This window comes from Coloeus monedula (assembly GCF_965178545.1).
Source record: "Coloeus monedula genome assembly, chromosome: 8".
NCBI classification, from domain to species: domain Eukaryota; kingdom Metazoa; phylum Chordata; class Aves; order Passeriformes; family Corvidae; genus Coloeus; species Coloeus monedula.
Window position 1 is genome coordinate 6,943,517 of NC_138788.1, and position 539,701 is coordinate 7,483,217.

Genomic DNA, 539,701 nt, shown 5'->3' on the forward strand with positions numbered 1-539,701 from the left:
TCAGAAGCTCCCTGTAACCAACATTAAACATCACCAAACGTGAAAGCACTGGCACAAGAGCTGCGTACCTGGCCCCGTAGCCCTCCCAAATCCTCCTCAGCAGCACAGGATGACCCAGGGTGGAAAATTGAGTCCAAGACCCTGAGTAAGCAGAAAATTCCTTTAACACCAGGCTACTAGGCTGTTCCTCAAATTTACGTAAGCGTTTCAGCAATATGTTCTACAACCTTTTTAAATGCCTTACGGAGCTGGATTATTTAAGGTGTCCCACTACTGTTCTGTTTAACGATTTCTGTTAGTGTATTATTGATAGAGAGGTCAGACACCCTGAGGACAGCGTAAATGGAAAGCATCCTGGGCGGAAAACGGGCTTAACGTTGTTTTTTAGCTACAATTCAGCATGAAAGTTCTGTGTTGGGAAACTGAAACGAGCAGTGCGGTGGGATTTACTCGTCAGGCAGCAATGTTAAACACAGGAGTATTCACAGTTCAGGGAGGCGCACACACCTTGATCCCACCGTCGGATTCCACATTTCGTCGCGCGGATGCTCACACGGAGCAGGGAGGAGGCGGCCGGGGACCCCACCCTCCTGCGCGCGGAGGTGATGCCGTTGCGGCCGCTCCCCGCACGGGGCCCCGCAGGATTTCCTGCCTCCGCAGCCCCTCAATTCCTGGAAACGATCTCTCCCGAGGGCAGGAAGGGCGAGCGCCTCGCCGCCGGCAGCCGCACAGCCCCGCCAGGCGACCCCCGGCCCCTCAGAGCGCAGCAGCGCGCGCACCCCCTCCCCCCCCCCCCGCGCCCTCCTCCGCGCGCGCTTCCCGCCGCCACGCGCGCGCGCGCGCTGCTGTAACGGCCGCGGCAGTAGCACCGCGTGCCGGGGCGCGCTCACGTGACGGCGCTGGTTGGCTGGGACGCGGCCGCTCCGCTCCGCGCCGGGCACGGAACAGCACGGCACCGTAGGGAACGGCACAGCACAGACCGGCACAGCACAGCAGGGCGGGACGGCACCGCACCCGAGGCACCGCCCCGCCCTCCGCACCCCGCTGAGCGTCGCTTCTGTCCTGTCCCCAGCCGGTCCCGCTCCGCGCTCAGGTGAGACGCTGCGGCCCCTGTGGCTGGAGGGAGTGAGGGAGGGAGGGCGCGGGACGGGCAGACGCCGCCGCCGGTCGCTGTCGGTCGCTGTCGGTCGCTGTGGGTGACCCAGCGGGGCCGGACGCCGTGGGAAGCTGCGCCGGAGGAGGGAGCGGCGGGCGGCTGGGGCACCGCGGGGCTGGGAGCGGCGGGCCGGGGGCGCTCCCCGTTCCGGAGCAGCTCCTGCCTCAGGAGGGTCTCCGCACCTGCCCGGCTCGCCCTGGTGTCCTGTTCCCTTCCACGGTAAGGCCAGAAATGCTGACAGCTCACTTGGGTGTCAGGCGGTGCTGCTGCAGCGCTCCTGAGCCATTCCATACCGTTAGATGTGTTCATTGTTTCTCTGGTTTCTCACGGTGCAGGCAGGGCGCTGGGGTATTTATCACTACACCTGGCATGACTTTTACTCGCTCGTGCAGAGGGCTTCTTTACAAAATTCATCCTGGCTAACCCCTGTTTGTGAAAACTAGATGGACAAAACTAAAATCTGTTAGTATTTCACTTTCTGGATATTGGTTTGGCACGTTTGCCATAGAAATGAAACTTTCTTCTCATATAGAATCTTCAGGCACTTTCTGAATGCACTTTGTTTGAAAAGCAATTTGCTGAATTAACATAGCATGCACAAAGATAACTTGAGTTGACGTACTAGCAGAGTACCATCTATCTCGTGAGCAAAAATGGAATATTCCTGCCCTTAGGTTCCTTTTTAATCTTAAATTATTAATGGTTCTCTGCATTACAAGAATGAAATTTGTAATTGGTACAGAGTGCAAATGCATGTAGAGAACTGAATATGAGGAGCTGGTTATAAAGAAGGATGTGCCTCCCAAAAAGACCTAGCAGGAGAATGAAGAGCCCTTTCTGTACAGTTGTTGAGAACCTCTGGGGAGAAGCAGTGGGCCCAACTCTTTTGCAGCTCTCTGAAAAAAAGGAATAAGAAAAGAGAAAAACTTTTCCCTGCTTGGGGAGCAGAGGAAAGTAGAGCTTTACAGTTACTTGCACTTTCGTTTAGCAGCTGTTTAATTGAGTTGTTGTGGGTGCTCCTAAGATAGGGTTAGTGACAATCATAGTATCCCATCTTCTTTTAGAACCTGATTGTCAGTTTCACACCAAATGTTGTCATTTGTACTTAGTTAAATTGATCTAGTTATATCACATGTCATCATGCTGTTGTCCATGTAATCAATACAGGTAAAATTTCCTTTTTCTCTGAGAGAGACCCCAGGGAAAAAGCATACTTGCCTAAACTGAAGTAGAAAGGGCAAAACACTTGCATTTACTTTGGATTCAACAATGTTAAAGGTTTGAAAATATGTTGAGAGGAAATGTTGGTTTAGGTATCAATTGGAAGTAACATTTCTACTGTCTGTTCAACCATGTAATGTAGAGCAAGTGAGGTGTGTCATAGTAAAGATTACAACAGTGAACTAAGGTTCTGCTCTTTTTTTTACTTAAACTTCTTCCAGTATTTGAACTTTTAGAGGCAAAAGTTTGAAGTGAGACCGTATTAAGCAAGTCAGAAACATAAGGGTTAAAAGCAGTTTTCTTCCATGTAATCCCTCAAAGTTTGTTGAAGAGATTTGGGGCAGATGTACTATGAATGTGTGGCGTTACAGAAACTGAAACCAATGCACAGAGGTGATGGGCTAGTAAAAGGAAACTCACAGAAAACTTGAGAGGAGAAAATTCTGCAATATTGTTAGTTTGGTAATAATAATAAAACCCCCCAACAAACCAAACAAAATGAGTGGAGCAAAAACTGGATCAGCTAAGGCTTCTGAACAACACGAAGGTGAAGCTGAGGTAGGTTTGAGGGGAAAACAAGGCCGAGTTTTCTTGAGTTTTCTCTAGTATCAGTGTGTTAGAGGAGTGTCTTGTGCATCACAGAAGAGGCTTCTAGGCCAGATTAGACATGACTGTTGGCCTGAAGTAGTCATCCAGGGAGCCCAGTGTTCACCTGGCCTCTTCTGCATTCCTTCTGGGCCTGGTTTGCACTGCAAATGTTTCACCTGCCAACCTGCAGCAGGTGTTCCTGTTCCTCACCTTTCTGCCTATTTAAAAGAAATTCCCCACTTTGGAGAATTAGATCATATAAGTACATCCCTCACTGAGTTACTCTGTGTTCCAGCTGGTTTTAGTTTCTGTCAGCCCACGGTGACCTTGCTGCATGTCCTGCCCACAGTATCACGGTGTGCTAGCTGTTGTGGGTGGGCATTAGTTCAGGTAATGCCTGCCTGGGTGTGGAGCAGATGGGAGAGAGAAGGAAGTGCACTGCCATGGCCACAACTGATACTCTCTCTGCAGGCACACAGGGTGAAAGTCATGGGAAGCCAGCTCTCTTCTCAGCTGTGAGCTCCTCAAGGCTCTGATAAGGAAGGTGCATGTAAGGTTTAGCTGCTCTATTCTTCTGAGTGCAGATCATCATCACAGAGAGAGATCTGCTTCCACTACCATGGCATGAAAGATGTTTGTATTTTGGAGTCATAATAGGGTAGAACAATGCTAATTAAGAATTAAGTCTTTATTTTGTAGGCTCAACTATCTTCAAAACTAGAAAGTGGAAAACTGAGGGGCAGGGGAATGAAGGCCATAAGCTTTTATCTGTGAAGTGGAACTTTTAGGCTTATGCTTTAGTAATGATGAAAATCAGGTTTAGCTACATTTCTGTCTGCTTACATTCTTCAAACAACTGGTCTGACTTTACTGTATAACAATTAAGAAAAATCTCAGCAAGCAGGAGAGTCTTAATGTGGTCTTTACTAGGACAATAATGTAAGTGATTAATGATTGATAAAAAAGAATTGTGAATGAGCTTGTGGAAGGGCTTTGCATGTCTGTTTGAGAGTAAGAAGGATCTTGAAATATCCTTGGAGGTCACGTCTGTAGATTTTAATGAGGGTGAAGCAGAGAAAGGCTGTTAGAAGTGAATGAGATCTCAGTGAAATAAAAACATAGAAAGCTCTGGGTTTATGATCAGATAAACCAGATCTATTTTTTTTTAGTTTGGTTTTTTTGAAAAGGGTTGTTCTGAAAGAAGCTGCAAGTAACTTCTAATCAGCCACCAATACTCAGGAAACAAGTAAACAGTTAGGAATGGTACAGTATCACATAAGTAGCTATTTAAACAGTTTTAGAGCCCTGAGTGTGCTCATGTCACTAATTAATAATTTGGGGGGTTGTTTCATTGTGGGTTAAGGCTGTTTTTCATAGGGCTCACAAAGGGAGCTGTATGGGCCTGCCTTGGAGGAAGTCAGGGCAAACACTGTAGGAAAGATGGTGAGAAGATTCTCCACAGTTGTAGCTGCATGAAACACGGCAGTTCAGGAAGACTGACATGTCTTTGCCTCTAAAATGCTTATTGATAAATAGCAAAGGGAAGGGCAGGACTTCTAGAGGATATAAACATCATGCCTCTAGCTCTAGGATCAATTCTTGTGGCTTGCATATTTCACAAAGGTGGAATGAAGTTTTACTTCATTTTCTGTTTGCTCTCTCTGTTGTGTTGTGCTGAGTATCTACAGAAGGTGGGAATTTCTGTGAGAAGTTAATTTCAGCCCTACACTGAATTTTGAAATGATCTTGATAAGAAGGGAGAAATGCCTAGGAAACCTAAGTGGGCCACTGCTCTGTTCATTTGAAGACTCTGCATTTCACTGCTGCTATTCAAGCTAACATGGACCCCTGAAACCTACTTGTGCCATTGAGCATTGCTTTTAGGGCAGCATCTGAGGTGAAATACATGTTGCTCCCACCTTTGGTTCTTGGAAAACCTCTGTCTTGCTCCTGGATGGGAACCAAGCCACAATAATGCAGCCATTTACCAAACCCAACAAAGGACATTTATAATTAATTTCATTTGTTACCAAAGGGGAAAGCAACACAGAACTCCCAGTTCATGTGTCATCAGGCTGTCAGCTCATATTTTAGAGTCTTGTCACCTGCTTGAAGGTAGGCAAAAAAACCCTCCTCTAAGTCTGTTGCCTAAGAGAGAGGAGCTGGTTAACTGGGATACAGCAGCGTTTGGTTCTGACACCTGAGGTGGTTGTGTTTTTTTTAAATCTAAATCCAGAGGGAAATTATTCAAGAACGAGCTTCATTTGGCAGAGCTGTGTTAATCTCCAGTTATGCTCAAAAGCTCATCGAGCTACCCATGATTTCTTCAGTGCTTTGAGCAAAGAGTGTTTTAGTAAAGATACACAGTTTACCTGTTTGAAACTTTGAAAGACTGTTTTGTTGACCAAGCAGGCCTGTTTTACCATATAAAATGGATCATAAAAGATGTTGTTGCTGTTGCATGTGTTGTAATTTTAGGTTGAAAATTGTAAGGTTTATTCTCTTTATTTTTTTCCCCTTCTTTCTTCCTTAGGAGTGCCACAGTAAGAGAAAGATATGAAGTATTTTTAATGGAATTCTGCTTTTGATCAAGCTGCTAAAAATGGATGTGAACATTTTCTCCTGTGAGGTAAGTATCGACAGGGAGAAACAGAAGAAAACCTGACTCATTTCACTTACTGTTGCCTGTCACCACTGCTCTTCTGACCAGCAGCTTCTGGTCAGGTATTTTAGAGTTATAGCATCTGTGTCTTGGCAAACTTTGTACCAAAAGTCTTAACTGAAAAGTCATACAATTAATCGTTTCGTTTACAGGATTAGTCAGCTTTGTTCTGCTATTTCAGCAGATAAAAACAAATGTATAAAGGCTTGGTGTTGCAGGGCTGGTAATGAGCAGCTTCTGCACAGAGTAGCTTTTGACCCAATGTCAAGCTTTTTTTCAAAGCATCAAAGAAAAGGAAGCTGCTAAGTCTGATTTTCAAGAGTGAATACTTACACAGACTAACTGCAGGTGCAGGAAATGAGTGAGATCCTGGGATGAAGAAAGAGTTTGTACCACAAATATATAGGTACTTTTCCATGCATCCAGGCAGCTTTCTGAGTTCCTGCTCTGTGCAGCCTAGTGAAAAGTGGGGCTGTGGCCAGCCTGAGTTGCAGATGTATATTTATATTGCTTTTGTCAATATCACAGCCAGACCTTCACAGTTCCTGCAGTAAGTTTGTAAGTTAGTAAAACCAAATATGTCCTTAATTTAGGATCATGGGAAAAATCAGGTTGTAAGGAACCTCAGGATATCATAGAGTCAAACCCTCTGCTCACAATTTGGAGTAGTCAACGAATTAGGTCATTTTCACCCACTGGCTTTCTCAGTCTGTTACATGCTCAGAAGTATTAACAAAAGATGGATTTATAGCTTGCCATATGTATTGAATGTACAATATAATAATGCAGATAGGAACATAAGATGCTACTAAAATTTGTCAGAAGGGCGAATGTTTTAATTATGACAGGATTGCACAGGAATGGTCTGTTTCTCTGAACAAAGGAAACAATAAATCTCTGATGTGTTCATTTCTTGCAATTGCAAATGAAACCTCCACAGGTCAGCTAACTCAGTGACATGCTGACAGTATTTTCAAGACGGGTTCCCTGCAAGAATTACCCCTTCCCAGGCATCTCTGGGGAATCCATTTATTTACTTCCTCCTGTAAGCAAAATTGCTTTCTCATAATAAAAGGAAGGGAAGTGAACACGTTGCTTATCCTGTCTGAAACATGTTACTGAAACATTTCCTCTGAAGTATAAATATTTGTTCATGGGAAAACATAGTGACAATGTGAATAAAAATAAGCATCTTGTCAGGAAGCTTAGGGAGCAGTCTCTCCCCTGGGCTCTAAAAGTAAACACACACCAAGCATCCCTCCTCCCCCCATCATTATGTACTACCAAGCAGAACATTTTGTGAGCCCTAGGAATAACTACTTCCACTGTTTTGGCCAGGGAGGGTTATACAATGAAAGGGTTAATCCTGTCAGGAGAAAGGCATTTTAGCATTCAGAGCCTCATGGGAGGGTCAGTGAAGTGAAGAGACACTTGGTTTACTTTGGATTTATGCTTATCTCAATGTGCTTTGAATTGATCCCTCAAAATTGGTAATTTAATAGCTTTAATAGTTACATTAGTAATTTAATGAGCCCCTTTCAGGACATCATCAAAGGCAAACATATACTTTGTGAATAAAAATAGAAGTAATTTTATAGGTAATGCAGTTCCTAAAAGCTAGTATACAATATTACACATATGCAAGTTGTGATCATTGTGAGTTAACCCCAGCCAGGAGCTAAGTACCATGTAGCTGCCTGCTTATATACCCCCAGTACAAAGGAGGGGAAGAGAATCAGAAAAAAGGTAAAGTCCATGGGCTAAGAATTATTTAATAATTGAAATAAAATATAATAATCATTGGAATGAAAAGGGAGACAAAAGGGAGAGAGAAATAAAACCCCAGAAAAACAAGTGATGCACAATACAGTGGCTCACCACGTGCTGGCTGAGGCCCAGCCCAGCCCTGAGCAGCAATTGGCAGCTCCAAGTCAATTCCCCCAATTTATATACTGGGCATGACCTTTTAGGGTATGGAATATCCCTTTGGGCAGTTTGGGTCACCTGTCCTGTCCCTGCTCCCTCTCAGCTTCTGGTGTACCTGCTCAGTGGCAGAGCATGAGGCACTGAAACATCCTCAGTTTGGAGTGAGCACTACCAAGCAACACCTACAACATCAGTGTGTCACCAGCATTCTCAGAGTGAGTCCAAAACACAGCACTGTACCAGCAACTAGGAAGAAAATTAACTCTATTCCAGCTGAAACCAGGACAGTGATGCTGTGAATTATTTAATATGCACTGACTGATCTCACTATCAAAAAGTACCTATTGAAAATGGCACACCCAAGAACCCCAATATCTTTTCATCTCTGCTCCCAGTGTCAAGTCTCGCTTCCCAGCCTGTTTTAAATTAATTTCTGAGTAACATGTATAGCTAAATTATAGAACAATATTCTCAGAAACTTGCTGTCTCCACACCAGTTCCTGCTTCTTCTCTGATTTGGTCTCACTTCTTAAAGAGAATATATCTACAGGTCTGAAAAGAAGTTAACTTGTGGATTGGTGTGTGCTTGAGTCAGGAAATCCTACATCTCTGAAAGGTGTCTGCAGAGGTGTTATTTACTCCTTAATATCCCAGTCATAGCTTATTTGCTTATGGGCTTCTGTGTCTCTTGAGGCATTATGAGACAAGTAGTAGTAAATTTAGCTCCCTGGGTAAAGAAGCTACTGCTCTCTCAGAGATTACTGTCTTCACAGGCAGTGGAATAAAATAGCTATGTGTGTGATTGCCTCTACAGTGCAATCTGGCACTTGAATTTAGCTGACAATTCAGATTGGTAAATACAAAGTTCTGGACTGTGCAAAGCCAGCAGAGGGGTGTGTGTGTGTAACAGTAACCTTCAGCAGAATTAAATTTATCAGAGGAAATGTTAAATTTTAAAGCTGCTTGAACTAGTTCTTCTCAGGTTTATGATTGCGTGTGACTGGAGATTAGAAATGTGGGGGACTGCCTTGTGTGGGAGGTTCAGCTGTGAGGGGAAGGGCAGTGTTGCTGTTTGTTGTTTTTAATCTTTATAATTAAATTTATGTTCTCTAGCACTGTTTATCAGACTGTTGAAATCTGTGTTTCTAACTTCATCATGGGATTTCCTGTGCTTTACATAAAGGAGAATGAATGATTTTCACAACACCTATGCAGAATCAGAAAGAATTTGTTATTGTGCTTCTGCATGGGCTCCTGGATGTGCTCAGCATGGGCAGGTGTTCCAGTAATTGTCCTGAGCAACAAGAACAGTTTACACTTGAGATGGACGTACATGTTGGGGCCCTTATGGCTGTCCCATGTTTCAGTTCTTGATTTATGGCTGTTGCTTAACACTTGAACTTCTTGAATTTGGCTCTTCAATTTCAGAGGCATCTTTTTGACGGTCATGTGAGTTTATGACAGTGATGTAGATTTTTGGTCACTAAATACAGAAGACTATTTCCATAAAATACTTTCCAGTCTTCTAAGGAAAATACCAGTGGGTCAGGCTTTTCTTGAGGCAATCCAGCTGTCTCATTGAATTTCTCCAGGGGTGAATTTTGTTCTTTTCATTCTCTTACGTGTTTGCAACAGTGCTTCCCACTGGCAACACTGTAATTAAGGAACTTTCAATATTTCTCTTACAGTAAGGGTACAATAGTATTTTAGCTGTAGATGTGAATTTCAGCTAGAAGCCTAATGTAAAAAATTGGAATGGTGGAGAAATGTTTATCTTCTGTAACAGATGCAGTTTGATGACATTTTATTGGCAATTGCTTCTGTAAATAATTCATACCTTTTCCTGAAAAAATATTTTGGGGATGAGGTGTGGGAGGAATTTAATTCTCTTGAGGATTTTATAATGCTACAAAATGCACCCCGCTCTAGCAATTTTGTCAATAAGTATGGGAGTAAATAAAATTAATACCTTTGTATTTCTTCTCTTCTACCTTTAACCGGGAAAAGAACTCTTGCCTGCCTCAGAAAAGACTGTAAAAAAGTTTAAAAATAAAATGCTACATGTCTTGCTACTTTAATGAAAGAGAAAAAAATCCCTGCTCATAGAATTCATGATGGTTTGGCAATATGACTTTCGAGCAATGAGTGGATGAGAAATTTCAAGGCATTGGGATATTTTTGATTTTGTTAAAGCTCCCTGAATGGCTGATTAGCTTCAAAACCACTGCTGCTGGTTCTAGTTTGTTTTTAATTTTACAAAGGTATATTCTGTTCCTGACATATTTAAATGCTGCACGTATCAGTGTATGTGTAATTGGAAAGTGATGTCTTTTTCTAGTATTTTGCAAATTACAAAGTATACACACACTCCTTTAAGCCCTCTGATTTGTGCCTAATCTGTAGTTCAAACCTGTAACAATGATACCTTGGCAGGTCCTGGAAGTAGTGTCCTACACCCTCTGTGAAAACTGCAAATATGTGCAATAAGTATGTGGTTTCATGGTTGATAGCTTTTGAATGGTAGCATTTAAAAGAACAGAATCCTTCTTGGTAACTATTCCTAATAAGCATAATTAGGGAAGTCTCATCAAGCAGCCTGTGGTGAAACATGCAAACTGTCTTTATTGCCTGCTTCTTGAACTTGGAATCACTCGTGTGTGTTCTCTTGTATGAATCACTTGTGTGCATTCCTCTGCAATTTCTGCAATTACCATTTTCCTTCAGCTACACCATTTTGCTCGAATTTATAGGAAGTGTTTCAGGGAGTGAAAGATACCCATCAGAACCAATATAGTAATATTCTTTCTGCATATGATTTACAGCCTTAACTCATTGACGAAACAAAGAAGTGGTAACTAGATTTGTTTAGACATATTGAAGTAAACCACTAAAATACGTGAGTGGTGTTTGGACAGTAGAAACCTCTTGTTGATATAATCCAGTCTAACCCACTGAATTTGTTGTGTTGCAAAAACACAGGCTTTGCAAGGCAGTCTTTGCTAGTGTGACTAAATCATGTAAGTAAACTGGTGTGAGATGGTGGTAAGAGGCACAAGGTCTTACCTTCCTGGAAAAGCTTTCTCTTTCAAAAAGTGAGTGGTTCCAAGGTATAGAATATGGAGGATGTAACAGTTTGAATTTTGGTCTTGAATGAGTGAAATCCTACAGTGTTATTATTGTGCAGAATCACACTGTTCAAAATGAATGAAGAATTGTACTGTAATCTTGAGGGGGGTTGTAATCCAAATAAGTACACTCTTTGAACAACCTAGTGAAAAAATATCAAAGTTACAGGTGTTTAATTCATTTCTGTTTTGTTTCAGGTACTTTAAGTTACCGTCTTTCTAAGACAGGCATGTAGCAACTAATTCTATGGACTTTCTCTTCTTGAATTAGTCCCTGAATTGAAGCCCAGAGGAATCCCTGGAAGACTTTGCCCAACAGTTCCACTAGGATTTATATCATGCTCTTAAAACCATAATTGGGTCTTACTTTCGTGTCTAGCTCACCATGGGACAGAGGTGCAGAAGAGTAAGTTGTAGCTAATAAGGCTATTTCTCTAAGATCAGTGATGATGAGATTAAGCTGCCTTTGATTCTTTTATTTAATCCTGCTCTGTTGGTTTGACAGCCTATAAAGATCAGGATATGGCTGTTGGCTGCTGTTCCTGTATGTAAGCAGTGATTCAGAGACCAGTAAGACTAGGCTTTGGCAACTATGAAAAAGTGACAAAATCCACTTTGTTTCTCTTCCCCTCACCACCCCTACCCTACATTTTTCAGTTCCTGTAGCTGGAGATCTGTGTTCAAGACTTGTCCTCATGATCTCATTATACCACCAATATAAGCAACTCTGAGCGGGGGTGGCACATTGTTGCAATAATCTCTATTTGTGTATTGCTCCTATCAAATTTCTGCAATCTTTTACCAAAATTTTGGCTTCTAAAATTTGGTCTACGTTTTGTATCCTCCTGCGTGTGAATCTACTAGGCCTTTAATAGGTAATTTATGCAATCCTCAAAAGGCAGAGAGAGCATTTATAATGCTTGGAAGAATAAGAGCTGATCCATTTATGTATGGTTTTTAAAGCTCAATAGCTTAGACCTAGAGTGAGAAGCAAAGACACTGTATGTCATTGAAAACCTCCTGTAGTTGTAGTATAACGAGGTTTCAAGTCTCTCAGAAACTCAGTACTCAGAGACAAGTGAATTTTCACTAATCTACATAGAGATGGAGACTGACAGCTAGCCACAAGGTCAGACAGACAGAAAATCTTCCCCTGCTGACTGCTATGACTCTTATTTTGTTCCACAAAGGATTTCTTTCCATTCCATTAACATCTGATTAGATGGCAGAAACATTTTAAGAAGCTCTGAACAGTTATGCAGATACCAGCACTATTACTTCCAGATTCATTCCCTTGCCAAACAGCAAAATGACACAGTCAAGAACAAATCCTCCTACTAGTCAGTGTTTCCTATTTAGTTTTTGTTTGGAACTGTTGTTATAAGCTGATTAAATCTTTTGTATCCATGTTGCAGTTCTGAGGAGCTAGAAGTGTGGAATATAGCAAATACAAGCTGTTGCAAAATTGCTCCCATTAGAAAAGATTACACACGTGATACAAAACTTTGCCATAGAACCAATTCTTGATACAGCCTTGTCCTCTCTGGGTTGTGAATGCAGTGAGCCATAACCCTGCCACTTCTTCCCTTGGGAGACTCTTATGTAACTGCTCAAGCTGTTTCTCTTGCTGTTCTTCATATTAAGCCAAAATTTTGTTTTGCTTAATTGTATCCTGGTACACCTAACATTGCAAACTGGGACTGTTTGAGTGAATCCACTCCCTTTTAAGACCCAACCACGCAGTCTGTAGAAAGAGAAGTGCAGCAGTGAAGGCAGTTTTGGAGTTTAAGGGGTCACGAGAGACTATGACAGCGCAAGTGAACAGGCTGGGACATACCTGGCTCAGCTGTGCGCCCTTCCAGCAGCGGGGCTCACCCACGGCCGGGGCTGCCTGAGGTTGAGTGCAGCGAGGAGGGTGAGGGCAGGGCTTATTCCCCTCTGCCTGGCACTTGGTAGGTGGCTTCTGAGGAACTGTGCTCAGTTTCAGGCTTCACAGCTCGGAAGAGAGATTGACCAACTGAAGAGAATGCAACCAAGGGCCACTAATACTGTGGGGAAATTGAAACATGAGATGTACAGAGACACTGAGGGAGCTACTTACCTGGCCTGGAGAAGAGAAGGTTAAGAGGGCATCTAATTACTGCTTCAGGTACTCACAAGAGGTTATGGGGAAACCAGATCCTCTCACCGTTGTGCAACAAAAGGACAAAAGGCAGCAGTCACAAGTAGCAATAAGGTGGGTGTAAAGAAAAACATTTTCTCACTGGTTGTAAAAAAAGCCATTTTCATAGTGAGTGGCTAAGCAATGGAACAGGTGGATTGGAGAATGTGAACTGACTGTCCTTAACCTGATCAAGCTTTGAAGTTAGCTGTGCACTGAGGAGGAGGTTGGACTAGATGACCTCTGGAGGACTCTTCCCACCTAAATTGATATTCTGTTTTGGGGTGAGGTGGAGAGAATCAGGGTCTCATAATTAACAGATTAAATATGGAAGCAGGGAAATGCAAAAGCCAATTTCCTACGCATAATTAGACAGAAAACTAAAGCGTTGTTGAAATATAACCATCTGAAAAAAAATGTAGATATTGAATTTTTATTCCAAATTATAAGTATTGGCATTTTCCTTCTGTGAACGGTTCCTTTCCTGTTTATTCAGCTGTTCAAAATGTATGCCTATATTAAGCCTTCTATATCCCTTTTCTAGTGAAAAAGAATGGGGAAATATAATTCATAAGGCAAACCACTGGTGCTCTATATCATCCACAGAATGCTCTAATAAAATCTGGTGCACTGCGGGCTTCTTAAGCAATTATGGTCTTGCACTATATTTAGCATTCAATGAATAACTGCAAAAAACCCCTAACAAATACATGCATATGTTAGTGTCTAATGAACACAGTGAAGGTATCATTGTGTGTGTTACATGTCTCCATCTCTGAGCATTACAACAAATGTGGGATTGTAGGAAAAGGGATGCAACCGGCCGAATCAATTTGCATTGCTGGCTGAGAGTAGATGCTGACGTCACTAGAGACACCTTACGTCAAATGCTAACCAAAGAGAAGGACAGACTGGGCACAACGTACAATAGTTTTGAAAAGAAAGCTAATTAGGAATGCATGAGCATTTGGCAAGGGTACATTGCAGCCCTGAATGCAAACCTTTTAATACCAAAATTGTATTGACAGGAAATGAGTTGAATTTTATCTCAATGTTTATAGAATATGTTCTTACATAGTTCTATTCAAGGCATTTGTTATCTTTATCAATTTTTTATGGATAAAATCTAATGAAATATATCCTAATCTATTACAAAAGTAGTTAGAAATTATTTTGATCTACCCATATCATAACAGTCTCTAAGCCTAATTGCGGGGAAAAGTAGACTTCAATGACAGGAGCTGGGTAGTTCTGATATTTTAATTCACGTGCTACCAGTTGGCTGAGACTACATATATCGCATACAATGGGTGGATGGTGAAGTCCTTAACTGAAGTACCACGTTTCCTTATTTTGGTTGTACAACATTCACTCATGTTCTCTTTGTATTGTTGAAAGCAAATTTCCTGGACTGTAGAGAGCACCTTCTGTCCCTGTGAGATTGCCACATGCAATGTGGAGCCCATACAGGACAATTTAACTTACTTTGTTTTACTTAATTCCTTGTGCATTTATATTATTTCCACCAACGATTTTTTAATCTAAACATGCTCCTAAAGTCTTTTAATATGAAAGGCCCCTGCATTCAGGGATAAGGGAGAGAGAGAAACTCTAGGATGTCCTATACTATTGAGTTTTGGTTTTGGACAGTCCCAGGCAGTCTTTGGAATGTCAGACTTGCCCTCTTTTAGTGAATAAGCTCAGTTCTGTAACTGTTGCTGCTGAGTCTTGTTGGTGGAGCATATCATAGGAAACTGCATTTGTGCTTGGTTGTTACTACCTAAAGGAGAAGGGAAATAATCTCAGTTGTCCTGAATTAAAAGCTTGAGTGGGTCCTCAGAGGGAGCAAAGAGCCACGTCACTACATTTCTTTTTTTTTTTTTTTTAAGCAGACCATACCTCTACTACAGGGAAGAACCTCTTGCTTCCACATAGCCCTTGGATCTGGGATGTTGACTTTGATAAACAGAAATATAAAATGTAAACCCCAGAGTTACGATGCTTAGACTATTATCCTTCTGCAGACAGAGCAGACTTAGATTATGACGGGGTGGTAAGAAGCATGGGCTAGTCCATTTCCTCCCCTTCCAGAAGAGTTTTGTCAAAGAAGCTGAGCCAAGTGCTTGTAGTCCCTTCTTCCTGCACTTCCTGTTATCCTTGACTGGTATTTTTTCAATCTGTCTCCTCCTGAGCCTTTCTCTGGTGTCTGGGGAGTGCAGAGGATGGAAGGGCCTGAGGGCTCTGAGCTTAGTGTTTCTGAGCTGGTAGAAAGTTCCTTAAGGAGTTCTGCTAACACTGTGTGTCAGAGCAGCCTCTGGAGTTAAACCAACTCTTGAGATCCAGAAGTAGAAAGGTTATTTGTAAACTCAGTTGCAGTCTATGCACAACTGATGCTCTCTCCTGATGTTTTTAATCATCTGAGAAATAAAGTCTCGAAACCAAAAGGTTAGTTTAGTCCCAGAGTAACAAATAATATATTGGAGCATATGGGGATGTGAATTTACATTTGTGCTTTCAAATGGATTTTTTAATTTAGCAAAACTAAGATAATTCTAAGTAGAATTCTCTGTGGGAGTAAATGCATTTTTAAATTATTATTTTAGTCTTTTTTTATCCAGTTGTTCTCTCAGCTGTGAGATAAGTGTTTAAAGCACATAACGGAGCTGCAGTGACGGAGCTCGCTTGGCAGCCCATAAACATGTTTTGGAAAGCTGTATTGACTTGACAAAAGCAGACTCTGTGGTTGCTACCATGCTACCATGGTCCAATGCCATGTCCTTTAGGATTGCTTGCAAAGACAGAGCTTATTCCCTTCTCCCTTTCCCTCTAGCTGTTATTCCTCCCTGAAAACAAACAAATGAAAATGAAAAATCCAAGCTGGCTACCTGGAATACTTAAACATCTAATTGAGTAAAACTTTACCATTCATGTATTTTTAATGCTTATGCAAAGTCAGTGGGAATACTTGTGGTTTGTTACTGTGCTTTCTTGTACCAAAGCCTAGAAACTGTCAGTTGCTCTACACTCTATTAGAGATGCATTCCAACCACTTCTCCATGTGTCACTCAAGTTTATGGTCAAAACTCAACTGTTTTAAAACTTTGGGAAAATGTAAATACACTTCAGTACAGGATTATGTATCAGAGAACAGAGAACTTCTGGTTGTCCTGGGGTTTTATTCTATACTTTGCTGGAAAAGCTGCAATCTGAATTATGTAAGAAGTTTTACATTTGTGGTGGGAAAGGACTGAATGGTAGAAGTTGCTGTAGATGATCATTAAAATGGAAAGGATATAGTAGCATGTACCTATTTCCACAGCAGCAGAAGCCTTTATCACTCTTTGATGAAACAGGGAAATAGAGAGAAACTTGAGAACTTTTCTTTATCCTGATCAAAAGCAGGCCCTCTTTCTCTTTTTCCCCTTTTAACCTCCTGACTAATCTTTGTCATTGCTGTGTTCTGCTAAATTTACTATTGTGCACTAAAAATAACATTTTCTTCCTGCCCTCTTCCCTTTTTTCTGTACAAAAGCTCTGTAAAAAACTGGCAATCAAATCTAAAGGTTTGTGGGTTTTCATTGGCTTGGTTTGGTTTTTTTTTTAATTGCAGTCCAATACTTCTTGAGTCAGTATCACGACAAGTCTAGTTGCTTTGTATCAGTTTTCTCTCATGTGTTGCTAACTTCCTGTTCTCACATTAACACTCATTGTTTGTAGCAGTGATGGTCTAAGTATTTTTAATAGAGACATGGGTTCTAGCTCTGATTTGTCTTCAAAAAGTGATCATTTAGACTGTAGAAAAAAGGTACCAATAAAGAATTAAAAATTGCCATACTGAAACAGTTCAGTAAAAGGAATTCCTTTCATATAACACTGCTTTGCTCAGCCTCCTGAATTGAGTGGGATGAACATGAGTTTTTTTGTTTTCCTAAAAATTGTGTGTCTGAGAAACAAGTGAATACATGGGGTTGTTGTTCTTGCACAGAATGAAAATTTTTAGCCCTCCTCTGTAGAGAAGTTCCCATAGAACTTAAAACTTAAAAACCAGAAGGTTATTATACTATACATTTTAAATCTGTTGACTTTTTTTTTTTACTTTTTGTTGCCTGCATTATCAACTTGATATTTCTTTGCTTGTAAGTAGATGTCTGAGTGAGAGTTGTTTTAGTTTCTGATGCATTTGTCTTGTCCATCCAAACTGTGCAAAGCTAGGAGAGTAACACTTAGTATTTGCCATGATGCAAGTTGTTCTTCTGCCCCTATTAGCCTCCTTTTATATGAAGTGCAAACTGTAATTTGTCCTGACATAGATGTACTCAACTGAAAATTTTGCAGTCTGACCTGGTTAATGTGAGTTTGGCTTCTGGGTATTTGAAAAATGTAAGTAATTGACTATAACCAAATGCAGTTGGTTGCTGTTAACCTGTTATTGGTACAGTTAACTATTCTTGTAAGTGGGGTTTTAAACAACTTTATAATGTTTTCCAACAAATTACTGTCTTAATGCTATGAGACTCTGCAATGTGTGAGTCCAGGTTGCTGTAAGAGAATATTTTTTGAATAGTGACTGTTTTTAAAATAGTCACAGCTATGTCAAAAACTGTCCTTAGCTGCAGCAGTTGTGCCCATGTCCCATACTGGTTAGCGACAGTTTTGTTGATGTCAAGTGGTAAAAGAAGAGCCAGAGACTGATGTTTTAGCAGGGAGCCAGGTCTGGATTGTAACACACAGGGCCTTGAGCTGTTTTCACTGGTTTGAAAACGCCAAGTCTAGATTGTCACTATAAGAGAAGGGGAGGTTGTGGTTTAATTATGATGTGTGTGTTTTACAAGAAGGCTTCAAACAGTGAAAATGGAGACAAGTGATTTCAAAAGATAGCAGCAGCACCTGCAATAAGAGATTGCGTGCCCAACGTAGGGCATCATCCAGGGAGGCCTTCAGGACCTTTGCACTGTGTATGCATTAACAGTATTTGCAGTGTATACGTACAAAGACTGCATATGGAGGGTGTTGCTTTGTTTTCAAGTTGTTTCGTGTTCGAGTTTTTCCCGTGCGAGGCCGTGGCAGAAAGTCTCCGCTGCGGGCCGTGGGGCAGGGGATGCGCCCGGCGTTCCCCGCTGCGGGCCGTGGGGCAGGAGCGGGATGTGCCCGGCGTTCCCCGCTGCGGGCCGTGGGGCACGGGCGGGATGCGCCCGGCGTTCCCCGCTGCGGGCCGTGGGGCAGGAGCGGGATGTGCCCGGCGTTCCCCGCTGCGGGCCGTGGGGCAGGAGCGGGATGAGCCCGGCGTTCCCCGCTGCGGGCCGTGGGGCACGGGCGGGATGCGCCCGGCGTTCCCCGCTGCGGGCCGTGGGGCAGGAGCGGGATGTGCCCGGCGTTCCCCGCTGCGGGCCGTGGGGCAGGAGCGGGATGAGCCCGGCGTTCCCCGCTGCGGGCCGTGGGGCACGAGCGGGATGTGCCCGGCGTTCCCCGCTGCGGGCCGTGGGGCAGGAGCGGGATGTGCCCGGCGTTCCCCGCTGCGGGCCGTGGGGCAGGAGCGGGATGAGCCCGGCGTTCCCCGCTGCGGGCCGTGGGGCACGGGCGGGATGCGCTCGGAGCTGCCCCGCTGCGGGCCGTGGGTCGCTCCGCCGGGCGAGCGGGCGGGCGGGGGCGGCTTCATCCGCCGCCCCTTTACGCGCGGCCGCGGTTTCATGAATGAAATCCAATCGCCGCGCTAAAAATAGACGGCGGGGCTGGCGCGTCACGGCTGCCGCCGGCCCCGCCGCCGCCCGAGTCAGCGCCGCGGGGCGGGCCGGGCCGGGCCGGGCCGGGCGGGGACCCCGCCGCGGGGCCGGCCGGGCGGAGCAGCGCCGGCGGCGATGCTGCCTCCCTGCCGAGCCGCGCCGGCTCCGGGCGCTGCCCCGCCGCCGTGAGGAGCAGCGGGAAGGGGGCGCGGCGGCGGCAGCGGCCGCCACCCCCTCCGGTGCCGCGGGGCCGGGGCCAGCCCCGCTGCGCGCACGCCGGCTGCCGGGCATCCCCCTTCCCGGGTAGGTCCCGCGTCGGCCGGGCGCGATCGTGCTCCGAGCTGCTGATGTGCGGCTCCTCAGGGGGCGGGTGGCGGTGCCCCGCGCGTCCCGTTTGCCCGCAGGTGCGCTCCCGCCTCGTCGGGAGAGAGCAGGAGGTGGTGGCATCCTCCCCTCCTCAGAGGACAGAGAGGGCTGAGTCCCTGATGAAGCAGATCTGTCTGGCTTCCTTTTCCAGCGAGGCCACGAGGTGCGAGGCAAAAATAGAGGGGTATGATGTGTACGGGAAGCACAAACCTCCTGCCGCTTGGTACCTCTGAGTGTCATTTAGTAAAAACCCGAAGGATTTCTTTCCCCCTCTCTTTTTCCCTGCCTATTTCTTTCCCCCTGCTGTGTCTGTGGAGTCTGTTGTGAGCTGCTGTGACAACAGCGGGAGGCTGTTGGGGGGTCTTGCGGCACAGATTATCAGGTGTCTATGTCGGGACCTATTTGTGGGCCATAGAAAGGGGCTGCAGAGACAAACGGTAGTAGACTTTTATTTTGTTTAGTCAACCGTTAGTGGGTACTGTGGCATCCAACATCTAGAGCAAAGAGAAATCAGTCACTGGACATACCGAGGCAGACTAGGTGGAGAGCTCCAAGTTGCCGTCTATTGGTCAAGGCACTACTCTGAAGGCAATATACTTGTTTAAAAAATGATAATAATAAAAGAAAGCCCTTGAGGCTCTGCATATGGTCACAGCAAGAGCAAGGAAGTGATGCCAGAATAGTCTCAATGACTTTGTTCATCCTCAGTTTGTGTACTATTTCAGGACACACAGCTGACTTGGAGCCAAATGTTCAGCTTGAGCTGTAATAGAAGCTGAGGTGGAAATTAGCTTTTCCAGTGTGCTTAAGGGGAGTCCTTTAGCTGGTTGTCTTTCTAGGCAAAAATAATGCATATATGGAGAAACCCACCAGTGTTAGGACTACATTGAAGAGTTGTCATGACTGCTCAGTGTAAGCAGCAATTGAATGGCACATCTTTCAGTAAGGGGTGTATTTCAGGATCAGGAGTCACACTACCTGGAAATGGAATGCCTTAATTTCTTTTCAGTATTTTTCTGAGGTCCTCTTACATTAGGATATGGTTTTCTTTCTATGCGTGTTGCATTTGTACGCCTGATTCTATGTCTCAGATATACAATGTATCTACACAATGTAACAGAAGGAAAAAATTTGAGTTCAGTATTTGTACTAGGGTTCTTTATCTAAGTGACATAATACTTAAGGAGCATAAGATCTGGGACAGGCTCAGATACACAGAAGTATTTTTATCCAAGAAGAAATAAACATCAATTTTAGCTCTGGGGAGCTTTCTAAAACTCCTGCCCTTTTAAAACTCCAAGCTTCATAAATAACTGTAAAGCATTAGGCTGAGAGGAAGAGCTGATCACTTGACCAGTAAATCCTGATGTTTGATTCTTTACTAACACATTTTATTTGCTGGAAAAATGCTTAAGTCCTCTATCCAGATGTTACCCTGTGCTGAAGGAGACAAAAGGACAGACAAGCCTTGAAGGAGGAGAAGTAAAGGAGCAACAGGTGTTTGACATTCTCCTCCCTTGCTGCCTTCTATGCTGCCAGAGCAGTATACAAACACTGTAGAGCAAAGTATGTGCTTGGGAAGGAGGAAAAGGAAAAGCTGAGGTGTCCTTGCTACATACAGCAGACTTGCAGAGCAGCTCAGAAACTGAGTGAATGTACCCTTGGATCACTGATTGGGTTTCCATAAAAGAGCTCAAAACTTAGTGCTGAAGGAGTGAGTATTGCATGAGCTACAACTGGCGCCCCTGCAATGCAGAGCTGGGGCTCTTTGGCATTACAGACAGGTCATGAAATAAGAGTATGGATTCCCTTTGCTTCCCATCCAACACCATTCTACTTTTCTGTTTTCCTCTTCTTTCTGTCTGACCTGAGACACAAGACAGCAATTTCTTTCTTCTTTTTAAATTATTTTTTTCTTTACAAATGACCTCTGTGTGGCACTAGACATGACAAGTAAACCCTACATCTATGTGCCTCCTGCTGATGTTGATGGATTTGCATTTGAGACATAAGTGCAGAACTTGACCAATGATCTGAAAATAGCATTTACCTGGTCTGCCATCCTGAAGTGTTTGCTATTCCAGTCAGTGTTTAGGTCCTTGGGTGGGTTTTTCCTGCTGTCATTATGAGCTCTTACTCTCCTTTGGTAGTTTCCTTGTGGTAATAATGTCTGGGAATGAATAAAATCACGTATAATGTCTTTCTAAGATGACTGATTAACAAAGAAGAGAATGCATGAGAATTGTCACATAAAGTTCAAGAAGCAAGAGCCTGATTCTATCTTTTGGAAAGAGAACAGAAAGTGAATTCAACATCTCTCTGTGCTAGAAGATCACCAGTGTCTCTGGAATATTCTTTGTTTGTAGCTCTAGCAAAGCCTGATAAATATTTACCCCACAGAAATACACAAATGTTGTGAGAATGCCTTATTTGGTGATTATTGCTGTTACCCCTTCAGTACTGTTGGGAACACTGCTTAGGAACAGCATGCCGTGTCAACACGTGCTTTAAGTGGGTACAATCACTAACAACCTCTGCTACAGTATCAGGAGTTTAATACTGCAGGAGCAGCTTAATTGCATAAGAGTAAAATCAGGTGTTTCATGGAGTTTCTTACCATGAGACCTAGTAGTGTTGAGTCAGGCTTTTCCAGCAACCCATCTTCCTTTAAGCTTTGAGTTTTATATGTTATCCCAGATAATCTTGGGCATGGCAGTCACTAAGGATTCAGCTGCAGCTTTGCCCTGGTTATGTTGATCCAAATACCAAAGCAGGAGTCAGAGCACCTGATGCTCTATATACTTTGATGGATCATGTGATGCAGTAGCTGGGGACCTGGGAATGAAAAAAATTGCTGCTGAGAACCCAGTGTCCACAATGCACACGGCTCAGGGACAAAGGGTGTTATTTCAGACTCTCTTTGAGTTGGTCCCATGGACTGAATGCTTACTTATCACTGGGGGGTGACACACCTTCCCCTTCAGAATTCAGTTTGTGCACTCTGGCTGCACCTGATGTGAACCAAAGCATGGAATGTTTGCTTCAAAAATGTATTCTTGAGCTGACTTAAAATGCTATTAGCGGTGCACCCTTATTCAGCTCTTGCAGCATAATCTTTTGTTGCAGAAGGAGGACTAATCTGAGGACTTTGTGCATTTTATGGGTGGCTGCTTTAAAAAGTGCCAGCTGTTTGGTGATGGTTATCACCATCAATGGATATTGTCCATTCTTCAGGTGCTTGGTTAACAGCCACTTTTATTCATGTCAGCCACAGTTAATTTCAGTTTGTGATGATGTGACAGATTGCGACCCACAGCAATGCCAGATCTTGGTCACTGCCTAGTCCCTTGTGTCTGCTATGTTTATCTCTGGTGAGTGGAAAGAATAGTCAGTTGTAGCCAGGTATATCTGGAATCCTCACAAAATGCATACACAAAGCTAAAATGCCAGCCTTAAATCTGGCATGTGCCAGCTGTAGGGGTGTTCCCCTCTTTCCAGGGGTGGGTCCATTATGGGCACCCTTTTCCACATCTCTCTGCACACCAAGAGATAAGCAAAAAGGGGCACAAGGGACTGCTTTGTGTGGTGGCTTGTTCTTGAGGTATTTCTCTGGAAAATCGGTGAAGGGAGGAGTGGCAGTGCTGCAGGCTCTGCCACAGTGCAAAAAACACTCATCCCAGATTCTCACACACGAGGTTTCTGAAATGGTTAAATGTCCTTCACCTGCCATGTGGATTAATTTCTAGGGCAATGATCTCATCACAAAGGATATCCCAAGGTATGTCACAGGTCAAAATAATATGTAAGCTGCTCAGTGTAATCAGCTTGTTGATTTCTGCCCTTCAGGTCTTCCAGAACTTGTCAGAAAATTGACATAGCTCAAGTCTAATGCTGAACTCTGCATTTGGGTCTCTATTTGGTCTGATAGACTGAGTGTGTGTAACACAAAAACAGGTCCTTGTGAGGTGCATGTTTTTTGAGGAGGCTCAGGAGAATCTATTACTGTACCTACAACTGAATGTTTTCATTTTCAGCTATTGCGCTTCAGAGCAGTCTGTTTTACACGTTGTTATGTGGGAAGAATTTGTGTTTTACTAGTATCTCTGATTTTTGGGCACCTGAGGAAATGCTCATTCTTACTGATCAAAAGTTTTTGTGTCATCACAGAGGTAGGTCGGGCTTGACGAAGGGTGCTGATAATTAACAGGAACAAACAAATCTGGAGTCATGCAGGCAGAGAAAGAGCAGAGTGACAGGCTTCTGACACTGCCAACCAGGAATTATTATTCCTGGTCTCTGCAATTTCTGTGAGGGTTGTGGTGATCGTTTGACTGAGAAGTTTTCTAGCAAACTTGGAGACATCTGTTATGTCTTCAACTTCACATCATCATTAGGGGCTGCTCCTTTCATTTCTGTGTGAAGCCATGGTCAATTTTTCACTCCCTTTAAAACTTGAGGGATAGAGTAGGGATTATGGCAGCTGAAGGGAAGCTTCTGAGAACTTCTTTCTTTAAAAAGTAAGAGGTAGCATCCAGAAATAAATCTGATGCTTATTGATCAAAAGCTGACATGAAACAAGCTGGTTCAGGCAAGCCAAGTGGAGTGTCTCTTGATGACAGCCTCAGTGTTTAACTTCTCCAGCTGTATAAAATTTTAGCAGCATTCTGAGGGATTTATTTCTGTGTTGATACTGGCCTTAAGCTATCCCAGGACAGAAGAAAAAGAGTAGAACCATGTTCTGCTCTTGTGGAAGATAAAGGTGTTTCTGTTGACCTGCCCTCTTGTGGGCAGCAACAGCCAAGGTTATCTCATTTATCACCTCGTGCAGTGAAACATTGCCATCAGCTGCCCTTCTCTTTCTGCCCATGGGAGAGCCAAGGGTCTCACATTTGTAATCAGGTCAGCTTTAGAATATAAGGGTTTTTCTCCTTCCCCAGTCATTGGCTGTATCTGTTGTTTTCTTCTGCTGATGGACCAGGTAGGGCAAGTAGGTGATAAATTCTAGAGTTAATCTTGAATTTCTTCCTTTTGAATCAGTCTCCTCCTTTTCAGTCTTTCCATGTAAACTCCCAGAATTTTAAATAATGGCAATATGGTTATGCTACTTCATCCTGGACAAGAATCCAGCCTGGTAAGCATCATGCCCACCTTTGTCCCCTGGTGACCTAGTAATCTGACCCCACCTTGAGACTTACTACCCTTTGTTGGCAGTTAGTTCTTTGATACTGACTAGGAACAGTTTTCCTTTTGAAACCAGTCTCCCCAACAGCCCTCCTATGATTTAATAAAGTATTCATATTAATGTACACCTTGTAAAAAATGGTTTGTGATGGTCTTTCAGCAGCTGGTATAGTTTATCTGTTACTTGATCCCATGTTGTGATTTACTTCACAAATATACTTGATGGGGCCCTAAATTCACTGATTAAATTGAGCCAAACCACCAAAGGGCCTTTTGGCCCTTAACCTTTCCCCAAATCAGAGCTGTCTGTGAATTCTATGCTCTTGCACAAATGAACACTAAGTTCCCCCTGCTTTGTCCCCTGGCATTTCTGTGTTAATCCATTAAAGATTCTGAAACACCACATGGCAGGTTATATATTGAGAATGAACATTTCACACGCTTGTTCTGGCTCATGTGCTCGTTGGTCCTTGCCAGCGTGCTGGTGCCTTGGGATTCTGCACTGCAAGGTAGTGATTTCAGGGCCTGAAGAACTTGGCATTTTGTATCTTCTTTTCTAGTTTCCATGGTAGCAGGCAGTAATTTTGCAACTAGGGGATGGAGGCAAGAGTGTTGCGTAGTCTTGTAAATTTTTTTATATTCTTTTTGACATGTTATTGCCTAATGGTCCTGTGAAGGAGTCACTCCAAAACTATACTAAAAAATACATCTCCAGAATAGATTGAAATATAGAGAAGCTACAAATGCACTTCCATTTAGTTTCATGAAAGTGTGTTTTTTGGGGATAAGTGTTGATGATCTTACTGGCTTACTGGTAGGCTGAGTTTTTTAGATAATTCCCATGCCCACCGTTCATGTTAAGTCATGTTAGACTTTGGTGTCTCTTTCCATTAGATTTCTTTAGTAAAATTGTGACATTTTAATTGTGGTTGGCACCCCCTTTGTTTGAAGGAGTTCCTGGTTTGCATGTTTGGTCAGATTACTTGACACAAGTTGAAATTATTAATTTTTTTTTTTTCCCCATGGAATTGCTTAAAGAAAAACTCCACTATCAGGCAAGGTTCTTACATGCTGTCATTTTGAACTGTCATCTGAAGAGTTTGCTCTTAGCACAAGAACTAAGTAAAATGCTTGCTTTGAGGGGTCCTATCTCAGTCTTATGGGATGTGTTTAAGTACAGAGCTAAGAAGTAAATGCCTGCAGGATCACCCCATAATCACTGATTAATGTAGACACTCTTAGTGATTTGTTTGTGGTGTTTGTCATTTGTTTGTGCTGAAGAGAAAATGGTTGATAATTAGCTACTTTTCTTTGAAAAAAAATCTTGGTTATGTTCTGTATGTGCTAAGTGAGGATTTTAAACACCTGGACATTTGAAAGTGGGCATTTAGAGATCCATAGGGATGGATTCCTGATCCTCCACAGGCAACTCGCCATTGGGTTTGGATCTTCATCCGCTTTGTTTCTAGCAGAGAAAACTGCAATCACAGCTTTAAATATATTAAACTGCATTTTTAAAACAAGTTCATGGTTTTGATCTGGTTATCTATTGTATATAAATACACCTACACTAATACAGAGAGTGAGTGGGATTGTGTGTGTCTGTTGTGTTTAATCTGTGTACCAGTGGACTCAATAATCAAGTGATGTGCTTCATCCACAGATCTTTTGGAAAATTTCTCTAGAAAGGGAGTGTTTCATTATTGAAGCTGACCAAGCCTCATGCTATGGCAACCACAACTGTTTTATGGTGATAATAATAACAACTCATTTAGCAATGAGGAAAAACTAAATGAAAAACCAAGCACTCCACAGCAATTTCAGGTGAAGCAACAGAGAAAGAAATTGGCAGCATAACCATCTGCAAGCTGTGGTTCAAAATAGTAGTCTTCTATTTCTTTGGAAATAAATCAGCTTTATTTGGAATATTTCTGAACTGCTAATCAAGTGAATGAATTAAATGGCTTTATGTTAGATCTTGAGTCTGCTCACTTCTCTTGCTTTTTTGGCTGCCTCTGTCATCTCTTCATCTGCAAACAATCACAGGTGACAATGTGAAAATAGAACATCCTAAGAGATTTTTGAGATCCTGTGTTATTCTTACAAGTATCTTTTTCCATTTCCATCCATCTGCTCATCTTTCTTTAGAACTGGATTAAGCAGCTGAATTTTGTGCTCCTTTCTTTTGGGAAGCAGCGATTTCTGATCAGACCTTTTCCCTGGTAGGTTTCTTCCTGCCCCTCCTTTGATGGCCTTTGTCTTTCTCTGGCTTTTTTGTCAGTGCCCTTTCTGGGACTGGTCACGTTTCCAGTAACTTTCCTCATAGTTTTACCCTGCTTTGTTTTGCTAGTAAACTAAACTAATGCTGGTTGTAGGTTGGTTTTAGCAAGTTTTTCGTTGATCTTGGAATGTTATGCCTTTTTAAAAATCTTTATATACACTGCTTTGTTCTTGTCTAACCAGTTCAGTTTCAGTTCCAGTTGGTCTTCCCAGATATTACCAGACTTTCAGAGCTCAAATCTAGTTGTTGTTGTTTGGGTTTTTTTTAATATTTGTTTTGTAAATACATGTTTAGCATTTTAGATCAGCATGATTATATAATAGGTTTAGCACCAGCTTAACCTAGAGGCTACTTTAAAAAGAACTAACTGTGGCTGTATTTTTTAGATCTTGTATGTATTTCTGGTTTTAATCATTCCAGTAGCCAGAAGGCATCTGGCTACATTTGTAAGCATTTAATCAACTTTTTTTGCTAATTGTTTATACTATGATTTGTTGTTAGCATCTGGTTTTACTTGAGGTGTCTAAATATCTCTCTGGGCTTCTGTCTGTCAGTCTCTTCAGGAGCTATTTCTGCTTTAATCCTTTCCTGAAAACTGATGAACAATATTAAAATGATCTGCATTTTTAACACAGAGTTAGACTGTAGATACTGGAGGGTGTTTAAGGACTTTCCTTAACATAGCCACAGAGCTCTACTTTTGTTTTTATTCCCAGTTTATTTTAATCTCTGTCCTGTGCAGTATTGAGTCATGCTAAAAATATCTTCATTAGATTGTCATTGATCTACAGCAGGGCATTCAGGCATGCTGTGTCTGAGACCTGTGATAATTTTGCTTTAATTAAGTTAGTAAGTATATTGGAAAATTAAAACCCCAGTAATTTTTAAATTTTGTTTTCATGTGTTCCTTTTCTAGGATTCTCAGATAGTTGCATTGATTTATCTAGTTACTTTTATGTAGATTTTCCTGTTAATTTTAAACTGGCTTTGTTATTCTTTGGAAATTTTTTTAAGATTCCAGACTCTGTACTTAATACATATTTTGAGACTGATTGAAGCACATTTTTGCAGAACTACCATTTAAGAACTTTGGAGGAATTTTAAAATCAAACTGTTATATAATACCACAGCTAATCTGTGTAACAGCATTTTAATAGAATATTGGGTTGGAAGAAAAATTGATTTGGCATCTCTGCTTGGTAGTTTAAAACCAACCAGACACACTGGCTAGCCATGCTCCTTCATTTTGTTTTCTAGCCTTGTAAACATTTTCACATTCCATCTGTGATGTCTAGTCCATGCATGAATAAAATATGAAGTAATTTAATACCACATAATATGGCAAGAGGGTTGCTGTTTATTCTCAGACTTGAAACTTTTTAAGATCACGTGCTGAAAGCTCTTGGGGTTTTGCTATTCATTTGGGGCGCTGCCTATGAGGCCATGGTGTATGAAAATGTCACATTCTCTGTAGTGTGGAGAAAAAAAAGTACTGTTTTTGTATTTTTATTTATGTCATGACTGTATCCTCCCCAAGGATGCTGAGGAGGAACAAGGAGTTAGCTCTCGGTTCTCTTCTTGTGTTTGGAGGGGTACAGAGCCCATGGCCATCCCAGGGATCAGCCTCATGAGAGCTTGCATCCAGCAAGCAGCTGGGGCTGGATCACAGAGAGGGAGCTGGAAGCCTCTGGAGTGCTTTACCTCAAGACTAGTAACCTCTCAGGATGCAGGTTACAAGCCAGGTGAAGGGATAAAGGCTGTCCCTTAATAGCTTTGTGTCCTTGTCGGTTCGAAGCCCTGTGCCGATGCAGCAGGTTGGTGTCACGAGGCCGTGAGGCTTCACGTGTGGTCAGTCCTCTGCGTGTGTGCTCAAAGCCGTGTTGTTTGCTCTGCATCTGGCAGGTTGCAGAGCTCTGCTTGTGCCACAACGCACTTGTGCCAGGATGCAAAGTGTCTGGGCCCACGTTTCCATCCCAGGTAGGATAACTACAATATGTATTCTCATGTGCTAGGCTGTGCTGCCGCATTTCCAGCAGCACTCAGTGTCTGGAAACATCAGTGTGACACACTAGTGGCAAAAATCACTCTTGCACCTCATCTGTGTCGTCCCTAACTCCTCCCTCCACACGTAAATAAAGATTACAACTGTGCCTTAGCCATTACAGTTATTAGTACACAGTCCTTACCAAAATTTTATCTAAATGGGTAACCTTGAGTTCTAACAAGGACTTTTGCTTCTTGGTGTACATCAGTTTAAATAACGAAAGAATACAGGTAAAATCAGTGTTTGAATAGTAGTTACAAAACATGATTTTTCTTAAATCAGAACATAATGCCTCTGACAGTGAAAATTGGACACCAAAATAGCTTGAATCTGTTATTTTAAACAGCCTGACAGCTAATATATATTCTATATTTATGTGTGAATGAGATGTGAATATTAAAAAAGGTATTAAAACAAATAGTTGGATTTCTTTATCTGTAGTGCTTTCTTCTCAGGAAAAAGGACACCATTACTCCAGATGATGACCTGTGTTTTGTCAGTTAAATTGCTGTAGGTTCCTTGCTGAGATAATTATTAGGCAAGCCTTCCTGAACAGGTTTGTGACTTGCATTTTCCCTTTTCTCCCTCCTTGATTACAATTCCCTGGCAGAGACCAGATTGCTCAGCAGACTGCTAGACATTAGAAAACCAAATTCAGATATATCAAGCTATGATCCCACGTATGAAAATGACAGACTGTAGTAAACATGCATGAGTTGGTTTTAGTTTTTCAAATACCCATTTTTCCCAGCTTGCATTCATATCCAGGCATTTGTTCAGTATGTTGCCATAGAATATTTAAGGAAATTGTTTCAATAATAACTTTCCATGAGGATAGTATTTTCAAAAAACTTCTCTCTGTTTTCCATTTCATGTCAAAAAGAATTTCTAGGTGTAGATGACCCTATTTGGAAATTCCTGCTTGGCTCTTGGTTTCATTTTAGTCCATGATCTGTAAAACTTCTTGGACAATTAAAAGTGTGCGATACATGCAGGATATAATGAGAATTACGGTTTTGTAGCAAACAGTCTCTAGAGTTGTCTTACAAGTGAGTTTTATTGTGTGCTGAAGCCATCTGTGTGACTTGCTGTTAGTAATATTGTTTGGGCAGCCCTAAATCAAATCCTGAACGGGCAGGATTGCAGAAGGCAGGTTTATACTGGTATCCTTCAGGTTAAACCCACTGATGCCCACGCTTTTTTTCCTCCTGGCATAAAAAGTATTAGCAAGAGGTAAGTTTGTGCTAGCTGTCCTTGTTTCACCAAGATCTATCTTCTGCAAACAGGCTTGTGTTTACAGAACCAAAGTGAAAATAGCATGTGAACAGCATAAAGCCACTGCAGTCAAAATAGTTGTGTATTTGCATAACCGAGCAGTATTTAAAGGACTGGCTGGCTTACTTTGGGACAGTTTACTACACACTTTTCCTTAAGAGTTTGTTGTCTCCAGGGATCTCTCAAGAAGTGGAAGTAAAAGGCTCTGATTCTAAATAGCACTGTTTTCACACAGAAGTAGAAAACAAGTTTAACTGTCTTGTTCCAGTTTTCGATAAATGGACATTGACATGGACTACGAAAGACCCAACGTTGAAACTATCAAGTGTGTGGTGGTTGGAGATAATGCAGTGGGGAAGACTCGTCTGATCTGTGCGAGAGCCTGCAACACAACCTTGACTCAGTATCAGCTGCTGGCAACGCACGTCCCGACCGTCTGGGCCATTGATCAGTACCGTGTCTGCCAGGAGGTAAGGACTGCAGGTGTGCACCACGTGCAGCACATGCTGCAAGGTGCTGCTATGGTTTATTGGCAAGCCTTACCCTGCCAGGATGCAGCAATGAGCTCACAAGTATTTTATGAGTGATCTCTACTGCAACCATGGTCTGAAACACCTCTGGTTCTAAAGTAGTTTCTTTATCAAACCTATTTTTAGTGAGATAAATATTCTGCCTGTTTTATAAGATGCATCATTTGGTAGAAAACTATATGGGATAGACTCTTGACCTAATATGCTTTGGACCTTTTGATGGGGTCAAATTTTGATGAATTAGAAAAGTAATTGTCTGATGGAGGGAAAGACAATGTTTTGTGTGTTCTGTTCTAGGTCCTTGAACGCTCAAGAGATGTTGTGGATGAAGTGAGTGTTTCCCTCAGGCTGTGGGATACATTTGGGGACCACCACAAAGACAGGCGCTTTGCTTATGGAAGGTAAATTGATCCAAGCAAAATTTTAAGAAATACTTGTGTTCAAATTTTAGGGCAGAAATAAATTGCAAATCTGAATATTGAAAAGCAAGGACTTAAAAACAATCACGGGTATTCATGTTCCTGCCCACTGCAAAGAGGATTATCTGCTGTAAGGATTAAAAAGATATAAATATTTAAAAAGCAGCATAGTTTTACTATACTACATTTCCTTCAACAGCCTGCTAAGCTCTGTCAACAAATGTTGTCCTATTTTGAATTTTAAAGAACATTCTCCAAAATGAGATCGTAGTGTTACAAAATTGAACATCAGCATTCTCTGCCTGTATAAGCAGTGTATGATATAATTGCTTAACAAGTAACAAACAAGGAGAGACGTTGGGAGCTATCACTCTTACTCAATGAAATATTTATTTTATTAAAACCTGTGATGTTGAATGGGCAGCTAACCTCTTGAGAGCAGAGCCAGATTCATGAAAGATGAAGCTCTTCTGTATTTCCTTAATTAAAGCTGAAGTTTTTCTTCTATAAATATAAAATGTCTATTAGTGAATCGAATTAACCCTGGAAATTCTAAAAAATACATATATAATAAATACATATTTAAATCAACATGATCTACATTTTTCCAGCATGTATTATATATATGTGTGTGTGTGTGTGTGTGTATATATATATATTTATATATATATATACACGTATGTGAAAGTTTAGCATAGTTTCAACAAGGACTGAAGCCAGTGATAGTCTTTCTGATTTGTTTAATTAGATCTGACCTTGTGGCAGTACAGACAGCAGAACAGCTGTATTAGGCAAATACTGAGCTGAAGGTGGGTTTTGGACCTATATTTTCATAACTCATATTTGAGAGGTCTCAGCCCTCACCCATTTTTCACCTTTTCAAACTTTTTCATAACCTTTTCATATCTGCTTCAGTTGCTGCAGTTGGCCAGACATTCATAGGCAGACACATTTTTTTTTTCCAGCTAGGAATGCCCTTTGTAGAGTGTCAGCCCCAGCTTTCTATTCCATTTGGTCAAAATGTACTGTCTTGCTGTTTTTCTCCTCTCTGTGCTGCCTGATGACATAAGTGACTTTGAAGGAGGATGGTCTTTTCTATTCTCTACCCTTTAGAAATTCTGTAGAGGGTTCTGCTGTTGAATCCACCCATTAAATTTTCAGGCTGTAGAACTCTGTATGTTTGTACAAACCCTCCTTTGTGCATAGCACTGTGTTAGTTGAGTTTTCACAGAGTCATGAATTACCTGGAATTTTCTGTCAGGAGCCAAAGTGGCAACACATCTGGGCTGCATGACCTGTACTGTTTGTAAGTAAGCTTTGTGAGAGAAGTTACTGACTTTAAGGTAATATTTACCTTAATATTTAGTGCTACTGGGATATTCCATAGATACTGTTTTACCTTTTGGCAGCATGTGGAGCTTGCATTGATAAATTTGGATGTAACTTCATGTTTCCACTCACTGCTCCACTTTGATGTGGCTTCCCGATATTCTGCAACAGATACTGTGTCACTGAGAAGATTACTGGAGATTAGGAGAACAGAATCAGGCATGTTCTGAACCCTGATCCCACATTTACTGCCAGGATGGGAGAGGGAGGAAACGACATACTTAGATTCTAATCCTGCAAACGCCAAGGAGGACGTGAATAAGTTGAGATCTTGAGGATTAAGCATATGAACACAGTGATTCATTTGTGATGTTAGCAGAACTGAACTTGTGTAGAACAAGGTTTGCTATATCCTAATTAACTTTAAAAGGCTGTTCTGGAAGCCTGCTCTCCTGTTAGTGGCTTTTCTGCAAGTCTATTAATGAAGAAAGTAACTGGAAACTCTAAAGAAATACTTTTTAAAATAGAATTTCAGTTTTAAAATGTTGTGATTGTAAGCACTGCTTAGGTACTTGGTTGTTTTGAAAATGCTAATGTTGCATTTAAAGCAGACTGTTTAGTGTTTTATCTCGGTTGTTTGAAAATGCTAATGTTGCATTTAAAGCAGACTGTTTAGTATTTTATCTGGGTTGGCTTTTTAAAAAGAGTTTTTCAATGCTGAATGTTCATATTTATAGGAATTTATTTTAAATCACCTCTGTACATTGAGCTACAGTCTAGTCAGCCGTGTCAAATCTTGCAGTACAGTGAAAGGCCTATTTTATGCCAAACTTCTCAAGGTTACACCTGCAAGTGCCCTGTGTTTTGGTTGTCTGAAGGATCGTATAATAATATAATCCTTTGGTTCTGTTAAAAAAATTCTGTGCATCTGCACCTTGGGCAGGGGAAGGCTTACTCCAGCAAACATTCAGCCAAGACCTCTAATTGTCCTAAACCTGGTGTAACAAGAACCAGCAAGTCATTAACTTGCCTGCTGCTCGTTGGGAAAGTTTGCTCCATACAGTTTTAGAAAATGTTACATAAATAAATTATGCTATAGATGACAGGGTGAACAGTTAATAGGACTTGCAGCACAGATGAATCTTTCCCAACTCTTTATTTTTCACAGATAGAAACCTGAAAGGGGAATGAGAAAAGGAATCTTTTTTCCATTATTTTTGTGTGACAGAATGAGAGAAACATTTAAATGCCACTGGGGATGGAATAGTTAATGTTTCTACTGCCATCCCTTAATGGGAGTACGGAGAGTGAGATCAGCTTGCATTCTGCTCTGTGGTGTTTAGTTTAATAATCACACTCCTCTGGGAGCTTTGGGAAACAGTTCCTGACAGCTTAAGGGAGTGAGGGGGATGCGGCTGCAGAGACTTGTGGAAATATTTGCTGCAGTTTTACAGGATGACATTTTTTCCCCCCTTAGACTAAAGTGTGTGCTTTAGTTTTGGGAATATTCTGTTCAGTTCAGCTTAGGCAGTATGTGATGCCAATCAGCCATTTATTGATAATCTCCCATAGGGTTTCATTTGGTGCACAATCATCCCAAAATGCTGTAAAATGATAATGTCTTGGTTATGATTTAGTGTATTGATTTCCAGATCCCAGGCACCTCTTTGTTTAATAACAATCTAATCTCGGTACTATTGTATTCTCTAAGCCTGCAGATAAGGTGTGAACTTCATTTAAAGCCCAAGTTGTTATTCTGTAGCAGTTTCTCTGGAGGCAAGTGTAAAGACAAGAAAACATCTTAATTTACATTTCAACTTGTCAGGATCCACTATCTTCCATCCTCCTGTCCAATCTGGTTTTGAATGAGAGTGTCAACATACCATCATGTTCAAACTAATTCTAGAAGCTGGCTTGCACTTCTTTTTCTCGCTTTTTGCATCCTTTTCTTTCGCCTCCCTACCCTCCCCGCCCCAGGTAAGCATGTTTGGCTAATTTGATAAACAGCCTCTGTATCCTGGGTTCTTTTAACATGCAGCCCTAGTATGTGTAAGAATGAACACAAACCTGCAAAGAGTTAATTCAGTCCCAATCAAATATTTATTCTCGATACCATGAATGGGGGTTGTCAGCTAATCCAGCCAGGATGATTTATTTACTTGTAACCTAAATATGAGCTGTAGACCAAACAAAATCTGTTCATACAGCATGGACAGAAAACAGCTTTTTCCTCATGACTTACAAATGTGAATGAGTCTTGCTGTGAGACTGCTGACAGAGCCTCTTAAAATATGTTTAGAGTATTTCCTCTGTTGTGCATGGATTTTGTAAGCCTTGTGGGTATTGTATGTACACAGAGGAACACATGCATTCGCCTTCTTCTGGGTGATCACAATTCCTTTCACCAGTTACTTCAATGTAATTGAATCCCTAAAAATATACTTTCTGAATGCTGCTGAAAGGAGTCCATGAAAACAGGGCTTTATCACTGATATTTGAAGACTTCCACCAACCTCTTTCTGATTTTTTTTTTCCTCAAGGGACGATGATGATGATATTTCTGCAAGAACAAAACCAAGGTAGCTTTGATGTAAAATGGTATTTGCATTCGTCAGATTCAGTGAGATGAGGGTGAGGTTCGTGACTTCACAAAGTTACTTGATCTACCTTTACTTTGATCGGTGCCCTCTGTCATGGAGCAGCTGGTGCTTAAACTGAGACTGGGCCAGCAGCTCCTCTCCTTTCTTCAGAGATGGTCTGAGGTTTCAGAAGTGCCTTGTGAATGAAAGCTTACACATTTCCTGTGCCTCGCAAGCCATTACTGTCCTGGCTTGGAAGGGATCCTCAGAGGTATTTCTTTAGAGCAGAGGTACTTAACAGACACAGGACAGTGATTTGCTTTGTTAGCAAAGGGTCAGCTGATAGGGAATCCAGTTATTTTCAGATGTCTCTCACCTTGGCTGCTTCCTTTTGCTGTGTTTTCTGCCACAAAAAAAGTGATAGGCAGTATCTTCAAATCATCTTCAGCCACCCAAATTTGTGAGCCTCCCCTTCTACTTTACAGTGGTTTATAAGCTATTCAGGTTCTTCATTGTATGACCATGAAGAACTGTAAAAACCAATTTTTATAAGATATATATATATATTTGTCATGATTTTTCTCTTTTGATTTTGACTTAGGCTCAAGAAAGACTGGAACAAGCAGAGGGGTTCACAGAGACAGCTTTCTCAAGTAACTTTATTCTGATATGGTGTGTGTATGCACTGTTTTTTTACCTACATGAACATTTGAGGCTTTTTCATTCAGCTGATGGGGAAGTAAATGCTTTATACACTTAAGCCACTGAAATTAATGCAGATCTATTTTTTCCCTCTGCATCCCAACGTGGTTCCATACTGGGAGTAGAAAGAGGTTGCTATGAATTTCTGTTAGGAGTCCTCCCTTCTTTAGAAAGGTGTGTGCCAAATGGCTGTCAGTGGGCTGAGGCTCGGCTCAATGTATATGCAATTTATCTATAGTAGAAGGATACCTCCAATGCTTAAAGCCTTCCTTAAGGGGTCAAAAAGCACATGGCAGTTGTTATTTGTGGTCTTACATCATTTCACATTTTGTCTTGCTTTCCTCAGTAAGGGGCTGGGTGGAAAGAGGCCATTTGGGCTCTGTACTGAAAACCTGCGAGGCAACATCAAAACCTTTTGGAAATTATAAGCCTGGGAAGCTACTTTCTGTCAAAATCTTGACCTTAGTGAATTATTTTTTTGTGAATAGGTACTAGGTGGATTTCTTGTGCTGTTTTCCACTCCAAGGGTCTCAGGATCTCAGTCTCAAACATGTCAGACTATGGAAAACAGTCTGCACAACCAGTTACCACTGTTTTAAACTGAGTTCTCAATAACTTTGCAACATCAACTTGCCAGTTAACATGTCTTGATAGTTTAATTTAACTTTAAAAAGAGAAGGAGGCTGGTTTTGGTGATAGCCCAAAGAAAGCAAAAAATATACAAGTCCATATTTTCTCCGCAGAGAAAGAGCTGCATCTCTTAATGTTCAGTATCTGTGCCTTCCCTGACTTCAGAAGCCACTCCCATACTGGATGCAAACCAAACCCTATAATTCTTTCAGCTTCTCTGGATTTTTCCCTCCTTGGCTTCAGCAGTACTTTTAAGGAATTATGCTTTTAATGAATTTTGGCATCTAACTTTGGACCTTCCTTCTAATTTTTTTTTCCTGTTCCATCCTTACATCCCTCTGCTACGTGGAAATATTTTTTTTCTTCTAAACATGCTGCTTCAGCTGATGCTTTAACTAAATCTCTTCTTACCTTTTTAAAACTCAGTGTATTTTTCTGATTGACCATTGGTTCCTGGGGTATTTTTAGATGATGGTGCCAGGAGTGAAAAAATTGTTGATTTCTTCTTTCATTTATTCTTTTATAATGTCTTTGGTGAAAGTTAGTTGGTTCTCTGTAAAGAGTTAGCACGTAGTTCTCATCTGTAAGCTGCCTCCTTAAAATAACCGAAAATAAGACTGGAATGCCCACCTTTCCTTGTGTTTCTGGTTTCTCCATTGTTTTGTGAATTTATCTCTCATTATTTTGTTTTCTGACTGTAGTCTGGAGACAGCAGTCAGCTGATATGTTACAAGTTCCTTTGTATGACACTGCGTATTTTGCTGTTTGCCCTGAGTTGATCAGACGTGTTCCAGTTGGCCCTGTACCTTCTCTTGCTCCAGCATTTTCTTTCATCCTTCTCCATTGATCTCAGGCTTTATGTCCTACTTATATAAACCCTGATGAGGCATGTGATACCCAGAATATTTCAGTATTACAGCCTCAATTAACTGTCTAGGATTCTATTTGTCACAGAATTCTTATTCCTGGGGTACCTTGCAGGCAGCCTGTTTCAACTGCAAGGTCCTATTTAGCACTAAGCTGGAATTCTTCATATGTAAATGTTGAATCAGACTTATGTGTGAATTTACTTCATATAGTCACCAACAAAATAAACCAAATTCCAAGACTGTGTAAGCAGTCCTTTAAATCAGTTTTTTGTTTGGTTTTCTCTTGTTACATAGTTCCACATAACTTTGCCATTCTTTTTAGCATTATTGCTGGTCAGCCATTTGTAGTACAAGAGTAGCTCTTACAAGCTTCTGCAAAATCAGCTATTTTAATCATTCTTTGTGATATCAAAACATTTTTTGTCATCCTCTGTAAAAGCACCAGTGTTTTCCCACGAGTACTTCAAAGGACATAGAAGAGATTTTAAAATGGTTAACTTTTAAGAATGATGTATTATTTGCAAGGAATATACAGGAAAATTCTTTCCACTTTTGAAGCACAGTCTTGATATAGGCAATTTTCTTAAAGGTAGCTTTTTCTTCTTTTTGTTGTTGTTGTTGTTGCCAACTGAAAATGACATTACAGAAATAGACCTGCATGCTACTCACAGAATACATCTGAATGTATTCCAGGGCATTTTGACAGTTTCCCACATTACACCAGTACTTAAGAAGCTTCACTGCTGTAGGTGAAGTATAGAACTAATTGATTCTCCTGCTCACATCCAGGGCACTGCATGGTCTTGCCCTGCCTTACCTGGATATCTTCAGTTCTTCACCTGCCAGGCACCCCCTGCATTTTAGTTTTCCTAGCCTCTCCTCTGTTTGGAGTGTGTGTACATAAATCCTGTGTTCTGAGGTAATTTTATGTTCACCAGTCACTTAATGAATTTTTTCTCATTTCCTGTGACGGCTGCAACTGCATTTACTAAAATCTGAGTCCACTTACACCCATGTCAGCCTTGCTTATCTGCACAATTTTTTTTTTCAGTTTGTTGAGATGCTTGCATGAAAAATGTTGTCTAACTGATTTAATCTCTCTCTTCAAAATGTACTTGGGCTGACATGGAGATGTAGCAGGGTTTTGCTCAGCCATAAATGAGGTTCTCAAATTAATTCTTAGGTGGCCCTCTAATTCCCGAACCTACTGTGTTTGGGAACTTGGGAGCTGGTATTTGCACTCAGGCTGCTGCACCACACAATCTTTCCTTTCAGGGGGTTGAAGGACTGTGCAAGAAGACAGCAGAGACAGCTCTTGTCAAATTGTCTTTGTCAGTGCTGTACCACCTGCTTTTTGGCAGTGGCTTGGATGCTCACTGTACATCTGATCCAGTTCGTAACTCACACACGGGGAGCTCACAGGGTGGCAGCACACCATGTGCTCAATCCTGCTAGAGATTCGGCTGTCTAGAGGGTTTCTTTTCATTCTCTGACTCTAAAAAGGGGTAGTAGCTTCCATCAAAAGTTCTTCTTAGCCAAGTTTGGGAAAATATCCCTGAATGCCTTGGTAGTACCTGCATTAGGTAGATGTGCTGCTTCTCCAGATAAAGATAAGGTTCTTTCTTTGCCCACAGGAATCTCCTATAGAAAGAAGGCCATAGCTTGACACTGAATTGTGCCATAAATCAAATCCCTCCTGATGGGAGAGAATTTTCTAAAAGTCCTTGCAAGGAGTTTCAAAGATAAACTGAGACTTTTCCTGGAGTTTCAATGCTGATGGATAGTTGTTTATTAAGTCTTATCAGAGGAACAGAGCCACTAGCGTGACCCAGGTACAGCACAGAGCACAGAAAGCAGGAGAGAAGTCTAATTATCAAGATTTACATGGCCTTTTAAAGATAATTTAACCAATAGTTACTAAAAACGTATATTATTTTCACTTTCCTACCAATTATTTAGTAACATGGGCAGGAACTGTGGAATTCTCTATCCAATTAACCCAAACTACTTTTACTGCAGAACATGGAGTAGTAGAAGAAGGTTTAGAGAACAACGACAATCCTCCATTTTGATATTTTTTACTCTTATCTATTTACTACAAAGAGAAGCCCAAAACCTCTAAATTTTTCACCCTGTGACAATCTTACATAGCAGTCTATCACCTAATTCACACCACTGTATTTTCTAGTTCTCGTCTGATCATTGGTAATTTTTTCCAAGGTTGGAGGTTAAAACAGTGTTGTTCAGGGGGGTAAGAACCCTTAAAAACAGGCAGAGAAATAATCTCGGCCCTCTGGGTTCCTACAATAGCTATGTTTAGACCACCTTGGGTTGACTTCAGATGTGTATAATTGGCATTAAAAATGTAAAATTCTGTGACTCCGAGGGGAGCATTTTAAGTACTCTTACACTGTTCTTATTCATAATGTGAGACTCCAGTGCAGGTGTCTGGTCAGCCAGGAGGTGACAAACATGGCAGTGGTGGTTGGTTTTGCCTACAGCTGAAAGGACCTGCTTCCCTTTCCCCTGCCAAGTCCCCACACATCTGCATTGTGTTCTTCCGTTTGGAGCCTCAGGGAGCAAAAGGAAACCTGTTTTCTTCCACTGGTGATGCAGTGTTTCACTGGTGATTGATCACATGCTAGAGTAAGTCACCCAGAAATTAGGGGGTTTTGGTGATGCTTAAGTAGGTTCAGAAGTTCAAATAAGAATAGATGGTTTGCAATTTTTTTCTGATAAACCTATGAAAACGTAGAATGTAAGAATAAACCAGCTGTGCATTTCCAGCATGTACTACAGAATCTACAAGACAATGTGTTGGATATCCAAGCTCCCATTTCTGTTTGCTGAGTTATTTACAATGCTTTGTTTCTTGTGATGTTTCAGTATCAAATAACAGTATTCCAATATATGTATTTTTATATATTTGTTGTATTTAACAAAAGTGGATGCACACAGTGCCTTATCTATTTTCCATCTCCATTGGGTGGTGCTCCAGGAGGAATGTGATGGAGAAGTTCTAAAGCATTTGCTGGAGAGGGACCTTTTGCAAGAACATGTAGTGACAAGGCAAAGGGGAATGGCTTTAAACTGAAAGAGGTTTAAAATAGATATTAAGTGTTTTACTCTGGGTGTGGTGAGGCCCCAGCACAGGTTGCCCAGAGAAACTGTGGCTACCCATTCATGGAAGTGTTCAAGGCCAGGCTGGAGGGGGTTCTGAGCAACCTGGTCTTGGGAAAAACCATGGCAGGGGGGTGGAAAGTGTTGGTCTTTAAGGTCTATTCCAACCCAAACTGTTTTTTGATTCTGTAAAGCACTTCTTGGTGTTCAAGTTTATAAAAATGTTTCTTGAATTGTTCCTGAACTTTACTGGGAAATGGCTATGAAATTTTGGTTTTAGATTAAGTGCAGGTTGTATTTATGAATATATTGCTGCAGAGAGAAAGGACGAATTGGGTTTACTTCTGTTTTCTTCTTTCTTGTTCTCCAGGTAGCCAACACAAAAAGTAACTGCACAAAAATGACAATAAATTAGATCTATTTTTAAAATCTTAGCCTTTTACATTCCCTGAGAATACTAAAATAACATTGGTAAATTTTTAATGTTTAGGAAATATTAATGCATTATTTTAACCTGACAGATTCTGGTTTTTATGAACAAATGTCAAACCAAACTTTATACTGCAGTGTTAGCAAGTTGTAAATGTGCCATTAACATTAACAGGAATTGTAGGTACTTTAATTAAAGTTTCCAAAGGACACATTTCCCCAAATGCTCACAGTTCTATGTCGATGGTCAATCTGCTTCATACATTTCTGTCTGCAGTTTGTACTGAGTGCACATTGTGCTTATGACTTGAATGAAAACTTAACTTATTATGATAGAATGGCTGTATTTTATGAGCCAGCAGAACCAGCTGTGGTGCTGGTTCAGTGTGTGAACTCTGCCACTACCCAGGGATTTCTCATCCATCCTGTTTATGGCACAGAACCATTAATACCTCTCTATCCAGTGCAGAACTCTCAGGAATCTTTGTTTTATGGGGAAGTCCAGGTTTTAACACAGGATAAAGAATATGCAAATCACATTTTTTACCTCTTTTTTTTTTTGTTTTTCCCTTCATGTGGAAGGCAGTAAGATGAGAGTGTCCTGTTAGTGCAGTGCAGTGAGTTTTGGGAAAAGAACCCAGCTTTGCCCAGCTCCATTTTACGGTTGCCCAGCAAAGGGGAGGAGTTGCTCAAGAACCATGGTGGCAAAAACGTGATACTCCCTTGGCAAGGGCTGTAACACATGCAGGGCTGTGCTGGGCCAGCCTGCTGAGTGCTCTGGGCCTGCCCTGCCCAGGGACACAGCTCACCCCTGGCTCCCCCAGGAGCCCAGACTGTGCCCAGCCCAGCATCGGGCACCTGGGGGAACTGGTGTGTCCTGCCTGTGAAGGCCTGCTGGAGTTGTTTCCTTTTGGTTTTCTGGGAGATGTGGTGTGTGTCTTGTGGCTTGTAAAGTCAGGAGGGTTGGATACTCGTGACTGCAATGACTGGGCTTAGGTATTAATTTCTGAAGGACGCTGGGCAGGCTGTCTCTAAGATGCTTAGTTGTAGTTAGGAGCCAACACTTGCCACTCCAGCAGTCATGATGGCCTTGAATTAAACAACAATTGACCATATTAGAATATATGTAACACAGACTTTTTTGTGTCTTAGCTGTGCACTGATTTCTCTTCCTGGGAGCTAAGCAAATGTCTGCTGGGGTTTAGGTTTTACTCTTACCTGACCTTGAATGGAGCAAGTTTGAGTTTAAAGCATGTTTGCCTCAGCTATGCAGCAGACCATTGTGTTGGATGCTTAGCCCTTCACTATTTACTAGGTACCTTTCCAGTTTGAAAAGGCCTTGTTCCTAGGTATGACAGATGTGTTGCAGTCTATGTAAGATAGAAATTTGGAGCAGGAGCATTTGTCTTGCATTAAATTGATGCTCACAGCAGTCCCTGTATTGTGTGCAGCTATCTTCAGAAATAGCTGGATATATCTATGCCTTCAGTGAAATGTAGAAAGCAGCACTACTGAGGAGGTATTTCATTATTTAAAAGGTGAATGTTAAGATTCACTGCTGCTGCTGCTCTGTACATGACACAAACTGCAGATACAACACATTGGTGCTAAATTAAAGAATAATAGAACTGAGACAGAGATGGTATTGCTGAGCTCATCCTGCTGACAATTCTGTAGCAGTAAGTTGCCTCCTCAGAATGTCCCTTCTCCTCAATTTTTCTCAAGAGTTTCAATTCAACTTTTTTTTCTTATTTTCTTTTTTTTTCCCTATAAGAGACCCAAGAGCTTGAGAACTGCTTGTTTATAAATAATGAAATTGCCCCTAGTTAGGTATGCCCTGAGACAAGTATTCAATCATTTCTCTGCCTTTGGGTGCCAGCTCTGACAAGAGTTAGGCAGTGGTTCAGTGGATGAGCTGTCAACATTAATCCTCATACTAGAATTTATAAAGCAAGTTTATTTAGTGAAGTAGTTCCTGTTTTCTTAGAAACCTTTAAAAGCCTTCAAATATTGTCATGCTTACTCTAATTTAAGCTACTGTCCTATTCTGCACTTTACTGACCTATTTTCACCATAATGTTTATTTTTGCTGATATTGTAGAAGTGGTCATTCTGCAGTAGTTTGCCCTTCTAACAAGTTATTTATTAAAGACATTAGAGAATTGCTGTGCAAAGCACATTGCAAAGGCAACCACCTCAGTACTTCAAACAGTGCAGTAAAGGTATTTCTCCAAGACAAGTTCAGGAGCAATCTGTGTCTGCCTGTGTGGCTGTTCTGAAGTTTTGCACAGCTCCTCCCTAATTCCTAAGCACCAATGACATTTGAACTGCAATTTAGGTGTCCAGTCAGCAGAATTACATCTGGAGCAATGGCAGCCTGTGAGTAACTGTTGTGTAAAAGTAGAGAATGGAAAGCCTGACCTCTCCTCTTACTGCTCCGCTCACATGTGCAGGGATCATCTCCTCATGGAGGGGCAGTGCTTCCTAGGTATGTGGCTTTGTGCTCCCATGCTTTTGTGGTGAAATATGGAGCTTCTTTCAGACCTCTGCACGAACAACATGTATTCTGACATTGGGTGTCAGCACATTTGTCAAAGAGCAGAGCAGGGTGGTGATGGAAATAGGTGAAACTGCAGTGACAATCATTTGTGGGGTTTTCATTGGGTATTTTCTTGTTGCCTTCCTAGATCCGATGTTGTTGTTCTGTGCTTTTCAATTGCTAATCCTAATTCCCTGAATCATGTGAAAACAATGTGGTATCAAGAAATCAAGCACTTCTGTCCTCGCACACCTGTCATTCTGGTGGGCTGCCAGCTGGATCTCCGCTATGCAGATCTCGAGGCTGTTAACAGAGCCAGACGGCCTTTGGCAAGGTAAAGTTTAAACAAAAATAAGAATTAAAAAAAAATCTTGGTAATCAGGTACAACACTTTCAAAAGAGAAATTGGAGAGCCTAGTTTCCTTTTCTTTTGTACAGTGAAAATATATGTGCTTTCTTCTTTTTCAAATTCTCTTGTCTGAGTTGGTTAGTTCTTTAACACAACCAGTTATTAAGTTTCCCACAATATTTTTGCATTGGACATTTAAGTGTGCTTGGGTGCCAGAACACTACAGTAAGATAGAGATGGTAATGATTATTGAAAGTTTTCTTATGTAACTTTCTCTGAATATATGTATCATGTCCTGTCTTGTCACTATTGTCACTGTTCTAAACTGACAGATTCTACTTGAATTTTCTTAATTCTCATTTTTTTTTAATTTGTAAGTGTAGTCCTGGATCACAGCAGAAAATAAAATGGTTGCAAATTAAACTTTTTTTTAAAGTTCTGAGATTAAAAGAGAGTTTGGGGGTCATTCTAGAGAAGCTTTGTTTTTCCCAGATACAAAATACAACCATTCACATATTTGGCCACGACAGTCCCGTAATAACTGGCTTGTTTCTAATTTATTCCTTTGATGGGAATTTGAATGAGATTAGATTCATGGAAATAATATCCATGATTGTGTAATTGATGACTGTATTGTAACAAATTTCCATAAAGAGATTGAATTAATATTTTGTGGGCCCTTAGAAAACTTTGCATTGCATTGCAGTCAAACTCTTGACTTAGCAATATGATTTTCATAGGTTTATTTATATATTAAACATTTCTTCATGGTGAGGGTGGGGCGGGCTTTTTGGTTGACTCTTTAAAAGGAAATGGTCTTTTTTCAAAACTCTTCTTCTGCCCTAATCCTCCTCCCTGATTTCACCATTAGTAAGTTTGAGTCAGAACTCTGTGTGTCTAGCACACTTGTGCCACCTGAACTGGTTATTTATTAGCTGGCACTCACAAGCTGTTGTCTGGGGCGTGTTCTGTCTGTGCCAGCTCGTGTCTGCCCAATATGGTGTGCTCACAGAACACACTCTTGGGTCGTGTCTTCTGGGGAGGTGATTTTTTTGCTGGGAACATGGATCCTAGCCCAGACTTTTTACTGGTTTGTTTACCCTGCATCATGTACTGGAGCTGTTCTGGAAATTCATGCGTTCCCACATAATGCTTCTACAGCCAAAACAAGCCTATCTCTTGCAGTGTGTGTTCAGTTACTCTTTTGTTTTAGACTACTGTGATTTTCTTTAAAAAGCATGACCTTAAGAAATATTTCCATTTCATATTTAGCTGTATTTCTGGTATTTTTATGTAATGAGAGTTTCCATTTGTGTTTAAATGATGGATACAAAGAAAGGTTCTGACAGAATATCTGAGTAGTAAGGGGTGGTAGGAGGTTTTTTAGATAATGAGAGTTCTCAAGTATCCTATCAAATTTTTTTACTCTAAATTTCACTTTAATAAAGAGGCAGTTCCATTTTGCATAAATGATTTCTACATATATTTAGTAACATTGCAAAGACACCACCAAACTTAAATGAAATTACAAGTATGTGCTATTCTAAAACTCTTTGGAGTCATGATTGTAGATTTCCAAAGGGCTTTGTGCGCTTAATTTTATATTTTGTTTCATTTGAATGATATGTCAGATTTAGTGCTGAATATTTGGTAAAATTCAATGCTTTCTGGAGTAACTTTGTGATGATCATTGTGTGTGACAAGGTTTATTTTTTGTTTAACCCTAGGCCGATAAAAAGGGGAGACATTTTGCCACCAGAGAGAGGCAGAGAGGTTGCCAAGGAACTCGGGATACCATACTATGAAACCAGTGTGTTTGACCAGTTTGGGATTAAAGATGTGTTTGACAATGCAATCAGAGCTGCCCTGATCTCCAGAAGACACCTGCAGTTCTGGAAATCTCATTTGAAGAAGGTCCAAAAACCTTTGCTTCAGGCTCCATTTCTACCTCCAAAAGCCCCTCCTCCGGTTATCAAAATTCCCGAGTGTCCCGTGCCGAGCATGAATGAAGCTGGATATTTATTGGACAGCCCGCTGTGTGCAGATGTCATGTTTGTTCTCCAGGAGCAGGACTGCATTTTTGCTCACAAGATTTACCTAGCTACCTCCTCTTCAAAGTTTTATGACCTTTTCTTAATGGAATGTGAGGAAAGTCCCAACTTGGATGAAACACAGTGTAATAAAGAAAATACAAATAAGGATGTTCTGACAAGTCACCTTGAGACAAACAGTGACAGTGATGAAGCATCCTTGAAATCTCCTGATGTTAAATTTCCCCCAGAAAGTAGTGACTCTTTAAACACTGTAGAACCTGAATCTGGTGAAACAAACTCTGCAGCAAGATCTCTGGCATCCTGGGGTAAGGGGTTTGTTAGTGTGAATAAGGAAATGCAAGTGAATCCTGTCTCAAAGCGGACGTGTCCTGTAACTGTGGTAAAAATGGATTCATCTGTGCAGGCCGGACCTTTCAAAACTGTTTTGCAGTTTTTATACACAGGCCAACTGGATGAAAATGAAAAAGACCTCACCAGACTGGCTCAGATTGCTGAAATCTTGGAAGTATTTGACTTGCGAATGATGGTGGAGAATATTATGAATAAAGAAGCCTTCATGAACCAAGAGATTACTAAAGCATTTCATGTCAGAAAAGCTAATCGGATAAAAGAGTGCCTTTGCAAAGGGACATTTTCTGGTGAGTAAATACATGCTTAAGCAGGAAGAGCACTACTTTCTTTCTCATCCATGTTACTGTCACTTACATTGTTCTGAGAGGAGGGATGACCCCGAAATTGTAGTGTTACTCAGGCCAACTGTTCCAGCCTGGGATTCTGTAGTTTCATTTCTCAAAATCTACTCACAGCTTTTAAATAAGCAACGCAATTCTCAAAAATGTTGAACATCCAGTATCCCCCCTTTACAAGTGAGGTTTTCATTTAACTGTTTAAAAGATGAGTTATTTTTGGGGTGAGAATCGTGGGAAATGAAGGAAGTCCTTGGTTAACAGCATGCAAGTGAAGCACATTCATGAGACAAGGTTACTCCTGAAGCACAGACTTGCAGCACTCCTGTGCCTTTGTTCCCTTGGCAGATGTGACATTTAAATTGGACGATGGAAGCATCAAGGCCCACAAGCCACTGCTGATCTGCAGCTGTGAGTGGATGTCTGCTATGTTTGGAGGATCATTTATTGAAAGCTCCAAGAGTGAGGTATTTGTCTGGTTTTGTCTGTTTTGTTTACAATGTCTGATGGATTTAGGGTGATGGAACATCATCTATTTGAAAGGTTGCAACAATCTCTAGAATCAGGGATTTACTCTTCCTTGCAAACCTGGGATGCTTTTCTTCTTAAGGCATTAAATGAGGTTGCCCAAGAAGATAACATACTTTCTCCAAGGCACAAGTCTTCCTCCAGCATGGGAGTGTGTGTTTAAACTCAAAGTCCTGTGAAATATTAAATATGGGGAGAGAAATTAAGTGTGAATTTCTTTAAAATAATTTTTTAAGTTTTGTAAATATATATTTGTACAATCAGAAGCACTACAAAGAATACTTGGGGCAGGGGCATTGATAAAGGAACTAAAGATAAAAAAGGGTTAAAGAACATAGAGTGTTAAACCAGAAAAGGGAGCTGTTTTCACAGCAGAAACTGAGCTAACTTTAGAAGAAATTCTACTAACTTCAGTAGCAACTCAGCACAGATTCTGTAGTGCATTGTCTTGTCCTTGGAGTAAAGCAGGTATGCAATACAGTTTAAAAGATCTCAATACTTTGAATAAGATTTTGCAGAATAAGCCTTGTATTTTTATGTGCCTTCATGGTCTGTTTTTCAAATTCCAAACCCTGTGCTAATATTTTTTCTTGTGCTTTATCCATACCCAGGCTTTTTTTTGTTTTGGTTTTCTTGTTGCTTTCTATATTCATATGCTCATATGAAGTGTTCACATTTTTTTGTATTTAATATTCTGATATTTTTCTACTTAGATTTTTCTGGCTTCTTCTAATACAGCTGTAAACATAATTCCTTTCCCAGAGGCATACTCAACAAGTGGTTCATTAAAAATACATAGTTTGATTCTAGTGAGCAGCATTTGGCAATGAAGAATGTGCATTTATTTTCTACCGGCCTATTTTTAATGATTAGCTTAACAGTCTTCGCTCATCTTTCCAATTCTTTCCAATTTAAAATATTTAGCTTCCATTTTGTAGAGTTTAAAGCATTCAGTAATGCTTTTGGAAGTTTGAAAATATAGGTAGATATGAATTGAATGGTTTGCAAAGAATAAAACCATCTACTTTTACATATTACCTTTTCTGTATTTGAGGCAAATTTTATAAACTCACTCATTAAATTTACAGTTCTCTGCATTAACAAAAATATATCAATAATGGATGAGTTTCACAGCTAGCTGCTCTCACTTGGAGAACTGAGCTGCTTCCCAGAGTGGCTGATGTGCATGAAAGGTTCATGCTTTAGCATGAGAAGTTAGGCAGTTCTTGTCCTAGTCTTGGTAGCTTAATTCCATGCTCGTTACACTCATTACATGTGTGTGGCAAAAAGGGCTTACATTTCTTTTTCCTCATTTCTTCAGTTCTCGGTTCCTTTCCAGCCTTGTTTACCTGGATAATTTGGTTATTTACCAAAAGACTGAGGAGGGTGGTTTTATTGTTATCCTTTGTTTTCTGTTATTCTCAGAATCCACAGAGTTTTCCTTGCCAGGAGCAGATAGATTGCATTCCTCAAGGAGTCCACCAAGGGAGGTTTGGCGTGGGAAGTGCTCAGTGACTTTTATGTGTAGCTGTCCATTTGCAGGCTAGAGAGCATTGAACAGATTCCCTGTTTGATGTGGATCCAATTCCAGCTTGGATATAACCTGGCAAAGGATCTGACTCTGGAGCAATGCTTACCTGTTGGTTCTGTTTTGGAAAATATTTTCCCTGCATTTCTAAAATAACTTGAAGAGAAAAAGAGACAGTCCAGCAAAGTGAGAGAAGTGAAATATAGCTGCTGTATGAAAGTCCCTTAACAATTAGAAACTCTTTTCTTAAATATCTTTTCCAGGTAGTTCTTCCCAACATAAACAAGACGTCCATGCAAGCAGTTTTAGATTACTTGTATACCAAACAACTGTCCTCCAGTCAGGAACTAGACACACTTGAGTTAATTGCATTGGCAAATAGGTTTTGCCTTCCTCACCTGATTGCTCTAGCAGGTAAGAATTTGTGGCCTTGTCTGATGCAGTGTCTTCTGCAACAGCTGAAATGTGCTGTAATGGTTTTTGGAACACATAAGATTTTCTCAAGTGTCAGAGAAAATAATTTTTTTTTTTTTCTGAGAGGGATATTTTAATGCAAATTGATATTTTTACACAGAGAAATGTATTTGCCTTTCTCCCACCTTTTTTAGTTTTGTGCTAAACCAGCTCAGACCACTGAAGTTTTCTGTGCTTTAAAAAACAGAAAGAGTAAACCTTCTCTTTAGCATTGAGGATATAATGTCTGTGGATTGTAATATCCATTTTGTTGTTGTTAATTTACCTGAAAACAGGAAGGACTACAAGTTTTCCATTAAGTAATGAAGTGCTCCACTTTACATTTCTGTTCAAAGAAAGTAACTGAGCCAATTCAAAACTGGTCTAGATTATCATGTTTTTAGAAATGCTGCCTAGATCCATTTTCACTACATGGGAATTGGATATTTTGGTATATACATGGGGATTCAACCCTCATTTCAGAAAGAAAACCTTTTCAATCCCATATTTAGAGAAAAATTACCGGTTAGAATACCACTAAAGTTTTAAAATTAAATCCATACACATCCCAGACCTCTGGGGTTGTTTGGGTTTTGTTATTGTGTTTAATTTGTTTCTCTCTATTTCAGTAATTTGGCATTGTTCTGATCACATGACCAAGGCCAAAACTCAGGGACAGATGAAATAAAGCTACACCTACCTACAGGACTGCATTTAGGCAAAATTTAATCACATACCAAACCCTGGCTCTCCTTCAGTTGTGCATCAGGACTGTGTCTCTTGTCTTTACTGGTTTGGACAGACCAAATCTTCATTGCCTGATTTTATATGCACATTTTAGCTGAAGTTTTGGGTATTTTTTAACGTAATTGCAGTGTAAACATCCTTACAGTATTAAGAATATTTCATTCCATTTAATTTTTGGTGAAATAATTTTGAGTCCAAAGGCTACTGTCAACAACTGAACCCAGTAGAATCAAACCAACTGACAATGTTTCCCAAAAAACACTCAGACTTTTATTATGGGAAATGGTTCTAGGAAAGGGTTGAGGAGAATTTTGAACTTAGGTGATTGTTGGGGGTGCTGGTCAGCCTTCATCTTAATCTCTAGGAACAAGTGATCTGAAAACCTAAACAGGGGCTGAAGTGACCTTTTCCCTGTCAATGCTGTGTGTATACTCATTAACAAATCCACAGTTCAGTGTCAAGTGCACTGTTGCTTAAAAACTTCGTATGACCCAAAGGAGACAGCTGATCCATATTTCTAATTTATACTGAATATTGTACCCATGCCGGAGAGAGACTAGTGGCTGCTGACCCTTGTCCTTCTCTAAGTGGTTATGAACCACATCTTCAGCCACAGCTCTAAGGGTCAGAATTTGACTTCCCCCAAATGTGAGGTTGCTAAGGATATCTGTGTGAATGTGACCCCTGCCCAGTGCTGGTTAACACCAGGAGGAGGGAGAACATGCTGCCTTGGTTCTTTGTTACCTGTAGATGCTGTGACCTTGCAGTGTGACTGTTTCCCCTGTGAGTGATGAGTTTTCTCCCCTCACAGAGCAGCATGCAGTGCAAGAGCTGACCAAGGCCTCCATGAGTGGCATTGCTATAGATGGAGAAGTCCTCTCCTATTTGGAACTGGCACAGGTCAGTGTACACAGCCTTCTGAAGATATTCTGGTCAGCTGCAGGACTTGCTTTTAGCTCCTTACTGGTGCTGAGCATTGCTTCTAAGTGGCTCAAAGTCTGCAGTTCTGAGAAAGACTGATGATAAAACTTAGTTTCATCTTCTATTTTAAAGAAGGTTTTTCCATTAGTTCAAAGGTAAAATATCCCTTTAAGTAACCTCAGAGGAGTTGTCTTTCAAATATATATTTTAGTTTGTCTTGATTGTGGAACTTCCAAGCTCCATGTTCTCATGACCATGGTTCAGTAACATGAAAAGCAATGTAATGAAGCTGTTCAGCTTTGTATGATTGATTGATTGATTCTTGCATTTCTTTCAGTTCAGTTCTTGGAATGTCTTTGCAGTACAGGTCTAAATATAACATTTTTTGAATACTTAACTGGCTACTCAATGTCAATTGTCTGATAATTCAGAGTATGTGCAAATCCTCTTTATGTCCAAATGCATCTCAGTATTTCTTGAGTCCCGTAAGTAATTAAAAGAGAGAGCCCCCCGCTCTCAGTTAAACTGCACACCTCTGTTTTCCAAAATGCAGAAGACTCCCAGATACAGTAGAACAAGCTAAAAATTTTATTAGTCTTGATTTCACACTAACAATGAGTCAGCTGCAGCTTGGCTTGAAGTAGCACTAAAGCACTGCACAAGCTGGCCACCATGCAAGATTTCCTGCAGCTGTTTACAAAGGCCTCTCTGCAATACCTGTACTCCTGCTTCAAAACCAGAACCGAACCCCTCCCAAGAGAAAGCAGCTTGCTTCACTTCATTTTGATTGTAAGAAGGGCAATTTTTCTTTTTTCCCTTCTCCTGGTTAAAGACAGAAGCAATATCTCTAGCTACTGTTAGAATATCCCATGTGGCCAGTACCTACCCCACTATGATGTGTTTATAACCCAAGATCAGAGCAGGCAGTCAGAATGAATGCTTGGGAGAGTACGGCCAGGTACCATCTGCTGGGACCATTCTAGCTTTAGCTGTTAATAGGGGCTACAAAATGAATGATAACCCCAGGAAATGGAATAAGCTCTTTGTTTTTCTTCACAGTTTCACAATGCTAACCAGCTGGCAGCTTGGTGCTTGCACTACATCTGCACCAATTACAACAGTGTTTGCTCCAAATTCCGCAAGGAAATCAAAGCTAAATCTTCAGGTATGGGAAACTTCCCCCCCCTCCGTTTTCATCAGGTTTTCCCTTCTTTCTCCCCACCCAGCTGATTAAACATAAGGACAAAGATGAACTCACGTAGCTAAGCCAGGAGACTGAACCTCTGTGCTATCTTGAACAGCATTCATAAATTCTTATCTGCAAAGAAAGGTCATAATCATTAGCCTGATTGCTGGGTAAGCATCATGTTCTTTACCTAATTCAGTGATGCTAAAAGGAACAGAGCTCTTTTCAGGCTCTGCAATGAAAAATACACTCTGTAAAGGCCTTGCTTTTTTATAGTTTTTGGTGGATTAATGCCTCTTGTGTGTAACCACTTCCAAAGTCTTTTCACACTTAAGGCATTTGAGGAAACTGGGTGAATCCTTGATAAGCAAGCCAGCATAGAGAGTGGATAAATGATTAGCTGCATAGCTTTTTGCAAGACATTTCTGGGATTTGTGTATCTTACTGGCGTCTTCGGGGATTTCTTTCATTGTTTCTTTTCAATCAGATAATCAAGAATATTTTGAGAGGCATCGGTGGCCGCCTGTGTGGTATTTAAAGGAAGAAGATCACTACCAGCGAGTTAAAAAGGAGAGAGAAAAGGAAGATGTTGCGCTGAACAAACATCATTCAAAGCGGAAGTGGTGCTTCTGGAATTCCTCTGCTGTAGTTGCCTGAACGAAGCAAATAAGTGGAAATCCATAGCCAGAAATTAGTCTTATTGTTAGAAATAAGATGTAGTTCAGGTTTTCGGGAAACTGTGTTCCACGTGTGCATTTATTACTGCTAGGGTCAAAAGCACAAGCTCACTCAAAATGAGCCTGGAACAGCTCCTTGAAGTCATCTGTATATTTTTTGACTGGTAAGCAGATAAATGTCAACCATTATTACATTACTTTTTTTACAAAAAAACCCAAATCCAGCATTAATGTTTCAATCTCCAGTTGGGAAATATTTTTATACTGTCTGGTGTATTTTGGTCAGATAAAATTCTGGATACCGTTTTATTTTACAGACACAAAATAATCATGTAGCAGCTTTGTAATTAGATTTTAACTATTTTTACTATGCGAGTACAGTGAAATAGACAATCTTCAGTCATAAGAGACTGCTTTTAGAGTATCTCATAAAAGGTCATCTTAGGAAAAAAATCTAGTTGCCTACTATAGGTTGTCTTTTTCAAACTAAGTACTGTGCACTGGTAATATAATTAGATGGTTATTTCTCCTTTCTAAAGCAAAGGGTTAGAATAAGATCCAATAACTGCAAGATATAGAGTGCTTGATCTTTGCTCGGCTGAATAATAGACAGCATAATTACCTGTTCAACTGCAGGCAAATGTATTTCTGATATTTGCCATGTAAGTGCAAATAATTACGACTACGTGGGCCATGTGAAATCTAGTGATTCTAAGTATTCAGAGGTTTTATATGTCTAGATCAAAGAGGATATTTCTAAAATCATTTAGAAGGGCTTATTAATTTATATCCTTATACAAGTATGGATCTGAATGCAAAAAGCAGTTACACTGCTTGCATTTGAATTACTGCATGGCAGTTACCTTGTTCTGCAGGATCTTCACCATGCAGCAGCCGTTCCTCATGCTGAATTCCTTTTTGCTTCAGTGCAAGCAAATGAAAGGGCTGCAAAAACAAGTAGATGTTATCTAGTGTTCCAGCATTTTGTAAGTGAAGAAGGGTCTTCACACACAAGATTACTTCAGTTTGATCCAAATTCTTTTATAGCTTTTCCCAGGTAGAACTCAGTTTTAGGTTATTTTTAAGTAGGTGATATATTTCCCCTGGAAGTAGATGTTCCCAGAATGCTGGGGGCAAACTCATGGTGGTAAGGCAGGAGTTCTGCACAAGTGGTGCAAGACAAGAAAAAGCTTCCAGTGTTTCCAAATAGCCTGTGTGTTTATGACTTTTTATCAACCATTACTCTAAAGCTGCAGTGTTACACTAGATTACATAAGGATGAGAACATTTTTTAAAAGACCAAAACTCAAATACATAGACTGTAGAACATACACATGCAATCCTGTGCAGTGTCTCAGGCACAACTCTGTAACCAAGGTAGTATTGTGTACTAGGTTTGTTAATACTGTTCTGTGCTGGCAGCTCAGCACACCAATGTGAAAAGCTGTTTGTTTGTTTGTGGTTTTTTCTCTGTATCCAAAGGCAAGGCAGTACAGTCACCTCCCAGAACTGTAGGTCAGGAAAGGCTTTGGCCTGAAAGCCATAAACACCTCGACATATTTGCGTTCTGCATGGACTCCTGCTCAGCTGAGGCTACCACAGGATGGTAGGAGCCACCCAGCATGGGAGGAGAGGCTGCTCTACAAACCTTTGTGAGGAAAGCAAGTGAGAGATTCCTACCCCTCTGAGATTTGTCACCGTGTGGTGATAAAGAAGGGCTATAAATGGTGGTTGCAAATATGTCTCCTTAATTCTTGGTCAGTGACAATGTGGACAAGAACATGGAATGAGAGAAGACGTGTCAAGACTGAGATAAATAGCTGTTGTCATAAAATGTTAACCAGTCACATTTTAAGTAAGTATTGCTACTAGGTTTTACACAACCAAAGCTACTGTATGATTGTAATCTTGCCAAACTGTAATGGATATATAAATGAACCTGAGGTATATGCAATAATATCCAGTTATTCTAGTTATCAGCTACTATAACCAAGTGGCTGGTTCATTTGGTTAATGCTGTCTATGGCCTTTAATCTTGGTGGTTATTTTGTGTTTTTTATTTTGGAAAAAAAAAGTCAATAAAACTGTTTAGTTACAAATTGTCTCCTAGCTCTTTGAAGAAACTTCCTTAATTTTGAATTGCATTCTTCCCTTTTTAGTGCTGCTTGTAAGCATTTATTTGTGCTATCATTCATTGAATTTTACTGAACTTTTACATATTTGCATAGCACATTAGGATTTATGCTTGGGAATGTTACAAGGAAATCCTATAGTTTGCATATTATATTGGAAGGTTGGTGCTGGTCACTTACTGTTAAACTGCACAGCAAAAAGAAAAACAAACCTCTTGCCACTTTTCCCCATGGTTTCTAATATTTAATTAGCATCATATTACCCAAGGGATGTGAAACTAATTGGTCATGACAGACACAGGGAGGAAAAATGTAGGTAAACAGCAGGATGTCTGTGAGGTTTTCAGTATGCACTAAACTTGTACAAACACTGTTTTCCCTGCTTTCTCACTGCCTTAGTTGCCAACCATCTTACAGAATTCCTCATTACCTGTTAGCAAACCCTCAGCAACTACCTCCCTGAATACAGCTTGTTTAATTGATAGATGTGTAAACCTGGTACTTTTCTAGAGAATTTTTGCAAGATATCATGCAAAGAATGCCATGTTAAGAGCTTTGAAAAAAATCACAAAGCAATGCCAAGGGCACTGAAAGCACATTCAGTACAGTGTTCATTTGTTATTCAAGTGCTAATTTATGAAAATGTTACATATCTAATTTACTTTTGGAAGCAAAATTTTATTTATTTGAACTTACCATCAGTAAAGGTAATGGGCTCAAAGGAAAGAGTGGTGATGTCAGGTGTAAATATGTTTCTCTTGTTTATGATAAAAGCAGTAGCGTGGAAGGAAGGAGCAAATCGGAGGCATTGCTCTCCAGGGCATTCTTTTTTAAATACTAAGACCAATGTTAAGAAGTTCTTTGTTTCTGGGGAGTCTCATTCATCTTACCTCTTAGAAACAATGTTTTTCTATTTGTTCTTTAAAACAGAATTTCTGCCAGCAAGTTTCTCTGCACCACAACACAAACCAGTTTCTTTGCCTCCTACCCACAAATAGCCCACCAAAGCCAGAAATAAGAGGTGTTGTGTGAGTAAGATGGGAGTGGCCAGACTTCAGCCACAACTCCCTGATTTCATTCACTGAAGACCTTCTCCTCAGAGTCCTTTAGTCAGATCAGGCCTCAAAGTGAGCAAAGGTAAGCTAGACAGTACTAAATATGTGGGTGTGTTAAGAAGGGTTGCCTACTAGAAGAGACTAATCTGGAAATCCTTTCTGAGCACTGAAAGCATGGGTCTCCCAGAGGGAGTAAGGAAAAGCACAGTGATTTATTGCCCTGATTCTTCAGCAGCTTGCCTACAGATAGCCCTCAAGAATAGTTTATGCCTAGAAGTGTTTGATTTGTAAAATTGGGGGATTTCTTTTTTCCATGTTCAAATAACAAGCACTGATAGAGCAACTGAAGGCATCTTGGAAATCCTTCTCTCAGGGTCAAGTCTTTCATCCTCTGTACAAAGAGGTTTAGATAAAGATCTAATGTACTAAATAGGATTAATTTTGGTACGTAAACTCCAGGATGGTGACATATTTCAATTCTTCCAGACTTCAGCATTTACAGTCTGGTGAAGAGATTTGCTTTGTCAGATGGAACCACAGTTTTGTCCCTATTCTGTCCCTTTTTTTCAGATCACAGTCTTTCTACTCTTGCCACTGGATAGGCCAGCATTTATTTACTCTGGGTTGGATTCCAAAGTACATACTATGCAGTGAGATGTCTTTAAGGTGTCTGCTTGCCACTCCTGAATCCCCTTAGATTTTTGGTCTATTAAAATGATCCAACAGCATTTGCATGAGTTTACTTCTCCTGCAGGCAAGATTCCCATTGAAATGGATGAGGTACTGCACACACACACACTTTGGGCTTTGAGGTGCCGCCTAATGAATTTCCATGTTACCGCTTGCCTGTGTTCCAAATCTCCCAAAGAAGTTTGCTGTGTGTACTGCATGCAGGGTAAGACAGTGTGTTAGCAATGAGAATCCCCATCCTGAAGGCTCTACAGTAGGATAATTCATTGTCAGTTAACTTATGCCTTTGCCTTTAGCTAAGAGAACACAACCCGTGTCACGGATTCACTTTGCACTAACAGCCGGAGTAGTGAGACCGTTGTATATTTATATATGCAAACTAAACCCCTCACTGCTGCTAACATAAAATCTTGATTTCTGGTATAAATATGAAAAGCTTTTGGATCAAGGCTGCAGGAGGCTAAGACAAAAATTTGAACATTAGATGATGCAAGAATGGTTATGCTAATGTACCCCAGCTCTCAAGAAAATCAAACTGAGAAGGTAAAGCTGTGATTCAGGGCGAGCCGAGCATGGGACAGCAGAGTTGTCATGGCTCCTTTATAACTGTTCAGCCTTGCCAGCTGGTTTGTAAGCAGGCCACATAGCTACAACATCCCACTGGGATGTTCTGCAGCACCAAACATTCCCAAGAGGCAGGTCCTGCATCCCACCCACCCCCACAGCAGGGGGGGGCACAGGTTACAGTGAAAACATTACATTGCTAATTCATCTCAAGTCCTTTCCTGTACAGCACTGGTACCCCATAGTCTGTCCTTTGGCCTGCAGAGGAGCCCAGAACCACCCCCTGGACATCATATATCTGGTTTTGTCCCATCTTGAAGGATATTCCAGAGCAACACGGATGTTACCACAACACAGGAAGGATCTCCAGCCAGTTTCCTTTGCTGAGACAAAAAGCTCTGGGGCAGCCAGGTATTGGCCTGTTTAGGGATTTCAAGATAAAAAAAATATAACAACTTTGCAAAAACACTCGAAGTCAGAGACTGAGTGACTGAACACACAGGTATGAGCTGTGTGACTGCCTGGACGAGTATTTAAGGTACCATTTAAAGATGCTGAACTGGGAGGGGCATATTCCCTGGAGATAGCAGCTCTGCTTTTCAGCTTTTAAGAAAAGCAGCCTTCACCATTAGATAGAATTAGCAAGCTGGGTGCCATCCCTCTGTATTGCCCTGGTCTGAGGCCATGGAGGGCTGCCTCACCCCCCACCCCCACACTTATCTAAAGTTTTAGATAAGCAGCCAGGTGATGACACTTCACAATGAAGATTTTCATAAGAAATTTTATTGCCTTTGACATTAAAAAAAAAGAAAAAGGATTCTTTAGTCACCATTGGGATTAATATTTTTTTAACTTACGGATGTATAATAAGGATTACATGGCATTCCAGGTATTAGTACTGAGTATTCAAATTATCCTCACAGGTTATAAAAAAACCCCATACAATTAACAGCAGTTTATGAGTATATGATTAAATTTGTATCTTAGTCATTAAATATAAGCTGATCATTCTGACTAGATGATCAGATGTGATTGCCTCCACCACCCAATATTTTAAATATTAGTTATACACTACATAGTACAAAGAAATTTCTTTACATTCTTCTCCTGGGTCCTCAGTTTCAGCTCCCTGTAAAATTTTGTGGATCCCTGTGCTCTTTGTATCACAGCTATATTTTTCAATTGTAGAGTATCTGGGGTTACTTTCTAAATAATTGGCAGATCTCATTATGTGATGAAAATCAGTTAGATGATGGTGCTTTTTGCCACGAGCACTCTAAAGACAGGGGGGTTCTGAGGAGCCCCTGCGGACTCTCTGGGGTGGGGAGATCTCTGTGAATCCTTCCTGCTCCTGCAGAGGAGCAGGACAGCTCTCCCTGCAGAGGAAGAGCTGCATCAGCTTGCAGGGGATGTGATCGAGTGTCACCAGTCCTGCAGTCTGTGAGACATCCAACAGCACTCTGAAACAGCTTCAACCAAGTGTGACTACTGACACACTTCCTGCTCATCCTGCAGTGACTCCCTCGGGCTGTTCTGCTGAGGCAGGTCCTCCCCAGCTTTGCTCCCCCTTCCTTTTGGCTGGCCAAGGACAGCAAAGCCCGTGCATGCAGAGGTGATTTCTGGCCTGCTGAGCACAGTGCAGCTCTGGCAGGTGCTGCAGCTCCCACAGCCCTGCCCTTCTCAGCTCTCCAGGGTAGGAAAGGTAACGAGCTGTAGACTGACGTCTGCCCTTAATGGGGTTTTTTTATCTGCTCAGGGGGTCTGTTTGTTTGTTTGCTGTAATCACAGCAAGGTTTGTTTTCTGGAAGCTATTTGTTAAGAAGATAGGAGGAATAAGAAGTGAAAAATGACTGTATCCAAAGATAATTGGGTGATTACCTCAAGATAATTGGGTAATTAAGTTAAAGACTTGCTTTCCTTTCTGCTTAGGCCTCCAGTATGTCTGAAGGTGAGGAGGGGACTGAAGGTCAGTGCAGGGATTGCTGGGCAGGATTTTCCTGTTAATGGAACAGATTGCTCCTCTGTAGCTGAACAGAGAGGCAAGGAGGCTGGTGCCCGGGAGTTTGTTGGGAGCCATGAAATTATTCACCTTCAATTTTTTCTGCTACTTATTGCAAGGCACTACAGTAGGTGCTGAAGGGCTCCAGGTGGTGTTCTGTGCCTTGCACTGAGTGGGGCTACAGGGAGCACATGTGCTGTGCACCTGTAAAAGGCAGGCACTTGCTGCAGCTGTAGGGGCAGAATTTGTTGGCCTTGCTGCTCTCTTCTGGATCCATGGCTTTTGTTTTGACACTGCACACATGCCCAGCCCATTAACACAGAGGCTTGGGCCAGGGAGTATCATCCTAGAACTACATTATCCCCTTGGGCTTCAGAAGTTTGTTTCCTTAAACCTGATATCCAGACACCAAAGAGAAACCCAGCAGTTTTACCCTCTGCACTTCCAGCCCTTCTAAGCTGTTTTTCAGTCCCCATCAGCCACCCTTGCCCATGCAGAGCAGTCAAGCTGCAGAACTTACCACGTGACACTGGGGCTGTGAAGAGCCTGGGTTCCCAGGTAACTTGGAAAGGTTCATGGATGACAAGTTTACTGAGAGTTAATAAATACATAGAAAATATGCCTGACTGAGCAATTTCCATAGTCAAACAAAGAGCTGGGGCTTTGCAGAAGGGGTGTTGCTAACTGGTCATGCTGTTCTTTGTTTCTCTAGGCATCAGGTTTTGACCACTGTGAGAGGCAGTGTAAGGGACAGACACATCCTTGGTCTGACCCAGGAGTGCTCATCTCTGTGCTCCAGAAAGGCTGGGATGAAGAATTCAGTGCAAGAGGGAGGCTTTTCCCACCTAACCATGTGCTCCTTTGCAACGAGCCTACCTAAGAACCCTGTCCAACAGAGTTCTTTCCATGCCCTTTTGCTGATCACCTTTCACTACCGAAAGTTCTCGTGATCCTCTAATGCTATTGTTGTAAATGCTAATAATAAATCCAGGTGACACTGATGGCAGCACTTCAGTGTGCCTTCACTGCACCACCTGCACTGAATGGAATTACTGCCCATTCACTAAGTCACACCTTGGCAGGCTGTCCAGCATCCACAAGAGCCCATAACCATGCCAGCACACTTTGCACCGCTTGGATGTTTATCCAAAAGTTGCACTAGACTGGTCTCTGGATTGTTATCTCTATTATTCAGCAGAGCTGAAACAGAAATAGTTTTGCCTGGGTCATGCAAATGATCAAGACCTGCCTCTGATCTTGCTCCTTTAGGTGCACAGCTGATCATAATCAATGCTTGAACGGACTGTCAGGTGTAAGCTACAGGCTCAGCTGCTCTCTCTGTGACTGCTTCATCAGTTACTTTCTTTCAGGGACACATAAGTATTAGATAGATCTCTTTAAATTCCCTTTTGGCCTCAATTGCAATACCTAGGGAGTAAAATGCAGCCACCACATTTTCCCCTTGTCCCTTCAGCAGTCAGCTATACCATCATCTTCAGGTTTGGCATCAGCTGAGTGAAGCACTAACCAAGTCAAAACCATTTGACACAGGCACTTGGCATTTCCTGAGCATCCTCATTCTTTGACAAGGCTTTAACTGGGCACAGGGAGGATAGACTGGCACAATTTCTGTATTAGTTCTGACTTGTCTGTGCACTGGTGTACTCTAGGAAACCAGCAGGCTCCTCAGGAAGAGTTAGCCCTTCAAACCTGCCAAGAAAGCAGGCATCTGTAGTACATGGAGGGCTGTGTTCAGGCTGAGGTGGAAACTGGAGAAGCCCAAACTTATGGAAGGTGGAAAGGCTCTCAGGGAGTAGCAAAACATTCCATTAGCATGAAAGTTGGATGGCATCAAATGAAACTAGCATAAGGCAGATTCACAACCAAGAGCTCCTCCTCACACCATTGTTAGCTGAGCTGCAAAATTTCTTGCCAGAGAACACAGGCTGGAAGCTCACACAGATCCCAGAAGAAACCTTTAGGGAGGAAACCTGTCAAATGCAGATCATCACCTCTACTTCAGATCTTAAGCCCAAGGCATTCAAGGTTGGAAATACACTACCAAATATCATTTCGTGCCTACCTTTGCTTTATGTTTCCTGGAGCATCTGCTGTTGGCCACTGTCAGAAGCAGGAACCAGGGCTGAGCAGACCTTTGGTCACCTGCTTGTGGCTGTTCCTGAGATTGTGATTAAGGACTCTCCTGCTTCACTGCAGAAAGACCCAAACCTGCTGTTCCCCTCTCTGTGCTGCAGCAGAGCCCCTTGTATTTGTACAGGTTGGTCTTCTATTGGGCGTCAGTTCAGGAGCTCATTACCTGCCTGAAGGCAAGTACGGATTCAGCCCATGAAGGGGATGAGGGAAAGCAAAGGGATTTATCCTTCATCTGTTCCTGGAATATTGTAGTGTTCCTATACTGTTGTGTGCCAAAAAGGAGGTCAGAAGAGGTCAGATCCATTAAGTGATTGTGTGACTGCAAGACTGCAAAACAGACACCCATTTGAGCACAGGAGCCAGACCCAGGCATCAACTCCTGGGAGAGAGACATGCTAGTCCTGCCCAATATTCTTAATGATGAAACCTGGCCTCAGACTTCAGTGAATGCTGGTTTTTGTTCTGGATGATGCTAAATCGCATGGGGATACACAGCACAAATACAGTGTCTGTCAGGGATTTTAAGTCATCTTGAATCATTTGCCCTAATCAAGCATGCTAAGTGACTCTGTAGATTCAGCCCTTGTGATCCCCAGGGTCACCTACACCATCCTGCTCTCTAGGAATCCCTTTTGCCTGTTGGGAATTAATCAGTTTCCAGTTCTAGAGCTGCACAGTAGCATATTAACAAAAGAAATCCCTGCTGTGAGCAGTCATAGTAGGGAAATAGGGAGATACATCTTGCCTTAAGTGTGTCCCTGAGCCTGCTGCTGGCTGCAGAGAGCCAAGGTAAATATGTGTCCAGCGTCACTTCTGCCTGCCCTCAGCCTTGCCTCTCCCTCACTTGGCTGATTTTCACAGACAAAGCACCATCACTTAGTGTGATACACACACTTTCTATTGCACTGGGAATAATCTTTCATTACTATAAGCTTTTCCAATTTTCTTAAGGTCTTTTACTACTTTGCCAGCATAGCATAATTTATTTTGTTGAGTGGTTTACACATTAAAGTGTGTGAAGTTGTATTTATACGTCTCTGATGAGTTCTTTCCTGGCTAGTGGATCAGTGTTGTGGTGGGTTTTTTTTACTGTAGCTTTCTGCTTTCACAGTGCAATTTTTCACCTAAAAATCAGACTTCAGACCTGCTGACTTCTGCCACATCACACCAGTTCAATTCTCAGCTCCAGCAGACACAGTGACCCTGGCACCTTCCCTGTAGTGGGAGCTTCTCACTTTTGTCCAGAGCAGCTGAGCACCCTTCAAGCAGCAAACTGTAACTGTCCCTCTGAGGTGCTGTCCTTGGGTTTTCTGGCTTCATGCCCTTAGTTTAAGTTACATATGTTTTTCCATGTATTTCTTACAAATAGTTTTAAAAGTTTAGGCTCTGTCTACTCTTGCCTTTAAAACTAAAGTGATTCTTTCCTGTCCATACATTCTCCTCCCTCTTGGAACATAAGCTTTTTGTAAGCTATAAGGTGTGAGCAACGAGTGTGATTAAATCTAGCTGTGGGTGGGCTCACATCAGAGCACAGGGAAAATGAGCTTGTTTTTGTGCAAGTGCCATCAGTGACTGAGAGCTTGTGCAGCACCTCAGGCAGGACAGAACAAGGCACAGTCAGAGCCATCAGACACTGCCCAGTCCTCGCTACTTTTTGTGAAAGAATGAAGAGGCAACACGCTCCTCCCAGTGCAGCTGATAAACAGATTTCACAGTCACATCACTTGATCTGCCATAAATGCCTTTTGGGAAGTGCCCAGGTTCAGCTGAGAGCCATGTTTATGTGAGGCTTAGGAGCAGGGTTTTTTAATTGACACCCAAACCTTAGAGAGAACGCCTGTATTTGTCAATGGAGTAAATATGGAGTCTATTGATACTAAACTAATCTGGTTAACAAAAACCACAGCTTTTCCTAAAGACACATTCAGAGGATTTAAAGTTCAGGGAGAATAGCATATTCTGTCCTTGCCCTGCCTCACTGGCATCCTGTTTGGCAGACTAGGCCCTTGGTAGTACTGTGACACTTCACTGCCTTTTGGACTGGTAAGAGGAAAAAGGAAAAGAACATTTAGAGGAAGCTGAAGAGTTCATGGTAGGGAACAGGAGGAGAAACCAGGCCTTGTTGTTAGATGCAGAATCATCCCCATGAGTGGGTTCATCTGCATTCACCCCAGCTGAGGAGGGTCTTTGCAAGCCTCATGCACACACTCAGCTCCAGGGTCCTCCCCCTTGTCCCATCACCCTCTGACCTCCAGCTGCAGGGAAGCACTGGAGCAGCTCATTAGGCAGGGCCACCGGTGAGGCCTTAGGACAACCTTCAGACCCTTCCCTTTGGATCAGTGCCACCTGCACAGATGGCTTCCTTTGGGCTCTGCTTTCTGCTGAGTTGTAGGTATTGGAGCCTGCCTCAGATCAAATCTGCCTTTGCATGGCTGGCTAGAACAGAGCTTTGTGGCTGGTTGTGAGAGAGCATCATGGTCCCTCAGAAACATGAGGCTCCCTTCCTGTTTTGGGATATTTTACCTGCTTGTTGAGGGTTTTGAGGACTGCCAGGAGAAGAGGAAAATATGTCAAACAAAAAATGCATTACAACATCCAAAGAGGGTAAAATAAAATCTGAATGGGCTGTTGGAAGCCTGATTCAAGCAATAGGAGTGGCTGATCATTAACTTTTGCATAGTAGAGCAGGCAGTGCTATAAAAGCATGTTGCTAGGATTAATTAATTTAGCACCACAACACCTCTTAAGTAGGTGGATTACCTCCCTAAATAGGGAGAAAGTAGCAGAAAAGTACTATGTGGAAGTTAATTGTGAGTACATCAGCTGCATGTAGTCCCACACCTGTTTGTCCTCATTCATTGTATAAAACTACAACAACAATACCCTCTTACAGCTTTGAGCAAAGCATTTGCCCTGCTATTAGTGACCAGCTGGGATCTGTGGTCAAGATATCCCGCATGGCAGCTCATCCCTATAGTTATTAGATGTTTTACTACTCATTCCTTAATTGAACACCTCTTTCTTTAGCACAATAGTGTAGTATAGCAGCAGGGAGCAGGGACTGAAGGCCAAAGATGAAGGGAATTTACATCTATTTTCTTACCAGAGGCATCCAGCAGTGTTATGAACAAGCCAACCCCAGTAAAACCAGGAGAAGGCTTATCACCAGCTGAAGCCTTGGATTACAGAACTAGACAGAAGAAGCTGTAAGGAACCCTTAGTTCAGTCTACAAGCAAACATACAGGTTAAACAAACACAGATCTAAACTGCTAAGAGCACACAGCCATTGAAGTGCCATGGGATGGAAGATTTTATGCAAAGGAAAGAGGGTTCCTATGGGTTTTGGAAGATAAAAATCTCATTTTCCAGTTTACACTTCTTATGTAATAAAATAAAAGATCTGTTTAAGCCCAGTAAGTGTGAAGCAGTTTACCTTCTACTTCCTTTAGCTCCGAGCACCCTTCTCTTGCCCTCCAGCAACAAGATCTGAGTGGGCACCTCTGCTGCTCCTTCAGCTTTTACAGTCCTCCTGTTACTCAGGAGCCTTTACAGCCCCTCCCCTCCTTTTCCTCCTCCTCTGGGCTCCTAGGTTCAGCATAGGTTTTAATTGTTATATCCATCTTCTTCTGCTGAAATTGTGTTCTAGTAAGTGCAAGAATGTCTTATTGCTTTCATTTTGCAAGGAAAAGAGTTTTAATGAAAAAATGTTTTTACATCCTAGCATAAACCTGCTCATAAGCTTTGACATGTTCTTCTGTTGTGGAGTCATCTGCTACAGCCCTGTCTAAAATTTGGAGCTTGGATCTCAAAGAGGGCATCTCAGAGGATCTTGAGGAATAAAGGTGAGAAAATTCTGCTGATCATGAAAGAAATAGTGGTGTTTAATCCTTTTGTGAGTGCTGCTGCTTTGCCTTCAGTCTGCAGCTGAAGTTCTCCTGAAATTGTTCAAATATAACCTTTTCTCCTTGGTTCCATCAAGCAGCAAGGCCCGAGGAAAGATTTCAGTGTTTCGGTGTTGTTGTCCTTTGCACAACAGAAGGCAAACACTCCTCCATGGCTGCTCCCTGGCCTCCCATAGAGGTGAGGGATTCACCTGTTCCTTGGAGAAGCCTTTCCTTTGATGCTTTATCTGCCCATGTCATACATGCTGCATTTGGAGACAGCCTGTGGGTTTGTAGGGAGTAGGGCACGTGACTAAATATATGAAGGAATTACTGGGACACTGGCATGCTTTGGATATGTCCATTTGAGGCTCTCTGGAGCTGTGTGTTTAATTCAGCATGATGAAGCTCTTGGGGATGCTCTGTCACTCTGTTCTGTGGCCCAGGTAAACACTCCTTGTGCTGTAATTTTACCTGCTGTAGGGAAGATGCCTCCTGCCAGGAAAGTGATGGGTACTTTATAAAACAGATGTGGGTCTGTTCCCTTCACCTGCTCCTGCCAGCTCTTGTGACTGCAAGCAGGGTTTGCCCATTGGGGCAGTGACCTCCCAAGCCCACCGCTGCTGTCAGACATGGGACAGTCCCAGGTGGCCTTCCAGTCCTTCCGTGAGGCCTAGAGGCTTTAAAATCACAGCATCCTGGAATATGCTGGGTTGGAAGGGTCCCAACTCCTGGCCCTGCACAGCACCATCCCCAAGAATTACACCCTGTGCCTGAGAGTATTGTCCAAACATTTCTCGAGCTCTGTCAGGGTTGGGGCTGTGACCACTTCTCCGAAACAAGAAGCCTTTTAAATGAGAGCAGACACACTGATAATCCCCTGTAGCCATAGGACATTAAGCCTCCCATACTGATGTCTCAGTTTGACTCTTTTATCTGGTCAGAAAGTCTTATGGGGCCAATCCAGATCACATAGCTCGTAACTTTATAGCCAGAAATTATTAAAATAATAACAATAAAGTAATAATAATAACCCTTCACTTACTTTAATGACAACTCTTTATGACTCTGACAATTCCTCCAGCTTGGATATAACTCCCGTAGCCTGAAAGTCTTCTGACTGAGTCCCATGCTCTTGTTCCACAATCCCACTGGTAAGATCTGAAAAGCTGACTTGAACTCAATAGGTGAAAGTCTTTCTGGGCCCTTTTAAGACATTTCATTGAATAGAAGAATCTTTCCTTTGGAAGCCAATTTATTAAAATGGCAAAGTCAAGGACTGTCACAATCATGGCAAATACTTTGTGCCTGTTACTTTGAAATTGTAGGGCCAGATGGTGAGAAACCTTCCTGCTGGTCAGGGAACTTTCTGAATGCTCAGTTACTTAGACCAGACTGTTTTAGGGGGGTTTTTTAAGTATGTTTTCTGTGAGAACTAAACTTGGATTACCTCTCATTTGTCATAGGCTAACAGCACCTATCACCTGGTATAGGCCAGCTGCTTCAGGGTATCTCAGAATAACCTTTCCATTTGACCATGCCTTTGGTAAGGCAAGGAAACCTGTGAGCTTATTCCTTGTCCTGTGCTCCTCCTCAATCTTAGCAATTGCAATGCAGTCACACATTAGTTTTTGTTTGTATGGTTGATTTTTCCCCAGGAGACCTGAAGCAACAGAATACTTTCAGTACGGGGCTTTAAATCCAGACAGCAGGACAGTCCCTGTCCCAACAGAAGGAATGACTAAAAAATAACCAGTGCTGGATGTGGGCTGGCTACTGGACTGAAAACTGCCTGGGGTATGCCCATAACATGCTCTGAGACTGTTCAGAATTTTGGGGGTTTGGTTTGGTTTATGTGGTTGCTGCTGAAGTTTTCCTTTCGCTGGTATTTTAAAGGCGAGTGTTGTGACCTGTCACTTGCTAGATTTGTTTGATGTGAAATTTGAGTCTGGCCATGGAAAAACACACTGCAGGAATGTGTTTATTTTGCTCTCTGCTGGAGGTAGCACTTAGTTTCCAGTTTTCTTGAAGTTTTAGCTGAGTGTTGTGTTGTAAATGTAATAATCACATTCAGGAGGAAAACTGGCATGTGAGAGCTACAAATGGAAGGCCCAGAGCCTGCAACTTTGCTTTAGCTTCTCCCAGGCAAACAGCCACATTCACACAAAACTCATTGCAGAAATGGTGCTGGAAACACCAAAGTTCAAATTCCCAGACACAAAGTCACATCTGCTGAGCCTGTTGGCTTCATCAGCTGGGAGATACCCTCCGTATTTCAAAATACCAAATGGATTTTAAGGCCATTTACTCCTGTCCTAAGAATTAAGGAAATCCAATCTAACAAGCAATGGAACCAAAGCAAAACCATTTTTAATGCTGCTTGGCTGCAGAGAGATTGTCAAACACAATAATTTGCTTTGCAAAGCTCCCTGTTTACAGTAACTGCTACATGTATGCAGAGAATGCTCCCAGTTCAAATGACAATATAAAGGTGTTGAGAGCTAATTAAAACAGTTGATACTTGTTCAAAGCTTGAAGAAGGGAAAACCTGAACAAGCACTGCTTTGTTTTGTCCATGAACTTGTCTTTTTCTAAGTCAGGGCTATTCTTAACTAGGAAAACATTACATGAAAAAATTATTTCACAGGTTTCCTTGCCTTACCAAAGGCATGGTCAAATGGAAAGGTTATTCTGAGATGTGACATTACCCTGAAGCAGCTGGCCTGTACCAGGTGATATGTGCTGTTAGCCTATGACAAATGAGAGGTAATCCAAGTTTAGTTCTCACAGATAAATAAAATGCTATTGTATAATTTTTTCATTGCAGCAAACCAAAATGTCAGAGCTATTTTTTTTTATTCTTGCTGACATGACAGCAAATTAAACTCTACCTTATTTCTCTAGTTTTTTAATTCAAAGGGACCAGTCTAGTTTTAATTGTATATGGCAGGAGCCCACTGAGGACTCTAATTAGGATATATCTAATAATTTTCTAAGGGAAATAAAAGAGCATCTTCCATAGATTTCTTTCCTGTAGTGTTTCAGCAAGAAGTGGAATGCTATCTTAAGTTTCCCCAGCACAGGGTCATTCAAGAACTGCAGTGCTTGTTAGTGCCTCTCCTGCATCTGTGTGTTTCTGTGTCTGTGTGTGTGTGTGTGTTGCAGGGCAAGCCACCCTGAACCTCCTGAACATGAGGTTCAGCATTCCTGGTGCAAAGGAGTACAGCCTGGCTTATGGCCCAGGATGCTGAAGATGTGCAGTAAGAGTTAAATCACAGACTGAGGCCCTGGCAGGGTTTCCAGGAGTTGAACAACAATGTATGGGGACTCTCAGAGTTAAGTCAATGACAGATTCTGCTAAAGAGTCTCTTTTCCTTTATGCTCAATCTCTGTCTGTAAAATTAATGTTACTTATGGAGATGGGGATGTTATGTGTGATTTTTACTTCTCTTTGAAAATCACTCCATTATAAAGCAGCAGCATATAGTATTTTTCCCCACTTACCAGAACAAGTACTCTGACAGTCCACATGGCATTAGAGAGGACACGTGCTGTGTATTCACATTTATTTATGCTCTTTGACTGTGTGTAAAATGGAATTTTACCTACACCATATTATGAGCACTTGAATGAGAACTGGGAAATTATTAGTGTGTTTTTTCATTCCCAAGAATAACTATCAAAGTACAGCTCCTACACATTAGCACTTGCATTTCTGCCTCAAGCAGCTCAGTGAACAGAATTATTAGTGTAAACTTATGGTGGTTATTTAGCTGTACATCACTCTGTACATTGAGAGGAGAGAAGACAATCCTTATGCTTCATGTACCAGCACTGGGGTGAATTTTACCAGGCATGTGACTGTATAATCCCATGGCTCTAAGAGCACATCAAGTCATCTGGGAAGTATTTGACATAGTCCTTCTTTTAGCTTTTGCATTTAGGAGAACACGTATCAACAAGTAAAAACAAGACCTTATATTTGAAGTCAGCGTTGAGGACCAGATTCTCAACTGCTATAAATGTGACTCTGTTATTTTTATTTTTATTACTATTATTTACCAGCAGAGAATCTAGTCAAGCTTAGGAAAGGTACTAAAAAAATGACAGACTGCAAAAAAAAACAAAACACAGGCACAATTTTGCACACATGTATCAGACCCAGAATGGAAAATCTGGAGATTAAGCATGCAGACCTCAAAAAAAATCCACTGCAAAACCAGCCACTGTGGACAATTGATAGCGATTTGAGAGACTGATTATGAGCCTGTTGTAGTTTAACTATATTGACTGGCACTCGTGTGAGAGTTGCTTTATTAAGCATAGTCATTTTGATCATTAATTTCAGCATGAAATGGTTTTTACAGCGGCTTTTGTGCATTAGCCTAAGCGATTCTTCACTAAAGAAAGAAATCAGTATGTCAGTACGGTACTGGACATCTTTGAAGTTTGCAAAATTTAACTGCCCAGATGTTTCATGAAAGGCTTTCAATTCAGATAGTATTTTCAGCCTGGCTGCCTACCAGAAAATAAATACCCTTCAATTTTTCATGGAGCCAGGAGAGACAGAGTTTTTCTGCTCTTCCCTGCCCCCCCGCCTGGCTGCTAGTACCGAGGTGCCAGAGTGACACCGCGTGGCCAAGGGAGAGGCAACACAAACTTTAGGAATAATAAGAGAATGTAACTTTTACACCAAATACACATCAGGACTTTACATGTCTTGTTGCAGTTTTTAAAAAATAATCTCTGCCACAGTTCCATTGTTTTTATTTTCATACGTTTATATATTAAGCCCGAAATACTAAGAAAGAAAATAAAATTTATTAATTACTGATCTAGGGAAAAGTACCAGATTTACACCTGGAGATTTAAAAAAATAATAATTACACTTTCCTGAAGTCTTTTAAATTTTATTTTACTATTCATGGTAATTTCTCTGACACTTCAAGAAAGACTTTTTTCCTTACAGAAACACAAAATAGTTTAAGCTTTCTCATCCATCTGCCAATTTTATGTGTTCTACACTGTTTTGGTTCCTCTTTTTATCCTTTTGCCTGTCACCAAGGGTTGCTGAGTAGCTTCCCAGGAATTCAGTAGTTCCAGTACACCTCAGGAAGAGATTCTGGGCTGGGTGAGGTAATAAATAGAAGTTGTAATTCCTCATCCTCAGATTATAGTTTTAAAAATCAAAAAATATCAAGACAAATCTAATAGAAGTGAACCCCTCTCCTTTCTGGCAGCCAGTGAGTTAACAGACATTTCAGAACAAATCTGGATTATGGGGAGACAAATTGACAGGTATCAGGCACATTTGTAATACAAGATATTACATGCTCAGAGCCCAGATCAAACACAGTTCAGCAAACAGCTGGGAAATATTTACACTCCTGTCCACAGCTGACATGGCAAAGGGCTGAAACAGAGCACAGAAAGTCAGGACTTGCTCCCACTGAGTGAGTGCTGAGACAACACAAAAAAGGCTGAGATCCTGTGGGGAGCTACCAAAGATGGACACCAAGAGGGACACTAAGAGACACGGTCTTTTCCCTGCTTCCTTGAACCAGCTAAACCCTTCCTGATCCCCACAGGGGTTGGAAGGCCTGCCAGGCCCCAGCAGGAAGCTGCTACAGCACGATCCAAACCTACAGGGGGAAAAGCACTGACCCTTCCTTTCATCCCACCATGCCGCCAATTGGGAGCATTTTAGAGCCCTCTTCTTGTATGAAAAAATCAAGGTGGGACCAACTCAGGTATTGGATAACCCTCCTTGTTGTCTCTAGTCCCTGTTGGAAGCAAGACATGCAGAGCCAGCCCTTGGCTAGGCTGTAATGTGCTTCCTCTAATCACTGTCAAGAAGAACAGCCTCAAAAAGGTCCATCTCTGATGCCTCGTAAGGTAATAGATGAGAAAAGAGAGGAGAAAAATAGCACTGAAGGGTAGTTGGAGGGAATAGCAATGAGGAGTGTTAATGATATAGGCACAAAATCTCTTTTTTTTACATAAAAATCTCCATCCTCTCCTGAAAGACCAATAATTGGCAGGAAAAGTGATAGTTAATGTGCCTTGTGCAAAGAAAAGCAGTAGGTGCAGAGCAAATGAAAAAGAGGACAGCTCTTTTAGCCCCACTTGGGTTAGAAGGGCCCATGGGCCTTGCTAAGCAAATCCAAGCTATCATGGCAAAAACATGTTCCTCAGGCCCAAGGATCCATGCTGGAAATTATTCAGATCCCAGGTTTTGGCTCTCAGTCAAACACATTGCCTCGCATTTGGCCAGGTATTTTGTGAGTTGCAGGCAGGGTTTTTTAAGAATTCAATAGGTTGCCACTTTAAATAGTTGGGGAAAATATTTTCTTAAACAACCCCCTCCGAGACTCTGGTCTAAATGCTCCAGAGGTCAGCAGAAAGGTTTTCACTAAATTCAAAGAACTGAATATAACTATTCCTGTAAAGCCACTAATCATCCCCCAGGGCATAATGCCTGTCACTTTAGCAATTTGGAGAGACCAGCTCTCACCTCCAATTCTTCCATTAAGGTCAGCCAGCCACCTCTACTGGAGATATATGTTTGAGATCAGTCAATTAATCTGTTAGCAGCAGCATCAATAGCCTGCTATTGATTCAAACACAACAAGAATATATTGAAATAGCCAAGGCTGACGTAAAATATGCCCAACAACAGAGGAGAACACCCAGTACCCTGCTGACATTTACACACGAGGAGACAATGCTTTATACAGGAATACAGTGGGAACAAAATCAAAAGCCATTACCTGGAATGAGCCATTGACACAGCAGATGTAAACCAGAGCAGCTGGTGGTCAAAGCAATGGGAAATTCTTAGATTACTCCATAAATTGATGCAGCTTGTCAGAAAATAAGGCAAGGAGCTTGGTTGAGAATAAATAGTCAGGCTTAATGAAGTAGGGCCTGTATATCAGTGTTTCCTTATTCCCACTCAGGCTTTACAAACCTGATACAAAACAAAATCAAACAGAACCAGCAGTAGTGTTGTGCCTTTGTGCAGGGCTGTGGGCACCCAGGAGGAAATGGTGCTGTTCAAAACTGGCTGTTCAGAAGTAACCCCAGATACCAACATGGGAATGCTGGTAAGTTCCCTCTCAGTTGCTGCAGAAGTTTGATTTGCTGCTTAAAAATAATTTTAAGTGTAGCAAATGCAGCTGCAGTCTGACTAAATAGGTATCTTCTGACTCCAGCAGGTACATTTCCCATCTGTGGACAAATATAAAACTTACACCTACCCCACGCTTCAGCAGCCTGCTAGCACTTGGCAACTTAAAAAGAACCCCAACACCGAAACCCAGTTTGATCCTGTGTAAAATCCTATTTTTGTATACACAAAAGTTTTTCACCTACATTACATTTTAATGGGATGGAGGACAAGCAAGTGAAGTCAAGCACCAAGTTTATCATTTTCAGCTGAGGTTTACTTGTGCTCTAGTAGAAAACAAGATACTGACCAGCCAGAGGCAATGCTGATGCAACATTACATTACAGAGCTTAATTTTGGACAAGGGCAGATTGCTTTTTAAATAAAGTGATTCCAGCCCCAGCTCTTACAACATTCAGAAGAAAGCTACTGCAATAGGTGTCAATAAATGTGTCTGCTGATTATCACCCACAGTGGCTTAAATCCCCAAAGTGCAAGGCACACCCAGTTTACACTGGAATAAAATTGAGTTTTAGGTGGCCAAAGCTTGAACATCAGAAACCTTCCACATGCTAGGTGCAGGCAAGCAGGGCAGTTCCCAAGGGTAACGATGTTATTTTCCCTAAGGGAAGCGATTTGCCTCACTGATAACAGTGGAGCTGTGAGAGTGAGTCAGGTGTCTGGGTATCACATTCAGCACCGGATCTCACCTGAGACACAAATGGACAGCGCTGTGTGCCCCTGCCCCTCCCCTGTGCTAGGAGGAGCACTATAAGAGCTCATTCAGAGCTGCAGGGATGTCACAGCAGCAGCTTAACAGTGCCTGGCTAAACAAGATTGCAGACTTGGAGTAAGTTACTGTTTGAAAAGCCCTCTTTGGAAATTTTAGTACTTTGGCTGTTAGTTAAGATACGCTAAAGCATTCCCCATATCACATGAAACTAAGACAGAAACCAGTTACTTACAAAACAAAAATAAAGCTTTACCAGTACTACAAGCAACAAAGTACTTCATTTGCCCAGCTGAAGTCTGTTCCACACACAGAACCTTGTCTGTGCACTAGCTTCCGACTTTTAATGCAGTTACTGGCAGGTTCCCCTCTTGTTCTACACCACAGTAACCAATTAGCAGCAGCAGCAATTACCAATCTCTGGGCCTGTACAGCCCATATCAAGTTACTACATTCAAATGGAGACAAATTAGGTCCCTGCTTTGTCTTGAAACTGCATCCTTTCACTGGTGTTAACAGAAACGAATCAGCCATCACCATCTTCCCCCCCCCACCCCCCGCTTTCAATTAAGCAACTTACCTGTGATTTCAAAAAACCTCTCCTCCTCAGTGCTCTGCTACCACGTGATTCCACTAAACCAAGTCTCCAGTATTTCTGGAGATTAAGCACTTTGCAGAGAACAGTGGTAACACCCCAAGTGGTATTTACCTCTCACCGTGCTGCTTGTTAAAAAAAGCTAGGTCTAACACTAAAACTTTCAGCTACTGATGGACACAATAAGCATCTGACGAACTGGATAGATGTCATGTCCACTGCTTTTAGTGCCAAGATTCAGCAGTTGTAGCACAGGACTCCTACAAACCCCAGTGTTAAGAGTTCATATTAATGCTTTCACACACCCAATTTAGAAACCTAAACACTTTCAATACTATTCCCCACTGTGCTGCAAGCCTTGGTCCCTAACCAGCAGGCAGAGGAGCACCACAGTGCCTAGAGCCAATAAAACTTAGACCAGACGTACAGCCCATCCCTACTGATGTGTCTGAAAGCCAAGAATGGAGGTAGCAAGTGGAAACTAACATACAATCAGTTACCAGTACACACCTTCGAACTCTATTGGAACTTTTGACAACACTCAACTCTTCAGGTAAATGCCAGGGAGCTTTAAAGGGGAAAGCCTGTGTGGCATCTCAGTTTATGATTACAATTCCTAAGAGCTAACATTCCAACATCTGGGTAAATTCTTGGGCCTCCAAGATAACAAAAACACAGAGCAAGGGACTTTTCTCAAATCCTGATTTGTAGCTGCTTTCAAAAACTCAAACCCTAAAATCGGTTTGGCCATCTACACTTTCGTAAGTTGCAATCCATCAGCAGATCTCACAGTTGTTCTTTGGCACATCAGTTGCCATGCTCAAGTAAAATTGTAACTAACATTGCACTGAAACATCTCAAACTTGAGAATTTCCTGTCATAGCAGGAACAAACATTTAGAAGTTTGGGTTAGCAGCTTTTTTTTAGCCATTGGTACTGGTGGTACCTTACCAGTGCATTCCAAAGAAAACACAAGTCCTGCAGAACAGCCATGGCCTGGAAATAAGTTCAGTCCTTCACAGGGGTTAAAGCTTTATTTATAGAAAGTTGACTGCATTAATTGCAGCAATATTTGCATTGTATTTGAACTCAGCACTAACAGGTTAATATTTACATTTAGATAACACTTAAACCAAAACCAAACTGAATACAGCCAGTCTTAAGAGCAAAAAGACAGACATACAAATTACAGACGTAAGAGTAAAATAATAATCACAATTATTTCCCTCCAGATTATTTAGTCCAAAGGCCTATTTCTTAATCAGATTAGCAGGAAGAGTGGATTTGTCCAAGTCATCAAAATATGGATGGTTCAAGGCCATTTTGCCAGAAATTCTTTTTGCAGGATCATAAATTAACATTTTCTGGAAGAAAAAAAAGAAACATTTACTTCCTCATGACATGTGAACTAAAATAATGTTAAAGAGGTAGATACTTAACCATAGTAATAGAAGTACCATAAAGACATTTCCCTCCTTTGTTCTGTGCTCTCCTAGCTGGAGAGATTATTTCCCCTACAAGTCAGTAGCAGTGCATAACATCTCAGAAAAGTGAAAAATCCCATTTACCCTCCTGTTCTGTAACCAAGCCCTTGCCTGTATCTGGGTACCTCATCCACTGAACTAAATCCAGAACCAGGAACCAAGCAGCAACAATTGTCTCAGCTTCTGAGGGAAATTAATAAGGTTTAGGCTGTTAGAGCCCTAAATGTTTACAAGGGCAAGTGGTCTTACACTTGTTTTGTTATTGACATTGAGAAAAATGATTTAAATTGCTTCTGCTCAGGTTGGTGAAGCACTTTACAATTAAAATAAGAGAATGATCACTCAGTTTCAAAATCCAAGTTGGAAAGTAGACTACAAGCAGGTAGGACTGAAGAAAACTGAGTTAAAACTTGAGTCTCTTTGCAATAAAATATTTCAATTGAATACCTCAATAAAGGTGATAAGCAAAAAGAGTGAATGCCATTGCCATTAAAATAGCCCAGACCTTTATAGAACAGGAGGAAATTTGGTCATTTTTAGCCATTAAAAAAAAACGTATTTACAGCTTATATCATACAAGGGGTCAAAAAAGGAATTAAGTATTCAGAAGTTTGCTACTAGACCTAAAACTAGCAAAGTCTTTTTATTTCTCCTTACTAAAGGACAGACCATTTCAAATACAGGAATCAGGATTCCACCAGCTGCCTCTTCCCTGTCTGCACAACAAATCTGTCTTCCAGAACAAAACTTAACCAGTATTACTCTGCCCAGTATTCAGTCTTGACATTTAACTGTCTTTACACTTCATTCTACAGGGAGTCTTTCAAGTTGATTTAAACCACTGAATCTGCATTTCTGAACTTCTGCCAAATGCAATGCTGCCTCTGGATTTAACCTTGCATGTCCAATTTTACCTTGTGGCAGGTTCCCATTACCTATATCCAGAACAGTGTTGTCTAGTTAATTCTGATATCAAAGGTCCTCTCAAAATTGACCTAAAGAGGGAAATTTCTCTGAAAAAGGAATGTTGTGACACAGACTACAGCACTGCAACTGACAGAGTAAGTAAAGGAAGCTTCTCTGAGGAGTCTGGAACATCAGTTTTTTCTGGCATCTACTGTCTTGATAATGCAACATTTTTTATGACAGCCATTAAGTGCTTTGAAATGCTGGCCATTTAGGTTATGAAGTTCTTAAATTTACAGCCTCACACATACAATTTGAATTACACATTTTTTTGTGTTAAGACATTTTCAAAGACAGCTCCTTTACATACTAATTCCATCTGCAATAGTCTATAGAAAAAAATTAACATTTTCACTGACATATCTGAGCTTGTGCTCTGGAATGAACTATTCAGTCTTGTTGCCTTTAAAGTTATATTACTGGTTTTAAAGGCTTAAAAGTGCTATAGGAAACATAAAGGGATTCCAGTCAGGAATACCACTGTCACCAGGCACTAACAGGAAACTAAAATGGCAACATGGATTAAGGCAAAACTGTACGAGACTTTAGAGAATTTAACATGCTTTGAGACTAGAATTGTGTTAACACCATGAAGAACTAGTACTTTTTTTTTGCCTTTATTAGCAGCAGCCCCAACCACTGCCTTCACACAGTGATGCCCCACCTAAGCACAGATGAGCCCTTGGCAGGTCCTTTTCATACAACTGTATCAAAAAGATTCTCCTGCCCATTCCATTGATTTTAGTTTGTAAACACAGTCCATAACAATTCTATTTCAAACTGATTCAATAAAGATGTTGTCAGTGGTCTTATTTCTATAAGACAATTGTGCTGCAAGGTTCAGAGCTATCCAGGACAACTACATGCTTAACAAATGTTCAGGCTGTCAGTGTGAACTGGGGCTCTGTTCCACAAGAAAAACGGTGAGAAAATGTGACCATTTGAGCTTTTTGGGCAACACTGCTTCATTCAGAGTATTCTGCCATATTACCAATATGGGTAGTGAACTACTCAGTGACTGCTTACAGCCCTGAGCCACAGGTGCTGCTGTACAAGGGGTTCTGAAGTGTCACCTTGTCTTGAGACACACAGAGCACTCACCCCACGCCCCCAAATGTAGGGCTGCACTGTACAAATGCAGCTCTAGAACAGCCAAAGGACAACCAAGGTACAATTATTATACCTCAGGACATCAAAGAGCACACCTAAGATGTGACTTAAATTAGCCCACAGTGGCAGCATATGGACTGGAAGAGCACTAAATGGAAAAGCCTGATGAAGAGCTTCCCAATTAAAAGCCTGATGTAGTAATTTAACTGCCTGGCAACAGAACTAAAGGAAACTCACACTAGACACAAGAAATACCAATTAAGAGTTAATACACCACAGCCAAAAACCTTTGACTCAAAATTTAAAGGCAATTGAGGCAGACACTACAGACAGACTTGAACTAAGTTTCTTGTCTCAGCTAATCAATACATTCAGCTGTTTCCATCCTTGTTTACTCAGTTAAGACCATCATGAAAGTTTAACCAAGATGAATCCACCTAGATTAAACCACATGCTACCATAACAAACATTTCCAACTGGCTCAGCAGTCATACAGCCACATCACAATTGGTGCTGGCAGCAGGAAGGTGACAGCTACTTGATGGGCAGAAGCCTTCACTGAGACCTCTTTGTAAAGACACATCCTCACTTTCAAGCTGTGCCTGGTTTATTTTTATAAAAAAGCTGAGGCACAGTTGCTTCACATGAAGAATAGTCTGGTATTACTTGTGAAAGGAGTGAATGTCACACAAGGTGTTGTTTCTACAAGAATGAAGAGTCATACCACTGCTGATAGCTTGAGCAGCTCCATATTTTCCTTCTAGCCATGTCTCATTAGTACAGCTTTGTGTATTCTGGAGTATTTGAAACAAATCACTCAGTTTCTTAATCACTAGTTTAAGACAGACTACTTACAGCCAGCAGATCAAGTCCATCTTTATCCAAGTTTTTGACATGTGTTTCAAGGCTGACAGGTTTCCATTTTGGGAATGTGTTTTTATAGTCTTGCAGGGATTCCACCTCAGGCCATACCTCGTTGTTGGGGGTCCCCAAAGCTCTGGGCAAGTGTAAGCAAAATATTAAGCAGTTTAGTCAGAAATGTTATGCGCTATTACACTTTTAATTACACACAGCTGTTTTGTGGTGCCACACAGGCAGCAAGGAAAGGTGCAGCTCACCATACCTGAAGATTCTGAAGATCTGGTCAATCTCTGAATCCCCATGGAAAAGTGGCTTTTTAGTTGCCAACTCAGCAAATATGGTCCCTATGCTCCAGATATCTACAGGAGTAGAGTAACGAGCAGATCCCAGCAGCACCTCTGGAGACCTGTACCACAGTGTCACTACCTGTGGAACAAGGAAAGGTTAAGTTTGTGGAATCAGGTCCTTTAATTGACTGCAAGAACAATTGCTCATTCATTATTAAGCAGCATTGCATTTTTTGGTAAAAATAGCCAGTAGTAGAAGTTTTAGTTTACTAGAAGTGTAATACTCATTTCAAACTTCATTTGTAGACAAACCAACTTCATTGCAGTAGCCTCTACTTCAAGAAAAGCAGATGCCTGCATGACTTCTTTAAGAGCAAGGATCCTTTGGCACCCAGCCACAAGCCTCCTCAAACTTGAGTGCTTTGCAAAGCAAAAACGCCTTTATGAGATAGTGAGCAACAAGTCTGAATCCATCTGACTCACTGTGAGTGGGATTCATAAAATGCTTTTGGAACGGCCTTGAGTAAACCCTCAAAGAGGTGGAAAACTGTTTTGGAAAGCAAAACCTAACTTTTTCATAGTTTTGTTAACTTATGACTTGGAAATCTCCACGATTCTTTTCAGCTGTTTCATAACCAGTTCTCAGCAGGAAGCACATAAGCACTATCCAAACCACCAGAAGCACATCCCAACTCACTTCATGAGTGTAGACCCGCACTGGAATTCCAAAGGCCCGGGCCAGTCCAAAGTCTGCCAGTTTAATCACCCCCTTGTCATCTATCAGGAGATTCTGAGGTTTCAAGTCTCTGTGCAGAACTCTTCTTGAGTGGCAGAAGACAATACCTTGCAAAATTTGGTACAGATAACTCTAGAAAGGACGAGATAGGAGGAAAGAAGGGAAGGAGTTACCTTTAGTACATGTCAGGGTCCTGCAACACAAGGGTGTTCCCTTATATTAGCTCTCCCCACAGTAGAAGGAAATGGAGATCCAAAACATTGCAGATATTGAGTTAATATCAACCAAAAAGCCACAAAAATTCTCAAGACTAATTTAAGGCAGTTCAACCTCAGTAATTAAAAGATTTTTCAAGTTGCATTTGAAAGCAAAACTCACATTCATCTTATTATCTACAACTGTTTATTCAACCTTTTATTTCTCCTCAAGGAGTTAATTACACTGAAAGTAAGAGCTGCTTACGGCTTATTAGGCCATCTTTAGTTTAAATTCCCTCTGAAATTAAGGAATTGTCCTCATTACCTTAACACGTGAACGTTCCAAATACTGGCCAGATGGAATGCTATCCAAATACTTCTTGAGATCCATGGAAAGGAATTCAAACACGAGGTACAATCTTGAATCCTGCATGAGAACATCCTGAAGACTAAAAATTGAGTATACCATTAATTCCACTGCAAAATGCACATACTCACAGTTACATTCCCTCTCTCAACAGGGATACAAGCTGACATTTCCAGGTTCCTATTATGGAAGTCTTAAAAGTCTTCAAACAACAGACTTAGTGAGTTAAACTGTCATCTGGAAAATCAAGTGTATCTGAAATAGTGTCAGACTGAGATAAAAGTCGATATGCTTCCTCTTAAATTTATGTTCCCCCATATCAGACATAGGAGTCTGAGGAAAAACTGTTGCCTTTAAAAAAACCCCCACCTGTGGGTGTTGGTGCCTAGCTTGTCTTTGAAGCTGGCTTGTTATAGCAGAGCCTGAATTACTAGGAGGGTTTAAGGGAATATTAATAGGAATCTAATAGACACAGCAGGATTTGCACACATTTTGAAGTATCATCTTCACCCTTATTAGAGTGTAGGGGTTCCTAAACCCAAGCATAAATAACTACATTGAGACACTACCTGGCTGGACTTGGCCAGTTTTAAGGCACATTAAAGATCAAGCATTTTGCTGCATTAAAGAGCAAGCATGTTGTGGGGAAGACAATAGCTGCAATCATTTTTACAGGTCATCACTGATGGAAGTTTCACTCCTAGCTCAGGTGTGCTAGCTCTGACAGCATCAAAACACATCTAAATTCCTGCTACAGAACAGCAGGGAAGAACATCAGAACACTTAAGTCAAATGGTCTATTCCAAGGTGGCAAATAAACCTCTGAGACTGCCTGAAGCAACAGCTTCAGCCAGTTTTCATGGGGTATGCTGCCTCCATTCTCACAAAAACCCCTCTGAAAATAATTTACAGAAATTCCTAAATTAATAAAAATTTGTTCCATTCCTAGAATGGAAAGAGGCAACATGAGGAAGGTTTAACTAGAAAACTGCAATATAGAATTGAACTATTTACTGCAAAGCAGACACTATATTAAACAGAAAGGTCGCACCTCACTAGATGAGTGGAAAAATAATTTATGATTGATGGGACCTAGTGCCCTTCCAAGAGTTTAGCTAAATACCAGTATATGCATACCAGACTATATTGGGATGATTCAGCTCTTTTAATAAAGAAATTTCTCGGATAGCAGTACTTGGAACACCTTCCTCCTCACTTTCTAGACGTATTTTCTTCATTGCAACCACTTGGCCTGTGGTTTTGTGACGACCTTTATACACAACACCATAGGTACCTGAACAAAAAGACAGTGAAACAAATATAGGAAGTACCAGCTTCAGGTACAAATAAGTTATTGCAAACATGAGCTGCTAACATAGGAAAAGTCTTTGCAAATGGAGTATTTTGTGTGATTACAAGCTACTACTTAACTGTGGCATTTAACTGAGCAATAGTTCTGTTTGTTTAAAGCATGCCACCCGTGAAGTGTAGCATTTGTTAGGATGCTTAGAAGCCTAAGTGTGAAAGGTGAATATTTGAAAGATGTAGTTATAAAATCAGATACTGTTTGAGTTTCAAGTTGATTAACTTTCAGCCAAGATCATTATACATGGTTATGATTTTGCCATTGACACATCATATTAAAACATTGAAGGTTTAGCTGCAAATGGAAGTAGTGCTCCTTCTGCAGTCTGAGATCCAGCTATCCATGGGTATGAGCTGTAGAAATACCTCTGGCATAATCCTCAGTGCAGGAGAGGGGCTAGTGCTGTGGGTCTCAGCAGAAACTGAAACTGGAACCAATATTAAATCTCAAATCAATCCATTTTAATCATCAGTGTTCACAGAAGTAGAACACTCGAACCAAGTTGGGTAAGCCTTCTCTTTTTACCCTTCTTGAACCATTAATCCCTCACAGGAGGCCAAACTAGTTTATTTCAGAAAGATTCATGCATAAGGCTTTGGTTACAAAGTTTTGTTGCAAGATCCAAGCACACCTTTTGCTATTGCCTCAGAGTGCAATCTCAGAGCAATGTACTTCAAACTTTCAAGTCTACATAAGGCTAGAGCTTTCTGTAGTGTGTTATAAAAACCACTGACTCCTACAGTTAACACAGGCTGGATTTCCAGTCAAAGGGAGGCTGTGACTAACATCTGCATCGAAGCCATCTTCTTAGTGCCTCGACGTAAAGTAATTGTTAAAATTCACTTCTCCACAGAGGCTTCCAATCTGTGCTTTCCCTTGACACCAGCACTGCCCACATGGAACCAGAGCAGAACAATCCAGAAAATACTACTCCCTACCAGCAGCTCCATGCAAAACCACACATTGCACAGATTATGGGGCAACTGGTGAGTTCATACACACAGTAATAGTGGACTTTCCTAAACTATAAACTGGCTTTAAGACACAGAACATATTTTTTCTCCCTTTTGGAGGAATGTTACACCATTAGCCATCAAAATGAAGGCAGACACTTTTCAACACTGGTCAGTTTTTTAAAAAGACCATGTCACTTTCAAAATAAGGACAGGCTGAAAGCTTTTACAGATATAGATAACTACCACAGTAAGCCACAGGCTTATTTAGCCACTTGGTTGGATCTCAGTGGTTCCTGTAACAGGCAGAGTGCATAGAGCTTCTGGGACACTTCATAGCTCAAACTCTGGAGCATTTAAAAGCTCACTGTTCCTCCTACTTACCTTCCCCGATCTTCTCTATTTTAGTGTAATCATCCATTGTTGTGGCTGTCCCTGAAATGGACAGGAAAAAAGAAACAGGAAGTGAGGGTGAACAGTTGCTGTCCTGAACACAGACAAGTCACTGAATCTATGCCAGGCCTTTAGAAGCGAGTTGTGCTTCACATAATTAAGACATAATGTGAAACACTTAACTGTTCTCCTCAACAAAAACACAGTATACATTTATTCAGAATTCCAGCAAGAAAAACTACACCCCAAAGTACGAGTGATTCCAAGGAAAAAAAATATTTAAAAATCTTTGAAGGAAGCTTCTCCAGGGAACTGAAAAAAGCGTAGCCTACTCACCACTTTTACCTAGCTACTCACTCAGTGAGCTAGAAACAGATAGGAATCCCACTGTGTAAGAATCCGGGGACTGGGTGCTAGCCATGCCAGGGAACACCGGCCCGGGGTGCACGGGTGAGTGCCCCGCACAGCCCGCGGAGGAAGCAGCCGGGGCTGGCACTCCACACCTTCCCCGCTCCTCCGGACCGGCACCAGCCTCGGGGGGTTCCGGACACCGAGCGGATCCGCGTTACCTACGGCTCCGAGAGGCTGCCAGCTCCGGCCAGGGCGGGCAGCGCCCGCTCGCCCCGCAGGCCCCGCTCGGTGCGGCCCAACCCCTGTCCCGCTCCCGCGGGCCCGGGGCGCTCCCCCGCTCCCTTCCCGGCTCTCCGGGGCGCTCCCCCGCTCCCCGCCGCAGACCGGGAGGGGCCGGGCGGCCGCGCTGTGCCCCCGGCTGGGGAGCGGGACCCCGCCCGGGCTCGGGAGCGCGCACCCCTCTCCCCGGCTCCCCCCTGCCCCTCACGCGGCCGCGCGCACCAACGGCCCCTCCGCGCGCCGCTCACCTGCGGAGCCGCCGCCGCCGCACAGGCACGTCCGCAGCGCCGCGCGGGCGGGGGCGGGGCCGCCGCGCATTCGAACCGTCCGCCCGCCGCCCTCCGCCAATGGCGCCGCGCCGGGCCCGTTCAAAGCGGCCAATCAGCGCGCTCCGCGCCAACGCGAGGCCCGAACGGCGGCTTGCGGCGCCGCGAGGGGGCAACATACAGAAATGCTGCGCGGCCGGGCGCGGCAAGCTGAGGATGTGCCGGGCGTCCCCTTGGTTCGTGGACGGCGCGAGGGGAGGCAGTGTGGCGGCGCGGGCGGGTGGTGCCGGTGCCACGGGGCGCTGGGACGGCCCCGCTGGGCGGACTGGTCACGGCCCCAGAATCACGGCATGGGGCAGGCTGCAAGGGACACCCGTGGGTCACCTGGTCCCACCTCCCCGCTCATGCAGGGCCGTCCCAGAGCACATGGCACGGGTTCGCGGCCAGACGGTTCTGGAATGTCTCCAGCGAATAAGACCTGTCCAGTGCGCGGTCACCGCACAGTGGAGTTCCTCCTCGTGCTCTGGTGGAACTCCTGGGCATCAGTTCCTTCCCATTCCTCTTGTGCCACTGCTGGTCCCAAGGAGCAGCGCCTGGTCCCTGCTCTGAGCAGACACGGATGATGTTGCCTCTCAGCTGTCTGCTCCAGGCTGAACAGCCCCAGCTTCCTCGGCCTTCCCTCCTCAGAGAGATGCTCCAGTTGCTTGATCAACTTTAAATCACTGGACACTGGGTACCGCTGGAATAACACTTTGGGCTGTTGGCATGGTTTGGAAAGTATCATCGTGTTTGGACCAGGCTAGGCTCTGGCTGCAGCTGCTCTTTTTAATCAAGTCTGTTAGATTTGGATGCCGTGGCCCGCCAGAGCACAAATTCATTATTTCAGGCTGCACGGGTGCTGATCTGGGAAATGCTGCTGTGGCCTTGGGAGCTGCTTTTAAAGCATATGCATTAATAAAAGGTCATTGGGTAACTTAATTCCCCAGAAGCTGGGACATGTGTCTGTAGGAAAATTAAAGTTCTGTATCCCTACTCCCAGATTAAGAAAGATTAGTCCCTGTACTATTCCAGCTGCTAAAAGAAGGGTCGGAGACATAATTAAGAGGGGCACCTGTGGGCCCTGCTCAGCGAGTCCTCTGCCAGCTGCGACATCTCTCCACCAATACCCAGGAAAGTGGTACTACAGTACACATGAATTAGCAAAAAGCCGGGGAAAATACTACTCCAAACAAATTTTCTTACCGAAATGCTGAATAGATTAGTGAAGGTCCCGTGTTTCTAGTTTTACAAGTCTTTCCCCTGCAGGACAGTTCCGCTGTGCATTCTGTGATGATGCTGACCCACTCTGGCACCTGTTTCCCGTCGGCACCGACACTCCTGGACCGGCAGCTCCTGTGGAAACCTACAGTTCCTGCAGGGGTGTGCCGCAGGCACCACTCCACACCGCTGGTGTTACTGCTTTTCTTAATTACTTCATTGCACTGGTTTACAACACTCTTGAAGGACGGCTTTGCTGCTTGTCTTAAATGTAAGCAGGGCAGGCTGCTGCGAACAAAAACGTGCAGCCTCTCCCTTAAAGCATTTCTTTGGGAGGGTGATTCCAGGAGGCAGGACTGTTTATGGTACACTTCCTCCTTCTCATCCCTGCCCCATGGCAAAGGCGAAAGGCAGCTCGTCCCGCTCCTCCCCCCAGTGCGTTTCAGGGGTAAAGCCCCCGCACTTTCCCCTCCCTCCTGGGGAATTTTTGCAGCAGGTGGTGCGCATGCTTGCGGGTCTCTGTTTACTTTGAATCCTGTATTCCCACCACTTGCTGGGAATTTACCTGCCTAGAACGAGGCTTCTGTATGTCCGGGAAACTCCGTATGGGAACACGGCCTCGCATCTTCTGCGGTTATTCATAGGAAAAGAGCCTGATGTGCTCTGCCCTGCACCGTGGCAGAGAATTTCTGTGCTCTGTGTGTGTAACAAGTCCAAAGCAGCCAGGACAGTCTGGGCACAGCAGTGCACATGGATCAGCTGCACAGCTCAGGTAGAGTGTGGGACACATCCCTCAGGCCTGGCTCTGCACCAGCAGCATTATCAATGTGTTCTGCGGCTTTGGGGGAATTGCTTCCTATAGCCAGCAGGGGCTGGAGCTACTACTGCTGGACTAGTCCTTATCCAAGAACCTTAGGAAGGTGGCCAAATTCCATCTTTTCCTTCAGAGAAAAAGAAAACATGTCTTGGAAGTCCTAGACATATGCTAACCTTAGTTAATTTACAGGGGTTGGTGGTCTTGCAGTATCATAAATATTTAGCACTATAAATTAATATAAGTTATATTAAAATATATGGGGATTATATATAAAATATACTGTGTCTGAAAGTACTGAATACACTGATCTGAATATCCTTGAAAGTGAGATCTTTTTTTCTAGCTTTAGTTTATATACACACAAGTATTTCTTAGCTGTGCTCTGACTGTCCTTCCTGCTGGACACTAACTATTCATTCTCAGAGTGCTCGCTGAATTTTCAAACTCTTTGAGAATACATCTTTTTCCATACATCCCATTGTGTCATGGGCTTTCAGCGGGGAAGACCACGAGGCACCAGAAGGAAAGCTGGTTGAAGAACAGCTCTCTCTTGCGAAGGACCCCCACTTGTTTCACATGTGAGGAGACTTCTCCATGAGCCAGCAGCACACAGCGCTGTGATCGGCTTGAGGTGGTTGGTCATCCCCTCGGTCAGCACCTCAGGTGACAACTTTAGCCTTTTTGATACCTTTAGAAAAGGTCTGGGAGGCGGACGGCTTTGAGATCCGTCTGATCGCTGCTGCACTCGAAGCCCAGCATCACTGCCCCTGCCTTTGTGTCAGCTCCTGTGGCTCTGCCTCAGTTCCCAGGCTGTGCTGGCTTCATCAGGTGAGCAGCTCAGGGACATTATTTTGCTGTGGTCTCCGTGTTGGGTGGACTGGTGGCCGTGCCAACACCTCAGAGCAATGCAGAGTGCTGTTGTGTGCAGTGGTGTCCTCCAGGAGTAGCAGAGGCCGCCTTGCCCTCAGCCTGTGGCCCTCTCTTTGAGCTCCAGCTGCCTTGCTTAGGAGGCCGAGTGCATGGAAGCATAGACTCGACGTGGCATTAATTTGTCAAACACCAGTCTGACAGTTCTGCTTACCTTGCGTTTTCCTCCCTCTCGCTGTTGTCTGCATGTCCTTAGGATATAAATCACGCCTCCTTTCTGACTGGATAGTGCTTATCTCGGTTGATCATTGCTTTGGACATGGCAGGAGCTAATGATGCTGCTTGAGACAAGCAATACAACTGTATTTGCCGTGACTTTTGTGTTTGAAGGGGTTTACTGTTCTGCTTGAAGGAACAGCAGCAGTGAGCGTGCTGACAACTGAGTCACAGATAGACGCACGTGGGAATCCCTAGGACTGCTGCTCCCCTTTACAGCAAAACATGGATCATCCAAGTGCAGAACCGAGGGAAACCTCCAAGGAAAACAGCAAAGGAATCTAGGTCTACCTTGACAACACAATGTTAATTACATTTTGTTTATATAAATGACCAAGGGGCACATATATTAAAACCTCAGACTTCCACTTGCCTGAACTGCAGCACTGTTTGTGCAAGGCACACGGGATCAGAGCAACAATGCCAAGCTCGGATTATGGCATTACAGTTGTATTCATGGCTGAGAACCCAGTGTAATGCTCTGAACAACTTCTTCTCTGCTGAGCAGAGGGCAGCTGCAAGAGTCAATATCATCTTGTCTTCCATATATTAATCATATTCTCCTCAGCAATAACATCACTGTAAGGAAGAAAAGAAGTGTATTCTGTCTTTTACATAATGATGGGACTAACAAAGGTCAACTGGTTTGTGAATACTAATGAGGGTATCTCAAATAGGTTGTGTTCACTGTGCTCGAAAGCAGATAAATAGAAACATTGATTGACTTATTTTAACATTTATTAGAACTCAAAGATAATTTTGTTAACATGACAAATGCAAAAGTACAGTAAGAGAGATGTACTAGCACTTAGGAATGCAAGATAGTATTAGAGGGATAATATCTCTAATGCATATTTCAGGTGATACATTTAACCTGATAAATCTCATTATGCAGGACAGTTCCTACTATCATGAAACATGGATAACTTCTCTGCTGCTCTCATTTGGCCGTTAGTGTTTTGATAGAATGCCAGAAGACAAAAAGCTCCTGAGAAGTGTTTGAAAATAAAAGGATGGAAGCTGCTTAGAAAAAAGAATTAAATTGTCAATGTTTCCTTAAAGCATTAATATAAATATTTTAAATGCACTTTAAGTATTTGAATTTAGGTTCAAATTATTTTTAAGGGGTTTTTTTTTGTAACAAGCACGAAATCACTTTACCTGAAAATCCCGAATATTGATATGATTGCAATAATGAACATATCATAAACCACTCCTTCATTTCAAATTCCTTCGAATTTCAAACAAGGAGATATTGTAGATAGAAGGAGCTGTCACTGGTTATTCATGGGTTTGTACCTTCCTGGAGAAAAACTTAGCTGAAAATCATGGAAATTAACATCTCAGCACACAAAGAGGACTGAGGGGAGAGTGTGGTGTGTGGGGACCTTGTGGGAGGGAGCAGAGGGGTGCACAGAGTCCCTGCTGAGCTTATTGGGGTGGCTTCCAGGGGCTGAAATGTGTGACTGCTGGACTGAAATCTTCCCCCAGCTCTGACTTCACCAAACTCCTTTCCCACAGCAGGGAATGCTTTGCTGTCACTGTGGATCTTTCTTCATCGTGGGACACACAGCTGGTTTCATATATACCTCTAGAGAAATACTTATGAACATCCAACCTGGATTTTATTTTCATAATTGTAATTCAATGAGAAAGGTGAACAGCATATATATATCAAACCTGGGGGCAGAGGAAAAAAAGGTGCCTTTTATTTCTTTGGAGCATCTGGGCAAAAAGCCAGGCTCCACCAAAGTCTTTGGCAAAACTCCCATTAACTTCAGCTGGGCAAAGCTGACCCAGGTCACCTGGCTGGTTCCTGATTTTAGTTTTTGCATTTCACTTAGCTTACAATTCAAGAATTAAAATGGCAGAACCCAATAAAGCATGTTTAACTTATGTTTGGGTGCATGAGAGCAGGGGAGGTGCAGTCAGGCTCACATTTGGAGCTCCCTCAGCCTGGATGCAGGCAAGCAGTGCCTGGTGGCTGGAAGGGGCTGGTTTTGAGGTAGGTGTGGCGGCCTGGATAGCAGCACACCCCTGCAGGGAGCAAGGCAACCACAAACCCCATTCCCCGAGGCTCTGCACAAATGTCAGGCCCTGTCTGCCGCAGCAGTGTAACTCAATCAGCAACATTCCTCACTTGGAGACAGTTACATTAAAAATCTCTTTCCTTGAATGGCTGTTTCATACTTCTTTTTTTCCAATTTACCTCAGGTTTTATCTGTTTTTCATCTTACAACAACCACCCGCTACTTTGCTCGGTCAGATCAAATGCACTGCAACAGCACATTTAAATTCCAAACCTCTGTCAGGAAGCCTGACCTGAAACATCTCCTGAAGTAAGGGAAGTTAACTTTTCCTTCCCTCCAGGTATCATTCCAGCTGCCAAAAAAAAAAAAAGCTATAGTCTTCCAGGTGGGAGTGTAGATGAGACAAGTGAGGTTTCTAAGCCTGTGGAAATACAATCTGGATTTACATGTACACATCACACTTGACTTTGTTTAAATATTCCTCCTCCTAGCAATTGTAAAAGTAGAGTTAAAAACCACTTTTCATTTCAAGTAAAACCAATTTTTTTCCTTAAGGTGTTATTTTCTTTTTCAGTCTGCAAATCCCATTTAAGGGATAACTGTGCTTCCCAAAGAGCAATAGAAGATGGTATGCAGTGATGGTGTGGTACATGAGCTGTATAAAACCAATGTGTGACCCAGCCACAGAACTGCTAATTGCCACTGCCCATCAGTGAATGTGACCAGCCTTGCTTCATGCCTGCTTTTAGCCAACAGCGAGCTTGTGATCCTTCTCCCCTCCCCCCCAAGTCTCCTCTGGCTCCCAGTTCTCCGAGTGGGTTGAGGAAATGAGTCACATCCAAAATAAGAGGGATAAAAACATTCTGGGGAATTACCTTCTCCATGTGAGACACAGCCAAGGTCTTTGGTTAAATATTTTTATTTGGCTCTGTATATAAAGAAAAAAGTTTACACATGAGAGAGGGAGTGACAAGCAATTAGTTACACAATATCCGAAGATGTATAAACACCTATAGTCAGTTTATACAGCTGGGTGCGTGTTTCGTAAATTGCACCTACAGTACCAAGGCCCACGGTAGGAAAACTAACTGGATGATAGTGTTATCACCAATATTTCTTGGTAAATTAGTGCTTACTACCATTTGTTGTGTTTCACCACTACTAATGGGTAAATCAAGTTCTAATTAAAACAGGAAAATGGGTTGATGCACCAGGACAACCTTGTGAGAAGTAATGATAAGTAATTTAAGTCAAAACTAATTGCTTTTACAATACTTTCACAATTTTATGCTGTGATAAAGCACATTTTAATGAGATTGATTAAGACATTTTTTTAAACTAAGAAAAAGTACAAGCAGAACTAACCGCTGGGTTGATCACCGCGGGATCTCACCTGTAAGGTTTGTACAGCCCTCAGCTTGGGCTGGGGGGGGGGGGAGGGAAACCAGGACTGACCCAGTCAGGCTCAAGCGCGTTCTGAGGGAGTATCAGCTAATCCTTATCCTCAGGCGCAGCTCCCGATGGCCATTCTCCCGCCGCCGCTCAGGTGCGAGCGGTTTCGCATTTGCATTGCAGTGAACACACTACACCTGTGGCACTCCTGAGGGAAAACCAGCGAGAGCTGCGGTACGGAGCTCATCAGCGCCCAGCGCGCGGACCTGGCTGGCTTTGGAGTTTTGTTTAACAAAGTTCAGCTGAGCCTTCCCCCCCGCATCCTGAGGGCGCTCGGCGGGCAGAGCGCAGCTCGCCGTCTCCAGGTGAGCCGTGGTGCAGGTGCGGGCGGCTGAGGGGGAGCTCCCGGCAGCGGCCACTCTCCCGCTTTCCCAGCGGGGCGGACCTCGGGGCGCTGCTCCCGCCCTGTGGCACCTCCGGCGCGGCCGGCCCCAGGCACGGGGCGGGACGGGACGGGACGGGGCGGCGGTCCCGGAGCCAGCGCGCCCGCCCCCCGTGCCCTGCCCGCCGCGGGAGGAGAGCGCGGCGAGCCCGGCCCCACCTGCGGGGGCGGCAGCGCGGGCAGGACGGCCCGGCGCTGGGGTGAGCCCGGGGCGGCCGGGCGAGGTGAGGAGCGCAGCCTGGGAGCGCTGCAACATGGCCTCCTCCTCCTCCTGCTCCTTCCCCTCGCGTCCCGCGGCACGGGGCGGCAGGGACCAGGTGAGCGCACAGCCCTCGGGTGGGGTGAGGGCGGGCGTGCGGCACCCGCGGCTCTTTCTGCTTTTCCTCCTCTTCCCTCCCTCCGCCTCCTCCTCTCTCTGCGGGGCAGCGCGGGGTGAGCGCCCGGCGGCTGCGAGCGGCGGGTCCGGCGGGAGGGGAGCGGGCTGTGCCCAGGTGCGAGGCTGGAGCCGGGAGCGCCGCGCTGCTCTGCCTCTGCCGGGGCAAGCGGCGGCCAGAACGTCTCCCAAAACACCACGGCACCCCGCGTCAGTGCCCCCGCTCTGCGGGGAATGCGGCGCTTCGGGACGCAGGTGTGTTGCGTGTGCCTTGCGTCTCTGCCTTGCTCGTGTTTCACGCCTCTGTCATGTGGTAGCGATATACTTGTGGGGCAGAGGCTGAAACCTGCCCAGGTAAGGGCTGGAGGCTCCCCCATCCCTGCCTGGCTCCGCACCCAGCTGTGTGCGGGTCGCTGTAGGGGATGGTGAGGGCTGCCTCACTCCCGGGCACCTGGGGGCTGCGCAGGGGCATCCGCATCAAGCCACCTTCAGCATTGCTGCAGGGCAGGTAAAGAGAAGGGGCTGTTGAAGGCTTCATTTCACCGTGGCACAAGCGGCCACAGGAGTTGTTTTTCTCCCTGGCCCTCCCTCCTCCGCAGGGGTTAGACCCAGGCCACAGGGTCAGGTGAAGGAGCTTTGCTGCTGTGCTCCCCCAGGTATTCGATGTGATCACTCTCTGTTTATTGCTCTCACAAGTGCTGCCTCGTGTTGTGGGTGAGTGGACTGGTCCCACATTCTTCCTGATGAACACAAATGGCATAATCCATTTTAACTGTGAAGGCTAGTGTTCTCAGGGCAAAGAAAGAGCACATTCTGGCTTCTTACACACAATGCTTGACTGGCGAAATGACACTTCTCCCAGAAGAAGTAAGTTTAGTGAAAAGGGACTGGGAAAGTATGATAACTGAATTATCTCTCACCCCCCCCCCCCCCCTTTTTTTTTTTGGGCTATATGCCCAGAACTCCTGAAACTAAAACTGAAAACTTTCAAGATTAAAGCTATAATTAATCAAGGCTGAATAAGCTTTATTCTTTCTTTTTTTTTTTTTCCCCCTAAAGTTGGTATCTTTTGAATCATTAGACTTTCCTGCTTTTAACACTGCTTTTGCTACTACTTGAAACGCTTAACTGGACACAGAAAATGGAATATTATCTCTTTTACTGTAGATTGTTATGGTTTCTCATGTTTCCCCCTCAAATCTGTGTGGTGTTCGTGCTTTGAAATGGAATGTAAATTAACACCCCAGGAGGACTGACCAACTAGAAGTAAGTCACTGCTCTGGCAGCCAGGCCCTCGAAGTTCTGGCTGGGCAAGATGCTGTTCCCCCTGCCCAGCCCCTCTTCTTTTTGTGAGTCTTTTGTTTTGAAGGAAAGCTCCCAGAACAAGGAGACAGTGCTTCTTACTGTCGTGTCAGAGCTCCAGGCCTTTTTGCCTCTTTTTCAACAGTTGTCTCAAGGATAAAGGGAGAAAATGTGACCTTGTGTGTTCACAAAGTGGGCAGCTTAAAAACTTACTCTCTAAAAGGTTTGTAACCTAGGCTGGCTTGGAAGTGTTGCATTCTTAAAGAAAGTGACTGTTCTCTGTCTCCAAATTGTGTATGTTACATCTTGGGCTTGGAGTAATCTCAGGACCAGCGGGCAGACTCAGCTTGGCCCTCTGATCCTTTGGTCCACCAAGGGCAGCAGATTTCCCATTGCTTTGGGAAGACTTAGATCAGGCTCTAAATTTTGGGTGTGTAAGATGCTGAGACTTTGAGACACTATTAATTGTTGGAAATGGGGACAAACTTCAACATAGTCAGTGTTGGTTGATGAGTTCCTTACAAAATTGTTTCTGCCTCCATAAATCTCTCTCTGATTTCCGTGGGAATTGCCTAATGCTCATTGCTTGATTTCTGTTCTGAATTATACTGTACTGTCATATGCTGGTGCTCTGTTGATACCTGCCAGAAGATGAGGTTGGGAATTTCCATTACTGAAAAACCTGTCACCTGTCCCATCTTTTCCAGATCCTAATTTATTGGTCACGTTTTTCTTTTTGGTGATAATGAGCTCTATCTGTTAGAATGCACTGATTTGCAAAAATCATGTGAATTATTGTGTGACTAAATATTTTCCTTGAAAAAAAAAAAAATCTAGTTACAGTTTTTCATAAGACAATTTCCAGGCTTTGCAGAGCCAAAATTATTAATGGCATAAGAAAAGAAAATAACTTGTTATTCAAGGTTGTTTATAGTCCTGCAGTACTTTGCTGCTGATTATTTGGATGGCCCTTTGGTCTTTATTTCACTTCAGTGTTTTCCAAAATGTTTTGCTCAGAAGCCTGTGTTTTTAAAACGTGACAGGAAGACTAGAATGTACATTCTTGTTTTAGTTCTTTTTGTTTTGACAGCTCTTGGCCTCAACACCATGAGTACTATTAGAGTCAATGCCTAGAAGTTAATTATGCTTGTAGGTCACCTACAGTGCTGTGTTTTGTTCCAGAGTGTTTCTAGTTGGTGTATTTAAGGTACTGAAAATTTGGGGATTGTAAGAGATCTTTGAACTTTAGAAATGACAAACTTTTACACTTTTTGCCACTTTTAGCTTAAAACTGGGGTGTTTGTGGGAAGAGAGGAGACAGTGGTCAAGTTGTTGTGCAGGGGGAGGAGAAAACTTAAGTGCTGTTCAAGTATGACATGTTGTTATCAAATAACAAAAATAATTATTTACTCCTAAAATGGAAGGTTTATTTCCCAGAATAAGCTTTTAAGTGTGATCTGTAAGACTGCAAATCCAATCATAGCTACTCTGAAAAACAATAATACATGCAAATGCTCTTCAATCATTGAAAACTTTGGGGAAAATGGCAGTTTTGCAGTTAACTAAAACTCTAAACAACCCTCCCAAGCCCCTGCCTGTGTAGCATATAGACCAGACCACCTGAGCCTCAGTTCTAGACAATTGTTCTATGCAGGCAAATTCCCACCCCTGTTGTTTACTCTGGTTTTAGCCTACATTTTTAGCAGCTTAATTTTTGATTTTTTTTTTTCCCCCTCCACTCCATGCTCTTGGAGTTCTGTTCTTATATACTCTGTTTCTCAAAATTCAGTGCTCTTGACATCATGTAGAAACTATTGACATAGTAATCCAGTGGGTGATTACCTATTAAAAGTTATTTTTGCCACTCTGTGTTGTCTGGAGTGTGTGAATATTTCCCATATACCTTAAGTTTTGTGATAAGCTGTTGACAATGGTACTTGTGCTCCTGCTTGGCATGGCTCTTGGGATGACAAAATAAGACCTGGCATGTTGCATTAATTCTGAGAAAACTGTGGTTTTGCAATCTTTAATCAGGCAAAGTTTCATTAGCTCTTTAAGGGAGTTTGGCAAGGACTTGGCCTAAGGAAGACTGACTTCTTTTCCTTTTTTTTTTTTTTTTTTTAACAGCTGGTGGCACTTATTAGCTTTCTCCAGAGGCATGGAGTGATGTAGAATCAGAGGCATGAGGGTAATATTTTATATTTCTGTGGGTTTTAGGCTTGAGTTCTGACATGTGTAGTGTTAAATAGCTATTTATGATGCTGACATACCTAAGAAGGGGAGTTTTGAAGCTTGAATTTTCCAAAACAAATCCTTCAAAATAGTTTAAAACATATTTTTTCTTCAATTTGATAAAACTAGTTTAGATTCCATTCCTTTCTTCTCTAAAAAATTTTGGAAATTGGGCAAAAATGGGAAAGGAAATGTTCCTTTTTTTTGTAATCTAGGGAGGAGGGGGAAAAGTAGTAGGAACTGTTACTGTCATATTCAGTAGTCGCTAAATGCCAGAACTTTGCTACTCTTTTGATGAGTTACATGTGCTGTCTGCTGGTTGGTTCTCATCACTTTTGCTCTCTCAGCTGTTGAATGACATCAGCGTGCACATAAAATACATAGAAAATAATAGCTGCTCACACTGTGTGTTTCTGCTGCCCTTGCCATGGCGATGCAGCTACAGGCTCTGTAACTCTGAGGAGGATGAAGAGGACAGCAAAGAAAACTGCTTCAATAAAGTATTTATTAGTGTGATTATGAAATCCTGAGAAACCTCGTTGTGCTTTTGTCAGTCGTTGCCTCACTGTTCATGTGATGGTTGTGCACTCCTAGAGCCTTGCCCAGTTTTAGTAGCCTCTTGAGCAGAACCCACCCTGGTTAGTCTCGGAGTAGTGCCTGCTATTTCTTCTCTACTGCCCTGGGATATCCCACAAAAATGAATCTACTATTAGCTACTTGATTATATTGAATTTCTTAGCTTAAAGCTTCAGTTCCCACTGACTCTTTGGGGAGGAAAGGGCACCATACTTCAATCACTTTTTAAAATTCAGGAAGTTGTTCTCCTCCAAGGGCATGCTGAGGTTGGTGCCCTTCAGAGGAGAAATTCTTCAAACTTTCCATATAATATCTGAGGTATGCATTGTGACTTTATCAGAAGGTGTTATTGATCCTATCTGATCATGACTTGGAAAATGCTGTGAGCTAATGAAAGGAGTCCTGCACAGCTGTAGCCATGCGTATTTCCTTTTGCCCTATGTGCTACTGCTAAAGCAAGGCCTGGCTGAGCTTCTGCACTCACCTGTTATTACCTTAAACAAGCTGTGATGACAGCTCCTTTTAATAGGAGAATCTGAAATAACATTCTGCAATGACAGAGGAGTTGATGGCATATGAATGTTGTAGGAGAGCTGCTTTCTTACCACAGTCTTCATGGAGACTGGGTTTTTAGGTTTTAAAACCTCTGTGATATTTTCCATTTTGGAAAACACTTTTAAAGGAATTTTAATAAAGGTAATTTTCAGATGATGTGCACAGAACAGGTGTAAACTAGTTTTATGATCTTTGCATGCTGTTGTTACTAGTACCGTATTTTAAGCACGTCTGCCTTTTAAAGAAAGGAATATGGAATTTCTAGCTTCCATGACAATTAGTTTGCTCTATTACAAAACAGAAATCATCATGGTTATGAATGACCACACCCTGGCCTAATAACCAGCAGAAGTTCCTCTGCTTTTATTTCTGTGGGGTCGTATTTTCTGCCTCTTCCTGTATTGAGGGTGCTGATGATGTAGTTTGTGAGGAATTCCTTAGCACTAGGAAGATGTTCAAGCAGCTGTCTCTGTTTTTCTTCTGAATTTAAAATGTGGAAGTCTGAAGCCGCCTGTGGTGGGAAACCTCTCTTTTCACAGACATGTTATGCAAACAGCTCTAACTTGGTTTTGACCCATTTTACTAATCTGTAGATTTTTGTTGCATGTGTCTCACTCTTAGAAGATTATCTGCTTTTCTGTTTCTTGCCCTCCTTTTTATTTTGGAGGGGGGAGAGGGAGGGCGGGGTGTGGTTTGTGTGTGCATGGGGATGATTTTATTTAAGATCTCCTTTCCATCCTGTAATTCCAGACTTGTTTCTGTCCATTTAATAGTTTAGTGCTGCCTTGGCCAACAGAGCGGTTTCTGTGCAGATTCAGTTTCCTCAGAACACCTGTTCAGCTTTAGGTCGCAGAAAATTCATCCCGAGGTTGCTGGACTTAACTGTGCAAAGAACTCCTGGTCACACTGCAGAACGGGACTGACAATGCTGGAAAATGATAATTGCTTTTTAGCCTTTGCTCACTGCGATAATCTGATCTATGTGTGGACCCACAGGTGATTTTAAAAGCACAAAAGCCAGGCTCCTGGGAGGTGCAGGTGCTGCTTATTGAGGAGAGTTAATTTGAGCAGTTAGAATCTTTGTAACTTTTCTCTTCTTTGGGAGCTTTCTGTTTCTGTTGTGGGGGAATCCCAAGAAGCTGATTCCTTCTCTAATGCTGGACTGACCCTTTTATGGAGGTGGTTTTGGGGTTGATGTGTGATGTTGGGTGAGGAGGTAAAGAATGATTCGTGTGTGTGGTGAGGGGGGAGTGTGCTCTTTAAATTGTATCTTTGTGGTATAATGGAACACTGGGAACTGAACAGAAAGGGCGAGTCAGCTGGTCTTCTGTTCTGACAATCAATACTGCATTCAGGGAAAGCAGAAGGGCATCTAATTATAGGTGTAAGTATTCTGTAATATTAAAAAGTAGCAGTAGTAACATACAGTAGTTATCATGTGATGGGTATTAAGGGAGAGGTTAATTAACTTGGCCAAACAAGGAGTAGTGCTGACTTTATCACAGTCTTTCAAGGGAATACTAGAGGAATGAATAAACTTGGTAACTTTCTTAAAACTTAAACATTATTCATTACTTACCCTCCAGTGACCTCATTATTCAGTGACTTACCCTCCTGTTCTGTAAAGGCAAGCAGTTTATTGACAACCCTAAAAATAAAAAGAGGGGGACTCTGTATGAGTATTTTTATATTTTATTCAAACAGATAAATTGTATTGTGTTTTATTTTGGTGGGTATCTCAGGCCATTTCTGTAAGTCAAGATCAGAGAGGTTAGAGTTCAGGCACAGCAATTGTGTTATTTCCCCATATCTCCACTCATATGAGTATGTTATGCAACATCCCAGGTGCATAAACTGGTACGTGTATCACCCAGCACTGTGGAGCAAGTTGTCTTTAAAGTGTGGTAAGATAAAGAAGACAAAGATGGAAGATGTTCTTAACAGCCTCTCACAACGCTTAGCTGAGAACATTACATACACCTAGGCTTGCTCTCTTGAAGCTGTCGGAGATTTTAGGCATAATAGCTATGAAGAGATTGTGTTCAAATTTCACTGGGCTTTAAATTAGTGAAAGTAATGACTTGTGCCACAGACACGACCCCATTGTGCAGGTGGACGATCTAGAAGTGCGATTCAGTGTTTTAAATCTCTGATGGCAGAACCAATTTCCTTTCATACTCCTCTCTATATCTGGATTCTGCTTGCTCCTGTTCAAAGAATACTGCAGAGAGAGCACATATGCATTTGTCTGACAGGGCAAATAATTTCACAGGTCATGACTTTGCAAATGCATGAGGCAGCCTTACTCTGTGATAGGAGCCTCTAGTGCGAGTTAGTTGGTGTGAATAAGGAAAAGGCCAGGGCCTCCTGAATGGCATCCACCTCGTAAACATTTGCCATGTGAAACAGCAGCAACCAGTGCAGGGGCTCAGCTTTTATAAATGGGAGCATATGTAGCTCACAAGGCTGATCTCGAGGCTGTCTTGGTCTCAGACTTGGTGCTTGCATCCTCAGCTGGGAATTCAAGCTGTACCATCAACATGTCATTCAGGTGCCTTACTTCCAAATACTCTTACACAGCACAGAACTTTCTCTTCCATGTTTTTTGTTCAGTTGTTTTTTCCTTTTTTTCTGCTCCCTCCCTTAGTGCATCAAATCTCCTGTTGAGCTCTGTTGATGCTTGCAACCCTCTGCTAAAAACCCTGTTTATTTTCCTTTGCCCTCTGTTATCAGTCTGTGAAGATATTAATTCAGTAAGGTACTCTTGCTCTTGAAGTTTTTGCATTATCCTTTTATTGATACAGGTTAAACTTTACAGCCTTTAGTCATTTTGGCAGTGTAGCTCCCAGCACAGTTCTGAGAAGTGTTTTGTTGCTGTAGCTGGGGAGAGAGGGGCTGCAGCACTGTTGTGTCAGGGAGCAGGGCAGGTGCTTTGCTACCTGGCTTCACTGCTGCAGAAGGTGTTATGTAAATAGACCAAGCCTTGCCTCTGATTTCTGTGATGTAATGTTTCATAAATAAGTGCTGTGGTGATGGAAACCCAGGTGTCAGAGGCAGCAAGCCAAATGCATTCAGAAACAATGGGACAAGTCTGAAGGGTGATATGCTTTTCCAGCAATCCTCCTGTAGGAGCTAATCCTGCATTCTAGGGAAATTCACTGGAAACAGCATCTTTCTGGAGGGAATGAAAAACTGTGACATGTTCACGTGCACCTGGTTTAGTGGTTGGAAAAGCCTGGGACCAGCAATGAGAAGGTCAGTAAGTCCCAAATGAGGCTGTTTTTATCAAGTCTCATGGATAACAGCAATGGTTTCAATATAAAGATAAGATATACAGTCTGCTGTTCTAATTGAATCATAAATCAAACTGGTCCAAGAAAAAAAAAAAGGGAAGAATGCAGATACATCAGTCTGTGTCAGCTCAGCATACCTTCCTGTGGGTGGCCTGTATTCCTTCTCATGGGCTCCATCCCTGCAAAGCCGCTTTGTGATCTCAGCCTGATGTGGGTCAAAAGGGGAAGATTGTTAACATTCCTCCTGCCCCTCTCCGTCACCATCAGCAGCTCTCAGTGGGTATCAGTCCTTGGGCTCATGTGGGAGAGGACAGTGGAGTTCTGTGCTGCTTTTAACTGCTCTTCCAAATATTTCTGTCTCTTATCTGGGCAATAACCCAGCTCCCAATTTTGGATGATTATTATGAATCGTGATTGATTTAGTAATTTCATTGCTGGCATACTAGTATTTTCATATTTTATTTGCATTCATGTGCCCATCAGGATCTGTGATCCAGCTAAACAAGCAGCTTTTGTCCAAGAAATCATAATTCTAGGTAGTGTTCTCTGCTACTGCCCTCTAAGAGCTGTCTTTTCCCTAGTTGGCACCTTGAATGCTATTGTTTGTGGCTCTTTCTCCCCACTTTAATGATGGTGCTGTATTTGCTTTGATACTTCAATGGTGAATTTTGGTTTTACAGGATAGAAACAACCATATTTTTTGGCTGAATTTAAACCTCTTTCCAAGCAAAGTGTGCTTTATTCTGGAAATGTATTCTACTGGATTGTTATAAGCAGTTTAGAATGGCTCATTACCGGGATACAAGTAGGTAACGATGTGGCTCTGAAGTGATTAAGGGCTTTTCATTTTGTGTTGTATTTGTTCCAATCATCATAACTCTAATGAAATGCATGTGTCTTTCTTGCAGTCTCCTTCTCTTGTCTTTAATGTGTCCATCTTCCTAAAGAATGTGGTGTTGTCAAGCAATGTTCCCTTGATCAAACTCTGGAGCAAAGGAAAATACAATACTCAGTAGTGATCTAGAGCTTGAAAAGCGAATGCACAGAGATCATTAACCTCACACTGAGCTCAAATATATTCCCTGTTGGGGGGGGTATATTCCAAAGATGGTTATTACAAAGGTTTAATATTGGGGAGAAAGAAAGTATAGAAACAGAAACAGTTTTATGTCCCCACTGTAGATAATCTTTACTGAAGAGGGTTGTGTGTGAAAAGATACTCCTAAGTAACAGCAAGTTCTGTAAAGCTGGTGCATTTTATGTTTAATGTTTATTTTATGCCCTGTTTTCCCTACAGTTAAACACAGTGTATTGTAATGAAAGAGGGTAAAGTATTTAATTTAGTTAGCCACATGATGTGTTTAACTGGACTGTGACATTTAGGCAACAAAAATGGGTGTCATTCAGATTGCTCCACGGAAGGAGAAGTAATGGTCTTGGACACCTGTAATTTCGTCATCTGCTTATTTTGCTGCCAATTCCATGCACTGCAGAGGATTTTGGCAGTTCAGCATGATAATCATGTTAAGCCTTCTGCATGAAGGACACTAGTATCTGGAAAACACTTCAGTAGTAGTGTAAATAAACCACTCAAACATTGTGATTTATTATGTAAGACTCCTTTGTTCTTGTTTGTATCAGTTGTTGCTGATGTAAGTGTAGCACATCCAGCTGTGGTAGTTGCTCAGAGTCCTTGCTAGGGTTTTGGTCAGTTAAAATTATATACAGTACTCCTCAGCACAACTCTTTAATAACCTTGGAAAGCACAGATAAAAGTTATGTATTTTTAAATATTATGTACAAACAAGTTTGACCTTCCTGGAAATGTATCCATGCATTATATTGATTTTTCACGTAGCAAATACTATTAAAATAACAATTGTGGAGCATTTAAGAAATGGTAATAGATGTTACTATGACTGTCATAAAGGATGAACAGAAAATGTGTGGCTGCTGCTGTGTGATCACAGTCAGCAGTTCTGAGTGCACCCTCTGCTAGCACTCCTGTCAGGGCCAGGTGCTCAGTTGCTGGTTTTGTTAAGCTCCATCCGCTACAAATGCTGTCTTCCATGGCTGCATGCAAGCTTTATTGGTCGCTCTTGCTGTGTGTGATGCAGGTGTTGCTGTCCCCTTGTGTGTATGAATGTGTTTGTCTGTGGTGGCAATGAATCTGGAACAGAAAACTGGTCATTGCAAAATAGCCTCTTGTTTAATGAACCATGCCAAACAAAGCTGGGGCTCAAAATCCTGCTGACATGGATAGAAGCCCTGATTCCGGGTGTGAGAGTTGGTCCCTTTGTGACTGACATTACAGTAACCTTCTCTACTTCAACATCAATTTATTGTTCTTCTTCGTAGTGATTAGGTAGACAGTGGTAAAACTTGCAGTGCTTGTCCTTCTCCTCTCTTTGAGTAAAAGCACATTTGAAAACTGATTTTGTGGTGGTCAAATATCTGTTCATAAAAGCTTATAATTAACATCACAGGAGGACTATCCAATAATTTGTTTTACTCAGAATCCCTCAACTTCTAGTGAAATGTAATACTTGTGTCCTACTGGAATAAGCTGCATTCTTACCTTCCCAAGCCCATTGAATTGCCTTCCAAGAAAAAAAAACAAAACAAAACCCAAACAAAAAACCCCAAACACCAGGAGAAACCACTGTTTCATTTTCCTTCCTAGATTTTGATCAATTTCCCCATTAGTGTTACAGGGAACTCCTGAATCCCACTGTGAGTGAGCTCTGCTTTCTGGAACTGCTGGATGCTCTGAGGTCTTGCTCTGACTGCTAAACCAGGGAGAGTCATCCTTAGCATTGATATTGGATTTTCCCCAAATCCTAAAATTTTTCCTAACAATTGGTGGTGAAAAAACATTATCTGCTCTTTGAGATTTGCGCTAATGCTGTCAATCAACTCATCTGAAATTTATTTCTTCTTGTGTGTTTTTAACTGTGATTATTTCTCTCCTGGTACTTGTCAACACAAATGTCTGTCGCTGCATTTTTGGGTATTTAGCATCCAGGCAGACCAACCTGACAGGAGCATATAGAATTTAAGGTGAAGAAATGCACAGCACATCTCTGAGTGCAGTAAGTGGATGAGGCCAGGTGAACAAAACTCACTGGAGTATCTAATCACAAGCAATGCTTTTGTTGAAGATGGAAAGGTCACTTTTACAACTGCTAGTTGTAAAAAATGAGTTTAATTTGAAAATGGATCCAGAGATTTGTTTCATTTTACTACCAGTTAAATCAATTAAGAGCAAACAAATTAGGTAGCAATACATTGCTTAATATTTTTTAATGTATATCTTAATGGGGTATAAGGTTTTTTTAAATCTGTACTCAAACTCCTGGGTTGCTATTCATGATGAAATATTGTAGTTTATTTTTAAATAACACTTGCCATGAACAACAATTAATCTAAATAACAATTGTTAAATAAATAAGGTGCTGCAATAATTTTTCTCATTTCCCTATCCTCTGCCACAGCTTGGGGGGAAAAAAAAACCCTGTGTAAAAACTGATGTTGTTTTGATGCTAGTCAGCAGTAAAACTCCGTTTATCTGCTTCCATTTCTTTGACATGGCTAACTTCTAATAAATGAGCTCCCTGCTCTTCAGTTGAGACTCAGTGATGTGTATATTTTTGTTTCATAATCATGTCTAAGTGATTAGCCAAGTAGAAAATTGCGTACTCAGTAGAAAAAAGAAACTAAAGAGGGTAACATTGTAATGTTAATCTTCCCTAAATTGTAGTAAAATTCTTTAAAATGGAAAAAACCTGTATTTCATGACATTTTAGGACTAGCAGAAAGTTCTTAAGTTTGCATTTGTATACAAATAGTTTTTCTCCTGTGCTTATTTAAGAGAACAAGTGAAAATAAGTCTTTACATACAAAACATATATAATGTTTGGGGATCTTTAACCAGTTTCTGGTTTGAAAACCTTTTAAATGTATAAACATCAAATATCCTAGGTATTCTTCCCCTTCTCACTGCTTATCTCCTTCCACCCCAACGCTTACTGGTGAGTATCAGATGTAAAAAAATGCTTTTGGCATGTTATGTTTCCCCAGTATTTTCAGGATCTTTATTATTTTGGCAGGAATTATAAACTGTCCAGGACTGTGCTAATTTTGACAGATTTTCCGCTTCTCTTAGGACACGATGAGCATCAGTTATGTTCTAAACAAATGACTTCGGGGTGTTTAAAGGCACAAATTACCCCAGCCTGCAGAAAATGGTGTTCATGGTCACAAAGAGCTCAGGCTCATCCTCCAAAGTTCACTGTCGTGGTTGCAGGGCAGTCTGGGCTGCTTATTTCTTATATTTAGGTCATGTATTTTTGTTTAATTCCCCAGAAGGATTTTGATGATGACTGGGGTTGGTGCAGGCCTTAGTGCTGAGCTCTGAGAGCTGAGTGAGCTCAGGTGGTGTCTGTAAATACCTGTGATCAGGGCTTGTCTTAAAGCATGGCATTTAGGAAGAGATCAGTTTCAAATTGACTTAACAATGGGTATCCTGCACTGACACTGAGGCAGCAACACTTCTCAAAGCCCAAGAGTTCTGAGGGACAATCTGTGGCTCTCTGCATTCTGCTGGTTTCTATAACTGAAGGCCTGTCATTTAAAGTAGTGGCCAGCATGTGCATGGGATTTAACTTATGGTCTTCTGCTGTAGATACATTCACTGTGATATGTTCATATTGAAATGAGATGTTTTGAGTAATTTTTAATCATGCACACTACTGAGAATACCAAGATTTTCCCCCAGGCAAGCATCTTGCAATGTAAATCAGTTTCAAATGCCAATACCTAGGAAAGCGTGACACAGAGTATTTTTCTCTTTCCAATTTTTTTTTTTTCCCCACATTTTTTCTTGTCCTACAAAACTTAAAGTGCATCTTGATATATATACTTGAGTGTATTTGGATGTGTTTTCAGCCAGGGTGGTGCACTTCAGAATTAGAACATGGAGTTTGTTTTTGATTGGGAAAGGTTGGGGTTTTAGGGGAGGGAAAAGAATATTCTTTCAGTCCTCAAAAACTTGCATTTTTAACATTGGTGTGATCCTGAAGAACTGTAGGTGCAGCACATGTACATAAGCCAGAAATGTATATGATGATTAGCTTCAGATCTGTATGTGTAACAGCTATACTGAAGCACTAAGAAGGATGGGAGAAAGTATCACATCTGAAAAAACAATCTATTTCCCGATGCTAATGAAAATCCAGGTCAGAGTAGTATAAGTTAGTAATAGATGGAAAATGTCAAAGTCAGAAAACAGGTCTTGCTTCTCACTTTTTCTAATGAGTGGTAAATATTTTGCTCCTAAAAGCCATATTTGTATATATAAGCACTGACTGCAATGTGTTGGAAATTGCCAAACCATCAAAACTGTTGTAGGGTTCATGTTCAGAAGGTATCACATGGAAGGTACAGCGAAGTCATTGCAAAGCAAGACAGCATGGATTTTTTTCCTCCCACCAGACCTGAGCATATTCGTTCCTCATTCATCCTTCCCCACTCTGTGCCCGTCCAGGTGTTCTAGGTGTGCCTCCCTATAAAGGAACCCTAGAGGTTCCCCATCAAAAAATGAGGTGCTGTTTTCAGAGAGATGTTGTTCTCTGTCATTTTCACTAACACTCAGATTTATTTGAAATGCAAAACACAAGGAGCTTCTGCTGGGGTAAGGAGACTTTGGAAAGTAAGGTGGGAGGTTTTACCTGCAAATTGTGATGTCAGAGGTATTTCATTTTGCTACCCCAATGCGCTGGATGTGCTGGAGTGAGAAGGATCTGCACAGAGTATTGTAAAGAATTCAGTCTCTAAAGAAACTGAAAGAGCAGCAGGTGTCAGATACAGCTCCGGTTTCTGTGTTCATGTTTAGAAAGGCGATTGCAATCCTTAAAGAACTTCTACGTGGCAAGAACAGACTTGCCATGCCCATTGATGTTTAACTGTGTCTGAAGCAAATGCAAATGGGTATAAATTCTGGGGTGTTTCACTCCCCTATAAGCGACAGACACAAGGGGTGTGATGTAACTGAGGAACCTGCCATGTAACTGCAACCCAAAAGAAGTAGGAAAATCCCAGAGCTAGGGGTGGGGATGGGGGCTTGCATCTTTCCTTCTCCCTCTGTCTCAACAGCCAGTTTGAATTTAGGCAGCCTGAAGTGGACAAGCAGGGAAAAAGATTCTGCTATGTACTGAGAGAGTCCCTGATACAGGACATGTAGGGTAGCACATGGGATTGTGTCCTGTGATGGGAATTCCCTCCTTTCTCTCTTTGTCCCATCGTTCTGGACATCCCTGGATAAGCAGGTTTTCCCCTTCTCACAAACTGACCTTCTCCTGTATGCATGCCTAAATAATTTAAGCTTTTTTCCAAGACTTCTTGCCCTTCACACTCTTCCTGTAGCGTAGTTGAAGTGCTTTTATTTATTCTTGTGTGTTGAGTGGGTTTCTTTTGTAAGTTTGGATCTTTGTGCAATGGTGGAAATAGAAATTTAGTTGTTTTCAGTGTGCAGTAATCTTGTACATTATTTCTCCCCAGTGTGTATCCAAAACTGTGTCCTTTGCTCAAAAAAAGTGGTTTTATTCTATGCCATCAGGACAGGAGAAACAAAAGGTTTCCTTGTATCATCTTAATATTTCTGTAGTGTTACCAAGCAAAAGAGCAGCAATCATGTTGGTATTGGCAACTCTCAAGCATTTTCTTGATGAATAAATAGATAAGGAAGAAATCTGGAAGGAGAACCTGAAGAAAGACTTGCACCTTTCTGTAGTGAATGGGAGAGTGTGACTGAATTAGTGATAAAAACAACTCAGCACATTCACTGCTGAATGCCAACTTAAATGAAAAAAAGCTAAAAATATTTTAGTCAAATAACTTGCTGAAGAAGGGGCTGTAATCCCTAAGTTTTGACATAGGTGGTTACACTCAATTTGTAGTTTGTATCTCGAAGTAAGAGGATAAATTAGGCCTTTTTTTTTTTGGCCTGCTGTAGGGTTTTTTTAGTTTGTTTTATTTTTCTGTAGGAGGGGTTTTCCCTCACCCTGAGAATAAAAGAAAACTAGAAATTGGCTTGCTCCAGAGGCCGCAGAATCTGAAAAGTGAAATATTTATTTGTAATTGAGAGTTCCTTAATTCAGAAATGGGAAGTATTTTGGCATAAAAACTGCAAAGATGGCAACAGCTGCTTTATCTTAAATTTAAGAGTTTGGCCTTAAGATGTTCGACTGTGCATCTTCCCAAATTAGATCTGGTTTGGTTTTCACTGCATTTAATCTAATTACAAATAGTGCTGAGAGTTCCCTCCAGCAGCTGCACAAAAGGGCGTTTTGAGAGTCACAAGTGATACAAATGAATGCTATGTGTGCTTTTGTCAAGTCAGACTTACAAGAATCGGCTTTTACAGAAGAAAAAGATAATGTATTGTGCATTTCTGTACTTGCCAACAATTCCTACCTCCCCATTATTTTATTTGGGATAATCTGATGCCTTTTAGTGACATGATTTTGGGGCTTATTTTTTTGAGAAAGTGAGCAAGCAGAAGTACCATGCAGACAGGGATTTGAGAAGCATATTCTGTGCTGGTCAGCTGATAATGTTCATAACCTGTAGTCTGAAATTGTGTCTTGCACAACTGTGAGGTCCCTGAGGGTGGGGGATGGAATGAGTTGTTTCAGGAGCTGTGTGAACAGTCCCATACACTGAAGACTTCCTGATCTAAGAAAATTCTGTAAGCGGTATTTTTCTTTTTGGTTTTATTTGAGGCTAATTTCTTCTGGAGAGTTGGGCTGTCTTTTTATATATAAAATCAATGATCACGATTTCTTGCCTATAAGAAGTCAAATGTGGACTATCAACTGCAGAGCTACAAGCATTTTGCAGGACTCAGTCTTTAGGTAAAACCACAAAAAATTACAGGATAAATGCCCCCTCAGAGCTGTTGCTTTTTTATTCAGAGACAGGAGTGAGTGTTTAATTTTACACTGAAATTAATGAATCCTGGATTACTTTCCACCTTTCCACTGCAGTGTCCTTCAGTAGAAACATCTTTGTTTACTCCCTGACAAAAAAGGGCGAGTAAAAGAATTTCTACCCAAGTTATACTAATATTGTGCTGTTTTTCTTGCTTTTGACTGTATTTCAGGACAGTTCCTGGGAGTATTAATACTTTCTATTGGACTGTAGCACCTGATGAATTATTCTTCAGAACAGGGATGTACTCCTGTGTTAGAGCCAGAAATCAGTAGCACTGTTGTGACCATGAGTCAGAGTCTTCCTGGAAGGCTCAGTGCAAGATGGAGAAAATGGAATTAAAGCCTTAAAGCTGAAGCTAAAACACAAATCTTGTGTTGAGTTCACTTGATAAAAAAATAGGTCTGTAAATCAGTTACTGTAAGGAAGCTTGGCTCAGCTAGGTATTTTAGGTGTGAAAAATTCTCTATTTTTATTATGAAAATCTCTCCATTGGAGCATGAAAGGAAAGAACTTACCCCTTTTTCCCCCAAAGCATACATACTTCCAGAGGTCTAACAGCTTCAGGATTAGGAAATTACAAGTTCCTTTTATTGTTTTTTGCTGCTATGAGTTTTGTTGGTTATTGAGCATGCAGAAGAACTGTTTCATGTGAGCACTATGGAGGTTGTTGAACCACAGTGTCAACATTCAGCTAAATCACTGTTTAGCCTTGCAATTGTTTCTTTTGGGGAGGAATTGCAGGTGGGGGGTAAAAAGTTCAGTGTAATTATTTCTCTACTGTGTTGGAAACAAGCTCTATGCCTATTGTATGCACTTGCCTCTGAAGTATAAACAGTTTATGCTGTTGGAATGTTTTGGGAAAGCAGGGAAGGTTTTGGAGGAAGGGTGTGATTTGTAGCTATTTAAACTTCTGCATTTAGTCAAAGGAGAGCTATTATTTCATTTTCACTTACATTTAATTGATTTAGCTCCAAGATTAGATCAATGTGTGGGATCTGATATGCAAAGCACCTTTACTTGCCCAGTGGCTCACAGAGGCTGAAGCTGTGCAGGCAATGCAGCTCGTGTGGGGAGGTCGATCAGGGGAAGCTGTGAACCTCCCTGGTGGCTGCTTCCATTCCTGTTGCCTGTGTCCAGCTGATTTGCTGTTTCCCACAGGCCCCTCCAGTTCATCTGGCTGCTGTCATCAGCTGGTTTGGGAAGGCATCAGACAAAGCCAGAGGAGCTTGTGAGAGTTTAGGAGAGGGAAGGGCACACAATCCTGAGTTACTGCGACCTGCTGTCCTATTTCTCATTTTCACAGCCTCTGCTGGCTGGTAAGATCTCCTGTAGGAGCTGACAGGTGCAAGAAGTAAGGCAGAAGCTGTGAGCAGAGCCAAGTACAGGAAGAAGTCTGAATCCTAAAAGTGCCTATGGTGGCTCTGCTAACAGAGTGTAATCATCTGGGGATAGCTGGCTGAGGAGACAAAGATCCCAGGCAAATCATTTATATACTTTCATCTGCCAAATGTGTTACTGTATGACCTATTAAATACATAACTCTGCAATGAGCTGACAGAATATTTTTGGTGAGAGAACGTACTTTTCATCTGGGTTTTCCTGCACTAGTAATCCTTTCTGTCAGCCTCTCTCTACTGACACTCGAGACATTTTGAACTTCTTGGCTGCTTTTGATTAAATTTGGCAGAGCAGAAATAGTTCAAAGCTAGTTTTCCACAAGCTGTGTGAAAATAGGTGCGGAGACAAATGCACATTCCCAGTTTGTGCGCTGTAGTGTGGGCTTAGCAGTACTGCTGCACAGCAGAGAATCTAAACTGGGGTGGGGAGCAGGCGGGGTAAGTTCCAGTGCTTACAAAATTACTCGCTTAATTGTATCACATGCAGCTTTGCCACCAACCTTTGTTAAAGTTTACCAAAAATAAAGTTGAGATCCAGTGTGGAGACTGTTTAAAGATGTGGAACACATTTAAGAAACCAAAGAGGGGTTTTTTTTCCCTTTATGGTTATATAGTTACTAGGACCATGTGCCCACTGGGTATACATTGCTCATCCTTACAAAAATAGGGTTGTGTCGTAGGCAGGCACTCCTAAAAAGTTAAAAAAACTGCTCATGGGATCCTCATGGTCTTACCTGTGGAATGGTCTTCCTGTAGCTCTGGCACTGTAGGGCTTGAGCCAGTCCTGCCTGTGGTCTCCAGAACTCCCTATCTCGGGAGGCTTTGGAACAAGTGTCTTGGGGCCAGCTCTTGGGGCTTTCTGATGGTTGCATTTCCTTGCCTATTACTTCCTGCTCTCTCTCTCTTTCTTTTTCTTTCTTTCTTTGTGTTACTTTGATTGTTATATGTGTCTGTTTGTCAAGGAGAAGGATAGATAAAAAATTAACTGGAAGAATGTTCTGTAACCAAAGACATTTTCGTACAAAGGCAAGCATTTGTTGTTTTCTGGACACAGTTTTAGAAAGGACGAGAGTTTCTTCTTGCCTTTTAGGTTTGCATTCTTGTTGTAACTTACAATTTACAGTAAGAGTTTCTGCCTCTGGCAGTTTCAGTTCCACTTATTTATTCAGTCTCCTAGCTGTTTGCTTTTTACTGACTGAAATGACCAATTTGCATAAGGCTAGTCCATACTAGATCTACCTGGTAGATCAAGGTGATGCCAAAGTTTAGTTAGTTGGTGAAATGATCATTTAAATTGTATTGGTAGCCTTTCTATTGAATGGACACTTCTGTACTCATTTTAAGTGTTCTTAAAATTCTCATCTAATTACCTAAAATCTTAAAAAGTTCCTTAACTTTGCTCATAGCCTGAGATTCAGTCCTCTGTAGCCTCAGAGACTTGCTAGGCACCATCTTGATTGGAATTACCTTTGTCATCTTTGCAACCACTGGGAAAAAGCTATGTAGTGGAAAAAGACAGGGTGGGTACATTTGATTTTAACTTTTATTTACCATTTCTGAGTTCAGTCTTAAACCAAAATTCAGTAATAGACTAGTGCTGAAGCAGTGGATGTGGCAGAAAGTCTGCTTTCACTTGAGTCAGAACCTGAGCTTCCTGGGCAAGTGCATAGGGAAGAAGGGTAGTTTTGCATTATTTGTTCTTAAAATAAACATGGTGTTGGAGTTGATATATGAAGGGCATGTGAAGCATTCAGAAAAGAATGAGGAAGAAAAACACTTTCTTTTTACAGTAAGTTAAAAATAAGTGATGTATTAAAACTATAGCATTGGATCAAAACACTGTGGTCTGCAGAACTGTCTCTGCATAGACATAAGAGCATGTAAGGATGATGCAGACATTGAGGTTATTGTATTCCCTGTTCCATAACACATATTCTTATATCGTTTCCTGTACCATCTAAAAGTATTCTTGTTGTTAACATGTGTGATAGGAAAATAAGGAATGATGATTTTTCTGTGCCACTTTTTGGAAGGATCTGAATTGATAGATTTGTAGGTTTGCATTTTCTGCTTTGCATGTTACTTTTTATAAACAGAAAATAAATAAATTACTCTTGGTACTTACCCATATCATGTGTGTGAAACCTGACCTGTAGATATAGGGATATATTTAGATCTTAGTCTAGTTCCCAAATATAACTGTTTTATAGAATTGGTTTTTGTTGTTCAAACATGCTAAGGAATTTGATTAAAGAATTGACTGCATGAATATCTGGTGGTGGTGGTGGTTTCTCTGGTGCTCCCCCTTCTGACAGCAATGCTTCATGGAACTGCATCTCTCTTGCATTTTCCCAAACCTCCAAATGTCAGTGATCCTTTAGTGTCTTGATTATTAGCTTGGAGGTTAACTTGTTGTTTTGCAATGCTATTGCAGAACAGAAGTTTGTTGTTTTAGTATCAGAAGACCCTTAGAATTGTGAAATTAAAAAAAGTTCACTTTTCATAACAGTCATGATGGAGCGTGATCCTGGTATGTGCAATATATGTCAATTCATACACCCAAGAACATATTCCTGTCTTGTAAGGGCCATGAATTGCATCAATGATACTGTTACCCAGAGAACTTCATTTTGCTAGAAGCAGTGTTTAACTCATGCATTTTGAAATTATTTTCCAAATACTCATAAGCATTTGCTTGTACATCAGCACCACGGATTATATCACAGTCCTCTGCAGGAAATCTGTTCATGTGGTGATTGACACTTTCTTTTCCTCCTATAGAAAAGGATGGTAGTAAATGCATGGAAACTTCACAATTTTTTTCTAGCACAGGAGATTTCTCATTAGATCCTCCAGGATCTTGCCCACTAAGAAGAAAATATACAACTCAATTACTTAATGAAAAACTTGGGGTCTCTAATACTTGTTACTAGCAGCAGTACAAATGTCAATAGTAGGAAATGGTGGCTGTGTTGCTAAGCTCGTATTTTCATGCTTCCAACTCGATTGCAACACCAGCAGCAAGTACAGTGTTCTCCGTGTGCAGTAACATGATGTTTATTTAGTGAACCATGAGACATCAGGGCAGGAAATTTTGGTTTTAGACTTCATAATGCTTCAAAATTAGTACATCAAGGGTCCTCACACCAGCCTGTGGTGGTCTGCACGGAATGGGTTTTGTGGTTTAAAAACATATTTGAGAGAATAATTATGTTGCAGAGCATAGTCTTATAGCATATGACTTAGAAATGAGAAGGGTCTTGGAGAATGGCAACCAGCAAGAATGCTTTTACAATAGCAGGGATGTGAATTGATCTTGAGGTAATAATACTCATCGCCTGTCCTTGTGCTTTTGGACATTCAGCTCTGTCCCACTGTCTGGCACGTGCTGCACGATCACAGCAACAAAGCTTACTGCATAATGACCCTGGGTGTTACATTTTTAACCTTCACTGAAAGCAGTCAGTCCGTCCTCCCTAGGTGACCTGACTAAATTAGTAAATTCACTTGTTTAATTCTTTTGCCCATGGTGATTTACCATTGCCTTTATTGGGATGGGGTGTGGGTGTGGAAACAACAAAGGTGATCAGAGAGTTTCGTTTGTAGTCTTTTAATGGCATAGCTAAAACATGTTGACTGTAGTCTTTTGTGCCATTTTTCAGTTGGAAGACACGTTTTCTCAAAATTGGGAAGGTCTGTGGACAGGTTTGTAAAACTCTAATGATGACCAAGAGCTTGAAATGGCTTAGCAGGCTCAGAATCCGTGTCAAAACCAGGGAACAGAACTGGGGAGCATCAAACAGCTGCTGGATGTGATGGCTCTTGTGCCTTGTGTGGCTTTCCCCTCCAGCTGGAGTGTGTGTGGAGCTGTATTTTCTATGAAGAGAAATGAACGCTTGTAGGTGCAGTTGTTTTGTGTGTTAAGTCAGTGCTTCTCGGCAGCAGCAGCAGACTTGCAGTGCATATGTTCTTTCACCTTTCTGCAAATGTGCCATAAGGCTTGATGCAAACCAAAATTACAGGATTTCAGCATACATGGGAAGCTTTTAGTCTGTGCTGTAGGTGATACTTTCTGAAGAGCACAAGGCTTCTCAGGGTACAGACCAGTGAGGGAGAATGTGTAATTAAGGGCTACTCTTAAAGCTTTGTGCTACCCTGCATTGCCAGGGCCCATGTGGGACAGCAAGACATGCTGATCACGATTGCATTCAGGATTTTTCACTCCTTAATTATTTTATAATAATGCCTGGATAAAGGTAATTTTTTTTTCTGTACAGATCTGAATTTTCTTTTGTGAATTACATTGGTAACTCTCCCTTAGTTGCCAGAAATCAAGCTTATTGCTTGTTTTATTCCTTCACAACACTTTCGCCTCTGTATCTTTCTAGGCCAGCTGTCAGTATCAGTGTGTCCTGTTACCATTGTTGCTGCCTAAGTGCTTCTTCCAAGTTTCGCTCCATGTACTCAGACCATTTTTGGGAGTGGAAGAAGGGGAAGGTACTTTAATTTCCTGCATATTTGCTAGAAGCAATCACCCATTCTATCACTCTTCCCAGCAATCATTGTATGGTATTATTTTGCCACGTTTCACTGATTCAGGTCAAGCAGAGTGGCTACAGAGATGTGTATCTGTTTCTAGACAAATACTGGGATACAGTCTGGGCATAGTTAGACTTATTAGACTATTAAGTCTAAGTAAGTTAGACTTACTGCTTTATTTCAAGCCTTCTAGCATTTTTCTCCTGCAAGACATTCAGCTTTCTGTGAATAGCTTACTGCTTTTGAGAGACCAAAAATCATGCATGACTCATCACCTTTGTCAGTATTTGGTGGATCTGAAGAAAAAACTAGAAACAGGAGTGACCAAATTCAAGTTTATCCTTCAAGTCCTGACTTCACTGTTTCTCCCTCTGCCTGTGACTATTTTACAACTCATTCATCAAGCATATGCAGTGTGTGCTATGAACTCATTCCATTCTTAGTCATTTTAAAGAAGATCCCCCTCTGTGTTTCCCTGCAAGGCTCTGAATTGTAGTTGCCAGTGCACACTTCCCACACCCACTCCCTGGTGTCCGCGGCCAAGCGTTACAAATGACATGGCTTTACTCTTACAGTGTCAGTGGGCAGTTGTAATTTTGTTAAATATCACTCATATTATGGGATGTTGCACAGCAGACTTCTCTCTCTCTGTACGATGGCAATGCCAGATGCTCACCTCCAAGCAAATATCCTGGAGCTGGGTGACATATACTAAGGAAAAGCAAAAGAAGCCAGAGTCCTGGAGCTATTGTAGGTGGGTGGTGTTAGTAATTCCAGTGGAAGTGTTTTAGCAGTAGTAATTTCAAGATATAAAAAGAGGAGGTCTCATATAAACTTGCATAACCTTTGGCTTTTATAATCTGTCAGGAAGAGAGGAAACTGCACAAGGTTTTTACTGTGTGAAATGACTTTCTCCTTTTCTCTTCTCCCACCTGTATCAGTCAGTTGAATAAAAGATAACACCTCTTCGGTTTATTGCTGGAGCTTATAGCTACATAATGGCTCTGAGGCTGGTACAGTTGGGAAGTGAATGAAAAGCGTAGGGGAAAGAAGAATTCATTCACTGAAAAAGTGCAAACAGTAGGCACAGCAGTGAGCAATAAGCCATTGTCGTTGCCACACTTGGGCAGAGCTTTTGTACTACCTGAGCAAGCCTCCAGAGGCGTCTGGCAAGTAGGTCCCGCTGTGAGCAGGCAGAGCCCTTTGCCTCTGCCCCGCGTTTGCAGCGGCTTTCCATCTCTTGGGGAAAAGAGCCACTTCCCGGGCCGGGCCCACGGGAGAGCGCAGCCCGTGCCAGCAGGGCCAGCAGCCCCAGGGCCAGCAGCAGCCGTGCCAGTGGCCACCAGGTGGCACCGGGGCCCCGCGCTGGCGGCTCCTGAGCGCGCCGAGAGCCCCGGCGGCGCCGGAGGTGCCGGATCGTGTGCCCCGGCTGCGTTCTTCCACTTGGGACACTTAGGTGTTTAAGATGCGTATCTTGTTTACACGGGCCCATCCGAAGTGTTATACCGAGCAGTTCAGGGAGGGCACGGTTTTGTTCCTAAAAGCTACTGAGTCACATCGGGCTGCTACACAGTCAGGAAATTCCCATTTTGTGGTGTGGTTTTTTTTTTTGTTTTTTTTTTTTTTTTTTTTTTTTTTGTTTTTTTTTTTTTTTCCTGGGGGTGGGTGTTTGCTTTTTGGTCCTGCTTAAAAAGGTTATGCTTTTTATACTGGCTGTTGTTTTACAGAGCATCTTGTCAAAAAAGTAATGAGATTGCTGCTCTGGTTCAAAGCATTTCTTCTGAGGGCTGTGTTCCCATGTATAATCTGGAAGTGCTTTGCTGAACGGGATAGCTCTGTGCTCAGAAAGGTTGTAGCTTTGTGTTATCTCCTGTGCTTTCCTGTGCATGCATTTAAACAAGGACACTTGGAAGTGAATGCTTTTTATCTGAAATGCATCACTAATAGATTTTGGATAGATAGGTGCTGAGTGAAACACTGCAGAGAACAAAGCACATCTGCCTCTGCCCAAACATGTAGTTCCTTTCTCTGCCTCTTCCTTCTGAGAAGTTCAGTTGGTGAGGATGTGTTTCTCTTGCCTGACTCTCCTGGAGGAAGGTGGTATACACTAAGCTGCAATGAAGAAAGCATTTCTAAATGCTTTTCCTTTCTTTTTTGCTCTACAGATTGTGCTAAGTCGGGGCAGTAGGAGCTCTTTGTTCCATCTGCAGTGTGTTATGTATGGCTCCCTAGCTTGCCTTTCTCTGGTAATTGATCCTTCCTTTCAGCATTTAATCAGTTTAGCAGGTTCAAGTGCCATCATTCACATTTATGACTGGTCCCTGAAGTAACAAAGCTATTCAATATCTGTAGTGTTGGGGGCCGAGGGGGGAAGTGAGGTTATTGCAAGCTAAGTATATTAACTCAGAAGAGGGATTTCAAAAAAACCATGCAGGAAGGTGTTGATTTTTTTCACAAGGAAACACAAAGTAAGTAATAGCATGGGAAGGATTAAGAGGATTTAAGGCTCTAATAGCCCAAACTGACTGGGGTGGATCTTAATGTGTGTTTCTTAGATAGGACTTACGGGACTTCCCATATTTTCAAGGAGATGAAGCCTTTTTAATTGTCAGTTATGCAGGGAGGAATTAATTTGGTTTATTTGGGAAATGGCATCTTGCTGCTGTTCTTAAATTGCCTTCCTTGCCTGGCTACCATCATTGGCTGTGCTGCCAGTCCTTCCTGTATAAGATGGGTCCTTGTATTTTTCAGAGTGATGCAGAGATGTCTGCAGTCACAGTGTGCAAGTGCATTCTGCATAAGAAACACTGCTCTTCTGTGTGCATATCACTGCATTTACTGTTGGGAGGAAATAAAGTGCAGATATGCAACCAGGCCTTCAGCCCCAGACATGCTGAAATTACTGATTTGTCTTGGGACAGCTTATCCATTGACACAGTGTTCACCACTCAGTGCCTATCCCAGCATTTTTTTTTTCTAAGTAGTAATTGCCCCTGCCGACCACAGATCAATTAAATTCTGTATTTTTCTTGGTAGGAGATACTGCAGAACTACCTGTCGTGTCTCCTGACATAATACAAAACAGTCCAAAGAAAGGAGTGCAAGAGAGAGTGAAAAATAACAGCTTGGGGGAAAAAAACCCAAACCAACAAACCACAACCCAAAATATTAATGGAAAAATAGGGTTAGAATAAAAGAGTAGTCTTTGCCACGCATGCTTAGATAGGCTGTTGTGTAATCTTGAAACTTATTGCAAATGTGCTTTTCCTGTCTTCGTAGTCAGCTCTTGTTAAAACTGGATCTCAGTGCTGACAGAAGAAAAGCTGGGCTGTGTACTGGGCTCTGTGGTATTTAAAGGAATTGAAATAGTTGAACATTAATAATTGGAATAAATCCTGTGCAAACAGGTTAGATTCAAGAAGACAAATTTTGTAGAGTAATGATGTATTTTATAAGAAAAGTAATGCAAGTTCTGCTCCTCTTTGGGAAACTTTGTTGCTTGAAGGCCCACTATGGGCTATGTTTGCTGGGCGTGTTAATCTGCTCTGTGATAGACTGCTTAAAAAAGCAGCTTGCCTTTTTTCTCTTTTTGTTTGTGACTTCATCTGTATCAACTGAAGTTTATGAAACAAAAGTGCTCATTTATCCTGATAATATGGGGGTTTTTTTTTGTCCTGAGGCACTATGTAAAGTGACTAGATCTTAAATTTAATGCCAAGGCCCATGGCCTGCATTTTGTGTTGCTGTTTCATCCCACGCCTTTTCTTCAGGTTTCTCCAAGCATGCCAATTAACACTGAATTGCAATTGACTGAAAACTTTTAATGGGATCATGGCCAGCGCTTGCACCAGTCTGATAACTCTGAATGTGATGGTTTCATATTGTTTGTGTATGTGTACTTGGAACATTGTGGTCAAAGCCAGCAGCATTTGGAAGCAGAAGAGGGATTTGCCAGTGATTAGTCCAGGTTAGTCTCATGTGCTAGGCTGAACTGCTACTGAGGTATTTCTGTTCTGTAGCACTTTGGCCCCAGATGTAGCCATAGAATCATAGAATAATTTAAGCTGGAAAAGATCCATAAGATCATGTCCACCACTGAATCGTGTCCTGAAGTGCCACATCTACACATCTTTTAACTCCTTCCTGGGATGACGATTCCACCACTTCCATGGGTAGAAATCTTCACAGCTTACCCAGTTTTGACATTCCTGCAGCAAACTGGAGAATGACTTTGGGTTACAGCTGTGAGAAAACTGTCAGTGGTGCAGATCTTGTTCTGTGTCCTCACTCATGGGGTTCCCAAGTGTGGGTACTTGAGGTTCCTTCTGGCCTCTACCAGTAGGTGAGAAGATGGGTGAGTGTAGCTGATGCATCTCATCTAGGCCAGGAAGTTCCTGTCTGGTGTGGGGCTGCCTCTTCTAGGCTTGAGGAGATCTGCTGAAGGGACAGGAGGTTGGGGGCTTTGCCACTGGGATAGCATCAGTTGTTGTAGTCCAAAGCAGTGAGAATCTGGCACCTGAGCAGCTCTGCAGCCATGGGACTATTGTGAAATACCTCACCCAAAGAACTGTTCTTTATCCCTTATTGCTGATCTCTGTGCTCTGTCACTGAGGAAATGCAGCAGTTGATCTATTTACACCTGGAAGATGGTTAATAAATACATATCACAGATCATGGATGTTGAGGGAGGGAAGGAGATAAATCTTACGCTTACTAATGCTTTCCTGATTTTTGTATTTTTGAGGTGGAGCTCATGCAAGGAGACTTACAACCTAATAAACTTGTATAACCTAATAAAGCCAAATAATAAGACATGAGGAAAAATCTAAGGTAGGATTTATTACCTTTGGTTTCTGCACTGCTGGTGTGAGCTGAATCCTGGCACTTGTGATCCCTGGGACCTAAAATTTTTCTGTCTCTTGAAGTGGCTTATCACATAGAGTGCTTTTGGGACAAGCTGCACTGGCTTTCCAGCTGGTGCCGCCTCTTTTTTAAATGATGGAGGTTGTTGGCAGGATGCCTGAAAATGTCTTAGACTTTGATAATCTGTGTAAAATATCTAGAAAGTGTTCTGAAATTCATCCGTAGAGAGAGCACTTAAAAAAAGGCACCAGATGTCACTTAACTGAAGATTTTTATCACTTTTAATACCATTTTGTTCTGATGTGTAACTTGCTGCAGTGCATCGTTTTTCTGTAAACAAGTAAGTGTAAAACACTGCTCATGGACTGAGTTGCTGGAATATTCCTGTAAAGTGACAAGGATCTCTTGTCATGAGCCTTTTCTGAAATACCAAGGCAGTGCTTTCTGCTGCCTTCACAACACGAATTGCAGTAGCTGCCATATGGAAGACAGATCCATGCTCGGTACAGGATTCTGCACTGGGTAGGGAGCACCCTTCTGGTGGACACAGCACAGACAAGCCTTGTGTGCAGGTAACTCTTCCATCGTGGGCTGGCAATTGTGTTCATGTGCAAGGCGATGCACACTTGGGGAGTGTTGGCTACAGATATTTCTGTAGTTGTTTGTGGAACTGAACTTCAGCCATAGCATTGCCTTGAAATAAGATTTTCCATTTATACTGCAGCCACATCATTCTTACTTTGCAATATTGCCCCATATGTGGTGTTTTGCAGGGTACCAAAACCCGTCGAATCTCACATAGGAAGCGTACAGATATATTTATAGCTTTTGTTATAAATGATACATGAAATATTTGGTCTCCAGACATCTTGTCTTTAGCTTCCCGTTGCCATGGGCACTCATTAGTATTCCAGGGAGGCCTGGTTGTCATGGCAAAGTGTGTAGTTGTACCGTGTTCCCATGGCAACCTCCACCATTAGGTACCTTGAGCAGATCTGCTAGCAAATCTGTTTGGGTAAATCTAAGATGATCTCAGGGTAGCATTAATGTTTCAAATAATGCTGCCATCCTCTCCCGAGGTGGTTCTTACTGCAGGTGTGTTTGGTATGTTAGGCTATGGCTGTTGGGTCAGTATAACACAGCACAGTGCCAGGCTCTGCAGGAGGATTGTTTTCAAAAAGCAGCATGGAGGGATAACTTGACCTCTACAGAGGTTAAAACAAAATTGTGGTGTTGAGACTGTTTACATTTTCACATGTTCCTGCATGTGTCCGGATCTGAGCTTGCAGCTCCTGCCTTGAATGACCTTGAGCAGTAACCACATTCCTGTGTGCATCCCAGTGCATCTGAGAATTGTGCTCTTTGAACATTTTCTTTTTCTTATTGGGAAGAGAAAGCAAGCTACCCTCTGGCACACAGCTTGCTGTGGTTTGTTTAGGGAGCAAGGTCGTACTGCTGGTGTGGAACAACTCTGCAGGTGGTTAGCTTTGGATCTGTGAAGTTTTCTAGCCACTGATGGAGAATCTGTTCTGATGTTCGAGTTGTTTAGAGAAGTGATAGACAAATTAACATCTGTCAGTTCCTTGCTAATGACAGGCTGTTTACTTGTCTCATTTACTTGTCTCAAATTTTGTTCTCTATTAGTACATTTTTTAGTTTATGTAATGTACACAGTCAAGGAGCTGGAGAAAAATCCGTGGGTCTCTTGAATGCTCTAAAAGATGTGAAGTGCTGTACATTTGGAAGGGGAATGTGCCTGTGGATCCTCTTTAGATGGGACAGTTATGGAGATATCCCTCCGGTTTCTGCTTTCAGTCATAGAAAAATGCACAGTTGGATGGGATGTAGAAACCTGTCCAATTTGAAAAATCAGCTATCAAAAACAGATAATGCAGTATCCTGAAAAGTGAGGACACATCTTGGAGGACTTGATGCATCTAGGAGGATTTCGTTCTTCTTTGCCACTGAGCACAAGGCTCCCTGCAGCCCTAGAGGCTGTGTTACTTCTGTCATGGTGCTGATGGTTTCTTTGTTGTGGTTAGCAGATAAAAACGGTGACTTAAACAAAGTTCTTAAGTTGAATCAAATTCTTTAAAGATTTAAACCTTCAAAATCACTTTATCAGGCTTTTTTGGGTTTTGGTTTTGTTTTTTTTTTTTCCTTTAAGCTGATAAAGTGGGTCTGTACAGATCCCTTGGCCTCTTTCCTAACTACATTTAGAATTTCAGATGTTTCTTGGAGCCTCTTCTGTAAGCTGCTTCACTTTTCAAATGTCTGTACTGAAAAGGACTTTTTTTGATACCCTTGTTAGGGAACACCATGAAATTAAATGTGAATTGATAATCAGATGGCTGAGTTTGTGTTCAAGCACTGCTGTCTTTCAGTGCACTAAAAGCTGAGAGCCAGGAAGGCCAAGGCTTTTTGTATTTCCTGCATTTCTTCAAATTGGGTTTGGCTTCCAACTGAGCCAGACAGCATGGCCTGAATCACAGGAGTACTCCTGAAAATGCTATCTCACAGTACCCTCAAACTTGATTAAGAGCAGAATGCTTTAAGTGCTTGGTTAAAAATAAACGAACCACTGGGAGAGGAGAAAAGAATGTACTTTTGTTTTATAAATGTGCTAATCCATTTAAAAAAATAGCTTCATCTTGAAGTTTTGTTTGCTGTGGCTTGAGACTCTCTTGTGAAAAGCAGCTGCTAGCTTTGTTTAATCACTGTAATTTGTATGTGAGCATAGCAACAGTTAAAACACATGGCTCCTTTGAATCAATGAATTTGGGCATTTGCAATGACCAGGTCAGGCTGTGCTTTTGTCCTGATTGCCACTGATCCTTTGTGGAGTCCTTTTTTATTCTAGCTAAGATTTTTTTTTTTTTAATTAAATGGAAAAAGATTTTGAAACACTGATTTATATTAAAAGGCAGGAAGTGGAGTATGATTAATCTGCACAGTGAAGAGCTGTGCTAACACAAGCAGACATTTAAGCATCTTTTTATATATATTATATATATATAAAAAAATCTAGAACTGAGCAGTAAAAAGTGATGGGAAGCTCATTTTTATATATTTTCTTTTCTGTCTGTCACTTCTCTCCCCACAGTGGCGGCAAAATAGTTTAAAGAAATGAAGAATAACTGCTTGAAATCTGGAAAGAATACTTTTGAAGGAATTAAGACTGTGGAATAAATTGCCAGAATTGCACTGGAGTTGTGGGAGTTTTTAACTGGCATCACCTGCTGTAACAATTTTGCTCTACCTCTGCACCTTGCTGATATTGGGGGTGTGGGGCATTTGTGTGTTTCTTTCTATCCTTTATTCCCAGCTAGGTTAAGAAGAGGGAGGATACAGGAGGAGAGTATAAAGCTGCTCAGTCATCCTCATAGGTATAGAAACACAAATCCCAAGAGACACTTGTCTGTAGCCTGCAGATTTGATGTTTGTAGTTTGTAAGATGAAAACACTGCTCAAGCTTAGAGCTTTCCTGAAGAGAGCTTCAGTGAGTTTTTGTTTTCTGTCAGAAACACCAGAGGCATGCTCAGGCTGTGCCTGTGGAAGCCTTTCCCTGAAGCACTGGAATTAATGTGCAAAAGAAAAGGAGAGTCCAAAATATCTGACATGATACAAGAATGAATTGTGCTTCAGCATTCATTCTTGTGCCCTTAACCTAACCTTGCAAGCAGAGCTGATGCTTGGCTAGTTGGAAATTTATTATCTGTGAACTTTTACATAGAGACATAAGCATTGCATAACTGAATAACCCAAGCTATTGCCTGCTAACTTCAAATTGTGAGTTTTGTTTTCTTCTGCTCGACTGAAAAAGTATATCGAAAGCAAAAATCAGTCTTGAAATAGTGTTAGTCTGTAGGTGGTTCGCATGCATTTGATTTGAAGTGCTCGCTCAGAGCATGAGCAGCTCTTACAGAATGATCCTGTTCTCTGCCAGGAGGAATAGAACCCTTCAGCATTCGTATGAAAAGTTAAGTTTAAGTTACGTAACTTACACTTTTTGAATAGTCTCTCATGATGTCTTTAGTTGTCGCTGCGGATGTCTGTTGTTTGTTGGTAGCAATCAGCTGTGAAGTGAATGCCAAATAAAACCTGTTGCAGGTACAGTGTGTGAACGCTTCCTGTGCACTGTTTATCCACTTCCAGTATGGGCCACACTCTTATTGATAAGTGGATTAATGGTGGCACTTCCTCATCAGTCGAATTTTAATGTAACGGTGAGTGTACTGAGTGTTGGTGGAATAATAGATGAGGTCAGTAAGTCTCTTCCTGGCCCATCTGGGGACAGCAGAGTCCAGAGTGTGTCTGTCCAGGTTACTGTTGAAGAGAGGGAAGTGGCAGAGTTGTCACTTTTGTGATTCGGACTTGGAAGTCTCTAGGTAAGTCACAGACACAGCTGAAAGTTGTGTGTGAGCAGGGCACCTTGACAGGAGGGTTTGGCATTCAGCTGTGGCTTGTTGGTTTGCTAAGCCATTTTCTGGGGTTTAGTTTGACTTTTCTTAATTTTCATTTTTTTATCTTCTTTCTCCTCAGCAGTGAATGAACCATGGGCTTTATTCCTCTGATATCTAAATAGATATTCCTGTTGATGAGAGTAGAGAGTTAATTGCATGACATTAGACATAGTCTGTTAACGTGCTATGTCAGCTGTTTCTTTTAATATAAATATTAATTATGCATGGGTGAGGGGGAAGGGATTTAGTAAAATAAACCTTATGCAATGATACCCATGGAATTTCACGTTTGCCATTATTTTTTCTGTCCTAGTATTGATACTCTCTGACAAGTGCATTTTTAGTAGAAGTTAATTATTCTTTTCTGAAAAATATTGGAAGTAAATTGTGTGGCATGGGATGACTTTGATTTATTTTCGCCATTCTAAATGCTATAAGTCAATAGCTTTTAAAAATAGCAAGTCTGAATCTAAATATCTGGTATACTTATTAGGGACTTTCTGATTAGCTATTAATTAGCATGCCAGTAGATTGCAAGGAAATATTAAGCTGGAGGCTGAGCCTGCTTGCAGGTCTCTAAGTGAGCAAACAGGTAGATTGTCTAATGCACACAGCACTTCTGTATGAATTACTAATGCAAAGAAAGGCAGCAGCTTCAGTCTTGAAAGAAGTTTTTCTTTTGGCTGAGCAATTAAATCCAAGCCAAACAACCCAGACAAGTTAAATCATATAACATTCTAGAAGTTGTAGTCATGTTATATGTTAAAGAAGGAGCATTTAATGTACTTATTATTGTGGTACTAGGAAAGAAGTTGCTCTTTGTCTCCATAATATTTTTGCTTAAGAGAAAATCCTTCTTTGCTAGGTGATAATGCCATTTCATCAACAGTCTTAAAATATTAATCATGTTTTTAAAAACCTTACTAAAATGCAAGTTAGAATTAGGTGTCAACAACTCTTAAGTCCTGGCAAGTATATGGTGTCTCTAGGGGCACTTCAGATGGTTTGGGTGATTTCCCAGGTGAGCACTCCTGAGACAGAAGATTGTGTTCCCTGAATGTGTGGCCTGAACAAACCAAGTTCTCATGTAGTCCTTACTGGGGTGAGATTAAAAGTGTGGCTTGCACTGGAGTTAAAAAACCCACAAAGGAATTTCAAAGACTTGGACTTCAGGCCCTGACTTTTGTGTTCTACTGCATATATATTGGAGGAACAGAAAGGGCACAGAGGGAAGTGTTGAGGGGATCTGTCATTAGCTATCGTGCAGTTATCTAGAGAGAATTCCAAAAACGGGTGACTCATTTTCCTAACTGTGCTCTGTGTCTCCAGCAGCAGCAGCATGCTCAGCAGTGGTGGCTGAGTGAGAACACTCTGCATTCTGCAGTTGTGGCAGTAGCTGCAGCCATGTGGCAGAGGAGCAATGCTTTGAAGCTGGTGTTCAGGATTGCCAGTGCCAAGGGCAGCTGTGGTAGGCTTGGTATCTCCGATTGCAGCCAGTGGAGCTGCAGGATGTGCCTTCCAGCACTGGAGTTTTAACCCTTTCTTATGGCAGGTGTGGATGCAGAGATAAACTGGAAGTGAGTGTAATCTTGCAGGAGTGCTGCTTTAAAGCAGGGCTAAGCTGAATTGTGGGGGTGTCTCTACATCAATAAAGAGTATAATCATGCAAGGGTGGCTTTTGTTGCTGAGGGAACCCTGAAACCTGAGCGAGGATGTGATTTCTGTCTGGTAGCAGATGCTGTGGTGACTCACAGCAGTGTGAGTGCAGCACTGTGTGGGGCAGCTGACCAAGGCGGACACAAACTCTATGAGCACACAGCTGGGAGCTAGTGGCACATCTTGGGTGGGACAGCTCAAAAAGGAGAGTTTTCTACCGTTACTACATACTCTTTAAGTCTGTTTTTTTTCCCAAGAAGAATGCTCTGAATAAAAAGCCATTTTAAAATAGGAATAAGAAAGGACTGTAATAGGAAAATGTCCAGCTATAGATTTTATGGTATTGGATGTGACCTGCATTCACTTAATATTGTGTAATGCAATCTGTGTGGGAACCTTGAAACAGAAATATGAACACTGTCCCTACTTGCCACTTGCCGAGAATTCTCCTTTAGTCTAAGCATTGGGCAATAATGAAAGGAAGTTGTTGCCTCTGGGAATTGAGCCCTTTATTCAAAATGTAGATCAGCAATTGAGCTCAAGAAGAATATCCATTAGGTACCAGTAATAGCACTTGTATCCCCTTTGTTGGATTCCAGCTACTAACTGGCAGGACATTAAAATGCTACACAAGCCTGTGTTGAAACAGGACCAGGTACATAATTTCAACATTTAAAATGTACCAGTTCCGAGTGACAGAGAGCTCCTCAGAATTCATCCCTCAGCTGAAGGCGCTGCTGCTAACTTAGAGGGGAAGTAGTCATCTTCTGCAGAATGTGCAGTATTTTCAGAAAGAATTAGTAATATATCTATGCCTGTTTTCCCTGGCTACTTGTGTTAGTGAGTAATAGGACTAACCTGAGCCCCCATGTGATTTCAGAACAGACCGAGGGGTGTGAGAGGGAGTATGTGACAGAAAAGGTCCGGGGGACCTTTAAAATCTCTCCCAGCAATGTTACGCTTTTATTACTGTTGAAATGTAAAAGCAGTAAGTCAAATGATTGTCTAAAACTTTTACTCTAGCTTAAAAAATCCAGAGTTCTACCAATGGTACAGTTAAATATTTTGTTTAATTGGAATTGCTGTTGAAATTGGATATTTTTCTTGTCTGTGTCTTAAAAAAGTGAAGCCTTACTGTTATCAAATTGATCTTCTCTTTATTGGGTTCACAAAGCTTTTTGTGTGACTGTGGGTATTTCAGTGTAACTGGTAGTGTCTGGCACGTAGTGACTGTTCCATGTAATGGGAAACATTGGATATTTCAAATTCCTTCTGATGATGGAGCAAATAACAGGGTAGACCTTGTCTGGGATGCTTAACCAGGAGTCAAGCTCTTTAAAGATGGAAAGTGACTAAGTTTCTTTCCTCAAATATACTATCTCCAGTACCTGAAAAAGTAGTATAACAGACCTCAGTGAAGGTGTTAGGTCATGCTTAGAGAGGTGCCTGTTCACGAGTATCAACCTAAAATCAGTATTTCACAAAGCACCCTTCACAGCTGTGTGTGCATCTCTGTCTTTAGCATTGTATTTTGGCCTGGGTGTTACAGCACCACTCAGCAGAGCAACCATGGGCGTGGACTTGTACTGTGGTGCCTTACCTGCACCATCTGCTGCCCAGTGCTTCCACAGAGGCCAGGATCTCTGCATCTGTGCTCTGTCAAACTCTGCTTGTCTATTAGACAAGGCACACAAGCAGCTGCAGGAAGAACAGAGTGTTGTAGTTCTGTCATTTACAGAAACTTCAATGTAGCCTAAAAGTAAATGAAGAGAAAATGAATCAAGAGCAAGAAGAGTCCAGCCTATAAAAAACGCTGTAATTCAGAGGACTCCTTGTACCTTATAAATGCTTTTGTGTTTACAGAAAGTACAGATGTATTCCATTTCTCCCCTCACCACAAATCTGCAACCCAAATCCCTCAACTTCTGATTTATCAGAAGATATTTTACAGATGTCCATGTGATAATGCTAGGAACCTCAATTAAAAAGTTGTCAAAATAACACCTTTTTCTTAATGCAAATTCTGGGTAATATGGAGAATGACATTCCTTTGGAATGTAACAAACACAGTGAAGAGCTAAGTTCTTAGTCCTTTTGGCCACTAGCTCACTAAGAGCTGAGTTCTTGTCCTTTTGGCCACAGATACACTGTAATGGTTTGTTCCTCAGGTACTGATGCTCCAGGGATTGATTTGCTTGGTTTTGTTGAGCTGCAACTCTTGAGTAACCAGAAGCTTGTCCAGGGATTCAAACATATCCACTATAAGCATTTTATTGCTTTGCATATTTTACTGTGCAGTCTCTTGACTCTTAGGCCACTAACATAAGGACTGGATTCCTTTACCTCTGTGCCAAGCATGGAAAAAAGCTCCAAGTGCTCACACTGGTGAGAAGCCTGTGCTCACCAGCTAGTTAAATTCCTGGTGTATCTTCCCCAGGTGCTGCAGGTGAATGTTCTCCTCCCTCTGTGCATTCTCTTTACCATAGGCTTTACAGTATCCCAGATGACAGAAAACTGCACAGATTGCACAGATCCCAGCAAACACTGAGTACTGGACTCGTGTCTGGCTGCCTGGATTTTTCTCATGCCTTTCATCATGCAGGTTGCAAAGGTACTGCAATTTCTCTTTATACCTTTCCAGTCTTTTGTAGTGTTTCTTCTACTTCTTTGGCAATCAGCCAGGAGTTTGGTGCTTTTAGCTGGTCTGTAATTTGTTCTCAAATCTAACGTGCTGCTTGGTTTACAAAAAACTGTAATAACTGCCAAAGCAGCATATGTGAGTGACATGAACAGTATTGTAGTAAGCAGCCAGCTACACAACCAGCTTGATTCATCACTCACTATGGGAGAGTGACAGTTTAGCATATGGCCAATCTCTTCAGATGCTGTTTTATTTCAAATATATTTAGGACTGTTGAGTTCTTCCATTCGGGAAGTAGCTTGGCATTGTAAAGCAATTTCTCCTTAAGCTTTTTGACTGGTCTTTGGTGGTGTTCAGATCTCAAAGTTAGAGCTGAATTAAAGCTGCTTCTTTTATGCTGTAGGAGAATGTCAAAATGGAAACATGAATTATTCACTGGGGATTGTAAAGACCTCTTCAGGTACATTAAGGATGGATTGTTGAGTGATCTGTGTAATATTTTGCATAACTTATAAATTAGAACCACAACAGTGTTTATAGAGGCAGAACCTATTGTTTGTTTAGAATTATAGCCAAATAATTGCTGAAAGGGTTTATGGTTTGTCTTTGTACTGAGAAAATTGTAATGAGTTGTTCAACAATGCTATTTTGACTTCTATTTTTTTTGCTGATTATTAGTAAAGTGTTTTGTATTCAAATTAAATTGTGGGATAAGAACTCAAGACATAATGCAAAAATATTTTATTCTTCATTACTGGCGTTATTGTACAAAAACCATTTATTTGGGAAGGGGAATACCCTGAACTACTTGTATTTTCATGTGAGTACAGAGAATTAGCTGATCTTTAGCTAGATAGTGCTGATAGTACATTCTGAATTCGCACAATTTCAAAATAATGCTGCATTCCTTTTGTGACAAAAATGAAAAGCAAGCATTGAGCTTAGTTTCTTAAAGGAGTTTTAAGTAACTTGTAGAAGAGTAGTAGAAAATGAGCAGTTCTAGGCAGTCTTCTCTCAGTGGGACTGTTTCTATAATAAAGTTGGTATTTTTGCTCAGTTGATATTCAGTCTGGCCTATCAGTAACAGTAAAGAACATACTTATTCCAACTAAATTTTGCCACATTTCAAGCTTTATTCACAATGAAAGCAGAGATTCGTCTGCAATTTAAAGCTTGGCTAAGTGTTTTGTAGTGGATATGGAAATTAAACACCTCAAAGTGAGCAGCTATACTGTGGGAATACATAAATACTGTTTTAAAAAACCCAACACAACTAAAACCCAACTACAAACTGCAGATAACTTCTGAAATAAAAAAAACCAAACCCTCTTTTCATCTTAACAGCTGGTCTGATCAAATAACCTCTATATATTTCAAATAGATATAGGAGAGCAAATAGAATAATGTTCTTTGCTGGAATCGTGTTGGTGTTCTTTTTTGATTCTTACATTTCCTTGTATTTTGAGCTGGAGAGTTGGAACAGATGGACTTCCATAAAAAGCCAGTGCTTCATTAGATTGGCAAGTTCAGCTTTCAGCTTTTCACCTGAAGAACTGAGCAGTTGGATAGTCCTAACTCTGCAAAGATCCAAGAATGATTCTGGGGACTTGTGTCCTAACTCCATGATACCTGCTTGGCCTTTTTCTCAACCCCTGCCAAGAAATTGTTTATGCAGTCATATCTCTGACTGCTCTCCTTGTTGAAAAGCATTTGGTCAAGCACTGTGGGTGTCACCTCAAGTGCAAAACTCAGAGATGCTTGAAAGTAGAGTGTACTGAAGACCATGGGTCTGTCTCTTTACTGTTGCGGGGCTTTTTCCGTGTGGTTTTTTTTTTCTCTGTTGGCTTCATCTTGTAGTTTCTTTGCCTCTCTGTAGGTTTTTGCAGAGCTGCAGGGATGTCACGCTCTCTTTGGTGCTGTGCAGGCATTTCCTTCTGCCTAGCATCTCCACATTTCACACCCTTTAACTTTATTTTTTCTTTTCCTTTTTGAGGGACTTAATCTTTTGCCCTATGATATAGCATGGATCTCCTCAGCAAAACTTTATGAACAGATTTACAGGACACGCAAGTTTTTAAAACTTTTTTTCATGTAGGGGCCTGGTTTATGCAGTGTCCTGATGACATAACGAGACGACATCATTCAATGGGATGTGAAACACTCATTGTGATGTTAGTCAGCTGCACGGTGTATCTGTGCCTGCATACTTCAGCTGCGGATGCTCCACACTGTATTTTCTGTAAGTGTAGTGAGTGCATTCCTGGGATCTTTGTTGCAGAGTGCTCATGGCAGACCCTACCAATGTTATCTTTGCATTTAAGCATTGTGTTTTTCTACTACTATTGAGATTGTTCTACCAGTTTTAATTATCTTCAATCTAATTTCTCCATTTTTAGAGATACTACAAATTCTACCCTTCAGGAAATGCTAGAAAGGTAAACCTCAAAAATCCCACTTTTGTTCATTCCGTGGGTTTCAATATTTAAACAGTGTTTGTTTTGTTTTTAACCTCAGTGTACAGCTATAATGCTGATCTTACCACTGGAAAACACAGGGAATGCTACACAGTAGAATTTTGGGGGTTGTCTGATCTTTTTGATACTTGTAGAGAATGTCTTTATCTGCAGTCTTTTGTCCTCACTGTTTTGGAGCCTCTTCTAATTCATCTGTGTTGCTGTTGTGTTCCACATCATAGATGTTGCTTAACATAAAGTAAGCAGCAACTCTTCACGTGAACCACATGTTTAGGAGAGCTGGTTTACACAGCTTCGATGGAACAGGAACATCCTGACTAAAGACCACTTGCTACAGAATTTGCTTATTCTTAAACAAAGATCCTCTGTCAGTCATTTGGGCTGTGCTCAACTGTGGTTGAAAGCAGTTTTGTTTCATGTGCATGCTTAGAAAATAGCAGTTGTGCAGTTATATCTTAGTGTTCAGCCATGTCCTCATCAGTTGAGTGTGCAACTATTCATAACTTCAAAAAGAAAGGTATGTTATACTTTTATGACTGTATCAGGAGGGTATAGTGTTGGCATTTGAATAATTATTCCCTTTCCCTCTAAAATACCACCTGAAAAATGTGTGAGAAGTTTATAGTTCTCAAATGTGCAACTTCCTCCTTATTCCCTTGGGTTTAGTCCAGTAATGCCCTGGTGTTCACCATTTTCTCTTAGGTTAGAATAAGGTGAACAAAATAACCTGATTCCAGGAAGTTGTGGACAGGAATGTGTTTGCTACTTCTCTCATTTTCTTTCCCCCATCTGTTTGTTTGCAGGTTTTTTTCCCTTTTGCCTGGGTAACAATTATCTTAGCTGTGTTCCTTGGCAAATTAAAAGCAAGACAGAGAATGATTTACTGCACAGAGAATGATTGACTTCAAGGTATATTTCTCTGGTTTTGTACTGCAAGTGGACAGAAGTTGTTCTGCTGGTTGTCACTGTCATCTACAGAAGCAAATGTGAGCACTAGGGCTGTGGGAGTCGGGTGTTTACAGACCTGTGGCATCATCTGCTCAGCTGCTTATGCTGACTGCATATCTCAGTTCTGCCTTTGTTCTCCTAAGGTGTGGAAATTGCTTAATACAATAAATGCCTTTTGTTGTATTGAAGCATTTCTCTTCTTCAATAAATGCATTTGGCAGAACTGTCTCCTACTTAAGTTTCAGATTTGCTGGACTGTGTGACGCATTTAAAGTATCGAGCAGTGCAACAAGCTTCAGTGGACAAGTCTGTGATCCAGTTTTCCATGCTATGTTTTTGTTTTGTGTTCTAAGTGTGAAGGTTTAGAAGTGCTCTGAATTTTGCTGTATGTGGTCATCCAAGCTACTCTGATTGAGCTGAGAAGGATGAAGACTCGTCCTGCAGCTGCCACCTTCTCAGTAGAAAAGAAACATTCTTGATCACTTCCAAACCTTCCAAGCAGCTGCACTCAGCTCTCACACTGACACTGTGACATGAACTGGTACAAAAGTCTCTTGGCAACCCTGTTAGAATTTTAAAAGTGTCATAAATTTAAATAAGGCAAGAATTTTACAGTGTGAACTGGGGAGGAATTGGAGGGTAGAGGAGTAAATGGCTGAAGCTGGCACTACTTTCCTTTAATCCCTTTTCCATGTTCCAACTGGGACAATCTCAGATGCCTTCTGCCGAGCTTAATGCATGTAATGGAAGAAGCATGGCTCTAGTTTTTAATCTTCTTGGGGACTGGAAGCCCTTTTGAATGCTCTGGTAGTCCACTTCCCATGAGAAAGAAGGGAAGAAAGAGGAAAGCCTTTTTTTAACTTGTTTTGTTTTTTTGATGGATTTGGGTTGTTTTGTTGGTTTGTTCGTTTGTTTGCCAAGGTCGGTTGTATAATTGTTGGATTCTGTGCAACAAAGCTTTTGAATTAAGGAAGCTGAATCTGGCTGTTAGCCTTGCACCTGCTGCAGTGCTGTGTAGTGAACTTGTGCTGCTGCTTCCCTGTTGTGTTGTGCTCACACCCAACCTGAAACTGAGCCTTGCATTGCCTGTACTGAGGAGGGGAAAGAAGGAAGAGTGGGATTTTCCAGCAAACAGCCAGAAATGTTCCTGCTTAGCAGACATTTCTCTTCTTTTGCTTTCTGCTTATCCCCTCATAGCAGTGCCCAGTGGGGAGAACTGACTGGTGACTACTGATGGTGGGAATCTCCAAGTTATGCTGACCAATGATGGCCATTTTTTTTCCCAGGTCTTGCGCCCACACTCTCACCATGCACGAGGCCTGTGTTTGTCCTGAGTTCTGCTGTAATATTCTGTTCCTATTCTTGTTCCCTTGAAGGCTTAGAGTAGAAATTACTCCAGTAGGTGAGTTACCGTATGTCTTAATAGCGGAGGGACATAAATTTTCCTTTAAATTTCCCTGACAGAAGTTTCATAAACAAACTAGTTTCAATTTTCTTGTGATGAAAGTAAGATGGCATATAAAACATTTTATAAATAAGGCGAAGCTTAAAAATATATGAAGATTTCACAAAATTGTGAAAAGAGCTAAAACCATTTCCGTTCCTTACATTGTGTATTTTTGAACTGACAGTCTTTGAAAACGTAATTCCTTTCTCTTTGCCTGACATTAAGGATGTTCTTCTTATTGTTGTTCAGAAGGTTATTTCTTACAGTTACAGCTTTAACTTGTCATGACTCAATGCAAATTCCAGCATTTTACTTATTTCAAGAGCTGATGTTTGAGACGAAAGCTTTTTTTTTTTCATTACTTAAATTACATATTTGTGTGGGATGGGAATCAGATGGCAGCATTTTAGAAATCTAGTTCACCACTTCAGTCTTTTGTGCCAGTTATCTGTCTGGTCAAGGCTGTGATATAGAGGCTTGGAAATTAGAGTTGGCATCTGTAGGCCTCTCTGTTTAAAGCTAAATTGAGTTAATAGAAACAGCCAGAAGTAAGGACTGGAAAAAACCAACCCAAACTCTGAGGCTGAGAGTTGGAAGACAGTGGCATGAGGTGACACTGGGGTAGTGGTGCACAGCGTGGTATGTGCAAAGCCATGGAGGACAAATGGGCCTTGCAGGAGCCCTGTAGAATGATTGAGCACTGTTAACCTTTATATGGTGTTTGCTGATCCAGGCACTGCCAGACCCTGGAATTTGGGAAGTGCAAAAGTTGTTCTGGTTTGGTTTTTTTTTTAACCTTGTCTCTAGCAGTTGATGTAAGAATAACTTAGGAGCCTTTTGGAGTCTCTGTGCAGGAAGTTACTGCACCAAAAAAAAAAAAAAAAAAAAATCCACCGAAAGAATTTTCAGGAAAATATGCTGACTTTAAAAACATAGTAGTTACCTTTTACACTTTTGCTGTATAATAATGTTTTATAGCTAGGATCTGTGCCTGGGCAATAGATGGTCCCTTCTCCAAAATTAATTAAGCTTTATTGTCAGCCAGTGGAAAGAAGAAAAATTCAGTGTCAGCATTGGTTCTTCAGCTGGTAGTAAAACCACTCCTAGCAGTGTGCACTTTATACTGCCTTTTTAGCTGTGTTCATGCTTAGCCTTGATGCGCATCAGAGGTCTTTTGAGCTCCTTTATGAAGATAAAAATATAATGTAACTGCACAGCAAATGAATGGGTTTTGCCTTTTTTGTGCTTATGCTTATTAGAAGTCCCAGAGGAGGCTGTTATTAACACAAAGGGTATTTGCATGTTCCTGTACTTAAAAGCTACAACCAAGATTTTCAGTTGTAAAATAAACATTTATTTTATAAAGTGCGAAGTTCTACTCGGAGCACTGCAATCAGAAGACAAAAGATGTACTGATTGGTAGGTAGAGGCAATGTTAAGGATTTAGTTTGAAATATCTGAGCCTCATGTAATGTAAAAAGGACAACTTACTTAAAGATTTCACAAAATTGTATGTAAATCATGTGTGAGAATTGGGACAGGTAGAGTAATTAGATGCAATTTGCTAGGTGGTAAACCAGGGAAATGTTCCACAATTGTGTGTGTTTAAAAAGCATTATCATAATTGTGAGTTCCAATTTAAGTTTTTTCTGCTGTGCAAATGTGAAAACTCCTAACCATGGGGGAAGGGAAGGGATTTTTTTTCAATATTCAGGAGTATAAACCAGTGAGCTAGCACAGCTATTTCTGACAGTTGAATATTGCTTTAGCTGGGAACTTAATGTACACTATTCCTTTCAGAACATTTTCATAAATACATAAATCCCATTAATGGTTCTCAGCAAGACAGGCTGTTCTTTCAAGTTTTAGTTAAATCTGGTTTGTCTTACTCCATGCAATCAGACAATCATGTAGTAAATAGGAAAAAAAATGGCAAAGCCCCTTGGTAATTAAGTACCACAGAAATGTTGTGGTAGTGGCCATCCATAACATCAGCAATCAGCAGAATCCTACCCATTTACTTTCTCCTAGTATCAGTGACCTATGGCTTGGGGGTTTTTTAAACTTATTTGGCCTTTTGAAAATAAGCGTTTTCTAGTTGTTACTTTCTGTATTCCTTTACTGATTTAGTTTTTTTCAGGAGGGATAAAACCCCAACCCAGTAACAGTTGTTAGCACTTTCTGCCTTTCTCTCAAACAGATCACCATTTTGAATTTTTCTCCTCTAATTACAAGACAGGTTTTTTTTTATTATTTCCTAATGCAGCAATTTTATATGCAAAGTGCTGGGCAGGAGGTTTATATTCCAACATATTTTCGTGGCTTCTGAAGTAACAGGGCAGAGTGATGCCCCAGCAGAAGGTGGCAAAGCTGCTGGGCTGGCCTCCAAACTTCCATTATGTGAACACTTTGCTCCATCTGGGCAGCACCTGTTGGAAGAGAGGTAGTAAGTGAAACCTCACTCCAAGCAGTGGCTGCTCACAGAAACAACCCCCAGGGACAGGGAAAGCCCTACCCTCTAACAAACCTTGTCCTTAGAAACATCAAGAGATCACCCAAAAGGAGGAAAGAGAACTAGTGAAGTTTGCCTGAAGATTCAGGGGTGCCAGTCGCTTTGGGGCAGTCTGCTTTAGACATGCAGATGACTTTGTACTTCTTATTAATAGAAACTGCCCTAAATTCTCACATCCTGCCAGTAGCAGAACTGCCTGGCTTCCTTGGAGTGGGAGACAGGGAAGTCTTCTGTCAAAACAGAGAGAAACTGTAACTTTTACTGAGATTTTTTTTTTTCAGTCAGGTCAGACTCGTGAAAGGATTTCATTCCTTCCTATTATCCCTTGAGACAAAGGTGAGGAGGAAGATTACTGCTAATCCAGAGTATGAGAAATTGAAAAGATATGGTCCCAGAGGGATTTAATAGAGGATGAACCCAAAGCTTTGGAGCCTGTGAAAAGGAAATTCAAGTAGTAACTGCTCTGCAGTGGTAATTTGTGACCAAGAAATGATCTGCCATGGAGGGCAAGAAGGTCCAGCTGCAGAAGGGGCTGAACTGGCTGGGAACAGGAATGTCAGAAACAGAATGGATCCTTGTATGGGACTAGGAAAATCTCTGTGCATAAAGGCAACTCTTCTTTATGCATATAATGTAATTGGGTACTCAAAGGGAAAGATGGGGCTGTATTTCTAGAGAAATTCCTCTGTGTTCAGCCTGATTAGAAGTAATCAATCATCTGATAAACTGTTACAAAAAGTGATCAATGCTGTCCATTTTGAATTAATTAAAAATACTGACAAGTTGAAACAGTTTTTGCCAGCAAATTCTTGCAGCTTGAAATGAAACAGTTACGGAAATTTGAACTGTTTCAGAGCTTAAAAGGTGTTGCATACACTGCATATGCTAAAAACCTTCACTTTTTTCTCTACACATGTTAATAATAATGATGTAGCCCTGAAGCATTTATGATCTCTCCTGGAGTTTTATAATCAGATGGGGTTGGTCAGATCACTTAGTGATTTTGTAAAGATTTTGAAAATGGGCATCTTAAGTATAACATTTCTAGCTAATGGTCATTTCGACTTTCAATGTAAGTTAAACCGCTTTTCTGGCAACAAAATTATATAAATAGGAGCTGGAATTTCTCTGAAGCACGAGGCCACATGCAGATAGTGAAATATGAACCTTACTGATGCAACTTACAGGAAGCTGTTCCTGGTATTGCCTGCTGTTATCAGAACACATGTTAGTTTTGGTGTTGGAGGCACTCGAGGTCCTTCTTGCAGCAAGGAGATCCTGCAAGTGGGGCTGTATAAACAACGTGGAAATGGCATGTGGACAATGTGTAAGGTTTTGTCCTGAGAAAAAACCAGAGGGTTGAAAAGGTCCTTCAAACAGCAATGCTGGTTCATGTGGCACAGCAAAATATCCAGAAAGTGGGAATATTTTTCCTTCTGGTAATGATCCACTGCATTGTTAGGGCTTAACTAGTGAGCTAAGTGAAAAGTAATATTAAAGCAAATTGTTTTAAGGTCAATGTCAGTGCTTTCAGACTTTTCTTGCTGTTGTTCCTCCTGCTTAGAATAGAAATAGATAATGAAACCGAACATTTAACTGAATTTTTTGACATTCCTTTTTTTTTTTTTTTTAAGATCAAGTTTACTGTCGAGGGTCTGCTTCTCTTGAGAGCTTCCAGATTAATGACATTGATGTTCAAAGCACTGAACAGAAATGAGAATAACAGGGAAATGAAATTAAGATCTCAGTTCATAGTTGTTATAGCAAAAATTGTATCAGTAGGTCTCCTTTAATGCTCTATGGCAGTTTCAGTTTGTTGATGAATGTAAAGAGGTTTCTTTTTTCTAAGATGCTTTCATGGTTGTAATCATTCACCAGTCTTGAGCTTAAAAAAACTTCATGCTAATTTCTCACATTGAAAGCTTTAGGAAAGCAGTGTTTGTTTTGAGGAGGTTACACAAGAAACTGAAAGTTGAGCAAATATCAACTTGTGAGCCTAAAAGTCATTAGAGAAGGAGGCCACTTGTAATAGTAGTGGAAAGTGAGTACTCTAGTTTGAATTAATAAGGAAAGATTGGGCAGCCCTAAAGGTTAATAGTTAACTGTTTTGGTTTTTCAAACTCAATCTATGTTGCTGGTGTTGAAGCCAACACCAGTGTTTTTACTTCTGCAATCATACAGATTACTTGCACCTGTGAATTACAGGTTTTTAACAGTTTTGACTAGAAAGCAGCAAATTATATGCTCATGTGCTCCAGACAACATTGTGACTTTTTTTTGCCATGGAAAATGACACTAAATTTGATGGTAAAATGCTCTTTGGAGGCCAGAGGAGTTGATATTTCTGAATATTCCGTGTATGAATCTTGTTTGGTGTGCCTGAGGAGGTGCAGCTAATGATGCTTAGCAGCTCTCCATACAGAAATGATGGAAAGCCCTTGGAGAGGTGGAGCAAGATAAGGATCCCAATCTGGGGAGAAGGAAAGAGCTTTTCAGCTCCTTGTTTACCTCTCCAGTAAGTTTCTTTAAATTCAGTGGGAGCCGGAGGCTGCTGTGCTGTTGCTGTCAGACACTTCTTCAGGAGACCCTTGACTTCCTCTGGCACATTGAAGGGCTTAGATGATGCATGTTGTCCTTATGTTAACTTCTCTTTTTTCTGCAAAAGCTTTGGAATAAAGCATCTGTCCTTCCAGCAGATACTTAGACCAGCACAATGGCTGGGACTCCTCATGGGAGTTTACGACTGGCACTGCGGAAAATTCCCAAGGGAGCTTTATGTCCATTAGATAATTGGTGAGCACTGAAGAGTATTTGAGGTAATGTTTTGTTCAGGAAAGTAAAATACACTTTAGAGCCCTAAGGAAGAAGGCTGGTGGAATAAGATTGTAGCAGTGGATGAGAAAATAAACAGTTTTTAAGTTTAAATTCCTCACCAGAAGGGGTTTCCTTTAACATGTTTGTGCCTTGAGGGGTGCAAACTTTTCTATATCCACTAAGTGTCTGGTTACCTGGTGTTTGCAGCAGAAATAGCCAAGTTTTCTTTAACCCTGAAAACCTGTTGAAAGTGGAGGTTATTATCCCTTAATAGGACAGTAAGTTGGCAGTAGGATTGTAAGGTCTGGTATAATGATCTTTTCTTATCTCAAATTTTGGCTAAGGTACTGTATCCTTTCAGGTATTTCCTAAAAGGAGTGTTGGAATCTTTTCAGAGTCTGTGGAGAGTCTGGAGTCCCAGCACTGAGGTTTCTGCATGTAATGCATCAATATTATTTGTAAGTTCTGATTGCTGCCACTTAAATAATACAGTATCTTGAAGGGTGCTTTTTAGATAAACCTCATCCTCCTCATCCCAGCCTCTTGGAGAGATCTGAGTTATAACTACTGGACTTTCGGATTCAGGGAACATGCTTTCATTTGTATTTTAATTCTCTGGCATAATTTCCAAGGTTCTTTGAATCCTGTGGTGCTCATTTATAGATTTTGGGTTACTATAGGGTTACTATATTTTAGGGTTACTATATTTTTCATGTTTGTAACAGTATAGATTAATCTGAAGTGAAAATGAGCCTGAATTATTACAAAGAGCTGTTCAGCAGCAATAAGGGTCATTTGTTTCGTGTGGATCATGAGAGGAGAGCCCTTTTTCCACAGGGACTGCGTTCTGCAGCGTCATGCTGCACAGTTTGTTCTTGCATGGCTCTTCAGCTCTTTATCTATTTATTGGAGTAATGAAAGTGAGTGCTTCTGGGAGAGGGCGAGGTTGTACATTAAAAGTGCAGCACACAAACTTCTCATTTCCATCAGCCTGGCAGCACTACCACACTCGGCGTCCCTTTCAAGTTGTGTGGCTGCTGTCACAGCTGCACCAGGAGCACGGTGTGAATCATTGCAGGCCTGTTGTGTTCTGGGCAGCAGCTTCCCTGGTCTCAGGCAGATAAAGCTCTTCCCCTCTTCCTGCTGCTTTCGTTCACTTAGGCAGTTCTGCAGTGCCACTGTGAAAGTTGCAGATGTGAAACTCCAGGCCTTAAGTGCACACTGAGGATTGCTCTTGCATGTGTAAGATGGATATGCTGGAGTGACAAAGTGCATTAACATTTCAGCTGCTCAAGTAGAGGCTTCTTTCTCCCACTCACCTTCCGGCTAATAAGAGGAATAGAAAAATATGTTGGGGATGAGGAGAGCATGTTGGTTGTTGGTTATAGCCATTTTTCACTGACATTTTTCCTTTCAATTTTTTGGATCCGTCCAAATACAATTTTTATAAAAAATTTGTTCTGTTTCCTTAGGATTTCCTGATTTACAAAGCCATTTAATCCTCCTGGTGAAGATTTCAAATGTCAGACCTACCTCATGCTCCATTCTACAGAGCATAATAGTGCAGCATCCTGTGCAGGGGCTCCAGACAGCAGTGACTGTCCTTGGCTGGTGTTCTCCAGATGCCAACCCAGCCCCACTCTCACTGCTCCCCCTCAATAGGAGGGATAATAGGAACTAAGAGGAAAAGTTTGTGGATAGAGGTAAAGGCAGGGAGATCACTTGCCAATTGCCATCATGAGCAAAACCACTTAAGAGTTGGAGAAGATGATTTTTCTTTCTAAGATGGAAAATGTGTATTGTTTGACCAATTTGATTTGTTATTGCAGAAACCAGACAAGGATAAGAGTCATGTACACCTGCCCCCCACCCCATTCACTGATGTTTTTTGGTGGACCTTATTCCTTAGTCTGACCTTAAAGGAAAAGCAGTTTTAGGTGGTGCTTGTCCATGGTTTTTTCAGTTGCACGTTTTAATAGAGAATCTTTTATGTAGTTCCAGATTTGAAAAGATTCTTGGAAGTTCTGTAGACATAGAAAATTTGAATTTACTGATGGTGTTTGTTTTAAATCTTTGTAATGTGTGTTAGGCACAAAGCCATACATTATTATAATGTTATAGATTAACAGACTGTAGGAAGGAACTCTTAATTTTGATTCAGGTCTGTTGAAGCAAATATTTGACAGATCTTGATAGATGGAAGTTGTTCTTTTGAGCTGTGTATAAATTAACTTCATAATTTCAATTTAAAATATATATTTTTAAAGTGATAGGCACTGACCCAGGGCAGCCTGAAATGACTGACGAATTGATTGTTGTTTTTTATCAAGAAAAATCTTACTTATTTTCATGTTGGGAAGAGATGAAACTTCAAACTCTTACTCCTAATATGAGATTTAAAAAGAAAAAATTGCACCAAAGCAAAAACCATTTGTTGCTACGAGATGCTGAAATTCTCTGGGACACCACAAATTATAGGCACAGGGTGAGGGAGAAAGTAAATATAATAACGTGTCTCTCTTTATATTACTGAGTGATGAGATTTAATGCATTTTGCTGTTTGACCTCTTACACACTCCCTCCAGTTTAGTCTCTCTTGTCTCTCCATTATCTGAGAGTTTATTCCCATCCATGCATCTTCTAATAAGAGAAATCGAATCATGGCCAGCATACAGCCTTGAATGTAAATAGGATATGGCCCCATCATCTGGTGCTCTGTGAAATAATTATGGCTATCATTTCACCTATTTTTGTATGTTTTGTAGCTGGGCCAAAAAATATACTGCTTTTGTTGTTGATGTTAAAAAACCCCCAACAACAAACAAAACCCCCAAACCTGTAATTCGTTTTTCATGAAAACAGCCTAATTTTTTGGCACCTTTTCCTTCCTAAAACATGGAGCAGGAGAAAGATATTGTATGAGAGGCAGGAGTGCAATCAATGCCTCTCTTTTCCTCCCCTGCCCCCAAATATTTTTTTCTTGGTAATGTTTTTGTCAGAATGCAAAATAACTGAAACATGCAAGGAAAATTTCATCTCTGGAGGGCAAAAATTCTAATTTGCTAGCTTATATAAGGTTATTTACCTCAGGGCTGTATTGTAATATAGTGGTCTGTGTGCAAATTTAAACAGATTTTTATAGATAACATTGCAGTAACTGTTAACAGTGTAGGCTGGGGTATCAAATTTGGGGGTCTTGTCTCTAAAAGGCACTTGGACAGATGCACACTTAAGGAACTGTTGGGCCATAATAGTCACGAAGCTAGAAGTCATTTTTGTTTTATCCTTCAGTGGAAACGTCAGGATTTAATGTTAAGCATTTTTCAGTTAGCGCTGTGACTTAGTGCTTCTCTTGCAGTTTTAAATTGGTCTTTACAGGAGATACTTGTGATATTATGGTTTAAATTAAAAGGTAAGAAATGAAGAAATTGTCACCTAACCAAAATACCACAAGGGACATTTTTCTCTCTGGTTAGGCAAAAAGCTGCTAGATACCTTACTGTGTTGTTATGCTCCAAATGTGCTCCCAAAGCGGAGTTGCTCCACCACAACTTTTCCCCCCACATTTAATAGAACAGCCTTTCTTGCTGCTGTGATTTCATCAGTGAAATTCAGAGGAGTGTCTGCTTAAAAAAATCTTGCAGCCTGGGGCCTTAGAATCAAAGCTAAATTTGGGTTGTTCAGCACTTACTAGTTCAGTGAATTTGTGAATAATCTGCCATGAAGGCTTATACCACTTCCCTGGCTTGTGAAGCTCCTGTCCTGTTCACAGTGCTTGTCACAGTAAGTGCTGGCCTGGGGAGCAGAGGCTGCCCTACACCTGCGTGCGGATCTGCTCTGTGTCCACCTTCCATTGCCCTACATGCTTGTCTTAATGGGGTTGCTGTCAGGCTGGATTTGGGAGACTCTGCCCACAGATGAGCTGTTGGGAGGCACTGCTGTCTGCTAAACACCCTGGTGAAGCCCTTTGATGGCAGGAGCCCTGGCCAGCCGGCCTGGTGGCACCGGAGCGAGGTGACACACACCTGCCCCTGGCCATGGAGCTGCCACGCAGCCTGTGGAAACCAGCCCTGGGTGGTGTCCTCTTGCATCCTAAGTGTAAACACGGGGAGACACTGCATGCTGGGAAGTACCCTGTGCTGGCAGGCCAGCTTCCAAATCCTGCCAGGGTGCTGAAGGAAAGGGACATTGAAATACCGTTCTGGAGTACTACTTTGTGGGGTGGGGCTTCTCTGCCCCACACTCTGGTGCTGTGGAGGTTTGTCCAAAATGGGCTGCTCTCACTCCCATCCTTCCTCTGCAAGATTTTCCTGACAGCAGTATGTGTGCTTAATATGCAACTTCCTATCTTAGCTCAGCAAAATGGTCTCTTTTTCTAGGCTTACACTTACAAGAACACTTATAAAAAAATGGGGGGGGTGGTGGGGGGGGAAGGTTTTGCAAAACACTATGAGAGTAAAAACCAGAATCTTTAATGAAGTATCTCAGCTGGTAAATAAGAATTTATAGAGCTTGGGTATAAAGTATGTTCCCTTTGTGTAACTGTGTTTTCAAATGCAGTCAGCAGAGAAATAAGTTCATGCTAACAAATTTTGTAGGAGTTCTGTGATGTGATTCCTTATTCCTTACCTAATTTTTGGTTTGGTATTCCCTTGTTAATGGACTGGAGTTCTTGCAAACTTCAGCTACTGAAGGATGTTTTAAGGCAAGCCAATTTACCCCCTGAAGGCAGCGAGGGAAGGAATTTAATCTCTTAGCTTGCTTTTTCCCTAAGAGTAACTTCCCAGCCACTCTGGGCTTCACTCCCAGACTCCCTTCAGTCCTGTCCTCAAGGGATATGTTTGTCCTCGAGGCTCCTAAATTCAGTTAGCTAACATATGTTAAAGTAATTGTGAAGACAAGGCAGCTTGGTTTTGATTCATGTTAGCATCTCATGTTCATCCCTGGGCTTAATACAAAAGTTAATTTTAACTTGTTAACCTGAGTTGTTTTGCCATTGCTTATATTAAACTTTCAGTTAGCTTTTCTAAGGTGAGAATAAATCTTTTATCTAATATGGGTATCTGTCCTCCTGAAGGAGTTGAAGTAACTTCTTTCCTGCTAGCACAGGAGAGTGCAGCTCTCTTCATCGAGAGTTTGGTCAGCGGGCTCTTATTTCTTTAGTTGATTTCTGCTTCTACTCTGGAGTATTGTTCCAGGACTTCCACTTAGAGGGAGGAAGGAGATAGTGGGGCAACTCTAACCTACAGTGTGGAATTTTAGGCCAAGAAAATCTTTAGGTTGGTAGCTGAGTCTATAGTGGAGTGTGCCAGCAACTGGGCATGGTTGTTCTCTGGTAACCACCACTCCATTCTTATCTTCACCTGAAGATAAGTGGGGTTTGGGTTGTTTTTATGTTGGCATGGGATAATGGACTCCTTCATGTGTGCACCTTTGCAAACACGAGCAGATTCCCAAATAGGCTGGGTTAGATGTCCAGTGTAAGGTAATGAAGTCAATAATGCCAATATTTAAATTCTAATTTTCTTAGACTGCCATTTTGCTCAAATTATGGGGAAAAGAAATCAAGACTGAGCTCAAAACGTTTTTCTTAGCTTTTAATATTTTCTCAAAGTACTTCCTTTCATATTTGAACGGAAAGTAGAGATCGTACATTGACTTTTGGTTTTAATTTTGTAAGAGAAAGAGGAGTAAAGTTAATTTGCCTTCCATACTCTCAGCAGAAATTCCATTCCTGTCTAGGGAATAACTTGGTTTAACCTTGAGTTTTGGCTGCTTACAGTGTAGGATATTGCTCGAGGAAGTACTAAGCAGTCCATCTGCAAAGTGATCCTGCAGTTAATGCTGAATGCCACAAGTTTTTGTTAACTTAAGCATGTGGGTTTCTACATGTATTAGGAGCAAGCTGGCTTTTTGGCTGGCCTGCTTTCTCCGTGCTCTTAGTCCTGTAGTCTTGGAATTGCTTGGCTGTTTGGATTCGGATGTTGTGTTGGTAAGGCAAGGAGCTGCCATAGCTGTTCTTTTTAAAACCCATCGCATGGTTACAAAACAGGTTCCCAAAAACAAGTTGTGTCCCCCTCGCTTCTCGCATGCAAGTCACTCTGACTTATAAATAGAACTGTACTGATAGACAGAACTTGGCCCATCCTCTTGTCCTCTTATGCGAGTTATTTTGATTTAAAAATAGAACTGCCTAGAACTGATATGTATTGAGGAGGTTGGGAAAGTTCACTTGTAGACACTGCTGGGATTAAGCAGCAAGTGCCAGCGAGCAGTGTGCGCGTTCTCATCGGTAATCAAAAGATCTCAAAGCACAGTAGCGTTAACTTCACTTTTCCAAGGAGCTGTGCAGTTGCTTAGGGTTAGATTTCCACATGTTGTTCTTTTGCTGTAGCTTATCAAATCATATGCAAAATACACCAAAGTATGTGCACCTCCACAAAGAAGTAGATGTTGGGAATGTTGCAAAGATGAAAATGCTTCTGTGAGCAAGGGCTACCTAGGCAGTAGATAGCTGTAATTTGTAATTTACTGAACTGCTGCTTTGATCATTGCATTACTGCAGTGTCTTTAAGCATATGTTCTTTCTGAATGCCAGTGCTTCCTTAGCATATTTTAAGGTAACCCTGCCCTGGTGTTTGCTCTTAGTTTTGTTTGCCTTTTTCTTTCAGCTAATTTCTAAATTTTCAATTTTAAATTTTCCTTGTTTTCTATTGTTTCTTTAAAATATATAGTTTTTTTTAAGTTTAGGTTTTTTGCTTGTGACACACTTTAATGTGCATAGGAGACTTTCCTTGTGTGTTTGAAAATCTTTATTTATTTAGGCAGTCTTGTTTGGCTTTTCTCCTTCCACTTCAGTTGCCCTAGGCATTTAAATGCAGAGCTACACTGAGCATGCTAAAAGCCTGGGGATGGGAGAAGGTTAATCTGAATAATTTCCATAGTATAATTTAGAGATGAACTGATGTCAGCAGTTGCTTGATAGTAGTTTTACTATCAAAGTTAAATTGTCGGTCTGCAGAGGAATAAAGTTGAAAGGCATGATTTGAAGAAGGAAAAGTAATTTATTCTTGCTTTTTTTTCTATCCTAAAAGCCTTTCCTAAGAAATCTGTTTTGTATTTCTATTAAGTACTGTTATATCTAGTACTCAGCTGCCTCTTCTGCCTCCTTACCTGGAGTATAAGAGCTTGACAAATTTTTTGAGGTAAGGAGTAAATGAAAAACAAGACCTCATAAAAGTGTCTAAATGTTGACAGATGAATGATTATTTCAAGTGGTAGAAGAGAGATTCATTACATTTCTTTTCAGCAGGGTTGCTATGGTTAGCTGAGCAATATGGGAGGAGAGGAGTGTGAGAGCTTTTCCTACCTCTCTGAGCATCTTGTGACTACAAAATTCTTCTATTGCTTATCTAGATTTTTCCTTCATGTGCTAAATATACCAGTGCTTGGGAGATTACTCATTTTTTGTTAAAATGAGAGAGAAAACATGAAAAATTAAAGCAGTTCTGAAGTAGAGCACTTATAATTCAATATCTTCAGTGCTACCTGAGTTAGGGACAGGATGTGATGTGTCCTAAAACCTAAAAAAACCAGTTTCCATCTCATGGGCTGGACTTGGAGGCACCCATTGGAATAACCGAAGTTCAGTGGGAGCTTCCTCCATTGGCTGCCTGAGATCAGGGAATGATTTGAATGTGTCAGCATCTGACAGCCAACAAGTTGCTCTGGGAAGAGGCCTTTTTCCCTTTTTTTATTCCTGAAGAAGTATGACTGTTTATAGCAATTTAAGAAGTAATACAAAATTGCTTTCTATGCATACAGTTAGCTAAGCATGCCACAAATGAGAGGCTTTCTTTTAGCTAGCCAGTGTAATGGATCCAAGCCTGAACTTACTTTGAAGGACACACAGTTAATTGTATGTGAACTCTACCTATTTGGACTTAATTCAGAAAACAATGTGTTGTCCGGGGGATGCACACGGAGTAAAAGATCTTGAAAAGAGGTGGTTTGCTTTGTACGTGCATTAAGGATAGGATGTTGTTTTGATTGTTTAAGCATTGTTTTACCCACTGTTAACCAGCAGAGAGCACTTTAGTTTGTAACATAACATATAGAAAAAGTGAAATTGGGAAAGGCTGGAGTGCTTTTTCATGCTCCAAGATGGCCATTAAAAACAAATTGCCTGTGAAAACTGAATTCCTGTGTTCGTGCATTGACAGCGTTTGTGTTTTGTACCAAAATATTGTCTGTAAGTAAGAATTTCATCGTATGTCAGTGGCTTAAGTGAAGATTCAAGCTGAATTTTACGGGTAATGTTTTGATAGTGTTTATTTAAACTCTGCCCTCTATGAGGTGCAGTTCCTCAGGATACCAACCTTGCCGGGCTGGTGTGGGGAATTTCCTCCCCAGTTTGGAGCCCCTGGGTGTCAGGTCATGCCAGTTTGTTTCCAGCCCATGGAGACGGCGAGCACAAGGACTTGTTGCCAGCACACAGAAAACAGCTTCCATCTGATGGTGCTGTTGTGGTTGCTCACTGAAATTCATTTGTAGGGAAGGCTCCAAGGAGAAAGCTTTCAGGCAAATAGCATTATGAATCAGTGCATTACATCTTCTTCTTTTCTTAGTCTGTGGAACGCGTGTTGTTGGTCGTGAGTGAAATGCTGCTGAAAGGAGGGTGAAGGGTGAGAAGATCTGAAAGAGGCAAGGCAGGAGGATCCTGATATGAATCTCAACCACCCCCAAAATGCATGTATTAATTGGTCATTGCCTGTTTAAGGAAAACCTCAACATACAAACAAACAGCCAGATATCACCCCCACCCCCTAACCCCCCAGCAAAATAACAACACAACAAACCTTCTCATTGTCACTTCTGTCAACCTCTGATGTGAGTGATTTCACTTCAGAAATGGGCAAATTAGTGTTTTGCTAACTCAAGTGTGCAGTACAAGTACAGAGGATGGGGCTGTTTGCAGGATGTCTGATACCTGTTCCACCCTCTCACCTTCCCTGAAGGGGATCCTAAGGGGCAGCGTCAATCCCTAGATGTGCCTGAGGAGGTGCACAGCCTGAACTGTGGTAATGACATAATTCAGACATGTCTTGAACGACTGCTGTCATGGCTGTTGGTAACGTGTGGGTTGTGTGTAATATGTCTTAATGGGCACAGAGGGGAGAGGATCATTGCTTTGAAGTCTCTGGTCTCTCCTGATTTTTTTTTTTTTTTTTTTCCATGAGACTTGCAGGGAAGTAGCCAAAGCATTCAGCGGAGTAGGTGGCAGCATGAGGAAACATGATCTGTGACTTGCCAGTCGTGCACATACAAGAGGCACGTAACACTTGTGTGAGAGCTGCCTTTGCAGGGACCGTGCAAATCCTGTCATAGGAACAGGCGAACAAGGGAGGAGCAAGCTCGCACAGGCAGGAATAGTTGTAAATGTGTGTTTTGCCGAAATGCTGCTGCTGCTTTTATGAGATGAATAATTAATATTGCAAAGCTTATTGTTCAGAGTGGCAATTTTCAGGTCCTTTGGACGGGGATAGAGAGCTGTTGGAAACGTAAACATCTCATCTCGCAATTTCTTCAGCAGCGTGTTGTGCCTTTTATTGTTTGGATCTGCCTGGGAGTGGCTTTAAGATCCAGTAACCTGATCTTTTATCACTCTTGGAGGCTTCCTTTTCTGGTATGCCCTGATGCATTCAACACATGTCGGTATTGTACGCGACCGGCAATCCGAGCGATTGGGGCTCACTTTCTCCGTCTGCGAGAAACGGCAAATCATCCGCTGGTGAGCCTTTCTGAGACCTGCCGGCGGCTGCAGCTCATTGCTGCGTGGCTCATCAACTCCATTCCACAGACTGGGAGCGCTCTGGATGACCCAGCGAGGAAACGTGGACGAGATCCTATCTCGGGAGTAAAGACTGGCTGAGAATGAGAGAGGAAAACGCCTTTGCTTTTCTTTAGACTGATGTGAGAAGAGCCCGTTTCTCACAGGGGAAAACAGAGCAAGGCTATGAGCGATTCCAGGCTGTGCAGGAGGAGCAGGGACTGCCTTTAAAAGCAGTTATTCTGTTACTTGTCTGAGAAGCGTCAGCAGATGGACTTTGGTTTCAGTGCTGCGAATACTTGAGTGGCTTTGCATGTTGGAATACAAGCAGTGATCTCTTTCATTCCCCTTCCCCGGTAGATTTACCTGCTGAAAAATGAGTGAGGAAGCAAAGGAGAAAAATGCTAAACCAGCTCACAGGAAAAAGAAAGGAAAAAAGGTAACTCCCTGTACAGACAGTCTGCTGGAATGCTGTTTTTTGACTCATTTTGTGTTCGAGCTGTTTGCTTCTGGGTGTGGAGTGGCTTTGGTTTGATAATTTGTTTAGAATAAGGATGGTGGTAGAATCAGGATGGTTCTGTTTATGCTAGATGCTGATGGGTGTGTTCTTTGATGGAATCAGTATTACCATTGCAACTCGGTTGTTTTGCATCATTTCAGTATTCCTGGCTTTAAATATATGTTAGTTACAGAATTTCAATGTGATTACAGTTTTCATAGTGTGTTCCAAACACAGGATTGCAAACAAACAGGTATCTGAATGAAGCCTTTTTCAAAGGAGACACTGATAATCAACATGTGCTCATGCAAATGAATATTCTGGACATGGCTAAGCAAAACAAGTTTACAATAAGCATTAATCTTATAAAAGCTATGGTTTTTGCTGCATGTCACTTTGATCAGTTTTATGTATTTTTGGGGCTTGAAAATACTGTGGTCAATAAAATTCTGGAATAAAATTCCAGTTTCAGTGAGACCAATTTGTCCTATGGCGTAAGCCTTTTGCCTGAAACTGTGCTTAAAAGACAAGTTTAATTATTACCTTCTATGTTGCAGTTTTTTGCTTTCCTGATAACCGTGTAATTTCTACCTCCCACTTGGAAATGGATGATTTTCATGTGTTTATACTCAAAAAACAGATTGCTAAATCTAGGAAGTACACTTCTTCAGCTTTTTCTAACTTGTTTTAAATATTAACTTGGTTTCTTAATTTATAATGTGAATTCCCTTGACTACTGTAGAAAGAGGCATCTGAAGGGTTTATCATTGTTGCAGAGAATATATTCAGACTCCCACCCTTTATTTTCTGAGCATGTGTTTGCCTTCCTACCATATGAAAGTGTATGACAGCCTCATCGTTAATCCATTTCCTTGGTGAAGGATTCAGTATAGATTGTTGAAAAAGCAAATTAAACCATATTGGCCCTTCTGTTCTCCCAGAATTGCAAAGAGCAGCTTTGGAAGAAAGCATGGAAAAATATAATTGAAATCACTTTTAATGGTAAACTAGGATACCTTCCTGTTATACAAAATGTTTCCGTCCGGCATGATAGGTTTCCTCAGGACTATGAGATACATCTACACCTAAATTCTGGGGTGGGTTTTTAAATTTTGACTGTTAATATTTTTACAGTGTTATAGAAACTGTTTTTATGGTGCCCAACAATGTAGCTATAGTTTTGTAGCACACACCACTTTTTATGGCTGAAGCTCATACAGAAGCTAATACAGATCCAAGTATTCTAGAGGACCAACCCAACAGCCAACAAGACAGAGCAGCCCAGGGGATTTAGGATTAAGCAAACTTTGGAGTCTGACCTGCTATTCCAGCAATGGCTGGTCACAGTCGACTTGTATTGTCACCTAGAAAAGGTGATGTTTCTGTGGGCACAGCTGCCCTGCCCAAATCCCCCGTCTGGTGACTGGAGCGGTGTCACTGGTCTCTGGCGGTGGGTGGAGGAAACAATGGGACACGTTTACATTTGTGAGCTCCTGCTGTGAGCGGGGGAGGCCAAGGGCACAGCTCTGGCACTCACTCGTGTCTTGTGAGGTAATGGCAAAGGCTCCCTTCATGCCTCCAGCCTTCGCCCCACGAGCTGCAGCCAACACCAGGGTGTGACTGCAGACCTTAGCGCTTCGACATGGAGTGGCTGCAGCTTCTTAAACCTGCAGGAAGTGGTGTTGCCCTCCTCGGCTGGATTTTCCTGTGTGCTGTTGGAATGCTGGAGGCGGCTGGGATGCGTTGTGTCGGCCTGGAGCACGTTCCTCGTTGCACACAGTGCACATTAAGGCTGCTTCGGTGTCAAGTGTTAGACATGGGCTTGGCCCAGGATGGCCCGATGGGAAGGGAACTACTCTGTTTTAAATAGGCAGCAATCATTTTTCGGTTTTTAGTAGAAATTTTCCCTTCTTTTCACAGTGTGTTTGGGGGAAGGTTTTAAATTTATTGTTTTGATTCGGAAGATGAATCCCTGAATGGCCAGTGAAGGTGTACTTGAAGAGCATTACTGAGCTAACCAAGAGGAGTTAGATAAACAAATGGTATTTGGCTGTAAACTCCTGAGCCAGGTGAAAACTTAACTGGGTCTGTGATTCCAGTGAGTTATGCCACCTGTCCATCCTAAAAGAAGCTATCCTGAAATGGGTATTTCCTGCCTTCCTGTTCTCTTCAGATACTTCCTTTCTTGGCAGCTGTGCTTTCTCCACATTTAGCCTTTGCCTTGCCTTCTGTCTCATTTATCTCTAGAGCTGAGTGGTGGCAAGTCTTCCTTCTGCTCTTTGACTGCTGGGGTGCTCATATCCCATTCCCTCTTCATCCACTCTTGGTTTTCCTGTTCTTACACAATTTCTGAAATAAATATGCAGGAGGGGCAGCAAGGAAAAGGTAACACCATTTGCTACAGGGAAAATGCACACAGAAGTGTGTGTTCAGATTTTCCAGAGTTTTATGATTAGGTTGTACCTCAAAAATAAGCCTTTACATGGCAAAAAGGGTCACACTTCTGAGAATAAAGATGTGTAATAGCTGTGCATTTTGAACACATTGGCCAAAGGAACAGATTTTCAGCAAGTATGCTGAAAATACCAGTCATGGCGAGGAGGATACAGATAAGAAACCACCCAGGAGGTGTCACTGAGATTTGTTATGAAGGATGGACAATTTAGATGAAAGCAGAACAATACTTTGTTTCAGCACTGTGGTATTCAGTGGGGATACAGCTTTCAAAGGATGATGAAGGTATCACATCAATATTTATTGCTGAGGCTACACTGAAAAGTATTAGCTCTGATGGAAGTTGAATTAGTTTCTCTGCTTCATCCTTCAGGGTTCCTCCCTACCAGCAGCCTCTTGTGCCTGAGCTTTAGTTGTCCTGCAATTTCCAGCCACATTTCTATAGAGTCAGTGTTTTGAAATTGTCAAGTTGAATCCCAAGGTGTTATGGAGGGGCTTTATCCTGTGTGTTTGTGTCATCACTTTCCAGTAAATTTTGGAATCTCAATTATAGGAGAGCATTGAACTCGGCTGTCACTAGAGGTGTAAGATGTGTTTTGCTTTTTAACAAAGGAGTATTCTTTCCTCTTTCCCTTTAAACAGCAAGAATGAAATTAGCCATGAAAATTCTTTAGTCCTCTGAAGCTTTAAAAGATAATCAGAAGTGCAGGAATAAAAAATAAATTAGACCAGCTCAAAACTTCTGTAGTAATTTTTTTTTTCCACTTCATTTCATGGTTATTTTCTGGGCACCAGTCACTTCTGAGTAGTGGGAAATTTCACATTAAACTCTCATACCCAAAGCTTTGCTGAAAATGCATATTTTTTGTTTTAGGGAATCTCTTGTTCCCCTCTTCCCCTGGCTCCTCCAAGATCTTCAGAAAACCTGCACAATCACTGTTGCTGATGTCTCTCAGTGTATGTACTGTGTAAATCAGTGATGGAAACTCCTAAGAGAAATGTGTAAATAGACTTTCTTCTTAAAAGTACACAGGAGAGAGCTCATGCTGAACTCTTAAGGTCATTCTAATCTGTTTATTAATTCACCTGTCTGCCTCGCTTAGTTGATCACTGTAGCATGATTTCAGCATTGTGTTCCATTGCTTTCTATCAAGGATGAATGCCCTGTGCAGAGCCAGCTGCTTATGCAGCAGGTTGAAAAATCAGCATTTGGGGTCAGGTTGCTTAGGGCAGCCGGCATTGTTTTTTGGACTAATAGGCAGTTTAGCTCAATCCACTTTTCTTGAGCCAACACCCTGGGCTCACTGCACTGGGAACACACTTTGCAATCTCTGCCAGGGACATTTGCTCTGTCGTAACTCCAAGGTTTGACTCAGCAGCATTAGTGGCAGTCTCCAGAGGGGACTCTTCCGTTGTGGCACACTGCTGAAAATGTGGTCAGCAGCGTGTCTTTGGATGAGAAATTTCAAGGGGCAGAAATTTCAGTTTGTCTGGGAGCAGGTGCTGAGAGATCAGGGGCTCCTGGGTATGATGAGCTATCCCCCACTGCAGTATGGTCTGGAAGAAGAGTTGTCTGGTGGACCTGGATCAGGTCCTTTACAAACGAAGCCTGTCTCTCCTGAAATGACATCAGTGATTTCAGTGGAGCCAGTATCAGAGGGCCTGAGCTCTAAGCATTTCATCATTATGTGGTCAAGCGATTCGTCTCGGTGTGTACGGTGGCAGTGGATCTTCTGCTGCTCACAGTTCAGCACTGGTGAACACCAGTTTTTGTCATGATGAGGTCAGCAGTCGTGCTCTGTTTCTGAGATTTGTGGTGGTGGTGGTGTGCTTCTTTCAAAGCTGCCTTTTACCACTAGATTTGCTAATGTGGTTGCTTCAGTTCCCATGCATGTTACTGTTGTCGGGGGAGAGTGTTCACTGCTGTTTGCTCCCACTGGAGGAGCACTCATTGCTAATGGTAAAGCAAATGCTCATGGTAGACTTTCCTGAATAGTTTTGTAGATCTTAATTTATTCATAAAATTAAGTTATTATGTGGAGTGTTAATTGATTTCTAAATTTGGGTTGTTCCTGACATGCTGAGAAATGAAAATCTGCTTAGATTTGTGAAACAAAATGCAAATAGACTCTATAATGAAACCATAGCTATTCTTGTCTTGGTAAATAAAGTTTATACTATGTTGTTAATTTCAAGTCTCTATGGATGAGGAATGGTTCTTATAGATTTGAATTTAATTATATGGCGATAGTCTTAATCCTTAGTATGTCAATACATCCTATGCTGAAAATTGAATTTAGTGCATGATAAATAGATTTGGGTTGGCCTTGCTTGCAAATTTCTACTTGTTCAGCTTTAGCATCCATTTTATTGATGTTATAGATTTTTAACCTCACATTCTTAGCAGATGTATTAAAGAGGAAACAAAGCACAAAGAGCCCCTGCAACTTCTGGAAGATACTCCTCATTTGCATGTCCAAATAGTAAATGCCCAGGAACAGTGGAATGGAATAGTTTTCTATCATTATGACTATTCTTAAACCTAATTGTTTTCTAAAACTTTAGGCTTTAAAATAATTTTCCCTTGAATCAAACCCATTTACATTTTCTTTCCATCTCAGTTTTCTGAACTGACAGAGAAAAATTAAAATGTATTGATTCCTGTCACCCTGACTGGAAGCACTTTGGTACATGGTAATACTTTGGTCTTTTATCATACTGGAACAAATAAAAGCATATGTAATGGAAAGTTTAAAATCTTATTGTTTTGAAAGTACCCATTTCAAATGTCCCTTTTCCCTGGAGAGAATACTCTAATTGACATTTTCCAACTTTGGTAGTATTAGTCAGCAGCTCATAGCCCCTAGGCATATATGGTTCAGAAATTGTAAGGAGAGGTTGTTATAGTCTATATGAACTGAAACAGCGTGGCGTATTCTGTTACTCATGTTTTTAACATAATTCACTCTGGATAAGTGACAGAACTTGTAACCTGAGTGACAGTCCTTCCATCTTGCTGCTCATTTGTCACTGCTGCTGAAAAAACAATGGTTTTTTTAAACATGCTTTTTTCTTTTAACAGAGGAGTCTTGCTGTTTGTGAGAGAACATGAAACCTGAGTGAGATTATTGGATCCTGTGACATACATTCATCCTACAGTTCTGAGCTTCTTCCAGAAAATTCATGTGTGACTAGTTCTTGTCTTTCTGATGGATAGGTCTAAGAAGTTGAAGCACAACTGTGGAAAAGTGCTTCAGTTGATTTTTTTTCTCTTCACCAAATTCTGCCCCTCTTGTTGCGATCCGCTCCTTGTTTCAATGAGCCATATTTCCAGCTGCTGTAGGAGCAGTCATTTCCCCATGCTGCTTTCTTTCTGTGGGCTGTGCTGCCTTCCCCCTTTTTGTTTTCAAATTTCTCTTTCAACATCTCCTCACTGGGTTTCTGAGCTGTTCCTTCCCTTGAATGACCCTGTCACTGCATGTCCTCCATCAGGAAGTTGATGGCCTTGAGTCCAGTTGTGGGTTGAACCTTCTGTTCTCTCAACACTTCCCTCATGTTGCGCTGCCCCCTTACAGTGGGTTTTCCATCTCCAGAGCGGAGCCCCGTGTGTTTACACACCTTCTGTCACCCACAGGACTGAGGCTCCCCCAGGGGTCCATCTCCTTGGTGGCCCGTGCAGGGTGGCAGAGTGGGAGTGCAGTGGGCAGTGTTCCAGCGTGACTTGGGTCAGTGCTGGCGCCTCAGCTGGAGGACTTCCAATGTCTCCTTGTCCACAAGCTGGGCACTTACTGTCCAGGCCAGGTCTCCTTTGCAGTAAATTGTTTTAAGTACAATTAGGTTGCAATTAGATTTGATTACACAAAGTGGGTTTGAGCTGCAGGAGGCACAGTGGATCAGCTCCAGTGTCATCCTGCAGTTCTGCAGTCATCAGTGGGACAGGGACCAATACAAAAGTTTCTGTAACAGTCTTTATTAAACCACTCTGTGAACTTCAAATTATTTTGGATCATATGGAGACCTTTCCCAGGTTCCTTAGAACCTGAAAGGCCTCTCTTCAGTCTCCTTTTTCCAAACCCTGAGACTGATGCAGCCATGGAATTCAGTAGGTCTTAGTGATAGCACCTAGGTAGGTCTGGTAGGTGTTGAAGTGCTTATCACAGTTATATAATGGTTGCCACTTAAGTTAAAAATACTTTGATCGATCTGTCAATCACAGACTGAGAAAACTAACTGCATCTGGGCATCCCCTTTGAATTCCTAACAAGAGCCTGTATATCTGCATAACCCTGACTGAGCATGGGCTTGTTCCTCAGCCTCCTCATCTCATTTCCAGCTTGTGGAGGTGGTGTTGGAACCTGTGGCTTTCCTGCACCTCTGACTGACTCCAGGTAGAGTAGGGGATGGTGCTGTGTAGAGTTCTAGGGTGTAGAGAGCCAACACCCTGCTAGGAGGGAACTACTTCTCTTCCCTCTTTCTCTTGAAAGCACCAACGTATCTTAGCAGGGAAGAGGCAATTACAGAAGTAGGCAATTAAGGGGTTTAAGGTGAAGAAGTAGATGTTGCTGAAGCTGCCTGTTAACTTCATGTGCTGAAACCAGGACACCGTGCCTAGCAGTTGGCTCTTTCCCTTGTCAGAAAGGTTTACCTTCAGGATTTAGATCTTAATGCTGTATAAAAATGTTTTATTAAATTGGTGTTTGATGAAGCTTTTTGGTATCTGATCAAGCCAATAGTATAATGAAATCTCATTGATCACTCTTCTAAGGACCTCAGACTTGACGTTTGGAGTATGAGTAATAGTAACATGCTTTTACAGATACAACAATGATTGCCACATTGTCTCCCAGTTATTTTCCAATTTGCTAATGGAGGTGCAGGTTGTTGCATTCCATTGATTGCCAGATGCTGGTTCAGTCAGTTGAAAGTATTTGCTGGATAAATGGCAACAGGCATGAACTTTCCTGTTCTTTCATTCCAAAGACAGAATGGGGCAAACTTGGCATTGTTCCCTTAGCATGGAAGGTGAGGAATTAATTGGCTAGGTAGGGTAAAACGACACATGGATATTTTCTTTAGCATTTCTTTGTAATGTAATACATCCCATGTCTTACTATGCCTAATTAAATGGCATAGCTAAGTATGTTTAAGACACTTAAAGTGTTACCATCAGAGACTTATTTCAGGTTTGTGCTCACAAGAGATTGTGTATGCTGAGAATTCTCTCTATGTGCATTAGCAATTTGCGAATATAAACAAGGATTGATTTGTCTGAATAACTTTTTACAGCATCTTGCATTGAGAAGGGGAATAATGTAAAGCAATGTGGTGCCTCATATTCACCAGTAAATCTGTTTGATGGTTTTGTTTAAAACTGCTGTTTAATGGGAATAGTGTACTTCTTTGGTAATAATGGCTGTATAACCATTATGTATTGCTGGGGTTTGGGTGACCTTCTTCTAGTTTGGTGTAAGTTTATATTCGTGTCAAACAGATCACTGCAAGATGTATTCTTCCTCTGGTTTTGGGTGTGTCATTCGCAGAATGATCTGTAGTGAACAGTTTTATCAATTTTGGTCTCAGTGCAATAATATGAAACCCAAAAGGTAAAAAGAACACCAGCAGTACAGTTTGGCTCTACTACCTGCTATTTGTGTGATGTCCCCAGATGGTGTTTTTAAGGAGATCCCCTTAGCCAAGGAGTGGTTGCTGCTTTTAAACAAGGTCCCATCACTAATTTCTGTTGGTTGGTTTCTAAATTAGAAAGAATCTTTCTGAAAAGCTCTTGAACATGTTGATAAGACCCTTTTAATCTGAGTGATTCTAGTGTGCTGGGAGTTTTTAATTATCTTGGAATTTGTATCAGGGGTGGGGTGAATGGGAGAATCTGGGAAATGAGGGAGGTGGTGGAGGAAGTGGAAGGAGAAGGTCCGTCCATGGTGGCATTTCCTTGGGCAGCAACAGGGAGAGGACACTCACCCTCCTTGCTCATTTCCAGCATTTTCCTTTGGCTGGGGCGGTGCCTGGGCTTGTTTGCCTCCTAAGAGATATGGATATAATGGTCTTGCAGCCTGTGAGAATAAATGGTGCTTGCTAAAGCACTCTAAAACAGGAGAGGCTGTATGTGGTGAGGATGAAATTCATCCTGATGGAGATGGCCCTCTTCAGGCAAAATCTCAGGGATGCGAATGCAGAGCCCTCAGGCAGAGTGCTTGGGATGCACGGGTACTGTCTTCAGATGGGGCTAATGCTGTGCAAATGATGCAGAGGGCTCTTCCCCTTTTCCCTGTTCCCCTAAACAGACCTGTAATTTCATTTACTTAATTACTGTTGTGTGTGCTTGCTTAGGAAGCAGTATCACTACTAATTAGTAATTAATATTTGCAGTAGAATGCCAGCATGGAGTTACCACAGGGGAAAGCCTCCACAAATGGAGTGATGTCACTTGGAATGGTTTTCCAGCTGAAAATTTGTTATCAAAGATGGTCTGTGTAATTCTAGCAGCTGGTTTCACTCACATTCTATTGACTCTGAAGGACACATCCCAGAGAGGGGTTTTATTTAATAGTCCTTTTATTATAGAAAAGACTAAATATGGGGATGTCAGTCCACCCTAAACCGTGGTGAGATTTAGCTATTTCAGTCATCCAGGCAGCACAAATTTAAGCCTGTTTGGTACAGAGTGGTTTCTCACATCACTTTTCTTGTCTAAATTCAGTTTTCAAACAAGTGTCCTTTAGAGCATTTCTTGCTCTTTGTGTGTTCATTGCCTAAATCTTGTACAGCTCCTTCAACAGAATAAATGAACTGATGAGTATGAGTGACAGTGGAAGCAATTAACCTCTTTCCTTTCATTGCTACCTGTCCTGCACTGTGTCTCTTCTTGCTAGAGCCCCTTACACAGCAGTTACATGCAACATCCTGGCATTCCTTGCCACTTGGTAAGAAACAATTTTCTGTCATTAGGAACATCAGCTGAAATAGATTTGGAAGGCAAAAAATAGGAAAAAGTATTTCTTACGCAGGTGAAATGAGTAAATAGCTCTGCTTTTGTAGCCAGAAGAGTCATTCTATCTTTCATCATTCAGTCCCAGCTGACAGTGAAGCTGTATATTATTTCAGAATGCATCCATGGAGCATAAAAGGATATTACAGACCTTTTCTTAAAGAAACGAGTATTGTGAGTGTAATGATAGTTTTAAGTAACAGAAACCAGGCAGGTAATGCGTATAGCAAGGAAGATAGGGATCTGAATCAAAATACAGCTTGAGTTAGGTCATTCCAGCTGGCTTATTTTACTGATATTTTAACATGAAAATAAAAGGTATTTCAGGTATGGTGCTTACTGTGGTAATGTTGTCATCACCTACTAGCAAACTATTTGAGAGAAAAGGTTCCTTATTAGCTATGGCAAACTTGTGTTAAATATGTTTGATAGGGTTTTCACAGTTTTGCTCTTAAAGCAGATTTCAGCAGCCACCTCTTTTTTTTGTTTGTTTTTTAATATACAGTATGAGACAAATATTCTAAAAATGTGAAAATGATGAGGAGTTTTAAAAAGATGTAAAAATATTGTTATGGAGCCTCATACTGACTAATGCACTAAATTTAGCAACTAACTAGCTTAATAAATGAAAATATTTGAAGATCAACTGCTGGCAATTAAGATAAAACCAAAGAGGATGTCTTTTCATCCACAGGCATTGATGAAACTGTACGGAATAATGAAGTATTGTATTTGCAGTCAGGGCTGTAGGTGATTTGTCTGAAAGCTAAATTTTTAAAGTGGAATAGTGGCCTGAAACATTCTAATTTATGATGCTATTAAAGAGAAATTAAAGAGGAAATCCAAGGCTGACTTTTCAGAGCAACTCTTAAACAGGAGCATAACTTCTTTTATTGAATTTAGGAGTATAGTTAAACTCAAGAATTGCAATCTTTTTTATGCAGCCCTCAGATGGACCAGTTTGAGCAGCCACATAAGTGGTGGTGTGCCCAGATTTGTGCTGAGCCTGCTAACATCACCACATTACTTGGCAACTTAGTACTGTAAGAAATAAAAATCAAGTGAACTATCTAGAAACACGAAAAATGATCTTTCAGGAGAGAGATTTGAAATTGTCTATAAAAAGTTCCCAAGCCCCAGGAACAGGAGCCCGCGGGTGCTGCGTGAAGCCTTTGGAGCAGCCCCAGCCGGGCGTTATGCAGTATGCAGGTTCCTTCTGCATTGCCCCCTAGCGTTGTCTTTAAAACAGAAACCTAAAGAACCCAAATGAACCCAAATGCAATGAAACTGAAAAGTTACTGCTCCCACCTTAAATTTTTCTCTTGGCTGCATCACACCTCTGTACTTATTCTTGATGCCATGTCTGTTATGTAATGGGTTCAGCTGCGTGCTTCTGTTCCCTGCTTTCCCTGTTTACTTGGATGTAAAGTAGGTGTCCACAACTACAAATACTCTACTCGCTCTTCCCAGGCATCTTTGTTACAGCCATGGCTTGACTTTCTGATACAGGGATTTCCTGTTTCTCTCCATGCCTTCCCCTTTGTATTACACACACACATACACATATTTAGCGGAGAATGGTGTCCTTCCTACTCCTTGTCATGTTTCAGGCTTTTCATTTGTGAAAATCTATAGCTTTGCTAAATGAAAAGATGTCTTTATAATGAAATATTTCACTCTGAACTGTATAGCCAGCCTTTGACTTCTGTATTCACTCACAATTCTGCTTTTAGGTGTTGGCTGCAATAAGATCTTGAAAACAGAGTTAAGATGTGGCCCATCACTCTGTTTTTCACTTCTCTACACATACATATGTATTTGTAAGGAAGCTCCATTGTGGCAGAACTGGCCCTAATGTCAAAGTAAATGCAAAGCAGTCAGGGCCAGTTTGGAGGGGCAGTCGGCAGCCCTTTGTGGTGACCTTGACAGGAAGAGAGCTCCCGTGGGCTGCAGCATCCGACTGTTCCCTGTACTGCAAACTCTGAGTGAGAAGAAGGCAGTGCAGATTCTGCCTAATTTCTGGAGTGGGTTTTTTTATCATCGGATTGCAGAGCCTGGTATTTACCTGATTGTAAACCAGGTCTCATTTTCTGGAAATTACATTTAATGGAAGGAACCTATCTACTTGATACTGGTAGATTGCTTCCAGCACATACCAGCAAACGTCAGTAGCAGTAAGGAAAAGGAGGTTAGCAGTCTAGAAAAGTTTGAGTATGAGGCAGGCAAGCTGGTTGCCTTTAAAAAGAGATCTGCTGCTCTGTTTTTTGGCAGGTCCTGCAGTGCAGGAGGAGCGGTGCTTTCCTGACCTGTAAAAGCTGCTGGCTGTGACTCCAGCTGCTGTTGAGGGCACTGTGGAAAAGGAGGAACAGGCACTAGCCAGCTAGCCTAGTCCTTGGGTCTTTTAAGGTCATCATTTATTAAAATGACCGAGAACAGTTTGTTGGTGGGATGGGGCAGATGGACAAGAGCCATCTGTTCTCATAGCGCTCACCTCACTTCTTTTGTTACTGCTTTCTGTTCTTTAGGTCTTGCACATACTTTAAGTTCTATCATTTCTTTTGTAGTATACTCCAAAATAGAAGGGGAAATCTGCTTGCAAAGGATGTGGCTAAAGAATGGTCAGCACATCTTTTACAGATATTTTTTCCTTAGTCCTGTCTTAGACACCAATAGATTTCAAATACTGCTAGATCAGTTTGCTACATTACAGTATTGTCAGGGGTTTAAAGTAGATATAAAAAATATTCACAGCAGTAGTAGCTTGCTTACAGCAAGTTTAGGAATAAATTTAGGTATCACATCCTAGGTAATTTTCTCACCTTTTAAGTTTACTGTGAGCACACTGAGAAATCAAAATGACAAGGTTACCATTGATCCCAGTCTTAGTGGTCCTGAAATAGTGTTCTTCTCCCATCTTGTTCGGGTCTCTGTAGGGCACCCTGAAAGGACAGCACATTTCAGCGAACAGCAGGAGTATGTTGAGTTACTAATGTCAGCATCACTGTGGTGGTCATTTGAGCTTTATTTTGGGTTGGTATGCTGTTTTTTGCCTTTTTTTTTTTTTTTTCCAGTCTTGACAAGAATACTGGTTTTTGTTGAGCAACGTTCATAAAAACAGGAGCTTATGCTCCTCTCTGAAACAGGAGCTAAGCGGGAACATGTCATCCTTTCCGTTTGTTCATTTTTCAGAAGTCCGTATAAGCTTGGAAATAAGAAAAAGGATTTATATAGGTGCAAAAAATACTTTGGGGTGTTTGTGCAGTCAGTCTAACGAGGAGTGCTGGAAATATGAGTGGGAAAACCCCACAGTACCTGAATTTATGCATTTTTTCCTGTTATCCAGAATATAATCTCTTTAATTGCAAATCCACACAATAGATACACAATAACACTTTGCCTGTGAGATTGTAAAATATAGTTTGAGGGCTTTGTCAAATGCAGTTACTGTTTTGTCTTTTGATGTTTGTTACTTGTGCTTGAAGCTATTCCACAGCTGTGAGGGACAGGACTTGTTCTAAAATAGGAAACAAAATGTTAATCTATGCAGGGCTGGATTGTAGTGTAAAATGTCAAAAAAGACTATTAACTACTGTTTAAGGTTTGGAACTCTAAAGGGGTGGCAATTGAGAAGTCAAGAGAAACAGGAGTATACAACAATTTTTCTGAAGGTTACCTGAATGCAATGTAGAAAACATGGGCAAAATCCTGGTCTGTTTATACGTTGTTGAAAGTGAGCACCCACATCTTTGCCCCTTACACCTGCCAGCACATTCCCATCAAAGCTCCAGAATGAGCACAAAACCAGAGTAGTCCTAACTCTCTTTATCTTACTCCTGTGGCAAGGATTAATACTGAATAGATTTTTGTTGAAAGGTAAAATTTTCAGAAGGCAAACTAGGAGCAGAGATTACAGAGCGCTCCAGTTCTCAAGTGTTGAGCACTCAGCAGCTTCACTGAAGAGTGGGAGTTGCTTGTCTGTTCAGCAGTTTTAAAATCAGGCTACTTGTTTGGCCCGACTTAGCCTGTGAGGTTTTTTTAAATGCATTACAGCACACTTCTGTGAATGACTATTAACAATGCCATTATGCAATTCTTTACCATTCATAATGATAGGCATACTGCAGGGTGCATGCCGAGATAAATCCCACAAAAGTAGGAACAGGTTTATAATTAGAGCAGGGGGGAAGGGGGGAGAGAAAGTTATTTGGAACATATTTTCACTTTATGTCTTTATTTCTGAAAATGTGTGATATGTCCATCTGGAGCTAAGCAATATCTGTGCTCAGTCGGTTGGGAAGAGAATGATGGAATGTTCTGATAAATCCTCTTCTTGCAGCAGCTTCCATCCCTGGAGTAGCTCTTCCCTTCTGGGTTTGTAGCATCATACTCTCAGGAACTGAATCTAGGTCTCTGTTGCAGTTAGGAGCTGCTCACACACAGGATAGAGGCTGAAATAATCGGTCATAGTGTTGGCTTGATTTTTCTCTTCAGAAATTTTAGCAATTTTTTGAAGTATTCCACCACTATTACTTGTGGTTTTGTGTTTTACTGTTCATCTCATCACTGGGGTGTGCATTTCAGCAGAAAGGAATAGTGTCTCAAAGACCTGGATATTTAGCATGCAAAGTGTATTTAAAAAAAATCTACCCCAAGTATTGCATATCTGAGCTGTTCCCTCTTTGTAATCATGGTGCTGAATGTATAATGAAATGGAATTGCAAAGGAAAAAACTAATTGGTTCTGTGGGTTAATTAGGGGCCAGGAATGTAAGTGACCACTTCATTTAGGACTGTTCAGAAGTGAGAGGCTTTTTGTATTATTTTCACATGTTTCCTAAGTAAATAACTTCCTGGTGGTGCATTGGTGACAATTGCACGAGTGTGTGGTTTATACTGGGGCTGATGAGGGCTGTCAGTGTTCAGGAGAGTGCAAGTGGCACTGTGGTCTTTACCTCAGTATTTAAAGCGATGCCACCTTGGGCTGAGTTAGTTATGGCTATCAAAGTACAAAAGTGACCCTGGGTCAGAATGTTCGAGGAGTTCACTTTTGAGGCCAAAGTGATGGTGAGGTGCTGATAGTGGAGCAGGATGGACTCTGCAGGGCAGCTTGGGTCTTGGGGAGATCCCCTTAAAGGGATCATCTAGAGAAATCCTGATTTCTTCCTGGTCAGATTTCCTGTTTCCTTACAGTCAATGTGCAGAATAGCCATGTGAAGTGTTACCAGGCACTCAACCCTCCTGTCTAAACATGAAGAGATGAAAACAATTGTTGTAGGATTGAGATTGTCTTGAAATTTTATGTAGTCTGATTAATTTTATCATTGGAACATGAACACCCTGGTGGGATTTTTAAATAACCTTTAGATTTTTTTCCATTAAGTTAATGCATATTAATTCATGGCAGAATTAATCATATCTTGATTCATATTGTACACTGCTTGGATTTAGTCAGTAATGCAGAAATTGAAGTGGTCCAAAAATGAAATGTCATCTTATTCACTCAATATTGTTATACATTTCTCCTAAGGTCAGGTTTCCATATAATGGTAGTATGATGCAAATAAACACATCATTCTTAGTCCTTAATCAAAAAATTCAAAGGAAAAATGAGTCTTTATCCCTAAGCAGGGACACATGTCTAGCATATTACACCATCAAGAATAAAAGAGATCCTGAGCTATTATTCTGTGATTCAGCAGGAGGCATGGGCAATCTGTCCTTGTTTTGCTTTCTGGAAAAAAAAGTCAAAATCAAACAGAAGACCCCCCCCCCCCCCCCCCCCCCCCGCCAAAAAAAAAAAAAAAAACACCAAAACCAACACAAACCAACAAAACCACAGAACAAGGATTGGATGGAGTAGGCACCATTGCAGAAATGTGACTACCATTACAGCAGGGAAATGAGTGTAAGATCCACAGTTTACAGAATGAACTTAAATTATTATTGTCTATAATAGCTCTGTATTTGTGCCACTGAGGCAAAATTAAAATATGCTTGGGATAATATGTATGATGTGCAACCTAAGGTCCAACATTTTGTGTTTTCCAGCTTCAGTGTTAGTATTTGAGTTTTTTACAGTTTTGAGGGTTTGAGGTTTTATGGGACCTTCAAATTTCACCTGAACTGAGCAGAAGGTGTTACAAGTCTGTCCTTGCACAAAGTGAACATTGAGAAGAATGCTGTCAGTGATTTGGGGAGGGAACAGAGGGGAAGGGAAAATAGGAGATTTGGGGCATCTGCCTTGAAAGTGGGTTATCATCTATACCCAACATGTTGTTGTCTCTGTCATCTATGTTTATTGCAGTGAAAACTGGATACGTGCTGCTTCCGAACCCAAATTTGCCATTCATCTCCTTTGTACTTGTTCTGAATGGGTATAAAGTTACCAAATCTATCAGGCACACAGGGGTTGGCAGCTCAGTGCTGGTGTTTGCTACCCTGGTGGTGGGGCTATCAGGAAACAAGTACTCATGAAAGCAGAGGCAAGGTCCTGAGTGGTACAGGATTTCAAGGCAAGCCATAGTTGTCTGTAAAGTAAAAATATCTGGAAATGAAAGGGGGAGGAGGGGTTTCAACAATCACTGTAATTATACTTTCATTTCCTTTTTATAGTTGTGTTTATTGGAAGTTAATAGGGGCAGTAAAACTCTTTACAATTATTTCACTGCAGTATTTATGTACCTTTGTATCTGAACTGTCCGTTAAAGTTAAAAGCAAAAATTCCTCCATGAATAGAGAACAGCTGCTCACTGTGTGCTGAGACATCTGGGGGAAAGGTTTCCCTTGCAACTTTTGGTTCTCTAAACCCCCAGAAAATAGTAGCTTGCTTACAGCCAGGACCTCTTACGACTTGTCAGCATGATATGAGGGTGCATAACAACAGTGAGTTCAAACTCAGCTGGTAGCTCATCCGGTGAGGATTTACATTTTTGACTGATCTCCAGCACTTCCGTTGCCTCCCGGGGACAGGGGTGTGCATCTGAGGCACTGCAGGCTGCAGTCAGAGCTGGTAACCAAAGTGCACAACTCAGTTGCTCTTTCCAGGTGTTATATTTTTAGTATATCCCAATGGTTTGTTGAATACCTCAATAGTGCTAAGTGAGTTACAGCAGTTTTGGGGAATTGCGTGAGTCATGTGCACGTCCGTGTTTAGAATTGCTGTATATTCATTCTGTCTCATAAGAGTTCTTCATAATTTGTCTTAAATGACTACTTAACTAAGGCCTGAGTGGCTTTTAATTTAAAACATTTCGTAACCCTAAGAGGAATTTAAGGACAGGAATCCATTTTGGTTGACTATGACAACTTTGCGTTGATTTTTGCTGGAAAATGTATGCATCTCCTCCCTGCTGAACAAATGATTGGCACTTCACTAATTTTAAGTAATTCAAATAATTACAGCAAGCAAATCTATTCAGTGCCATGATCCAGTGCCAGGATAAGCATTAGCACTAATGGCTATCTCAGCAAAATCTTGTGTGGCAGACAGCACAAAATGGCAGTGCTGGCAGCTTTTTTTGTGATGAATTACATTGTGAGAAATGAGGTCTGCATGCTCCCAGAGAAGCAAGAAAGGTACATTCTATTTTGGTTGAAATGTAGGAATTGAACCCTAGGTGTATAAAAAGTCTCTCTAACTGTGGAATGTATTAGCTGGACCTCAGTAATCCCTTATGCAAATGTGCAGACCTGTGTAGGGCCACAGCGCTGGAGGCCAGGTGTGGCCGGAGGGGCTTGGCACTGGTCTGAGGCCTCAGCATGGGATTTGTAGCATGCAAATGTTCTCATCTCCTGGAACAGCCAGGAGGTCTGATGGTGGGTTCCTGGGATTTGTTTCCCTCCTCTGACATGAGACCGAGAGCCTGATCCTGAATGATCTTTTCTGTGCCTTGTAGCAGGGGAGCATTGTGCAGCTTCTCGTGGATGTCCTCACACTGGCTAACTTTAGTACAGCCAAAGACCTGTAAATGAAAAATAGAGCAGGGTTTTTTTTAGGAATTCAGAGTATATTAGGGGAATGTACAGATGGAAGCCTGGTCCCTTTGACATGGTGGTATCAGCAAAATAATCCGTGTGAGCTGCCGGAAAGATGCAAGCTGGAGGGTGTGATTGAAGCCTGACCTTCCAGAGTGAGCTTAAAGGAGTATGTTCAACACTGACTATAAACACAGCAGTTACCATTCTTATCTGCTCAACTTGCTCTATTTAGAAAACTTACCATAAAGCTGAAAAGAATAATAATAATGAAAAGAAAACCAACTTGTGTATTCATTGTAATTTATCTGTTTGTTTGTTTTCGCTACTGGCTGTTGATTATTTATGTACATTTCAAGTACAGGAACTTTGGAGAAATATATTCCAGTATAATACCTAAATATAGACAAGTCTTTTTGCTAGAATTAACAGCTACCAAAATAAATGATCTCATTGCACACAAATACAGAAATATCTGTGATGTGTGATGGAATGCAAGATCTATAATGTTCAGAGTAGTATATATCTTATTTATTAAGATATGTCGATAGTGAGAAGGCTTTATGAAGAAACCATGTTACAGAACTCTTAGCTTTCTCTCTCTCTTTGCTCTGTATATATATTTTTTAAAAAGGGTATTTCCTTTAGGTTTTGGTTATTTTTCAGCTGTTTGAACTCTTTCACCCAATTTCAAATTATGTGTTACAGAAATAGAGGAAATGTTCTCAGATATAAATGCCCTAGCTCACAGACACAGACAGTTTGGCTATCCTGGTTACTATGGTGAGAGCTGGGGAGGATGCCTGTAGCACATCAGTCTCTGTGTTGTTCAGGCAGACTGTTTTTAATTTCCTAGGACTGCTTATGAGCTGTAATATTAATCTATTTGTATCCTCTTTCAGCACTTCCTTGGCTTTGCAGTGTAAGCCCCTTAATATAGATTGACTGGAGAAGAGCAGCTTTGCCCTCCTCTGAGGTGCCTGTCTGAGGTGCCCAGCGTGGCTGGAGAGCAGGGAACGATGACCTAATGTGCTGCAGGCAGGAAGCAGAGCTGATTAGTCTGCCTCGAGAGATGCCAGTGCAGGGTGTGACTGGGGTGTTATAAATCTGCCGAGGAACATTTGCTTCTCTGGAAGAGATGACCACAGAAATATGAATAGGACAAAAAAAAAAAAAAAAAATCTGAGCACATATTCATCAATGTTTGGTTACTTATTGGTATGAGCACATGATAATTCCTTCCACAGAACATGATAGGGATTCTCCATTCTATCCCGGGTTCCTAAGTCAAATGGCATCTCCCCCATCCTTCCCCAGAACCATGTAGAAATGTTTTTCACAAAATGGAATAATCCTCACAACAGATCTCAAAAGGAACTTGCCTCAAGATAGTGTTGAAATTCTGTACTTAATCCACAGTCTGCTGATTCAGGACAGAGATCTGAAGCTTTTGGCCGGTGACTGGGAGATGTGGGGGTTCACATCCCTTCATGGAGAGGAAACTGAGTACTTGTCTTTCTCAAATCCTCACAAGTAGGATGTGGAGCTGTAGGGCCAAAGGCAGACAAGGCAAGAAGAGCATGTCAGTATGGCATGATGATTATTTTTCCAGCTGAGTTACTTGTCAAATTCAAAATGCATCTGTAATCAGGCTGAAACAGCCTTTTCAAATAAAGTTGCTGTATATTGGATAAATAGTTGCATAAATTATTTCTGATGGCATGGTATATGTATGGCATTGTCTCTGTGGAAATAGATATATTTGGTATTACTGAATTAATATCATCAAAATCTGAACTTCTGAGTGCTTCCATGGCACTACTTTCTTCATTTTATTTTTTAGCAAATTCACCAAAGAAGGAGCATTTTATTTTAGTTTCCAAGTGCAATAACGATAGCAAAAGCAGCTAACACCAAAGTGAAAAAGAAGTGGCTTGGTTATTTGTTGAATAAGAGCTTAAATATCACAGTTTTGAATGAGCTAGGCTGCCATCTTGAGTCTCCTAGCACAAATCTGTGTTTGCAAGATTGGACTGTCAGATAGAGGTGATAGGGCACAGAAATGGAAATACGGCAGATCTCCTAGGAGAACAGAGGAAGGAAAGATGACAACAGAACAGAACACAGGAAGCCTAAAGTAGCAGGCTATAGACAGGGTTTGGGAATCAGGGGAACACAAGAATGACAGGAGAGCTCTGATCAGCAAGAGGAAGCTTAGAGATGATGTGGTAGCAAAAAACCAGACCAGTTTGCAGTGAAAACAGAGAGGCAAAGCTGTGGGCAACACAGACCATAAATGATTAACAAATTTTCATCCTGTCTACCTCAATGTGAATTGTAGGATGCTGCTTGCTACCTTGCTGGGTAGTACACATCATCGTGCATAGGATTTACTGATTGGTGACCACAGTGTTGTGAAGGGGCCATTGATAACTGTCCCTGTACTCCTGCAGGAAAGTGCACATTTCAATGTGTTTGACTTAACCTGCATTACCTGAGACTTTCACAGTAACAAATAGCCAGGAGGACTAAAATCAGTTTTTTCTGCAATTCCCAGTGCTCCACAATTCTGAGTACCGTGCTTGGTCTCTGTCCTCAAAGCCTTGGGTAGTTTAGAGTTGCTTTAGTGCTCCTTGTTTCACTGCAAATCACAAATAAAGCTGGGAATAAACCCAAGAAGGATCAATTTGTAGTCTTGTGCTGTAACTTCGGAACCACTTTCATACACAGTAAAACCAACCAGCAGAGATGCTCCATGACTGGCAGCTTCAAAGGCAGTACAGAATATTGTAGGTGATGTATTTCAGAGCTTGTAGTGAAGTTGTTTCCCATATCAGAGATCTTCATCCAATGTTTTTAATGCAGTTTACTGACCTCAAGCTAAACTGGTAAAATGTAAAACATTTTTCCAAAGTGTTTAGTCTTTAGTAGGGTTGTAAGAGTGTACTCTGACAGTAGTTGATTGTGTATTTCTACTCTAGCAAGAAAACAATTTTGACAGTAGCAAACCCCTTATAATTTCGATGTCACTGTTTTCATCCAGTGCAGTCTGCAATAAACAGGCTGAGTTGGGGAAGTGCAAGGAGATAACAGAGTGGAAGGAAAGCTGGTCAGGGGCATTTCTGACTGTTACCTAACTGCAGCAACACAGAGGCCAGCTAGAAAGACTTTTCAAGCACTGATGTATTTCATAGCATGAGCTGTCAAAAACTGATGCCATCTCAGGATGAGCAGCCAAAAAAAGCTGCTGCATGTGCTCAGGGTGTATTTAGTTACCTTGCTGTATCCCTGCCATGGCAGGTTAATACTTGAGTTCATACGGCCTGGTTTTGCCTCTGTTGTCTTCCCTTGTGGGTTCCACCATTTGTAAGACAGTGGCACTGATGGGATTAAGCCTGGATGTTAGTTATCTCCCCTCACTGGCATCTCAAAAATCAATCTGGAAATGCTAGAGGAGGATCTTTTCAGAGGGGAAGAAAAGTTAAATGAAAAATGTGAAACTCCTCGATTCGTTCAGCACACTTCTTCCCTTTGCGTTTTCTCTTTCACTTTCAATGGAATTTTCATGGGGAAAAAAAACATATTTAAATCAACTTTAGGATAATCTGTGCTTACCTCTTCAGATGCATGAGACAATGAGTGCATTTTCCTCAGGCCCATGGTGAAATAGGTCTATTTTGCTGCTGAAAAATGGCAGTGGTGGAAGAACTGATTATTGAGGGAGTTGCTCTTAGAACTCCTTTATTCATGAGTTCGAATTTATGCAAATAGGGACTTAGGACTGGAAGCTTCTGCATGAAATCACTGATGACAAGTCATCAGTGCTTGTTTTGTCCTTTTTAAGACTCTGCGTCGTGTATCTGTCACTGAGTTTTATACTGGAAGTATGGGAGAAGCATAGCTGATGGTAAACATGTTTATTTGATGAGCTGAATCAATGGCATCCACTTAAACTGGCACAGATGTGCTAATAAGCATGGGTTGCTGTAGATTTTGCAGGTTTTATGTATAGTTTTGAAGCTTTTTAATGTGACTAATACATATGTATTTTCTTATTTAAAAGAATCGGGTATATTAACACTGGAAACTATTAACTTGGGAAATGACTGGCTTTCTCTGGAGATCTGTAAGTGTGGAAATATGGGAGAGGATGGAAAGAGTAATTTTGTTCTCTCTGACTGATAATTTGTCAGATGCAAAGGCTTCAAAGAAGACCCTGCTCACTGGTAGAAAAATCTGCTGCTCTCTGTTCACAATGAAGAGCACTTAGTGTGAAAACTTCCACACTGTGTTCTTCTGTATGTCATGAACTTGATACAGGGAGAAACACACTTGATTAACACTTGGCAGTGTTTATGTATTCAGTAACAATTTGCCCGTCTTCTCACTCCTCTGCCTTAACTTCTTCGTTTTGTTGCTCTTCAGTATTGCACTCAATCTCAATGAAGTCTCAATGTAACACCTCTCTTTTTTCAATGGAAAGGTACTGTTTTCAGTACAGTTCCTAGAGGAGGTTTGAGAGCTTAAATAGCAACTTGGCCTCCTTTTTCCACTGCCACGTCTCAGAGCACGCCATTCAATCCGAGGGGCGGGCATTTTGGGTGCAGGAAGTTAATCTTAGCCTTCCTGTTTAGGGAAAGTGGCTCCTCTCTGGAGCCACATGTGGCTTCTGAGCAGTCCCCAAGGGGCTGATGAGCCAGAGCTCAAAAGCACATGATGCTGTAGGCGTGAAGGCTGCTGAGGAGCAGGAATTACCAGGTCTGAGCTGCAGACCTGGCTGGGGCTCTCTGAGACGCTGGTGTGAGGTGGGGAGGGCTGGCAGGGCAGCTGGTGCTGCTGTGCTGGCAGCGGGAGTGGCTGCCTGCCCAAAGGTGCTTCCTGCTCTTATGTTGGTTTGGAAGGGCCAGCTGTTTCCAGCCACTTATTCTGGAAGTTTGAGCTGGGCAGTGCAGACAGAATTTCAGGAATATTCAGGGTTAGAGATATACTTTCCCCCCAGCTCAATCCCGTTATGTCCCTGTGTGGTCTCACTGGATTTGGGGCTCCAGAATGGGGAGAAGAGGGGAGATCCTGTGGTATTTAGTCAGTTATGTGGTTTTCTGTTGGTGTTTCTGACATGGGTTTGTAGAAGATCAGCTTAACTCCTAAATGCTCTCCCTCTGTTGGTTCCACAAGCCACTGGGATTTGGGAATGGGTTTCTCCATCTTTGCTGTGCAGTAGGGTGAGGGGAGATGAGGGATTTGCAGCCACATAGAAGAAGGGCTGTGTTTCTGCCTGAGATGGAAATGAAAGCATTTTCGTCTCCACTTCCAGTATGAGGGGATGACAGGCAGAGAGGGAATGCAGACTTCCAGCTAACAGTGGCAAATGCTCCTAATAGAGAGGAGGAACATTTCCATTTTGTGTTCCAGTTAATTTTCAATCATGTCCAGGCAACATGAAGGAAGCTCAGAAAGTGTACAACAGTGAAAAAGCAACTGATGACAATCTAAGAAATTGAAAAATCCAATTCAGTTTTTGTCACCAGTTAAAGCTGAAACTGTTTAATTTGAAAAAGAAATAAAACGTAGCTCTGATTTATCACTCCAATTACTTTTGCACTATTTCAGTTGATTTTAAAGCTAAGTGAAAAGGGAGGGGGCGTGGGGCACTGTCTCTGTTTACTGCCCAGAAACTCTTAGTTCTCTTAATGTGTTTAAATAAGCAATTACACCGTAGGGAAGGAACATAATGGTTTAATGCAAGATGTCTTAGAGCCCCTTCAGTCTTTCCCTTTGTCTCTTGCGAGGAGATGAATTGCTGTTTTCTTCACAGGAGGCATTCAGCCAGCCAAAACCTGCTAATTATTTGTTGCCTTGGTTATCTTTTGCATACATGCCACTCACTGGACAGTAATCATGAAATATTAAATGTCAATACAGGATGGTCATAGGATGCTTTTGGGAGGAAAGGATGGTGTGCTTATAGTGAGAAAACAGTCAAGAAAGGAAAGATAGTCTGAAAAATAACAGCCTTGTGTTTCAGTTGCTGTTTTGGGATGCCGAAGAGCCTGAGATGAGAAATTCCTGTGTAGTAAAATATAATTGTAAATTGATTTTTAACAGCAGTACAGAATCTAGAGTTACAATCAGAGCCCCTTTATGCTGCAGTCTGCATGATGTAAGGACCTGGTCCTTGTCTTTCACCTTTTCACCATCTAAATGATAAGAAATTGGGGAGCAAATACATGTTTAAGGAGAACATAACAACCATGGTGGTTCCATTTTGTCTCTAAATGTTACTGTTTAAATATTTGTCTTTCCCACAGAAGGCACAAATTTGGAAGGCCTGTTAGGATGGAGGCAGTAATAATAGTAACAAAAAGGAAACCTCTCTGTGGAGCTTCCAGGGGTCAGGAGGAGCACATGGTCAACCAGATGCTGGAAGGGCTGGAGTTCAGCATAAACTGACCATGATAGCACTGGTACTGTTGTGGTGTTCTGAAAGGCTGAGAGCAGCTCTGTTTCCTCCAAAAGGCTGAGGGTCTTTGAAGGGAATCTGTAGGGTGAAGAGGCTCACTAGATATTTTTGTTTTCTCCTGATCTTTTATGCAGTTTCTAGGCAAATGCGTGCTCCTGCTTAGCCAGCAGACCTTGACCTGATGTCCAGAGCCCCTGGGGCAGCTCTAACCTCTCTGTCAACAGTGAGGATGGAAATAAATGGGAGAGAGAAACTTTGCCCATATTGTCATTGCTGTAGCTTTTCATATGAAATCTTACATTACCCCTAGTTGAATTGCATTCTGGCTATAAGCTGAAAAGCAAGCTGTTTCACAAGCTGTGATCAGTGAACCAGTAGCTATTAGGAGAATGGAAATAAGTTCTTAAAGCAGTGACACTTCCTTCTTTACTGTAAATAACTGGAGCTGACTGCTGCAGTGGTATCCTGGTGTTTGTATTTCTGTGCCAGCCTTTTTCCAGGTCTGTCTAGCAGCAGCACAGGCTGGGTTTTATATGTCAGCCATACTTCTTGAACATGTTACGGAGTTTCCCAAACAGTCTTTGCAACTTTCCAAAGAGCAGTGTGACATGGGGGACTGAATCTGTGTGGCTGAATGATTTTTCTCAAGTTTCACTATCTTCCTATTCTGAAATAACTCATTTTTTAGGACTCCATGTGTGTGTCTGTGCAGAGTGGGGCAGGTGGCTCTGTTTAGTCTGACCTGGCTGCTGAAGGTGTAGTGTGGAAGTTCTGCAGCCATGCTGGTGAAGTGCTGCACCTGGAAGCGTTGTGTGACCTTTAACTGTAACTTTCTTTTTGGCCACACCTTCTACCACTGCCTTCACAATGTACTTTTGGCAAAATCTTTTCTCAAAGCTGCCTGGTAGGTGGTGGTGATGTGCCCTTTCTTCAGGTGGAGATCACTTGGTTTGTGCAGAGCTCTTAACTGGCTCACTCAAATAAAAAATATTTGTCAGTGACACTGCACTGTCGTGTGTAACGTGTCACCTTTTACTAGTAGTGCCTATAATGTGAATCTCACCTGCAGGATGTTTGTATTGCTGAACGTGAATTGCTTGCTGCTCTTGTATGAAATGAAAGCGTGAGCAACAATCTAAGTAACTGGGAGAAATAAACTAGGTAACCTAGCTGAGAACTGAGATGGAAACATGCAATTACCTGTTAATCTACACAATAGCATCAAGCCGATACAAAAAAAAATTCCACAGTGATGTTCTCACATGTGGGAATGTACATCATAGTTGAAAATAGGAGACCTAGGTAAGTTGTTTCTCACAGTGGGTTGCAAGTGCTAGTTTATTTTTAAAGGACTTCTCTGGCAAAGTTATGTTAATGGTATTCCAAGTGACAGAAATTAAAATCCTAGTAAATTGCAGAGTTGTTCCAGAACAGCATTTTTCACTGCTGTGTGTTCTGCTTCCATTAATAGTAAAGGTCAGTTCTCTGAAAAACTCTTTAGCAGGTTTGGTTTTGGTTTTTTCCCTACAAAGCAATTTCCAGTGTCCTCATATAATACTCTCATTAGTCTTGTTCATCGATATTGCGTATTACCCTGCTAGGTGTTTCCTACAGCATCAAAATAAGCACTTGCTTTCCTGTAGCTCACGAATCCAGGTAACCATGGCAAAATACAGTCAATAAATGAGTAGTCCTGCTCTGAGTGTGCTGCACAATTGCCTTTGTGCATTTGACAATAGCACAAAAGCACAAGTGCTTTATTACTTCATAACATCTCAGCAGGCCTGTTGATGTGAATAAACGTTCAGAGCTGAATTTACCTTTTGGGAAACGTTTAGCAGGAAGATTGTTGTAAAGTCGGGTACAGAGATGTCCAAGTCAAATTTTGCAGGATTCTTAGACTGTTGTCCCCCTGAATTCAGGCCACTCTTTCTGTCTGATGCTTTTGTGTTTGAAATTGCTGAGATGGGTACAGCAACTGCCTGGGCTCCAGCTGGTTTCAGATATTAGGGATAACACCTGGCAAGCATTTCAGTCTGTTCCAGGATGTGTAAAGCATGCTTAACTTACCTGAAATTCATAAATTCATAGCACACAGAGCTAGGAAGAAACATGGTGATTAAACTCTTCCACAGCATGAGGCAGAGAATTTCACTCTGATTTCTTTAGTCAGCTCCATAATTTGTAGCTCAACAGAAGTATGTTTCTTCTAGAAGGGTGACTGATTCTGATTTTAAAATTCTGAAAGTGTGTATTATACTTTTTAATCAGTCTCTTCTACCAAATAATGCCCTGAAGTGTCCATTGGGGGTGGGTTTTTTGTGTTCTGGCATTACTGTAATTCATTATGATGTGCTTGTGTTTGCTATTTAATGAGGTCGAGTTGGTATTTATTGAAATGATTGTGGGATATCTAACACTTGTGAATGCCAGTTCCGTGAGGTGGAATTTGGTACTTCTGGATGAAGTGCCAAGAGTTGACTGGATGCCAAATAAGGTACAGTGCTTCATAGAAAACAGTGTCTGAGTTGTGATGAAAGGGTATTTCCTTTCATGAAATAAATAGTGGAGCAAAAGCAATCTCTTTTTTTTTTTTTTCCCCAGCTGTGGAATTTGCTGGAACTGTACCAAAAGCAATAGGAATTATTTTAGTGAAGAAAGCATTAAAACTACTGGAGAGCTACTTACTGCTTTTCTGAAAAAACAAGTAAGAGAAAGCATAGGAGGGAAAACTTGGACAAATATGCAAAATTTATTCTTTTAATCAAATTTTGAGCTGTGTTTTCTATCAGCCTTCTCAGGTAAGTGTTGCTGGCAGTATGTGCAGCACATGCCTGTGATTTTTGGAGAGCCCTTGATAATCCTTGCACCGTGCTTTCAGTCTTTGCTTTTTCAAACTGTCCTTAAGAGTTGCATAGTGAAAAGACAGCAGGTTTGCTCAGGGATTCAGGCCATATATTCAGGGAACATGTGGAAAATCTGATTCCAGCCACAGCTTTCTCTTCACTCTTTCTAATTAATACAACCCTTGCAACTGCCTCAGTTTATAAATTTTTTTTCCCCCAGAGTTCTGACCTAAAGATACCCAGCCAAGAGCAAAGAGAAGAGAGAGACTGTGCGTGGGGGATATCTGTGATATGGTCAGATGATGAATTTCTGCTGAAATGCAAATTAATGCTCGCTGTGTCAGGGATTTCACTGTGAAATAAATTGTCTTCTTTCCTAATTTCTCATAGTTTCAGCTTGTCAAAACCTTGCATAAACCAAAGTTGGAGCCATTTGCAGTTGGTGAAAAAATAAAACTCCAGGAAGATAAGCACTACATTGTTTTTGTTCGTACATCTGTTACTGTGGTGTGCCTTCACAGGGTTTTCATTTCATTTTAGCCAAAGAGTAAGGACAGGCACTTTCCTGCCCTTGTTGCTTACTGTGAATTGGAATGAGTGCATTTTCCCATTTTCCTCTAGAAAAGCAGCTGCTGACTTTTTTTTTTTTTTCCCCCTGCCAATGGGGTTATATATATGGAGTGAGTTTCTGCTTTCAGGAATTATTCAGGGTTTTCTCTGGTTCTGTTGTTTTTGGGTTCTTTGTTTTGTTGTTGTTAGGGGTTTTTTGTTGGGTTTTTTTGAGGCTTTTTGCCTTTACCATGATTACAGCACTCATGAGCTACCTGTCCCTCTTCTAGGAGGATAAAATACCATCTCAGGGTTTGTTAGTGGAGCCTTTGAGTTTTTCCTTGGCTCTGTGTGAATATGGTCACGTGTGATTAAAAAGGAACGTATATGGTGGATATATGTTTTAACTGCAGCTTATCTTAACCATTAAACAGCATGAGACCAGTAAACTGTGGATGGAATTTTTTATTAGAACAGCTGCCTCAGTCATTTTCAGTTTAGTTGCTTTTATCTGATTGCTACACAGTGGTTTAGAGTTTTTATTTTTTGCTTCCAGCAGTTGTGGTCAGGAGTGACTTATGTGACCTCCAGGTTTCTTTGATGAGGTGAACAGTGCTCATGATCTATAGATAATCCTGCTCCTAAAAGAAGAATGAATTTTTCTTTTCAAGTAAATGCAAGTCTTCCTGTACTGACAGAAGTTTTTTCAAAAAAAAATGTCATGGGCCATTTAAAATATTAAAGGTTTGGGGGGTTTTGTGTCTTGAAGTCTTCTAGACATCCCTTATTTCACAACAGTCTTTGTTAATAGTGAATTTCAGGGCATGGAAAATGATGCCTGAAAGGTGCAATAGATCCTTTTATAAGGTTTGAAATATAAATGGAGCAAAGGGACACTTCACAGTATTAGTATTCACTTCTCTGTAGACAAAACCTTCCCAGCTTTGTTTCTTCACTGACTGCAGACAGTAAAAACTGGAATCATACTGTGTGTTGGTGTCATAAAATCAGAAGGAGTGAACAGAAGGAAACCTAAATTATTTGGTAGAGATCAGATCCCAAATCTATTTAATGAATCAACAGTTTTGTTCATTTTTATTAAAGCCTGTGACAAATTTTATATGAGATTCAATGCTTCAAGGCATTCTTACAGCTTGCCCTGCTGGAGGAACCCCCAGGCTGCTGTGGGGCAGCAGAAGCTGGTGCACAGGGACATGAATTCCCTGGTTGTTGGTGAGATGAGGACTAGGGGATGTGAGGTGTCTGTAGCCTCAGCTAAAGTGCTGATGCCAACCCCTGCTGACGCCTTCCCTGCACACCAGAGAAGCTCATAGTCTTTTCCAGACTGGTTTAGACACAAGGTGTGGAATTATTGTGATGAGATATGTGATGAGATTCTTACTGTGTTTAGTGCAATGATTCCTTTCAGTTTCCTCTTTATTGTATGCAAGAGAATTTTATTTATTTTTTTAAGAAGAAGAAAGTAACAGTATCACCTGGAAAACAGAACTTGGACAACAGGGTTGTCATGTTAGAGCTGAGTAGAGCTGATGCATAGTTTGACTGCTCATGTATGGAGTGGGGACAGATGGTGTGTTCTCCTAAAGTGTATCTGGTTTTAATTTGCTGTATTGGATGTTTGGGTTTTTTTGTTCCAGAGAATATCACATCTGTCTATGCCAGCATCTGTTTATTTTGCCCAAAGTCCCAATTTTCAGAATCTGGCACAATTTTAGAGGGGGTACCATGCCATTGGCATAATTTTGACTTTTGGATACGACCCCTAAATGGAAGTTGTTCTGGTCCTTCACTGAACATTGATATGACACTTTGTCACTTGACCAGACTTTGTCATGCTGCCTTTATATTCTATTCAGAATTTTCCTCACCTACATCCTTCCTACCTCATACCCTACCCTAATCTATAGAAATTGTTTACTAATGTTTCAAATCCTGTATTTGGTTTGTGTTCATACTTGTCCTCCTAAATTTCCTCCTATTCTGGTGCTTTTTTCTTTTCTTACCTGTATTCCAGCTACTGCTTTTCTTCTTTCTACTCCTTAAACAACTGTGCTTTCCCTATGCAGGTGTAGCTTTTCTTGCCTTCTTAATATCACCTCACTATAAAATAGTGGGTCAGTCTTAAGTGGAGGAGAAAAAACATAATTTCTTCCTATTTCACACTGATCCTCTGCTAACCTTGAGTGTGCTCTGGGAAGTCTTCCTTTTGCTTTCCTTCTCCCATCGTCTCTTGGCTTGGCTTTTCATACTGCAGAGTTCTAAAATCTGTCACTATCTGTTCACTTCCACTGATGTAAAGTTGGCTTATGCCATGGTTTTCTCTTGGCCAGGTTTGCTGTAAGCTCATCCCTCTTCTGTCAGCTCTGACTACCCTATTTCCTTGAGACTTGTGTGTGTTTGGCATGTGTTTTTGTCATGCTGCTCTTCTAATCTCTGTCTTTCCATATGCACTTCATATTCTGTGTCCTGATTTCTAAGACTTTTGACCAGCTCATATGCTGCTTCCATCCCATTCTCTGTCTTTTCAGATGATGCAATATCTTTTATTCTGTTTTTCATACCTTTAGATATTTTAGCATAGGTTTCCTGCATAATTTTTAGCTGATTAGGTTTTCCTTCTTTTCCTCTTAATCTTGCCTGGCTGTGGTTCAGAACAGGGGCCAGCTCTTCTGGTGGTTCTCTCATCTCCTTTACAGAGCACATTCAGGCAGGTGGAAGCATCTGACAAACTTGGTGTAATTTTTCACTGGCTTCTTGCTATGGAAGACTGGGCATTGAAAAGCAATTGAAAATTCCTGGTTTGTCTCTTGTGGGAAGTGTGCTCATTTATCCTGTGGTAACTTGTTTGCAGCTGAAGGAATAACCTGAGCCCTTGGTTTTTATAATTCCCTACTCACAGTGAAGCCCTGAAATTGCAACAGTTGTAAATGACTTCATTACTAGTCCCTTTAATGAGAAATGTAAGGTCTGTTCATAAATTTCTCCTTGAATTAATGAGTACATTTTCTTCTGTCATTTAGAACATCTTTTGACAATGGTCTGTTTCTCTGCATGTTTGGTTTGTGGAGTTCTTTTACCTAAATAATGCTTCTGGTTTCCTCAGCAGAAATTTGATAGCAAAGAACAACTTCCCATTCCTAACTCTTTGTGGGCTTGTCACAGGCACTTAAACATTGGAGAAATGTTGGGCTGTAGTTTCTTTGGGTAGGTGCCCTTCTCTCCAGCCTAGTAACACATTGTAAAGATTTTTTTTGTTTTTTTGTGCTTCAGCCTTCCTTGCTGTCACTGCCCCCTCAAAAGGGCATAGGGGGAATATATGTATCCCTTGTCCTTTTCTTAGCTATTGCTGTTGATTGTAAGGACTTGCATCGAGGCTGTTACTCTTCTACAGAAATACCTGCAAAATTGCTATCAACCACCTTGTGCACCCGAGGCCAAGCTTTTAAATCCATTAGTCATTGCTTTCGTCCAGCTGAGACCTTTTGTATGATCTCTTCAAAGTCAATGGGCAGTGGCTGCACCCATTCCTTTCAACTTGCCCAGATCCTTCATGTGATCAGCAGCTGTGGGACCTTTCAGATGAGATGTTAAACAGAGATTGACTACAGACAGAAGGTAGGGTAGTTTTCATGCGAAGGGAGGAAATCGCCTCATGGGACGTTGGTTGCCTCATCAGCTGAGTTGCCTCTTGTTCACTAATGAACATAACTCATTTGCTCCCACAACGAAGAGCCTCCAAATGCTCAACACTTCCATCTGAGGAACAGTCAAAAGACAGAGTGTATCGTCTCAGGCTGGGTCCCAGCTTGGCAGCTGAGCGTTATGAGGCAGTTTAATTCCGAATATGCTGCCTGTCTGCCGGCTGCACAGCCTGTGTTGGTAGAGGTTGAACGAGATGATCTGATGGATCGCTTGGGCTGTGTCTGTGTGACACAGTACAGCATTGTGCAGACATGTCAGAAAGATCTTTGCAAGTTATCTCAGAAGCAACGCTGCTCAAAAGTAGATTGGACTGAGCTTGGGTTTGAGTGATGTCCCTGGGCTGTGTCTGATACTCGGGCCAGCTCATGTACACCTTCATTTCTATCATCACCATGTGAACGGCATATAATGAGTCCCTTTTAAACCATTCATCTTTGTGACTCTAATTAAAAAGATAAATATGTTCCAAGTTCTGGTAAAACTCTGTACTTAGCTTAAACAAAATGTAAGACATTTTTTATATGGTGAAACCTTTATAGACTTGTAAAGCTGCTTTGAGTTTTAAAGTTGAATTTTAAAATTGTGTTTATTCAAGCAAAAACTGTTAAACTGTGTACAGTTGTGACATGTATTACATAGATTTGAAGAATATCAAGTTGGAAGGGGTCTTCAAGGATCATTTGGCCCAACCTATCTTGAACAAAGTATGTCCTTTGTGTCTGTTTATAAAGGTGTCTACATGACTAATGTGTTTACTTATGCATTTCTTTGGTATTTTTTTAGTTAAGAGATTGCAGGAGGCTTTAAAAATAATTTTTACCTTGATTATGGCATTGATAGTAGTTAGTGGCAGGCAACTTCTTATGTTTTGGTCATGCTTACTTCGTTGGGGCATCTGTGCCTGGTGTTATCTAACACCAACATTTTGTGTTTGAATCACTCAGGGAATACCTTTTTCTGAAAACATTCACATTTTATACTGAAATATGTTTTAAAATTAGGATTCACTTTATTTGTCAGGGTTAATTTTAATTCTTTCCACAGTCTTTCCTAGAAAATTATTAATTTTGCAGATAAAATATTATGAAATTACATCTTAATTTCCTATATTCCTTAGTTTCCTCTATAAATAAGCCTGCTATATAGATAAACTATAATAATTTAAAAAAAATATTAATACTTTTTAATTAAAGAAAATACCTTTTTTTTTACCAATGAGTTACAAAGGAAAATGCAGAAGAAATTAAAACTTATATTTAATGAGCAAGCATGAATGATTAATTGCTATTCTTGGAGAGATGTAGTTAAATAATATATGAAGTGGTTATTCAGAACAGCTGACAGCCAATTACTCTTTCTAGGTTTTTGTTTGCTATTTATTGTCTTACTATATAAAATACATGGGTGACCTACATTTAATAAATTTATGCTTGTATTGTAGGCTAAACAGAAATAAAGAATCATATCAAGTCGCTATAATAAATCTTTAAAAAAGATGAGAATAAATTCTGGTTTATTCTGATGCTTGAGGAGCCCAAATGAGAATGTTCCTATTACTGAGAAATCTGTGTGAACACTGCACTGCTGTTAATTAAGATTTTCCTTGTAAAATGGGTCATCTTGGAAACCTTTATAAAATAATTTATTCAGTTATTTTGTCATAACTGGTGCATGAATCTGGTCGCTGTTCCCACATCTGTGGCTGTAGTATGTTAAGAGAGGGAATGCATGCTCTTCTGCTCACCCTGCCTTTGTAGGATGTAGATTTTCTTGCTCGGTGAACGTTGGAGGTGCAAACGGCTTTGAGACTGAGATCGGGAGTGGGGTTTACTGCTTCTATTTGTGGCTCCTTTGAGCAGCCAGTTGCCAAGGAGATCACTGGCAAAACCCCAGCAACTCCCTGTACCACATTAGCCTATAAAGCAAGCGCTGCAACAGATCCAGTGACAATCATTAGACACTTCCTGAGAAAACACCCTGGGGGTTTTAGGAGGGTTTATATTTCCACCACCTGTTTCATTGTCACATCTGCTCTTCAGCAAACAGAAAGGGAAATGTTTATGGTCTTTGGATAAATACATTATTTGTTTCTTTCCCCAATATAACCAATGTCTATTAAAAAATTTCTATATCCATTAAAAAGCCCCATTTCTCTGCCTGCCTTGTATAATCCTTCTTTGTGTCAGAGATAATTAGCAGCCATCTAATAAGATTAGCTAACTAGTGTGATTAGTGAGCTCAAACCCTGTCCTTTTCCTTTTGCAGGTAAGTGAATGTGGCATTCAGCATCCCTATCTACATTATTATCACTTTCTTTGGCTCTTATTTCTGATGCCAATTTATGGAGTGAAAACAATAAAGGCAATAGGAGAATACTGACATGCAGGTACTGTGGATGCTGTCGGAGTGTATATTCTGAGAGATGGTAAGTGGGATGTTTTCCATCTTCATCTACATCATGATAGCATTTTGATTAATTTGCCGCTGACATGTAGCAGCAGCCTGTTGTGCTCTTGGAAACCAGCTGTCTGTGGCATTGCTTGAAGGAGGAAAAATATGGGAGATGTTTTGTTGGATTGGTGGATACCAGTTTTCTGCGGATTTGTTTATTTCCTGGATTGCAGAGGGTTTGGACGCGCTCTCTCTGATAGGTCGTTAGCATTTTCCTTTGGGTTTGGATGTTTCAGCTTGGAAACCAGATACCATTCGAGGAGATGTGCCAGGGCGGTGTAATTAACCAGAGATGATCAAACTGGAAGGGGAGCGACACAGCCAGAAATGGACGTTGTGTTCCCTGCTGAAAGTGATGGGAGTTTTCAGCTGAGCATGTATCAAAAAATATTCTTAGACTACTCAGAGGCTTTGTAATTAAATTTAATTTGAACAAGATAATTACATTACTTTTTATAAATTGGAAATTAGTCAGGTTTTACAGGTATACCTTAATTGTGCTCCAAGAGATGCAAAATTCCAGGGAGATTTTTGGTGGCATGGAAATGTACCAATGTGAACTGGAATTTAAAGGAAAAATAAAAGAATGAGCTGTTCGTCTCAGTGTTAAGGCAGATGGGAGTTCCAAGCGAGCTCAGTATTTTGCTGCATTTCCAGAGAAGGCAGTCATGTATTTTGCCATCTACAGCAGCACCTATTCATAGCCTGGCATGCAAATGCCTTTGAGCAGGTCTCCTTAAATCCTTACAAAGGAGGGCTGTTACCAGGATGGTTTTTTAAATGCCATGTTTTACATTAAGTATCTCTAGAAGCAGTAATATTGAGTGAGTGCTGATGTCCCCTTTAAAGGTCCCTGTTTTGCTCAGAGGAATTCTAAGGAGTTTATGCTTTCCAAGGGACAAATTACTCCCCCTCCTTCTCCAGGAATAAAAATTCCTGGCTCCTCTTTGCCTTTCACACTTGCAGAGGCCAGTCTGCCCACTACTGGGATGCTTCCTCCACAGTCTAGTGGCAGTGGCAAATGGGGAGTTTTCCTGGGATCTTCAGGAGGTTAAAAGGAACTCCTGCAATGTTGATACATCAGTGTCTGTCACAATATTGTGTAGCCTCAGCAGTCACAACTGCACAAACCCTTACTTCTACCAATTAACTGAGAAGAGGTTTATCTCTTGAATGAGCATTTTGATGGTGGGAAGAGTCAGTGAGATGTGCTGCATGGAACTGCTAGTTAATTCAGTGCAACTGTTTTCTGATTAAACAGTTCATTCTGGGAGACAGCCAAAACGATTTCTACCCTTAGAGCATAAAACCCTATGAATTCTTTGTGAATGAATTTCATCACTTGTTTTAACATCTTCTGTCATCTTTAACATATGGTAAAATAGTTGAAAACTTGTTTACAACATTAGTTAAAACTACTTACATAACCATTTTCCAGAGTCATTATGGGAGATAAAATACCAGAGTATCAAATACAATGTAAAATAGATTTGTAAGGAAAAAAGTAGAGGAACTAAGTACCTGGGTTCATTGTCCCTGAATGCCTTGCTGCAGTTCTTATGGGGTGATCATTTGTTCATAAGCCTTTTGTTTTACAGCATGTTTTTTCTGTTGTCAATACACATATGTATATATGTGTGAATATATTTGCATAATATAGTCTTTTCTGTACAAATGTGGGTTTTAACCCATCCCCTGGGATATAAGTGAAATAATATTTATAGTTTTGGAATATTTAATCATACCATCTGCATCTGTTAAATAGATGGTTTACATTATGTGGAAGGCTTTGGTATTTGCTATTGTAATCTCTCCTTGTTTAAAACTTGCATGATTCACAAAATGCTATAAAATGTTTAGGGCTTTGTTTTTAGTACATGCACAAGTCATGTCTGTGACGGGATTATGAGAACAGTTAAGGTTTAGAGATTGATTGTAAAAGTTAATTTTTTCACTTTTGTAAAGCTGCCTTGATTTTCGCTTCCTGGAGCTTGGATTGTTCTTACTTACTTAATATTTTGAGGGTGAATGAAAGAAACAAGAGGTCCCAAACATAGCCAGGGGCAATTGCTCTCCTGCCCTCTCCTATATATGTCAGGAAGTTGTGTAGTTGTCCTTGGATGTGTATATCATGGCAAGGGAAGGGTTTGTAATGAAGCATGGGCTGTGAGGCTGTCAAGTGTGACATCCAGCTGGAAACACTTGATGGAGTAAAACAATTTGAGGGCGTGTGTGTGGGAAGAAAACTAGCTGGCTTGATCAACAGGAACATGACTGAGGTAGTACTGAAAAAAGGGAGAGAAGCAAGTGCAGGAGATGGTGGAAGCTGTGGTGAGGTCCAGTCTGACAGGGCACCTTTGTTCCTTGAGCACCACCATCGGTGTCTGTTTGGCCAAGCTGCTGTGGCTGGTTCACAGCTTGCAGGGGTTTGTACCTCAGTATTTGTGCTTCAGTAACTTACACTGGTGAGCATCCCTGGCTCGCTTGTCCAGCTGTCACATTAGAAATTCAGAAATTAGAGATTGTCACCAGTCTGAACTGCTCCCTGCTTTTCTTACTAGGACATGGCAAAGTGGCAGATCACTGGAACCAAAACTGATAAATACATTGTGTATTTTCTGGAAGTATTCATTGGTTGCCTCTAGAGCAGTGTTCACAATTCTGGGAATAAGTTTTCTGATAATCTGCTCTGGTCATGGCAACTTGGCACACAGCTTTGCTTTATGATTATATATGTAAGCGTGCTTGAAACACATCTCTTTAGTATTAGATATAGAATCAAGCAGATTATTTAGATTTGAAATGAGGCTGTTTTCATTCTCTTTGACTTGTGCTTGTAAAAAGTATTCATTTATTAGCTTAGCATTAATTTTTATTAAGTAACGTGAGTTTAGTAGGAGATACTGTTTGCATTAAGAATTGTAAATGAGCACTTTTTTTTGAGGCTCTGCCTGCTCTTTATCTCTGTCCATTTTCTGTCCTTATGTATGCAAAGTCCTATTTGTGAATGACTGATAACTGTGTACAGGATATCCATTAACTGTACATTGGAACTGACTGACAGATTTATTCAGAAGTCTGGTTTTTAAGGATCCTTATCTGATAACATGTACAAATACACAGACTCTACAGCTGTTGGTAGAATAAAACCCTGAGAAGTTGTCATCGATAAAGGTGTAAAAACTGGGCTTGTATTATCTTGATTGGTGGTTGGGATTTCTGGTTGGTTGGTTCCCCCACCCCTGAAAAAAAGAAACCACGAAACCAACAAACGAATTTGGCCATTTATATCACGTGTTCTGTTAGCAATTTCCAGTGAAAATGCAAAGATTCTTTTGATGGTTATTTTGATTGTTGCTGAATGTCAGCACTGTCTGCCTCAGGAGTGGAAGCTTCACTGAGGTCACCTGTTTCCTAGCTGAGATCTTTGGTGGTGTCACTTGTGAATTCCTGCGGCTGCGTGGCCATGCATGTCCTTTAAGGCTAGGCTGAGATTTTGTGTGACTCATTATTTTTCTCTTCTGCTGTTTTCAATTTGGAGCTTCAGAACAAAATTTGCAGACTGAGAAGCAGACCCCGCAGATGCTGATCTTTCAAGGATAAATGAATAAATCAGTAGTTAAATTTCATTCTAGAAAAGTAACACCCAGCTCTCTCTAGGTGTAAATGGCTGGTTCGGTAATTTGCAAGTGTTCCATTTAGCTGAATTTCACTCTAAGCTTATTTTTGAAAGTGCCTCTGCAGTTAGTTACTTCATGATTCTTTTCCACTATATTAATGGTATTTCCATATAGAAAATCACTATTATTTATGATCACATCATATCTATCAGTTTATGTCCTTGATGTTTCATTAGAGGGATGCCCATACTAAAAATGGGCACTCTATCCTCTTGTTTTCTGTAGGGTGAAAGCAGGAGGTAGCCAATTCAGGATGTTTTCCAGTAAACTTCTAGCCTTCAATAAAAATACTGGCAAATCCTTGTTTGGGAATCATGTGGGTGTTTGCTAAAGTTGTTGAGGTGGGAAAATCTCAGCTGTAAACTTAACATAATGATTATATGACTTGTATATTCTCAGCAACTTGTGTGTGTGTATTCTGCTTATTTGGGTGGTAATTACAAAAATAGAAAAGTAGATCTAAAACAAAAAGTACATGGGGTTTTTTTCTAGAGATAGGACTACCTTTATCCACCAAAGTGGCAAAACCCTTCCAGCCTTACCCTTTAGCCCTGTGAGATTGGGGAGTGGATGAGGTGAGCACTGCACTGTGTGGGTTGGGGATTGGGGTGAAGTTCAGGGCAAGGCTTGGAAGACACATTAATCTGATCTTTGCCACTGAGACTCTGTCTTAAGTTTTACCCTTCATTCCTGAGGCACAGTGTTAATGGCTTCCTTGCTGCAAGGACAAATGGGACTGAAAATGCTTTCAGGGCAGGAGAATTAACACTCAGTCTTTGCTTTTAGCAGGAGAGGCAGCACTTTATCTGCTTGTGCTCTGTCATGCTCACTGTTCTGGGCTACAGCTCTGTCCCAAGGTGTGCACTCAGGAGGTGCCCTGGTGGATCCCCTCAGAGGAGGAGAACCACCCCTGTGGCACTGCAGGGATGCCCTCGGAGAGCTTTAGAAAATCCTGTTAATTCATGTTGAATGTGTGAAGAGCATTCAGCTCCAGTACTGGATACAGTTATGACTCTCACCCTGTTTTTGTGGAATTTTGCCTCACCTTTAACTTTTTAATTAATGCAGTTCTTGTCTTGCTACCATATCACACTATCTTAACTTTGTGACTTAGCTTGGTGTAAGACACTGGCAATGGATTGGTTTTTAATTAGCACGACTACAGGCTGCAACTGGTTTTGTCTTCCATCGCTTCTGACTGTGAGAATAATTTAATTTTATAATGATGGCATAGCATTTTCCATGGTGGTGACATAAAAATACAATGATTTTAAAATGAAATGTGCATTTGCATTTAGGTAATACTGGTGGAAAATAGCCTCTGTGGCTAACACAATTTTATATTGATTATACACTGTCTAATCTTGTTTGCAATTAGGTGGAGGAGGCATATCCTTACAGATGTTTTATTTTTAGTATTACAGTGGTTTGTATGTGTTATTGTTATTCCAGTAGTGTTCTCTAGCTTAGCTAGAAAAATGTAAGTTCAAGGAATTGTTCCTTTAAGGCACTGTTTTCGTGACAGCAATAATTCTTAATTCGTATTAGAAAGAGCAGCAAAACATGGGAATCAATAGTCATGGAAGAGGCATAACTCCCTTTACTGACCTTTTACCAAGAGGAAATCCTTTGCAAGAAGATGCTGGAAACATGCTTGTTGGTGGCTCTGCTTTTGGGCTACTAAAATTAATCTCCTGGTCAGACACGGGGGAAAACTCCAGAGGAAGAAGCCTTAGGGTGTTCAGACTGATGTAACAGTGTCGGTGCTACTACTAAGGTTGTAATGGGCAACACGTACAGTGAGGTTTGGAGGGCTCTCATACAGGACACAAGGTTTATGCAAAGCTAGAAGGAACATTGTGTTTTCTGATATTCCCTCAGCTTTGGGAATGAGTTATAAATACTGTAAAATGTTCATTTGCAAAAAGGTGTAAATGCAGTGGATGTGAAAACAGCCCTTTTGCCAAAAAGGTGCAATGAATCTTTACTGAAGGGATCAATGTTTATGAATGCTGAGGCTTAAATCCTCCCAAAAGAATACTGCTGGGCTTTCCAGAGTGTTGAGAAGTTGATTTGTGCTTTTCATCATAAATTGCACAGCTTTCCTGGGGTGGAGGGAGGGCCACTGAACCTTTAAACCTGACATGGAAAGATGTCTAAGATTAAAAACCAAGAGGGCAGCGGTTCACAGGAGAAAAGTGAGAAGGAAGGTGACAGTAAAAGGAGATCTATTATCATTGTAAAATCTGTAGTTCAGCTCCCCATGTTGGAAAATAGGTGTGGCATTTTTACATAAGATTAAGAAAACCAGTCAGAGATTGTTGTATTCAACCTGTCTTGATTTCTCTACAAAATAGAACATAACAGCTATATCATAAGGCTGGTTAAATGGCAACAGCATTGTTATAAAGTCTTAACTTTCATTAGAAGTTTCAAGTGACAGAGTTCACTACATGGTTTGGGAAACTATTTTGTCAAAGAAATACCTTCACTGCTATAATTTTGCCAGGTGTGTATGATCTGAATTGAGACGTTAACAAGGTGTATCGTTAATGGAAATTTCCCAAAGGCTTTTGACTGTCTTCAGTGCTTTATTACTCTGGAAATAAAAGTTGTGTGGCGTGTGTGTTGGAAAGGTTGTTCTTCAGGGAAAAAAGAACAAGGGAAATTTAAATGTTCACCACCTCAGAGTTATTATCTTACTCAAATATATGCTTTTGCTTTAAATATTCAGCTAATTCCTTCTCTGTTTTTATCATGTTGAAGAAGATATGTTTATTGGCAGGATTTGGCTTTTATCATTTTAGTTCTCTAGAGCTTCAGGTCTCCTCTGTGAGTATGAATTCACAAAGAGCTTTTCTCACTCTTAAAAACAGACTTCTATTTCAGAAAGCAGAGTTCCTCCCTCAGAGATGCCATTGTGCTCCATTTGTGCTCAGAAATTATTTGAAAAATCTAAGATACAAATGGCATATGCTGCTTGCCTTTGAAAAAGCATGGATTCAAAATGGATGGAGGCAGAATTTATTCTCCGTGCAGTGGCTCTCCCAACAGTACCTGAAGTGGCAGGGATGGGTGAGCAGTGCCCCTTTCTCCCCACCTTGGCCTCCCTCCTTTGTTCCCAGCTCCTCTGCCTCTCCCTGCTCCTGCTGGCCTTTCCTCTCCTCTGCTCCCCTGAGGCACCTCCCCTGTGCTCAGGGGCTCCAGGGGTTGGGATGCTGCTGAACCTGCTGGGATCGCCGGGAATATCCATCCCCACCTGAGGCAGCCCTTGCCTCTCCTCAGAGACTCCGCTGCCCCCCTGGGCGCAGGTGCCCCGTCCATCTGGAGAAGGAGCGAGCTCTCCTCGCCCAGGATCCCGCAGGGCGCTGCCGGGAGCGAGGTTTATTAAATCCCTGGCTCTGAGGGCGCCGCTGCCGTCAGGCTCGGGGCGAGCGCACGGCGGAGGCAGGACAAGCCTTCCCTCTGGTTCGTGCGATGCCACAGCAGCCTGGGGCTGCCCTGCAGCTTCCCTTCGGCTCTGGCGGGTGCAGCCGAGCATCGCCGGCCCCTGCCGCTGTCCTGTGCGGGCTGAGCTGGGCGCTGGGCGCTGCGCTTCCCCCGGCAGCGTCTCCCGCGGGAGTGATCCCTGCGCTTGGCCTGAGAGCAGCAGCAGGAGGTTCCGATGTCTGAGCTTAAAATCAGTGCGAGCCTGGTGCCGGCAGTGGATCGAAGATAACTCTGTAGCAGTTGAGAAGCTGTCCAAGGATTTTATTTTTCCCTTTGGTATTGCAGGAAGTTACGTTTTAAGCCCATTCAGCTGCCTTTGTCATGACTCTTCTCTTGCTCACACTCGCACAGTTTAGACTGAAAGGTATCTGCAGGAGAAAACTCTCCTTGTCAACCAAACTTTGGCAGTACACAGCAGATCCCTCTCGAATATGCACACACGGGGTAAGAAGACCCCAGGGTTGCTTTCATGCCAGTCACTGCTAAGTGCCATGCATATGTATTTCAAATATCTCCAGTATATATGGATATATTCCTGCTGTAACTTCAGGGTGTTGTGCTGCACACAATGGGCTGTGTAGCCGCCTCCCTTTGTCACATCCATCACTGTAACACAAATCTGCTGTGTGTGACTCACCCGCTTGCTATTGGCAGAAGGAAGATGGACAAGCTCATTTGCTGTGGAACTGCAAAACTAAATACAGCCTGGGCTTTGCCTATTGTAATTTCTACCATTTAGGTGGCTGAGTGGGACATTCCCTTCGTGACCTTAAGGGACATATAAAATACACAAAGCTTTCTGCATTTCTTCTTAATCCTTACTGCTAAGGATGCCAGCACATGTTGCTTCGTGCAGCCTGGCTTTAAGCTATTCTTGTCCGCATCTCTCAGCAAAAACAATCAGTCTAACAGGACAAGTTAATTGGGTCAGGATGATCCACTCTTAAAATTTGCCAGCAGATCAGAGCCAATGTCCTTTATTTAGCCTATAGAACATAACTCCGTGTAATTCCCGGGCTGAGTGGCTTAGACAAAGCACCTTAATTATTGCAGACAAATAAACTGAAAAAGAATCAACAAAGCAATGTTTGTTAGAGCATGTGAATGTGGCCTCTCTGGGTTATTTAATCGAGGTAGTGAAACAACATTTCACTGATTACCTCCCTTTGAAAGTACCAATTGTTTGGATATAACTTTAATGCAGGCAATTAGACGCAAACATTGTAGACTCTACATTAAAAACCTATCCTTTTCCCCACAGTGTCCTGGAGTTGTGGGATGGGATGAATCACATTCTTCATATAAGTCAGGGCATTTTAATAGGGAACTGTGCTTTATTTGTAGTTTTACATTAAAGGAGATGTTTCTGTATGTATATTTGGTTTGTGTTTTGTAAAAAAACCTCTGGTTTAGAGTTTTTGCTGTCATTGTACATTTCCCACTACTGTCAATTCAGTCTGGCAATTTATAAATGCTGAACTCTGATGTCTTTGTGCCAACTGGAACTGGGTGACTGCAGTTCTTTGCCAGTGAGGCTTGGTCTGAGTGGCTTCAGGGTGTTCTTGCTCTTGATCTATAAAACCTTTGGCAACCTTTCAACTTTCTCTTTTGTCTTGTAGACCCGTGTATTTCTGAGCCCTGAGGTATTTAAGGCCTTCTGATGCAGTAGAAAAACACTGTGGTTCTTAGAAGAAAAAAAAAAAAAAAAGTGGATTTCTATGTTTCTAGTTGCTCCCTGTAAGTTTATTGTGGTGAGTTCTGTACATGATGGCTATGCTGTATTTCTAACTCCTTAATTCTCTGCAAACTATCCTATAGTTGATTACTTGTGCATGGTGTTGAGAGGGTGGTTTCTAACATTTTATTTGTAGGTATCCAATTTAAACAGAAAAAGTTCTAGAAGAGTGTCAGCAGAGATCTGTAAAACTGAATAATGTAATTATAGAATGATTCTTCTGTGACAGAGTCAAGAAGAAAATTGCTAAATCATTGTCGTGCTGGTTTTCGGTGGTACTCCTTTGGAAATTGAATTATTGTAACACCTTGTACTTGGGTTATCCTTGGGCTGGGTGCTGTGCACCCTGATTGGGAGCTATGTATAGCAGTGACCTCACTCACCACAAAAATGTAACAACTGCTGTCACTCCGTGTGGCACTGAACGTGTTAACCTCAAGCAAGGAGGGAAGAAGATTATTATACTTCAATGAAACTTCAGTGAATATGTATAAAAAATAAGATGGATTTTTCTAAGCTGGAATTTGTCTTCGTTACTGAAACTGGCATGCAGGTACTGTGGGATCACAGATGGTCAGGACCTTGTCTTGTGTTTAATTTACAGCTGCAGGAGGATAGTTATGCTGACATTGCACTGAGGAATTGCTTCAACACCGGCTCGTTCTGTTTTTCTGAGTGCCCGGGTGTTCCTCCGGGCCACACCCAAGAGCCAACCCAGCACAACCCTGCTGGGGTCTCAGCGCACACTACTATGCTGTTAAGATATTTGACCAATGATTATTTTTGGCTTTCAAGTACTGCTCTGTGTCTTAAATCTCCGGGCACTCCATTCCCAATTCAGTCATTCTGGATGAGGATGTTATTTCTGAATAAACAGATTATCCAGAAATAATTTTTCATTATAAAAACCAGGCTCACCACATGTATGACCCATTGAAGAGAAAAAAACCTGAGGTCACTCTCTGACATTATCATGACTCATTCCTGCTTAACATTTTGATTGTACTGTGGCCATTGTATTTGCAGATTCTGACAAATAAAGTTTGACAAGCAGTAACCCTGATGTATAGCAATGAGTCACAGCTGAAGCACCTGATGCTTTCAATACATGTCTGAAAACTGCAGTCTTGGAGATGCTGATGTAAAGAATCTTCTGTGATTTGTGTTTTTGAAGGCCAGTGTTACACTATTATTATTATTAAGTGTGTTTTGCCAGAGGCTCCCGAAGAGATATTTTCAGGGCTGTAATGTTGGCTAATGTGCTTTGTAGCAGGGACAGAAGCTTCAAACTACTCAAGTTATAGAGCTATTTTACTAAAACTTTCTACAGGACAAAACAAAAGGAAATATGCTTATTATAGTGAGATTTCAGAAGTTCTCTTTCTCTCCTCCTCCAGTCAGGATTTGGCTGTGGAGCAGACAGTTCTGCTGGTATTTTTGCTGCTCTCCAGTTGCTGTACACTGCTGCCTTACAGAAGTTGCTTGTTCAGCTCACACAATGTACTTTGGGTGAGGATCATGTTAAGATATTGTTCCAGCTTTAGAAGTTTTACTCTGCAGTGTATCGTGTCAAAGCCCCTGGCAGCTGTTCCAGCCCTCCTTGTTGTGTGTACACACCACTGAGACTTGGGCAGCAGCTTCTATCGGGAGTCAGTAAAGAGCCTTTTGTTCTCTCAGAAAGCAGACCAGCTAATTATTTGACTCATCCCTTAGAGAACTATACCTGAAGGAAAAAGAGCATTTGTTCTACCCTTGTTTCACTTTAGATACCCTTTGTTAGATTTCAGTAGCATAATGCTATTGTTACATTAATAAATACCATTAGTCAGCTTTCAAGACGTACAAATAGTTTTGGGTTTTTATCCCTCTGGCATCTTACAGAGAGGAGCTTAAGCTTAAAGAGTCCTGGTCTACCAACATCTCAATAAGCTGCTGTTTTTCTGTCTCCTACATGATTTTCAGTACAGACCTGTCAGAGCGCTGTAGAGATCAGCACAATACAAATAATAATTTTCCTAAGTATCCAGAGTGTTAATTTATACAGACAATATTTTAAAAGTCTTGTCATTGGGGGGGAAAAAATACCATATAAATTAAATTAAAGATATCTGACATCTTTAAGTAGACAGGAGATTTTTGCAGACATTTAAGTTGATATTTTCAAAAATGGAGTATGTTCTCCGTTAGAGAGAGACTAAGGCAATTGGTGGTGCATGTGGGAAATTATTCTGAACACTTTGTTCCACATTCTGACATCATCTTTAACATCAAGCTATTTTATGTAGCAATTACTACATAAATTGTTTCCTGTCCTGATTTCTTCTGTGCAGAAAATGTGTAAATAGCCATTTGAAACAGGTATGTTAACTCATACTTACCCATCCCATCTTTATCTGCATCTTTTATATTGATAGATATGAATGCCACTATCTGAATTTAAGCTTAGACTATGAATGTCTTGATTTTAAAAAAAAATATTACAAAGTTTTGTCTCTCACCAAAATCTGCTCAGTGAAAACAAATGCCACAGGCTGAATGAGGCTCACTTTCACAGCTGTGAGATGAAGAATGAGTGTTGTGCAGGAGTTGTTATAGGTCCAATGGATTTCTTTTCCAGCAGTGATGACTCCCGTTTAAAACTAAAGTAGGTGTCTTTAAAACACATGCTTTTTTTTGCAGCAGGTTTAAAATACGGAAGATTTTTCTTTTTTAAGATTCTTTCTTTCGACTTCTTAGAAAATCATCTTTTTCTTTAGTAGGCCTAATAAAACAATATATACTTGAATGTTAGTGTAGGAAGAATTCAGGATCTTTTACAAACAGAGGGCCACACGAAAGGATATAGAAATTAATGTTTTGTGAAAATACCACTACGTCTAGGGGAGCAGCCCTGTACTACAGCCGTCATTCCTTTCCTGGAGGTAAAACTCTGAGATGAAATCTTACCTAAGCCAGAATTTCAGTCTCTGGCTTCCAGAACATCCACAGCTTGCATCTTCAGCCCTACAGAAGTGAGAGTAACGCCCTTCTCCTCTGCAAAGCACGGCAGTAGGATGTCCTTCAAGGCACCCTTGCGTGCTGGGCTCCCAGCGGTGTGTGGGGCACCTCACTGATGGATTTTGCTGCTCCTGTGGGTCTCTCTTTTTCTTTGGCAAATAATACTGGCTGTAGACTTTCTCTCCTCATTGCACCCTGCCACCCTGGGCCAAACCAGATGCTGGTTTATGTCCATGCCTCTCACTGAAATAGCTTTGTTTTATTTGTGTGGGATTTCTTTCCTTCTAAACCCCACCAATACTGATGATCATTCAGTCAGGTTTAGAGAAGGTATGAAACTACCTGCTTTTTCACTACTAAGAATTCTCCATTCAGGCAAGGGCTTGCTTTTGTTCTCTGCTGTCTGATCTAGGCATGGGATACTGTGTATTTAATAAAGATCCCCTTGAAGCATTTAAATTACCAAGTCTTTCAAACATTTTTAAATTGTTCAGCTGCTAAATATATTATGTTCACTGTCACCAGGGATCCTAGAACATACTCACCTGTGCCAGTGCATGGCCACCCTGAAGTGGGGATCAGGAGATTGTTCCTGCTATTGGCAGAATAGTTTATTCTGTGTTTTGTATCCCTCTCCATGGGTGTGTGTGTGTGACCCTGGCACGTCAATGCCCACAGGGAGGATTGCCAGTACCTTTCAGGTGGCCGCTAAGTACTGGGCTGCCTGGTTTTATTGTTTGGTTTGTTTTGTTTTCTTTAAATCCTGAGAATCCTGTTTTCATGAGAGATCCTTAGAAACACAGGGAGCTTAATTTGAAGGTGGTGATCTCAGTAATTTAATTGGAGAGCTGGTTGGGGTGAGCTGGTAGTGGATCTCCCTGGCAGGTGAGGATTTAGGATTTATCTACTATAAATAAGATTTTAAAAATCTTATTTAACATTTCTTTGGTACAAACTCTCTAATCTGTGTGTCCTTAGAATGGTAATTGCAGGATGTTTCTGCTTTTGGTGAATTAGATTATTTTGTTTTAAAGGGAAGAGCCCTACAGAACAAATGCATGAGAAGAATATGATCTGTGTCCCAGGTCTGCAAATGGCACCCAAAATTAAGGCAGCACTGCTTGGACTAGATAATCACATTTTTTGTTTTTGTAAAATTTGTAGTAGGCTAATCTGGTTTTAATATCTCACAAATTATTATTTTCTTTTTTTTGTATTTTACTTTTATGAAGAGTTAAGCCATGAAACAATGTTGAGCTTTACTAAATAGCGTGAAACAGAACAACATGATTTTGGTAGAAGAAATAAGTTAATGTCTTCTTTTAGCATTGTTTGTGGAGTTGGGGTTTTTTTTAGGTGTGGCTTTTTGTTTGTTTTGTTTTTTTTTTTTTTTTTAATAACGTCAAGATAACAGAAAGCACTGTTATACCAGTTGGTAAGGTGACAGTAGAATTCTGTTCAGTAAATAGCTGGCTCCATTTAACATTTGACACTTACTATAAGCATGGCAATTGTTTTAAAAGGTTTTCTGTAAGCCTTAGATTCTGATTTCCAGAATAGATTTGAATTAATTTGTGCTTTAGGGATAACTGAAAACTGCTTTTTAGATTAAGGAGAGCAAAAAAGAACTGTTTCTTGAAATACCCAGAATCCTAGTATGTCAAAGGATATACACAGGCAGCAGAAAATAAATGTGCAGATGGGGAGGCCTGAAAAAACATCAAGTGCAGATCCTGAATTTATGCACATTTCTGACATTGTTGGATGAAAAACGCTGCTCTTATCTTCTGTGGGTAACCATGGCTACCGTGTGATGTGGTTTTATTTTTTTCAACATGAAATTATACACAAGTGCAGGAGAGTGGTCTTGTCTCAGCTCGCACCATATGTATTTGGGTGATAAGGATTATAGTCAGTGAATGGGCTTATCAGTGTGGCACATTTGCTTCTTTAAAATAGGTCCCGATTTATGTCTCCATTAGTCTGTAGAGGGTAAAATGGTACGGGATTTTCTCAAGTACTGCTACATGAAGTTTAGGCCATCTCCTTTTGTGTTAAAATGTGTCTGTTACCTCCTTGTATCTGAGTCACAAGCTAATATAATTTAGGGAGCAGGAGTTGAAAAGGCACCACAAACATAGATACAAAGTGATACAGCTCAAGTTTTGGCCTGGTTCAGTGCCACAGTCTTCATTATCAAATGGTTATGCCCTGAAGACTTAATGTACATTTTAGATTAATACTCCTCCCTGCTTGATGTGGTTCTGTTTTCATTCACATTTTCAGCATCCTCAGGAACTCTGAGGGGTGCAGAGATGAGGCGGGAATTCCTAACCCCCGAAATCTCTGTAAGGTTGGGATGGTTCGTACGGAGCTCGTGCCCGGAGCTACGAATACATTTCTCTTTATCTCCACGAGTGCCTGAGTTGTACTCCAGGGATGGTGAGTGTGAATCAAAAGCTTGCCTGCCGTGGGTGCTGAGGGATCCTGCCAGATCCTCCGGGCTGTCCCCCGGGTTGCTGTGGCTGCTCGGAGCAGGGCATGCTCGCGTGGTGCCGCATCGCTCGCAGGTCACGTACCCACAGCAGGGAGAGCTGCCACGTGGACAAACTCCCTAAAATTGCAATTTACCGTCTTTAAACCTTTACAAATAATTAGTTCAGCAGTGGGAATTGTTTCTTAGAATCATGTGGATTAGGGTGTGAGTGCTCAAACTTACGGTAATGTTGCTTTGGCTGTGATTTGAAAACATCTGAGTTTTTACTTGTGTACTAATACTCTTGCAGTTGCTGCCATTTTGGGGGATTTCATAACAAAACAGCAGAAGAAAGGCAAAACATTCTTTGAAATATTGCTAAAAACCTTTTCTTGTAACGAACTTTCTGCTGCAGCAGAGCAAATGCTCTTTTTAGCAGTGATTTGGCTCCCAAAAGAGGCCTGTGAAATTAAAAAAGGGTAATTTGGCAAAACTTATAAATAAAAACTCATACAGGCAGCATGTCGTAGGTCAGACCCAGATAGCTAAGTGAGAAGTACAAACCACAAGCACCATGAACTGCTGGTGGATTGGGAGAAGCAGAAGGAATAAGAATAGTTTGCTAGTTGAGATGGATTAAAGTCAGTGCGCAATTCACAAGCAGTAAGCTGGGAAAAGCTTTACAACATTCAGGAAGCTTTCTGTAAATGTCTTCATATTAGAAAGATATTATGTTCAAATAGCCTCATAGCAGAAAAATTGGGACAAAATATGCACTCCTATGTAAATATATACGAGAGGCACCTTTTGAACTGTCGTAATCCACAAATGAAAAATAGAGCACTGTGCTCCTTACTCAGGGTGGGGTGGCTGCTTTACACGATTATGTCGTCATCAAAGTTAAGATAATTCATGGAAAGTTGTAACAAGGATGAAAAATTCATGAACGTGGCTGAGAAAGCAAACAAAAATCATGCTAAAGGTCCTGAGAAGCTCCAGATGAAGGCAATGTACTTAAGCTGTAGCCAAAGACAATGGGGACAGCAAGCACAAAGTAAATGTGGCAGACAGGAATTTCGCAAGATGCTGCAGGATGAGGATGAAAATGCTGCTGCAGAACTTATTTTCTTTGTAAAAGTACAAATACAGACAAATAATGCATGAAAGTTGGAACCTGGGTCCAGCAGAGAAAAACAGCCTAATTGAAGATAGCCCTCAGAGTAGCAAAGTAGAGTAATTGTAGCAGAAGAAATCATTACACTGAGAAGTACATTATTTTCAGGCGGCAGGCAGTGGTGACTCATGAGGATGAGATAGCATATATGTGACATGAAAGCAGTTCAAAACAACAAAATTAAATTACTTGTCAAGCTCAGATTAGCATCAGATGCAATGACAAGTCAGTGACACACAAGCAAACAGGAAATTGAATGCCAAAGATGTGGTAGGGCATCCGTGACTGTGCTGGGCTACAAAGTCTTCCTCAGCAGCGGGCAAGAAAAGAAAGCAAAATTGCAAGCAAAACCAGGCCAGTTAAAATGTGATGGCTTCCTTCTGCTGAAGCAGTGGCTAAGAGCAGTGCTAACAGTCCTGGCACAGCAGTAGAACAGGGGTACCTCCGAGCTGAAAATGGTGTCTGGGCCTGAAAATCAAGGAAGAGATTCTGCCAGGTAGGAGGAGAGAAAAGCTGATGTTGGAAGCCACTGCTCGTGGCCCCGAATGCTGAGGTGGCCAAGCACTTGTGTCCACGTGGCTTGAGCTGCTCCTATAAAAGCACTGTGACTCACAGGCACTTCTGGGAAGAATTGTCAGAGAGTGACACTGAACACCAAAAATCGGGCACACAAGCAAAGTGGCAGGCAGGAAGCTCGTCTGGGAATTTGGACATGTTGCAACATCAGCTTGCCATGACCAGTCAAACAGTTATTAGCAATATTGTTTCTTGATCTTCCACAAGAATCTTTAAAAGGCAGAGTAACTATATTGCAACCAGTTCATCAAACATTCCCTGGGGAGGTTTTGTGAGTAGTGCTGTAGGGAAAGCTTCCTGTGAATAGAGATCGAAGATTCTACCTCTGGCAAGTGGTGGCGACTGATTGCCAAACATGAAAAACTGCCCTTGGCTACCTTCAGGAAACTTTCCTCTTTCCAAACAACACCCAAAGACACCTTTTGGATGACACTGTTACTTCCAAATCTAGAAGGAAGTCTTGTATGTATAACAAGTAAATCTTAGTTAATTTTAGACAACTTCAGATAGTTGCACTTACTAAATCTACCTGCTACAGATAGAAGAGCCACAGATGAAATATGTGGAAGAGTGATGAAATATTCTGGTTCAGTGGAAATTTTTCTCTGCTGAATGTGGTAATCAGAAAACCAGAGAATGTCTGGTGATAAGAAACTTACAGGAATCAGTGAAACATCTAAAAAAACCCACCACACACAAAATTTACATACCTAGAATCACTAGGATGTAGCCATGTCCTTTTCACAAGAAAACTTTTGCTTTTGAAGTAAACCAAAAATAAACCAAAATGCATACTAGTTATTTAGTAGAAAGGCAGGACAAAGCAGATCTCTCCAACTCAAAGGAAAAGATTCAAGTTCTCACTTTAGAATTTTTAACTTTTATTTATATATGGATAACGATGATTGATACTTTAAGACTGTATAACAGAATATAAAATATGTAAGAAGATTATGCTTTTCATGATTAATTTGGCAAAGTCAATTAAATATGACTGAAGGGACAATATAATAGATAGCTTCATAATGGAGGACACAGCAGGATATATATGGGGAGATTAATATGTAGAATCTTGAAAAATGTGGTGTGTTCAGAAAGAGAAGATGATATCCCTAAAGGAAGAAACATTACCTGAGTGCCCGTTTCTTGTCTCGTGCTTCAGTACTGACCACTTTCCTTGCCCATCTCCCTTTGATTCCAATTTATCTTCAGTTTTGGAAAATCCTCCAATATCACGTGCTTAGGGGTCTCTTCTTCCCTGTCTGTGTCCTATAAAACCCAGGTCTGCTTTGGAAGGCATGGTGGATTTTTTTTTTCCGTTGTGCTTAAATTGAATTTTCTTCTCTTCCTCGCTGTGGTTTAGTCAAGCCCCACCCTGCTTTCTCTCTATTTTGCAATAGCCTCAGGCTTCTCTCTTGTACTCCTTTCTAGATGCAAATCCCTTAGCTCTTCTTTTTCCTTCTTTGCAGTATTTGTCTTTGTTCTTGTTCCCCTTCTTTATCAAGGTTTATTTCCCAGATGTCTAGTGTTCTACATCAGAGTTGTTTTCAGAAATGCACATCACATGTTTTATGCCTTCTGTTTGCCTTTTTCCAGTTCGTTTAATCTCGGAGGTTTTGAGCCTCTGCTCGTAATAGAAGTACTTTCTCTTCTTCAGTGACCAGACTAGAAAGAATGTTGTTCAGGTGCTGGTAAATGTTCTTCTTCTTTGAAGATGACTCAGGGCTTCGGAAACTTTGTGGATCTGTGCTCTGGTAAGTGCTTGTGCAAACAGAGTAGAGTTTTCATCTTTTAACTTGGGTGAGAATTTGTTAAAATTTCCTGAGGAAGGGAAAAAGAAGTCAAAGATTTGAATAATATGAAGATAGGTCACCATATTGGAATATTTTTTGTGTTCCTTAGCACCAGCTAACCCACCTTCACCTTCCCCATGATGATTCTGACAGCTCATTAAGTCATATATTCTTTTTACCTGGCCCAGTCCAGTAGCTTTAAGGAAACAGTTTGTGTTATAATGAACATGTATTTGCGAGAGCTCAGTGTGTGCTAACAAGAACTTAGGACATCTTAAATGGTCAAGAATACTTTACTGACACAGTACTGTCAAGGGAAGAGTTACCTTGATTTTTGCCTAATATTTTGGCTGTGGAGAAGGTCAGAAAATAAAGTTACACAGTCAATGATTAAGCAGTTTCTGGGTGTTCTGCCTGTTGAAGCCTACTTGGTAATAGGCTTTAGAGTGTAGAGGAGCTGATGTATGTGGGATATTGTGGGAGGTACTGTTTGACATCTGCCAGGGGAATATTATGCTTTGCCTCTAGGTTTTGTGAATGGCATTCAGCTTCTGGAGGCGGGACTGTGAGATACACTCAGCGATTGCCACTGTTAAACCTGAAGGCTCAGTGAGGGGGAAAGTCCATAGCTGAGATTGGCACATCCCCACAGAGCAGAGTTGTCTCCTGTAGCTCCGTGTGACGGGGCATTTCTTCCCTGCAGCTCTCCCAGGTACAGAACCTGGAGCCTTGTTCTGCCTTTAGACGTGCTCAGGTTGGAGTCTCACCACCATGTTAATGAGATTTGGCTCCTGTTGAAAAAGGCAGTTCTGCCCTTACTCTTCCTCCACTCTCTGGTCCCTCACTCCTGCTTTCCTTATGCTGTTATCACTGTTTGTGTGTTGTTTGGCTTATCGGGAAGGATATGATCAGGCAGAAAGATTACTTTTTTCTGCTTAATTTTGCGTTGACCAATTTATTGTTCTGATCAACTGCACGCTTTGGGCTGGGAATAAAGGGCAGGAACAAAGACAAAGCCCCTTGTTGGTTTTCTTGGGGTTTTTTTCTGGTTTTTTGAGGGGATAAGGGGAGTATGGAGGGGGACAAACCTTCAGTCAAATTCAGAATACTTGCAACATCTTGCCATCATTCTTCTTTCCTGACAGTGAAATCATGTGGGTTTCTTTTGGGTTTTTTCCTTTGGAGCTTCCTGAGTGACAGCTTAATACCACAAACCACTGCAGTCAGTTTGACATAGTTGGTGATAATGTGTAACGTACTAGACCCAGAGTTTCTCATTGCTTTAAAAAGCTTGTTAGAGGTGATAGAAGATTTCTGGTCTACCCCAATCAAAGGCAGTGGAAAAGCACCAGGGTGATTCTTTCTCCAGGAAAAGGATAGCTGTTATCAAGTAATCAAGTAATTTAGTAGCACCCCACCCAATATAAAATAGCATTAATAATAAAAATGTCCAAAGCTCTTAGATTAAATTTTTCCTACCCTTCACATTGTAATATTCTGAATATAAAGATAAGCCATAATATTATAAAACAAGTACTGCAGGCCAGTAACTATCAAAGAAGTGTCAGCTGTGATGCAGTATACACCATTACCTGTGAGTTCAGGTTAGGAAATTCACTGTCATGTGTGACGTGTGGCTTCCATTATGTGTCCATTTAGTAAATGCCACCTGTCTCCAAGAGCTGCTTGTATATGAAAAAGATGTGGTGACTGTAAAATAAGTGCCATTTTTAAAAAATATGGATGCAGATGAATGTATTCATGTAAGAGGAGTAAATATAATGTATAATATTTAATGTCTGTAAATGTATTGTGAATCACATTGATATTCCCATGCCCCTTCTCTCTCCCTGTGGAAAGGACCCTGTGAAACTGCAAATTACTGTTGATCCTGTGCAGTGTTGGCACACATGAAATCTTCTTTTGTTGTTCCTGCATGGGAAGTTGATGTCTTCTTTTAGTGAGGCTGATGAGAATGCATTTTCTTCTGTTCTAATCCAGGGTAGTTAATTTTTGCCTTTTCAAATTTTTTTATACTTTTTTTCCTGCAACTTCAGTTAATAAATTGCACAGAAGCATTGTTTGTTAACATAGCTGGACTAAGTCTGTTTAATCGTACTTGAATCATCTGCATCAAAATGGGTAATGTACAATTTTTTAAGTGGTCTTGAACTGTGTTTAGGTTAGAAAAGACTAAAACACAAATACATTAAAGGATCCCATACTGCCAGTTTGTGATTATTACAAAATGTGAATTTGAAGCAGTCGAGGTATTTAATTTTTGTGAACAGATTTTGAGCATCACTCTTGAGTGGTTTTTTTTAATAATGTTGACTTTCCACTAAGCAGGTGTACTCACAGCAAGGTTTCACCAGTGAGGTGGCCATACTGTGAAAGTGGTTTAACCAAGTCATAGCTTAGTAAGTAGCTTAGAGAAAGGCAAATTTTAAACCTCATCATTGCTGGTGGTCCCCTCTGTCCAACGTTCAGCTGATGGAGCTGTGTGTTCCCCATCATGCTGCTGGGATAAGCCCTCAGGACCAGTGCTGCCATCACTGGTACCTGGCACCGAAAGCTCATTCGACTGGCCCAGCCAAACCCAGCTGCCTTTACCACTACAAATGCAGGTGTTTCATCTTGTCCCCATTCATTGCTTCTGTGGACACTGCAGTGCCAAATGTGACCTGGAAAATGATGCTGGCAAATTTAATGTCTGCTGGGAAAAGACTGGAACCTGCTTGGTCTTGCACACCTGGTTTTTCCATGACACATCCCATGGTGCCTTTAAGCAAGAGAACCAGTGGGCACCAAGCTGGATGGGAATACGATGTGCCAGGCTATTGTTGGATATCTGCAGGGTTTACAGGTGTGTGGACACTATTTCTGTAATTTACTGCTTTAATCTGCTCTCTCCAAGTGGTAAAATGTTCCCCAGTTTGACATATTTCAGCAGTTGCACAGAGACTGAACAAACAAACCCAGTGTACTGTAGTGGCTTCAAGCATGATTTTTCCTCTCTATCAAAGGCTTTTGGTTAAGCAAAGAAATGTTGAGTGTTGGGTGAAAGATGTCTAACTTCATGCCTTGGCTAGGAAAATATTGATGGATTTTAAGGAAGGAAAATAACAATATGCTGTTGGTAAGAGGTTGAAAAGGGTGCCTTTGTATTGTCTTGCACTGTGTGTTTGTAAGGCTCAGCTTCCTAGTGATTTTTCCTGGTGACTGCAGGGCTGCATTTGGCTTGTTTATCAAGGGAACCTTAATCTCTCTATATTGCACTTTGTTTTCCAACATCAGAGATGTTTAGACATGAAAAGAGGCTGAACAGAGCTGCCATTCTGAAACTGGTATGTGATTTGCAAAGGGAAGCTCTAACTGTGGAGGTCAGGCTCCATGCTTCCGTCTCCCTCCCTCTGTCCAAGTACTATTTTCAGGGGACAATTTGTCCTGCTTAGACTGAGAGCATTTCTCGCCCTTGGACTAGCTGATACCGGTGTAGCCTGTGTTGGGTAAAGAATACAAATGGCATAGAAGGTTTTACTCTTTGAGATACCATCCAGTTTTTTAGGTAATTAATGGGAGAGACCAGAAGTATTGGCAAAGCTTCAGCTAAGTTGCAACTCAAGAATTGTTATAACTCAGATGTGTTTTACTGATATCCTAGGTAGACAAGGGAATACCATTTGGAGAAAGGTTTAGTCCAAATGCTGTAATGAATATTATGTAGCTTTGGTAGTATCACAGCTACACAGTTTAATCTGACTGTAGGATCCAGTTAATTATGTAATGCTGTGGTGCAAAGTAAGCGTGAATGGCTTACTTGCTAGATGTAAAATGGAGTTACAAAACGAGTAATTCCTTCACTCTTAGGAAATGGGGAAAAGCTTCTCAACCCTGATTTGCTAAGGAGCAAAAATCAGCAAAGGCAACTTGGCAAAGGCAGGTCACTGGAGTGCACTGTGGTTTTGGTGTACAGTGATGCCTTAGCTCATTTCAGTGGAACAGCAATTAAAATGTTTCAGTCACAAATTGTTCTGGGAAAAGAGTACACGTCATACTTTTAATTTAAGAGAACCAAACCCTGAAGATAAGGTTTTTATAGCAAAGAGGAGGAAGCCTAAATGAACAAGTCTGATAGTGTATCCCTGTGCTTTGGCAGATAGATTTCTTGGGAAACACACTTTATATTCTCTGTAGACTTCACTCCTGTGAAGCCTTAAGGTTATGTGCAAGTCCCACTGATTTCCAAATGCAGCATTTCCACATGAAATGCTCTGTGTTAGTAACGCTTTACAGGCCTAGGTTCTCTAGAACAGCTGCTGCTCTTCTGTGGCTTGGGTGCAGAGAAGATCTAGACTTGAGATCTGATCGAGACTTGAGATTTGCTCTAGACTTGTAGGCCTAAGTGCTTCTTTTCAGTTGTACTTCAAAATATCAGTATTTTTATGGGAATTGAAAGAACCTGCATGCTTAAGGTGAGCTTAGTCTTATCTTGATGTCTCAGTGGTGTTTGCTTTGAGCTTTACAGCTGAATTGTTATTATTCTGCTAGTGCTAAATCTCATTGCTGCTAAGCTTTGCAATGGACAATCAAAATGCTGTTGGAGAGGTCTCAGCTAAGTGCATGTCTTTTGTATATAGAGAAATTTGCTGAAAATAGGTATGGAATAATCCAGTAAAATTACTGGTTGCACATCATGGGAAAGTGATCTAGATGCAACTTGATTGGAGAAGTCACTATGAAGATCAAGCTTTTTTTCTTGAAGCAAATTCAGGGAAAAATGCCTTGAACAAACATAATGGTTAGATAGCGCTGGGTCTTCAGGGAAAAAGGCCACATGCTTGTTATAACTGATGTTTCTGTTAATGTGCTTTTTTTGCCTGAAGACTTCTTTTTGCTAACCAGAAATGTCAGTGAAAATGATGTGAATTGACAAGATGCATCAGTGTACCCTGTAGTTTACTGAGATGATGATTAGGATAATACATCTTCATGTTTCATTGTGAGCCACAGTACAGTGAAATATTACTGACTGCATTAATGGTGACTGCAGATGTGTTTACAACTCAGTCTTATGGGAAACACCTCAATTCTTGTTTAGCATTTCAGTGCCACCAAAGAGCGCTGTGGCATCGCCTGGCCTGGCCTGGAGATATTTATGTTGGACATCCGTGGGCTTGGCTGGGCATAGTTTTGTCTTTGTCCTTGCTGCTGCATTTCTGGTAGCTCTACAAATATCCCAGGAAATGTAGGTGATGTCAAGCCAGAAGGATTTACTTGTCCAGAGGGTGGCCAAGGTTAGTCAGAGGAAGGGCTTTTGCATTGTGGACAGTCACTGATGATGCAGTTTGGCTCTGTCTGTGCATAAGGACCCATGGCAGGATGGTAATTCAGCTGTTTCTGAGTTCGAATCCGGTCTTCGTGCTTCCACTGCAAAGCAGTGTCTAATTTTAGGGCCATTGCTCGACTTTTGGGCTGGACACCAGGTTAGCACCTGGTGGAGTGGTCAAGCAGTTGGTGCAGCCTTTGACAAGTAATAAGGGTTTTGAATGCTAAGGTCACTGTCTTGGGAGAAAGGAGTAGTTTCTTCACATTCTTCAGATTACTTTGCTGTAGTTCTCTAACCAGTCATGAATAGAGCACCTTTAGTCTCCTGGTGTGACAACACCCACTGTTAAGTAGGACCTAGCTTGCAAACAAGTTCACTTCTGGCTCTCACCTTCCTTTCCTGAACTGAAAAGTACACTCCTGTGGGAAGAGACTGGAGTTCTGCTCTGCTCTTTGTCAGAACTTGACTGTTTTCTTTTCAGCCAGTAGCTTTCTGTGCATTGTAATTTTCACCTGTGAATAGACAAGCTGCTGGTTGTCTAATTAGGATTTTTCTGCCCTTCTTTTCACTTTGCAGTATGTTTCATGCTTTGAGATGTTTGGACAGCATCCGTTGCTAAAGGCCACAGCTCTGTGAACTGTTAACACAATGTACCTAGTGCTGTGTAGTACAGAGTGAGCTTCAGGTAGCTCTGTGCAGTGGAAAACTGAGTGTCTTGAAATTCAGCCAACTTTTGGTTCTTTATCTTAGCATCAACAGCAAATTTTTACTCACTTGTAAGGAATGCTTAGTAAATATGTTCTTGAGAAGCTTCTTTGATACCTATGAGTGGAGAGTAATCAGGAAGGCCAGCAGATCAGTTCTAACTCTGATAGCTAGGAGATGAACTGGTTTATTTTCTGCCCAGCTATACACCTGTAATTAAACGTCAAAGATGAATCTTAAAAAAAAGTCTCCTGAAAGTAAACACCCAGGGAGAAGTATTCTTAACAGTCTTTAAACTGTAAACATAATGTGCAATTTATTGAACTGGATTTCAGGATATATGGTGATATAAGTAAGTCCAGTGCATTTTTGTAAGCTATGCCAGAAAATATGTGTATGTTTAGGTTGTGTTGTAGTGTTGCTGGGTAATTAAAGCCTTCCATAAACACATCTTGTTGCTGAAGCACTTCACAGACAACTTGAGGAAAGCATTTTTGCCCTTCATCCATGAACCATTATTTCACAGAACTTAAACAAGCAAATGGGGAAGATTTAGCATTGTGAAAAGGAGCACTTGAATTTGTTAAAGTGGCTTGATGAGAATATTATCAGATTGTTATATGCAGTATTAAAGAGCTAAGGGTAATTCGGAAAATTAGATAATGTATTCCCCTGATTAGAAATAAGGAAATAGAACAAGGGGTGACAAACTGCGTGCAATTACCTGTTTTGTTAGAAAGGGAAGGGTTTTGTCGAGAGCGGCCCCTTTCTGCCCCCCCGTGGACAGAAAATGTGGCACCCTATTTTTCTTATTTTTCCGAAACGTGGGAGAGGGTGAAATCACTGAAAATATAAGTTATGTCCACAAATTCTGAACCGTGGGCTCTGTAGTAACTTAAATATCGTTTGAATTTGCAGTTGGGTGTTTTTATTTTACACTGCACTGGCCAGCCTCTGAGGTCAGGCTTTGCTGTTCTCAGTGGCCGCTCCGAAGCAGTTCTCTCCTCAGCCCAAAACTGAGGGCAGTTCCCTGCCCTGCTCCTCGCACGCTTGTGGTAGAGCTGTCCCTGGAGGTACAGGTTAAATGCTGCTAAATGCTGTCTTTTCTCTCTTCCTGTTCCTCCTTTTTGTGCCTCCCTTTCAAAAATCCCCGGTGACGGATTAGCCATGCAGAGCATGGCACAGGCAAGGCTCGAGTTGTTCTCCAGTGCTGACCACAGATATTTGCAGCAGCTTCTGCCCAGCACCTGCTGCCTGCAGGGAAGGCCAGTGGTCAGCTCCCTCCTTTTGTAAGGGTGGTTACAGTCCCCGCCTTGTGCACGTACGTTTTCCTGGCTTTGCTCCTCTGGAATGGGCACAGATTTTGCCCCAGCCACCCCTGATACTCCTAAACTGCATCTTACTTGTTTTACAGCAACACTGTTTTTCCTCTTTCCCGGATATCTGCAGGGCATTCAAGCTGATGTTTGCACATGGAAACCAGACTCGCTCTGAGGAAGTCTCAGCTGTCTGGCTGGCTTTGTGGGCATGATACAAATATGAAGGTGGTGATTGGGCTTGAGGTTCAGAAATCTTAAAGCACTGCATATTGTAAACATGTTTCTGCATTGACACATTTATGCCTTTTCTCCAGACCCCTACCACAGCAACAATGAAAATTTTCTTTGTTCATAACACCATCCATTCTTATCCAGTCATTGGATTCTATCCCTTTACAGAGCTGTTTTGCAAACTGACGGGGGAGTGTTGTTGCAAGTTTTGTCCTGACAGACATCTCTGTTTTTTTTTTTTCTTACAATCATTACCAGACAGGATCCCAGTTCTGTGTCCTGCCTGAAAGCAAAGAGACCTTGGATAACAAAGCAAAGGTGCATCCTGCTTCTGTTCATTGTTTTTCTGAAGTGTGGAAGAAGTGCTACAAAAATCAGGGAGAGTGAGGCAGGTGTTCTGGGGAAAATGTTGCATTTCTTTTCTGGTGTAATTCCCATTTGTTTATAAAGGTGTTTAGAATACTGAAGTTTGGGTGGACGCTATTTGAGGTATGTATTCTCTCAGCCCAATCTGAGTTATGAGAAAATAGTGCTTTCTATGAATGTTTTATTTATCTGTATTGATCCACTTAAACTACTCGACTGCATCAGCAGGTTTGAAGGGAAGAGCACTGTTCAATACCAACAAAGTATGTGCAGTTAAAGCTGTATCCACCTTGTCTCAGTTTGTTAAATATAATGTTTGAAGCTTGATGATTATAGCCATTCTTGTAGTTTTGGGTAGGTGTTTAATACTTCACCATAATTATTATGTGTATTCCCATAATAAATCAAAGATTATTCAAGTTCTTTCCATGCACTGTTCAGATTTTGACCTCTGCTGTTGCTGTATCACAGCAGCTTATGAGTATTTCCTGAAATGTAAGTGCTGCTGGCCATTCTTTTTGGTGTTTGCTTTCTGCTTCCCTCTCGTGTATGATTCATTCCCATGAAGGCAGTATGGTAAAGCAGTGAAACATGCTGTGTGAGCGGTGCCATTTGTCTTGGGATGATGACTTATGGCTAATAGGAAAAGAAAGAAAAACTGTAGCTCTAGGCCAATATACAGATAAAAACTGAATTAAAATTAAGTGGGAAAATGTGTTGTGCCAGACGGCATCTCCAGTTCAGCTCTTTTGCACATTTTTTTTAATACTTGCAATGCAGAGAGGGATGGTGGCAAGAATGATATTTTTTACCAATCTGTCCCAGCGAGAATTTACAGTTACAAATGCAGCTTCAGTTGTAGTCCTAGCCAGAGCAAAAAATCTTGTAGGACACATGCCCATTTTGCATAGGTTGTTTAGAGCACAGGATTTCTTTGCCACAAGCAATTTGGGAGGCTGAGGTGGTGATAAGAAATGCAGCAGCAATTTCAAAATGCAAAAGCAGAGCTCAAAGGGAAATTTCTTCAGTCCTCTGGGACCCTGGAGCTTAAGCCCTAGCAGGCAGCCACAGCTGGTAGAGCTGGCTTGCAAGCAGCTTGAGGATGGTTAGCAGGCTTTCAGGGTAAAAACCAAAACCAACCAGGCTTCAAAATGTGACTAGCACAAAGTATTCCAGCTGGATCAAGAAGTCCCCTACTCATAGACAATCAGAAAGAAAAAAAGAACAGATGAGCCAATGGGTGTGCTCCAGGATGGTTGTAATTGTTTAGTTCCTCACAGCCCTCAGGACTGAATGGCATTATTGTGCAGTGTCTGACTCCAAAAGCCAAATAAACCAGTGCCCAGGAAAGGTCAGAAGCAGCATGCTGTGAGTAATATATGTGTGATGTGTTACTGCAAAGTGGATTTTAGTGTTCAGACACTGCCTTTTGATACTGGGGGTGTCTAACCCCCACGGGCTGTTACCCAGCCCGCTGAAGGCCGGTGGTCAGAGTGCGCCCTGACACAGTCTCAGCATCCTTTGGGTTAAACCAGCCAGCTAGTGAGCATGGACACTGCTGTCCTTCCAATGTCACACTGTCCCAGAATGACTGTCAAAGATACTTCACTTGTCAAACTGTTGTTCAGGGAGTTAGTTATTTAGATGATGCTTTATTCCTGTCCAGACATCAGCAAGTCTGGCAGTCATTTGAGATCCCGCAGCTACTCCTTTCTGGTGGAGACATCAACAGCAGGGACAGTTGCAGCATGCAGTCTGGTGTCTATGCTCTGTGGACAAAACAGTCATATTATTTATCAATAAGGATTATTTTCTAACATTGCTAAAGGAAAGTTCTTTGTGACTGTTACTACAGAAAACAAAATCAACTCGCAGAAACCTGTTAGCAATTGAAATACCTGACAGGGGCTAGGGGTGAACAGTGACAGCATCATTAAGACAATCTCTGCACATCACCTTTGTTCCCCTGTGCCATCTATGTGCTCTCTAACAGTGAGATGCCTTCAGATGTTTTGCCTGGCTACCTGTAGGTGAAGTTAACAGGTAGTTCACAGAAACAAGGAAAAATAATGTGGAAGTTATAAACTATTGCTGAGGGATTAGATCTCCTATTTTTGTGAGGATTTTTATTTTTCAAACATACTGACCCTTACTGTCCACAACAAAACCTTTTGTATGATCAGCATTTAGTATTGATGTAGTGTGTGACGGTCCATAAAACAGTCATACAGTCCTTTAGACAACCAGCTCGCTCTGAAAAGTTCAGTTAATTTCTAATATTTCAGTCTCATGAATCCCAAGTACAGCAAAGTAATAGGCTTAGTGTGCTTATTTTGTTTTGAGCTACTTGTAGAGAAAGTGAGTCTCTCTAGAAGTGGCCCCAAATTCTTGATTCATCTGGTTTTTCTTGCATTATTTCCACAGCTTCTCACCACTTCAATGCAGTGAACTGTGACACAGCCAGAGATGGGGTGTAGAAATCTAGATCCTCAATTTGAAATTCTAGAAGGAAAGTCAAAGCCCACGATTGCATTCGATCATCCATTTTGTAGCTTTTTCCTTTTCTCAGTTTAGCCTGTGACCTTTCTGTTTGGAAAGGAATGAATAAATTCAGCTGCATCTCCCTGCTGTTTATTAGTTGCCCTTAGGTGCCCTGCACACTTTGCTCCCTCCCCTTTCTCATTAATAGGTTCAGAATAGATTTTCTTGTAAACTCTGCCTGTGGGGTTTCAGATGCTTAATCTGTTTAGAATCTCTGAAATATCTTCTGGTTGCTATTGTAAGCTTGCAATGCCTTTCTTGAGAGGCAGGGGTGTGAAATGACGTTTTTGTTTCAATCCTGCTCAATATAAAGTTGAATATATTTATGGATATAAATATTGAGACAACATTTGTGAAAATTACCCAAGATGAACGTGAAGGTGCGTTTTCAGCATCTCTCTGTCATTTGCAGTTAAAGGTTCTAAAAATGTGCAGCTATTAACATGGTTTTTGATTGTAGAAATTATTCCCTTCACCCTGGATTTTTTCAATCTTTTCTTTGTAATTTCTCATGTTCTGCAAGCTGTCTTCTACTTAATGTTGGCATTGATTTATCCATGCTTCCCTCTTGTTTTTCCCATGTGGTTTTTTTTTTTAACTTTCAGTGTTTGATTGTGATTGCAGTGATTTACTTCTGGAACAACACATCAAATACTGCAGTTAGGTTTTTTTGTTTTAATCAAATGATTTATTTTATGTGAGGGGGACAGTTTAATTATAAAAATACAACCTAGAATTTAAATATGTTGTCTTTCAGTTATGCTGGTGGCTTAGGTCCTTGTTCATCAGCAGTGCAGCTTGGAAGGCAGATAAATAGACTTTGCTCTTGAATGAAGCAAGTGTTAATTCCTCTTGCCACCTGCCCCCACAAACATTTGGCTCCAACACTACAGCAAAGCCCAGGAGGCCACGGGCCAGCCCTTCTGTCTGTGCTCTGAAGGCAGAAACCATGCCACTAACATCTTGTGAACCTGATGATTGCACTCAGCTTTCCTCTCTTATGCTTTAATGAAAAAAAGAAAGCTTTCATTGCAGCCTAGCCAGCCTTTAAGAAGAAAATAAAGCAGTAGAAACTGGCTTTTCACATTTTTTGTAGATGAACATGAATCACTTCTGTCTTGCTTCTTAACAGCCCTTGACAATATTTATATTTAACTAACAATGTTTTCCATGTTTCAGTCTACTGAGTTTCTTGTTTTCTCACAATTTCTTTTAGCTGTGCTCACTCAAATGCTGATTATTTCTTATTGATCAACTGCTTTCATCTGTACTGCTTTGTAGGAAGAAATACTAAATGAGGTTGAACATGATAAAAATAGTCGATTTCATCTATGCCAATTTCTGGAACTGGCTTCCAGATTTTTCCCTGGTGTGTATTTAAAATACATATGTTGCTTATAACATTAAAAAATAAAGTTCTGATAGGTTTTACAGACATTGTAGCCAATGACAGTGGCTTTTGTAGCTGCCCCTTTAGCATTTTTGAGAAATGTCAGGTATAATTTGCAAGTCTAGATTACTACATACATGTAGCATTCAAAAATACATTCATATCCAGGATGAGTTAAAAAAATAAAAGTTGATTGGGTTCTCTTTTTGCATTGCCACGTACTTTTCTCAACAGCTGTTTCAGCACAAGCCAATGACAATTCTGTGAAAAAAAGCCCACACCTAATGGATGTGCCTTAATACCCAGGTGCTTACAGGTTAGTGAGGCTTGTCATGTAACCTCAGTGGATTGCCATTTTCCTCTGTTAATAACAATCTCTTGTCTGAAGAATTTTATAGATTACATCAAGTATTAAATACTGCTGGTAAAAAAAAAACCCCTAGTTTGCTAAAAGTGACAACTGTAATAATTCTATATATGAATAGTTTGCACAGAGCTCAAAGAATGTTCTCACTTCACATATTGCCATTAATTTTTCTTTGTGCATGCTGGGTTTTGTACACATACGAGAACAAAGTGGAGGTTAGTTTTTCTTCCCTCTTTTCTTCCTCTCCAATGTGTTAGATGCCTTGTTATCTAATTTTAATTCTATCTAGAAGCAACAGTGAAAGATTACCTTTTGGTTTTCATGCAGTTCAAACCAAACAATCTGAATATTGCTGGTGTTTTTGTAGCCACCTCATGCATCCCCTTAACAAGGTTCTCATGTCTTCAGATTGGGCTCAGTACACTGTAAATGTATCTTGAAACATTTAGCTGAATAAATGGTGGAAAATAACATGGTTGAGTGCAGCAGTTTGGTGAAGTGATAAAGCAAATGTTAACCAGGTTCAGGAACAAACCAAAAAAACCACTTGCATTTTACCCATCTTAATAACGATGGGCTCTTCTCTCGAACCCCTCAGCCAGTACTCAGCTTTCTGATTTGGGGAGTCTGCTTCACATTGAAATGATAGTTTAGTCTGTTTTTTCTTCCCCTTTGCTGCCCCAAGAGGACTGAGCATCTTCCTTCTTCCTCCTTCATCCCTGAAGGGTTCCCCGGGGTTATGTTGCTCTCTTCGGGTACGGCATCCACAAAGGTTGTGTTCTTAGGAGCTCTCCTCCTTTTTCAGAACTGTGTTACCATAGAATGGTTTGATTTAACAGGGACCTTTAAAGTCCATTCAGTCCAACCCCCCTGCAGTGAGCAGGGACATCTGCAACTACACCAGGCTGCTCAGAGCCCTGTCCTTGAATGTTTCCAGAGGTGGGGCATCCACCACCTCTCTGGACAACCTGCTGCTGTTTCACCACCCTCAGTGTGAAAAATGTCTTCCTTGTATCTAATCCAAATCTGACTTCTTTTAGTTTGAAACCATCACTCTTTGTCCTACCACTACAGGCCCTTCTAAAAAGTCTTTCTTATAAGCCTTTTTTAAGTGTTGGAAAGCTGCAGTACAGTCTTACAGTTGGTTTTGTGTAAATCTTGTTGAATACGGAGATGATTGTGTGGATTAAACTTTCAGAATTACTTATACCTCATGAACTTTACCACTTCAGATCCCCCACTCTTTGCAGTGCTGTGGATCTGCTGGAAGCTCCACATGTTAGTTTGCCAGAACTTGCAGCTGGGAATTCTCCCTTCTTGCTAGCCTTGGGGTGCTGTTGGGCTGCTCAGGTACTCACTTGCTTTCCCAGCAGTGTAAATTTAGCTGAATTTAGTTCCTTGTTAAAATAGGCTACATGTCCATCCTAACAGCAGGACTGCATGGGAGGGAAATGGGACTCAGAAGCAAATGGTTATAAATTTTGGGGGGGATATATCATGCTGTCCCCAAAGTGGAAGCTGCCTTCCCTCCCCTTTTCCCTTGGGTGTGGGACACCGATGACCTTAGGCTTGTGGAATAATGTCAGTCACAGCCCTTGCTGACGTTTGGCTGCTGCTGAGCCTCTCTCACTGTCTTACATGATTTGTTCTCAGATGCCAAACCCTAAACCTGTGCCTGGATGTAGGAGGGTGGGAACAGTGTCTCAGTTTTCAGAGAAGAGTTGTGTTGGTGAGGAAAGGTTGCCTGTATTTTGAGAGGCAATTTTGACTTGACTGTACATGATCTATGACATAGCCTGTGTGATCTTTTGTAAGTGCACTGAACAGTATTGCTCCTGTATGAAATCTGCCGGTATAGTTCCACTGAAAAGCTAATGTAAAGAGTTCCTGTGTACTGCCACTTGAGCTTGTTCCTCAGCCTCAGAGGGGATGTATCTCTGCCTGCCTGCTCTGTGACCGGTGCCTCTCCCTGCCCTGGGGCTGCTCTTCCAGATGTTCATCTGCTAGAGACGTCAGCAGAGGTGTCCCTCCTCCTTTTTCTTTTGGGGAAGAATTTGAAAGCTCCTGCCAAACACAAGTTGGGGAGTTCCATTTACAAATCCTGGCACTAAACCGCTGGTCAGTGCATGAGCTCCGGCTGCCTGGAGAGCAGTTCCTGCAGCCCCCGGGGTGTTGTGCCTGCCCTCAGCACTGAGCTGTGGCCACCACCCCAAACTTGTCAGTGCTTTGGTTCCCAGGTCATCTGCAGTTCCGTCATGCTAAAGGGCGGACTGTGCGAGCTCCCCTTTTTTGTTTTACAGGGCAGAGAAATGAGAATGTAAGCTGCTTAGAGCTCCCTTGAACTGTTACCCGTGTTCACTGCCTGCTCTGATATTCACTTCGATTTTCAGATGCAGGGCTAAAGCCAGGCTGCTGTTAGAACATCATGTCTTTTTGAACACAAAAGAATGAAATGGTCGAAAGTCAGTCATACAACTGCTGTAAAAACAAGCATGCAACAACCTAATGATGGAGCCTGGATAACGTGGTAAACCCTGTAACAGAACTTCTGCTTTTGCAAATATTTAGCTGTCACTCTATATAGAGTCAAAAGTGTTGAAATCACCTGGAATCTAAAACCCGGACAGTCTCCCTTGCTCTAGAGAATGCATGCTCTCTGCCAGTTGAGTTATTTGGAGAGCTTGAAGGGAAATAAGCCCCCTGAATGTAAATTAAAAATGCGGTACATGTGTGGCTCAACAGAATCATCGAAAGAGCTGAGTCATACAGGAGCGTTTTCTTAGTCAATAATTACAGCAATATTTTCGGTTTAAGACACAGAACAACTGCACCCTCTAGTGACAGATGGCGGCTGGGCCGGGGGATGGAAGCAGCCTTTGCACTGTGGCGTGGCATGAGAGAAATAGAGATTTCATGTTACAGAACAGACCACCTTTGATGGAAAAAGAGCTTTAGTTATTTTTTTTAAGTGCATTGATGAGCTTCTCAGAGCATTGCTTTTGCTTTTATGGACAGCTTAGCTTGTCACTGGGTGTCAGACCACGAATTGCTGTTTACGTTGAGTACGTTTGATTAGAAAGGAGCTGTCACGTTACTTGTCAATGTGTCATGTCATGCTTTTGGTTACTGCTTAAAAGAGCTTACTTCTTGTTAGGAATATCATTAATAACCCCCTGTATGTTTGAATGGTGTAATGTGACAGTGTGTCAAGCGTGCTATATGCAACAGCGATTTTTCCTGTAGGGAAACAAGCCGTGTTTGAGTTATTTGCATGCATTGGAAATGCAGTTTCCTTTCTGAACCTATGCACTCTGGGAGCCTGCTGCTGTAGTGCTGCTGTAGTGGGGATTTCACTGGAATGCTCCCAAGATGTCAGTAATTAGTTGAATGTAGTTGCTGGTAGGGCTTACCGGGGGAAGGTTGAAATTCGTGTGTTGATACACAAGATTATTGTTATAATGTGCAGCTAAACCCAAAGCAGAGTAATACACAGTTAGTGACTCTGTTCAAAGCAGCTTTAAATCAGCCAATATTTTGGCTTTAGGGGTTTGGGTAGAGTGTAGCTTTTAGCCAGACTCTTCTCTCCTGTAACTGCTCACGTGATTTTGATTTTTCTTGGAAGCACTGCTGACAGTGCGTTGATGTTGCTTTGCTTGTCCCCTGTCATTCAGCGCTGTCACTTCCTGCCATCCCTGCTCATGACCTCTGGAAACCATCCCTCTCCCTCAGCACCCGAGAGCTGATTTTCCTGGGAGAAGGGAGCCGTGTTTTCATCAGGGAGTGAGGTTTTGTGTTGTGTTGGCTCGAGCTGTTGTCAGATTTCAGGATGTGTTTGCCATATGCACTTCCTGTGATCTTCCTGCTTGTTATTTGGGTGACTTTTGAAGTAGCCATTAATTGGCAATGGGACATTTTGTAGTTCTCAATAGAGGGATAATATCACTGTCAGAATAATTTTCACATGAAAGTTATATTCTATTGTTGTTGTTGTTGTCTACTAACAAGCCCATTTCTTTTTGGAGGTATTAGGTTACTGTTGCTTGAGCTAGCCAACAGTTATTTTTTCCTTTCTAAAGACAGATACTACATTAAAATTATGGAAATGTATTAGCAAGTGTCTTAACTAAATATTGATATTGTGATATATTTACAACTAAACCCCTTAAAAATCCAAGTATTTTAACTCTCACAGGTATGTTAAAAATGTTTCTAAGAGGAAACCATTGCAAATATGCATCGACTCTAAATATAAACTTCAACCATTTTGTTTGAATGTCAGAACACCAAAGGAGCTGAGCTCTTTGAAAACTGTTAAATGTCTTCACATCTATATTTGCCTCTAGTTAATGGTGACAAATGTCTGTGCTCTGGAGCTCAGAATACTGATAGCCTCTATTACATATAGATACATAAAGGATACATGTGTGAATTTTTATAGTTGAAAATTTCTTTGCTGTATCAATACTTCATGTAAACTCTGGGCTGGAATACCTCACTCCCAATTGAATTTCTATTTATTTAAAATACAGTAAATTTTTTTTAAAAGTTTTCAAAAAAATATTTGAGAGAACATACTTAATTCATCAATTATGTTTTGCCAAAAGCAGGAAGTAGCAGATGGCAAATTTTAGCAGCTCTTAAAAAAATCCATAAAGAAGAAAAAGATTTTTTTTTTTTTTTTTTTTTTTTTTATAGAATCACAGAATAGTTAGGTTTGGAAGGGACCTCTGGAGGTCATTCAGTCCAACCCTCCTGCCAAGGCAGGGTCACCTGAGCAGGTGACACAGGAGTGTATCCAGGTGGGTTTGGAATGTCCCCAGAGAGGGAGAGTCCACAACCTCCCTGGACAACCTGTTCCAGTGCTCTGCCACCCTCTATGGAAAGAATCTCTTCCTCATGTTGAGGTGGAACTTCTTGTGGTTTTGTTTGTGGGCATTTCTAAATAAAATATTTTAATAGAAGGACTGTTTGCTCTTCCTAAAAAAAAATCTTGTGAGAAAATTCCAAGGCTCCCTGCTTTATGGGACATGTTGGAATTGCTATGTCAGTATAAAAGGGATTAGATTAACTACTGAGATGAGTGTATTCTACTTCAGATAATTGTTTCTGTTGTTCAAGGGCATCTCTATTAACAGAGCTCAGCACAACAGCATCAAAATCTGAAATCAGATCAAGACACTGGTTCAAATCCCAAACTAAAATTTACATGTCATTTTCTCATTAGATACAGATATAAATTCTAGCGGCATTTCCCACCATCTCTGCAGCTAAATCAAATTTAGTGACTCCAGGCTTCTGAAATTAGAAAGGGCTTCTCCTGGGCGCTCTCACACTGGTGACTGGCTGCAGCACAGTTTGCTACAGGACAGGCCATCACTTCCTTTGCAGTAACTCTCGTGTCATGGATAGTTCAGGGTGCCCTTAAGCAACCCTCATTTTTATAAATTCAGGAACAGTTTCACAAAGCAGGCGTGTTGCTAACTCTGCATTAATGACTGAGCCGTGAAAGCTGCTTTCAAAGGAGGGTATTTTTCAGCCGCCCACATCTGTGATAGAAACCCCCATAAGAGTGTGGGTTTATGAAATGCCATGAAATATTCTCAGTCAGCAGTGCTGCAGACATGGGCAGGAGCAAACCAATGCTTTGGGATTGGCTTGTCCTGCCTGTGCTGATTCACAGAACAGAGCCAGGACATCCAGCAGCAGTGAAGGCTCCCATGGGCTGCCCAGCATTTCTCTTTCCCTGCTAATGCATGGGTCCGTATCTCTCTTTGAATCTGGTATAAAACTGCCAGCAAGAACTTTAATTTCGTTTCAGTTTGGGTGAAAACCAAGCTGACTAGATTAGTCAGGCTGGTTTTGTTGTCTTCACATCTGTGATTTTCAGTCTGGAGAGCAGATTATCTTTTCTGGTCTTTATCTGTAAGTGCTGTAGGCACTTGTTTGTTAAGACATGGATTTGAGCTCCTCCCACCCCCTCTCCTGTAATATTGTTAGTCAACTGTTGATGTATATTGATTACCATTGTTTTTTCTGGCTTGGGTAAGTTTTAGGAATTAAACTGTACTTTTCCCCCGTAACAATATTGATATCTCAAGTATTTTTAAAAGTTTCCTCTTCCACAAAAATTTAAACAATTGAATTCTAACTTGCAACGGAATTGATTCTTCTGGTGGTAGCTATATTTTGGGCTGTTACTGTATTTCCTTCCAAATAAAGTAAAGAAATCAATAGGGTAGTGCAAAGTTTTGATCTGTGATTTCAGTCTGGTCTTTAGCAGTGATTGGTGTCCAGCACATCACTAAAAGCAGAAAGCCACATTTGTGTGTTAGCATTTGTAGCAGTACCTTAATCACAAATGGTGACTCCCATAAATATCATCTACAGCAGTACCTTAGTGACAGACAGTGACCCCTGTCAATGTTTGATGAGTTGTAGGACTTGTCAGATGGTTTGTTACTCATGCTAATCCTAGAAGAATTTTTCCTTGCTGTGGAAGAGCTGCCAGCTATGTTTTTAATTCCTGGTCTTGAAAAACATTTGTACAATGTGGTTTATATGTCATTTTGGGAACAATTGCATTTGCTCTGAAATAAAATTTTTCTTTATTTTTGGTGACCCCATTATGTTGATGCAGTAATGTTTCTTTATAAATGTTTTAACTTTTTTTTTCTGACAACTTCAACTCTGCTTAACGCTCATTTCTTTCTCACGAAGCCATGGTATTTATGATTTTCTTTTTTGGATGGGATGCAAGTCTAGGAAAGCTCTCCTCACAGAGAGAGGTGGTGTTACACCTCCCCCTCACCCCTTTCTGTTCAGGGACTCTTAATCAGAATTTGTTCTTTTTGAAGTAATTTGTTGTGACTTAAGGGGGTCTGTCTGAAAGCTATAGGAAGCTGGTGCTACTGCAACAGGTGATGGGATTTTTGAAGGAGAACATTTTGGGTTGGTTTTTGTCTTGTTTTTTTGTATATGCACCAATTCTGGGTGTTCCTCAAGCTATAGCTTAAGCTATCTTGGTCACCAACTTTATAAAAAAAATTTGCAGTGAAAGGTCATAACTTACATTGATTAATGTAAGTTATGTAGGTCAACACATTGAAGGTTTTGCTACTTTTCAAGCTCAGTATGTCCTCTCCCCCTGAAACAGGGCTTGGGGAAAAGGGAGGGCTGGTTGTGGGTTTCAGGGAACAGTGTGATCATGGCAAGTAGGATGAGGGAGCACTGGCAATGGACTTCTTAGAAATTAAGTGAGAGGGAAGCCAGAGTATTTCTTAAAAATTGATGATAGTCTGAACAGTGATGCTTGGAACGGTGAGAAAGTTTTGGATTTGGGAATTATCATGAAGGGATAAAGGATTAAGGTATCACCTCCATACTGGGGAAAGAAATAGTGTTGTCTCTGTTACATCCCTGAATGTGATACTGGTTGTTAAGGCTGCTGAGTTGGGAGCAGGCTGTTGGTAGTGAATATAACCAGGGAATGAACTGAAAGTCTAATGTAGGTTTGTTCTTTGTATACTTATTTCATTACACTGAGTTAAATTCTTAAATCATGTTATTCTTCACAGTTTAAAATTTGTTAGTGTATTTCTGGATGCACACAAGAAATACTTATGAGAAAGAGATGCAGAAGAGTGAATCATCATGGAGGTTTAACTGAATTGCAGAGAAGTAACACCCACAACAATGAGTTCCAGAAGGCAATCTATCATATTTCAAGTGTTTACAATATATGTGTGTTTACACACACACACAACATTTGTATGCCTACACACACGTAAATAATACCTTAAAATCCATTTTCACAAATACTACACGTATACATTCACACGTTTATACACAAGAATGTGTGGTAAAACATTGCTAACTTAACCCACCTGAGCAAACTCCCAGCACTGGCATTGAGTACCAGGCTATGGTTTTATTCTTCAGGCCACAAAGTGCAGCTGCATCTACAGGGGAAACTCCCACACCTGTGCAGGTAAGAGCCTGGAATTGTGCAGCAGAGGATTGGGGCCAGCAGTGTTTAACTGATCTTCTACAGCTGCTCTGTGCAATGTTGGAGTTTTGGTGAGAGCCTTCTCCCAGGAAAGGCTGGTGACACCACACGTTGGTGCTAAGCTGTCAAAAAGGAATTTGATGCAATCTGCCAAGCCCTAAGAAATCAAAGAACTATTCCTAGTTCTGTGTAGTATTTACACAACGCAGTTTTAGGGCTCTTTGCACAGATCAGTGTATAGACCCTGAATGTGAGCTGCTTGTATATACAAAACTCCACTTACTGTTTTTCCTAGATAGTCCACAAGATGGTAGTGCACCAAAGTCATGTCTCTGTATATCATGCTGCAAAAGAATTTTATTTAAAACTCGTATCAGTTTACTGGCAATTCAACAACAACAACAAAAAATAGATTGTGGGTTCAGCTAGGTTAAGTAATATATTTTGAAAGTAGATATGCTGGAATTTATCTGGGTAACTCCTATTAATGCTTGTCATGCACTTAAATACATCAGCTCAAAAGGCTCTGTGCACCTCTGAGATGGATTTCTATTCTGTGCCTTTGGGAGAATAGCTTACAGTTAAGAATTAAGCTTCAGGCACCCAGCGGGACTTTGGGTAGTTGCTGCCTAATTTCACATTTTTCACTCTTGCACACGCTGTGTCAGAGCTTTAATCAGTAAATATTTCTGTTGATGATCTAACTTTTTACTTGATTTCTTTTAATGTTCATCAAAAGTATTAATTTTCGAAATACTCATAAAATTCCCTGATGCCAAGATGGGTATGGAAAATTACATAGGGAATAACTTTGCTAATTTCTGTTGACTGCAGCTTCTGCTCGTCGGGGAAACACTTGATCACTCTGTGTGCTTACAGCTTAGTTTCCTAGAAATTGTTGTTCTGGGGTGGAAGGAATGGATAGATATAAACCCCTCTGCTTTCTCTTGTTCTTCTAAACTTCCATTCCTGTGCCTGCTTCAGCTGATTCTGGCTTTCTCCTGTGGTTCCACTGAAGTCAGCCAACATTTTTCACTGGTGTTAGGGCTGTGCCCCGTGCCTGGTTCTGGCTGCTGTAATTGTGCTGTGCTGGTTTACTGATCCTTAGCACAGCTCTCCTGGCAGATCCATGCATGTGTCACTGGCTGGTGATTATGCTTCAGGTTGTCATTAGAAGGAAGGAGTTAAATTGTGTTCTCCATAGTCAGTACCTTTTTGGTCTTCAGGAAAACAAGGTTTGATCCTTGAGACTGTTCACAGGTGGAAAAGGAGTCCTGTGATACCAGGAATGGCGATATGGAGAATAGTTCCTGAATAATTAGAAATACAGGTTACAGGTACTCTCAGACTTGTAGCACCTCTGTCCCTTTCTGGGCCTCCACTGGGTCTAAGGGGCATTGGATTGTGTCTAACCTGGAGATGCAGAAAAGGAATGCCATCTTATTAGTGACTGGAGTTGCCTTCTCCAGCAGCTTTTGTTTCAGGGAGAAGCATGGCAGTGGGTGGTGTTGGTGTGAATGGTCCCTGCTCTCAGCTTCCAGGCTGGCAGCTGTCAGATCCAGTTGTCCCACAGCAGCAGGTCCTACTGAGCCTTGCAAGCATTCCCCTCTGGGGTGCTCACAGGCACTGCTTCCCTCTCAGCAACTTGCATTTATCTCAATTCCTCCAAGCAGCTGAGCTTGCAGTTGTCCCCTGCAACAAGAAGAGGATTTGTATGGGTTGGACAGGGATATGTGTGCTGTAGGGAAGCTTTTCCACACCCTTTCTGGGAGCAGCAGGAGGCTGTGCTCTACAGGCCGTTCAATGGCAGCAAGATTTTAAGTCTTTGAAGTGCTGGAATTGCAGATTTGGGGAGATGTAATGTCTTAGTGAGCCCAAAGCCTGTGGACATGCTGTTGAGGGGATATAATGATTGCACATACTGATACATGAAGAAGAATGCTGATTTCTAGGCCTGCCTGAGTGTTTATAATTTTAAGGAAAAATCAGTAGATTGCTGATGGATAGCGTAGCAGTGAGACAGTAAAGCTGGTTAATAAATACCAGTTTGTGTTTCTCTAAATAGGTGATAGGTGGATTAAATGTCAACTTCGTGGATCAGGTTAGTGTCAGGTGTCAGATGCTGCGTGAGCTTCCTTCCATTTCTTTTTTTTTCATTTGTTAGATGTTTTTCATTTTGACAAATGTATTAACCCACATGTTTGGCTACAGCATTTGCCTGCCAAGACTAGTTTTAAAGTAAAATCATTTTTTTCCAGCAATTGAGGCATAAAATGGTCTTTAATGAAAATAGCAACAGACACTTAACTCTAGCCCTTCCAGCCTGATGTCACAATAATGTGAACCTTCAAAGTGAAAAGCTACTTTCACAGGTATATTAAAATCTGTATTGACAGGAGGTAGTTGGTATGATGTGTAATTTCACCATATCCTTAATTCATCTTTTTGAAGACTTTGAGGTAAAACCAGCTTGGTTTTGTTGGGATTTTTTTTATGAGCGTTGCTCCTAAATTGGGCTGCATTCCTTACTTTTGGTTAATTTACAGTGCCAACTAGAAATATTTTGGTAATGTTGTTGTTCAGTGAGTATGCCCCTGAGGCATATTTTGACATGGTTGAGTCCCTCTGCTGCCTCTTCTTGCATGGCCTTGACTATTTGCCTATGGCTTCATCTGTGCCAGGTATGACACAACCCTTTGCAGTTGCCAATGTGAACAGCATGTCCTAAAAGCAGCGTGATCCAAAAGGGGAGGAAATGTTCTGCTCGGGGCCAGGTTTTGAGTGGCTTTGTTGAAATCCAGTCTCTGTTCTTACAATGGTTTTGCAGAAGCATTCAGTAAATTCTTGGCTCAAGACTTTTTTTTTTTTTTGGAGACCTTTGCCTCACTTTTATTTATTTACTCATTTACTTATTTTAAGGTGCCCAGTGCTTGCCTTCTGCTCCTAGGCGCTGTATTTTCATCACCATGGTGAACAGTGACCTGAAAATTCACCTACTCTGTAGGATTGGGTGAAGTCAGCCTTTTCCATTATCATATGTATGTAGGATAGTGGTAGTCGCTGGGCTGCCTGCATTTTTTAATGTCTCTGCTACCTGGGTTTCTACTTGTTCTATAATTTTATCCCCTGCCAAAAAGAGGATGATAAATGATGCTTTGGGTTATTCACAGCTTCCTTGAGAAAGATGTAAAATATGAGCAAAACGTGAAACCATTGCTGATCCAAGCTGAGTGAGTTTGTTTTAATAATAACAAAACAAAAATCCCCACCCAATATATTGCCTTGAAATTTGAGCTGGAGAGAACTGGGTTTATTCACTTCTTGCTACAGTGCTCTTTTATGAAAAGAGTTTGAAGTCCCAGTGACGAAAATAACTTTATTTCTTGATTTGATGAAGCAAATAAATTCTGAGTTGAATTTATTAATTCCAAATACAGAGCTGAAGTTTGCTGTGTCTTGTGATCCATGATGGCTGAAGTTAGGCTTGTGGGAAAGATTAATACTGGAGAAGGCAGAAGCGAAGCACGTGCATTTAAACAGATTGGGGTGGAACTGCAAGGTTCTCTTTTGCCTCTGAAGGAAGACTTAAGGTGTAAGCTCAGCAGGTCCTACTCAGTTATGCTGTGCTATGTTTTTCCAGCAATTAGTCTCAGCCCACTTCAGTTTTCACACTTGTTTTTTGTTATTGGTTTGCTTGGTTTTTGGGTTTTTTTTAATGGTATTGGCAACAGGTAGCTTTTGCAATTGTGAAAAGAAAGGTCTTTAAGAAAATGGCTGGCCATTATAATAAAACTGCAACACCTTACCATAAGAGTCAGGAAGCAACTCAGGAGGATTTTACACTCAGTCATCCAGAAGTCAGATCATTGTGAAGCAAGGAGATCGTTCGTAGGTTAGAGGCCGGAATTCATCACTTCACCTTTGGAAATGCCTAAACCCCCTTCCCTGCTGCCTCTTCCAGCAGATTGTTGGGAAAGCCTTTTAAACTTTAGGGTGACTTTTCAGCTGGGTTGTATTTAACTGATGGTTTTAACAATACAGGCAAGTTTCAGCCCCTTACTGGCATGCTGCCAAGCCCCTGGATGAGGGAATATCTTGTTGCTCTTGCTTCTGCCAAGCTGTTAGTAGCTCCTGTTATGTCATTTCCAGAAACTCTTGTCACTCTTGTCTGAAATAAATTGAGCATTCATTTATCTGTTGCTCACTCTTTCTTCTGTACTGCCATTTGCAAATGGCTTTCTTGACTTGGTGGCATTTCTGGGAACATGCTTTTAGGCTTGCCTTGCTTTACTTTCTGTCAGTTACTCAGCTATTGCTTCATTTGCCTCAGTGGAATGACTCCTGATTTGTGCACACATAGAGTGAGATCAGAATTGCATCCTTTGTCCATAAAAGCATTTAAAGATATCCAGTGATTTCAAATCCTTTGTGAAGTTTGACTACTACTGAAAAATACATTGTACTCTTGGGGAAAAGATGAGAGTCAGTCAGTTAAATCAGAATTAGATAAAGCAGATGAAGAGTAAATATATATAACTCCTCTTTCCTGGAGGGGAGACTAGGCAAGATTAATGCCTGTCTTCTTTCATCTGGTATATTTCAGTATTTGAATGGAGCCTTGGTGTTTTGGATTTCTTTACTTTTTTCTTTAGTAACAATTTAGAATGTGCAGGTATCTCCTTGATGTGTCTGCTCGCAGTCCAGGAGTATGATCAAAAAGGTTGGTAAGTAACACTGGGAATAGTTTAGAAGAAAACAGAAAACAAAACAAAATTGTATTCCTTTGTTGAGTCTTGCATTGAGAAGAGCTTCTGTTTCTCCACTACCCCACATCCTACTTACTAAAAGAATGTAAAATGGGAATATGTTTTAAGAATAGCAAAAGAATCACTTCTTGTGTGAGGGGAAGTTAAATAGAGCAGATCTGTACAGCTTGAAGAGGAATGAATAAAGGGGAATACGGTAAAGGTGAATAAAATCGTGCCTGACGTGGAGGCAAATGAGCAGGAATGAATCACTGGTGTTTTTATACAATTTAAAGGAAATAGCATTTCCATGTGCAAGGCACAGTTAAATTGTGGAGCTTTCTGCTGTATGGGTATGAATGCAGGAAGTGTCTGTGCTTCCAGCAGCAGTTCCTGCTTCCAGCCTTACTTGCCTACTCATTTCTCTGTAGTCACATCTGTCACTTTGGAGCAACCAGGTGTCAGTTCACGCAACCCCTTCATAAGCACAGGCCTTGGAAGTGCTTGTCAGACACCTCAGCCAAAGCCTTGCATCGACATCAGGCTTCCTTTCCATGCAGACTCCTGGAGGCTGCCATCCCTTCTAGACAAATGGAGAGTAAAAAAGGACTGCCTGCTTTCTTATGCCCATGATGGTCCTTCTCAATTTTTCCTGCAAAGCTCCTATGGGATCCTGGAGAAGTTTGTCTTTATTACCTCTGGTCCTAATCTTAGACCTGCCAGGTGGCAGTGAGTATGCTCAGGTTTGTCTTTTCTGGCTTACTGTTCTTCAACCAACCCTGGTCTTGCTGGAACTTCTCCAGTAAAACCAAAAACCCACCTCAGCCTCAAACCCCAACGATTTTCGCCTTTATTGTAGCTTATACTCTTCAGGTTAAGTAGAAATAGACTAAAGGTCGTTTTCAGAGAGGGAAAATCCTGTTCCAAGTCCCTGAACATAGCCTAGTCTCTTGGCCAGGCCTTTCCACAGGGCAGGACACACTAGGTGCAGGTATGTAGATGGAATTTAAACAATGTGAGCATGGCTCCTATTTCCTTTCTTGGAAAGGAATTCTGGACAAAAGTGCTATCTAGCTATTTCTTGCTCTCCCTTGATTTAAGGCTCTAAGTTATGTGCAGAGAGTTAGCCCAGGCCTCAAAATTTGCTGCTCATCAAAATTGTCTGTTGTGACAAGGATATCATTTAGCTAATTTTTTTTTTTTTTGTCCGTGATGTTGATAATGTTAATTGTCCAAATTTTTAAATAGTTCTTTGGAGAATATGTTTTTCCCTAGCAAATTACTTTCAGTGCTAAGAAATATGAAAGAAGCGAAAGTATTTTGGTGCTTTGGAAATGAAAGTTCTGGAGAATTTTAGATTTATGCTGCTGGGTCAGATTGCTGTGGTAATAAACTGTGTCCTCATCTATAATTTTTAAAACAGCTATGTTCAATAATCTGGTCAATATACTTGGGTGCCTACTCACCACATCTGGGTCTATGAGTCTGATGTTTTCCTTAGCAGACTTGATGACAAAGGTAAAGAACATCTTTGATTTGTGCTTGGAGCTTAATTTAAAAAAAAAAAAAAAAAAAAAAAAAAATTGAAACTTACTCAGTACCCCACTGTGCAGCTTTAAAGATTCTTTAAATAAGACACCTTTTCACAGTGGGGTCCCTTGCATATATTTTATTTTTTCTTTATTTCTTTCTCCTTTTTTTTTTTTTTTTTTGTTAAATATAAGTTTTAATTGGAACTTCTTAAAATGGTTTTGATGTGTCAAAACATCACAAAGAATGATCACAAGAAGCAATGTGGAAGACTGTTTTTATTTTCCTCTTGTGGGTCAGGCAGAGATGTCTTGCCAGTTCTGGTTGGTAAATCCTTTCTTCATTTGACTTAATTGACTTGGTTGCACTTTTTGCTGATGTACTTTAAGGCAGTAATTATCTCTGTTTCCACAACTTCCATTTGGAGAGCAGTAGAACATGGAAGGAGTGCACTTTGTAGGTAGGCTTAATTTTTCTTATCAGGTTCTTAGTATTATCTGGTAATATTGACTGTATCAATAAATTGGTGTTTTCCTGTACAAGAGATTGCATTATTCTGAATCTCCACAGGTTTTGACTTCAAAATCCCCTTTGGGCCTTTGCAGTTTTGTCATCATGCAAGTTATTTCTATTTTTGATTTTTAAAAGCCTCAAGTACTGGAAGTTGTCCCACTGAGAGAATAAAGATCCATCCAAAAATCTGCCAACTGAAGGAGAACATTGAGGGATTCAGCCTTACTCACTGTGATCTTTTCTAGATGCCCTGAAGATTACCCAAGCAAGAAATTGAAAATTCGTCTTCCTGTTTACCTATTACTGGGCTAATTAATTTTAAGTAAAATTTTAAAAGGGCAGAGAGCCATTTTTCCACAAAGTCTCTCTGATGTTGCTGTCGCTGTGCCTTGTGGTGGGGAAGTATTGAAGTGTAGAGAAAAACTGGTTCTTCTTACCTTTTATAACAAAATACCTACAGTTTCCCACAGTGCTTCTGCTTTTCAGTCTGTGTGTGCAATTTAACTCTAGTTTCCCAAGGAAATGTAAGCCTACACAATCATAAAAGGCATTTTGTGAGCTGTAGGGAATGTGTCAGAGGACAGGATGCTCTGCGGATTTCGTGGTGTGGGCAGGGACCTTGAGGTGTGGTGAGGGTGGGGACACCAGAGCCCAGGGAAGGACTGGAAGGGGCTGGCAGGGGAGCTGTGGCCTGAAAGGGATGGGGGGGACCTGAAGCTGTTGTGCAATGAGTACTGTGGAGACACATCATCCAAGGGGATATGGAAAATCAGACTTAATCAGCTCTGCTTTTCAGGGAGCAGCTTGTTTAAATTTGAGACATAATGTGGGAATTTGGACAGTTTACCTGTGGTACAGATGGAGTGAATTCACATGCACATCGGACTGAGTATGTCATTCATGGAGTAATGGTTTATTTTTTTTTAGGAATAAGTGTGTCCTTCAGAGAGGCTCCTATTCACATCTGTCATGTCCTGGCAGGCCAGCCCCTACTCCAGGCAGCATGACAACAAACTGCCAGCGCGCTTTTCCTTTTTCCTGCCTACAGCAGGAGCCAGGCTTTGTCAGGGAGGTCAGGCTGTCCCAGAGCTGGCTCCAGCAGCATTCCAGGAGCTGGCACACACTGGTGCTGTGGCAGCTGTTCTCTTCTGCACTGAGGCTGGGGCTGTTGAAACCTCGTGTGCTGTAAAAACTAAAAAGGATAGACATACTTTCATGACATTTTGGAGGGTGGCACTGTGTATCCAGTGCTTAAAACAGGTGGGAATGAGACTGTAGGGTGGATATCCAGCTGGCAGCAGTCCACAGCCTTCCCTGACACTAGTTTGAACTGATGATAAGTCTTGGCTGGTGCTTTTAAGTTGTTGCAAGTTCTTCTCTCTTCCTTGACCTATTGTTGTGTGTGAACCCAGTCACTTCACCATGAAATATATTAATATCTTACTAAGGAAAATAGAGAGATGCTTCAGTTCTGGGTGTGTGCTGCTTGTAACAGCTTTGTCATGGGGCAGTAGCTTCTGCCCTTTCCAGAAGAGACAGTGGCAGCTCATGTGTCAGGGCACAGTGAACACACTGCAGCAAGGGTGCTCTTCCTGCCTGTCCTTCAGGAACAGAGATCTCTCATCTGATGTACTTTTTCATACCTTGGGTTTTTCAATGGGTGTTGATGGAACACTGATGAATGCTTCCTTCCTTTTTGCCTGAGTTTACATGCTTAACCAGACCTGTGGCTGGTGCTAATTTTCACTGCTTTGTTAACCCAGAGAAAACGATAGAACTACACTTAAAAACAGATGGTGCCAGGCCTCCAGTAAGAGAGGAGGGAAGGGGAAGTGGTAGCAAAAGACATGTTTTATGCCCTGGTCTCAGTGCAGAATAGATTGTAACCCGCTGCCTCTGTAAAGCAGAAATTAGATGGAGAAAATGAGCTGCGAAACATAAAATTGCATCTCAATTTTTATTTTATTTATCAGGTGCATACTGCTGATTTTTACTACTGCTGTTAACTCTGCTATTTGTTTTGAATTATTGGTGGAATGGGAGATGTCTTCATAACAATAGGAATTGTAGTCTGTGCTATTCTGTCTACAGAGGAAATACATAGGTTTTGTGGCTTGAAAGCAAAGGCATAAAAAATAACAAGATTACACGCTGCCTGCATTAACAGCCAAGGGCTGGAGCTGCAGAGTAGGATATTCTTCAAATGCAAAGAGCGAGTGTGCCTTGTTGTGGGTGTGAGAGTACCAGCAGCATTCTGGATCTTGGAGTGCAGTGGTGAGATCATGGTTGTCATAAGAGCTATTATCATGATGAGACAATTATTCAGCCTACGCACTGGGAGCCTGTGAGAACTGGCTGATTCTGATTAGTGCTTCTCTTTTTTAAAATTTTTTTGCTGAATAGTGTGTAAGTTGTTCATTTACTGTTCACACAGTTCTTGTGATGCAGTCCCAAATTTGATTTTCATTATCGCTCTGTCTGTAGGCTCTTGCCAAACTACACAGTGACTCAAACTGCAGTTGTACTGGATTGTGGCCTCTATAGCTTGAATGTTTGTTAGTCTGCCTTTATGCAGCCTGTGAAAACCCTTCAGAATATACACTGTAACTCTAGAAAGCAGCTCTAAGGCTAAAAATAGAATTTTAATATTTTTCTTGCTTTCTTAAGTATGTAATATACGCTTAGAAGAGATGCATTATCAACCACTCATTATCACACTCATTATCAACCACATTTCTCTAAGTAGCTGTAATTCTATGCAGTGGTTTTGCAAGTTAATGCCAAAAATGTTGCAATGTCCCTAAAGAGTCCATGTAAAGTCTTGATTTTGTGTGTGCTATCAGAGCATCTTAATGTGTAGGAAGAAAATGGTGCCTAGTACTCCATCATAAAAAGGTTTGGATTGGGCTGGAATGGACCTGAAAGATCATCTCACTCTGACCCTCCTACCGTGGCAGGCACTGGTATGAGACTGATGGGTTCCCTGTATTTCCCTGGATGGTCTTTTTAAAAAAATGGGGGTTGTGCTTCCCTTTTTCCAGTCAGTGGGATCTTCACCAGCCTACCACAGCTTCTCGAATATGGTGGGTAGTGGCTTAGGAGCTTCAGCTCCCAGTTCCCTCAGGACCTGCGGCTGGATCTCATCAGGTCCCATGGACTTGCGCACCTTCGGGTTCCTCGGATGGTCTCAAACAAGATCTTCTCCAGTAGTGGGCAGTTCCTCATTCTCCCAGTCCCTGCCTTTGTCTCCTGGGACTCGTGCAGTGCAGCTGGAGCATTTGTTGGTGAAGGCTGAGGCAAAAACCTTGTCAAGTATCTCAGTCTTCTCCATATCCCGGGTAACCTGGTTTCCTGTTTCCTTCCAGTGAAGGCCCACATTTTTCTAAGTCTTCCTTTTATCACCAACATACCTATAGAGGCTTTTCCTGTTGCACTTGATGTTCCTGGCCAGGCTTAGTTCTATCAGGGCTTTAAATTTCCTAACCTGAATCCTGGATACAATTTCTCTGTATCCTTCCCAGGCTACCTGTCCTTGCTTCCACCCTCTACAGGCTTCGTGCTTGAGTTAATCCAGGAACTCCTTGTTCATCCATGCAGACCTCCTGGTGGTTTTGCCTGGCTTCCTCTTGTTGAGATGCATTACTTCTGAGCTTGGAGGAGGTGCTCCTTGAATGTCAACCAGCTTTCCTGGGTCCCTCTTCCCTCTGGAGGCTTTATCCCATGTCTCTCTACCAGGCAGATCCCTGAAGAGGACAAAGTCTGCTCTCCTGAAGACCAGGGCAGCGAGCTTGCTGTGCCCCTCCTTGCTGGCTTAAGGATCTTGGACTGCATTTTTTTTAGAGTTCTTTAGTGTGCCTGTAACTTAGACCAGGCTTCTCAGCATATTGTATAGTTCTATATAGTTTATTGTGTTTAACTCCTCTTAATTTTTATTAACCTTATGGAATTAAAGTAGGTTTTTAAAATTCTATTTTTGATACATAGAGAAATACCTTTTTAAGACTTTCAGACTTGCCAGAATAATTCAAACACATCACTGTTTTCTTTTGATTTGGATCTTCATTTGGAGCTCTGCTTCTGATGATGTGAAGCAGGTAATGGTCATAGATTTTTGTGTTAAGAAAATACATTTCTAACTGTCAACCTTACTAAAGTATACAACACTGAAATTAATAAAACAGTTTTGTACTGTCTCAGTAAGGTTGAAGTAAGAACAGACTTTTGGAAGCTGGGATACCCCTTGGTCCAGTGCTCATAGGATTGTCATGAGCAGCACAGATGTAAGGATTGCTAAGGGGATCCTAATACGTATTTTACTTGGGAACGTTGTAAAGTTTCCATTCTGGTCCCTTGCGTGCTGTTGAAGAGGTTCCTTATTGTTAAAAGTCCTCATAGTATCTCACCCAAATCTGGTGGCTGCAACTGAAACTTGCTACTCCTCTTACTATCCATAGTCATGGTGGAGAACAGACTATTTTCTTCTGCATTTTGTAAGGTTTTGATGGACTTGAGGACTGTTGCCATGTTCCATCAGTCATCTTTTCTTCAGGCTAAAGGAGGATGTGTTTTACAGACTTCTGATTGCTCTTGTTGTTTCCCAAATATTCATATCTTCCTGGCAGCAGAATAGCAGAAATCAGTCACAGTATACCTGCAGCTTTGCAAATACTAAATAGAAGAGAAAGATGATTTCACTGTGCAGGCTGTACTTCTGCACTTTACTCTGCTGCTTGTCTTTTGTCCTGTGTTGAACCTGCAAGATTTTATCCCCTGCAGACAATGCTGAAGAACAGTTCTTATTTGCTCTCTAGCCGGTGTAAAAAAATTTTCCTCCTTATTTCCACTGAAATTTGTCTGTATTGCATGGGGTTTTTTCCCCCCCACACCATTCCTCTGGTCTTACTTATCATTTTGGTCTAAACTTTCACTCTTTAACATGCACATGCTTCTTGTAATTTCATGTTTGTATTGATAATAAACTTTTCGTATTGCCCAAATCATTAATAAAACATTGGAGAGAAGCAAATCCAGGACAGACTCTTGCAGAACATCCATCCTTTTTGACAATGAATGTTAATATCTTGTTCCTGAGTTCAGTTACCAGGTCCCTCTTGGATTAATCTAACAATCTTTTCATCAACACCATGTTCCTTACCTTGCTTATGAGAATGTCAGGTACAAGTATTGCTGTTCTCCAGTCTCCAATGCCTGTTGCCTTTCCATGAAATAAAATTAAATTAATTTTATGCGGTTTCCTCTTGACAAATCCAGATTAATTGCAGTTCATCCGAGTAACTTCCAGGTAGTGATAGATTCAGATACAGATATGGGAGGATAGCTAGGACTGGAAATTTAACCAGACCAGTGTACAATTTTATTATCTCCTGGTTTTTTGTGTTTTCTTTCCCCTCCCTGTTCTAGTTTAGTACTAATTTGGTCTTCAGCAGTCTTTTGCTATCCTGCCTATTTTCCAGGAAGTCTCAAACCACCCCCCTGCCTCCAAAACCAAACCCAGAACATCAAAAAACTCTAGTGGCTGCAATTTCATCTTAAGCCTATATAATTCCTGTGTCCTAGCATGAACTGCACAGAGTTATTGTTGTTATGTACCCCTGTTGTTATGCACCTGTTTCAGTACCCTTGGAGCTGTTCTGGGCAATAGTCCTTGTATGTTTTCTTCTCTTCTGCTCTGTAAAGTATTGATTATTTAAAGTTTAGGTTTGTTAAACATTTTAGTTGGAATTTATTCTATCTTTAGAAAGGGAACAGTCCCTTTATCCCTGAACAGAATTTCCGTGTAACGTTCCTCCTTCTCAGCCCCTCCACAAGCCAGTTTAAGATAAATCACAGGAACATAAAAAAATAAAAATTGGAGAGTGATCTTGAGTTATGCAGGTTTGCCTCCAGTCTCCTGTGGGTTTGCCTATTTTGGGGGGAAAAATAAAAATCCAGAAGGGCTGGTGTGGGGAGACAGGCAAATGAGCAAGGATGCAGTGCTGGCTGGTATTTGTCTTTGCTAAGAGTGTGTGGATATGCATGTCCAAAGTTATTTATTACTAACCACAGATTCAGAGAAGCATTCAGGGTTGTTTTCTGAAGAAGAGGGATTTCAGAGTTAAAGCAATAAATTCTTCACATCTTCAGCTGACAACTTTTTCCTAGAAGTTTAGTGCTGAAATAGGACACAGTGTTCCAGATGAGACCCAAGCAAAGCTGTGTAGGAGAGAGAGAGAGAGAGAGAGAGATTTCTTTCCTGCGTCTTCCAGGCTGTTACTTTTGTGTTTACATCCCCAGCACATAAACTTGTGTTGATGTACGTTGTTTGCCATGCAACACAAACTCAGCAACTCCCCCTCCAACTTCATCCTCTCCTGTCTGCCCTCCCTCTCTCTAAAGCAGGAGGGCTGCATTGCCTCCCACCCTCTATGTACTGTGTGTGCAGCTTACAGGCAGATCTGGACAGGAGTTGCCTCTCGCTCTGCTGTTCTGAATAGGGCACTAACATTGCCTGGGCTTTCAGGCATCACATCAATGCACCTATTCTGTGATAATTGTAATTATTACACATGTAAGTGGGTTTTTTTAATATGCCCATTTGCTCTTGCCAGGCCAAGAAAGAGCTTGGCCTCCTGTGAGCCTTAATGGCTTTATGTGAAATCTATGAAGAAACAAAACATTTCTGACTTTTTGTAGTGGCAGTGATTTTTAGATTTTTTATGAATCTTTCGTAGTTACCTTTCTTGCTGCAAGGGTTTCTTCCAGCAGGATTTTAGTATCAAAGTACTAATAGCTGGACTTTGTTGTTTGGTTTGGGATTTTTAGGTTTCGGTTGGGATTTTTTTTGAAGTAAGAGATAATCTCTGTTCCTAAAATTATCCTGAGGGGTTTTTTTTAATATTGGTTGTTATTTTAAGGAAACTGAGAATTTTCACATGCCATTGTTTTAAGTGTAAATGTGTAGATTTTATGACTGGTACATGAATTTACTTACGAGAAAGTGAGAAAAATGTCACCTGAAAAATATGCATTTGATACCCTTCTGCCTCTTTTTATTGATTGCTAATGATTCTGCTTTTTTGCATTTTTTTCCTATAAAAGTCAACTTACTGCTGCATGGAGCATGCAGAACACTTAAAGCACTAAAATCTCACTCGGACAGCATGTTAAGATTTTAATGATTCCCTCACTTAATTATGGAGGCAGTCCTTTGGGAATGAGGCAAAGATGGTCATTTCAACATAAGAAAAAGAATAATGAATAATTAAGGAATCTAGTTAAATGAGTTTCTTATGCTGGAGTGGGTTGGAGGTTTCTTTTTCGCTTTTATATTTTCATTTCAAATGTTTCCTTAAAGGTTAAGAAATGGTGTGTACACTGGCAGGGACTGGTGTCTTCACTGAAAATTCTGCACTTAGTTTGGCTAAAATGGGAAGTTTGCAGTTAAAGTCAGAGTGAGTAAATATGTCCTCTGTACTTGCTGAGGGAGCCTTGGTCTAGCACTCAAGTGTGGCAGTGATCAGGGAGGGAACTGAAACTGCAGCTCTCCTTGTTGGCTCATGTGTACCTGTTGTCCTTGTCTTAGGAGTACTGCATGTTAGTAGTGGATTTTTTACATACGCAGGTAGTTCAGGGATATTAAAAATGAGAAAACCCACCTACCCTACAAACAAGCTGAGGAACCATTTTCCTTCCTTTCTTACAATTTCTGCGTTTTTGCCCCACAGAAATTCAACCAAAAAGTTTATACTGTTGAAAGCCTTGGGGCAGCTGGGGAATGCTGCAAACTTCCAAGAGCCTTTCTTGTGACCTTTGCAGATGGGTCCTTCGTTACACTCATTCAGCAACTTTTTATTTCAAAATAAAACAAGTAAGCTGCTCCTAATGCACAGAGCTTAGCAACAGGAAAATATGCAGGCACTGGGTCAGTCAGTTGGCAGTGGGTGGGGGAGAATAACCCATTTCAGAAGGTGATAAAGTGCTGGCATTGTCCACAGTTAAAAGTACTTCTCTTTTTGGAGAGGTAGGGAAGGTTGAATGATATTTTCATGATCACAGTATCTTGCTAAGGCAGAGAGGCCTAACGCCCCTGGATGCGCATTGTGCAGTCATTCATGGAAAGGCTCACTTGGTCTAAATTTCTTTGAGCCTAAAGTATACATTTTTGACCCAAACCTAACAAAAATAAATGAATACGAAGTAAAGGGTACTGGAAAGTGATCTACTAACTACAGGCAAAGGTGTTGCATCTATTTGTGACTGGTGCCATCCCACTCTCTGGTAGCTTCATTTGCTTAGGCACAATTGCTTCCTGGCACCTTTGCAGGTTCTGCAGTAGTTTTTAATAAAAGCTTTTTGTGTAGCTTTTATTATGATGAGACTGCTGCTGCTCCAGAAAAGAGACAGCAGGCGGGGACTCGATGCTGAGAAACTTGAAATACCACAAAGGCATTTTCTGCTGCTGTTTTGGGTTATTTTTAAACCACTCTGAGACAGGGAGTTTTCCATCGGAGATGAGCAGGGAATAACTCATCTTGTATCTGTTTGGGGACTGGATGACCTGGCAGAGGAGCTTCTGAGAGCCTCCTCCTTGATACCTGCTTTCCTTATGTTGGAGGGAACCCCAGCTCGGGCTCAGTGTTTGCTGGATGTGTGAGCAGATTGCTTTCATGTATTGGAGCAGAAGTTAACAGATGCAGCAGTGATTAATTGACCACTCAGGGTGAAGTTTGTAGCTGAATCATAAAATCCTGATGAATGGCATTTTGCATTTCTTTTTTTGAAGCTCACCAGGATAGGATTGATCCTCCTATCACATCACAGACAGCATTCAATTTCTGCATGTGGGAGTGCAAAGCTGATTCCAACCCTGCCTATTTTTTTACCTCCTGTATATACAGGCGTAGCTTTTCCTGGCTCTCTTGGTGTAATATGCAGATACATCTAAGGAAATTTCAAGATCAAAACTCAGTTTGGTGGCCTGTAGCACCATTCCACTAACCTCCTGGTCGCCCTACTGGGGCTTGCAGTAGCTAGGAGAGCGTGGTGGACTAGGCAAAGAGAAATAATTAAAGTCGGAATCGGAGGGAAGTTAGTATTCTCAATGTGCAGTTTCAGTAGTTCCAAGTGAGGGTTGAAAGCTATGTCACTGTGTTCTAGTGTCAGTCTGGGATAGAACTTCTACCCCTTAAGATGTGCGGAACCAGTTCGATGCCATTTCCTTGGGATCTTCATCAGCGTCCCTAAGACGCTGACGCTCTCCATGGGAGTTTCAGCCCTGGTTGTAGTGTGGTCTTTGAATTGCAGGGGAGAAAAAGTACAAAGGCATTTTTCAAAAGTGTGTGCTTGCTACACTTTCAGTGGCTCCCAGTAAATGCAGGGTTTTAGCAATATTCTTCTTGGCAGAGGAAGAATGGGAAGAAAGTTTTTGGTGTGTGTGCTCAGCAACAATTTAGGGGTTATATATCTTTCTCTCACCAGTATTCCTTGCATTGGGTAAGTTTTCTGGGCTGCTCGGCAATTCCATCCACAAACCCACACAAAATCTATCTTGCAATTAGTGTGCCTCTATAAATAAGATACATAGGTACCTTTTTCTTAGTTTGTTATGAGTCAGAGATGAAACTCTTTACACCATCTTCACAGAAGAGTTACTATTAATTTGTCACCGTGAGCTCCCTTTCTCTGTGTAGGCCTCATACAAAATCAAAACCCTGTTTTGAAAGACAGGGTTGGTGATCTCCAGGTCCTGAGTGCTCTTCAGTCTTCTGAAGTCCTTCCTCCTCTGCCTTTGCATGAGCGCACTGTTCCCTTCTCCCAGTTTGTTTGCAGGAGGATTCACCATGCTTGCACGGTGGCCTGGGACAGCTGAAGATTTATTTCCCCATTTCCACTGCCCCTGAAACCATGGATTGAGTGAGCCCTGAGTCAGCTTTGAACTGTCTGGATTTACAGTGCAAGTCTTAAGGGCAAACAAAAACCTGTAGTCATTTTCATGCCTCCAGCTTGGAGTTAAAATTCACAGATGTGACAGCCATCCTCATGTTCTGAGTAAGCTGGACCACAGCAGGTGTAACATCATCAGTTAAGCCAAAAAGTGTCATCCCTACATAGGGAAGTAGTAATTTTGCACTTAATTCTACGAGCTCAAAAGTGGCTGCTGCTTTGATCTTGTTTCAGCTCAGAGGGCAGGTGATGTGTCTGGAGAGTGCTTAGTGGAAAACATGTTCTATGATTGTTTTCTGTGTGGGTGTTTTGGGGAGGGGTTGAGGTTTTTTTGGGGTGGTTTGGTTTAGTTGTGGTTTTTGTTGTGGTGGTGGTTTGTTTGGGCTTGGGTTTTTGTTTGTTTGCTTGTTTTTGTTTTTACAATTGTTATCATTTCTACCTAAATTTCCAGTAGGAAATTTAAGAAGGGTCATTTAAGAAGTAGTAAGCCTCTGGCCTTTATCACTGCATTCCTGAATTTGTGTCATTTCCAAAGCATTTTTTGAGCTCTTGTGCCCTAAAGAAGTCAATTAAGAAACAGAACATAATTCAGTGCATTTCCAAATTTTATACTACAAATTCAAAGAAGTTGAGGGGGTTAGCACTGTAAAAGTGGTGTATAAAGTACAATTTAGGTATTTTCCTGCTCTTTTGTGTAGTGCATGCGTTCCTTTCTGACTGTCATGTTTCCCCAGTTTCTCTGGGATTGTTATTGCCAAAATAGAATTCTGCTAGAAGAAGCAGGTGGTGGGAGAAACTCAATGCAACAACACAGAAGAGCCAAGCAAGCCTTAACTTCTCTTATTTTCCATTCATTTGCAACTTAGTGGCCTTGATTTTCTGCATGTTTGGAGATGGGTCCATCCTATCCTGGACATCAAATGTGTGAACAGGAGCTAAAAAGTAAAATTAAATGCTAAATAAGCTTTTAGTCTTGTTTGGTACTTTTTGTTTGATTTTGAGACACAAGGCCTGCTAGTCTAACACATGAGCAGATGAACATTATGAGACTCGTTAGAAAGTTTTTTATGGTAAACTTATTTTCACAAATAATTTTTTTTTTAATTTCTTCTACCATGTCTTCTTCCAGAATGTTATTTTCATGAATTGGTTTATTATTTCTAGTAAGTCTTGTTCTTCTTTTTTTTCCCCTTCTCATTTCTATTGCTTTACTCAACAAAATAATCCAAAGCAGGGCAATAGGGGCATGTGTTCTGCACCAGAAACCTCAGAAACTAAGAATTTAAGAGTAATGTAGTAAGAATTGGGTTTATTTTTCTCCATGTGTTTTCCTTTCCTTTACTCTCTTCTATTTCTAGTCTACCTATAGTGGTCTTTTCATCTTTGGGAAAATGTAGCATACTTTGCTTACCAGTAAAAATTTTCATAGTGACCTTCTAGCACTGTGTGTGATTATAAATCTTTTTGGATCCATAGTGATCTGAGAAGTGTAAATACTGAATGTTTCTATGGTTTTCCATCTTACCTAAAACCACTTAGATTTTCATAGAGCTATTTTTTTGGCATTTTCTCAATAAGCCAATATTTTCATGAGTGTCTCATCTTTTTTTTCTAGGGTGTATAATTTGTTTAAAAGAACTGTAAAAGTGTTAGTACTATCTTTGCTCTATAAGCTGCTGACCAATTGATGAATTAACACCAGTAATTAGACTGTGAACATCTTTTCCCCCTATAACTTGTGGGTTTTTTCCAAATCCATCTCAATGTTATATGCTAATGCTGTTTTGCAGTCTCTTGGATCTAGTTTTAACAGTGGGACTAGCATCTTAAACTAAACCAAATGACACACTTGACTTTCAGGTTGATAAAATCACTTCCAGCCATTATTATTATGACTTTGTGAGTAGATGAAGCTAAGTAGACGTTATCCTTGTGCTAACAGAAAGTGTAAATTTCCCATTGTTCAAGTAAGATACAGTTTATCATTCTTTATCAGGACCCTATGGATTGTGCTGAAACACTCATTGGCATTTCATTAACTTTGTAATTAAGGGTGAAATCAAATAGCTTAATTATTTTAGTGAAGTCTGAAAAGAAGCACTTAATGAAGATTTCCAGTACCCAATTCCCTTGGAGTGAGTTATGACATATCTGGCATGAAAACCTTCGCACTTCATCCAGCTTTCATCTGGCAGTGCCCTGTCACCTTCCAGTGAACGGTGCCAGTTCACCATTTCCCCAAAAGCAGGAGTTGTACATACACAGTCACTCTTCCACAGAGGTCTGAATCTTTTACTCACACTTCTTTTGTAACCTCTTTTCTGTCTGAGACTGTCCCAGCCTATAAGCTGCACAAAATCTCCCTAGTTAGTGTCTCTCTAACTGTAAGGGATCTTTTTTTTCTTATGCTGATTTTTTTTTTAATCATTGCTTTACTAGCTAAAACAGTATTTCTCAAAACCCTAGCTTGAAAAGGCATTTTCTCTTTCTGAAATCTAATTCTGGAGGAGTTTGGACTCTCTAGTTGAAGCAAGGATTGTAATCCACATAATAAAAACATCTGCATGTTATGTCCAATTGATTAATTAGCTGAAAAGATCCTTGGGATGAAGCAGTCTTGGCTGACAGATAAAATCCTTCAATTTATGCATATCTCAAGGGATTGGGTGAGTTCACTTATTATCCTCATTTCTTAGCATTATTCTCATTAATAAAAGCTTGGGCTGCTTTCTACCTTCATAGAATACAACCTGTGCATAAGGTGGCACTTGGGCTTTAAACTGGATATGTGCATGGTTTTCTCTGTGCCAACATTTTTGAAAGTATGCTTCAAGTCTTTTTAACACCTAACACTTGATAATGCATCATTTGTATTTTCATTTAATGAGGTTATTTAGGCATAAATTACAGGCTAGTATGGTTAAAAGGCTTATAGGACGTCACAGGATTAGCCAGCAAGGGGTGAATGACAGCAGCATTCACTTCAACTGTGGCTCGAATAAAGTTGGTTTCCTAAGGCAAAGACTCATGAGTCTTTCAAATCCAGATGGAAATGTGCTGGGAATAAGAGGGATCCACCTCTATTGAATTTTGTTGAATCCACTTTCAGTTCTGGTTCTGCTGTGTTTTCTAAGCGCTTCTGTGCTAATAACTGCGTTATGTCAGACAGGGGAACTAACATCAACTTTATTTTACAGAGAGAGAACTGACTTTCCGAGAGGATAACTGCCAAGGTCCTGCAGCCAGCTTGCAGGCTAGAAAGTAAAGCTTTGGGTGCTTTTTCTTTGCCTTTTTTTATTTTATTTTTTTTAATAGGCACGAGGCAGTCTTCCATTTCCCGCCTAAACTTGATAGTTTGGCCACTGTCCTTCTTGAAGTACCTTCTTCAGCTCCCATGAATCAGCAGCCTGGCTAGCTCCTCTCTCTAGTAGGGCTCCTGTGCTAGAGCAGAGTCTCCTCACTGCTGCCCTGGGCTTCCTTGGAGAGCTGGGCCAAAATCCAGGTGCCTGCCTGAGAGTGGCCTTTGACAGATTGCAGTTGTGCCTTGCAGTTCAAAGCATCTCTGGGGTGTACTCTTTGCATCTCTAGAAACGTGTTTACTCAAGTCTCTACAGAACATCAAGAAGTGGGAATTTGCTGCTTCCAATTCAAAACCAGGCATTGCCCAAGTGCAGCACTCCTCTTCCCACAGCTTTCCAAAGTGGCATTATATGAGGCTTCAGAGGTCTTTCAGTGGTGGAGGGGGAGTATGGAGAGGTACATGCTGGTGTATAGGTTTTATAGGTGGTGTATATGAGCTTTGGATGCACACAGAAACCTGTGATTTTACTGCAGCAGGAAGAAAAATCCCTAAGGTCACATAACTGTGGCCTCCATCCTTGGGCATTTCTTTAAAGTCACTCCAAAATAATCAACTTTTTAAACCCAGTTTCCTAGCCTGGGAACAGGAGACAGGCAGTGCACTATGTACTGCCTTTTGGACAACATATGATGTGTTCAAAGCAGTTTCTGTTTTGGAGGTTTAAAATACTATTTTTCTTTTAGCCATGTTATGTGAAAACTCTAAAGCATGTTGCTTGCTGGGCCTCAGCAACCAGAATTCAGAAAATGTCTCTCAAGTTCAGGGGAAGAATATTTACAACTGTGTGAGACATCTCTGGGTTTTATGTTGCGCTGAGAAGATGCAGCCTGATTTGGCTAGTTGCACTTCGAATTTAAATTTAACTTAATTTTTACAACAGAATCTGATTTTTTTCCTTCTGGAAAGAAGTGCTAATACCATGTAAAATACACTGGTTTCACTTGGAGAGACTTTGGGGTTTTATCTGGAAGAGATTAGACTGCTAATCTTCATTACAGTGAAACATGCTACTAGGAACAATGGGAAAGGTTAAAAACAGCAGTCTTGAGGCAAGCTGCTGATTGTTCATATTTGTGCAGAAAAATATGGTTCCATATTTACTAGATGCTTGCTCTGTGTTCATCCTAGTAAAAGATCCTCCTGCGGGCCTTAATACTGCTGCTATTTTACCTCCCATAATGAATATTCAAAAGCTGCAGTCATTGAGGACTCAGGTGGCAAAAATAGTAAGATGATTGAAGCAAGCCTTGACATAAAAGCCTAAAAGTACATTTCCAACTACATGGAAATAGTGCCGATTTCCCTTTCTGACCACGTAAATGAACGGTGCCAGAAAATCTCCCATGAATTTAATGCCTGTTTCACACACCAGTGTGATTGCATCTTTCTTTCAGTATGATGTGTTGTAATAAGTATGTTTAAAAAAAAAAAAAAAATAGGGGGGAAAAATACAACAGGGCTTTCTGTAATCCTCTCTCACAAAATGTATTGGAATTGAAAAATGGGTATAAAGGACACACTGTTAAGATATGGCAATGCATGCATTGTTTTCTACATAATGCAGTCAGAGTCTCCATGGTAGAAAGAAATTTTTATTTTATTTTTTTTGTCACCATCAGCAGTTAACCTAAAGTAGGAGCTGCTCCATTTCGTTATAGGTTAAATGGCTTACTACACAAAACTAGCTGAGAGATGTACAACATTAACACTGCTATTTTTAATAGGTTTTAAAAACGTGCTTGAAGATTAGTGATGAGAAAACAATGCAGCATATGTTATTGTTCTGGAATTTTTTTAATAGAAAGCGCTCCTTTTCAGCATTCCCCCTTCAGTGGAGTCACTTAGGCACTTCCAGCTGGTGGCAGGGGATACAGCCATAATACAGCTTTCTCTGTCCCAGCTGTCTTTTTCATTACGTTAAATGCATTACGATGGCTGCACTGTTTTACAAAGGTGCAGGTGCAGAAAGGTATAGGAAGAAATCTGCAACTATGTGTTTTTGTAGTGACTGCAAGCTTCTGCGAGATCTCTGAATCCTGAATGTGTTCCTGGCTCTGGTCACAGATTTCCTTCCAATCACTGGAACATTTGCTGTAAGGGCTGGCTAAAGGTGCCCGAGGAAATCACCTTTTACAAGGGAGCATTGTTGTAAAGGATTTTTAATGCATTATGGCTCACGCAGCATCACAGTTAAAGAAAAACAGGGATTTAGAAATAAATGCTGAGGAAGAAACTGAGAAAAAAAGAAAACACAGGAAAAGATCCCGGGATCGGAAGAAAAAGGTATCTAGATCTGTGCCAAATTCTGAACAGGGATTCTTTTGTTTTAATTTTCTTACCTTGCAATTGAAGTATCAAAGCTTGTTCTTGCCTGTAACTTGGTAGCTGTCGGAGTAATTTGTTAACATTGTAAAATAGCATTTGTAACCACGGCTGTGGGGTTTGCAAAGCAATTGAATGTTTAATTGGAGGTTAGTTGATTGCAGTGATGATGCAGAAGGTGTGCATTCATTTCCCACTTATGTTACTGTGATATGCAAACTGTCTGTGAGTTGGAAATAGTTTGTAACCATCATGTGAGGTTTAATGCTGAGCTTTCTTGTAGGTTTAATAGCAAAGCATAGCATAATAGTTTAGTCTTACATACATGTACTTAAAAGGGATGTGTGTAGAGGCAGATTTTTTTTCTTTGTGTTGGGACTGTGTCACATGTCTGGCTTCTGAAACATCCATTTTTGGGATAATGTTACAGAAATAAGGTGTTTCAGTGTTTCTCTTTTTTCCTAACGGTGAGCTGTTTTACAGAATTGAGCTGTAACAGTCTGTTATTAGCAACTTTCTTTTGTTAGGGAAATACGTGGCTGAGATTACAGAGCCTGGTTTTTCTCTGCTGTAGATTTGATTTAGCTGCAGAAAACCCTTCAGCAAACTAGGATCTGAAAAATTCAGTAGGCACTGCATTGCTCATTGTTCAGGTCAGGAGCCTCCGTGTGATTCCAGGCTTACTGTTTCTCTCTAAGGTATAAAGCAAAATAGTTATGGTTTGTGGCATAATGACAGATAAAGAGGCCAGCTACTTTGGCAGCTCTGAGGATATGTCCTTATAAATGACATCTTGTACTCTGCTCCGTAGAAATAAGGCCCTGCCACGATTTCTTGTCTTTGGCTGTATATTATGATAATTTTTTCAAGAACATATCAAGGAGCCAGTTGTCTTTACAGAAACCTGGGCATGTAGTATTTCTGTGTGCCTTTGTGAAATCCCCCTAAGGGGGGGATTGGATAATCTTCATATGCTCAGAGAAGCAGTGCATGTGCTTCCTAAACGACATGTAGATTTCCTCTAACATATGTGCATCCTTTGGTTGGGCGAGAGTCAGCATTTCCCTGCCCTTTCCTCTTTTTCTCTCTGCTGTGGCAGTACTATCCATGATGAAAGCACTGAGAAACCCACTGCCTTCTGTTCTAGCCAGCACATTAGGAGACTCTTAACATGCTGCAGTACATTTGCTGCAGCCATCTACACTGTAGGTATTTTTTCTGTGTGAATGTATAGATCTTCTGAATCATCTTCCAGGATAAAGGACAGTATAAAGAAGTTTCTGTCTTTGAGGTGAATTTTGAGATGCTGCTGTTTGAAACCAGCCTGAATTAGTAATATTTTTCTTGCCTGCTGTTTAGGTTACGTGCAGGTTTGTAATGTTGTTGTCAGGGTGGGTTCCCCCCGCCGCAGCTGAAAATGACCGTAGCAGTAAGGAATTAATTGTAGGCGCTGTCCCCTCAGCCCATATTTACCTATGGCTTGTGAGCTAAAATGTGCAGTCTCTCAGCTAACTCTACTCATGCTGCAGGAAGCCCACGTTGTACTTGAAGTGCTCAAGTTTAACAATAGCGTGCCCAACCAGATCCATGCACTGTCTTTGTGTGAGGGAGCTTCCTCACAACTCAGAATTAGAACAATATAGAAGGGATACAGCAGTGAGAGGCTCTTGATTCAGTGAGGTGAGACAATTGCTTTGTGGACAAAAATGCTTTATTGTTTATACAACACTGCTGTAGAGAGGAAATCTCTCAGCAACCAGAATGGCACATGGATAAATATCTGTCTATTAATCTCAAATATATGGATTTCTTTCAGCATTTTATTTCTGCCTCTTAAGAGTGAGAGAAAATAGAGAGCTTTTGCTCCACCAGATGCTTTTTTTGGGTTCTCCCCCCCCCCGACCCCTTCGCGTCAGACTGGAATTTGGTAGCTTATTCCAGTTTCTTTCTGAGTTTCCTTAGGACTCTGCAGATTCAGGACAGGTAGAGGTCCTCTCTAGTAGGAGAATGGAGCAAAACCTAGGAATTGCTTCACTTAACTCTCATTCATTTGGGCACCAGTTGTCCCACATCAAAGACATGGTTTTGTTACCCAGTACATGGGGCGTAGGAAGTCCAATAATTGTGGTTGGCCATTTTGTACTTTCCTGACTATTTAAAACATTTTCCCCCCAAATTTTCCACTATGAGTTGTGAGTCACTTCTTGTTCCTCTGCACCACCCACAAGCAGGCAGTACTTGGGGATTTTTTTGTTGATCACATGATACTGCACAAAGCTTACCCTTTGCTTAAGCAGCATGCAGAAATATCCTTTAGAGTCTTCCAATCACATCGGAACAACAAAGAATGCTAATGGTTCTGGATAATTTATACAGTAAGGAGCCCAAGGCAACCAATGGTTAGAAAGTAAGGCTGGTGGGATGAGCCAGTGTCTTAGCCTTGTATGATACTAGCAACAGTCATGCTGATTTATGTTCCTGTTTAGTTGGAGGATGGCAGTCCGAGGGTAATATTTCACTGCTTTTGACTGGTTAAGCAATTTACAGTGTAATAATGTTCCTGTGAAGGCTTGCTTCAAGACTTGTATGAGAGAAATGACCTTTTTAAAAACACACACAAAACAAAAACCTGTATTATGTCCCATCCCATTTAATTTCAAGGTGAGATATTTTTGAATTGCAGCACTTAGCTCTGTAGAGAGGCTGTGCTTCTGTACCCTATGGCCCCACCACTCTGTTTGCCTGCATTCAGGACATTCCAGTCATTAGCCAAAGGATCTAAAAGATTCAGAGCTTACCCAGCTTAACTCAGGCAAGAGAAAGGAATGGGGCCAGCAAGTGAAGGATCTACATTATACAGGTTTCCCATTTATTCTGTTCAAGTTTTTATTACAGCTTCATGCAGTTCTGCCTCTGGATGGTTGTGCAGTGTCCTACACTGCAAATAGTTTGAGTACATCCAAGGGCACACCTGAGCTTTTAATGGTATCACAGAACAAGCCAAACCACTCTGAAAAGTAAGTGATGGATAGGATGGCTTGCTTGATACTTTACAGTGCAGCTCTGTCATGCATAGTTTGGTTTGTGAAAACTGGAAATTGTTTATCCTGTAATAATGTCTGGACAGCAATTGGTTGCTTAGTCAGTGCCTTTCCTAAAATAAAGGTGAAATCTCTGAGGAGTTTTTTGTGTTCTCTGTTCGGTACCTAGCAGAAGAGAAGGACAGGTCTTGGCTCATACTCAATGATTTATGTTTTATACAATATTTAGTAGGACTGAAGTGGTTTCCATTTGCGTGCAGTGCTCAGGAGCTCTTGTGTTCTTTGGGAACAGGGAATAATTTGATCATAATGCAAAGCCTGGCTGCATGCTGTCCCTGAGATGTTAAAGGCTGTTGTCACAGCCCTGCTGCTGCAAACTTGTGGGCAGCAGGGAAAATAATGGATGCCAGTGTCACAAATCCTGCTAATTTCATCATAAGACTCATGGTGTTTGAAGGTTTTACTTAACTCTCAGGTATGCTGGAAAAAATTGCCTTGCAATTTCCTAATGGATATAAATTGAAATGCTGTGTCAGGAATGATCAGCCTGTAGGTGTTGCAGCTGCTCATGTGGCTTTGAGGAGTTTGTGCATCTTCTGGGCTGGGCTGCCAGCTCCAAGGGCCTGTGAGAGATGTCTTGGGCATAGCAGAGCTGGGAACACCTCCCAGGGGCAGCGGGACCCCAGGAGGGCATCATCGTATCCTAGCTGGGAGATTCCCTCCTTTTCCTTTCCCCTCAGCTCTCTCAGGGCTGTCAAATGTTTTACAGATCTCAGCCATGTGAAGGTTTTAGTACAAATGTCAATTTCATGTGCAGGCAAGTCTAACAGGTAAAGCTCTTAACTCAGACAATAAGTAAAAATCCCCATCCATTTTTTTTAAAGTAGCTTCGTTGTTTATAAACAAATCTTGATTAGAGATCTGTCTCATGGCTTCTGAACAGTTGAACTTGAGCATAGTAGAATCTAGACAAATTGAGTACAAGTAATTTTTCTTTAACTCATTTGTGTTAAAGCACAAACCAGGCAGATGTTGCTCTAACATCTGGGAACATGACCTATGGTAAGTGAGAAGATGGTTTAGATTAAGGGTCTGAAAGAAAAATTAAGTCAGTGAATCTTTTCTAGGTGTGAGGAAAATTCCAGCCATATCCTTGATTTTAGACATGATGTTCTGTCAGAGGCAAATGAAATAGAAAGGTATTTTTGATAGATGTTTAGGGGCACTGGTGGATGGGATATCTACTAACAATGCTGTATTCTTACCAGCGTGGAGCTTGGTGGTGAAAGAGTTTCTATTCAGCTGGAGAAACAATTCCTTCTCTGAAAATGACCCCTAAGGGACTGAAACTATTGCGTTGTATTGTGTGGGGAGCACTACAGCATCATTTGAAGTGGGCACTGCTCAGCATTACTTTGTTGTTTATAAACCCAGAAAAAATTTTGCGCTGTTACATTTTTATTTAGTCGGGCTGAGAACATTTACCTTTTCCTTTTCACCTTCTTGGTGCCTCGGGGTTGTGCTGTCACAAGGGATGGCCATTAGTCACTATGCAAGTGTCACTTTGGGTTATAACCTGTGTTGTGCAAAATGCTGGCAGCTTGTGGAGGGAGGGGATGAGCAAGAGGAGGGAGGACCAGCCATGGGCGGCCTCGCTGTTACAGAGAGGTGGCTGCATGACTGGATTTACAGCTGGACTCTCAGGCAGTGTAAATCAATACTGTTGCTATTACCTGGTTGGTATTAACACAGAGTCTTTTATCCTGTTTTTTCCACCCAGGCTGAGTTGTTTTTTTGGTGTTTGGTTTTTTTGTTTGGTTTCTTTGGGATTTTTTTTGAGAGTTGAGGGAAGGGGAAATGGGATGCTCTTGAAAGTAAAAGAAAATTCCAAGATGGTTAGTGAACAGTGATTTAAGAAGAAAAAAATTTCTTATATGATTATGAGTGTATGAATATTCAACCCTGTGCCAAAAGTCAAAACTCTGCTAATTTCAAGCTCTTAACTTGCCTGAATTGATGGCTTCAGGATAAGTAATGCATACTTTGATGCTATTCCCTTTGGGCGTTTACTAAATGTTTGTTACTGTGAGCCAAAATACTTGTCAACTAGTGGAACTGACTGAGCACCTGCTAAAATTGAGTGTTAGACTCAGTCAGACCTAGTTTGACTGGAACAGGCTGCTGGGGGGAGGAGGTGAGTTGAGAACTAGGCTCTTGGTGGATGATGTGGAACATGTGTGGATGGAGGAAAGAAATAGAGAAAAAATAAAGTCTGAGTTGTAAGCTGTATTAAAAAAAAAATTACTTCTCACACAAAGCCTGATGTATTCTCACAGTGATTTGCCTGAAGTTCAGATAATAAAAGGCTGGATTTGCTGCTATTCAGGAATTTGTGCAGCTGTTTAGGCCACTGGTAGAGTGGTGTCAGGGATTTTCTGGCTGAGGAGTGGGACTAGCACAGAAGTGCCTTGTGAAGGCAGAGCACGGGGCCTGCAGGGTTTGATGGGCTCCAGTGTTCCTGTCCAGCTGGAAATCTCTCTGACCTTTTAGCACCCTATAAAAAGAATCCCTCCCTGTTAGACTGGGACGTGCTGGGGAGGCACTTCAGGTGATGAGCTTATGGACCAGCTGCCCCACGTTGTTCCTCACCTCAGTTACCTAACGCAGGCTACACCCATGTATTTTAAATCCAGAACTATACATGCCTTCAGAGGATAATTCAGTGTGTGTGGGACAAGTTAAAGGAATGCCCTCATTTTCAAAGTATTGAGTGTCCTCCAGCCTTGCAGCTTCAGCTCTGGGCATTCTGCACATCAGGCTCTGATATCTCTGGTGGATGTATGGGCTCGTGTAACACTTTCAAAAAATCTTTTTATTGTGTCTCTTGCCTGATGTGGTATTGTTGTGGAGTTCTGCTTGGTTGACCAGTGCTCTACAAGGTGGGTAATTAGTGACCAGCATGGAAGAGATCAGCTTCTCTTTTTATTTTTTACAGCGATCACTGTGTGGTGACTTGGAAGGGAAATCCAACATTATATTTCTTTAGTATTTATTCAAGGAAGACTAATGTGGAAGGGAGAACTAGATTGAAATAAGAAGATAACTAGATGAAGATTGTCTTGTTAATTGAAAAGAAAATTCACTCTGGGATGTGTTTTATTTTTTTATAAATCATAATTTTGCCAATAAACTGAAAGCTATGACAGTTTAGTAATACAAATTCATCCCATGTAAGATTTATTGTCCTAAGATTTACACAGGCAGTTGCCTTTGTATTATGTACCAGAACTAAAACTTTATTTTGCCTTTTTAGTTGCAGAAAGACACGGGACATGTTGTACTTCATAGTCACCTTCATCTGAAAACTCTAGACAACTTCTTATGATTTTGTTTTAAAAACATAAATTATGTGTTTTACCCAATGTTTTGTTTGTTTAGCTGTGTTCTAGTCACAGTTTTGGATTTCAACTTACTGGGCAGCTGAATGCTGTGCTATCACAGTTTAATTATCAATTTTAAATCTCAGTTTGAGAATTCACTTCAGCATCTTTCTATTTTTTCATTGAAAATCCTTCAGAATTAGAGAGAAAAGTCCAAGACAGAAGGGTTCACTTCTGTTTCTGATACCCTAGTCCATATTTATGCAATTTAAATCAAGGGGATTTTATGAAAGAAGTTACTTCTTGATAAAAGTGGTGGAATCCATGTCCTCTAATTGATTGCTAGTGAGTGCAAGCAGGAAATGAAGGTCTGTACCTTAACAGGTATCCACTACCCCATCATGGCAAGGTATACAGACACAAGGTCTACATTTATTTAATGGGTGCTACATGACACATATCACAGAGCCTGTTGGAGCTACCTCAACATCATCTCTACCAGTGGTATTAAGCCTGATGTCTCTGGCCACCCCATCTCTACCAGGAGCCAGTTAGGCTCCTGAGTGTGCCTGGTACTTCACCCATTAAATTAATAATTTAAAATACAAAAAATCCCCACTGTGATCTTGTCACTTGCTTCCCCTGTGAAGAAAGAGACACCTGGTTTGGTGGAAGGTGTCCCTGCCCATGGTAGGGAGGGTAGAACGGGGAGATACCTGAGGTCCCTTCCAACCCAAGCCACTCCATGAATTGCATTCATGTATTCCACACTCACTTGTAGTCATGTATTTGTAATATCCCTATAAGTACAAGTGCATAGATGATATAAAGATATGTCAGTTGTTTGTACTTTTGAAAGCAGAAATCCTGTCAGCTCAGCTCTGAGCCACAGGCCTGTCCTTAACCCTCTGGCCGCTGCCTCTTCAAGTAAGATGCTCTTAAGTACCCAGGCTCTGCTGGAGAGAGAGAGGAGAGTCAGAAGAGGAGACAGGTAGCTGAAGTGTGAGTGCCAGGAAGGCATTTCCAGGAGCTGCTGAAGTGGCTGCTTGTGCATTATCATATTTTCAAAGCAGATCCTTGAACTCTGATAGACTATGGGCAGCTAGTAAGTGATACACATCCAAGTACTTGCATGGTTCCCTAGTAGTGAGGAGAAACCACAGGGTGTAAGACAAGTACCCCCCTGCACTAATGTGATCTGCCAGGCTGGGGATGGTGCTCTGGTACACAGCTGCTTGTGTGGCATCTTTGTGCTCTCATCAGCCTGTGTACCAGTCCTGCTGCCCTCTACAATTACAGGCTTTACACACAGCTAAACATCTGTAATGCACGTACAGCATGGGTTTGTGTGTGTGCAGGGCAGGAGCCGGGGGGAGCTGGGGGTCAGGACCTGGCTGGGACTCCCCACCTGTGTGTTTTGTAGCAGTCCATCCACAGCCCTGAGTCGGGCATCTCCAGAGTGTCCCTGCTTCCCACAGTGAGTCTCTGTTAGGGGGCACTTACCCTGGGAGAGGTGGCGTGGTGCTGCAAGGGGTTTAATTCCAGAGGAAGCGTGTTCCCTTTGCAGTGGATCCAGGAAAGCCTGGCTCAGCCCAATGCCAGAGCTGTTGGCCAGGCTGGGTCCTTAGGGAGAAGCTGTCCACAAAGTTGTTAACGGCGTTTTCAGAAGTGCCGTGGCTGTGTATAAATATTCTGTTTCTTCATTTCTGTAATTTACAGTGTGATCCTGTTCCATTGCTGTCATTAATTCCTAATGGAATTATAAATCCTATTTTTAATGAATAGACATTTTGAAAAGAATTTGTTAGATCAAAAAGTTTAATGGTCTTTTTAAACTTCTGTCAAATTTCCTTTAAAATTCTTCAAATTACAGTGTCACCGGCAATTTCTGCATCACATTCTGAGTTCACAAAGCTCAGAACAATTCACGAGTCAGTGCAGTTGTTGATATCTAACCTTTCAGTTAGAGCACCCTTGTTTGCATAATCTACAGAGCTTTCCTTAAAGGCAGTATAATAAAGAGATACCACGTGGTGCTATCCTGGCTGTGCCCTCTAAGAAACCCCACTTTTATCTGCCCTGATTGTTGTTAGAAGATACAGTTGTGGAACTCACTTTCTCTTCAGCACATTGGTTCATTTTCTGGTGAATTGTAAATGTCAAGATGCAGAATAACTCCATCATTGACTTCCTTTAGTTGAACAAGATTTTCACAGGTAGCTGTGCTGATGTCCTTCGCTGTGTTCTCTCCAGATGGGTGAACTTGAGGACGTGCTCGGCAGTGTTCTCTGGGAGCTTGTAGAAAAGCAGAGTTGGGCAATATCCATTGGACAGGTGTTCCCTCCGCTTCCCAACATGAATTTATGGAGTATTTTACTAACAGAAGGCAAAGGTGGAGCTGAGGCACTGACTGTAGTTAGCTACAGTCACTTTTCCAGCGTTGAATCAGAGTGTCTTATAAATACAGGCATTCAGAGCTTTAGATGAAACTCCTTCAGAGGTTGAATAATTTTATTTTCTCCCACACAGCTTTTTTTCTTTCTCCCATAACTGCATTACCACTCCTTCTGGACCCCTGCTAGGGTATCTCTGGAACTGCAATCATTTCCCTTTCATTAATCACTGGCTCAATGGTGAGCATTTGCAACCATCCCAACAGCTCAATGTACCACTGGCCCATGAGGAAATAGCGGTGTCTGAGTGCTCTCAGTAACCTGTTCTCCTGCTCCCTTTGGATTTGTATGAATCTGGCAATCACCTCTGAGGGGCCAGTTTTCATGCTTAGACTGTAGGAAAGTGAATACAGATATTATTCAGATATAGACTCTGACCAGCCCCTGAAGCACAGGTGGGTAAGCCCAGCCAGGGTGCTCTCTATGCCTGAGGGGAAAGATCTCCCCAGAGGAGAGGGATGTGCACCAAGCACCTCATGGTGCAGCAAGTCAGAAAAGAAGCTCAATCTGTGTGTGAGTAAATGCAGCATTTTCCCATAGTGCTGAGGAAGCCTCTTTCAAAACAAGCCTTTTTTTTTTTGGCCAGGCAGTAACAAACAGTATGTTCTGGAGGGTGCCTATGGACAGCTTCTGCAGAACAAAACTCTGAAAAGTTGAAACATCCCATGGTGAGATACTGCTCAGAAGTGAGTGGCAAAGGTTTCCTCTATTACATTTTCACCATCTAAGCAGAAAAAACATCTTCGAGGAGAATTGGTGAATGCACTGGATACCTGCAGTCCTAGTTTTTCTTGCCACTTGATTTAATTTGAAACCACCAGCACTTTGAAGCTGTTAAACATCAAAATTCTGATAACTAAAGACTGCTGTTTTTCTACCAGTCTGAAAAGATTAAAAAGATGATGAGAGGAAAACATGTCTCATGACAGTGGGTGCACAATCAAAGTTTCTAAGTAGGGCAGCCTGAGGAGCAGCCAACGCTTTTTAACAGTTATGGGAAAGTGTATGTTGTTTGATGTTCCTATCTGATATTTTTCTGTCTACCTTTTTTTGTACTATCAGACTGTCTGTTTATGCTTAAAGAAGGCTCAAGAAATGTTTTGCACACTCAGCACACACTGCCCACATAAAAGAGGAAAAGTATGAAAACTTCCAAGTCATCCAAGCAACAAACAAAGAGTAGGGGGTTCACCACTGATTCTTCTAGTTTGATGTTAAACAGTTTATTTAATCGCTGGGGTTTGTGTCCATAAACACAAACATGTATCTCCATGCTTTTGTTCTTGTGCATTTTAAGGATCACTTTGAAATGGCAAGCACTGGCTATTTTTCTGTTCTTGATACAGAATGTATTTTGCATGTCTTGCATAAGGATCATGGCTACAAAATAAGGCCGGGGCAGGTTTTATAGCTTTTTAATGACCTCTGAGCTGCTGAGTGCTGTCCTGGTGTGTGACCTATTGGTTGTGTCCACAGCCCTCAGGAACATTTTTGCTTGTGTCTTACCATAATTCTGGAGGAGAAATAAGTTTTTTTAAGAATTTTGTGCTTTTTGAAAAGCTTTTGGTGGAGAGGAAGCATGCCTGGTAACAGTTCTAATTATGGTTCTTGGTATTCAGTATAAATATCCAATTTACTGTTATTTAGATTAATTTTTTTAATGGTACACCAAGCCTTTGATTAAAGGCTGTTTTAGAAAGACTGATCATATTCTTTAAGTTACCGATAGAAACCCATATTGTTTATGAAGATTTTTTAAAGCTCTTTCAGAATTTTTTCTGTTTAGCCCACCTAATATACAGGAAAGTTATCCAAATCCTGGTTTCAGAAGTGCATGAGTTTAATCTGAAACAGCTAAATGTAGTGTATTTTATAACGTTGTATGTATCTTCTTGTTGGCCTACGTGCTTGTTATCCTTGAAGCTAAACTCACTGAATTGTGGTCAAGTCAGAGGTCCAATTAGCAGAACCACTGAACATATGCAATAAATTCAGTTTGAAAGGCCACATGCACAATCTGCCTTGGGTTGGAAAGCCAAGAGATGCTGTGACCAAACAAGATCCGCAGGGAAGCTGGTCAAAATTGTAGCCCTTTGTTCCCAACAGCAAAGCTTCCCCTTTCTCCTTGTTTACTACCAAATGCAAATGAGCAAACAAGGCTGGTGAACTTTTAAGACCAGTCAGTTTGAAGGAAGATGAGAAAGAAGGAATGAAAGGATTAGAAAGGGCCTTGATGTTGAAATGGGAGCAGCGTTTGGATGGGAACAGCAATGGCAGAGAGGGAAGGAGTGATTGAGGCAGCTGTCCCAGAAGTTTGGGTTTATTTTGGCTGTAACTAGGTGGTGGGAGATGAACTCCTCATTCTGAGGAGCTCCTTACTAACTCACAGTGTTTTCTCAATGCCACGTCAGTAGATAAAACCTGGGAGAGAAGGGAGCAGAACAGGAAGGACAAAGCCAGCAAAAATGCAGCCTCTGCGGGGGCCTGGGCTCCAAACCCTGCGGAGTTCAGGGAGGGCTGCAGTTCCTCCCAGGCCAGTGCAGGCAGGCTCTCTGGGCAGCAGGGGCCATGGATGGCTGATAACGTGGCCAGGGGGACATCTCTCTTCCATGAGAGCATCCTCTGTGCTGCAAGTGAGCAAGCAGGGATCTGCCTGCAGGGCTACTGCTCTGAGTGCAGGGCTGCTGGGGGACTGCAGTCCTTGCAAACCTGCCCTGCCCAGGCAGAGATGCTGCCTTGGCTGGGGGAGGGATTCAGGCCTCCAGGTAGGCAAAATGACAAAAACCCTCTAGCTCTGTATAGCATTTAATTGTTTGGAGGACATCCAAGCAATTGCATCTGATTAAGTCCTTGAAAAGATAATATCACTTATCTGTTATCTGGTTGCATGAATTTACACGGGGGTATGGAATTTACACAGGGGGTATAGAGTCTAGTGCTTTGTCAAGGTCCACCTCCAAAGAGTTAACCACAAATTAATCGGGGCTTGTCAGGTTTAAGGTATTTCTGGTACAAAGTCGAGCAATTAATGTACGCCCACAAAATATCAATTGTTCCCTGAAATTGTAGTCTGCTAACCAAAATATATTCTTTTTAATTCTTAAAGTTTAGGGGTGAAAACGAAATTCAGCTCAATGTCTTTCTTCTTGTCTTAGTGTGTTTCTTTTTCATTTGCAGTAAAATTTTCTCACATTTTCTTGACAAGTCAAAATCTCTGTCCTAGTTTTTGCAAGACATGCTCTCTGTGCATTCCTGCCTGTTTCCTAGAAAATAGTTGTCCAGATGAGTTGCCTGACAAAGCAGCAAAGGTCATATCCCAAAAAGGAAAAAAAAAAGTCACAGATTATATTCATATTCAAACTTAACAGTATCTTAAGGAAAGGTTAAGGAAATACACAAAAGGAAAAATAAAAGTGGAGGGGAAGCAGGGAGAGATTGGGGAAAGCTAGCCAGCAAAATCCCTGCCAGAGCTTCTGGAGGCTTCTGACTGGAACTTTATAAGACGTTGGGTCCTCCTGTTGGTTCACTTCGTCTTAGTTATTCAAAATAGCCTCTTTTCTTCTTTTTTTCTTTTTTTCTTTTCTTTTTAAGTATGCATGCATGCTAAGTAGTGGCAGTTGATCTCGTTAATATCAGTTATTTTATGCATTTGTTGTTCAGATGAAGATTCAGTCCTGTGCCTCTTGGATAGTTCCGTTCATGAAAGCATAAATTGAACCTATGAAGCTTTATTAACATGAGGGCTGCCTGGAACCAGTTTTATTTCTGAAGTAGCCAGTTACTGTGATTCAATAAATGCTATTGTCTGTAGTTCTTACATGACAGTTACAGATTCAGGCTGCATAGCTTTAGGGAGCATTTCCTAGCAGTAAAATTTAGGTTTCACATGTAGTGACCTTATTTTGAGTACATCCTGCTGTTTGGTGAAGAGACATTGGTGTGTGCTCAGGGGAGAGTGGTGGCAGGAGAGGACAAGGTCAGAGGTAACTCAGGGGGGTTGTGTTAGCCAGCCTCAGGATGACAACACGCACGTGTTGGAGATGGCAGACCCAGAATGTTTAATAGCAGAGCAGTAATAAAGATGAAGGATTTTGGGCTTCCCTCTGTAATGAGAAAAGGGTGGGTTGTTTTCTGGGAGACTCTGTGCTGGTACTGGATACAAACAGTGCAGTCAGGGGAGGGAGCCTGGTCCTTCGGCCTTGCGCTGTTCATGTACTGCTGATATTTTAGAGAAAGATTTTCTTCACTTCTGATTATGTTAAAAATATGAAGGTTTCACTTTAAAAGATGCTGCAGGTCTCCGAAGTCTGGTTACATTGTGCTTGGAATTTTCAAAACTGTTAGAGCCATGGGCCAGGGCATTGTTTCCTTTCCTGAGTAATGCTGGCAAAGGGAGTGCACATGGCAGTCCAACCACTGGCAGCACAGCCTGCAAAATGAGGGGAACTCACCTATCCCATCAGAAAGGAAGGACTTAAATCTTTCCTTCTAGAAAACCTTTGCATTAGAGCAAGGAAGGCTTCTCTTTGCTTTTAAAACCCTCTGGCTGCTGATGATGTATGAGCTGTTGCAGTTGAAATGCATGGGAGAAAATGATGCTGTGTAGTAGGCATAGATTTTGGGTTTCAGAAAACAAAATATTTTGCAACTAGATAGATTCATCAGCTTTATGGTTTAGCTGATAGCAAAGAAAAGCTTTGTGGAGCTTCTGGTTTTGAAATACTTAGTTTTTACTTCTACTTTCAGACAGAAAAGCAGCCAGTGGAAAGGTGCACTGTTGTTTGTCAGAGCTCACAAATGACTAAGCAAAGTGCATGGTATCTTTGCTTTTGTTGTCATGGGTCTGATTAGTCAAAAGTGCCCAATATTCTGGCACTAATCCAGTCAATTTCCTAAGCCTGCACTCAAGCCTATTTGTAACTGAGGTGAGTACAGAGGGAGCACTGAGTGCTTAAAGCTGAGACTAGTCTGTAGTGATGTGTGATTACCCCATCAGAAGAGAGTTTTCAGGAGGAAAGATCCATCCTGAAATGCTCTGGGTTATCCCAGCTCTCAAGGATGGGTGTGAGCACCTGAGAGCTGGAGCTGACATCATTTACCTTGAATAGCAGATGGAAATCTGGTCAGTTCAAAAACTTGGTATTTCAAAGACATTTTTTCTTCATAGATGCTTTTCAAAAACTGGTGTTATCAATATTTGTACATTGGTGGTCAAACACTGTGAGAAAACCCTGAAGGCAAGAACAGTGATAAGCCCATTACACATGGCATGGAAGGCCACCTAGCACTGTCACAGTTGAAAATTGCATTCTTATTATTGATTTAATCATGCTTATTAAGCAGCTAATTAACTCATTATATGGATAGTGTTACAGAGGTATTCATCCTATATGTAAAGTGTAAGTATAGAAATTCTCCTTTGGGTAATTATTTGTATGCTACAAACAGCTGTAAATTTGGAAGATACTGGCCAAAGCCTAGCAGCTAATTTAGGCCAACTTTTTCAGATAAGAGTTTCTTAATTTGAAAAATACAGAGCTTAATATGCTCAAAGTCACAAATTTTAAGCTCAACAATGCATTCGAGTCAATAACAAGATGAACACATTCTGGAAAAGCACAAAGAAACCCAACACCAAACCAAACAACCCATAAAATGCTGATTGAGGTCTGAAAATTAAAAGGTCCATCACTTGAAAGCTTTGTTTTGGCGTGTTGGACCAAAGGATTTTTTTGTTTGTTCATTAGTTTTTTTGTGCTTTGAAATTTCTTTGTGAGTGTTTCTGGAAGCTGAAAATTTTGATTACAATGTGTCATTTAAATTAAGCAAGGGATTGCTGAAGTAATTTCTGTGTAATCTGGTGAGGGTTTTCCCAGATTTTTTTTTTTATTGCTGTGAGCAAAGGGAGCCTTTCAATCACTCATGCTGCTCTCTTTGTGACAGTCCTTCAAATACATTATGACCTGATAGCAAAATCAGTCTTGTGAAAAGTATTAAGGATCAACTTACCCTAAGTCTGCAAGTGAAATGAAACCTGAGCCCAAGGTGATTGCATTAAGCATGTACTGTCATTCCTGTCACATCTGGGTTCTGGAGATTCCAATAAGCAGTAAAATGGTTAAGTATTGGTGTTATTTAGAAGAGTGTGTTCTTGGTGACATTGCACAAGTAGAGCTCATCTTGTAAAGCAAAGGAAATTAATTTTCTTAAGTGTTTTCCCAAATCCAGGGGTGAAACATGAACATCTCCATTATCATTAATACAGGCATTTCACACTCTGTGCTCTTCTAGTGACTGTTCCATTCAGCGCTTGCTAATTACAAGTCACTAAAATCTGGGCTGCCTGCTGAACTGGGGTGAATTATGCATCTGGAGGTTCAAGGTCCTTCACCTTCCCAGCCCCTGGGGGGAGGCTTTGTATGGAGGTAGATGTCAGGGCCGGAGAAAAACACATCAGTTCTGTAGACGTGTCGATTTACATTTGAACATTTCCTTTTTTTCCGAGATAATAGACAATTTTTTATGTTTTGAAACCTTTTAGAAACTGGTTGAGGTCAGTGGAATCGAACTTAAGACTGTGAAGAAGACTATTTAAAATCACAGCTATTATCTATTTTAATTTTCTCTGCTGGAGTGTACCCCAAAACATTCATTATGTGGAGGGTATAATCTCTGAACAAATGACATGGTGGAATTAATGAACAATTAACTATGATCATATGTTATAAACAGAGCTGATTAGAATCCACACATGCCTGGATTTTAGAAAGACTCTTTTTTTGACTCAGCTTTTGTGTTGCTGAGATAGGACCTCGCAGCTCTCATTTCTTATTCATTGTGTGAGCATAACATCATTTCCTCTGAGGTAAGGCTACATCTCTTAGTTTTCATGGCAACCAGACAAAGAATTAATCCATTCTTCAGCTTACTATGTGTGGGGAGGGTAGGGGAGAGGAAAATAATGTGTTTTCCTCATATCCATTTTTCTAGTATGCTTAAGTTATTGACTTCCTCCTATAACCTGGAGACCATTCTCCAATATCCCACATGTGATAAATCAGAGAGAATATTGCAAAGCCGGAAGAAAGGGAATATCTGTCCCCAGTAGCTGCATCTGCAAAGTGGTGTGTGCAGCATGGAATGCAGTTACAGTGCAGAGCAATTTACTGTCTTCATTAAGTCAGACAAGAGTCAGGTGAACCGTATAAAGCCCATCTGAATTCACAGTGGGCTCCATGCGTACTATTTACACTTTTTTCCTCTCCCTTTATTTAACGTCCACATGTATGTGTTTAACAAATGAATGCCATTATAAATTAGGATGCTTTTAAAACAAGGGTGTCAGATACTGTGATTGTGAGTATTTTCAACCTTAAAGGGAAAATGCTTCTGGCATTTTAAAATAGAAGCAGGCCCTGAGCTCTCCTAATGTCATTGGGGACAGGCGAGGATTTGTTTCAGGAGCTGCAGTGCAGCACCAGGCAATGACTGGACATACAGCTTGACGATTTTGCATCACACAAAAGCACTGGCTTCCCTCTTACCGCCTCACTGCTCTGATCATCCTGAGAAGTGAGACAAAAGAAGTGGCCCACTGTATACTGACCTTCATTGTAACAGCAGAAACCCTTCATTATTTCATCGCATTACTTAATACCCTCAAGGGCAATGCATTTGAAACTGGGAAATTTCATTTGCAGGAAGCAGGCATGCAAAATTTCCATAACATAAGGAGAGGTGGAGGTTTACACATGTACTGTGTGTATTTGTGCTTCTCAAAATATGTATACTTGGGGGATGCTTAAACAGTAACATACAGAAGAGTTCTTTAGTCAGAGGCCATTTTATCTGAATAATTTGTTTTGAAGTGATAAAAAGTTTTTTCTGAAGTAGGAACAAGTCAACCAGGCACAGCACTGTAAGTGGGGGAATGGTTGGTTTGAATTAAACAAAGATGTGTTCAAATGGTACTTTTCATATGCCTAGGGTACTTACCAAGTGTTCTCTGCCAGTAGCATTCTGTGCTGGTGGGGGGCTGGGCAAACAGTAGATAATTGATTTGGAGGGCTTTAGCAAAATCCTCAGAATTCTGAGGCCATTCATGTTCATGACATTGACTGTTGGTACTACAGACTTTGGTCTCTCTCCTCTTTGCAAAGGTAAACGTGGGGGATGTGAAATCTGTCTGCACTTTGTGCAGGCACTCAGCAGCTCTGGGACTGTAGATGCAGTGACTTTGACCAAAGACTGGCAATGAGAGTAAGTGGGCCCCAGCACCCTTGGGGTGCTGTGGTCCTGTTTGAAGGTCACAGAGCACAGTCCCCAGCTGCACATCACAAAGGGAACCCTGCAGAAGCCTGGCTGCAGATCATCTGCAGAGAGCTATAGGGGTGTCTGGCTCACTGTGCTCAAGTGGGAGGGAGAAAATGTAACAGGTTTGAGGTGAAGGTCTAGGGGAGGGCAAGTACCTATCTGTACATTAGGTAGCAGTTTGTCCTTCCTGGTTCTTTTGGCTTTCCACAGACTGGAGAAGAGCAGCTCCCTGGACCTGGAATATTCCCTCCCACCTGTTTAGTTTTAGAGCTGCTTGGCTCTGTTGGCTGCCCTGCCTTGAGCAGATTTACAGTTTCTGACAGTGGTTGTCAATGTCAAAACTTGCCATTAGAAAGGATTTTTTTACCTTCAGTAGGAGGGACAGTGAGATTTTGTTCTCCCATCTCACAGTATCAGGGAGTTCCAGGGCAGTGAGGTTTGAGAGTTTAACACTCAAGAATGGAAGGCTTAATCCTGGCTGGTGTCTGGAGTCCCAGACCTTTACGGTTTGGCAGTGATTTGCTTTTAGCTTTAAGGTTCACTACTGTTCCCTAGTTCCTGTGGTGGATTATGCAGGTATCAGAACTTTAAAGCCCAGTCATCTTTGTTTTCATAAACTTGATTGCAATTTCGGCCCCAGAAGTAACTGTGAAAGAGCACAGTGAGTTTTCAAAATCTGACCCTAAAAGTCATGTTGCTGTCAAATCTCTGAGCTTTAACATTAAAATATTTTAATTTCCTCTTAAGAAGAAACTGAAGAAAAGCTGGTTGGTGAGGCTTTTGCTGCACATGAATCATGAGTCACAGCATCAGTGACATCCAAGCGTGTGCTAAGGTACAAATGGAGTGCCTGGGAGGGAGCAAAGGCAGGTGTGATCCGCCTGTTCCCTGGCTGGACGGGGAGTGCTGACTAACCAGGAGCTTTGAGCTCCCGAGAAACCTACAGGCTCTTAGATGTAACTTCTCCCAGCATTACTGACAATGCAGTAGGGCTGAAGACAGACACAGAATCCTGGGACTTAATCTTTCATGGAAAACAAGGTGAATGCTACCAGAGGCTGACTTTTACCAATACTTTCCACTTTCCTCCTTCTTTCCTCCATCATGCTGAGCATATGTTGGGTACCTTTCTATGTAAGAGTTGGCCACACGTTGAACAAGTCCTCTAGGAATGGCTTTCACAAGCACCAGAAAATCTTCTGCTGTGGCAAATTGACAGGTAGACTAATGCTATTATCCTTTAATGATGTTTTAACATAATCATTCAGATATGAATATGTCTGAAAATATGTTCAGAAGGAGGGCTTGAGGTTTCTTAACGGTGGTACAAGAAAAGAAATAATCATGAGCAGTGGTTTAAAAATTCCCCTTAGCTCAGGTCATTTTTATTAAAGAAGAGGAGAGTTTAGACTTAATTTGTTTTTATGTTGTGCCTTATGTGTTTGTTTACCTGTTTGTTTGAAAGGAGTGCTATGAGATTCAGCTCTCTTAATGGTTAATCTCTCACCCCTTTTGGTTCAGATGTAAATGGTTCCACGATGTATAAAGCCTCAAAGAAACAGACCCTAGCAAGCAGATTTATCCCATTTAATGTTTCAAGGAGGAAGAGTTAAGAACTTTCCATTTAAACCTACCAGCAAGCATACACATGACAAGGAAGAATCAGAATAGCTAAACACAAGGATTTCTTGTCATTATTTAGAATCAACTGGTATGTGTGATTTCTTTGAAAACATATATTTTGCTTATAGAGAAAGTATGTTAGTTGCTTGCTGACAGCAGTCTGTGTATGAAAAAGAATCAATACACTTAATTCCAGTTGCATCCTGTTTTGATACTGAACACTAACATTTCTCCAAGGGAACAAGTGATTCCAGGGTTCCTCATAGAAGAAAATTGTGTAGGTGGGGTTTTCTTGCAGTATCATAAGAAAGCACCCTTCAAATGGAAGCTCTTGAGTGTATATATAGCACAGCAGTAAAAGCAGACACATTCTTGTGGGTGAGCAAATATAAACTCTTAAAGACTACAGAAACTGAAAATGAAAGCAGCAAATTAATCTAGAAACCTTTCTACTCTGCACCTGATCTGGCCCAGGGTCTTCACAGTAATTAGAGAAAAGAGTGATTTCTGAGTTTTTTTGCTTTGGTTTCTTTGTTAGTTTATTCATTTTAGAATGAAAGCTGAAGATTTTGAATTGTTGCTGGCTGTGCATTGTACAGATAACATGTTATTTGTTGCCTGTGGCTTCTCAGGAGACTGAGCAGAAGGTAGGAATAAGTAGCACATCTTGGGAGACCACTTTGGCTGCAGAACTGTTGTGGAATTCAGCACATCCCCAGTGTTGTGGCTGTTCATTGTTTCGGTTGTTAGGCTTGGGGATTTTTTTAAAAACTAAATAAGCAGAACTTTTCTTCACAGGGTTGAGTCTCACTTTTCTCCTTGATGTTAGTGTATGGAATATACCTGCAATATTCAATTCTCAGTGTCTCAATAAGCATAGGAATTCTCAGGGAAACCATAATATTTATATTCCTTTTGAGGGTTAGCATTAGCCAGTTTTTTTTAAATGGTAAATATTTCTCATGTGCAAATGTCCATTATAATTTGTCTGAGTTTACATGTGTGTGTGCATACACTGAAGTTATGGAGTACCCTGTATAGTTCCTGCAAAATGCCAATGAAATTACATGGCCACCGTGACACAGAAAGAGAATTAAATATTTTTCAGCACTAGATTACATTCCCCAGCATTTCTTCTGCAGTGATTTTTGCCCTGATGAAATGAATAGCTCATCAATGCCTTAGTAAACATCAACTGCAGCCTGCAGCTTTATTTTTTCCATCATTAAACAATTGACAATACATTCAGTATTCCAGCCCAGCTGATCATGAGATAAAGTGTGACTAAAAAGTAGATCATCTGGTGGATGCTCCAGTGTTTGGTAGGACACAAAGGGCTCCTCTCTCCTCTCTGGCTTGCCCGTGCAGCTCCTCCTGCAGTCAGCGGGAGCTGTGCGTGCCTGTTTGAGGCACGTTGCTGTGCCTGAAACACTCGCCCTGTTTCATCATTGACATTAGCTAAGCAATAGGGACGTTCAGGCCAAGCACAGCCACTTCTTGACTGCTAGCACATTCAGCTGGTTGCAATGTTAGGTTTAGTGGCTGAGCCTCTCCTTCACATTTTTGTGGCTCACATAGAGTCTGTGGCATGGGGTGTCTGCGCATCATTCATGCTTTCCATGGTGGAAGATGACTGAGGGTGGTATTAGACATGTCCCTTAACTATCCAAGAAGGATTTTCTTCTTTTCATTATATGACTGCTGTCTTGTGGACGAGCACCCCCACAAGTAAGGTTCACAACTGGTGAAGGTGCAACTTGCACTGTTCACACCAAACCTTTGTTGACAGGACCATCCCTGAGTAGCCAGCACGTACTACAGCTCCCATGTCCAGGTGGTGCTGGAGCCACTAGATGTGACCTGTGAACGGAGTTTCATGCTGATTCTGAATGTCCTGCCACAGGAGAAGGGAGCTGAGCCCATCGGATCTCTCTTCCATGCTTCTTTCATGTACAAAATTCCAGAACTGAGATTATTTGGACTGATGTCAGGAAGCTGAGAAGCTTCTTTCGGAAGGTTCCTTCTGCCAAATGTTTCCTTTTCCAGCTTTTTCATGGCTGGAGATATTCTGTAACAGTAATTATTCAAGCTTTGTGTGCTTCTGAGTTGTGGCTTTTGCCCTTGTCACATGGGGGGCAGTGGAGGTGGCAGTGGAGGTGGCAGTGGCGCGTCACGGTCTCTGTGCTAGGCAGGGCTGACCCCTGTTGGCCTCTCGGTTTAAATGTTCCTCTGTATCCCAGTGCCTGGGAGCTGAGGAGCTTTGCTTTTTCCTAGTACTCGGCAAGGGACCAGAGACTTGTGGCTCACAGGCCAGACACAGCTGGGAGCTCCTGTGGACATTGTGTTGTGGGTGTCCAGGCTGCTGAAGACACTTGGAAATACCCAGCCCTCTGCAAAGAGTCAGCTCCCCACACCTGTGAGGGAATTTGTTGCAGCTCTTTCCCCAGCCAACCCTTTAGAAAAAGAATGCATTGGGACTGCATCTGCATAGTGCTTGTGCTGTTGCCCTAGGATTGCCAGTGTGTCCAGAACTTGATTGTCTCCACGTAAAACCTTTACTCAAGCTTTCTGTCTATATTGTAGACTATACCTCTGTGGCCTTTTATCTGGGCAGACTCTTGTGTTCCTAAAACAGTGGTGGAGTTAAGGTGGAGAGGCATGCTAGGAGCACAGCAGCATCCAAAGAGCTGAGGTGGCCTTCACAGCAGAGCTTATTCAGGTCCAACGTGTTGGAACCAAAGTTGAAGTTAGGTTTATTTGCAGAAGACTGCCCACTCTGCAGTTGCTGGCTTATTGCAAGTGTTGACATGAACTCAGTTCAGAAGTAGAAATCAGGGACAGAGTGCTCAATTATGAAGCATTTACATCTTTTTCTCTTTGCTGTCATTCTTGTACAGATGTACCTTCATTATATTTTTTGTTCAGCATTATCTTTTCAGTGCTTATAAAAGTTGATCATAACTGGGAAAATTTCTTTCTTGTTTAAATATGTGTCATACAACCAACTGTACCTTTGCTGTACTTTTGCATTCCTGGATCAGTTCAGGTATCATCCAGTGGGTGTTTTTGCACTATCCTGAGTGGATGGATCTCAGTTGAGGTTGTTATGGGCTGGTGGAGCTGTAGCCTTCTGTGTGGAGCCATAAAGGCACTGTGTGGTGTTTGGCACGTACAGCCTGGAAATGGCTCCTTTGTTACACAGCACATGAGTTTGTGTAAGAAATCACTGGCAAAATGGAGTTAGGGTTTTCATAGGCTGAGGGACTGAAGTGTACCCACACAGATCCAATTACAAGAGGGGTACCAGTGGCAAGGGGGCCAGTGGCAGTGTGGCAGGCTCAGAAAGCTTCAGTTGCCAGTCAGATGGTTCATGCAAAAACTGTAAATGGTCTTTTTCCACAAAAGCTAAGCTTTGGCACTCATGCACGTGAATTCTAAATCAATCTGATTGATCTACCTCATAAGCGTGATTCCGGTATGTTCTCTCTTCTTATGAAACAACCTCTGATAGCACTGAAGTGAATAATTCTATATTTGGCAATTATTTATGAACTGCAGATCTCATAAACACAGCAGATGCATTTCCTGGATGGCAGCCATTAGTGCATCTGGGCATTTATTTACTAGTTACTGAAAATACTGGACTGGAAGGGAAAAAGAAAAGATGCTCCCACCTCTTCCTAATTTTCACTTAATTTCTGAGGTGCTCCACAGCATTCCTTCCTCAGATTTGTCACATTAGAAAAATCTTTGTCATCTCTCAAATGTTTCATTTTCTTCCACAGTCATAGCCTTGTAGGATATGCTGCAGGCCTTGCTTCTTGGAGATTTGTATCTGAAGCCGTTTAGGACTGCAACTTCTTAATTTCTTCGAAGAAAAGTAAGAAAACCTTGCAAAGGGTTATTAGCTGATTATTCCTACTGTTCTGAGTGTGACTAAAAGAGAGAATTTTTATTGAAAAGTGAAAGAATTTAGTTAAAAAGTGAGATTTGATCTGTTGGACGCCTGAAGATTTTCTGTGATCTTCGTGAACGTATAAACTGAGGACTGTGGTGGAGCCAGGCACAATTCCCGTGTGCCCTTAAGACACCTGCTCTCCTGGGCTGATGCAGGGCCTCAGCTCATCTGGCAGGCACCAACAAATTACAGCCAACACTGAAATTTTGGGGAGGAAAAAAAAATTGGTCTGGGATATAATGGAACTCTTGCTTTTTGCTGTTCTGCAAATGTAAGTGTGCAATTATTCCTGATTTCAAAACTAAATAGTAATAAAATGGGGAGAAACATCTGCTTTGTGCTCATCTTGAGGATTTTGTTATCTCAGTGACAAGATGTTACTTTATGTAGATTTCTTTGGGTTTGTTTTGTCCAAAACTTGTCCCAGTATGGGAAGTATTTGATACTCTCTTCCTTCTGCCTAGTCTCATTCCTCCTGCCTTGCATTGTTGTTTTTTTTTTTTGTTTGTTTGTTTTTTGTTCTTTTTTTTTTTTTTTTTTTTTGGTATCCCGTTAATGGCTTTCTTCTGAGAAGGAGATTTCCAGTTGTAATAAGGACAGGCCAAAAGGATGGCATTTGGATTTGTGGTTTTTTTGCCTCCATGCCTGAGGTGAAAAGAGGGATGATTTCAGGCCATTAAACATGCAATAAGGCATGAATATCTTTGGGCTTAGAATTTCCTCTTGCTGAAATTTAGAGATTCAATTTTAATATGGACTTAGTCTAGGGAAGAACATGTTCTTTATGATATAGAGCATTTTGCTCTATGTGTTAGTATTTCAATTGTGAACCTTTATGGCATTGGAATTGAATCCCTCTGACTTCCTCAGGAGGTAGTGTCAGAGACAGGGTTTGCAGTATCCACTTCTGTTCATGGAGTGTATTCATCTTTAATGGGAAAGCAAATACCAGGGGTCATTTCTTTAGCTGTACATGATCTTATTCCCTCTACACTTTTGCTGTGTGTTGTATTTTCTATGTAAAGTACAACAGTTAAAGACATATAGTAAAATATATGCCAAGTCAAATGCTCAGAGAAAAGCACTTCTAATAGGCTTATGAGAACATACCTATTTTTGTGGTAGGCTGTCACACTTGGTATGTCTTTGGCATTTTCAATATTGAGGTGAGACCAAAGGAAAGTGCTCTGCAAGGGACTGAAAGCTTAGAAGCACATTCCACTTCTGTACTGATTGCTTCTTATCGTTGTGATAGTTGTGAGCTTTGGTGTCACCACTAGTTGAATATTTTTGAAGATGCTTTTGTCTTATTTTTGTTTTTAAAACAATACTGTTTAGAAAAAATAATCTGTAATTGCCCCTGTAAACAGCTTAACTACAAATATTCTACTAGTCATAACAGAGTTTGTCATTTTGAATATGAATTCATTTCCAGTCTTCAGAAATGTCTTGGGGCTTGTTAATCTACAGTGTGGTTGTGAATGTCATTTGTGATAATTTTCCACTGCTGTTTCTTTCCAAGAAATACCTTAAATTTTCTAAGGGGCTATTAGGGTTTGATGCAAGACAACAGACATAGCAGTAATATATAGCTCTTGGGTACCTGCTTCTCTGTTACCTTTGTGCAAGAAAACAGCATTGAGATGCAACCTTTCAAAGTGAACCATATTCCTAAAAACAGATTAATTGTTTTTGAAAAAAAAAGTGGGTGGAAGTGGACTCAAAAAAAGACCCTCTTTCTCTGCCAGAGGGTCTTTAGGCATTTCTGGAAACACTACTTAATATATTGGCTTCCACGTGAGCCCCTAAGCTTGAGGGAGGAACTCAGAGACGATACTGCGGAATACTTCACTGGATGTTTTAAGTAGCAAAGTGTGTGGAATGTGTGCACCTGAGGGCATTCTGTAAGGTAGGAGTCTGCTGTTAAGACACATCTTTGTGTTCTGGCTGTGCGTCTGTCAAAACCAGGCTTTTTGTTGTCACATGAACTCCCTCCTTTCATTTCATCGCAGTCTCACAAGTCGAAGTCTCCAGGCCAGGTCTGCAAATAGTCCATAGTGGAAACTTCTACCGTTGCTTCCCTGCCATTCCCCAGAATTCTCACTGAGTCTGTAGGTTAATGGATCTCACTCACTCATCTGTAAACCATTAGAGGCCCATGGAGTATTTGCTGCTTTGGTGATCTTTCCCTTTTGTTGCTGCTTTAAATGAGAATAAGTGGAAAATACCTGATATCTGGGAGTTGCTATAGAGCGAGCTGGGTTACATGCAGGAAGATAAGGAATATCGGAGCAATGAAAGGAAAGAGGGTCCACAAGATTGTTTCAAGTGAGGGATTGGCGTTGTATGGATGGATTGTACAAGGGGTGAAGGCAGATTGTGCAATCCCCCGTGTTGGAAGCCAGGCCTTGGTGAAAGCTAAGCTCAGCCCCAGATGGATGGGCTGTGGAAGTGCAGACCTTGGCAGCACAGGTGGTTCCCTTGCCGGGCTCCCAGCCTGCTGCCTGTGCTCGGTGCAGCAGCTGCTATTGATCCTTCCCACCTGTGCTGGGGAGCGGGAGCTGCAGGACACTGGTGGGTCAGCACATTCACTGGCATCCCTCGCTCTCTAGTGGCTCTTTGGGAAGTCACTTGCCTCAGTTGATGCTGGGCCTGAGCAGTCTCCCTCAGGTCAGTAGGTCCTGCCTACGAATGTGGGTCATTTGGCAGCTCTTCCTTGCTGCTGGTGTCACTGGGGATAACGCCGTGACATCGGTAAAATGGCTGCCATCAGCAGGATGCCCGCACTGTCACTTGTAATTAAAGTCTTCAGCCTGAATAGTCCCGTCTGGATTCTGGCAATGGAGGGACGTTCTGCATTCCCCCTGCCTCAGCTGAAGTGAGCGTCAGCCCCCCGAAAAGCACAGCTCCGTGCCCCTGCTTTGGCAAACAGTTTTGGCTTGCAGCCCATGTGAACAGGGTGTGTCCTTGGCTCTGGAGGGAATTCATTTAGCCAGGCAAGGCCCTGGTGGGATAATCCTCAGACCTGACAGTTTTCTTTATGGAATCACAGAACATATAGGGACTTTGGAGTGGGTCACCTCCCATCTGAAGAAGAAGTGAACCAGCTGGACAGTGGGGACTCACACAGTGATGGTGGTGGTCCTTTCTGCATGGTGCAGTTTCCGTCAGATTTTAAAATGTCAGGAGCAATAGCAGAATAGGGCAGTAGTGCTTGTGCACACAAGAAACCATCTCAGCCTCATTATCTGTCCATTTTTGGGCACTAAAAAAGGGGAGCTTGGTTTAAAACTAGGAATTTTTGTGTGTGTTTTGAATTTGTTTGTTCTTTGGTTGGGTTTTTGGGTTGTTTTGGGTTTTTTTGGTATGATTTTTGTTTGAAGTCTTAATATAGACAACTTGGCCTCAAAAATGCTCTGACTGGTTGAATTGAATTCTTCAGAGGCACTAGAGATACAGTCATAGCTGTAAATCACAAAAAACCCCAAACCAAATAAACAAAATAAACTAAAACCCCAAGAGCAAAGCAAAAAACCAATCAAGCAAACAAAAAAAGCCAAAGCCCAAACCTTCACACCTCCTTTTGGTGGGCAGAAGATCCTCTCAGCTACTTTGAACTCTGTTTGGGCAGGTTGTATCCCACTTAAATCTCTGATCCTGGTATTTGCTGTGGCTGGCTCCAGGCTGACACATGAGGGGCAGGGACTTACCGCCTCTTCTGCCTTCTGTGTCATCAGCAAGGAGTGACCTCCTCAGCCTGAAGTCCCATTGCTTCTATCCCTTACACCATATAAAACGTAGCATGGGAAGAAATGATATTTTCCTTTGCTCTTGCCCAGTTGCTCCCCAGTGGAAAGGGAGCTCTTCAGCCAGTTGGAGGTAAAAGTGCCTTTTCCTGGGGGGAAGCATTGTGAGGAAGTGCCACCACAGAAATGGGAAACTGGGTCCTGGCACCTCTGTGGTGTCTGCAGGTGGTGGCTCTGGCAGCTGCTGTGCTGTTCTCTAGAGAAGGCTCTCTGAATCTCAGTCTCCAGAGATACTTTATGTCAAAACCTGATTTGCACTGTTAGCTTAATTTTGAAGAGCATATTCCTCTTGCCAGAGCTGTGAGAAGAAGGAAAATACTTGGTGAGAAAAATGTATAATTGCATGTGGTTTTATGTCTATTGATTGTGTGTGACATGAGCTTGCTGAAAGATCTCCATCGATGAATTCCTGTAAAAGCAAATATCATACTGAAAAAATTGCCAAGCAGAGATAATCCAATTAGGTGGATACACATAGCTGAGTTTCTAAATTATTGATACTGTCTTAAAATGGGCTGCCTTATAGTGCAGTAAAAGCTGCAATGTAGGTGATATATTTAGCTGTAGTCACATTGTGAAATCACTGTGCAGTATTTTTTTTTAAAAGGTACACAAAAGATATTTTTAAAGAGACTTGGGCTTTTTACAGAGCACATACAGAAGAATATGTTTATAAATTAAATATCTGGGAAGTAAATAATAGGACTTTTGCCTGCACCTGTCTGTTGTTCATCTTCAGAGAAATGGCTCCTGTCTTTAAAGCTCAGCATTTGCATGGTGTTATTTGCAAAACTCAGGCCAAAATCTGAATCTTCCATATTGCAGTTGCCCAAAGGAAAGTCCAGTTGGAGCTCTGCATTTGCTGAAAGGAAGTATTTTTCTACTGTGACTCTTAAAATAAATAAATATATAAAATAAGCCCCCACCAAAACCCTAGAGCAGCTGGGGAAGTTGAGTGTCAGTGGTTCTTGTCCACGAGCTCGGCAGTAGAGGGCTGCAGCTCTGCTCACTCCCTGTGGCGCTGTGGGGTGGCTGCATGAGTCTGTTGGGCAGAATGATCCAAAACTACTCACAGCTTTACTTTTCTAAAGCTTTCAAACTCAGCAAACAGGCAACAGCTGTGGCACAGTGATGTTCTGTTTCGAGGGAAGATGAGGAATAACTAAAGAAAGTGCTCTGCACTAATCCAGTCTAGAGGCAATATTAAAGGCGTGGGTCACAGTGGCAGAGCCTGTGTCCAAAAGCAAAGGGACAAAACGTCCTCCACAGACAGATTAAAGAAGAGGTATTGATTACTGTCTCTTATCAAGCATCTGGGACACTAATCAGCATTTCAGTAACGGAGAGCAATGATTCAGTGGTTGGGAAGGCAGCAGGATTAAGTGGAAAGGAAAGAGAATCATTATGATATATGCTCAGCTGCTGCCCACAATGGAACATTAAAACCCATGATGATTGATTTTTGCTTGCTAAGGGGACTATCTAAAATATTACTCCAACAGAATATCCTATTTTAAACTTAACCTGGATGAGTTTACTGTTTCCCATATGTTTTTGTGGAAAACAGCTTGCAAAGGCTCGCATACTCTCTGAGTAAAGGCTTTGTGCCAAAGCAGGAATTAATCCATTAGTCATTTAACAGTTAAAAGCCACTGTTAAATGTAGTCTGTAAATCCATATGAGATATTTCAGTTCAGCACTTGTTATTTGCTGCTGTTATGGTGGTGGTAAAACCTAAATGGAGAGAAAGCTGGGTACTTGCTCAGATCAGATGGTCATCATGTGCACACAAAAGAAATGAGAGGGACTGTTGTGAACATCTTTGATGCTGAAAGTGAGAAGGTTGTCCCAGCTTTCAGCTGTCTCTGGGATCAGGCTGATGGCACCTGAATTAGGACCCTCATGCCCCTCAGTAATCCATGGGAAGAGAGTGGCACCTCCAGAAGCTGACTGAGCGCCACTTTAGAGTAGTTCAGGCAACCTCTCTCCACGTCCGTGGGTTGTTCCTGACCTTCCTGAGTGACCTTGACTGGACACCTGAGGTCAGCCAGGGCAAGCTTGGCTCCGTCTGCCTGGGCCAGACCTTGCTCTTTTGTATGTGTTGGTATTCAGCTTCCCCGTGCCCAAGCTGTGCCAGCTCATACCCATGAGGTCAAATCCTGTCTCCCAGTGGATATTTTATGGCCTTGCTGGCCTGAGAGGGAGCTTATCAGAATACTGTGATTTATGGCTGTGAGTTTGTTGTTCAGTGTATCGGAAGTGAACACCTGTGCAGGAAGGCTCTAAATTCTGCTTGGCAGGGATGCTCTTTAAACCGCTGTCAGCTGACTGTATTTAAACTAACTAAATAAAATACCTACATAAGTAAAATCTGGTATTTCTTGTTTGCACTTTCTTCAGAGTATGTGTGAAGAAACTGAATCTCTCTTACTAAGTTGTATTTCATTCTGCAGTTCTTGAGACCTCATTAATAAAACTGTCCCAAAAGAAGAAGGAACACTATTTTTGCATTTAATCCTCACAGGTTTTCCACATTTTCCCTTGTCCTCTATATATTACATAGCTTTAAAGGTGTCTTTCAAAAAATATCAAGTATATTGTTCCCTGTTGCTAGAAATCTAAGCTGTTTAGGGTTAGTATCTAGTTTACTGGCTAATTGTTACAACTAAAAATCACACAGGCATAATTTCTGGTCATAGTGGATGTAGTCAAGGTAGGCTGAGTGCCTGGCAAGTTGAAAAAGCAGTGGAAAATGTGAGTCAAACTGGGGCTATTTGCATTGATTTTGTAGACATACCTGCGACTGAGTGTTCAGTGGCATTGACTGACCTGTTGCCTTTTTTGTGTCTTTCCTTTGTGGTTTTTATCATTATCTATTATTTCACTGTATTTTGAATTTTTTAAAAAAAGCATTTATTTTCATTTGAAGAATCCTGAAGGACTTTGCAAACTGAATAATTTGGGGTTTTTTGTATATCCAATATTTTTGTGTGTGTGAAGAGTAAGAGGAAAAAAAGTAGTGTAAGAAATCTCTAATGTTGGCATTGAAAATGCAGCAAAGGCAGCCAGGAGCTGAGGTCAGCAGATAAAGGCTACTAATGTAGGTAATTGCCACTGCTCTGGGAACTGGGCTAGGGAGAGCTTAATTCCCTGAGCTGAAATTCTGTCATGACATCCATTTACCTCTAAGTTTGCAGAAGGCACTCTGGGTTCTTTGGAGACTGTACACTTTAAAGGGGTGTTGTGCTTCATCCAAGCTTTGAGTGGTAATAAATAAGTGAACTATAGCAGCATAAAGACGTGGGGGAGCTTTTTGATGTAAATTTACACAGTTGTACAGGTGTGTGAGTGTTGGCACAGGCTGCCCAGGGACGTGGTGGAGCCACTATCCTTGGAGGTGTTTGAAAGATGTGCAGATAAACCACTTCGGGGCATGGTTTAGTGGAAGACCTGGCAGTGCTGGGTTAATGGTTGGGCTTGGTGATCTTAAAGGTCCTTTCAACCCAAATGATTGTATGATAGAGTGAGAGCCATGTGCTGTATCCGTGTCCAGTGAGCTTTTTTTTAATAAATACACATTTAAGTCCCAGATCTTGCTGATGTTTCATCCTAGTACTCCCCCCTCTTTGTGTTTTCATCATTTTTTCTCAGTCCAGTGATATTTTCCTGATACCACAGCACTCTTCACACAGTACAGATTTACATGATGGGCTGAATTAAGCAGGGGGACACCACCAGGAGCAGCACACCCACCAGCCCTATTGTCAGAAGAGGCAAGGCCTGCCTCTTTTGCTCCTTTTGTAAGCTTCTAATAAGCAATCTTTCAGTTTTATATGGATATGGTAAGATTAGATCAAAGTGTTAAAGTAGTCAACAACAAAAATACAGAAGACTAGTTATTTACATTCCACTTGCATCTCTACTAACAATCTTAATAATAAGGACAAGAATAATGAATTTTTATTTGGGTCATACATACTGGTTGGATATTAGATGTGTGAATGGTGCTTATTTAAAAGAGCACTCTTTTGCCACTGATTTTAGGAAATACGATTCATGTCAGTAATGACATGGTTTTCCATCTTGGAGCTGTCTGTCAGGGCTCTCAGGAGGGTTCATTTTAATTTAATATTTGTAGATGAACTAGCCCTTATAGAAGAGCTTTTCTGCTTTTTTTCTATTTACATTTCAAGTAATTCCATGGAATTGCATGGGAGCAAGAGAATTGTCTGCTGAATGCTGATAGATGCAGTAATATTAATAGTAATAATATCATTAGTAGTGGTAAGGAAATAAGTAAATCACAGAAATTTGCATGTGCCTTATTCTATTAAGTCCTGTAGCTGTATATTTTTCCTTCATTTACCGTAAGTATATTGCTGTTTATTCTGAACAGAGGAAGCCCTCCCATCCAGTCTGTTCTTTGGCCTTCTCCATAGTCCAAACACCAAGTATCCCCAGGTGAAGGTCAGCATTATGCACCCACAGTGCAGGTTCATTTTACCAGAGCAATATTTTCCTTGGTGCTGGATCTGAGCTTTTGTGATGAGCACCTCTTCTAGGGAGAAAGACATTTGCTCTGTAAATCAGAAATGACAGTTTATAACAGTGCTGTGGGATAGAGAAGGGAAGAGAGGGAAATGGAGCTGAACTCTGTATTATGGAGGGACTGTAGTTTCTTGTTACAGCCCCAGGAATCCCAATCTACAATTCTTTGCCAATGAATGTCAGCTCTGCTGCCTGTAGGGCTTTCTATGAAGGTGGGGACAAGATTTCCTTAATGCTTTGGGTAGGAGAAAAGCTTCTTTATGTTTTTATTGTGGGTCTGGAAGAGGTGAGAGAAGTAGTTTTATTCTTTTTTGTTCTTTGTGTCATGTCCAGGTGGCATTTCCAGCCAGTTCATGAGAGGAATATATAAATCTGTATGTTTACTTATCTGCAGGCTTTGTAGTTCCACAAGATGGTGCTTACAATCCAAATCAAAATGGAAGTATTTCCCCTCCTCTTCTCTGCTGTTAAATCAGAAATGATATCCATTGTTACTGTAGAGACTACTTGCGTGCTCCAAACTGCATCGTATTTGTTAGACAGTATGAAAAAAATCCAATTGAATTTAAAGCACAGGTACTAAAGGATGTTAGTACAGTACAGTTTCTGGTGCATTCATTTACCCTTTTCATGGTGTTTGTCACTTTAATTTATACAGCCAAATAATTTATGATGCCTGGTAATTAAAAATGAGATTCCTTAATAAATGATGTGGGAGCTGGGTCAAATTTTGTATTTAGATTCAGAAGTGGCTTGTCCTAACTTTGAGCAGGACTGGTACATGTGCAAATCTAAGCAGTCTTTCATTATTAATGGGAAAAAAGATGTGTTTTACTTAGTGGTTATACTGCTTGGAGTCTCAGGAGCGTGTTACTTACATCTTCCTCTTTGCTAAAATTCAGTTGATGGGGTCCATGGCTTCCTTTTGTTGTACATTCAGGATCACACTATTCTCTGGTTTTCAGCAGCCCATCTGCATGTTCAAATGTGTTGGACTAGGGAGTGTTTTTATGACAGTCTGAAAAACACAAACTCTGTGTGCGTGCAGAGGATTGCTGATCTAAACATGAAAATGAGTCTTTGGAAAGGTCTGTCACATTTCCTGCCATTACAAAAACATAGGTGAGTTACTGGAGAGATTACTTTAGCCGAAGTGGATCAGCAACACATTTATAATGTGCTTTAGATGTCTTCTAAAAAAGCACATTAAAGTCTTGGCTCATCTGACATGGCCTCAGAGTAGAGCTCATTAGCCACTGGCCCGGAGAGAAGAGTTGGGAAAAGTCAAAAAACTTGCGGAGTTTACTTGTGAGATTACTCACAGAAGGTGTAGATACAGGATTGATGGTTTGTCCTGGCAGTTCATGGGAGATAATTACATTTCCAGTTAGCAAATCCAGCATGCTATTTGGATGCATTAATCATTTTGGAGAAAGCTCTGGGCTGCAACATGAAATACTGAATACTAAACGTATGTTAAATACCAGTGCCTGCTAGGGGGGAGAGAATTAGGAAGTGCCATCTCTATATTATTTGTGAAGTTTTAATTGTTCATGTCTTGTTCAGAAATGAAAGGGTTTTGTGGAAAAGGAGAAAGCTCTTGTCTGTGCAGGGTGCCCTCCTCCCTCTGATGGTTCCTCTTGAATCCGCAGCACAGTGAGCCAGGGATGCTGTTCAGTGAGGCACCAGCTCCTCTGGCTGCTTTTCTATAGAGTTTTTATTTTACTAAGGAAAATAGGTAACTAAGGGAAAATGCCAACTTACTGGGTTGTTAATTGAAGTTAAATAGGATTTTCATCAATCAAAAAAGGCATAGTTGTAATGGGAAAATATCTGTAAAATAAATAGATTTATAATGGAGGATGGCATTCAGCACCCTAAAAATAGCAGCTGCTGCCTCCTCCATTATGCAGTGTGAACACTAGCTAGTTTGTCCTGCCAAGGGACTGCTTTCTCATGAAGCATCGTGGAGGTAATACAGATATAAGAAATACTACTGCTGTACAGTAATTTGAGAAGCCCTGTGAAAGCTATTTAACATCAGATAAAAAAATAATAGTTCACAGAAAGGAAACGTGAGAGCTAGCTACAATAATAGCTATGGGCTTGAAGGTTCTCCCAAGGAAAAGAAATGCAGTGCTAAGTAAGCAGGTTAGAAAGAAAGGGATTATGGCCATGTGTGCTGTTGTAATTGACTGCGTTATTCATGCGGTCATTCCAAGGTGTATTTCTGCATCTGCTCAAAATGTTTGATGTGAAATCAGGCATCAGAAGCTTCATGAATCTGTTTCATTGATGTAGCACTCAGAAAAACCCAGTATTATTCTAACCTTATGTGGTTTGAAATACATTTTGATAAGTACAGCATGACTACTAGATGTGGAGTGTGATGCATGGGAGTTAGAGCAGTGCAAAGAGAGCTACAGATCTCCTTTATGAAGATCTCTGATAGTTGTGACCCTTGTATTTCTCCATACAGATAGGAAAAGGAACCCTACATTTCTGAACTAGGAGAACTGCTTGACTATAAATTAAAGGGGGGTTTTTATAGCTTGATATACCTGCAGTGTAGCTGGAAAGTATTGCACTACACCTGACTATAATCCAATGTTGAATTCCTGTGCATCTGGAAGGCTCAGCCTAACGTCAGGAGTTATGTATTCTGCAGTTTCCTCTCGCCCTCCCATCCGTAATTCCTGGGGAGCCATATGAGGATTGATGCAGTCTCTGAAGCTGCCCTTTTCACTTCTTTTGTAGTTCTAATGCAACTTCAGAAAGCATCTTAGCTGTGGCCAGGCTCTCGTGTGTGATGCACACAAAATCAGTAGCAGCACTCCAGGGACAGCATTAATATTTAGCCAAGCTGCCAGCACTCCAGTGAGAACTGAGAGACGTTTTTATACATCTGTGCTGACAAATAGAAGTCCTGTTTGGAATGCAGTTTGCACAGCTGTCCCCGTTCCCCAGCAGCATGTCAGAAATGATCTTGATGAGATCACTTTTTTATTCATTTTACTGATTTTCCTCTCTTTTGGGGAAATTCCTGCATAACCCCAATGCACAAGAATGTTTACTGCTTCCTGGTCTAAGGCATCTTGAGGTTATTACATCTGAATACTCCCAGTGTTCTTGGAAAGCTCTGTTCACAGTGTTGGCCCTGTTGCAATAGCAAAGTTGAGGCAATAGAAGTCCAGTGATACTGCCCTACCATAATATTTGGGAGGAAAAGGTTGTGGAAGTTGCTTGTATTTGTTCCCCAGACATTTCAGTGTGGGGTTTCTGAGAGAAAACCCACTTTGTACCTGATCAAAACACTAACCCTGTAAGAAGCTGAAAATTCAGTGAGTTTATCTGTATTGCTTTATAAATTGTCCATGCCTTGATTTTGTGTAACTGGAGAGCTCAGAGTGAAGGTTCAGAAATAATTTGAGATTTTGCTGTGACTGTGTTTAAGGGCAACAGTGCACTTCAGACTGTGTAACTCCTGGTGCTTTCCCCTTGGTTCACACTTTCTTAGAGAATAATAGTGCCTTAGGAAAGGAGGAGCCTATTGACCAGAGAACTTAGTGGAGGATAGAACTAGATTTTAGTCATTCTGCACCACATATACCGGTTAATTTTTTAACTGGGAACAGCACCATATAACTGTGAGTGGTTACTCTACAGCAGTCTTTTGGCTGTTGGTGACTAGTTTGTGTCCTGGCAGTTGGGCTGTGTTAATACTGAGACTTAGGGATAACTTTTGAGTGATGCTGAATTGAACCACAGTTACATTCACCTAATTTTCTTTGGGTTCATTGCATTGTAACATCTTGGGTTTGCATCTTTGTAACAATTATGAGAAATTTTAAACTTGCAGTTTTCCTGGAAAGTCCTTCCAAAGTGTAATTTGAAGAAATTTTAGAGTGCTTTGAAATGCTGACTGGTAAAGGCTGAGAGGTCCCTCAGTCCTGATGGAGCCCTGGAAAACAGCACTGAGGGCCTGTGAGAGCAGCGTGTTCTCCCATGCAGTGTCTGGGGGCAGCGCTCAGGTGGATTTTACCTGCCCAGGGACTTCTGTTCAGTGGCATCTCCCACTGTGACTGACCCTGAGTGTGGCTTGCCTGCAGAGGGGCTCAGACTCCCCAGTAAGTCATAGAATCACTGGAAATAGGGGTAGGTGTGGTTTCAAGAACTCCCTTTGTCTACCTTCATCCATAATTGTCTTTGTTCTTTTCCTACCAATTTCTTATTTTTATTCTATTTTTTAATCTAACTCTGTACATACTAGAAATCCTAGGCAAGGTATTCTCATGTTAGTCTTCTCACGAAAGTTCTACCTTGTGTCTGCACACATTTTTACAGTGTAATCATGTGGCCATAGTCTGTTTATTGGAGTAACAGGCTAAATGTTGTTCAAAAGCATTGGTCATAATATTGCTCCACTGAATTGTCTCCAGTGCATTTGGGAATGGACTCATGGGATTAGTTACAGTTAGTTTAGTGTTTCTGTTTTTCTCTTATTGAATACTGCCCTAGATGAACACCATCTAGAAATGAAACTTAGCCTCTAAATGAGAGCTGTGCTCAGTTGTGCTCATTTCCCAGGATGTTGGACACCTTCATGTGCCTGTGCTGAGCAGATGCACTTGTCTATTGTTGCTGTATTTCTCTCTTAATGAAGCCTCCTTCTGTTTTCATTTGAATTGTTCCTTTAGGTGGTCCTTGAGGAATGAACAGGATCAAGCTGTGTAGTCAAATATCTTAATAATGAGTTGGGGCTTTTTTTGGCCAAAGTCTTGCAGACACTCAATTGTCAGTATCCCAAAAAATTGCTGCTTTTGGAACATACTACATGATAGAAATTTCTTTTTCTGTGCAGAAGTCATGTCTGAACATTTTGAAGCCATCTGGCAGTTTGGTGGCTTCATATCATGGTTATGTTCTGAATGAGCCTAAAAGATAGACAACAGAGAGACAGAGTGTTTGGAAGGGCTAATTTGCCAGTGGTCACATTTCTGGTGCTTACCTCAGCTTCAGGATGAAATACTTGGCTGTTGTCACCATGAATCTTAATGATTAATTCTTTGCTCCTAGCAGTCATGGAATATTGAAAATTGCTAGAAATACGATCCAGACTAAGTGAGCCTGAGCCAACTTCTTGTCACATGGATGCCATATACAAATGGATGGTATATTTTGTGTAACATTCCTCTAACACTTTCAACTAGGTTTGTTGTATATTCTTAAAAAAATTAAAAAGTTACCTCTGTTCATTGTTTTCTTGTGCTGTAGTGAAATAATAAGGTTTGCATGTGATTTTTATGTGCCTATCTGTGTGTTCACACGCCTATGGAGATCACCAATTTCACAAGTGCACCAGTGTTATATTCTGTTAACAAACAGAAGTTGTATATTTAGAGAAAATCCTGAGGTCTACTGTTCATACCCAAGGAATCTTTACTTTCTGGAAACCTATGCGTCGGTGAGGTATGCCAGAGAAGGAGCAAGGCAGGTGCTGCTCTGAATCTGTACAAAATCCCAGTTCTCAGTATGGCTTGGAACAAGATGCACGACATGCAACAAGCCATCTGATTAATCAGCAGAGAAATTGCAAACATCAGCAATGCTTCAAGATGATATAGGAAGATCTGATACCGTGTCTCCTTGTGCTTTCCATATATAGATCTTTGCCCTTGCTCTTCTCCTTATCTCCATGAGAGTTCATGTGAGGTTTGTGGTTTGACTAAACACAAGGCTGCCTGGAGTCTCTGCCTTTTGTTTCTTGCCTTCCTAATTGGCTTTTACTGGTTGTTTTTCAAGCATGATAGTGTCAAGTCAATTTGCTCGGGAGTCAATCATGTGACATCACAATGCTTGTGTAAACACTTCTTCCAGTTTGCAGCTTTATTACCTCGGTATTTTCCAAAGGTGCTGTCCAGAGCAAATCAATGACATGGATGTCCTCTAGGGTGATCAGTGGGGGGAAAGAAATCTTAATAAAGCCAAGGGCTTTTAGTTGGCTTCACTGGAGCTGCTTCTCTTGATGCTTACAGGATGATATAATGAAGCTCTGCTGCTCCCTTTAGTTCTTTGTGATCTGAAGAGTGTAGAGTGGTCTTGACAGCAAGAAGTTGCCTTGATAAGTATTATCTTAACCTCTATTTTCACACAGCAGCTGATTGTGGGATTTCTGTGATACTGTGGCAGTGGTTTTGCAAAATCACATTTCTCTACAATGCAAGGTGGAAGATGCTTTTCCATGTTGAGGCAATGTGTTGATGGGGGAAGAGAAATTGCTGAAGTCTCAGTGGTGGAAGCCGTGATTTGACTTCTGGTCTCTTTTTTTGGGTTTAGCTAACAGTTTTTATTCCAGTTGGTCACAGTTTTTCCTATTCCCAGGGCACAGGGTTATGTTTTAGTCCGAGGGTCACTGGAAGTTAAAGGGGCTTTAGAACTTGGGCATGAAAACCACAGCTGATGGACAAAAATGAAACAAAAAGGGCTCTTTTGGAAAGCGGGAGTTGACGAGCAGGGCAGACTGGAAACATTTAATCTACTCTGATATCTTAAGGGGACAATACAGGGTTAAGAACAGGAACTTGAAGCGGATTTGTGGATCAGATGCTGTGGGCATACCACTCATACTTTGCATGTATCATTTATTTTAGTTCCTCATCCCAAGAGCCCTTTGCCTTGCTGTTGAAAATACAGGCGTTTACTGGGGAGTGCTGGGAGTGAGGGAACAGGAGCTGCTGCGGGCCCTGGCAGAGTAAACACTGCAGTGCCTCAGTGTGTCTTCTGCAGCTTTTTGAGTATCTGTAAAGGGCTGAATTTCACAGGTCACAGCAGGGCTGGCTTCGAGGTGTGCTGTTTGGAAGAGTTTGGAGACTTCTGAAAAATTACTGCAGGCTGTCCTTTAGCAGTGATTGCATTGCAGTCTTTGAGGTTTGATCTTATGTGCTGCTGAAGAAGAATAGGTGGAGACCATAGGCTGCCTGTTCACTCATTTGGAAAGCCTTTAAAGAGAGATTTTAACTATCGTGTAACAGAAGTTACAGAATTTACTGGTTTTCGTTCTGTGTGATAGCTGATAGCCTTGTCAAAGTAAAGGGAAAAAATTAACTAAAGGATTTACAGATTTAGTAGATCCTTTCTATTCAAGAGCAATAGACGACACAGGAACATACAGCACATTTTTTGGGAAAAAAGTATTGTGCTGGGTGACTTCAACTTATTTAATATTTGGAGTATTGTTTTCCTATCCTCATTTTATGTTTAATTTCTTTTTTCATTATTGAAGGAGAACGTATGCTTCTGGCTATAGAATTCTAATTCTGTGTCTGTTCTAGCAGATGATCTGAGCTGGCGTAATTTGAATGGCAGTATAGCAAACGTAATGGATGGTGGTTGAACAGACACTTAAAAAAAAGTAATACACAATTCACACAGATACTTTTGGCACCTTATAACTCTGAATTTTGTTCCTGTGGCTGCGCATTCTCTGTGCCCACAATTTCAACAGTTAAAGGATAAATGAGTAAATGTAATGTAAATTTAAGCAAATGTTATCTTGATAGTAGCTTTGTAAAAGCCTGTTAGCCATGCACAGAGGTCTGTGTCTTTAGAACTCCTGTTCTAAAGTCTCATCTAGGGCACACATTAGCCATTATTTTAATGACTAAAAAAGAATTTTAGGTAATTACATTAAATATCTCAGAAAGTACCTTTGTTTTCCCTGATCTAAGAAGTTTTTAAAACTGAGGGCTCTTCACAGGTGTAAGTTGCATAAACACACATCTTTACTGATGCTATTTGTCAACCATTTGCTCTCTGAAAAGGGTTTCTGAAATACCACAGAGAGATAAATCCGCTGCACTGGTGGGCTTCAGCTGACTCTTGATCTTTCTGAACTGTCTGAAGTTTCAGGGGAAAAAAAAAATTCTTTCTCTTTGCAAAATCTGGACCAGTAACTCCAGATTATGGTTTCAACTATTTCAGCTTGCCTTTCCCTTTCTTGGAGAGTTATTTATATTGTTTTGCATCTCATGTCAAACCCTGCTTTTCTTTCTGCTAAATTCCGCCATGTGTTGCTTTGTTTGCACGTCGCTTCCAAGCCAGTAATCATAAGCACTCCATCTGGTTGAGGAGCAGCGTAGTGATAATGTAAAAGGACATTTCCACTATTCTGTTTAAAAGAATTCTCCATCTGTACCAAATCTGCCATTTTAATGAGATTGTAAAGGGGTTTTGTTGCTTTTTTTCTTTTTCAAAGAGGGGAGGAGATTGATTGTTGAGATGTTTTTTTCCTTGCATATCTACTCATTACAGGATTGTATCCAAGGCCCTTTCTTTCTCCCAAGCTAAGAATTACTATTGGAATTTGCAGATCATGTAATTCACAATGCAAAGTAATAAAAGGATCCTGGAAATTTTACCCAAAATCTATAAGAAATTGATTTTGCTGTTAGTATTGAGCCTTTCTGTTATTACCCTTTGTTAATAGCATGCATGTGAGAAATCATACTGAATGCTCTAAAACTGATTCACAAGGTTAAAAAAAAATACAGTGTCACTATGATTTATGGCAGTCAGTAATCAGAGCTGAATTGATGGATGTGAATGTGCGGAGATGAATTTTTGGTGCTGGCAGATTTTAATTTTTCTTTGTGCTTTTCTTTTGTAATTCTGAACGTCGCTCTTTTAAAATTAATGGAGAGAGAATTGGACAACTTCTCTTGTGGGAATGTCACAGCCTGAACCAGGCCGATTTTGTGGAGGTTAATAGGCAGTGGCCTTGGTCAGTCATCCACTGGTGTCATCACACTGACGTGAGCTCCAAAGGCCAAGAGCAGGCAAGTGGAAAAGCAAAGTAGCTGTAGCGGAATAAATGAGCAGGCAGTGTGTGGGGAGAGCGGTGTCGGGGGAGCTCCTGGAGGGAGCAGGCTGGCACCCAGACCGTGCTGGCACTGGCCATGGCCCTGGGCTGCCTGAGGAACAGGGGGATGGCCCACCAGTAAAACAGCAGAGAATCCTTGTCCCTAAAAACGTTGTTTCTCCCCTGCCAGCTTGGCTTCGGGATTGGCAGTTCTGTGTCAACAGCCCGTGCCAGGAGGCTGCAGTCCGGGGGCGTGGGGCACCACCCCACAGTGGGCTTGCTCTTCTGCAGGGAATTGTCAGTTTCCATAAAACTGCCCAGTTTAATCCTTTCGCCTACAAAAGAGAGCTGTGTGACAAGTTTTAAACTTCGTGTGATTCCCTTGAATCCCTGTCTTGGTTTGAAAGACAGGTGTCTGCTAAGGAAGGCAGGAGCCTCTCTTGGAATGGCAGATGCAACCCCCTTCCCTCCGAGTTATTTTAATTTTGAAATCAAGGGGCTTTTAGGCAAAGATGTGGGAAATAGGAATAACAGTTCTTTACTATTATATATCTATATGTGTATAACCAGTCAAACAAACAACAACAACTATGGCAGTAACAGCAAACAATCACAAACCCAGTCCCAGCCTTCTCGGCTGTCAGGCCCTTTCCCCTCGGGTGCAGTTCCGCTCGCAGCCGGCAGGGGCGCTGGCGGCTCTCGGTGAGCAGGGCAGGTGCGATGGTTCCCCCGCGGCTGCAGGGGGCGCTCCGGAGCGAGCTCGGGGAGCACGCGGCACTGGTGCCCTGGGATCCCAGGGGAGGGATGGAACAAAGGCTTCACAAACCCCTGGGCAGCCGATCCCGGTGTCCGGCCGGACCCTCGGGAACAGCAGGCTGGAACGGCAGGGACAAGCACAAATCCCGGGTGGCAGATGAGATGCATCCAAACAGGGAACCCCCCGGAGGTCTGGGCAGGCAGGGCGAGCAGGGCTACAATGCAGCGAAGGCTCCAAGCAGCGGCGGGGCAGGGCGGCCACAGCCCGGCTCTCAGCGGGGCAGGGAAGGCGGGCTGGGGATCCTGGGGCTTCTCCAGCAGAAAAAAAAGCAGCCGAAGAAAGCAGCCTCTCTCTCTGTCCAAACACAAGAGACTTACTGACTACACACCCAGGTGAAACAAAAGAGTAGCCAGCTCTTTTGTTTTTTTGACGTACCCAGCCATTTGTTCCCCTAGCAACATGTATGGGGGGAAATTCCTTTAACAGAAAAAAACCAAAAAACCAGGAGACCTCCTAAAACCCCAACAATCCCCTTACAGAAATCATATTTCCTTTCTCCTTGTTCTCAAGCACCTTTTCAAAGGCAGAAGAAAGGTATCTAGGTACCTGGATTTTATTCAGAGCCAACTTCTCTTTGGCTAGAAACAAAAATTCAGACACTGGATAGTAACCCTGTGATCTTGGGTTTCTAGAACTGGGATGTTTGCATTTATTGTTTTGAAATTGACATTCTCAAAACTAATAGTAATGCTAAATCATTCCGTTTTAGAAATTGAATATTCAGGATACTTTGTTTTGTTGTGATGGCTTACAGTAACAGCATTGCTGAGGTAGCTGTGGGGTAGTGATGGAAATCTCTGCCACAGGGAGCTCTGTGCAGATACGTCAGTGAGGTAAATTCATTTAAACTGGCTTGGTCATCCTTTTGTACTTAAATCAAGGTAGGAGGTTCCTCCACCCTGCAGACAGCTGTTGGCTTCTCTGTATTTAGTCAGTGGCAGAAGTGGGTCTTAGTCATGGATGCTGTAATGCCATCAGCAAAAATGTGCAGGAGCACAGGGTGATTGTTAATAGAATGCATCATCGGTGACACTAATGAAGTATTTTCAAGCCAGATCCACCTGAGTGCATGGCTTGTGCACCAGGGCCTCAAATTTTGCACCTTCTGAATACAGAGATGTCTACATAGATAATTGGCAACAAGTTCTGTGTTTAAGCTCAAGAGCACAGAGCTCCTGCCTGGTGGCTGGGCTCTGGTTGATGCAAACATGGAGATATATTTCTGGAAAACTTAAATTATCCCAGTAGTATTTTACATACAGCTTATTTCCTTTCATCAACAAATGAGACATTAGGCCTATCTTGTCTGACCAAAATATTAGGCCTCGATTACTTTTTCCTCCACTTCCCCTTTGCTGTTCTTCTGTGCCAGTGAGTATCTGTGCTGAGCTCACAGGTGTGAAGTGAGATGTGTAACAGGCAAGTGCAGTGCATGCTGTGCAGGAGCTTGTGGTGAATTGAAGAGATTTCAATATTCCCTTTCTCAGAAGGTGGGCATGCTTTAAAGCCACTCCTGATGTAAGTAACTGTAAGGAAGCATGAAGAAAATTCCTGTTGCTCATGATAACTTCCATTGAAAAGGAAGAAGTCTGCTTTACTAAAATCAGGAACCTCTCTCTGGGCTTCCCTCTGAAGCAAAATTATTTTGCTCTGGTACTGCTTTTAATCTCTCTAGTTTAGGAACTTGAGGTACGTAGAGAACAACCTTTTAGTTCAGGAAAACAGCCTCTAGAACCAGCGACACAAACCTATCATAATTAGTCATCAGAAAATCTGAATAAATATAAAATTACCACGGAGTAGGAGGCAGGCATATGTGGTATTCAAAACACACAGAGTGTAAAATGATGTTATTGTTGCCTTTAGAAATAGTTCAAAGTAGTCTGCATTAGAAAGAGCTGATAAGCAGAATCACAAAAGCTTGTTTCATGAGTGATTCCAAGCAGCAGTGGTTTTCTGATCAGCTGATGCTGCAGCTATTTTGGGTATTCCACAGATCATGATTACATACACGGGGAATGATTGGAGGCAGCAAATATGGTAAGTGAGCCAGGAATCCTGGGACACGCTCCGTTACTAACTTAATAGTCTTCTGATCACTTGTCCTTTGCCATTTAAACAGCCAAGGGAAGTGTAACAAGTGACCGTGCTTAGTTCCTTCAAAAAAAAAAAAAAAAAGAAAAAAAAAAAAAAAAAAAAAGAAAGAAAGCACTTCCTGAGGCTGCTATTTTTAGCAATGGTGCAGTGTCCAAAGTGTTAACTAATTGAGTCATCAGGTTTCATATCTGGCCACAGAAAATGGCAGTGGAAGAGGGAGAATGCTTTCCAGAACAAGTAAGCATTTGTGGATTCTGAAATGAGTGAAATCTGCATACCGAGTTTCTTGTATTAGTGTTTTAAGTCTTTGATTGTTTGAGGCAAAGCTGGATGCAGGCAGAGGTACGTTTTGGATTGTTTGGTGTATTTTGTTTTCTGATGGTTGGATTACGGTGTAGGCTGAGGTGGCAGTCAAATAGTATATTGCAATTATTTGTTCTCTCTGTCTTGCCAGTGGCTGCATTCTGTTCAGAACACTCTGTAGAAGACGCTGGTGAAAGTTGCACAAACATTTTGTAACATTTTGTTCTTGTGATCGAGGCCTTAAGTAACACAAATATTTGTAACAATTGAAGTCGTTTAGCCAATCTTGCGTATTTAGAAAAAAAGTTTAAAATCTGTGCTTTTAAGGTGTATCTTTCAAATAATACACCTCTTATACTGACAATCCACAGGTCAATTAAACTTCCAGAGGAGCCAGCTGTAGTGCTGGTAGTGTGCTAGTAGTGACCTGTAAGGAGGCACCCGTATCACTCTTACTCCCAGTGACCTTCAAGGTGCTCCCTGTGGGATTTAAAAATTCCTCAAGAAGCTGCTGTGAAAGGACTTCCCTATACTCTGTTAACTAGGTTCAGAGGGTCTTCAATAGCTTGGGTTATTCACATCAGTTAAAAACTGCAAAGCCAAAACAGTTCTTCTCTTGGCTACTCAGCTGCAGAATTAAAAAAACAGGTTCCCAGGAAAGTGGATTTGTTTTTTTAGTACTGATGAGTGCCAAGCTTTGTGGAAATGTCAATTAGTGGCAATATTTTTTAGTTAGAGATGCTACTGATGCCAGAACACAGCCGTTTACAGCTAATTTCCATGTCAGCAATAGCTTTGTGCTCTGAAAAAAATACTGCAGTGAGTTCTCTTAAATGTGTATGTTGTTGTTTACTTGTTGTCAGCACAGGACAGGATGTTGTTCCCTGCTAAAAAGCATCTTTGAAAACTTTGGTTGTCTTCTAGTGAAGATGTTCTTGTCCGTAAGCTTATTTCCACCAGTAATTTCAAAACTGTGGAAACATTTACTGGGGAGATTTTTTTTGTGAAGTAATTTTTTGTAAGAGAAGCTTTCGTTATTCAGATGTTTTATGTACTTGATTAAACTTTCTATTGTTCAGTCCCGAGAGTTTTATTTACTCTCTCCTGGGTTTTTTAGCACAATAGTATCCACTTTCGTGGTGATAAACATCTTTGCTGATGCTTTATATGAGCCTCAGCAGCACAGAGCCTGACAGACACAGTCCCTCCAGTTTCTGTGTGCAACAGTTTGGAGAGTGGAGAGAGCTGAAAATCGTCTGCCCTCAGCCGTGGCGTTGGCAATGTGCTGGTCTGCAGGATGCTCTGCCCCTCTGTGTTGCACCAGAATGGTATTTACTCTTGCTTTACAGGGCTTTATTACAAGCTGTATAGAAAGTGCTCTTTCTGTTCATATATACGTTGTTTGGGGAAGGTATAGCAGCGTTTGAAATGGAGTTTAGTAGTGGAAAGGGGCACAGTATATGTTTGTTCAGTAAGCTTTTCCTTGCTGATGTTTATGGTAAGTTTTGTTTTCATTCCTTACATACTTAAATCTTACATAGGCTGCCCTGAGTATCTGAGGTGCAAGAGAGAAACAAGCTCTACTTCACGTTTATCCTGTATATTTGCTGTTCAGGAGCGATACTTTAACATTGTACAGTAATGGGCCATTCTGTCACCAAATGATTCACTGTATAGGGCTGGTGTGGTTGGTCATAGCTTATTTCTGTGATAAACTGATCTTCACTTTAATGGTAGCACTAAAAACTAGTTCTAAATCTGTGTCTGTTAAATATAGTAGCAGTAAAGTCTTTTAAGCCAGTTTGGAAAGTTTTAATTCATTAGTATTGTATCATTATATTTGATTAAACTGTTATGTGTTTCTCAAGCACATTTCATTCTGATGCTAAGAGGAGGTGGTAATTTTTGGATTAAAATAAATTAACAAATATGGTCAAGGTGAGGAAAAATGTTATAATAGTTCTGCTGTTTATATTTTTGTTCAAAAAGTTGAAGTCTCTCCTGAGCTAATCAATTCGTCGTGGTTCTGCAGAATCCTGGCTCTCTAATGCACAATGGCTTTGAAAGCCAGAAAAATACTAGTTCAGTTCTGTAACTGAAAAGTCATTGTGTGAAAATGGCATCACCTGATCTGCAGTGATTTATCTGTATATTTGGTAATTTTCTCTCACTCTAAGAATAAAACTGAGCTCTGTGTTTTCTTTCTCCCCCTGTTGATCTCAAAGACCCCATATAGCTCGGGTTGTTCTGTTATATCACTGTTTTCAATCTGTTTGTACCTGTAAATGCTGGTCCTGCCCTTGCCCCAGCAGTGATTTAGATCCCTCCTTTTGCTTTAGAATAGAATTTTGTATTTAGAGTTAGGATAGGACTTAAGAGCTTTAAACTAGAGTTTAAATTTAGATAACAGTTGCAGGGCTCTGATTTTTGCTCACAGATTTTGGTGCTTGGGCTGGAAAAAGCACTTTTCCCATTGGAATCTGAGCTCATCCTCAAACCTGGAACACGTGGAGTGAGGAACAAAACACTTGTAAACTAATTTACGTTTGCTGCGCACGCCACTGAATACATTTCATGCAGACAGCCCCAACAAATGCTACGACAGAACTTTCCACGCCGTTGCACAGATTCACAGCGGTGAATGTCAGTGTTGAATCATGGCAGAGGAGGGGAAAGGCCTTGCAGGGAGGTGCAGAGGCCGGTGGCTCTCCCATGCCCAGCCCCACAGCTCCGTGCAGGCCGTGTCCCACGGCACCACGCCCGGGAGAAAGGGGCACGTTTTCCTCAGTGTTTGCAGCAGTGTGTCTAACATCTACTCTGGCTTGCTCTGCATTGCCTTTGTGGTTTTCAGAGGTGTGGTGGGTTACAAAATGGGCCTGGAGTTACTGGGTCGTATCCACAACAGCAGACTGAAATGGAAAACAAGCTATGGCAGGTTGTGGTCAGCAGGGAATTGCAGCTCCTGTAGGAGGACACGGCTAAGCCAGCACAGCCTGAAGTATTCCCTGATGGTATTCTCCAATAGGTCTCATGCATCCCCAGGCCAAGATTAAAATTGTTTCCTGGCAGGTTGCTCTGCTCCTGCATTTGAGGACTGTTAACTCTCCTGTGTGAAATTGCCCTCATGAGCTTGGGAAGTGCTAGTTAGGTATTTTTCCTCCTGAACCACCAAAATTACCTCAGTCAGTCTTTGGCTCTAGGAGGATGTTTGAATCCTTTGGTTTCTTGGTTCCACTGATTCTCTCTCCTTGTACCAGGGTATATCTATTTCACAGCAGGTCTACAAAGAGGTGTCAGGACAGGTGGTTCTGTAAATGTTACAAGCTCTCCTAAGGTGAACTGCTACGACAGACCTCATGGGATGCCTCTAACTGGCCCTGCAGAACACACTGGTACCAAGTTAATGGCTGTGTTGCAAATCTTGCCACATGAGTCCTCTTAGTACCCAAAAGCTCTTTAGATAATTTCCACTGGCCCTTCAGGTTCTCTGTCTGTCACATCAGCCATGTGGAGTTTTCCAGATAGAAACTCTTCAACAAGGTGTCCAAGTGTGTAATTGGAAGAGGTTCTTTACTCCTGATACAGGTCATAATCCCTGCTATGGAAACCAATGCATTGGCACTCATAAACTGATAAAGGTTTGTAATTCTTGTAAGAATCCTAAACTGTATGTCCCCTGCAAAAATAAAGAAAAATTAAACCTCTAGTGGATAGCTTTAAAACTATCCATTCAAATGCCTTTTAAGCCTAAAAAACCCTAAACTGTAATTATATGTGGGGTTTGCAGTGCTGGCCGGGTAAATTGGTGTGTGCCTGTGTATATTTTTGCCACTACTGAAATGGCTTGAGCAGTTATTATCAAACAATCTTTCAGTTTAATGATAGTTATCATTTCAAAGTCCAAGGCAGAATCAATTTGGTTTTAAATGAAAGTTGACTTCAAAAGCAGGCATTAAGTAGAAATTCTGAATTCATGGTACTGAAAACTCTTAATAGATTATGTAGCTTGTTTATAGTTTCTATAGCTTATTTGCTACAGTATTTTTAGGGAAAATTTATGTTCATTGCACTTCCCCTGACTTGAGTTTTCTTCATGTTACTACCACTAGTTTCACCACATCTGATTGAAGCATATTTATGTTAATATTTCAATATGAAATAAAATCTCTCTCCCTAAAATCAACAGTATTATCTCATGTAGGTTGATATGATTTTTTTTTCCCCCATCTGAAATTATAGACAAATAAAAACCCTTTACAAAATATTTTGACAAGAGTTGCTGAATTCTTTTCCTCTTCTTTTTGGGTCCTGATTCTAAAATGAGATGCACAAAGAGAAGAGGAGGTGGACTGGCTGATATTATTCATGCAGGGATCTGAAGAATGTGACTTTAGCATGGAAGTGGCTTTAAACTTGGGCCTGAGATGTGCTGAAATTATCTCCTTGCTCATTGGATAGTCAGTTTCTGAGAGAAAAATAACAGAGAGGAGATCAATGGCATCTCATCTAGCTTGACGTATAAGAGAGTTATTATCTTCAGGTGAATATAAACATAAGAAGAAGCCCTCGAAGCACATCCAGCCCTTCTCTGGCTCTTTGTGACTGTGGTAGCAGTTATGAAAGCCAGGGATTTATTTTTCACTTGTAAATGTATGGTAGGAAAACTTAAGAGAGTGAGAGATGAGTCATTATGGGTTCAGGAGTTTCTTCCCAGAGTTTGAAATAAACTTCTAGCAGCTGAGACCTTCAGCCTGGAGAATGAGTCTTGAATTTGAAATGCCCAAATCTTTTGCCTTTTAATGCATCAGATCCTTTTCACTGCCTATACATGTGAGTTGGTCACAAAGGGCATGGTTCTTACCCTGGTTGTCACTTGTCATAGAGTACAGTGATTCACTGGTAAAACCAGGGATTTTGCCAGTTTTAGGGTCTTCAACAGTGTGTCCCAATTTACCTTGTCATTTGTCTTTTCATCCAGCAGTCTGATAGCTGAAAAGTCAGTATTAAAGACTTCTACAGTCTTCTTATACACTTCTATGTTGTTTTCCCATTAAAATTATTCTTGTACTTTGTTGTTCTTGCATATTTAGAAAGCTTGTTTGCTTTTCGCAGATGTACATTGATTTTTGTAGTCCTCGATCTTGCTTTTGGTGTTACTAATTTAATACATTCATACCAGTAATTGTTTTCATAAATTCTTCAGGTGAAGCTGGCACATGAAACCTGTGTTTCAAAAATCTCAAAACTTCATCTGTGCAAATGGGCAAGGTGTATGGAAATAGTGTAGACCCTCACCTCCTGTCTGAACTTTGTCTCTGTGGGACACGTTTGGTCTCAGTTCAGATGGTTTTGGTTGGGTTGTCAGATCATAATTTTGTATAGAATTGCAGTTAAGTTATTCTGTATTTGTTGAGTATCTATGTTGGCAAGTAAATAAAGTAGAGATGACATCTTTAGGGGCATTTTCAACTTGGATATTATGTTCAACATATTACAGATATTAAATGTGAATGTTAGGCAAGAGTTTGCCATAGCTCTGTGTCTTTTGTGCCTTGGAAATCACAACCCCCTTTGCTATTCGTAGAGAATCAAAACAATAGCAGCTGGTTTTCCTTTCTATCTCGTGCTTGAGCTTTCTTAGGAAGCAGTCATTTCAGGCATTTAAAGACACCCAGGCGGGATTAGTGGTGTCACAAGTCACAGGACTGACTGAAGAAGGCTGCATGCACAAAGTCTAAGCAACTTACACAGTGAGCAAGCTGCATCACAGCTCCACAGCAGGCGTTTGTCACTGCAAGCAAACAATGCGCTCTGGACCTCTCTGTGCTGTTAAGGGCAGCCACAAACACCTTCTTTACTGGAAGCTGTGAAACGTTCTTGGATGTGCCAGCCTTAACATCTCTGGCTGTGGGTCCTTTTGAACCACCTTCCACTACAAGTGGTTCATTTTTCATGGGAACGGGGCGCATATTCAGCATTTTGCCAAGACAGACTCCAAGAGGTCGAGTGGTGTAAGTGATCTTGAAAATGGTTTATACTAAACCTGCACTTTGTCTTGTGGTCTGGCAAGGAAAGAGGCTTACTTGTTTTCATGATTGTTTTCCTGGTTTGGCCAAAGATTTCTAGAAGGAAGGAGCTGCATCTAAAGTGAGTTTTCTGCTCTTGTTTTGAACTGCTTTAATGTTTCATTCAAACATTTCAGGAGATGTTTCATTTTTCTCTACAAGCATGATAAGATTGATTACTGTACAGGGATTGATCCTCACTTGTTGAAAATGCAGTCGATTATAGATTCACATGCAAATTTTGCAGAAATACAAGAAGTTTTAGTCTCCACGAGGGTAGACCATGAAGAAAGTTTTGCACAGCCTAAAACCAGCATGGTTTTTAGCGTGTGGAAAACATACTGAAGTTATCATGTTGGAATAGGGCCCTTTATGGGGACATTCCAAATAGCATCATATCTTTGGCTGCTTTATCCTGCTCAATACAATAATATGATCAAAGAAAGTTGATGATTAAATTGTGTGATAGGGCAAACAATTAGAGGGATTCGTTTGGTTTTTGATTAGTAATTATATTGTTTCTCTTTTTGCAATCATGTTCAAAACAGCTGGCCTTCCCTAGCCAAAAGATGCATCCTCTGAATTGTCAGGCACTAGGAGTGGAGCTTTTCCTGTCGCCCTGAGGTTGTGTTTCGGGCTGTGATCCCAAAAGCATGTCTCTGAAGGGTAATTAACAGCACAGCTGAGGATGATAGCAGTTGGCCCCAGGCTGGTACATCCTTATCAGAAGAAATGCATACAGTAGTATGGGATGTAAAGCATGAGTATTTGTTTGCACAGAGAACATCATTCATCCAGTGCAATCAGTCCCCTTTCTAATAAAGAAGATACAATTGGAAAATTTTAATAGTGATTTAGTTAAAAGGTAGCAGGGAAATACAAGGGATTAGAGCCTCTTGGAGGACTGATGAAGAGTCTCCCCATGACAGTGATGTGGCTGGCTTATTTCATGTGGTCCAGACACTGCTGTTAATTGGCTGCTGTAGTTTATTTGGAATAAAATTTTGTTGCTTACCAAGTGAGGGTAACACATTTACTTGGAGGAAAATTCTAAATTAGCATAGGAGCAAAATCTAAGAAATGCCAAGGTCCTCCCATTTCCAGCGTCATGCTTAGTGCCCATCAGAGTTAAGCTTTCCTGCAAAAAAATTGCCAGTGGCTGCAGTAAGCCCACTATTATCAAAAATAAGCAAAAATGTTATCACCCATTTCCTCAGATCACCTCATGCTGTTGCAAGACTCTTTGTTGAGCACATTTCCAAATGGAAGTAACATAAGTTCATCCCTTAAAATGAGGTCATTGCCTCTCCCCACAACAAATGTTAGGCATGGTTAGCATCTTTTTGTTGGGACTCAAGCCAGAATGCATCCTGCTCTGGCACAATGGGAACCTGCTGGGGGTTTCCCTTCACAACAGCTACTGTTAAAGATGGAGTGAAAAACAAAACCCTGCTCCCAATGTGAAAAAAGACTGGATTTTTAATCTGAAAAAGAGGCCACTGTAAGCAGAACACAAAGGAAAGAGAGATGAGCATAATAAAATACCACCAATATGGGAGGAGGCCTGTGCACGTTAAAAATAATGGCTTTGCACTTTCAAGGGTTCACTCAATAATAGGTATTCTCTGTCTTCTTAAGGGACCCTCTGTAGTGCAATGGAAAAACAGGCCAGACCCTGGATTGACAGTGCAAATTTTCTAATAGTTTTCATCTTTAGCCATGATAAATAGTCTCTTACTTCGCTGGAAGCACTTGAAGAAAAAGAGTGAATATGTATTTGCTAGCGTGAGTCAGCATCAGCATTTTCTGGAGGCTTAAGGTAATATCCAAGTGACTTAGGAGTTAGTCTTTGCTGCAATAGAAATATTTTAAACTGTTGTAGCTTTTCCTCAAAATGGGGAAGCAGTTCTCAGGTCCCTGTGCACCACAGAGTCTTCATCTTGTGGCGGGACTAGGGGACCATAAGGTAAAGAAAGGTTGGCAAACAGAGTGCTGCTGCCAGCACAGCTTATGCAGCCTCAGCCCTTTCCTGAGATGTCCCTGGGACGAAGGCTGTTGAAAATGAGCTGCAGACTGGAAAACCTGTTGTGTGCTGCAGGCAGCCTGCAGTCTGCAAGCCCATCAGCCTGCTGTACATTAGAGAAGGGGCTTTTTTATAGCATCGTACATTAAAGGGAAATACACAAATCTAAAAGAAATACACATTGCATAAAACCTGCCTTCAGTAGCCAGTCATCTTCATTTGCACATTTCTTAAAACTAGAAACAGTCCCTTTTTCTTCCAAGAAAATATAGGGAGAGAGGGGAGAAATCATTCCATCTGTGAAGAAAAAGTTTGATTTTATGTATTCATCAGTACTGGTACTCCCATAAACCCACTGTTTATTAAATATTCTCTGAATAACCATTCCAGAGCTAAATGCTGTGCACGGGATCTGAAGTTTGTCTCTCCAAGAATTAAAACACTTGTAAGAATCTTGATTTTTAATTTTAATCTGCATCTAGAATTTGAAAAGGTAGCAGCCACAGGAAGCCCATGAGGGAGCAGGGAAAGGCTTTGGGGACACAGCCTGACAACAGGGATCCAGTGCAAATGCACAGGAAGGGCTTCAATCTTTGTGGCTGACTGCAAGAGCATCTAAGATTCAGGGTGCTTTGATTGCATGTCCCATGCCTGTTGTTCTCTTGATATTTGTTAAGACCACGGAGAATCAAAAGCCAATTTTCATCTTCATTTCATATTTGGATTGATTACAAAAGAAGAGGAAGGGATCTGAACAGGCTGCAAGCATCCAGAATGCTTCTCAGGAATATTGAAGTTTAATTAGTATTGAAGAATAAAGGCATTGGGTCTGGTGGGGGAATGTCCTTATTTTCCAACACCAGCTGGTTTGGAAGGTGGCAATGGGCATGTGGAGAAGAACTGCCCACAGAGAGGAGCACATGGGTGTGCTGGGCGATGGCTGGAAACCCAAAACCCTTTTCCCCCCTACTGTGGCTGTTAATGCACTTCATATAGCAGGTCCTTTATCAGTCTTTGAGATGGGCTTCCAGGAATGATGGCAATCCAGAAAAATAATTATTAACATTATTCTTACACTTCATTGATCTTTAAAATCCTCCAGTGATTTGAGCCTAGCTCTGGTGCTGTTTCTGACTGTAACGCTGAGGCAATTTACAGGCTCTAGCAGGGACTCCAAGATGCTCTTTTTTGAACAAAACAGTGCCAATTGCACATAACGTTTTTCTACTCTACTGAGCTATTTAAAAACAAAAAACCAAACCCAACAAATTTAGGCTTAAAATACAAATGTAAAGTTGGGAAATTTGGGGTTCAGAAACATAAAAGTTGTGGATTGATGTTTTTGATCAATTCCTTTGGTTTTGGATGGAGAGTGTTCATTGGTTCTCCAGGTTTTGGAAGTTTACCCCTTAGCAGGGGTACTCAAGACATTTTGCAGGGCAGAAGGTGGCTTGAAAGTCTCTCCTCTATCTGAGCAGGTCTGAAGTCATGCCTTAGTTATAGGGAAAGTGGAAGCTGGCAATGATGCTTTTAGAGAGGCTGAAACTGCTTTTGGTTTCCAACAATGTTGTCCCTGTTTTCCCTCTAGTGTTACTGCTTGTTTCTGCTTATGGCAGAGGTGGAAATGGATGGAGAGAATCCCAGAAACTCTGCTGAGCTTCTTGCACAATTGTACACCCTTAGTCTGTTACCCCTCTGTGCAAATCTCAAAGCTCCTGTGCATGGTGGCCCAGAATGGGTGAGCTAACCCCATCTGAGGGCTTTGGACCTTCAGCCAAGGCCAGAAAAAAAAGGTTTTCCCCTTTCTCAAAGCACAGGGATGTGTTCCACTCTGGCTGCTAAGGCAATTCATGCACTTTCACAGATTGGCTCACATCACGTTCAAGTAACTGGAAACCAGTAAGGTGGAAACTGGAAGTGCCAGCTCAGACCAGCTGAACCGAGGGAGGGTTTGGGTCATCGCCAGCGTGCTGTTAAAGGCAGCTTCTCTGAGTGCTTCCCAGTTGCTGGTGTCATGCCTGCATGTGTCAGTGCTGCTTTTCTTGCACAGTGCCCTTGTGCTTGAGCACTAGGAGTCCAGGCTGAAAGGTGAATGGGATGCTGGGCCCAGCACCACACTGACCCCACTGCTCGGATGGCAGCCTGGCTGCTGGTGTCAGTGGCGTGTCTGGACACTTTTAGCTGTTTTGGAGTGAGTTTTGAGGGATGGCTAGCAAAGGAGGACTTGCTGTTAGCTTGAGGGATTTCAGGAGTGGATTTGTGCACCACTTAACAGCACCTGAGATAGCTTGGTTTGAGACATTTTTATTTTGCCTCAAGGCTGGGACTGTGACCTGAAGTTTATCCTTCCTCCTGTTAGTGACCAAGTGCTTCCAAGAGTCCTTAAGTCTTCCAAGAATCCTTAAGTCCAAAAGTCATGCCCAACTCTGTAAAAGACACAGACATTGCTCTCCCTCCACAGTGAAACTGTAGTTAGTGATTAACGTGATTATCAGCTATTTATTGCTCCTTGTGCCTCTCCCCCTGCATTTTGTTTGAGCAGATTGGATTAGGATGTGTCTGCGGACGAGCAGCGTTCCTTGTCTGGTGTGTATTAATGCGCCTGGCGGAATCTGATTTTCCAGAGCGAGCGGCTCTGGCACATCCCTTCCCCACCCAGGAGCAGCTGTAAACAGCTGATGTTAATTCTGTCCCCCTGCTGACTGTGCCAAACAGAGATGCCATTGCCCTCTGACAAAAAGGCTCCCGCTCTATTGAGTCCTCCCTCATACCTTTAGTAATGCTGATAAAATGCTGACCTGTTTTTTACCCCAGTGACTGCTGTTGCTAAGCATTGAGAATATGACCTGTCTCCTGTAATAATCTGCATTGCACAACTCAGATGATCTCCCAAATGAAAGCAGCTCTCAAGGCAGCTTTTCTTCCCCATGGTCTTTACAGTTACGACCGTGTACTTTGCAGCAGCACCTTGTTTTTGGTGAAGCTTAACCAAACACCAGTATTTGGGGGCTGTTTTGTTGGAAGGACGTTGCAGAAGCTGGTTCGTGATGATCAGTGTGGCATGCTTGGAAAAGAGCGATAAAGAGCAGGGAAGAATGTAAGCTGGTGACTTGTCACTGCAAAGTGGAATGCCAAGTGTGCAAAACTCGGGAGAAAACAGGGAGTTCATAAGTATTGGTTCGTAAGTAATGGTCCTCTTCGTAGAAGTGAGATCTTGTTGTAGTGGAAGTACTGCTAAAATGGCCTTGTAGCTTGTATGGGTACAAGGAGAAAAGCAGATTTCCTACACACTTACCATTTCAGTGTTGTCGAGCCCAAGATTGCTTCATCCTGCCCATGAAGGTGGCTCCCCATGGGCTTGGAGCAATGCTTGAACACAACATCCAGTTTGCAGTGGCTGTATCGACAGGAGAGGAGACTCTACAGCAAATCCAGAAATTTGGAATTAAAATATATATATTTATATTTGAGCAACAGATAAGTAACTGAGCTTTGGTGCCAGGGTGCTTTGTATTTCTCTTAGCACTCACAACCGTTATTGTTTAGTCTAAAGGTAGTTGTTGCATTCTTTCAGAAATGTGAAAAGATCACAATGTGCTGGTAGCTGCAATGATGTAAGCCTGGGATGAAATGATACTGAGAGCGAAAGAACCCAGACAATTCCTGCTATACCAATCTAGAAGAGGGCACAAAAAATGTGTTGACTGCCCAACATGCCAGGGAAAGCTGTGGCACAGATAAAATCAAAGATTATGTGATTTGTCCCTCTTGAAAGCTAACCCAGTTCATTCCATTTGCTCCAAGGCAGGATCAGCATTATCTAAACTGTCCTCCGTGGATATTTGCATAACTTGTTAAAACCCTCTGGGGATGGGACTTGCTCTCAGTGATTCCTTCCTGACTTAACCAACATTTCTGCTGTCCTTACGTTCAAAGCTGAAGTCATCATGAAGTAAATTTCCATAGCTATCTTTAATGCGAAGTCTGACAAAAAGGAAAATGCAGTTTATGTAATGGCACTGTACCTAGAGATTTCTGGCTTCTTCACTGAATGTAGACAGATGTTGTCAATAAAATGTGCTGTAAAATGAAGGATGGAGAAAATAAACCAAAATGTTAGCAGACATGAGATTTTGAAATGTGTTCATTTGTAGCACTATGGGGTTTTTAATTCCACTAATCCAGTCCTTCAAGGTTGAGTATTCTGATTTTTTTTTTTAAATCTCTCATGTTAGTTCTCACAGTACTGGTCAGCTCTGTTCAGCTTGGACATTGAAAGTGGTGTGGCACCTTTGGAAAGAGCAGTGTGGTTTCCATGCAGGCCAGTGCTGAGCTTCCCCCTGTTTGTGTGCCATGCTGGGTGCCAGATGTGTCCCTGGCTGCTGGCCTTGCGTGTGAGACAGTGCTCCATAATTCATATTCATGAGTGAAGTCGAGCCTCGTGCTGCCTGCTCGAGATTTGACCCACATTTGATAAGGTGGTTTGGGATCTTTGTGTCTAGTTAAGTGGATGTACAATATATTGTATCATTAATAATTCCTTTGCCACCAAAATGTGTTTTTATACTGTGCCTTAATTTCTAATGGGACTTTTCTTTTTTTCTTGTAGTCTGACACAAATGCAAGTTACCTGAGAGCAGCTCGAGCTGGCAACTTGGAAAAAGCTCTTGACTACTTAAAAAATGGAGTGGACATCAACATTTCAAATCAGGTTGAAAAATATTTTGGTCAAATTTTCTGGATAAATACCTTTCTCACTGTTGCTCAAATTTCTCTTTATATTTGAACTTCATGTCAAAGATAACTTTGTGGCTTTTGATGAACCATGTTTACATATCTTATCCAATGAAAACTTTTTATTTTAACCCTTTACTCAGACACCATTTCACTTGCACCTGGAGAATGTGCTGTTCAACCTTATCTTTCATTCTATTTGTATTGCATTAGATCATGGAACAGTACACAGAGCTTGAGACCCCAGAGCCAGTATATCTTGACTTAATTCTTACTCTGTCCTTATAATCTAGCTCTTGTAAAGTTTACCTAAGTGTAGCTTTTTGTAAACAGTCCTCTCAGTGGGATAATAATTATTTGTCACCTCTTTGCTTGGTAAGCTGGAAAACCTTTGGTAATCCTTCTAATTGCTTTTCTTTTTCCCCTTCCTTTTTTAAATCAGAATGGGTTGAATGCTCTCCATCTCGCTTCCAAAGAAGGGCATGTAGAAGTTGTCTCTGAGCTCATCCAGCGAGGTGCCAGTGTGGATGCGGCCACAAAGGTCAGTCAGGCCTATCTGGTTGTTCCCTTGTTCACGCTGCTGGCCTGGGCACAAGGTGTTGGCCAAGTGATTACAGACTGTGCTGCAGCAGTAATTGCCCATTTTCCACTGCTAGGGCGGGGTTTCAATAATTGTTTAATAAAAACAATGATAGCAGATGATAGTAAATGTCACAGATTGCTAGGGAGGAGATTTCCTGAACAAACTGTGTATTCCTGTTTTGGTTTCTGTCCATGCCATGTCTTCTAGAATAACACACCCATTAGAAGTATTCAGTTTAAGAGTATTTTGTTGCAAGAAATACTATATTCTAAAGTGGGAGATGTTCTTGATTGTACTGTTATGTATTCATGCTCAGGTTTTGTACCCTTTTCAAGTGTCACTGTCTCTAATTCCAGAAAGGAAACACAGCATTGCACATAGCATCCCTCGCTGGACAAGCAGAAGTCGTCAAAGTGTTGGTCACGAATCGGGCCAATGTCAATGCACAGTCTCAGGTACAGTCGTATGTCCCTGTACCAGCAACTTTGCTGACATTAAAATTGTTCTCCTCCTAGAAACTCCGATATTAGCAAGTATATTTGGTAGATCTTACTGTGTTAATGTTGGGTCTTGAAAGTAGGGTTGATAGTCAGTGAGATGAACCTCAGATCTGCCCTAGGAGTGTCCTACAAGCTGCTCCTTGTCAGAGCTGGAAGAGACGGTGATAGAACAGGAGAGGGGGAGAGAACGTTTTCAAAGGATCCTGTTTCACGTAATTCACTGTCTCAGGCTTAATTGAACCCATCCCCTTTCCTTGCACAAGGAGGTACTGCAGGCATATGCAGAGCTTGTAGGTTTGGTTCAAGTCCTTCGAATGAGCGTTTAGGTCAACTATAGAGAATTTGAAATACGAGAAAACAGCGCTGGTGCTACAAGCACAGCAGTAAAACAAAACAGAGAATCACTGGCTCAAACAATGCATAAACTACAGATTGTTGAAAGTCAGGCAGCTGTGCCAGCAGTGTCCTGCAAGCCACCCTGTTCCTGTTCTCCCTGTTCAGGGGCTGGCAGGCAGTGTCAGAGAAGAGACAGTCTTCTCATCTGGCCTAGGATTACCATTTTTCTGTATTATAAAGATGTGGGCATGAAAATAAATGTTTGTTTAAAAAAACTACATTTTAAAGGAGGAGGGTGGGATTTTTTATTGGTCTCTCAAATAATAGGAACAAAAAATAACGGGATCTGTTTCAAGAAGTTAGTTAGTTAGTTGTGGTCTATATTTCATGGGTTTTTCACCTAAATGAAAGAAATAAATGACTCAGTTCTTCTTTCTTACTCTTTTATACTAGCTTGATACAGCAATATTTGGAACCATATAACTTAACTTTAAAGAGAACAACAACAACAACAAAAAGTATTTTTAGGTAAAATCTCCCATGGCTGTTAAAAAGTAAAACAAAGCAGAAATATTAACTGTGCTTTTCCTGTTAAAGAAATTAAGATGGAATTGACAGAATCTTTTCTGCTTGTGTTTGAGAACTTGTGTATTCAACCCTGAAACTAAAAATAATCTGAGATTGTAAACATCTTATATAACTGCATTGTCCATACACCCTAAGGTTTTGCCACATGTTACTCTTACTTTGCTAACGTAAAAGAATTAAAGATTTGTTTCTCCCCCACCCCATGATGGAGGCCTTTGAAGTCTTTACTTGGAACACCCATGTAACACATCTTCTGGCCATTCCACATCAATACCTGGCCGTGAGATGTCCCAGCTGGGGTTCGTCTTTGGAGGAGGTGCCTGGTGCTCCCTGTTATCAAACTGCCCCTGGACCAGCTTTGTCTGTGGTATTGAGCTTCCCTTGAGCTTTTTCTCCTCTTTCCTTGGAGGTAACAGCTCTTCCATGCTAACAGTGCCAGTGTTAGGCCTTCTTCAACCAAATCTTCCTGCCTGTAAAAAAAACCAAAAAGCAAACCATAAATTTGTGCTGAGTCTGAATTTTACACTTCTTCTAAGGGCTATTTATTACTACTGAAGACAAAATGCTTTTTTCAGACTTGTGGCTTTCTGGCAATTCCAGCCTCTTTGTAAAGAGAAAAGAAAATGTAAAATATGGGGTGGAAAGATGTTTAAAACTCTACAAAATTTGACATAGGAGAAAAGGTTCTGCTCTGCCTCCAAATGCTAATAATATTTGGTCCTGAGAACTTCTGCCTATTAATTGTTTTATGAAACTAGCAGTTAGGTGGTGTTTCCTACTTCCTTTCTAACAGCAAAAGTTTGAAACATAAAAAAAAAATCAATCTTTATTTCTAGCTGAGTTAGTAAATAGATACAGAGTATGCCATGAAATGATGAGGACAAATGCCAGACTGCTGTAATAACTTGTAGTGTGACATATGAGGTACCTTAGCAAGTGCTTCCTGGCTTCTTTTCTTTTTAATTAAGTACAATTTTGACTGTATGGTGACTGAAGTGTTCAACCTCTGTCCTGGAGAGTGCATTAACATATTGCTAGCCTTGGGCTTGGGCTCTGTGAGCCCTTCAACCCCTGCTTTGTGCTTGTAGCGATGCTTTCTTGAAGAGAGATCAAAATATCAAAGTCCTGGAACAGCAGCAGGCCCTGCTGCCTGTGCAGGCCTTGTAAACATGTGGCTTCACAGCTGCTCGGTGTCTCGCTGGTGGTAAAGTTCCTCTTGGATCAAACATCCGTTTCCTCTGCAGCTGTCCTTTGTTGCGACCTCCTCTTTGTCCCTGCTGCCAGCGTGGCCGCGTGCTTGGCCTCGGGTCACCTGTGCTCTCCTGTGCCCGGTGCTGGATGTGTGCCCTGCCCCTCTGCCCTGCTGCTCTGACTGTCAGATGTCTCTCAGCTGTTCCCACTGCGCTCCTACAGCTCAGCCCAATTTCACTGCCATAGGTCTGAAGCTGTGGTCTCCCTACCTCTCACCAGAGCCCAGTTTTTTGTTTGATGTAAATATGTGGCCAAACTTCCCTCAGCTCATCTTTTTTCAGCCCCATTGTTCTTTTGCAAAATCTAGGTCACTATCCTGTCTAACTGTGGCAGAGATTTCAGAAATTCTTAGAACAATAGGTAAAAAATACATTGCTTTAATATTAATCCCAAAAAATTCTATTTCTGACAGGCTGTGACCTGTTTACAATTAAGGTAAAGACAGAAGCATTGACTGTAAGAGGAAGGCATTCACCAATGAATGAGTTAAACTCTGTAGCTTCTAATACTTGTATTGCATTGATAGAAATCACTCACATAAGCATAATTTGAGAGATGCTCTAATGTGGTCAGGAACACTGATAAACCTCTGTCTCAAACTGCTGAGAACCAACGATCCTCACATCTCCTGGTGCCTGAAATATGAAGTAGCTCAGTGCCCACAAGCAGACTGTGCTCAGAAGGCAGCTCTTTGAGGAGATGGAAGGCAGAAGTAGCTGGCACAAGTGAAAGAGAAGTCAAAGCTAATGGAAAGAAGAGAAAAAAAAGTCGATTACTCTGAAGAGTCACTGGTCTTGCTTTCACTACAGACTTGTATTGTATTTCCCTGTCCCGTTTTGCATTTCCAGTGCTGTGGCTATCAGGAATCAGAGCTCATTGCCACCAAATAATCTGTCCAGATTGATTTTTAGTTTAACTTCACAACAGATATGAAAGGAATTGTTCTCACTTAGCTGTGGGAATTGTATCTGGTCAGCTGAAAGAGTCCTCTGTTTCCTTTTAAATATTACCCTTCTCCCATCTTCACTTAAGCCAGTGTAGATCATGCCATTAGCTGGTCTGTGAGCAAACAGTTTTTTTGCTTTTCACCTAATCTGCCCTCATTTGGCAGATCTGTGGTATGTATAAGATGTTTGTGGGGTGTTAACACTTTTGTTTTCGTATTTCAGAATGGCTTCACTCCACTGTATATGGCAGCCCAAGAAAACCACCTGGAGGTTGTTAAGTTTCTTCTTGACAATGGTGCCAGTCAAAGCCTTGCCACAGAGGTAAAAGTTTGAATTTCACACTTTATGAACAAAGCAAAATGTGCTTCAGCAGTGATTTCTGCCAGAGTATATCAAACTAGGCTTTTAAATACAAAATTAAAGATTAATAAAAAGCTGTCTCTGTGAAGTGTGCTAATGAATAGAGTTATGGGCTTTTCAGCAATTTAAACTATCTCTTGCCATTTCTGAAATTAAAAAAAATTACTTTAACTAGAGACAGTTCTAAATATAGATGTGTTCTTAGTCATAACTGCTAATCTTTCAGGTTAAGTGCTCGCACAGGGAAGCTGTGTGTATAATATAGAAGTTCTTTGTGCTTTCAGTAAAAATAGTGAGCAGTGAGAAGGGCAGCAACCAGAAGGCAAGAGCAGCTGTTCACCTGTGCTTTGGGCCAGCACTGGGATATCAGAGAGAACCCAGGGTTACTTGGGGTTTGGGGCATTTCCTGAGTTGCTTCGTTACTGAGTTGGTACCCTCCCTGTGGCACCTGGTTACCCCACCTGCTGCTGCAGGGAGCATTTCAAGCTGACAGAAAGATACAGGATCCACCCTCAAAGGTGTTCTTTGGTCTTTCTAGAGGAACACTTCGTATTTCTTTCTTTAAAAAGTAATTCTAACTCGAAAAAGACAACCTGTGAGGAAAATAAATAACAAATATATTAATAGTTGTAAATGTATGGCATTGAGAAAGGTGTTGAATCTGATGAATTTTCAGTTGCCTTATTACCAGGATTTTGCAACCAAAATGTAAAAAGGTAGTTCAGGATGTGCTCTCTTTAATATTTATTGAATTCTAATTGCTCTACCAGTACTGTTCCGTGAGGGAAATAATGCTTATTTGAAAAAGGCCTACTTTTTGAAAAATATCAACTGCACAATTAGTTCATTGCCACTATACCTCATAGTATCACTGTATAATGGTGTAAAGAGGAAATCTTATTCTTTTGAAGTCAACACAGTAAAAATGAATCGCTAATGGATCGAAACTGTGTTTCCAAAATCACTAAAAGTTAGTTATAACTAGAGATGTGCATACCACTTTCAGGAAATGCTCAAAGATATGAAAGTCAAGAAATACCAAAATGAAGTACTTTACATCTGGAAAATTAATTGAAAATTAGTTTTCAGAGGACTGTTTCTACTTTTTTATAAAAACTTGGAAAGAAAGAAGACATAGACCTCCTAGAGATGTACAGCAGGTTCTGAGTTCTGAAAATACTCTTGCCACTGTATGATTTTCTGAGAACAGATTTTTTAAAAAGTTTTGAATGGGTACTTGGTTCTTTTTCTTTGGTATTGTTTTTCCCTTGAGCACTGTATATCAGTTTAGGTTGAGCTTTTTTCCAACTCAGCTTGATGATAAGGTGCAATCTAATTTTATCCATGAGAATTTCTTTGAAGATACTAGACTACGTAACAGTGGTGCCTTTATTGCCTTCCTTGTTTGAGATAGTTGTTTATGGGTTCTTTCTTACTTTCTCTCTTGGTACAGGTTTTCATGTAAATCCAATTTCTCTTCATCATTCTAAGTGCAAAAACTTTTGTAACTAAAGGATTGCCACTTAGCTAAATATTCTTTAAAATCAACTATTTAATCATGGTGTTTTAATCTAATTAAAGGAAAACAGTTGGTTCTATTTCCTGTAAGAAAAGACATTGTAGGTGTCTACACCACCTTTCTGTGAAGTGGCTGAATTTTCTGATGTGTAAATAGAGCAGGAAGCCAAAAACTCCAGTTTCTCCAGGCAAGAGCCCCCATTTCTGCAGGTACAGCAGAGCAGTATTGCCAGAGCCCTCTTGTGGGGATGCTCAGCGAGGGTTTTTGGCCGTCAGGACTGCAGAGCATCTTTCACAGCCCGTGCCCCTCTGCCCGTGGCTGTTTGACCCCAGGAGCTGCTCGTGGCCCGGGACTGCAGCCCAGAGCCTGCCCCGGTGCTGGGGAGATGCAGGCAGCAGGGAAACCTGGGTAAATGAGCATAAAACTCCTCGGGCTGGGGGGTGGACCTTGCTTGTTAGGACCCAGGAATTTCAGTGATTTTCTTGGGTTTTCTTCCCCTCAAAAATTTTGAAAACACTCTTTTTCAGAACCCCTCCTGTTTCTCATCCTAAATAGAGGTGTTCTTTATTTTGAAGTTAGAGAGAGAAATTTGTTATTGAAAACATAACTTTTCATTCCGAAAGTTAAAAAGTTAACACTTCAACTCTGCACTGTTGACATAGAGTGAGGATCTACCTTTCTCTGTCACTGCTGAACTTTTATTTCACAGTTACATGGTTTCACCGTGACAGCAGTAGTCGAAAAGTGAAAGAAAGCTAAGCTGCAATGAGGTTTGGTGATACAGACTTTGGATATATTCATCAGGAGACAAATGGAATAAATAAATATCCCAAGTAGTTTTCCTTTGTGATTTTTTGGACTGATTTATGGGTATTATCGTGGGTAAAGATGGATGTGCTCCTGGGTTGCAATGACAAATGTTTGGAAAGGAGCAGAATATAAATGACGACTCCTTCATTCTTTAGTTTTCTAAGAACCCGTAAAATAAAATTAAAATTAAAGACATAAAATTATAAATCCCAGACTGTACTTTTTATGTGTTTGAGGAATCTGCTCTAAAATCTGTTAAATAAAAACCTTCTGTTTTTCAGATTTTTATTCTCCATTGATTTGGTTATTAGCAAATCTGAAAGGAAATAACTATTTCTTGTAAGAGGATTGTCTGTCAAATTATATAAATTTTCATTAACAAAAATTGTAGCAGAACATCAGTACATTAGAAGAATGTGGTATTCTTAATCAATTATTATATTTTAAACCCACATATAAAATATATTAGAGGATAGAGCTCAAGTGTTTTGTTTGTTTTGGTTTGTTTAGTTGTTTGGAGTTTTTTTAAATAATTATAAAAATGGAGATTATAATCTGTAAGGAATGGATGATAATTTACTATTAAGACATCATTAGCTATTGTAATTTTAATATTCTGGCTTTTTATACATTTTTATATAATTAAGCACTTACATAAATAAGTATCTGTATAATTAACTGTGAATTTGTGAGTAATTTCACGCTTTTTTTTTTTCCTCGAGTCTCAGTCATTTGTGTCTTACAATTTTATGTTGTGTCTGGAGTGCCAGAAAGGTGTTTTGAGTGTTTGAAACCTTGTTCACCAACACTTTATTCCAGTCTCAGGGTCGTTGCAGGCTGCTTTTAACTTGCACCATGTTACGCTTGGTTGAGTTTGAGCCAGCTCTGTTCCTAACGCTGAGATCTCTTCGCTGCCCCTTCCCACCCCATGGAAGGTTCGGAACACACGTTGATGGTGCCCGTTGTGTGTTGCAGGATGGTTTCACACCTTTGGCAGTAGCTTTGCAGCAAGGCCATGACCAGGTGGTTTCCCTGCTGCTGGAAAATGACACGAAGGGAAAAGTCCGCCTTCCTGCCCTTCACATCGCGGCTCGCAAGGACGACACGAAGGCGGCGGCTCTGCTCCTGCAGAACGACCACAACGCTGACGTGGAGTCAAAGGTCAGTTGGGAAAAGCCAGAAGGTCTGATGCTGTCAGGTGCTGACCACATCCAGGGGAGATCTCCCTCAATGTGAATTATTTTGCTGCAGTTACACAGAACTTTCTCCTCTGACACCTGATTAAGAATAACGTTTCATTTGCCTCCTTTGCCTCTTCCTCCCCCATTCCCTTGCTGTTTAAATCAGGGTTCGTTTATCTTGTAGAAACCTCGCAAATGGAAAATAATAAACACAATATTATTCGAATCATTCTCTTGGAAACAAAAGCCACTCCTGAAAGCAGTGGTGAGCTGTAGGTACTGTACAGTAAAGTCATTTGGTAAAGTCATACTGCAGTAAAGTCAGTTGTCTGTGCAACTGCTACTTGGAGAACTTTGGTAAACATGTAACAATTAGCACTCAAAGTACTCGCTCATTTGGCTTCCCCCCGTGGAGCTTCCCGTGTGTGCCGGGCGTGCTGCCACCCGAGCTGCCATGCCACGCAGCCATCATGAAGCTTTTCGCATCCATGTCACCAGTGGTGGACTAACCGTTCATTTTTTCCCCCTCTTTGCTTCCAAATGTGTTAACCTAGATGATGGTGAATAGAACAACAGAGGTATATATAAATATATATATGCATCATCACTCCTCCATGACTTAGTGCTGCTGCATCATTTCTCCCTCCTGTCTGCATCGCCTATTATAGGATAGACACCTGCTTTAGATGAAATGAAGTAGCATGTGCTAGAGAAGACTGTAGTTTAGAGACCAGGGCTTTCTGCAGCTGAAACTAGGGTTTAAAAGTAAGAACGAAGCATTCTTGGGAACTGAGTGCCATCATAAAAGGGCCGTATTGTATGAGATGGAGTTTTCAGGGATTCTCATGGAGCATGTGTTTATCAGATGTGTTAAGAGCTGCAGACAACCCTGTCATGTTGTGCATCCAGGTCTGATTCTAGGCTTCTGCATGACACTTACCTTGATGGTGTCAGCAAATAGAATGATCTGAGAGTGGTTTTATAGCTGCAAAACTCCCAAAGCAAGGCAGTTGCAGCTAGCATGGCTTGCTAACAATTTAGAAATGCATCTAGTTCCCATAAGGTTTCATACTTTGCAGGACTGATGGAATTGCTGCATGTTTTAGCATTATTTTAAAAGGAAGTAAAACTACTTAAATATGAAAATTAGTTGCTGAAGTAATTTTATCAGTAAGACATCTTTTAATTAGGGTGGTAACTCGTGGTGTCTGAACATAACCCAGTGTGATTGCCCACAGTGGGAGACTGATCTTTATGGTGCTAACCCTAGGAAAAGAAAAAAACCCAACCCATATTAATAATTTAAGATAGTCTTTGATGTTATTTTTATTTGCATCTACTTTGAATTTATAAAAACCAGTTAGCAAATATCATTAAATGACTTGTATTTGAACTTCTGCAAAGAATCTCTAAGAGATTTAACTTGCAAGACTGACATAATACCAATAACTATATATTTCTAGTTAGAAGCTAATTTCTTATAAAAGTCTTTAATACTCAAATGTTTTGCTGCTATTTTTCTGGAATAACTGAAAGCTTTATTCAACTTTTTATCTTCTAGAATAATGATGTTAACTTTTTTTCCTCCTGCATAGCACTGTGATTTTATTTAGATTCCCTGAGATACTATAAATAAACATCAGTGAGTGAAAACTAGTACAGAATTGGAGTGGTGACTTGCAGCAGACTCCTGTTACTAGCTTTTGTCAGTGATGTGCTATGAAATGTGGAATACTAGTGCGATGTTTAACAAAAAGTTTCTATTGGTTGTGTTTTGTTTTGTTTTTTTGCAGAGTGGGTTCACTCCCCTCCACATAGCTGCTCACTATGGGAATATCAATGTAGCCACATTGCTGTTAAATCGGGGTGCTGCTGTGGACTTCACTGCAAGGGTAAGTGTGGAGTCTGGGTTGTGCTTCATTTGCTTCATCCCCACATGGCAACAGCTTTTGCAAAGAGGTGTGAGAGGCACATCACTCTCACCAGCCAAGGGGCCTGACCTGGCTGAGCTGGTTCTGTCACCACCTGGTGTAAAGGGGCTTTCCCTGGGCTGCTGAACCAAACCTGAGCTCGAGACCTCACCTCTGAAAACTTCTGTTTTAATCAAAAGGAGCTGCTATTTTCACAGCAGCAAAAGGTGGGCTGGGATCCAGTGACACAAATGCTTCCACCTGTAGCTGTAACATATGGCAGGAGTGATGTGTCCCTGCTGAATTCCCCTCACCGTGCAGTTGCTTCCAGTGAACATCAGGTGCAGGTGTAGTGGTGAATAAAGCATCTGTGCCTTCACCGCATCATCACTGCCTTCACCTTCACGAGAGCCAGGTGGTTCACAAAGGAAATCTGAGAAACTGGACAGGTAGGAAATGAAATGAGATCTAGAAGCAGAGTCCATAATGTAAGCAGGAGAAAGACAGGAAATGATAGAGGGAAGTTAAATAGAGTTGGAAGAGCAGGGGAAAACCCAAAACTTACATGGGTAGGGATACAGCACAAAGAATAGGGCTGCAATACGAAGGGCAAGGAAAGATTGTGGTGCCAGGCATGAGACCAAATAAATAAATAAACCCCCAAACAAAACAAACTGAGGCTGTGCAAGGCTTTGGCTCACCAAACCTTGCCAAAGCAGAGCCAGGGAAGAGATGTGGTAGTGATCCAGGACAATAGGGAGATAAAATCAAGGGAACAAGAGGCATTCAAAGTGAAGGCAAATGCTGATGTAAGAGTAAATAGGCATAAATTGGCCATGAATAAAGGTTGTCTAGAAATTTAGGTATTTCCTATTAAATCTTAGTAATTAATGTCATTTAATTAATAATTGCTTGATAATGAATATTAAATATAACAAATGAGATTCTGGAGCAATCTTTCAATTAAACTAGAAAAAGTAAACAAAAAAGCCAATATAAATTCAAGATTATATTTATGAGGGGAATTATGTCACATGGATAATCCAGCAGCTCCTCTTCTGAGATTTTGATCATGTGTTATGTTTATTACTTTTGCAAGAGGAAAAGTACTGTGACACTGCTTACAGCATTTGCACAAAGGGAAAAGTGAATTTGCAGTATTTTAGTGCAAATAGATTATATAGGTAAAAACTGGAATGCTTCTGTAGTTAAGGAACATACTTACACGCAGCAAAGTTTTTATGACAAGCACTGCAAACCCATTGCTTTGTTTTCACTGATAACATTGACCTCTGACTTCCAAGTCCTTTAACTGACCCAATTAGAGCATTAAGGCATTTCATACCATCCTAAGCTTTGGCATTGAGTATTTGATAAGCCCTAATCACAGAAGCAAGGAAGACAAATGGGGTCTTGGGTCAACTCTTTCCCACTCAGAAACAAGATTAGGGATTAGCAATGCTACTACATTCGCAATTAGCAGCTTTAGTACCAGTGCACTAAATACCATCTGCCTGTGCTTGTTTTAATAAAATAATAAGTCTTAGGCTTCAGCAGCTCTGTTTTGGATTAGGGGCACTTACGGAGAGTACATCCAAAGTAATAAGGCTGTTCTTGCCTCCCCTTCAAGACCTGGACATTCTAACTTTTGCCTCCATTTGTTGTCATCATCAGAGGGAGACGGAATTCTGGGGTAGCTGGGGAAGTGCAGATGCAGTGACATCAGCCTGAAGGAGCGGTGGGCTGAGGCTGTGGCCCAGGGAGCACTGAGCACCTGTTTGTGCTTGTGATACGGGGCAGGGGCATCCAGAGAGAGAGGGAGCGCTCATCTCTTTGCAGTTGCAAATCCAGATAAAGTTGTTGTGACAGAAAGAATTGCAGGATAAATAACAGTAATATGGAGCTGAATTTTGTTCTTTAGTGCTTATCAGGCTGTGGGGGAAGAAGGTGCTGCACAGAGAGGTAGGTTGGGTTCTGGTAGAGCAGTGGATTTGTAGGCAAACATGCAATAGGACATGGCAATTATCAGCACCAAGTAGCAGAGCCCTTGCTTGATTTTCGATTACCCAAGTTGCAAAACAGGTACTGAAAATGACCCACGGGTACATCCTGCTCATTGCCACCTCACTGCCCCTTGTTTAAATTTCTGTAAGCACTGTCCACAGTGTGCTGTCTTTCCCTCTGGAGAAAGATTCTTACTTGAGTTGCTGACAATATGAGATGAGCAACAGAGCAAAGATATGGGAGGGCCGTAACCCAAATAAAATATTACCATATGTACTGTAGCTTTCAGAAGTGCAAAGGGCAGACTTCTAAGATGGGGTGTCAGGTGTACTTTGTGCTTTCGCAAACCACCATTTTTCCTTTGTTCTTGTTAAATAAAGACAAATCAACACTACTTGTCTATCTCTCAATTTATGTTCAGACTCTTCAGGAAAGTAGGAATTCTGGGGAGAGATTTGAGCAAGAGGAGAGGATTATGGTAACAGAAGAAACTTGTGTGAGGGGCAATGTGAAGACAGATTTGTGAGGGCAGGACAAGTAGCCGGCTGCCACCATCGGTGTAGTCAGGGCGGGGAAAGGTGGAGAAAATGTGAATGGATGTGTAGGATGAAGGCAGAGCTCTGAGCCTTAAGGCCAAGGTGAAAAGAAGAGCTGGTGGAAGGATGTAGAGAAAGGAGGGCAGGCCTGTGGCAAAGGAGACCTCCACAGCTGCTGTTTTCAGTGTGTTTCCAAGAGTCCTGAGGGAAGAAGGAGGTTCCAACAGCAAAGGCAAGGAAAGAGATGAGCTTGCTGATGACTCTCAGTGTGTGGCAGGAGGTGAGCAGTGGTGCTGTGCTGTAAGTAAATGATGCCCCCAGAGACACTCAGCAGCAGCTGCTCCCTCAGCCCCACCGGTACACACCTGCCTGCCTCTCAGCTGTCACATACACCCTTGGTCCCTCTTTCACCACAGTTAGGAGACAGGCACAGCCCCAGGAGCCCTTACAGGTGTCACAGCCTGCCAGCCTGTGTACCTGCTGACTGTAGAGGCTGGGGGTTGGAAATGTACCTACTTCTACAGGTTTGCACTCCTGCAGGCCGAGTGACTGATGTCATGTCAGCTCTTCCCTTGAGCTGCATTAGCCCTTCTGTGTCTGTGCTTTCTTCTCTTGCCTTGCTGCAAGTGCAGGGAAGATGGCACAGCAAACTCCCCATTGGGATGGATGGAAGTCATTTCAGTAAATCAGCTTGTGATGCCCTTTATTCCACCTATAAACAAGGAGGCAGCTCTGGGAACCATCCTAACTTCATTCCAAGTGAAACAAGATCTCCTTATTCAGCTGGATGTTTGCCATTTTGTAATGAAGGAAAAACAATCATTCCAAATTGCTTGACTTCTTGGGCTCAAACTCAACAGAAAACCTGTCACAATTACTGGCAGGGTATGCATTGCAGAGTCACAGGCATTTTATGACTACTCATCATCCTTTTTCTGTACTACATTATCATGTGTCCGGCTGTGCTTCTCCAAAATACTTCGAATACTTCATTGCATCACCATATTTCCCTCTTGCTTAACTGGGAGGCAATCACACAGAGGCTAAAGAAGTGGAGGAGGATAATAAAGGGTAACTGAGGGTGAAGTTGGCCTCCTTTCTTAGCCAGATTAACACTTAAGTGCAGTCACGGCTTGGGCTTTGAAGGATTGCAACAACTCCAGGCACCATTCTCTTAGCTGACAGTGCCACTTGACACTGGAGAGGTGTGGATGAATCCCAGTTACACACTGAAAGGCAGCCACATGTCTTTAAGTGAATCCAATTTTTCAGTTTTTTCAACAGGAAAAACTAATTCCTGTCATTTTATTGTTTATCATCCGCTTGTGCCTTTAAATCGAACTGTATCTGATGTCTTACCTAGAGTTTTAATAATTTTGAAGGTGTTTTGAATAAACTGGGAATTATAATTAAGAAAAAGTTGTCTTTTGGGGGTTCACAGAGTTTTCAGGTAGCATTCTTCTGTCTGAGATGATCTTCCAGTGAAAAGATCTGTTTAGCCCAGGTGAGGAAATGCCTTTGAAGCTCCACCTGTCTGAAGAAAACTGTGAATAGAAAGGAAGGAAGGATGAAATTCTCTGCAGCTTCCAGAGCAACAGCTGAAAGAAACCCCTGTGACCCCCACATCCACTCTGTACTTGAGCAAGTCAGAAGATGGAGGTAGCCAGGGAATCCTCTGTGTGAAGATGACCTCTCCTTGTCTTTCTTTCTCTGTCTTGCCAAAGCAAACAGGAGCTCCTCACTGTGCCATTAAACTGCATCCAGCCCTGAGAACAGCCTTCCTGATACACAGCACTCCTTATCCTAGAGGAGATCTCAGTTCCACTGGGAGTGGGCTTTGCCTGCAGAAAGTTTGCTTACTGGAAGGTTAGGAAAGGATTTGGTAATTTTGAGGTTGGCGTGAGGACAACATGCATTAATGATGACCCTGAGGCTGAGAAGCAGAACACCATTAGCCCATCAAAAAGAGCAGGCAATATCTAAGTGACAGTGGCATAAGAGAAAAACATCTTTATTTCCCCAGTGGTAGTTTGCCATAAGAGCCCCTTTCTATAGTCTTCTTTCTTTTCTTCCAGAATTCATTTTATACATCTCAGCCCTGAAGAAAGTTAAGTCTATAAGCACACAAGAACTAAAATAGCACAGTATAAGACTTACTGCCATTAAGGAGAGGAGGAAAAAAGCTGGAAAATTATAAACTCTTATAGGGTTTCCTGGAAAGCATCTGATTGTGCATTTTTGTCTTTAATTTCTGAGACATCTGTACAAGCCTCAGTGATCCCAGTAACTGCTACTGGAGTATAAGACTCTGCAGGGATTCTGCTGTGTTGTAGCTCCAGTTCTGAATTGCAGAAAAATACAGGGGAGGATATTGAGTGTTTAACATACAACATGTTGGTGTAGCTGCATAGTTGCATATGAGAATCTTCAAATGCACACCACAGTCTTCCCATACCTCCAGGATCTGGTAAGAGTGGTAATATCAATGCCGTGGTTCTGCTGACAATTCCAGTGTGCAACAACCACCATTATGCTCTTTCCTTAAAAACCCCTAGTGCTGGAGGGATTTTCCAGACTGTATAAGAAATTTCTGTTATAGCAGTCTGGCTCTTTTCAGCTTCTGTCTTACTCACACATTCTATGCCAATATTAAGCTCTTCCTAGAGTCTGCTCTCAGTTGAGGATTGAGAAGAGCTATCTTACTAAATTCCAAGTTAATCTTGGAATGATTAAAATGAAAGAGTTTCATTTTGGTGAAACTCTTCTGGTTTGTTTTAAAGCAAGGAAGTGAAATTTGAAATCAGATAAGTGTAATTTTTTCTGATTAAAGCTGCACTCCACTGAGGGGCTGGGAGGAGAGCTCAGAGGTGGAGGTAAGTTCTCTCACTGGCAGCAAGGAGAAATTCCAAGTCCATGTGACTGGCAATGAGTCTTCACAGTCCTGATGTGATCAGCTGCTCAGTCGGCATTTAAATCAACGAAGCACATGACTAGGAAAGGTTTTGCCTTTGTTTTGTGCCTTCCTTTAAAGGTGCACTTCAGAGCCCAATACGAGGCTGTACGTGCAAACATTTACTTTTCTTAGTTATCCTTGTGCTTGTAAACTCCAGCTGTGATGGGAGAAAGAGGCGATCCTGTAGGACAGCATAGCACACCAGAAACCAGGGGGAGTTGCTGATTTTCTAAATGCATTAAAATAGAACCATATAAGATCTACTTTGCACACTGACAATCTTAACCCTATTTTTGCCTTGACTTCCTAACCATTCGTGTTGCTAATGTGCAGCAGAAAGGAGCGATTCTGACTGCTGTGGCAACCTGTGACGGATAACGCCGTGGGTCAGAGGGCAGCTGATCTCATTTCAGATGGGAAATGTTAGGTGGCTCATTTCTCAACACAAGATAACTCAAAGGTTTTTGAATTTTCTTGTGAAGTGCTGTAGATAGAGAGCTACAGCTGGAAAGGCTGTGTTCCCTCTGATCAGGCACAGACAAAGGCCACTGACTAAAAGCAGGTCACTCTTCACCCATTGTATTTTTGGATGTTGTGTGGCTCTGGAGGAAGGCACGAGCCCTGTGTGAGGGGTGGTGGGCTGCAGCAGGCAGTGCATGGAGAGAAAGGGAAAACCACCACCCACGATGTTGTGAAGTGTAGAAAAAGTTGCATGCACCTAATCCATGGCATTTTGGGCTATGTACAGTTTCAGGGTACTTCAAGTCATCTGCCCCAGGAAATCTGCCAAGAAGGAGAGGAAGGGTTATGTTCTAGTTGATAATCCTGTGAGCATTTATTGCATAGTTTTAGCTTGCTAGTCTCACAAGTGATGCCTCATAATCCCTGCAGAATTCATTAACTCACAGATTGGACCTCGGTGTCGAGGGGTCTACCTGAAACATTGCCCAGCATCTGGTATTTCAGCAGCAAGGGCAAGCAGCACTCCAGCAGGAATTCTAGATCTGGACCACATCTCTTAATGACAACTTTTGGAAGGCATTTCAGCTTTATTACTGCAGGAAAACATCTTCAAAATTTTCCTGATTTACTATTCTATCTTCAGAACAAAGGGAGAAATTTATAGAAGATCAAACAGATAAAAATAGACTGAAAAGACAGCAGATGCTGTTGATACACTGAAGAATTCAGAACCTAACATTTGGTGGCTATTTTGTTTGCTGACACCACAGTTTTACTGTTAATAAACAACACCAAAGTTGCACATATTATGAAGCTTTTTTTATCTCTTGTTTCTTGTGACAAGTACAAATAACTCCCATTTTGAGTTCCTTGCTTTATGTTTTGTCATCAGAAAAATTAATGATAGTATTGTCTGAGGTTTATTCGCTTCTCAGTTGATATTCTTAATTGTGAGATGAGAGATGGGGGAGGACCATACATTTGTAACCTTTAGCTGTGATTCTTTAAGGCTTGATACAACACAGTATTGACCAAAGACAAGCTGCTTGGCCTAAACATCAGTGTACAATTATTTAAGCATTCACATAATTCACCTCTCCATCTCTTTGGAGTGAGAACTCTCATCCAGCAGAATTATTACTTCACATTCTTTGCTACCAGTGAAAGCTTAAATACCTAAATGGCAAAATTAAATTCTGAATAGAGACTTGCCCCTTCTCTTTTTTCCCCTTGATTTCCTCACAGTGTTTTCCTGAGATGTTAAGGGGGAAAAAGGCTAAAATTGTTTTTAGTCCTTTGTGTCTTAATTTTTTTTATGAACTGTATGATCAGGTTAGTTAAGTACAACAAAAACTGCAAACTCCTTCCAAAGGAATGAGTGCTCTTTCCCAGGGAAGAGGAGCTGTTTGGTCATTCATAAGGACAGATATTATACTGGACACGTGGAGTTTAATTTTCTTGATTTCTCCTGCTCTGTTAAGTATTTCAGGGAGGCTGTGTGTAGTTAGTTTTCCTCACAAACTATTTCGGGAGCGATCACATCCTTTCTCCATCCATCTCTCTGTAGTGTGAACTTGCTGCCTATTTTCAGCCAAATGTGACTCCAGGTTTCAAGATGCTAAAGACATTAAATTTATATGTTTTTTGTAAGGGCAGGTGATCACGTAGAGCAATGATGGATTGCTAGCTCTCCAGCTTGCACAGGGGAGCTCAGTCCTTTGGTGCTGGAGAATTTCCCCACATTTCCAGCCAGGGTGATCATCCCTGTCAGAAGCTGGGAGAGAATTATGCTGTCCTAATGGTTTTGGTAGCAACCCAGAAATATGAATGTTGTTTGAACATGACTTGGTTTTGAACCTGAAAGTGGATATTTTTAGGCTTTTTTTCTCCTGTTGCAAGGAAACAATGTGACCTAACCCTTAATTGCTAAGTGGAAATCATCTCTTAATTTTGAGGTTTGTATTTGCCAGCACTCATCCATCTATTCCAGAATCAACTTTCCTTCATTTATGGCAACAGGAGCTTTGACTGGCAAATAATTAGATCCAAAGTGCACATTCTTATGTGGTTATGTCCTCCCCTGTGCTGCACTAGATTCAGCTTAGTGCTGAAATGAATGAGAACCAGATTTGTAATAGGTAATTTGTCCTGCCTTTCGTAATGCTGCCCCTTCCTCCTCCATTTCTTTCTTAATGCTTGGAAAAGGCTTTTCTTGTCTGTGTATGAGGCAGTAAATTATTAGTACTAAATTATTTGGATATATTAACAGGGCACGAGGTTTTATTAGGCTGAGTTAACCTCTTTGCCCATCAACATCAGCAAGTGGAAAAAGGTGTTCCTTTAATCTAAATTACCTGCAGTACTCTCTACTTGAAGACACAAAAGTTCTTTCCTTCACTGTTTTTTTCCTCAGGAAAGTAAAATTCATCTCTCTCTCTCTCTGACCTTAGTAACATCTTTCCTCCTGGGAAGAGAGAAAAAGCAGGAAGTATTTCCACATAATTGTTTTTCTCTTCTCTTTTTCTGTCCTCTTTGTGACTGATACAGTAATGTAGTGACCCCATATTATATCCAATGTCAACTCCCGGTCAAACCAACTCACAGAAAATTTAAGTGATCACACAGTTTTACCTCCCTGAAAGGACCAGACATGCTGCACTTTCTGTTTAATGTGCTAAGCATCTTTTTGCTTTACTTCATTTTTTAAAGGAACGAGAAGCTACCCTGGCACAGTCATCATTTTGATACTCTAATGATCATGAATATTGTAGAAAGAATCTCTGTCATTTAACCTTGCTAACATGTATTTTACCTCTGTAATAATATTAATTAGTACTTTCTAGTATCTGTGAATTAGCTTCATAGTGAAATTTTGTGTAAATGAAGATGTAGCAACTGCATGAGGTACTTGGTGTTGTGATTAGGCTGTGAGTCAGCTTGTCACATCTGAGAGGGGATCTTTTCTCCGAGCTAGTTCTCTATCACTCCACTCACCTGCAGTTCTGAGGAAGCACTGGTGAGCACTCTTAGCCAGGTTAGACACATGTACCTCTCCCCAGCTGCTCAGGGTGCCTTTCTGATTCAGTCAGCCACAGGACACACGCTCACTGCCTGTGCTGCTTTCTGCTGGGTCCCAGGGATGCTGGCTTTACGCAGCCAGCTGTTTGTGCTGCCCCCGAACGCACAGGAACATGTCCTTTACAATTCTGTTTGTCTGCGTACACTGCCTGCGTGCTCTATTTAGATCCTTTTATTTTTACTTGGCTCCATATGATCAAATATATACAGGACATGGCCTTCATAGGCCACAAGATAAAGGATTCATCAGAGCATGAAGAGACGTCCTGGCTGCATCTCGTTAAAGAAGCGCCCCTGTGTGCGCACGCGTTGGTTATGTAACTGTCCTCGATGTGCAGCATCCCCGCCTGTGCCGGCCTGCCAGGCACTGCTCAGGGAGCCACACACACCCCTCTGCAGCCCCACTTCAAGCATGGTGTTACATCCATTACAGGAACAAATTGGGTAGGCAAAATTAACGGTGGAACTGAAAGGAAGGTGCTCGCCAGGCTTTCAGAGTTCGCTGATAATGTTCAGAAATAAGTAGCTTTGGCATCTCATTATTTTTGAATGAGATCTACAGATATAATGGTTTTAGTAATTTTTCTATGGCTCCTACGAGGCCAAAGAAGTTGAGGTATGAATCCTTATCACTGCATGCTCAGAAACAACCACAGCTGGATTAAATTGCTAGGATTCAGTAAAATCGCGTAAGTTTAACCCTTAAGCAAAAGTCATGAGCTGAGACACAGCCATGCCATCTTATAACTCTAACCACAACTTGATTTTTTTCTTCACCGTGTGCATGTTTAGGTGTCAGGCCAGTAATTCACATGTGTGGTTGAACACAGCTTCCCTTTGCTTTCGTGCTCCCAGGGAAACAAACTGTGTTATGTTTTAGCAAATTGGGCATATTTCATTCTGTGAGCAAACCAAAAATGGAAGTAATGAAAGACAGACATATGCATATTTATTTTCATGGTTTTTCTTCCACAGAATGATATCACGCCGTTGCATGTTGCATCAAAAAGGGGAAACGCAAATATGGTCAAACTCCTACTTGATCGAGGAGCTAAAATTGATGCCAAAACAAGGGTAAGCTCAAGTGTGAGTGCTGTGAGTGACTGTGTGGAATTATTGCCTCTGACCTGTGTGTTGCTGCAGGGCTTAAATCATTCATCTTCCTGGCAGTCTAGTACAGCTGCACTGCATTTATTTTTTATGAAATGATTGCAGTAGGATACTAACATCTTACATCTCTTGCAGCAGTGTGTGAAATACCAAGTATGGCAAAGTTCAGAGCCAACCATTTTCTATGTTCCCTTTCCAGTATTTAATTAGGAGCCACTTCTATCTGCTTGGGTGTGGGTGTACAGGAAAACACTAAGAGATGAGAATTCAAGTCAGATATTTCAGAATTTGAATGCTAGCAGGGTAATTTTGAGCCACAGCGTGTTTGCCTTTCACTATCCACAGGCTGTGTCACAGAGCTGGGTGTGGCTGATGAGCCTCCTGCAGCTCAGGCTCTGTGTGAGAGGTGCTTGGCTGCTGGCTGGGATTTGTCAGCACGTGTGTCGGGCACAGGGATGGTTTCCATCAGGCTGACACCTAACTCAGTGCCCTGAATGACTTAGAAACTCAATGCATATGGTCATGTCTGATTGCTGTAGTTATAACCCAACCAAACCAGGGATATTTTATTTACTTACAAAGCAGAAAGGAGAGAAAAAAAAAATTATAGTTCTAATGTTTGGAAGTAAACCTGGAACCAGTGGTGCTCTGGTCAGGGCAGTCTTTGCAACACGTTTCTGTGTGCGCGAGGTAACTCTCAAGAACTGTCCCAGTAACTTTTTGACAATTGTAATTTTCTTGAAATATTAATTTATTACCTTTACCTTTTCCATTTTGAATTAGTCTGTAGAAGTTCTACTGTTCAGAAGCATTCTAAACAAAAGAAATTAATAACCTAAGAATAGTTTTTCTACAGTTATTCCTGTATTTGTGGGTTTCTGTTTGGTTTTCTAGTGTTTCTGCAGTCTCTGAGATTTCCTGCAATGCTTGTTAGGCACATTCATATTTTTTTTCTCTGGCGAATTCAGAAACTGGGTCAATTTATTTTGTCATCTCTTCATTCTCTCCACATGTTTTTCCTTAGTTCTTCTATTTTACCTGTAGTCGCTGATGATCCATTTCTAAAATGTTTCAGTTTTTTCTAGCTGGGGAACATGGAAGAGATGACTTTTCATTGCTAATGCGGACAGTGGCTATACCTTCTGGACTAAAGTACCAGCCTCCTCCGTGCTACATAGGGGCTGCCAGGCTGAGGGCTGTGAGTCTGCCTTGTGGTGGAGAGGGCCACATGCTGGTGGTGTGACAGATGTGCACTTGGTCAGAGCAGGGAGAAAGGGACTTGATGAGGGATTAGTTGCCTCCCTCTGCAAGTATTTATGTGGCCCACTGCAGTCCAAATCATTAGGGAGCAGTACTTTAAATAGTTGGAGTCAAGTTAGTTCTTTTAGTTAGGAAAATTCGTGCTCTGTTTCATTTCCTGTATCACAAGCTCCGGGGTCAGACACTGGGATAATTTATGTAACTAAAAATACAGGCTGGGACGGAAACAGGATCTCGGAAGAGGGCAGAAGCATTAACAGCTCCTGCGTCTGGCACAGCTTCCCAGTGAGGCAAAGGCAGGGATGACTGTGGTTCATGAAGCAGTGGTTTGTTTTTTCTGTCTTCCCCCAGAGACTGCCTGTTTCCCCAGACACCCATCCTCTCCAAAAGTCAGAAGGGATTTGCATAACTTTTGCTGCTTGTGCTGTACGTGTGTCACTCATGGTTGCACTCGCTGGCATTACCAAAGGCATCGTTTCCTGGCAGTCAGGGAGTGATGGAAGCTCTGCTCCCGGCGGGCACTGACTCATCCTGGCAGGGTTTGCTGGCTGTGGTCGGGTGTCTCTGCCGAGGAGGCTCCAGAGCCTCACACAGCTGTGTGATCAGGAAAGGGAACAGCACCAGCAGGGTGCAGAAATCAATACCAAAAGCAATAGAAAGCTGAGAGGAACGTGATGCTGGGTGAAAAAAGGGCATTGTTTCAGGAGTGCCTGCTTGGTTCTCATGTGCAATAGCAAAGATTGATTTCTCTGAGCTGGAGCAACACATGTTCCTGCTAAGTCTCCTGTTGTTCCGACCTGCCCCAATGTTGTTTTCCAAGGCTGAACAATTAAGATATGTCAACTTTGCAGATATTTCATTTTTTTTTAAGCACTATTCTTCTTTTCAGTGTCCTAGTTATAGAATGGCCCTACAAAAATACAGGATGACAAAAGCTGTGGTCATATCCTTTACAACAGCATCACCACTGCTGAGTGCCTTGAAAGGCAAAGAGCAGCTGAGGCTGGTTTTTCTGATACATGTGTCAAGTCCTGCTTATCAGCCGGATGCCCAGGCAGAGCCCAGCTTTGTGTAGTCTGTGAGGGGCAGGTGCTGAATGCACACACAGCTTGATAACAGGTGGGATTTGCATGTGAAAATAAGTGAGCCTCCTAGTACCACATTTATAAATGTGAGACCTCTCTCTTTTTTCCTATTTTTTTTAAGAGATGGACAGATTTCTTTGTATGTAAGAGATAAGCAGGGGTTTTTTTCCTGTTAAAATAGTTTTTTGTCTTGGACATTATGATCTTATTTAATGCGAAGATTGATTATGGAAGACAAAATACCTCCTTAAAGGTAAATGGCAAAGGTTCTTTACCCTTATGAAAGGACAAAAAAAATCTTGAAATCGCTGGTTTCTATTGCTCAGAGGCAGAAATTTTTAGGCCTTTGTTTCTTCTGTTTCATGTCTGTATTTCACCTTTAAATGAGAATGCAGAACATACTGTTTTGTGTTGTTGACCAAACACTAACAGAGCCAGGATTTGCTACTCTGACTCTTAGATGGGACAGATTTAGCTATTCAGCTGGCATTTTGTGGTCTGTTCCTGCAATCCATTCTCTATATGGGATACTGGAATACTCTCCACATAATGCCTATTTTTATTGTTCACAAACAGAATCATTTTACAGATAAATTCACATAAAGCCTTTCCTGAGTAATAAGTAAGTTAAGGTAATGATTGCTTTTCCTGAGTCATTTCCATGAGCATTTGCATTTGCTGCTGACAGATGGTCCAGGAAACTGTAGTGCTGAAGTACTGCACAAAAGGTTAACATGAAGGGCTGAATCCTTATCCTGTTTAAGTTATTGTAGAGGTAATCCAGGAGCTCCTGCTTTCTCTGGATTCATTAGGACTGGGATTTGATGAGCACCATTATACCCTTACACACCTGCACACTGTAGCTGGGAGTTGAGAGAACGTGTGAGACTCGTCCAAAAATGATGTTAAAATTATTTTGAGACTCAGATGTGGCTTCTTTTTTTTTCATTTTAGTTCACGTTTATGTTGCATTGTTTATTTTAACCAGCTGTTCATCTTCTCTCTGTTGTTTTTTTGTGTGTGAGATGTCTAGCAACTGGTACTTGGGGCTGGGTACTGAATTCTTGAGGGTACCCCTCAAGAACTATGTGCTGCCAGGGGAGCTTTAATCATTCTGGTTTTTAGCTAACATTCTGGGCAAAGGCCTCTTAATGCCTCATGTAACATGTTTACTGAATGTTGCCCTAATTATGTTTTTTCTGTCTTCCAGAAAAGACTTTAAAAAGTAAAATTTAATTAGAGAAGTTGATTAAATTAGCTTGATTTGCTTTGGCTGTCTAATACTGTATATGCCAAAGTGAATTTGTGTCTGAAGCAGGCAGCAAGCAAGTTTTAGCCTGGATTAACAGTAAGGGTTTATAATCTTCATTCTACTGATTTTGCAGCTAAATAACAGGCCCAGCACTCATATCTGCATGAAAACATGTGGGGTGTGCTCTTTGAAGATGCATCAGATCATGCCTAAGCTGCTCCAGAAAAACCACGTGTATTAAGATATACAATAACTACAATAGCACTGCCTTGGCACTCTGAGTGTGCTGGGCACGTGCAGGGAGAGCAAACCTTGTTTGTTGCCCTACTGCCCAGAAGGGGCAGTTTGCAGCAGTGCCAGCGGAGTGAACAGTGCCAGTTCAGGAGACGTGGAGCACGGAGGGGCTGTGGGACACAGAGCCCTGTGGGCTGAGCTGGGCTGGGTGTGGAGAGTCACTCAGCAGTGCTGGGCACATAAACCCGGAGGCAGCAGGAACTGCTCCCCTGGGAGCGTGTGCTGTTCCCTCTGGCCCAGGGGACCGAATGCCTGCTGCTCCTGCCAGGGCCAGGGACAGGCTCCATGAGTTGGCTCTAACTCTGACAAGCTCCTGGTGAATATTGACATCACATTAAAGCTTTTACTGGGTGTTGTGCTTGGTTTCATTGCTCTTAGACTGGGTTAGAAGCTGACGCTCGCTGATGCGAGAGCTGTGGCACTGAGGCTACAGCTTTGGGAGACAGCCCAGAGGATGCCATGATGCAAGGGGAGTCCTGGGTGAGCACTGGCAGGGAAGAGGCAGCTGGGGAGTATGAGGAGGCTGCTCTGTGCTGAACCCAGGCTACTCAGGGGTCCCTTAAAGCCTCGTGTCATGGTGAGGAAACACGCTGCAGCAGGGAGGCTCAGTCTCAGGACAGTTTTGACCCCAGTGTAACAAGATCAGGGAGCTGCACGGGTACCTGAGTCTCAACAGGGACCAGGTCTCATTTATTTGTGTGTGCGTGTGTTTGAAATAAAAGCTAAAGCAGGCAGCAGCCCCAGAGATGGGTGTGCAGTGCTAATGGGAAGCTTGTGCCTAATCAGAACTCCTCCTATTGTCCTCTTGGCTTTGCTGGAGCTGCTCTCAGCCTCTCTGGAGGGATAGATAATACAAATGATATGATTTATCATGTCAGTGCATACTTACAGAGTCCTTAATCTGCAGATTATTGTCATAATCGTTTGTAATGGTTTTTCTGAGCCATTGCAGACTATCATATTAAGGCAAGTTTGCTTCCTAATACATGTAATATATTTTATGCTTCACATAGTATAGTCTATGTGAACAGTAAATAAGCAACTGGAAAATCTCCTGACAAAGTCAGTGAAGTCTTGCTGAGCTCAGAGCAGTCTGTTTTAATCTCAGATCTTTTTAAAAAAGAAGTCTTTGTGATCTGCATTTCAGATTGTCTCTGCACATTTCTTTACCTGCTCTAAGTGTCATGTAGCAATTAACTAAACCAGTGAATAGACAGTGTCTTTTGAAACTACAGGAAAAAAATTCTGTGCAGCTAAATTATCTGTCTTGGAGTGTATTTGCTCTTTGCAGTGGGAGACCTGACATCCTGTGAACAATAGCTGCAGATAGCTGTCCCAACAAGCACCCACATGCGTTGTAATGTTGTGTCACACATGATGCATGTGGTGGTAGTGACTGCTCTGTGGCCCAGAATGAGCTCCAGCTGGCCAAGCATGACTGCCTGCTCCTCCTGAGCCACAGAAACCTTGTCAACCAGAAATACCCACGAAGGATTGGGGCACTGTGCCCTGGGAGGACTGGAGGGGTCTAAACTGGTACAGGAAGATGATCAAGGGTGTCTCATTCTGTGTGAGCATGGTATGTACTAACCATGGTATGCTGCTGAAATGAGTTGGGGAGGCATTAAATCTGGAAAATGGTCTCTAACTTTTTTGCCTGATCTCCTTGAGTATCTATCTTTGATATGCCTGAAGAATGTGATAATCATAGGAAGTAAAAAGAACAAGCAGTCTAATGTACATGATGATCTTTAGCTCCTGCCTACAGGTCTGTCATTACCTATCCTTGCTGGGTTCAATTTTCCTTCCCATACAAGTTGTTGGGCTTTTTTGTAGGTGATACTTTCATATCAAATATTTTGTCTGCTCAGTACTTGATATGCCTTTACCTGTGGAAACTGCTGGTATAAGAAATATGCATTACCCATTTTAAACACTGGTGAAGCTATGGCAAAACATTTGCAACTCAGCTGAAAAATGCATAGTTTGTGGGTTTTGGTGTATTTTCTCTTTGTCTTTACTTCAGTGTTTTGAGCAATACATCCGGAATTTGTGTAGTATAGTTTTAACAAGATGCACTTCCCAGTACCTTATGGGCTGAAATAGCAGGAAGAAGCAGAAATGACAATAGAATTGACTTGAGAGGTGTCAGTAAGAACATTGTGGGCCAAGCTGCATTCATCTTGTGGGAACAAACGACTCCCTGAATTAAGGGAGTTGAGTCTGAACCCAAATCTTTTCTTCATATGTGTCAAAAATATATGCCTTATTTCAAATGCAGGAACATGCACAGTGAGAACCACACAGGTTTTAAATGAGAGCAGCAGGAAAAGTTTATCATGACAATTCCTACCTGTTATCTTTCATACGTTTTTTAGGAGCAGGCAAAAATGTAGAAGCAGGAGAATGTCTCTGAACCACCTTCTCCCTCTCCCTGGCTGCTCTCTGCATTTTGCAGGGTTTAAGATGATATTCCACTAGGGTGTGGTCTAGGAGTTATCAAGGAAGAATATTATAATTGCATATGAATAACATGGCTAAGGAGGTACCTTAATAATACTTGCTATCATACAGAAGTGGAGAGGAAGTGCATGTGTGTGAAGGGAGCATGGGGTGTGTGAGAAGGAATTTTAGATAATCCCTTATATAAAAATGATGTGACATACATATTCTAGACAATACAACATATGTGTTCTAAGAGCACTGGAAGACATCAGAGAAAAGCCCCTTCCTTTATGACTTGTAAATGGGAAACCAAAGTTTCTGAAAACTCTGGCATCGTTATTTGCAACAGGAAATAGGATGTTGACTGTTACTAAGCAAACTATTCTAAAAGAGGTATGGACAGTGTGCCTTGACTCCAGGCCAGTCATTCAGCTGGAGGTCACACGAGCACAGTCTGCACAACAAGAGGCAGAAGTGAATCCAGCATACTTCCAGCGCCTGGGATTAAGATGGTTTTCTCATCTGCTGTACACTTGTCAAGATCAGTGTAATAAAAAAGTCTGAGGAGGAATTTTTTTTTCTCTCAGACTGATTATCCACCGACTTTGATGCATACTGACAAATGAGAGACCCAGTTTTCTCCAAGGCATGCAGGCAAAAAGTACTTGAAGTGCAGTCTCATCTTTTTTTTGCATGTGCAGTGAGGGCCTGGAAGAAGCCCACTGCATGAACACCAATGTGATATGACTATTTACGTGTTCAGAAAATCAGAGCCAGAATGTGCTCTGTTGGTTTGAACAAACAGGTTCAACTGTTCATTTGCAGAGGAGCAGCATCCTGCAGGAATTAATGAACCTCCCAGGACATCACAGGTCTTCACAAAAGAGTGCAAGATTTTAGCATGTCTGACACTTACCATTTATAACTCTGATTCCCACAGGATGGGCTGACCCCCCTCCACTGTGGAGCAAGAAGTGGCCATGAACAGGTTGTAGAAATGCTGCTGGATCGTGGTGCCCCTATTCTTTCCAAAACCAAGGTAACTGGTACTCTTTCCTGCTGAGATAATCCTTGTCCTTTTTATTTTCTTTTTCCTAATGTAATTCTGTATGTCTCATATGTTTAAGGGTTTGGCAGTAACTTTCCTATTTCTTAGTTATTTAAAGTAACTGTGTGGGAGCTCTCCCAAGTGAATGCCGTATGTAGCACACGTCTGCGTATGTAAAATGTGTTAAATCGAGATACACGAGAAAAGATTTCTGTGCCAACCAAAAAGCCTTGTGTGGTAACCCTATCCCTCAGAATTTCACTAGCTGAAGATCTCTGTGTCTATCCTGGAATAAATACAAGGTGATTACAATAAATCTTCAGCTTGTACCAATTTACCCTAAGGCTCAAGAAGAGACAAGAGATAAAAATAGAGCAATGTCCCTTTGCAGAGACAGCTCGTATTTCCTAAGGACTTAGCCTGATTACCAGTTTCTCCGCTTTCTATCTCTCTACAGTTTATCACGCAAAATTCTTCCTGGGAATTTGAAATCACCTGCACCAGGGTGCACAGATTGCTTTAAACCCAAGGGCTGGCATTGAAGGAAGCATTTGCCAGAACTCTCCTGGCGGTGGTCTCTGCTGGGCTGTTACTGCTGATTTCCAATCTCAGAGCAGCAGCCTGCTTTGCACCACTGCAATCCATTACTTTCCCATTCAGGGATGACATTTGGGCTGTGCAGTTTGTTGAGGTTCTTTCCAAAGATAACCTTCCACTACATGTTTGGTTTTTTTTCTTAGTCTGTAACCAATGTGTTTCAGCAGCATTTCTGTTCCGTTGTTATTTCTTTTCTCTCTCTGTCATCCTGTCCTGTTCTGTCTCAACACCCTTCTATATTCTGCTTTTCTCCTCCCTCTATTTTTCCCCTTTACTGGAGTATATTTAGCATTTGTTTGGAGAGGTTGGCACCAGCTTTCCTCTGCTCAGTGCGTCACTGGCAAGAGCTGTCATGGGTAATCTGACAGACAGTTTTCACCCATCCTCTGCATGTGGAATTTCCATGGACTCCCACAGCCCTGGCTTGCAAAATCCATGAGCAGGGTGGAACCACAAGGGGCTGTCTGGGAACCCCTTGGGCCACATCTCCTAGTCTTGGAGCCTAGAGCTCATACTCCAGGGAGAAAGGCTCTTCTACCCTCTCAGATAGCTCTTTTTATTACTTAAAGGGAAAAAGCCCCAAACCACCACCAAAACAAAACCACAAAAACCCCAACCAAACAAAAAACCCCACAGCAACAAGAAACCAAACCAAAAACCACCCACATAAACATGCACCCTATTTCTTTCATTTCCACCATCGTATATGAAAACCTCTCCTAAGGAACTACATTTCTTTGTTCCATGGTTGTTACATTTTCAGGTCTTACCCCTAAACTTAATCTGCTGTTCAAGAAGTGTAGGTTTTGAATTTGTTGCTCTGCCTGAGCAGACTCACACAGCCTGGCCCAGAGTTCACTAGACAAAATCAGGCAGATTACATGGGGTAGTGGGTTTGAAATTGCCTAAGGCTCAAAGACAGGCTGGATGTTGATCCACAGAGGCTTATACAACTAACTTTTGCAAAATAGGAGCCTCCTCTGGAAGAGGGAAAGCTATTACATGTTAGAAAGTGAACAGAAGAAAGTGCAGAGCTTCCTGCATTTCCTTCTGATGTGTTAATTCTACCATTTTCAGAAGGTAAGCTAGGGAGTAGCCGTACCTCTGAATGGCATAAATGAATTCATTCATTTGGCACTAAACTGCAGTACTGTCCTCTGCAAAAATAAGTGGCTCCATTCTCTTCAAATTAAGTCATATATTATTGGAAATAGGACACATCTTTGAAAGAGTTTGAACTTCACAGACTTTTCTCATGTTATGTAAAACTCTTTCAGAATAATAACCAGGCTGCAGTTTGATAGCAGCTTCCTGCTAGAGATGGTTTAGTGTAGTGCTGACCTTTTTTTGCACTGGAAGAACCTTAGATTTACTTTCAGGCAAGGCAGTGACCTAATGGATTATGTGGAGGTTTCTACAGGCAAAATGAAAAGGGAGTTCTAGTCCTGAATATGCCAATGATTTTCTATGTAAAAAAATTAAATCTTTGTCACTAAGTTCTCTTTTTAATTACTGTTTTTCCAGACTTCTCTTTGTCTTTTTTCTTTTTTTTTTCTTTCCCCAGGATTAATGGTATTTTCCCTGATTAAAGTTCTTTGACACAGCTACAAAATAAGCTCTGTAATTTTATGTTTGCCTAGTCAGACAGTTGATACTTTTTTCATCTCTATGGTCCTGTTTTGTTTTGTTTTGTTTTTATTTGGTTGTTTTAAGGTATGGGGTGACTGTCAATATCTTTGATTAATCTTGAACTTCTTTCCCTTTTATTATTTTCTTGGCAGTCTTTAAAAAAACAGAAACGTAAGAGTATTTATAAAGTGGCTCCATCCTAAAGTACCAGATCACTTCTGAGGGTCATTGTTGGGTTGTCTCTCACAAGAAGGACATGGGCCTGGAGAACACTCCTACATGTAGTATTTTTATTTTCAATGTGGCATTGAAATATTAACTGACTTGTGTAGGATTATAGACTAGCTTCTGCTGCAACAGAATTAAGCCTGGTTAATATATAACAAAAGAAAATTTTCCAATTATTTTTTGTCTTCATCAACTTCTTTAGCATCCAGTCTTGTCTCCTGCTCTTCTGTGTGAAGTCTGGCTAGCTGCTGCTCTTCTCTTGTCCATGACAGATTTTTATCAAGTGTTTTGCCGATTTTTCAAATGGGCATCGAGCTGCTCTGTTTCTTCCTTTCTTTCCCATCAATGTCAGTCATTTTGGTACAAGTCTCTTCTCTCCTGTAAGGGAGTCCCATATCAACTCCTCAATCTCTTACTTCATTAATAAGCATGGTTTATTGGCTGTTACTGTCAAGAATGACACTTTTCACCTGAAGGATCTTTCTTATAAAAATGGAGCAGAATGGTGTTTAAAGTTTCATGATTTTTTTACTCTCACCTAAAAAGCATCATCAGTTATAGACTGTTACCAGAAGGGCTTAGTGACCAAGGGAAATTAATCTTTTTTTTGTTCTACTGTTAACTACACTAGAAGACAGTGAAAACATTGAAAATGCCTTGCCACTATCAAGCTTCCATGCAGATAATTGCTGTAGTAGCCTTTGGGAATGGGAGAGAGGCTTATCCAAGCCAACATAAATCACAAGTGAGATACCCATGAGATAATCTTACTTGAAGGATATTACTGTGTCCAAGAATATCTGTGTCTCAGCACTGCATGTAAACTGCTCTCCAGTTCTGACAGGATGCGCCTGTTTGCTTTCACCATCCTGCTTCCGTCTCGACTGAAAACATCATTTCACTGTGTATTTCCACCTTTATTTCGAATGGTTGTTACTCCTGTTACCTCATGGCCCGGGAAGGGTGAGGGAAGGGTCTGTTTCAGAGACCCCGAGATCTCGGCTGGTCTTCCTGGCTCCTTTGCCTTTGCTGGCTGCGGTCACATGAGGGCACTGCGTCTGTGAGCAAAGGTTTGTGTCTCACCATGCAGACCCAGTCCACTGGCAGTCACTTACAGCTTATAAACTATTGTGTGCTGCTGCAAGAATAGCTTCTGCACTCAAAACTAATTTTGGCATTAGAAGAATTGAGTGGGGAAAAAAAAACTACAATTGGAAGAAGGAGCTATGTACCACTGCAAACAAAGTCTCTTTCATTTTGGTGTACTTGTTTAATCTTTCATCATGAAATAGTGTCAGTCCTTTCAATTTTTGAGAATTTTCTCTCAGGGTTTTAGTCTGGAAATATAATGTATTTTGGCATCTTGTTCACTATTTTAAACACTGCGAGAAACAATTCACTAGTGCATGAATGTCTCTCAGGTGTTTGTCTGGTGGAACAGCTTTACCACTGTTGTTGGTAGGTCACAGCATGGAGGTTTTATTCAGAGATTTTTAGCCCTGTTGAAACTTTGGGTGTTTTACCAATGTGGACTGGGAAGAGTGGTCTCCAGAGCTGTGTAATGTGCTGTAAGCATGCGTACAACCCAAATTCAGGAGAACACGAGTGGAGGGGTGAAGGAAGGCTGCATTGTTCTCTGAGTGATGCTCTGGCCTGTGCTGTCATGGCTGGTGTATACAGGCCACATTAGAGTGGTGAGTTTAATGCAGCTTTAAAAACCAGCAAATTCCCTGGCTGGGGTGTTAACAGTCACAAAGTGCTGTTCCTCACGTAATTCATGTAAATTGAGCAGCTTGTCTGAACCATACTGGCTGAAAGAAGCTACATTTAGAGCACTGCTGGTATGTTTTGTCAGTTTTTCAGTGTGGGGCTGCCTACAAACTCTAACCAGACAAGCTCCAAATTCTGTAGTAAGAACCCCCATCCTTACACCAAACATGTTAAGTTTATTTTGGGTGCTCTCTGGGCTCGTAAAATTCTTCATACAACAAACACTCCAAGAACAAGGCGGAGGAGTTTCCCTTCTCTGAGCATCCTCTAACCCATCCATGCTGGGTCTCTCTGTTGGCAGAATGGTTTGTCTCCGTTGCACATGGCAACACAAGGGGATCATCTAAACTGTGTTCAGCTCCTGATTCAGCACAATGTGCCTGTAGACGACGTCACCAATGACTACCTGACTGCGCTGCATGTCGCTGCCCACTGCGGCCACTACAAAGTCGCCAAGGTTCTCTTGGACAAGAAAGCTAATCCTAATGCCAAAGCACTGGTGAGTACACAGCAGGGCGCTGCTCACAGCTAAACCTTCCTGCAAAGTTGTGCTGAGACTTACTGGGGAGTTATTTTCTGCCCGCTGATGGCTGACAGTGAGGATGTGCTGTTATTGCCACAGCCCAAGAACAAGCACTCGAGGTTCAAAGTGTTAATGACGTATCATGCTGTAAGATCAGGCCTTTGCTTGCAGACAGTCAGCAGTGATTTATGAATTTCTAGTGTAACTAGAGCACTTTTGCCTCCTGGTAACTTTTTATGGTTATGAATAGATGAAACAGCTGCAGACGTAACTGCTGTAGTTTTTGGTATGGAGAGAATCCTTATTTTCCAAGTGTTTGTACAGAGAAAATAACGTTTAAAACTGAGGGAATTTTTATAAGTGCTCAATGATGTGAAACAGTAAAAGGTAGGAATGAGTTACATAATGAGTATTTGTGGTATTTTATGTCAATGGAGTCATATGCCTTTCTACTTTAGAAACAACTTCAGCAGCAAAATACATCAGTGCAGTTAAACTGCATACAAACAGAATACATTAATGCCTTTTGTTCAAATTGCAATCGCAGTCCATTCTATTTAAAATGTTTCTTTGATTTGTTCTTCAATAACTGTTCCAAACGAATTTACATTCTGACATGAATTGGGTTGATTGGTTTCACAGCCTGATGCTAACTCATTTAACTCCTGAAATGTTGTATGAGCTTCTGAAACCCTCACAAGCCAGGTGGGATTGGCTCTCTTGAAAACAGTACAGGCTCCACACATTTGCGTCTCTCAGCCCCTCTGTTTTTTTGTCAGATCCACCTGTATTCAGGTGTCTGTGGTCAAGCTTTTATGATATATGGGTTTTGTTCAATATAACTGGTGAGTGGGGAGGCTTGTAGGCCTGTAATATTTACTTTTACCTTATGAAATAATCAAATCATCACCAGGTTTAGCTTGTTAGAGTTGCTGGCAGTGGCCTCTCACTGGTCTGGTAACCCAGCCACAAATGCCCTTCCCCCCTAAATCTTGTAGTGCTTCCTTTTATCCTGCCCCAGTCCCCACTCCGGGTGGTTAAGTAGAAGAAATGTTCCAGCATCTGGAACTGGAGCTCTCTCTTCTCTAAAACACACTGGAGCTCACCCTGGACATTGTCCTCTGCCAAGGAGAGGGGTGAGAGCTGCTACACTGGAACAGACAATGGCATGGACCTCACATCGTGAAAACACACTATATTCTTTACTATAGGGCGGGTAAAAAAAGATAATTTTGATCAGGTCTGAGGGACCAGCTCTGCCAGTTGTTTTCAGAATGTTCTGCAAAGGCTTTTTTGTACAGAGCAGCATCAGCATTCAGTGCTCTGATGTTACTGTACCAATTGTGGATGCGCTGGACAGCTTATTTTCCTGATTTACTTGTTTTCTGTGCCATCATCTCGCACTAAATAAGATGGTAGTTCTAATGTTCACTCCATTGCACACATTCTTTTTAAAGGAAGGGGTGAAATACTTGTAGTTGCTGTAAGCTGACAGGTAATGAATGAAAAAAGAAACAACAAGTAGTAAAAGTAGTTTAGAAGATGTAAATTTCAGAGCTCGTAAAAGGTAAAAGTGCTTTTCTTACCAGCAGTTCTAAAAGGTCAAAAAAAACCAACCAAAAAACCTCCACCCCAGATTCCCCAAAACCTCCAGTAGAAAACCCCACCCAGATAAAAGTGAATATGGCAAGCAAAAATGAAGGGTTTGATAGTTTTGCGTGAATTGAGAATTTTTAAAGTAAATTAATTAGTGGAGCGAGCAATATATTTCATAATTAAAACTGGATATATGAAATATGTCTTTACCTTTCTAGAAATCTTTTCTTTCTTTTACATGAAAAATTTAGTAAAGCCAAAACAAATTTGGGAGGTGTTTTGTTAAAATTGAAAAATCTTTTCTGTGAGTTCCATACCCAATTCTATTTTTTAATGACACATGAGGCATCAAAATGTGTGTTCTTTCTCATTTCCAGAATGGTTTCACACCTCTTCACATTGCCTGCAAGAAGAACAGAATAAAAGTAATGGAACTTCTTCTAAAGCACGGTGCATCAATTCAAGCTGTAACTGAGGTAAGAAGTGGTCTTCCCATGCTTGTCTTTGCTTTTCCTACAAATTTCATTGTAACTGTATTGATTAATGTTGGAATATTTCTGAAAGAGCACGGACCAGTCAAGTCAACAATTATTTTCAACTAGGTATTACGAGATAATAAAACAGAACAATGAAGTCAGTTACCCTAATGAATCACAAACAACTGATACCTGTTGGGATTACAGTGAGAAAAACAAGAGAAATGTAACATAAAAATTTTTCTAAAATCTACCATTTTCTGTAATTTAAGGCACTGAGGATGAAATTTGCTCTGTTACAGACATCGAGGTGAAGACTGTGCTTCGCTCAAGTCCTGTTGTAAAAGGGGGTTTAATTCAGACCTTGTTTTGGCTTTCCACAGAGAGGTTATATTTGCCCACCATCATGGGACATCACATATCAGCTAGACAGAAGTCAATGCACTGTCACTTCAGTCAGCATGAGATAGTCTGCACCCAGTTCTTGGCACAATTCAGAGATTAACTGAGTACCCATGGGAATTTTTATCTAGATGTATGTATATTGTACCAAGTTAGGAGAGGAGGAGAGATCACATATATGAATGTGTGACCACTGTGGAATGAGCCATGTTAGACAATGATAGGGAGTTCCATGGATCAAACTAGGTGCAATGGGGAGTAGTTCATCTCCACAAAAAGAGAGTTTGATTTAATATGTGGAGGGTTGTACTAATTATTCAGCAGCAAACCATACAGATCCCTTCCTGGCTTGCTTGAGGGAGAAGAGTCTGCCCTGGCTACAGTTCATGTAGCTCCAGACTGGCTTTTAAAAACTTTTAAAAGCATTTACTAAATTGTTGGAAACAGGTAAAAGAAATAACACACTCAGTTATTCTGCCTTCCTGCTCATGTTTGCTGTTCTGCATGAGAACGGAAAGAAAGAGTTTTCCTCGCTTCTACCCTGTGGGACTTGTATATATCTGTGGGGAAGCTGCCTAAATTGTGGGGATTTCCAGAGATCCACTGGGCTTTCTCCTTCTCTTGGTAGCAAAACGCCCTTCTGAAGCCTCTGGCTGACTGTTGGTACAGCTGTGCAGAAGCAGCTGTGAAGAGGCTTTAGGGTGATTCTACGTGGGGAAATATTAACTACTGATGGGATTTTTAAAGCAAAATCCTTGAGGTCACACCCTGCTGAATGACTGCTCCCTTTTCCCCCCCCTCTCCTTTTCCCTCCCTCTCTTTCTCTCCAGCTGGGCTTTCATATCCTGTGTAAGGGCAGTCGTGCAGATTCATGATGATCTTTTTTGCACAAGCTGAATGTTTCAGAAAGCTTTACCTTTGTGCCAGGAATGCTTCTACCTTTCTTTTTTTTCTGTTTCAAGATGGTATTTAGCAAATGCCTGATCTTAATCTTGCTTAGCTATGGTTGATCGTTGATGAAGAACTACTGAATTCCTAGAAGGTTCATATGTTTGCTCATGAACCACACTCACAGGTGTTTCCAATTCTGTGTGCCCTTTCGTTTAAGCACATGTATATGGTTTTGAGAAGATAAAACCCTCTCAGAAGAGCAAGCACCTGGATTGATTTGCTTTAGAATAATTTATGTTTTCCTCATGGCAGTCTTGTAAAGGAATGTGAAAGTAGGTGTTTAAATTTTACTTCGGTCTGTTTTTCAGTCGGGCCTAACTCCAATCCATGTTGCTGCCTTCATGGGACATGTAAATATTGTATCGCAGCTAATGCATCATGGAGCATCCCCCAACACTACCAATGTGGTGAGTCACAGGTTTCCTTCCAGCAGGGCAGGACTGGGAATGCCTGATAATGTCTGGGAGCAGTAGTGGGATCAAGCACCTGATTCCTTTGTCCACCATCCACCTCCACAGCACCTGTGGCTCATGCTGGAGTCATGGGAAAGTGCAGCCTGCTGACTCCTACTTGGGAGATGCTTGGCAGGCTGAGGAAATTTCCAAAGGGGCTGACCCTAAGCAGGCTCTAATCTCTTGATTTTCTGAAGTGAAGAATGAGAGCATACTGCAGCTTCTCATATGAAATTTTTGAGATCTGTGCTTGACTGTGGAGCACGCTTTTCCCAAGACCCCGGGGGTCTGCCATTTAAGGAAAATTCAACAGATTGCAGCAGACTGTGGGGACATATTGCCTGTGTCCATCCAGCCATCCCAGCACACTCTTCTGCTGGCTGTGTGCTGCGTGCCCCAAGGCTCCCAGGGCATGTGTAAAAACTGAACACACTGTTGGTTGGGTATTTGAAAGTTGGGAAATGGAAGGGAAGCAGAAGCTTGTTGATCTTCTTTAACAGTTTGGCCTCAAAATCTCTCTTTCACCTTCCATACACAAGTGCAGCTAGAAGACAATATTTTGTTTAAGTTTTCACCTGCTAATTCTATTAAATTACATAAAAATGCTAATTTTTAATTAGCAGATGTTTATACCTAAAGACATACCAAAACCCAAAAATGTAGAAACCACTTTCCCTCCTGAACTGTTCTGATTTCCTTGAATTTGTCTTTCATTGAGTCCATGAAGCTTTAGATGAATGTACTCAGTAATGATTTTGTTTTTTCCCTTCTTGTTCAGTCACCTCAGTGCTTGTCAGATAACAAATGATAGTAGGGGCATAAGGCATAACAGGAGGAAAGACAAATGTATGTGTACCTGGGTATACAAAATTTGAAATACATTCTTTACTGAATTTAGTTCTATTTAAATGGAAATAATTTTTAACATTGTTAGTAAAATGCTAGTAATATAAAAATTGCATTGTCATTTTTCAGCAAAAAACAGTCGCAAAGGTACTACTGTGTTGGGAAACTGACCCTGCAATAAATTGCTGTGCAGCACACAGTGACAGGTCAAATATTGATTTAATCTTACATCTTACAGACAAGTACAGCAGAGTTTTCTAGTGGGGATCATTCTGAGCTGGGTTGCTGGTATTCCTGTGTTTATGAAACACGCTGATGTTTGCTCTTCCTGCAGTGTGTTTTTAATTCTGTTGTGTTTTTGCTGCTGCGTGCAGAGAGGAGAGACAGCGCTGCACATGGCAGCCAGAGCTGGCCAGACAGAGGTCGTCCGGTACCTGGTACAAAACGGAGCCCAGGTGGAGGCCAAAGCCAAGGTGAGGACATGGCCCAGGTGCACCAAACCTGGATGATCTGTACTGGACAAAGCAAGGACTCACATTCATCTTGTGTGTGTTGTTCAGGATGAGAAAGAGGTGAAGCCAAGGTCCTTTGTGTGATGCCCACTGATATTTTGTTATGGACCCTCTCACTGCAGCTACGAATGATCTGGAGAGAAGGCAGGAGATGTCAGGCTGATACCATCCCAGTTTTTAATATAAGTTATCATGTGTTTGAAGAGTTCTGTTCTGAAGTGGGACTTAAGGAGGCAGAGGAATTCCCCAAATCTGCTTTTATTTCAGCAGAACTGGAAACCCTTGGCTTCTGGTGTCTCCTGTCATGTCCCTAAAGCAACAGCCTGCATGCATTCAAAAATAGTTAGACTTCTAAAGAACACCACCTAAAGGAAGGAGGCACAGTGAGGGGATGTGACAGAGGACTGGAAAGAAGGAACAGATCCTATAGAAACAATTGCAGTTGAGGATGGTGAGGGTGGATGAAAAAGAAATGATCTAGAGGCATGAAGGAACACACAAAACTATGGAAATCAAAGAGTTCCAGGAAACAGGCGGGTCAAGGAGATAAATGGGTGCAATAAATAGCAGTCTTAATAGGTAAACTCAGGAAATACTTTTTACCCCCAAATGGTGATAAAATGGATATAATTAAAAAAACAAACCTTTCTTTCATGGTGAAATTATCTGTGAATTGGGTCACAAATAAGTTTGCTGGTAAGATTATCTACTTATAAGGAACTCTGACTAAATATTTATAGCTGATACAATTTATATCTGCAAGGAGCCTGACAATAGAACTGATTCATGGGGTTTGTAAATCTCCAAAGACAGCCTTGAAAGTGAACAGCTCGTGCTCAGAAGCACAGTCATGCAAATATTTTCTGAGTAAATTCACAGAATGATTTAATTTGTGCAAACTGCCGTTGCCTGTGATCAATTTGTTATCATAAATAACAACTAAAAGCAAGCAGTAGATTATACACCACTGCTAACATCAGCTGTGAGAAATTTGTGGGAAACAAGCACAAACTGGAATCATTTAAGAACCACAAAGATTCTCCCCCAGTGAGAGAAGAGTTGCCCTGCAGAGGAGCAGCATTCATCTCCTGGCTCTCTCCCATCCTAAATCCCAGAGGTATAAAGTCACTTGTGCAGGGTGGGCATGGGCAGAAGTCTCCCTGGCAGAGAGCAGCCCAGAACTGAAGGACATGGGGTATCAGTGCTCAAAGGGTAGGAAATTCAGCAGGGGAAAACGGGGAGAGAAAGATGTTTGGCCACACTGTTGTGATGGTGTGCTTGATCCAGAGATTGTACAACAGAGAGTGGGGAGGACAAAAATGCAAAACCAAGTGAGAAAGCAACAATTAATTTCCACACCATGCTCTGTCAGCAGTTACATCTGTGGAAAAATTACCTGCAAAATACCAAGCAAATCATTCACCAGTTAAAAAAGCACAAAAAATATGGCAATAATTGATTGAGCTATTAAATGTTGCTGTGAAACAGAAAAGAGATCAAGATGTGAGAACCAGAACTATGCATTGGCTCTGTTTTAAGAAAGGTCTGCAAAGCAAAGTGAGGCAAATCCAAGTAAGAAATAAAACAGATAAATTTATAAACTTCTATGGATTATGTCCCTGTCTGGAATATTTTGTGATTGCAGTAACAAAGCACAAGGTATTTTTATTTTCTGAGAAGGAGAAAGCCAGTGTGCCACATTCACTAGGTAAGACCTCAGTAGAATTAACACTCATGTGCAGTGTTGAAAAGTGACAGAACGTGGGTGAATATTTTGTGTCCCAGTGTGAGGTGCAGTCTTCTCATGCAGGCCTGTGTTGTTCCCTCTGTGCTCAGGATGACCAAACGCCGCTGCACATTTCTGCCCGCCTGGGGAAAGCAGACATCGTGCAGCAGCTGCTGCAGCAGGGAGCCTCTCCCAACGCAGCCACCACATCGGGCTACACACCCCTGCACCTTTCTGCTCGGGAAGGGCATGAGGATGTAGCTTCTGTTCTTTTGGATCATGGTGCATCTCTGTCTATCATCACCAAGGTGAGCAAGCTGCAGGAGTGACAGCTCGAATCATAAAACATACCTGCATCGAGGGCTGCTTGTGAATTAAATACTGCAAGAGTCATATACACATACAAACAGTGTAAGGGTGAGCTACATTTTATCAAAAGGGTACAAAGCTTCATGCCTGTACCTCAGGACCTGATGTGTAATGCATCCCAGTGGTCAGACATGCATCTTCTTGGAATGAGAGGAATGCAGGGCAGAAATTCCAGGCGGGTGTTGATAAGCTTGCCCTTGGGTCTTTGGTAGTGTGAAGAAAGGAACCGACTCTTCCTCTCTTCCTCTGTTTAACGTCGTCGGCAGTGCTTTGCCTGCCAGGGAAGAGCCTCCAGACCCCACGGGGCAGGTGGGAATCTGCAGACTTGCTGCCTGTACTCAGGACTGCATAAGGGGACAGATGGAAACAGCTGCATCCCTGCTGATCAGAGACAAACCTTACCCTGAGAAGAGTGCCCAGGGCTGCTATATAACTGCTTTCTCTTACAGAAAGGATTTACTCCGCTACATGTGGCTGCAAAGTATGGCAAAATCGAGGTAGCCAATCTCCTGCTTCAGAAGAATGCATCTCCTGATGCTTCCGGAAAGGTAGGACAGAAGCAGCCTCTGCCACTTGCACAGCAAATATCTAGAACCAGATAATATTTTAATAATATTCTCCTACCTACTTACAATCACAAAAGTATCCACAGCCTGGATTTAGCTGGAATTGGTTTCATGTCATATTCCAGTCCCTTGGCTGGGGCTGCCAAGAGCCAGCAAGCTCTCGGCGAAAGTGACTTTTATTGTCATTAATTGACAACAAAATTATGTGCTCTGTGTTCATGTCCAGGGGAATGGAGACAAACCATTCCCCTGTGTTCTACACAGACTATTTACAGTCCTTATCAGAATATTTGGGCAGCTGGCTCTGCTTCCCCAGGTCTCATGACGGGGGGGCAAAGGTCAACAGGACCTCAAACTTTTTAAACCAGCCCAGCTTGGATTTTTACAGATCCAAGGGGCAGTTTACTTATCCACTGCAGTAAAAGGAAAACATTGCCAAGGGTGTGACCTCCTTACCCCAGGGGCAGCACAGATCTGTGCTTCTCTATTCATCTTCCCTGGGAAAAGTGAATGGGGCTTTCTCAGCTCAGGAAGGGTTTCCAGATTTCTGTTTTATTTTTTGATTCTAAAAGTTCCCGAAGACTCTGGATACACAAATGAGTAACTAATGTGTTTTTTCACCTTATCTACTGAAATTTTCCAAACTCCTGAGTTCCCCCTGGAGAGGGTCTGTAACAGCACTTGTTTGTTCTGCATGTGTTTTTAGAGCGGTTTAACACCACTGCATGTAGCTGCACACTACGATAATCAAAAAGTGGCCCTCCTCCTGTTGGACCAGGGAGCTTCACCTCACGCCTCTGCCAAGGTACAAGTACTGGCCACTCTGGGGGAGCAATACCCAGGCTTTTTATGTCACTTTATTCCCTGTCTACCCCTGTTCTTTCTAGGCTGTGTATGTTTGTGGTTACAGGAGGCTCAGTGATCTTGTTAATGTCTCACATCCACATAAAGCTGCTAGAATAATTCTGCAGGTGAATAAAAGGGCACTAAAAAAAGCAAACAAAGATGCAGAAACGCTTTAAATCACCAGTTTCAGTCTCAGAAAATACTGAGCCTTGCTTTCATCAGTCCAGTCTCTTCAGTAACTTCTCCAAGCCAGCCAAGTTTGTATCATTGCATCTTAAGATCTGTGCAGGGCAAGCTTGGGTTTAAAGCCCTGCTGTACAGGGATATTTCTCCTGTATTGTGCCACAGGATGACATCTGAGGTGAGATAAGTTTCTCAGCACAACATATGTAATTATTCACGTGCTTCACAATACTTCTACCCCAGCGTAAATGGACTGGAAAGAAATGAAACTAGTCACAGCCCTGCTTTGATTGTAATTTACTGTAGGCAAGACAATACCTAGTGTAAGGTTTCAGAGGATGAAAGAATAAATATGTAAATTTATTCTAGTAGTGCACAGAACAAAAAGAATTTTGAGAAGCTTAAACTGTCTATTTCTTTTGTGGGTCCCAGTTTTAAGTATGGCATGGATAAATACTATAATCAATCAAAGTATAATCGATATTTGAACAGCAACACTAGGTAAAGCAGGATGGAAACGTATGTAGGTTAAAGCAGGTTAAGTGCAGTGTAAATACCTCATCTGAAGCAACCCAGATAATTTCCTTAAATCACTGCAAAACAGAAACCCTGTGGAGAAAGGAGAGCTAGTGGAAAAGCCAGCAGCTAGATGGACAGTGCTCCTTGATTGCCTTCCTCTCACACATGGCTGAGTGCAGCCATAGCACTGGAGGCCTTCTGCATGGCTGAAGGAGAGGATGGAGTGTGCCACGCGTGGTAGGTCCCGGAGTTTGTAGTGCAGGGAGGGGGGTGTTAAATAAACATGGACCGCCAGCAGCAACGGGGCAGTTTAAAGTCAATACTGTCGATAGCGGCAATCTGCCGGAGCAGTGCCCCAGGGGAGGAGCTGGAGTGATCTCTGGTCTTTCACTACTGCAGCACAGCACTCTCGAATGCCACTGGGGGAAGAAAGGGCCTTCTGAAGAGGATGAGAAGGCGCTGACCCAGTTTTCACTAAAAGAAGCTGCCAGTGGGAGCTGTGCATTCTGCAGGGGCAGGGATTGCAACAGCCCCTGCCAGGGGCTTGGGAAGTCCAAACCAAGGTGGCAGCCCTATAGACTGTGGTACAGCATTGCACAAACTCATGTGTCAGGTCACCTTAGCGTTCCCATCTGTAACAGAACAGTTCTGCAGCTGCCACTTCAGGCCTCCAAGTGCCAGCTGTAAGTGTGCCTAGAAGAAAGCATTTGTTAGTGCCCTGCTGCAAGTGAGCCACGGCAGCGCCGAGCAGAGCATCAATACTAAATAAAATTAACTGTAATGTGTTTGTTGCTGCGGGCACCCACTGTGCACTCGTCCGAAAGATGATGTTGGTAACAGCAGATGATTTCCCATTTTTTTGGTAAATGGGGTCCAGTAAATAAATGTGCTATGTCATATCTCATCACTGGCTCCACAGTTAGTTTCATCAGTAGCTGCCTTTCCCGTGACACCACTGTCTTTAACTCTGGTCTCAAGAGTGGCTCATTAGCCAAGCCCAGCAAAATTTGCCTTCAAGAGTGATAAGTAACAGGGTATGGGAAATGTCAGAGTACGGTGCTGTGGTACAGTTATTCTCATGAACCATTCTTCTCTTTCATAGGCAAAAATTAGGCTTGTGCCTAATTTCACATGCAGCTTATCCCGAATTTGAATTTGGCATGCACTTTACAGTGCCTTTCTTCCTTGCCACACCATCCCCAAAGCCTTAGTTTTCCTCTGTCCCTTCGTCTTTAACCATTCATTTTCCCTTTTTCCACTCTTCCCTGGCAACCAGAACAACCCAATACCCTTCCTTCTAAACTTCTTTGTTCCTTTCTCCATCTATGCATAGTGACAGAGTGCTGCCCTTATGAGGAGAAGATGCAGACTGGGACGGAGCTGAATTTCAGCTTTTATTTTTCAGATCTCTTTTTGCCTTCTCTTGGCAGCCTGCTGCTGTCCATTCTCCTGACAGCAATATATGCCATTTCTGAGGAAAAGGCTTGGAAACTGCATTTGTTATTTTACATAATGTAATATGAGCTCCATCTTAAGGACATGTTTTAGCAGGATTTAGCATGGAGTATTTAGGATTTATTAGGTGCTCGTGTGGCAATGGTTGTTTTACATGACAGTCTCATGCAGGAGAAGTCTAAGGGAGAGGATAGTGTGATGTTTTTCCTGAAGCACTTTATCTTCAAAGTGAAAATTCAGTGGCCATGTGCTTCCTTTCTTGATAGTGGCACTGTGTTTCCTGAGTGTCATTTTCAGATATCTTAGTATCCACAGTCTGAACTGAACCTGAATTGAATTTTGAAGATTACAGAACCTGTTCCACATGAAACCAGTGCTGTGCATCTCCTGCTGCCAGGTTCCTATTAAAGCTCTCTTGTAGTCATTTGTGAGCCCCCATGTATTTATTCCTTGCTCGTACCTGCACTGCTCTGCATCTCTTGTGACCTCCCTTCCTGTTTAGTCCAGCCCTGCTGCCCTGTGGGTGCAGGGAGGAGCCCAGCCAGGTGAATGCTTTGTGCCTTCAGGTAGATTTTATTGGGCTGGGTAACCTGAGATGCAAATGCTATTTAAGATACCATACAAAAATACAAAATGGTTTATAAAGCTTGGTCCTCAGCCCCCCTGACCTTGTCCCTTAGTCACATGCAAATGTGTTTGTCATTTGCTTGAAAGTGAGGGCTGATACATTTCCAAAAGACAGGAAGTTCTTGATTAAACAGTCATTGCAATCTTTACCAAAAGCTGGTCATAACTCCATCAGAGTTTTGGTGTTTGCGTGCTGATCAGTTATTCTTCATATCTGTTCATCTATTTTCTGCCTATCTGTCTTTTTTCAGAATTACACAACTGTATCATGCAATAGATACTGCATTTTTATTGTTAGTAGTGGGTTCCGTGGGTACACATACTGGAAGGAATAAAAAGATAAGGAATGCATGACTCCAAAGTTATATGCTTTAGGTTTCCCTTGATCTGAAAAAACCAGCCTGTCAGTAAGGTTTAGGGTCAATGCTGCAAGAAAGGCCATATTTCATGTACATAATGCTTTCATTCACACTGGGAAATGGGACAAACCCAAACAATAACAGCTGTTCTGAGTTATGAACACACATCCTGCTCTTCAGTTTGTTAAAGATTTTATGCACATTTAAGGAAAAGTAGCAAATGTCTATGAAACAAAACTCAAACTCCTACTGCTATAGGTTGTCCTCTTCTGAACAGGTATTTTTTCCCAAATTTGAAAATTTACTTCAGAATCCTCCTCTTTGTAGCAGTACTTTCAAAAAAAAAGAAAAAAAAAAGATCGCATAAAGGTTGGCTACATTAGTTCACACTGCTTGTTAACATTGTATTTGACTGTGTTTGACAGAATTTTTAGAACTAATGGCATAATTATTCACAGAGTTGGGTAGGTGCAGAGAAGTGATTTATCACCTTGTTCAGGGAGCAGCTCACAATGAAGTGCTTTCTGTTGGCAGAATGGTTACACACCCCTGCACATAGCTGCCAAGAAGAACCAGATGGACATTGCCACCACACTGCTGGAGTACGGTGCTGACGCCAACGCCGTCACCAGGCAGGGCATCGCCCCCGTGCACCTCGCCTCCCAGGACGGCCACGTGGACATGGTGTCACTGCTGCTCTCCAGAAATGCTAACGTCAACCTCAGCAACAAGGTCAGTGTTCCCTCTGTCTGGGGCCAAGGCAGTGAAAAAACGTGGTGATGGGAAGGAGAGGGACCTGCAATTAAATTTTGCCCACTGGGATTCTGCGCGTGCTGGAAGCCACTGCAGGTGTGTGAACACACATCATCATCTCTCCTAGCAGAGAGCAGCATGCCATGTCACACTGAATGAACTGTATTTTGTAATGCCCAAGGTTTGGTGGTAACACATGCTGCAGTGAAGTTTATTAATCCAGCATTAATTTATGCTAGTCTGCCAAAACATGCCCAGAGAGGAAATGCCTTCCTCTCCACAGGGGCTACTGGGGCTGGCGCCTGTCATTTATCAGCCTCCAGGAATATGCCTGCCCATTTTTCAGTTGTTACATGTGTAATTGTAACATTTGCTATACTTTTTTTGTAATTTTTATTGTATTTGTAACATTTTTAGCACATTTTATAACAAAAAACATAACATGTACCAGCAAGTGGTGACAAATATTACCACCTAATGGCAAGAGCTGACTTGTTCAAGGATGCTGACTTTTTAAATAGGATAATAACAGCAACATTGTCTGAGATTTTATTCCTTAATATAAGTGATTCTTCCTCTCCAGGGTATGTTCCTTCGACCACAGTGACTTTTGGTGTAATTTCTCCTGGTGGTAGGAATGGAAAGTTGATATATTTTAGCTTATGTGTGAATTCATAGGTTATGAAGTCCGCTCTATAGTAAGGTTTCTAGCAAATGTGCAGCATTAATTCTTTAAATGCCCCACTAGACATCGCTATTTGATATTGTCAAGTGCAGTTTTAGTATGGATTTGTGTGCCTAGACTAGAGAGGCAATAGAAATTTTTTTCATGGACAATATTTCTTATTCTCAGCAGGTAGGAAGAGTCAGTGTCCTCTGAGGCAGTGGGTGTTGCTGCACAGGGCTGCTGTGCAGTGCATTCCTGTGTCTAACTTTACAGTTTGACTGTTTGTGGGTTCTCCTTCAGAAAGCTTCTCTTGCAGATAGGATTTTTTTTTACCTCCCCCCACAGGTCTCAATCATGTGTGGGCTTATGCAGTGCAGGATGGACTTTGTAACCCCCCAGGGAAATCTGCCATGTGTGTGTTCTGCATTGGCTGTCCCCTTCTGCTGCTGAGGCTAATACAGGGAACACGATTGAAGTGCTTGGCACATTGATTCAGTGCCACCAGAGGTTAATTACCTGCAGCATCCTTCAATCCATTACTGTTCAGTTGTAATCTCCAGTTTCTCACTGTGCTGATAACACCACCTTTGGGGAGTAATTCCCCTCGTACCCTCTCAGGGATGTGCATTTCCTTGGAGCACAGCACCTCTACATTTGAAACCAGATGTTTAAAGCACACTGACTTCTGAGTTTTGCAGTTTTGCAATGAGAGTAAAAAGAGCATTTATTTCTTCAGGACCCACAGAATGGTTGAGAGCTGCATATTTCAGAGCCCCATACTGAGCCTTATTAAATCCTTTTAGAAGGTTTGGCCATTACTACTCAGGCTCCATTTGGTGATTTAGAGATGGTTACTGTTATATATATTTGTGTAAGGTGACCCACCTAAGCTGTGCTGTCAACAGGATTGCATCTTGGAGTGAAATGCAGTGGGACGCTCTCAAAAGAGCTGCCTTTGGTAGGGAATGCACTGTGGCTGTGGATTTGGGTTCAAGGATAGGGAACTTAGCAAGAGTTTCTGCCTGATGTGACAACTGCTATTACTTGCTCTTCTGTCCTTGATGCTAAAGGCAGTAGGAAAAGGAGAGAAAATGAACCATAATTTTCAAGTAAAGGATATTCTTTCTTATCCCTAACAACATCTCCTCAGCAGATGCCTCCTCTTCTACCCCTTTTATCTTCTACCCCTTTCATGTGGCAGAAAGTTGCATAGTTTTCTGAGGTTTTAAGAATATTTAGATCTTGAGTTTTAAATAAGAAAAATTATCAGTACACCTTCTCTATCAAGTCTGTATACTCCCTGAGCAGAGAGAAATGGGCCTGATCTCAGAGAAATGCAGTTTTATTCTTTTATGTTTGTGTCTGAAAATGATCAAATAGAGGAGTAAAAAGTAAGGATAAAACTAAGTGAATGTAACTTCCCAAAAACTTGCAGAAGTGTAAACAATGATTCAATATTGCTTTTAAAGTCTGCCTCATTATAAGGAAGTGAATTAGGAGGTAAAGATAGACTATGTGACTTTTCCTTAAAGTGCTCTGATTTGTTATCCCACATGTAACACTGCTTGGAGGAATGTCCCTTGTCCTGAAGAAACCTCATCTTGCTGGCTTTTGAATTGTACTTTCCTGCAGATGAACAATGTGATTGTGAAGCACCTTACACAGTGAAAGTGGAATGTGTAACTTCTTTAAATTCAGTCGGTGTTTAGAGTCATACTGATACCTGAATTTGCATTTTAGTGTCCATGTGCCTCCTCTGAAGATTGTTACTTGTTGTTTCTGGTTTACAGAGTGGACTGACGCCCCTCCACCTGGCTGCTCAAGAGGACAGGGTCAATGTAGCAGAGGTTCTGGTTAACCAGGGAGCTGCTGTTGATGCACAGACAAAGGTACCAACACCACTGTCAGCATAAAGTATTTCCTCTCGGGGAGCATTAGCCTCTAGACAGGACTAGTAATTGATTTCAGGGCGAAACTGAAATTGCAGCAGAGAAACATTCCTTGTAATAAATTACTGTAGAATATATTCTGAAAACTGAAGATATGTAAACTTGGGTGTTTAATGTCAAGCTCAGCCTTTGAGCAGTAAGCTTATTTTTTGCCAAACGTTCAGATCAATATACGTTTAGATTGTATCCTATTATTGTGCTTCACTGAAGGTAAGTGGGATTGATCTAGTTTTCGAGTAAGGAAACTGTTATCTAATATGAAATACATAAATGCAGTGGTGGTCTATTTCAAATTTACTTGCCTAAAAATAGTTTTGCCTAAATATTTGGACTCCTGAAAAAGTGACCTGGATTTTCAAGGTGCTTGGGGATGGCTTTTGAGAGCCCCAGTGATGACACCCCCCACTTCACAATATTGCTTTTTAAGGTCAATGTCCTGAAGCACAGACCCTTTGCAGAAATGTTTTTATGCTCCCTAATGGTGTACAGTGCTCAGAATTTAATGATAATGATCTCAGTGATGATTACATTTACATTCCTCATGCATTGTCTAGATCTTGGAGGCATTCCTTTAGCTGGGCAAGAAATCAGTTGAGATCAAATACTTGGACTGTAGCTGATCAAATCAGCTAAATGAACCAAGACTCACAATCTGACCTGCACCCTTTTGCAGGGTAGTAGCTTTCACAGCTCTCTGCTAGGTGTATGCCATGAGTTAGGTGCTGTGCTTGCATCCCAGGAATGTCCAGGTGTGTCAGACTGTCCAGCAATATTATCATACTACACTGACAGCTCAGAAAGGGCTGAGTCCATCATCATGTCTGGCTGCAGCTCAGCTGATTATAATCTGTGGCAGAGAGAAAAGTCATTGTTATCTGATTTTTCTACAGTGTAATTCCAACTGTACCAGCTACTGATTTCAATAACATTATTCTGAAATAGTTGTGCTAAAATCCCAGGAGCTTCTCCAGGTTTATACTTTGGTAACATATCCTCAGCCTGTATTTTAAAGATGAATCAGTCAGGTTTATCTGCCAGATCACCCAGTAGCAGATGAGATCTGCCCTGGTTCATTCTTTGCACAGTTTCCACAGATGAATGTGGTTGCCTTCCTAGAGATAGTTTCTACCTGGTTTTGGTTTCAGTAGCAGGACATTGCAGAACCTGTTCTTTGAACTTGGTCAGAGCTGAATCACCTCCCAGGCCATACAGCTTGTCTGAGTGCTTGCCTTTGCCCCTCTGTGCAGTGCTCTTGTGTGCCCCACAAATAGCAAGCAGTCTAAGGGGACATTTATACTGACAGGTGCAGGCAGACACACGTGTTTGCTTTGCCAGCTCTCCAGGGTCCAAACAGGATCCCATTCTGGGCTGCAGTGGCCTTTTAGTCACATTAGGGTGGTGGGAACATCTGAGGTACTGTGACAGCTGAGAGGCAGGCAGGGCAGGACATGTCTGCTGGGTCCCAGGGACAGCTTGGTGCAGCTGCAGGAGCTCTGTCATCAGCTTCAGGCCTGGCAATGTGGGAGCAGGCAGGTGACTCTGTAGAGACATGTGGAAAAGGGGCTTCAGTTTATCATTCAGAGGCCTCCTCTGTGTGGAGCTGAATTTCTTAATTGCAGTGCTGAAAATTGACCTAGTCATCAGGTAAAATGGGGGGGAAATACAATCATGTTTCACTGTGTGCAACATGAATCTTGTCCATCAGTAATAGTCATATAATTTTAAAGAAGTCAGAAGTAAATCCCTTGTTGTTCACCCTCATTCCTCAGTTATATATGTAACTAGTGGGAATAAAGAACAGTTTCCTAGTACACACTTGTTTCCGTGACACTGCTCCATAATTGTTAGGAAGCAGGGCAGGGAATCAAAAGTCAGGTGAAGTCATGTTGAATTTAAGCAGGACTGTTCTAGGGTGTAAGAAGTCACTTGTCTGGGGAAATTTTCCATCCTGTGGGCTTCTGTGGGGAAGAACACCCGCTCGTCCTCCTGTCCACCCTACTAGTTAGCCCTCCCTGCTGTAGGGCACTGTCTGCTCCTTGGGAAGAGAGTGCCCACATGCCTTGCAGGATTCTAATAGAGTGAAATGAGCTCGATGCTTATGCCCTGGCATGAGCTTGGTGCTTTTCCACTGGCTTCTGCAGAGTCCCATCTGCTGGGTTTGTGCAGCAGTGAGCCCTCCAGGCTCCATAGAGTCAGCCACGTGGAGGTTGTCTGCCAGATATCCGCTCGCTGCCGCCTGCGACACAAGAAAAGTGCCAATGCAGTACTGGGTGTTTTAGCAGGAGTAGTTTCTGGATAAACTCATGATCACCTTGAGCTCCTCAGGAAAGAACTGCAAAACCCTGAATTTCTACAATGAAGGAAGAACGTTATGCTGTAAGAACGGCCATACTTTGACCTCATGTTCTATACAGGTGAAGGTTAGATGATTGACTTGTAAAGCAGCAGCTCTGTAGTTACAAGCTCTCCCATTTAGATGGATTAACTGTTCCATGGGAATAAAAGGTCTGTACATGCTACCTCTAAAACCAGAGGCATTGGGGGACAAGATAAGCAACAGCTGAGTTGGCTTCGGAAGCACTGTTGCTATGCTTGCATGTTTGCACGATCCTGTCCAGCATGTCCAGTTTGGATTCATTCCTTTGGGCATTCAGCAGCAGAGATCTGGCCATCCATGCCTTAAAAGTCAGTGAAGCAGCACAGCTCAGAGTGACATGATATTGGGGATCTCTGCTACCAGCAGTGTCACCACTAACCTTCTGTTTTCTTCTCTCCATTTCACATCCATGTACTTTTCTTACCTCAGTTTTTGTGCTGCAGATGACTACTCAGTAGCACTTTTTTTACTGGTTTTATTGATTTTTTTTCTCTCCTTATCATATTTCTCATTTTCCCAGGATAAGCAAGCATAGGTTATATCACTCCAGCACAGTACCTGTCAGTAGGGGGAGAACGCTTCATATCATTTAACTTAATATCACTAGATCATTGAACTCTTGAGTAGGGACCAATGGACTATCATCTTCCTCCTCTGGTACATGTTCTTTAGTCATCATTTATATATAACTTACCCTCCCTGTGAAAACATCTAGAGTCTGCAATTCTGACACATGGGAGTTCTGACCCTGCTCACACTCTGAGGGCTGCACACTCTGGGGAGTTTTCAGGTGGTTAAAGGAGAAGATGGGGCAGAAACACATTTTGCATCTTGAAGCTGTAGCAGGGAAGAAAAGAAATCCAGCACTGCAAAAAACCACTTGTACAGGGGATTAGTCTGTATGATTAAGATCAGTTCTGGCTACATAACTTATGAGCATTTTCAAAATTGCTCTCAGACATGAACAATTACATCTGTGGGTCTCTCGTGGGGTAGTTTCCCTCCCAAGAATTTTTTTCCGTGACCTTTGTTGTAGAAAAAGGCATGAAAGGAAGAATAGCTGCTGATTATGAAGTCCATTTATTAACAGTGCTGTGGGGTCCTTCTGGTTTTGCTGCATCAGTTAACTAAATAGCCTCTAATCCCAGAGCTGCAGGAGTCTAAATCAATGCTGAAGAGTAAACAACACTGGTGTAGCAGGCCAGGACTAGTGCCTTGAGAGGCCATAAGGCTGCTCCTACCACTTGAAAATGAGATTTTGTTATGTGGTTTAAACTCAGCCACGTTAGAAAAGATACTTCAGGTGGTAGTTTCAGAGCTGCTTCAAAATCTTTCACATTTAGAGAGCTTTAATAATTTGATTTGGTGTTCACAGAAGGCATGTTAGCGTCGTCCAGCAAAGGCAGCAGCTCTTGTCTATTCTGACATTGCATTTGTGTGCCTGAATTCAGGTATGCTAAAGAGTTTTTGATGCTGAAGATGTGCTGTTGCAGTATCATGCTTAACACAGGGCATGCTCATCCCTTCACAATAATATTGGGAGTTAAAAACCAGTCTGAAGCCATGGCTGCGAGCAGATATCCCTTCTCTGGTGAGCATGCTGAGTGTGAAAAGCTGTCCTGGTACATGTGATGTTGCTTTTGTTTCAGGGCTTTTGTGCTGGTAGTTGGCATGAGTAAATATTGTTTTGTGGCTCAGCAGGTCTCCACATGTCATTTTTCACTGTTTATCCCATTGAAGAGTGTAGTTGTAGGAAACAGCAGTGCTGTGATGGACTGGCAAAGGAAGACTGATGAGAGAAAGTGCAGGTTCAGTCAGGGATGAAAAGCAGGGTTTGGAGCTTTGATTTCAGTGCAGGTCCTTTTAGTCTAACAGTTTTAGTCTAACACTGCTCTTGGTGTTGGGCCTCCCTGGGGGAATTGATGGTCTCACAGTCCCTGGCTGATGACTGTCTGGAAAACAAAGCCAGAATTAAACTGTCTTTTGTTTCTGGAACTGTAGTTTTGGTAGGAGAGAACGGTGGCTGAGGGGTCATGATGTTCTTTTTGCAGGTTGAGCTGGGATTTTTATTTCAGATTTATTCAGGTCTGTCTGCTTTGTTCTGACAGGAGCCCCACAGCAGCCTGAGTTTGTAACAGCAGTCCAGCTTTTCCATTGGAATATCTAATTTTCAGATGCAGAGAGAGATAAGAAGGAGGCAGGGAGGGAGGGAAGTGCTATTGAGAAAAATCGCTTCCATACAGAACAAACACTCAAATGCAGGTATTTCAGTACATCATCATGGTGCATTATCTGTCTCTCCTTGGCTCTTTGTACATGCTCAGTTGTTATCAAGACATTCCTGTGGAAATTTCCAGCCTAATAATGTGCAATAATGAACCTTTGCAAGGTACTGCAACATGTTAAGCCCTGATTCAGCAATCAGGGAAGTGTCTGTGTACACGTAGGTTTGCCTTTCATTCAGTCAGGCCTTTGTGATCTTTGGATCTAAAGCAATTTCTAGCCCTATAAACAATAATAACCTAGCTTCATTGTCTGACATTTACAGCAGAAAAACAAAAACTGAGCAGCTTGAGAGTCAGCATGACTAGAAAGATGCAGTAATTCAAGCTGTTAAGATTTATGGTTATTGCCAGTGGAGGATATGAAAGTAATTCGCTGACATGATATACAAGACTTGTGATAGTTCCCCTCAAAAATAAAAATTGAAGGGCAGGAGAATAAGGGATTCTTTGTGTGTTCCATTAGGAATGAAAAGTTCAGTATTTCTGATTTTGTTTTTTTCTTGGCAGTTATTCTTGTGGCTTTTGATAAGCCCTTCCCAGCTGCTAACTCCCATGGTGCTGCTCATTCTTTAAAACAGCCGGAAGGTGATGTGTGTTAGAGCTGTGTTAAACAAAAGCCTTGATTTTCCTGGAAGTAGCTTTTTCAATATTAGGCTGCCTCCAAAATCCCTTAGTGCTTTGTCAGTAATTATAACTAAGCCTGAACTGCTGTGCAGAAATTTATATAATTGTGAGGCTGGGTTTTGTTGTTTTGGTTTTGCTTTGGGGGGTTTTTTTTTGGTGGGTTTTTTGTTGTTTTGGGGTTTGGTTTGTTTGTTTGTGTGTGTGTTAATTATTAATATCTTTTGAAGCAAAATATTTTAGCCTCCTGGGCACCTTTCTATAGAGAATGAAAGTAGCAAGCTCAAGTAGCCTTGAGAATTACTACTTTTATTGTTAATTTAATTGTGTAATTGCAGAATCTGCCAGTTGGAGTGTTTCAGAAAAGTTAATAGAATACCTTGATTTCCATGGGGATCCCGGGATACAATTGTTGTGCCTTCCTGAGCTAGAAGGAGCTGAGTGCAGGGATCTGTGCTGTAACTGAGAAGTTAAGGATATCCCCTCAGGTTCCAGGCACTAAAAGGGCATTTTGCTGACTGGTTTCACTTTGGCCAGTGCCCTCACTGCCCACGCTGCTGGCTGTGCACATGAAGCTGTCCCGTGGTGTCTGCTGAGGGCCAGTGCGCCCGCGAGCCGTGACGCGCCGTGTCACATCCCTGTCCCTCTGCTGTCAGGGACTGGGCACGGCTCATCAAACAGGACCTGACAGGAGATGACCACAGGCTATGGCAGACTTCAAAGAAAGCTCCCAGGACCCTCCAAGGACCTCAGGCAGGGGACTGGTGTTTTGCCACCAGGCTAAGCAGGTGCCCACACGGCTGCTGGGGACACGTGCGGTGCCTGTGGCAGGAGCTGCCTCCCAGTGCACACCCCTCCAGCTGCCACACACAGCCAGGCCAGCAGCACCAGAGCTTCAGAGCTCCTCCTTCAGCTCCAGCTGAATTGTGACTCTGGAAAAGTCACCATTTCCCCTGTTAATTGGGAGGGGAAAGAGGAAAAGCTTTCACTTAGTCTCTGATGTAAACAGCAGACTGGTCAGCAGTGACAAAGAGCATCAATAGTTGCTCCTCCAGCCTTTTCTGAAGGTACCACCTGTAAGTCTCTGTATATTCCATTTGTAGAAGGAAACTGTCATTGCACTGCAGTAAATATGGGGGGGGTTTGATAGCTCCTTTTTCAGTATTGATTGTTACAGGCTGGAGAGGAGCCTTTACAGATCACTTCAAAGGGAAAGCTGAGATCAGCTGGTCTTGGCTCTCTGATATGCTCCAGATTTCAATGTTTTAGGGTTATCAGCAGGGGGTTCTCAGTCCTTGACTTTGGATTTCATCTCTCCAGTTGGTTTTTTTGCCGATTTTTTTTTTTTTTTGGGACCTTGCTGGTCACATTAAGAGTTCTGTATTTTGAAGGGGAAGAAGGGAATTAAGTTTTTATAGGAGGAGGTCTCACAGCCTTATTTTTTTAGCTGTTTTTTGAACTGTTTTGATAGCTTGGCCATCCTTTAATCTGAGTTTTTCTTTGGCCCATGTAGAGGCAGGGCTGTAGAAGCTGTGTTTGAGGTACATGACTGTGAGTCATCATTCTGCAGAAGAATCAAGACTCTGGGACAGCTCAGGTAGCCCTGTTGGATTCAGACTTTGGGCTCTCCTAGGAACAGGAAGTTCTTTGGCCAGCCCTAAACTAACAGTATCTGTAAGATGAGGTCTGTGTGTTCAGTTCATGATTTCATTTAAGCTACTGCTCAGGCTCCTACCACTGTGTGCAACTACTCTGTGCAGGAAAAGTTCCTCGTAGTCATTTGGCATATGATCCAATGTTCACATAAGTCAGCAAAAAGTTTCATTCTGCTGATGCCAATGGAATTTCGATTCAGTGCTGTTTCTGGCACTGATTGACTCATCCTGGTTGTCAAAGTTAGATGGCAAAGGGTATATAATCAACTGGAAAAGAATGACACGCCCTAATTTAAAGTAACTGTCACAGCCACCGTCTCCTAGCATGTGTTAATACAACTGAAATTAGGTAACCTTGTATGAAGGAGTATCAGAGGCAAAGTGATGTGAAAAGAAATGGTGTGTCTAAACTCATGGGCCCTTGAGACTTCCCTCTAGTGGAATTAGTTCACATTTGAGGTTTTCTCTTTCTTTCTCCTGAGTAGCTTTGACTTCATGGTTTGAACATATGTAGTGCTGGCTCCTGAACCCCAGGCTGACCTTGGTCTTGTCTCCTTGGTGTTTTTGACCAAGTTGTCTGACCTGAGCACACCTCACTGGCATGGCTGTTAAAATGCAGGATGACAGGCTGCAGATTTGAACTGTGTCCTTCTGCCTTTTGGGCACCAGGGTTTATTTTCAGAGCAGGAAAGCAAAGGCATTTTTTCACCTTTAAACACTGGTAGGAGCAGCAGGTGCGTGGTCAGTACAAGACCGGGTCGTCTTTCAGTGTTTCTACCCAGAAGGTTGGATTTTGGATCTAGTTCCAGATTATTTATGGGTAAGAACTGAGGCAGGCCAAGGCAGATACCATGGTGGGAGTCTCTTACAGACCACCCAGCCAGGAGGAAGAGCCAGATGAAACATTCTCCGAGCAGCTGGGAGAAGTCTCACAATCCATGGTGCTTCTTCTTCTGGAGAGCTTCAATTTACCAAATGTCCACTGGAAGTACAACACAGCAGAGAGGGAACAGTTTAGGAGGTTCCTGGAGTGTGTGGAAGAGAACGTCCTACCCCAGCAGGTGAGGGAGCCAGCTAGGGAAGGCTCCTGCTGGACCTGTGTTTGTAACAGAGTAGGACTGGGGGGTGACCTGATGGTCAGAGGCTGTCTTGGGCACAGTGATCCCAAAATGATAGTTCTTATTTCTTGGAGAAGTAAGAAGGGGGGTCAGCAGAACTGCCACCTTCCAAAGGGCAGATTGTGACCAGATTAGGAGACTGGTTCCCTTGAGAATCCCTTGGGAGCCAGTCCTGAGGGGGTGAGGAATCCAGGAAGGCTGGATGTGCTTCAAGAAGGAGATCCCCAAGGCATGGAAGCAGGCCATGCCTGTGTGCCCAAAGATGAGCTGGCAGGGACAAGACTGGCCTTGCTGAACAGAGATTTTTGGCTGGAACTCAGAAGAAAAACAAAAAAAAGAGTTTACCTTTGGAAGAAGGGGTAGGCCTCTCAGGAGGACTACAAGGATGTTGTGAGGTTATGCAGGGTGAAAATTAGAAGGGATGAAGCCCAACTAGAACTTAACCTGACTACTGCTGTAAAAGAACAAAAAATATTTCTATGAACACAGTAGCAACAAAAGGAGGGCTGAGAATCTCCCTCCTTTATTGGATGTGGGGGAAAACATTGGCAAAGGATGAGGAAAAGGCTGAGGTACTCAAAGCCATCTTTGCCTCAGTCTGTAACAGCCCCCTGAGCTGGAAGAGAGGGAGGGGGAGCAGAATGAAGCCCCCATAATCCAAGGGGAAATGGTCAGTGAACTGCTACACCACCTAGACACACAAAACATTAGGGGACTGGATAGGATCCACCCGAGGGTACGGAGAGAGCTGGTGGAAGCACTCACTGAGCACTTCAGTTGACTTTCATGAGAAGTGTTTTTTTTTCCAAGGCTGGAGGATTTTTCACACAGGCCAAAGAAATAAAGCTTAATGGGATTTTTCCTGTTTCATGCCTGTTTGGGTTTTTTTGGTTTTTTGGGTTTTTTTAATTTTTTTTTTTTTTGGTCAGGGCACTTGTGGGATATTCACATTTACTAACTGCTGACGTTCGTTCTAGATGGGATACACTCCTTTGCACGTTGGCTGCCACTACGGAAACATAAAAATCGTGAACTTCCTTCTGCAGCATTCTGCAAAAGTTAACGCCAAAACGAAGGTGAGTGTCGCCCCTGTCCCCGCTCGCTCCGTGCAGGCTGTGGGCGCGGTGCCCACCGCAGCCTGGCCTTCCCTCTCTTTCCTGTGCTGCAGAACGGGTACACGGCGCTGCACCAGGCGGCGCAGCAGGGGCACACCCACATCATCAATGTCCTGCTCCAGCACGGCGCCGCGCCCAACGAGCTCACTGTGGTAAGTGCTGCGGTGGGACGGGAACAGAGCGCAGGGAGCCTCCTCCCATCACCGCCACATCCTCTGTTCCATCACCTCTCCCGGAACGAGAGCGACAAACATCTGAAAACCTCTTCATTTTCATCCCATTTCATCTCACTTACATATCCTACTACCCAAGTATTTATTTCGATCAGAAAATGTAAACATTTTTTTCTTTTATTTTACATTCTTCTGTAATTAATCAGCAGTTCCTACACTTCTCCTTGCTAACATTCAACTTCTGTTGCAAACGTTTCAATTGCTAGAATGGAAACACTGCCCTCGCCATTGCTAAGCGACTTGGCTACATTTCAGTTGTTGACACATTGAAGGTGGTGACAGAGGAGACCATGACTACAATTGTAAGTACAGCTTAGTTCGGTAGGGAAGGGAAGAATTTTTCCAAAGCCAGAGTGTAACTGTAACTAAACTTTGTGTTCTGAGATTCCAGTCACCTGTTTCCTTTTAGCAGTATAAAGCTGATATTAAGTAAAGCATGAGCTGTCTATTTTTAAGGTAGCAGGCACTGTGAGGATGTACACAGAAAGAGCACCAACTGAGCAGAAAATGGCCAGTGTAAAGGACTGGTCATAACTGCAGTGTTTCTCCACACAATGTTTATCCACACATCTTGTTGTTTAGGGAACAAGTTTGCAGCTGAAAAGATGTTCCTACAGGCTTGTGTAAACAGAAGCTGCTGCTGTCCTTGGAGAGCATTTCCCAACAGTCTGATGTTTAATGGCTTGAATTTGCCCTAAGAGAACCCATTCCAATATAAAAAAATTCTTGGAATCTACTTAAAAGCACCTCATTGTGTGGTTTCTGGCCCCTTGCATCGGAGGGTGAAAGGCTGTGCTCTGCAAGCAGCCACAGTCAGCGCCTGCAACCCCAAATATCCATTCCCTGACGTGGATGTGAACTCCAGCTTTTCTGTCATGCCTCTCAGGAAGCATTAGCCAGGAGACACTGAAGGGACTAGCACTGGTCAAATACTGCCTGCTGTCAGAAAAATTCACAGAATCCAAAGTATTTCTCAGAAGGATCTTTTGTTCACTAATGTTTTGCCAAATTGCTCTCTGAAGAAAACAGTTTTGTGAGGTGAGACACCTCCTTGCACTACCATAGTAAAAAAAGCCCAAATTGGGTCTGAAGAACATAAATTCAGAATATTGGCTCCAAAATAGCTTTTTCCTTTCAGCAACTATTTTTCTTCTTCTGATTAAGAAGATGAAAATGCACATGTATGTGTTTTTAGACATATCAGGGGTGGAAAACAGTTACTGTGTGTGCTCCATGTTTTGTCATCACCCCTTTGTGTGGTCTGTCTGTGCAAGCAGGTGGTTGCAATATGATGATGAGCTTTTTGGATGACAGGCAGATTTTAGTTCTGTCACTGCATGCACCTTTTCTTCCTATGACTTTCTTGGCTGTGGTTTCAGTAGTTTACAGAAAATCCACCACACAAAAGACAAATTTCAGAACAATAAAATGTAAAGGAATATGCTGAAAAGTGCTACTGATTTTTTTTTTTTTCCTTACACATTTTCTCCATGTTTTCTCAGGAACAAATTTCTCTTCATAAAGATTCCAAAACGTTCTTCCACACTGAAAAATTTGATAGAGAATATTACACAGGATAGCAAAACTTGAACGACTGCCTAGTACACAACTAGGTAGCTGCAGGAAAAGGACACCTTTATGCTAAAAACTCTCAATATCACAAGGTTGTTCTTGGCTTTTAGAATCAAGAAGATGGGCATGTTTGTGCTGCATAAAGTGACTGACCAATTATCTTCTGTAGATGAAGAGTAGAGAGATGGTGGTTCAGGCTGTGAATTGTGCTGGAGGAAATGTTAGATGCTGAAAGATCTATACAACCCCAAATACCTACTCTTAAGAGAAGGCCAGAAATAATTTCCCTTAAAATCAGAATATGCTGCTTATCAGTGTGTAATTTTGAGACTTTGGAAGTCTAGACGTGAAATCTGATTTACAATTGAGGGCCTTAAAAATTCAGTTTGACTGCTGAGACTTACATTTTTGAGGCTTGTGGCTAAACAACTCCCAAAGCTAAATGTAAAGGAATCAGGGGTGAACATAGCTAATTTTACTATGATTTATACTCAAACACCAATTTTAAAAAATCCAGTAGTACCTGAAAAAAAGTCCTGTGATTTTGCTGGTTTAACAGTGTGTTAAGAAGCTTTGCAAATATTTCCCACAAAATGAATTGCATGAGGCTTTTTATAGGTTTTGTAATGTTTGAGCATGCAGGAGCTCTTCTGCTTATATCAAGTGATGGCAGTAGCCCAAGAAAAGTGAAATGCCAAGTGAGTATTCATAAGGCCAGAGAAAAACTGAAATCTTTTAAAGTAAATGAAAATGGAAAGGCTCTTTTGCCCTCCTGAATCTTTTAATGATTTCTTATTTGCATACAAAGCATGAGAAGTAATGATGTTTAAAAAAAATACAATATAAAACCCCCATAAAGATGGGAGTGGGTTTTGGTTTGGGTTTTTTTGTTTTGTTTTGTTTTGATTGGTTTTGGTTTTAATTCCACTGCACTCCTTGAATGGTAACTCGCAGAGTCTCTTCTCTGACCCAAACCTTTACCAGTGGTTGTTGTGCTGTACCCCAGCTGGAAAGTAAAACGTGCATGTGTATGTCATTCATGGGGTGCAGGTATTCTAGGAACAGATTTCAGGCATTCAGAACCCTTTTTTTTCCACTTTGATTTTTTTTTTTAGTGGTCTTTGAGTCTGAATCAATACAAACATTGAGATGAAAGTCATCCAACCACTTCTGAGTGTCTTTCATGCACAAATCCCTTCAGGGATGTCATTTAGCCTGCATGTGGTTACAATTGTTCTCATTTGTGGGAAAAACACACAATTCATGCTGAGGCACCTCTGAAAAAAATTCACATAGGTTCAGCCTGCTCCCAAATTGCAGAAGTCTTCTGATGTCAAAGGAGAAAAAGTTCCCTCAGAAACTTTGGTTTTATTAGAGATGACATATTCCTTGCTCAACATTTAGATGACTACTTAACTGAGAGTTCTTATTAAACTCCCTAAAATGAAATTCATTTCAGTATATTTGATTCTTCTTTTGATATCATCATCTAAGCTTTCAGCTCATGCTTTTTCTGCTATGACAGTATGAACAGTTTAAAAACCAAATACAGCATTGCCTACTTCTGTAGGCTTTTAAATGTATAGTTCAATGTATCTTTAAAATAGAAAGTGAATAAGAAGCTAAAAAATTCAGTCTTGCTTTTCTAACTGCAGATAAAAATCTTACCTTGCATTTAATTTTGAAAATAACTAGAATTTTAAGAAAAATTATGCCCGCACTCTGAAATTACTTTTTTTCTATTACAGACTGTTACAGAAAAGCACAAAATGAATGTACCCGAAACCATGAATGAAGTTCTTGATATGTCTGATGATGAAGGTATTAAAATTTTTTAAAATTTTTTCACTCTTTGTGGTTGCAACAAATGTCTGTTTAAAAAACCCAAAGCTAACACACATTATGAGTTGGATGTAGTCATTACACATTTGTTATTGTTTACATTGATTTTGTTGACATATCGATCGTCTGTGCTTTTTTTTAATTATTTTGTTTATTTAAATCATGCAGTTCGTAAAGCCAATGCCCCTGAAATACTCAGTGATGCTGAATATTTGTCAGATGTTGAAGAAGGTATTTGTGCGTTTTTGTATTGCACTGATATTTAACTTAAGCCTCTTCCTTTTATTTCATCTGTCTGAAAATTAATCCTTTCAGATAATTTTCTTATTATCCCACTAACAATAACTTCTGCTTTACAATTAAGAACGCTTTCAAAAATTCTTTGGGCTATTGCTGATAATCCTCTAACTTTTTTCTGAATTTCTTACGATTTTTTAAATCAAATTACCTTCACTTTCCTGGAATAATCATTTTGCTGCTGCTTCTGTAAAGTGAATAACTGATTGAGTAAGTGAATAATTTATTGTTTTAACTGAAAAATGAAATACGAAAGAGACAAAAGGGTAAAATAGCAAAACACTTTGGAAGAAATGGCTGATAGTGGAAGTAAATGGCAGAAAAGATGAAGTTCTTGGTTTTTTTAAAAACAAGTGACTATGTTGAATTTTCTTGGTTTTCTTTAGTCAGTCTCTCTTTCTTCATCCCTATTGATGTATTTACTTTTAATTTTCATAGCAGTCAAGCAGCAAGGTGTAAAAGATATTTCAGTTCTTTGTGTGCAGCTCTTGTTTAATTCATGCATTGAGGCTTTTGGTTTGTTTCCCATCTGTCATTGTGTTCCCAGTGCTGCAGTTCCAAATGGATCGTGTTCTTACCATACATGTGTGGTTTCCAAATAGCTCTCCTAGGCCATTGTACTGCTCAAAATACTGCATTGTTTCAGCTGACAGGAACACTGATGCATAATAGTGTGAGTTAATAGGGCAGGAACTTGTTGTGTCCCACTGCACAGTGAGGGACAGACGAGGAACACCCCTGTGGGGGCCTGGGTGCTGGAACTAAAGATGTAAATTGAGTCTTCTAATGTATGGGATCATTTGTAAGGCCAGATCTGTGGAGGGTTTTTCAAGTCCCTAACTCTCAGTTTAACAAAAACCAAACCATCAATTAGGAATGCAGGTAATACAATTGATTCCTGGCATATTGCAGACTGCATTCCGCAGTTGTTGTTGCCAGGGGAGCTGAGAGACTCATTTATACATAAACAGTCCTGCTCTGCATCCTTGTGTCTGGACTGGAGAGAGGGATTTGATGGATGGACAGCTCTGTGGATAAGGAATTGGCTGGATGGGGCACTCCAAGAGTTGTGTTCAAAGGCTCAATGTCCAATAGAGACCAGTGATTTGTGCCGTTCCTCACGGATGGGGATTGGAACTGGTGCCATTTCACATCTCTTTTGGCAGTGTGCACAGTGGGATTAGTGCACCCTCAGCAGGTTTGCTGATGACACCCAGCTGTGTGGTGTGGTTGACATGGTGGAGGGAAGGGATGCCACCCAGAGGGACCAGGACAGGCTGGACAGGTGGGACCGTGTGAAACTCATGATGTTCAGCAAGGCCAGGTGCAACATCCTGCATCTAGATCAGGGCAGTCCTGAGCACAAATACGGGCTGGGTGGAGAATGGATTGGGAGCAGCCCTGGGGAGAGAAGGACTTGTGTGTATTGGTGAAGGAGGAGCTCAGCATGGCCTGGCAATGTGGTCTCACAGCCCAGAAATAGCCAACCATGTCGTGGTCTGCGTCCAAAGCACCGTGGCAGCTCTCACGAGACCCCACCTGGGGTGCTGCATCCAGCTCTGGGTTCCCAGTGTGAGAAGGACATGGAGCTGTTGGAGCAAGTCCAGAAGAGGCCACAAAGATGATCAGAGAGCTGGAGTACCTCTCCTGTGAAGACAGGCTGAGGGAATTGGGGTTGTTCATTTTGGAGAATGTTCCAGGGAGTCCTTAGAGCACCTTCCAGTACCTAAATGGGACCTATAAGAAAGCTTGAGAGTCTTTTTACAAGGGCATGTAATGACAGGAGCTGAAAGAGGGTAGGTTTAGATTCAATATTAGGAAGAAATTCTTCACTATGAGGGTGGTGAGACACTGGAACAGGTTTCCCAGTGAAGCTGTGGATGCTCCATCCCTGAAAGTGTTCAAGGCCAGGCTGGATGTGGCTTTGAGCAACCTGGTCTAGTGGAATGTGTCCCTGCCCATGGCAGCAGAGTTGGAACAAGATGATCTTTAAGGTCCCTTCCAACCCAGGTCATTCTGTGATACTGTGATGACAGGGTCTGTTTCAAACCCAGCACTGAAAGGGAGCTCACAAATCAGATAACAGGCATTTTATTAATCTGTGCTGAGCATTCCAGTGTGCAGGGCTTGTGATGAATTACAGGCTACATAACCACTGGCCTGTTTCTCTTTCCTGACTTGCATATCTGTAAGGACAGCTCAGTGAAGCCCATCCCAACTCCTCAGTGTTAGTGGGGTATTTATATACAATGCATCCACTTACACCAGTCGAAACAAATATGTTCAAGATGGTAAGGCACTCTGACAAATCTCAGAGCCAGGGAGATGATTTCCAAGTGGGAGAAAGGCACAAATTTAGCAAACAAATCCAAGCTTTCCCTCGCTTGGCTGGCATTCATGTCATCAGCCAGAACTCTTCAGTGAGACAGACTTGTTGAACGGCTTCTCAATGAGCCACAACGCTCAAGGTTTCTCTCACAAGAGAAATTGAAGACTTGGAAAGTAGAGGCTCAGAGCTTGGAGACAAATGTCAGGAAACCATTTCCTTGTGTTTTGTGTCTTGCTGTGCCCACTAAATAAGTATTTACATGGGAATTGTGTAATTTCCCTGCTGAGGACAGCTTGGTTTGGAGTCAAACTGGTTGAGAGGAGAGATTTTTTATTCTTTTTCCTAGACTACTCTGGCAAATCTGCCCATATGAGGTTAAGTGCTGGGAAACTGCTACACCACAAAAAAAGAAACGGTGTTTTTTTGAAAGACATGAACGGGATTTTGTGGGGAAAAGAAATGAAGGCTCACCTTCAAGCGTAGCAGAGAGTTGTACAAGAATATAGAGCAATTCTGAGGCAGAGAGTTGTACAAGAATATAGAGCAATTCTGAGGCAACCAAACATGTGCTGTGCTTTTATTTTTAAAGAGATTTCAAATCTTATAAATGTGAAACCTGAGTCTGGGAGAACGTAGTCTTTCCTCTCGCTATCTCCAGCTGTGAGCTCGCTCCCCGTGCAGCTGGGAGTCCCAGCCCTGTGCCCATGGCCATGGGGCTGGTGGGGAGCCAGGGCTCAGCCGTGGTAAAGCACAACTCCAGTTGTCTGCAGGAGGCCTGGAAGGAATCCCCTCCTCTGCAGCTCATGCTCATCCTCTCAGCATCCTCTGCAGGAGCTTTAATCTGGTGCAGGGAGCTGGAGCCCTGCTGTGACTGCCACAACCCTGCCATGAGCTCTGTCACAACAGCCCTCCCTGAAGCTGCTGCTGCTGTCCCAGAGGTGAAGGGACAGCAAGCAATGGGATCTGATACAAAGAGGAGAGAGACTGTGAGCAGTGAAGGGCAAAAAGAATCCAATCCATAAACCCGATTAGGTGTGGAGAGTTTAGACAGTTATTGTAAAAAACCAGTTATTCACGAGCTTTTAATTTTTTTTTTTTATTTGGCCTTCAGTAGTAAACAGACTTTTGGGTGTAAACCAGGACACTGTTTTAAACCCATTTAATGGAGATTCCTGCCTCAACAGGAATAAGTATCATGCTAATCAATCCCTGGAAGATTAGACAGGTGTCCTAACAGAACATGAATGCACGCTGCCTGATCCCTGAGTAGGTGCTAAGATACAGCAGTTTAAGTGCTTTTAAGACAGGTCAGGACATCACCATGCATGAAAATCTGGTATTGGTCATTTTGGGAGGGGTTGATTTATTAGATTTTTAAACTCAGTTTTTAGAGTTGCTTTGGCTCCATAGAATTTCACAGGTTCATAAAAGTTTCACTGGTTTGGTGTTGGCTTTTCTCCATACTTCTGTGAGACCAAAACCTTGGCTACAACTTTTCCCTGTGGCTCTACTTCTTCTGCCATCAAGACTGCTCTGGACAGGCTGGAATGAAGGAGTGGCAAAATCCTCAGGTATCTTTAGCAAAGCCAAACGACAAATGCTCATCTGGATCCCAGCCTGTGATTAAATTTTGTCTGGGACTTTACCCAAGCCACATGATGCCTTCTCTCCTGCTGCCAAAGAGCCTGTATTTCTCACTGGCCTCTAAAAAGAACACCTGCCCTGTGCTCCTGCAATTCCCAGCTGTAGGAGACGTTCTGGGGGACCAGAAAAACGGGGAAAACTTGGGATGAGAAAGGTGAAAGAGGTAAGGAAAAGCTTCTTGGGGAGAAAAAAGTAAAAACAGTAGAACTTTCTATCCTAGAAAATAAAATCAACGAAACTGCACGAGGGATGAGCTAGAATGTATGAAATAATGGGTGGAAAGTGAGCAGCAATGTCTGCTGCCTCTCCAGAAGTTTAAAAATAGGGGGCATCAGTGAAACCAGCAAGAAGCAGATCCAGCTTAAAAGGGCCGTTCCTCCTGCACCAGGTAGTTGACTTTTATGACTCCTTGCACAGGCCCTCGGTGCGGGGAGCGTAAAAAATTTATACAAGTTCAAAGTGTAACTGGAAGAATTTAAAAAGGAAAAAAAAAACAAACCTGTTTGTGACTATACAAACCTCTTTCTGGTTAGAAAATACGTGCTCAAATCAGTGCCAGCCTAGAAAAATGTCCTGGAGGACTTCTGTAGGTCCATGTTCCCATAGTGTCCTGGGAAGTGTGGCTGCTGTCAGAGACAGAGTGCACTAGAACTGATGGGCCCTTGCTTTGACCTACTGCCGCTGTTTTTCCCTGGACTTTGAGCTGTTTCCTCCACTTGTGATAGCTGTGTTTACCCGCTGTTAGCAGGCATATCACCTTTCTTCGACGTGGAGCGTATTATGAAGGGAAAGATGGCAAAGGCAGCAAAGCAGTGTAGTATCCTTTGGTGATTTTTCATCGGTGCCTCATTTTTGGGCATTTCTCTATTGATTGTGTTCAGAGATGAGTCTTATCTTCACTCTTCCTCTCTGCAGGAATTCCGTGTGCTGTGAGCAAACACTGCTCACTGTTACCTGAAGCGCAGAGGATTAGGCTGCAGCACCTAATTAAACAGAGCGGGATTGCTGAAACGTGCACCACCCATTTTGCTCCAGCCTCCCACGATCACAAAACAATGTCTGGAATTCTTTGAAATTACCACTCCTAGATGCAGCTTTTCCTTTGATGAGAGCATTTCATCAGAGTAATCCTGCCCTGGCTGGATTAGCTGCAGAGCAGGATAACATCTAATATGTGTTACAGCTCGACGGAAATTATTTTTTTATCATTCTCCTTGCCTTTGACAAACGATGCTCTTAAAGAAAATGCCTCCTCTGCTCCTTACAGTAGCGTAGCGCTTGTCTTCAGGTATTGTAAGGGCAGAACTTTCCAAATTTAGCGTCCCAGTTCGTCGTTGCTCAAAGTTGCCCGGATCTCTCGCCCTCCCCGTGCCGCTTCCTCGCCTCCCAGGCTTCGGTCCGGTTTTGTCCCGGGACACCAGCCCCCCACAGGAGGGCGGGGAGGGAGGCTGTGCTGAGGGTGGGCTCCCCAAGCCCCGGGGCAGCGGAGCGGCCGGGGGTGGGCGCGGGGGAGGCGCCGGCCCCGGGCGGGGAGGGCGGGCGGAGGCAGCGCCTTCCCGCAGCCCCGCGCTCCCTGCGCAGCCCCGGCATCGAGTTACAGAAAAACTACACCCTCGCAGCACCCCTATTTACATACAAATAACTGGAGTGCCTGCATTTATGTCGCCATTCAAGAGGCTTGCCAAGGGAGGCTGTAATCCAATCAGCAGAAGCTTTAAAGGGATGTCTGCAGAGTGATTAAAAGGGGATTTTTATTTTTTTTTAAACTTACTATTTTTCGTTTTGTTTCATATTTGCCAAGAACTTTAATCTGACTTGAGAGGACAAAGATGCACATGTCCTAAAGTACATACGAAGAGATCAAGATGTTTAGAAGATCTCAGTTGTTGTGTGGAAAGCGAATATGACCCACAGGGATTAGTTTGCTTGTGCTGGTTTGGAGATTAAGTCTAAATCACTGCTTAAGGACTAATAGGACTAATAGGAATTCTTGGAAACACCAGGGAAAAAAAATCTTATAGACCAGGCTGGTGAAAATGGCTTTCCAAAACAGTAAGACTTTTTAAAGTTTCACTTGATGTATGATGTTTCTGTTTCGGGTTTTTGAATGCTTTCTGGTGTATTGTGGACATTTTAGGTTTTTAACTGCTGCTTAAAGTACTGGTTGTTGCTGGGCTGGAGGAGAAAGTTGGTCTGTTTGTTTGCCGTTCGCAAAGCAGTAGCTGAACGGGTATTTTTAGACTTGATTGTTGGTTTAAAACCAGAGTTCGCCTGTGGTTTCCTGCGTTTAGTGAATGGAAACTAGTCTAAACTCCTTGAATGAAAGCGGGAAGCGTGAGGCTGGGCTTGGGAGTCACTTACCTTCGGGAACGCGCTGTTGTTAAACTTCTCTGTTGTGCAGTTTAAACTTAACACACCTAAAACGCGTTCACAACAAAGGAGGAGAGTGAATGTCGGCAAGCCATGAGTTTACAGGGAGCGCTCTCTGCTCTGCGCGGGTGCGGGAACGGGGCGGGGGGGGGGGTGGGAATCCAAAAGCCGCAAAAGGCATATTTTGGACTTGCTCTGTCAATGCAGGAATGTAGGTTTGCATGATGTAATGGCATGCAAATACTCCCCGCCGGGCAGCTGCTCCGTTAACCCTTTGTGGCGCCTGCCCGCCTCTCCCAGCATTTAACTTTCCTTCCTCTTGGGGTTTTCTTGATAAATAGCTACGGCTGTCCTTGTGTGCGGATGGCCGGTCCACGTGTCCCGGCGGTGCCCGGGGTCCCGCCCCGCTCCGGGCATCGGCGGGCCCGGCTTTGTCCGCGCCGCGGGGATGGGGCTGCACCGCCCTCGGTCCCGGCTGCCGCGGGGAGGGAGGACAGGCTTCGGGAAGCACTTACCTTCGGAAATCAACCTGGAGTGCGGAGCAGTTCATTAAAAAAAAAAAAAAAAAAAAAAATCCCGTCTTGCATTCAGACTTCCAAAAGGTAGTGAGAAATACCCAAGGTGGAAGGCGGGCCTCTTCCTTCCCTCGCTGCACTTCTCAGGACTGGTGGGCAAACAGGCTGTCTCTCACAGCCAGGGGTTGGTTTGGTTGTGTTGGTTGGTTTGTTGTTTTGGTTGGTTGGGTTTTTTTTCCTCGCACGGAATGATTCAACTTTGTCAGCTCGGGCTTTTTTCCATAGGGAAAGCAAAAGTGAGTGCAATGATGCAAAGTACAGACGAACTCTTTAGCTTGCTGAAAGGATTGGGCAAAAGTCATCCCTTGTATAACTTTATTGGGTTTACGTCAAGGTGGAGTTTTGCTTCTTTCGTTTGCCCCCCAATAAAGTTATTTTCTCAGGCACATTCAGAGGGTGGATAATTAACATAGAACGTAGAAAGAGCCTTAGGGAAAGTGGGGGTGACTGGATTGATTCCTTTTTGGCGAGCAGGGCAGGGCGTTATGACTTAACTAAGCACACAAACATCTGCCATACGTGTAGCTCTGATTCCAGCCTGGCTTTTGTACTGGCAGGTGAGGATGCAATGACAGGCGATACAGACAAATACCTCGGACCCCAGGACCTGAAAGAGCTGGGAGATGATTCTCTGCCTGCTGAAGGATACATGGGCTTCAGCCTGGGAGCCCGCTCGGCCAGGTATTGTATTTGCTGTTTCTCGTGTTCGTGTGTCACCACGGGTACAAGGTTTTACAAACCAAGCGCACTCTTCCACACAGCACTGGAGTCTGTTCTGAAGTGAAGTAGGGGGGGTGTACTTCCTTTGAAGCATATGTTCATTGCAGTTTTATTTCATATTCTTATTCATGTTGGCTTCTTATGGCAATGATACAGAAAACTTAACTATTCACTTTTTCTGGTCTCTGTTCATGCTCTGAACATCTCCAAGGTGCCTCTTTGCTAGCGGTCTGCAGCTGGTCTAGAAACTGATCTAGGCAGCCAGCAAAGCCAGGTTTCTTTTGACTACTGCTGGTCAGACTGATGCTCACAGTAGAGGGTTCCTTAATGGGTATGTTTTGCTGAAGAATGTAAATGCCAGAAAAACTGAATTACAATCATTTTGCTATTTGGTGCTTTTATTTCTTTAAAGGTGATAGTGAGTAATCCAACTGAGAAAGACAACATTAAAAAAAAATGCTCCTTCCTGCCCCAAGAAAGAAAGAAAAAAAAAAAAGGCAGGTTGCCCCTAAATTTGTTGCAAGATTTAATTTGACAGGGAACAGATTACATGCTACAAAAAACAGGCCAAAGTTTCTGTGAACCTGATAAAACGTTGTAAAATTAATATGTTGTCTGACTAATGTTAATTTCAACGCAGGTATTTCTAGATCAACATTTTAGATTTCTTTTTTGAATGTTGCTAAAGCTTGCAGTGTGTGTTGCTCAAAACAGTTAAATCCGTGTGAGCAGAGATTACTTCCATAGTTGTGGATTTGCAGTGTAGTTACTGACAGTTGAATTGTATGAAGCTAATAATTAAACCTCATAAGCTGGAGCCCTGAGGGCTTTTTCCTATGCTGTAGTTTAAAGATCTGTTTTAAAAAGTGAGTTCATTGTCTAACAGCAAATGGCAACTCCCATAAGGTAAAGCCTAGATGTCTGCCCTTCAGTCTTGTTTGTTATGGCTGCATTAGAAATGCAAGCATGCAGTGGAAATTTGCTCTTTAGTAGTCCCCAGCCCTGTTGTGCTTGATTTACAATTTTTAGGGAAGTTAATAAGTATTTATGAGATAATACATTCATGAGAAATGCCAAAATGCTTTTAAATAGTCCATTAGCCAGAAAGTCAGCAAATTAGATCTGAAGGGAGACTCTCATGTCATTGTAAACTGAATTAACAGAGCTGACATGCTGCTTTCAAATCTGGTGTGAGCGGGGTGATCACACAGCGCCGTCGCTGTGGTCAGTGCTGGAGCAGGGTAGAGATGGTGCCGAGGGAGCGTGCTCTGTGTGCAGAGCCCAGCACTGATTTACCTGACACCTTCCACTCCTTGCAGCTCCCTTCTTGCTCAGAGTGCTCCCTGTGCAGGGGGGAGAGCAGAATTCCTCAATCACAATCTGTTAGGGAGATCTGAGGGCTCAACCCCATGTTATCTTTTCTTTGAGAGAAGTCTAATATTCCCATGCTTCTGGTTTTAGCAGTGCCATTACTATTTGTTGCTGCGTAGCTCATTTTTTGCATTGCCCATGTTATGCTCAGAGGAGACAAATACAGTGTTTTTTTCTGTGAAGTATTTTATTTAGCAAAAAAAGTATTCTGTGGATGTATCTTACTGCTGATTCTGAGTGTAACATTAAGAAATGGACACATTAAATGTATAAGCCATCCAGCCATAACATCTTGCTTTTCCTGTCTGATTCTTTGCTTTCTATTTCTCCTGTTTCTTTTCCACTGTAAATTGCTTTAGTCCAAAAGTCAGGTAAGAAGGCATGGCATCGTGTTACATCTCTCTCATCTTTCTGCTGCTGCCATTGCTCATCTTCATTTTATTCAGCATTGGAAAGTGACATGCTTTTATTTTGGGGAGCAGGGGGTGGGTTCAGCCCTAGAGAATATCCCTCTGTTATAACAAATGTAACTTAAATTCTTTATGCCCTTTATCATGTAAAAGTCTGCTTAACATATGCCTACAGTGTGTAATTAAAATCCCAGCTCTGCTTCCAGCACAAGAAGGAACGTGTGCTAAGGGATTAGAGAAATTCAATTAGCAACTACTAAATGCATGAAACACGTTGTAGAGTTTTGAGTGTGGAAAGTGTTGCTAGTTCGAAAGTGTAATATGTTGGTGGATGTTGCTTTGTATTAATTCACCTTTTTTACTACTTTATTTTTTGTCACGTAGCAAGCATGTCTAGGCCTGCAGCATGTTTTTAGCACATACCATAATGTACCTTCCAGGGTTAAATGTAAAACACTCCTACGTTGGTTTAATTGCAACACGTTAAGAGTGATCATAGTTATTTCTAAATAGTTTAATGTGCACAAAATAATTCCCAGAACATCAGCATCTCTACTTAGTTGTCAATAAAAATTTATTTCTCCTTTCGTTTCAAACTTACTATCCTTTCCTTTCTAACTATAGGGATAACTATGGTGTTTATAACAATGTCAGAAGTGGTTCAGCCACAAAGAGAATGACATGACATAAAACTTGCTCTTAGTTAAACCTGCTTCAGCAACCTGAGCTGTGTGGGCAGGCACTGTGACCTACCCACAGCTCCTCTGGGACCTGCCCTCGTGGGTCGCCTTCAGGATTAGGGCATGGAGATGTTTATCAAAGTTCATCTAAATACTTGAATACACTTTTCTGGATTTATTCTAAAACCACAACATCGCTGCCAAAGCAGTAAGCATCTGTTGAGATTTTGCTTATGCATATTGTAGGGAAGGGAATATTTAACTATAGCCAAATACTTTTTATTCCATTTTCCTCCTTGTATTTATTTCACAGATTATGTATATTTTGCCATCTTATGCTATCCCTGGAAGTTGCATGTATTAATTTTATTATTTTTATTTTCTGTTCATCTCATTGTCACCTGCACTTTCTATGATAAATGGTAAATACAACAGCCTCCGCTCCTTCAGTTCGGATAGGTCCTACACGCTGAACAGGAGTTCCTATGCCCGAGACAGCATGATGATTGAAGAGCTGCTGGTCCCAGCAAAGGATCAGGTATGTGCTGGGGCTCTGCCACCAGGTAGCTGTGCTTCGTTTTTGCAGGGGATTGCAGTGTGGAGCCCTCCCTCAGCTGTGCTGCCAGAGACTATGGCTGCTCTCTTAGCTGGTGAAAAGGGGCAAGAACGGAGCTGTGAGCAAGAGATGGTGGGGTTACCACTTTGTGGGTTTGATCCTGCAAGGGACAGGTGGTGGGAGTCCCAAACCAAAAGAGCCTTTAAAGGACCAATAACATTTCTGAGTGTGGGGTTGGTTATTGGCCGAGGTCAATGGGTGCTCCTGCAGGCCTCGTGTATCTTTAGAGTGCTTTGATAAGCTGGGAGCAACGAGTTTTACACTAAGCAACCTTTGGACTGCGTGGATTGGGAATTACTTTGGCCTGTTCTGTCCACATGGAGGGGACTCCAACTGCTGTCCTTGTTTTTCCACTCTTGGGAAGAATTTGGCCTTGTAAAGATTAAGCTATTATAGACTCTTCAGTTTGTGTATCTTCCAAACACTTGTGCAATGACTAATACAACAAAAGCAGCATCTTTTGACCTGATTATAGCGTGGGAAAGTCTTTCCAAAAGCTGGGGATAATGGAGTACTGTATGCTTTGTTTCTGAGTTCCTCACATTTTCCTTGGTAGACTTGCTTCAGATTTCCAAATCTAACTGAATTGCTCAAGAGTTTCTTGATACACAGAAGTCAAAGATCTGCTAGGAAACTGAATAAAAATTCACATAAAAATCCTTACTTGGAAAGGACTGTGGAGTGGAACTGTTGTTTATATCCTGGAAGAACATAAGGTGGATTGGAATGAAACAGAGGTTTTCTGCTGCTGTTTTCACAGACCTTTCCTGCACTGGGGGTTATTGATCTCAGAGGATATTTTCATGGGGAAAAGGGTCCACAGAGCAGGACTTGTACATTTTAAACCTTGATTGTATTAGTCTGTAAATTCTGGTGTGGTATAAGCTTTTTTTTTACTACAGCTTTTACACACAGTTCTGGTAGCGTTATGAGAATGGCAGAAATTGGATTCTGCCTTTAGCAACAGAATGTTTATTATTAGATTGTTACTTTTAAGCTAAATGCTGTAAACCTCCAATAACCATAATTTGCAGCAGCCATCTAAGGGGGAGTTTCCAAAGCTTGAATAGCAGTGATTTTGTGGTTTTGTTTGGTTTGAAGTCATAAAACAAAATCTGCAGCTACTGGCACTGGGCACAAGAAATTCTGTCAGGGCTGAGAACCTAAAGCTGTTTTGATGCCTCCTAATACTAACACTTCCTTGAGAGTTTCTGATATGATGGAAACTTCAGAGGAGAGGAGGACTCCTTAATGTGAGAATATATTGCATTGTTGTATGATCCTGGCTACTTTTGTGATTCCCATTAAAGTAGATGGCACGGATTTAGCAGCTAGGGTGCATCTTGTCACATAACAAGACTTAAAACCAGCTCTATGCTTAACAAATCTCAAAGAATGTGGCAGTGGGAAAAAATGTCAGTCCTGTTTTGAGTGGTTAGTAAAGCTGTGATTCTGTGCAAAACAAATGTGAAAGTAACAAACTATCTTCATGAGAAGTGGAGACCAGCTAAAACTCTCTGCCATGGCTTTTGCAAACCTCCATGTCCTGAGAAAAATATATCCATCCTTGGAATTGCTGTGGTTTTCTGCCCAGCCCTAGCTTTTGGCTGAAGCAGGAGAACTGCATTTGGGAGATGGGGAATATCCCTGCCCCTCTTTCTCGTTCCTGTGTACGTTAATGGGCTCCTAGATAATCCTCTGCTGTGGCAGTAGAAAGCAGGGGAAAAAAGCAGTAACTTTTGTTCCACTGATGGAATTCACAGGAACAAAGATCACTGTGGGTTGAAACCAGTATTCTAAAAGTCCATCTGGGAAGTGAGAGGAGTTAAGGCTATTTTGGGAATCACACTACTTTGAAACAGAGCATTCCATTGCCTGTCTGTATATGCCATTTCCTCTCCTTTTGTACAGTGCAGACCTGTCTGGAGTTCATGGCAACAGCAAAGTCAGTTATTGGGAATTAATTTTATCACAAACATCAGTATATAGAAGAGTAAGGAGCATTTGCCAACCTCTTGGTCAGGTTAAGATAGAAGATCCCGTGGCCACCTCTCCCCAGGATCCCTGGTAAACATGGGAGTCTGGAAGTAGTGAAATGAGGATGATTTGAAACCATTCTTTACTGAACCTCACTGCCAGCATAACACATGGAATGTTAGAGTTTCTAATAATTCCTTAGAAGTCCCAGTATTCTCCATTGTTTGCCTTTGGTGGTTTATTGCTGACCCTGTTCACAGGGAATTCTGAATCCAGGCCACACTGTACCTCATAACCTGGCTGGAGCAAAGTTAAAATTTCTGTGTCCTGGCGTGTTACCTTGGATGCAGCAACTCGGACTAAGTCCAAATGACTTCTCCATGGAATAACTTACATCAACCTCTGAATTTAATCAGCCAAAGGGAGGATGACTTGGGCTGTCCATTAAATAGCAGCTTGCTGAATCACTTCAGTCTGGATAAATTCATCTGGGAGGAAGCATAAATTCTTCTGTTTGCTGAACTCTGATATTACACAGCCTGGATATTCAGTTACGCAACTAGCAGGATCCTTGCCAGCAGAACCCTCAGTATTTTTATACACTCATTTGCATCTCAGCCTGCCACACCCTTTAGCAATGCATTTTTAATCTCCCTCAGTCCAGGGAGGGAACACTGGGACCTGACCAAACACAGAATGGATCCTGTGATTTGATGTTACTGACAGTGTACTATCTTCTGGACTGCTTATATTGCGACTTACATAGGAAGTTGGTTTTTGTTTTTTTTGGGTTTTTTTTTTTTTTTTTTTTGGTTTTTTTTTTTTTTTTTTTTTTGCCTGCATGGAAAATCCAGCACCTCAACAGCCTGGAAAAATGAGATCCACAGATGTGTGCTGTGTGTAAGAGGAGTGTGTCCAGCTATCAGCTTTTCCTACTCTGCTTCTGCGCCAAAATCATTGGCTGCGGGCTTTGGGCTTTTGCTAGCTCTAAATATGTCCAAAAGATCTGTTTGAGTGCACTTGGTCAGGGAAGAATGCTCTAAAACAAAACAGTCACCTGGTGTACAGACCATGTCTCAGGACAAGGAACTGGACTGAGGAACCCCACCTACATGTGTAGGCAAACCTACAGCACATCTGTGAGCGCAGTGGCACCTCTGTCTAGCACAGGTTATTTTGGAGTGATGGTATTTCCTTGGAATTTATATGGTCCTATGTTTAGTTTTCTATATCCCACTGCTAAGGGAGCATAAGCATTTTTCCTCTGTTACAGGAAACCTGACCCCACATTTCTTTGTTGATGTGTGTCCTGGTGCATGCCTGGGCCTCGGTGCAGTGACGCTGTTACGGCTTAGCCGGCCTTTCAAGGACAAACACCAAATTGTGTTGTTCCTTTTGGCCCCTTTCTTATGTTCCTTTGCTTTGGCCTATTTTTGATGATAAAGTTTACCACTGAGCAAAGTAATAGATTTATTTTTGTTTATCTGAATTTTTACAGTGCCTGAAACAACCTGTCTGAATCTTACACTGTTTGGAATCAAAAGTAATAACGTGCTCAGTATGAGCTCTTATAAATCACTTGGAATAGCAGAAATCCACAGTGATGGCTTTCCTGCCTAAACCACAGGCTCTCCAGCAAATGTTGGAGAATCCCTAGTATCTTACTGGAAAGAGTAACAAAACTGTCTTCATTAAACTCAATTGCAATACATTTTTCAAATGGTGCTACTTAAGTCCACTTCGTGGCTTAATTGTCATTCTTTTAACAGCATTCATTTTCTCTTTTATGTCTGATGGTGTATTTTGCTGTTTAACACAATCAAGTTTGCCCTTCATTGTTGTTGTCTGTGCTTGAACCATCAGGCCTCAAGCACATCTGTTACAGCACAGAGTTTAACAAAAGGTCCTTAGTAGAAGTGTTGAGGTAGGGAAAGGAGGAGGCGTCAAGCCAGGGGGTTGGACGGGTGGCAGAGCAAAGCTGCACTCTGCAGGGATTTCTGTCGATGGGCAGTAAATTACAGTGTCAGTAGTTTTTGGAAGGCAACCTGGAATCCTCATTTCTAATAAAAGAAATGCCTAAGGAGTGCAGTTTTTTGGAAACCCCAGAGTGATGGGAGTGTTGCACATTCTGGCCAGCAGCACAGCAGCTATCTGCCTGCTTATCTTGTGGAGGCTACTCAAGAGAAGTATTTTTGTGTGTTTATGACTGAATTTGCCAGATCTACTTCTAATGCTGATATTTCTACTCAAAATAATTAATCTGCACTACTAGTCTGTGTCAGCATGGAAGAAAACCCCAGTGGAAGTAATAAGATTTCCCCATGTAGAAGTGTGTGCTTGGCTCTGCTCTGACTTGAACCCACTGAATTTGATTTGAAAACAGCCCATGAGGTTTTAGTCCAAACAGGCTGCTCTCTCTAGCTGCATTTGCCTCTAAGCAGCAAACAACCTACTTACAGGAAACACTGACATCTTTAACACCATCTTAGGTGAAGATTGTGCGTGTGTGTGTTGCTTCTTGACTTAGTTTTGTTGATGTAACTTACGATGGTGCTTCTTAAATTGTGGAGAAGGTTTCACATCCACCCTGGAAATAGGGGAAAACAATATTTGAAGTTTAGTTGGTTTAATTTCCTAAGACAGGAGAAACAAAGGAAAAAGAGTGTTTTGCAGGAATGGCTTTGCTGCCCAGTAAGAGGATTTATAGCGCCAGGGAGGTTGTGGGGCACAGGATGCATGAATGTCCATGTGCGTGGGCAGCAGGAGAAACAAATCACACCTCAGTGCCTGTCCGAGGGGAGTTAATTATAGCCTCACAGGGTTAAAGCTATTTCTGTCCAGATGAGTAGGGACAGTGGCACTCCACAAAACAGTGCCCATGTTGGTTGTGTATAAAGACAAACCAACCCCCTCCTGCCTTCACAGCCTCCGTGAAACTCCCAGGGAAGTTATTCACAGGTTCTGCTTGAATAAGGATCTATCCAATGGCATCGTCTGAGGGGGAGTGTTACACTGCCTGGCTATATGGTGTATGACTGCACTACAAATGGTAATTTTCTTTTCCAGTCTTTTTAACCTGGCACATAAAAGTAAGTAAAGACTGGGGACAGACATACTTGAAACTGAAGGAAGTGCCAGAAGTGGGCAAAAGGAATGTTTGAAGAAACAAGAGTTTGTGTGTGTATTTCATGCTTCTGTAACAGGATTTTCAGTAATTTAACTCTGAAGAGATCAGCACTGTTAAATGGAAAGGACCAGGTCTAAATTTAATATAATTATATTAACAAGCTTATATTTAAGACAAGTGTTTCTAATGTTAATTTTAAATTCCAATTTATCTGTTTTGTTTTGTTTTGAAGCACCTGACGTTTCAAAGGGAGTTTGATTCTGATTCTCTCAGGCACTACAGCTGGGCTGCAGACACCTTGGACAATGTTAACCTTGTTTCGAGTCCCATCCATTCTGGGTAGGTCACTTAACAGTTTTCCTTTATCTTTAGATGTGGAACTGTATTGTTAGCTGCAGAATACAGCCTGCTGTAATGGCTGATAACATGTCTGTTCCTGCTCTACTTGAAGCCAGTGGCAAAATTCACACTGACTTCAAGGAGGGTGCTTAATAACAGGAGTCAGTCTAAATTCTTGCATATCAAACCGAAAACTTGCTTCTGCTCTTAATTTTCTGAATGCCAAAACACTGTAATCCCACAGGCTTCTCTTTAAGAGCCCTGTTTTGCTTTTTCTGTTGCTTATGCTTTAAGTGTCATGAGATGATTTCGTTTGCATTGTATTAAATTATTTGGAATATGAAATCAGAGATAGAATGTTATGCTTTCTGTTCTTTCATAGAGGAAAAAAGGGGGGGCTTTAATTTGATCTCTTATTTTATTTATACCTTCAAGCTCCTGCCTAGTCTCCACTATCTGTAGTTTGATTTTAGTGGTGCTATTTGTTTACTTATGAGTCATCTCTGTAATTTAGGTGCTTCTTGACAGTGCCACATAGACTTGATTTAAATGCAGTAGTAGTGATGTCTGAATGCATATTGTAAAAATTTGCAAATGAATGCGTAAGTAATCTTTGCATATTATTAGATTGTCTAGTGTAAATATTTGTTGCTTAGTTTTCGAGATCAGGACATAAAATCTCATATCCGTTTTAATTTACTTCCCCATTTTGTGGCTAATTGCCTTCTTATCATAAAAATGAGTGCGGCACATACCAAACAAAATATTTCTTTTCCAATACAGCAAGCCCTACAAATCTAAAGCTACAGTCCCACAATACATATAAGCACCTGCTGAACAGATCTATATAACAGTGGATTTCTAGGTCCCAAGCTGATAAAACACTGCACATGGTCAGTGCTGGCATTAAAATGTCAAGAACTGCAGTATGTAAAGACTGTTGGTTGTCATGGAGTGGTGCATTGGCACAGGACCTCAGAGAGCTGGTACCCCATCCCCTTGCTTTACTGTAGGATGAAATGTTGTCAAGGAATTCCTGAAATACATTTAATGTCCTAATAATCATTAAAAAGAAGAGATTCCGTAGGCCCCCAGCTTCAGGAGTCCACTATCTTTTGTTACAGTATTTCTTCCCCTGATAGTCAGCTTGACATTTCGTTGCTGCAGACTAAGCCTGTTTCTTGTCATATCCATAGTGGTCATGGGGAGTAACGTCTTCCTGGTCTCTTAACAGCTGTTTTCTATGTCAGAAGGCACATAATCCTGTCTTTTAGACTAAAATGCCCCGGACCCTCCTAGGTGGTGCTTTCTGCATTTCAGCACATTCCTGCTGCTCAGGCCCAGCTCTCCCCTCTTCCATGAGAGCTGTTTGTAAGCCAGGATCGCCATCTCTTTGGTCTGACACAGTCCCATAGTGAGAGTTATCCTCTTGGTAGTTTCAGTTTCTGTTGGTGGATGTTTGTGATCTGCTACAATTTCTTGGCTCTCTTCTGAAATCCTGAAGTTTGGTTATTTTTTACTGGAGTTGCGCTTAAGTGTTTGGTGTCTCCCCTCAGTTTGCATTTGTCTCTATGGTATTTCAGTTTGTTGGTTCCTGCCCCTTTTTCTGTTTTTTAGCAAGAGAGCTTTTAATTCTGATCCTGTTTTCCAAAGACTTTTCAGACCTTTTTTTCTGTGTTGAAATCATGAAGACATCGGCCTAGTATCTGTGCCAGGACAAGTTCCCTTTCCCTTTTAAGCTTCCCTTTCAGGAAAGCTCTGATGGTATCTCTTTTGAGGTAGCTTCTCAGGTGATCCTGCACTTACCTTATCTGTACTGTACCTCCATTGCTTGCTGAGATACCAAGGCAGTACTGCCACACATCAAAGAAGGAATTAAAATTCATTTGACATGAATTGCTCTTGCCACTTATATTTTTGGTTTGTTTTTATTTTGAGTAGGCAAGGTGAAGTATCTTGATTAACTACCTTGATCCTTTAGGTGCTTGTAGAATGGCGATTAAATAATTTATTCCTGAATATTTCCTGGTAGTCTGGGTTAGGCTGACTGGTCTTAAATTTTCTGGTTTCTTTTCATCCTGGTAGAAGATAGGCCTGATGTTTTCATCCTGCCAGTCCTCTGGGACAGCACTTGCCTGCCCTTAGGTCTTCAGCATGCTCACCAGTGGTTCCAGCCCTCTAAGCATATTTTCTGTGGACATGGGAGCTTTCACACAAGATCTGCTCCCTTGGTACATGAGCCCTCTCTAATGCAGAGGTGGTCTAAGGTTTGCCCAGAGGGGAGCAAACTGTGGGGCTGCATGGCAGGGAGAAGACAGATATGCTCCAAACAGGTGTAGCTCTCCAAATGGGCATAAATCAAAATACTCTCCAAACATGTAGGGCTTTTCTGACCCGTTACATTTCTTGTTTGACATAGAAAGTGCATCAGAAACGATGCTCTGAGGACTCAGTTCATGTGTTAGGAAAAAAACCCCAAACCTTACTCATTGTTTATTTACTTTTCAGTTGTGGCCCCATATTATAATATGATCCTGTTTGATTTTCTCAGTTACATTCACCTAGAGGCAATCAACAGATGTTCTGCTCTAATCTTCCAGTACCTCTGATATAGAGGATCATGACCTTTCACATCTCTTCTGACAGTCTTTTCCTGAAAAGCAAATCATTTTCTGCTTGTTTGGAGTGCTTCATCCCTGTCTTTGTCCCCAGTTCTCTGTGTGGCTGGGGGCAGGGGCTGTCAGTCCTCATGGTGTGGTGGTGGCCCTGTGGCCAGGCTCTGACTCTGCTGCTCTTTGCCATTTGCACCCTCACAGGGCTCCCCAATGTGCTGTGCCAGGAGCTCCACTGCTGCCTCAGGTCACTCTTTTCCCCATTTTCCCACTGTCAGAAGAGAGCATCAATACTTGTTCTCATTTCTTAATCCAGGCAGAAGGGGAATTCTGGGAGCAGGATGTGGAGATCTAGCAATGTATCAGTGAAAGGAGAAGAAAGAATAAATTGTTGGCAGTGATTTCAACTCTTCTGGTTTTTCCTTTTTTTAAGCCAAGATAATGTTTTATGTTTTTCTTCTTGAGTTCAGATAAGCTGTTTTGCCAGCATATATTTTGAACAGGGTCCATTGTAAGCAGTACATTAAAATGCATCATGAATCTTGAGGCCTCTGGAAGGGTAGAGGCCCTCACCAAAATGACCTTCAGCTGTCAGATGTGAGCTTACTCCTGCAGCTTTCCTAGAGTAAAATGTGGGTGTGCTCTCTTTGTGTTGCCTTTTTTAACTCCTTCATTTCCTTAGCTGAAAGACAGAAATGAGTGTGCCACACTGCCTTCCAATATTGAGAAACGCAGAAATACTGGATCCAGTCTTGTAAGGTGGAATAAATCAGATTTCTTGTTGTTGACTATATTTTAAATTGTATTTACTCTAGTTTACTCCCACCTGCTGTACCACAACTCATTTTTGACAGCAGTGCAATGAGTGGCAGGGACTGGTACTCCTTTCAAGCATCCTGCCATACATATGTTTATACATTATGCTTTGGAAAATAAACTGCTTTAGAAAACTGCAAGACTGGTTTTCCATGGCACAGGGGAGCATGTTTTGGGAATTCAGTGAAGAACTTGTGTTGCAATAAATTCTCTGCTGACTAGGTAAACTGCAAATGCTTTTCTCCATGGGCTTCTGCATTTTCCAGAGGAATTATGGAGTTGTGCTGAGTAATTAAATGAACACTCCCTTTCAGATTTTTTTCCTTGTGCAGCATATTTTATATGGCACATGTCATGATATGTGAAGCAAAAACCAGATAATTTCTAAAGCTGGCCTTCAAACATGTTGCTTTTGTTATTTTTCTGATTGTTACTTTTTCTTTGCACTTATTATTGATATTTTTCTGTTGCTTGCCTCTAATTATCTTACATTAATTTTCCCATTTGCTTTCTAAATTATTTTGCAGCTATTCCTCTCCACTCCCCCAGTATGATTCAAGGTGATAACTCTGTGCTTTCTGTGAATCCTCATTTTATTTTCTTTTTTTGAACTTCTTTTCCCACAGAGTGTGTGTAGATGTTTGTAGTGCATCCAACCACATCCTCATCCCTTCCATGTATTCAAGTAGAACTGCTCATTAGCTTTTAGCGTTGTGTTTTAGAGGTCATACTGTAGTTTCCATTATTAGTGCAACATTAATTTAGGTAAGCATCAGCTACTAATGTTTTTGGATAGAAAGTGCATGAAATGCTGTTTGGAGTTGTTGTTACTGTTTTAAACGGTAAGTTACTAATCAGAAAGTTAAACAAGGAAATAATTCATTAATGTGCTGCTGACACTGATTGCCTTTCTCTGGGAGCAGTGTGCACAAAGGCTGATCTGCTGCAGGTTTTGTCCGTGCTGGAGGCTGCACACACCAAAGCTGGAAGGGGCTGGCTCCTGCTCTGGGGCACAGGCTCATGTCAGGGGCTATTTACCCTTGCTGTGAGCAGTGTGCAGTAGCAATGCTAAGCTCTGGGTTGCCAAGGCTGGACTGACCTTCAAATCTACAGCCCAAACATCCCTGATAACTCAGGAACTGATTTTTGTAGGTTTTTAGTTTTAACTTCTACTGAGTATTTGTCTTATTATTAATTTAAGACAGTTGATTTACGTGCCTAGAGATTTTTGACAATTCACTCTTACATACTTCTCATCATTTAAATAGTTTGGGTACATAAGAGACCGTCTTATTTGAGTGTAAGTTTTGGCATTTTTGCATTAGATGAAAGCCCCCTTTCCATTATTAATTATGAGGTGGCTTAACAAGCCAGTAACAGTGTACACGATAGGCAGCTCTCCAAAACATTGCTTTGTGCTGAGCCATCGGGTCAAGCCCAGCCTTGCCAAGCTCCCCAGGTGGCTCCTCCATGGAGCACTGACCAGCTGTGCCTCCCTGGAGCAGCTGCAGCTTCAGCCCTGAGGATGCTCCAGCCAGGCATCCCTCCACCCTGCACACTTCCAGTCTGAAATGGCCCCATCTCCTCTACAGACAGAAACCATGTGCATTTTTAAAAGGCCAGCAAAGCATCCATAAATGCTAAGATTATAATCACTTCTAGAGTATATAATTTAAAGATTGAGCATATTGGTTTTGACACAGGTTTAATATTTGTAGAAAGTGTTTGGTTAGCCAAGATCCTGTCCCCCTGAAACAATTCCTCTTGTGAGGAGCTGGGATACCCTAGTGGCAACGTTTGGATTTGTTGGAGTGTACAGTGCATTTATCTAGGAGAGAAATATGGAATGTGGATACAGTTTTTCTGTATGAAAACTACTGTGAAATATCATGCCTCAGTATTGTAAAGTGTCTGGGGCATGAGAAATTATAAATCTGGGCTAGGGTCATCTCAGAGAGCAGTTTTACCCCCCCCATCTTTACTGATGGATTTTAATTTGAAGAAAGGCAATGTAGCAATTTATTGATCTGGAATTCAGCTGGACAACATTTCTATCCTACTTCCTGTATTTTATAGCTTGTGTCCTTACTCACCTCTCTCCTGCAGACCACTAAATACCAAATGTTGATTTCCCTCCTGCTTTTGTGCAGATTTTTCCCACCCACATTGGCCAGACTTCTGAATGCAGCTTATTTGCAGGCCTGGCCAGTGCCTGGCAGCTGCTGCTCTTGGTGTCCAGCTGGTCTCAAAGCAAATGGGGCTGTCTTGCACAAATTCCCAGTCACACTTCAGAGCATTTGGGGGCTTTTTTTTCAAGAACCATCACAATCCCCCTGGTTTATTGACTTACACCCTTAGTTCAGTTTAGTGTCAGGAACCAGGAAATTGAATGGATTCACCTGTTAGTCATGTGAAGGTTTAGTTCTTAAAAGGTGGAAGTTTTGGCAACAGCCTTGAAAATAGTAAAGCCACATGATAGATGTGTCAGCTATGTCAATGTCTGCCTGTCATACAGGAGGAGCAAACAAAAGCTGTACTGGCTTCAAGACTGAGCTGGTAACTTGTGTCCCTCTTGATACCAGCCTGTCATTGCATCTTCTACCTGAAGCTATTCTAATTTTAATTGTTAATTTTAATTATTCCCTTGCTAATAGAAAGGATTTTATTCAAAAATATACCACTCATCATTTACAAATATAATTTCTTAGCCCTGTGTTATAAAATGGAAAATTATGCATTGGAATGACACGAGCAAGTGCAATTTTTCTTTAATGTCCCCTTTTTTTGCTAATGAATTTTAATCTTCAAAGAGAAGTAATGGCATGATCCCCTCCAGGGAGCCAACAGCCTGAAGGAAGTTATGTTCTTGGTAGTCATCACTTATCTTCCCCATCAGTGGAAGCCCTTAGTAGCCTGGACTGACTGTCACCCATGGTGCTGGCACTTGCTCTGGCAGCCATCAGGAGTATTTGCAAATGAGACAGTGAGGAGGTTTTAAAGACTGAGGTTCCAAAAATAATAAGCATTTTTGATTCTCCTTTTTCTACACTGTCTGGTTGCTTTATGCATGTGAGGCTAATTACTCTCATTTGTGGACAGTAAAGCTAACAGCAACAAAGGGATGTTTTAAAATTCTAACAAACCACTACTAATACCCTACTTGTGTACACTTTTAATCCAAATTTCTCAGTAGAACCTGGTCATTTCACCATGATGTTGCTAGAGCTTTAGCAATTCCTGCTTTTGATAACCAATAGTTAACATGTAAGTATAAGTGTTAAAAGGATCTTCATGTTCTTTTTAGTTTAGCTGGGATCGGGATGACTTTTCTAGTGTTTTAAAGTCTGTGTCTGTTGACGTCTTGCTGATCTGCTTGTTTTGTGACCATTTTAATTGACGTGCTTTCTTTTTCCTGCAGTTTCCTGGTTAGTTTTATGGTGGATGCACGCGGGGGTTCGATGAGGGGCAGTCGGCACCATGGCATGAGGATAATCATCCCGCCGCGGAAGTGCACGGCGCCCACCCGCATCACCTGCCGCCTGGTGAAGAGGCACAAACTGGCCAGCCCACCACCCATGGTTGAAGGAGAAGGATTGGCAAGTCGGCTTGTAGAAATGGGGCCAGCAGGGGCACAGTTTTTAGGGTGAGTTGTTCTGTGAGTTTAATTGTTTACGCTCATGTCGCACCTTTCATTCCCTCTATCCTGTGGATCTAAGTAGTTAAACATTGACTCTACCTCATCTGAGCATGTAACAAAGGCTACTTAGCTTAAAACATTAAAAAATGCCGACCTGCCATTCCTTCTGGAAAGAATCCTTGCATTTTAAGGAGAGTTTTGCCTCTTTGATGACTGCAGGAAGGAGATGAAGGTAAGGAAAGCTATGGGAAGGCCAGGTCCCACCCCCATCTACTCATGCAACCTGCCTTGGAAGTCAGGAGGAGTCACACACTGAAAACCCAGAGCCAGTTTTGACCCTCTTGCTTGTAGAGTATTTAGAGCAACAGCACTGTCACAAAGAATCGTCCTAAGGACACCCACAGGGACCCAGATATTGAGCTCTGTTCCCAGCATGTGCAGGGCTCCCTCTGGAGTTGCTGGGAGCTGCCTGTCACCGTCTTGTGGCCCAAAACCACTTGGAGTGACAAGTGACTGTAGGTGGAGCACCTACTGCAGAGTGGTGGTACAAGCAGTACCAGTGCTAGGAGCTGACTATTTTTAAAGCTTACAATAGGGGAAACAATCCACTATGATGTGGCCTTTTTTTTCCTAATTATAAATTTTGTTCATTACCGTGAGTGGCACCCTGGTGTAAACTGCTGGTTCTGTCGGGAATGACAGCTTGTTCCTAATTTCCCCTTCTCGTTTCTCTTCCTGCTGCATGGATGTTATTCAGTAAACTGCATCTTCCTAAAAGTCCTCCCCCTCTAAATGAGGGTGAGAGCATGGTTAGCCGAATCCTGCAGCTTGGTCCACAAGGAACAAAATTTATTGGGTAGGATATGTACGGAAAAGATACAGAATGTCTACAGTTTTTCTTTCGTTTCCGATTTTTTTTTTGTTATTCCCATTATTTTTTTTGAGTTTCCTGAAACTTTCAGTTGATTTACATCACTGAAAGGAAATCATAGTGGCTTGATTTAATATAGCTCTGCTACTACCTTGTGCTTTTAGGCATGTAAAATTCACTGCCAGCATTCTGCTTTCATAACTTCTGTGCTTTTGTAATTTTTTAAATTTGAAGTGTTTCTACTGCATTAAATACATTTTAATACACAGTGGCAGTCCTTTAAGTTCAACCCTGTGGTAGAGAAGGTATTACAGGCCTCGAGTGAGACTGTTTTGGGAAGAGCATTTGTAAAATGTGATTGTATAAAGTCTATTATTTATGAAAGATTATTTAGGAAAAAAATGTTATCAAGTGAATGAATTGATTCAGCAAGATTGGAGAAATACTAACCTTTTCAACGTTCAAGAGGCATCTTGTTAAAATAAATTTATGAAGCCAAGTATGCTACCCAAAGGAACTGCAGTGTATAGTCTAAACATGTAAGGATGTTTCCCTATGTTTTTGACTGTTGTTTTCAAACCATATTGTGAAATTTATTGCATTAGGTTTTAAAAATATTGGTGAGTGTTTGGTGTTCCAAACCTGTTCAATACCTTCTCACTGAGTATTCTCGTTAAATGTCATGCACAAAATTGTGTGGTTTCTAAATATTTACAGAGACAGTATCTGAAATATTAGCCTGCAAAGATTGTACTACAGTGTTAGTTTTCAGCTTGTGCTCTTTTTGAACTGGAGTGTAAATATCTTAAGCAATGTATTTGAATTTTTGGTATTTTCTTGCTGTGCACAATGGGAGAGAGCAGCTATGTTCCTGACTTCTTGTTAAAGGACTTGAGACTAGAAAAATAGACTGGGTGTTCCTAAAAGCATCTAAAATATATATTAATTAAACTCTTTTTATCATTTTCATGGGGAAAAAAAAGACTAACTCTTCTCCCTGGGAATTTAATGTGCAAACTGGGCTTCCAGCTAGTTTGTTTTTCCCCATGATGGCTGTTGTGACTTCATGCTGAAGTGATGGATTGGTTACTGCACCCAGCACCTGGCGGGTGTACGGTACCCCAGGAGTGCTGCACACTTCTCCCATCATGCGGCGCTGCTTTTAACCAAGTTGTTACAAAGCAGTCAAACCCTTTACAACCTCTGTAGGAAAATAATGATACTGTCTATTTAAATGTCTTAAAGCTGCATAATCCATAAATGTTCACTTACTGTGTGATTTCAGTCGGTTTGTCTTAGCATACCTTAAAATGCATATCCTGCCTGTGAAGTGTTTGGCAACAGTGTCTGTTATGTTGAGGAATGGCACATGAAGTGAATGGTGGTTTCTGTTGGTTGTTCATACAAGCTGTTCAGTGATGCACTTGCAGTCCTCTGTTGAAGGTACTTTGTCTGGTGACATAGGTGTATTATTAACCACCTTCTCATTCCCTTCCCCCCAAAATGTTTGACAGTAACTAATATAAATGTGGTCGTGATGTTGTTCAACCCAGAGAAATCCATTCTGAAAGGATCTAATGATTCCCCAGTGATGTTTGCTGTGCAGAGGTTGCAGCTGTGATGCTGGGCATGAGAACCAGAAAGCGGAGCTAAAGGAAAACAGTCTCTTTTATTTCGCAGGAGCTGCATCCACAGAGAGCCAGGGAGAGCTTTGAAAACTCTGGGACTTAGTTTGAAGTTCAAAATCTACATAATTGCATGGTTCCTGTTGCAGTCAGTGGCTGTTGCATGCATTGGGATAGCCAGACTGCTTTTGAATTGACTTTGTCCCTTCAAACTCTCTGAGCCAGATCTGAATTTTGACTGTGCTAATGCCAGTTAAAAGTCAGCAGTGCTGCATGTGCTGGAGGCAGGTTGGATCACCTAAACCCCGGGATAAATGAACAGGGAGAACTCTCCTTACTAAAAGTTGTCACTATTTTTTTCATGGAGGCAGGTATTTCAAAAGATTTGCACAAAAAATGAGGTATATATTAGTATTTTCAATTTATCCATTAGTTACAGTTTAAATGATAAAGGATTGTGCAGCTTTGGCAGTTTTAAAAACATTTTTGCTGTAACAGTGTTAACTATTTAAAATGACTGTAGTTTTCTTAAGGACCCATAGGAAATTAAGGGCAGTGAGGAAATATAGGGCTAAAAATAACATGATTCCTTTTTCTCTAGCCCTGTCATAGTGGAAATCCCACATTTTGGATCAATGAGAGGCAAGGAAAGAGAACTGATCGTACTCCGAAGTGAGAACGGGGAAACGTGGAAAGAGCACCAGTATGACAGCAAACATGAAGACTTAACTGAAATACTCAATGGCATGGATGAAGGTAAATATTATCTCAAAGCTTTAGCAAGCTTTGCCTTTGTGAAGGCTTGCTAACACGGGCTGACTAAAGCAAACTAAAGTAAAACAGTGCAGAGGATGTCTGACTTCAGGGAATACAGGGTGTGTTCCATATTAAAGTGATGGAAAGAGTGTAAGGAGAAATTGTTCCGCAGTGGCCTGGAGACATCCTGGAATGAGTGGTGAATTTTGGTCTGAAGTCTTGCCAAGTTTAAGCAGAGTTGCACAGTTGCTTTACAGCCTGAATTTGAGAATAACACCCAGCTGGAGGTACACGTGTCTCTGCTGCTCAGGCAGGGCCATGGGAAGGTTGTTCCAAACCAAGGATGAAGTGTAAATATCAGCTCTGTCAGGCTTTCCCACAGACACAGACCTCGGCCCGCAGAGCATTCTTATTTCAAATGGTGTTGTTAGAGACTGCCTCCCACAAGTACACAACCTGCCTTCCTGATGCCCATCTGGGAAGTCTGGCTCCCTTGTTTTGCTTGAACATTGCTGTTTATGTGAGAGTCCCTCAAGATGAGGGGTTCCAGCTGTACAGCTCCATCAGAAGATGCTGTCACAGATGGTCCCTGAAGACAAATAGTGGGCAAAGCCAGGCTGTGGGGCTGCAGTGATTCCTTGGCACCACTGCTTTCTTCTAGCAAGCATTTTTCAATACTTGTGCTGATAAACTATTGCTTGAGCTCTTTGCATCTGAGTGTGAATGAAAGAGTTTGTGGTGTGAACTTTGGCTTTCTGTAAGGGTTTATCCACAGGATTTTCTCTGGAGAACCTCCTACAGAAGGTCGTAGTGTGATAGGGTACAAGCTGCAGGAAAGTTCTTTCATTATCTGCGAGAGCCTGTGAAGGAAATGATGTGGCTGTGGATGGCAGCTCTGAGAGGTGTCGGTGGGGGAGCTCTGCCTTTGATTTCAGCCTCTCCTTGTTTGACAAGGGCAGCCTCAGCAAAAGGCATTCCTTGGGAACGTGGAGAGTTGTGCTGTTGTGAGGATCTCCCTGGGTATCTGAAATTCAGCATTTTTACCGATTTCCTGATCATCTGGGAATGGATACAGCAGGATAGGCTTGACTTCAAAGTATTTGAACTGCACCTGGGCTTCTACAAACACAGTGCAACAGCAAAGATCTGCTTGTTACATGATGATCTATTGGAGCTATTTATTTCAAAATAAACAGAGCCAACCAAACAGGAGAGCAGAAACACTGCAAGTGTTTGTCAGTGGGTTTGGAAAAATAAAATAAACCTCATCACTTAAGGATACCGAAAAGCAGTGGAACAGGCAAGAGATGGACATGGGCCAGGATAGTATGGCTTGGGGAATTATGATTGCTGCAGGATCAAATGCAGTAGTTGCAGCCTTTCAGAAGGAAAAATCTCACCTCTGCCCCTCCTTCTCTGCACACTGGTATGAGATCAGAAGTGATGATTTGGTATTTCGATGAAGTAGTGGTGCCTTGTCAGGGGTGAGGTAGTCAGCACTGATCAGCAGCTTGCTTATTTGCTTCATGTGCTTTTCAAACTGAGCTTAGTTTGATTTGGGGATAGGAAATCTGGGCACAGAAATATTGTTGTGAACTGCTGCAGCTTGCAACACTTACGAAAGAGTTCACATATGGATAAATTGACATCTTACAGAGATGAGCTCAATAAATCAAAACACTTTGAGAAAGGTGGGCATGAAGCCCTCAGTACCCTCAGAGCCTAAAATAGTAAGCTTTACAATGTGGAGCTGCAGGACAACTTTCTGATCTACTGAGCGTTTCAGGTAGCTCTTTCCTCCTGGGGAACTGCTGTTTGAGAATAGTGGGTGTAAGTACAGCCAAGTAATCACAGAAAGTATGATGGACATTACTCTGTTAGAGTGAAAATATTTGACACCTTAAAAGCCAAACCTCAGGAATGGCTTTTACAAACCCAGGCAATCATTTGTGAGAGGAAAAGGAGAAAAAATACTGCAGACACATCCACTGTGTTGATTATTTGTTCAGTTCATTTTAGCTTAATCCTTCTCTAGCTAGGAAAACAAAACAAACACAACCCACCCTGCACTAAAATAGTGCAGGGGTTTTGACAAAATTCCACTTTAGTTAAATGACACCTTTTCAGTGTAAGAGGTCTTCCAAGCAATGACAAAAAAATTACAAATTTGTAGAATTTAGTGGGTTGGGATCTTTTTCATCTGAACTTTTACTGGTTTGTTACAAAATACCAATTAGACTTGGCTCCGGGGGAGTATCTTGCATCTCAGAAGCCATAAGTTTGGAGGAAGTTTTATTCCAGGTATGAACTCTGGAGGCAGAAGCAAGCTCTAATTTAAGTAAAAAGCAGCCTCATATTAATTTAGAAGAATTTAGTGTGTCTTTGCAAGAAAACTCATCTGCATAATCATCTCTAAGTGCCAGGAGGTGCTGCAGGAGGGCCCTTTTTCTGTTAGAAGCAGCTGGTCCGTTCTCTGCCAGACCTGCTGTGATCACAAGTCCTTTCCTACCCATGTAGTGAAGGAGGGCAATCAAACCTTTATTCCCAGCTCCTTAGCACGCCGAGTTTTAACGATGCAGTTTGCTCCTCTGTTTTGTCGTGCCTGTTTTGCTCTCCCCCTTAGCCGGCAGGGATGAGAGCAAGGACATCCTGGCTCCTGGCCGTCCGTGGGGACTGCCGAAAACCTGCTCTGTACTGGAAGCAGCACCATCTGCTGGGAGACCTCGTCCTAGACCCAAAATAATCCCGAGCAGGAGGCACCGCTCCAGGGCTAACGCAGGATTAAATAACAGCAGAACTTTCGGGTTATTATCATGAGAGAACAATGAACATGATGTAAAGAGCCTGTTTTTCTTTGGTGCAATCAGGCTTCTGCCTAAATAGGTTTTATTTTAAGGATGGTGCTGTACTTAGGCAAATACAGGGCTGAGGGAATATAGGGAACTTGGCATTTTTAGGAGTAGGAGGAGTGTGGCTCCAGGCACAAGGGTAGCAATTCACAGCTCTTGGCAATGTTGCATTTATTTATACTTGAATCAAATAAAATATATGTATTTTTTGAATTTATTATTTTTTTAGGAAGAAGCTCTCTGCCTTGTAGTTGGTAAATACATTACATTTTCAGACAGGCTCCTTTTAGATATAACTTGTGTTTGCTTTTAACATTCCTGCACCCTTTAGAGATACCCTTAGACAAACTTTGGGCACAAATGCACACATTGGGGTAGATAATCTTTTAACAGTCATTTGCAAGCCAGTTAGTGAGCCAAGAAATGCAAATGTTTGTGGCTACAACATGCTTGCAGCTGCACAGTGTGGTTTCAGATGGGAAGCAGGAGTCTTTACATAACTGAATCGTCAGATCAAACCAGAGTGTGACCTTGTTTATACTTGAAGTTTAAAATACCACGATAAATTATTCAGCAGTGATTTTGCCACATTTCCAAGAAAAGTTTTTGAACATTTTGCTGTTAAACTGTACATTGTGAATGGCAAGATAAAAGACTGCACAAAAATAGACATAAAGGACACTGGCTTATTTGAGGGTGAAACATCCCTGTGGCACTGGGAGTGTCTGGTTATGTATGTGAAACACTGAGGCTGGGTCTGGTTACCAGTATCTTCCTGTCCTCAGCTTCTCCTTGCCCCTTGCCATGTGCTCTCCCTGCCTCCATCCCCCTCCTGTATTTTTATCCATGTGGAAGCTGCTTCCTGCATGCCGTGCTTTTAGTGCAGCAATTCCTTAATGAGCACATCTCTCTGTGGGGAAAATGGGGATCCTGTGCTCACCCCACCCTGTGGTCTGTGCACGGTGACAAGGTCAGCTCTGCTCCAGCCAGGACTGAGGGAGGGTTGCACAACTCTGTTCAGGCTGGGAAGTACAACTGAGATTTGCTTTTTCAGTGCTGGCAAAATTCTTTTGAGGCCCCAGCAAGGGAAACCAGATACCAGATCACACAAAGACACCTTGAAGCTCGTGAAACAGCCAGGTGTTCTGTGACTTGTCTAGCTCTATTTCCAGTCAGAAGATTCTCATTTGGTATTACCTTATCTGAAAGTAAAAAAAGAAAGGTATTGGATGTGGATGAACTTGATCCACAACTGCCTGTCACCAGACAGAACTGGTGTGATTGCTTTCCTTGACCTGAGACAGCCTGTGTGAGGCCCCTCTCTGCCCTTGGAGGACATGGCTGGGTTTCTCTTCTCCTGTCCAGGAGCCTTAACATCCATGTGGCAGCATGCACCAAAGGATGGGGAGGTGTGATGTTCTTCTCCTCCCTCCTTCCCCTCTCTCCATGTCCTCTCTCCTCCATCACTCCCACCAAACCATCGCAGCATAAGTGCACCATACACATGGGTGGCAGGAGAAGACCTCTGTGCACATTATATTCACAATACCTTCCTCTTGACTCCTAAAGCTGGATGGCTGTAAGTGTTCTTGGGCTGTAAGCACAAGCCTAGGAGACAGTGACATTGGGAGATTCTGCCCAGTTCTTCCTCTAACCTTTCTGCTTTGCCTGTCCCTGCTTTGCTGTCCCTGTCTGTAAGATGGGGTGCATAGCATACTTCTCTGTGGCTAAAACCCCCTTCCCTCCAAACCCCAGCCATCTAACCAGAAATGCTTCGAGGTTTATCAGTGAAACACTTTGCCCAGGAATGAAGTGTCAGCAGCTGAGGAAAATAGTAATGATGATATCTCCCTCTGTAAATTGCACGAGGTGTGTTTGGGAAACGTGAGCTCTCCCAGGACTAGTTTTCCCTGTTTCATTACTTCTGTCATGCTAATGCTGCATTTCTCAGGGTGGTAAGAGAGGTGGTTTGATTGCTCATCATCTTTTTCCGTTAGAGGGCAACTTCATACAGAAGCTTACATATGTATTATCCAAACATAACCTCCCTATATATAGTCCAACTCCTCTCCATGCCTGACTGCTGCTCTGCCACTCTAATCTTCACATCTTCTTCCTCCTCTGAAGGAGAGTGCCTGCCAGGCTCAAAGGACTTTGAAATGTTCTTTTATAAACCACTGTTTTTCTACTTCAGGAGAATTTTAATTATCCTTCATCTCTGTGAGCATTTTACAGTGGGTTTTTTTCTCTAGCAACAAACGGGAGATGATTAGGATTTACCAGTCAAGATTATACCTGCCTGGGAGTTTAAGAATCCAGTTTGTCTCCTGCACAAGCCATTGCTTCCAGGGGCTGCAGGCAGAATGCCTAACTCATTAGAGGGCTTCAGATACCAATCTCTGAGTCAAAGTAAATGGAAGCTGACATTATGATAAGAAATTATCCACTTCTGGTAGGTACATATGATCCACAGCAGCACTGTGTGATTAATCCAAACTACCTGCTGAATGTTTTAAAATGGAAAACTGACATTTTAACCAAATTTACATCCTAATTCTTTTGGAACTGTAATTGAGCTTACACGTTTAGAGGAGGAAAATGTCTCAGTCACAAAGTATTTTACAAGTGTCTTTTGTCTTATTATTGTCCAGTATTATTTCTGGTCTTCGTGCTTTCTCTTGCTGGATCTGATAAAAATGTCATCTTTGGAGGAACAAACTTTATTTAGAGGTTCCCTTTTTAAGGAGGAAAATAAGAGCTGAAATTTGTGGAGTGCTGAAATGAAGCCAAATTACAAGAGATTAAAAGGCCAAGTGCAAGAAGTTACAAGGAGAAATGCATGACAGTTACGTAATTATCTCCATTTGTGTATAGTGTTTATATCACAGGGATTTCACCAATGCATTTGGGGTTTCACTAGTGCAAATATATATATTTATATACACACATAGTTGCAAAAGTAGTTATATTTTTGTTGTATCACAGAGTTTTCCCCAGTGCATATATGGGGAAAACTGTCATGTGCTTAACTAATTAATAGTACTCTGTGCACCTTTCTGAGCCCTGGTGACCCTACAAGCTGGGAATGTGGCTGAGAGCACTGATGGTTGATGACCTGATTCTGTTTCAGTAGTGTCTGAAGATGCATTAAGGTTCTCTGGGAACTGAGGGGTGCACTGCAGTTATTTTGGGGCAGATGACCAAATGGCTGGAAGCCTGATGTGGAAGGGAAGCTTGCTATTGCTTCAGCTCACTGGTAGTGGTGGGAGACAGAGCCCTGTCACTTCCACAGTTTCATGGAGAATCTGGTCAGGATTTTTGGATGCCAGTCTGGGAAATAACTGTCTCAAGTGCCTTAGGTGGCCAAGCTCTCGATTGCACACCTGATGTGAAGGGAGAGAGTTCATGAACCGACTCTGATCTCCTGTGGTTTTCTGTATGTCAGTGCTGTATGAGGGAAGAGGCTGGGAATAATTTGAAGGAGTGCACAGAAGGATCAGCGCACTTGAGTGCTTTTAGATAGAAATGAGAGAGGGAAGAAGCTTGACAGTCTCCTTCAGCCCTCCTTGGACTTCTATGCTGTGTGACAGACCTGCCATTCTGTGGCAGCTGCTGCTGCAGAGACTGTCACACCCAAGTACTTAGGTGTCCTAGCAAGTCTTTTTGTCTATTGCTGTTGGCCCTCATTGTCAAGATTTATGAAAAAATTCACAGAAAAAACAGAGCTTGATAATCGATAGCACTGAATGGCTTTTTTTTTAATCTCCTGTAGTAAATAAATAATAATAAAACCCCCTAACCTTCTTAGGCATTTTAAGGCTTATTCAAAACCTCACATCACAGATGTGTGTGGGATGAACCTGGGCAGGGGATGCCTGAGCATTTTACCTGTGTTGTGCCCCCAGAGCTGGACAGCGTGGAGGAGCTGGAGAAGAAGCGGATCTGCAGGATCGTCACCAAGGACTTCCCCCAGTACTTCGCAGTGGTTTCCCGGATCAAGCAGGAGAGTAACCAGATCGGGCCTGAGGGCGGGGTGCTGAGCAGCACCACGGTGCCACGTGTCCAGGCCTCCTTCCCCGAGGGGGCTCTGACCAAGAGAATCCGCGTGGGGCTCCAGGTAAAGATGTTTTAGTGTTCATACCTGCAGCATCTCTTAAGGGCACCTGTCTCGATGCACAGGACTGGAAGCTACAGAGCTGCAGCTCCTCAGCAGTGGGCTGTGACAAGGGGCTTTTCACACCTCAGGTCTGAGTTGGCACCCGTTTGCCACACTCAGTGTTCCCCAGGCACAGGTGGTGCACAGTCCTCCTCCCTGTGGCAAAAGCCCAGCTCCCCTTGGATCACCTCCCTGAGTATTGCTTGGCACCCCAAGAATGGAGAGGGGAAAGCAAAGACCTGGAGCCATCACAGCCCCAGCAGCTCTACAGGTATTGTGCAGTCCCTGTCTCCTGTGGCAGAGCAGCAGCCTGTGGATGGGGTCACTGGGCTGCCCTTTGCCACAGGAATGTGTTTGGTAAGGATTACATGCAGCTGTTTGACAGCTGTTACTGGGTCAAAAACCTCCCATGCACATCTGCTGTGTCTTAGGATGTTCTCCACTGGCGTTCCTAGGGATGAATTCTGGGAAGAGCAAATAGCTTAAACTGTACTCAAATAAACTGCACAGAAAGTGCAGAAATATTCCTTAGGAATAGGAGGCATCTTTGAGTTCAGTTAGTTATCGCTTAAAATTACCTTAATAGCCTGACAAGTCTGGTGGGTTCGTGAAAAAGAGGTGCCGGTTTGGATTGCAGTGCTTTACATTCACTCTGAAACATTTCTGACAAAGATACTTTATATCTCAAGAAGATTAATCGTGAGAAAATGGAATTTCTGCTCTTTTGGTTATCCAGTTGCCTTCCCAGAGCTCTCCAGCATGAAGGAAATATGACATCTCCATATGCAGTGTTGTGACTGCTGAGACTGCAGTGTAACAGCATGTTCTCTGCATATCAGAGCACACTGCAGTTTGAATAATAGCAAGTCACGGGTCAGCCTGATTTGAACAGACTTGAAAGCTTAAAAAATTTAAAAATAAAAAAGGCAAATGGATGCAAACTCCTATTACCACGTATGTTACTTTTGACTGTAGAAAATGGGAAATCTACTTACAAGTCTTCTATAACTTCATGATTCTTCATGATTTTGACCCAAACAAGTATTTATTTTCTAATAATCACAGGTAGCACTGAGTACAGAGGTCAGTCAGAGTGCAGTGCTCCTCAAGAGCATGAATCTGTGTTTGGCAGAAGTGTAAGAATCGTCCATCACCTCCAGGAGACAGTGTCTAGTCCTCACTGCTCAAGTGCAAAATAGGCCTCTTTTTGCATTTTGAAATTGTACTTCATGTCACTGATCACTGTAAATTAAGAGCAAAACCAAACATGCTCTGAAAAACTTTCAGTAAATACTGCAGAGAAGCTTCTGAGATTTAGCTCTACAAGTTAGCTGTTAGGAAATCAGAAGTAGGTTTTTGAATAAAAGATAAATATGAATTGCACTAGTAATCACCCTTGAGAGTTGTAGGAGAGGGCTTCCTGGGAGAAAAAATAAAAAAAATAAAATTCTACAGAAAATATAAAGAAAATAGAATTATCATTCAGAAAATAATTCTGCATGTCTGTAAACAATTTGTAGCTCTAGTTTAAGTATGTTCCCTGTGTTGACAGGCTCAACCAGTTCCAGAAGAGATTGTCAAAAAAATCCTTGGAAACAAAGCAACATTCAGTCCCATTGTCACTGTGGAGCCAAGAAGAAGAAAATTCCATAAGCCAATAACCATGACAATTCCTGTGCCACCTCCGTCAGGAGAAGGAATAACCAACGGGTACAAAGGAGACACAACTCCCAGCCTTCGACTCCTATGTAGCATTACAGGTTAGAGCAAATCCTGCTCTTGGCAAAGGTTTCTGTGCTCACTCTCACAACTCCTGCCTTCCAGTGAGGGAACCTTGCTGTGCTGGGCCACTGGGGTTCAGATCAGCTCTCCTGAGCAAAGGCAGCTGAGGTTATTTCCAAGGCTCTCACTGATTCCCTGAGCTTTGTATCTGGTCCCATGCCATTGTAAAAGAACTCTCCCAGCATTGATTAAACACTATTTTATATTTAGCCAGTATGAAGGCTTTCAGTCTTGGCTATTAAACGTGGTTGTCAGTAAAAGTAGTTTGCAGGAGTAATTCTGTCCTAGCTGATATCCAAGGGGGATTGCTGTTGACTTGTAGGTATGTTCTTTGCCTACATCATTGTTTTTTGTTGTGGGACATGTGATGCCACGTATAACATGGAGCTCAGCTGTTGGAGAACATTAATGTCTAGGTTCTCTTTTTATGTGTGAGATAGAGATATTCTGTGTGCAGTCTGTGTGTGTTCAGTGTTTGAAAGGAAATGTCCCTGGCGTGTGTTGTTTGCACAGGAGGCACTTCACCTGCACAGTGGGAGGACATCACGGGCACCACTCCACTGACGTTTTCCAACGACTGCGTCTCCTTCACCACCAATGTTTCAGCCAGGTATGGGAACAGACCCTGCCAAAGGCAGCTCGGGAATGGCTTCCCTTGTTCAACACTGTGCCTGGTTGTGGGGTTGTGTTTTGGCTTTCTGGAAGCCTTTCACAAGGCTGATGAAGCAGAAATGGCCCAGATGCTGCTTTGTCACTGCCTGTCAGCATCCCACACACCCAGGGCTGCACACAAAGCTCTGGCCCAGCCTGTGCTGCTGTGCTGGGGTCTCCTGGCAGGCACACAGCCTGTTCCTCTGAAGGCTGCCATGCCACACAGGGCTTTGGTTTTCCTGTAAATGGCAACAGAAAGGGAAAGCTTAAAATGTTCATCCCTTTAAAAAAAAATGGGGGGTTCATAAAAATGTATCTGTTTAAAGATTTAAAGACATTTAAGTTCTGGCTGTCGGCTTTTTAGTTGAAAATTATATTATATTGTTCTCACAAAAATATCATTTGTGATATGAAATTAATCTTCATGGACTTACCTGCTGATTGGAGGCATTTAACAGGATCTGTACAAATCACACGTTCTAGTGAGAATATTCATGATATAGCAGGTAGAGAGTTTATCATTCTGTAAACAGCATTGCAACTATAAAAACCTTTATGAAAAGAGGGTGAATTGCTGAAGAACCAAGCAGATCGGGGCTGAAATATTGTGGGAAAGACTGATACAATGTATAAACTATTTATAATTTGTATCATGCTTGTCTTCAAGCTCTTAATCATAAAATGAGAAAAATAGCAATATAACACCTGTCTCTGTGAAAGTTCACTGTGGGCCTGTTTGGTTCAGCCTAAATGGGAGATGCAGTTTTGCTTTGTGTGTTATAAAGGTGTTTTAGCAAATCAAATGTATAGTGAAGCATCAGTACATTACAGTATACATTGTGTGTGGTCACAAGAAACTGAACTTGCCCACTTTGGCTTCAAATGAGCCTTCAGATAGACAGTTTTATGAGATGCCAGTGTGGAGTCAGATAAGTTTGTCAGCATTTCATTGCCAGGTATTCCGATTTTTGGATGGTTAAAGCTGTAGGACAGTACACATGCAAAATGACCAAGGATACAGGACACAGTTTCTCTTTAAAGGCTGAAGCAATGTTGGAGCACAATGAAAAGTTGATTTACTGGTTTACTTTTTCCCACTCAGATTTTGGCTCGCAGACTGCCACCAAGTACTAGAGACTGTTGGGCTGGCAACACAGCTTTATAGAGAATTAATATGTGTTCCTTACATGGCAAAGTTTGTGATATTTGCCAAAATGAACGACCCCGTGGAATCCAATTTGCGCTGCTTCTGCATGACTGACGACAAAGTGGACAAAACTTTGGAGCAGCAAGAGAACTTTGAGGAAGTTGCAAGAAGCAAAGACATTGAGGTACATTCCTTGCAGCTGGCTTCCTCCTTGTTGGGTGGGCAGTGTGTTTTCCAAGTAGCAGCAGGGCCTGCAAAGGCCATGACAAGCCCTGTTAAATAAAGGTTCATAGCAAAGCTGTGTCGTGAAACTTCTCAGAAAGGACAAAATAGGGCAAGACTGGAGGAGCATGAGGACATGTGTCGATGCCCCAGTGCAGTCTGCAGTGGAGTTTGCACTCGCTGCTGCCAAGTAGCCCTGGTTGGGCTTTGCAGACAGCTGGAATGCCTTCTCATTGGTCCTACAGTAGGACTGGCTTGTGGTGAAATCATGGTCACCAACTTATTGTTTCTTGAAGAAATCTACCCACTCTTACTCTAGAAAAACCAGTCAGGTGCTCGTAGTACCGTGCCATAATGCACAGGGATATTCTAATTTGTTGTTGAGTGTAACCTGAGCGGGGACTTGTGTTAAACTCAGGAGCTATGTTGGGGGAAATCATAATACTTATACGCATGAATCTACTGTTAAAAGAGGTTTTATTGACTTTTATTTCTTGCTTTGATAGGTTCTGGAAGGAAAACCTATTTATGTTGATTGCTATGGAAATCTGGCCCCTTTGACTAAAGGAGGACAGCAGCTTGTTTTTAATTTTTATGCTTTCAAAGAAAACAGACTGCCATTCTCTATCAAGGTAAAAGAAAGACAAACTAAGTGGCCCTGCTGATTTCCTCCCTTCCCACACTCCCTCTGCCTATTTTCAGCCATATAGGACTAACTTGCCCCTGGGATGTAAGTGTAGGTTTTTAACACGTGAATTACACGGAGAGGGTGCTTTGCTTGAGGCCACAGCAGAACTGCTGGCAGATCTGGGAACAGAATACCTGTGATACGGATTCACAACCTTTTACTAAAACCATATCTCAAACTGGGGCCCTGAAATACTGCCAGTAGATCACAGTTTCTGAGGGATTAAGCACAGGAGATCCATTCAGTAATGTATTGTACTGCAGAGCAGCCTTCAGAAGGTGTGTGCAGACTGCTCATCTCTAAATGGCCAGGAATGGGTGCCTGCTTTCCTTAGCCTTGTCACAGCTGCTGTGCTGAAGAGGTTGTAAAGCTTTTTGGTAAACACAAGAGCAAAACATGGCAGAATAAAATGCAGGTGAGCAGACAGTGCCTGGCAGTAATATCCCAGTATGAAACTGTCAGGTTGGACTCAGCACCTTGTCTTGCATGGATTTGCCATCAGAGAGCTTTAGGCGGACATAACTCTTTCACAGTGACTCATTTTCTCCTTCCGCACTTCAGGCTGAGCTCCAGCTCAGTATTATTGGTCTTTACACCCTGGAAAGCTTCTTGTCGAAGGAAATTCTGAGACACATTCCAGAAACCTCCTGTAGGCCTCTGAATTACTCCATATTACTACAATGTTGCAAAATTTATTTTCTAGGTAAGAGACACCAGCCAGGAACCCTGTGGTCGATTATCATTTTTGAAAGAACCAAAGACTACAAAAGGACTGCCACAAACAGCTGTTTGCAACTTGAATATCACTCTGCCAGCACACAAAAAGGTATTTGTTAGGAAAAGTAAACATTTTCCTTAGGGTTGGGTTGGATTTATTTTTGTTCCTTTAGTTTTTTGTCTCTCTTTTTTCTTTTTCTTTCCGGCTAGTCGTAAAGAAACCCTGTGAATTGTCAGTAATGAGAATGCTTTGGAATATGATAAAGGCTTTTAAAATGTATGTTTTATTGGTTTCTTGTATGTAGAACGCTTTTAAAGTCTCTTGTTACTGTGGTGTCAAGTTCCTGTAATTTTTACGATTCTGTTTACAGCTCATGCTTCAGCCTGCAAGTCATAGGTTTATGCTTTCAGTAATGTCACGTGTTTATTTGCATTGGATGTAAGATTTTTTTTTTTTTTCTTTTGTGTTGACATTTTGGATTTGCTTTGCCTTATAAATCAGCTTGCATTTTGTGCTCCCAATTTGGTCCTTTTCATATCCTGATATTCTTTTCCCTGCTGTCCATTATAATATTCCTTGTCTCTGCAATGCATCTTGGGACCAAAAGGAAACAGAGTCAGATCAAGATGATGAGGTAATATAAACACTGTCTTCTGTTTTTATTTCCTTCAGATTTAGTGAAGAAAAGTAGTGTGTTATAGAAAAAAACAAACAGCTATTTTTAACTGTGGCATTGAAATGATACCTACAGAAAAATATAAATATCCTCGACTCCTCACAGTCTGTTGTAAAACAGTAGAAGTGCACAAATGTGGAAAAAAACGTGATTATTTATTATGAAATTAAATCAAACATTGAATAAAAGCAGTTTAAAATTTAACTGATTTTCTTCTGAAAAAGAATATATTTATGAATATCAGACCAAGTCAAATTTTGGCAAAATCAAGAAGAGTTTAGTGGATAAGATTTTACCTCTTGGAGTAACACTGACACTGCTATGGTAACTTGTATTTCTGAGAAGGAAAAGTGTACTGTTGAGGCCACCATAGTGGCCTTCAGTGTCTTACCTCTGTAAATAAACTGGATTCTTTGTAAAAAAGTAAACCAGCCAAGAGCAATTTCTAAATACTGTGTTCAAATCTATTTTCAAATAAAGCTCAGATATTTGCGGCTTAAAAATCCTCTGTTTCATGGAAACCGCAACATTAGATTGTCAGAAAATTGAGTGGGTTTTACTCGTTAGAGGTAGTTACAGATGAGATCATCTTATAAAAGAAGCTACATAGATGTTTCCAATTTACCTAGAAGCAATTTCTTTTTTTCTCTTCCTGGTGGCAAATAAATAGCAGTTGTCACCTGCTGGTTAGAATAGCTTAAAAAAAACCCCCAAACAATTCAAACCAAAACATTCCTTACATGTTAAAAAAATAATAATAGCAAAAACATCACTTGATCTCCACAGCATTTGTTCCTGGTGAGCTATTATATAGCTATAACAATAGTTTTCTTTCTAAACAAACCATATTTTTAGCCACATATTGAAGTGAGGTGATCTCTGAAGGACTGTTAATATTTAAGACACTGCACCAGCAGCTACGCCACTGAACGCAGCGACTTATGAGGCTATTTATTAGCTAACAAGAGTAGTCTGCTTTCTAATCCACATCTTTGCATTTTGTGCATATTAAAATATCCCCTCCCATGCCTTTTTTTGTCTTTAATGTATTCACTTTAAAGCCAGTTGTACATTGTGGTGTATGTGCTTTCGGGACAAACTGATCTGGGGCAAAATACTCAATCGGTCTAAGTTGCACTCTTATGAATGTTTTATGTCTGTACCTGTAGTCTTTTGTGTTGACCTCCTCTTTCTAGCCAAAGGTGGTTTGTTTTACTGAGAATGAACAGTATCACACCATTTCTAGTAGTGCGAAGCAGTTTATTAGATGATAATGGGATAATACAGTTTCATGATACTTTAAGGAAGGATAATGAGCTGCTTCTGCTACCTAAGCTCTTCTACGTCCCAAGCAGAGGAATGAACCTGAGGGCTCACTCTTAGGGCTGCAGTCCCTTCCCTGCTTGCTCTGGAAGGGTGGTCACCCACAGCAGTTTCTGTGCAGCCACGCTCCCTGCTCGGCAGTGCCTGACACTCATCACACAGGAGCAGAGACCAGCTCTGCCCCCTCCCTGCCTGCTTGCCCAAATTCGGCTTCAGCATGCCATCCTGAAGCTGAATGGAAGCACCCATTCTCCCCTGTGGGGTTGTGTGCCATGAAAAGCGGCCCATCCTGCTGAGGTTTGAGGACTGGTCTGTTCAGATGGGGGCAGTGATGCCCAAGGCCCTAAATCCTGCTGTGTTTTGTTGCAGACGGAGAAAGCTGACCGGCGCCAGAACTTCGTCTCCCTTGCTTTACGTAAGCGCTACAGCTATCTGACTGAGCCTGGAATGAGTGAGTTGCTCTTACCAAAGTACTAAACCATATAGATGTGATTTTTCATAAGAAGAGACATTTTTTCTATAAACGTTGTATTTGGTGTCACTCTGGGAAAAAAAAAAAAGAAAAAAGAAAAAAAAAGCTGTCTGAAACAAAACTCTTGGATGGTCTGTGAACTCTTGTGTTGTGAGAGCTTGAAGAATCCTGACTGGCAAATGATGTATGTTAGTTAAGTTAAAATAGAACAGTTTTTAAAATGCCTTGTAGCTCCGGAGTAAAGAGGGTTGCAAATTGCTTTCAAAAAGTCTCTTCCTCTCCGCTTTGGAACATTAGAGAGAGGTGCTGTAGAAGGGAATGTTACACAAAAAGTGCAGAAAGCGGCTCAGATAAGCGCTTAAATGTTTAGATGCTTAGCCAAAATAGACTCTCTCATATTTTATATTTTCCCTCTTCTTTCTCCTCCCCTTCCCTTTTTCCTCTGTTACCTGCAGATGCTTTTTATTCCCTGCCACCACACATTGCTTCCTTTTAAACTTGTGTTCCCCTTGACCAGACCTGTGGCATTCCTTTCCTTCCCAGTTAAATACAATAATGTATTTGGCTTAGCTTTTCTTCCTCACTTCTCCTCTCTGAGGTCAACTGCTACTGTTCCCCATTTCCAGGCTTTTTCTTGCCTTTTTTTTTTTTCCCCTTTTGACTCCTCAGTTGCTACCCTGCAACAGACCCTTTGATATAATTCCATAAAATCCATAGACAAACTTCATCGGGTCTTGGGAGTTCCCACTGGATGGCTGCTGCTTATTTATCCTATAAGATCTGTGGCTTCTTTGGATCAGATGTGCTCCAGAATATATTACACTTCTCAGGCCGGGAAGAAGACTTCAAGCATATAACATCTGAAGAAGCTATCAGATCTGCTGAGACATCTTGATGGACTGTTAAGGTATTGTCACAGGCTTGATGGGAACTGAAAGAGAGGGAAAATGAAGCTGCTGGAAAGAAGGTTGATGACTGTGTATATCGCTCACAATAAATTTTTCGGCCCTCACTGGGGGGGAAAAAAAGTCTTATTTATTCACCAGAGGTCCATTAAGTCTCATTTGCAAAAAACTGGCAGACAGATTTTTTTAGCTCTTCAACTGCAAAAAGGAGCACAGAAACAGCATCTTAAATGTCTCTGAATCTGTGATTTGACAGGCAAAAACGAAGTTAGGAGGGCAGCCTGTGGGTTTGCTTGCCTCACTGGTCAGTTGTGACAGACATCACGGTGCAGTGGGGTTCCTGTAAAGATACGTCCTAACACTAACTGCTGAACAAGTTATTAGTTCTTTTCAGAATCATTTTGGGGTTTGTTTCTTGAACTCGAGACTGTATGAACTTTTGGTGAATGTTAGCAGCTACTGCTAATTAAATCTCCATAATAAAATCTAGTACATTTAATGAAGTACACTATGGGGTTTTTTTCAGGTGGGAAGAAAGAAGTATATTTGTACTTAAAAATAATGTAGTGAGGAAAAGTGGGCATTTCTTGATTAGTCTGTGCCAGTCAGGCCTAGTACTCAAGCTCTCTTCAACATAAATGTTCTTATGCAGTATCACCAGCCATCCACACTGACTTCTGGGCTTGGATTGGCTCCTATAGGACCAGCACATTTGTCCCTGCAGGATAGGGACCTGTGGTGCACTGAATACTCACTATTTTGTAGGAGTGTGTGTGCTTTAACAGTTCAGTGTTGGCCTTGTTGAACTTCTTTCACTGTGAATTACCATCTGTCTATAAGACAGATCAAGCAGGTTTGACAAATTATTAGTGTTACTTGAGGGTAAGGTATGTTGAATAAATTCTTTGGATATTTTAGCTCCATTTCTAATTCCAACTTCAAAGAAAAAAAAAAGTCCTCAAAGTTGCTTTCAATGTCAACTCTCTGAATGTTATTGCTGTATCAGAGGATATGTTTGTGTAATGGGATTCCCAGAAATACTTTCTGACATCAATGCCTCCTGTGATGCAAAATGTGGTTGATGATGATTCTGTTCAAAATGCCTATGAATGAGCTGAGAGTTCTGGGGGATAATAACATTTAACAGGTTTGTCCTTGCCAGGAATTTATTTCATAATCTATTTTTCTTTGACTGCTTTTCTAATGTTACCTTTTGAGAACTGTAAAGTTGAACAGGTCTGTCTTTGAGCTGATACAAGAAATCTCCTCAAAAGGTACCAAGACACTACATCTTGTAGAAAAAGTGTACTCTTCTTTTAATGACCTCTTGTGAAATGATTTTGTAAGGTTTACGTATTTGTTCTTAATACACCCTACAAAATGTATTAATCTGTGTGCTCGTTCTGACATGACATTTGTGCATGAATAAAAACTGATTCAGTTGCTTTGCCTGCTCACAACTATCATACATCATACTTGCCGTATTTTGTTTATGACATATGCTTCTTAAAATCATTTCATGAAAAGTTTTACTTTAATTTTTACCAAACAAAAGGAATATTGCATGAGGGAAAAAAAATGCATATGTTCCTTTCTTTCTTTCTTCTTTTTCTTTTTTTTTTTTAAATATTGACTCAGAAAAGCTCTTGCTCTTATTGGCTTTGTGAGTGTGAAGCATATCCGAATTGTGCATGGAAGATATAGATTTGAATTTATTCCAGTTGCTTCACAGTTTGCACATCAATTGCCTGTCACTTAAAGGAATTTTGGGTTCTGCATGAAATAGTTCTGAAGTGGTTTAAAAAAAGATTTGAGCTACATAATGTCATTTTACGCAAGTTTATATTTTTGTATAGGTTCAAATCTGAACAGAACAACAGTAGAAATTATTAAACGGATAATTCTAATAGTTGCACAAAGCAGAGACATACCTAAACAGGCAAAATAAAGCTGATATGAATATTTCAGAAGTAGCACATCAGAAAGTCAATAGGAAGTAAGAGAAGAAATTTTGATGTGGCTTTATTTTTACCTTATGGATTCCTTTTGTGTGTTTTCTGTTCCCCATTGTTTGCAGTTTTGGTTGCTATGTGCTTTCTGTCTTTCATTTCAAGTTGCTTTTTGGTTTGGACAAGTTACCAGTATATGGCTCGTTCCTAATTTTTTTCTTTCCTTTTTTAAATCTTCTTTTGCCTCCTTCATCCCAACTCATGCAAACAATTGTACTTGCTTTTTGTAATATTACAACGTTTACTGACCAATTTTCTTCTCTGGTCTCTCTGTTTTTCAACCATTTTTGTTGATTTTTATGTTTGATTTTAATTTAACAATTTAAGAAACAGTTGAACGGAGTGCAGGAGCAACAAGATCCCTACCTGCTACTTACTCATACAAGCCATTCTTTTCAACACGGCCATATCAGTCATGGACAACAGCTCCAATTACAGTGCCTGGGCAAACCAAATCAGGCTTCACTTCCTTATCAAGCTCTTCCTCTAACACTCCTACAGCTTCCCCATTAAAATCAATATGGTCTGTTTCTTCTACTTCTCCAATCAAATCCACGTTAGGAGCTTCTACCACATCTTCAGTTAAATCTGTTAGTGATGTAGCATCTCCAATTAGATCGTTTCGGACAATCTCTTCGCCAATAAAAACTGTGGTCTCGCAGCCTCCCTACAACATGCAGGTTACTTCAGGCGCTTTCGTCAGAGCTCCCGCAGTCACGGAAGCTGCCGGTCTCAAAGGGCTGGCCTCCACTACCACATTCCCCTCTCGGACATCTCCAGTGACGACAGCAGGATCTCTCTTGGAGAGATCGTCCATAACCATGACGCCTCCAGCATCCCCCAAATCCAACATTAACATGTACTCTTCGAGCTTGCCACTTAAATCGGTCATCACATCAGCATCTTCACTTTTATCGTCCCCTCTAAAGTCAGTGGTGTCACCTGCTAAGTCAGCAGTTGATGCTGTTTCATCCACTAAAGTCATGATGGCCTCGTCTCTCTCGTCACCAGCAAAACATGTAGCTGGGCACACAGATGTACCATTGCTTAATGGGTCTGTGTCACCTCTGAAATACCCATCTTCTGCCAACTTAATAAATGGATCCAAAGCTGCAGCTGTTTTTCAAGACAAGATCACTGCAGCTGCACATTCTGCAACTTGTGCTGCTAACGCAGTTGCTGACACGGCTGAGAGAGTGTTTTCAACAGCTACAACAATGTCATTTTCTCCACTCAGGTCATTTGTGTCTTCAGCACCATCAGCTTTCCAGTCAATGAGAACTCCTCCTGCAGGTGCTTTGTACACAGCCCTTGGGTCAATATCTGCAACTACCTCATCAGTAACTTCATCAACAATAACAGTGCCGGTATATTCTGTAGTCAATGTTTTGTCTGAACCAGCATTAAAGAAGCTCCCAGAGTCGTCTTCACTTACAAAATCAGCCGCTGCGTTACTGTCACCTATTAAAACATTGACTACAGAGGCACGCACACAGCCTACCTTTACTCGAACTTCATCTCCAATAAAATCATCCTTGTTTTTAACACCCTCTGCTCTCAAATTGTCCACACCATCTTCCTTATCCTCCAGTCAGGAGATACTGAAAGATGTTGCTGAAATGAAAGAGGATCTGATAAGAATGACTGCGATATTGCAGACAGATGTCGCAGAGGAAAAACCGTTCCAACCTGACATACCAAAAGAGGGTAGAATTGATGATGAAGAGCCCTTTAAAATTGTTGAGAAAGTAAAAGAGGACTTAGTAAAAGTTAGTGAGATTCTGAAAAAAGATGTGTGTTTAGAAAGTAAAGGGTCGGCTAAAGTATCCAAAAGTGATCAAGGACACCTGTCTGAGGATGACTGGGTAGAGTTCAGTACAGAGGAGATTGATGAAGCGAGACAGCAAGCTTTGACAAGCCCTCCTATATCTGTTCCAGAGAAGGTCCAGATTAAAACTAAAACCATGTCGGAAAAGGATTATAGCTTGTCAAAAGTTATTGATTACTTAGCAAATGATATCGGTAGCAGTTCATTAACAAACATAAAGTACAAGTTTGAAGAGGGGAAAAAAGAAGGTGAAGAGAGACAAAAGCGCATTTTAAAACCAGCCATCGCTTTGCAGGAACATAAACTTAAAATGCCTCCAGCCTCCATGAGGCCTTCAACATCGGAAAAGGAGTTATGTAAAATTGCAGACTCCTTTTTTGGAACAGACACTATTTTAGAGTCTCCAGATGACTTTTCTCAACATGATCAAGATAAAAGTCCCTTGTCTGACAGTGGCTTTGAAACGAGAAGTGAAAAGACACCTTCTGCCCCACAAAGTGCTGAAAGCACAGGGCCAAAACCGCTTTTCCATGATGTGCCCATCCCTCCCGTCATTACAGAAACTAGAACTGAAGTAGTTCATGTCATCCGCAGCTACGAACCATCTTCGGAAGATATTCCAGAGCAGAAGGCAGAGGAACTACCGGCCTCAAAACCTACCCCAACGTTTATGGAGCTGGAGCAAAAACCTTCTGGGTCTATTAAAGAGAAGGTTAAAGCTTTTCAAATGAAAGCCAGCAGCAGTGAAGAAGATGACCATAAGTGCATCCTTAGTAAAGGTGTCCGAGTAAAAGAAGAAACTCATATCACTACAACAACTAGGATGGTTTATCATAAACCTCCATGCACGGAAAGTACCTCTGAAAGAATCGAGGAAACAATGTCTGTTCATGACATAATGAAAGCCTTTCAGTCTGGACGTGACCCTTCCAAAGAACTGGCAGGTCTGTTTGAACATAAATCATCAGTAACGTCCGATGTTAGCAAGTCTGCTGAAACTTCACCACAACATGCAGAGAAGGACAGCAAAATGAAACCCAAACTGGAGCGAATAATAGAGGTCCATATTGAACAAGGTAATCAGGCTGAACCTACTGAAGTCATTATTAGAGAAACAAAAAAGCATCCAGAAAAAGAAATGTATGTGTATCAGAAAGACTTACCTCGGGGAGATATTAACTTAAAAGAGTTGGAAAAACATGATGCTTTTCCTTGTTCAGACGAACAAGGTCAGCAAGAAGAAGAGGAGCTCACGGCCGAAGAGTCACTTCCTTCTTATCTGGAATCCTCTAGAGTTAACACTCCTGTGTCCCAGGAAGAAGACAGTCGCCCTAGTTCTGCTCAACTCATGTCTGATGACTCTTACAAAACACTGAAGCTTTTGAGTCAGCACTCAGTAGAATACCATGATGATGAGTTGTCAGAACTAAGAGGGGAGTCTTACAGGTTTGCTGAGAAAATGCTTCTTTCAGAAAAGCTAGATGTGTCTCATTCTGATACTGAGGAGTCAGTTACTGACCATGCTCTACCCCTTAGTGCAGAGTTACAGGGGACTGATAAACGATGCAGAGAAAAAGTAGCTACTGCCCCCAAAAAAGAGATTCTCTCCAAAATCTATAAAGATGTGTCTGAAAATGGTGTAGGTAAAATGTCTAAGGAGGATCATTATGATAAAGTGACAGTGTTACACTACACTGGAGATGTTAGTAGTCCCAAACATGCGATGTGGATGCGCTTTACTGAGGACAGATTAGACAGAGGTAGAGAAAAGTTGATATATGAAGACAGGGTGGACAGGACTGTTAAAGAGGCAGAAGAAAAACTGACTGAAGTATCCCAGTTTTTTCGGGATAAAACAGAGAAGTTGAATGATGAGCTACAGTCTCCAGAGAAAAAGCAGCATAAAAAAAATGGCAAGGAAATACATTCTAGCCAGAGCTCTGCCAGCAGCAGCCCTGAGAAAGTTCTGCTCTCTGAATTGCCTTCATCTGGGGATGAATGGAGTAAGGTGAAGCAGTATGCACATGATGGGAAGTGCTTTCCCAAGGTGGATGAAAGAAAAGCATCCAGTTTGCCCAGCAGTCCTGAAAAAAGGATATATGTGCAACCTGCAGAGGACTCTAAACGAACTATGGAACACAAAGGAAGTGCTCAGCAGACTGGAGTACCTGAGACTGGATTTCAGCTGAAGCAATCAAAGCTCAGTTCCATTAGGCTCAAATTTGAACAAGGTATAAGTCCCAGGAGTAAGGACGTAACTCAAGAAGAAAAAAAGCTGGATGGTCAGTCCAAAATTCCAGTAAAAAAATTGCAAGAAAGTAAGTTACCAGTGTATCAGTCCTATTCAAGAGAGAAACACGCAAAGCAAGTAGAGGTCATTGATGTGAGCACAGCTTTACAGGAAGAGGTGAAAATACAGGAAGACCTTGTTCCAGGTAAAGGGAAAGCTGTCGAAGACTTTCGTGATTCAGATGCACAAAAACAAAGAGCTGAGATGAGGAAAGTCGTGCCAGAATGCTTTTCAGAACCACGGGCAAAAGACCTGGCATATGGCTCAGATGCAACGACAAAGGGACACTGGGACAAAAAAATCTATAGGACGTGGGAAAGTCCTGGAACTTCTAACCATAAAACACAGAAGGAAAAGCTTTCACATGTGCTGGTTCCAGATACAGTAAAAGAAAACCACGTTGATCATGCTGAATCTAAAACTGACCAAAAAAGTGAATTTATCACTGTGACAGAGCACAAAGTGGCCTCAAATGGAATTCATTCAGAAGAAGTGAAGGAACTGACTGTAAAATCTCCCTCAAAAAGGGTTTTATACAGAGAATTTGTTGTCAGGGAGGGGGAACGTAATGGTGAAGTGGCTGATAAAATATCCAAAAGGAAAGAAGAAATTGCTGTGTCCCATATTCCAGTCAGAATTGTTGAGGAGAAGAGAACCATGCTTGATGGTGTCTATGAACTTTCAGCTAAAGTATCCCAATCAGCTGTGATTCAGGAGAAAGTTGAAAGACAGATTGATTATGTGGAAGATGAAAAAATAAAGCATTCAGAAATCAGAAAAGTTACCAAGCAGCAGAGCTCAGTAGGTCTAAGTCCTCCTGCTGAGGAAGCAGAGCTATCCCCTAGCAAATCACCAGATTCTTTAGAATGTAGCCCAGGAAAGGAATTCCCTTCAAGTGATGTAGTTGACCCCGGTGCCAGTGATTACTTGGATAAAGTTGCACCGCTAGTAAGCACTGAGGGAGTAAAAGAAATTAAGACCTTACCTGTTTATGTCAGTTTTGTTCAGGTAGGAAAGCAATATGAGAAAGAGGTGCAACAAGGAAGTATTAAAAAAATTGTCAGTCAGGAGAGTAAGACAGTACAAGAGACGAGGGGGACATTTTACACAGCTAGACAGCAAAAACAACCTCCTTCTCCACAAGGTAGTCCAGAAGATGACACACTAGAACAAGTGTCCTTTATAGACAGCTCTGGTAAAAGCCCTTTAACACCAGAAACACCGAGTTCAGAGGAAGTGAGTTACGAGTTTACATCTAAAACACCTGACTCACTAATAGCTTACATCCCAGGCAAGCCCAGCCCTATACCCGAGGTATCTGAGGAGTCAGAGGAGGAAGCAGAGGCTAAGTCAACCTCTGTGAAACAGGCAGAGGTTGAGGAACCACAGATTGACAAAGTGGTACCCAATCTTATAAATAAGGACTCTAACAAAAGACCCAAAGGTAACAGAGTTGCCTATATTGAATTCCCTCCTCCTCCACCACTGGATGCAGATCAAGGCGAGTCAGAAAAGAAGCCTCATTATTCCACTGAGAGTGAAATGGAGATGACTGAAGTGAACTTGCAAGATGAACATGACAAATGCCAACTGGCTGAGCCTGTCATCAGAGTACAGCCACCATCTCCTGTGCCACCGGGAGCAGATGTCAGTGACTCCAGTGATGATGAATCCCTCTATCAACCTGTTCCACTTAAAAAGTACACGTTCAAACTGAAGGAGCTGGAAGATGACCAGAAGGAAACCTCAAAACCCAAAGCCCCTGAAAAGATTGAGAAACAGAAAGAGTTAGGACATCCCACTTCTGGGAAACCCAATGAGTTTGACACTGGGCTTGATTCACCCCAGAATGATGTAGTGCAAAATGGGAGTAACAATGACCAGTCTGTCACAGAGTGTTCCATAGCAACCACTGCAGAATTCTCCCATGATACTGATGCGACAGAGATTGACTCTCTTGACGGTTATGATTTGCAAGATGAAGATGATGGTTTAACTGAGAGTGATTCTAAACTTGCAGGTCCGGCAGTTGAAACCAAAAAGGACGTATGGACTACAGAAGGCATTCTAAAGCAGACTGATCGCTGCTTTAGCCAGAGTAAGCTTGAAGTCATTGAGGAGGAAGGCAAGGTAGGCCCTGAAGAAGACAAGACACCTTCAAAAGGTCCATCTTCTGACAAAGCTGGAGATAAGAGCGATAAGAAGTCAGGGGCACAGTTTTTCTCTTTGGAAGGCAGACACCCTGACAGGACTGTATTTCCTGACTCGTATTTCAGTTACAAAGTAGACGAAGAATTTGCAACACCTTTCAAAACTGTGGCCACCAAGAGTCTAGATTTTGACCCGTGGTCCAATAACCGAGGTGACGATGAAGTGTTTGAGACTAAATCAAGGGATGATGAGGCTAAGGCATTTGGTCTGGCAGTGGAAGACAGATCTCAAGCAACAACACCTGACACAACTCCAGCCAGAACTCCAACAGATGAGAGTACGCCAACTAGCGAGCCCAACCCCTTCCCATTTCATGAGGGGAAGATGTTTGAGATGACTCGCAGTGGTGCAATTGACATGAGCAAGAGGGATTTTGTTGAAGAAAGACTCCAATTTTTTCAGATTGGTGAGCATACTTCTGAAGGGAAGTCAGGGGACAAGGGGGAAGGGGATAAAAGTACAGTCACTGCCATCACACAGCCACAGGCAGGGGACAGCACTGTAGAAACAAACCTAGAGAGACCAGTAGAAACAACAGCAGTTGAAAATAAGCCCGGCAACCAGGCCAGTGGAGATTGCATGGAACAAACACTTGGTAGTAACTCACTGGAGAAATCATCGGCAGCAGTAAACGCTTCCAAAGTTGATCCCAAATTGCGCACACCAATTAAAATGGGAATTTCTGCTTCCACCATGACTCTGAAGAAAGATGGCCCTGGCGAAGTGACAGATAAGATAGAAGCTGTGATGCCAAGTGGTCAGGGATTAGAAAATGAAACTGTAGCAGTGATTGCGAGTTCAGCTTCTAGCCAGACGAGCTGTAGGCAAACAGAAAACACAGATTTTCCAAAAGATAATTTTAATAACAACAACAATTTGGATTCATCTGCAGTCCCTACAGATGATATTACCTGTAATGTAGTGCTAAAAGAACATTTGGAACCGAAATGTTCCCTCCAGAAAGCTAATCAAGCGAAAAGCACTTCAGGAAAAGGTACAGGGACAACACAAGGACAAAGAGTAAGAGATAAGCAAAAACCACATGGAGAGCAGCAAAAGTCAACAGAGTTGGTAGGGGCTAGAGGAAAATCAAAGCTTCCTGTAAAGGCCAGCTCAGTAAAACAAGTCTTTTCACAAAATAATCTCCAAAGCAATACAGGGAGTAAAGTGAGAGAGGCTAGTAAGCCTGACAAAGCAAAACAAAATAATTCTTCTCCCTGTCTAGAAGCAAGGTCTAGGATTCCTGTAAAAAATACACATAGGAGTAATCTAGCTAGAAGAACTCCAGCCCTGCCAAAACAAGAGCAGGTAGAGAAAGAAAAACCAAAACAACTTCCTTCTAAATTACCGGTAAAGGTAAGATCTACCTCCGTCACCATGACAACAGTTAAAGTAAAGAAAAATCAGCTTAGGGAGGTATGTAAACATTCTATTGAATATTTTAAGGGAATTAGTGGTGAGACATTAAAGCTTGTGGATCGTCTTTCTGATGAAGAGAAAAAGATGCAGTCAGAGGTCTCTGATGATGAAGAAGACAGTACATCAAGGAACACGTCCTTATCAGAAGCTACTCAAGTTTACCAGCCTTCCATTACACCGAAGTCTGCTAGAGACATGAGAACAGAGGCAGCATCTATAAAATCAAAGATTGAAAAGGCCGACAGTGAGAGGAGGAGGAGTAAGAGGACTGGTGAGAATGAAGGCAGTCAGGTTTCTGGAGCTCTCATGGCTCACCTCGTGGAGATCAAGCCTAGTTTGTAAAACTTTCAACTTGTTGATCCTAGTGCATGAACTGTTGTGATTGCCTGTGGAGTGACTTAACTGTAGTTTTCATTCTGTCATTGTCATCTGTATGTGCCGTCTTATTCTCTTTTTTCTTCCTTCAAACAAATTCTGTACTGTAGAAAGCTAGTGAAGCATGCCAAAGACATTCATGTAACTCAGAAATTGATGTAACTCAGAAATTGAAAGATGTCTTTTGTGACAGCAAATTTGTTCTGTCGAAGTAGAGAAAATAGGCAATATCTGGCCTTGGTGGTTTTCACCAGTAATTGAACAACTTGTCTACAGTCTAACAGTTAGATTGTCAGCATGTTTGGTTTCATTACACGACATCATGTAGTTTTACATTTTGGCTTTACACAGGTGAAAATCTAAAAGCTGTGAAAAAATTTTGTTTTGTAGGTTATTAGGTCACACAACCATTCTAGTAAACAATATAAGCACTGTCAACTTAGTCAATTAAAGCTATTATTTATAACAAACTATTATCCGGTATTGTGGTTTTCTGTGCAAAACCTTTTTAATTGAGAAATTGTAAATCACAGGTCCACAGAGTCCATGTGAACGGACAGATATAAGGATGGCAATTGTAGCTGATCACCTAGGACTTAGCTGGACAGGTAAGCTTTTCTGCTTTAATATTGAAATCCCTCCCTGCTATTGCATTTTTAGGTATTCTTTTACCAAAAGATGCAGCAAGACTGCATCAGGCTCTCCCAAATTCACAGCCAGGCCAGCTTCCCAAAACATGCAATGTATTGCTGGGCAAAGATGCCTAATGGGAAATTATTCCTTGATCTTGCAAGAAATCAAAGAGAAACTCACAGGAAAAATAGCTAAATGGCTCTCCTCTCAACATGTTCCCCCAAGGAGCTGAGAAGCTCTACCTGCTCAGGCTCAGGGCTGCCTCTGGAGTATCTGCAGATCCTGGACAGCAGTTTCCCCCAAGCCCTGGTTGCAGGGGGCCCAGCAGTGCCCCAGCAAGTCAGAGTTGGAGGTGTTCTCTAACTGTGTGCCCATCCATAGCTCCATATGTTGGTGGGCAGAGCTGCCCTTCCTGGGCTCACAGCTGCAGCAGCCAACTCTGCCCAGGCTCAGGTGATGACAGCACCAGTGCTGAGCTGCACAGGGTGCTCCCAGGGGAATAACAATCAGTGGAAATAAACAGAGTTTATAAATTAGCACTGATGAGGCAGTCTCCAGGGTCATCATGCTTAAGTGGCTTACTGAGCATAAGTGTGATAATCGCTCCCAGGGAGGATGGAAATTCAAAATGATGCCTTAGGAAATTAAAGCATGGGGATTTAATGCCATGTTCATTGTTATCTGTAAAGTTTGTGTCAGGCAGTTTGGTTGGCGTCTCTGTGACCTATGAAAGGTAGTATTTTTAAGCTTGACAAGACAACTGAGAGATTTGTGCTTGCTTTGGTGTTTTGGGGTTTCTTTTCTTTTCTTGTTTGCTTTTTTTTGTCTTTGTAGAACTGGCAAGAGAACTGAATTTCTCTGTGGATGAAATAAATCAAATCCGAGTAGAAAACCCAAATTCTCTTATTGCTCAAAGCTTCATGTTATTAAAAAAATGGGTTACCAGAGATGGGAAAAATGCTACAAGTAAGTTCAAGTAGTTACTTCTGTTGTTTATGAGTTTTAGCTCATTGCATCTGTTGCCAAGTTGAAGAAAACATTGTGAGTGTCCTTCACAAACCATTAATGAAAAAAGAAGTTTCAGTTATATTTTTACCAGGTGTTGGAAATATGTCATATTTATTTGCTCTGTATGCAGAAGGAAATGATCCATTCTCCAAATCCATAATTGATGGGACGAGTAGTGAACCTAAACTCTAGTAAAGAAAATAAAAGGGAAAATTTCCAATAGCAAGGAATGTGAAACATGGAAAATGACTTCCTGGAAAATTTAGGTAGTCTCACAGTATTGCAGGCCATAGGAAAAGACTAAACTTCTTCCTGTAAGGAGTGATGATTCTGGGCTGATACTTCTGGGTTTATCTGTGGATTTCACTTGAATTGCTCAGACTGAAGGAGAGAGGTTGATTTTTGTGTGGGGTCAGTGGTGTTGCTACCCTTCTCTAATTCACAAACTCCTACACACCATTTGAGTCTCCTTTGATCTTTTTCACTGTAAAAGTAATTTCCAGTATTACTGTGTTCTCACAACAGGATTATTGTAAATGAGATTTCATGATGTACTGCCTGAATAGCCTTATATGCATTATTACCTACATGGCTGCCTATTCTGTTGTTCCTCAAAACAGAATGGTAGAAGGATTTTTACACTCCCTTTACGCTCCAGTAAAAGAATATTTTCTATCAGTAGTAAGTAAATACGTTCTTCAAGAACTATCTGACCTTGTTCTTTGTGCCTTTTGTGTTGTAATACAATTATACTTGGGGAGTGTGTATACTCTTAATAGATATATATCTTGAATAAGTAGGCAGCTGAATGACTGCTCAGACAGGTGCTGGGGTTTGCTGGAACCAAAGGCATTGGGACATGCCCGCAATTTGTAAGTAATGCGATGTGAATGTAACTGAGAAAAACAATCACACAGTTCTGCGATGCTGAACCTTTTTCTGATGTGTTCTATTTTTTTTTCAGCTGATGCCTTAACTTCTGTATTGACAAAAATTAATCGAATAGATATCGTCACCCTGTTGGAAGGACCAATATTTGATTATGGAAATATTTCAGGCACCAGAAGTTTTGCAGATGAAAATAACGTATTTCATGATCCCATTGATGGTAATTGAATTCCGTAGTCATATTTAATTCAATGACATGTCCAATAATACAATAATGTTGTATAAACTAGACTTTAAAGAAAGATTGTAAGTTCTACAGAAACAGTAATTTTAAATGTGTGAAGGGGTTTTCCTCTCCTAAAGCATGATACAATAGAATCATAGAATATCCTCAGCTGGAAGGGACCCGTGAAGATCATCAAGTCCGACTCCTGGCCCTGCACAGGACACCCCAGGAATCACACCATGTGCCTGAGAGCATTGTCCAAACACTTCTTGAACTCTCTGTCAGGCTTGGGGCTGTGCCCGCTTCTCTGTTCCAGTGCCTGACCACCCTCTGGGTGAAAAACTTCTTCCTAATATCCAGCCTAAACCTTCCCTGACATAGCTTCCTGCTGACTCACATTCAACTTCCCACTGGCCAGGACCCCCAGGTCCCTTTCCACGGGGCTGCTCTCCAGCCTCTCATTCCCCAGACTCTACACACAGCCAGGGTTGCCCCATCCCAGCTGCAGAGCCCAGGACTTGTCGTTGTTAAACTTCATGTGATTGGTGATTGCCCAGCCCTCCCTGCCTTGGAGGGTGTCCACAGCTGCTCCCAATTCCGTATCATCAGCAAACTTCCTTAGTACACCTTCAAGTGCTGCATCCAAGTCATTTATGGGGATATGTAGGTTGCACATTAATATCTCAGACAGTAAGCCCAGAGTCCCACAAATGTGTGCCTGAGTAAACTTGTTCCCACCAGCCTCGGTGTCAGTTGACAAGACCAAGCTTTTCTCCTGCAGCAGTTGTCCTTTGAGGTTTGCCCATGTCTATTTTTTATGTACTTGGTATTGCATGCTTGACAATTTACCTGGAAATGTGTGTATTCTTTGGCTTCCTGTCTAGATATGTAGTAGTAAAAATTCTTCCAGGAGAAAAAGAAGGAAGAAGAAGGGGAAAAAAGTGCATAGTATTTGCATGGAATAAATTAATGTGCAATTCACTACCAAGCCTCTTTGAGACCCGTGAACATCGGTTGCTTTATGATTTTCACTTGGACCATTCCTACAATGGCAGTAGAAAAATAAGAAAATGTTTTATTAGTGCATGAGTGAATGTCTTTTTCAGTCTGCTAATGGGTAAAAATTGTGTAATAATTTTCACATGGAAGCTGTGTCAACTGAAAACAGAATTGTGAAGGTTAAATTTGAGTCAGATTTAAAGGATAAATGAAATTCTTCTTGTAAAACAAAATTTCCATAGGGATGCTTATTACTTATCAGTATATTGAAGATGCTAAATGTTGGGTTTTTCTTGTTTTAAATGTTAGATAACAGGCACTGGATTATTACTTTGATTTTACTCACTTGTATTACAAATAACTTCTTAAATAAGATTTTTTTTTTTTTTTGTAAGTAACATTTCCTTTGGTTTTTGTAATTTGCTCAATTATGTTTTGGCTTTCTCTGTGTTTTAGTATGGTTTTTTTTTTTTTTTTTCTTCAGAGCATATGAGCTCAGTGTACCTCCATTATTGAGCAGCATTGCTGGTCATTGAATCATTGCACTACAGAAATAGTTTTCTGTTGACATTTTAAGAAAGTTGCTCTTGAAATGTTGCTTGCGCCTTTTAATAGTAGCATCAATGTTTTATGAAAAAAGCGCTTCTCTGCAGTTGCTTTGTGTCTCTCCTCTTCTCTGAACCTTCCTCAAGCTTCCTTTCCTCACCAAGACCAGACCACCTTTGCCTTTCTCTCGGCTGGTTCAGGAAACAACCCCCCTGCCAAGCCCTGTTGATGCACCCCCCTGCAGGCAGCACAATGTGCAGTGTACCCCACAGCATGTGTTTTGGCCTTTCCTAGGCTGCCCAACCTCATTTGCCAGAATGCAAACTTAAGGTTTTGTTGCCATTTTTTAATGTGTGTATTCAGTTTAATCCTTTTGTATGGGTTGGGGTTTTTTTTTCATGTTTTCATCAATTTTTCTTTTCTCTTTATTTGATCAGTGTATCTGATTGTACCAATGTCACCAAGATCACCTCAATCTTCAAGATCACCAAGATCTCCTTACTCACCACAGTCCTCTCACCCGTATAACTTCACTGTACCTGAAATATTCATATAGCTCTCCCTTGTGTTTCTGTTCTCTTATCCCTTCGTTAACTTCCTTACTTTAGTTTTTTATCCTGCTGTGTATTTAGATCTACTATCTTTTAGTATCCTCTTTAGGATCCATTTCTGTTCTTCATTCTTCAACTAGTCCATTATTGTTCTCTGTGGTTAAATTGGAGGTACATATTAGCAACACTGTATTTCTGGTATTGTGTATTTTTATATAAAAGCATATTAAAAATGTGGACCTGTTTTAGAAATAATATCTACTGACAAAAAAAAGTGGCTGTCCTATGTTATGATCTACTGCTGTCCTTAAAATCTGTTAATTAAACATTCAAATTAAAAAAAAATAAAAAAAACCCCCTTGGAAATAAAGACTTACACAATATGGCTGCAAGAGATTGTCTTGTATGTAAAGGGACAACCACCCTTGTCCACATTTGATTTATTGCATGCTCATAAGACAATCTGCTATAGCTTGAAAATGTTTAAAGTGGCTGCAAAAGCAATTGCTGAAAACTTTACAGACTATTAAAAAATAGTCAGAAGTACTGGCTTCACTGTACTATTCATGGGCAGTACTCATTCTTTGTTCCATCTCTGTAGGACCAAGTAACAAAATCTCTCAGAACTGCATTGGTTCTTATACACCTGCACCTCCTCATATGTTTCATACTGTATGTAACCCATGAATCATTTGGCATTTGCTTATTTGTTGCTCCATGCTTCATCCCAGTCAGTCCAAATGTGCTGTCTTCCTTAGGTTATCCCTCCATTCAAGTGGAACTGGAAACTCCCACTGGGTTGCGCTTCGTGCCGCCCACCCCTTTCCACCAGGACGATTTCCTTAGCGACACCTCTAGCCTAGAGTCACCCCTTAGAACTCCCAGTAGACTGAGTGACGTGTTAGTGACCTCCCAGGGACACGTAGATGGTACAGCAGCACCGCCAGTGGTGACTGAAGAAGACACTTCACTGGATGACAGCAAAGTTGATTTCTCAGTGCCTAGAGAAGGAACACCTAAAGATATTTCCGTAGGCGAGAGCCAGTTGGAGGAAGTGGACCTTAAGGATTTTCCGCGGTATCTTGGTAGTTATGGTGGGATATCCAAAGATGCTAAACAAAGGCAGAGTGAAGAGACTAGTAAAAGAGGAGTGAGGACTGAACAGCCTGAGAGAGAGAAGTCTGGTACTGATGAGGAGATGACGGCAGAAAAGTTTAAGTCTCTGTTTGAGGACATCCGTCTGGAAGAAGGAGCTGAGTCTGAGGAGATGACGGAAGAAAGAGTATGGTCAATTCTTAAAGGTGTTCAACAAGCAGAACACGAAATGTCTTCAATTACAGGTTGGCAGCCTGACTCCTCCAGCGTCTCCGAGGCACCGACGTCGGGGCGCAGGATAGGCGGCAGCCTGCTGGATCGCTTGGACGAGAGGTGAGCACCTCCGTGTTGCAGTGTGCGTGTCAGCAGGCTTCCCACGCTGCCTCGGCCACCAGCAGCAGGGCAGAGGCTGTTCTCTGCTCTGTGAGAACAAATGTGTGCACTTACATATATATTTGAAAGAGAAACTTGATTTGGCCTCAGATATATTTGTCTTTAAAAATGTGTGTTTATCAGGTTTCATTCTCGATCTAGGCATTTGAGAAATATTTTGTATTATCTTCAGCAGGTAATAACTGCTTTTCATGGTCTTTATCTTGTGTATTTCTATTTTCATTTAATCTAAGTGGTGTGTAGATGTAGCTGGAATCAAGAACATTATCTGAAACTGGGATACTACGTTACTCTTATTTTTTGAGCATCTTTTTAGCAGTCATCCTTTCCATTTGCATCTCTTTGCCTTCCCTCAGATAGTTGTTACTTTCCCCATAAGCCAGTTTTTGAATTGTCACTTTTTATAACGCTTGCCTCAAGCGTATTATATCATGCTAATTTACTAGACTTTTAAAAAGCTAAGGTACGAGGCAGAAGAAGGTAAGAATGGTGATACCAAACCCACCTAGTCCTGGATGTTGGCTCCCAGCAGTGACTGCAGAGGATGCTCAGGGAAGGAGAGTGGATGTATGTGCTGTTTCCCCCTGCACTCCCCCAGGCTTCCCTTGTCTTTGACATAATGACCTGCTGAGAGGGATGCTTTCTATATATTTATCCTCAGTGCATTTCTCTTGCATGAGCTTTTCCAGCCTGCCCTTGGACCTCCTTAAGCCTTCAACATTCACAGTATGTGTTGTCCTGTTCAGCCCTACCAGTGCCCACTGAGGGGCTCCTGTGATCACTAATTGAAGGAGCCAGGTTTGCAGGAGCTTTAAATCAGCACAGAATGATTATCTGCACAGTGATCATTTGTCTGTCAGCAGTTTACATCCTTTTGCGTCTTTGACTCAGGATGTTTTAAGGTTCAAGGTAGCATTAGATACTCTCTTATCGAATCCAGTGGGAATTTGGTCATTGCTTTCAGCAAATTCATTGTCTTTCAATAGTGTAAAGCACTTGAACTACTACTGATGTGGTTCCTGTTGTTAAGCAAGTGTCATTATTCTGCATTTTATATTGTGTTAAATTAGTAAAATAGATCACTTTTGGAAGTAAAAAGGCTTCCTTAAGAAGATACCAGTTTCTAGCTGGATGAGTTTACTTGCTGTCTTTCATAAGATTTTTGCCAGCGAACAGCTGGCATATTTTCATATGTCAGCATTACACAGTCATAGTGTTTATCAGAAAGTGAGCAAGAATACAAAGGAAAACTGTTGATCAGAAGTGCAGGTTAAACCTGTCCATAGGTAATCTGAGGCAAAATTCTGGTCAGCTTTCTATCTTTTTGTAACCTTCCTTGCCTTTGGCCCTGCATAGTATTGAGAATCTGAAGTGTCTAAGGACTTACTTGCAGATAACAATATATTTTAAAAGGCATGACCTATCTGGAGTACAGATATTGTACTTTGGGGGAAAAGTAACTGGTAATTGCATGGTAACAGATACTTTCATCACTTCCTTGGTTAGAGAGCGGTTTAAAAATTAGTGCCTTGAGGCTTTAGCTCGTGATTATACAAGAGAACTGGTAGGTTTTGTGTATTGTTTTTTGTCTTTTTCCTCCCCTTCTCCAAGTGGAAGGAGATTACCATAAAACATTTGGTCTTGTTTCCAGTGCCCACCATATTTTCATTGCTTCTGAAATGATGCCATGATGCAGAAGACGAGGTTGTTATATAGAATGATGTCTGCAAGTGGAGTCTAAAATTTTACTTTTCTCTGTGTGCAACGTATGTGCTCAGACTGAAGGCTCAGTGAGAGGCTTGGTGCTTTGCCCTTCTGCCTGTGATTTAAGCCCTGAACAGCTGTCTGTTGCTTCTGCTTTTTCTTGTAGTTTGGACCAATGTCGGGATTCTGTTACCTCATATGTCAAAGGAGAAGTAGGGAAGCCAGAAACAAATGGAAGCCTATCCGAGTCCACATCAGAGGCAAAAACGAAATCCTACATCCAGGAAGCTTTAAATGATGTGGGAAAACACAGTGACAAAGAAGCCCTGAAAACAAAGTCCCAGATCTCAACTGGTACTGATGAGCAAACATTATCATCAACAGCATATCAGAAATCTTTGGAAGAGACCAGCAAGCCAACAACAGAAGGCAGCAAAACATCTGTGCCTGTCAGTGTGAAGAAGATGGGCTGGAGTACTTCTGAGGATGGCAAGCCAAGAACAAGCATCCAAGAGGAGGAGGGAGCAGTAATGTCTGAACAGAAGGTACAGTATGTCCTGTAATAATTAACAATGTGAGGAGTCCCTGTTGCTTGACATATTGGTTGACAAATTTTTTTGTATGACTTGTAATGTTTGTGACAGGGTTAGGGTTTGGGTTTTGTTATCTTTTTAATTTTTTTCAGTTTATTACTGAATTGGGAAAAATGGAAGTTACTGGAGATTTATATTTGTGTTGTGAGCATAACACAATGGGGTGGAGTCAGGATAGGCAGAGGAGCCAAGCAGGACTGCACAATCCCCTCCCGGCCTGGCCCTGAGCCCTGGAAGAGGTTAGACCAGCTTCTGGGACCGCTGTCCTGCATCACTGGGGGACAGGCCCTTCCCTGCCATGACACAGCACCTATGCAAACAGTGCCAAACAGCTCAGCTGTCCTCCATCTGTTTCCACTAAGGTGTTGCCACTGGTTTCCCACTCTTCCTGTGGCATTGAAGCAAATGCTAGGAGCAAAGAAATATAGGGACCCTTCAGGCCCTGTCCTGTTCTTTGTCCCCAACACTAACTGCATTTTTTTTTACTCTGTTATTTGCAGAAAAATAAATTTTGGGTGACATTTAATCTCCTCCTTATGTTTTTTCTTTCATGGCCTTGTTCATCCCAACTGCAAAGTCCATCCAGCTGAGAGGGATCAAAAGATTTCCAAACATGTAAAGCATTTTTCCAGGTGGTGGTTCTTTCTCCTTAAAATACTGCCAAGGGGCTTCTCTTCCTTTCTACCTTGCCTGACTCGTACACCCTTAACTGCAGAACCCCAGTTATAAGCTGCTTTCTGACACTGAAGATTTTGATAGCTTTCTCAGTTGCTTCTATTTATTTACCAGAAGCTTAGAAGTAAAGTTGGCTCAAGGAATGGCTTGTAGCCCAGTAGCTGCGTGTGCCTCACACCCCAGCAGTGCGAGGGTCGCCACAGAATAGACCTCAGGGCCAGCAGGGAACCAGGCTGAAAAGGGGAATTGCAGAGTTTCTTCCACATTTTTCTCTCTGCTGAGGTTGTCTTTTCTTGGGCATAATGCAGGAGGAGATTACAACTTTTGGAAGCAAGGTGTTTCAGTAGAATTGTTTCTACATGATATCGGGGTTTTTTTATTATAGCACAATAAAAATGTTGGCTGTGGTGGGCTGCAGTAAATCATGCAGGTTTAAATTAGTTCATTTTAAACTATTCTTTCGATTATACAACCAAGAATTCTTTTATTAGATGGTAACATAATCAGTCTCAGCAGCTATGCAGCATATGATTGTTATTATCTTGTTATTAGTTCGTGACACAGTAAGATCTTTCCTAATGTTCACTAATTACTGGAATACTTAAAAAATGTAGGAGCCTTTGCCTTCTTCTAAGGCAGTTAAAAGGCAGATGGCAGTGTTCCTCAGTGTTTGTATGCTTTGGGCAGGCCTCAGTCTGGTGGTGCCATGCTCTGATTAAGTCCATGTGTAGATGCACGTGCTGAGGGTGTGCTGACACGCTCCACTGACCCCTCTGCATTCTCAGCAGTGGGAAGATAAGTTGTCACCCCCTTTTTGTGCTCTTTACTGTTGGATATCCCATCTGGATTAAGAATAAGCAAGTGCTTTCCTTGGGCGTGCTCTCTGCACTACTTCACTTTATCGGTAAAGGCTGATAATCTTATCTACTGAATAACAAGTCTTTTTATAGGCATGATCTTTTAATAAACTGGTATCAGAAAATAATGTCATTTAAAAATGTGGGTCTCTCACCCAGCCTGAGTGGGTAAGAAACTAGCATCTGTTAGAATGACAAGAACTGCTTCTATTATTTTGTTGCTATTTCTTCAATAATGCCTTCTTATCTAATTGAACTTCTGTAAGTTTAATTACTAGCGCAGTCCAACTCATGGTGAGACACTTCATGTGCTGTCATGAAAACAGAAAGAAAATTTCAACTGCAGTCTTCTGCAAGGCATTCTTCAGAAATGCTCCATAAGGAGAAAAGTATGGAAGAAGCAGATTTATTTCTGTGGAGAAAAAGGGAGAACAAACTAAAACAACTTGCCAAAGTAAGATATTTTATCCATGACCCATTTGGAAAGAGCCAGGAAGCAAGAGTCACCCACCTGCAAGAGAAGGGCTGCAGCAGAAGCAGTGTTCTGGCACAAAGTTTGCACCAAGAGATAAGTGCAGACAATTGATACTGGTCTGACGCCTGGTGACGTGGATGGAACAAATCCTTGGCTTCATCCCAAGTCCACATAAACATTTACAAAAGCAGTGCAGTAATGGTGTAGGTCATATAATTCTTTGCAAATGCTCAAGCATCAGATTCCAGTGATCTTTCTAAATGAGAGGAGCACAGCACAGTTGCTCTGTTATTCCAGAGAGGATGATGTCCAACACATGGTCAAGGTGACTCTCAGTGTCAGAATTCCATCACAAATAAACCACTTAAAGCTGTTTATTAAAAATATCTCTCCCTCTAAAGCCTTTGTGCCCTCTGGAAATCTTCTGCTTTCTTGTTACTTCTTCAGGAGAGGATTGGTTTATAATTTTTTGTATCTATATTTGACTAGTGCCAGAGGACTGCAGATGAATTCTGTCATCCTGCCCTAAATGCTTTTTGTTATATAGTTCTTTTTCTCCTCCACCCACCTATGCCCACTCTTATTTTGCATATAATTTCTGAGAAATGCTTCTTGTTTAGGACGTCTTGGGCCAGATTCAAAAAGAGAAACAGACATGCAGTTCTCAATATCCACTATTCATGATTTTAAAATCAGTTTCGGGGGGCTGTCATTGAGTAACAGAGAGGAAATTTTCAAATTTCTGTGCTCAGGAAAAGGTTCAGCTGAGTATCATGGGAGAAGGATCTCTGCCTTGCATCCATCACACACAGAGGTCTGAAGCGCTTTGTCAGGCACATGCACACAGAGCTGCTCAGCCCCAAAGCTGAGCTCCTTGGGGGTCAGAGGGGAAACACCAGGGCTGGCAGAGGGTGCCAGGGCAGAGTAGACGCCTTTGGTACCTCCCAGCACTGGGCTGTGCCCCCTGGGCTGAGCTCTAAAAGCTCCCTTCTTGAAAAAATGCAGAATGGTTGTGCTTCACACTGCAGTTTTGCCACTTACAAAAGCAGATAAATACTGAGCAGGAAAGCCATTTACATGGAGAAGTTCTTCAGAAGGGCTATTTTTAACCTTCTGTGTGGAGGTGCTTCACCGAGTCTTCCTTGTGACTGTCTTCTTTTCATTTATTAGGGAATTCACTTCCCATACCTTGTGAATCTGTAAAACTTGTTTGAAAGAGTAATTTTTAGGAGAAAAAAGATTCCGTTAGTTATGACACGGTTTAGGGGGCTTTTTAACACAAAATTAAAAAGAATTGCATAAGGTTTTGAAATTTCACAGGTCAGATGCATTCCAAATACCATTTTCTGAGACTTGAGAGCTGCTGAGATATTCCATAGCTGGTGTAATTATCAGGTTACAGCATGCCAAGGAGCAAAAGGGCCTCCTCCCATCATGTACTTCAGCAGTGAAACTGCGAGTCATTATGTACATAACAGACAGGGAAAACACTGTCCGTGATAACCTCTGTTTCCTTCTCCTAGTCCTGATCAGCATGTTCTGTCTTGCAAACGTGCTGTTCAAATGTACTAAAACTGCATTTATTAGGAATGTAGTGACAGTGACAGTGAGACTGAGAGTGATTCAAGCTCAGATGAAGAGCAGAGAATTACTACAAGAGTTTACCGACGGCGGTTGATTCTGAAGGTACTTTGTGATTTGCGTTCTTGAGGCGACGTTGGCATGCACGTGAGTTTGGTCTGCTGTGTCAGAACGTCAGATTTGGCATACTGAAGCTCCCCTGGTAGTGTGTTTTCCATTGCCAGTATGGATTTATAACACAGTGCTAGGTGGCCTTTCCTCGCTTAACACAGGTTTATGGGTGTCTTCTGCTGGGAAACAGCTGTGCTGCATGGAGTGCTGTGTCCTTCACTGCCACTGTAGTGCATGGCATCTTAAAGACTGCAGCTAGATGCAGCATGTTGGTCTCCTGTAGAGCAAATATGAGCCACAGACAGAGATAGGTAACTATTTTTTTTTTCTGCTGTTGTCTTTAAAGTATTCTAAGTTACAAGTTAAACATTTGCAGGAATACACAAGTGGGATATAGGAAGTATGAGGCACGTACTCTGGTTGAGACTTGTGGTCCTAAGTGCTTAATGTTTTCTGGAAAACCTCAATACAGCAGATGATCCTCATTTTAAATCTACCAAAGTTAAAAAAAGTCTTTGCATTGCCTTCAGTGGGCTCTATTTAGTATATTTATTTACAGTTAGCCCTTATTTACAGCACAATATACTTTATATACTGATAACATAATCATATAAATAATTGCATTTGCCCTTACAATATTTTTTTTTGTAGTCATACAGGACAGCATTATTTTTCTGCAGCATGTAGCATGAGGAAATAATTCTGTATCAGAAACCATTATGTAATTCCTCAGTAACTTACAGGATTTATTAGATTCTTATTAGAAAATCATATAGTCAAGCCGTGAAAAAAAAAGATGGGCACCTTAGTGTTATTACAGCACTAGTGCAGTTTGCCTAAGCTGTAATTGTTACTTCAGGAATAATTTGTGACATTTCAATTGCACATATCTGTATCACTGTTGCTTGTATGCTTTGTGGAGAGGAGTCTGCACACCACAAAATGGACTGCACCTCTTGTGTAATGTGGGTGGCAGATAGGCTGCTCTGCACAGCTGCCAAACAGTCCAAGGTGCAGATGCTTTTGGAAGAGGCAGGGTGACTTTTCTGGCTGCCTTCACCACGATTTCCTCAGTATACCCGTGGTGCTTCCGTTCGGGACAAGCCAGGAGTGGCAAAACTGAGCTCAGCAGAAGTGAATGTTTTGTCCTATCCCCCATCTCCCCAGGCAGAACCTGCTGCCTTCCGTGAAAGGCCCTGGGCAGGTCAGAGTCTAACCCTTCCTCAGTAATTGCCCCTGCAGATAAGCCCTGACTGCTCAGCCTTAGGAATGTGGTTTCTGTTTTCAAACGGGGCAGGCGGCCTGTGGGCAAGTACAGCCCCTCCAGTGCTGCAGGAGTCTGGTAACACACAAAGTGTGAGTGTGCTGCAGTTTCAAAGACTGCATAGTTGGCCTGTGGCTAAGGGCCCCCACCCAATTTATGTCTGAACTATTTTAGTGTCCGTTGGTTTGCAGTCAGGAAATGTTGGAGTAGAAGAGGGGAAAGTGTGTCAAAGGCAGCTTTCTCTTGCTCTCCGAGTACAGCCCCTGTGTTTAGAGAAAGGCACAGAAAATTGGTTTTAAGTGTGGTGGTATAATTTGGAGTAGAACTTTTAATGTAGCCATGATGAAGCAGCATATTGAGTGTTGGAATCTGCAGCTGGTGCAGAGCCAGTGGGGAGGGTGTGCATGGTGAGTGGAGGCGGCTGAACCCGCGCTCTTGGGAACGTGTCTGAGCTCAGATGGATTAGAGCTGTACCTGTCTCTTGATTAGAAAATACATGTGATTCTTTGGTTATTTTCTGATCATTTATAGCTTCTTTTTTTAGCCCCCACTCTGCATCTCAAGACAAGCTTAAAAGAGAACGAGAAAAAGTTTGAAAGCAACAATCATCAGGCCTTTTAGAGAAAGAGTTTGATAGTGGAAACAACCGTTTCGATCAAGTAAAGTTTGTGAAATGGTGGTATGAAATGGAAAAATCAGGATTTAACATTGGTAGGGATCTGGACTTCTTTCTGCATGTTCACTTTGGGTGAACTGAAATCTTTGTGAGAGCATGTGCAAACTGAGGAACAGCTCCTCGATCAGGGAAGAGGTCTCAGGATGTAGTGCTCAGAGGCCTGGAGCAATGCTCTGAGTCTCAGAGGGAAAATAACTCACACTGCTGCTGCAGGGCCCCCAGCAGTGGCTGGGAACAGCAGGTTCTCTCTCACCTGCCAGTGCCCCAGTGCCTGGCAAAGTGGGTGCTGTGCCTGACTCCACAGCCCCGGAGCCCCTCTCTGCCAGCTTATGTCCAACAGCAGTGGGGAGGGGATGGGGGTGTGCTTGGAGCCTCCACTGAGCAGAGCTGCACGTGGGAGCTGTGTTGTTTTACTGTGGCCTTTATTAATAGGATCACAGAATGGCTTGGGGTGGAAGGGACATTAGAGATTGCTCAGTTCCCACCCCCTGCCATGGCTGGGACACCTACCACTAGACCAGGATGCTCAGAGCCCCATCCAGCCTGGCCTTGAACATTCCACAGGTGGGTCATCCACAACTTCTCTGGGCAACCTGTGCCAGTGCCTCACCACCCTCACAGTAAAGAATTTCTTCCTAATATTAATTGTTCTTCCTGGTATTCATTACTGCCTGCTTGTTGCATTAAAAGCAACAGAGGTACTCACACAGCCTGCAGGCATAAAGTTTGCTGACACCAAAACCTTGAGGATAAATTGAGTCCCGTGGAAGAAAGGCTTTGCCATGTGCCTCCACAGGTACTGTCAGGGCTGAACTGCTTCATTACCTTTGCTCTTCTTTCCCACCTTGTTTTTGCTTTCCGTGCCACTCTGCAGTATTGCTAACACTATTACTTCCATTTAACTGCTGCCTTTGCTCTCTGTCCTGGCCCAAATATGGGGAAAGGCTTTCCTCTCCCACGGAGGTATTTTCCCAGCAGTCCAAGAGCTGAGTCCTGTCAAGTGCTCAGCACTCTAGAGCACATTCCCATGAGATTTAGCACTTCAGAGGGCTGAGCCCATAAAACCAGACAAGCAAGGACTGATGCCCATTTCCACATGTAATAGGATCGTATTCTAACCTCAAGGTAGTGCAGATGTTTTTGTTTTTCTTCCTTTCCCCTCTTGTGTTCACGTGGTAGATTGATGGGATGGGGCATTGCAAAAGAAATGGGTTTATGGTAGTGCAGGAATGTGAGCAATTAGCACACAAGGGAAAAATAAGAGTGTTTGCCACAATGTGCACATTCAAAGCCTGATCCAAAGCTCCTTTTATTCAGTCATGGCAGAAATCAGTGTCCAATTTTTCCTGCTTTTTCAGAGGTTGTTAAATCTTTCATGGATACAAATTTTTGGCTAAAGCTGTTGTAGTAAGATTCTTGCCAAAAGGCTTATGGTAGAATGTAATGGAAAGTAAAATATATTTCTAAGCAGTGGTTATTCAAATCTGATGTAATTTAGTATCTTGTACTTTTGCTATTTCTTGCCAATTTTTATTAAAGTTTTGTCCCTTTCCATGCATTTTTCCCATGAAATGCCCCATTACTGATCGTGGAGGGTTTGGTTCAGCCTGCACGGGAGAAGTGGCCTGAGCAGCAGTTAGTCTAACTAGAGCCAGCAGCTCCCATGGTCTTGCTATTAAGGGGAAGCTTATTTATGGAAAATGAAATGTGGCCATCCTGTAGGTGATAAGAATTAAGTGCCTGTGCCCTGTGTGGGGAAGATGGGAGGCATTTCCTTTTGTGTATTCAGCTGGGTACAGCCTCTCCACTGCAGTCCCTGTCTGGCTGGAAGAGCTGCAGGTGAGTGCCCTCACCCTGTCCTGCCCCATGAGAGTTGGAGCTGCCGGCCTCAGTAAGACAAGAGGAAGTAAATTAAACCCCAGACTGCAAGTGCTATTCTGAGGGTGCTCATCACGTTGTCCTCCATGCCACACATGCCAGACCTGTGCCCCAGCTCCCAGTAGTGGACTACACTCTGTCCCAGTTGCAGCACCATTTGCTCTCAGGCCTCTCTGCCTTGCCTGTTGTTTTGTTGGGATTTTTCTCCCCCTCCTGTGGCTTTAGCAATACATCTGCAAACAAGCAGCTACAGACTCAGCATGGGCGCAGGCGGAGAGTTGTGGCGTCTGATTAACAAGGTCTCCCTGAGAGGCAGAACTCACTAATGAAAATGACCTTAATGGAAGATGTTTGTTTCTCCTGCCACTGCCACAGAGGCTCGAGACCCCAAGGAGACTGAGGCACAGCTGCTCTTCGTGCATTACAAGAATGTGATCTCGAGGCTGAAGGGATTATGTCCTGATGCTGGCTTAGGCCAGTGAGGGAAGAGGCCTGAGCGCTCTGTACAGCTCCTGTTCCCATTGCAGCATTGCCTCTGGTCCTTGGCAAAATTAAATATTTAGGATCTTTCCATCTTGCTTATTTCCGCCTGCCTTTTTATCCATGTGGGTAAGACACATCCAGCTGCACCACCTTTTTTCTCCACTGTTACAACAACACTAGATGTATGGGAGGAATAAAAGGGACTATTATCCCTCTAGTAACAAAACAAACATGAAAGAAAACCAGAGCTCTGACAAATCTACGGTGAACTTTGGCACAATACTGCAGCACCGACTGTATAACTTCATTTATCTGGAGGTCCCTGGGAACACCCATAATGTGCAAATAACTGTAAAGAAAATCAGTGGAGCTGGCAGAAGACTTTGAGGAAACTGCTCTTTGCTTCTCCTGCCCTGGAGAGCAGCAGAGAGAGAATAGCAGCTGGTTTGGGCAGGACTACACTCCAGTGAGCAGGGTGACATTAAAGCACTCTGCTTTGCAAAGCTTCCTGGCATGTTCTGGAGCTGAGGCTTGCAGACTGCAGCCTTTGTATGCTTTAGTCCCAGGGATATAACTGGGCTTCCAGTAATCACGGTATTAAGTTTTCTCCCTGCCTTTCTAAAGCTTTTGGTATTGTGACAGTGATTTTGACTGGTCAAGGGTAAAATGAAACCCACATAAGTATGATGCAGCGGAAAGAATTTTGTTCTTTAGCTGTGACGCAGATGCACCAGCTTTGTGTTTAAAAACAGCTTTTGTTGACAAGGTCATCTAATGTGCCTTTCTAACCCAATGCTGGTTTGAGATCTTACAACTAAAACTGCCAGTGGGTAGGGATTTTTTTCCTAGCAAACATCCATCTTTATAACTGCATAGGATTAGGAAAGTCAGTAAATCAGATCTACCTCCTGCCAGTTGTGAGCCCTGCTGCAATTTGTTTAACTACCCACCAGCAATAGAATTGTGAAAGCTGGATTTCACGCGTGCTGACTGCTGAGTATTTACAACATTTATTCCTTAAATTGTGCTTAAAGGAGCGTGTAGCTAATTAAAACCCAAGATTCACCACACCTTTAAAACTGCATTTTCTTTCAAGAGACATCTTTCAGTGCAGCAGTACACTTTTCATCTTAAAGCCGAACACGGTAATTCTCGCTAGGTTGTTTTAAGGGATAACCTTGCTCATAGCTGCTGTAAGGAGTCAAAGAACCAGTACACGTAAGTGGTGTTGGTGTGCCAAGTAGTCTGGTGACCTTGCTACTGACCATGTTATTTTATTTCTGGTTTTCATGGGTTTTGTTGTAGTGCCTTTGGAGATCCTGCTCATGAGAGGGATCCTTTGTTCTCCATGGGATGTCTGAGCCAGGGTTCCCTCTTGCTCCTTAGGGCCCTGTGTTGGAGCCCACTGCGCGTCTCTGAACCCGCATGTGGAAGGCCAGGAAAGAAACTGTGCAGCTAGTTCCCCATCTGCTATGCATCTGATTAAAGTATGAAGTCTCCAGAAACAGTCTTTCCCCCTCCTATCTCTCTGTGAGTAGGAAACCCCACAGGTTTCAGTTCCCAAACCCTTTACCCAGTCACTGCCTCCTGCCTCGCAGCAGTCCCGTCCCGTTCTTGTTTCTGCCGCCTCGCTCATGAGAAAGGAAGCAGCCGGCTGCTGCTGGGGCCCCACTCGCCGCAGGGACCAACCTCGCACCTCCCTCCTCCTGCACGGAGCCTGGGGCAGTGCTCAGGCAGGTGTATCATTCCTCCTTCTGGGACCCCTCTTCAGAGACCCTCTAGGGAATGAATTGTTCAGGCTCCATCTGAGGGCTTCAGTAGCTGTTTGTTCTGCCGTGCTTTTGTAGGGATGCCACCGTTCCCTAGCCTGGGCACCTCAGCTAGGTCCCCGCAGCCCCAGGTGTGTCTCAGGCACAGGACATCATCCTTATGTCCCTATGCAGTGGAATCTACGTGGCTGTGGAGCCTGCCCTTCTCTGGGCAATGCTTCCTGAAGCACCAAACTTCAGCAAGTTGTACAGTTTGCTAACAGCCTGTGAAAGCCTGGGGAAAAAGATGTGTAAAATGTCTGAAACTGTTCCATTGCTTAATTATCGAGTGGTGACTTCGGTACAGCTTTCAGTGTGAAACCAGCAGAAATTCTGTACTTGTGAAGAATGACAAACGTGGCCAGGGGCTCCACTCTGCAATACTCCCCCCTGGCTCCTGCCCACTGCAGTCCTCCCCAAGCAAGGAAAATGGAAAAGCTTGGCTAGAAAAGACCACAAATGGCTTGTAAACAAAAGGAAAGGTTTGTTTTGCTTAGAGCTTAGAAATAGCATACAATCCTAACTTTACAATGTACATATTGAAAAAGCTGCGTTAGTAGGGAAAACGGTTTTAAAAAAATACACATGGCATCACTGTTACTTGTTTGTTACAGAGCAGTGCCAGGAGCTTGTGTAGACAACTGTGTAGTGTATAGACTGCAGTAAATAGAAACTGTATTTGCCCTGTGCTGTTCAGTACGTGGAAGCATTACAAAAGCTGTAATAATAGTCTCCTTTCAAATATTATTTTGTAGTTAATATTGTTATAACATGTTTTATACAATGTTTCTTTCTGCTTCCTCCCTCTAGTTGTAATTTTTCCGTAGTGGTTTGAGGGTGAGGGGAGAAGAAAAGTTTTAAGGACTTTTTTGTTTGTTTGGGTTATTCATTTACAAGTGGAAATTTTTCATATGGCCAGCTACATTATCATTATGTTTGCCTTACTTATATGAAAGATATAAGCACAGACAATGGATATTTTTGAAGCATCAAAAGCAGTGCTTGCTTCAGCACCCAGGTTTGGAAACATGACTTTGTGAGGTGAAGTTAGCAAAGTTCTTCTGGAACATAAGCTCAACTGCCAGCTAGGCTCAGACTCTAAAGTCATGTCATTTATTTATGATTTGAGCAATAATTCCTTAAAGTGGAACTAAGTCACTGGCATAGCAGTTAAGAAACTGCTTTTGCATTTATTTACACTGGTCTTATAAATTGCTGGTACTACGAGAAGTGATGGATGGAGTGCTCCTGATCTCAGTAAGTCATGGACCGAGCTGCTGAGGCTCTACGGCACGGTGGCACCGTGCTGGGCAAAGTGTCACGTAAGATAACTTCCTCCATTTTGTAAGTGCTGAGAAGTCTTGTCTGTCTTCTGTGTGTGTGTAAGACCTCGTGTTTAGCAAGCTGTAGGCAGAGCTGTCTTTTTAAGTCCCAAACTTCCCCCATGTTAGACCATGTATCTGTGTGTGCTGGGCACTGAGAAACTGTGAAAAGCTAAGGGATGTCTGATTGGAGATTATATCATCATGAATTTGTGCCTCCATCTCATAGGACTCAGACTGACCACTAGATTTTGTTGCCCAGAGAGCTTCCTGACATGCTTTAGTTAATAGGAGCATTGTGCTAGAAGCTCCCTGCAAGCTTTAAGGGAACATTTTGTAGAATAAATGCACAGATATCAGCATTGCTAAATGATCAAGGCTTTCATACAATTCGTGCGACATAAAGCAAACTGTTACATAAAGTTGAAGCTAGCATGTGCTTGTTGCTTGGATTGGTGTGGAAATATGTGTGGGTTTGACAGAATATAGGCTCTATTGCTAATCTTATAACACGTTCTTTAGGGTGAGGAAGCAAAAAACATTCCTGGTGAATCTGTAACAGAGGAACAGTTTACCGATGAAGAAGGCAACGTCATCACGAGAAAAGTAATCATGAATTACATCACTGCTCTGAGTCTTTGCATTCAAGTAACTTCTTTTAACATACTTTCTCCCTTTAGAATCTAGGAAAAAAAAATCGATGCTTTTCATGTATTGCTTCCCACAGATCACCCGGAAGGTAGTAAGACGCGTTGTTATCCCCCATGAGAGGAAAGTTGGTGAAATGGTAATGCACCGGGGACTACCAGGAAATAACAGTAGGCGCAGAGGGTTGTGTTACTGCTAGAAAGTGCTGCTAAAGGGCTGGAGGTTTGCATTTAACAAGAAGCCTTGGCAAAAAGTGCGGTGCTTGCAGTTTTTGGCAAGTTGTGTGTTGGGGTCACGGGGCAGGGGCGGTGTCAGGGGGGCCTGGCTGAATTCTGTCAGCGCAGGGCATCAAGGTCTGTTTCTGTACAGCAGGCAGCGGGCCAGAGCCACGGGTTTGGGGCCTGGCTTGTGCCGTCAAGTTGAGCTGTGTCTGTGTGTTTGGTTAAGCCCTTGCAGAATCTGTGCCTTACAGCTGCAGGTGGATTGTGTGGCCTTTCCACCAGCCCAAAGGAGTGAGCTGCAGTCTGATCCCAGCGGCCTCTCGTTCACCTGTGTGGTACCCCTGGCACTGGGGACTGAGAATTTGCAGGATTCAGGGCAATGGGAACATACGCAAGCAATGGTATCCTTTACAAGCAAGCACCAAGACAGGATTTTGTCCCTGGTGATCAAAATTGGAAGCCTTCTGCAGGGCTGGACTATGTCCAGCTTTATCACCCTGAAAAAGAAAGGACAGTGGGAAGAGTAGGACTGTTGCGTGCCAGCACACCCCAGCCCCTCTTGCAGAGGGCTTCAGTGACAGGGGCAGGAGTGGGGAGGCTGTGCCTCAGCTGTCCCAAGGAGGCCTTGGGGGAATGGGCATCACCTCTGGAAACAAATGGCTTCAGAGGAGCTCATGCCTTCTTTGCCAGCACATGGTCCTCAGAGGTCTCTGCTCCAGTAAAACTGTCATTGGGGCTAATGAAATTCTTGTCTGAGTGAGAACAGATTCAGAGAGGAAGATAACAAATACTCTTTATCTTCTGGTAATAAATAAATTTAAAAAAAAGAAAGCCGGGGACACACATGTCACAGAAATAAGAGAATGGAAACAAACTTACTTCCATTCCCTCTCTCCTAGCTGTTCATGAGGAAAAAAAAATCCTGCCCAGCAAGGGGGTAACATTTTCAGTGTCCTGCACCAGATTAGATTAGTTGGAAACTACAAATAGTCACAAATACATCAATGCAGATCACCTGAGGGGTAGATTCTGCCCATAGCCACACATAAACTGATGGCTTTCTCTGATGTGAGTGAGGCTTGTGATTACTGGAGAATTTATTTTTAGATAATTATTGAGCTACTTTTAATGAGCAAAGATGAACTTTATTTTGGGGTTTGCTGTTTTAAGGACTCTGAAACCTGCACTGCTCGTCACTGTCATTGGTTTTACTTCTGCGCTGCTTCAGTGGTGGTTTTTTGCTGGCTTTCTTCCTCCTCCCTTTATTCTGTTACTAACCTGCTCACTTTAAAGCACAGATGTTGTGAAACATCATTAGAGCAGCCACAGCCTCTGCTGTTGGGAATGCCCAGCAATCCAGCTGACCTGGGAGGACGGTTGGGAAAGGTGATTTTTCCTTGTCAGTGGCACCAGCTTCCGCTGCAGTTGGCAGCAGGGGCTCAGCCAAGGACTGACTGCCAGCCAGGCACCCCAGCCCAAGGGTCAGGCTGCAATTGTAGAGCTGTGTTTTCTACTTGAAGATGATATTTCAGACCTGTGCTTTTGCAGCTCAGCAGAGTGGATAAATAGATTGTGCATATCTTTGAAATGAAGTGTTAATGTGATTTAACTGCTTTTTACTTATCCTGTTGCAGCAAAATGTGGAGCCTGTTTTGGAAGCAGGTTTACAGTTACGAGTGCTCTCTGCAGACTGTGTTAATGTTTATACTTTTTTTTAAAGCAGGGAGAAGCTTATAAGGTTAAGACAAAGAAAGAAGTCAGACACGTGGAGAAGAAAAGTTACTCATGAAAGCTGAAAGCCGACCACTGAACGGTCAGTGTGATCAATTTTCTTCCCTTGTTGAAGGCTTTTGCCAGCATGGGGAACAGCACCTGGGCTGCACAAAGGCTTGCCTTTGCTACCCTGACTTTTCTTTCCAGCTGCAGAGATGAATAGCTGGCCCTTGATCTTGTGAGCAGAAAATGATCTTGTGTTCATGTATAGAAATTAAGCTTTACTTCTTGGAAAATAAAGCAAAGCAATACTCAGGCATGTGCAAGATTTCTGGGAATTTTACAATGTCTAGTGTTTGTAATCCATAGAACTTTCTACCCCTAAAAACTTAAAACACAAATAGTAAAGGAGCTGTACACAAATAAACCTGCTAGGGGTGAAATGCTTCTTCCACTGTCAGACGTGATTTGAGGGCAGTTATGCTAGTCAAAGTCCTTTTAAGTGAAGTGTCTCAATATTTGCCAACAAATGAGCCCTACCAACTGTTTCTTGTGAATTTTATTGATCCAGCCCTAAGGATTGTAGCCAGCCAGCAGCTGATGGTATAAGGGCTTCCCAAGCTAAACCCAAATGCACAGACTACGACGCCCTTGCAGGGGGCTCTCTGAGGACATGATGGAGCACCCTGAAGCCAGAGGCTGCTTTGTCTCCATGACACAGCTGCAGTCACAAAGAGATGTGCCTGTAAATATGGGAGGAGCCTATCCACATCTATCAATGCTGGTCCATCAGTCATGGCTCCAAGTGCCTAGGTTTACCATATAGTCATGTCTTTTTTTCTGCTCAGAACTTCTCTTAGCTTTGTTGGGTTTCAGGAATTGGACAGAGGAAGAGTTTAGGAAATGCAAGACTCTGTGTTATCCTTTTACTATACATATGGTGTAGGGCTGACTGTAGGATTTAAGAACAGGATAAACAGGACCTGGCAAATAGACCAGATAGTGAGGAAAAGGACAGACAGAAGCAGAATCTCTCCTGAGTCACCAGTCCCTTCTGACTGATGTAAAAGTAAGGTAGCCCCTACAGCCCCCTGGCCCTATAGTGCCATTTGAAACAAACAGCACTCGGTGTGTGGGATCTAGCTGAGGGATTTATGGGATCGAGCCCCGAGGAGCAAGCTCTGTGCGGTGACTGGTGTGATTTCAGTATCTGGTAAGCACCTACTGCATCCCCCTGAATTCTTGCTTTTACTGAGACCCCTCCCATGTGTGTTAATAGAATAATACAGCTTCACGTGGCTTGCTGCTCAATGTACTCATCAAATATTTATGATTTGGAAAAGGGAGGTGATTCTTTTGACACAGCTTTCCCCTTTATGGAGCTCAGGGATATGGGAGAAAAGCAAGCCAAAGCTATGGCACTCCTTGTATGAAATTGTGTCCTATGTTGGGTCCCGTGCTGCTCCACTGTCAATCTGCAGGGGCAAAGCAGCAGAAATGTGTACATTCAGGCACTGAACCCCATAAGCAGTGCAGCTAAAGAGCCTGCCAGCATACAAGTTTGATGCAAAAGACACCAGGGATAAGGGAAAAGCATTTCATTTTAAAATGAAATGACATAAATAAGGCAGCCTTTGCCTAATGTATGAAACAGAGTCTGACCTTCAGGAAGCCAGAGTCAGAGCTCCTCAGAACCAGATTTGCTCCCATGACTGCTGATGCATTTCTCCTGGGATTTCCAGTAGGCGAGTCTTCCATGCTAGAGTCCCTGAGGAACTCGGAGAGTCTGCCTTAAATAATGAACCTTTGCTCAGGGGGGAACTTTGTCCTGTAAGTTGAATCTCTGTGCTCCAAACTTTGATAGGATAAGCATGACCAAATGTGCACTAAGTAATTATGAACCTGGTCAAGAGTCGATTGAGAGCGTTTAGTTTGGGTGCAGAAGTGGATGTATTTGCACAGGCAGGGGATTCTACAGAAAAGCAGTTTGTTTTGTAATCACAAAAGACAAAAACAATCCTGTTGAGGAGGCAGAGGTGGTTCTTTTCTTTGGAGTGTTTGAAAAAAATCACGATGTTAGCTAGGTTTTGCTGTGAAAATGTCCTTGTCACCATGGCAAATAAGCCCATGGTGAAGCATGGGTTGAAAGGAGAAGCCAAGAACTCTTGCGTGCAGTTCTGCAGTACAGCACGGTGTGAGCTGGTGTGACTGCTGCAGTGGGAACAGGCGGCTCTTAGCAGCGGGACAGATTTATGACAACTGTGGATGTGGGCAAGGACAGGTTGCTTTAGCGTGGAAGGAGACTGCGAGTGCTCCTGGACCTGTGACCTGATTAGTAACCAGGCACGTCCGTGCCAGCCCGAGTGCCGCCGGCGCCGCGCCAGCCACGCTCCCGAGCAGGCTGCCCCGTGCCCAGGTGCCGGAGAGCCGCGGGCCTTCCAGCTCCCGCTCGCTGGTGTGGTTGTGTTTCTGCTTCCTGCCCTCTCTGCTGTTGTACAACAAATGTCACAAACTTGCTGTCTTTATGTGCATGGCTCTGGTTTGAGGGGTGAGAGAGCAGGAGCACAACCCTGTCTCCTCCGTGCCGCTTATGCAAGCCAGGCAGGAGATGGATGGGGCTGCTCCTCGTCCTCGCTTTTGTCCTTCACCAAGCCTCCTAAAGGCTGGGCTCTGCATTCCTGGCTCTGCCAATCACATTCCCTGAGCAACTGGCAGAGGGGAATGTGCAAGGAGAGCAGGTTTTCCATCACTGTGGGGATGCTTGCACACAATGAAGAAAAACGTGCCGTGGAAGCAGCAGCTCTCTCGGTCGGGAGATGATGCTGTTCCTTCCAGGATAAAAGAACCTATTCCTTGTCATCACTGGATCCGATGAGCTCGTGCCGTGTCCAAGGTGATGAAGTGCAGTGTGCTGCAAACATATTTGTAAATCAGTTCACAAGCAGTGTGGACATCTGCAGCTCCATTTTCCCCTCATGCGGGGAGCTCAGCTAATGTCATTGCCTACCTAGAAACTGTGTGATTTAGCCTACTGCAGAATTCCATCATGCCAATTACAACTTTTCTGTTTAGTCAGGGAAAGGCATGAAATAGATTCTTAGAAGATATTCTTAAATGATCTGTTCTCTGTTTTCTTTCCACAGAACTGTGTGCTTTTACTGCCAGTATTCTAGAGGGACACTCACGGAAGAAAAATCAACAGGAATTAAACATTCACCTATAAAAGTGTGCGTGTGTTTGCTGCTTCCCCACATTAACCGCATGGTTTTTATGCAAAAAGAAAAAAAAACAAACAAAAAAAAAACCCCAAACAAAAAAATTAATTTAGCATGAGCCAATTTACAGAGCATGGAAATTCACGTTCATTCACGGGATTGGAGGGTGCGCAGTTACCAATGCAGTGTAAATACAAGATGCCATGCTGTTAACAGCTTCTCTCAAGCAGTTTGATGTCATCTCAAAAGAAATAAATTCCTGTGGCCAGAGAGGATGTGCGAAGACGAAATGGTTAAACCATGGAAAGACACTAAAAATACTAAAATCCACAACAGCTCGCCTTATTTTTCTTGGACCCAAACTGTCAGGGTATAAAACACTATTTGTTTCTTTTTTAAACATCGATAGTTTTGCTGTAAATAAATAACACTGTATAAATTCTAACAAAATAGAATAAATGTTGATAAGGCACTGCCTTTTCGATCACAAACAGAATATTGCAAATGCATTGAGCAGGCTAGGTGTCTCAAATGGCTGCACCTACAGGGATATTCTGGGTGTATCTTCACAGATTCTTGTATATTAGCAATTATAATGTTTGTATATGCAAAAACGCTAGCTTGATTTTAAAAAAATCTTTAAAATCTGCTGCAAATTTAAATGATTCCCAAAATGAGGAATTCTGTAGTTCTGTGAAAATTTTTCTTCAGAGTACTAATATTTTGATGCATGTGTTTCACCTTATTTTGATTAAATCTTTTCCAGTTTTGCAAACACTATACCGCAACATGAAAAATAAGATTTTATCTGTAAACACAAAGCCCTTCATCTAATATTTGTTGCTGTTGCCAATTTTTCAATGAAATGACCTAAGACCCATAACATATACAGTAGTTGCATTATGGGGAGGGGGGTGCTATCTGTTCTCGCTTTATAATGGGGGTAATGCTTGCAGCTTTAGAAGTGGGTTGGTGCTCTAAGGAGCACAAGTTTGGGATATTTTTAAATGAACTGAAGAGAAATTATTAGCTAATAGACTGGCAGCACGCTGTAAAATTATTACTGTATTGTGTACTGGCTATAAGATGTAGAATCTTTCAGTAAGCCAATCATCTGTAATCATCCTAGCAGTGTAATATTAGGTTGTTAAGGCTGCTGTGTTTTAAAGGGCATTTTTATTTGGGTTTTGGTGAAATACTTTAATTTGTTGATTATATTCATATGGAAACAGCATTCATTGATAATAGCTCTAATTACATATGTATGAAAACAACAAACACTGGATGATCTAGTTGATTATTTAAGCATAAAATAAATTGTGTTAAAACTCTTGGATAATGTGTGTTTGGCAGTGTTCTTGTACCCTACAGACATGAAGCTTCGCAAGGCCAGCTGTTAACTGCCCCTGGCTTTCAGCTGCTTTTCCTCTCTGTTTTTTTTTTGTCTGATCCACTTCCTCATCTTCCCAGTGTGACAGGCCATCGTTTGGCAGGCTCTCCCCAGGTCGGGGCAGCAGGGGGAAAACACAGCAGCCAGCAGCACATGCCCAGCAAAGCTAAGGAAAACCCATCTCCCTGGGTCAGAGATGTGGGGAAAGGGCCAGTGCAACAGGGGGATGTGCAGCCCCTTCTCCAACACATGTGATCTCTGGACTTCCTGTAAATTCTTTTGCCCTGTCAAGAATCAGGGAAAGCACTACCAAAAGCAATTTTCTTCTCAGTGTGCTAAGTCAGAGCAGTAACAGACCTGCTACCCACGATGACATTAAAATGTATATGCCCTGTATATTGCGTGCACTTTGTATATTATGGGTGATGGAGCACTGCGTAAGGGATGTGGCCAAAACAGAGGTTTGTAGGCAGCACCAGTACACACACTGCTCTGAACTGCAGGTTTCTGCTCGGGTGCAATAAATACAGTCTGTTACTCAGGGATCGGTTTTACCTTGCTTTTAAGGCAACATGAAGATGAGGTATTTCAGCCCAGCTTTGGCACCTGAGGAATCACCACTGCTACAGATCCACCTCGGTCTGCTTGTTGTTATCTGCTGGTCCCCACAGGAAGTGGTCATCACCTGGGGTCAGTCAGCAAAGCTCTCCTGACTGTGATGAACAGCACTTGGCTTCAGGAGAATCTAACAGGTTGGTTTGTCAGTGTCTCTCAGTTACTAGGGCCACCGCCTTTTGAAGCAGGGACAGCAGATGAAGTTTTCATCGTTTCAGCAGCCAGTCTGTGTTGCAGTGCATGTTTTACCTAGGTCAGGATACTGCTGGTACAGTGCTGATGGCTCAGGTCCTTATGCCAGAGCTTGGAGGACAAATGCCACTTACAGTACCACTGGAGAACAGCCGCGTCTCATTGCAGTTCACAGTCCAACAGCAGTGATCGTCCTCCTGCAGATCTCGCCGTCCAGATGCCTCCCTCCCTTCCTTCGAGTATCCAGACCAGCTGAATGAGAAAGAGTGTTTTCAGTAAATGCTGTGAGATGTATATCATGCCTGTACACTTGGGAGCAAAGGCTGTGGTCACAACCAGCAGGAAGGCAGGACTGTAGAAGAGCCTCGCCTCAATCTCTAGCAGAATCCAAAAGGCAGCATTTTGTTTGACTCATCCCTTCCTCTGCCTGGTGCTGGTGTGGAAAAAAGCTGTGACTGTACCTGGAGTGGCAGCTCTGGCAGGCAGCAGCGCTCTTTCTGTAGACAGAGAATGAGGCTGCCTGTGCAGGTAGCAGAGGTGTGTAGGTGAGTCTCGACAGCTCTCCTGCCGCTGCTGGTGGTTTGTGTGGCAGCTGCGAGCTCGGGGAGCGGGTCTCGAGTGTGACAGCACACGTGGGTAGCTGCCGGCTCAGCTCGGGGCTCCGAGGGTGCTCCGAGGGTGCTCTTGCAGCACGGCCCTGTCACGGGCAGCACTGGGTGTCCGAGCAGGCTGCGACCACGGCAGACGCCTCTCCTGGGCCAGCACTGAACGTGCCCAGCAGGGCAGCCCCCACCGCTGGCAGGTCCCAGTCCCCAGCTACTGCTGCACGGGCACCTGTGTCACAGCTTGCTTCTCTCTTTGATACAGAGAGACAACAGAGAACAGAACTCTGTAGCTAAATTCACAGAATTTAAAATTCCGTATTAAATGCTGCACAAACAGGATTTTCTGGGTGTTGGTTTTGTTTTGCACTGAGTGGTTCCAACAGTAGCTCAGGGTATTTGGGAAAAACAAGGTTGAAGTGTAAATGGTCGTTTGAGAAGGAAAACAGAAATCTTGCCAGAACTAACAAACAGCACAGACAGCTCTGGAGTGAGGACCCTACCTAAATGTGCACTTTTGTCTTTTTTTTTTTTCTTGTTTTCCTCAGTGAGAACATTCTCCTTAGAGGCAAAATTTTCAGTCATGGGACTCTGATTGCATCTATTAAAATAAACTTGATTGCTAAATACAGCGTTATTTGCATCCTTTGATATTTGATTTAGCACTACTTAATAATGCTCCAGGGTATCCTACCGTACTTTTTCCATTTCTGGAAGAATACCAATTGCATTTTATTTGTGGCCAATAATAATTTTAATGTCAGAAATTCTAAGAGCTCCCATAGTGCAGAGCTGACATTAGTGGGATAAGTGGCAGTCACTTGCAGGATTGCAGCACCCTGCTAATTAATGCTTATTTCCTGGGGGTTGTTTAACACAGGCTTTGTCTTTAGCACACAGTGTGCAGGAAATCGAGGTGCTCTTCTGGGGAGGTCACTGCAGCCTGGGATGCGTGGCACATGCTCCCAAAAACCTCTCCATGCCCTCTAGGGAAGGAGTTTATAACTGGGGCTTCTTTGAGCAGGACCAAGATAAGAACAGTTGATGAAGCTCGTTGAAGTCCATCAGTGGCAATTTTATCAAATTTTTATACAAACCCAGTGTGAGCAGCTTGGCCTGGAGGAGCTGTGCCAGCCTTGCAGGGTTGGAGGGCTCTGCAGGGGCAGCACGATGGCTTTGGGCCAGCCCTCTCTCCCCAGGGAGGGGGTGCAATCCAGAGGGCCGGGACTTGCCTGGCTGAGGCTGGTGCAGGGATGCTGGGCAGGGTATTGGCAAGGGGCTGGGTTGTTGTCCTGACCACTTCATGATATATGCAAAAGCTGCTGCTGATCCACTGCATCCTTGGCCTTGGGGTCACGTGTGGGGATTGCCAAGGAACAGGAGGAGGGGGGGAACGCAAACAGGACCTCTGTTTTCAGGACAGATCCTACCAAACTGGGGCTGGAGGAGGAGGAGCTCCTGGCTCAGCTTGCCTCTAACCCCTGAGTGAGCAAGGTAGGGAAAACATGGTCATAGTGCAGAAGAAAATATTCCTGCGTGGTTGAAAGTACAACAGTTTTCTGATGGAGATGTCGACTCTTTAGACCCAGTCTGCTACAAAATTCTTGACAGAAAAAGTAGTCCATTACTGGGAGAGGAAAAGGTTAGTGAAGGACAGAAATATGAGCTGCTCAAGGCAAATCTATGTATGTGTCACATTTTTCATAACTGCTGATGCTAAAAACAGCATGCAAATTGTGCATGTCGTTATTTATTTGACCCTAAGTCCTGGAGGAAGACAAAGATTTATAATAAAGTTTTGTTGGTACTTTTCCCACCACAGTAATGTTCAATTATTGAGAGCTATTTGGGCTATAAAACAGCAAAGTACAGCAATCCAATTCACCAACTTCCTTGGAAGGCTTCCAGGGGCTGGATACCATTATGACATGGCCAGACCAACAGAACCAACCTAGTACGAACTCTGAAAAAAATACCCTGGGGAGAACAAGGATACAAAAGCAAAGGCCCAGAGCTGAAGATGCGTTAGCTACTGGTTGGCTACCACAGAGCACATTTTCAGAGTCAGATACTCTATCCTACCAAGACACTTCTTTCCTAATACATCATTCTGATTAAGTAATTGTTGGTCAGAAAAGCAAAGCAGCATGACATTATTTTCATCTGAATTGCTTGTTAGAAGACATGTTTTAACTTGCCTCAATTGTTGCCTTAATCCACAATAGTAGTGATTTGGGTTTCTTCTGCTCATACAAGTATCTTTCAAAGCTTTGTCCCTTTCTACAACCTCTCCACATAAGCACACCATTTCCCCCTTTTAACCTTCCCTTATGTACAGGTCACATTCTTTTTAATGCTACTTCAGTTTATTTTCCTAGTAGTATTTGTCATTAATTGCATTTCATGCAACTTTGTCTTTCCATTCCCTCTTGCCCCCCGTTTCAGTCAGGTACTCTGAGTACTATGCAGACTTTTTTCCCTTGGGTTAATTAGCTTCAGTTGGCCTTTTCCTCTTCAGTCTATAACTACTGAATATTTTAATGAAATTGTATTCTTATAGAAGGCCTTCCAGGTGATTAATGGACGTCTGGAATTACATTAAGGATTACATTAAATCTCTGAACATACCTCTTCTGACCCCTCATACCTAGAAATGTGTTTTATACAATATTCCTACTGTTGATATGAGTTTATGGAACACTCTTTCTAATTGCCCATTGCCTCCTGTAATGATATTTTCTGTGAATAAATCCCTGTTTTATTACTTCTTCTTGATTGGTCTGCTCTCCTACTCTATGGGTGCTGGTGATGTTTTCATATTCTTTATTTCAATGAGCACCTTCCCTTTATGCCTTATAGTTCTGCATTTATTTTTTGTGCAATAAAGAGATACTGAGGCAAGGAGGGTGGGGACCTAGTCCTGCGGATGCTGTGGTGGGGGCAGGCTGGTTGTGGTGACTTTTCCTGTGGTGCCAAGCCCCTTGCTGCCTGCAGTGGGGACCAGGACCAGTGGCACCTGAGCAGCCCTGTCAGTGGGGCAGCCTCTGCTGTATTCAAAAGGTGGTTTTGCTATTTTTGGTTATACCATATATTTATACTTTTTAATTGGTTTGGCTATCATCCTACAGATGTGAAAAGCATGTGATTTTTTATTTTTTGGGGGTGCTAATTAGGATAACGTTTTCTCTCCCTGTTTAATCTATTAATTTGGAGTAGTTGGCTCTAATTGTAATTAAATATACAGGTACTATTTTTTAAATGACTGAAATGCTGTTGCGACAAGAAAGATGCCACCTCAGATCTAAACATCCAGGGCCCTTGAGTTTCCCTCCCACTCCTCCACTGACTCAGTGTTTGTCATTGGGCAAGTAACTCAGCTTCCTACCTCCCTTCCTTGCCTTCCAGGGCTATTGTGTGAATTAATTAGATAATGTTTCAGCATGGCTTTGAACTAGAGAGAGCTACAGAAGTGCCAAGTTATAATTTACTGTTATGAAAGTCGGCGTGCTGGCTGGGAGTGAGACCTCTGATGCCAGCCCAGCAGAAAGAGAGAGGGACGGCGAGGCAGCTGGGGGAAAGCTCCCCTCTAGCCTCAAGATCCCTGATCTCCATAGCTGCTGTCTGCACCACTCTAGAAATGCTCTGCTGAAGGCAGCACCAGCAGCTGCCTGGTGTGCTTCCAGGGATGCAGCCCCTGGCTGAGCCAATCCGGCCCAGTTGCCGGGGTGAGGATGTTGCCTGCACCTGCCTGTCTGTTTTCAGGCTAATTTTGGTGTCTGAAGGAGCAGAGGACATGTCCTCTGGAAAATTATAGTGCTCCGAATCAGCAAAGCACTTAAGATTAACACTGATAGGTCTGAAGAGTGGCTTAAGGTTAAGCACGCCGTGGGGCTTGCTGGGTAAGATTAGCCCGGAGCAGATGCGTGTTTTGCTGATTCAGGCTTTCAAAATATTTAGGCCTTGATTCAGCAAGACACTCAAATGTGAGCAGTCCTGCTGAAAGCAGTGGACATAACTGGCTGATCAAAGCTGGGCAGATGGATGGAGAAAGAACATCAAGTCACAAACCTGCTTGTTTGGAAATGAGTTTGATTTGAGGAACACATGTGTGTGTGCACAGAGACAAACCATCTTTCCAGCTATCGCCTGTGCTGTGGACGACGTGCATGAAGTAACATTTCATCATGACCTAGAGGTGTCCAACCAGCTTCCCAAATACCAGTAAACCTACTTGAAAGCAATTCTGGTGAATTACAACTGCCCGTCCAAAACAGTGCTCACTATTTTTTTTAATCCTATTTTAATCCCTCAGGGTTTTTATCCCACAGCCTATGCTGGTGGAAAGGCTCAGCCTGGACACAGCTGCAGGGCAGAGGAGCTGGCAACTGCCCCAGGTTGGGCTTGTCTGGCCCTGCACACCCAGGAGTGCCCAGGGGTTGCTGCAGGGGCATTTTAGGACAGCACTGAAAAGGTCTCACAAGGCCTCATGGACGTCATCAGCTGATCTGTGCATCTATGGCAGCATCTTTTGATGACAATGCTCTTACGTCTTGGGAGAAATCCCACCCTAACAAAGCCCAGAGATGGGAAATCCAGCTGTGGGGCAACAGCTGCCAAGGTGGTGCTGAGGGTTTCTCAGTGGCTTTATTACATGTTAATGTCATCACCAGGATCAATACGGAGGTAATGGGATGCAGGAGTGCGGCTCAGTTTCCACAGGGTTGGGTAGGGGATGCAGGACCTTTTCTAGCCTGAAAAGCCCTGAATTGATGCCTCCTGATGGGGCTGAGGCAAAACTGTGGGTCTCTGCTGGTGCTGGATGAGGACTCCTGCTTGACCCCCTCTCCATTCTGAGCTGTGTTGGAGGCAGCATCACATGCCAGGGACAGACACACGGACAGAGATCCCAGCAAACAGTTCCCACTGCTGAGGAGTAGGAACAGCCCTTTTACTGCTTTTCTTGTGATTAAGAGACCAAAAATAAAATGACCTGCACTTATATTCCCAGGCAGGCGAAAAGAATAATTACTTTACAGAGATGGAATTCCTTCATATATTATAGCCATTAAAAAGAGTAAAATTTGAAATTTACTATGGCATGGAACAAAAAGGTAGTGCAGTTAGAGATAATGAAATCCTTACTTGCCATTAATGGAAGAATTACTGTTGTTAAAAGACCCCTGCATAAATAATTGAGAAACCAATTATACAATCTTGGTGACTAATTTATCCAGAAGCAATACAGACTATGTTTTGCCATAGAATACATGGCACATATTCTCCACTACAGCTCGCTGCTACTCTGCAAAGAAATAATTTTTAAAAAAAAATTAGAAAAAAAAGGAGGGGGGGAAAAAGAAACTAATGCACCTACTAATCAGGAAATACATTATCAGTAATGAGAGATGGGTGTCCATACATCTTAATTTGAAGCGGTTTTGCTGATGTATGGAGGCCTGAATGAACATGCCAGCTGGTCTGTGTGCTGTGAGGGGAGCGGGACTGGCGGCCGGGGCTGTTCCCCCAGACCCCGAGGCCAGGCGGGTGGGGGTCCCTGCTCCGTCTGCCGGTGGTGGCCAAACGTGGGGGGCTGCGAGCCAGGGAAGGGGCCTGGCCGGGGCTACAGCCCGGGCAGCGCTGCGTGCGCCCGAACGCCACCGCGGTACAAACACTCTTTAACTAAGCAAGGTTTGGGGCTGTTTGGGTCGTGCGTAGCGAACCCCTGGGCTCCCCCACAGCGCTTTCGGGCGAGTCCAGGGCTTCCCCTCACGGGTTCTGCGACACAAGGCGATGACCCCCGCAAACGGGCTGTTCCCCGCGGGTGCCCGCTGTGTAACCGATCCCCCGGGCACGGCCCGACCGGGCACATCCCGACACCGGGTTCAGTGTGGAACGGAGACCTCCCGGCCACATCCCGTGTCCAGGATTCGGTGTGTAGGGAGCCCCCCGGGCATATCCCTCGGTCCCAGGTTCTGTCTGTCCCAGATTCCCGCTCCCGGCACATCCCTGTCCCGGGGTCGGCTGTGTCCCGGCTCCCGGCACATCCCGGTCCCGGTGTGTCCCGGATCCCGGCTCCCGGCACATCCCGGTCCCGGTGTGTCCCGGATCCCCGCTCCCGGCACATCCCGGTCCCGGTGCCGCTGTGTCCCGGCCGGCGCGGTGCCGGCGCGGGCCGCCAGGCGGCGCTGTGGGCGGGCGCGCGGCCCGTCTCGGCGCCGGCGCGCGGCGGGCGCCGCCCCCTGCTCGGGCGGCGGCGGCGGCGGCGCGCGCGGGGCGATGGCGGACAGCGCCAGCGAGAGCGACACCGACGGCGGCGGCGGCAGCGGCGGCACCGCGGGGCCGCTGTCGGGGGGCGGCCCGGGCGCCGGGCCCGGCTGCGGCGCGGGGGGCGGCGGCGGCGGCTCCTCGGGGGGCGGCAAGGCGGGCGGGATCGTGATCTCGCCGTTCCGGCTGGAGGAGCTGACGAACCGCCTGGCCTCGCTGCAGCAGGAGAACAAGGTGCTGAAGATCGAGCTGGAGACCTACAAGCTCAAGTGCAAGGCGCTGCAGGAGGAGAACCGCGACCTGCGCAAGGCCAGCGTCACCATCGTGAGTGCGGGCGGCGCCGCGCCGGGCCCGGCGGGCGGAGAGCGGGGGTGTCCCCACCGCGGGGTGTCCGCGCAGGGCGGGCCCGGCCCCGGCCGCGGCCTCCCCGCCGCCCCCCCGGCTCCCTCCCGGCTCGCCGGGACGAGTCACCTCGGGCGGGCCCGGCTGTCACCGCGGCCCGGCCGGCGGGTGCGGGGGACACGCACAGGTGGAGTCGCCCCGCGCCCTTCGCGCCTCCTTCGGCACCGGGAGGGCACCGGGAGCGGAACCGGCGAGGAGCCGAGGCGGTTCTCTCGCCCGGACCCGCGTGGCCGCCCGGCTTCCCGCGGGGAGGCGGCCCCGCCGACCCGCCCTGCCCGGTGTCCGAGCGGCGGTGGCTCGGGGAGGGGCCGGGCAGGGGAAGGGCGATGCTCTGTGTTCGTTCCCCTGAAGTTTCTCAAAGTAAAGATTTACTTGGCGTTTAAGTGATCTTCGGAGATTACGGATTAGCTCTTCAGCCGTCACCTCTTCGGCCACTGTGCAGAAGCGGCGAGCTGCAGGAATAGCGTCTTGGTCACGAGGAAGTGTTTGATTTGTCTATCGTGTTATGTTAGCTGTGGTATTTCAAGTTATTTGAAAACTCATTTAAAATAAGACTCTTAAAAATAGTGCGAGTAGCACACACAGCACTCTGTCCCGGCAAGTGCTCAGCTCCTGGTTTATGAGCACTCTGAGGATAACTTGGAGTTTAACACCATTTTATGTGATGCTGTTAGGCAGGAATCCTCAGTAAAGTGCATATCAAAATACTACGAAAATATTGTTGTATTGTTCTCTATGAGTTGGGGAGTTAGGAGTTTAAATTAGGGGGATTTTTGCTAATTCAGTGGCTAGAGTGATTGTTTAGGTGTTGTAATGGTCATGGCCTGCATGCAAAGTAGGTAACTTGCTAAAGACTGATTAAAGGTAACTCTGATACTGTCCTGTACATCCTTGCCAGTGCAGGTGGAGACATTTTAGGAGAGACCAATCCCACCTGTGTGTGCTCACTCTCATCTCATCTGATTTTTCACCGGGGGCTCTTCATTATGAGCGTAGTGTCTGTTTTACTGATACTCAGCTTTTCCATTGTCAATACATCTAGCCAAGAAATGGAGCTTGCCTAGGCATACCTCTCATCTACTCCCAGTAGTAAGCATTCAGCGTCTAGCAGGATGTGGGCCGGAAGAGTGCATGAAATACAATACAGAAGTAATTTATTCAAGGATGACAAATATAGTGCTAGTCGGGGAAATGTGTGCTTTGTTAATACTTTACGAGAAGAGAATGTGCCTTAATTAGGTAGCGGCGGAGTGCCTTCTAATGTTGAAAGGGGCTAAGGCACCTTGTCAGTCAGACATTTTCTCTCTGCCTGTTAGAAAAGCACAGCATCTTTCTGAACCCTTGGTAGGTGTACTGTTTGTAAACAACTTGGCAAAAATGCTTGTGTGCGTTAAAGTTCTGGCACTGCCTCTAGGGACTGATCATTTTACATTTTCATCAGATTTTAATTTATAAAAAGGAGGTATTTTCCTTAAATCTGAAACTCTGTCTGTTTTTGACATCTTGGATAAAGAGAGGAAAGGTGTTAGACTTTAATGGCAACCTGTAGGGTGTCTGGAAACTGACATCTGTACGTGATGCTGTGGCTTTGGTATGCTAAACTGTGTGCACAACTGAGTAAACCACTTCTAATTCAGCAAGTGGCGAAATAATGAATGCAAAACATAACTTTTTTTCAGGCCACTGAGACCTTGTGCTGTGGTTTACATAGTCCATAATGTAAACACATTTACAGTCAGAATACTTTGTTGTGTGGCTCTAGTATGCAGGTGACTGGAGATGAACTTTATTGGAATGTTGAAATGTGTGCCATCCGCATGTAAATGTAATAGGAATAGAAAATTTTCTGATTGTCTCCACTGTGATTCTAAACCTTTGTCAATTTGCTCCTCCACCCGCTAGCTTCGGCTCCTCACGGTGTTTCTGTGCTGACATACGGGCGCTGTGTACGTTTCCTGTTGTGGGCATTGTAATGACACAAATCAGCTTTGATTTTTATCAAGTGCTGAGGACAAGCTGTGAAGCACAAATGGAACTGACAGGTAGCCAAAATAGCAGGTGAATGACTAAACCTGTGTGCTGTAGGTGAAGGTGACTCCTCGAACCACACAGCTCTTCATCTGCAAACCTTTCACTGATCCTGTTTTTTGAGCTTTGTTGTGCAAGGCCACAGAGACTCTTTGCTTTCTGCAGCTCCCACCATTGTCTGTAATGATTTTGAGTATTTTCCCTTTAAGGTTTGCCAGTTAGAAGGTGATGGTCTTCCACCTTCCGCTTGTGTTCATGCTGGTGGAAGTGTTAATATGACATCTCTTTATGTTTGCAGTATTGTTGGTGTCAGCATGGATATATTCAGTTCAGGAATTACCCAAATTGCTTGCCACATAGGATCTTATTAGTTCTGTTTTGTAGTTAACCCTTGTGTCATAGGGTTGAAAATAAGCTTTAATTGAGTGTAGGAGACTTACATTAAGTAGTTGCACTTGGAAAACTGAGAAGAGGTGTTGGCTTGGCAGGCTTGTATGCTCACTGACTTCGTATGTACTCTCATCTAAAACATGTGAAAACAAATTCTGCTTTCAAGCTGAAATTGGTAAAGCCAGCTTGGACTAAGTGTACGTCCAAAAATATGTGTGAGCTGTACTCCTTCCAGTAGGCTGAAATGCAAATGAAATTATGCTGCTGTTCATGTGCAAGGCTGTGAAAGTAAGTAAATATATGTGATTGCTTTATCTCACCTGCTATTATTGGTAACGAAGGGTGAGAGAGGGAGCAAAGCAGGGAGAAAGCTGGGGATATTTCAAGTGTTCTCTGGCAGTGCAAAAGCATTACATCAGAAGATGCAAAGTTTCAGATCAGATATTAAGAAGAAATGACTAAGATCACTCGAGCCATTTGCAGAGGGTTCATTTATATGTATTTAGCAATCTCTATTGTATGATCTCATGGTGTATTTCTGCAAGGTCTTTTTTAGGAAATGGAACGGCTGGTGCCTAGGTTGGGAAAAAACAGGCGCCTGGAGATCTGATATGCTGTGTGTTTGAGATGAGAAATAGTGAGTTTTGGTTATAGTGCTGCACTACCAGAAGTGGATTTCCTGTGTGAATTTGCATAGTTTCTTGGTGAAAAAGGTCTGCCAAGGAGACCTTAGCTCATATTTAATGAGCTAAGCCTGGGACAGCACAACTTCTCTAGTTAAATTAGAGTACCTTCAAACCTGGGTGGTGGGGTGACTGCTTTTCAAACGAATGAATTGCTGCATGTAACAAAAGCTGAAATACTTCAGTTAGGTGTAGGTATGTTTTGGTCAGGAAGTTTCTTTTGAAGTAGGTAGAACTTGGATTTCTAGCTCCCTTTTTTCTACTCTTCAGTGTTTAATGTAACCAAGCCATCCTATTTCAGTGAAAGCCATGTAACCTTTAGCTGATACTGAAAGCATTTTAGTTTTCTTTGTTATTGTTTTGAACTGACAGGCCTCATACAAACGGAATGCTTCTAAGAACAAAAAGGGGTTTAGCCCCTGATTGCTACATGCTTACTCCAGGATGTTAGATTCGGTAATTTAATTCATGTAAATTGGCCTACTATAGTTGGACATCTTCTGTGGAGTTAGAAAATTAAGATGTAATAAGCCTTATTCTGTTAGTTAGTTTTTTAACTGAGGTGAACATAGAGTTTTTGAGAAGCATTAATTTAAAAATGTTCCCACTCCAAAATGTTTGATATAGCAGTGTTAATGCATTCTAACGTTTTACAAGAACATTTCTCTTTCATTTTCCCCAGTTTTGCTATGTAGGTAACGGCATTATCCTAGAAATCTCGATTTGTGGTGCGGTGTGGATCCCCAACAAGATCATCAATTCAGATGAGCCAGTCTGATCCGAAGTGCTGATGGCATATGCTGGCTTTTGTGAGCTTGCCATGAGTTATCACTGTCTGGTAGAGCCTGCTGCAGCACTTGCTGCCAGGGAACACTGGCACATGGGCCTGCTGTGGGTTGTGAGTGGCAGTATTTTACCGTGAGACCTCTGCTACCCTTTTTTCTGTAGCTAAACCTGCTCTCTGCACCTTGGCTCCCAGCTTAACTCTTCTCATTCCCTGAATGCTGGCAGAGGGCAGTTGCATTTCCTGGCTTCTGGCCTCCTCTGCGATTCTGCAGAGCCTCGTGAACAGCCTCCCACCTGTTGGGAGGAACAATAGAAAAAAACGCCTTACTCAGCTCCTATTTCCTCGCCCCCTACTTAAGTCCTGAAGAAAGTTGTTGCTTTCAATAACAGCCATCTCCTGAAAGCAGATAGGATTTCTGGGACTTGCAGATCAGAAAAATCCTATGTGTTATTGTAGACTTGTTACAGTTTTCCCAATAACAACCAGATTTGGATGCTGGAAATAAATACAATTTTGCATTTTGTCCTCAATGAAGTGTGTGCAGGGATTTGTGTGTGTGCGTGAGATCTGCTGTCATGGGTCTTCATGGAAAATGTCAGCCTAGACAGATAGTTTGGGGAAGTGAATGGGTGTGCTGTATTGTCAAAAATCTCCTGAAAAAATGCTCTTTTCTTTTCTGGAGTTTGCACCAGAATTTCAAAGCAGAACACCTGTTCCAGTACAGAATGTGTCTATTAACAGTAGGAGAAAAAGGGCAGGACAGGTTATCTGAACTGAAATAGGAACCTTTAAAAGGTGCTGATAAGGGCATGGGGATGAATGAAAGAAACCAATTAGTAGCAGATAGAAGTAAAAACCAAACCAAGAAAGCAAAAATATTAATATTTTACAAAGCGTACCTGTGAATCTGTTATTTACTCTTGATTTTGAAGTAGGTCTTGCTTGTGTGAAAAATACAGTTCTGTGATGTCTTTTGTAGGTGTAAGAAACCTGCTTGGGGCTTTTGTATCCAGCTGTGTCATTTATCACTCCAGTTTGTAGCTGGACTAAACTGAAAGTAGCTCAAAAATAATTTAGAAATGCTTTGCTTACCTGCTTTTTAGAGTATAGACAACATTGTTGCTAAGATTAGCAACTTCACGCACCATGAAGGGCCATCCAAAATTTTTCAGGCATGTTTTTCCAAGAGCCAACATGTAAGAAATGACTGTCTTATATTTCAGTTTTACATTTGCCGCAGATTCTCAAGAAGTTTCTGTTAACTTCTACAAAACGTCTGTAAAGGAAAAAGGAAGTTTAGTAATGCCCTTTGGTGTTAGCTGCCTTGGCCCTTAGGTTAGCATGGTTGGAGCAGTGCTGCTTTTGCTGCATGGATGGTGAGCCTGTAGTAGGAAAGTGTAGTAGCATCTACTTCTCTTTGGTAGTTACACACAGCCAGTGGCGTATTCAGTTCCCAGGGAAAAACATTGTCCGTGTGCTGTTAACAGAATGTTACTGGGGCGTATTGTAGACCTTCCTCAGTGGTGGGTAAAATGCAGGCAAACAAAAACCACAGAAAAAGTGAATGTTTCTGAACTTAATTCAAATATTAATCAACAGGAATGCTTGTACTTTCAGGGAGTTTGAGGCTTCAGAGGTTTACTTAATCATCTGCTTTGATTTTTGTTACATGGTTTTGTGAGTTGTTCCCACACTGAACCTTGTAACTAACCTTGAAATGTGTCTTTGGAAGGGTGTCCAGTTTTAATTTGAAGACTCTTGAAGGTGAAGAATCACTCTGCTTGGAAAAGCTTTGGTGTCCTGCCCCCTTTTCTTCCCCATCCACTTCATCAAGGCTGAGCTGTTGGTTCCTGCTGTGCCTTTTGGCTGGGTTAATGAGTGTTCTGGATCCTTTGCTTTCTCCTCATGAAGATACAGGCTGTAACAGGCAACTTCAGTTTAAATTGACAAACTAAACTAAGCTCTCAGGCTCTGAGATGCTGGGAATCCAAAGTGTTGAATTAATACGATGCACTGGTCTAGTCTAAGCATCTTTTTCTGCTTCAAATTTGCACAAATGTTTTTGATAGCTTAATTTGGAACTTTACTTATTTTTATAATTTTTTTTTCATCCAGTGTGGTCAGTTGTCTTTAATGAGGTTGCTGCTTTGTGCTTTGGCTAATTTGGCAGAAATACAGTTGCACACCTGTGCCTCGTTCAGGTCCGATTTGTACTGCTGGGTTGTCCAATAGCACTTGATTTTGTTCAGAGAATTAATTAATTGTGCAGGGAATATTTTAAAGAACATCCTGCTTAGTTAGTAGATGTTGGTGAAATGGAATTTCCCACTGATGAGTATTTTTGAGGTCAGTAAGCCACTTTGGAAATCCTGATGTATACTTTATTTTATTATCATTTTAAAATAATGTTTGGTGTGTATTACTAAATCAAAAACTCATATGGTGCCTTATACACACCCCACACCTTTGTGGTTATCTTTATTACAAATAGTCCTTGGTTGAAAGATGAATCTTTGCTTATCTGCCACAACCTGTTCTCTATAAAACCATGCTGAATGACCTGTTTAATATTTGTATCCTTTATACAGTAAATTAATTTGTTTGCAGTGTTGATGTTGGGTTGATACCAAACTCTGATAACAGCCTAGTTTTGCTTGCCTTTAAATATTATACAACAACTATACCTTTTTTATCAGTTACTTTATTGATGTTCCCGTATTTAATAATGGTGGAATGGCTTCAGTCAGTAGGAATATGGGTATATTGCTCTGAATTACCTTGGGGATGAAAGTGAAATAAGAACTGAAATTGTAGAGTACGTTTGGGAATTTTTAATAAGGCAAAGTTCTTGGTATTTCTGTGGGCTTGCTATTCTGCATAGAAAGTAATTTTGCTTCTCTCTTAAATGAACTTTCTCATTGAGGTTGTATCATGAATTCTGTGTTAGAACTGGTTTGTAATCAGCTTTTGTTTTAAGAATGCTCTTTATTGTCAGGTTTGAACATTTACTGAGACTAAGGGCCATTCTTTCTTAATGTATCTCCAGTGACTTAAAAGCATTTTGAAGGAGAGAGTTGCTTTGGTTTTTACTGCATTGTACACCTAACAACAGGTTTACTTTCAATTGTAGAAAAAATAGTCATATGTGCTCCTGCTGTATATCTGCCAGACATTTTTCACCTTCTTTTTAGTCACTTGCCCAAATGACTATTGAGTTTTACATTATTCACATCAGCTGATTTAGTAAAACACTGGAGTTTTTAGAGCCTCTAGTGCTGTTGCTGATCCCAGTATTAGAAAGCTAGTATAGACAAGATTTTAGAATAATTTTCAAGTCCTGGAAGTTCTGTACTTCATTTTAGTTGTGGTTTTGACTTTAATGGAGTTTGAATTTTGATACTGATTTCAAAGGATGAATGAAAATTATTTTACTTTATTAAACTCTTTCTTTTTCCAGAGTAGGTACGTGGTCGTCTGTGGTTTTCTTGCACTTGTTAATTCTGTTTACTTGTTCCCATTGCTTGTTTCCATCTGCTGCTGATATTGGCTTTAATGTTGAAGCTGTTGTTTTCCAAGTTCTTAGTTTTAAATGTCGGTATACATGGGGTGTATTTTCAGGTACAGACTCTCAGTGCTAATGCTCCTTGTAGTAATTGAGCAAACAATACGGATTTGTGGCACACAGCTGTGGTGAGCAAGCTTATGCATCTGCTGGAGACTTCACAAGAGGTTTTCTGTCCACTACACCTCATAAGGCGTGGGTGGGATTCCAGGTGGGAACTGGAGGCATTGGAAGCCATTGAAATGGCGACTCTGTGGCAGCTGCAAACAAGACTGATGAGGCAGCTTGTGGGGTGCTGCAGGAGAATGGAATGCCAGTGTCTCACAAACAGACCTTGAAATGTGATTGAAATGAAGAAATGAGACAGTGCTCTCCTTCGCAGGAATGAAAATTGTCAGCAGTAGACATCTGATGTATTTCAGCACAGCCTTGTAAAAACAGTGAGGGAAACAGTTGCTTTGCTGCTCTTTTTTGGGCCAGGGGGTAGGAGGAAGTTGCTGAATTTAGCAGGAGAGCAAGAGGTGAATCCTTTCTGTCTTCCTCTTAAAGAAAAAAACCCCACAAAATGAAGGAGGAGAATAGGGACAAAATGTACAAATTGAATTATGCACAGGATTTGGGATCCAAACAGAATGAATGGAAGAAGAGAGGCAAAAAATACAATATAAAGCAAGCTCCCCTGGATGTGTAACAGAAAACATTCTTGTGATGTCTCGCTTCCAACCCAGCAGCCTGGGGATGTCCAGAAGGGAAAATCTCAAGTTCTTCTCCAGTCAGGTCCTTCTCTCTGACTGAAGATGTGTCTTGACCTTAAATTAGGTGGTCTGTTATTGTCCCATTTCAATGTATGGGATGGAGAACAAAGTAGAAATTAAGGCAAAACAGTTGAGGTGAAGTATTCCACAGTAAAAATGTAAGTGTCTTAAGTAGGGAACTCCAAATTACAGATGTGCAAGTTTCACATCTCTTTCTGTGGGGTGCAAGGGTTACTTGGTGAAAGCTGAAGCAATTTTTACCGAAATATTGAAGCAGTTTCTAATCCTGGCACTTGAGTTGTAATTCAGTTAAAATGCAGGCATTGTAGGCTAATTGGTGCCTATGGGGACTATCCTTTCAGCTCCTGAGAGTCCTCTGTCCCTTCATGCATTCCCTTGCAGCAGTTTTTTTCCTGGAAAAGAAGATACTCCTTCAGCTCGACTGATAGTCTAATTGATGGAGAAACTCTTCAGATAAGGCTTTTCTTCCTCTCTCAACTCTGAATTTTACTCAGTTTGAAATTTCTAATATGACACGCAATCTGGTCTCAGTTTGGGGAAGGTTTAGTAAGGTGGGTGAGCATCTGTTCAGCCCTGCTTTAGATGGAAATGGCCTAGCAGTGTTTCAGCTATCTGTAAAGTTTCCTCATATGCTTTAATTTTTTAAACTGCCTAAAATGTGGTGTTTCTGCTTATTACTGTAAAGTTAAGACCTTTTTAGTTCCTTGGTGGTGGTAGTGATAATCATACTTAAAACTCCTACCACATACACAAATAATTCCCACAATGATATGCTTGGTCCTGAGAGAAAGTATAAATGTTTCTTAACAAGTCAGAAATGATACAACCCAGCAGTGTTTAGCATGCCACGGTATGAAGTTATGCTTCTTTCTGTGACTTACAGTTTAATTTCTACTTTCTCCAGGTGGTGGGATTTCCACTTTGTTTCGCTTCATTTTCAAATAAACAGCAAAAGCCACTGTTACAAAATTTGCTAAATGTAGTGTTTTAGCCACCACTTTCGCAAGAGCTTTAAAGGGTACATGTTTTTCACATCTGTTAAAAATGAACAGTAGAAATTTTGTTGTGGCTAGTGTTGCCAGGGATTATTAATTAGGCAAAACCTCTGTCCTTACAGGCCCTGAAGTCCTGGTTGGGTCAAGGAGAGGGACATTCCCAAAGTCCGTTTCAGAGAGTAAATTAAACCTGAAATGTAGATCTGCAAAAAATCCCTTTTCTCTGAATATTGAGACATGTAACTGGAATGTTCCTGCTCTGTGAATGGAAGGGTGGGTAGGCATTTCCTAAAACTTTCTCTGTGTTAGACCTACTTCTCCAGTTCTGTATAGGATGAATATTCAAGGATGATTGCATTCCCCCACATCCTGCAAATCTCTGTTTGTAGGGGCCAGAGACAGAGAACAGAAAGGCAAAGGATGTATTTTTTCATATTTCTCATCATATTTTCATACACAACATTGATAAACTTGTTTCTCGTGTTGAAATCCTGAAAAGAGATTGCTCTTTGGAATACTGTGATATGTACTGTAAGATCTCCAAACTGTAGAGAAGGAAAAAAACACAAACAAAAAACTACCCACTGACTCCTAGGAGGGGTAAGTAAAAACATTTGTTTGCTGTGATGGAGCTCAAGCTAATGTGCCTTAACAGTGAGTTGGACAGTGTTGTGTTTGCTTTGTGAATATGTTGGTTTGGTTTAGGACAAGGTATGATGATAATTAATAACAAGTTTCATCTCCAGCTCTTGTTGATCACTGTGAAAGTGTTTCTCTGGAAAGTCAATGTGTGTAAGAGGAAATTGGGGGAGATTTTAACCCTCTTAGGAGGTTATTTGTATTGAGTGGCTAAGGACACCTTGCTATTGTGGGGAAAAACATTGCCATCCGTAATGATTACCTAAGCTGTATTTAAATTAGTCATATAAAACAAACAAAAACCCAACAACAATCCCATTTCCTGCCCTGCCCACCACCAAATAGAAAGGGTTTAAGGGTTTTAAAGAAAATTAAGAAACTACATGGCGAGCATCTACAGTTTGAAAACCCCATAAATGGGTCTTTATCTGGTAGTCTTTATCCCTAGTTTTAAAAAATTTAAAGGAGGACAGGTTGATTGATGTAGATACACCAGAGGTTTTACACACTCGAAAGAAGGATCTACAAGTGCTGAAAGCCACTTTTACCTAGAAGGGAAGGTTGATGAATACACAGGCAGTTGGTGCTCAGGACCCAGTTGAAATGAGAAAATTCCTGCCTGGAAGCAGGTAGAATTGCTGATAATACCTGTGGCATGCTGGTGGCACTGCATGGCATGTGCCATGCAGCAGTGGTCTGGCACCTGCTGCCTGGAAAAACTGGGTATAACAGAATTACACCTCAACTCTTATTATGTACTCTGATGAAGAAAAACACGTGTTTCATATTTACATCCTTGAAATTAGTTACCTGGACTGCATGAACTGAAGTAGGAATTTCATGAAGGTTATTGGGGGGGGTGGGGGGGAGAGGTGTCTGTTAAATCTCTGTTCACTGCTTTTGTTTGTGCCCTTTTGTCTTTGAGTAGAGAAACAGTTGTGACTGCAGAACTACTTGTAACGGGAGTTTGCTGTGGTAGCGTTTTGAGCAGGCGATTGTTATTTTATCACACAACTCGGTGCCTGTTAGCACCCACATACCTCTGAGCAGAAGCTGTGTATTAAGTTAGTCACCTAATAGTCTACTCTGCTGCTAAATCTTTTGCTCTTCCGACTCTGAAACTTTGGGAGTGTGCAGTTTTGAGTTTGCTAATTGGTCAGTCCAGCAAAGTAGACTGGTTAATATGTGGTTACATTGAAGATAAATGTTGTTTTATCAGTGGGCAGAGAACAGACTAAAAAGCATTTAAAATATGTTAATTTAAGAATTGTTTATGCATTAGACATCTGATATCACAGAGTAATGTGGACTGGGGTGCTACATTCCTTGTAGGTTTTAGTACTAATGGTGGTGTTGCTGAGATTTGACCTGTTGTTGATTATTAGTTTCTAAGAAGCATGACAACCAGATTTTGTTAAATTTAAGTATTGTAGATGTAAGTCAAACAAACCACTGCATTTTTAAAGGATGGTTATTCCAGTGATCGCACAGCCTGTGGAAAATAATTAACACACACCACTTCCAACAAAACAGTATATGCTGTTTAAACTAGCTATGAGCTATAAGCAATATGATCTTTTTTCTATCTTTCATTTTGACAAGTCTGTGCATTTGAAAATTGAGACAAACTCAACATAAAACTACAAATCTCATTATGTGTATATGTGCATCTTTGTGATGTTTTTCAGCAGTTTTTATAGAGGCTGAGCAAAAGCAAAACCTGTTCCATGTGCTTCTGTTTTCCATTTGTTTTACACTATTGATTAACTAGCAAACTATTTCCAGTACGAAAAATCCAACAGTAAAACAGCAGTGCCACTAGAAGTCAAAGGGTGAAGCAAAAATTTCTTTCTAGTAGTCATCAGTAAAGGATAAATAGAGAGGTATTTCAAACTTTGGTTCAGAGTTTGATACAACAGTGTAGCAGGATTTTCCGTATTGGCTGTCTTTGTCAGTGTAAATCTTTAGCTGGGTGCAAACTAGCAACGATGTCCCTGGCAAAGCACTCCTCATCTCCTGGAGATGTGTTGCCGAAGCTTTGTGCTGGGAATGGTCCCTTGCCCGTGCTGGACTGATGGGGGAGTTGTCTCACATTCTTGGTGCCGTCCTGGCCGTGTTTGCATGTGCAGTCATTTTGAAGCAGTATTTTGCTTGTATGCAGTGAACTTGAGGACGTAGGGGCAGTGGGTTTGTTGGTGCTTATATGCACTATACTTACTTTACACATGCACTGGAAACCAGTGCTGCTGAACATGCAGCAAGTGTAGGAAATGTGTGCTGCATGTGCAGCCTTGGGACGGAGGAAGGGCCTCATGAAATAGAGCTGTTTGGAAAGGTCTGCGGGCTAGATTTAATTTTCCTGCTGGGTCATTCCTGCCTTGGCCTGTGACTTCTGTTGGCTCAGGTTACAGCTCTTGTATGCTGGAAGCAGAGACTCCAGCCCTGATAACCGTCTGGGAGCTTGTTCTACATGATGATGTTTAAGTGAATGAAAAATAAGAGCTATAAAGCACGTGTCTAATGAATAGTCAGATTCTTGAGGTTGTAATGCTGAGTGTTCAAAATAGGAAGTGTTTAATGTGTGCCTGTACAACCCTGCTACTTTTTCCTTTATTGTGCTTTATTACCATATAATTTTTAGTTACATTAAGACTTGCATAGCAATATGTGGTCATGGTTAAACTGTTCAGTAAAAGTTACTGATACATTTTTCTAGGCCCTATCTTGACACTTTGTTGGTCATAGAAAATGTGTTTTTTTCACATGCTGCATTTTTATTAACTACTTAATGCCAGTATTTAGATTTAGTAAAAACCCTTGAAGAGACTGCACTATGTTTTTTCCTGTTCTGAAGAAGGCTGTTTAAATTAGTTTTCAATTACGTAAGTAAATTCAGGAATTGATTGTATTAATTATGAAATCCATATGGCTTGTTACACTTCATTTGTAATTAGCCAAATGCATTCATTTTATAAATATTTATGCATGTCAGATGAGCTTGTTTTCAAAACTTGCTTATTTTTACCACTTGTGTGTTTAAGTTGTGCAGGGCTTTCAGGTCAGCATCAAAATGCAGAGAGAGAAGTACATGCAATGGGATTGCATACCGTCAAACAATTTACTTCATTGCTGATGTTAAGAGATTACTTGGCATGAAAGAATACCAGTGACTTTTGTGTTTAGGAAGCTGGTCAGTTCTGAGGGCTTTTCTCAAATGCTCTTCCCAAGCCACAAGATGTATGCACCTGAGTTTTTGTGAGAAGTTCCCATAAGGCTGCATGAGCGATGTCGAGCTGAAGACATTTGACTGGGGTTAAAACTGACATGGGAGAAAAATGTATTTCTAGTGTTGTTTGAGTCAGCTCATTTCTCTAGTCAGTCTGCACCCGTTGTGGATTTGTGTGGCCATATGCTGCATCACTTGGTAGGCATCGAGGGAAAAGCTTGCTATGCCTGGAGCTGGCGGCAGGAGTACTGTGACAGAGGCGTTTTGACGTGTCTGGCCAAAACCTAATTGACCTTTTAAAAAGGAGCAGGGTGGGGGATGAAGGGGACAGAGAATTTCCAACTACAAATGGAAATTAAAAGGAACTGTATTTTAATACTTCAAATGGTAGCTTATCATAAGGTTATTCCTTTATTATTATAATTATAAATTGTTGTTATTATCACATTAAAAACCAGGTATCTTTTTTGTCTCCTCTTGCAGCAGAACTCATCTACTGAATAGTTGAAATATAATAGTACTTGTGCTTTGAAGCAATTCTGCTTCAGTGGCTTTATGTTACACACATTTATGTAATGTTACACACTAGGTAATGTTTAGAGTAGCTGAAGTTCTCAGGATGAGTTCAAGTAATGAATTTCTTTCTTCCTTAGTGTATTTTGAAAAGAACTTTTGGTAAGCCTGTAAGTTTGTGATTTTTGGGGGGGGGTGGGGGGGGTCTGTTTATTTGTTTTTAGAAGCCAACCAACCAGAAAAATGCTTTCCTCCTACACTGCCAGGTTTGCGTTTAAAATAAAACAAAAAAACATTCCAGCAGCTTGGGGTTCTGAAGGAACCATTCAAAGGTATCACTACTTGTTTGGGGCTTCTAGGAGATACTGTATGCCCAAAGATAAAAATGCACAGTTCTTTCTATTGTTCTCTTACTCCTGAAAACTCATCTTAAAGGAGGGGAAAAGAAAACAAAGAAAAAAGTCCTTTCATGTCAGAACAGAGGAAATGACCCTGGGGGTTTGCCATAGATTAGACAGGAAATCACACTACAAATTGACCCCAGAACTTGAATTCCAGCTCACCACTTCAACCACGAGAGCGATCGCTCTTTTCTCTGCAGACAGGCCACCCAGCTGAAAGAAGTACCCTTGCTTGGGTGGGAGGAAAGCTGTACCCACATCGTTACTGGGGCTTGGGTAGGGTTGTCCTTCAGCCCTTACAGCCAGGAATGTGCTGCTGGGCAGTCGCTACAGTTGGCAGTAGTGGGAGTTCTTTTCTGAGTTGCTGCTGACTTCTGTTCTTGTGGTGGTTCATGTTTCTCCTTGTCTGAAAGGCATGTTGCATGCACTTTGGTCATTTCAGATGCAGCTGGAAGGTTTGTAGGAAAAAAATAGCTGCACTGTAAAAGTTTCTCCTGTAAGGGAACAGTGTCGGTTCACTGGAATATTTATTGCATTAGTAGATCAGTAGTTTTCTGTGTCGTTTTAACCTGGTGCTAGAAAGTATGGCCAGAGCAGTCACTTGAGTCAGTACTGCTAGAGGAGGAGTGTGTACTTCAGGAGAGCTGGGAAGCTTCGATTTTATTTTATGCAAGAACTGCATATTCTAAAATCATGTCATTGTAACTTTCTGCATTTCTCACCCTGTTTAGCTCATCCTGTTTAGTAGGACTTTTGGGAGGGCTCCTTTCTGAAGTGACAGCTTTACTTGAGTGTAACATGTGCAGCGACTGAGATCATCTCTTCCCGAAGCTGTCCCAACCCTTCAGTCTATATTCAGTAGCAAAGATTGAGTTTCTTGTGTCAGATTAAACTGCTCTTCAGCTCCATCTACAGGGTTACACTGTCCACAGGGTCCTGTCAGCAGGAACTGCACCAGGAAAAGATGGATGAAAGGTAAAGAGGTCATGGTGGCTCTTGACATAAAGATAAAAGACCTTCAAGGGTGGATTAGATCAAAACAATGCTTGGTAGGCTGTTTCCAACAAGATCCCCTGAAATCTTGTGTCACCTCTACCCTGGATGCTGCTGGAGACAGGTGATGTTTGTCAGCGTGCAGCTGGGCATGCTTGACATGTGCCTTGCAGGTGGTCAAGTGTGCCTGGAGCAGTTTGTGAAACATTTGCTACTGAAATTGTCTGAAATGACACCTGACACTAAAATGCAAGAACATGTTCATGTCAGGTCACTGATAATGTGCTGAAACTGACTATAGAGTAGGTATTAATTGGATTGCTGAACTTGCTTGCTGTGCAGTAACAGGAAGACTTGTGAGGCTTTTAGAACAGCTAGTGGGGGAAAAAAGGGATTTTTTAAAGTTTGGGGTGTTTTTTGTGTTACAGTTTATTTTTGTTATTTGACTGTGTTCAAGCTGATGCCTCATCAGAAGTACTGGATTTTGCTGTTTTATATAATACAGTGCCACTAGAGCAGTGTGGTTGGTGTATGGTGCAGTGGTACAGAAAAAGAGCATACGACCAGAAACAGAAGCTGCTGCTTGTGCTAGAACCAAAACAGCAGAGGGAAATTCAGCAGTGTGAACCTAGTTTCCTAAAGGTGTATTCACAAGAAGAACTGAGAGAAGGAAAGTGCGTTAACAGCAAACCTTTCAGTTTATGGTAGTGTATGCAGCATGTGGAAAAAGAACTTTAGTGCAATTCACTTCCTAATATGATACTTGGTTACTATGTAAAGTTTAGGACAAATATGTTTCTTAGTTCTTTTAAAATTACTTGGATTTTAAGCTCATGAGGAAAGGTTTTTAGTACACTTCATGTATATCAGCTCTACTAGTGATCAGGATTTCACAAGCTTCTGCAACAGAAATAGCAGGATTTTTCCTCCTCAAAAATATAAGAGGTTTTTTGTGGTTTATATGCATGAGGTGCTTTTTACCTCCCTCTATTCTTGATTTCCTGTGAAGTAACATGATAGCCCTTGCATTTATGGTCTTGACCACAACAGTTACAGATTTTTCCTTAGTGGATGCATCCATGGAATGCTCCAAGTTAGCTACGTGTGGAGTTTTGAGACACAGGTGGATATGACTGTTGTTATGTAGAATATCTGTCGTGAAAGTAGATTGCTTGTTTCAGGTTTCCAGAGACTGACTGATAAGGTGTTATCATTTTGTATCACTCAGTGCCTTAGCAATTTATTTTGTAATATGGTACCCAGAACAGAGTAAATGGCTGTTAATATTTTGGATGTTGAGTGTGATATGGATAATAGAGGAAAACCAAGAACTCTATGCCCTCGTGGAAGACAGTGTTTCTGATTTCTGTATTCTCTTTCCTTTTTCTGCTGATGATATCAAGCCTCTTTTCAAATACAGATACTTAATAAAAAGACAAGTTATCCCTTTGGAAAAACAATTTATTCACATCCAGAAAAATCAGTTTGATTATGGGCTAAATGAGGAACAGATTTCAAGGTTTTAGGCAATATTAAGGTAAACATGAATTATTCTGTTACTTGAGATAATTGAACTATCACCAAATAATGAGTAACAAGATGAAGGGCAAGTTTCAGAATGAAATTTAGAAGCAATATGGTAATGAATTATGTGCTTTGTCTTAATAACTGTCTGATGTTTTTCAGCTAAAATGTTTGTGTTGAAAGTGCTGTCCTTGGGTAATTAAATGGACATTCATTATATTCAATATGCTGTGTGGATATTTGGGGCTCACAGTTCATTTGTAGATGTGTAGGGTTGCTGCTGTTGAGTTGAGAAATGCATTCCTTGTGTAGGGGAGGCGGATGAAATCCTACCCAGCTTTCCCGTGAGCCACCTGCGTGTGGGCCGGGGTCCTGCTCGCTGTGGGCACAGGGGTTGTTGTAGGGCGGTTCTTGAATGGGTGAACTGGGGCTGCTCCTTCCTGCTTCCTGTGTGCCAGCACGCTGCTTGTGTGGCACACCAGCCTGGGAAGCAGATCCAGGAAAGGAAAACGGGAGGAGGAAGGGAAAGGCTTGGTTTCTGGGTGTCTCCTCAGCCCGTGCTGGCCTGCTGCCTGGCCGCATGAGCTCCCGTGTGGGCACACAGGAGGGGCATTGGCCAGGACAGGGATCTTGGCAGCCTGCGCTCCTGTTGGCCTGGGCACCCATCGTTAATGTGACACCAGGATCTGGCTAACAGTGTTGTGCAGGCTCGGTGCTATAATAATGTGATTTTAGAGCTTTTGACTGGTGCAAAGCATGAGCAGAACAAATCTGTGCAAGTTCCAGATGAATAGAAATCAAAGCAGAAACACCCTCATTCTTTTGTTTTTCAGAACCAAGTGCTTTCTAATTTAATTTTAGGTAAGCTTGGTCTGTGTTACTGTCTTTTATTTTCTGAACCACCAAAAAACAGACACAAGCAGAAATCCTAAGTAGTGAAGGCAGTGGAGGAGTTGATTTTGGAACAGTATGCATGAATTTTAATGATTTGAGGACAATGAGCCCTTGCAATTTGACTTGTTTACTCTGTTCCGGAATGTCTCTGAAGACATAAGATGGTTAGTAGCTCTAAGTAAAGCCACATTTAGAAGCTGATAGATGATGTTACTCCTCAGTTAGATTCCAGGAGTTTTAATCCTCTGAGATGTGAGCTGACAATGTAACATTTCTTCAGACCTTTTGGTCAACTCCCTATTTTCTTGCTGTGACAGGTAATAATACCACTGCTGAACATTCTGGAGTACCTGTTCTCTGCTGTGGAGATGCAAAACATTAGAGAGGGGGTGTTGTGCAGGACCTAAGCTGCTAAGTCAGTAAAGGCTGCCTGGTCTTGCTTTTTCTTTTCTTTCTTTTTTTGTTTTTTTCAGGTTGGGGTTGTGCCAGTTCTGGTGGTGACAGGGAGAAGGGAGCTAGTGGCAGATAGATAGTAGGAAAGGGCCGTGAAAATAAAGCAGTAGAAATGGGAGAAGGCACGAGAAGGCAGAGACAAAGATGTGAAGAGAAGGACTTGATGGAAGGTGGACTCAACTGAGAAGTTTCCAAACCACTGCTTTAGGTTTTATGATACTGGTGATATCATGAGGAGAATTTGCAATTGTCCTGTTGTTTCACCAAATTGAAAGGCAGTTATGCTCTTTAATTAACTTTTCTCCTAGACATTGAAGGTGTCTAAGTAATTGGCTCTTAGGCCGCTAGGGAATGTATCATTTCAGTTAAAAGATCGCTGACATAATGCAATCTTTCAAGCATTTTCTAGTGTAAAATAAGTATAAAGAGATTGTTATTTTGGCACATTTTGGGCAGGAGATTATGGAAAATAAGCTTTCAGCAATGTGTCTGTTTCAGTTCTCAAATTTTCCTCTCTCTAATTTTACTGATATAAAGCTTGCAGAATGTTTACATAAGGTATAAGCTGGTATAATTTTATTAGAATCAGGGCAAATCACATATGTGCAGTTCAAGTCATGGATTTTATTGCAGGGAATAAAACCTTTCCTAACACTATCTTGCCTCATTTGTTAAATGCAATATTTCTGTCATTCAGTTGTTCCAGGCTTTGGACTGTAGTATTAAGAGTTGGCTCTACCAATTTGTAAGCTGTGATCTTTCATTTGCCTATATGAAGTACTCTTCATGGTCTTTTAGAGCAGGCTTTCAAAGGATCACTTTTATTTTCCATTTATCAGCTCTGTACTTAAACATACAAACATCTGAACTGTAAGGAATGCAAGAGTGCAGTCTCCCAGGCTGCCTTTCCGTGGAGCAGTGCGGGGTGCTAGCAGTAAGCTGAAGTGGAAATTGTCACCTTTAGTAATTCTGCATGGGCAAGATTTCCCGAGTAGCTTGGGGTAAAGCTACCCCATGGCATTTTTGTGAGTTGCTGCTGGATGTAGTGGAGTAGCAGTTGTGAGGAGTAACATACCTGTTTTCCTGGTGGTGGGGTAGGAATTCCTGTGAGAGGAGCCGTGCTGCCTGCCGCTCTGCATACCTGGGTGAAAGAAGGGGAGCATTATTTGGCTCCTGGAAAGCAGAGCTCAGTCTAAGGGATCTGAAAAAGAGGCATGCAGCAGTCTGAGCTGTGCTTCAGCTTGTAATGGAGACCATTTAGACAGGAGCTCCTTTTTAGGCATAGAGTAGGTAAAAATAGGTATCTGAATGTGTAATGCTTTTACAAAGTTTATAAGGTTGGGGAGTTTGTTGGTAGGAGGCCACTTTAAAGCACCAATGCGGTTTCTCACATTAAAAGGTTGAAAACAAAAAACGAAGAAGGGTGCTATAATGCTATAAAAGGGAATGGTAACAGCACTTAGATCCAGCCTACAGGCCTCCAGGATGATAAGCTGTTAAAGGGGAATGGAATAATTGTAGCTTTTTTGAAAGGAAACTTGCTCCCTTTTGTCTCAAAACTTATGTCTTTATTTCACAGCAAGCAAGGGCAGAGCAAGAAGAGGAATTCATCAGTAATACTCTATTTAAGAAGATTCAAGCTCTGCAGAAAGAAAAAGAAACACTTGCAGTAAACTATGAAAAGGAAGAGGAATTTCTCACTAATGAGCTCTCAAGAAAACTGATGCAGGTAATTGGTGCCTTTACTCATGTTTCTCCCAGGAGCCTCAGGACTAACTGGTGACTGAACTTTTGTGTTTGTGTGACTGCACTCTGAGAGAAGTGGTCAGGTTGGAAAGCTGACGCTTGATAAAAGCAAAGTGCAAGAGGTGTAGTGAGTGACCTTTTTTTTAACATGTTGCTTTAAAGTTTGCATCTGTGAACTCAGCTTTGAGAACCTGAAAGTTTGTATACTGATGCAAAAAATGGGTGTAGCTTGCAGTAAATGTTAACTGTCTTCCAGACAAGAGTTACTGATTAATTTAAAATGTTAGTGAAACACTTTTTTTTCTGGAGTCTTTGATATTTAACAGGAGTCCTGAAATATTAAACTTTATACACAAGAATGTGCAGTGATGCTTGAAGGAGGCTTTTTCTGTAAGTTTATCCATACTTGTAACAAAACTGCTGCTGCTATTGAATAAAAACATCAGTTTGATGGCAAAAGTAAAAAGTTGAAGACGCTGGGACAATTTGTGGCAGAGAAACTTCTTTCATTACCCAAGTTGCTAATTTTTGGAAAGTGGCTAAGTATTTGTTGAAAGGGTTGTTCATGGTCGCTGTGTGCTCACAGTCTTGCCTGAATACCTGCTCTTGGCCCCTGTAGGAGACAGGATACTAAAGTTAGGGGAATGTTTAGTGTGATCTGCCTGAGCTTTTTTCATGCCATTAGTTCTAAGCTATGTCATGAAAAACTAGGCACTTTAGAAGAAGCTAATTTGTATGTTGTAAGCATTGCTGTATTCTGCAGCTGGAGACTGAAGGCATGTTTAGCCCTGCAGTTAGGAAATGCAGTGTTTGGAAACACCACTAGAGCTAATCCCATCTGGTGCTTTTGTTACTGAAAACTGGGCCTTCTCTCACTTTGTCTCTTTGGTGCCTGTTATCACACAGGAAGCTCAGTAGCAAGATAAAATATCCCTTACGTGGTATTACTATTTCCCCTTGCTGTTCTTGAGGACTGACAAGAATGTTTCTGACTAAGAGACATGTTTGCTTTCTAAGTCATACATTTTCATGAAAAACAGAGAAGCAGATGGCAGTAAAATAGGGGTATCAACTGTTCTTTTCTAATTGAAGTAAGATGTGGATATCACTATAGAAAAAGCTTTCCACTGAAGTCTCTTGCAGTAAAGGGAGAAATGGTACATTGAACAATGTTGTTTAATTGAAAGGAGATGTAGAAATCTGTTACAGAACCAGGTTACGTGGGACTGTACCATACACTGTAAAGAGGAAACTAAAACTTACTTTAAAAATAAAAGCATTAATTACACCTGATTTGTTTGAAGAGTTTTGAAGTCGTATGATGACCTTGCATACAAATTTGTACCGCAAAGTTCTGCAGCAAGTAAGTTGTTGTATCAACTAATTGCTTAAAATATGCTTAGCCTTTTCCCTAGAATTCATGAGATTGTTTTAACAGGTTTTTTTAAACTATCTTTAGCATTCTTAAATTGCTAAAATGATGCAAAATAGGTTCACACATTACAAAGAGAAATATGAACTTCTTGTCAACCTAAAAGTACAACTATTTTTATTCTTTTTTGCTATGGACTTTCAGAAACTATCCTTTGACTGTTGCCTCAAATTAAAGAAAAAGGTAACACGCTACTGTTGTGAAAATATCCAGGAGGGTGTTTGTCTTGTAATGTATGCAACAATGCAATGGCATTGTGCTGTTTGTCTCTTGGAAACCCTTAATGGGTGCAACTTCATTCTCATTTGTGAAAGATTCAGAGAAGCATCTGAAACAGAATGCAGACATAAACTGGAAATTATTCTCACCTTTTGTGCAGCATTTGGAGAAAATCCTCAGTTTTGGATTCAACATCATTCCATAAATATTACCCAGCTTTCAGCAGGCAAGCTGCAGGTTTCTGCTGAAAGAAAAGCTATAACTTACAAGAGTATGGAGGTAAAATTCTGACCACCGCCTGTTTTTATTAAACAGTATCTCAACCTGCAGCCTTCTATTTCATTCCATGTGACCTTGCAGTAAGCCTCGTTTAGCCTTTGATAAACATGGTTATGTCAATCAGAAGATTTTAAAATATGGCAGTTCATAAACACACCTGTGTTCCAAATTGTTCATCCTGAAGCTGTGTCGCTTCTCTCAGCACCATTAGGTAGCAATTTTTTAAAGTAAACTGTGAGTTTGTCCTCTCCGTGAATTAATAACCCAGGTAACTTGAAAAAGAGAACAGCTGTCAACATGCTGCTGGTGGTGGTGGTGGTTGTGTCTGTGAAGGGTGAGTGGCATGGAATTTCTTGCTTAGAGGTTCACCTGAAAACTTCAGTGCACAGAGGCGATAAGGGTTATATGAATGCTCCTCCACAAGGCCAGAGCTGAAACCTTTGTGCCTTGTGCATAGGCACCAGTGGTGTTTCTGTTTATGGCATATGCTGCAAATGCTATTAACCCTTCCCTTACTCTGGTCAGCAGGTTTTGTTGTCCATACTTCTGGATGACTTTTCATACCTTTACAGTGGCTCAAGATATGCAGTGTGGGTGGAGGACTTGTTTTAAAGCAAACAGTTTAATATTAAAACTATTTTTCTGTTTGTGTGTATGCTGAATGCAAATCTCATTTCAAGGCTTGATTATATCTTTGATTTGATAAACTTGCTGTGAAATGCAAAACCAGAATATTGATATATTCTCCTAAACACCAGTAACATTGTTGGAAACTTACAAATGGTACAGAGGAAATGGTCCCTTCCACTAAAGAGCTTACCTGTAGAATTAGGGAACATTTGAATATTACTGTGTGTTTCTGTGAAAGTAATTTTTCATCTCTTCAGAGTCTTAGTAAGTTGACATTAGAATATCGGTGAGTTGCAGGCAATTTTCTTAAGTAGCAAAGAACTGCAAATAATACCTGATGGTTTTTGTTTTCTGAAAGCTTATCTGTTGTCTGAAGGTTTGATTCTTCAGTTGTGAATCCTGGGAATTAAATCCACGTAGACCAACAGATTAAATATTGCAGAAGAGAAGCTCCTGGTTTTACAAATAAACTCATTTTTTGGAAAAGGGGGCATTACTGGCACACATCACAGGGTCAGTTTAGAGTTTATTACAATATCTTTTCTATAATCAGATAGTCTTCCCGTTATACAGGTGTAGTGCTACATTCCTGGCTAATGTTTTTTAGACCAGGAAGTTAAGATAATTACAATTTCTTTTTTTTTAAATTTCCTGAGATTTGTGAGTGCTATACTCATACTAGAGTATAGTACTCATACTACAATACACTGGAGTGTATTGTAGTAGCAATTCTGTCTTCATTAGGAGAATAATGAACTCAATGCCAGCTTCCATTTTTGGCATCTTTGCTCTGGAGGGAATTCTGGTTAAATTAGATGCAGACTTTGGATGATGACTTAGCCAGGAATACAGTAGTCTCCAGTTGGTTGCTTCACCGTTCTCTGGAATTAACTCTTAATGTCTGTGTTCGCCAGGCAATGTTGGTCTGACCTGGAATGAGACTTTCAGCATTCCTGCTGTCAGACATTGTGCATCAAATGGCTTCCTGCCTTTTGGATGAGTAAGGGAAAAAATTGCATATGAATCTGTTGTTTTGTCTAAAACTTCGCATTTTGGAACAGAGGAGAGGTACTTCTGCTCAACTGCATCTCATTTTCACTCTCAGTTTTTCAAATATTTACAGCTCTATGCCTGTGTCAAAATTACTGCCATATTATTCTGTTGAAAGCCACCCAGCAGAGGGACTTTTTTCATGATGCCTGTGTGTTTGTTGCTTTGTCAGACCTTTGTTTGTCACAATTGTAGGGGCTTATGCCTCTCATTCAGCCTGGCCTCTGGAATGAGCTCCCAGAATGTTAAAACATTTTAAATGTGGGAGCTGCCTGCCTGAGCTGCAGTGCTCCTCCTAACAGCCAGCAGGAATCTCCCAGTTCAGCACCATGTGCATTACTGTTATAAAACACAGACTGACATCAGGTTTGCAATGTCATAAGAAATTAATTTTGAAACCTTTTACTACTTGCCAGACTGAGTCTAAACAGACACAGTAGCACATAAAAGGAGGTGTTTCCACTGGAATAATACTGTCCTTCTGGTGCCATAACATTGCTTAATAATACCTTTTTATAACTCTAACTTTCACTACCTCTACAAGCCAAATGAATAAATACACAATTTTGTTAGATGCATTTCATTTGTTTAGCATAATTATTAATTTTCTAGGTTGAATGTTGCAGGAATGAAGAAGCACATGCATCTCACCAGAGGTCTTACAGTAAACAAAAGCTTTTTATCACATACATCCTTGACAAACTTCTTAAAAGCCTTATATCAATTTACTATATTTTCCCATGTACTTCATGTAATTATATTTTTTTTACCTGATGAAGTCTGTGGAAAGCTTGGAACAATATTTTTATAGCATCCTCAATCCTTAGTGATTATTGAATGGTAGCGGTATTTTGCAGAGTATCATTAGAAGCATTTTGATGCAGGCTCTGTTCTTGCAGCAGTGGACATGGACATGTTGAGTTACTGTTTTGAAATTGAAAGTAGTAAATCTTAAAAATTAATCTTTTGTGAAACAGGGCTGCTCCAAAGAGAAATTTATTTTTAATGTTATTTGATCTTACAAAGTCAAGTTACTTTAAGTTGTGCACCAGTCCTTTTCAAAATCAAATTCAGATTTTTTTCAATACCAAATTGCAAATTGGTCCAAATATCTGTCCTTGAAAGTAAGATGTTACAACATACCCAGATAATAGCATAATGTGTAGTCAGGCAAGTGAAGTAATTGGATATCTGTACAGAAATGTTTCTTATATAAGTCTGATTCTTGACAATTCTTTAAAAAATTATAAGTCTGTAAACATAAGCTATTACTCTTCCTGCTCTCCAAAATATGATGTGTCAGCTCAAGGATGCAAGTGGGATTGTGCAGAATAAACAGAGCCAGCTCATCTGTCATTTATTTGATGAACATCTGGACATAAAGAGGAGGCAGACTGCTGATACAAAATTGTTAATAAATAGGACTTTCAGGATGCAGTGAAGGAAGAAGTGGACAGCTTTTGAGGGCCTGGAATACCTAAAAATAGACTGTACCAGGTCTCAGTCTGGGGGATAAATGGGGGTTGTTTTTTTAAGGGGGAACTTGATCCATTGGCTCCATTACTTCATAAAAACACTTCCCATTGTCCCAGAAGTAAGCCAGTACAGTAAAGAAGGAAGGTAAATGTGGTCCTATATTGTATCAGGACACTTGTTCCTACAGAGAGAGTATTACTGTAGTTGTTTAGAATTTAGGTGGACTAAGGCTCCCACTCCTGCTGCTAAGCTTTGTGTTTGACAGCCCCACTCTCACTTCAAACTAGTCACTGTCTCTCTTGCACCAAGCCCATCTCTAATCTTACATAGCTGAGAATTCTCCTTCAGTTTTCATACGCAATTCAAGGTCTGTAAGACATTGGCATCAAGGTGACACGTTCTAACACATTTCTTTCGTTCTCTTTAGCTGGCAGGTGTATCTGTAGACTGTTGTTACTATAATTGCATATAATTAAAAACACTTGGAAAAGACTCTCTTACTTTACGAAGTAAAACAAATACTATCCACCTGTGTTTTACCAGGGGATATTTTCTCATTGTTAGCAATTCTGTTCTTCAGCATTAAGCTTTCAGCAATAACTGGATTTTGGTTGTTTTGGTTTGGTTTTGTGATCGAAAGAAATAAAAGGGAAAAATTATTTTACCCCATATGAGTGACAGACACCACTCATGTATTTTGGGGGTGTTAGTAGTATTTTTCTTCCTCTTTGTAAAATGAAGCCAATATTGTCTATTCTAAGAGTTTTCTATTCTGGTCTTATTTTAAATTGTGAAAAATAAAATCTCATCATTGACAGGCCCTGCAAACACACTTAACCCCCAAACTTCTCCCATATGTGTATTGCCAAGTAGTTGCTGTCTGCCTGGTGCTCTTCCTCCATGAGCCTTTTGGCTCTGATCTCTCTGCCAGGCTGCACTTACAGACCATTTTGTCTTTACATAGCAGCAAAAGGAGCTGAATCAATGAATGAGCAATTTTAGCTTGTTTTAAAATCAAAGTATATTCCTTCACTGTGGATATCCAGTAACCTTAATTTGTGTCCATGACTGCAAGGTCTCTCTCCGTGTCCTCAGGTTTTCCTCACACATTTAAGCACTGTGACCTTACAGATTGTTATGTGCTAGCCACAAGAACTGGCATAGAAAATAAAATAAGCAGCTGGGAAAAGTTGCCTGCAGTTTCAGTGGATGGTCAGAACACAATGTAATTACACCGTTGTCTTTTGGTGACATTTGCTTTTCCCTGAGTCAGGTTCACGTGTTTGTACCATGGTGGCAGTCACACTCTTTTATCCACAGGAAGATTTGGATCCTTGTCTCAGAGGGACTCTACTCCAAGCCATACTTCATGTTAATATCAGGGGGTTTTTTTGTTTCTGTCTGCTTGAGAGCCTTGAGAGTTAAGGATTTTTTTTTCATTGGATATACTGAATGAAAAAAATTCCCTTTGGTATTAAGAAAATGTATAACATTGATTTGAAATAACCAGTATTTTTATGTCATCTGAGCCATTTGATTTTGATAGCATAGGAATAGAAATTAAATTTTTTTGGTTCTTGTTTGTAAACTCATTGCACAGCAATTTCATTGGTATGAGGTTCAGTCACAATTTTCATCTTTCAGTTGCCTGGGAGAAAGAAGTGCTAAGATCTACATTTTGTGCTTTGGGTGCTCTTGAGATGATGCATTTAGATTAAAATTTCGTGGACATTATGGTAGATTTTTTACTTTTGAAATGTCTATAATGCATTATATATAGCAAATAAAATAACCTATCTTGATTTGACTTAATAATTAGAAATGTAATTTTATCTGCTTTGTAAATATGCAGCACAGTTTAATATGCTCCTTTTTGAAAGGCTGTTGGGTGGGTTGTACATTTTGAAGTCTTTTGAGAAGCATCAGTAGAGAATTTAACATGCATTAGGAATAAATGTGTAAATAAATGTATAAAAGGTGCCTAAGTTTATGCTTTTATTTGTGTGTTTAAAATATTTACATGTCTCCTAAATTTTTAGCTGCAACATGAGAAAGCTGAACTGGAGCAGCATTTAGAACAGGAACAGGAATTTCAAGTGAACAAACTGATGAAGAAGATTAAAAAACTGGAAAATGATACCATTTCAAAGCAGCTCACCCTGGAGCAGGTAACCTCCTTCATTTCACCATTGTGTGACTGAGAAAAAACCAAGTTCTTCTGTTGTATTAGATTTGACTTAATTTTTTAAGTATGTAAGCAACTGGGCAGTACTGAGGTTATAGAAAAGTCAGTTTGACTTTCAAAGCAATAGAAAAGTACCATAATTTCTTATGAGAAGCTTGGATTCGTTTTCTTTTTCATGGCCATTATAACTTTTAGTAGTCTTTCTGTTGGCCTTCATGTCTGCTGGACAGCAGTGACCTTTGCAAGTGCAACTACCAGTTTTGTATGATTCTCCTTTTTCTGTTGACATGAAAAAATTAGTTAATGGCTATCTAAATGATCAAGTGAGTTCTCTTGATTCGCATGGTAACATTCTTTATGGAGAGACCTAGGAAACAAATTGAAAAGTAAAAAGGTGGGAATACGTCGTTGCCAGCAAGTCCTTACCCAGCATGGAAATTAGCATGAGGTTGAAATAACTCTCTTAGCCACAAGGTGGTGGTGGCTGCCACTTAATCAAAATGCAAAGTAAGCTTAACGTACTAAGCTGTTGTAGTCTTTGAAATGTTAGCATGAGCCACAGCTGAAATCTTCATGATATTATTTTTGTCTCATTGTTCTGGACAGACAGACTTGTGAAATCATAAAATTTGAAACTTGTTGCTACATCTAAATGATGTCTTGTTCAAAAACCTTAGATGTGCAAAGGTCTTTAGTATCTGGCTTTGAAAACTTTGTGAAGATGTTAAAATTTGGCTGGCAGGCTTGCTTAGAAATTCCATGTGTATTTATGTGTGATTCACCGAATGCCTTTGTTTTCTCTCACAGTAAGGTAGAGTAAATCTCAGGTTACTTTGGGCTTCAGCATGCTTTCCTTCCTCACACGAATTAAAAGTGCTGATTGTGCTAATTAACTGGCTGAAGCAGCAGCCTGGAGCAATGGGCAGGATATAGCAAGAAGCAACCAAAGTTGTAAGGAGAGCCACTTTGCCTTTATTGCACAGAGGAATTAAGGAAGAGGGATTGCCATGATCTGCAGCACAACCTTCAGGACACCTGTTAAACAGGGCTTGGAAGGAGGACTCCAGCAATGCTTTGAGCTGGGCTGCATTGGGATCTGTCACTAATCAGTGAGCAGATAATTACAGCATATGTTCACTGAACTGTTTTTAAAATAGAGAGCATGAATTATCTGTGCTTTGTGTTCTTTCTTTCTCCTTTGCTTTTTTTCATCTGAACTGCTTATGCCACAGGTGATCAGTAGGTAGCTGATTTATGGTAGTGGTGGTTGCATAGAATATTATTCCATAATAAAAAATTAAGTTGGATCTTAGGGTTCAAATGTGACCTGAAATAATTTCTTAAGTCAGCTTGAAGTCAGCAGAGCATTCTTCTCTGAAGGCAAATGGTGAAGAAATTTGCAGCATGTGACTATTTCATTAACTGCATGCCTCATTTAAAACGAGCAATAATGTTCTGTGTTACAGTTCAGTGGTTTGATAGGAAATAAATAGCTGTCAGTACTGCCCTACAGAGACCAAGTGTGTGTAGTCTTGCTGTTATTATTTTTAACTGCTTTCCTATTTCATACAGTATAGCGAGAAACTAGAATTGATGCAGTTAGGAGTTAAGAAATAACAACTAAACTGCTAATAATCATCTGTGTCTGCTTTGAAAGGAGAAGAGATGTGTAAAGTCTTTGGGAAAGATCTTCTTGGAGAGCAGCAGAATTAAAGCTACAAAGGGCAAGGTGGAGATGAGAAGCAGAGAAGTAAAATGTAGGATAGTGGGTGTAGGCAGAGATCAGCATATTCAGCTTTGATTTGGAAGACCTCCATTTCAGGAGGGAACAGTTGTGCTTGTTAATAAGTTGGCAAGACAGTTGACAAAGCAGGGATACAGAAGTACACACACAATGGATATTTTAGCTGCATTTTGAAGTAAAGTAAGTGCACGTGTGAAAGAGTGAGAAGAAACACAAGTGGGTGGTGAGGAAGGTTAAAAGGAATTTTACTCTTCCTCTGAAGGGAAGGTTAAGGTCTGAAAAGCAAGGAATGCTTCCTTGTTTCCCTGTTTTAATGGTTGAAATTAAGTGATGATTGATTGGAATGTAACCATGAACCCATGCAGAGTGACACTAGTATTGACAAAGCTTCTGGCTTGGTCCTGAGCATAATCCCATCCTGTTTATTTTAGTTCAGAATATTACCACATTTCTAAAAAATTTACTGACTGGAGTACCTTTCAAAGTACACCTGAAACTACCTAGTACCAAACCAAATATACTAATTCTCCGAATTCACAGCTCTGAACAGGATGCTGCAGTTACTTCTGCTGTAGGTGCCATTCAAGGTGTTCTTCCTCCAATCTTTGAAATCCTGACAGTGGGAGAAACTGGCACGATGCTCATGACTAGGAAAGGAAGATTCAGTATGTTTCATATTGCTGAAAATGTGGAATTCTAGATCTGTTTCACAACCTGGTTTCTTTGGTGTTTTGTCAGAGCAGCTTCAGGGCACAACACAAGGGTTATTTGTCTATTGTTGCTGATGGTTTGGCTGTGCCATTGTGCATGCTCTTCTACATGCAGATTTATAATTAATGGACTCCACTGCCTTGGTGATGGTTGCTATAATACTAAATGTAATCTTAGATTTTTCAAATACAGATTTATAAATAATTTACTTTGTCTTTAAATTCCAGTGTGCTCTTCTTCCTACCATTTAAAGATAGGGATTTCTTTTCACCTGTATGTTCTTGTGGTTTTGTTTGTTGCTAGATCAAAACATAGTTGTAAAAAGACTTAAGAGTGGGTGAGTCTAAGCCATGCTGCATTGAAATGATGCGAAAACCATTGCTGCAGAGGTCAGGACCTGCATTCACACTTCTTTCATCATGTGATTATCTATCTAGCTGTGCAGTCTATCTTTGGTAGTGTTAGAAGCACAGTGTGCAGATTGCGAGGACATTTTCCGTAGTTTCTTCCTTCTGGATGTTCCCAGCCCCAGGCATTGGCCAGACTGGCTAAGGAGCCCTGAGGCAGAGTGCCCTGTGCTCCTGGGGCTGAGCCTTTTGCTTTCCTACCTCTCCAGCTCCAGCCATGTGGGGAATGAAGTGTTGGTCAGGATCCAAATTCTCATCCTCGTGGGGAGGCTGAAGCATGTTGCTTCTGACTTCTCTTTTATTGAAATGTAAGTTCCCTGAGCTGTTAAGGTACATCTGGAAACTCAAACATGGAAAGATTTGCTAGACAGTGTTTCTCTTTCTAACTATGTTCCCTATTACTCATCAACATATGTCTGCTTCTCACAGTAACTAATTCCTCTAACCTTTAAAGGAGAAAGTTGTACATTCATTAAACTTGCACTGGTAGCTGAAGTGTGTAGGTTTATTTTTTTGGGGTTTCTCAGTATTAATTTGGTGGTTAGCACTAATAGTTTACAGATTTAGATGCTGCAACAGCCTTTCAGCCAGTGATGTAGTAAATGGAAATAGTTTCATTCTGGTTTTGGTCTTTCCATTTTCTAATGTGAGATCATTTGCCCAGCAGAAAAGTGGTGTTAACGAAGGCTTGGCTGGGAAAAATGCTTCCATGCTATTTTCCACCTGTAAAGGTGTTGATCTGTTCCCAAATATTTCATTATTACCAACTTTTTGAGTTCAGCTACATTGCTACTGAGTAAGATCAGCTGTACCTCTTAAAATTCTCCTGTATTAATAATACTTACATTGTATTTCTACTTAAATGCTGGTAATAGATTTCTTCATGTATGGGTCTACATTATATCTTTTATTAACTTTAGAGTAGAAGGTTCTACATTGCATCTTTTATTAACTCATAGTAGAATCAAGAATGTTTGTTCACACAGTAAGTGAACATGAAATGTCAAGCTTTTACTTTTATAAAGCCTTTGCTTTATAAAGACAGAATTACATTTGTTTTGCTAGTAATGATTGATAAAGTAACATTTAAGGCAGTTCACATAACTTTTTTTTTACTATTTTTGTTATGTCCTTTATCTAACACAAGGCACACAAGGCACACAAGGCAAACATGGCTTCTCTTCCATTTCTGGATTATTTAACTATGATTCTTCCGCTAAAAAAGTCTAAAATTATCCGAAAGAATTGTTGGTGTAGTGAACAGTAAATTCAGTTTGAATTTCATAGATTTATGGAATAAATGTCTTTGAATAGGTTTGTCACGTCATCAGTGCCTGCATGTCCTGGGTTCATGCTCCTCCTTATTGGCCAGAGACAAGTTCTGTGAGAAAAACTTGGGTTAAGGAGATAACAACTGTGCAGCTGCTGAATCTCTTGATTTTTCCAGTGCACTGTGCCTGAATTTTGTCTCTTCTTCCCCTTCTCCTTGCTCTTGTAGAGCATTATGTAAAATGGGGTTGTTGGAGTTTTCCTGATGCCAGTTTCCTTGCAAAAAATACAGGCCCATCATTTTTTCTAATTGTTTTTCCTCTCCAGTTAAGACGTGAGAAGATTGACCTTGAAAATACTTTGGAACAGGAGCAAGAAGCACTAGTGAATCGTCTCTGGAAGAGGATGGATAAGCTTGAAGCAGAAAAACGGTTTGTCTTGTTGCAGTGCACTCCTTACTGTGGGAGAGTGTTTTAATACCTCATGTTCTGGATTAAATATGTTCATCTCTGTCCCACAAGGGTTGTCTGATGTGTGAAAACCTGGAAGATGAAGCAGTTGTAAAGTTCCTTGTTTGCATGATGGCATATCATTGATTGCTTAAAGTGGATACAACTGACCAGTCTAAGAAATTACCTGGGAAAGCTTGAAGGAATTTACTGAATTATTTCAACTGCTGATAGCCTCTTTCTAAAGCTTCTTGTTTGCCGTCAGCTTTAGATTAATGGTGTTTTACTGTATTTATTATATGAGAAGCTCTTGGTTTTTCCCTGTCTCCTTAAAGAAAACTTCAGCTTTTTCATGGTGCACTCATGTCATTGAGACTTCCCAATGCTTCTTTAGTAGAAGTTAAGACAGTGACTCTTTATATTCCTGGAACAGCTACAATTTAAAATATATATGAAAGCAGCCATCTCTTAAGTGTTATAATACAAAAACTCCATTTGGGCAGGAAGTAGGAGAGAAAATTAATTAATGATTATTAATACCTATTTTTTAATGTGTTTAAATATTGTACATTAGTGTGACCCTCTGAATCTTGGCTGGGGCCTCAGAAAACACCTGAGCCTGAATGAACTGCAGGTTCTGTAGTTTTATTTTACAGAGCCCTGCTGTGTGGAGGGTGCTCTGAAGAGCTGCATGTGATATTCAGCAGTGGTAAATCCATAGCTGGATGAGCCTTTGGTAGCATTTTTGTGTATCTTAGATTTAAAGCCTTCTTTAAGGCAAACCATTTCTGGTTTGGTTTCTCTCAGTCTGTGCCCCTTCTTATGAGGAGCTGTGGTGGAGTCAGACCCTGCTTTAGCACACTTTGTATGGTACCCGTAAATACTATACCACACAAAAGGTTGTGCTTGCATGGTGCTGCCCCTGCTCTTCAGGGCAGAGTTGGATCTGGCCTATCAACATGTTCCTTTTAAAGTTTCATGCTTTCAGGCTGGAAAATCCTCCTATGTTACCTCCAAAAATCATCATTTAGAAACTATAATATCTACCATGTGCTTATTTCGTAATAGGAGTTCATTAATCCTGAATTTACCATCAGTTATTTGAGGTGTTTGAAACCTTGATTATATGGAACACCTTAATACCTTTCTGTTTGGACATTAAGAAAAAAGAGGGGAGCCTGTTTGACTGTCCTTCAGAAAATGTCTATGAAATTCTTTTGGTAGTGGTGAAATGCAGAAAAGCCTCTGTTTCAGCATTGACATACTTTACTCATCATCAATCTTCACTATGTGTCCTTTCTCTAAGAACATAAATATAAAAACTCATTAAATGAATTTGCTTAGCAAAAATTTTGTGTAGTAAGTAGCGTTTGAGTACAAAACTGAGATAACTATTTATAGGCTAGAATTTGTTTTTCCAGAACCATATGTAGTAATATTTCAGAATGTCAGTGTCTGAATATGTTAGAAAATTCATCTGTACTAGGACAACGAATTTCACCTTTTTTATTTTGAGTTAGAGACTAAACATTATAACTTCTCCCAAATTTATCTGCCCCAAAACAGTAGTTAAAAAAAATTCTACATACCTGTCAGAATCTGTGCAGTGGCTTTCTGGGGGATATAAGAGGTTTTCATTTCGTTCGAATGGAAGGTAAAGTTTGCACTATTTCTCATATAGAATTTTGCAGGAGAAATTAGACCAGCCAGTATCTGCTCCACCGTCACCCAGAGACATATCAATGGAGATAGACTCTCCAGAAAATATGATGAGACATATCAGGTTTTTAAAGAATGAAGTGGAGAGGTTAAAGAAACAACTGAGAGCTGCACAGTTACAGCGTGAGTAAACAACTTGTTTCAAATCTTCTAAGGTTTGTGTAATGTAAGATTTTTATATGTACTTTCTTGAGTTTGAATTTAAGGTGGAAAAAAATGGGGCAAGTTTGGATGACATTTTCATAATTGCAGTGTTATTGCTTGTTGAGGTATTTATACTGTAGTTTAGGGGGTTCTTTAGCTTTACGAAAAGGATGTCTGAAAGAATCAAAAAATAATCCTTGAACATTTTGTGCCAGAAAAAGATGTATCTGTCTTTTTTTCAGAAACTTAGCAGTATTTCAACATAGTAATTTTTCAAAACATTTATATTTATAGCCTACTTTGTAGGAGTCATGTTGCAAATTGAGAATTACTCAAAAGAATTAAGAGCTAGCAAAATAAAGGTCAGCTGTATGTAAGAATTCCACTTGTTAATGATTGTGGCAACCTGAGGCAGCGGTTGCACAGTACAGCAGGAGTAATTTACTGTGTGCTTTCCTATGTAAGATGGCTTTGAAGCATGAAGAGCTGTGTAGAAGTCATCATGTTCCTGTTGTGCAGGGCTGGGGCCCCTTGCCCAGCAGTAGGACCTGCATTTTGCCCTGCCTTCCCCGGAAGAGACTGCACTGAGCACATGGGCTCAGCTGCCAGGAGGCTGCTGGCACCTTCCCGTGGACTTTGCAATGCCAGTCCTTTGTTCCTACCTGCTAAATCTAAAATTCCTGTCTGAGAGTCAGCAGTAGTGCCTAGTTCCGAGTCAGTAGCATTGCACTGCAGCTGATAAGTGAGTAGATACCTCACCACACGGCCAGAGGAATTTGGGCAAATGCAGAACAGGCAATATTATCCCCTGCTGGCCAGCCAGGCTAGCTGGAATATTTCAACCTCCATTTAAAGAAGGAGCTTGCTAGAAGCAGCAACCTTCCTTCAAGACAGAGATGATGGATCGAGAGTGCTCTTTTGCAGAGACCTTGTGCACAAGTTTGTAGGATTAATAATTTGTGGCTGTTAAAAGAAGATAAGGACAGCTAATCTTTGTACTTGAAAATTCTGCACTGCAGCCTTCACTTCCTAAAGTTCAGAACAAGAGCAAGGCCTTAGATTTAGAGTAATCTTTGTGCAAATCCAGCCTAATTAATTTCATTTCAAGTATCTTCTATTTTTAAAGTGGGTTTTTTTTGAACTACTGTGGTTTAGAGTAAAAAAATGGAAAGCATATGAAGTCAAATTCTCATTGAAAAGAAGAGCTAGGTTTAAAAGAACTCTCTCCCTTTGTGAGCAGGTTAAACAGAACTGCAGTACAAATGGCAGAGCTTATAGGAGTGGTGTATGTGCCAGCCTGCAAGCAGAAGATGAAACTGAAATACAGTTTTCAGATTGGTGTTTGCAACACATGGCCATTAGAGAACCTCTAGTATTCTTAAGTATTTAATGAAATCTGCTTATGGAATTCTGATACTTGTATTACATTTTTTATTTCTGAAGCACTTCTAGGAACTGGTTGATATGATAATAGTGTAAAATAAGTGACACTGTTACATTTAAAAGTGACATTTCCACAGAAGAGAGATAAATCCCATGTTGTTAATAGTTTGGGAACAGGTTTCTAAAACAGGAATATTCTTTTCCTTGAAGGTTGCTGCATAAAGGAGTGATGACAAAGCACGATGAATTGTTTTGGGTTTTCTTAATGTCAGGGATTCAATGTAAACTTGATGAAACATTACAAAATCTCGCAAAATACACTATGTGTGTCATAAATCTTCATCAGTATTCAATTTTATTTAAGTAATCTGTCACAAACCTTCATAACTTTTCATAATTTGACTTTATCATTTTAAATAATCCGTGATACCAGACCATTTAAGTGATGTTTGCTGAACTTGCTTAGAATTGACAACTCAAATTGCCCTTTGATGTAGAGAGTAAACCTCTGATAAAATGTGTAATTGAAAGAGTGCTGTAGAATATATATAAGGTAGCAATTTTGATACAAGCTTGAATTTGGAGTTTCAGAACTTGTGTTGTGCTTCTTCCTTTAAAATGAAAATACACCTGTAAAATAATTTCTTCTGTGTGTTGCAGGAAGATTTTGTAAATGTGGAATAGTATTTTAACAGAGCAGGAAACAGTATTTTTTCTTAATGGTTTTACTAATGCTTTCTTAATGAATTTTTTCTTTCTTTTCAAATTTATTTAAATAAGTACTTTTGCTCCATGGGGGGGTTTTTTTGTTTGTTTTTCTTGTATTTTATTTTCAAACTTGGTGTCAAGCAATAGTTTATTTTAGTAGCTACTGTTCTGAATTAGGCTTTGAACTAATGACTTAAAGGTGAAAATTTTCAGTGATCTATCCTGAGCATTTTCTACACCTTCATCTTGAAGTGTTGGAGTAAACTTAGGCACAACATACTTGGCTGCCTGAGAAATTGGATTTTAATCAACATGTAACAAAATGATGAATTTCAGATTCAGAGAAGATGGCACAATATTTAGAAGAGGAGCGACATATGAGAGAAGAAAACTTGAGACTTCAAAGAAAATTACAGAGGGAAATGGAACGTAGGGAAGCTCTCTGCAGACAACTGTCAGAAAGTGAATCCAGCTTAGAAATGGACGATGAAAGGTTTGTATTCCTTTAGCCATCCAGATGTTTGGGACTTATTTATCAGTATTTGTACTACTTATTGAATTTTTTTAGGATAATTATAGAAGCAATTTGCGTGTGGGTTTAATATACATATCAAATTTCAGCATAGTCCAGCAATTGTATCAAAGTTGTATAGAAATTGCATTAGTTTTAACAGTGAGGAAGAAAATATTTATATCTGAAGATTGTTTAGGGTTTTGGTAATATATATTGAAATAAATACAGCTGTGGAGTTGAGAATCGGGATAATTTGATCACAATACCTTTGTTTTGCCCCTAACTTGGTAACTGCAAGGAATTCTGTGAGGTAGGGACATCATCTTTACTTGGGGCTGATTTATGCTCTGCAGAAAGCAAAATATTTCCCGCCAAATACAAAGGGATACTGTGCAAAACCTTTGAGAGAGGAAGCATTTCCAGAGCTGGGTTGTTCTTGATGTCCAAACCACCATCCTTGATTTTTTTTTTTCTCCATTGCAAGCTGCTTTGCTTGCCCTGACCTTACAGATAGTCTTGTGTTTTTCATGGTTTTATATCATGCCTTTTAGTGTTTTCTCACATCATAGAAATATGACAGTGTTATATCTTGAAAGAGGATTTTAAGTACATTTTGAATAAAACCTTCTTATTTCTTACCAAATGCTCATTATTTTGTTGTGTTGTTTTATATTATTTTGGATTTATGGTTGTCCTTTAGAATAACTAAAAAAGTTACCCTGTGCTGTGTATTCTTCTGATACTGAGAGATTTCTTCTTGGTTGTCAGTATATTTGTTATGAGATGTAATTTACCAGAAACAAAGTACCAGATATTTTGTGTCAAGGAGTACCCTTAAAGCTCAAAGTAGTGTGTTCATTTTAATGAAGCACTAAGACAACTTGACCTATATTGCATTAGCATCTGGTATTAAGATGGAGCGAATGCTATATAAATTAAATTGATAGAAATACGGGATTCTGAGTTTGGAATTTTTTCTTATTAGGCTTATATTTTCTTCCACTATTTACAGTGTAATAGAAGTACAGTCAAAATCTAAAGCTGTGTGAATTACCAGTACGAATCTAAAATTGTAGAGTATCCTCATAATTTTTTATCACCCACTTGTAAGTAGTGGTAACCAGGAAATGCAGGAAAATTTGATTAACTATTCTGTACTTCTAAGAAATGGTCATGTTTGATTTTTTTGGTATACAAAGGCCTGACAGAATAACTCCAAATCAGGTATTTGCAGTGTAAGTAATACAAAGCAAAGTGAAGGACAAAGCAGGCATTAGTGGTTAGCCTGAGAAGACAAAATACTTTTGGAACTATGTGCAATAATGATTTTTAAATGTCAGTTTTTGTCAGCTTACATCTTACTAAAAATAATGGTGGCGATGGATGAGATACCCATTTCTTTCAGTTGCATTCTGTTAGCTGATGATAATTGTTGTTTGTAGCTGAGGGTAGGTGAAGATGCTTTCCTGAATGCAAAATACACAGCTCTCCCAAAGCCTCTTTCTCCAGAGTAGCAGTAGCTTTGTCTTCTCAATCCTCCATCCTATTCTTTGGGGGAGCAGGGTAATGGTGTGCTGCTGCTCCACATCACCTGAGCCAGGCAGTGGGATGCTCTATTTGTGTAGAATACAAGGGGATTAAATCACAGGGATGCTGCCTTGCTGGAACACACACAGTGGTCTTCATTGGAAGCTACTGTGTGTTGCAGAGGTAGCTTAGTTCAGTTTCACTTAACTTGCCACTGATAGCTCTTTAAAAACTTGTATATTTATTTAAACCCTAGTTTTTCAGTTTAATTGTTAGTTTTCTGTTGTTCTCTATTGCAGCTACTTTTATTACCTGGTCCACCCAAATTCAAACCAGCTTTGGTATCATTACAGTGTACTGCCTGTGCTAGGGCATGTGGCTTGTTAATTCTGCATATCCTGGTTAAAAAGCAGCAAGATGCAGTATCCAAGTATGTTTCAAATAGTTTATGAACAGACCTCAAAGTAGTGAGCTCCATCAAATAGGAGTAATTTTAATGCTGTTCCACGTTACTGGCTTTTTTCTGTGATGGGGAATTAAATGCAGCTACTAAGAACTTGTGAGAACACAGTGGTAGAAGAGGAGACAAGTAAGAGTCAAAGGGCTGTTAGGTAGCTAATTTTGCCTGCTGCTTTGCTGTGTCCAGTAAAGAGACACAGCTGAATCTAATAATATAAACCCACCTGCACTGATTTGCAGCCACATGGTGAGCAGGGAGGTGTCTAATCTAGAGAGTGACTGAAAAATCTAAGTGGAGAGTGCATGAGCAACTCAACCTGAGGCTGCCAGCCTAGTGCTGTGGGGAAAAAAACCCCATAAAATCTCTTTTGAGATAAAAACAGTAAGTGGCAAGTAGGAGCAGTTGTTATTATTTTATCCTTTTATATAGCACTGGATATTTGTGAAGAAGCTTCACTACAGTCAGTGAATGAAGGACAAATAAATATCACTAAAATTATTACAGGTGGGGAAAAATGCTTTGTCTCAATTTCTGGTCTGTTCAGTTTATCATAGTCAAGAGTGGGAGGTGTCTTGCAACACAGCCTAAAAGTACCTTTAGTGAGACAGTCCTGGGTTGAAAGTGCCTCTTTAGTCCAGTGGCAAAAGAGAGGATGAGCAAATACCTAAATGTTGAGACCAGAGGGGTTCAAGTAAGAAACAGGACATGTTTTTAATGCTATGGCTGATCAGCTGTTGGAACAAATTATTAGTACTTTAATGATTTCTTCCCCCTTTTTCAGGATTTCAGATTAGTGCTGAATGCCTTTCTGGAAGATACACTCCAGCCAGCCAAGTTATTGAGTTCAATGTAGAAATGATGTGTGAAGTGCAAGAATGTAGAATGAGTCAGATTGGATGACATGGTTTTTATCTCTGACCTTAATATGTACTATTCAATAATATGCAACTCGTATGGTGTTAACTGCAAATGCCTAAGATAAGTCCAGCTGTTTTCATGGAAGCTTAAGCCAGTGTCAGCAATGATGAGAGTTCCTGTCATGGCTTCCTAATGTGATTCTTATGGGAATTGAAAAAATCACAGTGAAACATTTAAAACATGGCACATTTTAAAAGGTTTGATCTAATTATTCTTTGCCTTTTTTTGTTAGATATTTTAATGAGATGTCTGCACAAGGATTAAGACCTCGCACTGTGTCCAGTCCTATCCCTTATACACCCTCACCAAGTTCTAGCAGACCTATATCACCTGGTAAATATTTAACCCAGTTTCTAAAATTATTGTATGCATCACATAGTAACATGCCCTATTAATATATTTAGGTCAGTAGCCTTTCAAAGCTAGTTTGGAGAAAAAATCCTGCATCATAAATGCAAGAATAGTTTTGCCTTAGGTGTCTTCTAGTGCAGCATGTTCTTGGATGGCTACCAGATATTCAGTATTTCAGATCTGTGGACAGATATTGAAGATCAGTTAAGTAGCTGTCACTTGAAGTTTTATTTCTTTTTTGCTCTCTTTTTCTCTCTTGCTGTCTTTTTTTTCCCCCTCTGTTCCCACACAAGTTGCACAACAGGACACATAATTTAAATGGATTTCTAGAGTTTGGGAAGAACTAGTTATGAGACTACTATTGTGCTCTGAGTCAAAACTTCTTAGAGAAGTGTTATCTTGAACATGTTGGAAAAAAGTCAATTTTCATTTTTTTCAGTAGAGAAATGGCTTTTGTACTTCTACTGTTTTCTATTATTAAACAATAACTGTAAAATTAAGAATTCCTGTCTCACATACTTAGTATAACAGAGGCAAATAAACCTTTTCTGAGTTTCTAATTACTGAATATATTTTAGGTCAAATGAAATGCATTTGTGTTACGAACACATTTATTGACTGAAATTTAAAATCCCTTAAAATTGCCCTTGGACATTCATTAGAAGTTGCTGGCAGTGGGTGTTTCATGGTGCTCACAAACACCTTGTACATAAAGAAGTGAATGGAGCATGCCCGGCTTTCCCACATCCACCTCTAGCACCTGCCAGACAGATGAGATGTGCTCTGTGTTGACACAAGGTGGGAATGAGGCATTTTATTACACAGGTCTGCTAGAACATATAAAATGTCTTTAGATCCTTTAATTTTCAAGGTTGACTGTGGTTTCTCAAAGGACTATAAATAGTTTTCACCCAGGTGTTGCACGTGTGAAAACCAGCTATGGCCGTAAGCCGTGTTCTGATGCTAGAGATGAGCAGTGTGACTATGAGTTTTCTGAAATGAGCCAAATGACTTGACTTTCAGTGTTTTGCAAGGCGTGTTACCAAGAAAATGATATATATTTTCTTATCCCTTTCCTGTAACTGTGTGTACAGAAGTGTAGTCGGCCAACAGCTGCTCTGGAGTAAGGACTGGGCGTTGGTGATTCTGTGTGTGCGGCCTTCATGACAGTACAGTATCCAACTGCAGGTTGGATCTGCAGTCACACGGGGTTATAACTACAGCTCTGTGTGGGACAAATTACCTGCTGACTTACAGGCTTGCAGCTTACATTCCTTAGCCATGCACCCTGTTTAGATGCTGATGTGTCAGTGCAGAACTGTGTCAATTTATTCCTCCACTGAGACTGAAGCGCATTTCTTGTTCCCTGTGGACTTTACTTCCCATCAGTAGTTGATACAAGAGTGGTAATTTTATCCCACAGACAGGGGATGCTGAAAACACTGTGAAGCACAGCTGAAATGATAATTTCTGTCAGAGTTCATGAGTTTGGAAATTCTGGTGTGGTAGATGTTCCAGGCTAGCTCGTCTGCACAGGCAGCTGCATCAATCTCCTTTTCATCTGATTAATTAATACCAGTAGCTGGGAAGTTTCAGACTTCAGAAAAATAGAAGCAGCAGTTTGTTAGAGAGCTAATGAGATCAATAGGGAATTTTGTAGAGCTGTCTGGGATATATGGATGCAGTAATGGATGAAAACAATTTTTGACAGTATTTTGTATCTAAAGTAGTACAGTAAGATGATGTCAAAAGTATCAGCACAGAATAATAAAACAGCTGTATGTTGCATCAGGTATTTGTATGACTTGGCATGTTTCATATGGGAAATTATGTCCCTTGATTTTGTGGAAACATAATTTGTAACCAGTTAGAAACGCTATGGTTTCATATGGATAGCTGGTCAGGTTTAATGGATCAGATTCTGGCTTCTGAATCCCAGAGTCTTTTGTGCCTGCATGGCTTGGCATGCTACTTTTGAAGACTTTGAAGCTGAGATACTGCTGAGATTTTTAGCACTGTGCATGGAACTTTGAAGATAGTGTAATTACTGCTACTCCTAGACAGCTGGGGATTAGTTGTTCTAATTACCAGTTAGTTTTCAGTGTAGATAAACTGTTCTGTGCTTTGCAGCTAGGTTTGGGGCTGCAGAGATGAGCTACCCTGAATGTATGTGCAGTGCTCTGTTTTTGCTTATTTGGCTGCCATGTAGACTTGCATTTGTCAAGCTTGTGGAGCTGGATTATCCCAAAGGAGTTCAAAATTGTCATGTTACAAAGGTGGCTCTGTTTTGCCCATTATTGCTAGGCTTTTACCTTTGACTGGCTGCCATGTCACTTCCCTGGACATTGACTTGTTTCTATCCTTGTGCTAGCTGACAAAAGCGCTTACATATAACACATGTGCTCTACAGATAATTAGATTGCGTAGCCAAAAGGCAGATTAATTTTGTTGTTATTCTTGTAGTGGCAGGGATTCTAGTGGAGTAACTCGTAATTTGCACCAGACATACACTGAGGCTGTAACAGAACCAAACAGAACTGAAAGAAGCAAGGGGGGAGTCTGTTTGTATGACTTCATTAGTGATCTGAGGCTTGGTCTGTTTTCTCCCCGAGATCTCATCTCTTTTAGGCAGAGACACAGATGTGTGTAGTCAGGGGTGATGCTGGGTGTTGGTGCAGAGACACTGTTCTGTATTGGTTTAGTGTTGAAGTGTGAAAACTGTTAAATCCAGTGTGGTGTCATAAAAGTTTAATATGCCTTCAGAAGTGTTTTTCAGTCATTATTCTCCAAAGCAGTTGCTTGAGTCTAATTGTAAACAGCTGAGAAAAGTCCTGTCTCCTTCCTTATGATATTTTTGTCAGAAAGCAGAAAGAAGCAAAAGGTTTTGGAAAATGTGCTCTTTTGAGAAACTTGAAATGTTCAGTACACTTTAAGGTCTGAACTTGAAGCATTTGGCAGTTGCTGTTTCAGTTTACCTTGGTTAAATAGAGCTATATGGGAACTCTGCATTTTTATAATTGAGTTCTTGCAGGAAGGGAATATTTAGGTGAAAGAATTAGATATTTGCAGTTTTGAATAATAGGCTTTCCTTAATGCAGATACAACAAGTTGTAATTTTAAATGTTATTTGCTAGCCTAGTCCAGTTAGTAACATTTCCTTCCCAGCGTGTTTTAATTTCCCATCCCCAAAGGTCTTTAAAATGCTGAGGCTGAAAAGGAGGAACCCTCGGTGCAGATCTGGTATGCCTTGGAGGAGCCACCTACATCCAGTTTTTTTGTGGAACCTCGTTGTGGCCCAGTGCTAGATGGCTTCTCCAGGCACAACCTCTTTGCTTCTTCAGACTACATGTAGTTCAGGGGGCCATTTCCTCTCTGGAGAAGTGGAAGGCTGAATAGAAATACTTAGAGACTAGAACTAAGCTACCGTGGGAGCCTCAGACCATTTATCTTAAGTGAAAAGTTATGTTTAACACTGTGTAATGTATGTTTGAAATGTATGGTAGTATGCTACAGGAAAAGAAAATAAATTTGCATCACACTTCTCAGTACAATTAGTATTTTCTAGATGTCTAATCTGCAGCATTTACCAGTTTTTAGACTATCACTGATTCAGAACCAAAAAATCTAAAAAAACCCCACACACTTCAGTTTCTAATATCAAACGAGAATGTTGATGTTGCCTTGTTTTACCAATTTTAGGTCTGTCATATGCAAGTCACACAGTTGGTTTCACACCACCAACTTCACTGACTAGAGCTGGAATGTCTTACTACAATTCCCCAGGCCTTCATGTGCAACATATGGGACCATCCCATGGTATTACAGTAAGTATTTAAAATAGTAAATACTTGTTACCAATATAGTTTGTTTTTTGGAAGTTATGATTGGTTTTCCTTAAGCTTTTTTACAAAACATTTTTGTAAATGTTTGTTTTTGTCTCCTTACTCCAAGACATCTATTGCTGCTTTCTTCAACCCTGATTTTCCTCTTCACCCCTCAGAAACTGATTCTTTTTGGAGAACCTTGTTTTCTGCAAAAGAATAGGATGTATTATCATCTTAAGGACAGTAATAGGTATCATCTTATGGATCAGCAGGCAGGGTGTGAAAAGTGATGTTCTAAGCTACTAAGCCTATCCCAGGAAGTAAAAACATTGCTTTCATTTTTCTCCTAGTCTCCACCATCTGACGGATGAGTCATCTGAGGTTGCTTCAAGCTCAGGTTTTCTTCAGGATGACACACAATGCTACCATCATGTCACTGTAACAGGCAGTTAACTCTTATTTTCTATTCTCATTGGCAAAGAAGAAAGTTAATACAAACATTTGTTAGGGCAATTTCTCATATCTTTCAACTGAATTTATTTCCTTTTTACCTGCGATGTTTGATGCATTTCCACTTCATCGTGTTTCTTCTAAATATTTGTGGAGTTTATTGAGCAAACAGAGCTTAAATATTAACCATTTGGCAAAATACCTTATGGTTGTTGTATCAAGACCATTTTGATTTTTCTCGGCAGGTATGGTAGTATGTAAATATTCTTCAAGGTTTCTGCTTATATTTGTCATTCTCGGATGTAAAAGAGTATTTTGATAGAATTTTTAGTCCAATGGTAAAATATAGCTGCTTCTGGTTTAGGTGAGTGTGCAATGGTAATTGTTAAAATCTCCCTGAGGAAAGGTGGGTGGGAACACTATAATGGTAGGTAGAACAGAAAGGAAGCTGGAGCTCAGCAGGAAAGTAGAATTCTGGTCGGGGTTCAGCCTGTGGCTGTGTGTCACATGAGTTAGTCACAGGAAGATCTTTATGCTTCTGGAAAACATGGAAACTAATTTTATAAATGAGTTTTTCAAGGAACTTGCTCTGTTCAGTCCCTGTGAAATACTACTCTTTCTGCAACTGTAAATGAATTGAGTCATTATGAAAAAGCTCATCTTCAGGACAAAATACCAATTGTTCAGAGAAAGGTGTCGACCAGCAGCTCTTGGCTTTGTCTCAGTGCTGATACCAGGTCCCCTTATATTATTAGATGCATGCAAATGCAATAAATGATATTAAGTGTTTCAGAGGCATCAGTCAGTTGTCAAGAATCCCTTGGATTTTGCATAGAACTTGAATCTATTGTACGTAGTTGTTCACAAAAATAGATACAATATATTTGATTTACTAAACTGCAGTTTCATTCTTGACTCTTCATTTTTCATCTCCATTACAGAATAAATTTGACTTTACCTTTAGTACATTTGGTATAGAACTGTAATTGTGCTTTTCCCCAGAACTGACCACCTGTGGTTGATTAGTAATTATGGGTGGGTGGTTTGTCTTGCCATGAGGTTCTTGATTAATGCTAATTGGATTGGTAAGTAATAAGCATTTTTATTTCAAAAGTGCAGAAGTTAGTGTTGTGCAGTATAATTTATATTTTTGCAGTGTTAACATTAAAGGTCATCCTTCCCCTCCTGCCCCCCAATTTGTAAAGATAAAGTGGGGTTTAAATCTTTCTGTTTAAATGTACCAGTTGTTGAAAATCTGTGGTTTCTGTTCAGGGGGTCTCTCTAACAAATGCTTCACTCCTGCAGCTTAAAGGGTTGTAATATTTTTTTGTTCTCCAAAGAGCAACTTGTATTATGCTCTGGTTTTGCTCCAGTGTGTGGGCTAGAGCTTCTGGGTGGAGTCTGATGTTCAAAACATTCCCACCCACGCTCAGGTACCACATACTTGAGCCTCATGTGCCAGCAGCATGAAGTTAAAGGTTCCTCAGCACCTACTGGTTAGGCAGGCACAGCTGGGAAGTGCTGTGCCTGCAGCATCTCATTTCTTTTTAGGTTGCTGGTCATCATGGGTAAACATATCTGCAGGATGTCTTGTGTTCATTTCCTGCAAGCTAACAGGAAGGAATGCATGTTCTCTTTGATGTCAAGAGTACTTCCCCTTTCCTTTGCTACTCCATTTCAGAGGAACATTTATTTTATGTAGAAGTTGTATTGTGACTCCTGCAATGTTTTGAAATTTCTTCTTCCCACATAATTGTTCAGACTTTTTTGTGTGATTTTTTTTTTTTGTCCTTTGCCAAGATTAGAGGACTTTCACCTAACATTGTTGAGGAGTGTGTTAAACATAATTTCAATATTTGTTCTGCAGAGGCCTTCACCACGAAGAAGTAACAGCCCCGACAAATTTAAACGTCCCACTCCTCCTCCTTCTCCAAACACGCAGACCCCCGTGCAGCCACCTCCGCCACCACCTCCACCTCCTGTGCAACCTCCGGGCCAACCCGCAGCGTCGCAGGCAGCCAATTTTCAACATTCAGTGCATCCCTCCTCTCAGCCTTAGTGCATGTGCTCAGCAGTCTCTATGTCAGAAGTGGACTCATAACACGGAGCAGTTTACTAAAAGCCAAAGGCTTACTTGGCATATTTGGATTTGACTTATTTGCACTGAGGTTATATAGGCTTCACTGTTAATTGTGTTGTAAACGTTTGTATAAAATGCAGCCAGTGTTGTGGGTCTACAACACTAACTTAACAAAGTTTTCCATCAGTGTTTACTTGAACTACATGTATGTCCATTCTCTGGCTGGAACATTTGCTACTCTGTTTGGTAATACGGCATTATGTCGTTTTGCTTGGCTCCAAAGCTTCATTTTCCTGGCTTTTAGGTTTGTAAAATTAAAGGGATACCTTTTTATATTTTTTCATGACAATTTGCAGAAAATGAAAGGCACGATGGGCTACATCATAAATTCTGAAATATTATGTTGTTTACCAAGCTTATGGAAAATCAGCATTATGTTTCAGTCATTTAAAATATCAGCTTCTAGTGCAAAAGTGAGTCAGACACCCTAATCAGTGCCCAAGACACAAACTCTATGGTATTACATAGCAAGTAAGATTAATTCACAGAGGACACATCCATATTTCTCCTGTTTAGAAGCACCTCAAACGTATGGTACAGTCAGGACTTTACACTGAGGGAACGGGCTTGTTGGAGTCTGTGGAATGTACAATTCGTGGCCCTTAAGATTTGATGATGCCACTTGACATTTCTGTTAACCTGTAAGCTGCCCATACCGTGTGCCCTGTCACAGTGACTGTTGGGAAGTGTGGTCCTGCCCACAGGTTACTGAGAGCTGATTCAAGTGTGTGCTCTTGGATTTTTTTGCTGCAGAAGGCAATGTGATTGTAGAGAACAACTGATGATAATTTCTTTCTTGTTAAAATATATTCATTGTGATTCCCCTGAAGCAAAGTTTGAACAGGTATTTTAAATGTTCAAAAGTCTGTTAGAAAATGAGATGAGCATAGAGGAGTATATTGGCGTAACAGCCAAAAGTTTGTATTGCTTGGTAGAAACAGAGTACAAGAAAGTAGCACAACATGGCACTAATGAATGCTTATTTAGCAGCCTAAGCCGGTACAATGTATAAAGAAATGTATTCTGAATACATTCTTTCCATTCATTTAGCACAAATAAATTGGTTTCACTTTGCAGTGGAACAAAGTGTCACTTCTTGATATTGGCATCTTACTCGGTTACATTTTTCCTGAGGTTTATATATTATTGATAATTTTAAATGGTTTACCTCATATATATGGATATGTGGGCCATGGAAAATGACAAGAGAATGTTTATTTTATGAGAATATGTATCTGGCTATAATCAGAGCAGAACATGAGTAATTTATCTTTTGTTTACAAAAGTTTGTTTGACATGCCTAATGCTTTATTAAGGACATTTTTAAGAAGGAAGTACAGCATTCTGGTAGTATACTAACACTTGTACATATATTGTCATTTTTGCCGCTCACCTATTCAGTCAGAATTGCAAACTGAAAATCTTTATGAAAATAGTGCTCTAAATCAAAGTTGTAAGTTAAAATAATGTTGTAAAATGTTCTGCTTAAGACAAAATTAGAATTTCTTCACTGTAGTTATGTAGTTTCAGCTCTGAGAGAATTTAGAGAAATGCATATATAGTCTATTACACTTCTTAAACCAATATGGGATCAAGTGCATTATCAAATTACATTAATTATGGTAGTGACTCTCTAGTCAAGTGATTCTCAAGATTGTGGCAGACCTAAAATTTGACCGGTGCTTCCATTTGAAAATAATTGACCATAGCAGATGCTCAGCTTTCCGTAGAGGAAACTCCGCTGTGAGCATTATAATTAAACAGAGCTCCTGAATCAGTGATAGGATTGTGTGGGAGAAAGTGACAGGTAGTCCGAGGTGGGACTAAGGTCAAGACAGGATCAGCTCAGTTTGATGCTTGTCCTTTTGTAAACATAAGACGAAGAAAAAAATATATTCTTTATTAAGCAGGATTCCAGCTCAAGTATCCCAGAATTTGAAATTGTGCCCTCCTTTCTGAAGTGCTTTGAGATCCATGGATGTACGGCTCTGCAGAGGGCAATCTCATGGTGGTGGTAGCACAAACGTGAGTGGAAAGGGAAGAGCCTTTGGCAGTGTTTTAAGATCTCAAAATGAAAAATTGCCTAGAATAATTTACATTTGAAGCATATTCCAAAACTGAATTTGCATAACCCAAGTTCAGCTGCTGTTATAAAGTGTCTTAGAGAACTCTCCTTACTGTTCCAGTTGGGACTGTTACCAGAAGAAAGTAAAGAACTGACAAATGTATGCTAAACCTTGAAAGTGTAACAAGGCGCTAAGTTGGCCTTACCGAACTGAGAACGTTGAACAAACGTTTGCTTGCAATCAGAAGTGTTAAACTCTATTTGTAGACTTTTTGAATAAGATGACAAATTGTGCACAGCCATCTCCTAATAAATGTAAATGAATTTTCAGTTTTCCTTGTGAATGATAGTCATGAATTATGATTCTGCAGCTGCGATTTTATCAGATCTACAGACTGGAGAAACTCACTTGACAGTGAGGTCCAGCTCACTATGAGGGGTTAAGTGCTTTGTTTCTCTCAGAAGCACCTGGGTGGGTTTCTGTCATCCTTTTCATCACTAATGCCTCTCAGTTGCACACTGCATTGTCACTAGTTGTGTAGGGCCACAGAAGCAATTTTTAGCTGTGTGTGGAGCATTTTGTGAGCGTACCCCTTTACAGCTAAAGATCAAAAAAAAAAAAAATCTACCTTTTAGCTGTTTCACCAGTGCTTTCCTCTCTGACAATCAAGCAGCTTTCTTTTTGTATTTTCTCTCAAGGGATCTGGCTTGGACCCTGGAATGCAGCTGATACTCTGTAGAACATTAAGAGTTTACTTTAGCCATGATTTGTTCCACGGAAGTTCTTTGGAAGAAGATGTGGGACTGTTTGGAGATAGTCTTGCAGCCAAAAGCCAGATAAGACTCTTTTAATTACATGTACTCTTCTGAGAGCATATTCCCAAGGGCAGAAAGTACATCAAGACTTCTTCCAGAAAGTGTTAGTGCTTTTCTGTTGGCAATCACTGTACTGGAGCTGAGCAGAACAGGATTCCTTTTCTGTTAAAATGTTTTCATTTAGGAATCCAGCTGCCTGGGTGGAATCCCTGTGCACTTCAGCTGAATGAAAAATGCAGTCTTGGAAGCAATGAAAATGAGAGAATGCTTCCTGGGATCTGTGCGAGTTGCACCTCCGACAGGAGAGTATATGAACTCTGTATATTTTGTTAAATAAATGGAAACTGATCATGGAGACAAATAAAAGCCTTGAGTAGTTTGTCAGTCAAAGAAACACAGTCTCTCATCCTCAGTATCGATTATTGCTTACTAAGAGGATGCAGCCAGGGACCTTGATTAAGTTTTACACTGTTTTTTCTGATCCTAATGCTTAGTTTTACAAGCAGTACAAGTTCTAATGCTGTTCAACTCTTTTTGATGTTTCCTTTTTTTTCAGTCATGGCAGTCTATTTCTTTTTGATCCTTGGGAGTCTACAGAGCATGGACTATGCAGAGCATATTTCTCCAGTTCAAGCCATCTCATAAGAAACCAGAAGGTTTTTGAGTGTAAGCTATAAAACTATAATACATGCATATGTTACAACAACCTCCTTGAGAGGAAAGATCTCTTGTCTTGAAGAGAGGGTAAACAGAGCCCCTAAATACCAAATGGACTATATCCATAGAGACAATCTGGTTTCCTCAGTTCCCTGAGAAGCTGAATTCCTCTCCTAGGGTTTTGGTTTTTTATTTGGATTAAGGTTCTTAAAATTTTAGATTATTTAGAATTCCACATCTCATTATAATAAGTACTCAGGATCCTTCATGTTCCTTTTGGGTTACAACCATTAGTCCCAGTACAAGCAGAGGTTGAGTCAATGCCACTTGTAGACAGGAGGAAGTCACTGAATATGCCAGACCTTGGCCTTTACGATGCAATTAAAGTGGGAGTGTGTGCTCATATAATGATTTATTTTTCTAAGCAGCTGGTTTGGGATTAGAGGTGTATCCTGAAGAGGAGATAAACTGTGGAGTTTGGTGCTGATTACAGACAGCTGCTGCTACTTTAGGGAGACGAGTGCTTGTGCCTGTTCCACTAGTTGGGCTCCAAAGAAAAGTACTACCTCATCTTTCAGTTGGGATAATGTGGCCACAGGGTCAGCAGAAATGTTGTAGCTGTGTTAGGTTTCGTTCTGCATGTAGTACCTGGGTGGGAGCCTTTCCTCACTGGAATGGGGCTCCAGGGATTATAAAGCTTTTGTAGAGGAGGAGTGAAGAGTTAGGACAGATGGCTGAGGGTTGAGTTTGTGAAAATTGTATCCCTGTAGTAAATTGCTGCTCAGAGTGCTGTTTGTCTAGGCCTGGGGATTGCCTGTACTAAAACTATTTTTGGGGGGCCTTTTTTTTGGTGTGATTTCCTTTGAAAAAATGCTGTGTTGCAGTTCTTTAAGTTCATGGCATTGGTATCTAATTAAAATACAACAACAACAAAAAAACACAAAAAGCATTTCCCCTTTCCACAGAGATATTGGAAGTAGTCTTCTATGTGCAAAGGTGGGTTTTCTCATGATAAAACTTAATGCTGTATCTATAAACTGAGATGTTTTATTCTAGTGGTAAAACCTAAGCTGTCCAAGGCACTTTAGTTTGTGATTGCTGACTTTTGTTTTGGCAGGTGTTTCAGATGAAATCTAAGCCTCCTGTGGAGGAAGAAAAAAAATCACCTGACAGCTGTAGACTGTTCCTTTCCTGCAGAAATACAGCAATTTCCTCAAATGCAAGTGGAACAAGCATCCTTGAGCTTTTCTGAAGCTTATATTTAATTTCAGTACCTTGGTGATTGCTCTTGTATATTTAGAGAATCGATGAAGCCTCATTATAGGTTGGTTGGGTGTCTAGCTGGTTGTTCCTATGTTTTTCTGATCCTAGGGAAGGAAGCCTGTTTGAATTTGGATCAAACAATGGCCAGAGTGCAGATTTGTTGAGCATGAGTCCAGGTGGTGACTTTAAGAGCGTTACACTGTGTTGGTGTGGATCAGAGCTTATTGTAAGAACCTCAGATATAAAGAAGTTTTTTTCTTTAGCAGGTTACATTTTATTCCTGTACTAGCTGTATTATTGCTTTTTTGTATATCTCAAGGTGTTTACATATATTTGTAATTGTTACAATGTGTCTGTAATCAAGCTCATCTGTGCCTTCATGCAGACTTCCAATAAACACTTGATTTTTTTTTTTTGTATTTACTCGTATGGAAGACTACTGGGTGGATGTATATTTCCTTCTCTCTGTTAGCCTGTCATCACTGGGAAAAAAAGGAAGAAAAATGAGAACTGGGGGTTAGAGAAAGATACGTGTTTGTCTTTGTTTTTGCTGTCTTTGATTCTAGTTGAGCCATTCCTGTTTCAATGTCTGAGTGTGTAACCTGGGGAATAACCTGTTCACATAATAAAGTTTGCATAGGAGGTGTTCCTCACTTTGAATTAGGTGGAGATTCAAAGTACAATGCATGCTTGACTCCATCAGTTTTGCTTCTGTCTTGGAAGAATGTAGCTATATTTCTTAAATTATTATTGTGGGGAAATTCCAGAGTACTTGTCTGAATTAAACATGTCTGTTTAACCTCTAACAGCTGCCTTCCATGAGGGTTCAGGCTTTTTATTGCCACAGCAAAAACCTGCAGTATTTTTGGTCTTTTTACCTTGAGGGTACTTTTCCTTGGGAGGGTGGAGGGGGTTAGGAAAAGAACAGTTAGTTTCATCTTTTTACCATTTTTTCTCAGTTCATAGGAACTGAGAAATGTATAGAGATGTATATTTGTACAAAGTTATAGAAAAACATTCTATGTGTTCTGAGTCAAAAGCAGTATATGGTAGGACAGCTGTTTTTCTAATCTGATATCAACTGTGAGAAAGAGAGAAGGCAAAAAATGTTTCCTTCCCTATGCTAAGGGGTGTGCTGTCTATTCTGTAGCTGAGAAAAGAGTGCTTTTGCTATTCCTTTGTAGTAGTAAAGGTCATGGGATCAGGTGCTCTTTTTCAGCTTTTCTTGTTTGTCTTGTAATCGCACCTGATTGTTCAATTAAGTCATTCTATGATTGATGGATTCAGTTATTTCCTATTAAGAATCCACCATAATTTTTGCTGTTTTGACATATTTTCTTACTAAAACTTTAATCAGTTATTATACTTAATGATTTTAAAGCATGAACCAGTTGTAAACTTTAAGTTGTATGTATTTGTGTAAATTCTGTGAGTACTTTGTTGTGCCATCCCTTTTGATGTTTCTGATTTTGTCACATTTTTATTGTGTGCTTTCATTTGTCAGCTTAGCACAGAGCTCACCTGTGATATACTCAGTAGCTTTTCTAAGTATTACTTGCTGTATCTGGCTGTTTTGCCAAGTTTCTGGGATTAGATCTGAAAGTCTCAGTGATACTTAAACTTATCCTGTATTCAGTGTCTTGAGTGTTGCTAAACTTGTTGGTTGAATCCACTTGTGTCTGTCTTGCTCAGCTGCCACTCTGGCCTCTCTCTGTGACTGCTGCTCTGCTCAAGTCAGCACAGGCCTCAGCCTGCAATGGAAAGCATGCTCTTCCACTCTGACCAGTAAAATCCTTCTATTCTGATGGCTGCAAATTCCTGGGTGCCAGGCCATGGGTGTATTTCAGCGAATGCTAACCTAGCTGATCTGTCTTACTCTGTTCTTGGAACACAGGCAGTGTTTCTTAAAAGACCTTTATTCTCCTCACTCCCTGCTGCAAATGCTGAGCAAGCAGTTGTCCTGCCTGTCTGTGACTGCCATGGCTGGTGGGTCTGTGGACTGGGGGAATGAGCTGTGCTGATGCCATCTGTCTTTGTGCATGTCCTTTGTTTTCTGACGTTTGTCTGAACAGAAATGAGCCACTTGGGCACTTTCAGAAGAGCAGAAGAAAAGGGAAAGATGATACATGTGATTGGTTTAAATTTAGGTTGCCTTGTCCAGATGCTCTCCCCTTTAGATGGTTCTTTTTTATTTCTTCTAGTGCTTGTACCCCTTTATAAAGGAAAGCATGTTCCCAGCATTGCATGGGTTAACTTAGAAATCCTGGTAAACTGCTGAGAGTGAGAGAAAGAACGATGCATTTCACGGCAAGCAATTTTAATAAGCCTAATCCTTGCTGAATGTAAAGGTGCTGGCTTGGATATCAGTCTGTTTCACGTGCTTTTGAGGCCATATCATACCTTTCAAAGCACACAGTGCAGCCATCCTACAGAAGCAAGAAGAGGTTGAAGTCAGTCCTGCATTTCCCAGATGGAGACTCAAGGTATGTATAAAGACTGTTAGTTCACTTGGATGCAGAAAACACTATTTTTGTGCCTCAGGACTGTGGATGAGTCCTCTGTGTTCCAAATCCTGTGTATTAGTGAAAATGCTCTGCACCATGTCCTGTACTTTTTTTTCTCTTAAGCCTTGAACATAGCCTGGCTTGTGAATTTAATGAACCCAGAACAGGGATCTGTGGGAGTCTCAAGTATCTGTGGTGTGACCATCTGGCACTTTTGGGGCTGAACTTAGGAAGTATACACTGCTACCTCCTTTCTCCCTCAGTCCCTACAGTCACACTCTGGCTTTCCTCCTGTTGCTGAAGGCCCCCTCGATCTGGTGTGCAAAAGCAGTGTTGTGAGCTGGGCTCTTGCCATTCTGGATCTGAGTGCTTTTTGACAGTGCTGAATGAAACAGGTTGTACTTCTGTAGTGAATTTTAACGCTATCTTGGCTGTCAACAGCAAAAAATAAATGGAGAGGAGGTAAAAAATAAATGTTTCTATCTTTCTGCCTTGAGCTGGGAATTTTAGATCTGCTGTGACGACTTTGTTTTTCCACACTTCCTAAAAATCATCCTGAGTTTTCTGTACCTCTTCAACACTGATACCTACTTCTGCTTATTTCTTAGCAGGGGAAAGAATTAAAACTAGTAACATGAAGCAGTTTTGCAGTTCAGCTGTGACTGATACCTGACTTTCTTTGGAATATGCAGATTGCTAATCTGCATCACCAAATTAGGCAAATTGTTTTGGATCACTTGTATGTGAATTTTTGCACTTGTTTTGATATGAAAAACACTGGATGGTTATTGAAAAGATACAAAGCTATTGGAAAGTGTCCAAGGGAGGGCTGTGAAGGTGGTGAGCACCCTAGAGGAGGCCATGCCAGGAGCAGGGCTCAGGTCGCTTGGTCTGTTCAGCCTGGACAGGAGGAGACTGAGGGGAGACCTCACTGCAGTCACAACTTCCTCGTGAGGGGAAGAGGAGGGGCAGGCACTGATCTCTGCTCTGTGGTGACAGTGACAGGAGCTGAGGGAATGGCCTGAAGCTGAGTTAGGGAAGATTTAGGTTGGGTGTTAAGAAAAGTTTCTTCCCCCAGAGAGTGGTCAGGCACTGAACAGGCTCTCCAGGGCAGTGGTCACAGCCCCCAGCCTGACAAAGTTGAAAAAATGCTTGAACAATGTTCTTGAGCATGGGATGTGATTCTTGGGGTGTCCTGTGCAGGGCCAGGAGTTGGACTTGATCCTTGTGGGTCCCTTCCAATTCAGAATATGCTATGATTCTAAATTTTATTTTTTTTTTAGATAATTGCCCTCTGGGTGTTGTTCTTCCTCTTCTAGGGTACCTGCCTGCCGTGGGGCAGTGGCACCATGCTCAGTTACCCCAAGGTACCCATGGGGTGGATCCGAAGCTGTGGGTGGAGCAGTGTAACGGGGCATTCTTCCATCCCCACTTGTAGCTGAGTGTGGGTAAGGTGGAAACTGGAGCAAGCTTGGCAGTAGAGAAATTAAGCTCCTAATATGATGAAATCTCCAGCTGCAGTGGTATATATTTGCAAAATCTTGACTTCCACAGAAACTGTAGCTAGAAATTAGTTTCTGTAGATGAATGATTAAAGTGATTGCAGCTTTTAAACTTAATATCCTCTGTGTTGCTTTTGGTCACTGGGACATGGTTCTGTATCATTTTAAAATTGTTTGGTCAATTTTCCTGCACACAGATGTTTATACAGCAGACATAGAGACCAGTAACTCTTGTAAGTTTTATTTAAAATATTTTCTTGGGTTTTCTGTCCAAAACAAGTGTTAGCCATGACAACATACCAAGGCATTAAACCTGTTAAAAATTACTGCATTCCTCATACTATTAAGGAACTCAAGGATTAGTCTGGCTGTTGTCTTGAGTGTTAATGAAGCATTTTTAATGCTGTTAGTTTCTGAAGGTAATTGAGGGGTTTCAAGTTAACTGCTTCATATTTTGAAAAGACAGTTTCTTTTAAAAACTTCTGTCTGGACTACAGCATCCCCTACTATTAAATATATATGTATTGACACCATGCAACTGAAATTAATGTCTGAATTAAGAAGGGAACCTATCTTTTTAGATTAACCATTCCAAGTACTTCCCAGAGATGCTCCCAGGAATTCTGTGCCCTTGTTGCAGCAGTCTCCCTGATTTAAGGGGCAATTTATTGCAAGAACAATTTGTGTGAGTCAAGATTGCATGGTAAAGCTTTGGCTTCTCTTTTATGGTATATTTTAGGAATCCACCTAACCGAAGTGATGGCACTTTGCACTAAAATTTGTGTTAACTGTAATTCCAGCCAAAATCTTACTTTGATTCTTGGGAACATCTGGTCTCTTGACAGCAATAACCTTGCTGAGCTTGTCTGGAGCATAATCTTATTTTTTTTCTTCTAGAGAATTTTTTTTCCCCCTGGGGCAATCTCTATACATGTGCAAGTGGGGTTAGAAATACCATTAATGTCCTACCAGTTGATTCAAATAATGAAACGAATCATTATGGCAATACATGAAGACAGTTTGGGTGCACCAGAGGGATAACAAGGGTGAAGAGAACACAGAGTGAGCAGAACACTTGTTTTTGCATGGTCTAGCATGAGGGGGAAATTCAGCTTGTTTTCTAACAGGAAAGGGGCCACATTGCAGTACTTGTGTTACAGTTAGAGCTTGGGTTTTTCCAAATACTTTCACTTTATTCGGTCATTACAGAACTCTCATCCTGATTCTGAAACTGAGTTTCATGTTTCTGTTAAAAAAGGTTTCTGTTTTCCCAGGTTACCTCTTGGAAGACAACTTTAAAAGCAGGCCAGTTCCTTTCCCCACAAGTACTAATGTTTGATTGATTAGAGTCAGGATGCCTCATGATAGTGATAAAGTTTGCTCAAGATTTGCTAAAGATTTACTAGCTCAAGCCATTAAGTGTTGAATAAACTGTACACCGTTACGCTTGTGACTGAGATAGTCTTTCAGGCTGCAAAATTTACATCTTGAATAGTTTATACTGCCATGAAAAGATATTTAATCCTCTTGCCTTCATTATTCAGTTTGAGTGTTTCATTGTGCTGGTTGGGGGTTTTTTGGGTGGGTTTTGGTTGTTTGGGGTTTTTTGTTAACATGCTGCCAATTTTATTTGCTTGCTCCTTGCTTCTCTTACAAATCTTGCTCTTCGGTCCATATTGCATTTTAGCAATGTTGTAAAATCTTTCATTTACCAGTGCAGAACTAAATTTTACGGTTTTAACTTTAATGGTACAAACAGCCTGTAATTTACAGATGATAATGAACTTGAGAAGGTTCTAACTGTCATCTGCTGCTGACAGTACAACTTTCATACTCACACATGCTTTTCAGCTATTTCCTTTCTTCCAAATTCCTGGTTTAAAACCTGTTCTGGAAAAAAAAAAAAGAGCTTGTAATGTTTTTATTTTTGGACAGCACTGCCACTTGCATTTATGAATTGTCACCTGATTTTACTTAAAATTTATTATTGCAAGGAATCTGTTATGATGTGATTCAGCAAACATCAGTCAGCCTTTGGTAAGTGTTCCAAAATACTTGGATATGTTGAGGGCTGAAATTAGCACTTACCTTGACACTGTGGGTCAGCTGTTGTTCCCACAAATGAAATACCTACAATGAAGTTGTTTGGGACTTAGAAGGGCAGAAATGACGACTGAGTTTGGTTGCAAATTCCAAATGGATGAGTGGGCTGTGAAATTAGCTGACATCCACACCTTTTTGAAACTGTCACAGTGGTTTCTAAAGTGAACACTTCCTCCAAGCCCCAGATCTCCGAGTTCAATGAAAGGCACAGCACCCTTATTCCCACAGGGGAAGAGGGAGCCAGGGAATTGTTTTCCTGGCAGTTATGCTCTCGTATTAAAGTTGCTCACATGGTGTTCAGGCTTCACTTTCTTCTTCCACAACAAATCCCCAAAAATAGAATAGACACAGAAAGCCTGACACGTGCTACAGCTTTCCAGTCCAAGTTGGCTTAAGGCTGAGGTGGGGGAAGTCTCAACAAAGAGCAAGGATTCAGCAAAGACTTTTTTTGTTTGTTTTTCCTCTCCCAAGTGCTCTGCTCAGAAGCAGGGTTCCTGGCTGCTCCTCTCCTGTTTCCAGAGCAGTTGCATAATTACTGCACGACTTCAAAGATAGGTTAGCGGAAGCCATTAAGGATGTTTTCCATCTCTGGATTGTAGAAACTTAAGGTGGTTTGTCAGCCTACCCTAAAGAAGAAAACGTCCCTTGGAGGAGAATAATTATCTTCTGCAAATGCAGCTTTAATTCACTGTTGACGTATTCAAATTTGCAATTCATCTTTGTAAATCTGTTTTGCTTCAACTCTGTTAACTAAGGTAAATCTCCTCTAAGATTATTCTCCTTAGTGGTAGATATATAAAATAATATTTAAGAAAAAACATTTCTGCAACTTGAAGCAATGGCATTCTCTATGAAAACCCTAACCTGGTGATTAAGATGCCATCTTATTGCATATGAAATCTGTGCCAGTTGGATTCTTCGTCAAATTATAGTGACTGCCTTTAATGACCATATGGGGAGGTCAGAGAGGAGAAAACAGCAGTAAGAAAGTGGACGAGGAAATGCAAGTGTGAGTTTGCACAAGTATTAACTGTACAGGAATGCTTTGTATGTTAAAAATAAATTGCAAGCCCTTGCAGAGATATTTAAAAGAAACTTTCTCCAGTGTTTCAACTACTTCTGAAGTGCAGAGATAAGTATAACCAAGTAAGGAAGGTCCTTTTCTCTTTGGTCAAATGAACACTGTTTTCTCTGCCTCAAAGACTCTCAAATCCTTTTAGTATCCTTGCAGATCCTGTGGCTCTTTAGAGGGACTTTCCATTACCTAAAAGTAATCCCCATGAGTCAGTGAGGGAATAACCTTTCTCTGACGCAGGCTCGTCCCTAAGAGAAGAATCTGAAAAGCTCACTCCAAGCCCACCCTTAACCCTCGGAAAATCACACCCCATTGCTGAGCCTTGGTCTCATGTCGTACTCTGACTTTTGCAATCCCACAGTTCAAGGGAGGACTGCTTCCTTCCAGGAAGCACCCTGAATTCCTGCTGAAAGTGCTCGGTAGTTGTCTTTAATACATGAGTTAGCTCAGGGAAAAAACCAACCCAACCAGCTGTAACAACAGTAGCTTCTCCAAAGCCTTGTGAATCCAAGGTAGAGGTGGGCTAATTTCTAGCCAAAAAGCAAAAGCTTTTCAGGTTCAACTGTTGTAAGGGGCAAGAGGATCAAAGCAACCCCTAGTCAGAAACTCTCCAAATGAGTTTAGACTGGACACGAACATGCTGCAAGATTTCTGAGGCAGACCCATCTGTGCCTACCAGAGTGAGCCAGTTGCAAGTTCTCCAGTGGCATTGTCTGAATGCCATCTAAATCAGTGTCTTGGGGCTCTATTTATGTGTGTGAGGGCACTGGGTTTTCTGAGATTGAAGTCACTGGGCTGGTGGTTCAGCCTTTCTCTCCTGCTCTCACTGTCTTGGGGGTTTTTTTAGCCTGAAGAAAAGGAGGCTCAAGGAAGAGTTTATTGCTCTGAACTTCCTGAAAGGAGGCTGTAGCAAGGTGGGTGTTAGCCTCTTCTCCTGGAAAACCAGCAGTAGGATGAGAGGACATAGACTCAAGCTGTGCCAGGGCAGATCCAGGCTGGATATGAGGAGGAAGTTCTTCACTGAAAGGATGGTTAAGCATTGGAATCCGGGGATGCTCAGGGACATGGTGGAGTTGCCATCCCTGGAAGTGCTCAAAAAACAACTGGACGTGGCACTTAGTGCTGTGGTTTAGTTGACATGGTGGTGGTTGGTCAAAGCTTGGACTTGATTGTGGAAATCACTTCCAACCTTAATGATTCCATGATTCTAAGGTGGAATTGCATGGGCTGAAACACGCTGGTAGGAACTTGCTGTTTGATGTCTTGCTTGGATGTGTGATGCACAGACTTTTTCATCCAGTGTTTCTGAGCCAAGGGATTCCATAGGTTAAAGGAAACCAGTGCATGAAAGATGCACTTTGCACTTTACAACCTTAGAAGGGGAGTGTTCTCCTTGCCTTACTCATGCATCTTTTTGACCTGTTGTAGCAGCAAGTCTTACGACCACCCCTTGTGAAATAAGGATAACACCAACTGTTGAGGGCTCAAATGCTATAAAGAGACTTTTTCTGTCTTGTTCAAATATTGAATTAATGTTTCTAAATATTGACAGCAGTTATGAGGAGCTGTTGATCTGACTGACCGTGGTGCTCCCACATGACTCTGGCTGCTGCTAGCAGGACACATCTGATGCCTGATTTGTGCTCAGCAGCAGATGCTCTGTAAGACTGTCAAAATGTCTCAGCCTGGCCATGTTGTGTAAGGAGTGTTATTTGTGACAAGTTTCTGGAGTCTTCCTCAGGTAGGGAAAAAGCCACAGACAATGGCAATTGAAAGTAAATGAAATCCTGGTGCTCACAAAATGTTAGAGAAGTTCCATAGGGCCTTGGACATGACCTGCTGTGTGGATATGTGGCATTAGAAGTGTCACGTGAGACTAAGGAACCTTCCTTGTCCTGTTTTCAGGTCAGGGATGTAACACATTTTTCTACTGAACATTTGGTTTTATAATTTTTCTAGTTGTTCCATTACTTGCTGTAATGATTATTGGACAAGCTGGAATACTTCACTTTGAAGTAGATAGCAAGGGTTTGGAAGCTAGATCTTGTTACATAAGGCAGTTGATGAAGGCTGTATGTCAGAGTTGAAAGCCCCTCTAAGTTCAGCTATTACCGTGAGGTTTGCAACCATCCCAAATGCTGGCCCTGCACAACTCTGCCTCTGGGTCAGCACAGCACTGACACTTGGGCTGCAAACCTACTGTAATACAGCATCCTGAGCCTTTCTTCTGGCTATCTTTGCTGTAAGCTCTTTAAGTGGCAGAGCACAAAATCCAAATAAAGTTTAACATAGGTACAGTTAAATATTTATGTCTGGTTTACAGTAAAGTTACAGAGGAGTTCCCAAGTTGTTTCAGTAAAGACACAGTTTTTTGTGTTTGTACTTTTTTGGTAAGGGAGCTCCAATAATCAGTAAACAGACAGTGGTTTCCAGTTCTCTTCACAGTCACTGGGGAGATGATTCACATAAACTTGGAGAGAGTATCACATTGCAGTGGTAGGACACACCGGATATGTTTACATTGTAGTTGTCAGAGCAAGCAGGTTTTCAGCTAATTTATTGATGGTAAGTTATCCAAGCTCTTTGCAGATGCATTGAGTTTACCAGACCTTGAGACAGAGGGTGCAACCCAGCACAGTGTTTATGCTACAGAATAAAAGGATTGACAACTCAGAGGCAGAGCAAGCACAAACAAGAGGAGGACAGGAGTAAGCTGGAAACCATGGTATGAAAGCCAGGATTTCTGAGTGGCAGAACAATGACCCACACCTGCCCAGCAGAGGCTGCTTCCTGCATTGTCACCTGGGAGCCACTCCAGAGGCTCAAGGAGCATGTTTGCACAGCCCAGCCTGTTCTTTGCAAACCATGGTAAGTAAAGGAGCTGGGACTGAAAGCTGCAGCCCCTTGATGACATTGCTTCTCATCTTGAGAGCTTGCATGTCAAAAGTGTGATGCCAACAGCAGGAGGCAAGCTTTTCTTGGTTAATGCTTCTCTTTGGAGGCAGAAACCTACTAACAAACTATTTTTTCAGGAATTGGTTATGATTGAGCATTACTGTGGGCCTGGGTGTGGATGCAGAGCTTGTCTGTCATTGCTGAGTAACTCTGCATGTGTCTGTACTAAATGCAGATTAAGGGTGTTTACAGTGGACAAATCTATATTTAGACAAGCCCTGGGTGTCATCTTGACATAAGCCCTGGGTGTCATCTTGACATAAGCTTAAAATAACCTTCTCCCATTGTGGAATCTTGCTTTCCCTTTTTTTCCTCCACTCACTAAGTTTGTCTTGGCAGTCAAAATTAAAAGATGTGTGTTTTTGGGGCTCTTTACAGACATTTGGAGTGATTAATTGTCAATTGTTTTAGCACATGCTGCATTGCCAACAGGTCAATGCATGAGCATAACCAGAGAATTGGTGTAATTTGGGATTGTGGTCTCAGCCTGTGGGGATTCAACGCTAGAGTAAGGGCAGCATTAGAAATAATGCTACATCTGAAGTGGCAGGACTGCATTATACAGAAAAAAATGACAGCATTTGCACTGAAATGAGAGAGCAATGAGATGAGTTTGGGTTTCTGGCTCTTTCACACTGCTACTATTATCCTCTCCATTTAATTGACAGAAAATAAATGCCTTCCTTGATACTTTAATATGGTTAAATAAGAGAGGGAAAAGCTAACTCGAGTCTATTAAATGAACTTAGTACTCAAGCAAGATGAAAAGAGTATGTCTGTACTCTGCAAAGTCTCACAGGAATGCCTTATGCTGGTTCCTGCCCTGGTAAATGTGTGCCATTAAACTTCAGTACCCTCTGTTGGCAAGAAATAGATGAATTGTCAGCAGGGGATAGGCAAACGTTACTCCTGAGGAGCTGTCTCCAGGATTCATGCTCTACCTGGTGTCCACCTCAACAGAAATACTTGCCTTTGATTTGTTGAGATTGCAAACGTGGGCCGAACAGATGACTTCAGCTCCAGAGCAAAAAGATGTCAAAGTCTTTTTTCTATAGTCTTTACAAAGACTGAAAGCTACCCACAGAGGGAGAACTGAGGATTCCTGGAGTATCAGACTGCCACAGTAGTGAATGGTCCAGTCCCACTGGAGGATCAGCAGTGTGTGGTGTTGGTAACAGCCCCCCCTTGTCATGTGCTCAACAGGCAGAAGCTGGAGATAATCCTGTGTAAAACAAATGAGTCATTATTTTCTTATAGGACGTTCTTTAATGCCTTTCAGCCACCTCACCGTGCCCTCTGCCACAGCTCTGATTGCTGCACCCTGGGGGTTGTAGTGTAGGACATTCTGGTATTTGCCTTTTCTAGATCACAATGCTTTTCAGCAGTACTAAGGTTCTGGTTCTCTATTTTGTGTCCATCCGCTGCTTAAAGTGAACACATATTTAACCATTTTGTATCATATTCTTCCATAAAGGTGGGTTGTTCTAGCCCATTAAAGCAGGAATAATACAAAATAGAACTCAGAGGAGAAATCTGATACTCTGGATTAAGAACAAAAAAGCAGAGATAGCATAAGCCAGTCTGCCTCCCTCAAGCAAACACTTAATGTGCCCTAAATACAATAGGTCAGAAAGGGTGTGATGGGGAAAAGGGAAAGATATGTTATTGAGTTATTTTCTGAAAAAGTAATTTATGTACTGTGATTTTTTTAATATGCTGGTATTTTTGCTGTCATCTGATTCTCTAATGTAGCCATCCCTACTCGTATATACAAGATTTGCTGCTATATGAGATGGCTCTGACTCCTGCCTTTGTTTGTAAAGGATCTTCTGATCTTCTGAAGGAGATGGAATCTTTTTCCTAAAACAGTGAGTGCATTCTGAGCTGTCCCAGCATGATACTGCCCCATCTTAAATGGAGATTAGCTTTACTGTGAGTGGCATGTAACAGGATGAGGAAAGGGAGGACAGGGTTGAGCAGCAGAAAATTTGTCTCTCAGTAAAAATCACATTTGTGGTTTGTACTCGCATTGATCTTTGTGAATTTATGGCTAACCTGAAGGTCATGAGGGACCTATGCCATAATGAAAATATACTGCTAGATACTTCCCAAAAGAAAATAGAACTGATAAATTCCATTGCTTAGAGAAACAGGGCTAATTTTGTTTCTATTTTACACCCTTAGCAGATGTGATTCATGCTGTCAGCACTTACTTACCGTTACATGGTGCACTTTTGTATTTTAGTTGAAATGTACGTGATTTTTAAAATAGCCTTAAAATAATGTGATTTTCCTTAATGTATGAATATGGAAAACTTCATTATTTACCAAGCCCAAATAGTTCCTTTATCAGTTTAGAGAATGCAAATATATGCAGCAGATTCAGAAGATTATGTTATATAAAAATTGTCACAGTTCCCTAGTTTGTTACAACAAACTTTTACTGGGAAACTAACTGTGCCTCTGACATCTTCAAAAAACATTCCTTGCAGCTGCATTGGTGGATTGTGTTGCATAGCAAGAGCATTTAAGTGAGAAGCAAGTTAAAGTTACTTTGATTACATAGCTTTTCCCTCATTTGTTAATACCCTCATGAGGACATACAGGTAATGTCCTACCTATGTGGGTAGGTAAAGAGAACCTAAAAAACCCTTCACCTATTCAGTCATGTGAAAGTAAAGAAACAAAAAAGAAGTATAGACTACAATTTTTTAAATCTAGATGACTGCTGCTTTCCTGTTGTTACAAGCTTTGCAGAAGGTTTGCATGTGGTGTTTATTTTGCACATGTGTAGGCTTGAAGACTAACATGGAAAACTGATTTACAAAGCAGCATTTGAATCATAGAATGGTTTGGAGTAGAAGGGACCTTGTAGATCATCTAGTTCTAGCTCCTCTGCTATGGGCAGGGACCTTCCACTGGACCAGATTGCTCAGAGCTCCATCCAGACTGGCCTTGAACACTTCCAGGGCTGGGGCATCCACAACTTCTCTGGGCAACCTGTGCCAGTGCCTCACCACCCTCACATTAAAGACTTTTTCTCCTGATATCTAATCTACCTCTGTCCTCTTTCAGTTTAAAGCCATTTCACCTTGTCTTGTCACTACATGCTCCTGTAAAATGTTCCTCTGCACCTCTCTTGTGTGCAGCTGACCAGTTTGTCAGACGTGGTTAGACTGGGGACACAGTTCATCTGAACACAAACTTTAGGCGTTGCCCATGTTATGGGACTTCTGCAGAAGAGGGTGGTGTGGAAACCTTGGATTTCATCTTATTAGTGACAGCCAGACTGTGGGAGGGACAATCCTGCCACTACATCTGCACCTCCCCAGACAAAGTAGACAACATTCCCTGTGATGTCACCAGGGAGCTTTGTAGTACTTTATTGGCATTTCCTAGGAAATCTCTGTTCTTTGCAGCTGGAACAGTCTTGTTCCCTTTCACACAAATCTGGGAGAAATTGTAGTGACCCTGCCTAATGTGGTCAAATAGCACTTGACAAGCCTCATGCTTCTCACCTCTCACATGAAGGGTTAATTTATAACCACGGAAGTGTTGCCTTCTGCGGCTGCTAAAGACAAATGAGTGTCCTTTAGACTCTGTGAGTGCATCAATATTTAGTATGTCTGCTTAAATTAAACTCCAGTCAAACTACTGATTGTTCTCCTCACCTTGTTCCCCCTTCAATCATTAATGGACATTTTCCACAAGCAAGTTAAAAAAACACCTAAGACAGACTTTGCCCATATTAGCCTTGCCCTTTCATTCCAGACTCTCTCCTCCTACGCTCATTGCATAAGGCCTGCAAAAATACAAAAGGATGCTCCCCAGTCTGGACCACAGTTGAAAAGACAGTAGTTGATCAAATATTTAGAACTGGGTTATATTTTGAGATTTTCCTTCATTGCAGAATCTGGACCTTCTTTAAAATCAAACAAACAAACAAATAAAACCCCAACCAAAACCTGCCAAACCTGCCCCCCCTTTACCCAGGGTGATAATCGTTTTGATCAGATTTAGGGTGTTCAGCACCAGCTGCATTCCTTGCTGGGAAGGACCCCTTCTAAGATGGCTGTATGAATACCCTCTAATTTTCTTCTCTGTACCTTCAGGAGCTGAGCTGCTGCTGGTGCACTGTCTGTGAAGTAGAGAACATTCCTCAGTCTTCTGTTTGCTGGTACAGCTGCGAGCGACCCAGAACTGCACATCCTGCAACCATGGTGTACCAAAAATCAGGTAAATTTTTAACTAGGATCTGTTCTCATTCCTGGTTATGCTACATGAGTATCTTTATCCTTTGGATTCTTAGACCCCACAGGCAGGGGGGAAAAGTGGCTTATAGGAATTATTCAGTGGTTTACTTCATTTTCTATTTTAAAGTGAGGATTTAAGAATTCTGGTGATGTGTGGGATGAAAGTGTAGTTATGAATGGTGCAGCTATGGCACTGTTACAATTCACTAGACCTTGGAGGGCCATGTAGGAAGGGTTTCTGAAGAGAAGAAATGAGAGATTAACCAGTGATCTGAAATCTAAGCCAAATGGCAGTTGCCAAAATACTGTAGGCCAAGTGTGCAGAAACCTAGACTTGAACGGAGCTGCATTGCTTGTTATGAAACCAGGGACAAAGGAGACATGGAGGAGGGACTCTTTCCTCTAACCTTGTGTTGCTGTGGCTTGTTTTCCCAGTTCTGTCTCTTGCCAGCAAGGCTGCCCTTTCAAAATTATGGTATGCACTTGACTGGCATATTCATATTAAGAATGGGTTTAATTAAAACAGGGGACTTGTCATCAGGAGGACATCCAGAGATGTTAGAGTAAAGCAATTACGGTCAATATATATTCATTTAAAGTGCATATTTATTCTAAAGAGGTGTTTCTTGTTCAGTTCCAAAGCTGCCTATGATCTGAACTCAGTCTGGTTTACATTTGACTGGGTTTCCTTCCTGTGCATAAGGATGCAGTGTGTGTCAATGTATACTCTGTCACTGATGTGCCTTAACTCTGGTGAGTGTTCCTGTACAGCTAAACCACTGTGAATCTGTGAATACACTAAGTTTTTCAGATGCTCTTAACCAATTTTGCTAATTTTAGCCCACAAGGTTGTTTCTTAAGCTTCTATATCAAGCACTGTAATGGGAACTGGAGATTTATATGCACTTGTCTGCAAAAAGGTTTTGTGTTGAAGTGTAGAAAACAGCACATCTTGAGCAGTTAATTCAGAATTGTTGTTTCCCAGCCATTTTTTTTTTTGTGGCTATGGATAGATTTCAGTTACCCTTTTGATTTCAGCCTGTGTTCTGAAGCCCAAGAAGCAATCAGAGTAAACAGCGGCTGTTTACTGTCTGGGCAGCTGTCTTCAGTCATTTGTTTCAGCAACCCCAGTGCACGTGTTTCCAAAATGCTGGGCTCTCCCAAAGAAATCTCTGCCAGCAGCAAGCTAGCCTAGCTTTTCCTAATATCTGTAGGAAAATATCTGTAGCGGTTACCTGGGGATGGAATTTAAGCCTACTCACCTCTTTTACTTGTCTAATGTATGTGCAGAACAGTTCCTTCCTTTTGCTTCACAGTAACCTCTTACAGTTCTTGAAGAGTGCTATTACATTTCCCATCTGCCTTCTCTCTAGGTTAAATGCCATTTATTTCAGTTCTCCTCCCTGGAACAGTTTTCTAGAGCTCTCGGAGTTCCTGTTCTCCTTTCTTCCCCCCAGCCCCCTTCAGCTGGCTGCCCTTTTCTACATGAGATACACAACACTGAACCGTATGCCAGCTGAGATGTCTTAGAGTGAGGCTTGAGTTCACGTCATTCTTGTGTCAGTCCTTCCAGTAGCAAGTATTAATTTTGATGTTTACCTGAACACTGTGAGGTGTGGATCAAGACACTTGAAGTTCACAAGCCTTTGTAAATATTGCATGAAGGAGTAAGTCTGGACTGCAGGTCTGAAAAGGGGAGTGGTGCCGTACCTGTAGGAACTGCAGAGGCTGTGAATATCTGAGGTTTCATCGGAATTTCAGGTCTAGGAATATTTCAACTCTCAGAATTTCATTCAACTTTGGGAATGTTTGTATTTCCACCTGCAGTGTATCGTTACATGAGCTCTAATTGGGCAGAGGTAGCAGCAGAGCTGTCAGGCTGAACACGCCGGGATAGAGGCTGATGCTTGCTGAGTGTTCAGTCAGCTTCTGCAACAGCCTTTGCAGTCTGGAGGGTGAATATCGCAGGTGGCTGAACTTGCACGCCTTGACGACTACCTTGCCGTATGTGTGACAGCGCTGGACGTGCCATGCACACGGATCCGGGTCAGGCCTGTGATGAGACGGCCTCTAAAGGCAGTGGGTGTGCTGATACACGAGTGAATTGTCTGTCCCCTGAGCTGGCAGGCTGGGGTTGCAGTGCTGCATGTGCGCTGCCTGCATCGCTGTCTGCAGCGCAAGTTTGCGGCCTTTTGGCATTCCTGGTGGCGGGAGCCAGCGCCCATGCCCGTCCTGCGGCCGTTCCGCTGCCCGGGGGACCCGCGCAGGTTCGGCGCCGCGGCGGCGTGCCCGGGATAGCCCGGCCCTGCGGTGCCGCGGCCCCGGTGCAAGTAGCAGGGGATGGCGGTAGGGGGTCACCGTGCCTCGGAGCCAGGCCCTCGCCGAGGGTGGCGGGGCTGCGCTGGGGACGGGCAGGGGCCCCCGGCGGGACTCCGCGGTGAGCGCCGCTCCTCCGCCGCCGCGCGGGGCACGGGGGCGGCTCCCGCACGGCTCCGCTGCGGCCGCCCGGCCCCAGGCTGGGGACGACCCTCGGCCGGGGACGCGTGTCCGGCTGTCCCCGGGGAGAGCCGGGCAGGGGGAGGCGGCGGGGCGGGGGTCTGCCCCCGGAGCAGGGCAGCGCAGGGGTCCGCGGCAGAGGTGAGTCAGAGCCGAGCGGCGGCCCCGCCTGCCCGGAGGGGCGGGGGTCGGGGCGGCCCCCCCGCGCCGGGGCTGCGGGCGGAGGCGGTGGCGGCCCCCGGCAGCTCCTCCCCCGCCCGAGTTACAACCGGTTCGTGCCGGCCGCGGCCCGCCCGCCGCGCCGCGATGCGGGGCTGCCCCGGCTCCCCGGGGGCGGCTCCGGGCCCCCGCCCCACGGGCCGCCCGCCCGCAGGTAACGGGGCCGGGGCCCTCGGGGGGACCCGCGCTTCGGGGGCGGGGGGCGCGGGTGAGGGGAGCGGGGGCCGGGGCCGCGGCCGGACGGAGCCCCCGCAGGGGCCGCTGCCCCCCGGTTCTGCTCGGCCCGGCCGCGCTCTGCGGCGGGAGCTGCCCCGGGGGCTGGGGCTGGGGGTGGCAGGGCCGGGCCGGGGACCCGGGAAGACTCTGCGCTGTCTCCGGGGAGAGGCTTCGGGAAAAGGAGCGGGAGCGGATCGTGCCACCGGCCCGGAGCGGCCGCATCTCTTGCTGTGCCCGACGACGGCCACCCCTCGGTGTCGGCTGTGGTGCCTCCTGGTGTGCCCTGTTGGCATCCGGAGGGCGCTAGGCGGTGTGCGACATCAAGCACCTGCCACGGGCACATGGCAGCGGGCGCCCGTCGCCATCGGTGCGTGCCCATTGCGGGAGCTCACCGGCCTCAGCGTGTGCCCATTGCGGGCGCCTCGTGGCACCCCGGCGGCTGCCCCGGAGCGGGGCTCTGTGGCTCGACCCTGTCTCGCCGTGTGTGGCATAGGGACGGCGAGGGCGACCTTCAGTCACCTCTTGGTGCGCGTCACTGCGCGGATGAGCGCTTCCCGTCGAAACCGGCCTGGAGATGGAAGGCGTCAATGTGTAACGCGGGGCTGCGGAGCGGGGCTGTGGGCTGGCCCCCGAGGGCGTGGGGAGAGGCCAGGCGAGCCAGGGGCTATAAGAGGCCATCCATCCCCACGGAGACTCTGGAGCACGGACGGACTGAGGGAGCAGATGCCGGAGGGAGCAGATGCCGAAGGGACCCCTCGCAGGTTGTGATGCGTAACGCGACACACATGGTGCTCTGGTATTGCAGAGGACATACCTGGTAAATCGTGTTGGCTGGTGGTTTCTAGCAGCGCCGGCTCACATCTGCCTGCACGGATGTGTGCTAGTGTCCAACAGGCAGTTATACTTGCGGGGGGGTTTCCATCCCGTCCGGAGCAGTGAGGCTCTGGAAACAGGTAGGACTGGTTCTGCTGAGCTGACAGATTTGTACAAAGCTGGCTGGTTTATGTGCTGCCCCACCGATGCGTCTTAATATAAACTAATTTTGCACAATAGAAGAGCATTATTATATTGTTGGTAAGTTTTGTTCTGGTGTTTTGTTTTGTTTTAAATTCCACACTTCTTCTGTCATCCGGCAGAAATAGAAGGAAACATTGATATCGACAAGCCTCTTGCTTACCTTACAGAAGGGCAAGTAGAGAAGTGTGAGAAATAGGCAGACAAGAATACTGAGAAGTAAAAGTGAAATAGATATGTTCAGTGTCACACAGGAAGCTACTGTAGTTAGAACATCAGTTAAAATCTGGTGTCGTGGAAGTACAGATGCATTTGCAGGGATTTTAATGCAATGCTTACACTGTCACATCAGTACATATGCAGGTATTTGGATATGATGAGTATGTTAAAAGCAACTATAATGCACCACTCTCATGCTCAAGGTGTTCCTTGCAAGCTAAGGGTAGGAGAAATTTCAGATCGTAATTGCAAGAACTTGTCTGAAAAATAAACAGAATGTTAGAAGAAATCTGGTTCAGCTTAAAATGAGGGATGTTACTTTTCTGGCTGGTACCGTCTTGAGCTGTAGCAGTGCCTTGCAAAACTTGACTAGCCCAATGTTAATCACGCAGTGTTTCTGCTGACATCGGCTTTCTTTGCAGCCATGTGCTGCTCACAGAAAGCAACACACTTGCCCAGGCTCCGGCTGGGCACAGAACAAACTGGAAACAATCGTTGCTACTGTCTTTCTCAAGATTCCCTTTGCCACAGATTCATACAAGTTGCTGTGCTGAGGGCTAATGTTCCAGTGGTACTCATGTTCTTTTTTTGTGCTCATCTGTCATCTTTAAGCCAAATTCTAAGATTTATAGGAAGGGAGTTCAGTATTGTGATGCTGCTGCTCAGAGCAAAGCAAATAGTTGCAGCCAGACACTTCTCTCTTTCCACACTGAAACTGTTGTTCAGTTTGTTCTCCAGGGTTTCTTTTTGTTGTGGTTCGTAAAGGCGTTCATCAAGCAGCTCTCTTCCTCTGATTCTTATTCGCAGTGAGTACAACTCACTGAAAAGCTTTTTCTGACCAAATTTCATGTTGGTGTTCAATTCTTTGTGCTTCATGCCTCTATTTCAGTATTTTTATGTAATTTGGTTTCCTAGAGCCTGAAACAATATCCCTAGGTTTAGTGAACAGTAAGGTTTGTGAAACTGTTCCCACCTGAATCTTAAATGGTGGTTTGTCTGTTACCAGGATCACACAACTCTTCCTGGTTGGTTGTGAGAAAAAAAACTATTGATCACTCCCCTCTGTGTGGGCTTCTGCTTCTTTATTTTTGGTGTCCACAGTTATCTGTACAGTTTGTGTCCTCCTTCTGTACAGACAGAAAACAGTAAAAGGCACTTTGGATCCCTCCCAAGTTGATGCAGAGATTTGATGTCCATGCAAGTGAAGGTTTAATTCTCACTGTCAGTTCTTTTTCCCTGCTACCAAGCTAGTACAGTATAACTTGCCACCTTCAGGGAAGCATTAAATACTGTGCCAATAGAAAGTGGATTGATACGGTCCCAGCAGTGGCTTTGTTGTCCAGGACATCTTGAACTATCATAGCAGAGGGCTCTGGGGAACAGGCTCCTCGTGCAGGTCTGTCAGCTCCCTGCTCTCTACGGCCTTGAGCCTTCAGGGGAGTTAGAAAATACACCTCAGTTTAGGTATCAGGCACACAGCAGTGTGGGGTGAAGGAATAACCCGCAAAAAAAGGGAAGGGAAGCCAGGTCATTAAAAACAGCCCCTGGGATTTTATAGATCTGTTATTCCTCTGAGGATGATTTCTGGGGGAAAATGATGGTGTTTTTTACTTTTTGCTTGACACTTGCAGACTGTAAATGGCTTGGCACATTTAGAAAATAGAGATGGTTTTGATGCCTAAAATTTTGTTATTTAGCTAAAAGATGTGAAAGAGATGTGTGATGCAAAGTAGGAGTTGTCAGGATGTAGAAGGTTGCACTTCTGCTCCTGTAAATTGGGAGCAGTTGGTTAAATTCAGTTATGCTGTGCAGCATTGCATCAGGTGCCAAACTAATCCAGAGGTTTTTAATCTTTCTATAAGAAAAGACTACGTGACCTAAGACTACAAAATCTTTTATCATCTCCTGCCCTGTCCTTGCTTCCTTCCCATCAAGTGTTTAGAATAGCAGAGCTGAAGTCAGTTGTCTTTGTGCCAAATTTTAGGGCATCAATATAATGGAAATCAATATAACAGCTAAAATGTGTTTGTTTTCTAAAGTTCATTTTTTAAACAAATATGAGTTGAGGTTATTCACTGTCTACCTCCATTATTGTAGAGTTTTTTCTGAAAACTTCCTTGCTTTGTCTCATTGTCTGCTTTTAAAGCTGTTACTTATTTCCACTACTTTTTCCTCTAGGCAGGGACAAAACAAGCCAAGCGATAATTACTTAACTCGTGGAGAGATGCATAGATCTCTTGGTGACTGCATTCAAATAGCTCAAATATTTCATGTAGAAATACGAGAATCCCCTTTTGTGTAAAGGTTATTGTTATAGGAAAGAACCTATAAGCAGCTTTTTAATGCTTTGGTACCTTATGGTAGGGAATGACTTCTGTCTATCCCAGCTGCCACCCTTTGCATCTCATGGGATCATGGGACACTCACTAGGCACTGGAGTGAGTCAGAGCTTACATTTGTAACTGAAACAAATAACTTTGTAACATTTGTGCCTGGGAATGTTGTATCTTCAAGGACAGTCAGTATGTTAAAATTATAAATCACTCCCAAAGGACCCAGAACGTCAAAATGTATTTTATATTAGTGGGCAATGTTTTTGTTATTTGAGGGCTCAAGGCTGCTGTCAGATGGTAATTAATTGCAGGGTATCAGTACTTCTCCACTGAGATAACTTGATTGCTTCTGAAGTTCCTCTGAGAAGATATTAAAAAGAAGACATTTCATGTGAAGCCACCATTTTTTTCAGAGTTGTGTTAACTGCTGCAGTGATACTTTGGCTGAAAACTTCCTTTGTTCTTTTTCTGCAGGTAGTTGTCACATGAAGGTACATTTATAGGAAGCTGACGGACTTTTTTGTCATCATCTGTGAGTATCTACCCTCAAAGTAACATTTAAGTGCATTTGTAAGGTACAACTGGTCTTTTTCATGTCTCTATGCAATTATTCCTCAAAATTTTTTACTGTAATGTTTTTGGTAAGTTTTCCATGCAAATTCTTTAAAATTGCCCAAGAAAATTGAGGAGCTCGAATGGGAATTCTGTTACTGTCTGCTGGTTTTCCCCATTGCTTTCATACAGCAGTATTTTTTTTCCATTTCCTCTGGGTTATAAGTCAAAAAGGCAGTGCAATGCATTTATTTTTCTGCTTTGCCTCTTGGGAGACTCCCAGAGCAGAGTTGTTACTGCAGCACTCTTAATGCTTAAGCTGCAGTGTGGAGATGGTCCTTGAGAATATTTCATGAAGAAAACAGGGTGAGACCTTATCTCTTTCTATCTTCCAGGATAAAGGAAATAAAACTGTTGAGAATCTTATGTCTGGTTAGTGTCAGAGCCAGGAACAGAGCATGGGTTTTGTGATCATCGCTTGGGCAGATTGCTCCCTGCAGAGAGGGAGGGCAGGCTGGTTGTGTGCACAGGGGGACTCCAAAGCAATGCAGCCTGGAAAACCTGTAAATTCTTTGCTAGATTTTAGAAGTATTGATCCCTACATTCACCTTGAGAAGGTGTGAGGGCGGTGGGTTATTTAAAGCCATAGGTGCACAGGTGAGGGATTGTGCCATGCAAAGGAGCAAGGTGGTATTTCTGCAGTCCAGGAAGGGATTGCCAATTTGGGGAAGGCCGATGTGTGCCGGCTGCACAGAGGGCAGACACTAACAGGTTATAGCAGATTTTTGTGTGCATGTTTACTGCTGTCATGTCTTGGCATATAAGCCACACCTGTACCGAGTCTTAGAGCTTACTTCACTAATATATACAAAGTGATTTTTGGGTACAACACTCTACACATCACTTTGTTGACAGAGCAGAGTACTAAACTGTTACAACTGCCCAAAATGTCAGTCTTCCTCTTGGTCTGCCCCTTCCAGAGTGCACCATCTGGTGGCAAACACCCTAATAAGTGGCAAGATACTATGCTGAGATGGGAACTGAGCAGAGATTTTTTACTTCTTTTTTGATATTCATGGTTTTAACAGAAGGTGACCGTGAGGCATCTCTCAGATGTTATTGCCTGAGGTTTTCACAAAGCCTGTTTAACACGCAGCGCATTGAACGTTTCTCCGTCATACAGTGCTGGTGTATGTACAACTTACCACGCTTTGAGCACTGTCTCTGTCACACAGCAGAGGTGGAAGTATGGCAGTTCTAATTTTCATGGCCTGTCTGCTGTGCTGCAGCTGTTCCTTGAAGGCTGGCTGAACCCAGCCTCTGTCCGAGTGTGCACTTCTCTGCACAGCTCCCTCGTGTTCACAGACCTCGCTCAGTCATGCTTCTAACGCTCTGTTGTGTTTGGGCTTTGTTTGCACAGGTGCTGCCCCTGCCTCTGCACCCAGCTGACAAGATGGTATTTCGGAAGCCACCAGATGGTGGCTGGGGCTGGGTGATTGTGGTCGTTTCCTTCTTCACCCAGTTCCTGTGTTATGGATCACCGCTGGCGGTGGGAGTCTTGTATTTGGAGTGGCTGGATGCTTTTGGAGAAGGGAAAGGCAAGACTGCTTGGGTTGGATCGCTAGCAAATGGAATTGGATTGCTTGCCAGTAAGTGCAGAAGGAGTATCTATCTTAAATTGAAACATTTCCAACCGATGCTTTCATCTGTGTGTGCTCTTGGAATTGTATCAGAGACAGCTGCAAATGAGGGTGCTGCATTTTTGTTTTAGGTCAAGATGGATAAGAAGATTACATTTATATTTTCACTATGCATAAACCAGAGCAATATAGCAATAAAAGAGCAATAAAGATATTCCCTTTAGAAAATTCAACATAATTGTATTTGAATAAAGCCACACTCTGGGAAGCTGAATGGTAATTTTGTTGACAGAATTTTTTTTTTAAATGAGACTTTAAGACTAACATTTACATTATTGTCCTAAAATCAGAGCAAACTGTTAGTCTGAAATGGTTCAAATGCTTTATGGAAAAAAAGTCAATTAATAAACCAGTTACTAATTTTTCAGCTCTAGCAGTAAACCTACCAGTTAGGGCTGGTGAGGGCTCCTTTGCACTCTCTATTTAAGAAAAAACTCCCTTTGAAGGCTGGAATGTTGTGGCTAAAAGTAGCTTTAAATAAAGCAACTTTACTGGAAGCTTTTCTATTATAAGACTTGGAGAGTAACAGCAGAGTTTTAGAGAAATAAACCCACACCTTGAAATTTCCCAGGTTGTTGTTGTTTTAATATCAGGAATGGGTATTTACTGGATCATATAATTAACTTCTGTTTTTCAAAGATTTGCCATGGGAACTATTATCTATTGGCTGAACCTGGAAAAAATTGCCTGTCAGCAGGGTAACTGCAACAGGCAAAAACAATAATGTGGTTTAAGGGACAAAATGCAGCTCAGGATCCTGAGGAAACTCCTTAAAAGAAAGCTGATGTTCCAATAGCAATACAGACCTGAATAAAGAGCACTGCTTTGTATGGCACCAGAACTGAGCAAATACTGGCAGAAGAGAAATGGGCAAGGGCAGGTGGATCACTAAGCATAAGAAGACACATTCAGTCTCAGGGTGTGAGTAAAGGACTGTACATTGCTCTTCCATCACACTTTCCTATTTTTCTGTATTATGGGTATTAACTCCTGCTGTTAGTACATCAAGACCTAAATAAATGAGTGAGAGAGTGAAATGGGAGGAAAATAAGGATAAATAGGGTGACTACTGAAGGAAAAACTAGGCAGAAATAAGTTGCAAGAGAAGAACACCCTCTTGTAGGAGATAAGAAGTCTCTGGCTCTGTTAAGAGCCTCAACCCCCTTTCCCTCATGTCAACACTGTGCTGGTTTCCAGATTTCTTAGTGCCCTCTGTCTTGCTACTGTGAGCAATTGTTAGCAGCGTGCTTTGTGGCTGTGCTGGTTTTGGCTGGGGTTAGAGTTCGTTTTCTTCTCAGTGGCTGTGTTTTGGATTTGTGCTGAATGCAGGGTTGATAATGCAGAGATGTTTTTGTTATTGGTGAGCAGGGCTAACAGAGCCAAGGCCTTTCCTGCTGCCATGCTGGCCAGGAGTCTGGGGGTGCATAGGAAGTCAGGAGGAGACACAGCTGGGACAGGTGACCCCAAGTGACCAAAGGGATGGTCCATGCCATGTGACATCATGCTCAGTATATAAACTGGGAGGAGAAGGAGGAAGGGGGGGATCTTCTGAGTGATGGCATTTGTCTTCACGAGTAACCATCACATGTGATGGGGCCCTGCTCTCCTGGAGAGGTCTGAACACCTTCTTGCCCAGCCATGGGAAGCAGTGAATGAACTCCTTGGTTTGCTTTGCCTGCATGCAAAGCACGCTCTGCTTTCCCTATTAAACTGCCTTTATCTCAACTCAAGAATTTTCCAGCTTTTAGCCTTCTGAATCTCCCCATTCCTGCTGGTGGGGGAGTGAGCCAGTGGCTGAGTGGGCTTGGTTGTGGCTGGGGTTAAACCATGACAGCAGCAAATGGAAGTTTCTGTGACTGAGTAATAAAAATCAAACTGATTTTGGTATAAAATGATTAAATGAAGTTTTGACAGGTTAGGAGGAATGGTGTCTGTCCATGTGATTTTATTCTTTCAGTTTGACACTCAGAAGCTTAATAATCATTCCTACCTTTTATGCGTTCAAAGGAAAGTACAGGGAAGGTCTTTTAATTACATTGATGTTATCAGAGTTGGCTGAAAAGAAATTCTATGTTTTCAGCTTTACCTGAAATGAAAGATGCCGCTGTTTATCAAGGTGGATAATGATAAATCTACTAAATTTCCTCCTTGAAAGTATGCAATCTTATGATACAAGTTGTTTAGTTTTAGTTTTTAGCTGATGAATAATGTTATCTTTAAGTGGTAGGTTTTGAAGTGCCCCTTGATTAGTGTGATGGATGTCTAGTGCATTTAATCAAATTACTTCTAAATATTCTTTAAAGCCTGTAACTTGATACAGTCTTTTTGTCATGGTGCAAGAGACTCCCACACTTTTATTTAAGGCTCTACTGAAGAGCCATTTAGACTCTTCTGTGAGCTCTCATCAACTTAACATTACCTTTGTGAAGCTGCAGATGCCAGTCTGGATGGGTACTGGATGCCAGTATGGCAGTTATGGTAGATAAGCAGCTACAGACAGGAAATAAGTCTGTGTCCATTTTCTTGGGAAGGCTTTTCTCTTTGATAGCACTGGCAATCATTTTCACCAGCTTCTCAAACAGAAAAAGTTAGGGCCAGTGACTCTGCTGTATTAGTACTGTAATTTTGCCAAACACAAGGAAATGTGTATGGCATCTGGCACAGAAAAAGGTTCTGTGTCTTCTCCCCTTCCTTCTGTACATGTAGTCTGAAACATTTTTTTAAGCAGCTGATGCTTGTGAGCACTTTCATGTTTGCTGCATTGGTATACTTTCTGAAATGTTTACTTCTGACTTATGTGAGAGCTAAACTTAGACTGGAGACATAGAAACCCAGTCCAGCACCTTGTTTATTTGGATTCATTTCCTGGGCACCTGGTGTTCGATTTCTGTCCTTCTGCTCGCAGCACAGGCGGTGTTGCTAAGGCCAGTGTCCAGCCTGAGCCGGGCTGTTCACGTCGTCAGCTGGAGAAGGGAGCAGCGCAGGGACCTGGCTGAGATCTTCCTTGTAGGGTGACTTGGGTTATGGCTTTCTGTGATGAAACCTTGCAGAGCATTGGAAGAAATGTGCCTACAACAGTGAAAGACAAGCATCAGTGTTGTTGTAGAGGGTAGAGGTGAGAGCTTCTCTGCAGAATTAGGTGTTACAACATCGATCAGGCTATGGCAGATGTGGCATATGGCTCCAGGGCTTGTTGCACAGGAAGAAATTGGAAAAGCTTAGTAGGTTTCCCTTACTAAAACAGGCTGGAGGAGGATATTTGTGTATATTCTTGAACATCATGTGTTTCTTCTGCACCAAGTGTTCTTAATTTTGCATCCATTTGGAGCCTGAAATTAAATTTGATCCATGTTACACTTGTTAAAAGCAAAACAAAGACCTTGGCGCCTGTAATAGGCACCACAGCTGTTTATAGTAAGAGTTGACTTCACAGTCCTTGGCACAGGAGGAGGCACCAGCAATGTCTTCATTCCTACTTCCCCTCATTAGTGGAGAAAGAACAAAGGGAGGATCCTCTCTTGAAAGGCATGCCTTGATAATTTGATGGGGTGTTTCTGCTGGTCTGAGGCATTCAGTGCTAGATGTTTAAAAAGCTTAATTTTGTGTTTGCAAGCAACAATTTTACTTCTCTATAGCTGCCTTTGCAGCATCTACATATTTTTGGACAAAACCCTCACACATACATAGCTTCCACTGTACAGTTAGGAAGCTGTAAATAGCTTGTGCGTAGGGGAGAGGGTGTCCCCAAGATTCCTCTGAAAAAAGCCCAGTTCATATAACAAGTTTTTTTAGAAGGGAACTGTCTTTCCAATCAGCTGGGAGTGGGTTGCTGCCCAGTATAAAAAGCTTTTTTTCCGATCTATATTCGTATCCAAAGTACAGGCATTTGGAGAATATTCTATTTATTATAACCAGCTTTTAGAAATGTGCTTAATATGCAAAAAATATTCTTGTGTTCTGTCCAGTGGATTTTACATGCCAGTCCATGACCATTTTTTCTACTCTACAGTTTCAACAGGCTCGGACAGATACCCAGGTAGGGTGGGTCAGATTAATGCAGGTGATAAGAAGAAGAATTCAGTTGTCCAATATTGCTTGTTTAGCAAAAGGTTTTGTGTGTGTGTGAGGTGAAGGAGGGAGGACCCTTGAGATGAGTGAGTGGAAGGAGGGAGTGTTGTTTTGCAGAATTGTTTCGAGTTTGTGTGAAAATATGGAGGAAGAAAGTGCTAGTTCTTGATGTCCATGAAATAAAACAACTTTGTACTTGTCAGGAGGTCAGCAAATTGCACTAGGTTTAATAAAGTTCCTGAGTGAGCAGCAGGTGGTTTGTTTTCATGTCTCAAGAAGGACTCACTGTCACATCCAGGTCTCACTGAGGGTGAAGTATTTAATTCAAAATAATCTTAATAAAAATACCAATGTACAAATGATCCCTTCTAGGTGTTCTTCCTCTTTGGTCTCTCTGTATGAAGACCTGCTGTGAAAACCAATCTTCCTTCTGCTGTTGCTTCCCATTTTGTCTGGGGATCCTGTTGACTGCTGCCCTGATAATTGTGTTGCTGACTGCGAGCCGTGACAGGTCGTATGCAGAAGAGCAGTGTCTGCTCCTGTGCTCAGTCTTTCTTCCTAGAGTTAGCTGTCATTCCTATAAACTGAGCTGGTATCTTTTTTTGGTAGAGTTTGGTCTAGTTTTAAGAGACATCATTTGGAAAGGAAAAAGCCCTAGGGATTTTATTTGTAAAAGAAGTAAATATTTATCAATGTCATCAAACATTGTACTAGTTCCAGTGCTAACCCCTGGAGCTGCTGGCAAACTGAACAAAATGCTGTTTCTTAAGCTATTTTTCGTGCTTACTATTGAGGGTTGCCACTGTGATTTTTTTTATGTTGCTCATATTATGGTGAGAGTCAGCTAATGAAAACCCTTATGCTGCCTGAAGGGCTGTTTCCTGTGTGGCTGGATGCAGACTCCTGCATTCCTCAGAATGCCCACTTCGAGCAAAATCCACAGGGCAGGTCTGAGTCCCACTCTGTGAAAGTTGGATTTTTAGTAGAATTTAGTGCCTTGAACCCATTGTGCTTCAAATTTTTGTAAAGAATAACAAGTTGGTGTACAGTCAACTCCTGTGCAAGTACCATGGTAATAACTGAAGGTGCTGTGCTGGGTGAAAAAAAAATGCCAGTGTTATGGGAAACAGAGAAAGGGAAGCAGTGCGAGGAGGCAGGAAAGGACAAAGATGCTGGCTGTCATGGGGACTTTCTTTTGTGACTAATTTTCTAGCAGTGTGATGAGTGTGAAAGTTGTGCCTAGTGTGAAGGGGAAGAGGGAGCTGTTTTTCTTCTCAACCCAGGGACCTATAATAACTATTTTAATACTTATATTGGCACTGCTTCTTATAAACAGGGCTGTTGCTGAGCTGCCAGATCTCTTGCTGTGTGAGATGGCAAATTGATACTGAGCTAACTGGAGCAGGTTCTTCAGTTTTGTGACGGTTGTTTTCCATGTTAGAGCAAAAAGAACTCTTTGTACTCTTCATTCTCCTTTGGGATTAGATTTTGTAAGTGGGAGAAGCTGAAAGAGCATCTCCTTGGACCCTGTCAGGGATGGTTTTGATCATGTTCCAGTGGAGATGTCCTTGTCAGGTTATGAAGACACATCTTTCAACTCTGTGTCTCTCTTGTTCTGGCTTGGGGTCAGAGGGTCCAGTTTCACCTTGGATGCTCTAGCAGGGGTCAGTGACGTCTGTACCAGCACCACCACTCCAGACTGGACAGAGACCTTCTGAAAGTAGCTGTGTCAAAGTACAGAGAGCAGGCTGAAGGGAAATGCTGTTTGTTTTAGCAAAGTAGTGGGTCAGAAATAAAGAATAGAAAGAGTGCAAATTCCTCTGCTTAATTGAATTATATTAACACTACCTTCTGTTCTTTTAGTGTAGAAGAATTCTTTATGTAATACAGAGTCAATCCTTTGTTTATTTTCAAATCCCGTGGTTTTAGGAAACATACCAATCTTAATTTGCCAGTTCTAGCAATTAATTCTGAGAATCAGCAACAATCTAATGCTCTCAGCTTTTGTTCTCAGCATGTTACTCTGCCCAGGTTACACTGGCCAGCTTTCATTCCCACAGCATGCTGACTCTTGAGAAGCAGCAAGTGCTTACATCTTCCTTTTTCATTGCTTCCAAAATCCAATTAAACCTTCCTTTCCTGGAATATTTTCTTGATTCCTCTGTAACTCTGACTCTTTGCCTGGATAAGCCCCAGCTCAGACTTGCCCCCCTTTCCATTCCCTGGGCAGATAGTTCTAATGTGGGGCAAAATTCTGACCTGCCCTGTCTTTGAGGATGGTTTCACCTGCTGACGTATCTCTGCTCCTGCCTGCCAGAACTGCTTGTCCCATGGCCGGCAACCACAGGAAACCCTTGCCTGCATTCCCAGCTGCTCGCTCCTGTCTGCAAACCTAGGCAAGCACCATCCTCAGGCTCCAACTGCTGACCTCGTATCACCTTTCTGGGCTCACCTCCCTTCTGCTGGGAATCTCAGTTACGTGAGTCAGGGAGCACTAACATTGACAAGTGGCAGACTCCAAAATTACTGCTTTTGCAGATTGAACTGACCATGGTAGTATGTGTATCACTTCAAATGAGATGCAAGTGCAGTGAGGTGGTTTGGTGTGTTTGTACTAAATAATGGCATTCATCGGTGTATCTAACTTCTGATCTCAGAGTTGCTGAGTGTAGGAATGGGGCTAATATCTAAGTTTATGTATGAATGTTTGGAACTCTGCTTGGTTTCAGATAAATTGTCTCTGCAAACCAATACCCTTCCTGGTTGATTACTTATGCAGGGCACCAAGCTGGCATGCTACTTAAGACTAAAAGGTGTATTCCAGGTCACACAACTGAAAATAAGTGCTTGTTCTACAATTTCTGTGTAGAGAGAACTGGCTGAGTAGAGGAGAGTATGAATTCTGCCCCACTTTGTTCTTGTTTTGAAGAACTAGGAGAACTAAGAACCGAGAAATATTGGGGAATAACCCCTCCTGAACTTGAATGTTGCTTGGCTTTTCTCAGTAAGTGACTTTTATTTTCTGTAGTTTTACAGGAGAAACTGAGATAGGTAGTAAAGAGTTATTTGTGGGTATTTAATTCCCTTGAAAATCAGGGAAGAATGGTGTTTGTCTGGTATACCAGCAGATATTCCCTCTGTGTAAGCACCAGGTGGCATTCTTACCATGACTATGATCCCAAGTTACTGTTTCTCCATTTCAGTTTTGTAAATTGCACACCAAGGTACTGCCTTTCTGAAACACAGTTTTTGTGCTCCATCAGAAAACACCTACTTGCTCAAGGCCTGGCTGATGGTCTGTCTTGGTTTCATGACTCAAGATGAAGATCCTTTCCAGAACCTTTGTGCACTCTAGCTGTGTAGTGACAGTGTTACAGTCCAGTATGTTTTGTATCTTCCTATGTTTCACTTGCTCTTTCCCTCCCAGCCCGAGGTCCCTTTCATGGACTCGATGTTCAGTTTCTCCTTGAGCAAAAATTTTACAAGCCTGACCTTGAATGTTTTTAAAACTGTTTTAGAGAACTCTGTGAAAAAGAGTACTCTGAATGGTCATTTAATATAATTATACATTTAAATCGTTACCACAAGAAACATTTCCAAAGACAGATATTTTTTAAGAAGTTTTCCTGGTGCTGGTGTTTATTAGGAATGTTTTTCCTTTTTTTTGCTTCTAGGTCCTGTCTGCAGTATATGTGTATCATCTTTCGGAGCAAGACCAGTAGCTATCTTCAGTGGCTTTATGGTGGCTGGGGGTCTCATGATGAGCAGTTTTGCACCTAACATATACTTTCTTTATGTTTCATATGGAATAGTTGTTGGTAAGAAACAGCTTCCCTTCATGTTGAGACTTAGTCTTGACTATTTTGAGTCTTGGTTTATGAATATGAAATGGGAAACTGATTCACAGAGGCAGTGGTAGTCTGGGACTTGATTTATCAAGGAATACTTTACTTTTGGGCAGGGAGGGAGGGGTGTTGCACAGGCAGGCTGTTGCCATGTAGTAAAAGATAAAAAAAATGTTAATGTTCATGAGGGATTGAAAACAGTCTGTCCTATGTTGACACAATTGTTAAAGATGGAGAAGCTGAGGTTTTACCTAAGGGCTGGAATCGAGCAGGTCTTCTGCTGGCATGAAATGCCAATCCTAAAGGAATAATAAATCTCTCTTCTGGAATTTTGTCACATGCTCATTCTAATTTGATAAATTAGAGATCATTAGGGAGCAATGTTGTTCTCCACATTACTGGATTGAACCTAAAATGCTGTGCTAGAGGCATGAAAATGCTGTTGTCCTGGCAGGTGGTGACCTGCCCCTCTGTGCTGCTATGGGTGGCTTATCAAATTAACTGTGTCAGGAATTTGGGCACCTCGCTGGCCAGCAGGGCCCTGGCGTCGTGCTGGCCGGGCGTGGAGCCATGGGGAGGCAGCTCCACTGAGCTCTGGGGCCAGCCCTGGGCTCAGAGCCCTGGAGCCCTCCCACAGAGCCCAGAACTGTGCTGGGGAGCTCCTCAAACCCAGCCAGCTGCACTCAGGCTCAGCAGCCAGGGCAGGGAGGCTGATCACCCTGTGCTGAGCCAGGGTTCAAGGGTACCTCAGTACCCAGGGTGCAGGCGGCATCACCTGGGGGATAACAAAGGGCCATTCATTTCCCAGGGGATGGAGCATGCTTTATATCTAACTCCTCTTATGCAGGTCTTGGATGTGGCCTTTTGTATACTGCAACAGTTACCATCACGTGCCAGTATTTTGACAAACGCAGAGGCCTTGCACTTGGTCTGATTTCAACAGGTAGGACTTTTAATTGTCATTCTCTCCAGCTCTTCAACTCTGATACAGCCGCCATTACCCTGGCAATAAAAACCAGGGCATTATGTTTTTTTGAATTACTTCCCAGTAACTTAAGAAAGTTATTACTTTCTTAAATCAAAATGTCAGTAGCAATGAAGAGAAAAACTCAGGCTTCAGATAAAATAGTCACTACACTTGCAGGTGTATGCTATGGGTCATCAATACAGATGAGGAAAGGATATTCACTGAAGTGAAAGCAGACTCATGTAGCTTGGGCTGCATGCCATGGATAATGAGAGGAAACATTCCACAGAGTCCTCTTTTTTCTTGTTGTTCTTACCCGGGATCAGAGGTGAGAAAGAGATTGGAGATGCAGGATATAAATGCTGCATCACCACTACCTCACATTAGCTGTACTTTTACACTTTTTAATGGCCCAAGTAGGAATGGTTACAGATGGCTGTTGTCCCATGCCTTGCTTCCCGTGTGCCATGGAGTGTCTGCTCGGACCTGTTTTCTCAAGTGGCTGTCAGTGAGGAGAGACAGGGTCAGTATAATCAGTGTTGTGAGATACTGATACCACATCCTCACCAGCTGAGTAAAGGGGAGCTTCTGCAGAAATGTTTCTTGGGATCATTTTCAGTGGCTTTTGTTTGGATTCCAGGTAGCTTGCCTTAAAGCCTGACCTTAATAAACTGTACTTAATTTTAGTACCTGGAAGAGAAAACAAGCATGAATTTTGTCATTGATTTTTCCTGTGTTTAGCACCGAAGTATATAAATGGCTTATATATAACCTAGAGACAGTCTTCAGGAAATAATTTTAAAGTTTGTCATTAAATTGACTTGAAAAGCAATGCACTGTGTTTGTGAGAGGACATCCACTAATTACAATGGATCTGTGCTCACTTCAGCCAAGAGCCTTTTCTTTAAATTACTGGCATTGCATTAAATGCTTGTGTTCATAGTAATTTCTTACTCTTCAGTGTTTTCTTCTGAATGGCCAAATTTCTCAAATGCTTTTTTAGTCCTGTAGAGCTTCAGAAATGCCTTTGGAGTAAACTCCCACCAGGCAAACCCCGTTCCTTAACACCAGGCAGTCAAGAGCTGCTTCTAGGAGGGGTCCTGGTGAACCCCTGGTCTGTTCCTGCTTGAGAGAAGGAAGGTGGCAGCGAAGAGGAGAGAGAGGAAAATGTTGGAGTCTGAAATTCAAACTGTGATAACTGAAAATGGTACCTGAAGGGATATATGTATGTGAGTGCAGGGCAGAAGGGTGGCTTTATAGTTCTCTGATGTTTTTCATCGGATATAGTACAGGTTCTACTTGTTTCTAAAGTGTCTGCTAGTGTTATTTGTCACAAATTGTTCAGATATTTTGAGGTTTTTTTTAATTTTGTGGCTACTCAATAAAGAAACTGTAACTTCAGGAGGGACGATGACTTAGCAGTTCATGAAACTGGGGAGAGAGGAGCACAAATGACCATTCCTGTGACTGAATTCATAGCTGCTGAATTGTGGAATTCTGTTAGAGCTGAAGAATGGTCTTGGTTCTTCAGTTTAAACCAAACTTATTTTTCTTTTGTAGGATCAAGTGTTGGACTCTTTATATATGCAGCACTGCAAAGAGAGCTCATCGAGCTGTATGGACTGGATGGGTGCCTGCTAATAGTCGGTGCCCTGTCTCTAAATATATTAGCATGTGGCAGCCTAATGAGACCTTTGGAATCATCCAGTTCTCCTCCACCAGAGAAAATGTGTGTAGACAAAGTCCCAGACCAATATTTTGTTTACCATGAAAAGGAAAAGACTGTTGAAGAAAACATTAGCATCCTTGAAAAGGGCTATATTGATGAAAAATGTTTGAACAATGTGCCTGATTGCAAACAGGAGAGCATTTTGAGTAAGAATGTATTGAGCTCAATAAACGTAAATGAGAAAGACACTTACAAAAAGAAAGTTGTAGAACAGACAAACTTCTGCAAGCAACTCGCCAAAAGGAAGTGGCAGCTCTATTTGACCTACTGGAAGGAGACCATGGTTCTTTTCAAGAACAAAGTATTTTCAGCTCTCTTTGTTGCCATCTTGCTCTTTGATATAGGTGGATTTCCTCCTTCTCTGCTCATGGAAGATGTAGCAAGAAGTGCAAACATCAGTGAAGATGACTATTATATGCCCCTTATTTCCATTATTGGCATTATGACGACTGTTGGCAAACTTATTTTAGGAATACTGGCAGATTTTAAGTGGGTTAACACTTTATATCTCTATGTAACTACCTTATTAATGACAGGAGTGGCCTTGTTTGCAATTCCATTTGCCAAAAGTTACCTTACCTTAGCGATGCTTTCTGGGATTTTGGGTTTTCTAACTGGGAACTGGTCAATTTTTCCATATGTAACAACAAAGACTGTGGGGATTGAGAAACTGACTCATGCCTATGGGATATTGATGTTCTTCGCTGGACTTGGGAATAGCCTCGGACCACCAATTGTAGGTAAGGTCAAGGTGGACAGTATAAACTGAATGTGAGCTTGTCACAACCAGACAGAATTCTTTTGCATGTCTAATAATAATGGAAAGATGAAATCAAAATCTGCAACAAAAAATAAAGTCTGTTAGGCTGATTTTGTTCATAACTTGGCTTTGAGAAAAAACACATTTCATGTCCAAGAGGTCAAATTGTATTATAGGTTTGGCCTATTTTATTTCATTTTATTTAGTTGTTTGGGGATTTGAATTTTAATTTATATGATGTTTCTCTAAGTTATCAGTGCTGTGTTACATTTCACTGATGGGCTTCTCTCTTGTCCCCACCCTCAGGCTGGTTTTACGACTGGACGCAGGAGTACGACACTGCTTTCTACTTCAGTGGCTTTTGTGTCCTGCTGGGTGGATTTCTCCTGCTGTTGGCAGCACTGCCCTGCTGGAATGCCTGCACCAATCAGGGCTCCAAGCTGCCTCCAAATACTTACTCCTACAAAGTTGCATCTAATGCTTAGGTGACAACTGGAAAACACTCTGCGCCTTTTTATATTATATAGCAAAGTATTTTAGTAATTTTCCACTTATTTATGAAGCCCACAAATCCTCTTTCCACTAGAAAAATTCCATTGTTGCTTGTTTTTCAGTTCCTTTTTCTTCTTTTATTTCTTTTTTTAAATGCTATTTTTTAAAAGTCTTATTTTGTCTACTATGCCCCATGTTTTCAGCCTTTGTCTACTGTAATTTCCTTTCACCCTGTAAATGGGATGTTCTGCTGTACTATCAGCTGTGCTTTTTTTTTAAGGGGGGTTCATATGGAGGGGTGAACACTTTGAAGCCTGCTCCTTATAAGAGAAGGCAGGCATTTCTACCACCTTCTATAGGTCTCCAGGTTGCACAATTAGGCTTTACAAAACAAGAATTTGCCTTATTAAAATATAATACTGTGGCAAGGTGCTTTTAACATCATGCTTAGATTAACTTTTTTTGTCTTTTTAAAGTTTCTCCAATTTACAATTAAGTGCCAATTGTGGGAGGGAGAAGAGGGGAAACAAAATCATCCTTGTGTTGCATAACTGAAGAGAACATTATGATGAAAGTAAAGATTCTTACTACCACTGCGACTAAGAACCATGTTTATAAATATTGCACATTTTTTGAAGTCTGTTTATAAAACTGTTGAACCAAAACCTTTTAAACCAAGGAATAAATGTGATTGTTGAAACCATGAAAGGAAGTGCTGCCTTGGTTATGCAAGTTCATAGTCTCTATATCAAGGCTGGAGGGGTGCTCACTGAAGCCCACAGGTGAGTGTCTCTAAGCAAGTCACCCACAGTCTGGTGGTACTGGGGGCACACAGCCACAGTTCAGTAGGTTGAACCTGCTGCAGAGAGCTTAATTGTAGGGCTTTCAACAAAGTAGCCTAATTAAAAAGGGAAAATGTGTCAGCAATGTCATCTCTGCTGTCCTTTTTTTGGTATGGATATAGCAAGCAGAAAAGTCAGTAACAGAAAGCAAGAAAAAGCATGGGGGAGGGTTAACAGAAGAAGTTCAGGGAAAGCTGATGGGGAAAGAGTTGCAACACTTGAACACCAAACAAGTCAGTGAAGAGAGAGCCCTTGAAACCTCCTGCCTCTCTAGCTGCAGGCTGCCCCTGTGTGGGTGTTGGGTTTTCCTGGCATGGCTGGGGGAACAGTGTGTGATGTTGAAGCCCTTCCTGAGCCAGGCAGATGCAAAGACAGGGTGACTTGGCTGGCTCTGCACTGCCCTGTGTGCCCTGTGCAATGGCTTTTGCTTACAGAGCTGCTCTCGTGCCAAGCCTGTGTCTGGTTGCTCTTGTGTAGCAGTGACAGAAATATATCCATGTCTTGGGTGGCATGTCCTGGGCACTGTGGCTTCTTGCTGTAGGTTTGAAGTTTACTGGAGCATGTTGCAAGGCTTGGGTGAGGTAGAGGTTCTGAGTCCTGGGTTACATCCTGCATGGCTGTCTGCAAGTGCCCCAGTAGTTCTCAGCAGTGCTATGGGCCTCAAGTGTCTAATATGATTCTGGCTCATTAATAATTCTCAAGATAAAAGCCAGGCATGTAACGAGCACCCTGTATTGTTGAAGTGCTGTGCACAGAGTTACTGTGTTTGCACACCCCATTAAGCAAGAGGGAGGCAACATCTGAGTGGGGCAGACGTATATGCAAGCAATGTTCCCTCTTCTGGTCCAAGGCAGGAAAATCCAGCTTGGCTTCAAACAGTTTTTGCTGACTTTCTGGGATTCACTTATTTTTTTTGTATTAAAACATGACAAGGATGCTGTTAGTTTGTCTCTTTATTCCTTTCTCTGCATTTGTCAGCTGGGTGTAACTCCTGTGTGAGTTTTCTTCCTGGATTGCTTATTCAATGCATGTGGAAAGAATATTTGATATTTTGGGTAGCCATAAATGCAGCTCCAGTCCTAAATTGGAGTCCAGGGTATCTGATAGGGATTTGCACCCATTTTATGTGCTCTTCTGGCAGCTGTAGTCAGATTTCACCACGTGTATATGAAAGTAATGCCACGTTTTACACATCTTAAAGAAACTGTGGGGATATCCTGGGTACAATCAGGGCATGTGTGCCTTCAGATTAATCTTTTAAAATCTCACTTCCTGCCAGCTGTACGTTCCAAGTTCTTTAAATATGAAACTGATGTTATATTAGTGGTTGGTCTGAAAAAATGCAGCTGGAATTAATGCAAATGATTGGGTGATATGTAGCACACTTTTGCAATGGAAATGGAGTCTATTATTAGGCAGCCTGATCTGTGTGGAAATATGGCTAGTGATCTGTAATAGTTTCCTGGTGTAACCCTACCCACCAGTGAGGAAAGAGCCCTGACTGTTGAAGAGTTTTATTTGCCACTGCAGGCGATATGTGCTAGGACTCCTTGCCCCAACCAGCTGAGCACTGTGACTTTATTAATCTTGTCTTTAATTGGTAAACAAGACCTAAGATTTTAATGTTTTGCATTTTACTTTTCTAGTTCTGCAGGGTTCCTTTCCAAGAAGCTGTTTCCAGAGATGCTGCAACTTACATATTATCTGAGAGCCTTTCCTTCTGTCTTCATGCTTCACTCAAATCATGAACCCCTAGGTTCAAATGTTCTTTAGAAGGTGGCAGGAGCAGTACAGTATGATAATCTGTCCCTTATTTGCTTGAAAAGTAGGTCATCAGCATTGAGAGAGTGGTAGAATAGGTAGAGGTGGTAGAGGTAGGTAAACACTTCTGCCATATAGAATTCTGGATTTGAGTTTTATAGTCCCTGACAAACAGATCTGGAACAGATGGAATGAGATGCTTAAGTAATTACTCATTATTGTACAAGTAGAAGTTATTGTTTAGACCATAAATTATTAATTTACTGTGGAGTCAGTCATGAACAGAACATTTATCTTCTTATTTGCAGATCCTGTGAAAGTTTATTGTAGTTGCCAAAACACAAGACAAATGAAACTGTGAAGTGTTATTAGATTTAAAGTGTACTCTGTGCCTTGCTGAACTGATGGGCTTTATCATTAGCTGCAGAAAGAGATTACATTCCTTTGGTAGCTGTTAATTTGCCTACATCATGCTGATCCTGGATTCCTGCATCCAGCACTGACATTGAACAATGTGCTGAGTAAGGGCTATAAAATTGATGGAGATGTTTGCATAGCATTAAACTGACACGGAGGTATTTTTTTATTGGAGAGATATTTCACTTCAGGTCATTCAGGAGGGCCTTTCACATATACCTATGGTGAATATGTTGGGCTGAGCATGATACCAGCCAGATTTAAAGTGGCAAAATTATAAATTATACAGAAATCCAATTGAACAGGATGGAGAAAGTAGAAAAAGCTGATTTCCTATGAAACAGAATTTTTCAAACTCAGAGGACTCATTTCAGTAATGTTTTGCTGTAGACTCAGTTATGTTGAAGAGCCAAGTTAAGGACTTGTCTTCATGCAAGACACAGTCTTTAGATGTGTCAGTATGCTCTCTGATTACCAAAATCCATTTAGATTTTTACTTTTTTTTTTGAACAAAGGTATTTGTTCTTTTAAATGTTGGCTTTTAAACAATCAAAACAGTTCAGAGGCAATACACACATGCTCAACTTTAACCATGCTGTATCATGTAATGAATGTGTTGCAGGAGCTAAGTCATAGAATCATAGATTTTAGCTGAAACGGACCTTTAAAGATCATCTGGTTTAAACCCTCTGCCATGACATAGTGCTTTCAAGTTTCTCAGAGTAGCTGCTGTTCCTGGCTTGTTGTTGCTTTTCTGGCTCCATGGGGATGGCTTAACTCCTTTGTTTTATGTCCTCATTGGGTATGTCCTCACATTTTCTGCAACAGCACCTTATGTTAGTTTTCTTTAGTGTGTCCATAGCTTCTGACAACAACTCTGTTGGTCAGCATTAGCCATCCATGTTCAGTGTGCAGAGTGCTTGCTTGCTTGGGCTTTTTTCATTAGTATTAAAAAATCACATCAGTCCAAGCAGACTTTATTACCCCTAGTGTCATATCATGTTGTCAGAAACTAGAGGTCCAGATGAGCAAGTTGCTGAAATTCTTAGCCAGGGCTCTATAAAGAGAATAAAATATGGCTGGTATGCACACAGATTTCTCTACTCTGCCTGCAGATGCTCAAGGCTTTGTTTACTGAGGAAGGGGAGTCTTGTGCACGTGTGATAAGGAAGAGCTGAGACAGGACAGATGCCATGTCTCTGGGGTGTCCCTGCTGTGATTTCTTCTCTTTGGGTCTCCTGTGTCAGGTGCAGGTGTTGTGCTGTGTTTGCTGCAGTTTTGTGAGGGGGAGGAGGACACGTGGCTGCGGTGTGAGGTTGAGCATGCGGCCCCCTCCAGTCTGTTCACTTAGTGTGGAACGAGGAACATCATGGAATGCTCAGTAGTTTAACATGTGCCTCAGGAGGCTGCAGGGGAGCTGCCCTGCACCCATTCCTCACTGAGCCCCCATGCTGCTGTACAGGGATTAGATACAGTGGTTTTCCAGGCCATAGTTTAAAGTTGTGTTCTCTGTCAGGCTAAGTGTTTGCTTAAGGCATCCAACTGCATCACTGGGGGTGCTTTGCTGTAAATGCACTCACAATGCTTTTTTCTTTTGTTTTACCCAAGATGAGCTGGATGTTTCTGTGGGGTGAGCTCAGATGTAACTGCTGGCACAATGTGCTGCAGTGTGCTGCATGGCTGGGAAGGAGCTTGCAGCAATTCCTGTGTGAGCTGCCTTTGCAGTCATGGCCCTGTGCAGTGACACTGCAGCGAACATTCTTCTCCCCTGCCTTTGGCTCTAACCTTAATTTTCCCTGGTCACAGTTAAACTTGCAATCTCAACTTCACTTAATTCAAATTAATGTTTTTTTCCTCACCAGTTTCTCTGGTTGCAGGCTGCAAAATTATCTGCCTAACCTCTTCCCTCCTTTCCCCATGTCACAGCTCATGTTGAAAAGTAAACATGTTTTCAGTGGTTAACAGCAAAGACTAGATGCAGCTGAACAACAAGAGGAATACCTACTCCCCCTGTTTTGTAAATGGCCAGAGCTCTGACCAACTCTATATTTACAGATTGTATCTAAATTGTGTGGGGTTTTGTGGTTATAACTTTAAATTTTGATATATGACATGCATATCAGGTTGGATTAGGTCACGCCATCTTCCATTGGAATCAAATTACTTTGCTTTTTAATTAAAATGTCCCTGGGTTGGAGTGACTGTGCCCCTGCTTTGTATTATTTAGGGGACAATCCTCCCAAATCAGGATAACTGAAATCATCTGGCATGTCTTTCTGAGATTCTGTGAATTAAAATAAATACTTTGTATGAGGTTATACAAGAGATCAGAAAAATGCTTCATTAAATAACATTTGCTTCAAGTTAAGCAGAGTCATGTGGAGGTGCTGTGAAGAAGTAGGGAACAAAAACTTATATTTGTGAGACTAGGTTTGACAGCCTGGTGCCTCCCTGGTGTATCCATTACATGAAACAATTAAGTAGTCACTCTTCTGAGTGTGTGAATAACCATTTTAGCTACCAGAAAGATTCCTGGGAGAGAGAGACGGGAAGAAGGAATTCCCACTGAGCAGACCATTACCTTGTTGCTTTAGAAACAGGAGACATGAATTTGCACAAGACAGACTCAATTACTCCAAACAGAGTTTCATCATCTCACCTGAAACTGGCAAGCTTGATGGAGATGCTGCTGCCATCTCAGTTCCTGTGGGGGTAAGGTCTCTGTTTTGAGGGTCTTTTTTTGAGTTTTCTCTAATTTTGTTCAAGGAGTAGTATCACAAGCCTGCAGAAGGCGGAGATAACTGAACATAACAGGAGCAACTCTTTTGCAACCATGTTGAACCAGTAAGGAGTAGTTCTATGCCACTGGAGGAATACAAGTGAAAAACTGCATCTGCCTGGCTTTTACACAGGTTAGGGCAGTGTCTGTGGTGCAAGAGGATGCTGAAGCCTCTACTTATTGTAGTCCTCCTTTCTCTTTTTTATCCCCACCTCAGGTGCTGTGCAAGCTAGAGGCAGAAAGGAGGCAAGGACTAATCCTGTCTTACTTCTTTACAGCTCTTCAAGGAGGCAATATTGTGTTGCAACTGTATTATTTAGGGAAAATGGTAGCATATGGTGCCAGAGATAATTGCTGCAGCAAGAGATTCATACGCCATGAGCTGTCTGGAGCTGAAGTGGAAGCTGAGTTTCCCTTCAGCTGTGGGAAGGTGTCAGAAACCTGCAGCAGTTTGTGCATGGAGCCTCCTGGGAGGTCTGTCTTCCCAGGAGGATGATTTGGGATGCAGAAACTGGCCCGGTACTTGCAACTTTTGCTGAAAGTAATCCAACATTTCAAATTCCCTTTGAAAATGAGCAGACAGGGAACAAACCATGATTGCAGAAATTTTGTGTTCCTTTGTGTTTTTCTTTTCATCTTCCTGTTTCTTGGAGAAGTAAACCTGGAGTCAGCAAATTTCATGATATAGACTGAAATATAATAGAAACACAGACTTTAAATACATTGCAGGGCCTGAAAAAGAGCTCTACTTACTTCATTACAATAGTTTTCAGCTTGTGGCTCTTTTTGCTGATGTTCTGCTCTTTAGCAACAACAGCAAGGTAGTGCCTTTAAATAATGAAGCAATACTGCATTTTGAATGCTGACTTGTTTTCCCTGGAACAGCATCAAGAAAATGAAGAGGTTTAAGTGCCAGGTGGAGATTAGAGGAAGAAAATGAAATTCAAAACAGGAAGCAGAGAGAAGCAGACTGCAAAACAATCTTCATGAGATTTCACTCCAAGAGAGGAATATTGACGGTTATTGATCTGTCGCCTGCCGGTCACTTTCAGTTCCACAAAACTGCCAAGGAACTGTGCGGCTTTCTGCAGGCTTTTCAAAAGCCTTTAAAAGAAAGATGATGCTAGAGGGTTTAATGGACTGGGAAGACTAAAAAAAAAAAGGCCAGCAAGCAGTCTGAGCATTTGCCTCCCACTGTTTCATTGGGCAGTTCTCCACATGCCTGTAATTCAGCTGCCTGGAAACAGGCTCTGCTGAGCCACCTCAGGACACCAACACATCCCTTGCCAAAGATGGGCTCAGATAGAGAGAAGCAGCTCCAAGCCTGCCAGGTGCTGTGTCTGCAGCAGGAAGGAGTCTTGCCGTGACTCAGGGGATATCTGCTCAGGCACAGCTCTGGGCTCGTGTGTGCCTGGCTGGCACTGGCTTGCAGACATACCCATCTCTGTCCCCAGAGCAGACCACCTGAGCAGCTGTGAGCAGAAACAGAGTTAGAGGGGACGCTGCTCAGCTGACAAGGGCTTGCCTGGCAGGAGATGTTGGGGCCTGTGTGCGCTTCCCATAGGCACAGCAAAAAGCAATGCAAGTAGCAGCAGGGGAGAGCTGCTTTCTTGTCAGGACAGCAACTCTTCCTCGCTGATAATTTAACTTGGCAAGTAGGCATGGTTGGCAATCAGATTGTTGTGATGAGGGACTTGTGGCAACCAGTCCTTATGTCTGTGCTATGACTTTTACCAGCTAAAATGCAGGAAAACTTACAGTGATACCGTAGCAATCAAGAAAGAGATGCCTCATTTCTTGCCAATGATTACCTAATATGAGATGCATTTTTCCATGTCAACTGGGTCTTGGTTGTAGCTCTTACTGCCATTTTTTCCTTTTGTTTGAGAAGTTTAGTTTATCTACCAAGTCCATTTACTATAAAATGTGTAAATTTTCAGAACTTATTGAATTTATTGTTTAGAGAGGCTCATGATGAATTGGAATAAAATATACAGATGCTGTGTGTGAGATTAATACCTGCTTTGAAAGCCAGTAAGACAGGTTTGTGTGATGGAATCGCAGCCATGTGTATCAGCCCTGACTGTTTTTCGTGATAATTCAGGGATGCTTTTATGGGCTTAGCTCCCAAGGGTTCTCAAGGCTGAGGTGGTGCAACTGATGTATCACAGTATGACAGTGCCTTCTCAAAGCTTGCAGCTGGCATCAGCAGGGCTGCTTGCCCCGGTGTTTGCCTCTAATCCAGAGCCACCAGCTCCTCTCCAGCTGGATGTGGGCCACGGCAGGTCTGCCCACACCACACCCCACCGCAGCCTCCCTGCGGGGCACATGCTCCCTGCTCGGCTCTTGCCCACCAGAACGGCCTTTCTTGCCTGCTTAGCTGGGTGCTTGCAGACTCCTGAAGCTGAGACACAGATCACCAAGTTAGCAGAGCAGGCTGCTTGCAGCTTTGAAGGAAAACTTCAATGAACTCTGAAGCCTCAGTTAATTATTTTTCTTGCTGCTATTGTTTTTTACTGCTGCCGACAGTGGATTTACCTCTGCCCTCTCTCGGAGGGATCCTGCTGTTTCTAATGCTGCTGTAAAAAACCTTGTTTCTAAGGAGTAAAACTAAACTTTTCTGTTTTCCTTTCATGTTTATCCTTTCTCAGTCTTATTGAAACATCAGCAACCCTCACAAGTAGCCCATTCAGCAGCTGGAGGCCACGGCCCCAGTGAATAGAGTACAAAGGGAGTCCCTGGTGCTGGTCCAGCCCCTCACACGCTCAGGCTGGGGCACTGCCTTTCCTCACAGCCCTTCCCCTGGGCTGCAGGGTGCTGGCAGACCAAAAGCTTTGGTTTTAATTTAGACGTGGCCCTTGAAGTCAGGCTGGCTTCTCAAAGCACCACACATCCTTGTCATATATCTCAAGTCCTGCTTTGATCCAGAGGTTGTGAAGGAAGGGTTGGAATTTCAGCTACACAGTATGAGCAGTTATCTGTTGAATTTGCGCTACCAGCAGCCTCCTGCTCTTTGTACAACTGCGATGCGAGGAGAAATCATCCCTCCGACCCGTGTTGCTCGGTACAAAAGGAAAACCCTGCCCGGGGCTTGGGGCTCCTCGCCGTGTCCGCGGTGTGGCTTGCAGGACCACCTCTCTGGCAAGCCTCGTGTGCCCTCTAGCTGCTGCGGGCTCCCAGGGAGCGGCGGCGTCCGCGTCCTCCCTGAGCCTCGCTGGAGCCGGCGGGCAGGACTTGAAAGCGAATTCCTCAATAATTGGAGTCAGAGGAGCAGTTGAGACCGAGAGGTTGATTGCAGTGGCTGCTGCCTTGTTTGCCCTGTGATGAGCCAACAGATAAAATTTGTGTTTGCTGCTCAGGTGCAGAATTAGTTGCTTTGGAAGAGAGTGACATATCGGCAGGATGACTCCCGTGGCATCTAGTGAGATGGAAAATGGAAATGTGCTGTGGGGCAGGGAGCAAAGAGTTAGAGAGTTGACAATTTTTTGTTTTAATTTTGTAATTTTCGCACAGGCCCTTTTGTGATGTGTTTCTCTGCAGAAGGAGATTGCTGCAGGCTCACCGGTGTGGTTAGCTACGGTGACTGAATGTGTCATGCTTTTGTCTGTCCCAAAGAGACCCAGCAGAAGTGGGAGAGCTGCTCGTTCTCCAGCCGCCTTGCAAACACAGCGATAAAGGGTGCGAAGGCAGGGAGGGTGGGGAAGCACCGCTTATAGTGGCTGGAGGGCAGAGGATGTGAATGGAGCAGGGAGGGGATGTCACACCAAAATGCCCCCGGACCCTCTCAGCCACGAGCACTGAACACCACGCTGCTGTGAGAGGGCACTCACACTGCTGATAGGGGAGGGAACGCATTTTCTTCTCTCTTTTAGCAGTCAGTGTTGGGGGTACAGCACCATCAGGCCCAGGAGCTCCTGTGAGCGCAGCAGCTTGAACAGGCTGAGCAGCCGCAGCTGTGGTGAGGGGCACAGGTGGAGCTTGTCTGCAGAGATGAGGCCAGGCTGAGCCTGTGGGGTGGTGAGGAGATGCTGACCCTGCTGGAGCCAGCTTAGTAGGTAGAGAAAGAAAGCCCTAAACCACAGCATTATTCAAACCTCATAGTGGGATCTTGTGGAGAGGTAAGTGGGCTAAAATTCTGCACTAGTTTTTAAGTGATATTCCTACTGGTGAGGAAGAGGGAATTATCTCTGCTATCTGTGCTGCACCAGTGTGGTGTTGGAGTAGCTGCTGCTTTTCTAGTGCTCCACCAAGGGGGTCTGCCCCAACACCTCTACATTTTTTTGCCTTGTGTGTTTTGCTTTTGTTTCATGTGTACCTACTAAGTTTGTGTTAAAATCTCCCCCAATTACATTTTACTGCAACATTAGTTTCTTCTTTAAGGCTTATTTCCCAGGACAGGCTTTATACATGAAAGAATTATAAAAGGTGTTGGGCTTAATTGCATCTTTGTATTCTAAGAACTGGATGGGTCCTCGCCCATATGTTGGCCGAAATGACTGTGTGTTACATAAACAAGCAGCTATAATGTGTACA

At 41.8% G+C, this 539,701-nt stretch overlaps 5 protein-coding genes across 16 annotated transcripts; 4 read left to right on the plus strand and 1 right to left on the minus strand.

The window, feature by feature from the left end:
- Positions 1 to 977: 977 nt before the first annotated feature.
- Positions 978 to 53,386, plus strand: RHOBTB1 (Rho related BTB domain containing 1). Its single transcript, XM_082285844.1, has 11 exons — positions 978 to 1,093; positions 5,499 to 5,594; positions 29,975 to 30,176; positions 30,534 to 30,637; positions 43,001 to 43,186; positions 44,929 to 45,893; positions 46,290 to 46,408; positions 48,261 to 48,411; positions 50,009 to 50,097; positions 51,178 to 51,283; positions 51,792 to 53,386. The coding sequence occupies exons 3-11, from the start codon at positions 29,985 to 29,987 to the stop codon at positions 51,959 to 51,961; spliced, it is 2,082 nt and encodes a 693-aa protein (XP_082141970.1). The 5' UTR covers positions 978 to 1,093; positions 5,499 to 5,594; positions 29,975 to 29,984; the 3' UTR covers positions 51,962 to 53,386.
- A 20,814-nt stretch (positions 53,387 to 74,200) lies between these two features.
- Positions 74,201 to 88,222, minus strand: CDK1 (cyclin dependent kinase 1; the record flags this gene model as incomplete). The annotated part of the gene is made up of 8 exons (XM_082285761.1): positions 88,106 to 88,222; positions 81,662 to 81,712; positions 80,096 to 80,252; positions 78,917 to 79,040; positions 78,356 to 78,526; positions 77,634 to 77,797; positions 77,366 to 77,507; positions 74,201 to 74,314 (listed from the first exon to the last, which is right to left on the minus strand). The coding sequence occupies exons 1-8, from the start codon at positions 88,158 to 88,160 to the stop codon at positions 74,201 to 74,203; spliced, it is 978 nt and encodes a 325-aa protein (XP_082141887.1). The 5' UTR covers positions 88,161 to 88,222.
- A 56,894-nt stretch (positions 88,223 to 145,116) lies between these two features.
- ANK3 (ankyrin 3) lies at positions 145,117 to 435,841 on the plus strand (the record flags this gene model as incomplete). 2 transcript variants are annotated; one of them, XM_082286215.1, is made up of 47 exons in its annotated part: positions 239,945 to 240,058; positions 295,991 to 296,092; positions 296,558 to 296,656; positions 297,055 to 297,153; positions 300,543 to 300,641; positions 303,985 to 304,170; positions 305,984 to 306,082; positions 316,109 to 316,207; positions 323,520 to 323,618; positions 328,153 to 328,350; positions 330,348 to 330,446; positions 332,108 to 332,206; positions 333,472 to 333,570; positions 335,446 to 335,643; positions 336,154 to 336,252; positions 336,977 to 337,075; positions 340,794 to 340,991; positions 343,470 to 343,568; positions 352,662 to 352,760; positions 352,853 to 352,951; positions 353,239 to 353,334; positions 356,353 to 356,425; positions 356,615 to 356,677; positions 364,219 to 364,342; positions 367,278 to 367,380; positions 372,795 to 372,901; positions 379,748 to 379,972; positions 383,064 to 383,218; positions 389,973 to 390,184; positions 391,776 to 391,983; positions 392,519 to 392,615; positions 393,759 to 393,987; positions 394,532 to 394,657; positions 395,417 to 395,539; positions 396,039 to 396,065; positions 397,800 to 397,881; positions 401,150 to 408,835; positions 409,473 to 409,547; positions 410,407 to 410,538; positions 411,545 to 411,688; positions 414,549 to 415,218; positions 417,149 to 417,527; positions 421,170 to 421,268; positions 429,228 to 429,311; positions 429,433 to 429,492; positions 431,298 to 431,387; positions 434,431 to 435,841. In XM_082286215.1, the coding sequence occupies 46 exons, from the start codon at positions 239,945 to 239,947 to the stop codon at positions 431,361 to 431,363; spliced, it is 13,827 nt and encodes a 4,608-aa protein (XP_082142341.1). In that variant the 3' UTR covers positions 431,364 to 431,387; positions 434,431 to 435,841. The 2 variants fall into 2 exon arrangements, with proteins under 2 accessions (XP_082142342.1, XP_082142341.1); XM_082286216.1 differs by lacking the exons at positions 239,945 to 240,058; positions 396,039 to 396,065; positions 401,150 to 408,835 and adding exons at positions 145,117 to 145,992; positions 366,112 to 366,123 and having other exon boundaries at positions 367,293 to 367,380; positions 431,295 to 431,387.
- A 7,736-nt stretch (positions 435,842 to 443,577) lies between these two features.
- On the plus strand, positions 443,578 to 494,786 carry CCDC6 (coiled-coil domain containing 6; the record flags this gene model as incomplete). The annotated part of the gene is made up of 9 exons (XM_082285704.1): positions 443,578 to 443,889; positions 463,411 to 463,560; positions 470,703 to 470,831; positions 475,307 to 475,410; positions 477,110 to 477,270; positions 479,719 to 479,875; positions 483,034 to 483,134; positions 486,852 to 486,976; positions 489,294 to 494,786. 9 exons carry the CDS (start codon positions 443,578 to 443,580, stop codon positions 489,483 to 489,485), a joined length of 1,431 nt encoding a protein of 476 aa, XP_082141830.1. The 3' UTR covers positions 489,486 to 494,786.
- Positions 494,787 to 504,220: 9,434 nt separating this feature from the next.
- SLC16A9 (solute carrier family 16 member 9) lies at positions 504,221 to 530,077 on the plus strand. 11 transcript variants are annotated; one of them, XM_082286445.1, is made up of 8 exons: positions 504,221 to 504,419; positions 508,619 to 508,742; positions 515,731 to 515,788; positions 517,229 to 517,457; positions 525,251 to 525,394; positions 526,269 to 526,364; positions 527,949 to 528,857; positions 529,184 to 530,077. In XM_082286445.1, exons 4-8 carry the CDS (start codon positions 517,262 to 517,264, stop codon positions 529,360 to 529,362), a joined length of 1,524 nt encoding a protein of 507 aa, XP_082142571.1. In that variant the 5' UTR covers positions 504,221 to 504,419; positions 508,619 to 508,742; positions 515,731 to 515,788; positions 517,229 to 517,261; the 3' UTR covers positions 529,363 to 530,077. The 11 variants fall into 11 exon arrangements, with proteins under 11 accessions (XP_082142571.1, XP_082142572.1, XP_082142569.1 ...); XM_082286446.1 differs by lacking the exon at positions 504,221 to 504,419 and adding an exon at positions 506,321 to 506,374; XM_082286443.1 differs by lacking the exons at positions 504,221 to 504,419; positions 508,619 to 508,742 and adding an exon at positions 510,345 to 510,426.
- Positions 530,078 to 539,701: the final 9,624 nt, after the last annotated feature.

Bases quoted from the DNA above. Each gene is read 5' to 3' on its own strand.
- RHOBTB1 (XM_082285844.1), top strand. From the start codon at position 29,985: ATGGACATTGACATGGACTACGAAAGACCCAACGTTGAAACTATCAAG. The intron at 45,894-46,289 runs GTGAGTAAATAC...TTCCCTTGGCAG, and splicing joins TTGCAAAGGGACATTTTCTG to ATGTGACATTTAAATTGGAC. The intron at 46,409-48,260 runs GTATTTGTCTGG...TATCTTTTCCAG, and splicing joins TTGAAAGCTCCAAGAGTGAG to GTAGTTCTTCCCAACATAAA.
- SLC16A9 (XM_082286445.1), top strand. From the start codon at position 517,262: ATGGTATTTCGGAAGCCACCAGATGGTGGCTGGGGCTGGGTGATTGTG. The intron at 526,365-527,948 runs GTAGGACTTTTA...TTTCTTTTGTAG, and splicing joins ACTTGGTCTGATTTCAACAG to GATCAAGTGTTGGACTCTTT. The intron at 528,858-529,183 runs GTAAGGTCAAGG...CCCCACCCTCAG, and splicing joins CCTCGGACCACCAATTGTAG to GCTGGTTTTACGACTGGACG.